The sequence below is a fragment of the Dreissena polymorpha genome, chromosome 7 (assembly GCF_020536995.1).
Source record: "Dreissena polymorpha isolate Duluth1 chromosome 7, UMN_Dpol_1.0, whole genome shotgun sequence".
NCBI lineage: Eukaryota > Metazoa > Mollusca > Bivalvia > Myida > Dreissenidae > Dreissena > Dreissena polymorpha.
The window spans coordinates 24636003-25068099 of record NC_068361.1 but is presented as its reverse complement, the minus strand read 5'-3'; the positions used below and the strand labels follow the sequence as shown (position 1 = coordinate 25068099).

Genomic DNA, 432097 nt, shown 5'->3' with positions numbered 1-432097 from the left:
TTTCCTCACAAATATCATAACTAAAACGAAAACTTACGAATCTGAAACAACTTTTTTCAATTTTGTCAATTTACCAAAGCGTAAAAAGATCCCTTTAAGAGCCCAATATATTAAAATAAATATATAAAATCATGTTTAATGAGAAACAAATTGACAAAGAGTCATGAACAAAAATCCCCACCCTCTGATATTGGAATCATATTGGAATCTTTGGTTTCCCTGACTAAATAGCGAAAGTTTGGATCCGCATCATTCTGCGCTTTTATGCACAGGCTGATCTGGATCCAAATTGGTCACAAGCGCCTTATTAAAGGTCCCTTTTACTGTGATGCTGCTCATATATTTTATGTTACTTCAATGTAACTAAAAAACTAGTAGCTGTATAGGTTTGATTTTCATGGCCCAAACTCAGTATATAAGTAGCTGTATAGTCCAAATTTATTGTAAGGTGACAGAATTTTACTTATTGATTTGGTACTAAATGATCCGGAACAACCTATACCACATAGGGATACCTGGTCATGTATGTGACAACCTTGACCACATAATTAAATTCATTTATGAACAACCCAGGCACAATTTTATTGAGCATTATCAAACATAACACATTCATAATTGAACATTGTCATGGGAAAAAAGACCTAAAAGACATATATTATAACAGTAAAAAGGACAGGTTTCAATCCACTGTCTTTTTATACCACACAGTCAGTGGCAATGCTTGTAAGAACAAACTGAAGTCACTTTCAAAAGAAAGTAGTCAACTATCGACAAGTATGAGCTACCCAGCGTATAATATATTTATAGGGATTGCGACCAGTTTGAATCCAGATCGGCGCGTGAATGAATAATGAACAGCTCAAATCCCATATTTCGCGAAAGCTGTAAGTTCAACATTCGGTCTGACAGATTTTAGTATCTTGTCAGACCGATTGTCTGGTAAAATTCAGGAATAACATAAATAAATGGCTTGGTCTGACAGTTTTCTGTTCATCTGACATATTTTTAGCATAGGTGCGTTTACGCACCTATGCTTATGGTATATACCACATTTCGAAAATCCACATCCATCGGTTGCCCTTTATGAAGCCTTACCTGATCAAAAATCAGACGAAATATCTATTTGATTTAGTATATGGTCATTCTTACAATTTTTTTTTGGAAACGTTTTTCTAACGTTTTCTTCCAAGAATATTGCTGACACCATTTTTAGTGAATTTTTCTAAGACCGTTTTATGTCAAAAAATCTTCTTATAACCTAAAACAAATTTCGTTCGTAAAACAATTCTATCTGCACTATAAATCTCAATCTCCTACGCAGTGGCCTCCCTTATACTAGAAGTTACTGACCGGGCGAAGCAAGGGAAGTAATTGCTGTGAGGAGTTTCTATAAAAATCTGCATTCAGAAATCTGTATTCAGAACTCAATCTGTTGTGCACGTCTGCATCTAACGCTTACCACAAGTTTTACGACAAATTCTTGACGCAGACGAATAGGGTAGCGTCTATTTTCATTTGTGAAAAGAGAAAAGAATCGATACAGATCTGTCCGTGCTTAAATTTTGAAAGGCTTGGGTAATTATTTTTCATAAGCGTTTCAAACACTGATGTAAATGGAAAGATTATCTATTTAAATAGTCGGTAATTGTTTGAAATTATTGATTTGAGAAATTCGCGGATGGCGATATCGAACTACATTATACCACGTGACGCCATTCTTCCCTGTATCTTGCACCTATGCTTTTAACGCCATCGGCGCTCTCGTTTAATCTTGTCAGACCGACTGTCTGAGCTTTGGTGAAGTCTGGGATCCTAATCACCTTGTCCTTTCAAGCTGGTCATATTTTCCTGACCGTCCCTTTTCCCATGGCACCGCACAATTAATGTTTATAGCTCATACAAATGATCCAATTTCAGAAACAATTACATTAATAAATATCATTAATGTGGCCCGATTTTTCTGGTCCGGGTTGTCCACGATTCATGGTTTGAACTATGAAGCCCTGTCCCCGAGATTCACGAGTCATGACACCAGACATCATTTCCTTTTCCTTGAATGTATTACTTTTTGCATATATTTTCCAAATTTAATTCAGGGTGCATATTATTAAGTATACTCAGTAATGAAAGTATGTCCAACAGTACATAAATATAGTTTTTAACGGCGAAACGCAAGTAAGTTGGTCTTTGTTGAAGACAAAGCAATGCACAGTACTTGAACATGTCTAAATTCATCGTATAAAGCTGTTATCACACCGCTATTAAATATCTCAACTCCACCAACACTTACCAAGTCATATATTTACTCATTTTCGTCAATATCAATATTTAAAAACGCATACATCAAAAATCAAATTTGGACCAGTTCAAACTTGGGGTCATCATGCGGGACGACTTTTTCCCCAACTTACCATATAAAGTGCAGCGAACAACGGTACCAGTCAGGTAAACGTCTTGGCAAATGAAAACATTCGTTGTATTCACGGTTCTTGCAGCAGCTGAATGGCGTCTGTTAATATTTCTCGGAGAAAGACAAACAAAAAACACCGAAATTTGATCGCAATGAAGTCGATTTGAATGAACTTTTTGGTATCCGTGGTTGCATATGCATGCATTATGTGACACGCCTCGTTGTTTTAAGTGAATAGGGGATTTTTTGTTCGTGGCTCTTTGTCAATTTGTTTCTCATTAAACATGATTTTATATATTTATTTTAATATACATGTATTGGGCTCCTAAAAAAAATAATAGTATATATATATATATATATATATATAAATATATATATATATATATATATATATATATATATACTCATACTGGGTTAACTATAGGGTCTGTGATATATTTCCGGAGTGTTGGGTACTTCCCTTTCCCATGCTAGTATCCAACTGAAAAATAGCGAGTTTTATGCGAATTACCTTCAACAACCTATATATAACTCGAAACTTAATATATCTAGTTATTTCTGCAGACAAATAACATATACATTTTTTTACTTTAAACCTCGTATCTGGGTCCCCATGACCCAATTATTTTTTTATATAGGTATACTCTGTGATACTTGATACCGACATACCGGGTCCCTGAGATAGTGTCACTTGAAATACGAAACATTGTTTGCTAAAAAATGAGTTGGCCTTGAGCATAGTTATATCTTGCGACACTCGCATTAGAATTGTGGTTAAGATCTTCTCGACCTCAAACTTTATATATTAAATCCTCACGATCAGATGTGTTTGTATTTGTGTGGCCTATGCATGAATCGCTCTGCATGGTTTCCTTGCATTATACATTTAATAACATTTTGAGTCGAATTCATTTTACAGAGGGAATGACACAATGGTGAACTAAATATGTGTTTAATGTTATTTTAATATTTTTTTGAATTTTTGCATTATTTGACTACGTATCGTGTTATTTTCTCCTGTTGCGTGATTTTGTAGTCGCCGGAACTTTTAAAAGCACAATGTCCTTGGTTAAACAATTGAGATAATGTAGGATAGAATCATCCTTGTAGAAATCATTGAATTATATAACAGTGGTGTCCGTGTGATGCAAGCAGCTATAATGAAACAGTTGTCGCTATAACAGTTTCATTGCAAAGATACGTAAAGGTAAAACAGTTGCGGATCGTTAATGGTAAATAGATATGACAACCAAAAACAAAACATTTATAGGATTATTAAATTGAAATGAAAAATAGAAGTCAAACGAATATTTAAACGTTATAACAATATGTATTTACTTATTGTGTTTAAACCTGACGTGATGTCACCCTGGCGTGACACGAGTATAAATGTTTTTTATGATAGCTTCGAAAAGGATTTCAAAGATAATGACTAAAACACGCAGCGATTCCTAGTACAAGAAGAGTACCGCTATTAAGACCACATTGAACACTGTAAATTGCAATTTTTCAAGATTGCATGGTCCCAAAGTATTGAATAAAGAACAAAATACCCTGTTAATTATGAAGTCCGACATGCTATTAAGACCAAGCTGAAAGTAGCGGAACTTTACTGTAGTTTTATGTGCCTTCGTGGAAAATGATCCAGTCATCGATATTCGGTCCACTTCCTCATGTCCAACAGAAAGATATTCATTTCGTGCTTTGAACTATTCTGAAGATTTTAGTCATAGTTATGTCATAAATATCGAATAGGGACTTGTAAAACCAGTTCTTTAACTTGCATTATTGCTTCGCAAGAATGGACCTGTAAAAATGCTTTCAAATTAGTTAAAAGGAAGGTATTTTGAAAAAAAATCTGATTTTGTCTTATAAACAAAAAAAAACAACATTGAATGTGATACATAACCCATCACAGTATCCAATAACAGACGGACGAAAAGATTTGAGTATAGCCTATACCACTTGCGACTGGGTATAATACATAAGAACCTCCAATAACTAAAGGCAGTGGCTAGTCGTACAGTCCCGTACGGCTAGACAAGAGGCTAACCGTACGGCCCCGTACGGCTAGACAATAGGCTAGCCTTACGGCGCTGTACGTATTATAGCCTTTCCTATTGAGATTGTCTAGCCGTACGGCTTATAAAGTATAGAATTGTCATTTAGTGCTGTTAATCAGTAATATGCAGCAAAGACAAATAAGCGCCCGAGCCGATTGTGACGAAGATATTTCGTACATATTTTCCTAAAATAAGGCTAGTATTCCACCAATCCGCATCCGCATCCGTATCCGCGTCAGTATCCGCAAAATCGTTATACGGACGCTATATTCCATTTATCCGCAAACGGATGCGGACGAGATACGGACGGCATTTAGCACGATGAGAGTAGCTGTCATCTAAAAAATAAACTGAAAATCTATCGAATTCGTGAAAAAATACCCGGAATTATACAACCAACGCAGTTCTGCATATCGTGACTCTGATTATACTTTAAAGTTTAAATGTATGGAAAATCATAGCCAAGGCACTAAAAGAAGATGTTTCAGGTATTTACCATTTGTATCCTTTTACGGACAGAACGATGATTTGTACCTTATATCTACTTAAATTCACGCTTAGCAGCTTGTCCTTCATTATAATTATCTCAATAATTATAATTTTTAGTTTTATCCATATACAAAAATAAAGATACGTTCGACGTATGCGGATAAATGGAATATAGCGTCCGTATATTTTGCGGATACGGATACATTTACAGATAGATGGAATAGTAGCCCAAGAATGCTCACTTGAGCGTTCTATTGCGGACGCCTATTCGCGTGCGGATACGGATGAATGGAATAAGTGCAGTGCATTTCTACTTGTTTTATTTTTTGCGGATGCGGATATGCGGTTGCGGACAGATGGAATAGTAGCCTATAACTGAAGCATTCGTATTTTTAGTTAGTGTTCGTGTGGCGAATAAATGGTTGCAGGAATTTATCAAAGCGCTGACGTCACTGTAGGTGTTCGTTGTTGTATAAGTTTAGACGCAACTCAGTTTAAAAAATTATGTTATAGCTTTTTATATTGCAAGTTTTGAATGGACACAATCCATTCAAAATTATAAAGAGTGTGTCTTAAAGCACAGGTTCAGATGTTTTTTTTTTTAAATCATTAATAAAAAATAAATTTTTAGCTTCGTTTTGGGAAAACAGGGCTAAATGCTTATGCATAAATTGTCATCCCAGTACAAGAGACCCTTTAAACATTATAAAATAAGACATGTCGTCCTTGTTTAGCGTGTTTGCATTGCACAAGCTTATCAGTATGCACAGGCTTATCTTATTTGACATGCATTAAGCCCTGTTTTCTCTGAAAGCAGCCAGTATGTGCAGATTTTCAATGATAAACACTAGACTGGCCAATATCGTCTTACAAGCTGTTAAACTCTATTACTCATATACACCAACTGCAGTGCACCAGTGAGTTGTGGACTATAAACAGGCAAATGTGGTGGTTATCTTTCCTAGCAGACGCTAGTAGAATGTGTAGTCTGCTGCAACGGACAGTGGTTGTCTTTCCATGTCATAGTTAAAGGGATCTTTTCACGGTTTGGTAAATTGACAAAATTGAAAATAGTTGTTTCAGATTCGCAAATTTTCGTTTTAGTTATGATATTTGTGAGGAATCAGTATTACTGAACATTAACCATGGTCTAATATAGCCATTATATGCATCTTTTCACGATTTAAAAACCTAAAAATTATAGAGCGTTGCAACGCGAAACGATTGAATAATTTGGAGAGTTCTGTTGTTATCGTTTAAATTTGTGAAACTACGAAGATTGCTTATATCAGGTATAGAATACACCTCTCATGTATGCTTGGCAGGATAGCTCATTAGGCTAAAGCGTTTTTTACTCCAGGATTCCGGGGGTCACTGGTTCGAGCCCTTGTACGGGCTACTTTTTTCCATTTTTAAATTTTATTTTTGATTTTTTTTCTGGAGCGTTAAAAATCCAATGTTTACATTCATCAATATAAAGCATCTAATGACAAACTTCAAAACATGTCAAATCTGTGAAAAGGCCCCTTTAAGGCTTCTACGCACATACCGATTTGCAAAAACATTAGCGTTAGCTGACGCTCACACTAAAAATGAACCGTTAAACTAAATTTAGATTCACATCGTACATGCACGATTTACATGCTGGCGAATTCGACAGTACATACATTTTCGATTTCAGAATTTAATATCTGGCTTATTTTGCATATATCGACACATGTTCTTCTTAACTTTTATTTAAGTTTATGTTCAAATATATGTTTAATAAGTTGTTTTTTTTTATACACATTTTATGTAAATTAATAAATATTTGAAAAAATCGTATAATCTCGCTTTAAAAATTCGTCATCTTTCACGGCTTCCTTTCATGTCATACGGTTGCTTATTTGATTCATTAATTAGTCGACGTTCCTAAGGCGTGAAAAACCTGTATTAAAGAGTTGCGGCATCGATATTTTGAAATTTAATGACGACAGCCGTCAAAGTTACGTTCTAGAAATTGACTTACACACACATAATTTAAATCGGTTTCTAATTTGATTCTTTAATAAGACGACTTTCCTATGTAAGGAGTGAAAACTGTTTTAATTAGTTGCGGCATCGATATTATGAAATTCAATGACGGCCAAGGTACTTCTCAGAAATGGAGTCACACAAATAATTTAATTGTCGTTCAGACAATGGATAAATATATGGTTTCATACAGGCAATTTATCAGTTCACTGAAAATGGTTGTCTTTAACTTAGACAATATCCATAGGAAAGGCTATACGTACAGAGCCGTACGGCAAACCTATTGTCTACCCGTACGGGGCCGTGCGGCTAGCCTCTTGTCTAGCCGTACGACTAGCCACTGTAAAATGTATAGTTATTTCATTTTCATTTTACAAATGTCTTTAAAAATATATTTAAATTTTCTCTATCATGGAAGTGTCATTTATTCATACAACACATGACAAATTATAACAACAATATATGTTAAAATTATCTGACCCTTGTCAGACGTTTTATTATGAAACTAATAAATGATATGCATGATTGTCAGATTGTGAAATGCTCAATTCAAGTATTATATAAGAGATAAATGGTGACGGACCCATGACAAACAAATAATTGGAGATAGTAGTAACAATCCATCATAAGTTGCAGTACGAACTAAATGATTATCATGAAAATAAAAACTGATTTAACAAGCAAATTCGTTGAATTGATATCCCCCGCCATTATACTTCTGGATACAAGTTATGGCTCTGGACACACAAAAAAAGCATTTTTTTCAAATACAAAGGGTCATAACTCCGCTATTAATCAAGGATGTACAATGCCATTTGGCGTGCATCATCCTCTTATCCATATATATATACTCGTACCAAGTTTCAATGAAATCTGCTAAAGCACTTCCAAGATATGGTTCCGGACACAAAAGTGCCGGACGGACAGACGGAAAGACGGACAATGCCAAATTAATATCCCTCCGCTGTTGGCGGGGGATCACAAAAATTAAGCAAAATTAATTACATACACAACAAGATGCGTTTGTGAAACCCAATGCCCCGTATATAACGTTTGACCTTGAAGGATGACCTTGACCCTTCACCACTCAAAATGTGCAGCTCCATGAGATACACATGCATGTCAAATATAAAATTGCTAGCTTCAATATTGCAGAAGTAACATAACATGAGCAATTTTGACCCATATATTTGACCTTGAAGGATGACCTTGACCTTTCACCACTCAAAATGTGCAGCTCTATGAGATACATATGCATGCCAAATATCAAGTTGCTATCTTCAATAGTGCAAACGTATTCATAAAATAAGCGATTTGGGCCACATATATTTAACCTCTGACCTTGAAGGATGACTTTGACCTTTCAACACTCAAAATTTGCAGCTCCATGAGATACACATGCATGCCAAATTTCAAGTTGCTATCTTCAATATTGAAAAGTATTAATAAAATAAGCGATTTGGGCCACATATATTTGACCTCTGACCTTGAAGGATGACCTTGACCTTTCACCACTCAAAATGTGCAGCTCAATGAGATACACATGCTTGGCAAATATCAAGTTGCTATCTTCAATATTGCAAAAGAATTCATAAAATGAGCGATTTTGGCCACATATATTTGACCTCTGACCTTGAAGGATGACCTTGACCTTTCACCAATGATAATGTGCAGCTTCAGGAGATGCATTTGCATGCCAAATATCAAGTTGCTACTTTCAATATTGCAAAATGTTAAAGTTGGCATAAACAGACCAACCAACCAATCAACAGACCGACAGAGCAAAAACAACATGTCCCCCACTACTATAGTGGGGGACATAAAAATAGACTGATCCTACAAGCAAACCCCATATTTACACAGAACAATGTCTGAATTGACATAAATTTGGACAAAAAACATGCATTTTCCTGGATTTGAAGCACAGACCTTTTGATTGCAAACAACAGTCTTACTTACTAAGACATTTCTGAAAATTACACGTTGCCAGCAAAGTACATTTTTAAATCAGATATGCAATGTCATGTCCTTACCAAATTGTACTAGAGCTGTTTTCACTTCGAGTTTGCAAACAGCCTTAAAATATAAACTAAACACTAGAAAAGAATCTTTAACAAGGGCTGTTTGTAAAACAAGCATGCCCCCCATATGGGCTGTCCGTTGTAGTGGCAGCCATTGTGTGAATACGTTTTTTGTCACTGTGACCTTGACCTTTGACCTAGTGACCTGAAAATCAATAGGGGTCATCTGTGAGTCACGATCAATGTACCTATGAAGTGTCATGATCCTAGGCAAAAGCGTTCTTGAGTTATCATCCGAAAATCATTTTACTATTTCGGGTCACCGTGACCTTGACCTTGTGACCTCAAAATCAATAAGGGTCATCTGTGAGTCATGATCAATCTACCTGTGAAGTTTCATGATCCTAGGCATATGCGTTCTTGAGTTATCATCTGAAAACCATTTTACTATTTCGGGTCACCGTGACCTTGACCTTTGACCTAGTGACCTCAAAATCAATAGGGGTCATCTGCAAGTCATGATCAATCTAGCCATGAAGTTTCATGATCCTAGGCGTATGAATTTTTGAGTTATCATCCGGAAACCATTTTACTATTTTGGGTCACCGTGACCTTGACCTTTGACCTCAAAATCAATAGGGGTCATCTGCGAGTCATGATCAATGTACCTATGGAGTTTCATGATCCTAGGCCCAAGCGTTCTTGAGTTATCGTCTGACAACCACCTGGTGGACGGACCGACAAACTGACATACCGACAGACCGACCGACATGAGCAAAGCAATATACCCCCTCTTCTTCGAAGGGGGGCATAATGAGATAAAAGTGCACTTACAAAATCAAAGTCTTTCATTTTGAAAACCAATAGACAGAATTATAACATATAAAAAGTATACAATCTTCAGTACACTGATCAACAAATTAAAACATTTTAAATCATACAATTTGCATAAAATTCAAAGCTTGATATCTCAAAAACTTATCCACAATATTGAAAGATATTAAGAATCTTACAATCTGCATCATAACTAAAGCTCAATATCTTATAAAACTGATTGACTAAACTGCAACATTTTACAAATTATTTAATCTACAAAAAATGAAAAACTTCATATTTCAAAATTCAACCGACAGCATTGACACATATTTAGAATCATACAAAGTTAAAGCTTCAAATGTCAACTTGAAATGAGTCCAAAGTACACGGACTTTAGTGAAACACTGGTAAGGGACTAAAAAGGCAGTTAACAACAAGAGCTGTGTTCGTAAAACACAATCCCCCTTACTGCGCCGCTTTGAAGCCATATATTCGACCTATGACATTGAATTATGACCTTGACCTTTCACCACTCAAAATGTGCAGCTCCATGAGATACACATGCTTGCCAAATATGAAGTTGCTATCTTCAATATTGCAAAAGTATTCATAAAATGAGCGATTTTGGCCACATATATTTGACCTCTGACCTTGACCTTTCAGAAAATTAAAATGTGCAGCTCTATGAGATACATATGCATGCCAAATATCAAGTTGCTATCTTCAATATTGCAAAAGTTATTGCAAATGTTAAAGTTGGCGTAAACAGATCAACCAACCAACCAACAGACAGGACAAAAACAATATGTCCCCCACTACTATAGTGAGGGACATAAAAATAGACTGAACCTTCAAGCAAACCCCAAATTTACATAGAACAATGTCTGAATCGCCATAAATTTGGACAAAAAACATGCATTACCCTGTATTTGAAGCACAGACCTTTTGATTGCAAACAACAGTCTTACTAAGACATTTCAGAAAATTACACGTTGCCAGCAAAGTACATTTTAAAATCAGATATGCAATGTCATGTCCTTACCAAATTGTAATAGAACTGTTTTCACTTCGAGTTTGCAAACAGCCTTAAAATATAAACTAAACACTAGAAAAGAATCTTTCAGGAGATAAAAGTGCACTTACAAAATCAAAGTCTTTCATTTTGAAAACCAATAGACAGAATTAAAACATAAAAATTATGCAATCTTCATTACACTGATCAACACCATTAAAACATTTTAAAATCATACAATTTGCATAAAACTCAAAGCTTGATATCTCAAAAACTTATCCACAATATTGAAAGATATTAAGAATCTTACAATCTGCATCATAACTAAAGCTCAATATCTTATAAAACTGATTGACTAAACTGCAACATTTTACAAATTATTTAATCTACAAAAAATGTAAAACTTCATATTTCAAAATTCAACTGACAGCATTGACACATATTTAGAATCATACAAAGTTAAAGCTTCAAATGTCAACGTGAAAAACACATCCAAGATATCATTTAAACTAATATACTGACAAAGTTTCAAGAAGATTCATAAGTCCATATAAGGAAAAATGCCCCGCCCACTGGTGGCCATGTTTTTCTTAGCAACTGGAACCAATTTCAAACTTGTCCAAATATCATTGGGACAAATCTTCTGACAAAGTGTCATGATGATCGTACAATAAATATGGCTTCTAGAGTTTAACAGGGTTTTACTTTAGCCATATAAGGAAAAATACCACGCCCCCTTAGTGGCCATGTTTTTCCACCAACTAGAACCATTTTTGAACTCATCCAAGATATCATTAGGACAAATCATCTGACCAAGTTTCATAATAATCGGAAAATAAATGTGGCCTACAGAGTGTTTACAATGTTTTAGTAAAGCATGATACATAACCATATTAGGAAAAATGCCCCGCCCCCTGGTGGCCATGTTTTTTAAGCAAACGAAACTATTTTTGAACTAATCCAAGATATCATTAGGACAAATCTTCTGACCAAGTTTCATGAAGATAAGAAAATAAATGTGGCCTATAGAGTGTTAACAAAGTTTTACTATAGCCATATAAGGTAAAATGCCCCACCCCCTGGCGGACATGTTTTTCAACCAACCAGCATCATTTTTTAACTTGTCTACGATATTTTTTGGGATGAATATTCTGACCAAGTTTCATGAAGATCGGAAAATAAATGTGGCCTCAAGAGTGTTAACAAGATTTTACTATAGCCATATATAGCCATATAAGGAAAAATGCCCCGCCCTTTGGCAGCCATGTTTTTCAAGCAAACGTAACCATTTTCAGCTCGTCTAAGATATCATTGAGACCAAACTTCTGACCAAATTTCATGAAGAATGGACAATAAATGTGGCCTCTAGAGTGTTAGCAATGTTTAACTAAAGACATAAGGAAAACTCCCCCGCCCCTTGGCGGCCATGTTTTTTCACTGATCTGGACCATTTTCAAACTCGTCCAAAATATAAATAAAACCAATGTTTTGACCAAGTTTCATGATGATTAGGCAAACATTTTGACTTCTAAAGTGTTCACAAGGTTTCTCTATAGCCATATAAGGAAAACTGCCCCGCCCCTGGCGGCCATGTTTTTCAACGGACCGGAACCAATTTTTAACTAAACCAAAATATCATTTAGACAAACATTTTGACAAAGTTACATGAAGATTGGACTTCTACAGTGTTCACAAGTTTTTTTGTTGTTTTTTTGACCTAGTGACCTAATTTTTGACCCAGCATGACCCAGTTTCGAACTCAGTCGAGGTATCAATGTGACAAATGTTCTGCAAAATTTCATGAAGATCAGACAATAAATGTGGCATCTAGAGTGTTCACAAGGCAAAATGTTGACGACATACAACGCACAACGGACAAAAGGCAATCACAAAAGCTCACCATGAGCATGTTGCACTCAGGTGAGCTCAAAAGTTATGGCCAATTTTAAAGTTTTCAGACGGACGGACAGAAGCAATATATTTAACATTTAACCTTGAAGGATTACCTTGACCTTCACTTTTCACCACTCAATATGTGCAGCTTCACAAGATGCACATGCATGCCAACTGGAGCTTTGTCACAGACGTGACATATACCCCCACATAACGCATTGACACAGACTATTTTGTATGCTGTCTTCACAAAACAAGATAATACAATTTATGGCGATTTTTTAAGAATCATTATGCCATTATCATTTATAGCCATTTTTACCTTTGAACTCTTGAATTGTTTCACATGACAAGCCTTCCAATGACTTTGAACAAAATTGATGTACAGAGTCATTTTAAAATCTTACAATGAATGACATATTTATGACCCAGACAAGATAATTTATTGCCATTTTTGACCTTTGAACTAAAACTACAACTTTGAGTTTGAAGATATCGACGTAATTCTTTCGCGCGACACACTGTCAAATGATAGTGAACAAAAGAGCCAACGATTTTAAAATCGCACAATAAACAACATAGTTATTGCCCAGACAAGCTCAATTATGGCCATTTTTTACCTTTAAACTCAAATTGTGCCCTTGTTCTTGGAAATATCGACGTAATTCTTTCGCCCGACACACTGTTCAATGATGGTGAACAAATGTGCCAAATGATTTTAAAATCTCACAATAAAAAACAAAGCTATGGCCCGGACAAGCATTTGACCTTTGAACTCCCAAGTGTGACCTTGACCTTTGAGATATTGACGTAATTTCTTTTAACGCGACACACCGTTCCATGATGGTGAACAAATGTACCGAGTCATTTAAAAATGTAACGATAAATAACATAGCTATGGTCCGTACAAACTTACAGTTTAAAACATACTAAGTGACCCCATGACCTAGTTTTTGACCTGGCATGACCCATATTCAAACTTGATCTAGACATTATCTACATACAACTACTGACCAAGTTTGGTGAAGATCGGATGAAATATCGGGACAGACCGACAAACGTGACTCCTATATAGCCCCCATTACCAATTGTAATAGGGGTATAAATATCAAGTTGCTATGTTCAATATTGAAAAAGTTATGGCCATATAAGTTTTCGGCCAGATGGACAGACTGACTGACTGACGGACAGTTCAACTGCTATATGCCACCCTACCAGGGGCATAAACATATTCCACAGTTCAACAATTCTTTTTCCGTTTTTGTTTTTCCATAATAATGTTATGGACCCTTGCCCTTATCTGGGCCACTGTTCTTCCGGTAAGTATTTTTAGGGACCCCATTATTTTTGAGCCAGATGGCATTTTTTTTTCTCTTAATTCATCTCTAAAAAAGTTCATGAAACATATGTTCTCTTCGCTGGCCCACTTTCGTTTCATTCCTTTTCTTGTCCCTGTCCCTAAAACAAGAATAGATATAAAAAATAAAATAGCAATGAGTATCATGTCAGTGTTTTTTTCAGTTTTGGGGAAAAGGGGTCGGGTCCCCTGAGAGGGGGATAATTCACGTGTAAAAGGGGAAATTTCAATGCTAAGCAAGTAACATACAAAATCAAGTTGTAACACCATAATTCACCATACACAGAGAGAAAAACATTATTCCAACTTTTTTTGTCATCAACATGTTATGTTTATGTTCAAAGATCAACATTTTTTGGCTTTTCTGTGAATTATTTAAACGAGGTATTGATTAAAATTGAACTACACTTCCAAGAGGGGAAATTTTCAAATATTTTTGGGAAAAATATACACTCTAAGCAGCAAACTCATTTGTTCAGTGACTGTAAGCCCTTTATTTTGTTGACTTTTCTACTGAATTGATCCTTGCACACAAAGTATCAACATAAGTCAGTGTTCTGCCGTGAAATCTATAGAAAACATGCATGCCCCCCATATGGGCTGTCCGTTGTAGTGGCAGCCGTTGTGTGAATACGTTTTTTGTCACTGTGACCTTGACCTTTGACCTAGTGACCTGAAAATCAATAGGGGTCATCTGCGAGTTACGATCGATGTACTTATGAAGTGTCATGATCCTAGGCAAAAGCGTTCTTGAGTTATCATCGGAAAATCATTTTACTATTTCGGGTCACCGTGACCTTGACCTTTGACCTTGTGACCTCAAAATCAATAGGGGTCATCTGCGAGTCATGATCAATCTACCTATGAAGTTTCATGATCCTAGGCATATGCTTTCTTGAGTTATCATCCGAAAACCATTTTACTATTTCGGGTCACCGTGACCTTGACCTTTGACCTAGTGACATCAAAATCAATAGGGGTCATCTGCGAGTAATGATCAATCTACCCATGAAGTTTATGATCCTAGCCGTATGCGTTCTTGAGTTATCATCCGGAAACCATTTTACTATTTCGGGTCACCGTGACCTTGACCTTTGACCTCAAAATCTATAGGGGTCATCTGCGAGTAATGATCAATCTACCCATGAAGTTTCATGATCCTAGGCGTATGCGTTCTTGAGTTATCATCCAGAAACCATTTTACTATTTCGGGTCACTGTGACCTTGACCTTTGACCTAGTGACCTCAAAATCAATAGGGGTCATCTGCGAGTCATGATCAATCTACTGACAAATTGTACTAGAATATATAGTCTACAGTTGGGTCATGTCTTTATCATCAATAGGTGGGCCTTTATTCTATGATAACAGAAATACCATGGGTCAGACTGGCTGGCTCTTCACTTGGCTTCCTCCTATCATGGCTCAGACTGGCTGGCTCTTCACTTGGCTCCCTCCTATCATGGGTCAGACTGCCTGGCTCTTCACTGTCAGCAGTTGACATGGACTCTGAAAGAACCAAAGTGAAACCTGTAGATTGCATTCGATCAGCACAGTTAACACTGGCCTGTTGTATCATGAGAGGCTCTGACTCCTGTATAGTTGCCTCAATGCCTGAAGGCATATAATGTCAACAGTGGGGTCTTGTATGTCTATTATCCATTGGTGGGTCTTGCTGAAATCTATAGAAACAAGGGCTGTTTGTAAAACATGCATGCCCCACATATGGGCTGTCCGTTGTACTGGCAGCCATTGTGTGAATACGACTTTTGTCACTGTGACCTTGACCTTTGACCTAGTGACCTGAAAATCAATAGGGGTCATCTGCAAGTCACGATCAATGTACCTATGAAGTGTCATGATCCTAGGCAAAAGCGTTCTTGAGTTATCATTCGAAAATCATTTGACTATTTCGGGTCACTGTGACCTTGACCTTTGACCATGTGACCTCAAAATCTATAGGGTTCATCTACGAGTCATGATCAATCTACCCATGAAGTTTCATGATCCTAGGCGTATGCGTTCTTGAGTTATAATCCGGAAACCATTTTACAATATCGATCACCGTGACCTTGACCTAGTGACCTCAAAATCAATAGGGGTCATCTGCAAGTCATGATCAATGTACCTATGATGTTTCATGATCCTAGGCCCAAGCGTTCTTGAGTTATCGTATGACAACCACCTGGTGGACGGACGGACCGATCGACATGAGCAAAGCAATATACCCCCTCTTCTTCGAAGGGTGGCATAAATATATATTGGCTTGGACAACAGAAAATTGTACTAGAATATATAGTCTACAGTTGGGTCATGTCTTTATCATCAATAGGTGGGCCTTTATTATGAACGTCTCGATGAGGTACTGATGTAGAAGAAAATCAATACATACATTAGAGACCCGAACAAATTCATGAGCCACATTCTGGGTCGTAACGTAACAAGGGCCGTAACGGTAAAGATTTTAATTACATTTGTACTTAGCAGAGTTCCGAAGTACAGTCTATTACAAGATAAATCTGAGCCGATTTTAAAAAACGTATAGCAAATTTTGTAATTTAATGACGACCTGCTCCATGAAGTTTACTTTCAGTTTAGAGCCGCCGTGATCAGTAACATTTTTGTGTTTTGCATCCGATTTGAATGTTCTCCAAAAAATATAATAATAAATTCACATGTCTACTCAATAGCTATGTATTTTAAGAACACATTTCGCGAGAATTTCTCACGAAAAATGACATGTACAATGTTTAAATCAAAGTTTTAAGCTGTGATTAAAAGTTTCAAAAACACCCAATGCGCCCTTTTTAAGAGAATCTCCGTGCAAAATGCCCTTTTTTCAAGTCATGCGCCATGCCCCTCTGCCTTTCTAGATGAAACACTACAAGCTAACTCCAATATAACCCCCTAAACTTCGTTTGTGGGGGTATAATAAAATCATTCTCAAAAGTTAAATAATATCTTTTGTAGTTGTAGATTATTCGGGTATTAATCCTCTCATTTCACAAATAAACTGTTCATAACAGATGAGATGGCAAGCATAAATGCCTTAATGAACACAAAATATTTTGCATGTTGTCTTCACAAAAAACAGCCCAAACCATGCTCAATGTTAACTAGAAATGGCGCGGCAGAGGCCGACGCGTATCCCCACGCCGAATGTTTGACCTAGGTGTGCCCCAGGGTTGGTAATGGGGCCATGCATAGCTGAGATTGACCGTATTGTCATAAGAGAAGTTCATCATCAATTAGAAGTGAATTGGTGTAGAAATGAAGAAGTTATAGTAAAAGGCAATTTTGGGTGGGTGTGACATATGTGGGCAGGGCGCCCCAGGGTTGGTAATGGGGCCATGCATAGTTGAGATTGACCGTATTGTCATAAGAGAGGTTCAGTATCAATTTGAAGTGAATCGGTGTATAAATGAAGAAATTATAGTAAAAGGCAATTTTGGGTGGGTGTGGTCTATGTGGGCGGGGCGCCCCAGGGTTGGTAATGGGGCCATGCATAGTTGAGATTGACTGTATTGTCATAAGAGAAGTTCAATATCAATTTTAAGTGAATCGGTGTAGAAATGAAGAAATTATAGTAAAGGCAATTTTGGGTGGGTGTGGTCTATGTGGGCGGGGCCCCAGGGTTGGTTATGGGGCCATGCATAGTTGAGATTGACCCTAATGTCATAAGAGAAGTTCAGTATCAATTTGAAGTGAATCCGTGTAGAAATGAAAAAATTATAGTAAATGGAATTTTTTGGTGGGTGTGGCCTATGTGGGCGGGCGCCCCAGGGTTGGGATTGGGGCCATGCATAGTTGAGATTGACCCTAATGTCATAACAAAAGTTCAGTATCAATTTGAAGTGAATCCGTGTAGAAATGAAAAAATTATAGTAAATGGAAATTTTTGGTGGGTGTGGCCTATGTGGGCGGGGCGCCCCAGGGTTGGGAATGGGGCCATGCATGGTTGAGATTGACCGTATTGTCATAGGTGAGGTCCAGTATCAATTTGAAGTGAATCGGTGTAGAAATAAAGAAGTAAATGTAAAATAACCTAAAAAAATGAGTGATAATTTCTGACGCGGCCCCACCCCAACCCCTATAACTTTTGACCCAGGGGTCAGATCAAAATTCCAAATAGTGCAGGGTCGCACATATGCTCATAGCTACCATGTGTGTAAATTTCAAGGTTCTAGTGCTTTTAGTGTAGGAGGAGATAGTGGCCAGGACGGACGGACAGACGGACAGACGGACGGACAGACGGACGGACGGACGGCGGAGATCACCACAATATCCCCACCTTTTTTTCAAAAAGCGTGGGGATAAAAACGCACTAAGTGACCCCGTGACCTAGTTTTTGATCCGGCATGACCCATATTCACACTTCACCTAGGTATCCTCTAGATACAACATCTGACCGAAGATCGGATGAATACAACTTGAATTAGAGAGCGGACACTTAATACAGACGGACCGACCGACAGACCAACAGACAAGTTTGGTGAAGATTAGATGAAAACAACTTGAATTAGAGGGTGGACACTTAATACGAACCGACCGACAAGTTCACTCCTATATACATCCCTAAACTTTGTTTGTGGGGGTATAATTGCATTTATACCTTGAGGATTTGGCTCCCTTCTATCATGGCTCAGACTGGCTGGCTCTTCACTTGGCTCCCTCCTATCATGGGTCACACTGCCTGGCTCTTCACTGTCAGCAGTTGACATGGACTCTGAAAGAACCAAAGTGAAACCTGTAGATTGCATTTGATCAGCACAGTTAACACTGGCCTGTTGTATCATAAGAGGCTCTGACTCCTGTATAGTTGCCTCAATGCCTGTAAGCATATAATGTCAACAGTGGGGTCTTGTATGTCTATTATCCATTGGTGGGTCTTGCTGAAATCTATAGAAACAAGGGCTGTTTGTAAAACATGCATGCCCCACATATGGGCTGTCCGTTGTACTGGCAGCCATTGTGTGAATACGACTTTTGTCACTGTGACCTTGACCTTTGACCTAGTGACCTGAAAATCAATAGGGGTCATCTGCAAGTCACGATCAATGTACCTATGAAGTGTCATGATCCTAGGCAAAAGCGTTTTTGAGTTATCATTCGAAAATCATTTGACTATTTCGGGTCACTGTGACCTTGACCTTTTCTTGAGTTATAATCCGGAAACCATTTTACAATTTCGATCACCGTGACCTTGACCTAGTGACCTCAAAATCAATAGGGGTCATCTGCAAGTCATGATCAATGTACCTATGATGTTTCATGATCCTAGGCCCAAGCGTTCTTGAGTTATCGTATGACAACCACCTGGTGGACGGACGGACCGATCGACATGAGCAAAGCAATATACCCCCTCTTCTTCGAAGGGTGGCATAAATATATATTGGCTTGGACAACAGAAAATTGTACTAGAATATATAGTCTACAGTTGGGTCATGTCTTTATCATCAATAGGTGGGCCTTTATTATATGATAATAGAAATACCATGGGTCAGACTGGCTGGCTCTTCACTTGGCTCCCTTCTATCATGGGTCAGACTGGCTGGCTCTTCACTTGGCTCCCTCCTATCATGGGTCAGACTGCCTGGCTCTTCACTGTCAGCAGTTGACATGGACTCTGAAAGAACCAAAGTGAAACCTGTAGATTGCATTTGATCAGCACAGTTAACACTGGCCTGTTGTATCATGAGAGGCTCTGACTCCTGTATAGTTGCCTCAATGCCTGTAAGCATATAATGTCAACAGTGGGGTCTTGTATGTCTATTATCCATTGGTGGGTCTTGCTGAAATCTATAGAAACAGGGGCTGTTTGTAAAACATGCATGCCCCACATATGGGCTGTCCGTTGTACTGGCAGCCATTGTGTGAATACGACTTTTGTCACTGTGACCTCGACCTTTGACCTAGTGACCTGAAAATCAATAGGGGTCATCTGCAAGTCACGATCAATGTACCTATGAAGTGTCATGATCCTAGGCAAAAGCGTTCTTGAGTTATCATTCGAAAATCATTTGACTATTTCGGGTCACTGTGACCTTGACCTTGTGACCTCAAAATCAATAGGGGTCATCTGCGAGTCATGATCAATCTACCTATGAAGTTTCATGATCCTAGGCATATGCTTTCTTGAGTTATCATCCGAAAACCATTTTACTATTTCGGGTCACCGTGACCTTGACCTTTGACCTAGTGACCTCAAAATCAATAGGGGTCATCTGCGAGTAATGATCAATCTACCCATGAAGTTTCATGATCCTAGCCGTATGCGTTCTTGAGTTATCATCCGGAAACCATTTTACTATTTTGGGTCACCGTGACCTTGACCTTTGACCTCAAAATCTATAGGGGTCATCTGCGAGTCATGATCAATCTACCCATGAAGTTTCATGATCCTAGGCGTATGCGTTCTTGAGTTATCATCCCGAAACCATTTTACTATTTCGGGTCACTGTGACCTTGACCTTTGACCTAGTGACCTCAAAATCAATAGGGGTCATCTGCAAGTCATGATCAATGTACCTATGAAGTTTCATGATCCTAGCCCAAAGCGTTCTTGAGTTATCATCGGAAACCACCTGGTGGACGAACCGACCGACAGACCGACCGACATGTGCAAAGCAAAATACCCCCTCTTCTTCGAAGGGTGGCATAAATATATATTGGCTTGGACAACAGAAAATTGTACTAGAATATATAGTCTACAGTTGGGTCATGTCTTTATCATCAATAGGTGGGCCTTTATTATATGATAATAGAAATACCAAAGGAAATGTTTTGTTTTCCAAAAGCACTTCTAAACGTGTTTTTTTATGCTTTTCGGTATAAGGTATGAGATGTACACAAAATAACAACACACATATCCCCCACTAAAATATGTTATAAGACCTGCTTACAATTTAAATCAGAAAATCTTCATACTTGCAAGTAAGTTATTTATCCTTTAAATCATTAAAATAACTCAGAAACAGAAATGTCTAATTGAGCATATAAACTATTTCATAAGGTGTCCAAATCTAAAGGTATTCCTATACTCCCTTTTTTTTTTAATGGGCTACCATAACAATGACTCTGTTATGGACCACTTTCATAATACAAATGAACAGTGGCCAATGATCTATCATGGGTATAAATAACTATTTTACCTTCTTGATGGCCATCTTCGTCTTCAATTGGAAGAGGTAAATCTGTAAAAAATGATTTTTTATTTTAGAAATAACTATTTAGAAAAAAATAACCAGAAGTCACTCTTGATACGACAGTAAATATTTTCAATACTTCAAGGTTGTTAAAAAGTATTTTGTTGCATTAGCATTTCTTTAAGAGGATAAACAATTTTCAAGGCACATAAAATAGGTTTGCCTATTTTTACCACGTAAATTTTAGACTTATTGAATTAACGTGGCCAAAACAAGGGCCCCGCCTTTCAAACAATGTTTTACATCGTTTGTCTGTTCTCAAGCGCTCTGTTTTGTTCTGAAGAATGATCATTCAGTCGAATTTACTGACAGCCATAGGAGAGAAAGTAACAAAAATTCTCCATCCCAATTCAGTAAAATGAATTATATTAATAAAATTCTTATAATCAAACCTTCTACTACTATGTCCTTCATCTGCCTTCCCTTCCACTCATTGACTTTACCATTTTCAACAGCATACAACATCAGGGCAACCTATAAAATTTCAAGAAGACCATAATATTCCAGTGTCAACAATACTTCCATCATAACAACAGTAGCAATCCATAGTTCCCTGACCTCACTTTTTATTTCAATATCAATATAATTGAACACAAACGTTGCCATATGCTATTTTGTTGACAGCTTGTGAAAGTCTGCACAGTACCATATTTGTAAATTACACAGCCCTACAAATAATATAATCTCAATTATCTGCCACAACACTTAAAGAAACTAGAGCTTTGTCACAGACGTGACCTATACCCCCACGTGCCCCATCCACACAAGAGAATCTAATTAATGGCTATTTTTAAGAATTATTATGCCATTATCATTTATGGCCATTTTGACCTTTGAACTTAAAGCATGACCTTGACCTTGGAGATATCGACATAATTCTTTCCTGCCACACACCATCCATAACGGTGAACACATGATTTTAAAATCTCACAATGAACAACATAGTTATGGCCTTCTTTTACCTTTGAACAAAGTGTGACCTTGACCTTCGAGATATTGACGTAACTCTTTCACGTGACACACAAGTCATATGACAGTGAACAAATGTGCCAATGATTTTTAAATCTCACAATGAACTACATAGTTATGGCCCAGAAAAGCTCATTTATGGCCATTTTTGACATTTGAACTCAAAGTGTGACCTTGACCTTGGAGATATCGACGTAATTCTTTCGCACAACACACCTTCCAATGATGGTGAAATGTTCCAACTGATTTTAAAATCTCAAAAGAACAACACAGTTATTGCCCGGACAAGATGAAATTCTTTGCGCGACACACCCTCCAATGATGGTTAACAAATGTTCCAAATGATTTTAAAATCTCACAATGAATGACAAAAGTTATGGCCCGGACAAGCATTTTACCCTTGAACTCCAAAAGTGACCTTGATCTAAGTTCTTGGAGATATCGACGCAATTCTTTCGCGCGACACACGGTCCCATGATGGTGAACAAATCAAAACCAAGTCAATTAAAAATCTAACAATAAATGAAATAGTTATGGTCCAGACAAACTTTGTGTTTAAAAGCACTAAGTGACCTTGTGACCTAGTTTTTTTACCAGGCATGACCCATATTCAAACTTGACCTAGACATCATCTAGATACAACTTGTGACCAAGTTTGGTGAAGATCGGATGAAATTTCGGGACAGACCGACAAAGTGACTTTTATATAGCCCCCATTACACATAGGTAAGTGGGTATAATTACGCTTTATATTAATGCTAGCTTGTGTGATGTACTGCCTTTAGATATTGCATTTTTTGATACCATTTCGGTAAAAGAACTTAATTAATGAAAAGCTGGTCAGTGACCAAAATTCCCATTGAATAAATGAAGAAAAGCCACAATAATATAAAATAGTCAACAATGGCAACAAATTAGCAGACAACACTAAACAGTATGACAATGAGGGCTAAATAGACAAAACAACAATAACATGAACTGGAGAGTTTCCACCTTGGCATGGACATTGGTTGTAGCACAAAACACACTCACAACAAGAGATGTGTTTGTAAGAAACACAATGCCCCTACTGTGCCGCTTTTTTTTATTTGACCTTTGACCTTGAAGGATGACATTGACCTTTCACCACTCAAAATGTGCAGGTCCATGAGATACGCATGTAATCCAAATATCAAGTTGCTGTTTTCAATATTTCAAAAGTTATGATCAAACGTTTAAGTTTTGGTAAAAGTTTTGTACACACACACACACCTTGACACGCACACACATACAAAGAAAGACAAGCCAAAAACAATATACCCCCGTTCATTCGATCCAGGGGGCATAAAAAGCCATTAATGCAAAGCATACTAGTCAAAGTCAACATCAGATATGGTCTTACTGTGGCTGCCTGTTAAATTATTCTTTCTTTTAGCCCTCTTAGTTACAATATAGCATTTAGTTTTTCAAATATCTGTGTATGGAAAATTTAAAGATTTTTATTAATGAAATATATACCTTTGAGAGTTCCATGGTACTGGAAGACAACTGATAATATTCCTTGTGGGTCTTCACATCATGTCCCAGATGCTTTGCAAGCAATTTTAGTTCACCATGAGTCATGTCAAGAATCTATAAAGCATGTTAATTCTTGATTATATTCACAAATATGCAGTCATCATTCCAGTTTGCTGCCAATTTAACAAATTTGTTTTGCATCTTCTACAGAAAAGATGTACACAAGAAAGCTTTTATCTGTATAGTTGTAGTCATTATGGTGCTCCAAATTCTTGTAATCACACCATGCATTTACAGAGTCAAAAATTTTGTAATGTTTAATTCTGAAAAAGCCAACACGTGGTTTGGTATTTACATGATCCGCCATTTTGAAAATAGCTACTTCCTGTATATATGCCAAAATTTATGTTAAATATAACAATTGGGTCTAACAATTTAAAATCAATTATTGGGTTCTCACAGATAACCATTTTCTGTCATACAAAAGCTGCCAAAATCAAAGGTCTCCATAAAAGTTTTTATTATAATTTATTCACAAATTGATGGCAAGCAAATTCAACATAATTACTTATTTCTGTATAAAAGCCGAAGTATACATGTATGTATGTATGCCATTAAACTGGAAGAGAATGTAGTATAATTGCTGAAAGTCTAAATAAATATTGTGCCATAATAAAGAAACCTTCAGGTCACAATATCTCATCTGTACAGGGATATGAAACAAAGACCATAATTCTTAAATGGCTTAAGCAATCCCATATTTGCACAACTAGACTTTAGAAGTAATTGTGAACGATTGTACCAGTTTGTAAAATAAAAAATACATACATATAAAACAACACAACAATTTCTTGATTTAACAGCAAAGTTTAATATAAAATAACAAATCTATGTATCAAAGACTAAAGTAAACAAAAGGACTGCAATGGTCGCTCAAGGTATATTGACAGCAAGTAAGAAATGCTGAACCAATGATTGGCAAATCGCCATGACAAAGTAACCTTGGAACTTTTGAAGAATGTCTTATATGGTACCAGACAATATTTCTTACAATACTTCTTATATGAGACTCAACAGTATTTCTTATATGGGACCCAACAATATTACTTATATGAGACCCGAAAATTAGTGTAAACATGTTTATTTCTTATATGGGACCCTACGATGTTTATTACTTGTAAGAGGCCCAACAGATAACAGAAATACCATGGGTCAGACTGGCTGGCTCTTCACTTGGCTCCCTCCTATCGTGGGTCAGACTGGCTGGCTCTTCACTTGGCTCCCTCCTATCATGGGTCAGACTGCCTGGCTCTTCACTGTCAGCAGTTGACATGGACTCTGAAAGAACCAAAGTGAAACCTGTAGATTGCATATGATCAGCACAGTCAACACTGGCATGTTGTATCATGAGAGGCTCTGACTCCTGTATAGATTCTAGACTGTGGGTGTCTTCAACAGTTGCCTCAATGACTGTAAACATATAATGTCAACAGTGGGGTCTTGTATGTCTATTATCCATTGGTGGGTCTTGCTGAAATCTATAGAAAATATATATTGGCTTGGATAACAGAAGGTTTTGCTATTATGTTTACGTGACATGGTTCAGAAAAAAAGGCCATATGAATGTGACAAAAATAAATTGAGTTTTTAAAATGTTCTTAAAGTTCGTTCTTTTCCTATTCAGATAATGTACACGTTTTATATGATCAAATGAAAACTTGTTCAAACCTATAATTTTGAAGAGATGCTGTGTGAACTCTAAAAATGTTTTTATATCAATGCAACTATTTTGACGATATAATTTTGCAAGAAGTTTTGTCCGTTGTTTACTACTATACATGTAATATGGCCAATTTGTATTGTTACACATTCTAAATTAAATGAATTAGCATAGTGATTAAATTTGTGTGATGTTTGTCTAAAATAATTTTTAAACGTCGGAAAATAATGCATATCTTCACAACGTCATTTCTCCGTTATTTGACGTTCACACAAAAGGGGCCTTTTTCAGAAACGCGCCACATATATATAAGTATATAGTCAACAGTTGGGCCTTGATATTATTATCCATTGGTGGGTCTTACTGAAATCTACAGAAAAGTATATTGGACATTACAACTGAAGTTTTGCTGTTATGTATATCATAAGTTATAGTTTTTTGTTTACAGTGTATATTGGTTCCTCTACCCAAACAGTGCACGTATGACCAAGAAAAATTTGACGAGGAGTAATATGTGCACTGGAGGGGTAGAGGAACCCATATACACTGTGACAAAAACTTATAAACAATTTTATAATACTTCAAATTCTTTAAAACAGCCAAAAAATCCTTCATTTAACGGACAAAAATCCCTTTTTGCCATTCAAGATGTTAAAGACAATATCCACATGCCGCAACCCTTAATATGATGAGTAATAGAAGGGTGTCGTTTTTACGTACATATTATACGTGTATAAAAATGTATAACAACGGCAAATGCATTTCTGCAAAATATTTGAATGTCTGTGAACATGCCATAATTAGCTTTATGTTGTATTGTGTCATTGTATTCGTTGTGGATTCAGGGCTTTTTTTCCTTCTTTGCGATTGGCCATGGACGGACATTTCACAATTTTGACACGGCCAATTCACAATCCTTTCATGTCCGTGAATATTTACAAAAACGGCCGTTTTAAATCGTGAAAAACGGACTGTTCGTGCTCAAAACTGTAAAAAGAAGAAGAAGAAGATGTTTAAAGAAAAAGTTAACGCACGCATGGACACACGACGGACACAGGACCATGACATAAGCCCCGCTGGCCAGATGGAGCTAAAAATAAATATATATTTTTTTTTAGGTGGAATTTTTTTGACCAGAAAGGGGAAACAAACAGCCTAGTTCGGCGTCTGTTATAGAAGGTAAAAAACCCGTTTCTAAAATGGGACCCAGCAATACTTCTTATAGGACCCAACAATATTTCTTATATGGTACCTGACAATATTTCTTACAATGCTTATTATACATGGGACCCAACAATGTTTCGTATATGGGACCCAACAATACTTCTAATATAGGACCCAACAATATTTCTTATAATACTTCTTATATGGGACTCAACAGTATTTCTTATATGGGACCCAACAATATTACTTATATGAGACCCGAAAATTAGTGTAAACATGTTTATTTCTTATATGGGACCCTACGATGTTTATTACTTGTAAGAGGCCCAACAATTCTTATTACATGTATTTAGGCAGAAATATTGCAATAATAAAGCTTCAAACAAGGATACATCGTAAACAACCTAATAAATAAATATTCTGCCCATTGGGAATTGGCAAAAATGACTTCGCAAACTGGAAATCTGAAATTGGAAATTCTGCAATCTGGTACAAAGATGGCGAAGATCACAGCTTAATTGCTTTATTCGTCCATTTAACAGATTTTAATGGCATAGAGGTTAAACGACTTTCGACAGCTCATTGGTGTTAATCTGTTGTGTAATGTCAATAAAGGTGTGAAAAACTCGCAAGTCATGTTTATAACATGTATTCCCTATCAGAGCAGTATGTGTAAGAAAAATAAATGAAATAATCCAGGCAATTTGTTTCATGCTTATGCAGTGCAACTGTTAACAGATATTCACTTTCATTTTAACCCATTATCAGAAAGTACCACTCAAAATGTGCAGCTCCATGAAAAACACATACATGCCAAATATGAAGTAGCTTTCTTCAATATAGCAAAAGTGATTGCAAAATGTTAAAGTTGGCAGAAACAGACCAACAGGGGAAAATCCATATGTCCCCCACTATAGTGAATGGGAACATAAAAAATAAAATGGGCTGGGTGGTGGTGGGGGGGGGAGGGGGGTATAGTGTAAGGGTGTGGTGGTCATTTATAAGGTGGGGGGAGTCTATTGTGGTATGTCAGTTAAGAGTTGTTTTGTCAAATTATCAGTCAAATCTAATCATAAATAAAGAAGTTATGGCAATTTTAGCAAAATTAAATAATTTGACCTTGAGAGTCAAGGTCATTCAAAGGTCAAGGTAAAATTCAACTTGCCAGGTACAGTACCCTCATGATAGCATGAAAGTATTTGAAGTTTAGAATCAATAACCTTGATACTTTAGAAGTAAAATGGATCTAAACACAAAATTCACATAACCAAATCTTCAATTTTCTAAGTATAAAGGGCCCATAATTCCGTCAGAATGCCAGTCAGAGTTGCATGACTTTGCCTGCACAGTCCCCTTATGATAGTTAATAAGTGTTGCAAGTATGAAAGCAATAGCTTTGATACTTACGGAATAAAGTGGACCTAAACACAAAACTTAACCAAATTTTCAATTTTCTAAGTATAAAAAGGGCACATAATTCTGTCAAAATGCACGCCAGAGTTATCTAACTTTGCCTGCCCAGTCCCCTCTTGATAGTTAGTAAGTGTACCAAGTTTGAATGCAAAAGCATTGATACTTAATGAGTAAAGTGGACCTAAATCAGGGGGTTTTCAGCACTGTCTGCGCCTCCGGAAAACGGAGGCACTCCCAAAGCAAACGGACCCGATCCCAAACCAAAATATTAAAAAAAAGTCCCAACTTCCAAAAAAAAAATTTTTTTTTTCTTTAAAGAATGAAGTGTCTTATAACTTGTGTGACTAACCAGTGTTTGTTTTGGTAAAAAATATCTGCTATAAGGTTTTGACTGTTCAGTTCTTATCTCAGAGTGTAACTGTAACTAATAAACAAAAATGCAGTACTTGAATAAACGTTGAACACGCCCAATATTGCATCTGTTTATATAAAGAAGACAAAATAACAAATAAAAACAAATTTATTTGTTAAACTACTGAATTATTTAAGCATGATATATTCACTATTTTTTCCCAAATGAGCTGTTTAATCGAAGCAAAATTTCCCCAAATGGCCAATTGTGTCGATAAAAAATTCCCAATTTGGTCAGACTCCTTTTCCCAAAATAGACAGAAAAACCCCTGTAAATGCAAAACTTAATCGGACGCCTACGCCAAGGTGATGACAATAGCTCATAATTTTTTTTCAAAAAATAGATGAGCTAAAAATGAAAAGATGCAAACTAACATGAAAATTAAATCTTAACAAGCAGGCTGTAATGATACCTTTGAATTTGATTTTGCCATTCACTGGATAATTCAAGTATCATATACATGTTTGCCCTAGGTGGCAGACCATTTAAAGCGGGTATATACGATCTTGTCAAATATTTATTAATTAATATAAAATGTGCAAAAAACTTATTATACATATATTTCAAAATAAACTAAAATACAAGTAAAGAAGAACATTTGTCGGAAAATGCGAAATAAGCAGAATATTTAAAATTGAAATCGAAAAAGCCTGTACAGCCGAATTCGCCAGCATGTATATCATGCATGTAAGATGTGAATCTAAATTTAGTTTAACGGTTCATTTTAAATTCCTGCAGCGATATTGATTCATACGACACACGAACACTTACTTAAAAGACGAATGCATCGGTTATTGTAGGAAAATATGTACGAATTATCTTCGTCACAATCAGCTTGGTGCGCAAGTTTGCATTTGCTGCATTTTATGAAATTCGTCTTAAATGTATCATTTTTCTTGCATATTGCGTGTTATTATAGCATATTTGTTTCAATATATTACAATTTAACGCATTTAAAAATCGAATATACCCGCTTAAAGTTATGTTGCTTTTTTCCTAAGAGATGTACATGAATATGTGTGCCAACTATCATTTGCATACTTTTGACAGTATTGAAATTATCATAACTATTTATCAGCCTTGAAAAAAACTGACAACCATGATGCGAAGTTGGCCATAAAAACTTATTTTCTTTGAACGTTCTGCTAAATTGTATTTCACAAGATTGGCTTACTCAATAATTAGACAATTTAAACAAGAATATTTACCTACTTACTTCCCAATATTACCATTCAAAGTATCATTACATCCATTAAAAACTGTGAACTAAACATACCATTGGCTTTCTTTTCCTACAAATTATTGCAAAAGTAACTTAATATTGATTTTATAAAAGGTACCAGATAACACAAGACTAAACAAAAGGTCCAACAAGATGTGTTTGTGAAACACAATGTCCCCCTATATGACGTTTGACCTTGAAGGATGACCTTGACCCTTCACCACTCAAAATGTGCAGCTTCATGAGATACACATGCATGCCAAATATGAAGTTGCTATCTTCAATATAGCAAAAGTTATTGCAAAATGTTAAAGTTGGCGCAAACCAACCAGCAGACCAACCAACCAACCAACAGACCAACAGACAGGGCAAAAACAATATGTCCCCCACTACTATAGTGGGGGACATAAAAAAGCCCAATATTGCTCAACAGCTATAATAAAGATTGCTGAACTCTTATTGATTTGTGGGGTTGATTAACTTGGAACATAAGATGAATCTGATAGCTCATTAATTTTTGTAAAAGATGTGATCTCCAAGGAAGGAGCAAATTTTAACCAAAGGGGCATTATTTAAACAATCCTGATAGTGGACCAATTAGAGACGCTAGATACCAAATACAAATGTATAAATGCTCTTTCCTTTTTGTTACAGGGAAAAAATAAGAATGTGGCGTCTCATCAGGATCCAAACTGTTTGCTATTCTAATAATATTCTATGAAAAAAACTCGAAGAAAATGCTAATTTTTGAAATTCAGCAGATGAATTAGAGCAGGAGACACATTTCCCAGCATGCAAAGGGTTAACAGCTGTTTTTGAGGATACAATTATGTTAGCGAAAAGCCATAAGCTGTTTGATGACAAAAGTTATGTTAGTAGTTTGACATCCATTCATGTGTGCTTCTTCATGATAATGGCATCATCTATTTATTAAATATGATGTATATGATATAACTAACCTTCCATGGTAGATCAGACACACTATAGTCATAAAGAAGCTCCTCTCCTGTCTGAATGTCTCTTTGAGCAAATAAGCATAGGTATGGTTTTTGTGTGTTCATTTTCAGCACAAAATAATTGTAGATGTCACTATCTATTAATGTAGGAAAGTCCATTAAGTCACTACTCAAAAATACGTAATAGCCAATATGGCGGCGCCCTTATTATCGATTCTGGGATTGTCTATATTGCGGAGGATACTGGCAGTGGTCAATGTATAGTGATTGAGCATGCCTGTATTTACGTCATCGTCCAAGATGGTGGCAAGCAGAAAAGAAATTACGATGAACGGCAAAATGATAAATAACATTCGAATTAACAACGGATACCATATGGTTATAAGGAAATAATTTAATGGGTGTGTCAATTAACCCTCAAGACTAATTTTGAGATTAAAACAACACATATTTAGTAGAAATCTGCACAGTGAATGTGTGTCACTGAAACCAGTGTTAGAAAATTGCAGTTCAGTCTACTAGCAATACATTTTAATTATATGGGTCTCAACATTAGTCATTAAGTGTAAACATGTCTACTTCTAATAAAGGGCCAGGCCCAACAATTTTCATTACTTATATGGATACCTAAAGTGTTAATTATACATTTAATGTTAATTAAATTATAAGGGACCCTAGAATGTCAACTTGTATCTTTTATGTTGGACCCAACGATGCTTTTTACGTATATGGGACCCAACAATGTTTCTTATATGAGATCAAACAATATTTCTTACAATACTTTTTATATATGGGACCCAACAATGTTTCTTATATGGGACCCAACAATACTTCTTATATAGGACCCAACAATATTTCTTATATAATATGGTACCTGACAATATTTCTTGCAAAATTTCTTAAATATGGGACCCAACAATGTTTCTTATACGGGACCCAACAATACTTCTTATATAGGACCCAGCAATATTTCTTATATGGTACCTGACAATATACCTTATATGGGACCCCACAATATTACTTATATGGGACCCAACAGTATTTCATATATGAGACTCAACAATATGACTTATATGAAATCTGAAAATTAGTGTCAACATGTTTATTTCTTATATGGGACCCTACAATTTTTATAACTGATAAGAGGCCCAACAATGTTTATAACATGTATTTTGGCAGAGGAAGAAGTATTGCAATATTGCAATATCATCTGTTTACCACCACTGTTTCCCTTTGAAAGAAAGGAAGTATCTGAAGAGAAGGGGAATGGGAAGCTTGGTATTAGTTTATAGCCGTGTGGATACATAATTATGGCTGAATGTTACTGCTTCTGTTACTGATTATCATAAAAGCTTTAAAGCAACAATCAATATTCCATTAAAAATTTCCTCTGTATTTTGGCAAAGAAATATTAATCTTAGTCTTTTACAGATGACACAGAGGGAAAGTTTTGAAAAAAAATCGGTTAAAAAATAATACAATATAAAGAAGTGAAACTCCAGCTGCTGGAGCAGTATTGAATTTTCATTAAAAACAATTAGTAGGTCCTTTATTTAAGGCAAGTGACCGATTGCCCAAACAGTACAAAACAGCACAATACAGCACAATACAAACCAACATAAACACAAAATATGAATAAAGCTGGGGTCACCGCCTTGGAACGGTCAATGCAAAGCATTGGGGGTTTAAACCTGGTTATAGAGCGCTCAACCTCACACTTGGCCCAGCAATATTCATAATACATTTAAGTGTAAATAAAATTTAACGTCATAGCATTGTTACTCAAGTTAAACAATAATAAAAGGGAATTAAAACGCATTCAATTTAATTGCTATTTAATTACTCAATTGCATTGAAGATACAAGAGTAACAGAATTACAACTTTTTGACGAACGATCAAATAAAACTATTAACAATTGTCAACTACATTCCTTCTTTATAGAAAAGATTTGAGAATACAGAATCATAGAGTTAATATCTCAGATAATCATCGCGCAAATACAGGAAGAAGCAGCAATAATGGGTGTAAAAATTCCATATTACATAGCTTGGTTGTTTATGTGACTGCTAAACAAATTACAAGGCATTTTTCCTGAACAATTCCAGGGAACAGTTAAGCATTTGAAACTTGAAATGTTTTATTTTATTCATAAACCCATGTGGGACAGACAGACACAGTGATTGCAGTATAGCTCCAATCACTTGTGGTAGGGGAAAGCCATATAAAAAGCTACAGCTTTTAAGTGGAGCAAATAATGGTTATTACATGTAATTAACCTTCGGTTTATGACAATTTATTGCAATTTTTCCCCAAAAGTGCCCGTCACATGGTATTTTCCCCTTTTGAAAGGTAAGGCCGTATCCCAGAGTCAATTGTTTGTTTGCTTAAAGGATTTGATGCCCATTTTATTTGTTCAAACATATAAAGGCAAAAACATGTAGTGCCAGCTGAAATTGAAATTAACAAACAAGATTAAATGACTTAAGGTCAAGGCTACAAAGAGGAATCTTAAATGATGCACAGTACCAACTCCAGGGATTTTCTTAACTCTTTCAGTGCTGGAACCGAATTTTGAAGGCCTTTGCAAACAGTTTGGATCCAGATGAGACGCCACAGAATGTGGCGTCTCATCAGGATCCAAACTGTTTGCTATTCTTATAGTATTCTTTGAAAAAATTCAAAGAAAACGCTAATTTGAGAAATTCAGCAGACAACATTTTAGCAGACGACAAATTTCCCAGCATGCAAAGGTTTAAGAACTTGACTTCCACTTGCACAGATCCTAGGCCCAAGCGTTCTTGAGTTATCATCCGGAAACCACCTGGTGGACGGACCGACAGACCGACATGTGCAAAGCAATATACCCCCTCTTCTTTGAAGGGGGGCATAAAAATCAGTTACTTGTTTTATTTCTGCATAAACAAACTGTTGAGTGAAACATCTATCAGACATGAAAATCATGCAAGATTAATACATGGCTCTATATCTAACATAAATGATATTTAAATTTTCATAATATTTAATGATTAATCAAATAACTGTAGAGAATGAAATTTTGAAAGGCCTTATTACTCACTTAATGTCATAAAGACTAGTCACTTTAGGGAGAAGTTCTGCAAAATCTCAAACAGAAGAAGGAATAACGTTGGTCCAGTTCTTTAAGATTAATATTAAATTGTGTTTTGGAAACAGTCAATCTTTAGAAAATTGAAAACAGTTTAGACAAATGATCGTTGTTGGCAATGTTATTGAAACGACCATACTATTGACTGCTAGCCGCTGACAATCGAACTGGACGGGGCTTTATAATCAATAATCGAGGTGACTGCCAACAGCTGTTGTGTTGGAATGTATTTGAAACTCTGACCTTTGGGCAAAAGAATTTGGTTGAATTTAGATTGATCAGGTTTAATGCCTTCTTGAACCCAAATTAAGGTAATATTGCAAGTGGTCAGGACATGAACCAGCTTTCCTACTTCTTGTGACCAGTATTAGCCAACCACAAGTGACCCACTTCTTCCCAACTTGATTCAGAGGTTGGGGAAGAATGACCTACAAATACAATGTTACAATGTTCGGGAACCAATCTCTATGAAGAAACTTTATCCTACCCCCAGATTCAAACCTAAAAATTGACAGTCTGGCGCTCTATCAACTGAGCCATCAACTCAGCTAGCTGGGCAGGCCCAAAACATTTTGGATTAAAAAAATCAATGCACAGAAAGCAGAAAGCATACTTCATTTTTAGCATATGATCATATAACCGGACATTACCTAACTTTTGGTTCCTAAACATCAGTAAATTACAGACTGCGCATTGCGATAAATAGTTGATATTTTAGATGATATTTAATATATAGCATCTTCAAGGTCTGTTCTTTAAAACGCACTGATTGAGTCGTAATGGGAAAGACTCTTTGTCAAACATTTCGGTATGTTTTGCTGACATTTATATACAATTTTGTTGATTTCTGTCTCGTTTCCAAATCGAGGTTAAACATTGTTCGCGGCCACATGCTAGTATAACTATGTTGGCAAGCAAGAAGTTTAAGCATTAATTTTAAGGCCATTTAGTAGTCCTGCCTGCAAAAGTCCATTTCAGTTTTGATTCGTGTTTAAAGATTTTGCAGCACCTTAAATGAAATAAAGAATAAGGACAATAACAGATCAAGCGTGATAATATGCGTATTGCTAATATATTATATTAAAATATATGAAAATCTTGTTGATTCTTACAATAAATGACATCAATCTTATAGTTTTATTTATGATCCATGTTTAATATCGATGATTATATATGATTCAAATAATTTCATGGTTTTTAACACGCCCATATCTTTCTGATCTATTTAGGATTTTCATCAGATATTTCACACAAGAATACAAGATCACATATAGAAAACAATCAATAACAATAACAAAAACATGAATATTATTTATAACTGGCAATATAACTTGGTCCTTGTAAACAACAAAGTTCATGTTTCGACAGTTTAAATAATATGTTAAATGCCCCCCTCCTTGAGTGGTTTTGATCATGTGATCCGTTATAGCTACAACTGATCCGTTAATGCATGAATTCTGCGGCGAAAAAAAGGTAACACAAATACATTTTGGATTTGACAAGGCGGACAGTCGCTCCAACATTATTTTGCCAACCCGGCTAACATCTATAATTAACAGACAATTAAATTTGCCAACTTGTTAACAGAAAGCCAATTTAACATGAGCGGATCAATGTGATTTTAATAAATCAATTTACTTATTAAGAAACTATGTTACAGTTGGTCGATTCTTTAAATGTAATTTAGCAATCTGTGAAAACAATATGTATATATTGTAATGTCAATATTACGCCAATAATTTACTACCAACATGGAACTTCTAACAAACAAACGCAGTCAGTCTGTGCTATGCTTAGAGGGTCACTCGTACTCAAAGAAGCACATGTCTAAGTCAACCATATGATGGTTATGCAGTAAATCGAACATGTCTGTACAGTCGAATTTGCCTGCATGTTGCATTTTATGAATTTCGTCTTCAATGTATAATTTTTCTGGTATAACATTCTATCAATATATAACAATTTAATTCTTTGCTATTATATAAATATAATCGGTGATAAAACGCGTAAGAAAGAAGACGGTGAGCCACTGACAGACACAAAAGACCTTTTGTTTGGATGTTTTTTCGTTTGTGTATTTTGTGTATATATATGTTTATAAATGTCATATAAATGTCATATCATAAAAACAAATGAAATTAAGAACAACATATTTGCGGTTTTTATGTTTATCCCATTCGCAAAATGGCACTTACATGTATTCCAATAAATGTAATGTAGGAAATGTAATGTTTTGAATTGGCTAACTGTCAACAAGTTGGCAAAATTAATTGTCGGTTAATTATAGGTGTAAGTCTTTGATAGGCATATAGAACGTTTTGCCGTTGAATAAAAATAATGTAGGAGCGACTGTCCGGGTTGACAAAATAATGTAGAAGCGATTGTCCGAGTTGGCAAAATAATATAGGAGCTACTGTCCGCCCTATCAAAACATTGTAGGAGCGAATGTCCGCCCTGTCAAATTTAGCGTTAGCTAAAGAAACTTCAGCGTACAGTTTATATAGTATTGACATATCTGTACGCTGAAGTCAACCCTGTATCGAAAGTCAACCAGAGTGGTGACAGATTTATGTCACGCTATAAATCAAAGACAGTATGTTTTCTTGGATACATTCCTTCATATATTGGTGAATGAATATAAATTACTGCATCGGGGCATATTTTAAGATTCAAATGTTTCAAATGCATCTTACAATAGATGAAAATAACTCTCATCAGCCTGAAAGTCATAATTTTGCACCATTGTCGCTTTGTCATGTGACGAGTTTTCATTTGGATACTTTCGGATCGACCTTGACATTTTTTGCTGGAATTGTAAACATTACTTTCGTTTTCTGAAATCTATTATTTGTGATTAACAAGTTACGTCTGGTGGATTTAAACACTGATTTCAAAGTGAATTTGGTAATTTTGAATATTTTGTACATTGATTTTGTATTTACACTACAATTTGTTTACAAAACAAGCAAGAATAATTATAAAAAAAAAACGGGAAATGTCTTTCTGAATTTGTAAACAATTGAGCACATGGTTTGTTACTAAAAATAGAAATAACATCATATGACCGTGAAATCTCGGGAGATTCGCATTTCAATCATGTGTGTCACGTCACTGTTTTTCTCGATAGACCAGTTGAATGTTATTGTTTACATTCGGGATTTTCCGCGCATGCGCACTGGCTGGTTGGCAAAAAACACTGGTTACAGTAACGTAAAACATGTATACATGTCGTTTGTTTAGTCAATAAAACGATACAAAAATCCGAAATAAACATAAAAACTCTTAAATAATAGTGCAAAAATATAATATTTAGTACCAATAAATGTATTTTCATAAATATAATTACCTCTGTATAAAAATACATATTAATAATATTAATACATCAGACTAAAAACTGGCAATCCAACAAAACAAAACAATAAATATTCTTTCATATTTTTTGTGATTGTAAGATTTTGGTAAATTATATTTCAAAGATAATAACACATACATTAATTTGATTATAATTATAAGTGGTGCAGATATTGTTATTGTTCATAAGCGAACGAAGGTGCAAGAGGGGCATTTAATCAATTATAAAACGAAGCCCTAAAAGCGGAATACATTACAATTAATAAACATTGTAGTAATTTTATTTTACATGGAATGAATTACCGTTTCGTTTCCATCGAATGACAATATCATAAAGTTTAGCATACATATGAAAAACAAGAACTGCATATTAAGCAAATTAAACTGTCTTTGCATGCACTCTCTTTACTGGTGGTAAGGAGTGATAACAATCTAGCATTTTATGATAAATATATCTATATATTAATTTATTTTACGCAAGTATTTTTTACCCTTTTGTTGTTTGCTTGTTTTCATGTCATTTCATACACTACAGAAACGTACAATCTTAACATGAATAGCCGAGTTTACATTTGCCGGTACTCGTTAAATACGTTAATTGTGTAGCAATGAAATTGCACAATATTTTTAATTTATAGTTATTAACACTCTATTATTATGATTAAACAGGCTAATATATACATACACTAATTCCTGTTAATCCATTTCGGACAAATATCTTCATTTTTTAATATGTTCAAATATTTTATTAAAGCAACTGTTTCGTATTTTGGCTTTACAATTTTGCTTAGATGATCGCTCAATATGCCAAGAGATGACATGGAGGTATCATAAATGATGTTTAATGACCAGACACTTGTATGCCACATGTGGTTTATGCAGTGGCCAAGAATAGGTCCCTGGATTTATCACACCATGTGTTCTTTGTAATTGTTTGGACAGTATCCGATCATAACGAGATAATCGCTTTATGATGAACAAAAGTGCAATAAAACACCGGGTTAAAAACGCTGAAACAAAGAGTGTCAAAATTGGTGTGAATAATTAAATAAAAACAATTACATTTATCAAGAGAATTTATTTAATGTGTAACAAGGCAAGTTTTTACAGGCATGTTCAAATCAGTTACTATATGTTGCGTACATAAAGTCGATCTATTTGCTGTTTGTTTACATCCTTATTTTTGTTCGTTCATTAAATTTGTTTTATTCTGAAAAAATTTCAATATCAGAGAATTTTTTATCTAAAAAATGGTCGCGAAGATGTGCCAAGTAGAGATTTTTATGGTAACTGCATACCGTGCTCGTATATTGTGTTCCACTCCAGATTTCGTTTATAGTAAAAACAAATAATAACAACAATATAATCGTTCCAAAAATGCATTTCCTTGCACGCTTATGTTTAATTCAGACATAGTTAGTAAAATTATATTTGATATAGTGCATGATTATCAATAAAAACGATTATTATTTCAACTTTCTCTATAAGCGCTTATATGAATTTCACCTCTTTTTGCCAACCAGTGGGCGGAGTGTAATATTTGCAGGTGCGCGTGACTTCACTCGTCAACTGGTCTATATGTTAGAGCAGAAAAGATAAATGTTAAATGTTTAAGATAGTATTTTGTAAAAAAACATATCAGTTAAATGTGAAAAATGTCAATCTTTCCAATAAAGACATAAAGTAGCTGATTTGGGCCAATAACTGCTTTTACAAGCTGTTTTGGAGCGGTCTTTGTTAACTGTCAACTTTTCGTATATTCCTGGTTGACTTTCCTACTGGGGTTGGTCCATAACTTTAATGTTGCGCCATTCAAAATTCATAGAAAGCGAATTTTAAAGTTATTGAAGCCAGAACTAATTTAGCGTAGGAGCGATTGTTTGTGGGAGCGTTTGTCTGGAAACCTTATCAAACTGATGTAAAAGAAGTCTTAAACCATTTATTGCTTTTCCCCAGAACAACTTTATTACGCTACTGATCCGGTAATAGTAACATGACTGTACCACTAAGGCTAGTCCAACTGTCTTGTGTGGTTAAAGATTCTGTTCTTTTATAATTTATTTCCCCAGTCTAACCATTGCAGTCAGCCTAAAACATATATTGAACTTGTATCGCATGGAAATGATCTGATGCTACAATCATGCTTGCTTTCATGAATGTCACTATATCTGCATTAAATGCAGATTATAGGTTACATTTGTTTGTTTGCGGTAACAAGGTTGTCACCTAAATTCGTGCCACGGCTTTACATGTTTGAAATATGTTTTCATTGTCAGCAAACGTTTCAGAAACTGTGTCCTAATTATTGGTTGCAGTTTCAGTTTAAATTCAGTCATTTGCAGAATAATTTTAATAACCAAAAATATAAATAAACCTAATAAATATTATCGCCACTTACCTTTTTAAGTTTAACCGCGAAAATTGGCAATTTTTATTACAGAGTTGTCGGGCGCCGAGTTGTCGTTCGTTGCTATGCTGGTTCCCGGTAAATCACTGCGCCGAGGTTGGTCAATCTCATACGCAGTGGCCTCCCTTATTCTAGAAAAAGACATTAATGATTGGCGAATGCCCAAGGGAAGTAACTGCTGTGTGGAGTTTGACCTAATGTGTGCTAATGGGAGATATAGGCCCGACAATTCGAGTAAAATTACACATGCAAATTTGAATTTAAAAATAGTCATGAGTATGTTAAGCAGCCTTTTTTTAAGTGGGTCTTCAACTGTCGGGTCCAAGTGCCCGATAATCGACTTTGGGACCCGACAATCGACTAAAGACCCAACAATACGGCCGTAAAATGGACGTTTGACCCACCATTTTACCCAATCTGAAACTATATATATATATATATATATATATATATATATATATATATATATATATATAATATATATCATGTTTAATTACGAAAAACACTAGAATGTATGAAGATATCAAAGATAATAATATGGACTTGTTCTTGAAAAAGGATTTGCCATTTATTTGAGTTTTGGATTTTTCTGAAGGGTTTTTAATTTGTAGTTTATAAAATATTTTGTTTAGTGTTGCAAGTATGTTTTCTACGAATGTTCTTTGAGTACATGGTGTGTTATTTGTATTGGTTAAAGATTTAATATGCATGGGTATGCTTTGTACTAGTAATGTGTAGTACATCAGGAAAATACTTGAAGGTATGTCCTTAATTCTATAGTCGTATAACTGGTCGACATATATAATGTTATAGAAAAACGTCTTATTGTTTGAAGTTATGTCTTTTTTGTTCCATAAAATAGTTTTACTGTTAGTTTGGGTTTATAGATTATGAGTAACATTACTCCATGCGGATAAAACATTAGATAGAAACATGTTTTCGTTCGCAACTTCATGTAAAATATTTTTGCTGATGTTACATTAAAAAAGTTAGGAATCACCATATTATTTTAGAATTTTCTGGTATAATAGTTAACGTGGGATCCTCCTGCTATGTATGTATGAATCCATGTATATGTGTGTAATACTTTATGTGAATAAAAGTTGAGAGTACTTAAATAAATTTTTAAGTCTTTTAACAAAAACCTTGTATTTCTTGCAGGATAATGCTATTAAGCTCTTAAACCCTTTGATATCACTCTGTTCCAGCAAGAAGAGATAGATAAAACATTTAAAAAAATGAAATTGGAAGTACATGTACAAGAATCTTTTGTCTGATGTTCAATTTGAACACACAGTATTTCATGTTTGCAGCCTACATATTATTTCTAACATAATCTGAATTTCCATTAATGCGTTGTCCAAAATTTTACAGGCTCTGTGTACCCATATTGAATACAATGCTACCAGTTTGTAGCCCATATTTAGTACAATGCTGCCCGTATGTAGCCCATATTGAGTAAAAGGGCTACCCGTATGTAGCCCATATTGAGTAAAAGGGATGCCCATGTTGGACCTATATGGGTCCCATGTGGGCACCTATATTGGCCCCATGTGGGCTGCCAACATGGGACCCAGATGGGTAGTGCAACCGGGCTCCATATGGGTCCCATCTGGGCTGCCCCATATACTTTCATGGGGCAGCCCAGATGGGACCCATGTGGAGCCCGGTTGCACTTCCCATCTGGGTCCCATGTTGGCAGCCCACATGGGGCCCATATTGGTGCCCACATGGGACCCATATGGGTCCCATATAGATTGTTTGCTGGGTAAGCGTTGCAACGCGAAACGATGGAATAATTTGAAGAGTTCTGTTGTTGTCGTTGTACTTTGTGAAACTTCGAGAATCGCTTATATCAAGAATAAAATACATCTTACGTTGTATAAGGAAGGATGCTCGAGTGGTCTAAGGCGCAGACTTTTTACTCCAGGACTCAAGGGGTAAGTGGTTCGAGTCCTGCTGAGGGTTACTTTTTATGCCCTCGGATCGAAAGATCGGGGGTATATTGTTTTTGGCCTGTCTGTCTGTCATTGTGTGTGTCCCAAAACTTTAACCTTGGTTAAAGTTTGATAACTTTTTTAATATTAAAGATAGCAACTTGATATTTGGCATGCATGTGTATCTCATGGAGCTGCACATTTTGAGTGGTAAAAAGTCAAGGTCAATGTCATCCTTCAAGGTCAAAGGTCAGATACCATTGTATTTTTCTTTCCTAAAACTTTAACATAAATGCAACATTTTGCACATTGAGACCCCGATAAGGGTTCCCTCTGGGCTTTAAAAAGTTGTCACCACTTACTTTCGCCAGATTTAAAAAGTTGTCGCCACACTGGGGCTACATTTGGGCAATGAAGATCATGCCATTGTAATACAAAAAAAACTGAGCATTGAACAGTATGTTAAAGGGGTTCCGCTGTCGATCGCCATTGGCGCCAAATGGCGCTAAATTTTTAAATGTGGCTCCAATTTTTTAAAATTGGCGAATTTAAAAAAATCGGTAAAATCCTATCCGAACATGTACTGCGAGTCGAAAGCACGCGACCGAGCATTAGCGGCCAGCGTCTGTCAGTTGTAAATATTGATTTACGACGATGTAAGCGACCTTCAGTGCAGAGTGCATAAGAAATCACCGAAGCGTGTAAGTGTTACAAACGGTGTTTTTACTGCTATTGTCAAGTTTTATGGGGGTTATTATCGGATTAACGGCTCCTTCATGATATTGAGCAATACGTTAAGTAACACGGGGACAAACTGTCACGACGATCAATAATTATAATGTTTATTAGGGCCGCTATTTCTTTGTTAAAATCAAAACCATGGGGCTGGCAAAAGCATTTAATTTCTCCACATCAACAAATAAAAACTTGATTCAACAGGTATTTGTGAGCATTTCTGTTTAATAGATTCATTATTGTAATGTTCTGGGAAGGATATAAATTGATTAAGATAACAACAATTTCTGAATTAAATATAAAACATTCACTCGATGTACTATATTTCGGATGTGTTAAATTCTGACATTTAAAGATAGAGACATTTATGTGTTGGTTTGATGCTGATTGTTTGTAAAAATATGTTTTATGTTATTTCAGGCAACTAGAATGGATGGTGGCAATTATCTGAGCCTTTCTGTCAGGAAAAAGGCATGAACAACAGTCATTTAATTGAACCAGGAAATCATCCACCACTAACAGAAAACTTGTTAACAACAGAAGCTGATGTATATCATCTCCAAATGACCAAATATAACTGTTAAACAATTTGAAGTGAGATGCTTTATTTTCTGATTCCCTTTCAAATGATGAACATTGGTGTGATTCTATGTTTAAATAATTAATTTCGAAACATTTATGCAGCATACTGTTTAATACATTGATGTTAACATTATTATATTATTTTGGTTATCTGTGTTGTTTATCAAGTTGAAAAAAATGGTATTTATATACAAATAAAGCTTATTAAAGGGATCTTTTCACGCTTTGGTAAATTGACAAAATTGAAAAAATTTGTTTCAGATTCGTAAGTTTTCGTTTTAGTTATGATATTTGTGAGGAAACAGTAATACTGAACATTAACCATGCTCTAATATAGCCATTATATGCATCTTTTGACGATTTTAAAACCTAAAAATTATAAAGCGTTGCAACGCGAAACGATTAAATAATTTGGAGAGTTCTGTTTTTGTCGTTAAATTTTGTGAAACTACGAAGATTGCTTATAAAAGGTATAAAATACGTCAATCATGTGTACTCGGCGGAATAGCTCAGTTGGCTAAAGCGTTTTTACTTCAGGACTCTGGCAGGACTCCAGGTGTCACTGGTTCGAAACCTGCTCCGGGCAATGTTCTTTTCCTTTTTTTATTTTTTTTCTTGATTTTTTACTGGAGCTTTTATGATCCAATGTTTACATTTATCAATATAAAGCATTTAATGAATAAGTTAAAAAAAATGCCAAAATCTGTGAAAAGGCCCCTTTAAGACTTATGAAGGTATGACTTATGAAGGTACTTGTTGTTTTTTTTATGAAATAACATACTTTTTAAAGTGTCAGTGATAATATAGTCAATGACATTAATGTAGTAAGGTTTCTTAAAATGATTGTTCTTATGTATAAGGTGGAATAACCGACAGTTTACACGCCGCGAAAAAGTGGCGACAACTTTTTTTGGGCCAGTGAAACCCCTGGTCAATTTGTTAAGTTTAGTAGAGAATGTGATTTGTCCTACAGGTAAAAGGTGATGCTGTCACGGCTAAAAGGTAGACATGCTTGTAGCGGTTTTGGATATAAGTATAATAGTGATAGTACTATCACTCCACTGATTCCAGATGTTATTTATGTAGTGATAGTACTATCACTCCACTGATTCCAGATGTTATTTATGATTATTTGTTTAATTTTATATTATTGTGTTTTCAAAACAATCTTCTAGTCAGAAGTTTTTTATATTAAAATTGAGTCCTAATTTGCTATTCTTTTTTATGTGTTTTATTGAAATATTGACATAGTTTGAAAGACAATTGGAAGTTTCTTGCAAAATATTTCTTACAAATGTTAATTTAAAAAACGTTTAACGCGACAATTCAATTTTTTATATATAATTTTATAGGAAATTGTGTATTCTTGAATACGAAAGTTAAGCTTAATTTAATTTACGTTCATTTTATTGACGTACATTTTCCCGCATTTTAATGTACGTTTAGTCAATGACGTAACATCCGCTTTCTGTTATTATTTGTATTATCATGATGAAGGCGTAAGCCGAAACGTTGATAAATCAAAGTACTGGTGTGACGATGCTTTTGAAGAGGATGGATATAAAACATCAATTTAAGTTTATCTATATCACCACAATTGTGTATGTTGATACGAACATTTGGGTACGATAAAAAATTTGGGTACGAAAATTTTGGGTACGAAAAAATATTTGGTACGAAAAAAATTTGCGTAAGAAACATTTTTTGTACGAAAAAAAAGTTAAGGGGTACGGGAAGTAGTACCCGTGGGTAACTTGACCCATTGAGCGAAACTGGGAGGCGGGTCACATTCTTGTTAATTAAGTATTGCAATACCTTCATGATGATTCTCGAAAGTAGGTATGAGCACATTGCCGGACCATGTGAGCTCAATCGTATGAGCACTTGACTATCCGAGTTCGCCCACGAACATATGGATAAGTTAACTAATAGCGAATTGACCTTATACATGTATATGATGAAATCTAACAATCGAACGAAATATCAAACATGGTATGTACACTTAGGTGGTTGTGTTATTTCTGTTAGAATATCGTATTCAATATGTAAATTTTAAATGATTGTGCCGCACTTGAGTTTGTTGCCTTGTTTGAGTCTATACGCGCCTAGGCTGCACCCAGTGTGTGTATTTGTGTTTTTTCAAGGTAATGAGTTACCTCCGCGCTGAGGCTGCATAATGTTGGGACCCGGAGTGTGTCCAGCACTCCTACCTAATAAGATTAGATTGACGACAGTTTGGACGAATTTTGAATGATAGCTGCAATTTTCAGCTATTTGTTTTGTACTGAAATACTTTTTAATTTTTTATATGGTCAAATGCTGCGGGGGGGGGGGGGAATGAGATTATCCGGAAAAAACACCTGTCCGGAATGGTGACCACAAAACATACAAAATATAACATTGCGCCGGGAGCGGGAATCGAACCGGTGTCGTAGAGGAGAAAAAGCGAACGTCATTACCACTGCGCTAGCGGGACGGACAATTACGCACAGTAATGTTGTTTTATCTACATATATCATAGCAGTGCAGCGTTTACAATTTGCAGGTTCGAAATTGTTCGCATTCTTTAGTTTTGTGATCACGTAAAAAGTTAATTTAACATGTTTTTATTCGCAATTTATTTACTTTATCGAGAACAAATATCAAACAAAATAGAGAAAATATATAGTTGTTTCATTGGTCCATAAAAATAAAATGGATGTAAAATTACTTATTTGAAATTAACTTTCTGATACACTTATTGAATCTGTTTCCCCAGGATATGCTGTTCTATTAATATTTACCTTTATCAACACGAACGACAACTCTGCTAGGAGAATGTTATCAATGAAAATCAACGAGCAATCTCCTACGCAGTGGCAAATGCCAAGGGAAGTAACTGAAAAATCGAGTTATCTCAATCGGACTGGCTCGGTCTTTTACATAGGTCGCCATTGTGAAGATTTTTTTTTACTGGTTACTGTTCCAGCATCGTCAAAAAGGAAAGAAAAAAATATGTGTTTTTGTTGGATTTATCATACTATATTCTCATAATTTCCAATAATATGGCATCTCAAGATCCACATATACAAAATCTACAGCGGATAGCGGAGAAACAGATGAAACGTGCACTTCATGCACAATTTCTCGAAAATTGCAGAGCAGAAAACATAATTCCAAAGGGTCTTCGACTCCGTTTAAAAGTGAACGTCGGCAACAATTCTAGCGAGCTACAAGATTCCGTAGATCTTCTTTTACGTAAAGTGAGCATGGAAATTTGCGAACGTATACGTGATGACCATCTTCGTAGATCGACAGAATATGGGTGTTTACTGGAGGAAGTTAGAAACGAACTTAAAAAGAAAATGTCAAACGCCGACATGTTTGACTTGGATTGTGAAATCAATAAACAAACGGAAACGAAGCGCGAAAAACTTGCTGCCATGCACGAACAAAAAATTCGCCACATGGTTAATAAAAAACGAGAAGAATATAAATCAAATACATTGAAAGAAAATACAGATGCAACCGTGCTTAAAACAAAAAACGACGATCGACCAAAGCAACATTCATCGCCACGCAATCGCCGAAACAACGGATGGAAGTCAAAGGGTGCAGTGAATCGCAAAGAGGATAAACGCATCAAGATTTCGACAAATACGGCGCAGCGCGTTGCTGATTCCAAGAATACGGACAACGCAGTATTACATCACACACTGGAAACACAGTCATCGGAACAAAAAGGCGACAGTTCAATACCTGACGATAGAGCAACACCGTCAAAAAACGAGACAGCCCCGGGTCCAAAGAAAACATACGCAGAGGCCTTGAGCAACGGGGCAAATGTAAAACTACAACTGCGTATTTCAAGTCTTCAAACATCGTTGGACAGCCTAACAAAAACCGTTGCGCAACTAGTAGCAGAAGCGTCTCAAAGGGGAAACGACAGAGACGTTTTGTCCGTGTTTCAGACCGGAAAACGTGGAGGAAGACAAAAAACGGCTTCGCAAAATTCAGAAAGGAAAGAAAAGAAACAGTTTTAAACCTTTCATCCAAGCGTCTCACTGATGATGATTATATCCTGCTCGGCAAAGGTTTGAAATTTTGTCCCAAGATACGTGCTCATGATAAAATTAAGTTGGCCGAACAAACATTTAAATACAGTAGGCGTTTAAGACTTAAAGAATTTTTCAATGACTTAAATAACCCTGATACCCAGTCTAATATTATTAATAATGATGAAGACTTTCAACGGCCATTCTTCAATAAACGCGAATCTACGTTTACTCCATTCGCCGGTAGAGACATGTACCTTGACTTTTATATCACAGCTATCACAGAAGAAATATTACAGTCCGCTAGTAAAAAACGACAGTATAGTAATATTACTAAGGAGGAACTAGCTTCACTTCGAAAACTGTCCCAAGATGATAGCATTGTTATCAAGAAAGCCGACAAATCTAACACTATTGTAATAATGAACAAAATAGATTACAAAAATGAAGTTTTACGTCAAGTAAACAATGAAATTCATTATGAAAAACTACCCAGCGACCCATCAGAAAATGTAAAAAAAATGTATCATCAGTTGCATTGCAGATATACAAAAATCACATGCCAGCATTGAAAACGAATTTGATGCGTTACCACTGGATATAAGGTCTCCATTTTTCTACATTTTACCAAAGATTTACAAAGAAACAAATGAAAATCTTCCGCTTAACCCATTAATGCCTAGTGGACTCTCCCATCCTTCAAAGTTGGATCAATTTATTTCTAAAATTAGGGATGTCTAGTATATTTATTTCTATATTTAGAACAATTCTTACAGAAATTCCTTTAAGCAAACAGCGTAGACCCAGATGAGACGCCGCATCATGTGCTTTTTTCAGGACGCTAGGCATGAATGGGTTAAATACCCCGGTCGTCAAATTGTGTCAGCATGTAATTCACCTACGGAGAATATTTGGAAATATATAGACTCTATTCTCCAACCATACATGTTTGAATTGCCGTCTTTCATCACAGATACAACGGACTTCATAAAAAAGCTCAAAAATAAGACAGTTGATAGTAAAGAAACCTATCTCGTCACTCTAGACGTATCATCGCTTTACACGAACATCCCACACGACGATGGAATCAAGGCTTGTGAAGAATTTTTACATAATAGCAACATTATTAGCAACATAGTTTCTAAGTTGTTACGACTTGTACTTGAAAATAACTATTTTCAATTTGATGATGATTTCTATTTACAAAAAATGGGTACGGCTATGGGAAGTCCAATGGCGCCAGCATATGCCTCACTATTTATGGGAAAACTTGAAAAAGACTTAATTGAAATATGTGAACATAAACCGACACTGTGGTTTCGCTTTTTAGATGATATATTTATGATTTGGGACCACTCTTTAGAGAAGCTTGAATTGTTTATTGAAGCATTAAACCGTTTTCACCCCAACATGAAGTTTACGTATTCAGCTTCTAAGAAAATCGTGTCTTTTCTCGATGTGGCTGTTTCTATTAATGACGACTTAACACTTCAAACAGATATACACATAAAGGAGACCAATAACCACCAATATCTTGACTATACGTCATGCCACCCTAAACGGTGTAAGGACGGAATACCATACAGTCAGGCGAAGCGATATAGACGTATTTTATCGGATGACAACAGTTTTAAATCGTCACTTCAAGACCTCAAGCATCATTTCAAAGAGCGAGATTATCCGGAAAAAATTATCGATTGTGCATTTGAAAAAGTTTCTGCACTATCTCAAGAAGACGCATTACAGTCCTGCAATAAAGCAAAAACAAAAGTTATCCCATTTACAGTGGAATATAATCCGTCATTGCCAAACATAGGAGCCGCAATAAACAAGTATTGGGACTTGCTTAACCTGTCACAGAAAGAAGAAGTGAGAAGTGAGTATGAAACTTATAAGCCCATACTGGCGTTTAAAAGGCCTAATATTATAGGAAACTTCATTACACGTGCTCAGTTTACGAACAGTTTGAACAGTTCACGTGCGTCCAGTGCCTGTGGAAGAACACGTTGCTCCCATTGTAAATCCATACACGTTGGAGAAAAAATTTAAAAGTACAGTAACAGGCGAGCAATTTAATTTACAGAAGAATATGAATTGTGCATCTAAAGATGTAATATACCTCATTACATGTAAACAGTGTAAGAAACAGTACGTTGGGCAAACCATGCAACCGGTGTCAAAAAGAATGAACAGTCATAGGTTTGACATAAGAAACTTTTCTAACCCTGAATTTTCAACTTTGGTCGCATCACATTTTAATGAAGATCACCACAGCGCAAATGACTTTTCCTTTATGCCAATTGATGTTGTTAGCAACAACATAGATCGTCTATGTAAAGAAACTTACTATATACATAGACTTACAACATAACACCCTAATGGTATGCATAACAAAGTTCTTTTTAACATAAAAGACTAGCTCTTCAATTATATTAAGCTTACTTTTTTTCCTATTTGTATTTTTATATATAATTTTATAGGATATTGTGTATTCTTGAATCCGAAAGTTAAGCTTAATTTAATTAACGTTCATTTTATTGACGTACATTTTCCCGCATTTTAATGTACGTTTAGTCAATGACGTAACATCCGCTTTCTGTTATTATTTGTATTATCCTGATGAAGGCGTAAGCCGAAACGTTGATAAAAAAGGAAAGACAAAAATATGTGTTTTTGTTGGATGTATCATACTAAATGTTAATTTAACACACTTTCAACAGTTTTTTAAACACTGTTGAACCAACCAAACTATATCAAACAAACACACAATTTGACAAATGCCCAAGATATCTAGGTATGCGACACTTTTGAACAGAAATGTTTATTTTGAGGCAGAAAAGTGAATATATGACAAAACTAGGTTTGATGATGAAATTGAAAAAATCGGTATCGGAGTGTCTGAAATCGAAATTGAATCGAATCGAATCGAGCTGTTGGTGAATCGTTGCAGCTCTAATAATTATGTTTTTAAGCTAAATTGCAATGTTATCATTTTTATTTATTCATAAAAGAAATGTGGCTTTTATCGGTCTATGTATGTGACTATGCATATCTATAGAGAATATTAGAAGTTAAAATGAACGAAATCTGGGCTGGCAGACTCAATTGTTAAAGCGCAGATCATGGGTTCCATCATCTGCCTGACCACATAACTTGTGTGTTTATTTGCCATGAAATCCTTCTTACGGTCATTCTCCCTCTTCCTTTTACTCAAGGAGGGCAGTTAACAGTGACTGTTATAAGTGTGTGCACTTAGCACTAGTTAATCCTGTCCCCCTTAAGAAGCAAAGTGAAAATGGCTTTTGCAACCAGCATAAACCAAAAGAGGCTGAGAATAACTGGCAGTCTGTTTTGTTGAAAAACACCCAAACATCCAACAAAACAAACAAAAAACATTTTTAAAAAGTTACAAAAAAAGAAAGTGACAATACAATGCTTTGACATTGTCGTTACTTTAAATGTTTGATTGAGTTTTGTTGGTGACTTTACTGTGTTCACATGGATCTTCATAGCAATTTGGATTTAACAGGCCATTCTCAATTTAATTATTTCTTATTTAGTGATCTTTTTCTTATTATGTGGAAATTATTACCAAATTATTACCAATGTAAAAGTGCTCTCCTTTGACATTTATGCATTATTTGAGTATTCATGACACAACTTCAATTGCAGGCTACATTCCACGAATGACATTCCGTTTCGGTGGCACCTACAAGACAGACTGTGACCTCAGTATAGACGAGTACATGACAAACAGGACCACTCACGACCTCCGTCAGGGTGACTTGAGACGCTCCGTTACCATGGTTCCACGTCTGACGGCCACGTCACATGACCCACAGGTTCGAGACCAGCTGGACAGATACCGGGACACACACCCTACCAGGCCTATGCTCATGGGTAAGACTGAAAACCGATTTATTTTTAAAAAGAAAAGATTTGACACTCGCCGTATCTGCCTATATGCTCATGGGTAAGACTGCAATGAAATTTTATCCACACACACAATTTGAGCTGTGCCCACAGAGGCTATCAGAGACAACATAGTCTGCCTATACTGGATTTTTGTTTAGAAAAAACTTCCTTTGAACAAAAAATTACATAAAAGCTGAAAGTGTTATTCCCGATTATCCTGTGCGGACTGCACAGGCTAATCTGGGATGACACTTGACACACATAAATTAAACCCACTTTTCTCTGAACAAGGCTCATATTTGTTTACAGAGGACCGCAGACCTCTCACTGAGCCACCGTTGCCGGGTTACAACGGCTACATTCCACGTGTGAAGCCCACAGAGTTGGGACTAGGGCATCGGTACCATGTGGCATGTGACAACGGATTCAACGCGTTCGTTCAGGAAACTGCTCGTCACTCTTTGAACACCACGGGGGTCTTGCCAAAGGCATTAGAACGGTTCGTGTAGTAATAGCCACACTGAGGCAAGATGTATTGGAATCTTTTTGTCCAACACTTCTTGTTTCCTTCTTTTCAGAAACCTGTCCAGACTGGAACTTACTACCCATTTAGGATTTAGAAATACCATGGCAATAATAATCACCTGGTTGAGATGTGTTTTCATTGCAAATACCATGTGATTTTCTTTGAGTTACAATAAATTTTTCGAGGTAAAAGGTTAAGTACAGCACTTTTGTGAGGTCGCCTTGGTGTAATGGATATAGTATATGCCTATCGATTGGGAGGTAACGGGTTCAATCCCCACAGTGGGGGCATTCTTTAAATATCCCCCAAAGACACATGTACTGGTTCTAGTCCCAGGAAATGGACTCGAGACGGTTTTAAATAAGCCTTAGGCTTTCGATGCAATCAAGCTAAAATAAATAGGTTTAAACTAAACGAAGGTTAGCACTTTAATTTGAAGGGTTTGTCATGTTGTATAATCTGATCATGTACCAAAGATTTTAAAATAACTTCCTTCCCTGAGACACACTAGATCCACAATTTAAGGTGCTATTTTAAGATCACGGTCAAACGTAAAACTTTTTTTAAGAGTTATGATGCCTTTTTGGATTCTTTCATCATTGAACATGTGTGCAAAATGTAATGAACTTGTCTATCAGTTGTCTTTTTTTCAGCAACTTTGTTTCAGTAACTTTTAAGATTTGTTGTTTATACTATGTAGAAGATCAAGCTATAATGCGTATGTCACACTATTTATCGCAGAGTTATTTGCCCTTTGACAAAGGCATTGCAATGCAAAGTAAGGAAGCAAATGACACAATTTTCAGACTAATTTCATCAAGTTTTGCACCTGCTTTAAATGAGAATAATTGGGGGGGGGGGGGGGTGGAGGGGAGGGGGGTATTTGTCATCTTTCATGATTGTTCTAGTTCATTCTTATGTGTGTATCTCAAATTCTCAGGTTTATTTTGAAACTTAAACCTATACATGTGCACACAACAAACATGCAGGCATGCACATTGTTTGACGGAAATTTAGGTTGGTTACTGCATTAGAAATTAAACATTTAATGTACACATTGTTGGAGATTTCTTTTGATAATTAACACTTTCCCCCTAAGAAGAAAAGTGAAAAATGGCTATATGCAACCAGCATAAAACCAGAATAGCCTGTCAGGAACACGCAGTCTGTTAATGTTTTATGTTGTTTGCTGCTCATCAGTATCATAGGTTTCGAAGTGAATGCTTTAAAACTTGAATCTTGTAAAACTATTTTAAATTAAATGTTATTTTCAAGTGCGTATTTGAGTGGTAAAAGGTTAATACATTTTCCTTGTTACTTTACATTCCTCAAAAATATAAATGTTTTCTTTTGTAGGTTGCCAAGGGAACAGTTGCAGAGCGCCCCGGCAGCATTTAACAGACGCCTTTACCAGAAAGATGGAATGGTGCCGAAATACACAGGATACATCCCTCGTAAGTTGCCTGTCATGTGTTGAAAACAATCCAGACACATGATATATGTATGTGTCGATTACCAGTTCAGATGGATAAAAGACCTTTCTTAAAGGGGCCTTTTCACAGATTTTGGCATTTTTTAACTAATTCATTAAATGCTTTATATTGATAAATGTAAACATTGGATCGTAAAAGCTCCAGTAAAAAATCAAGAATAAAATTAAAAAAAGGAAAAGAACATTGCCCGGAGCAGGTTTCGAACCAGTGACCCCTGCAGTCCTGCCAGAGTCCTGAAGTAAAAACGCTTTAGCCTACTGAGCTATTCCGCCGAGTACACATACATGACGTATTTTATACCTTATATAAGCAATCTTCGTAGTTTCACAAAATTTAACGACAAAAACAGAACTCTCCAAATTATTCAATCGTTTCGCGTTGCAACGCTTTATAATTTTTAGGTTTTAAAATCGTCAAAAGATGCATATAATGGCTATATTAGACCATGGTAAATGTTCAGTATTACTGTTTCCTCACAAATATCATAACTAAAACGAAAATTTGCGAATCTGAAACAACTTTTTTCAATTTTGTCAATTTACCAAAGCGTGAAAAGATCCCTTTAAAAGGAGTTTTAAAGGTCTTATTTCCAACCTGCAGATCCTGATGAGCAGCAGACAGCATCAAACCTGAACAGACAATTACTTGAAGGCTGTTTTGCTTTTATGCCAGTTGCATACAGCCATTTTTAGTTCGTCTATTATATATGAAATATATAATGTGAGCTATCCTACTCACCCCGGCGTCGAAATTTACCGTGAGTGTGAGCACTGGAATGTTAAAGTTTGCGTACCACCTCAAATATTTTCTTTGTCCCTTGACATATTGCTTTCATATTTTGCATACTTCTTTACCAACATGACCCCAATCTATAAACAAAAGCAGACAACTGTATCAAGCATTTTGTAAGAATTATGTTCCCTTTTTATACTTAGAAAATTAAAACTTTAGTTAAGTTTTGTGTTTAGGTTCACTTTATTCCTAAAGTATCAAAGCTATTGCTTTCATACTTGTAACACTAACTAACTATCATAAGGGCACTGTGCAGACAAAGTTATGTAACTCTAACTGGCATTTTTTCAGAATTACGGCGCCTTTTATACTTAGAGAATTTATCATTTGGTTAAAGTGATATTATGGGCACTTTTCACTGTAGAATTGAGCTGAAAAGAATTAACAGGTCAAAATAGTTAGTTAAAATATGGTTACAGACCAATTATCTGCAACTCATCTTGCTTCCAGTTGTTTAATTTTTTTTTATATAATATTCAATATTTTACATGACTGGTGAGTCCTCTTAGCCGAAATGATCCGCAAAATAAAATAGTGCTTTTGTGTTGTATGAACGAATCTGCACTAAAACTAAATTTATATTCACATCGTAAATCAAATTATTTCTGTCGTCTGTTGTCAAAACGAAAGTACAGTTGATATTCAATTTTTTTTTCTTTCCGGGATATTGTTTTAGTTTGTTGATGCTGCATTAACAAATATAAGTGTATATGAAGTGAAAACACCCAAAATAAACAACGGTTGTGATAGACGCCTATAAACTGTTAGATGCCCATTATATCACTTTAAGTTTTGTGTTTTGGTCCATTTTACTTCTAAAGTATCATAGCTATTGCTTTCAGACTTGGAAAACTTTGGGACTGTACAGCAAGTTGCATGACTCTGGTTGGCATTCTAATGGAATTATGGCCTTTTTTTGTCTTAGAAACTTTGAATATTTTGTTAAATTTTGTGTTTAGATCCACTTTACTTCTAAAGTATCAAGGCTATTGCTTTCAAACTTAAAATACTTTCTTACTATCATGAAGGTACTGTACCTGGCGAGTTGAATTTGACATTGACCTTTGAATGACCTTGACTCTCAAGGTCAAATTAATAAAGTTTGCTAACATTGCCATAACTTCTTTATATATAATCAGATTTGATTCATACTTTGACAAAACAACACTTACCTGACATACCACAATGGACTCCACCCAAACCAATGTCCCCCAGCCCCCCCCCCTGATATGTTAAAAAGAAAACAATTATTTTTTATTTTATTTTTGAAGGACCTCAACCATCCCACCCAAGCCATTGCTATCAAACTTCAAATAAAAACTTATTAGTATGTTTTATGTTTTTAAAAATGTTCAATAGATTGTGGAATATATACCTGAACTCAGAATCGTCTATAAAGTACAACTTCTTTAAAACATAAGCGATCAATATGTTTCAATTATGATCCTCTTCCGCTGAGAATATGACTATATTACATTTATCTTATAGAATATGAACAATTTCCCCATGATGGCTTACGTTTTACTGTCAAGCACTCGAATAGTCGAGCGCGCTGTCTTCTGACAGCTCTTGTTGCTTTGCTTCTGAGCAGAAAAGCGTTCAGTGGCAACGCATAGTTTCTTGAACAAGAGGTGGAATGGTTTAGCTTCCACCAACAGCTTTTGCATTTCACTTGCACAAAACTTGAACACGGGGTACTTATAAGAGTTTTGATATTTGATATGGTACGTCAAAAGTACTTGAAAAAGTTTTTCTTAAAAAGTACATAAATTGTGTATAACCATGAAAACACCAAGATGGTACTTGATGTTTGCAAAAAATCCTTGAATTTCTTAGAACTGCCATGTTTTAAACATTACTGGAAAATTGCCCACAATAAAATCTTAAATTTGGGATATACAAGATTGGAGAACATTTTAGCAACACACAAGTTCATCATCACAGTATTTGTCAGTAAGCCAACTAAAACTTTTCCTGAGAGCGATAGTCCATATTAGAGAATACTTGGGTAATCAATACAAATTTCCCTTACACGTCACTCTACCAATGTTTAATTTCTTGCTTTATCCATAATAGAAATTGTAAAGATGTATTAAATGCTGTGTTAGTGTCAGATATAACAATTTCTCTCTAAGCTCTTGCTATGTTAATTGAAACAGCTATGTTGTTATTAAAAACTGTACTAAAAAAAACTCATAAAATCAAAAACAGGATATGACATTGTGCAGTTGTTAAATACATCCTTTATTTCATTTTCAGACCGCAGGTTTGTTTTCGGCAACACATATGGAGACACCACTCGAAGCCTCTCGATTTGTTCCCATGACGCACAGTCCTACGCAGATCACGTTGCTCAAAAGTACGCAGTCAACTAGGTCACCTGTTTCTATTTATAGAACATTATGCCAAATGCATTACGCAGACATGGAAATGAGCTCATGTAGTAACTTACGCCTCTGTATGATTCCCATGGTAGTGTCTTTGATTTCATTAGGGCCTTTATTCACTAAAATCTTAAAGGAAATCTGAACTTAATTAGCACTGACGTGAACATTTATAGCAATGTTTTAATGTGAAATGTATTAATGTATGGGGATAGCAAGAATTACTTTATATTTAAGCAATATTGAGAAGTCATGTACCACATAATCGCAGGGCTTACTCTGACATTTGCAAAACTAACCAATGTCTACAAATAAAATATCCAAAAATAATAAGAATTAAGACATAAAAAAAGTAAATTTTGCTAAAGGAAATTTTGAGCCAGAAGGAGCCCTTAATCGCAGGAAAGCTAAAGACTTAAAGACAAATTTTAAAAATAATGGAATTTTAAGATTTCTCTCAGATATCTGAATAGGGGCCCTGGTAAAAGCCATGGTGGTTCATAGGCACCAATTGTGTACCTTAAGCCTGTTTTGATTCATTTGATTGACATATTGTTGTTATCTATCATATGGCATTGTTTCCATGTAAGAATTAGAAATATACAACGCTATTCCTACACTTTCATTGTTTTATTTATTTTTTTATTTCTTGGAAATGTATAAATCAGCCATTTAATATTGGCTTTAACATATCTCCTTTTGACAAAATGATGTAAATTGTCAGTGATTTTCATTCATCTAGGCAATGTTTAATGTTTTGAATGTGAATAATTATGCAATTTTTCAGCATGTTCATACAATCAACCTTTTAAATATGTGCAACAATATACTAAATATTAATATTCATGTATTTAAGATATTATGATTTCACAGTATCAAAATTAAAATTGATTGATTTTCTTCATAACACAAGTTTACAACATGGTTCTGAAACTCATTTATTTCTAATTAGAGTGTCATTGTCCAGGAATACAACAAAGTGTGTTACTATTCTTTTGTAGATTTATCAATTCCTTGTATTAACTTTTGTAACCTCAACTTTTTGGGTAATGGTTTGAATTAAAAAAAATACAGTGTACCATGGGTACAGAAGACGATTGGTTGAATGTTAAATTACAAACAGATATGTTAAATAATGTGACTATGCATAATAGCCAGGAACTTGTTGTAACTTAATAATGACTTTTGGCATTGGTTAATAATCAATGACTGGTACAATAAATATCGGGTCAATTGGTAAAGAATGTAACCCTTTCCCACTCAGAAGCTTAGATAAGTGAACATGGCTATGTGCAAACAGCATAAAACCAGAACAGCCTGCGAGTAACTCTCATTATGTTCAGGTTTTATGCTGTTTGCTGCTCATCAGTATCTAAGGGTTGGAAATAAAACCTTTAAAACTTGAATCTAGTAAGAAAGGTCTTTATTAAATTTAACTTTCTAAGGGACTACAAACAAGTTCAAATATGTATCTAAGTGGTAACGGGTTACGAGTTTGCTTGATGAACCTAGCCAGTGGCTGTATACTGCACTCATTTATATTTTTGGGAGACATGGCATAATGTGCTAAAGCAGAATTAATGAATTCGGAACAATGCCCATCATTTGCTCAATATTCATTTTTTTCCTATTTCTCTGTTAAATATACATACATAAAGATGGAACTTCAAAATAAATCATAACTTAAAGTACATGAATATGTACTTGCCTATTACATGTATCTGGTATATGTCCACGTGTATAAGAACGTTTTAGTAAAGGTCATCATTCATTGTTACGCAATTTTAATTTAAGGTGATAAATTTCTAAAGAATTGATATCAATGACAGGCTTTTTCCCCCCTATGCCACGGGTCCGAAATTCGGCCCCATTCCCAATGCAAATCTGGTTGTTTTTCTCCCAATTGAAAAAAATATTCCCAATTCCAAAAAAAAAAAAAAATTTTTTTTTTTTTTTTTAACTTAAAATATATAAGTTAACCTGATCCGGTGTAGAAAATAGAAAGTGTTGCATAATTAAATTATATTTTGCCTTGAATTTGTTTTGAAAACTGTAAAATATGTTAATGATTATTTAAGACTTTCATTATTTTCCTCAAAATACAGCGCTTCGCACGATTTTTTTCACCTCAAAAAAGGCCAGGCCTTTTCCCCAAATTCAGATAAAAAAAACCTGCACTAATCTCACATGTTCATAATACTTTGTAAAATTTTAATAATAAGTTATCAAAATAGTCGTTATTTACCAGTTAAGAGCTTCTTTGAAATATAAGAAACACTATTTACATGCGATAATTTTTTTCCCAAAATGGGGGTTTTCACGACGCGAAATTCCCAAAATTCCAGTGTGGCGTATTCCCAAAATGGAGCGGAAAAAGCCTGAATGAACATATCTTTCATCAATTTGTTCCTTTTAAAGTGAATACTTCGGTTTTACATAATGTACATAATGGATAGATAATTTCTGCTGTGTATAATTTTATAGCATGATTAATAATATAAGACTGTGATCATTTATTAGCATAATACAAATAGCCTACATTTTATTTTAGATTGTTTCTGGGAGTCTGCATTTCTTGGTGTACCTTTTGTGAAATATCCGTATGCTTCAAATATCCTATTGTTAGAAATGCAAAATTCCTAAGTACATATGACCCCATATCTTGCGAAAATGGTCTTTAAGACATATCAAAATAGTGTACCAGTAGCTCCGGAGTATCTGTATGGTGTATACTCTGGTGAGGAGGCATAATGTCTGCTAATGAGGCCAGGACACTTTGTGTGACTTTATAGCGGTCAGGGTAGCTCCTGATCAGACTGCACGAAGGTACAGGCTGGTCTGGAGCTATGCTGGCCGCATATGGCATAAGACCCAATTTTGCACAATGCGACTCATATGTGACTATTCACTAAATCACCACAAGTATTTAAGAGGAGGTAAGTGATTTTCTTTCCTGGGCACATATGTAGCTGATCAATAATTATTGATTTAAACTTTATAAAGTTATTTTTATACAATTTGTAGAGCTAGTTTTTCCATCTGTGATATTTCTTTATAGGATGAACATGTAACTCGATGTAGTTATTGAACACTGTTTTGTGAAAATTGTGCTTTTTTATTTTATATTTACCAGAAGTTTTAATTTTAACTGCTTCAGAGACTTTGCTTTTATCTGTTGTAGTTTTCAATTTTTACTATATAGTATCCGTTCCACAAAGTACATACATTTACACAGTAATGTATACTTATTGTGATAGCTTCATACACATGCTTGCTGTTACTTAACAATATATATTATGCAGTTATTACTTTGAGTGAATTTGATGTAATTTAAAGTTACTGGGTGTTAACAAATGACTTTGAGATCCATAGTTCTACATGAATGTTTGTCCACTTGGACACGCCATCTTAATGAATGTGCGTAAAGTGTCGTCTAATCTAAACCCCATTTTCGCAGAGCGAGGCTTGAAGTATATATGGCCCTCTACTGTTTGTGTGGTTTTCTCATTTTTCCTGGTCTTTATAATGCCATAATATGAACGACTGCAAAAACATTTCCTCAGGATGTTTATATTGTTGATTGCAACTGTTAAGTCCTTATTAAATACACAATATTGAATTTGTCTTTATGCAACTTGATATCATAGACCATCCAATGTGTTACCTTTTATTTAAGCTTTTTTTTAATGACATTGTTTGTACAAATGCAAACTGCATAATTTTTGTGAAACTTTTTTCACAAATAGTTATATCTAAAATTAAATAATTATGCTGTATTATTAGTGATTGACAAAAGTGGAACATATATTTATCTTAATGAATTTTATTTTAAGAGTGACAGTGTTTTTGTTTTTTTTTAACCATAATTAAAGTTATAGAGTAAATTTAGCAGTTTTTGTGTGCATGTTAACCCAATAGAGTCTTATTAAGTATTGATATACTTGACCTTGTGATTGTTTAATTGTTATAATATTTGATAGAGTACATATTATTTACATTTGTTTATTATTGTGTATAAAAGAAAATAAATGGTATAACAATCTCTGTATTTCTCTTGTATCTGTTCTGCATTGAATTATATTTTATGCACACCTGAAAACATCGTAGCACACTCTTGAGCCTCATAATGTAATCATGTGAGCGGCGCAAAGAAGTGCTTGGGAGTGTATTAATGTTGGATAATTGTTTTGATCACATACACCCGCAAACGTGTGCGCCTTTTTACTAAAGTGCCGTTATGTAAGGTATTTAATATCCTATTGTACTCACTTGACATGTCGAAGGGTAAAAGCGACACATTTTCAGGAGAAGTTTAAAACTGTATCAGATGAACAATTAAAACAATGACAGTTTCATTATTTAAGGTTTAATGGTAATAGTCTGCTCTAATCAAATTTAAGCATGTTTTTAATTTCGCAAATAAATAAGTTATTTGCAAAAATGTCACTTAGAACCTTTTTCGCCCTGAAATTTCATATTTGTTCTACTCAGCATTTAGAGCAAAAATGTTATTAGTGGCTATATTATCAATTTAGAGTATTTATTTCACAGTAAATACTTTTCCCATTTTGAAAATAAGAATGTATTGCCTTAACATTTGAATTGTACAAAAGTATAAATTGAGATGTTCAAAACCTGGTATATTTTCAAAATGTTCTTTTAAACAAAAACTTTTACACAACACTCTATTACATTTTTACAAATTATAGCAATTTGTTGTTGTGTGTGTTTCATATGCTCAATAAATTGTGTTTAACCCTTTACCACTCAGAAGCAACGTGCACATGGCTACATGCAAACAGCATAAAACCAGACCAGCCTGTGAGTAACTCGTAGTCTGTTCAGGTTTTTTGCTGTTTGCTGCTCATCAGTATCTAAGGGTTGGAAATGAAGCCTTTGAAACTTGAATTTAGTAATAAAGGTATTTAATTAAATTTAACTTTCTATGGGACTACAAATTCGTCAAAATACGGATCTAAGTGGTAAAGGGTTAAATACGTATCATAGTGGGAAAGGGTTGAATACGTATCTAAGCGGTAAAGGGTTAAATACGTATCTAAATGGGAAAGGGTTGAATACGTACCTAAGTGGTAAAGGGTTGAGTACGTATCTAAGTTGGAAAGGGTTGAATACATAGCTAAGTGGGAAGGGGTTAAATACGTATCTAAGTGGGAAAGGGTTGAATACGTATCTAAGTGGGAAAGGGTTGGATACGTATCTAAGTGGAGAGGGTTGAATACGTATCTAAGTGGGAAAGGGTTGAATACGTATATAAGCGGTAAAGGGTTAAAAGATAATTGTTTCCCAATACCTTTATCACTTAGAGCCTTTACATAAATATGCTTGTGATAGTTATTTTTTATTCACTATACGGTTGACTTCAAAGGTCGAAACATGTTTTTAAACTAGCCTTTTGTTGTTACTGTTTTTAACATTGAACCAAAAACACAAATAATTATGCTTACATATAAACTAAGTGGTACATTAAATGCCATATTTCAGTGTCAGTTTTGGTACAGTTAATGATAACAGATCAAGGCACTGAAGGCACTGCAGTTGTTCGCTCTTTAAATGTATGTAATACTACTTACAGTCACAAGCCATGAAGTTCGACTTTTTAGCGTAGGAAAATCGAAAGGCAACAAAGAATGCAAACACCAATGTAATTTGCTTAAAATTGTCTACAGTGGAGAGATTTTGCAAAAACATCAAAGAGGCAAATGACCTTGATTTACAAGTTCTTATTTTACACATGATTCACACAGACTACACTTATGATTACACATATGAAAACACTTATGATTACACATATGAAAACACAACTCTTTAATCTTAAAATGTACACCTTCATGACTATCAAGCATGGCAATACATCGTTTTGTAGTATCGATGCAAATTTTTCATATATGCGTTTAATTTGTAAGTAAAAACACATGTACATGTATATATTTAATGGACAAGTATTGGCGTGCTGTTCTTTTGTATTGACATGCATATTAAACCTGCTTCCCCATTAACGTATTGTTCATTGGGTTACAACTCGTTCATGGACGCATGCCAAGCATACTATATATGGCTTTATTTTAAGACCCTGGATGACATGCATCATGGAGATCTGACTATACGAGAGCCCACGCGTTTAAACATTATGTTATTGTTAAATGTGATTAATGTTTTAAATAAGCATTACATCGTCGTTTAGTCGTTTCATATACATTGTAAGAATAATACAACATTTTTTCAAAAGTTAATATGAACAGTTTTCTTAACAAAGATAAACTTTCTAAAGTATTCTGCCAAACAATAAATATTAATTGCCAACAGACGATAACTCCTTACATCTATATATGTGAGTTTCAAGTGCAAGTCAAATGTCTTTTGATACGTGTAATCGTTCTACATCAACATACTAATCCATACATTCTGTAGATCATTTACTCGACTCCCTTCCATAATCATCCTCATCCCAACCTCCCTCAAAATCTCCATCTGACGACTGTTTATTGCCTGCATAATAACATCCGTCTCTACATCCATGCCGAGGAAATGTCTGTTCCTGCATATCAGCTGCAGCATCTCCAGCTCTATCCTCCTCCCGCTGTACCATCGTAGTGGCTCAGGGTGAGCTATGATGGCTTGTCGTATCTTCGGTAGTCTCAATATCATCCGGGGACCTTCGGTCCTCATTTCATCAATAGTAGCTATCCAAGAACATTTCTGCTCATGATCCAGAGCACAGGCTGCCATTAGATTTCGCCCTGGGATCATGTAATAAGGCAGCTGTTTCGTATCTATAGCAACTCTTAGCGCATATAATCCTTCATGAAGCCAGTGAAACAGACTTCTTTCGTGAAACCATGAGTGCGGGTTATTTTCTGCTATCCATAATACAATGTTTTTTACCGTGAACGATGTCACCTCCTTCTTTTGCGGTTTTAATACATCTTTCTTCACCATTTTTAATAGCACATATAAGTTAACCTGAGTGTCGTTAAGATTATTTATCAGTACGTTTTCCCCGGTGTTAAAACACATTCTCCATTCAACATGTTCGTAATCGCTGCCTTTAACCCCAACAGGAGAAACAAATGCTCCAAGTGATACAACCTCCCTAACGACGTCAGCTGATGGCCAGTAGCGATGTCTTGCCGCCCATCTTGTTAGGATGCTGGGGCAGTAAAAATGTAGCCCTCGCACGGTATCGCGTTCAAGAACACCAAATGTTTCTGGCGTTGAAGGTCCAGCACGCTCATGTTGTACTATGCCTTCCTCCCGTTTAGCGTTCAACCACTGATTAACATATAAGTCGCTGCTTAATAGTCCGCGACCAAATCCATCATCACACAAGGCATTGTACACGGTTCTAGAAATAGGTGTACCGGGTTTTTCAAGTAGCAGTCTACAGTGTCCGGAGTAACTAATACGACTGCAGGATCTAAATATGGTTTTCTCCACGGGAACGCTACTTGAATCAACACCATCTTCTAAACAGATGACACGTTCTGTAACAACCAACTCGTCTATATCGCTTTCCAGAAAGCTGGTCAGACCCTCAGCCTTGCTACCCGTGGTGATAAACGTTGCCGTACCACGCGCCTTTGCAGTCCAATGCCTGTCCGAGGCCTTGTATGCTTCTATCCGAGCCTGTCGGATGTGAGGCCCATAACCCAGAACATTCATTACAGTAGAAGTCTCAGCAGAGGCTTGTTCATTTTGAAACTGAAATAAGTTTAAATTATTTCTATACAAAGTGATACACATGTAAGTGAGGCTTAGAAACATAATAACGGCGAGCCTTGCCAATCCAATCTTTTAATGGTGCAGAGCGTGATATAAAACAAAGAGATAGGATAGTAATCTGCGTTTCTGTTTACCATACATCCATGCCAACATAATATTAGAAATACTAATACAATAATACGACTGTTCATTGCTTTAGCGGGAATGAATTGGCAGTTTGATGACAAATTACTCAAGACGTCATAAAATATCGGGCTCATCATTTGTAAAATGCGATTTTTTTGTTTATCTAGCTTTTTCCCTTAAAAATATATACATATTCGTATCGAAGTGTTTGTGTTGTTGCATGTGATTCGATATAACCGAACATGATCCCATACCTGTTCAAGAGTAATAAAACGAATGTCCAAACTGACTGATATAAACACCTAATGATTCATATCAGCGTAAGTGTATGTTTAACAAGAGGGCCATGATGGCCCTGTATCGCTCCACTGTCTTTATGCGAAAAAAGTGCAATGTGCATGGGTTGAAATGTACTCAAGCATGTGACTTTCTCTTTCTATCCCTCGTCCCACTGGGCGCTTAAAGTTGGAAGGGTGAGCATTTTTATATATAAATTTGGACCCAGGGGCATAATTTGAACAAACTTGGTAGAGAACTATAAGATGTCAGTTCATACCAAATTTAGTAGCCCTAGGCCCATAGGTTATGGACAGGTAGATTTTTAAAGTTTGCACAAAAGAGGCTTTATATAAGCATATGTTCAGTTTTGTGACCCCTGAGGCAGAGTCAAATTTGAGCCCAGGGGAATAATTTGAAAAATTTGGTAAAGGACAATTACATATCACTACATACCAAATTTAGTAGCCCTAGGCTCTATAATTATGAACAAGAAGATTTTTAAAGCTCGCACAAAATAGGCCTTATTTAAGCATATTTTCATCTTTGTGACCCCCGGGACAGGGTCAAATTTGACCCCAGGGGCATAAATTGAAAAAACTTGGTAGAAAACTTTAAGATTTTAATACATACCAAATTTGGTAGAAATAGGCCCAATGGTTATGGACAGAAGATTTTTTAAGTTTGCACAAAATAGGCCCAATATAAGCATAGGTTCAATTTTGTGAACTCGGGGAACGGTCAAATTTGATCCCAGGGGCTTAATTTGAACAAACTTGGTAGAGGACTATTAGATATCACTACATACCAAATTTGGTAGCCCTATGCTATACGGTTATGGACAAGTAGATTTTTTTTAAGTTTGCACAAAAAAGGCCTTATTTAAGCGTATGTTCATTTTTGTGACCTCCAGGGCAGGGTCAAATTTGACCCCAGGGGCATAATTTGAATAAACTTTGTACAGAACTATTAGATATCACTACATACCAAATTTTGTAGCCCTAGGCCCTACGGTTATGGACAAGAAGCTTTTTAAAGTTTGCACAAAATAGGCTTTATATAAGCATATGTTCATTTTTGTGACCCCCGGGGCAGGGTAAAATTTGACCCCAGGGGCATAATTTGAACAAACTAAGTAGAGAACTATTAGAAGTCACTACATACCGAATTTGGTAGCCCTAAGCCCTACGTCTATGGAAAAAAGATTTTCAAAGATTGCACAAAATAGGCTTTATATAAGCATATGTTCATTTTTGTGGTCCCTGGGGCAGGGTCAAATTTGACCCTAGGGGCTTAATTTGAACAAATTTGTTAGAGAACTATTAGATGTCACAACATACCAAATTTGGTAACCCTATGCCATACGGGTATGGTCAAGTAGATTTTTAGAGTTTGCACAAAATAGGCCTTATATAAGCATATGTTCATTTTTGTGACCCCCGGGGCAGGGTTTAATTTGACCCCAGGGGCATTATTTGAACAAACTAAGTAGGGAACTATAAGATGTCACTACATACCGAATTTGGTAGCCCTAAGCCCTACGACTATGGACAAAAAGATTTTCAAAGTTTGCACAAAATAAGCTTTATATAAGCATATGTACATTTTTGTGACCCCTGAGGCAGGGTCAAATTTGACCCCAGGGGCTGAATTTGAACAAATTTTTTAGAGAACTATTAGATGTCACTACATACCAAATTTGGTAACCCTATGCCATACGGTTATGGACTAGTAGATTTTTAAAGTTTGCACAAAATAGGCCTTATTTAACGTATGTTCATTTTTGTGACCCCCGGGGCAGGGCCAAATGTGACCCCACGGGCATAATTTAAAGAAATTTGGTAGAGGACTAATAGATGTCTATACATACCAAATTTGACAGCCCTAGGCTTAATGGTTATGGACGAAAGATTTTTAAAGTTTTCACAAAATATAGGCCTTATATAAGAATATGTTCAATTTTGTGACCCCCGGGGCAGAGTCAAATTTGACCCCAGGGGCATAATTTGAAGAAATTTTGTAGAGGACTATTAGATGTCTCTACATACAAAATTTGATAGCCCTAGGCCCAATGGTTATGGACGAGAAGATTTTGAAAGTTTTCACAAAATAGGCCTTATATAAGCAAATTTTCATTTTTGTGACCCCCGGGGCAGGGTCAAATGAGACCCGAGGGGCATAATGTGAACAAATTCGAAAGAGGTTTACCCCAGGAACATTCCTGAGAAATTTCATGAGAATAAGACCAGTAGTTTAGGAGAAGAAGAAGTTAACGCACGCATGCACGCACGCATGCACGCACGCACGACGGACACAGGACCATGACATAAGCCCTGCTGGCCTTTGGCCAGTGGAGCTAAAAACGAAATGAAATCATATGTTTCCGTCTTCGTGGTTATGTATGTCCAACAAAAGAATTTGAATAAAATTAACATTATGTGATGCGATAAAAAGTAGTCAGCAATAACATAATCATAAGTTTAAAATATGATCAACAATCATAAGTGCAATATATTTAACCATAGACTGTGTTTATATATCAATACAAATAATCATCGTTTTAATGGAAACAGACTGGACCGTCTTACCCAAGCCTGACTGCTGGACACACTGACCTGTTTAAGGACTTCTCCTGGTTCATCACGTCTGATGCCTTCGTCAGCCATTGATACAGTTCTGCAGTTAGATACAAGAAACCATATTACAGATGAGTTTATATCATTATGGAATGTTAATATGTCAATAATATATGTACACTTGTATAAGCAACACAAACATAGTTTCCTTATAGTAAATCAGGAGCTATTAATTGTACAAAAACGTTCATAAAAAAATCATATTAAAATATAAGCATATCTGCATTCATATGATTGCAAAAAGTGTGTAATACAGGAAATTTGCAGCTATAACGGCTGGTAATATTTGATTGCAAAGTGCGAGTGTGTATTAAAACGCTCGTTTCAAAACTGCGTTTGATCTTTAACAGTGTATATGTATAACTACAATAATAAACATGTACTTTTTGTAATATTTTATGTTAAACTTAGGGAGAAACTAACGCGTTCAATAAAAACTGTAGGTTTCATTGACTGCATATGTCTTTAATGCACTTGTTTATCATTTTATGTTAAAGGTTTCTATTCAATTAATTGTATGTAATGTTGACGAATGCAATTATTTAATCATCGTCATATGCTAAATACTCCGGATTCCGGATAGTGCAATCTATAATCTCGCCCTTCTTTCATCAAGGGCGACACACGACACACGAAGCGATACACGATATTTTGCGCGACAGTCGCGGCGACGAACTATATATTTAACATGATATATCGCCTTTTGGGCAACCTACACATTGTCACGCAATATATCGCGTATCGTGAGTCGCCCTTGAGGAAGGAAGGGCGAAATTATAGATGGCACTATCGGGATTCTGTAAAATACACAAAAAGGAAATAATATACCGCCTCCTCGGCCTGGTGATTAGAGAGTTAGTTTTTGAGCCGTTTTGGCGTGACTTAAACTGATCTGGTCGGTAGTTTACATAGCAGCTCTTCACAATGCCTTCTTGCAGACGTCCATGAATTTAGGATACTGAAAGTTAAGAATCATGTCAATAGACGATAAATAAACACAATAAAACTGTACCAGCAGGAGATAAACTTAACATAAGACAGGCTCTTTTATCAATTGCCAAAAAATAAATTAACAAAAACATGTGCAAACTGATTAATTATATGAAACTCGTTTTTACCGGGGATGAATGGCACAATTAACATATGATCTTAGCTCAAAGTTATAATATTTTTAAAGTCAATAAAAAACCGTTGGATATTCAACAGTATGCTGTCGTCAACTTTTCTTATTGTGGTGACGTATTGCTGATAACCTTTTCCAGAAAAGTTTGCGGAAAATCACACATGCTTCTAGTCACTACCAAATCACAAACAGGTTCATGTAGTGATACAGATCGTGTCATTAACGCCATTAAGAAACATAAAGGCGTGCGTGCACAGCTGACTGAAAGAGGATCTTTCTCGTCAACATCAGATATTTTGCGAAAGCGAGAAAAAAAATTTATATTAGATATAACAACACTGGTACAGTCAACCTGTTTGTGTTAGTACACCTTTTGTAATATGAGATCCCCATACTGATCCGACATTTATCTAACCGTTCAAACGCGCGGTTGCACTTTACTGAAAAAATACTTATTTATTAAAAAAACAACATGACACCTTAAGAAAACTCACGCGAATGAGCGGGCTCTCCACTTTATCCCCTGAAACATGGTAAAATATTTATCAAGGCATCGTTAAATTTTTTATCTGGGTCGCGCTTTATTCTCCCAACACATATCTTAAAAAGTCACGCGGTATAGGCACCGTGGTAAGTAGCTCAATATTCAACGATAAGATACCCGTGGTATATTGTAGTATACTTCTGAAGAGTAGCTGGGGTACATTTAAATAGTACATGAGTCGAGTCGACAACGAAAAGTAAGCCTTAATTAATAAGGCTGATGAAAATCAAGGCAGATAATCGTGCATTTAGGTAGCTGTACATGTAGTTTAAATGTCTATTGAGCTATATTAATTATGAATTTGTACTGTTCGTATTCGGCGCTTAATAATAATACCAAAATTTGGTCGCTACTAAAAAGACATAGGAAGATAAATTTCCAACAATTTTTGTATTATTCGACTATTTTTCCCCGTGAATATTTCCTCCCTGAAAAGCAACTTAATACTTGCAAGTGCTTAAACTACTTTGCTCGGATGAAAGCGAAGTTAGGACGAGTCGGACATAACCTATTCAATAGCTTTAATTAAATGTTTATGTTTATAATTAACAATACTTACATTAACAGTTTGCTTCCCCGTTTCTGCCCTTCTATGACGAGTGAAACAAGAATGTCAATTAGAAAATCCAAAGTATTCGCAATACAACAATCACATTATGATGCCATGCTTGAATGTTTTATTTGTTTATATTGACGTTTCATATAACTTTGAACAATTAAACATATCAAATTTTAAACATACTGTCACAGGACCAATTTCTATGAACTATAATGATTGTCTTACTGTCATTACTACACAATACTATCCACAAACCAAGTGTAAACATTAAAATCTTTTCATTACCAATTACAAAGAACACTTGTGCAATACGTTGAATACTTGTGAGTCCATGTGACCGTTTCCGAAGTTAAGTGCCGACGTACAAACAAGTGCTTTGGTTGAGAGGATACTATTTGAAAGTTTAACACCGTTTATAATAATTAGAAGATTTTAATGTCATACATTTGAGATATAACAATATATATTACATTCTAGTTCGATTAGAAGTAAGAAACTTAGTGCGCGTATTAGGTGCGATAAATAACAACACCAGGGTTACAAGTACCCAGACCGGATGCGTTAAGAGTTTTACTTCACTCACACGCATTTCATTTGTGTTATACGTATGCTTATCTATGGCTACAAATCGTTGCAAACTGTTTCAGTGACGTCATAGATTTCAAGTAATTTTATTTGAGAAAGAAAAATAAACGCGAATTTCTAAATTAAGTTAGACTGCCTAAATATATTGTCAAGACATCAAGCCAGGACACAAGATTACGGAAGCGTATATGGTGCACCCCAATAATATGGTCATGCCGGATAAGTTTATATCGACTTACTGTGATATAACTTGTTATGTCGTCATAATTTTGTAGGTGCTTCCCTCTTAATTTTACTCGCCATAACGACATTAATTTAAAGTCTCGACGTAAATGTTTCCGGCTTTTCCCGAAAAACATTTGATCGCCAAGTCGACAAATCAACATAATTTTTGGCGTCATGCTCTTGTTAACATGGCACGCCATCATAGTTTTAGTTATTTTTTACGCCATGACACCTTTTCTCATATTATGCCGTCATAGCTATGCATCTATTTTGAGAGACTGAACGAAACATGTGCACTTAGAATACGTTCATATTAATAATCATACAAGAGATATTATTTGTTCAGACTTACTCATACTCTGGAAATAGCTCTGCGCTTTGATGAGTATGTCCTTACACAACTCGGCACATCCTCCGTAACTGGAAATTGTAAAATATTAAAACCAATCCCTAAATAATGTGAATACGCATGAGATTGGATTAACATACATCCCGATCAGACTAAAATATTTAATACATTGTATTCCCATTGACTGGTTTAAAATAGTAACATAAGTTTTAACTCAAATTCCTCATGCATAATACTAGTCTGCTTACTTTGTTTAAACTTATTATAAAGTGTGTATTGTAACCTGGTAGGAGGGAAACTTATGTTTGTTCTCCAATTCATGAGCGTGAAATACATTTTGAACTTGTGTACAATACTTTGTAATAATTTTCTAAGGAGAAAAACTAGCAATTTATGTCGCAGAATATTATTTTATTTGTATACCTTCTTGTTATACCATTGGACCCAAACATATTGACTCATAGTATTCATAAATGTAGCATTATTTGGGTTAAATAAAAGTTGTATGTTTCTTATTTGCTTTTGATGTCATGTGCTTCATTTAAATATAAAAATTCTATGTGGTAACAGTGATACATGCGTAGTAAAATATAGCACCCTGATGTGCGTGATGATATTCGAGACTGAACGTAGACGTAAATATTACTCTAAGAGTGATTGGCAGGATGTCACATGCTGAGAAACATGCTGATAATCATAATTGCTTAACCACACGCAATTGATCTACGTAAATTGATGTGGGATGTTACCAGAAATAAAAATAATAATCATAGATAATGTTCGAAGTTTATGAGGTCCTTCCTGAAAAGGGCCTGCATTATGTGAAGACCCATAGTGTGTCCCACCACCCTACCTAATTTAATTACTAGACTCACGAAAATTGAAACAATTTTAAATTAAAGCTTCAGTTTCAAGCTTCATGTGTATTTAGGTTTTACTGAAAGTTATTCAATTTTGGTGTGGTCTTATTCTGTGTGTGGGTGGGGGGGGGGGAACCGGATTGCAAAGAGGAAACCCACCTGCCGGTATGGTGATCACCTACCAAACTCACATGCCCTGTGAATGGGGATTGAACCCCTGTTGGAAAAGTGAGAAGTGCATGTACCAACCATTGCGCTAACCAAATAGCATTGTAGATAAATCACATTAATATGTTTACTGCATAAAACGACTAAATCAAGTGGATGTTATTTCTGTATTATACAACCAAATCAGGTCAATGAGTTCACTGCATAATACACCTAACTCAGGTAAATGAGTTTGCTGCATAATACAAATAAATCAAGGCAATATGTTTGCTGCCTAAAACAACAATCACGTAAATATCACTGCATATTGCAACTAAATCAGGTAAATGTGTTCATCGCATAATACAACTAAATCATGTCATAATCCAACAATGAGGTCAATATGTTTGCTGCATAATGCAACAAGCAGGTCAATGTGATCACTGCATAATACAATCAGGACAATGTGTTCGCTGCTTAATGCAACAATAATTCAACAAATAGGTCGATGTGTTCGCTGCATATTGCAACAAACAGGTCAATATGTTCGCTGAATAATACAACTAAATCAGGTCAATGTTTTGCTGCATAATAAAACTAAATCAGGCCAATGTATTTGCTGCATAATGCAAAAATCAGGGTACTGTGTTCACTGCATAAAACAATTAAATCACTTGAATATGTTTGGTGCATAATACAACAATCAGATCAAATTGTGTTCGCTGCATAATGCAACGTTCACTTCAATGTGTTTGTTGAACAATGCAACAATCAGGGCTGTCCTATTTTTAGCTGAGCTTCCTTTACCGTTATCAATGATAATCAGCGAGGAATGCCGATTAGAAAAATCGAGATTTCTCAATCGGACTGGCTCGGTCTTTTACATAGGTCGTCATTGTGAAGACTCTTTTCATGGTATGATAACTTAGACGAGCTGCTTCGCAGCATCGTCAAAAAGTGTTATGTTGCAGATAATATTATAACATGTATGTTGCCTTTCTAAGTTTTGATTATCAGTATGATCGTGGCTGTCCAACTAGTGTTTGTATGAATTCGGAGCGATGTGTGCATTTAGTTTATTTGTTAGGGCAATTTGTAAGTGACTATTTGATATATCTGTAAAATTGTAAACTCTTATCGTCTTTAATTTGGTTGTTATTTTATCTATGAACTAGGAAATACATAATAGCAATACTTAATTTTCGGTCCTTAATAGTCAACATTTAAGTATGCCCGTTCGTTTACCAGATCGGCTTGGCGCTCCTCACAAGTAGTTATTTCCGTTGATCTTGATTGTGACACCAAATTGTATGTGGTACTAACATTTATACATTTAAAAGTAGACCCAATTTGAAAATATTGTGTATGCCCCGGCATTGACTGATTGGGAGGTATATAATTAATATTTGGCTGAGTAAAATTCCGTTCCTGTCTGTAAATAACACCAACACTGCAATGAGGCGCAGTAGGTTTTTCGTGGCTATAGGAAAACAATATTACGACTCTAGCAGTCACATTTGTTTACAGTATTTCTCTCATTATGAAAGTTTATAAACACATGAACACAAATTGTCTTATTATTATTTCTATGCATGATTACATTGTTGTTTTTATTCTTCAACAAGAAATAGCTGCAAGGTGCAGGGGCAGTTTTCTTTGAACGTTTGTTTTGTAAAATCTTTCGAAAACATCCTGATCATAATTCATTAGTTCTTTACAGTCTTAGATTGCACCTAAGGACCTTTGTCGTTCTTGTGTCTTTTCTTGTATACCTTCATTTCCAGTCAGGCTTTGGCCTTGATCAAAACAATCAGGTTTTTAGTTTTACAGCACTGCTCTTTAATCACGACAATTGTTAAGTTTGTTCTTTATTTTCCTGTGACTGTTAACCAAGGAACCTCATGTGCGCACATTGCATCCTATCAACACTTTTCGTTCTACCACTAGTGATCTAAAATAAAACTCTACAACAGAAACATTTTTAATAAAATAAGTAGCAATTTGGTCACAGTGAACGTGATATATGGCTATTTGTTGTCAATACATTATACAAATGACATGGTAACCAAACTTGTGTATTTTATTTAAGGCTAGTGACTTATTACTGAGTTAACAATACTGATATATACATCTTATCTTAAAAGCTGTTTCTTGTGCAAAGTATGCTGTCTCTTCATTTTTTTCTTAAGTCCCGCTTTAGACAGAATTTCACTACCAGCACCCTACCAGCTCACATGGAAATATGTATAATTGGTGCACAATATACATAATTATGTATCTTTAACATGACATGGCAGTGATGGGGAAAGATTTGTGCTTAATGTCATTCAACATGTTTTTCTGTGAAGTCAGTCAAGAGCCACTAATTCAGAAAACGGATTCAAATTGTATTAAGTGTTATTTCCAGTAATCCACTATTTAAGTACTCACAGTAAAAAATGATGTGTATTGACCCTCTTGTGTTTTACTGTAGCTGTCCTATCCAGAGAGTTTGACCTAGACTCATTACCATACTTGTTTGCAGCAAGAAAATTGATGGCAGATATAATTGCGCACGTGTTCGTGTTTTTTGGCATGTTCATGCTTTATGCAACTGCCTTCCATGTCAACATTAGTAGAGTTCACGCAAACAATCTGCCTTTCATGGAAACATAAGAAGATTTTACACAAACATTTGACGATATGTGCAAGACCCAGGATGTTAGTCCATAATAAGAATAATGGATGTTTGGATGTTTGCATAGCTATTAATATTTAAGTAATTGAAATATGGTCGTATATAGAATTTATAATATATATATATATATATATATATATATATATATATATATATATATATATATATATATATATATATATATATATATATATATACTTCATAATTGAAATAAATACTTTTTATACAATTAAATTATACATTAATAAAATAATTATTACAGGACCGTTGCCCCATTTAATTATGATTGTCAGGCACGGCAAAACATTGATTAATTAAAAAGGAACCAGACTCAACTATGTAAAACACAAAGGTGAAGGAGAGTTGTCTACGAAAAAAAACCCATTAAAGATTGAGGTAATTTCCACTGATGTAAATATGGGGTTGAATTTCACTGATGTAAATATGGGGTGGTATTTCACTGATGTAAATATGGGCTGATATTTAACTGATGTAAATATTGGGTGGCATTTCACTGATGTAAATATGGGGTGGTATTACACTGATGTAAATATGGGGTGGTAATTCACTGAAGTAAATATGGGGTGGTACTTCACTGATGGTAATATGGGGTGGTATTCCAATAATATTAATACGGGGTGGTATTTCACTGATATTAATATTGGGTGGTATATCATTGCATTATTTACATTACAGTTTATTTATAATGATAGAGTTAATAGTAAATAAAGAATGGGTATTTTTGTCCGAATAAATATATGATGCAAAACTCAGGGGCAAAGAAGACAATTAAACAACCCTCTTTGTCCTGTTATGATATCAGAGTCTCTGTTTAAACTTTGGTCCGATATGGGGACCCATTCCATGTTAATTTTTTAAATATTTTTTCCAAATGGGACCTACAAACTCCCAATTGAAAGTTTCCAAAAAAGAATTTGTATTATAAGTCTTAACATTTCAATTATCTTCAAACCCATCTCTATAAATTGAACCTTAGAAAATATTATATTAAAATAATTTTATGAACACTTTTGTAATTTTCCCAACTTCGGAGTTTTTTGCGCACAATTTTCCCAAATGGACTGGTACCGGTACATTTCTCGATTGGGAAAAATAATTGCTGCACATTTTCTTTCATGGTTGGTGGATCGTGCTCAAACTCTCACAGCTTAAAGACGCTAATGTGCATATGATCGTAAATACATGTAAGGCCATTTTTGAGGCAACCAGTTGTGGCAGAAGTATGGTCCTTTGTATGTCTTTCGATCATGTAAAAGCCTAATTATTATGTGTACTCATTCTTTCTTAAGTTTATGCAAGATTGTCGTCTTAAATTTTAACAGCAAATAGTTTTAGTTAAATAATTGCTCTTTGCCATTTTCTTCTTCTATGGACTCTATTAGCCTCAAACGAGTGACCTCAACTCCTCATACATTGCTTAGCCGATTTTGCGAAAACTTTCATAGTTGAATGACTTAAGAAGTGTCATGAACAATAACCATAAACATTCATTATCTTAAACAATGGTTATTTTTTTTTTGTATAATGTCACTTTTCAAGGCTATATCTCAAATACAATACAAGATTTTAACATAAAACTTCATGGGTGTAAAGGTAAAAATTAGCGGAATTTATTAAAAAATAACCCTGAGTGAAACCTTTTAAATTCACTAAGTGCTTCATTAATTGGCCAATATTCATGAAATTTTGGTCAGAATATATGTTCCAATCAAATATCGGCCAAGTTTGAAACTAGCTCATCTTAGCTCCGACCTGTAAGTTGTCAATTAACTTTAAACGGCATCTCCTTTGACCGCCACGCATATTTCAACCAAATAGCACAGTTTAAATATTTGTTATGTAATCTCATCCAGCGGCATTTATAGTATTTTGTTCAAATCTAACAAAGCGACCACTTTAACTACGTAATTTGACCAGACCGCTGTCCCGGTCAGAATGATTTCAGACCACAAAGCGATTGACGATAGCCCGTGCTTACTAAAAGCAGAGGTGGAGGAGGAGGTTCGCAGTCTAAAGGCTGAGAAATCTCCGAGAGTGAACAACTTTCCTTCTGAGCTAATCATATGTGAATATGATCCTAAAGAAAGGAATTTTGGCAGTTACACATTTTCTTTGAGTTATCGAGTTATTGGGTTCCCACTGCCGATCAGATCAACTCGATCAAGCCCGACTAAGCGGTCGGGTAATGGTCTGGTTCGGTCGGCATGAGTGGTCGGCATTGGTCGGGATCCCTACCCGATATTTTTTGACATGCTAAAAATATCGAGTAGCGGTCGAGTAAAAAATGGATCGAGAAGCGCTCGGGAAATCGTCGTGTATTAGTCGAGTAGAGGATCGAGTTCATGGTGTAGCAATCGTGTGGCGATCGGATTGACATCTTTTACACGATATATACCCGATCCGCTCGACCTCAACCCGAGTTATTTTAGATCGCAACACGATCCACTCGACCTCTCTTCGATTTCATGTACAGATTTTCTACACTGCTACCCGACTGCTACTCGACCGTACACGATCACTTCCCGATTGCTATTCGACCATACACGAGCTCTGTACCCGATCCGCTCGACCTCTACCCGAGTTATTAAAGATCGCTTTGTAAGACTGTAGTACGACCATCACGATCTGGTCGTGCGAAGATCTGGTGGCGACTGAGCCGAGGTTTTCTTGGTCGAGCTGAGATCGTATAGGGCTCGCGTATAGGTTGAGATGATCAAGAGGAAATCGGGAGGATGGTTAAGTGGACGTCGTGAATGAGACGTGTGGGGGTCGTGTGTTATCGACAAGAGGTCGAGAAGAAGTCGTGTATCCCTTTTTAGTCCAGCTTGGTCGGGTTTGGTCGGAAATTTTCGTTGATCAGGATGATCGAGTTGATCGGATCGGCAGTGGGGATCCACCTTTATCCTCTCTTTAAATGCTTTGCACATTTTACTCAACAGCTGAAGAAAGATCATACATAATTGATCATAATTGCAGGAATGTATAATGCAATCAATTTATGCAGATTTATGGCTTTTTGTCATTTTTCCAGAATTGAAAATTATATATGTGCTTCATTAAATTATGACATTTAATAGTATTGTTTACGTATTAAGTATATTACAATTTTGGTGATAATCTATATTTGATTTGTCTGTTTCCAAACATGTGTCATAGGAAATCAGTGTCGGTATTCTAGTTTTGTACGATATTGGCGGGAAGTAACATATGAACATTCAGGGTATTGTAGACTCACTTGAATGGATTCTTGTTCTTCATTTACTTATTGCTTTTTAAATTTTATTTTTCACATTTTTTCCTCATTAGTATGTAGGAATTTTTGATTTCGTTTGCAGATTTCAGTATGAAGGCAACAATTTATTTTACATGAAATATTAAAGCTAGACATTGTTTAATCTATTAAAAAACTTTTAGTTGGAAATTTTGTTTTGCTCTCTTCCGAAAAACACTTTTCATAATTTAACATTCAGACTGTAGGAGGATGAATGTTATATTGTTATCAAGTGGTTCAATACAGAGTCATGAATGCATACTTCAACCACTTATTAATGGACAGGAGTGTTCTCCTTAACAAGGAAGATTTTATTCATATTGCGAAATGTTTAATTGAAACTTTAAGTGATTTCTGAAAGACACACTCAACTAAACAATACCATCATTGTGACTATATACTTGGAAAAAGTATTTTGAGTATGAAAACCCATCAAAGGGTGAAGAGGTTTGTTTTTAGATGATTCAGTTCGTACACTGATTATAAAATTTTAAACAAGCTCCTTTGCAAATTATTTGTAATTGATTGGCATGAATAGTTTAATCATATAGAATACATAAATATGCTATGGAATCTCCTAAACCATCTATGGCAGAATATTACTTGAATATTTATGCGTATCAAAGTGTTATCAGTTGTTTTCAATGGTTTTTATACCTCAATATAAGCAATACTTTCCTTTTGTCTTATGAAAATGGCATGAGCAAACATGTTGGTTCGTATTGCAGTATAAAATTGATTGTAACAAATTTATAATTCCACTGAAATTTACGGAATCATTTCTAACTTTGCTTTAATTAATTCTACCACCACCCTTACCCTATTTTCTGTAGACAGAGTTTGAAATTAAAGGTTATTTTGCGATAAATCATGTGGTTATACTGCAATTCATTATGGAGTGATTTTGCAATCAAAACCTGTAAATGTTGTAGGGCTCTTTTCCTTCTTTGTGTGTAGCCTAGGTCAGCCAGCTCACAATTTTGACGCAAGCTTTTCACAAATCTAACATATCACACTACTGTACAAAAACTTCCTTTGTAAATTGTTTTACATTAAATAGACATTTTATAATCAAACGTGCAATCCATCCGTCTGTCTGTCACAAACTTGTTAGGGCTATATCTCAGTAACTAATAAGTCTGTTAACATGAAACGTCATAGGTGTCTTAACATAAATGAGGGGAAGGGGGGCTATCAGTTCAACGAATTTGCTTGTTGTTAAGGATTTAAAAGTATTAAACTGGTGAAACTATTGTTGTAACGTAAGCTCGGCTAATAAACCACAATAGTGCATTAGACAATTAGTAAATTGTAAAGAAAAACTTGAGATCATTTGTTTAAAAAGTCAACATGGAGCGGAGATCCAGATTTGTTCGAAAGTGGAGTCACTTTAAAGAAATCACAGTAAGATTTAAGTATGCACGTTTACAGCGGAAATACATTGAATCAGAAACACCATGTGACGAAAGTGAAAACACTTGAGTTATGTAGTACTTCTTGAAAGCGATGATAGGGCAGACATTTGGAGTTGATTTTCGTATTCTTATCCGTTTATATGTGTAAATTTATTGTTCAAAGATCGATTTTTTTTAATTGATTAAATTGCATTTTCACGAAATTCATTTTAATTTCAAATATTGTAAATATTTATGATTCTTAGAGAATCATATGCGCATGTGACAGGGCACACTTGTTATTTACAAAGTTTTTAAACTTAAAAATACATGACTTACATTTTTCACACGAGAACTGAAATTCAATGTATAACTTATGTGTCTAGCTACACACCAGACATCATATAGACAAACATTTTAATGTTTGTCAGAGGTATTGCCTATGGATCATTGACGATACAGTTAACTTTTTAGAATGTTAATGCTCATATGATTTTGATTTTATTTTTCGAAAGCAAAAGTTTCCAGCCAATGAAAATATTTTACTAAACCTATGCATAAAAACATAATTTTACAATTTCTACAAGTATGTGAATATTGTTTGTAAAATTTTGAGGAGTTTGTGAATAAATTTCTCTCAAGTTTGACATTTTTGGGATTGTTTTTTCAGATAAATAACGCGTCTTACTTTTACTTCACACAAAAGGAAAGAGAGCCCTCTGTTGCGATAGTAATTCAAGAAATTCCCAGATGTTCAGTTCAGTACAATGTGCCTCCTTAAATATGTGATAAAGGAGACGTTTGACAAACATGTCATCTCTGCATTCGGCCCAGTGAAACCACATTTAAGTAGTGCAATTTTCACATATAAGTTCCAAAACCTGTTATTGGTAACTTGGTATAAATTGTGCATGATCAGCTTAGTATTTTTTATTGAATGTAATTATCATAAATAATCTTAATAAACCTGACTAATGTTATCATAATTTTATGGTGTTGTCGTCATAAAAACACATGCATGTATTGTTTTGTGAAAAGATGGCATATTATGCATCACAAATCATGTTAGATTTAAAATTATATAAAGCTAACGTTTTTCATCGGAATCCAAACAGTTTGTGATTTCCTCACGATGACAATTTCTAATTCGCTTCTAATTAACTCATGTCCATTTTATCTGGATAAATCAACAAAACATGCAAAGTTTAATATTTTCATGCCATCAAAGTCGGGACTTACAAGTGTTTCATTACGGTTCATGGCACCGACAGCAAAGTAGAGTACAGTTACAGTACATATCTAGTAAAGCAAACTCCGATTTTCGGATAAGGCAAAATGAAATATAGAAGTAAAAATTTTTCTCTCGAAAATATGTAAGTCAATGTAAAATTTTGGTTAATTGAGTCAATTAAAAACCTTTTCAACAGGTTGAAGGTTACGCTAAAATTGTAATAATTGTAGAAGCTTCCCTTATGACTAAATGTTGATGGAATTTGGTAAGAATTTGTATTATCACAATATCACAACAAAGATGAAATCTTATTACAGTGTATTCGAAACTTTGGTTACCATGTCAAATCTTAGAAAAAAAACTTATGAACACTTTACATGCTTTGATTGTTTTAATTAATCAAATGAAACATAGCCGGAATGGTTTTGGGTCGCATGGTTTATTTAGATTTTATAAAAATCAACATACTATTCAACATCATCGCATTCAAAATGCAAATTATTTATTATTGGTTTCATATTATATATGTTGACTAACTTTCTTGTAAATTATTATCCTGGGATGGTATTCCAGAAGCATCTTACGTTAAATGTTATTTTTATCCTTAAATTTGGAATTGTCTTAAGTGTTTCATTTCATACTGCAATAGTGAGGCATCGAAAATTACATCCAAATAACATCAATATGTCAGTGTTATTTGAGGAATACCAAAACAATATGCATGTCTTTATTTAGTTAAGAAATGCAAACATAGAAATTTTGAACTAAAGTGATAATATTTAGGAAATGACTTAAGATGTTTATGGAATACGATCCCAGGAGTCTTAACATTCGAATTCCATCCTTGTAAACACTTAGATGGATAAAAAAACGGCTTATAACATGGTCTATTCTGAAGCGCCTTAGGTTGTGCAAATTGATGCCTATGTTGTAAATGCATAATGATTCTCCACAGCAGTTGTTTAAATGTGACTGCATACTGTTAAATGGTGAAATTGGCTTTTCTTTGTGTTGTCTTCAATCAGCTTCAAATCTCCACTTCAACCGCTGGGCAGATTCGAGCAAACGTTAACAAAATGATCAATGGGTGATCCTCTATCAACGTTGTTCAAAACGTTCCAGTAAGATGCATGTATTGATCATCAGTAGTACGGTGGAATAGAGGTGAAATTCACTCCTTTTTCATAATCACTCATCTTGTTTACATTGCACTCCTCTTTTTTTCTATCTCGTTCCAACGACATACTTACTTGAGAGAACGACCTACTAACTCGAACTCGAGAGAACAGTCAGCTTAGTCGAGTGAACGAGATAGAAAAAAAGAGGGGTGCACAACTAAATGAAAGAGGCGTGCAATAAAAAAAGAGCGGTGCAGTAAATATATGAGGGCACAATAAGCAAAAGAAGATAGCGTTTTAACTTAATCAAGGGAACGACTTACTTACTCGTGGGAACGAGTTAGATATGCTGTGTGAACTGAACGATTTACTAAGTAAAGGGAACGATCGAAATTGAAAAAGTGGAGTGCAAAACAAAATAAACGAGGACAAAAACGGTGCAGTAAATTGTTTAATGCATTCCTACGTTATTTAATGTGCTGCTCTTTTAGTATTGCACTCCTCATTTATTTAGTTTTGCACCTCTCTTGTTTGTATATCGTTCTCTCGACTTACTAAGTCATTTCCACGACATAGTTAGCTCGTTCCCTCTAGTTAGTATGTCGTGGGAACGAGAAAGGAAAAAGAGGAGTGCATTTTATTAAAAAAAGAGGATTAAATGTCACATCTATGCCACTGCACATCAGAGAGGTTTTTTTAATCTATAGGAAATATGAATGCAAACATGTCCGTATACATTTCGTCTATTCTCAACCATTCAGTATTAACTATTTATATTTGTTTCAAAATACATTTAAGCATATTGATATATATAACTTTGTTTTGCAAACTTGTTCGTTGTGTTTGTCATTCTGCCTCTTCTGACCATGATAAGGATGGTCCCAACCATGCCCCTTGTACTGACCTTTTAAGAGAAGAAAGACATATGGGCTGTGATGGTCATGGAAGGAAGAATGTGTAAGATTTTGAAGGGACGTTTTCATATATTTTGTGAGAAGGTTGACTGACATAAGTCAGTGATTTAACTAAAAGAAATTAAAACGGCATCACAATAAAAAAAAACAAAAAACAGACGTATACCGGTAACTACAAATTATACGAATATATTGCAGTACTTATTGTATGGTATCGTAATATGTTTTAACTGTTTTTAATCTGTATATTATTTATAGTAGGCATGTGTTAATAGGCATGCGTAGCTTTTTTTTATGTCATTCCATTAATTAATTACAGGGAATACGGTACCGCTATTTGATTTGTTGAAAATACGACTGTAGGAACTATGCATACTTTATTTACCTACCAAAAAACCGAAAACGACTGCAAATACAAATATTGCTAACACCCACTATTGCCGGTCTATAGTCTCTCTCTGTCTCAAATATAAAAACGTAATTATAAACAGTATTAACAGTTCGGTTTCTTCGGTACGAATAGTGCATACATTTGCCACCTAATAACAAATGAATATGCTACGTTCTCGCATGTTTTATTTTGTTTTGATAGCGTAATACGTTGCTAGTTAGAATGTAAATATGAACAGAACTACTTGATTACCTATGAATTATCCTAAAAACGATACTTATTGTCTTCGCTACCTTCACCTTACCAAATCTAAAACAAAATATGCCCGCCATCTCCGGAAACCATTTCAACTCACGAGCTCCGTAGAAAAAAAGAAGGAATCTTGCAAAATGTCGGTCCAAGTAAAGAAATACTTGATAAATACAAATGGTATCTCGCTGAGGTGTATCGGTGATATACACCGGGCACTAAAAGAACCATGGTTGCTTACAACCTGACTGAACACCCTCTTTCACATCTCTTGAGGCGAGTACCGTGTACCTCAAAACACCAGACGTCAAACATAACTTCACAGTATTTGTCTACAATACAATCATAACGGAACTGGATAAAATAATAAAGGAATAACGAATAACAAAAGCACATCACTCGATAACATCACTTACGAACGACTGCACGATGGAGGCCCCACTTAAACAGAATGTCTTGGCAAATTTTTCAACGAGATATTGGCCAACAGCCAAGTGCCTGGTGGTTTTATATATGGTCTTATTGTCATTCTGCTCAAAGGCAAGGAAAGCATCTTAGTGCAGTGGTCGCACAACTAGTTGAAAAGCTGCTAATGAAACGCATTGAAAAAAACTTCAGCATGATCTCGATGTAATAAACTTCAAAACGGGTTTCATAAAAAAACTGCAAAAAGGGATCATACATGCTACAACAGGCTTGCGATTATTGTTGCGAATGTGTAAGCAGCCTCCGAGCTTGTTATCTGGACGCTCAGTAAGCCTTCGACAAAGTCTGAATCAACGGGCTGAATTGCACACTTGACCATCTTGGAACCCATGGGAAGTTACTCCGAGATATCTGAAATCGCCACACAACTGCACCAGTTGCGTACTCTCACGTGGGTTTGTTTCGGAACCTTTCCCGATCAAACAGGACACCCGGCAGAGCAGCATATGTACACTATTCTTCTACATCATCTACATTAAAGGACCTATTGAACGACTTGCAGATCGGCGACCTGTCTGTATAATCCCCAACCCAGGCTGACGACGTGGTACTCCTGTCTTTAAAGAAAAACTCATATGCAAAAACAAGTTCGCTTCACAAACAACGCTTCCAAATGTGATGTTAAGACCATAGGCTGAAATCTGACCAAAGCAGAACCCCCACCCCAGATTACATACGACTCAAAACCAATACCTGAAGCGGCAAAATACACATATGTATGCATTATCCATTCGATCAGTGGAAGATACCCCTACGGCATCGACACTGTGAAACAGATAATTAGAGGCAAGTCCCTTTCCTTCTCCCTGAAAGTGTCTGGAAGGTCCGGAGCAAACCCAAACACCGCGATTAAGCTGAGCAACACCGCAGTTACCAAAGCGCTGTTTGAATGTGAGCTGCAGAACAGTATATGCATATTCATAAGACAAAATCCCCGCGAATGTCAAGAAAAAATATCGTGCGTCGCCGAGACTGTCAAGAAAATATCAAGTGTCGCTTCGTTTGTCAAGTGTCGCCTTTGATAAAAGAAGTGCGAGATTATAGATGACACTATCCGGAACACGAAAGTGAAAAGCTGTGTGACATTATGCATTTGTTTCCGTTTGACAGAAACAATCATAAGATTAAAAACAATTTGTATCATTTTTTTATCAGTATATTTGAAGGAAGTGTATACAGGCTTCAAGATCACTTAAACTCACTTTAGTAAGCAAAGCAACATAAGTAATCAGAGTACAATGTCTTCTCAGTATACTGCCGTTTAAAAAACACAACAACAACAGCAACATAAATTATGTGTAAAGTACAGGCAACAAATATTGTAAAGCACTATTGATGCATATAGAAGTAAGATGTGTGTCAAATTGTTTTCGGTTTGGTGACAAGTTACATCAAACATTTACATCTTGGAGTAAGCCCCAGGTGGCGATATACATGTAGGACCTGCGATGTATACAATGTAACAATGAAAGATTAAGACAAACATATCATAATCCACATAAGTCATCAGTCAAAGCTTAAGCGAAATGAATTAGTTTTTTTATACCTTATGATACAATATGAAATTTCTGATCTGAAATAACAAAAGTTAAATTTCAACGATGAAAGGAACAAATTTGCGGAACTCCTTTCCTTTTTTTAGATTATCATAAATAATTATATATATATTTTCTATGATCACGAGTGAATTAAAATCGATATTCCAACGAATCTAACACGTGCTCTTTCTATTTTATGCTTAAATTCACAGTTTATTTACATTGTAAAGGAGTTTTAACTGGAAATTCCGCTGGTATAATGACGTCATTTCGTCATACTAAATGTCGTCATTTTGTGATTTGATATGTATTGAGGCACGCCACGGGGGAAACTCCGAGAGAGGGTAACTTTTTAGCGAAAAGGAAACAGCTGTTAATTATTTTCTTGAAAAGGGGCATAAAAGAAACAGAAAATGTGTTAGTATCAGTGTAAGATCGTTTGTTATTTCACTCGTGATCATAGATAAATAATATTTTCACGAGTGGCGCAAAATAATTTCTATGATTACTCGTGAAATAACAAACGATCTTACACTGACATGAACAAATATCCTATATTTCTGTCGGTAGGGCGGATTTTCTTTTCATTGATAAACAAAAATACTTGGAAAGTTTGATGATGCAATAGCGAATTTATTCATTTCTTAATAATTTATCAGTTGTTTTAGAAGGACTATGAACTAAATCAATAATAACTGATACTTTCACATTTTTGTAAGATAATTCTAATAGACCTCCCGGGAGAATACTGGATTTATTTACTTAACGTGTACGTCTTTCACTTTTCATGTACCCTTCGTAGACGTTGCAGCATATTTAACTTAAATGATGTTTAGATTTGTACATGCATCGTATTGTGTTTTGCAACCTGTTGCTATGTTATGTATAGCATTCATGGGTTTATTAAGCCCTATACACTTAAATATGCCATAGGCGGACCCAGGGGGGGGGGGGGGGGGGGACGGACGCGGCGTACGCCCCCCCCCCCAAAATCTCCAAAGTAAAGTAAATTCAGTTGATGTTTTACACTCAACTAGATCTTAATGACCTATTTAAACTTGTCAAAGCCTTCAAAATCACTAAAATCGTGGAGCTCCAAAAACTATAAACTATGAACTTTTTTGGCATTATAAGAAGGTACTTTGATGAAAGTATATAAGGCGTGACATGCTCGAGAAGGAGTTGTCAAAGCCTTCAAAATCATTAAAATCGTTAAGCTCACGGTGGGCATCGCCCCCTTTACACCCTAGCAGAGCTTTGCCCTGCACCCGGCAGGGGCCCTAGCGGCCCCTTGATCCCCAGCAAATCTCAATATCCCCCACCCTAACCAGAAATCCCGGAACCGCCCCTGTATGCGGTTAATATTACTCCATTATGTTCCAATATTATTATGTTACAAGCATGTATTGAGCGTAATGGTTTGGGCAGTACTCATGGCAAGGCACCGATGGGTAAGAAATGCTATTCACTCACGTGCGTATATACTAGTTTAATTAAATACCACTCCGTGATGCATAGCAGATCAGTTTCATTGATCGATATATTTACACTCGTGCACTCGTACACTCCGTTACTATGGTAAATCTTATGTGTGCAGTAATGCATGTGCGTAAAGTGTCCACAAAGGCTTATCTGGGTAGAAACTTTCCGCTTAAACTACTTTTTCCGCCAATAATAGACTTCATTTAAGCGACGCTATTAAGACTGGTTTTCGCCAAACGCGGCTCTTGTGTTTCTAGTTATCGCAGAATACTCATGTTTGTGTCTTTGCCTTCGCCTTTAACGATTGCTCATTACGTTAATATTGGAATATGTACTTCATAGGTTGCATATATGAATATTTGTATATATTTTACAAATACATGTTTATCTAAATATATTTGAATTTGTCATATTACATACATTTGTGTGAAGAATTAATATTGTATTAACGTTCAAAAACGTAGAAAAATAAGCAGAACTGAATTGGTGAAAAACCTTGTGTTTGTTTTTTTCTAAATCTCATGTGTACGGATTCATTATTAATATTTACAAGTACAACCGTGTCGCGTGCATATATTTATTTAAGGGAGGCAACCGCGTGTCCAAGTAACTTCAAGCATGCATCAAGTAGTCTCCATATTTCAAGCAGAACAATACATTTCTAGCAGATAATGTTTTTTTTACCACATGCACACAGAAATATTCAAAAATAAAGTCACAGCAAGTACCCCTACAGAGACTTTATTCTTCAAATGAATGATTTTCATTTTATAGAGTGTAAAATTGAACACCAAAATATTTAAAATAAAGCAACCTCAACTAGACAGTAGTGAGACAAAATCCTCCTCATGTTTCACATTCGTTCCTGTCAGAGGACCCGGGGTTATAATCGCGGGAACAGAAGCAGTTTCCATCTAACTTATTTTCTTGTTTCCATGAAATTATTTTGAATGTAAATCGTAATATCGTTACACACATTAAAAAAACACTTTCATTACAATTCGTAGCACGTTGTTGAAATATATTGTAATTGTCTATGAATAAAATAATAAAATACATTAACATATGTTTGTAATAATATGTATTGAAATAAATCATTTATTTAAGAGCACCTTAACAAATTAAAGTCTTTACGCTAAAGGAACATTTCACATTAAACGGTTCACAATTAACATTTCACATTAACGTTTCGCATTTCATAGTTCACATTGAACTATTGTGTCGTTCACAATAAAAAAGTATATATTTTATTATATTTCATATTCATTTAAACCGTTCCTGCCGGAAAAGCACAGTAAAAATTGCGATATGAAACCAGTATAAGACCAGAACATCCTGCGAGTAATACGCAGTCTGTTCAAGGTGTATGCAGTTTGCTGCTCAGCAGTACAGTACTTTACAATTGGAAATGAGGCCTTAAAAATTCAATATAGTAAACAAGTTCTGTAACTTAATTTGATTTCCTAAGTGACTACAAACACGTCAAATTACTCATATTAGCAGGTAAGAGTTAAAAATTTCGAAATAGCTAAATGGATGTTTTCAAGCACACATTGTTAATGGTGAGCTTTTAGGATACGTGATTTCCTTCGTCCGTCACTCTTTGTGTGCATCCATTAATTCACCTCACAAACCGCTTACCAGACTTAAAAGAAAATTCTCAGAAATAATCATTGGGCGTCTCTTTCAAAGTTGCTCACATCATTCTTTTTCATTGCATTTGTAGGTTTTAAATATTGTTTGTAAACTTCTAAAACAACTTTAACAACAAGAGTCATGGGTTTAATAGTTAGTGTGTTACATCCTCTAGTGGTATTCTTAAAAAATAGTTCAAATTATGCCCCTGAGGTCAAAATTGGCGTTGACCCAAGTGTCACATATTTTGGTTGTATGTAAATAGTGGATGCTTCAAAATGTTCTACTCTTAAACAACAAGGTGCAGAAGTTTGTGGTTGGGCATGTCACATCTTTAAGTGGTCTTCTGCTAAGTTTGCTAAAATCGTGACCCTGGAGTCCAAAATATATTATCATCACAAAATCTGCATTTCTAATTTTTTCCTGATTGCGTCGAGGGCGGGTCGTAATAGAGTACTGAAATCCTAGTAATACTATTCAAAGAACGGTAATTCTTCCATATATCCTTATTCAACCCTTTTCAAATCATACACTCATGCATGCACTTGCATACATGTGTTTACTCATTTATTGACAAACACCGCAAAACCGACCAACCTCAAAACAAACACAGGGGTACGTTTGTGTGTCTCACGGTTATGCCTCACGAATCAGAGCTCCGAATGAGCTACGATTCAATCCGCTTCGAATGACTACGAAATTGTCAAAATTCGTAGGCCGCTACGATGTAAGTACGGAGCACAACGATGTGAGTACGGATTTCGACGAATCTTTTAGCAAAATGTTGGAAAACAAACAAGGATAAGTAAGGACTGATACTGATCGACGCGATTTAGTACGGAGCGCCGCGAATCGGTACGATAAAACTAAGAATGCGCTACGATCTGGTACGATTTAGTACGATGCTACACGTATCAGTACGATCTAACTACGGATCCGCTACGGTCTAGAATGGGTTAGTACGAACTAGAATGGTCCGCTACGAAGCAGTAGGAATTGCGACGGACTGGTACGGACTGGTGGGAACGATGTACGATTGAACATAGCGCTCGCAGCCTCTTATATTGTCATACACGGAATACCTCACAAAAAGAGAACATGCAAGCAGCAGCAACAGCGCGTAATGAATGTTTGCATTTTACACACAATCGTTCTTAATCATTTAGCTTACATAAGAAAATACAATAATTGCATGACAGCCAATGTACTTATGTTCGCTCAAGGAAGTGAAATGTGTTTTTCTCGTAATCGGGTTTTAGGATAAAGAATCATCTGTAAATCATTGATATTCTGTCACTTCTTTATTATTATTAAAGCTTTATTGAAGATTCAGTTTGTTTTGAGTTTCTAGTATTAACTTTACTTTGGTAATATTCAGTTACAAACGGTTGCATGTTATTGTTCCTATTACTGGTTACATCCAAGCAAAAATTATTGAAATGAATAAATAAGCACCAAATATCAATTTGTACTTGAACCAATTTATTTTGAATCAAGGTAAACTCTTGGCATGTATAAAAATGCAGTATTTGTAATTAGAGTACTGATATATTTCAATATTGAGCATTGCTTACAGCGTCGACTTATACATAGTTTAGTTTATTAAATAATACAGTAGGCAATATGCCAATGAGTATACATGAAATATCAAATACACTAAGCAAAAACACAAAGTCACAGGTCATTCGAAGCATAGACATCAAAAATATATCGGTACAATGTAAAGCAAAGTATTGGATATTTTATAAGACAATATACAGCAAGAGGCTGTGCATAAGTATATACAAAAGTCCTACCCTAATCATAATGCGTATTATAAGTATTTCTTATTTCCCATGCTTTAAAAATAAACATAGCTAAATTTTTAACTATATTGCTATTGTGAGAGGTCAATAAATCTATAAACTTTAACATATTTGGTCTTATGTAATAACATGGTTTTAAATAAGCTTTTCTTACATCAGTATATAATGTACACTCCATAACAAAGTGATATTCGTCATCTAAGACATTGCATAAAGTACATTTTCTTTCTTCATAAGGAATAGCTATTGGTTTTTGCCATCTACCCGTTTCAACTTTAAGCTTATGTGCAGAGACTCTTAATCTAGAGAGAGACATTCTGTACTTTGAGTTATTTACATCACTTAAATAAGATTTAAATTTAAAATCGGATATTAATATGTATGTTTTTGCTCTAGTTGATTCACTCAATTCGGTTTTCCAATTTTGTATAAACATATCTGTAACTCTTACTCTAAAAAATTTCAAAAATATTTCTACATCCCCTACCCCTTGGTTCAGCCACACATCGTTAAAACCACAATTATCTAATAGAGTTTTACCATGTAGGCCCAAGATCTGTTATTAGGGTACGTTTCTAATTCTCGGAACATAATATCATAAACACGTTTTACATATTTAATATCATGTGTGTTTACTATCTTTAACCAATATCTTATTACATTAATGCTATGTCTGACGGATAAAGACGTTCTTCCTAGTTCTCCATATATAAAGTTATTCTGTGTTTGCCTTCGTACTCCTAATAATAATTTGCAATAATTTAAATGTATTCGTTCTATCTTTATATTGCTCTGTAAAGATAGAACGAATACATTTAAATTATTGCAAATTATTATTAGGAGTACTATAGTTTGTACGTATACAAACGTTCAAAAGTAGAGCTAAGCCAGTCACAAGGTAATTTATATCATTCTACCCTGCCACTCAACAGATCCAATAGAGTTGAAGTAGTGTTGCAAGTAGAGCCTCGATCTCTTGTTTTGCACGAATAGTGGCAAGATTTCCACCTCTTGGAACCTGCAAACTATCCATGAGAAACCCATTTCTCCATACCACTGTAATGACTTCGTGGGCATCGTCTTCTTGGTCCAAATGAATGTTCTGATCACCAGGATAACCTACCTTTATTATATTGTGAAGGCAAACGCATGCGAGAACTATCGATTCAACTGTGTCTGGTCTTTGTGGCAGAATAGACATTAAGCATTGGAATCGCCGAGCGCAATATAAAAGCATTCTCCACAACTCTCCTGGCTCTAGAAAGGCGATAGTTTAAAATTCGCTCGTACTTCTCAATGCCTCGTCGTGAGATGGCTTCATAAGTAATGTCCTCATGGCAAATGCATCATCTGCGATGATATATTATCCTATTGGTCTGTCGTCACCTGGACAAGGTGTTTCCTCTGGGATGCCAATCAACTCCCTTTCGATTGCCAACATGAGGTTGCTTTGATTCCAGATCTGTGCGTCGGAACATCCTCCTTGTAAACCAATATTTACCCATATGAATAGGTAATTGGCGTCCACCAGGGACATCAGAACAACAGAATGGTAACCTTTATAGTTATAGTATAATGAGCCACCGTTCTAGGGACATCGTATGGCTACATGCTTTCCATCTAGAGCTCCAATGGCGTAAGGAAATTGCAATTTAGCCGCAAACTGATGGCCCATAGCCTTCCACTCCTCAGACTCAGTAGGAGTCTGGATAACATATGCTGAAAATATGGCATCACACACGTCCCGTACAATACTGCACATCGTTTTGTGTGCAACACGAAACCCATACATCAACGACATCAATGTATGGTAACTGTCCCCTGTGGCCAAGAACCATAAGGTTATTGCCAACTTCAAATCTGGATTGATGGACAGTCTGAACCAGGCGTGGTTTTTCGTGATCCTGGGACCAACGACCTGTAAAAGCTCATGGAACATATCAGGCCCGATTCTGGGGAAGTTTTTAAAAGCCGATGGATCTTCAGCTATCAGTTCGGCAATCAAAGTCTCGTGTTGGCCGAGAGCGGGTCGTCTTAAAAGCCAGTCTCTTATTTATCAACCACCTCTTTTGTCTTCTTTGACCTGCTAAAGTATGTAATAATTGATGTGCAAATGTAGATTATGCTTAGGAAAGTATGATTAATTTAGTTTTTCATTATGTCGGATAGTAATTTAACACAATTATTTAATCACATAAAAGTAAGAGCAAGATTCAAAAGGCATATGAGGCAGATACTTACCTGCAAATAAAAAAAAAGTAACCTTAAGCACAAAGCTATACAAGTTATACGATATTGAATCATTATTACTTATCTGCATATCGTCAAGCAGCCAGACTTCGGCATCTGCATTTTGTGCCACATCAATTTCCAAGTGTAACAAATTTATCGCAAACGCAATTTGTACATAGCCGTACTGTTTGTGCTGTAATGTAGTAAATCGTACAAGATCGTGCAAATTACTGCCTATCCGTTGAACATCGTACTAGAATTGTAGCTTTCCGTAGAATATCCGTGGGATAATCGTCGCTAATATGTATCGTAACCGTGCCGCTCCGTAGTTCTTATCAATCCGTAGAAGTCCTTGAAAATCTTTAGGCCTACGAAAAGGTACGGACGACTACGGTGTCGTTACGAACTAGTACGGATCGGTAAGGTTTAGTACGGACTGCTAAGGATACGCTACGGTCGATAAATTCGTAGCTTTTTTTTGAACATGTTCAAAATTTGTAAAGAGTCGCTACGGAAATGCATAAACTACTACGACTGATTCCGGATCAAGTACGAAGAGCTACGGTCCAGTAAGGATAGCTACGAACTGTGCCGAAAAGTATTCGTAGCTCGTTCGGAGCTCTGATTCGTGAGAGTGTGACCGAGGTATTAAGCGCATTCAACAGAAATTTAAAGGAACTTTTATACCACATTTCCTGCCAAATCGTGAACAAAAATGTTCCAGGCAGAGAGAGTTAAAATGCTTTTAATGATTACAGGCGTGGGTGACCATGCGGGTCGAAGGAGGGGCGTTATATAGTACCGAAATTTTAGTATTCAAAAGAGAATCATTATTTTATATGTTATTTTATAATTCATTTGATCATTCATGAAAACTCATCGATGCACTTTCATAAATTCATTTGTTTGCTCATTTATTTATTAAAACAAAATACCGCCAATCCGACCCACCTCAAAACTAAGGATTGCGCTTTTATGTAAATTCGCGTTCCTCACTGGACTCAACAGTAATTAGTTAAAGGTGTCTAAAAATTAAAGGTAAATAGTAAATGATATTTAGCGTATATCTAAGTTCGCTAAGGAAAAGTCTGTGAGTCTAAACAAGAATGAACCAGAACATAATTATTATAAATAAATTGTTGGTATCAAACAGCATAGTATTAAATCAAAATCATACCACATTAATGAAAATAATAAAAAGTGTTTGCCTGAAATGAAATGCTTCATTCAATTTATTTCCATTTCATTTTATTTATGTTCATGTACTGATGAGGAAAATCACTATTTTGCGAATAGAAAGTAACCTGATAATTTCTTGTGACGCATCTGTGTCAGCACATATGACTCTGTAATGTGGCTTAAAAATTCGATAAGTTCATTATGCTATCGCTTATCAGTGGATTATCAAGATGTACGGAAGAAATAACCTCCGAAAAAAGCAACCTTCGCTAAAAACAGCATAGCGGAAGAAACCCCTTTCACATTTTGCACACGCGGAAGAAACACCTTTGCTAGTTTTGCATATGAGGAATAAAACCCTTTTCATAGCGGAACTAACCCCCTTCCGTAATGAAATCAGAGGCAAACACGTCTACGCGTGTATTATTTGTATAGAACCTCTTTCATAAAGGAACAAATCCCCTTCAATATTGTACTAACAGTGAAAATCACAGGTACTACGCGTTAACGCTTGTATTTGTGGTTCGTTAATTCGATATCGATGGTTTTAATTATGTTTTTTTAAAGAAAAGGTGTCAAAATAACGCTTTGGTATAAATTCGTTCGTTATTTCGATAGTGTTGGTTTTAATTAGTTTTTGTTGTTTGTTTTTTTAGAAAAGGTGTCAAAATAACGCTTTGGTATAAATGCAAGAAATATAGGCACTAAATAAGCTGTGTTAGATAAAACAACCCGCTAGAATTGCTTACAGAAGAAGCTGGGAGAATAAAATTGAATATATAAACTAATAAATTATTTTCCGAGTTGAAGATTCATTCATTTGAACATAATATAATGTTTTGAAAGTTCTATATATATGAAAAAATAAACATGAACTATCAGTACTGTTTTATTAGATAATTAATTCCCCTGTAGCAAATTGAAGTTAAGGGAGATATACTAGAATCATCATGGACCATCTTACTGTCTGTCCATAATTACACATTTGTTAAAATGATGTATGCTTTCCAAATTACAATATTCAGACTTGTTGGCAGTGTTTTATATGATAGTGTGCATCTGAGCTTTGACATGAACCAGTTTGTTTTTACCATTTTGGAAATCATTGGGCTGGGTCCTTTTGGATTGGGAAACTGTGCGGCGTTTTGACTAAAATTGGGAAATTTAATGTTGTTGTTGTTTTGCCAAAAATGCTTCAACATTGAGTATTAAAGTTTTTTCACTATTATATTTACTAAGGTTGATTTTATATAGCTGGATAGGAGAGGAACAAAATGTTGAGATCTAAAAACCATTGATTGCGATTTTTAGGTCCCATTTGGGATAAATATATACTTTTTTCCCATTGGGAATAGGGCCTAATACCGGACCAGATTTTGAAAGAAAACAAAAACATTGTGGACCTATGCTAAACATTACAATATGTTGGAATTACAAACTTAAACATTCCATGACATAATATTAAATTATAGTACATGCTGCGTTAAGCATTACTGTGGTCACTGTTGGGAGAAAATCATGTAAACTAGCATTCATTATTATTGATGCCGTGTCAATGTTGCTAACAAATACATTCTTGTTTGTCAAATGTTTTTTTTGTACCAGTACGTTATAAATTAAGTGCCCTTAAAGTATCAAGAGTGACTCTTAAATATAAAAATAAGCCTTAGATATCCGTTTTTTGTCCCAAAGTAAATAAAACAAGACAAATCAAACATATAAAGAAGTACTAGACGCAAATGGGGCTCTTAAAATACAAACCATATCTCAATCGAAACAATTACAGAAGCACACGCAAGATGTCCCCTAGATTTTGTTATCGGTTATGCTTGCAAAGTTATAATCCTCATTGTCAATAGAGTTGTAGACAGGAGCTTAAAATCTTTATAAATTGACAGCATTTATCAAATTCTACTTTCTTTGCCTGTTTTAAAATGTCAGGATATTTAGATTGTCTCCCATAAACATGACATTGCCAAATAAATAATCGAATCTTAAAGAGGGTGTTAAATAAACTGTCTGACGCATTATGAGTTTGATTTATCAGTTTTCAATTAATGTGCATACTACTTGAATAGTTACGAAGCTAAAGTTGACCGTTTATATGTTTGCTTAATATGGTGTGCAAATATTTCATATGAAAAAGTATATATACACGAATTTTAAGTTATTGCAATTGTTAAAAAGTGACAGTTATATTTTAATTCTGACACATTTTATTAGTCACAACCACCCACACATCACTCATTAGTGAGCATTATGAAAGTACACTCTACTTTTACTCCTGAAACGTTTGCAATCTCCACGCAAAGTTGTCGTTCCTTGCTCTCACATACAACTCTGCGTAAGGCTCAGCATGCCATTTTGTCTACCAAATAGGTAAAACCGAACAAACGCATTCAATGTATATTTGAGTGGATATTTAAGATCGCATGCATTAAATTAAGAAATATGGCTTTTAAATTTACGATAAATCGTGCAAAAACTTGTGAGTTTAAATGCAACTCTTTGGAACTATTTTATTGCACATTTACACAGATGGAATCATTCCACGCACTTCACGAATGTAATCAATTGTACATATTTTTTATTGAGTGACGTTAGGCATTGCTTCGACGTATAAAATTTATGTATGTTGGTTTCTTAACGTAAAAAAACATATCAATTTTATAATAATTAATTAAGACTGATATAAGATATCATGGTATGAGATGGTTTTCTTTTTAGCAGTGAATGCAATGTAACCGTCGTGCAAGAGATTGTTTAGTATACTGTCACCTCAATGATGAACGCTTGGAATGATCATGACATGAATGAGACGCTTTCATATCAGTAGTCCGTTCTGAGCCCAACACAGAGGCATTCTATACAAAGATGGTGACGTCACTACATTATTGTCACCTCTATGCTTAGACTCATCACATTCCCCTGGTTTGGGGAATTATGCTTTCGCCAAAGTAGTTCTGCGTAGGAATGAAAATGTTAATATTGAAAAAAAAATCGTTTTTATTGTGTGTTTAAAACGGAATGTTGTTTAAAGAATTGTTATTTAATTATGTTTAAATGTGATTTTGAATCTCTATTAAGCCTGATAGCGATTATCAGAAGCATGATTACCAGACCTACTTTCGCTTTCACTTTTCATTCGTAAAAGAAGTGCTACCCACAATTCCTTTCGCGTTAGTACACAGGTCAGAAAGACCGGTGTGTACACAATGACACAGAGGTGAATGTTATGTACCCGTCGTGCAAGAGATTGCAACTTTTGTACATTTTATCTTGCTATTGTTACACATTAAAAATGTAATGATTTTCCTGATTTGTAACTTGCCCAAATGCTAAAACCTAATTAACTTGCCTTTTTTCTGTTTGTCTTGAAACACACAATTATGTGATGTGTGAATAAACTTATCTTTTTAATTAGATGCAGTTTTACCTGTTGTATTTACTAATGTTTACAAATTATAAGTAGAATTTACATTTGCATTATAATGGCATCATATACATTGATTTTACTACAAAGTCCTTAAAGATGAAATCGTGTCAATGTGTAAAAATACAAACAAAATAATGAGAAATATAATCACTGTTCATGAAAAATTCACGAAAAAGTGCTTATTACACTAAAAGTGTAGACTGAATATTACAAAATACAGAACCTGTAGTGTAATGAGCAGGATTTTTTTTAAATCCCCCAAAAGATGTCCTAAGTCGGATGTCTAATTCCATATTCACAAAATTCAGTGTTCAGAGGGTTTGTATATATTTCAGACCCGTATCCACGTACATCCGACCCAGTCTGTGACACCAGGGGAGGGTGAGCCACTCGTTCAACTCAGAAACACACAAGCCCAAGCCAACCGGTGACAACAAGTATACAAAATCTATGGTGCCAGGATACACAGGTACAGTGATCTCCCCTAGGTAAAGTGATCTTCAGTGGTTTATGGACATGCACTTGTAGTGTTCTTCCCTGCTTTATGGAAACAGGTACAGTTATCTCCCCTGGGATACACAGGCACAGTAATCTCCCCTCGGATACACAGGTTTAGTGATTTCCCTTGGGATTCACAGGTACAGTGATCTCCTCTGCTTATACAGATACAGTAATCTCCCCTGCTTATATGGGTACACTGATCTCCCCTGGGATACACAGGAACAGTGATCTCGCATGCTTACACTGATACAGTGATATCCCCTGATTTTTTTACATTATTCCTACAGGAAACAGGTACAGTGATCTCCCCTGGGATACAAAGGTACAGTGACCTTCCCTGGGATACATAGTTACAGTGATCTCAGACTCCTCTGCTTAAACAGGTACAGTAATCTCCCCTGATTATATGGGTACACTGATCTTCCCTGGGATACACAGGAACAGTGATCTCCCATGCTTACACAGATACAGTGATATCCCCTGATTTTTGGACATTATTCCTACAGGAAACACAGGTACAGTGATCTAGCTTGGTGTGCTCAGGTACAGTGATATCCCCTGCTTTTGTGTGGTGCCAGGATACACAAATATAGTTATCTCCCCTGCTTTATGGACTTAAGTGCTATTATTCGATTTTTCTCTATTGTTTTATTGCCTTATGAACGGTTTATCATAGAAGTAAAGCCTCTGGCCCCCTTTGTACTCTTCAGTAACCATTGACCTTGTGAATAACAAATATGACCTATTTGGAGGGATTTACATTGAACCTTATATGATAATTATTAGAGCTGCAACGATTTGATTCGATGCATCGAAAATCGGTTCGAAATGCGTCGATTCGATTACGATACCAGACCTACCAAATTTGATTCGATTCTTTAATATATAAACATATATATACATAGATACGTAAAGCTCGCTGTATTCTGACTATTTGATACGGGAAGGTGTAGGTTTTATTTTTACCTGTAATTACGACGCGCGCGATTGGCTGCTTATTACTTTAGTCATCCAATCAATAAGCGCGCTACGGTCTACTTTCGGAAAAGGCGTCAAAATAGCTCAACAAGTTGTGGCCGACAAAATGAAATTATCAGATGCGCCTAAGAAGCTAAAATCAAAAGTGTGGCAGTATTTTGGGTTTCGGGATGGAAGCCCTCCCCATAAAGCAAATTGTAAACTGTGCTTCACGGATGCAAACATAACGTTGATTTAGCAAGACTAAGAGGTAGCACAAGTGATCGCGGTGGTGTAGTGGATGAGGTGTCCGCCTAGCGATCGGGAGTTCGTGGGTTCGAATCCCACTCGGGGTGCGTTCTCATTAACTCCTCCATAGACACCTAGAACTGGTTCTTCCCAGGAAACGGACTCGATAATGTCCCTCTGCCTATAATGCTCGAAAGAGCGGTTGGCAGTATACAAAGATAGATAGATAGAAGTGCAACTACTCAAGTTGCCAGCCAGAAAAGTAGTTCTGTTTCTGTTGGGAATTTGTTAAGTTTATTAGAGAATGTGCTTGGTCCTACAGGTAAAAGGTGATGCTGTCACGGCTAAAAGGTAGACATGCTTGTAGTGGTTTTGGATATAAGTATAATAGTGATAGTACTATCACTCCACTGATTCCAAATGTTCTTATTATTATTTATTTAATTTTATATTATTATTATTTTATATTATTGTGTTTTCAACACAATCTTCTAGTCAGATGTTTTTTATATTAAAATTGAGTCCTAATTTGCTAATTTTTTTATGTGTTTTATTGAAATATTGACATAGTTTGAAAGACAATTGGCAGTTTCTTGCAAAATATTTCTTACAAATGTTATTTTAACACACTTTCAACAGTTTTTTAAAGACTGTTGAACCAACCAAACTATATCAAACAAACACACAATTTGACAAATGCCCAAGATATCTAGGTATGCGACACTTTTGAACAGAAATGTTTATTTTGAGGCAGAAGAGTGCATATATGATAAAACTAGGTTTGATGATGAAGCGAATCAAAAAATCGGTATCGGAGTGTCTGAGATCGAAATTGAATCAAATCGACCTGTTGGTGAATCGTTGCAGCTCTAATAATTATGTTTTTAAGCTAAATTGCAATGTTATCATTTTTATTTATTCATAAAGAAATGTGGCTTTTATCAGTCTATGTATGTAACTAATGACTATGTATATCTATTGAGAATATTAGAAGTTAAAATGAACGAAATCTGGGCTCGCAGACTCAGTTGTTAAAGCGCAGATCATGGGTTCCATCATCTGCCTGACCACATAACGTGTGTGTTTATTTGCCATGAAATCTTTCTTAAGGTCATTCTCGCTCTTCCTTTTATTTAAGGAGGACAGTTTTTAGTCACTGTTCAAAGTGTGTGCACTTACATGTAGCACTAGTTAACCCTGTCCCCCTTAAGAAGCAAAGTGAAAATGGCTTTTGCAACCAGCATTAAACCAAAACAGGCTGAGAGTAACTGGCAGTCTGTTTTGTAAGTAAAACACCCAAACATCCAACAAAACAAACAAAAAACATTTTTAAAAAGTGACCAAAAAAAGAAAGTGACAATACAATGCTTTGACATTTTCGTTACTTTTAATGTTTGATTGAGTTTTGTTGGTGACTTTACTGTGTTCATATGGAACTTCATAGCAATTTGGATTTAACAGGCCATTCTCAATTTAATTATTTCTTATTTTAGTGATCTTTTTCTTATTATGTGTATTACCAAATTATTACCAATGTAAAAGTGCTCTCCAATGACATTTCGGCATTATTTGAGTATTCATGACACAACTTCAATTACAGGCTACATTCCGCGAATGACATTCCGTTTCGGTGGCACCTACAAGACAGACTGTGATCTCAGTATAGACGAGTACATGACAAACAGGACCACTCACGACCTCCGTCAGGGTGACTTGAGACGCTCCGTTACCATGGTTCCACGTCTGACGGCCACGTCACATGACCCACAGGTTCGAGACCAGCTGGACAGATACCGGGACACACACCCTACCAGGCCTATGCTCATGGGTAAGACTGAAAGCCGATTTATTTTTAAAAAGAAAAGATTTGACACTCGCCCAGGCCCCTATCTGCCTATATGCTCATGGGTAAGACTGCAATGAAATTTTATCCACACACACACAATTTGAGCTGTTCCCACAGAGGCTATTCAGAGACAACTCATTCTGCCTAAACTGGATTTTTGTTTAGAAGAGACTTCCTTTGAACACAAAAAATACATAAAAGCGGAAAGTGTTATTCCCGATTATCCTGTGCGGAATAACACAGGCTAATCTGGGATGACACTTAAAGCACATAAATTAAACCCAGTTTTCTCGTAACGAGGCTCATATTTGTTTACAGAGGACCGCAGACCTCTCACCGAGCCACCGTTGCCGGGTTACAACGGCTACATTCCACGTGTGAAGCCCACAGAGTTGGGACTCGGGCATCGGTACCATGTGGCATGTGACAATGGATTCAACGCGTTCGTTCAGGAAACTGCTCGTCACTCTTTGAACACCACGGCGGTCTTGCCAAAGGCATTAGAACGGTTCGTGTAGTAATAGCCACATTGAGGCAAGATGTATAGAAATCTTTTTGTCCGACACTTCTTTGTTTCCTTCTTTTCGGAAACCTGTCCGGACTGGAACTTACTACCCATTTAGGATTTAGAAATACCATGGCAATAATAAAACACCTGGTTGAGATGTATTTTCATTGCAAATACCATGTGATTTCCTTTGAGTTACAATACATTTTTCGAGGTAAAAGGTTAAGTACAGCACTTTTGTAAGGTCGCCTTGGTGTAATGGATATAGTGTACGCCTATTGTTTGGGAGGTAACGGGTTAAGCCCCACAGTGGGAGCATTCTTTAAATCTCCCCCAAAGACACATGTACTGGTTCTAGTCCCAGGAAATGGACTCGATAGTGTTTTAAATAATCCTTAGGCTTTCGATGCAATCGAGGTAAAATAAATAGGTTTAAACTAAACGAAGGTTAGCACTTTCATTTGAAGGGTTTGTCATGTTGTTTAATCTGATCATGTACCAAAGATTTTAAAATAACTTCCTTCCCTGTGACACATTAGATCCACAATTTAAGGTGCTATTTTAAGATCACGGTCAAACTTAAAACTTTTTTAAAGAGTTATATGCCTTTTTGGATTCTTTTATCATTGAACATGTGTGCAATGTGTCATGAACTTGTCTATCAGTTTTCTTTGTTTCAGCAACTTGTTTATACTATGTAGAAGATCAAGCTATTATGTGTATGTCACACTATTTATCGCAGAGTTATTTGCCCTTTGACAAAGTCATTGCAATGCAAAGTAAGGAAGCAAATGACACAATTTTCATATTAATTTCATCAAGTTTTGCACCTGCTTTAAATGAGAATAATAGGGGTGGGTGGGTGGGGGTATTTGTCATCTTTCATGATTGTTCTAGTTCATTTTTATGTGTGTATCTCCAATTCTCAGGTTTATTTTGAAACTTAAACCTATACCTGCGCACACAACAAACATGTAGGCATGCACATTATTTGACGGAAATTTAGGTTGGTTACTGCATTAGAAATTAAACATTTAATGTACACATTGTTGGAGATTTCTTTTGATAATTAACACTTTACCCCACAGAAGAAAAGTGAAAAATGGCTATATGCAACCAGCATAAAACCAGAATAGCCTGTCAGGAACACGCAGTCTGTTCATGTTTTATGTTGTTTGCTGCTCATCAGTATCTTAGGTTTGGAAGTGAATGCTTTAAAACATGAAACTTGTAAAACTATTTTAAATTAAATGTTATTTTCAAGTGCGTATTTGAGTGGTAAAAGGTTAATACATTTTCCTTGTTACTTTACATTCCTCAAAAATATAAATGTTTTCTTTTGCAGGTTGCCAAGGGAACAGTTGCAGAGCGCCCCGGCAGCATTTAACAGACGCCTTTACCAGAAAGATGGAATGGTGCCGAAATACACAGGATACATCCCTCGTAAGTTGCCTGTAATGTGTTGAAAAACAATCCACACATGATACATGTATGTGTCGATTACCAGTTCAGATGGATAAAAGACCTTCCTTAATAGGAGTTCTAAAGGTCTCATTTCCAACCTGCAGATCCTGATGAGCAGCAGACAGCATCAAACCTGAACAGACAGTTACTTGCAGGCTGTTCTGGTTTTATGCCAGTTGCATACAGCCATTTTTAGTTCAACTATTATATATGAAATATATATTGGAGCTACCCCTACTCACCCCGGCGACGGCATTACCGTGAGCGTGAGCACTGGAATGTTAAAATTTGCATTACACCTAAAATATTTTCAAATATTTGAGGTGGTACGCAAACTTAATTGCTTTCATATTTTGCATACTTCTTTACCAACATGACCCCAATCTGTAAACAAAAGCAGACCACTGTATCAGGTATTTTTGTAAGAATTATGTTCCCTTTGTATACTTAGAAAATTGAAACTTTGGTTAAGTTTTGTGTTTAGGTTCACTTTATTCCTAAAGTATCAAAGCTATTGCTTTCATACTTGCAACACTTACTAACTACCATAAGGGCACTGTGCAGACAAGTTATGTAACTCTGACTGGCATTTTGACAGAATTACGGCACCTTTATACTTAGAGAATTTATCATTTGGTTAAAGTGATATTATGGGCATTTTTCACTGTTGAATTGAGCTGAAAAGAATTAACAGGTCAAAAGAGTTAGTTAAAATATGGTCACTGACCAATTATCTGCAACTCATCTTGCTTCCAGTTGTTTATTTTTAAAAAAAATTCAATATTTTACATGACTGGTGAGTCCTCTAAGCCAAAATGATCCGTAAAACAAAATAGTTCTTTTGTGTCGTATAAACGAATCTGCACTAAAACTACATTTATATTCACATCGTAAATCGAATTATTTCTGTCGTCTGTTGTAAAAACAGAAGTACAGTTGATATTCAAATTTATTTTTTTTTCTTTCCGGGATATTGTTTTAGTTTGTTGATGCTGCATTAACAAATATTAGTGTATATGAAGTGAAAAAACCCAAAATAAACAACGGTTGCGATAGACACCTATAAACTGTTAGATGCCCATAATATCACTTTTAAGTTTTGTGTTTTGGTCCATTTTACTCCTTAAGTATCATAGCTATTGCTTTCAGACTTGGAAAACTTGCTAACTTAAGTAACTATACTAGGGGACCGTACAGCAAGTTGCATGACTCTGGTTGGCTTTCTAACGGAATTATGGCCCTTTTTTGTCTTAGTAACTTTGAATATTTTGTTAAATTTTGTGTTAAGATCCACTTTACTTCTAAAGTATCAAGGCTATTGCTTTCAAGCTTAAAATACTTTCTTATTATCATGAGGGTACTGTACCTGGCGAGTTGAATTTGACCTTGACCTTTGAATGATCTTGACTCTCAAGGTCAAATTAATAAATTTTGCTTGCATTTCCATAACTTCTTTATATATGATCAGATTTGATTCATACTCTGACAAAACAACACTTACCTGACATACAACAATGGACTCCACCCAAACCATCCCTCAAGCCCCATCCAAGAATCCCCCTCCCCCCCCCCAAAAAAAAAAACAACAACACATTATTCCCCTTCTTTATTTATGATCAGATTTGATTCATACGTTGACAAAACAACACTTACCTGACATACCACAATGGACTCCACCCAAACCAAGCCCCCCCAGCCCCCCCCCCCGACATGTTAATTTTATTTAAAATATATCTTTAATTTTATTTTTGAAGGACCGTCCAAGCATCGCTCCCAAGCCATTGCTATCAAACTTCAAATAAAATCTTATTAGTATGTTTTATGTCTTTAAAAATGTTCAATAGATTGTGGAATATATACCTGAACTCAGAATCGTCAATAAAGTACAAGTTCTTTAAAACATAAGCGATCAATATGTTTCAGTTATGATCCTCTTCCACTTAGAATATGACTATATTACCTTTACCTTATAGAATATGAACAATTTCCCCATGATGGCTTACGTTATACTGTCAAGCACTCGAATAGTCGAGCGCGCTGTCTTCTGACAGCTCTTGTTGCTTTGCTTCTGAGCAGAAAAGCGTTCAGTGGCAACGCATAGCTTCTTGAACAAGAGGTGGAATGGTTTAGCTTCCACCAACAGCTTTTGCATTTCACTTGCACAAAACTTGAACACGGGGTACTTATAAGAGTTTTGATATTTGATATGCTACGTCAAAAGTACTTGAAAAAGTTTTTCTTACAAAGTACATAAATTGTGTATAACCATGAAAACACCAAGATGGTACTTGATGTTTGCAAATATCCTTGAATTTCTTAGAACTGCCATGTATGGAACATTTCTGGAAAATTGCCCACAATAAAATCTTAAATTTGGGATATACAAGATTGGAGAACATTTTAGCAACACACAAGTTCATCATCACAGTATTTGTCAGTAAGCCAACTAAAACTTTTCCTGAGAGCGATAGTCCATATTAGAGAACGATTGGGAAATCAATACAATTGTTCCTTACACGTCACTCTACTAATGTTTAATTTCTTGCTTTATCCATAATAGAAATTGTAAAGATGTATTAAATGCTATGTTAGTGTCAGATATAACAATTTCTCTCTAAGCTCTTGCTATGTTAATTGAAACAGCTATGTTGTGAGTAAAAACTGTACTAAAAAAAAACTCCTAAAATCAAAAACAGGATATGACATTGTGCAGTTGTTAAATACATCCTTTATTTCATTTTCAGACCGCAGGTTTGTTTTTGGCAACACATATGAAGACACCACTCGAAACCTCTCGATTTGTTCCCATGACGCACAGTCCTACGCAGATCACGTTGCTCAAAAGTACGCAGTCAACTAGGTCACCTGTTTCTATTTATAGAACATTATGCCAAATGCATTACGCCGACATGAAAATGAGCTCATGTAGTAACTAACGCCTCTGAATGATTCCCATGGTAGTGTCTTTGATTTCATTAGGGCCTTTATTCACTAAAATCTTTAAGGAAATCTGAAATTTATTAGCACTGACGTGAACATTTATAGCAATGTTTCTATGTGAAATGTATTAATGTATGGGGATAGCAAGAATTACTTTATATTTCAGCAATATTGAGAAGTCATGTACCACATAATCGTAGGGCTTACTCTGACATTTGCCAAACTAACCAATGGCTACAAATAAAATATCCAAAAATAATAAGAATTAAGACATAAAAAAGTAAATTTTGCTAAAGGAAATTTTGAGCCAGATAGGACCTCTAAATCGCAGAAAAGCTAAACACTTAAAGACAAATTTAAAAAATAATGGGATTTTAAGATTTCTCTCAAATGATATCTGAATAGGATCCCTGGTAAAAGCCATGGTGGTTCATAGGCACCAATGGTGTACCTTAAGCCTGTTTTGATTCATTTGATTGACATATTGTTGTTATCTATCATATGTCATTGATTCCATGTAAGAATTAGAAATAAACAACGCTATTCCTACACTCTCATTTTTTTATTTATTTTTTTATTTCTTGGAAATGTATAAATCAGCCATTTAATATTGGCTTTAACATACATGTATCTCCTTTTGACATAATGATGTAAATTGTCAGTGATTTTCATTCATCTAGGCAATGTTTTATGTTTTTGCATGTGAATAATTATGCAAGATTTTAGCAAATGACTTTGAGATCCATAGTTCTACATGAATGTTTGTCAACTTGGACACTCCATCTTAATGAATGTGCGTAAAGTGTCGTTTAACCTAAACCCCATTTTCGCAGAGCGAGGCTCGACTATTATATGGCCCTTTACTGTTTGTGTGGTTTGCTCATTTTTCCTGGTCTTAATAATGCCATTATATGAACTACTGCAAAAACATTTTCTCAGGATGTTTATATTGTTGATTGCAACTGTTAAGTCCTTTTTTGAATACACAATATTGAAATTGTCTGTATGTAACTTGATATCATAGACCATCCAATGTTTTACCTTTTATTTAAGTCTTTTTTAATGACATTGTTTGTACAAATGCAAACTGCATAATTTTTGAGAAACTTTTTTCACAAAGTTATATGTAAAATTCAATAATGATGTTGTATTATTAGTGATTGACAAAAGTGGAACATATATTTACGCCCCCCTTCGAAGAAGAGGGGGTATATTGCTTTGCTCATGTCGGTCGGTCGGTCGGTCCGTCCGTCCGTCCGTCCACCAGGTGCTTTCCGGATGATAATTCAAGAACCCATGGGGCTAGGATCATGAAACTTCATAGGTACATTGATCATGACTCGCAGATGACCCCTATAGATTTTGAGGTCACTAGGTCAAAGGTCAAGGTCACAGGTGAAGGTCACAGTTACTGGAAATAGGCATTTAAAGGATTTAGCATGGTTCAAACAAGGGAAACAACTACCGATTATGCATGTTCTTTTTATTACAGCATTTGCCTTCCTTTAATTCATTAAAAATCTCATTTTACAGCAGAGATTCCAAATCTGACCTGTAAATGAGCCCCATATTCACTGCCCGTGCTAGATTACCTTTTCCCATTTGATCATTCTTAAGTATTGGTATATGTAATGCTGCTGCTACTGCTACTGCTACTGCTACTGCTACTACTACTACTACTACTACTACTGCTACTACTACTACTACTACTACTTCTACTACTACTACTACTACTACTACTACTACTACTACTACTACCACCACCACCACCACCACCACCACTTCTACTACTACTACTACTTCTACTTCTACTACTACTACTACTACTACTACTACTACTACTACTACTACTTCTACTACTACTACTACTACTACTACTACTACTACTACTACTACTTCTACTACTACTACTACTACTTCTACTACTACTACTACTACTACTACTACTACTACTACTACCACCACCACCACCACCACCACCACCACCACCGTTCACAGTGACATAAACGTATTCACACAATGGCTGCTACTACAACTTATAGCCCATATAGGGGGGCATGCATGTTTTACAAACAGCCCTTGTTATATTTAAGAGTGACAGTGTTTTGTTTTTGTTTTTTAACCATAATTAAAGTTATAGAGTAAATTTAGCAGTTTTTGTGTGCATGTTAACCCAATAGAGTCTTATTAAGTATTGATATACTTGACCTTGTGATTGTTTTATTTTTATAATATTTGATAGAGTACATATTATTTACATTTGTTTATTATTGTGTATAAAAGAAAATAAATGTTATAATAATCTCTGTATTTCTCTTGTATCTGTTCTGCATTGAATTATATTTTATGCACACCTGAAATCATCGTAGCACACTATTGAGCCTCATAATGTAATCATGTGATCGGCGCAAAGAAGTGTTTGGGAGTGTATTAATGTTGGATAATTGTTTTGAGCACATACACCTGCAAACTTGTGCGCCTTTAACTTAAGTGCCGTTATGTAAGGTATGTAAGGTATTTAATATCCTATTGTACTCACTTGACATGTCGAGGGGTAAAAGCGACACATTTTCAGGAGAAGTTAAAAACTGTATCAGATGAACAATTTAAACATTGACAGTTTCATTATTTAATGTTAATTGATAATAGTCTGCTCTAATCAAATTTAAGCATGTTTTTACTTTCGCAAATAAATAAGTTATTTGCAAAAATATCACTTAGAACCTTTTTCGCCCAGAAATTTCATATTTGTTCTACTCAGCATTTAGAGCAAAAATGTTCTTAGTGGCTAAATTATCAATTTAGAGTATTTATTTCATAGTAAATACTTTCACCATTTTGAAAATAAGAATGTATTGCCTTAACATTTATATTGTACAAAAGTATATATTGAAATGTTCAAAACCTGGTATTTTTTCAAAATGTTCTTTTAAACAAAAACTTTTACACAACACTCTTTTACATTTTTACAAACTATAACAATTTGTTGTTGTGTGTGTTTCATATGCTCAATACATTGTGTTTAACCCTTTACCACACAGAAGCAACGTGCACATGGCTATATGCAAACAGCATAAAACCATAACAGCATGCGAGTAACTGGCAGTCTGTTCAGGTTTTATGCTGTTTGCTGCTCATCAGTATCTATGGGTTGGAAATGAAGCCTTTGAAACTTGAATTTAGTAATAAAGGTATTTAATTAAATTTAACTTTCTATGGGACTACAATTCGTCAAAATGCGGATCTAAGTGGTAAAGGGTTGAATACGTATCTAAGTGGAAGAGGGTTAAAAGATAATTGTTTCCAATACCTTTTTCACTTTAGAGCCTTTACATAAATATGTTTGTGATTGTTATTTTTATTCACTATACGGTTGACTTTAAAGGTCGAAACATGTGTTTAAACTTGCCTTTTGTTGTTACTGTTTTTAACATCGAACCAAAAACACAAATAATTATGCTTACATATAAACTAAGTGGTACATTTTGCCATATTTCAGTGTGAGTTTTGGTAACAGATCAAGGCACTGAAGGCACTGAAGTTGTTCGCTCTTTTAAAGTATTTACTACTACTTACAGTCACAAGCCACGAAGTTCGACTTTTTATCGTAGGCAAATCGAAAGGCAACAAAGAATGCAAACACCAATGTAATTTGCTTTAAACTGTCTACAGTGGAGAGATTTTGCAAAAACATCAAGGAGGAAAATGACCTTGATGTACAAGTTCTCATTTTAAACATGATTCACACAGAGACCACTTATGATTACACAGATGAAAAAAACAACTCTTTAATCTTGAAATTTACACCGTCATGACGTGGAAGATACTATAAAGCAAGGCAATAGCGTGCATCGTTTTGTAGTATCGATGCAAATTTTCCATATATGCGTTTAATGTGTAAGTAAAAACACATTTATGTATTTAATGGACAAGTATTGGCGTGTTGTTTTTTTATATTGACATACATATTAAACCTGCTTCCCCATTAACGTAGTGTTCATTGGGTTACAACTCGTTCATGGACGCATGCCAAGCATACTATACATGACATCATGGAGATCTGACTATACGAGAGCCCACGCGTTTAAACATTATGTTATCGTTAAATGTGATTAATGTTTTAAATAAGCATTACATTGTCGTTTAGTCGTTTCATATACATTGTAAGAATAATACAACATTTTTTACAAAAGTAAATATGAACAGTTTTCTTAACGAAGATTACATTTCTAAAGTATTCTGCCAAACAATAACTATTAATTACCAACAGACGATAACTCTATATATGTGAGTTTCAGGTGCAAGTCAAATGTCTTTTGATATGTGTGATCATTTAACATCAACATGCTTCTCCAATCATACGAGAAATCATTTACTCGACACCCTTCCATAACCATCCTCATCCTAACCTCCCTCTCAATCTCGAACTGACGTCTGATTAGTGCCTGCTTAATAACATCCGTCTCTACATCCATGCCGAGGGCATGTCTGTTCACGTATATCAGCACCAACATCTCCATCTCTATCCTCCTCCCGCTGTACCATCGTAGTGGCTCAGGGTGAGCAATTATAGCTTGTCTTATCTTCGGTAGTCTCAATATCATCCGGGGACCTTCCTCAATCATTTCATCAATAGTAGCTATCCAAGAACGTTTTTGCTCATGATCCAGAGCGCAGGCTGCCATTAGATTTCGCCCTGGGATCATGTAATAAGGCTGCTCTTTCGTATCTATAGCAACTCTTAGCGCATATAATCCTTCATAAAGCCAGTGAAACAGACTTCTTTCATGAAACAATGAGTGCGGGTTATTTTCTGCTATCCATAATACAATGTTTTTAACCGTGAACGATGTCACCTCCTTCTTTTGCGGTTGTAATACATCTTTCTTCACCATTTTTAATAGCACATATAATTTAACCTGAGTGTCGTTAAGATTATTTATCAGTACGTTTTCCCCGGTGTTAAAACACATTCTCCATTCAACAGGTTCATAATCGCTGCCTTTAACCCCAACAGGAGAAACAAATGCTCCAAGTGATACAACCTCCCTAACGACGTCAGGTGATGGCCAGTAGCGATGTCGTGCCGCCCATCTTGTTAGGATGCTGGGGCAGTAAAAATGTAGCGCAGACACGGTATCGCATTCAAGATCACTAATTGTTCTTGGCAAGGACGGTCCAGCACGCTCACGTTGTACTGTGCCTTCCTCCAGTTTAACGTTCAACCCCTGATTAATATATAAGTCGCTGCTTAACAGTCCGCGACCAAATCCATCATCACACAAGGCATTGTACACGCTTCTAGGAATAGTTGTACCGTATCTCTCTAGTAGCAGTCTACAGTGTCCGGAGTAACTAATACGACTGCAGGATCTAAATATGGTTGTCTCCACAGGAACGCTACTTGAATCAACATCATCTTCTAAACAGATGACACTTTCTGTAACAAACAACTTGTCTACATCGCTCTCCAGATAGCTGGTCAGACCCTCAGCCTTGCTACCCGTGGTGATCCACGTTGCAATACCACGCACCTCTGCAGTCATATGCCTGTCAAAAGCCTTGTATGCTTCTATCCGAGCCTGTCGCATGTGAGGCCCATAACCCAGAATATTCATTAAAGTAGAAGTCTCAGCAGAGGCTTGTTCATTTTGAAACTGAAATTAGTTTAAATTATTTCTATACAAAGTGATATACATGTGTAGCGAATATCAGGCTTCTGTCACATGTAAGTGAGGCTTAGAAACATAATAACGGCGAGCCTTGCCAACCCAATCTTTAAATTGTGCAGAGCCTGATATAAAACAATGAGATAGGATAGTAATCTGCGTTTCTGTTTACCATACATCCATGTCAACATTATATTAGAAATAATAATACAATATTACGACTGTTCATTCCTTTAGCGGGAATGAATTGGCAGTTTGATGACATATTACTCAAGACGTCATAAAATCTCAGGCACATCATTTTTAAAATGCGATTTGTTTGTTAATCTAGCTTTTTCCCTTAAAAATATATACATATTCGGATCGAAGTGTTTGTGTTGTTCCATGTGATTCGATATAACCGAACATGATCCCATACCTGTTCAAGAGTAATAAAACGAATGTCCAAACTGACTGATATAAACACCTAATGATTCATATCAGCGTAAGTGTATGTTTAACAAGAGGGCCATGATGGCCCTGTATCGCTCCACTGTCTTTATGCGAAAAAAGTGCAATGTGCATGGGTTGAAATGTACTCAAGCATGTGACTTTCTCTTTCTATCCCTCGTCCCACTGGGCGCTTAAAGTTGGAAGGATGAGCATTTTTATATATAAATTTGGACCCAGGGGCATAATTTGAACAAACTTGGTAGAGAACTTTAAGATGTCAGTTCATACCAAATTTAGTAGCCCTACCCCTTAGGTTATGGACAGGTAGATTTTTAAAGTTTGCACAAAAGAGGCTTTATATAAGCATATGTTCAGTTTTGTGACCCCTGCGGCAGAGACAAATTTGAGCCCAGGGGAATAATTTGAAAAAATTGGTAAAGGACAATTACATGTCACTACATACCAAATTTAGTAGCCCTATGCTCTATAATTATGAACAAGAAGATTTTTAAAGCTCGCACAAAATAGGCCTTATTTAAGCATATTTTCATCTTTGTGACCCCCGGGACAGGGTCAAATTTGACCCCAGGGGCATAAATTGAAAAAACTTGGTAGAGAACTTTAAGATTTTAATACATACCAAATTTGGTAGAAATAGGCCCAATGGTTATGGACAGAAGATTTTTTAAGTTTGCACAAAATAGGCCCAATATAAGCATAGGTTCAATTTTGTGAACTCGGGGAACGGTCAAATTTGATCCCAGGGGCTTAATTTGAACAAACTTGGTAGAGGACTATTAGATAGCACTACATACCAAATTTGGTAGCCCTATGCCATGCGGTTATGGACAAGTAGATTTTTTTTAAGTTTGCACAAAATAGGCCTTATTTAAGCGTATGTTCATTTTTGTGACTTCCAGGGCAGGGTCAAATTTGACCCAAGGGGCATAGTTTGAATAAACATGGTACAGAACTATTAGATGTCACTACATATCAAATTTGGTAGCCCTAGGCCCTACGGTTATGGACAAGAAGCTTTTTAAAGTTTGCACAAAATAGGCTTTATATAAGCATATGTTCATTTTTGTGACCCCCGGGGCAGGGTCAAATTTGACCCCAGGGGAATAATGTGAACAAACTAAGTAGAGAACTATTAGATGTCACTACATACCGAATTTGGTAGCCCTAAGCCCTACGTCTATGGAAAAAAGATTTTCAAAGATTGCACAAAATAGGCTTTATATAAGCATATGTTCATTTTTGTGGTCCCTGGGGCAGGGTCAACTTTGACCCTAGGGGCTTAATTTGAACAAATTTGTTAGAGAACTATTAGATGTCACAACATACCAAATTTGGTAACCCTATGCCATACGGGTATGGTCAAGTAGATTTTTAGAGTTTGCACAAAATAGGCCTTATATAAGCATATGTTCATTTTTGTGACCCCCGGGGCAGGGTCAAATTTGACCCCAGGGGCATTATTTGAACAAACTAAGTAGAGAACTATAAGATGTCACTACATACCGAATTTGGTAGCCCTAAGCCCTACGACTATGGACAAAAAGATTTTCAAAGTTTGCACAAAATAAGCTTTATATAAGCATATGTACATTTTTGTGACCCCTGAGGCAGGGTCAAATTTGACCCCAGGGGCTGAATTAGAACAATTTTTTTAGAGAACTATTAGATGTCACTACATTCCAAATTTGGTAACCCTATGCCATACGGTTATGGACTAGTAGATTTTTAGAGTTTGCACAAAATAGGCCTTATTCAACGTATGTTCATTTTTGTGACCCCCGGGGCAGGGCCAAATGTGACCCCACGGGCATAATTTAAAGAAATTTGGTAGAGGACTAATAGATGTCTATACATACCAAATTTGACAGCCCTAGGCTTAATGGTTATGGACGAAAGATTTTTAAAGTTTTCACAAAATATAGGCCTTATATAAGAATATGTTCAATTTTGTGACCCCCGGGGCAGAGTCAAATTTGACCCCAGGGGCATAATTTGAAGAAATTTTGTAGAGGACTATTAGATGTCTCTACATACAAAATTTGATAGCCCTAGGCCCAATGGTTATGGACGAGAAGATTTTGAAAGTTTTCACAAAATAGGCCTTATATAATTTTCATTTTTGTGGCCCCCGGGGCAGGGTCAAATGAGACCCGAGGGGCATAATGTGAACAAATTCGAAAGAGGTTTACCCCAGGAACATTCCTGAGAAATTTCATGAGAATAAGACCAGTAGTTTAGGAGAAGAAGATGTTTTAATGAAAAGTTAACGCACGCATGCACGCACGCATGCACGCACGCACGACGGACACAGGACCATGACATAAGCCCTGCTGGCCTTTGGCCAGTGGAGCTAAAAACGAAATGAAATCATATGTTTCCGTCTTCGTGGTTATGTATGTCCAACAAAAGAATTTGAATAAAATAAACATTATGTGATGCGATAAAAAGTAGTCAGCAATAACATAATCATAAGTTTAAAATATGATCAACAATCATAAGTGCGATTTATTTAACCATAGACTGTGTTTATATATGAATACAAATAATTATCGTTTTAATGGAAACAGACTGGACCGTCTTACCCAAGCCTGACTGCTGGACACACTGACCTGTTTAAGGACTTCTCCTGGTTCATCACGTCTGATGCCTTCGTCAGCCATTGATACAGTTCTGCAGTTAGATACAAGAAACCATATTACAGATGAGTTAATATCATTATGGAATGTTAATATGTCAATAATATATGTACACTTGTATAAGCAACACAAACATAGTTTCCTTATAGTAAATCAGGAGTTATTAATTGTACAAAAACGTTCATAAAAAAATCATATTAAAATATAAGCATATCTGCATTCATATGATTGCAAAAAGTGTTAATACAGGAAATTTGCAGCTATAACGGCTGGTAATATTTTATTGCAAAGTGCGAGTGTGTATTAAAACGCTCGTTTCAAAACTGCGTTTGATCTTTAACAGTGTATATGTATACCTACAATAATAAACATGTACTTTTTGTAATATTTTCTGTTAAACTTAGGGAGAAACTAACGCGTTCAATAAAAACTGTAGGTTTCATTGACTGCATATGTCTTTAATGCACTTGTTTATCATTTCATGTTAAAGGTTTCTATTCAATTAATTGTATGTAATGTTGACGAATGCAATTATTTAATCATCGTCATATGCTAAATACTACGGATTCCGGATAGTGCAATCTATAATCTCGCCCTTCTTTCATCAAGGGCGACACACGACACACGAAGCGATACACGATATTTTGCGCGACAGTCGCGGCGACGAACTATATATTTAACATGATATATCGCCTTTTGGGCAACCTACACATTGTCACGCAATATATCGCGTATCGTGAGTCGCCCTTGAGGAAGGAAGGGCGAAATTATAGATGGCACTATCGGGATTCTGTAAAATACACAAAAAGGAAATAATATACCGCCTCCTCGGCCTGGTGATTAGATAGTTAGTTTTTGAGCCGTTTTGGCGTGACTTAAACTGATCTGGTCGGTAGTTTACATAGCAGCTCTTCACAATGCCTTCTTGCAGACGTCCATGAATTTAGGATACTGAAAGTTAAGAATCATGTCAATAGACGATAAATAAACACAATAAAACTGTACCAGCAGGAGATAAACTTAACATAAGACAGGCTCTTTTATCAATTGCCAAAAAATAAATTAACAAAAACATGTGCAAACTGATTAATTATATGAAACTCGTTTTTACCGGGGATGAATGGCACAATTAACATATGATCTTAGCTCAAAGTTATAATGTTTTTAAAGTCAATAAAAAACCGTTGGATATTCAACAGTATGCTGTCGTCAACTTTTCTTATTGTGGTGACGTATTGCTGATAACCTTTTCCAGAAAAGTTTGCGGAAAATCACACATGCTTCTAGTCACTACCAAATCACAAACAGGTTCATGTAGTGATACAGATCGTATCATTAACGCCATTAAGAAACATAAAGGCGTGCGTGCACAGCTGACTGAAAGAGGATCTTTCTCGTCAACATCAGATATTTTGCGAAAGAGAGAAAAAAAAATTATATTAGATATAACAACACTGGTACAGTCAACCTGTTTGTGTTAGTACACCTTTTGTAATATGAGATCCCCATACTGATCCGACATTTATCTAACCGTTCAAACGCGCGGTTGCACTTTACCGAAAAAATACTTATTTATTAAAAAAACAACATGACACCTTAAGAAAACTCACGCGAATGAGCGGGCTCTCCACTTTATCCCCTGAAACATGGTAAAATATTTAACAAGGCATCGTTAAATTTTTTATCTGGGTCGCGCTTTATTCTCCCAACACATATCTTAAAAAGTCACGCGGTATAGGCACCGTGGTAAGTAGCTCAATATTCAACGATAATGTACCCGTGGTATATTGTAGTATACTTCTGAAGAGTAGCTGGGGTACATTTAAATAGTACATGAGTCGAGTCGACAACGAAAAGTAAGCCTTAATTAATAAGGCTGATGAAAATCAACGCAGATAATCGTGCATTTAGGTAGCTGTACATGTAGTTTAAATGTCTATTGAGCTATATTAATTATGAATTTTTACTGTTCGTATTCGGCGCTTAATAATAATACCAAAATTTGGTCGCTACTAAAAAGACATAGGAAGATAAATTTCCAACAATTTTTGTATTATTCGACTATTTTTCCCCGTGAATATTTCCTCCCTGAAAAGCAACTTAATACTTGCAAGTGCTTAAACTACTTTGCTCGGATGAAAGCGAAGTTAGGACGAGTCGGACATAACCTATTCAATAGCTTTAATTAAATGTTTATGTTTATAATTAACAATACTTACATTAACAGTTTGCTTCCCCGTTTCTGCCCTTCTATGACGAGTGAAACAAGAATGTCAATTAGAAAATCCAAAGTATTCGCAATACATCAATCACATTATGATGCCATGCTTGAATGTTTTATTTGTTTATATTTACGTTTCATATAACTTTGAACAATTAAACATATCAAATTTTAAACATACTGTCACAGGACCAATTTCTATGAACTATAATGATTGTCTTACTGTCATTACTACACAATACTATCCACAAACCAAGTGTAAACATTAAAATCTTTTCATTACCAATTACAAAGAACACTTGTGCAATACGTTGAATACTTGTGAGTCCATGTGACCGTTTCTGAAGTTAAGTGCCGACGTACAAACAAGTGCTTTGGTTGAGAGGATACTATTTGAAAGTTAAACACCGTTTATAATAATTAGAAGATTTTAATGTCATTCATTTGAGATATAACAATATATATTACATTCTAGTTCGATTAGAAGTAAGAAACTTAGTGCGATAAATAACAACACCAGGGTTACAAGTACCCAGACCGGATGCGTTAAGAGTTTTACTTCACTCACACGCATTTCATTTGTGTTATACGTATGCTTATCTATGGCTACAAATCGTTGCAAACTGTTTCAGTGACGTCATAGATTTCAAGTAATTTTATTTGAGAAAGAAAAATAAACGCGAATTTCTAAATTAAGTTAGACTGCCTAAATATATTGTCAAGACATCAAGCCAGGACACAAGATTACGGAAGCGTATATGGTGCACCCCAATAATATGGTCATGCCGGATAAGTTTATATCGACTTACTGTGATATAACTTGTTATGTCGTCATAATTTTGTAGGTGCTTCCCTCTTAATTTTACTCGCCATAACGACATTAATTTAAAGTCTCGACGTAAATGTTTCCGGCTTTTCCCGAAAAATATTTGATCGCCAAGTCGACAAATCAACATAATTTTTGGCGTCATGCTCTTGTTAACATGGCACGCCATCATAGTTTAAGTTATTTTTTACGCCATGACACCTTTTCTCATATTATGCCGTCATAGCTATGCATCTATTTTGAGAGACTGAACGAAACATGTGCACTTAGAATACGTTCATATTAATAATCATACAAGAGATATTATTTGTTCAGACTTACTCATACTCTGGAAATAGCTCTGCGCTTTGATGAGTATGTCCTTACACAACTCGGCACATCCTCCGTAACTGGAAATTGTAAAATATTAAAACCAATCCCTAAATAATGTGAATACGCATGAGATTGGATTAACATACATCCCGATCAGACTAAAATATTTAATACATTGTATTCCCATTGACTGGTTTAAAATAGTAACATAAGTTTTAACTCAAATTCCTCATGCATAATACTAGTCTGCTTACTTTGTTTAAACTTATTATAAAGTGTGTATTGTAACCTGGTAGGAGGGAAACTTATGTTTGTTCTCCAATTCATGAGCGTGAAATACATTTTGAACTTGTGTACAATACTTTGTAATAATTTTCTAAGGAGAAAAACTAGCAATTTATGTCGCAGAATATTATTTTATTTGTATACCTTCTTGTTAATCCATTGGACCCAAACATATTGACTCATAGTATTCATAAATGTAGCATTATTTGGGTTAAATAAAAGTTGTATGTTTCTTATTTGCTTTTGATGTCATGTGCTTCATTTAAATATAAAAAGTCTATGTGGTAACAGTGATACATGCGTAGTAAAATATAGCACCCTGATGTGCGTGATGATATTCGAGACTGAACGTAGACGTAAATATTACTCTAAGAGTGATTGGCAGGATGTCACATGCTGAGAAACATGCTGATAATCATAATTGCTTAACCACACGCAATTGATCTACGTAAATTGATGTGGGATGTTACCAGAAATAAAAATAATAATCATAGATAATGTTCGAAGTTTATGAGGACCTTCCTGAAAAGGGCCTGCATTATGTGAAGACCCATAGTGTGTCCCACCACCCTACCTAATTTAATTACTAGACTCACGAAAATTGAAACAATTTTAAATTAAAGCTTCAGTTTCAAGCTTCATGTGTATTTAGGTTTTACTGAAAGTTATTCAATTTTGGTGTGGTCTTATTCTGTGTGTGGGTGGGGGGGGGGGAACCGGATTGCAAAGAGGAAACCCACCTGCCGGTATGGTGATCACCTACCAAACTCACATGCCCTGTGAATGGGGATTGAACCCCGGTTGGAAAAGTGAGAAGTGCATGTACCAACCATTGCGCTAACCAAATAGCATTGTAGATAAATCACATTAATATGTTTACTGCATAAAACGACTAAATCAAGTGGATGTGATTTCTGTATTATACAACCAAATCAGGTCAATGAGTTCACTGCATAATACACCTAACTCAGGTAAATGAGTTTGCTGCATAATACAAATAAATCAAGGCAATGTGTTTGCTGCCTAAAACAACAATCACGTAAATATCACTGCATATTGCAACTAAATCAGGTAAATGTGTTCATCGCATAATACAACTAAATCATGTCATAATCCAACAATGAGGTCAATATGTTTGCTGCATAATGCAACAAGCAGGTCAATGTGATCACTGCATAATACAATCAGGTCAATGTGTTCGCTGCTTAATGCAACAATAATTCAACAAATAGGTCAATATGTTCGCTGCATATTGCAACAAACAGGTCAATATGTTCGCTGAATAATGCAACTAAATCAGGTCAATGTTTTGCTGCATAATAAAACTAAATCAGGCCAATGTATTTGCTGCATAATGCAAAAATCAGGGTACTGTGTTCACTGCATAAAACAACTAAATCACTTGAATATGTTTGGTGCATAATACAACAATCAGATCAAATTGTGTTCGCTGCATAATGCAACGTTCATTTCAATGTGTTTGTTGCATAATGCAACAATTAGGGCAATGTGTTTGCTGCATAATGCAACAAACAGGTCAATATGTTCGCTGCATAATATAACTAAATCAGGTCAATGTTTTTTACTGCATAATAAAACTAAAACAGGCTAATGTATATGCTGCATAATGCAAAAATCAGGTTACTGTGTTCACTGCATAAAACAACTAAATCACTTGAATATGTTTTGTGCATAATACAGCAATCAGATCAAATTGTGTTCGCTGCATAATGCAACGTTCATTTCAATGTGTTTGTTGAACAATGCAACAATCAGGGCAGTGTGTTTGCTGCATAATGCAACAAACAGGTCAATACGTTCAATGCATAATACAAAAATCAAGTCAATGTATTAACTGCCAAATGCAACAAACTGGAAAATGTGTTCACTGCATAATAAAACAATCAGGTTAAAGTGTTAACTGCATAATGTAACAATTAGGTCAATGTGTTTACTGCATAATACAACAATCTGGTCAATATGTTGTTTTTGCATTAAACAACTAAATCACTTGAAGTTGAATGCTGCAGGTAAATGTGTTCCATACATAATACAACTAAATCAGGTGAATGTGTTAGCTTCATAATGCATCATTTAGGTCAATGTGTTGGCTGCAAAACGCAACAAAATCAAGTCAATCTGTTTGCTGCATAATACAACAATCAGATAAATGTTTTCGCTGCGTAATGCAATCAGGTCAATGTGTTTGCTGCATAATATAAATCAGGTTAATACGTTCCTTGCTCAGTACAACAATCAGTTCAATGTGTTCTTCGCATAATTAAACTGTATCATGGTCATTTATACCTTAACGAAGAAATTAGTTTTGACAGTGATATATGCATTTAATTTTGCTTCCATTTGCTGGCCTTATCGATATTCAAGTTTTTCAAATTGCATCGTTATATCTTCCTTTGTTATATTGCTTAAGCGCTAGAAGGTAACACATTTGCAGGGCATAGACCTTATATGTGTAAGTTAATAGATGTCATTTACCCACAATCTATATCATTACATTTCTATTTGGTTTATTGTTTTTTGAAAACAAAAAATACATCTGGATCAGTTAGACAAAACTTCCGTGTCATACAAATATTGACAATTAATAAGAAACATCATTAAGGGTATGGGTACGAAACTTTTTGCTACGAAAAAAATGGGTACGAAAATTTTGGCTACAAAAATTATGCCCAAACAATTGGGAACAAAAAAAAATGGTTACGAAAAAAAAATTGGGTACGAAAAAAAAGGGTACGAAAATTTGTTTTCGGGGGAAGTAATTTCCGTGGGGAACTTGACCCATTCAGCGAAACTGGGAGGCGGGTTACATTCTCGATCAAATATTACAAGAAAAATCTTTAAAATGATTTTCGACGTGTATTTTCTGTACCACTTATCTTAAAAAACGTTATGTTACAGTAAAATGTTTGTGGGTTATAACATTACGTTTTGTAGCAAATATATTCAAAACTTGACATACTCTTTAATTACACCATGCTCTTTTATTTTACATGTATATCATATGATGTCATTGACCAAGTATCCTAATGTTTGATAACACGGAATAATGTGGTATGCGTGACAATTACTTCTGGGCATTCACACCGTTTGTGATAGGAACTCCTTGTTGTGTTACAAAATATAAAGACAATAACAGAACTCTCTAAATAATTCAATCGTTTCACGTTGCAACGCTTTATAATTTACAGGTTTTGAAATCGTCAAAAGATGCACATAATAGCTATTTTATATTATGGTAAATGTTCAGTATTACTATTTTCTTACAAATATTATCTGATTTTTTTAAAATTGTGTCAATATACCTAAACTTAAATATGTCAGTTTAATAATAAAATGCAATCACTTATGTCTCATCCAAAATATCAGAATTTAACGGTTGTTAGCATATGCTTAATACTATGATTTTACAGAAAACCATTTTGTTTTATGTTAGTGAAACTAAAACTGCATTAGAGTGTTGTTAGTTATTATCTAGATGAAATATAATTAATATTTGGCTGAGTAAAATTCCGTTCCTGTCTGTAAAAAACACCAACACTGCAATGAGGCGCAGTAGGTTTTTCGTGGCTATAGGAAAACAATATTACGACTCTAGCAGTCACATTTGTTTACAGTATTTCTCTCATTATGAAAGTTTATAAACACATGAACACAAATTGTCTTATTATTATTTCTATGCATGATTACATTGTTGTTGTTTTTATTCTTCAACAAGAAATAGCTGCAAGGTGCAGGGGCAGTTTTCTTTGAACGTTTGTTTTGTAAAATGTTTCGAAAACATCCTGATCATAATTCTTTAGTTCTTTACAGTCTTAGATTGCACCTAAGGACCTTTGTCGTTCTTGTGTCTTTTCTTGTATACCTTCATTTCCAGTCAGGCTTTGGCCTTGATCAAAACAATCAGGTTTTTAGTTTTACAGCACTGCTCTTTAATCACGACAATTGTTAAGTTTGTTCTTTATTTTCCTGTGACTGTTAACCAAGGAACCTCGTGTGCGCACATTGCATCCTATCAACACTTTTCGTTCTACCACTAGTGATCTAAAATAAAACTCTACAACAGAAACATTTTTAATAAAATAAGTAGCAATTTAGTCACAGTGAACGTGATATATGGCTATTTGTTTTCAATAGATTATACAATTGACATGGTAACCAAACTTGTGTATTTTATTTAAGGCTAGTGACTTATTACTGAGTTAACAATACTGATATATACATCTTATCTTAAAAGCTGTTTCTTGTGCAAAGTATGCTGTCTCTTCATTTTTTTCTTAAGTCCCGCTTTAGACAGAATTTCACTACCAGCACCCTACCAGCTCACATGGAAATATGTATAATTGGTGCACAATATACATAATTATGTATCTTTAACATGACATGGCAGTGATGGGGAAAGATTTGTGCTTAATGTCATTCAAAATGTTTTTTCTGTGAAGTCAGTCAAGAGCCACTAATTCAGAAAACGGATTCAAATTGTATTAAGTGTTATTTCCAGTAATCCACTATTTAAGTACTCACAGTAAAAAATGATGTGTATTGACCCTCTTGTGTTTTACTGCAGCTGTCCTATCCAGAGAGTTTGACCTAGACTCATTACCATACTTGTTTGAAGCAAGAAAATTGATGGCAGATATAATTGCGCACGTGTTCGTGTTTTTTGGCATGTTCATGCTTTATGCAACTGCCTTCCATGTCAACATTAGTAGAGTTCACGCAAACAATCTGCCTTTCATGGAAACATAAGAAGATTTTACACAAACATTTGACGATATGTGCAAGACCCAGGATGTTAGTCCATAATAAGAATAATGGATGTTTGGATGTTTGCAAAGCTATTAATATTTAAGTAATTGAAATATGGTCGTATATAGAATTTATAATATATATATATATAATATGTATATATATATATTTATATATATATATACTTCATAATTGAAATAAATACTTTTTATACAATTAAATTATACATTAATAAAATAATTATTACAGGACCGTTGCCCCATTTAAATATGATTGTCAGGCACGGCAAAACATTGATTAATTAAAAAGGAACCAGACTCAACTATGTAAAACACAAAGGTGAAGGAGAGTTGTCTACGAAAAAAAAACATTAAAGATTGAGGTAATTTCCACTGATGTAAATATGGGGTGGAATTTCACTGATGTAAATATGGGGTGGTATTTCACTGATGTAAATATGGGCTGATATTTAACTGATGTAAATATTGGGTGGCATTTCACTGATGTAAATATGGGGTGGTATTACACTGATGTAAATATGGGGTGGTAATTCACTGAAGTAAATATGGGGTGGTACTTCACTGATGGTAATATGGGGTGGTATTCCAATAATATTAATACGGGGTGGTATTTCACTGATATTAATATTGGCTGGTATATCATTGCATTATTTACATTACAGTTTATTTATAATGATAGAGTTAATAGTAAATAAAGAATGGGTATTTTTGTCCGAATAAATATATGATGCAAAACTCAGGGGCAAAGAAGACAATTAAACAACCCTCTTTGTCCTGTTATGATATCAGTGTCTCTGTTCAAACTTTGGTCCGATATGAGGACCCATTCTATGTTAATTTTTTAAATATTTTTTCCAAATGGGACCTACAAACTCCCAATTGAAAGTTTCCAAAAAAGAATTTGTATTATAAGTCTTAACATTTCAATTATCTTCAAACCCATCTCTATAAATTGAACCTTAGAAAATATTATATTAAAATAATTTTATGAACACTTTTGTAATTTTCCCAACTTCGGAGTTTTTTGCGCACAACTTTCCCAAATGGACTGGTACCGGTACATTTCTCGATTGGGAAAAATAATTGCTGCACATTTTCTTTCATGGTTGGTGGATCGTGCTCAAACTCTCACAGCTTAAAGACGCTAATGTGCATATGATCGTAAATACATGTAAGGCCATTTTTGAGGCAACCAGTTGTGGCAGAATTATGGTCCTTTGTATGTCTTTCGATCATGTAAAAGCCTAATTATTATGTGTACTCATTCTTTCTTAAGTTTATGCAAGATTGTCGTCTTTTCTTCTTCTATGGACTCTATTAGCCTCAAAAGAGTGACCTCAACTCCTCATACATTGCTTAGCCGATTTTACGAAAACTTTCATAGTTGAATGACTTAAGAAGTGTCATGAACAATAACCATAAACATTCATTATCTTAAACAATGGTTATTTTTTTGTGTATAATGTCACTTTTCAAGGCTATATCTAAAATACAATACAAGATTTTAACATAAAACTTCATGGGTGTAAAGGTAAAAATTAGCGGAATTTATTAAAAAATAACCCTGAGTACAACCTTTTTAATTCACTAAGTGCTTCATTAATTGGCCAATATTCATGAAATTTTGGTCAGAATATATGTTCCAATCAAATATCGGCCAAGTTTGAAACTAGCTCATCTTAGCTCCGACCTGTAAGTTGTCAATTAACTTTAAACGGAATCTCCTTTGACCGCCACGCATATTTCAACCAAATAGCACAGTTTAAATATTTGTTATGTAATCTCATCCAGCGGCATTTATAGTATTTTGTTCAAATCTAACAAAGCGACCACTTTAACTACGTAATTTGACCAGACCGCTGTCCCGGTCGGAATGATTTCAGACCACAAAGCGATTGACGATAGCCCGTGCTTACTAAAAGCAGAGGTGGAGGAGGAGGTTCGCAGTCTAAAGGCTGAGAAATCTCCGAGAGTGAACAACTTTCCTTCTGAGCTAATCATATGTGAATATGATCCTAAAGAAAGGAATTTTGGCAGTTACACATTTTCTTTGAGTTATCGAGTTATTGGGTTCCCACTGCCGATCAGATCAACTCGATCAAGCCCGACTAAGCGGTCGGGTACTGGTCTGGTTCGGTCGGCATGAGTGGTCGGCATTGGTCGGGATCCCTACCCGATATTTTTTGACATGTTAAAAATATCGAGTAGCGGTCGAGTAAAAAATGGATCGAGAAGCGCTCGGGAAATCGTCGTGTATAAGTCGAGTAGAGGATCGAGTTCATGGTGTAGCAATCGTGTGGCGATCGGATTGACATCTTTTACACGATATATACCCGATCCGCTCGACCTCAACCCGAGTTATTTTAGATCGCAACACGATCCTTTCGACCTCTCTTCGATTTCATGTACAGATTTTCTACACTGCTACCCGACTGCTACTCGACCGTACACGATCACTTCCCGATTGCTATTCGACCATACACGAGCTCTGTACCCGATCCGCTCGACCTCTACCCGAGTTATTAAAGATCTCTTTGTAAGACTGTAGTACGACCATCACGATCTGGTCGTGCGAAGATCTGGTGGCGACTGAGCCGAGGTTTTCTTGGTCGAGCTGAGATCGTATACGGCTCGCGTATAGGTTGAGATGATCAAGAGGAAATCGGGAGGATGGTTAAGTGGACGTCGTGAATGAGTCGTGTGGGGGTCGTGTGTTATCGACAAGAGGTCGAGAAGAAGTCGTGTATCCCTTTTTAGTCCAGCTTGGTCGGGTTTGGTCGGAAATTTTCGTTGATCAGGATGATCGAGTTGATCGGATCGGCAGTGGGGATCCACCTTTATCCTCTCTTTAAATGCTTTGCACATTTTACTCAACAGCTGAAGAAAGATCATACATAATTGATCATAATTGCAGGAATGTACAATGCAATCAATTTATGCAGATTTATGGCTTTTTGTCATTTTCCAGGATTGAAAAATATATATGTGCTTCATTAAATTATGACATTTAATAGTATTGTTTACGTATTAAGTATATTACAATTTTGGTGATGATCTATATTTGATTTGTCTGTTTCCAAACATGTGTCATAGGAAATCAGTGTCGGTATTCTAGTTTTGTACGATATTGGCGGGAAGTAACATATGAACATTCAGGGTATTGTAGACTCACTTGAATGGATTCTTGTTCTTCATTTACTTATTGCTTTTTAAATTTTATTTTTCACATTTTTTCCTCATTAGTATGTAGGAATTTTTGATTTCGTTTGCAGATTTCAGTATGAAGGCAACAATTTATTTTACATGAAATATTAAAGCTAGACATTGTTTAATCTATTAAAAAACTTTTAGTTGGAAATTTTGTTTTGCTCTCTTCCTAAAAACACTTTTCATAATTTAACATTCAGACTGTAGGAGGATGAATGTTATATTGTTATCAAGTGGTTCAATACAGAGTCATGAATGCATACTTTAACCACTTATTAATGGACAGGAGTGTTCTCCTTAACAAGGAAGATTTTATTCATATTGCGAAATGTTTAATTGAAACTTTAAGTGATTTCTGAAAGACACACTCAACTAAACAATACCATCATTGTGACTATATACTTGGAAAAAGTATTTTGAGTATGAAAACCCATCAAAGGGTGAAGAGGTTTGTTTTTAGATGATTCAGTTCGTACACTGATTATAAAATTTTAAACAAGCTCCTTTGCAAATTATTTGTAATTGATTGGCATGAATAGTTTAATCATATAGAATACATAAATATGCTATGGAATCTCCTAAACCATCTATGGCAGAATATTACTTGAATATTTATGCGTATCAAAGTGTTATCAGTTGTTTTCAATGGTTTTTATACCTCAATATAAGCAATACTTTCCTTTTGTCTTATTAAAATGGCATGAGCAAACATGTTGGTTCGAATTGCAGTATAAAATTGATTGTAACAAATTTATAATTCCACTGAAATTTACGGAATCATTTCTAACTTTGCTTTAATTAATTCTACCACCACCCTTACCCTATTTTCTGTAGACAGAGTTTTAAATTAAAGGTTATTTTGCGATAAATCATGTGGTTATACTGAAATTCATTATGGAGTTATTTTGCAATCAAAACCTGTAAATGTTGTAGGGCTCTTTTCCTTCTTTGTGTGTAGCCTAGGTCAGCCAGCTCACAATTTTGACGCAAGCTTTTCACAAATCTAACATATCACACTACTGTACAAAAACTTCCTTTGTAAATTGTTTTACATTTAATAGACATTTTATAAACAAAAGTGCTATCCATCCGTCTGTCTGTCACAAACTTGTTAGGGCTATATCTCAGAAACTAATAAGTCTGTTAGCATGAAACTTCATAGGTGTATTAACATAAATGAGGCGAAGGGGGGCTATCAATTCAACGAATTTGCTTGTTGTAACGGAATTAAAAGTATTAAACTGGTGAAACTATTGTTGTAACGTAAGCTCGGCTAATAAACCACAATAGTGCATTAGACCATTAGTAAATTAAAAAGAAAACATGAGATCATTTGTTTAAAAAGTCAGCATGGAGCGGAGATCCAGATTTGTTCGAAAGTGGAGTCACTTTAAAGAAATCACAGTAAGATTTAAGTATGCACGTTTACAGTGGAAATACCTTGAATCAGAAAGACCATGTGACGAAAGTGAAAACACTTGAGTTATGTAGTACTTCTTGAAAGCGATGATAGGGCAGACATTTGGAGTTGATTTTCGTATTCTTATCCGTTTATATGTGTAAATGTATTGTTTAAAGATCGATTTTTTTTTAAATTGATTAAATTGCATTTTCACGAAATTCATTTTAATTTCAAATATTGTAAATATTTATGATTCTTAGAGAATCCTATGCGCATGTGACAGGGCACACTTGTTATTGACAAAGTTTTTAAACTTAAAAATACATGACTTACATTTTTCACACGAGAACTGAAATTCAATGTATAACTTATGTGTCTAGCTACACACCAGACATCATATAGACAAACATTTTAATGTTTGTCAGAGGCATTGCCTATGGATCATTGACGATACAGTTAACTTGTCAGAATGTTAATGCTCATATGATTTTGATTTTATTTTTCGAAAGCAAAAGTGTCCAGCCAATGAAAATATTTTACTAAACCTATGCATAAAAACATAATTTTACAATTTCTACAAGTATGTGAATATGGTTTGTAAAATTTTGAGGAGTTTGTGACTAAATTTCTCTCAAGTTTGAGATTTTTGGGATTGTTTTTCAGATAAATAACGCGTCTTACTATTACTTCACAAAAAAGGAAAGCGAACCCTCTGTTGCGATAGTAATTCAAGAAATTCCCAGATGTTCAGTTCAGAAAAATGTGCCTCCTTAAATATGTGATAAAGGAGATGTTTGACAAACATGTCATCTCTGCATTCGGCCCAGTGAAAACATATTTAAGTAGTGCAATTTTCATATATAAGTTCCCAAACCTGATATTGGTAATTAGTATAAATTGTGCATGATCAGCTTAGTATTTTTTATTGAATGTAATTATCATAAATAATCTTAATAAACCTGACTAATGTTATCATAATTTTATGGTGTTGTCGTCATAAAAACACATGCATGTATTGTTTTGTGAAAAGATGGCATATTATGCATCACAAATCATGTTAGATTTAAGATTATATAAAGCTAACGTTTTTCATCGGAAACCAAACAGTTTGTGATTACCTCACGATGACAATTACTAATTCGCTTCTAATTAACTCATGTCCATTTTATCTGGATAAATCAACAAAACATGCAAAGTTTAATATGTTTATGCCATCAAAGTCGGGACTTACAAGTGTTTCATTACGGTTCATGGCACCGACAGCAAAGTAGAGTACAGTTACAGTACATATCTAGTAAAGCAAACTCCGATTTTCGGATAAGGCCAAATGAAATAAAGAAGTAAAAATGTTTCTCTCGAAAATATGTAAGTCAATGTAAAATTTTGGTTAAATTAGTCAATTAAAAACCTTATCAACAGGTTGAAGGTTACGCTAAAATTGTAATAATTGTAGAAGCTTATGACTAAATGTTGATGGAATTTGGTAAGAATTTGTATCATCACAATATCACAACAAAGATGAAATCTTATTAAAGTGTATTCAAAACTTCGGTTACCATGTCAAATCTTAGAAAACAACTTATGAACACTATACATGCTTTGATTGTTTTAATTAATCAAATGAAACATAGCCGGAATGGTTTTGGGTCGCATGGTTTATTTAGTTTTTATAAAAATCAACATACTATTCAACATCAGCGCATTCAAAATGCAAATTATTTATTATTGGTTTCATATTATTATATATGTTGACTAACTTTCTTGTAAATTATGATCCTGGGATGGTATTCCAAAAGCATCTTACGTTAAATTTTATTTTTATCCTTAAATTTGGAATTGTCTTAAGTGTTTCATTTCATACTGCAATAGTGAGGCATCGAAAATTACATCCAAATAACATCAATATGTCAGTGTTAATTGAGGAATACCAAAACAGCATGCATGTCTTTATTTAGTTAAGAAATACAAACATAGTAATTTTGAACTAAAGTGATATTATTTAGGAAATGACTTCAGATGTTTCTGGAATACGATCCCAGGAGTCTTAACATTCAAATTCCAGGGAGACATCCTTGTAAACACTTAGATGGATAAAAAACTACTTATAACATGGTATATTCTAAAGCGCCTTAGGTTGTGCAAATTGATGCCTATGTTGTAAATGCATATTGATTCTCCACAGCAGTTGTTTAAATTTGACTGAATACTGACTTTGTGTTGTCTTCAATCAGCCACAAATCTCCACTTCAACCGCTGGGCAGATTCGAGCAAACGTTATCAAAATGATCAATGGGTGTTCCTCTATCAACGTTGTTCAAAACGTTCCAGTAAGATACATGTATTGATTATCAGTAGTACGGTGGAATAGAGGTGAAATTAACTCCTTTTTCTTAATCACTCCTCTTGTTTACATTGCACTCCTTTTTTTTTCTATCTCGTTCCAACGACATACTTACTTGAGAGAACGACCTACTAACTCGAACTCGAGGGAACAGTCAGCTTAGTCGAGTGAACGAGATAGAAAAAAAAGAGGAGTGCACAACTAAATGAAAGAGGCGTGCAATAAAAAAGAGCGGTGCAGTAAATATATGAGGGCACAATAAGCAAAAGAAGATAGCGTTTAAACTTAATTAAGGGAACGACTTACGAACTCGTGGGAACGAGTTAGATATGTTGTGTGAACGATTTACTAAATAAAGGGAACACTCGAGATTCAAAAAGTGGAGTGCAAAACAAAATAAAAGAGGACAAAAACGGTGCAGTAAATTGTTTAATGCACTCCTACGTTATTTAATGTGCTGCTCTTTTAGTATTGCACTCCTCATTTATTTAGTTTTGCACTTCTCTTGTTTGTTTATCGTTCTCACGACTTACTAAGTTATTCCCACGACATGGTTAGCTCGTTCCCTCTAGTTAGTATGTCGTGGGAACGAGAAAGGAAAAAGAGGAGTGCATTGTATAAAAGTTAGTTTCTCTGTCTGCAATCTTAGCGTTCAATGTATTACTCTTTCTTTTACGAGCCGTTTGTTTCATGTAGCGTGTAACCAACATTACATTACCATTGCCTGAAATGCAGCCATAATGTACTTTAATTCTTACCAATTATCTCTAATATCAGTCACACCGCCTCGAAAACTGTTAAACCTACATTAATCAATAAGCCACGAACCTTTGTACTCTCATCATAAATAGCGACATGCCGACGACTACCGGCTTCAGAATATTAACCAACAGATACATTTACATAAGAGAAAATCGCCACTAATTCATTTGCAATTACCGTAGCAAGTAATACGTATAATACTTCAAACGTTCCATATATATACAAAAGAGCACCCTCAATTCCATTAATCAGCGAGTTTTTACCCAATTCAATGTTCGAATTAAGGACGCATTCCGTTGGATATATATGTTTTTTACAAGTAATAGAAAAAGCAATTACTGTGCCCATTTTCTTCAATCGATCCAAATCCAATTATCAAAAATCATCATCAACATCGACAACATATCCTTTACAGATACTTGAACACCTATAACTCCCACGCGAAAATGATGATTGCTTATATACTTCAGTGTGTTGTTTTTTCACATGTGTCCATAGTACCTAGCGATGCGACTGTATATGAATAACTGGTGGCTTGTGGATTCAGGTATATATGATACGCGTGTTAATATTTCTGACAATATTTCAAATCCTACCAAAGTATAATAAACTAGCAGAATTTTTAATAGAGGTCTTCATTATCACACTCAAGGATGCATTCATTATAAACATTTTTAATGAAAAAAACCGTGTGCGTGTCGTCGCTGACTGCTAGAGATCAATGAGGAAAAATGAAAACCCACATCGTTTAAACATAGATTTTTCCGACGCAAATATTGCAGAATCGCACTGCAGTTGTAAAGGTGAGTTATTATACATGATTATTAAATTATTTAAAAAGTATTTGTAGTTAATGGTAACATCTTTATAACTCGTTATTTGTTATGTATATTGCATAATGCGGAATATTTATATTTCGACAGACTGACTAGGCAGACTGACTAGGCAATGTTTACACATCATATGATTGCTAAAAACATTACGGGGATTAAATAAAAGCTTTATTAATGGAACAAATTCACTATCCTTGCAAATATTTTTATCCGACATTAGCCCTGTAAATAATTCAGATATAAAGATAACAGATCCGCTGGGGTCACAACAAACCAATGCGTTTAAGGTTGTAGATGTCTTATACATATATTTTGTTTTAATTTCAGTTCCATCTATTATGATAAGAGTGTTTGGAAAATCTTTATTGGAATTTTAGAAATAATAACATCCCTATGAGGCCAAATTATTACTTGGCAAAACTTGAAATACATAATATCCAACATATTATTAAACACAAGTTCAACAGATAGTAATGATATGTTAAATCTCATTGCTAAATCCTTGAAACCAAAGTCATGTCTTTATCTGCACAAAGTTAAAAGTGAAGCATTTTCATTTTTAAGTCACTCCTGCCATAATTTCGTTTTTCATCAGGTTTAAGAAAAAAAAAGGGCAAATAGAAAAAAATGATATAAGTTATTCTATGGTAGTAAAGAAATAAACCCTTCAATGATTTATATCTGTTCCTTACGCTTTCAGCACTAAAGTTTCCTTGTTGTTGAATTTATTTTGTTGTTCTTAAATAGTTACTCTCATAATTTTATTGTAATTTTTTAATTTCTTCCTAAAGATTGGTATTTTCAACCTGAAGCCGTGCCATATGTCTCGCCTCTTGAAGTGGATATGTATCTTGTAGACCTGACGCAAAACAACACATTATTACACACGATATTATCTCACGATATTATGACAAAACATGATTCCACGGGCAGATATTTATCCTCTTGGGTTGGTGAAAGTGCTTTCATTTTCACAGTTTATTAACCAGTTTATATACACTGTACATTGAATTTAGATGTATACATGCACAATACATGTATGCATATATAAGCACTGTTAAAGGTGATGTTAACATGCATGCTTTTTATCACAATGGACGAAAAAAAGTATCTCTAGTTCATATAATAGCAATTATTAAAGAAAGATATTATAAAATAAATTAGGTTCTTACCGTGGAACAAATGACCTTGTTTACATCTATTTTCGCAACATTGAGCTGCGCGTGTTGACGACCGCATGCTTTAATGATCTTAAACATTTTTTTGGCTTAGTGAAGGTAATTAATGTGGCACCGTATATTCTGTCAGGGAATCGGGCATCGGCCTTGCTTGTCCTCCATGCACTTCTTCGTACCATTTTTAAATTATTTGATGCATACTTTCGTTAGCAACACTTTTCACTTTCGGTTTAACGATGGCGTGTGAAGCGGTAGCAACAAGCAGTCTGGCAGGGAATACAGTACCGCTTTTTGATTTGTTGAAAATACGACTGTAGGAACTATGCATACTTTATTTACCTACCAAAAAACCGAAAACGACTGCAAATACAAATATGGCTAACACCCACTATTACCGGTCTATAGTTTCTCTCTGTCTCAAATATAAAAACGTAAGTATAAACAGTATCAACAGTTTGGTCTCTTCGGTAAGAATAGCGCATACATTTGCCACCTAATAACAAATGAATATGCTACGTTCTCACATGTTTTATTTTGTTTTGATAGCGTAAAACGTTGCTAGTTAGAATGTAAATATGGACAGAACTACTTGATTACCTATGAATTATCCTAAAAACGATACTTATTCTCTTCGCTACCTTCACCTTACCAACTATAAAACATAATATGCCCGCCATCTCAGGAAACCATTACAACACACAAGCTCCGTAGAAAAAAAGAAGGAATCTTGCAAAATGTCGGTCCAAGTAAAGAAAAACTACATAAAAACAAATGGTATCTCACTGAGGTGTATCGGCGATATACACCGTGCACTAAAAAGAACCATGCTTACAACCTGACTGAACACCCTCTTACACATCTCTTGGGGCGAGTACCGTGTACCTCAAAACACCAGACGTCAAACATAACTTCACAGTATTTGTCTACGATACAATCATAACGCAACTGGATACAATAATAAAAGAATAACGAATAACAAAAGAACATCACTCGATTACATCACTTACGAACGCCTGCACGATGGAGGCCCCACTTTAACAGAATGTCTTGTCAAATTTTTCAACGAGATATTGGCCCACAGCCAAGTGCCTGGTGGTTTTATATACGGTCTAAATGTCACTCTGCTCAAAGGCAAGGGCAGCATCTTAGTGCAGTGGTCGCACAACTAGTTGAAAAGCTGCTAATGAAACGCATTGAAAAAACTCAGCATGATTTCGATGCAATAGACTACAAAACGGGTTTCATAAAAAAAACTGCAAAAAGGGATCATACATGCTACAACAGGCTTGCGACTATTGTTGCGAATGTGGAAGCAGCCTCCGAGCTTGTTATCTGGACGCTCAGTAAGCTTTCGACAAAGTCTGAATCAACGGGCTGAATTGCACACTTGACCATCTTGGAGTCCATGGGAAGTTACTCCGAGATATCTGAAGTCGCCACACAACTGCACCAGTCGCGTACTCTCACGTGGGTTTGTTTCGGAACCTTTCCCGATCAAACAGGACACCCGGCAGGGCAGCATATGTACACTATTCTTCTACATCATCTACATTAAAGGACCTATTGAACGACTTGCAGATCGGCGACCTGTCTGTATAATCCCCAACCCAGGCTGATGACGTGGTCGTCCTGTCTTTAAAGAAAAACTCATATGCAAAAAACAAGTTGCGCTTCACAAACAACGCTTCCAAATGTGATGTCAAGACCATAGGCTGAAATCTGACCAAAGCAGGTCCCCCACCCCAGATTACATACGACTCAAAACCAATACCTGAAGCGGCAAAATACACATATTTATGCATTATCCATTCGATCAGTGGATGATACCCCTACGGCATCGACACTGTGAAACAGATAATTAGAGGCAAGTCCCTTTCCTTCTTCCTGAAAGTGTCTGGAAGGTCCGGAGCAAACCCAAACACCGCGATTAAGCTGAACAACACCGCAGTTACCAAAGCGCTGTTTGAATGTGAGCTGCAGAACAGTATATGCATATTCATAACCCGAAACCCGCGACTGTCAAGAAAAATATCGTGCGTCGCCGAGACTGTCAAGAAAAATATCAAGTGTCGCTTCGTGTGTCAAGTGTCGCCTTTGATAAAAGAAGTGCGAGATTATAGATGACACTATCCGGAACATGAAAGTGAAAAGCTGTGTGACATTATGCATTTGTTTCCGTTTTACAGAAACAACCATAAGATTAAAAACAATTTGTATCATTTTTTTATCAGTATATATGAAGGAAGTGTACACAGGATTCAAGATCACTTAAACTCACTTTAGTAAGCAAAGCAACATAAGTAATCAGAGTACAATGTCTTCACAGTATACTGCCGTTAAAAAAACCCACAACAACAAGAGCAACATAAATTATGTGTAAAGTACACGCAACAAATATGGTAAAGCAATATTGATGCATATAGAAGTAAGATGTGTGTCCAATTGTTTTCGGTTTGGTGACAAGTTACATCAAACATTTACATCTTGGAGTAAGCCCTATGTGGCTATATACATGTAGGACCTGCGATGTATACAATGTAACAATGAAAGATTAAGACAAACATATCATAATCGACAAAAGTCATCAGTCAAAGCTTAAGCAAAATAAAATAGTTTTTTTTTATATCTAATGATACAATATGAAATTTCTGTTGTGAAATAACAAAAGTGAAATTTCACTGATGAATGAACAAATTTTCGGAACTCTTTTTCTATTTTTAGATTATCATAAATAATTTTATATATATTTTCTATGATCACGAGTGAATTAAAATCGACATTCCAACGAATCCAACACATGTTCTTTCTATTTTATGCTTCAATTCACAGTTTATTTACATTGTAAAAGAGTTTTAACTGAAAATTCCGCTGTTATAATGACGTCATTTCGTCATACTAATGACGTCATTTTGTGATTTGATATGTATTGGGGAACGCCACGGGAGAAACTCCGAGAAAGGGTAACTTTTTAGCGAAAGGGAAACAGCTGTTAATTATTTTCTTGAAAAAGGGGCATTAAAGAAACAGAAAATTTGTTAATATCAGTGTAAGATCGTTAGTTTTTTCACTCGTGATCATAGAAAAATAATATTTTCACGAGTGGCGCAAAAATAATTTCTATGATTACTCGTGAAATTACAAACGATCTTACACTGACATGAACAAATATCCTCTTTTTCTGTCGGTAGGGCGGATTTTCTTTATATTGATTAAACAAAATTCTTAGAAAGTTTGATGATGCAATAGCGAATTTATTCATTTCTTAATTATTTATCAGTTCTTTAAGAAGGACTCTGAACTAAATCAATAATAACTGATACTTGGTATCACATTTTTGTAAGATAATTCTAATAGACCTCCCGGGAGAATACTGGACTTATTTACTTAACGTGTACGTCTTTCACTTTTCATGTACCCTTTGTAGACGTTGCAGCATTTTCTAACTTAAAATGATGTTTAGATTTGTATATGCAGCGTATAATGATTTGCAACCTGTTGCTATGTTATGTATAGCATGCATGGGTTCATTAAGCCCTATACCCTTAAATATGCCTTAGGCAGATCCAGGGGGCGGACGCGGCGTACGCCCCCTTCCTTAAAATTTCCAAAGTAAAGAAAATTCATTTCATATTGTACACTTAACTTGATCTGAATTACCTATTTAAACTTGTCAAAGCCGCCTTCAATATCACTAAAATCGTGGAGCTTCCGGGGGGCTTCGCCTCCCTGGACCCCAAAACTATAAACTATGCACTTTTTTGGCATTATAAGAAGGTACTTTGATGAAAGTATATAAGGCGTGACATGCTCGAGAAGTGGTTGTCAAAGCCTTCAAAATCGTAAAGCTTCCGGGAGGGCGCTTCGCCCCTCTAGACCCCCTAACGATAAACTATTCATTTTTTGGCATTATACGAAGGAACTTTGATGAAAGTATATAAGGCGTGACATGCTCGAGAAGTGGTTGTCAAAGCCTTCAAAATCACTAAAATCGTGGAGCTACCGGGGGCGAAGCCCCCCTGGACCCCCAAAACTATAAACTATGCACTTTTTTGGCATTATAAGAAGGGACTTGGATGAAAGTATATAAAGCGTGACATGCTCGGGAAGTGGCTGTCAAAGCCTTCAAAATCACTAAAAATCGTGACGCTTCCGAGGGGCTTCGCCCCTCTAGACCCCCTAAACGATAAACTACTAGTATTCATTTTTTGGCATAATACGAAGGTACTTTAATAAAAGTATATTAGGCGTGATATGCTCGAGAAGTGGTTGTCAAAGCCTTCAAAATCACTAAAATCGTGGAGCTTCCGGGGGACTACGCCTCTCTTGACCCCCAAAACTATCAACTATTCATTTTTTGGCATTATACGAAGGAACTTTGATGAAAGTATATAAGGCGTGACATGCTCGAGAAGTGGTTGTCAAAGCCTTCAAAATCACTAAAATCGTTGAGCTTCTGGGGGGGGGGCTTCACCTCGCTGGACCCCCTAAACGACAAACTATGCACTTTTTGGTATTAAAAGAAGGTACTTTGATGAAAGAATATAAGGCGTTACATGCTCGAGAAGTGGTGGTCAAAGCCTTCAAAATCATTAAAACCGTTAAGCTTCTGGGGGCTTCGCCCCCTGGACCCCTTAAACGACAAACTATACACTTTTTTGGCATTATAAGAAGGTTCTTTTATGAAAGTATAAGGCGTGACATGCTCGATAAGTGGTTGTGAAAGCCTTCGAAATCACTAAAATCGTGAAGCTTACGGTGGGCATCGCCACCTGGACCCCCTAGCAGAGCTTTGCCCTGAACCCGCCAGGGGCCATAGCGGACCCCTTGATCCCCAGCAAATCTCATTATCACGCCCCCCTAACCAGAAATCCTGGAACCGCCCCTGTATGCGGGTAATATTACTCCATTATGATCCAATATTATTATGTTAGTAAGCATGTATTCAGCGTAATGGTTTGCGCAGTGCTCATGGCAAGGCACCGATGTATAAAAAATGCTAATCACTCACTTGCGTATATACTAGTTTAATTAAATACCACTCCGTGATGCATAGCGGTTCAGTTTCATTGATCGATATATTTACACTCGTGCACTCGTACACTCCGTTACTATGGTAAATCTTATGTGTGCATTAATGCATGTGCGTAAAGTGTCCACAAAGGCTTATCTGGGTAGAAACTTTCCGCTTAAACTACTTTTTCCGCCTATAAGAGACATCTTTTAAGCGACGCTATTAAGATTGTTTTTTGCCAAACGCGGCTCTTGTGTTTCTAGTTATCGCAGAATACTCATGTTTGTGTCTTTGCCTTCGCTTTTAACGATTTCTCATTACGTTAATATTGGAATATGTACTTCATAGGTTGCATATATGAATATTTGTATACATTTTATAAATACATTTTTATCTAAATATGTTTGAATTTGTCATAAGGTATATATTACATACATTTGTGTGATGAATTTATATTGTATTCACGTTCAAAAACGTAGAAAAATAAGCAGAACTGAATTGATGAAAAACCTTGTGTTTGTTTTTTTACGGATTCACTATTAATATTTACAAGTACAACTGTGTCGCGTGCATATTTTTATTTAAGGGAGGCAAACGCATTTCCAAGTAACTTCAAGCATGCATCAAGTAGTCTCCATATTTCATGCAGAACAATACATTTCTAGCACATAATGTTTTTCTTACCACAAGCACACAGAAATATTCAAAAATAAAGTCACAGCAAGTACCCCTACAGAAAATGTATTCTTCAAATGAATGATTTTCATTTTATAGAGTGTAGAATTAAACATCAAAATATTTCAAAGTAAGAAACCTCAACTAGACAGTAGCGACACAACATCCTCCTTATGTTTCACATTCGTTCCTGTCAGAGGACCCGGGTTAGAATCGCGGGAACGGCAGCAGTTTCCATCTAACTTATTTTCTTGTTTTCTGGAATTTATTTGAATGTAAATCGTACTATCGTTACACACATATATAAAAAAAACTTTCATTAGAATTCTTAGCACGTTGTTGAAATATATTGTACTTGTCTATGAACAAAATAATATAATACATTAACAAATGTTTGTAATAATATGTATTGAAATAAAACATTTATTCAAGAGCACCTTAACAAATTAAAGTTTTTAAACGCTAAAGGATCATTTCACGTTAAACGGTTTACAATTAACAGTTCACATTAACGTTTCGCATTTCATAGTTCACATTAAACTATTGGGTCGTTCACAATAAAAAAGTATATATTTTATTATATTTCATATTCATTTAAACTGTTCCTGTCGGAAAAGCACAGTAAAAATTGCGATATGAAACCAGTATAAGACCAGAACATCCTGCGAGTAATTCGCAGTCTGTTCATGGTGTATGCAGTTTGCTGCTCAGCAGTACTTTACAGTTGGAAATGAGGCCTTAAAAATTCAGTATAGTAAAAAAGTTCTGTAATTTAATTTGATTTCCTAAGTGACTACAAAAACACGTCAAATTACTCATATTAGCAGTTAAGAGTTAAACATTTCGAAATAGCTAAATGGATGTTTTCAAGCACACATTGATAATGGTGAGCTTTTAGGATACGTGATTTCCTTCGTCCGTCACTCTTTGTGTGCATCCATTAATTCACCTCACGAACCGCTTAACAGACTTATAAGAAAATTCTCAGAAATAATCATTGGGCGTCTCTTTCAAAGTTGCTCACATCATTCAATCACTTTAACAACAAGAGTCATGGGTTTAATAGTTAGTGGATTACATCCTCTAGTGGTATTCTTAAAAAAAGTTCAAATTATGCCCCTGAGGTCAACATTGGCGTTGACCCAAGTGTCACATGTTTTGGTTATATGTAGATAGTGGACGCTTCAAAATGTTCTACTCTTAAACAACAAGGTGCAGAAGTTTGTTGTTGGGCATGTCACATCTTTAAGTGGTCTTCTGCTAAGTTTGCTAAAATCGTGACCCTGGAGTCCAAAATATATTATCATCACAAAATCATTTCTAGTTTTTCCCTGATTGCGTCGAGGGCGGGTCGTAATAGAGTACTGAAGTCCTAGTAATACTATTCGAAGGACGGTCATTCTTCCATATATACTTATTCAACCCTTTTCAAATCATACACTCATGCATGCACTTGCATACATTTGTTTACTCATTTATTGACAAACACCGCAAATCCGATCAACCTCAAAACAAACACAGGGGTACGTTTGTATTTACATTCGTGTGCCTCCCGGTTATGCCTCGGTCACACTGTCACGAATCAGAGCTACGAAGGAGTACGATTCAATCCGCTACGAATGACTACGAAATTGTCAAATTTCGTAGGCCGCTATGATGTAAGTACGGAGCACAACGATGTGAGTACGGATTTCGGCGAATCTTCCATAAAAATGTTGGAAAACAAACAAGGAAAAGTACGGACTGATACTGATCGACGCGATTTAGTACGGAGCGCCGCGAATCGGTACGATAAAATTAATAATGCGCTACGGTCTGGTACGATCAAGTACGATGCTACACGTATCAGTACGATCTAACTGATGATCCGCTACGATCTAGAATGGGTAAGTACGAACACGAATGGTCCGCTACGAAGCAGTAGGAATTGCGACGGTCTGGTACGGACTGGTAGGAACGATGTACGATTGAACATAGCGCTCGCAGCCTCTTATATTGTCATACACGAAATACCTCCCAAAAAGAGAACATGCAAGCGGCAGCAACAGCGCGTAATGGATGTTTGCATCTTACACAAAATCGTTCTTAATCATTTAGCTTACATAAGAAAATACAATAATTGTATGACAGCCAATTTACTAATGTTCGCTCAAGTAAGTGAAATGTATTTTTCTCGTTATCGGGTTTAAGGATAAAGAATTATCTGTAAATCATTGATACTCTGTCACTTCTTTATTATTATTAAAGCTTTATTAAAGATCCAGTTTGTCTTGAGTTTCTAGTATTAACTTTACTTTGGTAATATTCAGTTACAAACGGTTGCATGTTATTGTTCCAATTACTGGGTACACCCTAGCAAAAATTATTGAAATGAATAAATAAGCACCAAATACCAATTATTATTTGAACCAATTTATTTTGAATCAAGGTAAACTCTTGGCATGTATAAAAATGCAGTATTTGTAATAAGAGTACTGATACATTTCAATATTGAGCATTGCTTACAGCGTCGACTTATACATACAGTACACTATAGTTTGTATGTATACAAACGTTCAAAAGTAGAGCTAAGCCAGTCACAAGGTACTTTATATCATTCCATCCTGCCACTCAACAGATCCAATAGAGTTGAAGTAGTGTTGCAAGTAGAGCTTCGATCTCTTGTTTTGCACGGATAGTTGCAAGATTTCCACCTCTTGGAACCTGCAAACTAACCATGTGAAACCCATTTCTCCATACCTCTGTAATGACTTCGTGGGCATCGTCTTCTTGGTCCAATTGAATGTTCTGATCACCAGGATAACTTACCTTTATTATATTGTGAAGGAAAACGCATGCGAGAACTATCGATTCAACCGTGTCTTGTCTTTGTGGCAGAATAGACATTAAGCATCGGAATCGCCGAGCGCGAATATCAAAAGCATTCTCCACAACTGTCCTGGCTCTAGAAAGGCGATAGTTTAAAATTCCCTCGTACCTTTCAATGCCTCGTCGTGAGATGGCTTCATGAGCAATGTCCTCATGGCAAATGCATCATCTGCGATGATATATTATCCTATTGGTCTGTCGTCAATTGGACGAGGTGTTGCCTCTGGGATGCAAATCAACTCCCTTTCGATTGCCAACTTGAGGTTGCTTTGATTCCAGATCTGTGCGTCGGAACATCCTCCTTGCGAACCAATATTTACCCATATGAATAGGTAATTGGCGCCCACCAGGGCCATCAGCACAACAGAATGGTAACGTTTATAGTTATAGTTTAATGAGCCGCCGTTCTAGGGACACCGTATGGCTTTCCAATTAGAGCTCCAATGGCGTAGGGATATTGCAATTTAGCCGCAAACTGATCGGTCATAGCCTTCCACTCCTCAGACTCAGTAGGAGTTTGGATAACATCACCAGAATATGCTGAAAATATGGTTTCACAAACGTCCCGTACAATACTGCACATCGTATTGTGTGCAACACGAAACCCATACATCAATGACATCAATGTATGGTAACTGTCCCCTGTGGCCAAGAACCATAAGGTAATTGCCAACTTCAAATCTGGATTGATGGACAGTCTGAACCAGGCGTGGTTCTTCGTGATCCTGGGACAAACGACCTGTAAAAGCTCATGGAACATATCCGGCCCGATTCTGGTGAAGTTTTTAAAAGCCGATGGATCTTCAGCGGGTCGTCTTAAAAGCCAGTCTCTTATCAACCACCTCTTTTGTCTTCTTTGACCTGCTAAAGTATGTAATAATTGATGTACATGTACAAATGTGGATTATGCTTAGGAAAGTATGATTAATATTGTTTTTTATTATGTCGGATAGTAATTTAACAATTATTTAATCACATAAAAGTAAGAGCAAGATTCAAAAGGCATATGAGGCAGACACTTACCTGCAAATAAAAAAAATACGTAACCTTTAGCACAAAGCTATACAAGTTATACGATATTGAATCATTATTACCTATCTGCATATCGTCAAGCAGCCAGACTTCGGCATCTGCATTTTGTGCCACATCAATATCCAAGTGTAACAAATTTATCGCAAACGCAATTTGTACATGGCCGTACTGTTTCGTGCTGTAATGTAGTAAATCGTACAAGAACGTGCAAATTCCTGCCTATCCGTTGAACATCGTACTAGAACCGTGGCTTTCCGTAGAATATCCGTGGAATAATCGTCGCTAATACGTATCGTAACCGTACCGCTCCGTAGTTCTTCGTATCAATCCGTAGAAGTCCTTGAAAATCTTTAGGCCTACGAAAAGGTACGGACGACTACGGTGTCGTTACGAACTAGTACGGATCAGTAAGGTTTAGTACGGACTGCTAAGGATACGCTACGGGCGATAAATTCGTAGCATTTTTTTGAACATGTTCAAAATTTGTAAAGAGTCGCTACGGACATGCATAAACTACTATGACTGATCAAGGATCAAGAACGAAGAGCTACGGTCCAGTAAGGATAGCTACGAACTGTGCCGAAAAGTATTCGTAGCTCGTTCGTAGCTCTGATTCGTGAGAGTGTGACCGAGGTATTAAGCGTATTCAACAGAAATTTAAAGGATCTTTTATACCACATTTCCTGCCAAATCGTGAACGAAAATGTTCCAGGCAGAAAGAGTTAAACTGCTTTAATGATTACATGCGTGGGGAACCATGCGGATCGAGGGAGGGGCGTAATATAGAACCGAAATTTTAGTATTCAAAAGAGTATCATTATTTTATATGTTAATTTATAATTCGATCATATACGATCATTCATGAAAACTCATCGATGCACTTTCATAAATTCATTTGTTTGCTCATTTATTTATTGAAAAATACCGCCAATCCGACCAACCTCAAAACTAAGGATTGCGCTTTTATGTAAATTCGCGTTCCACACTGGACTAAATAGTAATTAGTTGAAGGTTTCTAAAAATTAAAGGTAAATAGTAAATAGTAAATGATATTTAGCGTATATCTAAGTTCGCTAAGGAAAAGTCTGTGAGTCTAAACAAGAATGAACCAGAACATAATTATTATAAAAATGTGTTGGTATCAAACAGCATAGTATTAAATCAAAATAATACCACATTAATAAAAATATTGAAAAGTGTTTGCCTGAAATGAAATGCTTCATTCAATTTATTTCCATTTCATTTTATTCATGTTCATTTATTGATGAGGAAAATCATTATTTTGCGAATGGAAAGTAACCTGATAATTTCTTGTGACGCATCTGTGTCAGCACATATGACTCTGTAATGTGCCTTAAAAATTCGATAAGTTCATTATGCTATCGCTTATCAGTGGATTATTAAGATGTACGGAAGAAATACCCTCCTGGAAGTGATTTCCGCTTCTGTATAGGTACACAGGTACAGACATCTCCCCTGGGATACACAAGTACAGTGATCTCCTCTGGGATACATAGGTATAGTGATTTCCTACGGGATACACAGGTACAGTGATTTCACCTGGGATAAACAGGTACAGTTATCTCCTCTGCTTATACGGGTAAAGAAATCTCCCCCTGCTTAAACGGGAACAGTGATCGGCTCTGGGATACACAGCAAGAGTGATCTCCCCTTCTTACACAGATACAGTGATAATCCCTGATTTTTGGACCTTATTCCTACAGGATAGACAGATACGTGATCACTCCTGGCATGAACTGGTACAGTTATCTCTCCTGCTTTTCTATGGTGCCAGGATACACCGATACAGTTAACTCCCCTTCTTTGTGGACATCAGCGCAATTATTAGAATTTTCTCTATTGTTTTTGGCTCATGAATGGTTTATCATAGAAGTAAAGCCTCTGGTCACCTTAGATCTCTTCAGTAGCCATTCATATTGTGAGTAAACAAAGCTGACTTATTTCGAGGGATTAACAGTGAACGCAGTGTAATATGATATGTTTTTGCTAAATTTAAAATTTATCATGTTTATTTATTATGACTCCCTTCGAAGAAGAGGAGGTATATTGCTTTGCAAATATCGTCCGTCGGTCCGTCCGTCCACCAGATGGTTTCCGGATGATAACTCAAGAACGCTTACACTTAGGATCATGAAACTGTATAGGTACATTGATCATAACTCGCAGAAGACCCCTATTAATTTTCAGGTCATTAAGTCAAAGGTAAAGGTCACAGTGACTCAAAATAGTAAAATGGTTTCCGGATGATAACTCAAGAATGCTTACTCTTTGGATCATGAAACTTCATAGGTACATTGATCATGACTGGCAGATGACCCCTATTAATTTTCAATATATATATATATATATATATATATATATATATATATATATATATATATATATATATATATATATATATATATATATGTGACGTCGTCAGCAGAAATCTGTACAAACGCGGTCGACGTTATTTTAAGCTACGCGTGATTGAAGCGCGGCGTTATAAAAATGGAAAAAAAGTTATAATTATATTATGAAAAACCTATTGAAACTTGAGATGTATGCATATTTTCGAAGAATGAAATGCCCCCGAGCTCTGATCGACAATGTACACTTATATTTTTAGTTTGGTTGGAAGTAACCTTTGCTTTGTTGAGCGACCTCTACTAAAAATGGCGTGTCGTAATTAGTCTACGCATTGACCGTTTGTTTGCGAGTTCCTTTGGAATAAATTGTCAATCAATCCTGACAATAATTTCTTCAATTGAAGGATCGTAGTTAAAATCAGGTAAGATATTTTAATAAACTTGACAATCATTAATTTTGGAAAACAATGGTCCTATTTAGAGAATATTGAAAATGAAACTGTTAACCCGGAAGTAAAATACTTCGCTACGAAAACTTTGTTGTTGGTTACAAAATGTTATGGCGCACTTATTCAAATTGTAAATATGCCACAAGAAAGTTCAGCAAGCACGATCCCATATGAAATCTCACAGGGCCAGGATGATATTTTTTTATTGAAGATTTGAATTTGGTTGACAGCTTGACATTAATATTTTCAAAACAGACCATCAAGCCTTATAATATGATAATAGTACAGGCCATGTATTAGAACTATTAAAATGAAAATGTACCCTCTTCAGATTCTTATGAAGACATTAACTTTGAGTCAAACTGTTCAGAAACAGAATTATCAGGATTTAGCGCTAAATGAGACAGATGGAGTGTCTGTCCCTATTGAGAAATCCTTGTTTGATTTAAACAATTAAAGGAACAAGAAAAGCAAAACAAATTCCAAATTCTGACATGTGGCTGTTATTCATTTCATAACAAATTGTGCAGCGATGTCATTGACTTTCAACAAGCAATCTCTTTTAGACAATACTGCCATGAACTCACTCGTGATGAATTGGATTTAGTAATAAAAGCCCACTTGATAACGCTCAGACTTTACGAAACTCCTAAAGACACTTAATTATTATGAGTATTATTAATGATGATTATTATTATTGCATTATTTTGTTATATTGCTATGAAGTTAAGTGAAAGATATTTATCTTTTCAATCTTGACAATTGTTTTAAAAACTTAAATATATCTTAGGTTGGACCAAACTACTTCAAGACTGCGAAAAAAATGTGAAGTCTTTGGTGTTTGCTGTGAAGGTACAGGTAGGTGTGATTATTAACTTCTAGAAACATGTCCCATATTGTTTTTAAATATGCAAAAATGTGTTGGTGTGACTGTCATTATTATAGGTGAACTATGAAATACATATTTCTGTATCAAATAACAATTATAGTTAGTTTGCTCTTATTTTTAACCAGGTTTTCCGAAGGAAAGAACTGGTTATTAGATTGGCGAATGCGGGCGGGCTGGCTGGCTGGCGGGCGGGCGGGCGGAACAAGCTTGTCCGGGCCATAACTATGTCGTTCATTGTCAGATTTTAAAATCATTTGGAACATTTGTTCACCATCATTGGACGGTGTGTTGCGCGAAATAATTACGTCGATATCTCCAAGGTCACACTTTGAGTTCAAGGGTCAAAAATGGCCATAAATGAGCTTGTCCTGGCCATAACTATGTCATTCATTGTGAGATTTTAAAATCATTTGGCACATTTGTTCACCATCATGGGACGGTGTGTCGCATGAAAGAATCACGTCAATATCTCCAATGTCAAGGTCGCCACGACTAAAAATAGATTTTTTTTAAAACAAACTTACAAAGGGGGTTAATTTTGTTTGTTCATTTCAAAAGTTCAGTTTGAGTTTGCTCCCTTTATCAGATTTTTTTTCACAATGAAAACCTGGTTTTGTGACAATTTTGTCCCTTGTCATTTCTTGTTCTTTTGCAGGAAAACAGGTGTTTTACTTGGCGAATGAGGGTAAATCACCCGGGAAAGGCGCTTACACTGTTGTTAGCTCTGTGCATTACTAGCTTCATCACTATGGCCTAGGGGAGGAAGAGGCAGTTTTTTACTTTGACAACTGCTGAATAAAATAAGAACAACTGTGTACTCTGGTATGCATTGTGGAGAGTTAGTGTTGGTAAGAACTTTTACTTATGCATACAAAGTTATTGCATGAAAACTTGGTACCATTTTTGCATCTTAAAGGATAAAATTTTGGAAAAAAAATAAAATCACTCCTTATTTACATATAATTATGTTTAAATAGATTTCATATTAATCAATGGAATATTTGATATTAAAAATGTTTGGGAATGGTTTTTGTTTGGTTAACAAATAAGAAGGGCTTAGAATAGACATAATATTTGTGTTTAAGTTTTATTAGTTTTTTACAGATTGTGAAAACGATATGTTAATATTCTTTCCATTTTCAATTAGGGCTGCACACTCCAATGAGATACTCGATGATGGTGACTGCGGCCACATCAAGTTCGATTGGCATTTTGGATTATGGAAGTCAAAAGTGTAGGTATATTCATCAGAAGATAATGATTTACCACCTGATAATGTAAGTATACATATTGAATGAGCACTGGCAAAATTATTACTTCCGGTATTTATAAGAAATGTTTTTAACACATGGACTTTTTCCCATCTTTGTGAAGTAGCCTTTGGCCCCTCATTTTGTGAAAAAATGAGTTGAGAACTGTTCTAAATTGTGAAAAAATAGTTTAGTTAAATAGTTAAATTGTGAACATTTGAGTCACAAGCTTATCAAATGTTTGAAAAAATGCCATTCTCTAAGAAGGAAATACGGCAAGATATTCACATGCAAGGAGGAAGGCTGCCATTTTGCTTTAATGCCATCCCTTAACTATCTAGCCCTTATGCAAATAGAAGCACAGGTTCGATTTCCTAAGTCGTACTAAACCCATGATAGTAAAACAAGTACGACTGACTTTAACTATTCTTACACGTAAAAGAATATCGCTACTCTATTTGGTGTAAAAATATACCCTCCGTGACAAATTACAACCAGTCTTGTTTATTATTACATGTAGTTGTAATTTCTACATAAAAATGCAATATCACAGTATATGAGTCATTACACTTAAACTGGGTTTCCGTCGATTTCGTTCAAATTTAGTAAATCGTGTAATGAGTAACGAAACAGGTGTTACGTCGAGGCAAATTATCCTGTTTTATATTTGTTTACTTGTATCTCAATATCAATTATAAAATGGCGCCTGTTGATGCCTAGCATCGATAACATTCATGTATAGCAGTTAAGGGATGACGATAATCCTATGGATTGGCACAAAAGAAAAGAGAGCACCTGCTTTAAATCGTGTTGTATCGAGATCTTGTATTCTTTCTTGCATTGATGTTGTCTTGTGCTATATATACTAGAAAGCCGGTCGTCGTTTTAGAGACGTATTTTTGGAAATGAGAATGAACAAATATATACAAAATGTACACCAATTACCTTCGCAAACGTGTTATGCAAATATGTTAAATAATATCGCACTATCATTGATTAAACGCTTGTAATATTGTTGATTACAAATCTCTAGCACAATTCGAATACACTAGTACAAACAACTTGCAAGTTGACTTATTTAAATAATAAAATAATGAAATCTATAAAACATGATTAAACAAAGGCACACAATTAAGAAAGGAACGCAACATTCGAACTAGTAGTCGATTAATGACCACCTTTATTCAAGATTTGATATTCGGACGTTGTTTACGCTCTTTTGTTATCGTATGACTTCCAATTAAATTGTCTGCGGATTCTCCGAAATGAAGCCCATACTGTCTTAAAAAGACTGTGGTTAGATGACAAACCGTGTGGATTTCCGTAGACGTGTTAGGTATGTATTGATTCGCAGCAGAAAATTCGCTCACAATCATCCCAGGTTGCGCCTCTGGTGAAAAAATACAACTCTTTTCGAGAATTTCATTCTACTTAACGTTAATTCGCCTCGCTGTGTATCTTCATTAACGTCTTTAACAATGATCTACATTTAACCAATGTAATTGTGGTTTTGTTTGCACAACAGACCGGCTATTTGATGGTAGTTTGCATATTTTTACAAGAAAACATCATAGTGTATGCGTTTTGTAAATCAATATATACTCATTATATGTAATGACACGTTATCACCATTTATATTGCGAAATATAACAATGCGAAAATGATCTCGAAATATCGCATCGTAATCTCAGACCTTCTAATCATCACTCACTAGTAAGGTTCCCACATTCATTTATAAAATTCCATATATTGATCCAATCAAATAATAAGCATATATAATGTGAAACGCAGCAACAGACCAATGAAAAGATGACAGTTTGAGTTTTTCACTTGAACTTTGGAACATATGATGCAGACATGGCCAAATTTTACCTTGCTCTGAAGAATTGAATGAATGTCTAGACATGACTGCAGCAATAATCTCAACTGAACTAATAGTTCAGTTATGCATTTGTGGACACTTAAATGCATGTGATACGCACACTAGAGCCTTTAGATATCAATTTAATGGAGCAAAAATAATAAAGAAAACTGATACAAATATTGATAATTATGTATCATTTTATAAGGCAATCATGCTAAAGAAACATAGCTAGGTTAATGTTGTAAGAATTAACCATGCAAACACAATGTTGCATGCGTGCAATTTAAGTTACTAAATGCAAAGACCATTACCATAGAGTTATCCTAACACAAAAAAAACAACTGTAACATATTATTAGCAAATATGTAAATAATTTTGATTATCACAGTATGAATATATGCTATTATAGCATGCATACCTCCTTTAAAATTATGTTTGACTGACGAAACGCTAAGATCAAGACTATAAAGATAAAATATTAAACTGTGTTCAAAACGACGTCTTGTATCAAAGGTACAGAATGGAAGCGTATATGGTACACCCTGATGATGTGATGATGTCAACATTCTATGACGGCATGATATGGAAAAAGTCTCATGGCGTTAAAAAATAACTCATCGTGTCGACTAAAACTATGATGGCAAGTAATTTTTCACAAGAGCATGACGCCAAAAAATAGGTTGGTTTGTCGACTTAGATCATGTCAACCAATTTTTTTTCAGGAAAAGCCGGAAACATTTACGTCAAGACTTTAACTTAATGTCGTTATGGCGAGTAAAATTAAGAGGGAAAACCCTACAAAATTATGACGACATACCATGTTATTTCACAGTAAGTCGATGTAAACTAATCCGGCATGACCATATTATTGGGGTGTACCATATTCTATGACAGCATGATATGAAAAGGTGTCATGGCGTAAAAAATAATATAACTAATCGTGTCGACTAAAACTATGATGGCAAGTCATTTTCACAAGAGCATGACGCCAAAAATTATGTTGATTTGTCGACTTAGATCATGTCGACCAGATATTTTTCGGGAAAAGCCGGAAACATTTACGTCGAGGCTTTGACTTAATGTCGTTATAGCGAGTAAAATACGGAAGCGTATATGGTGCACCACAATAATATGGTCATGCTGGGTTATTTTATATCGACTTACTGTAAAATAACATGGTATGTCGTCATAGTTTTGTAGGTTTTTCCCTCTTAATTGTACTTGCCATAACGAAATTTAAGTTAAAGTTTAAGTTGAAGCGCGAGTGGAAAATGACAAAACATTAAAATGTCTGCGTATGCATCTTGTTTATGTTTCGCGATTTCAAGTGTATTTAAATGTTTTTGGAACCAGGAAAAAAAGAACATTTGATATTTACGTGCAATCAACGTTCAGGCTTCCCTACAAGAAGCTTTATGAATACCAACCCAGTACAACAATTCGACATCTAGCATGTAATACTCAGTAATTACCTTATTATCATGTATGTAACACCATCTGGACTCCACAAAGATAAGCATCATGTGTAAGCCGATGATATATGGAACCCATGTCCTCAATTTTGATTGAGACGAAGTACTGCAGTCCGCAGAGAGTCCGCTTTTTGACGATGCTGCTTAGCATTGTCTAAGTTATCATATCATGTAAAAATTCTTCACAATGGCAACCTATGTAAAAGAATGAGCAATCTGATTGAGATAGCTTGATTTTTCTAATAGGCATACCTCGCTGATTATCAATGATAAAGGTATAAGAAGCTCAGCTATAAATAGGACAGCATAATCTGGAAAAAGATTTAATAATAGTTTGAAAACGTTAATTTTAAATCAGTTATATTCAATCCATTATATGTTTATAGATCAATGAAACAACTATGCATTTTCTGTATTGTATTTGACATTTGTTGTGATTCAGTAAATAAATTGCGAATTAAAACTTGTATAATTTACTTTCAACGCGATCATGAGTGTAAAGAAAACGAATTATTTCGAACCTGCCATTTGTAAACGCTGTAGCGACTATGGTATATAAACAGCATAATAGCCATATCATATCTGTGATACTCGCTCTTCTGCATGCTTTCTCATTTTGCATATTTTATAAACTTTTCAAACATAAATTACGGAGCCACATCAGTGCACATACTATGTTTGACAATTCATTCGTTTGTTGGATATTGTTTGCTGTTTTAACGCATGTTAGGTCATATCGCGGAGATTTAGTTAACCATGTGTTCATGGGCAAACTCACGTAATCAAGTGCTCTTACGACTATGTGCTCATACCCACTTTCGATCGGGAATTATCACGAAATTATTGCTGTACTTAACGAACATACATGCCTAAGCTTATTGAATTAGAGAAAAAGAACAATCATCAAAAGAGTAAAAGTATATGTTCATGCACATGGGATTGTGAAATCACGTCCTTACACATAGCATCATTAACTTAGGAAAGGAAACAATGAAATATAAAGTTTGGTATGATATACATGTGAAATTAAAGAGCATGGTGTAATTAAAGAGCATGTCAAGTTTTGAATTTACATGCTGAAACGTAATGTTATAACCCACAAACGTTTTACTGTAACAGACAGTTTTTTTAAGATAAGTGGTACAAAAAATACACGTCGAATACCTTTTAAAAGATATTTCTTGTTATATTTGATCGAGAATGTAACCCGCCTCCCAGTTTCGCTGAAAGGCTCATGTTCCCCACGGGTACTACTTCCCCGTACCCCCAATTTTTTTTTCGTAACCTACATTTTTGGCACCAAATTGTTTTCGTACCCAACTTTTTTTTTACCCAAATTTTTGCTCATAACCAAATTTTTTTCGTACCCATTTTTTTTTGTACCCAAATTTTTTTCGTAACCAAATCTTTTTACGTACTTAATTTTTTTGGCATAATTGTTGTACCCAAAATTTTCGTACCCATTTTTTTCCTACCCAAAATTGTCGTAACCACATACACAATTGTGGTGATGTAGATAAACTTAAATAAATGCTTTTATATCAATCCTCTTCAAAAGCATCGTCAATTTGATTAAGAATGCATGTGGCATCAGGCATAGCCTTATGAAGCACCTGCCTTGCAGCACGAAGAGCCACGTCGCATAACCTCTTGGGCAAGCAAACAAAGCGCATTTGTGGCAATTATCAGGAGTATCGCATTCTAGTGGAATATTAGAATTCTTTTGTATTTTATATAAATGTTATTTCAAAGTTGTTTTTCGGCGTAGCTGTTTAACGTCACTTTTGACCTTAGATGACCTTAATTCATGATAGATCCGAAATGAATAAACCCGAATTGTACATTGGCTAATAATACAAAAATCACCGTAAACATTGGTAGTCTGGATCCCAGACTAAAACATTGGATGCATATCATTTGAACTGAAAATGAAATATGACTATTTTGTAAATATCATGTAAATTACAATAAATTAATCAAAGCGCCGAAGGCGCTGAAGGCCTGGGGCTAAATTTAGGGTGCTTGGAAAGAAGTGTAGTGACTAAACTGAAGTAAATGCAAACGGATCCACGCTATTTTGCTGCCAGATACAGTGTACATGTATACTGATGTTATGAAGTTGAAGATTTAATATGTTACTTGTGCTTAATATGTCTATCTGGTTTTAAAAACTTCGACCTTTAAGCTAAGGTCATTCAATGGTCAAGGTCATCATAAAGTAGGTCAGTGGGAAGGTCTTGTCCAAAAGGGAGTTATGGACAAAAATAAAGTAAATCCAATCATGAACCACAAAGTTATGGTGAATGTTAAGTTATTGGGTGCTTTGACTTTTGAGTTCAAAAGCCAAGGTCATCAAGAAATATGTCCGTGGGAAGGTGTTGATCAAAGAAGAGTTGTGTACAAATATCAAGTGAAAACAATTATTCTGTAGTATGGAAGTTATGGCAAAAGTATAATTTTTCGGACAGACAGTTCAGAAACCATATGCCTGCCTTCGGGGCTTTAAAACAATGTATGTATGAAAAAGTTTAAATTAAATATTAGATTTATGGTTGTATTTTACAGACAAACATTTTCAAGAGATGAAGAGGAAGATTCATAAGTAAGGCTAGGTTTCTTTAAGTGTTGAACGGATGTCAAGCTTCTCATTTGAAAGCTTCGATAGTGTTTGAGAAATTGTAAGTCGGTAAACTAATAACTAGTAAAATATGAAGGATAAAGGTATGTGCTTTTAACAGAAGTTGCATGTCATCATATTATATAAGTATGTAGACTGTCAAGTTGAAAGGTTGGACAATGTTTGAGAAAATTAAGTTTTTTGTTGAGAATTTGACAATATTTCTATGTACTAAGTCAAAACAAGGGCAGATAATTCCATAAATATAGGTCACATGGTAACCAGCCTTGTCAGTATGGACTTAACAGGCGAAATTGAGCAAGTATTGTAAGTTTGAAGAGGATATCTTTGATAGTCTTTGCGGAAATTGACATTTACAGACAACTAAACAAACGCGAACATCGACTACCTGGCTATGACAATAGCTCTTGTTTTGTTCTAAAAGTCGAGCTAAAAAGGGAGATATTAATTAAGTTATGTGTGACTGGTAGACTATTTTCAGTCAATATAATGACAATGATGGCATTTTGAAAGGAAAGTGCTAATGATAATGAAATGTTTGAAAATGGTTTTGAGATCAATCTGAAGGCAGGGCAAAGTTACTAATACCATCACAATAAATGAACAAGTACTTCGTGCTGAGATCAATTTAATGAACACAATGTATCAACATTAAAGGTAATTGTAATTATCATCAAAGCTTAATATAACTTGACATAATGAACTATTAACTAATAATCTAGCTCTACACAATGATTTTAAAATGTTTGGAACAAGAATGGTATCGTGCAATTCCGTCCTTTTGTGTGAGTATAAACATATGTACTGTAAATGTACAAGGGCTAAATAACAAAGACAAATGCACTAAAAGTTTCAAATGGTTACACAAAAAAGTAATATATGTCTTTTTTATACAGGAAAGTCACCTAAAACATACCTTAGCAAAAACATTGACAAACAAAGTGGTTGGGACGGAGATATTTATCTTAGCGGACAACATACAAATAAACAAGGCATCGCTTGTCTGAGTAAAAGTCATACAGGAATAACAGTGGATTACTTGAACGAAATAATTATTGGCAGACACGCAAGTATAGATATAAAAATACACGAAAAACAATTAACATTAATGAACGTTTACGGTCCGAACATAGATGAATCCAAATGTTATAATAAATAACCAAGATAAGAACATTATAGTCGGAGAGGATTTTAATAATGTTCTTAACCCATTATTAGAGATAAAAGAAATGGAAATCTTTATACTCACTCCAAAAAAAGGAACATTTTGAATAACATTATTGAAAACTACAATTTGATAGACATAAGGCATACAGTTTATCATAATGAAAGAAAATTCACCTTGCACTCAAACACAAAAACAGCAATATTTTGGAGATAAGATTTTTTTAAATATGCGAGTCTATTTGCAACCTTATCAACACATGCAACTTAAAAACCAGGATTTATGACTGATCACTCGATAGTTGAACTTTAACTGCATGAAATACAACCTGAAAGAGGCCCAAGGTACTTTAAAAGTTAATAATAGCTTCTGAAAAGATACACAATATCAAACACAAATATAACAGGTAATAACCAATACAGTTTAAGATAACAAAGATGCAAATCCAAACACCTTATGGGAAATAATTAAAGGCAGGATACTTAACACAACAATAAGATGCACGTCATTTAAAACAACAGGGCCGTTAGGCCCTAAGGCGCTCACCTGAGAGCAAAAGGAACTAGACTATTCTGGACAAATGCAAACTGATTCATGAAGATTAGACCAAAAAAGTGACTTTCAACATGTTTATTCTTATATTTGACCTAGCGACCTAGTTTTTAAGCTCATATGACCCAGTTTCAATCTTCGCTAAGATTTCATTGGGACAAAATAATGTTTTGACCAAGTTTCATGTAGATTGGCCAATAAATAAGGCTAATATAGCGTCAACAAGTTTTCACTAAAGCCATATAAGGACAACTGCCCCCCCCCATCATTAGAACAAATGTTCTGACTAAGTTTCATGAAGATTGAACAATGAATTTGACTTCTACAGAGTGAACAAGTTTTACTATAGCCATAATAGGAAAACTGCCCCGCCCCCTGGCGGCCATGTTTTTCTTCCAAACGGAACCATTTTTGAACTTGTCAAAGATTTTATTGGGACACATGTTCCGACCAAGTTTCATGATGATTAAACAAAAAATGTAACTTCTAGAGTCTTAACAAGGTTTTACAATAGCCATATTAGGAAAACTGCCACGCCCCCTGACACCCAGGTTTTTCAACAACAAGAAGCATTTTCGAACTCGTCCAAGATATTAATGGGACACATGATCTGACCAAGTTTCATGAAGATTGGACAATAAATGTGACCTCTGAAGTGTTAACAAGGTAAATGTTGACGCTGCACGACAGACAAGGCACAAAAGGCGATCTAAAAAGCTCACCATGAGCACGTTGTGCTCAGGTAAGCTAAAAAAAAGAAACACAAACTTGAAAATGAAGCCATAAAAGTCATTGAAGCACTTGAAAAACAGATGCATAAAAGAAACACAAATTATGCCACCTCCATTGAAGAAGGAAATTCTTACAAAACAAGGGCTGTTTGTAAAACATGCATGCCCCCCTATATGGGCTATAAGTTGTAGTAGCAGCCATTGTGTGAATACGTTTTTTGTCACTGTGAACGGTGGTGGTGGTGTAGTGGTGGTGGTGGTGTAGTGGTGGTGTAGTAGAAGTAGTAGTAGTAGTAGTAGTAGTAGTAGTAGTAGTAGTAGTAGTAGTAGCAGTAGTAGTAGTAGTAGTAGAATAAGTAGTAGTAGTAGTAGTAGTATAAGTAGTAGTAGTAGTAGTAGTAGTAGTAGTAGTAGTAGTAGTAGTAGTAGTAGTAGTAGTAGTAGAAGTAGTAGTAGCAGCAGTAGCAGTAGCAGCAGCATTACAATACCAATACTTAAGATTGATCAAATGGGAAAAGGTAACCTAGCACTGGCAGTAAATATGGGGCTCATTTACAGGTCAGATTTGGAATCTCTGCTGTAAAATGAGATTTTAAATGAATTAAAGGGAGGCAAATGCTGTAATAAAAAGAACATGCATAAACGGTAGTTGTTTCCCTTGTTTGAACCATGCTAAATCCTTAAAATGCCTTTTTCCAGTAACTGTGACCTTCACCTGTGACCTTGACCTTTGACCTAGTGACCTCAAAATCAATAGGGGTCATCTGCGAGTCATGATCAATGTACCTATGAAGTTTCATGATCCTAGCCCCAAGCATTCTTGAGTTATCATCCGGAAACCACCTGGTGGATGGACCGACCGACCGACCGACATGAGCAAAGCAATATACCCCCTCTTCTTCGAAGGGGGGCATAAAAAAATATAATAGAAGGAATTTATCACACACACCTCAATGGCATAATACTTCGAGCCAGGCACATCATGTTGAACACAATGAAAACAATACAAAATACTGTGCAAACATTTTCAAACGTAGAAGCAAACACAAAACTATACACAGACTAGTAGTTAATGGCAAAGACATATCAAATAAAAGTCAAATAATAGAAGAAGCCTATTTTTTGAAACACTATAAACGAAAGAATGACGAAAATAACAACCTCTGTAAAATAATAACACATCATGCTTTAAAGGAAGAGGAATAACAAGTATGTGAAGGATTACAAACTGAATATGAATATTGTGCAAATAATAGAACAAGCCTATTTTTTGAAACCCTATAAACGAAAGAATGTTGAAAATAACACCCTCTGTAAAAAAACACATCATGCTTTAAATGAAGAGGAAAAAGAAGTATGTGATGGATTACTAACTGAATATGAATGTGGACTAGCTCTTAAAGAAATGCAAAATAACAAAAGTTCGGGATCTGATAGCATCACTAACAAGTGTTATAAAACATTTTGGAACGATATTCAAACACATTTAACTAATTCACTAAATTATTCATTCATTTAACAATGGTGGTCTTACCACGCGGAAAGCAAAGTGTTAACAAGGGACAAAATTGTCACAAAACCATGTTTTCATTGTGAAAAAAAATTCTGATAAAGGGAGAAAACTCAAACTGAACTTTTGAAATGAACAAACAAAATTAACCCCCTTTGTAAGTTTGTTTTTTAAAAAAATCTATTTTTAGTCGTGGCGACCTTGACATTGGAGATATTGACGTGATTCTTTCGTGCGACACACCGTCCCATAATGGTGAACAAATGTGCCAAATGATTTTAAAATCTCACAATGAATGACATAGTTATGGCCATGACAAGCTCATTTATGGCCATTTTTGACCTTTGAACTCAAAGTGTGACCTTGACCTCGGAGATATCGACGTAATTATTTCGTGCGACACACCGTCCAATGATGGTGAACAAATTTGCCAAATGATTTTAAAAACTGACAATGAACGACATAGTTATGGCCCGGACAAGCATGTTCCGCCCGCCCGCCAGCCAGCCAGCCAGCCCGCCCGCATTCGCCAATCTAATAACCAGTTTTTTCCTTTGGAAAACCTGGTTAATGATAATGAAATGTTCAAAAAATGGTATCGAGATCAATTTAAATGAAGGCAGGGCATAGTTACCAATACCATTGTAATAAATGAACAAGTACGTAGATCAATTTAATGAACAGAATGTATCAACGACATGGAAGGTTATTGTTTTTAACGTCAAAGCGTAATATAATTTTGCATAATTTAGTATCAATAAATAATCTAGCTCTACAAAATGATTTTAAAATGTTAGAAACAAGAAAAGTGGCATGTATTTCTCCTCCTTTTGTATGAATATTAACATATGTACTCTAAATGTAAAAGGGCTAAATAACAAAGACAAACACACTTAAATTTTCAAATGGTTAGACGAAAAAAAGTCTTTTACAGGAAAATCACATCACACGTACCTGCGCACAAACATTAAAAAGTGCATGGGACGGAGATATTTATCTTAGCGGACAACATACAAATAAACAAGGCATCACTTTACTGATCAAAAGTAATACAGGAATAACAGTGGATAACTTGAAAGAAATAATAATTGTCAGACAAGCAAGTTATGATATAACAAGCAAATTTGTTGAATTGATATCCCCCGCCAATATGCTGCTGGACACAAGTGTTATATTTGACACTCAAAAAAGCATTTTTTCAAGATAAAAAGGGCCATAACTCCATTATTAACAGATAATGTACAATGCCATTTGGCGTGAATTATTATCTTATCAATATATATACTCATTCAAAGTTTCAATGAAATCCGCCAAAGCACTCCCATATAGACACGCAAACAAATGCATTTTTTCAAGATACAAAGGGCCATAACTCCATTATTAACAGATGGTGTACAATGCCATTTGGTGTGCATCATCCTCTTATCCATATATATACTCATACCAAGTTTCAATGAAAACCGCCAAAGCACTTCCAAGATATGGCTCCGGACACAAAAGAACCTGTAGTAAAAAGCATTTTTTCAAGATACAAAGGGCAATAACTCTGTTTTAACAGATAGATGGTATACAATGCCATTTGGCGTGCATCATCCTCTTATGCATATATATACTCATACCAAGTTTCAATGAAATCCGCCGAAGCACTTCCAAGATATGGCTCCGGACACAAAAGTGCCTATAGTAAAAAGCATTTTTTCGAGATACAAAGGGCCATAACTCTGTTTTTAACAGATGGTGTACGATTCCATTTGGTGTGCATCATCCTGTTATGCATATGTATATACACACAGTCGTCGAAATTCGCACTAGTCCGACAGCAAAAAACTAGTTGCTTGTACAATTCATTTAACAAAACAAGTTCGAATTTCATTTTCAATATTTGTAAACGAAGTTTTGAGCCGCTTAAATCAACAGCTGCTTATGTTTTAACACACTGCGCGCACGTGCTGGGCAATCAGCCGATAATTGGATTACTGCGCATAAAGCGCATGGTTTTGTGGTTCCCGGATTATTATTATGTAAAATAAATCTTTTGCGTTTCGTTCTGGACACAGAGAGTAATGGCCGAACAGTTGTCATTGAAGTACGTCGTTGAGGAATGCAAATCTGAGGTAAGTGTGATTTACGCATTTGTCAACTGGCTTTTTGTAGAATAACCTACAATGTAGCACTAAATTGCTTATATATTTTCTGGTGGTTCAGGTTTGCTCTCTCTTTCACATGGATATATGGGATACATTTCTGCTAATTTTTTACCTAAACTTAATGTATATATTTATAATTGTGATTAAATTGAAATCCGTGTGTGAAATTAATTTCTTCTTATTTCAGGATCCGAAAGAGGCTGGCTCAGATGAAGAGGAAGCTGACTTGGATGAGGATGAAATTAATAAGAGTGTTGTATTGTGTTCTAGAGATTGAATAAATAAATGCTTCTTTGGATGTTTTATGTTATGTTTATCTGCATTTTTAACAAAAATGTTTGGGCTAGTAAAATCTGACTCAAGCTACTTCGAATTCGCATATTACTAGCCCCACTTGCTTGTAGATTTACATCTAAATTTCAATGACTGTACACATACCAAGTTTCAATAAAATCCGCCAAAGCACTTCAAGATATGGCTCCGGACACAAAAGTGCCTATAGTAAAAAGCATTTTTTCAAGATACAAAGGGCCATAACTCTATTTTTAACAGATGGTGTACAATGCCATTTGGTGTGCATCATCCTCTTATGCATATATATACTCATACCAAGTTTCAATGAAATCCGCCAAAGCACTTCCAAGATATGGCTCCGGACACAAAAGTGCCGGACAGACAGCTGGACGGACGGACAATGCCAAAACAATATCCCTCCGCCTCTGGCAGGGGATAATTATACACAAAACACAATTAACATTAATAAACGTTTACGGCCTGAATATAGATGAATCCAAATTTTATGAAACATTACATTCCGATAAAATAAATAACAAAGATAAAAACATTTTAGTTGGAGGTGATTTCAATTTTGTGTTTAACGCATAATTAGAGATAAAAATAATGGAAATCTTATACTCACTCCAAAAAATAGGAACATTTTGAATAACATAGTTGAAAACTACAATTTGATGGCATAATACTTCGTGCACGGGCACAGCATGTTGAACACAATGAAAACAATACAAAATACTTTGCAAACAATGAAAAACTTACAAACGAAAACAAAACTATACAGAAACTTGTAGTTGATGGCAAAGACATTGTTTTATAATAATAAGCTAAAAATGGGGGTCACCAGTGAAAACGAAAAGTTCCGGCTTTACAATCAAGGCTACCCCCCTTTTCCAGAAACGCCATACTGAATTTGAGATTTTTATATGTGAGCATTAAGATAAGCTAAATGTTCAAAAATTATTATAAAAAGATAAAACAAGGGCTGTTTGTAAAACATGCATGCCCCCCATATGGGCTGTCCGTTGTAGTGGCAGCCATTGTGTGAATACGATTTTTGTCACTGTGACCTTGACCTTTGACCTAGTGATCTGAAAATCAATAGGGGTCATCTGCGGGTCACGATCAATGTACCTATGAAGTGTCATGATCCTAGGCAAAAGCGTTCTTGAGTAATCATCCGAAAATCATTTTACTATTTCGGGTCACCATGACCTTGACCTTTGACCTTGTGACCTCAAAAGGGGTTATCTGCAAGTCATGATCAATCTACCTATGAAGTTTCATGATCCTAGGCGTATGCGTTCTTGAGTTATCATCCGAAAACCATTTTACTATTTCGGGTCACCGTGACCTTGACCTTTGACCTAGTGACCTCAAAATCAATAGGGGTCATCTGCGAGTCATGATCAATCTACCCATGAAGTTTCATGATCCTAGGCGTATGCGTTCTTGAGTTATCATCCGGAAACCATTTTACTATTTCGGGTCACCGTGACCTTGACCTAGTGACCTCAAAATCAATAGGGGTCATCTGCAAGTCATGATCAATCTACCCATGAAGTTTCATGATCCTAGGTGTATGCGTTCTTGAGTTATCATTCAAAAACCATTTAACTATTTCTGGTCACCGTGACCAATGACCTAGTGACCTCAAAATCAATAGGGGTCATATGCGAGTCATGATCAATGTACCTATGAAGTTTCATGATCCTAGACCCAAGCGTTCTTGAGTTATCGTCTGACAACCACCTGGTGGACGGACCGACCGACAGACTGACCGACATGAGCAAAGCAATATACCCCCTCTTCTTCGAAGGGGTGCATAAAAAAGAGGAAAAGCCTATAATAAACCCATAAACATATAAACATACATACATCTCATATATCATGTGTGAGCCGAAACCTACTCAGTGCAGTAAGATTTGCTAACCTTGTTTGAAATTGTATGTGAAATGCGTTCTTCTATGAATAAGACTTGAAAATGTTACAGGGAAATAAGAACATTAATAATTAAGTAACAAGGCACATATAATCATTCAATCAAACACGTTTAAAGGAAAATAGATTTATCAATGTATCAATGACTAGTGATACTAGTGATATTAAACATTAAACTTATTATGACAAACAAAACAAATACACGATTGTCATGGTAGTTCTTTGAAGAACTTTGACAGGTTGGAATAAGTGTCTCCAAAAGACGCTTGGCATTGGTGACCCTGGGCTGACCGTCAAAGTTATTTATTATAAAAATGTTCTTGAGACAATCGCGTTCAAAGATCATTTTAAGATGCATATGGTCGAGTCCAGAGCCAGCTATAATATTTATGTTGTGGCAGCATTAAACACATGACTGTAAACAAGAACACTCAGTGACTGCAAGTTCCTAGCTTTTTTACGGGTTGAATTTGAGTCCATAATCTGTCTGGTTTCATTTTCCTCCTGCACAGGTAATCAGCATACAATGTATCACTGAAATGTTGAAGTTGATATTTGACTTGTACATGTAGTTATATTCAGACAGGTTCATAAGATCATCAATTACCGTAATAACTCTATGTTTCGGACACTTAAAAATAATTATTTGTATTCGTGTCCGAAAACTTAGATACGAAAATTATTCTCAAAATACAGGTATCCGAAAACTTAGAGTCAAAAATTGAAGTGTCCGAAAATAGCGTCCATTGTATCAACGACTACCGGTGATAGCACGCGCTTGTAAAATATCATTTAGAATAAATTACAGTTATGTTTGCATTATCTTTTAAATAATTTTAAATGCTTAAATTATTTGACAGAAAGTTACTACTAGGTTGTACTTTGGCCAACGAGTTCACAGAAGAGCATGTGATGTACCGATACTCGCTATTATGAACCTGTAATTAACGCAATAAAAAAGCAAACTATGAATTCTTTGTTTGTTCGTTTCCGAAAGTTGTTGTCTTACACCTTCCATTAATCGTAAAACTTGCAATAGGGTGCATCACACTTTGAAGCTTTTATTATTTGTTACAGCTATTTTACTGAGAATCGGTAATACCATTGCGCTAGATAATTGAACTTGTTAATTGGCACTACCCCTGATAATTGTCATAACGCTTATGCTATCGGGCGAAACCAATGTTTAATACCGGTTTACAGGGTTATTTACCCAATAATGCAAATGTAATGGTCCGTTGCCCTCAGGCATGCACCTGCCACGTTTTATGATGTTAATCCGGTTGTAAAACCCCATAATCGAAGTGTCATTATATATCAAAAACAGGACCAACATTTGGTAAAACAGCGCTGTAATATATACTGTCCGAAAACTTAGAGATATTAATTATTGACAAAAACTCGAGTGTCCGAAAATTAAGAGTCACGAAAAATAATTATTTTTGCTAAAAAAAGGGGTGTCCGAAAACTTAGAGCAGAGCTCCAGATAAGGGTCGTATTTTCGTAATTACGAATTATTTTCAAGTCCGTTACGTATTTATTTTAAAATCTTGTCATACCATTAAGAATTTCAAAATCCAGTTACGAATATTATTTTTACATCGGATCGTATCGATTTTTATTGAGTTCTTTTTGCGTATTAAAGATCTTTGCGGTGCTTATATAGAATAGATATCAGGTTTGTATAACAAAGCGCATTTTTTCCAATAAAAGCGGCGTATACAGTCTATCTGGCAAAAAAAATGGCGGCGCCCAGAGAACGTCCTAAAAAAATGCAAAGCGTCCAAAAACACGCTTTTAACATATTGTACGCAAAGTAAGCCGAAGTTAAATGTTAAGAAAGACATTATAGAAAAGATCTTATACGATGTTGTTTGTTCAGTTGCCGACACAGTCAGAAAAGCTAAACAAAAACGCAACACGACGGGTCCAAACTTAAACACAAAAAAAACATTGAACGAGTGGAAGGGACAAGTCCCGTGGCTAATCGTTGAAAAGATTGAAGGGGAGATCCGTTCTAATTGTGAAATATGTAAAAATTCATCTAAGGCATACAATCTAAGCACAGTTTGGGCATATGAAGGTATTTGAAAAATAACATTGTATAATACTGAAAAGACACTGTTGAACTCGCATAAATAAAGTTGCTAGTATGTTTATTTTGATTTTTTTCTGCATGAAAATAACCATTATTATTTATTTTTAGGTCTTTTAGAAAAAAAAAGAATTATTTTCCAAAACTTAGTAGTAACGTTAAGAATAAAATTTCAGAGTTAAGAATTCTTTTTGAAAATCTGGTAGTAATTTAAAAATTTCACAAAACCTTATCTGGAGCTCTGCTTAGTGTGTCCGAAAACATAAAGTAATTACGGTAGTTTTAGTCAACAAAATTATGCACAATTGCAAATTGTGTATGAATAATTTTAACTATTTGTATTTATTAAAATAGAAATATTTGGTCTTTTCTTATTAATTTGGCTTCAATAAGCCTTCTCAAAGTTGTTTCTATAAATTGACAACATTTTCTTCAAGTTCTTTAACAAAATAATTATATACAGATGTCAAATACACAAGCACTTGTATAGGAGTAAGAACTGATATTAGTGTTTCATGAGAAGTGTGAAATGATCCATTATGATATGCGTCATCGTTTTTATTTATTCAGACATTCACGACATAGCATGTCATTACTCAGTATTTTATATGATAAACCCCTTTTAACTGGATTAATAAGTAAGTGTAAACACCACATATCCAGTAGGGATAATACATGTATTTGGCATTAACAATTGGATGAAGAATGTATATATATAGATGATCACACAAAAAGTATATCATTTTCAGAATAGTAATTTTTGTATTTTGGACATAATATACTTTTTTGTTGTTTGTTTGAGGAAAACATCAATACTCGGTCATAAAATTCAAATATGCTGTCCTTGATTTCCATGCATTTACAACACAACTTTTTCGGCTAGATTGAACTTTACCGGTACGCAGTTGTTTACCACTATCAACAAAGCGGGGGTTTGGGGGCGGTAGCCCCCGATACTAAGAAAATATATAGGATAAATAGGATTATAAGGTGTTGCGTTAGTTGTTATATGTTAGGTGTTAAGGGTTAGGGTGCGCTGTTTGATGTTAAGTGTTGCGTACCGGTAAAGTTCAATCATCCCACTTTTTCCTTACATGGCACGTTTTCTTTTTCAAAATGAAAGCAAATATGAGCCCGATTATGTGGTAAAAATCACTGACAGGGTGCACTTTTCCTACAAAATTTACTTTACTCCAATTATGAATAATGAAACTGTTATACTTGAAAAAAAATCTATGTACCTTCCTGTTCCGAGCTTTGTGTTGATAGCAAAACAAGGCTTTCTTGAAAAGTTGAAGACTCTTCTTTACGTGATGGGTTTTGCCGTACGATAACCCGTTCACATGGCTACAGTCATCACACAAGCATAAATCCACTTTATCCCCTTTTACTTCTCACCAACAATATAAAATGTTGTAAGTGACACGGGTTCTAAACGTTATTCTTCACAGTGGTCAAAATTTTCAACCGTTTCACATTGTATTTCCAGGAATCGTTTTTTTTCATAAATATCAACACTGCCATGCATTAGTTGACGTTTATCATTAACTCCAGTCACATTAATATGAACAATAATAACACTTTTTTTAATCGTTCTCTTTCAATATAGCAAATTGCTTTTTCTTTAAACGACCAATCTGGTAGAATGTCGGCCATATTTGTTGTCTTTGTATTTAGCGGATCCTACATTTAGTATTTCTAGAATATTCGTAGTTTTCTGCACATTCCCGGATAACGTTCGGATTGACGGATATGTACGAAGGAAGGAGCACGAAGTTCATTAGAGATCTAATACCTTTAAAAAATGTATCAGTACAAATTCTTCTTACTGTCTCCGTAGACACTCGTATATTTTCGGCCTAGACCGTCAAGTGAGGAACTTATTCTCGCATGAATATGCACACAATAATAAAAACTATGCCGTACCCAATGCTTAGGAATTTTACTTCAATAATATTTTTTACGCGTTTTATGACACTGTCATGTTATATAGTGATGTTCTGTATTCACAATGCGGGTTATTGAGAACTTCTTTGCAGGGACCTATTTGTTTGTATAGGTCCCTCTTCTTTGATAGCGCACGAATGACCGCCAAGTGGTAAATCGGACTTTTCCAAATTCATTCATTCGTGGTTGTTTTGGCAGCCAGCCAAGTCAGCTCATCTAAAAAAAACGTGTTGAATTCTATGGCCTAGGGGCTTCGCCCCAGGCCAAAAACTGTCATGATACAAAACATCCTCTAAATATTACATCGAAACTTTTCTCCTTAGTTTACGAAGCAGTATAGCATTAATCACATGTCTGTACAATTAAAATAATCTATTGTTTACATGCCGTAGCGGCCACACTGAACACTACAAAAACAGGCTAGATTGCACTTTACCGGTACGCAGTTGTTTACCACTATCGACAAAGCAGGTTTGGGGCGGTAGCTCGCGATACTAAGGAAATACATAGGTGTTGGAAATATATCTGTTTTGATTTATTATAATCCATGTTTGCGTTTATTAGTGTAAATATGTTTCTTTGTACTTTGTTTTGTTTGTTTTTTTTTATATAAAGTTCTGTTTTTCTGCAAAAAAATCATATCACTATGATGCATGCAATATTGAGTTTTTTATGTTTACATTCTACAAACATCTGTACACATTATAACACATTATCTTATATTTCATTCCAACATTATGTTCATAGTTTTTCAGTGGCGAATATGTTTTCTTTTCCTATTGAAACTAATGTATTACTCGTTCAATTATGAAATCCTAGTCATTACAATACTCATTGACAATAAAACATACAGTTTCACCTCTTCTTGTTCTTCATTTTTATTTGTTAATACATTAAAATATATTATCTTATTATCACTCACAACCTTCATTAAAATAATTGTCGCTTCATTCCATCTCCTTTCACTGGTCGCAAACATTACAACATCAACGCCGTATATCTTTTTATGCCCCCAGGGCCCTCACACTACTTTGGGGGGAGGGGTCCGCAGCCCTTAGGAGGGGGAATTTTCGCGGCGTTTCCCTTTTTTGGGGATTTTTTTTACTTACTCTCTCATTATTTCATTTGTACATGTTTGCACTATATTTATTGCATTTTTCATAATTTAGTTTGTTTGAAAAGATTAAATTGAAATAGAATTGAGATATAATAATCTTGAGACACATCTTTCTATAAAAAAAAAATAATAATTTTTTTTAGGGGGAATTTTTCCCCCCGAAAGGGGAAAAAAGTATACTTTTCAGGTGGGGGACTGCCGCCGAAATTCGGTGGCAGATTTGATAGATTGAGGGCACTGGCCCGCCTTCGAAGAAAAGGGGGTATATTGCTTTGCACATGTCGGTCGGTCTGTCGGTCGGTCCGTCCACCAGGTGGTTTCCGGATGATAACTCAAGACCTTAGACTTAGGATCATGAAACTTCATAGGTACATTGATCATGACTCGCAGATGACCTCTATTGATTTTGAGGTCACTAGGTCAAAGGTCAAGGTCACTGTGACCCGAAATAGTAAAATGGTTTCCGGATGATAATTCAAGAACGCTTATGCCTAGGATCATGAAACTTGATAGGTAGATTGATCATGACTTGCAGATGACCCCTATTGATTTTCAGGTCACTAGGTCAAAGGTCAAGGTCACAGTGACCCCAAATAGTAAAATGGTTTCCGGATGATAACTCAAGAACGCTTATGCCTAGGATCATGAAACTTGATAGGTAGACTGACCATGACTCGCAGATGACCCCTATTGATTTTGAGGTCACTAGGTCAAAGGTCAAGGTCACTGTGACCCGAAATATTAAAATGGTTTCCGGATGATAACTCAAGAACGCTTATGCCTAGGATCATGAAACTTGATAGGTAGATTGATCATGACTCGCAGATGACCCCTATTGATTTTCAGGTCACAAGATCAAAGGTCAAGGTCACAGTGACCCGAAATAGTTAAATGGTTTCCGGATGATAACTCAAGAACGCTTATGCCTAGGATCATGAAACTTGATAGGTAGTTTGATCATGACTGGCAGATGACCCCTATTGATTTTCTGGTCACTAGGTCAAAGGTCAAGGTCACGGTGACCCGAAATAGTAAAATGGTTTTCGGATGATAACTCAAGAACGCTTATGCCTAGGATCATGAAACTTCGTAGGTACATTAATCATGACTGGCAGATGACCCCTATTGATTTTCAGGTCAAAGGTCAAGGTCACAGTGACAAAAAACAAATTTACAAAATGGCTGTCACTACAACTGAGAGCCCATATGGGGGGCATGCATGTTTTACAAACAGCCCTTGTATAAGATGTTTCTTGTTAATGGTTAAATTCTTGATTGAAAAAAACATTTGCCAGAGAAAAGTGTTCTTATCTTGCTTTAAACACTAAAACAGTTCTTTTACTTATCAGATATTAGATAAATACAACATTTGGACTTATTAGCTCATCTATTCAAAAAAAAAAGTTATGAGCTATTGTCATCACCTTGGCGTCGGCGTCCGGTTAAGTTTTGCGTTTAGGTCCACTTTTCTCAGAAAGTATCAATGCTATTGCATTCAAACTTGGTACACTTACTAACTATCATGAGGGGACTGGGCAGGCAAAGTTAGATAAATCTGGCATGCATTTTGACAGTATTACGTGCCCTTTTTATACTTAGAAAATTGAAAATTTTGGTTAAGTTTTGTGTTTAGGTCCATTTTATTCCTTAAGTATCAAAGCTATTGCTTTCATATTTGCAACACTTACTAACTATCATAAGGGGACTGTGCAGGCAAAGTTATGTAACTCTGACTGGCATTTTGACAGAATTATGTGCCCTTTTTATACTTAGAAAATTGAAAATTTGGTTAAGTTTTGTGTTTAGGTCCACTTTATTCCTACAGTATCAAAGCTATTGCTTTCATACTTGCAACACTTATAAACTATCATAAGGGGACTGTGCAGGCAAAATTATGTAACTCTGACTGGCATTTGGACGGAATTATGGGCCCTTTTTACTTAGATAATTGAAAATTTGGTTAAGTTTTGTGTTTTGGTCCACTTTACCCCTAAAGTATCATAGATATTGCTTTCACACTTGGAACACTCGCAAACTATCTTAAGGGTACAGTAAAAGGACAAGTTGCATTACTCTGGTTGTCATTTTTAAGGAATTATGGCCCTTTTTTGACTTGGTCACTTTGAATATATGGTAAAATTTTGTGTTTCGATCAACTTTACTTTTAAAGTATCAAAGCTATTGCTTTCAAACTTCAGTACTTTCATGCTATCATGAGGTTACTGTACCTGGCAAGTTGAATTTTACCTTGACCTTTGAATGACCTTGACTCTCAAGGTAAAATTATTAAATTTTGCTTAAATTGCCATAACTTCTTTATTTATGAATAGATTTGATTGATACTTTGACAAAACTACTCTTACCTGACATACCACAATAGACTCCACCCAAACCATCCCCCGTGCGTGCCCTGCCCCTCTCCCCCCCCCCCGAATCCCCCCCTAATTTTTTTTTTAAGATCATCTCACAAATGACCACCACACCCCCACCCCACCCCCAATTTTTTTTTTGGAAACGGTTAAAAAACACAAATATTTATTTTTATTATTTTATTTTTGAAATACCGTCTAACCATCGCACCCAAGAATCCCCCCCCCGCCTCCCACCCCCCGCCGAAAAAAAAAATTTTGATTGCATTTTTTTTTCGCATTTTTTCGCATTTTTGGAAGATAATATAATAAATGTCCACACCCCCACACTAAACACCCCTCTTCACTCCTCCCCTCCCTCCTTTGTGATTGAAATTGAGAGTCCCTTCACCTTTAAAAAAAATAGATGAGCGTTCCTAACGCACTGAACTGATGCTACGGTCTTGGCGATTATGCTTTTGTTTAGAAACCGGCCATTGAATTTCCTTTGCCATATTATTATATTTTTTATGGACTATATTGTAGTATTTTGTTCACGAAACATATCAATAAAGCTTATCATAAATGAATCTTAAAAAACTAACGATTTCAGCTCTTTTTTATAACACAGAAAGGGTGTTAAATTTATGATGAAACATGTATATAGCGGACCCTCTCGATATTATTCGGCTTTGCGTGCATACTTGAAATAAAATGGGTTTCAAAACATTCATCGTTTGCTGTTTATTATCAACGAGGTAATTATGTATAATTATATGAAATGTTTTTTACCTTAAATTATCAATTTATTAAAGATTCTTGAAAATCACGGTCGATGTTACGCGGGTCATTTCGTATTTTGACATCAGGCCATCATGTCCAACTATTCAAAATCAGATTTTTTTCACAGGGACGATGACGGCTTAGTTTTAGACAGGCAGACAGATAGTTTATTCAGACTTATACAGCAGTACATCGTCTTCAACTCAAATATATAAATTATTTTTAGACGAATTGTTAGGTGATTACACATATAGCAGTGATGATTCTGAGAATGTTTTCATGTTTCTTATCCGTGTAATCTAGAGTCCGTGGTTTGAGCATTTTTATCGCGGTGTTCAATAAAAGATATCTCAATAATCTTGTTTATTGATAGATCTGTAGTTTTATTGCCCCTGTGTTCAGCACAAACCAATTATCTCGTTATGATCAGATACTGTGCCGACCAATACTAAATAACACTCTGGTGTCATACGCCACAGCAGGGACCTATACTTGTATATTGGTCCCTAACCACAGGTGGCAATGTCTGGTCAGTTTACACTTTTTAGGATACCTCCATGTCTTCTGGTGGTATTAGTGGTCATTTCTGTGTGTGTGAATGTCAGAGTTTATTTACAGGTCTCGCTGCGTCTTCACGACTGCCTTATGTGCGGACCTGCCCCTGTGACCTTTCATGAGAAAAAGATTAATTTTGAGCCAAAGTAGGTCAAATTTTTACCCCGGCTGCCCGGGTATTCGCCAAAGATATAATTTGGATCCAAATACACCAGTGCACGGTGGCCAATGAGACCTTAATGTGCACTGGTAGTAGACAATTTCAAGACAAATTCTTGTCTGGACGCAGCTCCGCCAACGGAGTGCAGCAAGCAGCTCTGCCTTTATGGCCACTCTCGATGTCACCAGCCGTCGTCTTTATCCCCGAGACGGTTTCCCCAGTGCGTTGAGCGCACTGAGTATCGCCGCCCCGGGGTCCCTCTATAAGGCCATCCCCTCGATGTTCTTGGACTGCAGTATCAGGCCGAAAATGAAGAGCCTAGTCCCAGGTCCGCCCCGTATGTCCTCCACACTGGTGATCTCGCTGTCCCGTTGTTCCCGTCCCTCTACAGACGGGACCTTTGGCAGGTCCGGGTAGCGAACTCTCGACGATAAACAGCGGTTGACATGACCGCTGCATCTTGGAGAAGACAGCAATCCCAGCAGTGTGGAAGACGTCCGGCTCGAGGGTGGCGGACTCAGCTGGATTAGCAGAGTCACCCGCAGAAGTTCCCCTCTATAAGGAAATATGTACAGGTGAGAAGATCTTCTGCGGGCGACTCTCGCCTCGGTCGCGACGCGCACGCTCCAGCTGCTGACGTAGTGGTCATTTCTTGGAGTAATGTAACGCCAAATACTCAATTTTGCGTATATAAGATATGTAGCGTAAAGGAAATTCAATGGCCGTTATCTAAACAAAAGCATAATCGCCAAGACCTTAGCATCAGTTCAGTTCGTTAGGACCGCGCGCTACTTTCTTCCGCCTTCATTCCTTACTTGCTTTCATTTTTAAACCATTTTTTTTCTATCATATACAGAATTCTATTCTCCTAAGCAAGATGTTATTTTTAAAACTGAACTCCAAATATAAACGCTACAAATCGGTATAAAGTACGAATATGTCAACCGTAAATCTAGATTCTAAAACTCCAAAACGGTATGATATTTGCTAAAGTTAAAGTTATAACTCGCCGGGCTGCCGAAATAAGACAAAAAAACTTCATATATATTTATATATCCGAAAACTACGTTACGTAAGCTTTCTAATGATATATTATTTGTAAAAATCGGCCTAGAAATGAAACTATAATTTAACAAAATACGTGAGAGGGTACATCAAATGTATTACCTCGGCGCTTCGATAAAAGATCGATAGTTACGACACGGTCACGTGACTTAGACACAACAAGATATTTGGCGTAACGGTCCCGTTTCTTATCCGTGTAATCTAGAGTCCGTGATCCAATGCATCGAAAATCGGTTCGAAATGCGTCGATTCGATTACAATACCAGACCTACCAAATTCGATTTGATTCTTTAACATAATAGACATATATGTACATAGATACGTAAAGCCAGAGACGTAGATGTTATCTGCGTCTCTGGTAAAGCTCGCTGTATTCTGACTATTTGATAAGTGAAGGTGTAGTTTTTATCTTTACCTGTAAGTACGACGCGCGCGATTGGCTTCTTAATACTTTAGTCATCCAATCAATAAGCGCGTTACGGTCTACTTTCGGAAAAAGCGTCAAAATGGCTGAACAAGTTGTGGCTGACAAATTGAAACTATCAGATGCGCCTAAGAAGCTAAAATCAAAAGTGTGGTAGTATTTTGGGTTTCGGGATGGTAGACCTCCCCATAAAGCAAAGTGTAAACTGTGCTTCACGGATGCAAACATAACGTTGATTTAGCATGACTAAGAGGTAGCACAAGTGCAACTACTCAAGTTGCCAGCCAGAAAAGTAGTTCTGTTTCTGTTGGGAATTTGTTAAGTTTATTAGAGAATGTGCTTTGTCCTACAGGTAACAGGTGATGCTGTCACGGCTAAAACGTAGACATGCTTGTAGCGGTTTTGGATATAAGTATAATAGTTTATAGTACTATCACTCCACTGATTCCAGATGTTCTTATGATTATTTATTTAATTTTATATTATTGTGTTTTCAACACAATCATCTAGTCAGAAGTTTTTTATATTAAAATTGAGTCCTAATTTGCTATTCTTTTTTATGTGTTTTATTGAAATATTGACATAGTTTGAAAGACAATTGGCAGTTTCTTGCATAATATTTCTTACAAATGTTAATTTAACACACTTTTTTAAACACTGTTGAACCAACTCAACTATATGAAACAAACACACAATTTGACAAATGCCCAAGATATCTAGGTATGCGACACTTTTGAACAGAAATGTTTATTTTGAGGCAGAAGAGTGAATATGTGATAAAACTAGGTTTGATGATGAATCGAATCGAAAAAATCGGTATCGGAGTGTCTGAATTCGAAATTGAATGGAATCGAGCTGTTGGTGAATCGTTGCAGCTCTAATAATTATGTTTTTAAGCTAAATTGCAATGTTATCATTTTTATTTATTCATAAAGAAATGTGGCTTTTATCGGTCTATGTATGTGACTATGTATATCTATAGAGAATATTAGAAGTTAAAATGAACGAAATCTGGGCTGGCAGACTCAGTTGTTAAAGCGCAGATCACGGGTTCCGTCATCTGCCTGACCACATAACTTGTGTGTTTATTTGCCATGAAATCCTTCTTACGGTCATTCTCTCTCTTCCTTTTATTTAAGGTTCATGTAGAGGCTTCATTTTGAAAAATATGGGACCCCAAGCATTGAACTCAAATTTGACTAAAGGAAGAGTGCCACATTGAAAATGTATACATATATGCTTTAAAGGATGTTTTTCCTTCAAACTGCTACCAATTTTGTACATCAACGTATCATACCATCCACAAAATCAATCAAAATACAAAGCGATTTTAACACTAAAATATACATTATTTTCAAAAATCTGAATCATGTTTATTTCACGTATTTCGGCGGAAAATTATATAACTAGTGAATAATATCGACATTGACGAGGGCAAGTTACGCTTAAATAGTAAAAAAAAGTTTACATATCTAGAAATATCAAAACTCGAACACATGTCATTTCATCACCATGGGGGCAGCCATTTGTAAATTCATAACATAGAAAGAAACATGCTAAAAACTAACTCATCGCCTAATTGACATTCCAAACGGTTGACGATGACAAATGCATTGGATTGTAATCTTTCCGTTGATGTTTGCAAACTGCACGATCAGACCTCATAAACACTCAAAAGAATAACTATGTAAGAAGCATTTCACCAATGTTTACAATTGTTGTCGAATCACCATACTTATATTATTGCGCATAAAATAGTACGCTTACAGACTGACAGAAAGATCGATACGTAACTCCGTTAAATTCATCACGGTATACTATTCTATTGATAATATATAATAACACATCGCTTTAACAATCTAAAAGGAGAAATAATTGTTTTAAACAAAGTTTTTAATAACGAAAGTGAAAACAACGGAAGTTTGATGGATATTCTGTGAGATGCACTTCGGCTCCAGAAAAAACAATACAAATAAACTAAAAAAGACGTGTGGGGGACAATTTTCAGCTGGAAAATATTTGAAATAGGGTAAGTGATGATATCTCTACGTGGTCATTTCTGTTATTGAGTGCGATCTCTTGCTGATTAATGTTAATAGTTGTTTTACTAGTTGCGAACCAACTGTCAAAATATGTTTGTGTTTTCTCAGGTATGTGTATACACATACCCGGTTTTCTCACTACTGCACGTGGTTTCGACCGATTCGTTTTGCACGTTTTTCTACGGAGCACAGCGATGGCCACGCTTTCAAAATGGGTAGAAGTAATCGAAATATAAAATCAATCGGTTTGCCAATTTCTTTATAATTCTTTACAATTTTATATGTCGTCTGCAATCTATTTCAATTTTAAATGGTTTAAATTTGCAATTTGGTTGAGAGGTAAATAACAAAATTGTTAAGCCTTTTAAAAAGAATTGTGACTCTTACTATCCACCATACCTGGATTTTTAAAAAGTAGTTACGTTTTAGTTATTTTAAGAACTTTGTTTAGGAAATTTATCCAAAATAGGCAGTTGAATAAAAACTCATTTGTTGTTTTATGACAATAATTTTCTGTGAAATGTTGCTAACTTGACCTTGTATATGTATATAGCTTTGTATTTATTCAACTTAACGTAGTGCATATCCTTCCTAACTTTAGATTGAGATTTTGTAAATTAGTGTAAAAATGTATTGGTTTTAAACCAAAATATGAATAAAGCACACAAATATTGAATGTCAAAAATGTGTTTATGTTATTCTATCCGTCTTTAGCTTTAACATGATATATAGTTTGACCATATTGTACCACATTGAATGAAGAAAAACCAAAGCGATTTTTTAATTAATTTTATCCCCCCCATGAACCTTAAGGAGGGCAGTTTTTAGTGACTGTTATAAGTGTGTGCACTTAGCACTAGTTAACCCTGTCCCTTAAGAAGCAAAGTGAAAATGGCTTTTGCAACCAGCATAAAACCAAAACAGGCTGAGAGTAACTGGCAGTCTGTTTTGTTGAAAACACCCAAATTCCAACAAAACAAACAAAAAACATTTTTAAAAAGTGACAAATAAAGAAAGTGACAATACAATGCTTTGACATTGTCGTTACTTTTAATGTTTGATTGAGTTTTGTTTGTGACTTTACTGTGTTCATATGGAACTTCATAGCAATTTGGATTTAACAGGCCATTCTAAATATAATTATTTCTAATTTTAGTGATCTTTTTCTTATTATGTGTATTACCAAATTTTTACCAATGTAAAAGTGCTCTCCAATGACATTTCGGCATTATTTGAGTATTCATGACACAACTTCAATAACAGGCTACATTCCACGAATGACATTCCGTTTCGGTGGCACCTACAAGACAGACTGTGACCTCAGTATAGATGATTTCATGACAAACAGGACCACTCACTACCTCCGTCAGGGTGCGTTGAGACGCTCCGTTACCATGGTTCCACGTCTGACGGCCACGTCACATGACCCACAGGTTCGAGACCAGCTGGACAGATACCGGGACACACACCCTACCAGGCCTATGCTCATGGGTAAGACTGAAAGCCGATTTATTTTTAAAAAGAAAAGATTTGACACTCGCCCTATCTGCCTATTTGCTCATGGGTAAGACTGCAATGGAATTTTATCCACAAACACACAATTTGAGATGTGCCCACAAAGGCTAATCAGAGACAACACAATCTGCCTAAACTGGATTTTTTTTAGAAAAGACTTCCTTTGAACAAAAAATTACATAAAAGCAGAAAGTGCTATTCCCAATCTTCCTGTGCAGTGTCCTGATGACACTTAACGCACATAAATTAAACCCAGTTTTCTCGTAACGAGGCTCATATTTGTTTACAGAGGATCGCAGACCTCTCACCGAGCCACCGTTGCCGGGTTACAACGGCTTCATTCCACGTGTGAAGCCCACAGAGTTGGGACTCGGGCATCGGTACCATGTGGCATGTGACAATGAATTCAACGCGTTCGTTCAGGAAACTGCTCGTCACTCTTTGAACACAACGGGGGTCTTGCCAAAGGCATTAGAACGGTTCGTGTAGTAATAGCCACATTGAGACAAGATGTATAGGAATCTTTTTGTCCGACACTTCTTTCTTTCCTTCTTTTCGGAAACCTGTCCGGACTGGAACTTACTACCCATTTAGGATTTAGAAATACCATGGCAATAATAATCACCTGGTTGAGATGTGTTTTCATTGCAAATACCATGTGATTTCCTTTGAGTTACAATACATTTTTCGAGGTAAAAGGTTAAGTACAGCACTTTTGTAAGGTCGCCTTGGTGTAATGGATATAGTGTACGCCTATTTACACGGTCAAACTTAAAACTTTTTTAAAGAGTTATATGCCTTTTTGGATTCTTTTATCATTCAAAATGTGTGCAATGTGTCATAAACTTGTCTATCAGTTTTCTTTGTTTCAGCAACTTGTTTATACTATGTAGAAGATCAAGCTATTATGTGTATGTCACACTATTACTCGCAGAGTTATTTGCCCTTTGACAAAGTCATTGCAATGCAAAGTAAGGAAGAAAATGACACAATTTTCAGATTAATTTCATCAAGTTTTGCACCTGCTTTAAATGGGAATAATTGGGGATGGGGGGTGGGGGGTATTTGTCATCTTTCATGATTGTTCTAGAACAGTATCCAGATTAAGTTTGCAAATCCAGATTATTTGCAAACTTATTTTTTTTATTTATTGAACAATTGTTATGAAATTTTGCATATTTGTAGGGGGCATTGAGTACATACATATAATTGAAAAAAAAGAGTTAAAATGTTTTTGGAAAGTAGAGTTATTTGATGATAAAGTTGCCATCCCCCGTTGGATCCCAACGGGGTTTTGGCTCCCCCGTTAAGAATTGCAATTCTCCAACGGGTGTTTTTTCCAGACGGGAGAATTTTACCTATATTTTACAAAAAATGTAATTTAAATATTATGCTTTGTTTTCTGTTTCAATGTTTACAAATACACATGTTTAAGTTATAATTGTAAGAAATATGTACTTTCATAAGAAAATAAAGTGTTTGTAGATTTTCTTAACCCGTGGGGTTTTGACGGGGGATCCCGTCCATCTCCCATATCCATTAAACTCCAACGGAGTTTTCACGGGGGACCCCGTCAATCCCCCATTTAAATTAAACCCCAATGGGTGTTTGACGGGGGATCCCCGTTTAACTCCAATTTATAAAGAACTCCAATGGGAGTTTGACCAGAGAAGGGAGGGGGGGGGGATTAGACTTCAATAAACAGTTTATACCTATTGCAATATATTCCATTGTATAAAGAGTAAAAGACACCAAACTTTATTAAATAATTGATGTTTTCTTTTTAAGGTTTCAAAATCAATTTATAATTTTTGAATTTTCTTAACTCGGTACGTTACGTTGAATAAAATGTCTTTTTGAAAGAGATTAACCCCACATATTGCTATTTCTGGAAAGATGAATTTAAAACGTTCCATAATTTTGAAAGACTGTATAAATAATATAGTGACTTATCTCGAAAATATATTACATTTACCTTTTGATAATCCAAACGTTGCTTTTATCCATTTCTGTGATGATAAATACAATCCAGAAAGACAATAACATTGGAAGCATAAATATTGTCATTCGGAATTGTATTTCTTTTGCTGTTTATTCCCGTGTAACAGTTTTGGAGTTTTTTTTCCTAGAAATTTAGCTTGCAAACATTTTCGGTACAATGTCGTACCTTAGTGTACCGGTTACATTCCACAAGTTGTTTTTTTTACACAAAATGCCTGAATAGGGCAGTGTGTTAGGTTTATTGTTTTGTTATTGTAGTTGTTTGTTTTTTATCTTTAACAACACCGTGCACTGGTAGCGTTATTAGCAGAGACATGCGGGAGTCTTCTTGAAACATACTGTACTGGCTAGTTTCAATTATGGGACACACCACTTCTCCAATAGAATCGATGATGTTTAAATACATTTGAGTTATATTTGCAGTTTCAGTTATTAACTGTTTTGTTTTCTGATAAGGATATGATATCCCAGACGTTAGTTCCTGTGCTGTCTTTTTCCCTCTAAACAAACAGACATATAACACCAAGGACTTATATCACTTTTCATTATTGTGTATAAAATACAATATACCACACACAACTGAAATATTTGATATAACCCATATAAGCAGTATGATTTCCTTTCTAAATGTAATAAAAACTTAATTTTCAATCATGAACTAGTAGTTTCAGGAAAACAGGAAACCAAGAAAAAATGTGAAACCAACAAAGGCATAGAATTGTGAAATATGCAAGCCAGAGTTCTCGACTTATGATTGTTGAACGCTGCACTTCTATACACCACAACCTACCTTTGTTCGAAGTTTGATGTAAATGGGTCTTATTGTAATTACGTTATGACCCGGACAATAAAAAAGTGAGATAAATAACGTTATGAAGGGGCTATAGCTATAGTTCTTGTGCACTGAACTTCTAATCAGTGAGATCTATCCATATATGCATATATGAAGTTTCATGTGAATAGGTGATATAGTTAAAGACTAATACTCCGGACAAAGTACTGGAAGCTGCCCGACCCCAGGCATGACATAATTAATTCCTTAATATGGACTCCATTGGTCATTGTCGACTCCGGTACTACTTACTTGTACCCCGGGTACTCTTAAGTATACTTACATGTACCCCGGGTACGGTAAATATACTAAATCGTACCCGGTCGATATTAGACTGTACTCGAGTTGTATTCCCGCCTAAAATCCTATGTCGTAAAACGCGCTACCGATTATCTTAAACAAACTTCTATTTAACAAAAAACTGCCTCAACATGCTTTGTGAGTATGAGTTTCGATAATATAGAGGCCATTTTACAGAAAATTGATATAAATGTGAATATATTTAATTAAAAACAAGATGTGTTTGTGAAACACAATATCCCCCTATATGACGTTTGACCTTGAAGGATGACCTTGACCTTGTGAAGGATGACCTTGACCTTTCACCACTCAAAATGTGCAGCTCAATGAGATACACATGCATGCCAAATATCAAGTTGCTATCTTCGTGAAACACAATTTCCCCCTATACGACGTTTGACCTTGAAGGTTGACCTTGACCTTGTGAAGGATGACCTTGACCTTTCACCACTCAAAATGTGCAGCTGCATTAGATACACATGCATGCCAAATATCAAGTTGCTATCTTCAATATTGCAAAAGTATTCATAAAATGAGCGATTTGGGCCACATATATTTGACCTCTGACCTTGAAGGATGACCTTGACCTTTCACCACTCAAAATGTGCAGCTCCATGAGATACACATGCATGCCAAATATCAAATTGCTATCTTCAATATTGCAAAAGTATTTATAAAATAAGCGATTATGGGTTAAGGGGGCAGGGGATATATTTTTGCCCAAATTTCAAGTTCCGAAAGGCAGCAAACAGTCATATCCATTTCATCAAAACAGAAAGTGACACAAGAACGCCTATTTGTGTCAGTGTCATAACATAGCGCTAAGGCAACATGCATTGAAAATAAAACCAAGGCCAGCTTCTTCACTTGTGAAACTATTGCCCTTGATCTTCCCCGCGGAAGCGAGACAATTCACCCCCAAGACAATTGACATGACGCCTTATCTATGATCGCTCCGCCCACTAGAATTGATCCACCAATCAGCGATCGATTAATCGGGCGCACTCGTTAGCAACGACCTGTCCGCCATTTTCTAGACAAGCTACATGTTTAGGTTCACTTTTATTCCAACGAGTTTCTTTTGTTTTCCTCTTTAAAAAAACGATTAAAAATGGTTAAACGGTGTCAATGGGGATTATGTAACTCGGACAATCGATATCCTGACAGATTAGTTGGTGACATTGAATTTATTTCGTTTCCAAAGCGGAAATTTCCAACGAGGCAATGCGGTCTTCACAAGAGCGAGTGGAAGCTTCAAGAATTACCGAGATCCCCTTTATAGAACATTAATTTATTTCACAAACTTGAAATGTCATATAAGCAATAACTAAGCATTATTAAGTATGTATTATGTCACGTGTGCATGTAAAATAATTGAGAATTTTGGTACCCAATTCGTGTAACTTTACTACGAAATCCCCGTTAAAAATCGCGTTTCTGTGTGTGTCAGAAACAAGTGAAAACCATTTTGTTATTATTTTAATAAAGACGTATCGATAAATGCTATTGTAAAAGAGTTATTATTACTGATATTAGTTAACCAATAAATGAGGTAACTTCGGGGAAGTCGGTACCTGCGCGAGCGTCTGATATTGGTAGCCTTATTAATTTATAATAGCTTGACCGTATTCCATTTCGTACAACGCTAATTTTATATCAGACAATGTCCAAGCTTACTGTGTTGTTTTTGCGCTTTAAATTATAGTGATTTATAAATGTCCCATAAGCAATGTTTAATATGATTAATATCACTTTAATACGCAATAACATGTGGGATTGAGGTACCCACCCGGCGTCAGAAAGCGCATAAAAACTTCACCAAATTCCCAGGTATAAAGCGCTATTTCGTGTCAAATACACGGGTAGGGGGGAATATTTCGGTGAAAATTGTGTTAATAACACGGGTAAATACCGGTGAAGTGTTAATTTATTGCCAATTCCACCATTACACGTAATAACGGGTTCGATTTCGGTAAGCGTGCAAGTGTTTGGGAGCGTGTTTAATGTACCGATTTACCCGTTATAAATAGCTGATGTTCTCTTTAATCGTATATTTTTTTTGCATTTGCAGAATAACTAAATTGCATCAACCCCTTTACAAGTGTAATATGGTGTTAAACAAGTCCATAAAATCATCCGGAATATCGCGTTAATCTATATACAGTCTATAGGCAAAGAAGCCATTTTGGTGAAAGCTTGTCTAGGTTTCCCGCTGAGCCACGTGATTAAGTGGGCGGAGCAATCACTGATAAGGCGTCATGTCAATTCACCCCGAGGAGACAATTCACCCCCTAGACAATTCACCCCTGCTCCTGGACAATTTTTTTTTATCTTTTGCTGTTTGTTTAGGATTTAGTAATTACAAATATCTGTTTTCTAAGGATAGTTATTTGTATTCTTTTTTATTTTTATGAAGTTCTAATAAAAGCATATTAAGATGTTAACAGAATTTCTTTCTTTTTTTCATAAAATTACTTGCAATTGAAACATAACTGTGCTTTTTATCTATTGATGTTTGTTTTTGTTATTTACAATATCTTATTATTAACAATATCTTATTATTGTTTTTATGTCATTAAATAATTTATTATGTGTTTATGTTTTATTTAAGATTGATTTTATTCATTAAAACAGTTTATATTTGTAAAAAGTGTATAAATAAATAATAATGGTATTGGATACATTATTTGGAAATAATCTAACTGTTTTATTTGATAAGTTATGCAAGATTTCGAAAATTTTATAAAATTACTATATTTATTTTTAAATGGGAAATATAATATAAAATATTTGTCACATATTCAGTCAACAAAGTAACAACACCTAAAAAACAACCTTTTTCACACCCATAAAGGTATCAATAAACAGATAATCTGTCAGGCATTTAGAGCTGATGAGGGTACTGATTATCTAATGGTAGATAAGGCTATTACTGATTGGGGTTGCTTAGAGATAAGGCTGTAGTATGGAATGAGTTAACATACTGTATGATTGAAGTGGACTTGAATTGAGTACAATTTTTGTAAAAAGTACATTACATTTCAAAACATTTTTAGAGGAGCATACTAGCGGTATTATAGTAGATTTAATAAATCATGAGATATTGGTGTATAAGTAGCATTTTAAAAAATTATAACATAAAATGGTGTGAATTTGATACTGGCTTTGAAAAGAATACTGATAATTGCAGACTAAAATTTGTTTCAATACACAACATTACAAAACACAACTTCTATCACTAATCCTTCAATGAGAGAAAATCCAACAACTTAATGGATAATAAGAATAAAATAATAATTTTTTTAATGAAACACTTTTGTTTATAGGCAGTTAAATAAAAATAATAACCAAAATATCAGATGAACAACAATGGAATTTTTTAATACAATACCAGGTCTTAGAATTGCCCAGCCCAACATAATTATTTGTCAATGTGTGATACTGAAGTCTTTGTTTATCTGTGTTGACACTTTGATAAAGCCTTGTCAGCTGTGTGAATGCTTGATTGTAATACCCATTAGTAGCACGCTTCCAACCAGATTAAATTTCCTTTCTTTAATTAAGGTTTTCTTATCAATTAAACCATAATATTTTATTAAATTAATTATCCCATCTAACATGAATAAATAAGTAATTGTCATAATGTAAAATTCTAAGAATTAAATGAAACTAATTAATCTACTTCAATATTTGACAAAGTTCTCAAATAATAAAATAGCAGTTAACCTAATAATATTATTAATATTTAAATCCAATGCACAAATATTATAAATACAAAATACTTAATTTGTTTCAATTCTATATGTTGTAACACAGTTTATAGAAAAAAAAAGCATTGGTTGGATTGCATTTGACAAAAAACACTATTTCATCTTTCATTTACATACTACATTTATTATCTTCACATCAAAATTATGCTACAAAGTCAAAATTATAACCCCAAACATCTGTTCACAACTTATTTTAAAATATGACAAAAGCAAATGACAATACAATATCATATAAAAAATATGGCAGTGAATTGTCTTGGGGGTGTATTGTCCAAGGAAATCAAATTCTGGAGTGAATTGTACAGGGGATGAATTGTCTTGGGGTGAATTGTCTGAGTCTCTGACACCCTTTCCCCCACCCACCTACTTTTTAATGAAAAATTGAGAAATTTACCCATTTTATGGCATGCAAAGTGCATTCAAACAGAATGCAATTCTAGTTTTGGCTACATTACTCATTAATTTCAACCATGTGCTGTGCTTATTTACCTAAAAGTCTTTAGATTTTTCACAATTTACCTTCTAAGTTCTGTTCTGTTTCTGCTGCGTGAAATATTGACCTTCGCAAAAACCTCCTTTTTGGAGATCCAAAATATCCTTGCAAGGGAGCTGTCGCTAGTTTCAATTTTCAATGTTTTTTTTTACAATATTTTGAGACATTCTTTCTTAAACCTAACACAAGAAATACCTTTTATAAATTCCTAATCGATTTTTAAAGACCATAGGTTACCCATACCCTAAAGATATGTAATTTTTCCCCCTTTTACTGATATGTGCTCGGTACGACTAAAGAGCGTATATTACTATATTCGCGAAAGGGGCGAATATTAAGAGATATCGGCTGTTTTAAAATGGTTTTCTAACATTTTTGATATGGAAATTCTTCTATGAATATAATTCTTCCTGATGTATTTATTCTGTTAAGATCGAGTGAACATTTAAGTGGTTTTTCGTGACATTTGTGAAATGTCTATGTAGTCTTTGTAGAGCTCTTTTTCAGCGTTATTGTTTTGTTTTTGTTAATTATTTGTATTCTAATTTCTATTTAATTGTTATAAATTTTATATAAGCTGATATGTTTTACTTTTTTAATAAGCTATGACAGATTTTGAAATGTTCATACGTTAGTATGTTAAAGTGATATTATAGGAATATTACAGTTTATAGGTGTCTATCGCAACCGTTGTTTATTTTTGGTGTTTTCACTTCATATACACTTATATTTGTTAATGCAGCATCAACATACTACAACAATATCCCGGAAAGAGAAAAATAATGCATTTGAATATCAACCGTAGTTTCGTTTTGACAACTGACGACACACAAGATTTGATTTACGAAGTGAATCTAAATCTAGTTTTAGTGCAGATTCGTTCATACGACACAAATACACTATTTTGTTTTACGGATCATTTCGGCTTAGAGGACTGGGTGAGTCATGTAAAATATCGACTATAATATATACTTTTTATAAACAACTGGCAGCAAGATGAGTTGCAGATAATTCGTCAGTAACCACATTTAAACTAACTCTTTTGACCTGTTAATTATGTTCAGCTCAATTCAACAGTGAAACATGCCCATACTATCACTTTAATTGTTAATTTGGAATTGTAATAATAAACCATATGTCACCTAATCAGTCAAGAAAGTAACAATACCTGAAAACACCATATCCTATTTCCCACCCCTAAAATTACAATAAACAGATAATCTGCCAGTCATTCAGAGCTGTTGAGGGTACTGATAATCGAGGGGTAGATAAGGCTATTACTGATAGGGGTTGCCTAGAAATAATGCTGTAGTATGGAATACTTAAATAAAAATTTTAATTTGTCATGCTTTACAATTTAATATTTAATTAATTAATGTAGAACTGTAACTTATGTTCAAATTTTAATAATGCTGGGCAATTTTATTAAATTATTAATTAAATACACATTTGATTCTGTAAAATTGTATTATGACTGATTATTATTGTAAAATTAATAATCTTTGCGTACAAAAATGTTTCAATACATGTAGGAATGATAATCATATATACTCGGTTTATATGATACTAAGCTATACGTTTTTGTATTCACGTTAACATTATTGTTATACGTGTTTTACTTATAATTGTGTGCGCAATAAGTTTTCCATAGGTAACGGGATCTTCATTAATAGTTTTATGACAAATATTAAATTCTTAATAATTCATAGTTCTATCAGTCTTTATGTCCTATTCATTAAATTACAATATTAGTGTACATATTGTAAATCTTTGATAATGTGTGTACATATTGAAATAAATATTAAAATAAAAGTATATAGATGTATGTCTACTTGTGTACATATTGTACAGCTTTGATACTGTATGTAAATATTGAAATAAATATTAAAATAAAAGTATATAGATGAATGTCTACTTGTGTACATGATAAAGCTTTGACAATGTGTGTTTCAAATATTTTAATAAAAATAATAGTTTAAAAAATATATTTTAAAAAGTACGTTTACTGTCTGTTATAATGTGCCGATAATGTAACCTGGTGTAAACACAATTTGTTAAAAAAAATGTGTTATTTTGTGAAAATATTGCAATAAAAAGTATTGAACTAAACTCTGAAAGTATTTCTCATTGTGTTTATGCATAAATAACTCATTCAGAACCCATTAACACATCAATAGTTTCACTACCGTGCGAGTTGACTTCTAGGTACGAGTTGACTTCTGTGCGAGTTGACCAAACAACGTGCGAGTTGACTACCGTGCGAGTTGACTTAGGTACGAGTTGACTGTAAACCTTGTATTGTGGAGTCGTCGTGGTTATTGTATAGCCTAAAAACAATGTTCATATTCGCGAACATGACTTTAGAGTTCGAAACATGATAATGGCTAGAGAATTGCTCTATTTATGTTAACAGTCTTAATTGTATTTTAAATTAAACTGTAATTTGTTGATAAAAACATTGCAGAAAAAGCATCAATATTGCAAATATTCGATCATATTCGTTTGTTTCGTTCATATTCGCGAAAATGAGTCATATACGCATTATAAACGGACTCAAAATTTCGAGCAAAAAACTTCAAAAACTGTTAAAAGGGAATAAACAACACAATAATACAATTCCGAATGGCAATAAGTATGTCTCCAATGTTATTGTCTTTCTGGATTGTATTTATCATCACAGAAATGGATAAAAGCAACGTTTGGATTATCAAAAGGTAAATGTAATATATTTTCGAGATAAGTCACTATATTATTTATACAGTCTTTCAAAATTATGGAACGTTTTAAATTCATCTTCCAGAAATAGCAATATGTGGGTCTAATCTCTTTCAAAAAGACATTTTATTCAACGTAACGTACCGAGTTAAGAAAATTAAAAAATTATAAATTGATTTTGACACCTTAAAAAGAAAACATCAATTATTTTATAAAGTTTGGTGTCTTTTACTCTTTATACAATGGAATATATTGCAATGGGTATAAACTGTTTATTGAAGTCTGATCCCCCCCTCCATTCTCTGGTCAAACTCCCATTGGAGTTCTTTATAAATTGGAGTTAAACGGGGATCCCCCGTCAAACACCCATTGGGGTTTAATTTAAATGGGGGATTGACGGGGTCCCCCGTGAAAACTCCGTTGGAGTTAATGGATATGGGAGATGGACGGGATCCCCCGTCAAAACCCCACGGGTTAAGAAAATCTACAAACACTTTATTTTCTTATTAAAGTACATATTTCTTACAATTATAACTTAAACATGTGTATTTGTAAACATTGAAACAGAAAACAAAGCATAATATTTAAATTACATTTTTTGTAAAATATAGGTAAAATTCTCCCGTCTGGAAAAAACACCCGTTGGAGAATTGCAATTCTTAACGGGGGAGCCAAAACCCCGTTGGGATCCAACGGGGGATGGCAACTTTATCATCAAATAACTCAACTTTCCAAAAACATTGCAACTCTTTTTTTCAATTATATGTATGTACTCAATGCCCCTTACAAATATGCAAAATTTCATAACAATTGTTCAATAAATAAAAAAAATAAGTTTGCAAATAATCTGGATTTGCAAACTTAATCTGGATACTGTTTTAGTTAATTTTTATGTGTGTATCTCAAATTCTCAGGTTTATTTTGAAACTTAAACCTATACCTGCGCACACAACAAACATGCAGGCATGCAAATTTTTTGACGGAAATTTAGGTTGGTGACTGCATTAGAAATTAAACATTTACAGTACACATTGTTGAAGACTTCTTTTGATAATTAACACTTTCCCCCTCAGAAGAAAAGTGAAAAATGGCTATATGCAACCAGCATAAAACCAGAATAGCCTGTCAGGAACACGCAGTCTGTTCATGTTTTATGTTGTTTGCTGCTCATCAGTATCTTAGGTTTGGAGGTGAATGCTTTAAAACTTGAATCTTGTTAAACTATTTTAAATTAAATGTTATTTTCAAGTGCGTATTTGAGTGGTTAAAGGTTAATACATTTTCCTTGATACTTTACATTCCTCAAAAATATAAATGTTTTCTTTGCAGGTTGCCAAGGGAACAGTTGCAGAGCGCCCCGGCAGCATTTAACAGACGCCTTTACCAGAAAGATGGAATGGTGCCGAAAAACACAGGATACATCCCTCGTAAGTTGCCTGTCATGTGTTGAAAAACAATCCAGACACATGATATATGTATGTGTCGATTACCAGTTCAGATGGATAAAAGACCTTTCTTAATAGGAGTTTTAAAGGTCTAATTTTCAACCTGCAGATCCTGATAAGCAGCAGACAGCATCAAACCTGAACAGACAGTTACTTGCAGGATGTTCTGGTTTTATGCCAAATGCATACAGCCATTTTTATTTCAACTATTATATATGAAATATATAGCGGAGCTATCCTACTCAACCCGGCGTCGGCATAACCGTGAGCGTGAGCACTGGAATGTTAAAGTTTGCGTACCACCTCAAATATTTTCTTTGTCCCTTAACATATTGCTTTCATATTTTGCACACTTCTTTACCAACATGACCCCAATCTATAAACAAAAGCAGGCAACTGTATCAAGCATTTTGTAAGAATTATGTTCCCTTTTTATACTTAGAAAATTGAAACTTTGGTTAAGTTTTGTGTGTATGTTCACTTTATTCCTAAAGTATCAAAGCTATTGCTTTCATACTTGCAACACTTACTAACTATCATAAGGGCACTGTGCAGACAAAGTTATGTAACTCTGACTGGCATTTTGACAGAATTACGGCACCTTTTAGACTTAGAGAATTTATCATTTGGTCAAAGTGATATTATGGGCATTTTTAACCAGGTTTTCCGAAGGAAAAAACTGGTTATTAGATTGGCGAATGCGGGCGGGCTGGCTGGCTGGCTGGCGGGCTGGCTGGCGGGCTGGCGGGCGGGCGGAACAAGCTTGTCCGGGCCATAACTTTGTCGTTCATTGTGAGATTTTAAAATCATTTGGCACATTTGTTAACCATCATTAGACGGTGTGTCGCGTGAAAAAATTACGTCAATATCTCCAAAATCAAGGTCACACTTTGAGTTCAAAGGTAAAAAATAGCCATAAATGAGCTTGTCTGGGCTATAACTATGTCATTCATTATGAGATTTTAAAATCATTTGGCACATTTGTTCACCATCATGGGACGGTGTGTCGCACGAAAGAATCACGTCAATATCTCCAATGTCAAGGTCGCCACGACTAAAAATAGATTTATTTTAAAACAAACTTACAAAGGGGGTTAATTTTTTTTGTTCATTTCAAAAGTTCAGTTTGAGTTGTCTCCCTTTATCAGATTTTTTTTCACAATGAAAACCTGGTTTTGTGACAATTTTGTCCCTTGTTCACTGTTGAATTGAGCTGAAAAGAATTAACAGGTAAAAACAGTTAGTTAAAATATGGTTACTGACCAATTATCTGCAACTCATCTTGCTTCCAGTTGTTTATCTTTTTTTTAAATAATATTCAATATATTATATGACTGGTGAGTCCTCTAAGCCGAAATGATCCTTAAAATAAAATAGTGCTTTTGTGTCGTATGAAAGAATCTGCACTAAAACTAAATTTATATTCACATCGTAAATCAAATTATTTCTGTCGTCTGTTGTCAAAACGAAAGTACAGTTGATATTCAAATTATTTTTTTTTCTTTCCTTTCCGGGATATTGTTTAGTTTGTTGATGCTGCATTAACAAATATAAGTGTATATGAAGTGAAAACACCCAAAATAAACAACGGTTGCGATAGACACCTACAAACTGTTAGATGCCCATAATATCACTTTAAGTTTTGTGTTTTGGTCCATTTTACTCCTAAAGTACATGTATCAAAGCTATTGTTTTCAAACTTGGAAAACTTGCTAACTTAAGTAACTATAGTAAGGGGACTGTTCAGCAAGTTGCATGACTCTGGTTGGCTTTCTTACGGAATTATGGTCCTTTTTTGTCTTAGTAACTGAATGTTTTGTAAAATTTTGTTTTAGATCCACTTTACTTCTAAAGTATCAAGGCTATTGCTTTCAAAATTAAAATACTTTCTTACTATCATGAGGGTACTGTACCTTGCGAGTTGAATTTGACCTTGACCTTTGAATGACCTTGACTCTCAAGGTCAAATTAATAAATTGTGCTTACATTGCCATAACTTCTTTATATATGACCAGATTTGATTCATACTCTGACAAAACAACACTTACCTGACATACCACAATGGACTCCACCCAAACCATCCCCAAGCCCCATCCAAGAATCCCCCTCCCCCTTCTCCCCCCAAAAAAAACCCACATTATACCCCTTCTTTATTTATAATCAGATTTGATTCATACTCTGACAAAACAACCCTTACCTGACATACCACAATGGACTGCACCCAAACCAAGCCCCCCCCCCCCAGCCCCCCCCCCCCGACATGTTAAAAAAACAACAATTTTTTTTTTAAGGACCGTCCAACCATCCCACCCAAGCCATTGCTATCAAACTTCAAACAAAATCTTATTAGTATATTTTATGTCTTTAAAAATGTTCAATAGATTGTGGAATATATACCTGAACTCAGAATCGTCTATAAAGTACAACTTCTTTAAAACATAAGAGATCAATATGTTTCAATTATGATCCTCTTCCACATATTACCTGAACCTTATAGAATATGAACAATTTCCCCATGATGGCTTTCGTTATACCGTCAAGCACTCGAATAGTCGAGCGCGCTGTTTTCTGACAGCTCTTGTTGCTTTGCTTCTGAGCAGAATAGCGTTCAGTGGCAACACATAGCTTCTTGAACAAGAGGTGGAATGGTTTAGCTTCCACCAACAGCTTTTGAATTTCACTTGCACAAAACTTGAACACGGGGTACTTATAAGAGTTTTGATATTTGATATGGTACGTCAAAAGTACTTGAAAAAGTTTGTCTTAAAAAGTACATAAATTGTGTATAACCTTGAAAACACCAAGATGGTACTTGATGTTTGCAAATATCCTTGAATTTCTTAGAACTGCCATGTATGGAACATTACTGGAAAATTGCCCACAATAAAATCTTAAATTTGGGATATACAAGATTGGAGAACATTTTAGCAACACACAAGTTCATTATCACAGTATTTGTCAGTAAGCCAACTAAAACTTTTCCTGAGAGCGATAGTCCATATAAGAGAATACTTGGGAAATCAATACGAATTTCCCTTACACGTCACTCTACCAATGTTTAATATCTTGCTTTATCCATAATATAACTTGTGAAGATGTATTAAATGCTGTGTTAGTGTCAGATATAACAATTTCTCTCTAAGCTCTTGCTATGTTAATTGAAAAAGCTATGTTGTGAGTAAAAACTGTACTAAAAAAACTCATAAAATCAAAAACAGGATATGACATTGTGCAGTTGTTAAATACATCCTTTATTTCATTTTCAGACCGCAGGTTTGTTTTTGGCAACACATATGGAGACACCACTTGAAGCCTCTCGATTTGTTTCCATGACACACAGTCCTACGCAGATCACGTTGCTCAAAAGTACGCAGTCAACTACACATGTAGGTCACCTGTTTCTATTTATAGAACATTATGCCAAATGCATTACGCAGACATGAAAATGAGCTCATGTAGTAACTTACGCCTCTGTATTATTCCCATGGTAGTGTCTTTGATTTCATTAGGGCCTTTATTCACTACAATCTTTAAGGAAATCTGAACTTAATTAGCACTGACGTGAACATTTATAGCAATGTTTCTATGTGAAATGTATTAATATATGGGGATAGCAAGAACTACTTTATATTTAAGCAATATTGAGAAGTCATGTACAACATAATCGCAGGGCTAACTCTGACATTTGCCAAACTAACCAATGGCTACAAATAAAATATCCAAAATAATAAGAATTAAGACATAAAAAAGTAAATTTTGAGCCAGAAGGAGCCCTTAATCGCAGGAAAGCTAAAGACTTAAAGACAAATTTTAAAAAATAATGTAATTTTAAGATTTCTCTCAGATGATATCTGGTAAAAGCCATGGTGGTTCATAGGCACCAATTGTGTACCTTAAGCCTGTTTTGATTCATTTGATTGACATATTGTTGTTATCTATCATATGCCATTGTTTCCATGTAAGAATTAGAAATAAACAACTCTATTCCTACACTTTCATTTTTTTTTATTTTTTTTTCTTGGAAATGTATAAATCAGCCATTTAATATTGGCTTTGACATATCTCCTTTTGACAAAATGATGTAAATTGTCAGTGATTTTCATTCATCTAGGCAATGTTTAAGGTTTTTGAATGTGAATAATTATGCAAGATTTTAGCATGTTCATACAATCAACCTTTTAAATATGTGGAACAATATACAAAATATTAATATTTATGTATTTAAGATATTATGATTTCACAGTATCAAAATTAAAATTGATTGATTTTCTTTATAACACAAGTTTACAACATGGTTTTGAAACTCATGTATTTCTAATTAGAATGTCATTGTCCAGGAATACATCAAAGTTTGCCACTATTCTTTTGTAGATTTATCAATACCTTGTATTAACTTTTGTAACCTCTACTTTTTGGGTATTCGTTTGAATTAAAAAAATTACAGTGCACCATGGGTACAGAAGACGATTGGTTGAATGTTAAATTACAAACAGATATGTTAAATAATGTGAATATGCATAATAGTTAGGAACTTGTTGTAACTTAATAAGGACTTTTTGGCATTGGTTAATAATCAATGACTAGTACAATAAATATCGGGTCAAGTGGTAAAGAATGTAACCCTTTCCCACTCAGAAGCTTAGATAAGTGAACATGGCTATGTGCAAACAGCATAAAACCAGAACAGCCTACGAGTAACTCACATTATGTTCAGGTTTTATGCTGTTTGCTGCTCATCAGAATCTAAGGGTTGGAAACGAAACCTTTAAAACTTGAATCTAGTAAGAAAGGTCTTTTATTCAGTTTAACTTTCTAAGGGACTACAAACAAGTTCAAATACGTATCTAAGTGGTAACGGGTTACGAGTTTGCTTGATGAACCTAGCCAGTCGATGTATACTGCACTCATTTATATGTTTTGGGAGATATGGTATAATGTGCTAAAGCAGAATTAATGAATTCGGAACAATGTCCATTATTTGCTCAATATTCATTTTTTACCTATTTCTCTGTTAATTTATACATAAATAAAGATGGAACTTCAAAATAAATCTTAACTTAAAGTACATGAATATGTACTTGCCTATTACATGTATCTGGTATATGTCCACGTGTATAAGAACGTTTTAGTAAAGGTCATCATTTGATTGTTACGCAATTTTAATTTAAGGTGATACATTTCTAAAAAATTGATATCCATGAATATATCTTTCATTAATTTGTACCTTTTAAAGTAAATGCTTCGGTTTTACATAATGTACATAATGGATAGATAATTTCTGCTGTGTATAGTTTATAGCATGATTAATAATATAAGACTGTGATAATTTATTAGCATAATACAAATAGCCTACATTTTATTTTGGATTGTTTCTGGGACTCTGCATTTCTTGGTGAACCTTGTAAAATATCCGTATGTTTCAAATATCTTATTGTTAGAAATGCAAAATTCCTAAGTACATATGACCCCATATCTTGCAAAAATGGTCTTTAAGGCATATCAAAATAGTGTAGCAGTAGCTCCGGAGTATCTGTATGGTGTATACTCTGGTGAGGAGGCATTATGTCTGCTAATGGGGCCAGGACACTTTGTGTGACTTTATAGCGGTCAGGGTAGCTCCTGATCAGACTGCACGAAGGTACAGGCTGGTCTGGAGCTTCGCTGGCCGCATAGAGCATAAGACCCAGTTGTGCACAATGCGACTGATATGTGACTATTCACTAAATCACCACAAGTATTTAAGAGGAGGTAAGTGATTTTCTTTCCTTGGCACATATGTAGCTGATCAGTAATTATTGATTTAAACAATTTGTAGAGCTAGTTTTTACATCTGTGATATTTCTTTATAGGATGAACATGTAACTCGATGTAGTTATTGAACACTGTTTTGTGACAATTGTGCTTTTTTATTATATATTTACCAAACATTTTAATTTTAACTGCTTCAGAGACTTTGCTTTTATCTGTTGTAGTTTTCAATTTTTACTATATAGTATCAGTTCCACAAAGTACATACATTTACACAGTAATGTATACTTATTGTGATAGCACCATACACATGCTTGCTGTTACTTAACAATATTTATTATGCAGTTATTATTTTTAGTGATATTGATGTAATCTAAAAGTTACTGGGTGTTAACAAATGACTTTGAGATCCATAGTTATGCATGAATGTTTGTCCACTTGGACAGTCCATCTTAATGAATGTGCGTAAAGTGTCGTCTAATCTAAACCCCATTTTCGCAGAGCGAGGCTCGAATATTATATGGCCCTTCACTGTTTGTGTGGTTTCCTCATTTTACCTGGTCTTTATAATGCCATAATATGAACTACTGCAAAAACATTTCCTCAATATGTTTATATTGTTGATTGCAACTGTTAAGTCCTTATTGAATACACAATATTGAAATTGTCTTAATGTAACTTGATATTTTAGACCATCCAATTTTTTAACTTTTATTTAAGTCTTTTTTAATGAAGTTGTTTGTACAAATGCAAACTGCATAATTTTTGAGAAACTTTGCACAAATAGTTATATGTAAAATTCTATAATGATGCTGTATTATTAGTGATTGACAAAAGTGGAACATATATTTATCTTAATGAATTTTAATATAAGAGTAACAGTGTTTTGTTGTTGTTTTTTAACCATAATCAAAGTTATAGAGTAAATTTAGCAGGTTGTTGTGTGCATGTTAACCCAATAGAGTCTTATTAAGTATTAATATACTTGATCATGTGATTGTGTAATTTTTATAAAATTGATAGTGTACATATTATTTACATTTGTTTATTATTGTGTATAAAAGAAAATAAATGTTATAACAATCTCTGTATTGCTCTTCAATCTTGTATCTGTTCTGCATCGAATTTTATTTTATGCACACTTGAAATCATTATAGCCCACTCTTGAGCATCCCAGTGTTATCATTTAAGCGCCCCCTTAGCACTTAAGTGGGTTAATCTAAGGACTTTAATAACTTACAGGTACGTACTTGAGAGTCTTGACATGTCAAGGGTTGAAAGCGAAACATTTTCAGGAGGATGTTAAAACTTTATTAGAAGAACCATTCAAGCAATGAGAGTTGTATAATTTCAAATTATTATTATAATAGTCTGTTCTAATCAAATTTTTTGTAAGCATGTTTGTACTTTCGCAATTAAAAACGTTATTTATTTGCAAATTGATCTATATCGCTTAGAACCTTTTCGCACTGAAATTTCATATTTGTTCTACTCAAAATTTAGAGCGAAAATGTTCTAAGCGGCTAAATTATGAATTTAGAGTATGTGAAATCGAACATCGCGAAAATATGTGACATAACGATATACACACTATAAATAACGCAAGTATCATTTTATATATAAAATATATACAATTCACTATGCATGCGCAATTTGCATGCCTGGGTTCACCACGTGACGATGATGATCAATCTACTTGCGTTATCTGTAGTTAACTGGTAGTCACCTGGTAGACATACTCAGTAACATTGTATACCCAATATACTGAAAATATGACAAATTAACAACCTTTTTCAAGTTATGTAATATACCTGTCGTGATCTTTTAATCAATATAAACTAATAATTCTAAAAATATACAGTATTTTAGAGCTTTTTTTTATTCGTATATCTGGTTGACTGCCCTTTTAACATTTGAATTGTACAAAAGTTTATATTGAAATGTTCAAAACCTTGTATTTGTTTTAAAAAAATATTTTAAACAAAAACTTTTACACAACATTCTTTTACATTCTATAAATTATAACAATTTGTCGTTGTGTGTGTTTCATGAACTCCATAAATTGTGTTTAAATATGTATCTAAGTAGGAAAGGGTTGAATACGTATCTAAATGGTTAAGGGTTAAAAGATAATTGTTTCCAATAACTTTATCACTTTAGAGCCTTTACATGAATATGTTTGTGATAGTTATTTTTTATTTACTATACGGCCGACTTTAAAGGTCGAAATATGTATTTAAACTAGCCTTTTGTTGTTACTATTTTTCACATTGAACCCGAAACACCAATAATTATGCTTACATATAAACTAAGTGGTACATTTTTCCATATTTCAGTGTGCGTTTTGGTACAGTCAATGATAACAGATCAAAGAGATGAGGGTACTGCAGTTGTTCGCTCTTTGAATGTATTTAATATTTCTTATAATCACAGGCCATGAAGTTCGCCTTTTTAACGTAGGAAAATCGAAAGGCAGCAAAGACTGCAAACACCAATTTTATTTGGTTTAAATTGTCTACAGTGGAAAGATTTTGCAAACACATCAAGGAGGAAAATGACCTTGATTTACAAGTTCTCTTTTTATACATGATTCACACAAACTCCACTTATTACATATATGAAAACATAACTCTTTAATCTTGAAATGTACACCGTCATGACGTGCAAGATACTATAAAGCATGGCAAGAGCGTGCATCGTTTTGTAGTATCGATGCAAATTGTCCATATATACGTTTAATTCGTAAGTAAAGACCACATCTTTATACTTATTGGACAAGTATTGGCGTGTTGTTCTTTTATATTGACATACATATTAAACCTGCTTCCCCATTAACGTAATGTTCATTTGGTTACAAATCGTACATGGACGCATGCCAAGTATACTAGATATGGATACATTTTAAGACCCTGGATGACATGCAACACGGGGATCTGACTATACGAGAGCCCATGTGTTTAAACATTATGTTATCGTAAAATGTGATCAATGTTTTAAATCAGCATTACATCGTCGTTTATTCGTTTCATATACATTGTAAGAATAATACATTTTTTTCACAAGTAAATATAAACAGTTTTCTGAACAAAGATTACATTTCTAAAGTATTCTGCCAAAAAGAATATAAATTTCTCACAGACGAAAACTCCTTATCTACACACATGCGTTACAGGTGCAAGACAAGTGGCTTTTGATATGTGTAATCGTTCTACATAAACATACTATTCATTACATTCCGTAGATCATTTACTCGACACCCTTACATGATCATCTTCATTCTAACCTCCCTCAAAATCTTTTGATGACGTCTGAGTAGTGCCTGCATAATAACATCCGTGTCTTCATCCATGCTGAGGGTGACTCTGTTCATGGTGATCAGCCGCAGCATCTCCATCTCTATTTTCCTTCCGCTGTACAATCGTAGTGGCTCAGGGTGAGCAATAATAGCTTGTCGTATCTTCGGCAGTCTCAATATTATCCTCGGACCTTCGGTCATCATATAATCAATATTAGCTATCCAAGAAAGTTTCAAACCAGCATTTAACTATTTATTGCGTGCAATCTATTGAAAGGTTTAGCAATAGAGAAATCTCAGAGTTTATTAATTCTATAAAAAAAACTGTTTCCTGGAAAAGAAAGTTTACTTCGAGAAAACACTTCAAGAGACATATTGATGGTATTCCACCAAGTTATTGACCTCTTTTAAACAAGTAAACTGCTCTATTTTACTGTCGACATAAAAGTCTTGTAAAATTTCAGGAAAATTGAAAACAGAAGAATACAATGCCAAAAGTATTTTTGATGTGGAATTCGAACTCGCGCTTACAAAAGCTGGTTAATTCAATGAGTTTAGACATGTTTTATGTATGTTTTAGTCCCGTTATCATCATACGTTTAGCTGTTCTTAATGAACATTGCAATTATTCAGATCAGTCTTCTTTAACTTGTTTGCTTCACCCGCTAAAAGTTGCCTTACGTTCATAATAAATTATATAAATTGTATTGATGGATTATTTAAAAAAAATACTTGTCAAAAGATAACCAGCATTAGGCTGTTCAAGAACAGCATTCTTAAAGCAACGTCCCATATTTCCTTCCAAATGTTCCACGAACATGTTCCAGGGAGAAAGAGCTAAATTTTCTTTAATGATTAAAGGTGCGTGAGACCATGAAAGTCGAAGGCGGGTCGTTATATACTACCGAAATCCTAGTATTCAAAGGAAGGTTATTCCTTCACATATTCTTTTACTATTCATACACTCATTCATGCACTCTCCAACATTCATTTCTTTACTCATGCATTTATTGATAAATACCGCCAATCCGACCAAAACAAAGGAGTGCATTTTTATGTCACTTCGCGTTCCTTACTGATTATTGTTTTCAACAATAATTTTAATGCTACTTTTATACCACAAAAACATCAGTCGACCTTTTCCATAAATTGAAGGTTAATAGTAGTTGATAATAATAAACCATGAATTAACGTCTGCATTTTGGAATCGTTGACGGAATCTTCAAGATGCATAAAACAAATGGCTAATGCGGCAAATAAATAACAATGTTAAAGAAATATGTGCCCGACTACCGTGCTGATATTGAAAAGTTGCATGTTTTAAGCAAAATAAACGTATAATAAATACTTGAAAGTACGCTCTTCGCATGCCAATTGATATAAAGGTTCAATGAAAGCAAAATCATCTACGTTTGTTGAATAATCGCGAAGGGTTCTAGTCGCTCACTTTTTCCATTTTCACGGATTTTACAAACACAGGAAGCATGGCAACAGGTGGCTGTAGAGACCAAAGTTGGTTAGCGTGTTGCTATTATATTAAATAGTGAAAACATAATTTTGTATGATAAATAATCAAATTATAACAAAAAATCAACATCTCTGAAAATAATTTCACTATCAAATGTATTATTAAATTCAAAGCAACTTTGCGGAAATGGTTTTCAAGCGTATGCAATAACTGCAGCGCACAGAGCGTTTAATTGAACACCATAATAACACATATTCTTAGACACTAAAATAACCATAATATCAAGCATATACAACGACGTCATAATTGTTGTCCATACAGTTGCAACAGTAGGAACACAACTATTACAATTCAGCAGTTACATAAATGAAATCGTATGCCGACAATAGCATTACAGGTTGAAATATAAAGCAACATCTTAACAAAATACATTTGCGGACGTTTGATCAACGAGTCTTTCAAAACATAAGCCTGATAAACATATAATAAAGTATTTAATCTTGAAATGCTCATCGTCATGACGAACAAGCTCATATAGAGCATGGCACTAGGGTCCATCGTTTTGTAGTATCGATGAAATGTTTCCATAAATAAGATTAATTAGTGAGTAAAAAACCCACATCTTTATACTTAATGGACATATGTCGGCGTGGTGTTCTCTTATTTTGACATACACAACCCGCCTTCCACATTAAATGTATTTTCATTGGGTAACAACTCGTACATTAACGCATGTCCAGAATAATACATTTGGACATTTTAAGACACTGGATGGCATGCAGCATATGGATCTGACTTTACCAGAGCCCAATTGTTTGAAAATTATTTTATCGTGAAATGTGATCAATGTTTTAAATCAGCACTTCATCATCGTTTCATATACATTTTAGAAACATTACAACATGTTTCACAATTTTATATTAACGAAGTTTACATTTCTAATGTATTCTGCCAAACATAAATATCAATTACCAACATAGGATAACTCCTTACATCTATACGTGTGAGTTTCAAGTGCAAGTCAAATGGCTTTTGATATGTGTACTCGTTTTACATCAACATACTTCGAAATACATTCCGTACATCATTAAGATGAATTACTCGACCCCCTTCCATATTCATCTTCATCACAACTTCCCTCAAAATCTCCTGCGGACGTTTGCCTATTGCCTGCATAATAACATCCGTGTCTTCATCCATGCCGAGGTCATTTCTGCTATTGTATATCAGCACCAGCATCTCCATCTCTATCTTCCTCCCGCTGTACCATCGTAGTGGCTCAGGGTGAGCTATGATGGCTTGTCGTATCTTCGGTAGTCTCAATATACTCCTCGGACCTTCGGTGATCATATCATTAATAGTAGCTATCCAAGAACGTTTCTGCTCATGATCCAGAGCGCAAGCTGCCATCAGATTTCGCCCTGGGATCATGTAATAGGGCAGCTCCTTTGTATTAATAGCAACTCTTAGCGCATATAATCCTTCATGAAGCCAGTGAAACAGACTTCTTTCATGAAACAATGAGTGCGGGTTATTTTCTGCTATCCATAATACAATGTTTTTAACCGTTAACGATGTCACCTCCTTCTTTTGCGGTTTTAATACATCTTTCTTCACCATTTTTCATAGCACATATAATTTAACCTGAGTGTCGTTAAGATTATTTATCAGTACGTTTTCCCCGGTGTTAAAACACATTCTATATTCAACAGGTTCATAATCGCTGCCTTTAACCCCAGCAGGAGAAACAAATGCTCCAAGTGATACAACCTCCCTAACGACGTCAGGTGATGGCCAGTAGCGATGTCTTACCGCCCATTTGGTAAGGATGCTGGGGCAGTAAAAATGTAGCGCAGCCACGGAATCCTGTTCAAGAGTATGTACTGTAAATGGCGTTAACGGTCCAGCACGCTCATGTTGTACTCTGCCTTCCCCCAGTTTAACGTTCAACCACTGATTAACATATAAGTCGCTGCTTAATAGTCCGCGACCAAATCCATCATCACACAAGGCTTTGTACGCTATTCTCGAAACATGTGTACCCAATCTCTCAAGTAGCATTCTACAGTTTCCGGAGTTACCAATACGACTCGAGAGTGTTTTAAATAAGCCTTAGGCTTTCGATGCAATCAAGCTCAAATAAATAGGTTTAAACTAAACAAAGGTTAGCACTTTAATTTGAAGGGTTTGTCATGTTGTATAATCTGATCATGAACCAAAGATTTAAAAATAACTTCCTTCCCTGAGACACACTAGATCCACAATGTAAGGTGCTATTTTAAGATCACGGTCAAACTTAAAACTTTTTTTAAGAGTTATATGCCTTTTTGGATTCTTTCATCATCGAACATGTGTGCAAAATGAACTTGTCTATCAGTTTTCTTTGTTTCAGCAACTTTGTTTCAGCAACTTTTAAGATTTGTTGTTTATACTATGTAGAAGATCAAGCTATTATGTGTATGTCACACTATTTGTCACAGCGTTATTTGCCCTTTGACAAAGGCAATGCAAAGTAAGGAAGCAAATGACACAAATTTCAGATTTATTTCATCAAGTTTTGCACCTGCTTTAAATGAGAATTATTGGGGGTGGGGGGTATTTGTCATCTTTCATGATTGTTCTAGTTCTTTTTGTATGTGTATGTCTCAAATTATCAGGTTTATTTTGAATCTTAAACCTATACCTACGCACACAACAAACATGCAGGCATGCACATTTTTTGACGGAAATTTAGGTTGGTTACTGCACTAGAAATTAAACATTTAATGTTCACATTGTTGGAAATTTCAATCGATAATTAACACTTTCCCCCTCAGAAGAAAAGTGAAAAATGGCTATATGCAACCAGCATAAAACCAGAATAGCCTGTCAGGAACTCGCAGTCTGTTCATGTTTTATGTTGTTTGCTGCTCATCAGTATCTTAGGTTTGGAAGTGAATGCTTTAAAACTTGAATCTTGTAAAACTATTTTAAATTAAATGTTATTTTCAAGTGCGTATCTGAGTGGTTATAGGTTAATACATTTTCCTTGTTAGTTTACATTCCTCAAAAATATAAATGTTTTCTTTTGCAGGTTGCCAAGGGAACAGTTGCAGAGCGCCCGGCAGCATTTAACAGACGCCTTTACCAGAAAGATGGAATGGTGCTGAAATACACAGGATACATACCTCGTAAGTTGCCTGTCATGTGTTGAAAAACAATCCAGATACATGATATATGTATGTGTCGATTACCAGTTCAGATGGATAAAAGACATTTCTTAATAGGAGTTTTAAAGTTCTAATTTCCAACCTGCAGATCCTGATGAGCAGCAGACAAAATCAAACCTGAACAGACAGTTACATGCAAGCTGTTCTGGTTTTATGCCAGTTGCATACAGCCATTTTTAGTTCGACTATAATATATGAAATATATAGTGGAGCTATCCTACTCACCCCGACGTCGGCATTACCGTGAGCGTGAGCTCTGGAATGTTAAAGTTTGCGTACCACCTCAAATATTTTCTTTGTCCCTTGACATATTGCTTTCATATTTTGCATACTTCTTTACCAACATGACCCCAATCTATAAACAAAAGCAGACAACTGTATCAAGCATTTTGTAAGAATTATTTTCCCTTTTTATACTTAGAGAAAATTGAAACTTTGGTTTAAGTTTTGTGTTTATGTTCACTTTATTCCTAAAGTATCAAAGCTATTGCTTTCATACTTGCAACACTTACTAACTATCATAAGGGCACTGTGCAGACACAGTTATGTAACTCCTACTGGCATTTTAACAGAATTACGGCACCTTTTATACTAAGAGAATTTATCATTTGGTTAAAGTGATATTATCGGCATTTTTCACTGTTGAATTGAGCTGAAAAGAATAAACAGGTCAAAAGAGTTAGTAAAAATATGGTTAGTGACCAATTATCTGCAACTCATCTTGCTTCCAGTTGTTTAATTATTTTTTTTTATAATATTCAATATTTTTCATGACTGGTGACTCCTCTAAGCCGAAATGATCTGTAAAATAAAATAGTGCTTTTTTGTCGTATAAACGAATCTGCACTAAAACTAAATTTATATTCACAGCGTAAATCGAATTATTTCTGTCGTCTGTTGTCAAAACGAAAGTACAGTTAATATTCAAATTATTATTTTTTTCTTTCCGGGATATTGTTTTAGTTTGTTGATGCTGCATTAACAAATATAAGTGTATATAAAGTGAAAACACGCAAAATAAACAACGGTTGCGATAGACACCTATAAACTGTTAGATGCCTATATTATCACTTTAAGTTTTGTGTTTTGGTCCATTTTACTCCTAAAGTATCATAGCTATTGCTTTCAGACTTGGAACACTTGCTAACTTAAATAACTATAGTAAGGGGAAAGTAAAGCAAGTTGCATGACTCTAGTTGGCTTTCTAACGGCATTATGGCCCTTTTTTGTCTTTGTAACTTTGAATATTTTGTTAAATTTTGTGTTTAGATCCACTTTACTTCTACAGTATCAAGTCTATTGCTTTTAAACTTAAAATACTTTCTTACTATCATGAGGGTACTGTACCTGGCGAGTTGAATTTGACCTTGACCTTTGAATGACCTTGACTCTAAAGGTCAAATTAATAAATTTTGCTTACATTGCCATACTTCTTTATATAACAGTGCTCCAGCCAGCTTTTCAAAATAAAGGGGAGCTTCCCCAAAAAAGGCACATTTTACACGTAATTTTGGAAAATAGGGCATTTGGTTATAAATATACTTAAGTAAATACTTTGGTTATACTATACACTTTTTAATTGTAAACATTAGTGCATTGGATGACTTCACCAATTGTATGCTGTTCGTCATTTTGTGTAATGAAATTATAATAAATATATTACTATCTACATTGGCGCTAAGGAAAACAATTTAGTAGCCAATTTCCTAACCGACTTGATCTAGCATCAGACTTCAGGCATTAGAGATATGTAGATATCATATTTCTATCCGGTGTGTGTGTGGGGGGGGGGGATTTTGATGGTTTTTTTAATCACCTATCATCATTGAACTGCATGTAAATCTTTCAGGTTCCAGTTTCAGCATCAGTTGCCTTTTAGAAGAAAATGAAATGAATAAAACATGATATAAATTCAGGGGTTTCACTGGGTCAAAAAAACGTTGTGACTGTCACTACTTAAATTCGTTGCTTTAAATAACTTTGAGCCAATGTTTGTCCACAATAATAATATGAATTAAAACAAAAATCTATATTGACAAATTTAAAGTCTCAACAATGATCAATGAAACCATGAAGGAGCATCCAGTCTGGAGATTAAAATAAAACATTGTTATTTTTAATAATAGGATATATTTTTTTTACAACACGTTATTTCAACTTATGTCAACAACGTTCACAGTTTTGTTAGGTCGCGAAAATATATGACAATATCAACATTACATTTTACTTGCAGAGTGATAAATCCTCCTTCCAAACAAGTTCTTTATTTTTTTTAAATAACAACTGTCTGCCCCTATTCATGTTGAAATTCATCATGACTGAGGACAGACAGTGTTTTAAAGTTCAGAAATAAAACCCAAACACAAATATGTTTTCCATGACGTAATTTCGGACTAAAAATTAACCGCATATTCGAATTAAAAAAAAGATGATTAATTTTCAAATGTTAATAGGTATTTTGAATTAAAAATCACTATTTTTGCAAACAAACAAAATATAGCCAAAGATATCAGAAGTTTAAAAAAATCAATAGTGCTGAATATGATTTCATTCAAGTGTGATTGTGCCTAACCAAGCGTAACCTCAGAGATAATCTTTCACAGCATGTTACTATCGTCTGCAACAAAAGGCTAATTAGTGATCTGATAACAAACCATGCCCTTGGGGCTTGTTTGTTCACATTGTGTTGACTTAATACACCCCAGGCAGTCATGTAAGGATGTTATCTGTGTATTCATGTCGATGTTTCTGGTAATTTATACGGTCTGAAAGCAGGAATTTAGAGTTTAAAAGGGCATTTGACAGAAAAATAGAGGGGCGCTTTTAAGTGGGCAAATTTTAGAGGGGCGCAGCGCCCCTCTTTTTATTGCTAGCTGGAGCTATATTAAATATATGATCAGATTGGATTCATACTCTGACAAAACAACAATTACCTGACATACCACAATGGACTCCACCCAAACCATCCCCAAGCCCCATCCAAGAATCCCCCTCCCCCCCCCCCCCCAAAAAAAAAAAACAACAACAACACCCACATTATACCTCTTCTTTATTTATGATCAGATTTGATTCATACTTTGACAAAACAACACTTACCTGACATACCACAATGGACTCCACCCAAACCAAGCCACCCCCCAGCCCCCCCTCCCCAACATGTAAAAAAAAAAAACAATATGGGATAAATTGGGATATACAAGATTGGAGAACATTTTAGCAACACACAAGTTCACCATCACAGTATTTGTCAGCAAGCCAACTAAAACTTTTCCTGAGAGCGATAGTCCATATTAGAGAACACTTGGGAAATCAATACAAATTTCCCTTACACGTCACTCTACCAATGTTTAATTGCTTGCTTTATCCATATTAGAACTTGTGAAGATGTATTAAATGCTGTGTTAGTGTCAGATATAACAATTTCTCTCTAAGCTCTTGCTATGTTAATTGAAAAGCTATGTTGTGAGTAAAACATGTACTAAAAAAACTCATAAAATCAAAAACAGGACATGACATCAATTGTGCAGTTGTTAAATACATCCTTAATTTCATTTTCAGACCGCAGGTTTGTTTTTGGCAACACATATGGAGACACCACTCGAAGCCTCTCGATTTGTTCCCATGACGCACAGTCCTACGCAGATCACGTTGCTCAAAAGTACGCAGTCAACTAGGTCACCTGTTTCTATTTATAGAACATTATGCCAAATGCATTACGCAGACATGGAAATGAGCTCATGTAGTAACTAACGCCTCTGTACAGGAGTGGCGCAATCTAAAAAAACTATACTTGTCCACGGACAACAATTCAGGAAATTTAACTTGTCCGTTGCTGAACTACACTTGTCCGTTAAACTTAATGTTTATATAAATTATAAACGCATGTATTGTTATACCTACACATGTTCCATTCTAATCAGATAAAATAGTGGCCAGTTTCTTAGAAAACTGATTATGGCAACGGTGTTATCCTCGTTGAAATTGTGCATTTCATGCGTAATATTGTCAAAACATTTTTTCATCGCGTTAAGCGTTTTAACAAAGACTCGTTGAATTAATTACACACAACTGTAAACGTTTTGTTTTATTCCCAAATGAGCATAAGTAAATGTGTAATCCGACAAACACTTCTGAATTTTAATGACAGCCATTTCCATATTCAACGTAACTATCCGGCAATGCTCGAATTTGTATGAAATCACATGAGAAAAAATGATGCTAGACTTTTGCCAACATTTGGTATGGGAAGGTATTAAACCCGGAAATGTCCGGAAAACCCGGAATTATTTTAGTTAAAACCCGGAAAAGGTAAAAATGGTTATAAATGCATTATTATTCGTCCGATATGAATAACGGTACCGTTGGAAAGAAGAGCCTCCAAAGCTTCTAACGATGTAAACATATTGTATGGCAGGGTCGTGGTCGGTTTGTAAATTGCGGTCATAGTCTGTCGACTTTTAGGGTTTTTTTCGCACACAAAAAATGCCTAATGGAAAACCCGGAAAAGGTAAAAGTGGTTTAGAGGAAACAGTTTTATTAATTCGATATTAATTATAATGGTACCTTTGTAAAGAGGATCCTTATAAGTGCCTACGAATGATTTTGATTTATATCTTATATTGAGGGTAAATAGTATATATGATGGCTTTTGTTGTCGTGAGAACAGTAAGGAAAAGACAGCGGGTGGTTTGACTATTTTCCCTCATGATCTTATTTCTGGAGTTAACTTAATATTTTATTAAAAAATTGCGACGTTGTTTTTGTTTCATTTCATTGTGCCTTAGAAAGTTACAGTTATGTTGCTCTGGTGAACATACAACCATTAAGTAGTTGAATAGTTTAATCAAATTAAGCGTATTCTCTTTTATTGTAGTTTGATTGAAATTGTCATGCAATTAGGTTAATTAGTGTTTTGCTTTTGAAGGTTTTTTTTTTCTTTTGGCAAAGTGTAATATTTCGGCGCTTTAAACCGGGTCTCAACCTCAGGCTATGCGTCGCTTTGCATTTGCCATGTTAATGCGGTGAACCCAGTGTGTGTCGTGTTTTTTGTCTTGTGTCTAATTAAATTGCAATTGGCCACATGCCTAAAATGACCGGCCTTGTTTTGACGATACAATAATTTCCTGCAGATGCAACTATATATTAACGTTATTTATAATTGATATTGGACTCGAATCTGTTAGTTCATCCCTAATACACAATTATTAAACAGCGTACATTCATAAGAATGATTCGCTAAACGTAAAATGAAGCGACGTATCTTATTAGAATTGTCAAAACCCTATTGTGTGTGTTTCCAAATTAATCGTACATTATGATAGTATGACGATATTTTGTACAATCCTGACAGACGCGTTTACTAATTGTATTTGCGTAAATTACTCGTATTGCCCTCTTTTCGTTATAATTGATGAAAACACGGAGCTTCACATCACGTTCGGTTATCTCTAGCGCCACCTCTGTTTGGAGTTGTATTATTTATTGAGTCAACTATATTTCCAAGATGGTACTTGTCACCGATAGTAAAAAATGAAGATAAGTAAGTTTATATGTCTTCGACGATATCACAAGTCCCTTAAATGTAACATGTGGAAAACAGCAATTAAGATTAAAGAAACCTCAGCTTATGTAATTTACGTCATGCACGACACGTGTAAAACATTGCTCAATTACCGGGGTCTTTGTGCCGATGTCGTTTGAACCGATAACGAACACAACAACCTGTAATGATAGTTTAATGTACAATGAACAGGATTTGATGTGAATAAAAGATAATATATCCCTTTTCCGTATATACAAGAGAAATTGAGACAAATTAGTTTCAGTCTCGTGAAAATGTGACATTTTATGTCGTGGGGACAAAGCAGGATGAAGATCCTTATCGCGCATGCATACCACCGCTTTAGTTTTACATGAAATTGGTGAGGTTATCACAGGGAAGGGGCGGAGGCGGGCACAAATCTTGACCAAAGCGTGACCAAACGATCGTTATTTGGGCATTCATAACGTTGAATATAAGTGACACGAGTGTGGTGCTTTATGAAAATTTCGGTTTGGGGGACTCAAAAAATGTATTTGAAAATCTTAACAAGTATTATCAAAGTACGGAATCCGGATAGTGCCATTAATAATCTCGTTCTCCTTTCATTACGGGCGATAGAACAAGTAATATCAAGAAACATGATGGTTATAATGACGTTTCTATGGTGTTTATTTTTTTCAATAACAAATATGTGTCACTATGAGTTGTGTATTGGCTGCAGCAAATCTACCGTGTATCTCATTTCTGGAGAAGATCCTATCAGCAACTAGGCCAATGTAGACCAATGCACAATGAATTAACTGATAAATAACTTGTGTATTCATTTTTGATACAGTGTATTCATGGCTCAAATCTCATTATTGCTGGTATGACACACCGTACTTTGTACGACTAAACAATGCAACTGAAAATAAATCCAGAAACAGAAACATAAGTGAAATGGCGAGTTGATACGGATTAAACTGTATATAGATCAATATAAGTATTTTCAAATATACACAATCGATCTTTAAAAAAATAACATGTTTTTTTTAAATTTCGTAGTATTGTTCTGATATTCTAGATGTGTTTAGAAGATCATCATATTTGCCAAACATTTACAGGGATATTTTTTTATGATATAAACGAATAAGATTATCACTTACAACGGGTTTTTAAATTGCCTCGATCAAAAATACATTCTCAACCTTATTCAACATATAAATTATTGTGTTCTTTATTAATTAGGAAACATACATGCATTCCTAAATGAAAACTTTATTTTTAATATACATTCTTTTTTTGACGGTAATAGCCGTTTTACTGCGACAGTGAATTGTTAGCATGAATTAGCTTTACATATAAGTATATAGCCTCTGTATGGGGGAATTAGGAAGAGTCCGACAGATTCCTGTACAATTGAGGTTAATAGAGGCAAATATTACAAGGGCCAGAACTTCCTAAATAATAGGCAATATATAACTTCCGGCATTAACGTACAACTGCATGTCGCCCTGAAGAATGTCCATGAGTATAAATGAAAATCCATTGAAATAATAAGAGGAGATGCGTTCACAAGAAATTATTCTTATACTAAGTATATTGAAAAAAATAATCCAAGGGTCATTATTTCAGTTTAACGGTAAGCGATATTTAAATTTCCGAATAAAAGACGGGAGAGCTAATGTCCGCCCCTATGAAATTGACGGGAGGGTTTTTATCCGGATGCCTTATATCCCTATTATATGCATGTAAAGTGATAATGTCGAAAGAAAAGCGTGTTGCACGAAAATCGACTTTAAATACTCCAAACTAACTTTTAGGGTCGGCAAGAAAAATAAAACGTAGGGTCGGGTTACCGGAAACAATTTTACGCTTTAAAACTGTACCTATAAAACAGAAAATGTCATAATTTGGTAGGAAAATCGAACAACTTATACCAACCTACAGCGCACATCTGATATTGAAAAATACTTTTGCATATTTTAGGAACGTCATAAATTTTCCTTCACAACGATATAATTTTAATTCAAGTCGGTAGAAAATATTGCTTTTATAATTACTTTTATCTTTTCCGAATTTTACGCAAAACATAATTAGGCATTAGAAATCATAAAATGTTACCAACTTTGGACGCTAACAAGAGTGCTAATTTGATATTGTAAAACATTATTGTTGCATGTTTTACAAACCTTAGAGGGCCTCTCTACTAGGATACCATTATAATTAATATGGAAAAAATAATATAGCTTTTATAATCACTTAAACATAGGTTTTCCTTAAATGTCGGTATCTCTGGTTTTTTTTTTGTTTTATATATTGTGAAATGCGCATTTTTCAGCTGATTCGTTTGATATAATTATCATGACGCTATGCTAAAAAATTAAAATTTTATTCAGAAAACATGTACATCACATGCGCAATTTTCTGGATGGGCGGACGTTTTGACGTTACGTCATAGCATATTTTGATAATAACATGAATATAATATTGACACATCATTCAAATGTTATTAACTTATACAATTACAACTATTAATGTAGCACTTGATCAATATCAAATTTCGTTTTTTGCATGGTTTGTTTTTGAATACACGTTTAAAAACAACAAATAAAATAAGTTGTAGATAAAATTAGTTTAACACAAGACAAACACATACAATATCTCCAGGTTAATTTCAAAACTGTGTTGACTGCCATTACTACGAAAGTACAAGTTTTTAAATGAAATAACGAAATAAATCCTGAACTTCTTCCATTTAGCTTTTGTTTTGACATTTTTATTATCTTATATTTATTCAAACCAAGTTATACATGAACAGCACATTCGTCTTTAAATACTACCTGTATGTATACGCTGCCGTGTATCTTTTTGAGCAACAGTATTTAAAAGTATTTTATTAAAATAATAGACTTGCAAAACCAGCATAGTTGTTGATAACCTGTCATCAGGCTAACGGAGTTCACATTTGCAAATGCATTTTGTGTTTTGACCTTTTTGGTCAGTCATCCTGGTTATTCACAATATTATGAGGCGTTTATGACACAAAGGTTGCATTATATCAAACCATTCAGAACAGTAGTATTATGTTATAACGTATTGGGTTGTTGGTTACATGGTTAACACGTACTACAGTATTTTAAAATGGTATCAACGCCATTGATAAGAAATGAAGCATTAGGAAGACTAGCAAGCACTGATTAACAAAGTATAAAAATGAAGTGTCTTGAAACATTACACGTGTTTATATTTGCGTACACAACCGGATTTATAAGCGGGATATTGTGAGTCAAACGCCGAAATATATTGCTGACATAATTATTTTGTTTACCAAATATCTCAACTCAATATTTACGCCATTGCTTTCGGATTGGCCAAACGCGTCCAATTGTGTCGTATCATATGATCAATTGTTCAAGTTATTTTCTTTGTGAGGGAAAACTATTTGTGTCCTGTTAACGTGTTATTTGGTGTTTTATCTCAACATAATCTTCCGGTCTTTACATCAATGTCAGTTGGATTTGAATGAATTTTCTTCCTGTCCAATTATGTCGTATCATATGATCAATTGTTCAAGTTTTCTTCTTTGTCAGAGAAAACTATTTTTTCCTGTTTACGTGTTATTTGGTGTTTTATCTTAACATAATATTCCGGTCTTTACATCCATGTCAGTTGAATTTGAATGAATTTTCTTCCTGTCTTTTTTAGTTTCGGGTTTGAATAATAAAATTGGAAAACCAATTAAGCACACGCGAGTAAGTTGTACTACAGGAAGTAGTGTGATTTTGCTTTAAATGTATAATATTGCTTCATAAGCTCATCTGAAAATACATCATGATGTTATAAGTCAGTCGTAATTGTATGTAGTGAGTTCTACCATTCAGCTCGGTTAAAACCACAGCGGTGTTTTAAAACAGTATTTCAATATATAATTTTCATTTTTGCAGATGAAATAAGCCAGGAAATGTAATGTTCAAATTTTACATTATATATATGTTTTTTATACATAATGACTCTTTTACCGTCTTTGTTCAACTTTACTAAAAATTGTAGTTGATTCAAACGGAACACTTCACCCAATCAACGGAACTGTACGTAATCCAACTAGGCTTTCGGCTTTTCACGTCCCAACGTCCCGGCGTTTGTGAGTCTAGAAATTTAGTTAGGTAGGAGCGATGTGACACACTCTGGGTTTTCCGGACATTTCCGAGTTTTAAACCTCCCCTTTGGTATTAATAATGCATTTTAAAGTTCAAGACGAACGTTCAACATTTAGGTACGGAATGAACGAGCAAACCAGTCTGTACACTGCCTATTAAACAGACGGGCCGAATGTTGAAAATGCGGCATGCTAGCCTCCTGGTCTCTTATCATGCTTATAGAATAAGCGAGACCACTGTGCAGGAAGGTGCCCATATTTTAGCTTGATTGCTCCGCAAATTTCACTGACAATGTTATAGGGTGTCAACATCCGGTTTTGTAAAACTTAACGGCTTTAATACAATCTATTTTTTTGTATTTCTCAACCCGACTGGTTGTCCACGGACAACTTAATTGAACAAAATCAGTTCCCCGGACAAGCAAATGTACGACTCGGGCAACTCGGACATTTGATTTCGCCACCCCTGAGACTGTATGATTCCCATGGTAGTGTCTTTGATTTCATTAGGGCCTTTATTTACTAAAATTTTTAAGGAAATCTGAACTTAATTAGCACTGACGTGAACATTTATAGCTATGTTTCTATGTAAAATGTATTAATGTATGGGGATAGCAAGAATTACTTTATATTTAAGCAATATTGAGAAGTCATGTACCACATAATCGCAGGGCTTACTCTGACATTTGCCAAACTAACCAATGGCTACAAATAAAATATCCAAAAATAATAAGAATTAAGACATAAAAAAAGTAAATTTTGCTAAAGGAAATTTTGAGCCAGAAGGAGCTCTAAATAGCAGGAAAGCTAAAGACTTAAAGACAAATTTTAAAAAATAATGGAATTTTAAGGTTTCTCTCAGATGATATCTGAATAGGGGCCCTGGTAAAAGCCATGGTGGTTCATAGGCACCAATTATGTACCTTAAGCCTGTTTTGATTCATTTGATTGACATATTGTTGTTATCTATCATATGTCATTGTTTCCATGTAAGAATTAGAAATAAGCATCGCTATTCCTACACTTTCATTTTTTTATTTCTTGGAAATGTATAAATCGGCCATTTAATATTGGCTTTAACATATATCCTTTTGACAAAATGATGTAAATTGTCAGTGATTTTCATTCATCTAGGCAATGTTTAATGTTTTTGAATGTGAATAATTATGCATGATTTTAGCATGTTCATACAATCAATTTTTTAAATATGTGCAACAATATACAAAATATTAATATTTATGTATTTAAGATATAATGATTTCACAGTATCAAAATTAAAATTGATTGATTTTCTTCATAACACTTACAACATGGTTTTGAAACTCATTTATTTCTAATTAGAATGTCATTGTCCAGAAATACAACAAAGTGCGTCACTATTCTTTTGTAGATTGATCAATACCTTGTATGAAATTTTGTAACCTCGACTTTTTGGGTATTGGTTTGAATTAAAAAAATTACAGTGCACCATGGGTACAGAAGACGATTGGTTGAATGTTAAATTATAAACAGATATGTTAAATAATGTGAATATGCATAATAGTCAGGAACTTGTTGTAACTTAATAATGACTTTTTGGCATTGGTTAATAATGAATGAATGGTACAATAAATATCGGGTCAAGTGGTAAAGAATGTAACCCTTTCCCACTCAGAAGCTTAGATAAGTGAACATGGCTATGTGCAAACAGCATAAAACCGGAACAGCCTGCGAGTAACTCACATTATGTTCAGGTTTTATGCTGTTTGCTGCACATCAGTATCTAAGGGTTGGAAATGAAACCTTTAAAATATGAATATAGTAAGAAAGGTCTTTATTAAATTTAACTTTCTAAGGGACTAGAAACAAGTTCAAAAACGTATCTAAGTGGTAACGGGTTACGAGTTTGCTTGATGAACCTAGCCAGTGGCTGAATACTGCACTCATTTATATTTTTGGGAGACATGGCATAATGTGCTAAAGCAGAATTAATGAATTCGGAATAATGCCCATTATTTGCTCAATATTCATTTTTTTTCCTATTTCTCTGTTAAATATACATACATAAAGATGGAACTTCAAAATAAATCATAACTTAAAGTACATGAATATGTACTTGCCTATTACATGTATCTGGTATATGTCCACGTGTATAAGAACGTTTTAGTAAAGGTCATCATTCATTGTTACGCAATTTTAATTTAAGGTGATAAATTTCTAAAGAATTGATATCAATGAACATATCTTTCATCAATTTGTACCTTTTAAAGTGAATACTTCGGTTTTACATAATGTACATAATGGATAGATAATTTCTGCTGTGTATAGTTTTATAGCATGATTAATAATATAAGACTGTGATAATTTATTAGCATAATACAAATAGCCTACATTTTATTTTGGATTGTTTCTGGGACTCTGCATTTCTTGGTGTACCTTTTGTGAAATATCCGTATGCTTCAAATATCCTATTGTTAGAAATGCAAAATTCCTAAGTACATATGACCCCATATCTTGCGAAAATGGTCTTTAAGACATATCAAAATAGTGTACCAGTAGCTCCGGAGTATCTGTATGGTGTATACTCTGGTGAGGAGGCATAATGTCTGCTAACGGGGCCAGGAAACTTTGTGTGACTTTATAGCGGTCAGGGTAGCTCCTGATCAGACTGCATGAAGCTACATGCTGGTCTGGAGCAACGCTGGCCCCATATGACATAAGACCCAGTTTTGCACAATGCGACTCATTATGTGACTATTCACTAAATCACCACAAGTATTTAAGAGGAGGTAAGTGATTTTCATTCCTGGGCACATATGTAGCTGATCAATAATTTTTTATTTAAACTTTATAAAGTTATTTTTATACACTTTGTAGAGCTAGTTTTTACATATGTGATATTTCTTTATAGGATGAACATGTAACTTGATGTAGTTATTGTACACTGTTTTGTGAAAATTGTGCTTTTTTATTTTATATTTACCAGACGTTTTAATTTTAACTGCTTCAGAGACTTTGCTTTTATCTGTTGTAGTTTTCAATTTTTACTATATATAGTATCAGTTCCACAAAGTACATACATTTACACAGTAATGTATACTTATTGTGATAGCTTCATACACATGCTTGCTGTTACTTAACAATATTTATTATGCAGTTATTATTTTGAGTGAATTTGATGCAATCTAAAAGTTACTGGGTGTTAACAAATGACTTTGAGATCCATAGTTCTACATGAATGTTTGTCCACTTAGACACTCCATCTTAATGAATGTGCGTAAAGTGTCGTTTAATCTAAACCCCATTTTCGCAGAGCGAGGCTCGAATATTATATGGCCCTTTACTGTTTGTGTGGTTTCCTCATTTTACCTGGTCTTTATAATGCCATAATATGAACTACTGCAAAAACATTTCCTCAGGATGTTTATATTGTTGATTGCAACTGTTAAGTCCTTTTTTGAATACACAATATTGAAATTGTCTTTATGTAACTTGATATTATAGACCATCCATTTTTTTCCCTTTTATTTAAGTCTTTTTTAATGACATTGTTTGTACAAATGCAAACTGCATAATTTTGAGAAACTTTTCACAAATAGTTATATGTAAAATTCAATAATGATGCTGTATTATTTGTGATTGACAAAAGTGGAACATGTATTTATCTTAATGAATTTTATTTTAAGAGTGACAGTGTTTTGTTTTGTTTTTTTTAACCATAATTAAAGTTATAGAGTAAATTTAGCAGGTTTTTGTGTGCATGTTAACCCAATAGTCTTATTAAGTATTGATATACTTGATCTTGTGATTGTTTAATTGTTATAATATTTGATAGAGTACATATTATTTACATTTGTTTATTATTGTGTATAAAAGAAAATAAATGTTATAACAATCTCTGTATTTCTCTTGTATCTGGTCTGCATTTAATTATATTTTATGCACACCTGAAATCATCGTAGCACACTCTTGAGCCTCATAATGTTATCATGTGAGCGGCGCAAAGAAGTGCTTGGGAGTGTATTAATGTTGGATAATTGTTTTGAGCACATACACCCGCAAACGTGTGCGCCTTTTTACTAAAGTGCCGTTATGTAAGGTATTTAATATCCTATTGTACTCACTTGACATGTCGAGGGGTAAAAGCGAAACATTTTCAGGAGAAGTTTGTAACTGTATCAGATGAACAATTAAAACAATGGCAGTTTCATTATTTAAGATTTAATGATAATAGTCTGCTCTGATCAAATTTAAGCATGTTTATACTTTCGCAAATAAATAAGTTATTTGCAAAAATGTCACTTAGAATCTGTTTCGCCCTGAAATATCATATTTGTGCTACTCAGCATTGAGAGCAAAAATTTTCTTAGTGGTTAAAATTATCAATTTAGAGTATTTATTTCATAGTAAATACTTTTCCCATTTTGAAAATAAGAATGTATTGCCTTAACATTTGAATTGTACAAAAGTATGTATTAAAATGTTCAAAACCTGGTATTTTTTCAAAATGTTCTTTTAAACAAAAACTTTTACACACCACTCTTTTACATTTTTACAAAAAATAACAATTTGCTGTTGTGTGTGTTTCATATGCTCAATAAATGGTGTTTAACCCTTTACCACTCAGAAGCAACGTGCACATGGCTATATGCAAACACCATTAAACCAGAACTGCGAGTAACTGGCAGTCTGTTCAGGTTTTATGCTGTTTGCTGCTCATCAGTATCTAAGGGTTGGAAATGAAGCCTTTGAAACTTGAATCTAGTAATAAAGGTATTTAATTAAATTTAACTTTCTATGGGACTACAAATTCGTCAAAATACGGATCTAAGTGGTAAAGGGTTATATACGTATATTAGTGGGAAAGGGTTGAATACGTATCTAAGCGGTAAAGAGTTAAAAGATAATTGTTTCCAATACCTTTATCACTTTAGAGCCTTTACATAAATATACTTGTGATAGTTATTTTTTATTCACTATACGGTTGACTTTAAAGGTCGAAACATGTGTTTAAACTAGCCTTTTGTTGTTACTGTTTTTAACATTGAACAAAAAACACAAATAATTATGCTTACATATAAACTAAGTGGTACATTAAATGCAATATTTCAGTGTGAGTTCTGGTACAGTCAATGATAACAGATCAAGGCACTGCAGTTGTTCGCTCTTTAAATGTATTTAATACTACTTACAGTCACAAGTCATGAAGTTCGACTTTTAAGCGTAGGCAACAAAAAATGCAAACACCAATGTAATTTGCTTTAAATTGTCTACAGTGGAGAGATTTTGCAAAAACATCAAGGAGGAAAATGACCTTGATTTACAAGTTCTTATTTTACACATGATTCACACAGACTACACTTATGATTACACAGATGAAAACACAACTCTTTATTCTTGAAATGTACACCTTCATGACTTGCAAGATACTATCAAGCATGGCAATAGCGTGCATCGTATTGTAGTATCGATGCAAATTTTCCATATATGCGTTTAACTTGTAAGTAAAAACACATGTATATATTTAATGGACAAGTATTGGCGTGTTGTTCTTTTATATTGACATACATATTAAACCTGCTTCCCCATTAAGGTAGTGTTCATTGGGTTACAACACGTTCATGGACGCATGCCGATCATACTATATATGGCTTTATTTTAAGACCCTGGATGACATGCATCATGGAGATCTGACTATACGAGAGCCCACGCGTTTAAACATTATGTTATCGTTAAATGTGATAAATGTTTTAAATAAGCATTACATCGTCGTTTAGTCGTTTCATATACATTGTAAGAATAATACAACATTTTTTCAAAAGTAAATATGAACAGTTTTTTTAACGAAGATTACATTTCTAAGGTATTCTGCCAAACAATAAATATTAATTACCAACAGACGAAAACTCCTTACATCTATATATGTGAGTTTCAAGTGCAAGTCAAATGTCTTTTGATATGTGTAATCGTTCTACATCAACAGACTAAACAATACATTGCATCGATCATTTTCCCGAGCCCCTTCCATAATCATCCTCATCCTAACCTCCCTCTCAATCTCCGTCTGACGTCTGCTTATTGCCTGCATAATAACATCCGTCTCTTCATCCATGCCGAGGGCGAGTCTGTTCATCCATATCAGCACCAACATCTCCACCTCTATCCTCCTCCCGCTGTACCATCGTAGTGGCTCAGGGTGAGCTATGATGGCTTGTCGTATCTTCGGCAGTCGCAATATCATCCGGGGACCTTCGGTCATCATTTCATCAATAGTAGCTATCCAAGAACGTTTCTGCTCATGATCCAGAGCACAGGCTGCCATTAGATTTCGCCCTGGGATCAAGTAATAAGGCAGCTCTTTCGTATCTATAGCAACTCTTAGCGCATATAATCCTTCATGAAGCCAGTGAAACAGACTTCTTTCGTGAAACCATGAGTGCGGGTTATTTTCTGCTATCCATAATACAATGTTTTTAACCGTGAACGATGTCACCTCCTTCTTTTGCGGTTTTAATACATCTTTCTTCACCATTTTTAATAGCACATATAAGTAAACCTGAGTGTCGTTAAGATTATTTATCAGTACGTTTTCCCCGGTGTTAAAACACATTCTCCATTCAACATGTTCGTAATCGCTGCCTTTAACCCCAACAGGAGAAACAAATGCTCCAAGTGATACAACCTCCCTAACGACGTCAGCTGATGGCCAGTAGCGATGTCTTGCCGCCCATCTTGTTAGGATGCTGGGGCAGTAAAAATGTAGCGCATGCACGATATCGCGTTCAAGAAAATGTACTGTACATGGCGTTGACGGTCCAGTACGCTCATGTTGTACTGCTTTTTCCCCCGGTTTATGCTCGTTCAACCACTGATTAACATATAAGTCGCTGCTTAATAGTCCGCGACCAAATCCATCATCACACAAGGCATTGTTCACAAGTTTATGAATACGTGTACCGTCTTTTTCAAGTAGCAGTCTACAGTGTCCGGAGTAACTAATACGACTGCAGGATCTAAATATGGTTTTCTCCACGGGAACGCTACTTGAATCAACACCATCTTCTAAACAGATGACACTTTCTTTAACAATCAATTGGTCTCTATCGCTCTCCATAAAGCTGGTCAGACCCTCAGCCTTGCTACCCGTGGTGATCCACGTTACAGTACCACGCGCCAATGCAGTATAATGCCTGTCCGAGGCCTTGTATGCTTCTATCCGAGCCTGTCGGATGTGAGGCCCATAACCCAGAACATTCATTAAAGTAGAAGTCTCAGCAGAGGCTTGTTCATTTTGAAACTGAAATAAGATTAAATTATTTCTATACAAAGTGATATACATGTGTAGCGAATATAAGGCTACTGTCACATGTAAGTGAGGCTTAGAAACATAATAACGGCGAGCCGTGCCAACCCAATCTTTTAATGGTGCAGAACCTGATATAAAACAAAGAGATAGGATAGTAATCTGCGTTTCTGTTTACCATACATCAATGCCAACATTATGTTAGAAATAATAATACAATATAACGACTGTTCATTCCTTTAGCAGGAATGAATTGGCAGTTTGATGATATCTCGGGCTCATCATTTGTAAAATGCGATTTGTTTGTTTATCTAGCTTTTTCCCTTAAAATATATACATATTCGTATCGAAGTGTTTGTGTTGTTGCATGTGATTCGATATAACAGAACATGATCACATACCTGTTCAAGAGTAATATAACGTATGTCCAAACTGACTGATATAAACTCCTAATGATTCATATCAGCGTAAGTGTATGTTAAAAAACGAAATGAAATCATATGTTTCCGTCTTCGTGGTTATGTATGTCCAACAAAAGAATTTGAATAAAATTAACATTATGTGATGCGATAAAAAGTACCCCGTAGTCAGCAATAACATCATCACAAGTTTAAAATATGATCAACAATCATAAGTGCAATATATTTAACCATAGACTGTGTTTATATATCAATACAATTAATCATCGTTTTAATGGAAACTGGACCGCCTTACCAAAGCTTGACTGCTGGACACACTTACCTGTTTAGGGACCTCTCCACGTCTGATGCCTTCGTCAGCCATTGACACAGTTCTGCAGTTAGATACAAGAAACCATATTACAGATGAGTTTATAGCATTATGGAATGTTAATATGTCAATGGTATATGTACACTTATATAAGCAGCACAAACATAGTTTCCTTATAGTTAATCAGGCGTTATTAATTGTACAAAAACGTTCATAAAAAATCATATTAAAATATAAGTATATCTACATTCATATGATTGCAAAAAGGGTGCAATACAGGAAATTACAGCTATAACGGCTGGTAATATTTTATTGCAAAGTGCGAGTGTGTATTAAAACGCTCGTTTCAAAACTGCGTTTGATGTTTAACAATGTATATGTATAACTACAATAATAAACATGTACTTTTTTGTAATATTTCCTGTTAAACTTAGGGAGAAACTAACGCGTTCAATAACAAAACTGTAGGTTTCATTGACTGCATATGTCTTTAATGCACTTGTTTATCATTTCATGTTAAAGGTTTCGTATTCAATTAATTGTATGTAATGTTGACGAATGCAATTATTTAATCATCGTCATATGCTAAATACTACGATTCCTGATAGTGCAATCTATAATCTCGCCCTTCTTTAATCAAGGGCGACACACGACACACGAAGCGATTCACGATATTTTGCGCGACAGTCGCGGTGACGAACTATATATTTAACATGTTATCGCCTTTTGTGCAATCTACACATTGTCACGCAATATATCGTGTATCGTGTGTCGCCCCAGAGGAAGGAGGGCGAGATTATAGATGGCACTATCGGGATTCCGTAAAATACACTAAAAGGAAATAATATACCGCCTCCTCGGCCTGGCGATTAGAGAGTTAGTTTTTGAGCCGTTTTGGTGTGACTTTAACTGATCTGGCCGGTAGTTTACATAGCAGCTCTTCACAATGCCTTCTTGCAGACGTCCATGAATTAAGGTTACTGAAAGTTAAGAATCATGTTCATAGACGATAAATAAACACAATAAAACTGCACCAGCAGGAGATAAACTTAACAGAAGACAGGCTCTTTTATCAATTGCCAAAAAATATATTAACAAAAACATGTGCAAACTGATTAATTATATGAAATTCGTTTTTACCGGGGATGAATGGCACAATTAACATATGATCTTAGCTCAAAGTTATAATGTTTTTAAAGCCGTTGGATATTCGACAGTATACTGTCTTCAACTTGTCTTATTGTGATGACGTATTGCTGATAACCTTTTCCATAAATATTTGCGGAAAATCACACATGCTTCTAGTCACCACCAAATCACAAACAGGTTCATGTTGTGATACAGATCTTGTCATTAACGCCAATAAGAAACATAAAGGCGTGCGTGCACAGCTGACTGAAAAAGGATCTTTCTCGTCAACATCAGATATTGTGCGAAAGCGAGAAAACATATTCATATATGATATAACAACAATTGTACAGTCAACCTGTTTGTGTAAGTACACTTTTTGTAATATGAGATCCCCATACTGATCACAGGCAGCAGTATCATAAAAAAATGCCCCCCCCCCCCCGGACCATACCCCCCCCCCGAGCTTACTCCAGGGGTTCCAGATTGTTAAATGTACACCTATTGTGTATGGTTTAACTTTCCAACATCGAATAATGACAAAAAATAACAGTTTAAAAAAATACCCCTCTTATAGGTATTATATATACACAAGGTATGAAACGCACTATATGCCTATTGCTGAAAGATTGTGGAACACTGGACGTGACCTTTTTCATCGAAAACACACATGTTCCCGTGCAGTTGCCGACAAAATCCAACTGGATTCGTTAGAAGACAGTAAAAGAAACGAGATTACACTATTAACCGTTCTTCTGCTCGGCTAATAACTTTAATATTCAATTAAATTCGACTTTCTCGCTACATGTCTGTGTTTTGCTGTCATATTTTGTCGATCGAATACTCGGTTCTAAAACGCCATATCATTGGCCAACACAATGAGAACAACCAACCAGATGACGCGTTATAAAATTAAAATGGTGTACATGTGTTGATAAAACACCGAGAGACATATAGCGAGAAAGTCAAATTTAATTGAACATTAAGGTTATTTGCCGAAGAGATGATCGGTAAGGTGTGTAATTACGAAGCTTTTAATGTCATTTATTGAATCCAATTGCCTTTGTCCGGCAAGTGCATGGAAACATGTGTGTTTTCGATGAAAAAGTTCACGTCCAGTGTTCCACAATCTTTCAGCAATAGGCATATAGTGCGTTTCATACCTTGTGTATATATAATACCTATAAGAGGGGTATTTTTTTAAACTGTTATTTTTTGTCAATATTTGTTGTTGGAAAGTTAAACCATACATAATAGGTGTCCATTTAAGAATCTGGAACCCCTGGGGTAAGCTCGGGGGGGGGGGGGGGTATGGTCCGGGGGGGGGGGCAATTTTTTTATGATACTGCTGCCTGTGATACTGATCCGACATTTATCTAACCGTTCAAACGCGCGGTTGCACTTTACTGAAAAAATACTTTTTTATTAAACAAAAATATGATACCTTTAGAAAACTCACACGAATGAGCGGGCTCTCCAGTTTATCTCCTGAAACATGGTAAAATATTTAACAAGGCATCCTTAAAAATGTTATTTGGGTCGCGCTTTATTCGCCCAACACAGATCTTAAAAAGTCACGCGGTATAGGCACCGTGGTAAGTAGCTCAATATTAAACGATAATGTACCCGTGGTACATTGTTGTATACTTCTGAAGAGGAGCTGGGGTACATTTAAATAGTACCTGAGACGAGTCGACAACGAAAAGTAAGCCTTAATAAATAAGGCTGATGAAAATCAACGCAGATAATCGTGCATTTAGGTAGCTGTACATGTAGTTTAAATGTCTATTGAGCTATATTAATTATGAATTTGTACTGTTCGTATTCGGCGCTTAATTAAAAGACCAAAATCTTGTCGCTACTACAAAGACGAGGGAAGATTTCTTTCGAACAGTGTTTGTATTATTCGACTATTTTTTCCCGTGAATATTTCCTCCCTGAAAAGCAACTAAATTATTGCCAAGTGCTTAAATTACTTTGCTCCGATGAAAGGCAAGTTAGGTCGAGTCGGCCTTAAAGCCACACACTTTGAAATGAAATCAAATTAAATCATAAATAAGAAACATATTTTATCTGTAACCGGAGTTTGTGTTTATAACACAAGTGGTTTAAGTTCAAGTTTAAGTATATAAACATCTATAATTTATTCACCAGTGACCAAGACTTAGTGTAGACTATTCTATAATGAATAAATGTAATAAAGTGGCAATTAGAAATAGCCAACGACGACATCTACCTTTTGCAAGATTTTTGGAATTTATCTTATGGTTACAATGTAGAAATCCGTCTTTTTGCAATTTTTTAAAACTTAGAATTAATCACATTTGTTGAATTGGTCTTATACGTCTACAAATCCCACTTTCGGTTTTAAAAGTGGTACGGTTAGAAAAAATAATAAATCACTTGCTAACTAGGCTATAAATTTAGTTTTATGTCAATTAGAATATATCTGGTGGTAACATGGTAGAAATCCGTCGTTTTGCGCTTTAAAAGTTAAAAATTATCGCGTTTGTCGTTATGCACGTATGCGTATAGATATCCTACTTTCGGTTTTAAAATTACAACAGAATAATAAATTACTTGCTTGGTAGGCTATAGATTTAATTTTTTATCTTTGACAATTAGAATATATCTGGTGGTTACAAGTTACAAATCCGTCTTTTTGCGCTTTAAAACTTACAAATAATCGTTTTGTCGAAATGGACGTATAAGTATGGAAATCCTACTTTCGGTTTTAAAATTAAAAAAAATAAATAAATTACGTGCTAACTAAGTTTTAGATTTAATGACACATGTGCACACTTATAAATTGCATCAATATGTATTGAGTAACATGTATTTCATTTCAAGGTTTATGGCTTTAACCGAAAACAGCGCTAGTCCATAACTTCAATTCAATGTTTATGTTTATTATTAACAATACTCACATTAACAGTTTGCTGCTCTGTTTGTCTTTTCACTGACGAGTGAAACAGTAATGTCAATGATAAAATCCAAAGTATTCGCAATACAACATTCACATTATGATGCCGTGCTTGAATGTAGTCCAAATAATTAGACGTAATCTGTCGATGTAAATCGACCTCATATTTATAGGAGTATGTCACGGGACCAGTTTCTATGTACTATGTTATTAAAGCTGAGGTTAATTTAAACCATGTAAAAATCAAGAGAAAATACGGAAAATTAAAGTTCAACTGAATTATTTTTATTGGAGTTCAACGTTAATGGCAAACAAATTGTTATTGTTTTGACAAAGTCCGCGAAACGGTAGTTAGAGACCGTCAAGTGAGCAACTTGTTCTCGCATGAATGTGTAAAAAATAAAAACTATGTCGTAGCCAATGCTTAACAACTTTGATTCAATAATATTTTTTTACATGTATTAAAGTTCAAAGTAAAACTATAATTAATGGCAAACAAGTTGCTCTTGTTTTGACAAACTCCGCGAAACGGTAGTTAGAGACCGTACAGTGAGGAACTTATTCTCGCATGAATATGTAAACAATAAAAACTATGTCGTAGCCAATGCTTAACAATTTTGATTCAATAATATTTTTTTTACACTTTGTATGACACTGTCATGTTATATACTGATGTTCTGTATTTACAAGCCGGGTTATTGAGATCTGCAAAGAACTACTTTTATTGCGCACGCACTTTTTATAAGTGGTAAATCGGAGTTATACAAATTTGGTTTTGGCAGCCAGCCAAGTCAGCTCGTTTCAGAAATCGGTATCAGTACTATGGCCTAAGGGCTTCGCCCCAGGCCAAAAAACTAAAAATTTCCCACTTGCTGTCCGAACAAATCCAAATTGAAGGTTTCCAAAAAAAAGAGAAAACCAAATATTTTTGGTAAATTTAATGCAATATGTTGTTAATTTCCCTAAAGCTTGAACCTAAGTGTATATAACATTGACAACTTGACAACACTTAACTATCAAAAAATCTAATACACCAAATTCAAAATATAAGAGACTTCACGACGCAATTCTTCCCATGCACTTTCAGGGTTTTTTCGCGCTAATGTTTCCCAATTGGGCTAGTACCAGTACTTTTCACAATTGACCAATAAAATTAAATTGCTGCTTTATCAATGCCCTTGAAAAGGATTGAGGAAACGTACAACATTACTTTAGTAACGTAAGAGGTAAATTTATATGATAACGTTGCATAAATAAGCCTTTTGAGGTGGATATAAACATCGAAATTATGGGTTCTTAATTTAAACATGAAAAGTTTAGATAATAATTTATGAAATATTACAAAGTTGCCCATGATAGGAAGTCACGAGTGTTTGGGTTTTTACTTGGATTAAATAACGGTATTAAATTAATTGATTTTTTAAAGCATTTATTCACTCGTACAAAATAGCGATCAATGTGACGGCAGTTTTGGCATAATACTATATAAATGATTGGGAAATCGATATTGGTGGTGAAGATGAGTTTTGACTTCTAAAACGAAGATGACAGTTTTTATGTAATTATATAATAATACTTATAACAGGATATTATACATCTGTTGAGGATCACAAAGTATTATATTAAGTATCACTGTAGGTTTGTGTTTTTTAATATAAAAGAGAGAAATGGATTATGTACTACAGTCCAGCTCGAGTTTAACTAGATAATTGCCGCATTCGCGCAGAGAAAAAGTTCATTGCGCTGTTTCAGTTCTTGAACTACAATCATTTACAAATTGACACTTACTATGAATATCGTGTTAAATGGAATAATTTTGAAAGGATCGTATATAAGAAAGCCAAAAAACAATGTTTAGCTAAACGTGTCGTGGAAGAGTAAGTTTATGAATGATTAAAATAGTCCACTAAGTGCTACGTCAGTCAAGTGGTATTTTTGCCCAGCACAGTTCATTCCAAATCTGATTTACCGGAAAACAATGGCTTTTGCGCATGCGCAGTATGATGTAAACATGCTCGTGAGGAATGCAAGACTGAATCATTGTATTATATCACAGGCAGTAACAATCAGCCAAATTTAATACACCGCCAATACTACATCATTATTTCAAACAATTACTTGGTCTTGCACTTTTCTTGGGCAATATGTATCAGCTGTTCAAGCCAAAGTTAAGATAACACCACTACCAACATCATTATTTCAAACAATTTCTTGGTCTTGTACTTCTCACGAGCCATACATATCGGCTGTTCAAGCCAAATATAAGACATCACCACCACCAAAATCACTATTTGAAACAAATACTTGGTCTTGCACTTCTGACAGGCCATACATATTAGCTGGTCAAGACAAAGATCACGGTGTAGATGCATATCGGTGGCCTCTCTGTCAAAATGCTGTCTCTCTGTTCATTCTCGGCTGCCTCTCTGTTATACACAAGACAATGGATATCGGCATTCACAAAACAGGTAAGAAAATGTAACATTGAAACCCGTAAACACATTTGTGCATAAAAAGACGAGGTCCATGAGTTGACGCATATATCCAGCTAAATGTTCATAGTACTCCGCAGGTCCAAACACATATCACAACCTCTATCGAAGATGGAATGATGACGAGGTTGGTGGAGCAATCGTGCATACATGCCACTTTGATGACTTTTTATCATTGCTTTTCCCTAATATGTCAAATATCTAGTGTCATTTATATCATCTTTATGATCAAATCCTTACGTTCAATGTACTCTATATAGTAATTTTCATCAATTTTACTTAAAAATGCCTTCTTTCGCTTTCGTTGTGGCACGGGCAGCCTCTCGATCGGCTCACTTTTCTGGCACGGGTAGCCTATCTAGTCGTCGATTGAAAATGGCATGGGAACCCTCTCCATTAGATTTCTTGTTACTAAACGTCAATATTTGAACAAGTATTGCAAATTAGATCAAACTTAACCGCTTGATATATCAAAGTTCTCTTCTCGAGTGGATATGACTTATAATAGGCTAGACTTTTACAAAATTGAATCTTGTATTGTGCCCTTTTTTAGCTGTAAATATTTCATTTTTGAATATTTTTGAACACAATTTTGTGCTTTTTGCTATTGGCGAAAATTGAAAGATAACATTGATATTAAATGAATAAACGTTGATACCAGGGCTCAGTGAACCAGAAAGCAACTAGTCCGAGTCAATGGATAGGGACGTCATGATATTATATTATTGTTCCGTTACATAAAAAGGGCGACAAGTCTGATATAAAAAATTATAGAGGTATAACACTATTAAGTAATTTTGCTAAGTTGTTTACATGTGTACTAAACCAACGTATATCAAAATGGTGCGAAGAAAATAACACCATTTCAGATGCACAATTTGGATTCAGAAAGGGTAGATCGACAGTAGACGCAGTATTTGTACTGCACTCAATTATTGAAAATTATGTTAATTCGAATAAACGTTTGTATTGCTGTTTCGTGGACATGAAGCGTTGTTTTGATTCGATTTATCTCAATGCCCTATGGTTAAAATTGTATAAAGCTAACGTGGATGGTAAAGTGTTGCGTATAATACGCAGCATGTATCAATCTGTTAAGTCATGTGTTAGACATTGCGAAAACTATTCTGATTACTTTAATATAGCAGTTGGCTTGAGGCAAGGGGAGATAATCTCCCCGATCTTGTTTTCTCTTTTCGTAGAAGATATAGAAATGTATTTGCAAAATAGAAATAGCAAAGGTATAGTTATACAGGATATGTGTTTGATTCTTTTGTTATTCGCAGATGATATGGTTGTTATTGGTGAAACCCCAGAAGATTTACAATTGTCAATAGATCATTTGCATAATTACTGTGAAACATGGGGATTAGAAGTGAACACTGCGAAGACAAAAGTTGTAGTATTTCGCAAACGAGGTGGTTTAAAACATAATGAAAAATGGATATATGCTGATGAATACTTGGATGTTGTTAATGACTTTAACTATTTAGGTGTTACATTGAACTACACGGGTAATTTTAATCTTAATTCTCAGACGTTATATGGTAAAGGCTTAAAAGCATTGAATAATTTATTGTCAAAGCTGAAAAAATACGAATGTAAACCAAGAGTAGCACTGCAGTTATTTGATGCTTTTGTTTCTCCTATTATTACGTATGGTTGTGAAGTATGGGGGTTTACCAAATCATCACAGTTAGAAAGGCTGCATTTAAAATTTTGCAAAGCTACGCTTGGTGTTAGACAATCTACAGCTAATGTAGCTGTATACGGTGAACTGGGTAGATACCCATTGTATATAAACCGATATGTACGTATTATAAAATACTGGTTAAAGTTAAAGGATAGTGATAACATTATTACCAAGTCAGTTGTTAAAGATGCTTTGTGCGATGTTAGTATAAATAGAACGAATTGGTTTAGTAAAGTTAAGAACCTTCTTACACGTTACGGTTTTTACTATGTTTGGTGTAGTGACATACCTATAAATACTAACCAGTTTATTTGTACATTTCGGCAAAGGCTAATTGATGAATATTTGCAACAATGGCAAGAAAATGTTACAGATAGTGGAGTTTTAACTTTGTATAAAACACTTAACATGTCACATGGATTTGAATCTTATCTAGATCTCATTGTGTCGAGAGATCTCAGAGTTGTATTTACGAAATTACGTATATGTTCCCATAACTTGAGAATACACACTGGTAGATACGAAAAATTAGATAGACATTTACGTATTTGTCAAATCTGCTCTACCAATGAGATCGAGGACGAATTTCATTTGATGTTTAAATGTACAGCATATGCTCATTTAAGACCAATTTATTTAAAACATTATTATAGAAATAGACCTAGTATGTTTAAGTTGATACAACTGTTTAATACAAACAACAAATCAGAATTGTTTATGTTAAGTAAATATATATCTGAAGCTTTTAAAATTCGCAACGTAGCATTGACGGATTTATAACACTGGTCATTGTATACAAGACTCAAGACTATTTATTGAAAGAATGCATTACAATAACAGCTAGTTATTTGATTATAAGCTATTTTCGTTCCAACAATACATATTTATTACCATATGAAATTAATCATTGTACCAATAAGCATGAATATTGTTGTATATAAGTTCATCCTGTTAAATAGATTTGTTAAATAATGACCCATACTTCACTGTATAATCTTGTTGTATTAATTATTATATGTATGCATATATATATAACACAAAAAACTGTAAAGTTTACGTGAATAAAATATGTTCTGTTCTGTTCATGATACTTATTGACTGGTTCATCCACTTGTAAAAAGCCGTTTTAAAAGGACGTTTTAAAATGGGCCCTTTTGAAAATCTGAGGCAAGCCGGCGACAAGTTACTTGACTTGCACGAGAAAATCCATGAACTCGTGGCATTTGAACGAATCTTTGGTTTTTGCATTATGTTCTGTAAACACGTGGCACCAATATGAGTTTATTATTTCAGCAATTTATCAACGCGATTTTCATTACTGAAGGATTTATACATGTACATAAAGATACCACAAATATGTAGCCGATAGCGTTAGTCCAAATAATTACGTTAAAAGTGATATTTACATACAATATTATGACATTTTTAATTTTTACTATCAATTATTTTAACACGTGTTAAATACGGAATACGGATATTGCTAAGTAGATTGTCGTGTGTCGACCTTCATGGTCGACGCACGACATTTAAGCGACGCACGATACGACATTCGACATTTAAAGTCGACATGCGCCAATCTAGATTTGAGTGTCGCATATCGCGCTGGATTTTGGAAGAACAAAATACTGCGGATAATCTTGACTACACATGGCATTTTTCGTATAACTATTGTGAACTGACAATTCTGGGGTCAAAATATTGAACTTGAATTTTATGACAGTTTGAATACAATTGATGAAAATTACTATCTAGCGTACATTGAACGTAAGGATTTGATCATAAAGATGATATCAATGACACTAGATATTTGACATATTAGAGGAAAGCTATGTTAAAAAGTCATCAAAGTGGCATGTATGCACGATTGTTCCACCAACCTCGTCATCATTCCATCTTCGATAGAGGTTGTGATAAGTGTTTGGACCTGCGGAATACTGTGAACATTTAGCTGGATATATGCTTCATTTCATGGATCTTCTCTTTTTATGCACAAATGTGTTTACAGATTTTAATTTTATATTTTCTTACCTGTTTTGTGAATGTCGATCATCCGTTTTCTAGTATATGACAGAGAGGTAGCCGAAAATGAACAGAGAGGCAGCATTTTGACAGAGAGGCCACCGATATGCATATACACCGTGAAGATATATTGGATCTGGCACGAGTTGTCATATCATACCATATTTTATCAAACGAGTTCAGGAATTCTGTTAGTAAGTGAGCCTAAGACTCAAACAAATCGACGGGTTCACTCACGCTTATCTTGGGACATTGGTCATCATTGCAACGCTAAAACATCGAGTATTAATTGAAGGCCAAATGTTGCATCTGTTAGGATTTCTCATGAGATACGATTAACATAACAATTTACAATCAACCTGCATTCGCACAGAGAGACATTCAACTAGGTGCTATGTTTCCTTTGTTTATTTCAGTTAGAGGTCAAATCTTTAAATAATTCCATTTGTAAGGCCCTGGCTTCTGGATATGTAAAATTTCATTGGATGGTTATTAATATGACATCTGGTCACATGGTTTTTGTTGTTTAGCGTGCTTTTTCGTCACATGGTATTTTTTCGCGGACGTTTTAGCGTGTTTATTTCGTTATTTTTGTAAAAATGATTTTTGATTGATAATGTTCTAATTATTTTGAGTTCAACATAAACAAAAAAACCGGTTGATTGATACATTAATTGTTTATTCCTCACGCATGAACGTGCACAGACTATCTCAGCATTTGGTTCGGTTGAACAAAACAGACGCCATTTCAAGCAAGTTCCTGATTGTTGCTGAAGAACGCACGCTAAAAGTGAGTAAATTCATTTTTAGTTGTTCGCTTGCGAACAACTAAGGTTAAGACTACGTTTTCCAAGCCAGATTTGTTACAGACCCCAAACCTGATAACTGCCCCATTTGCGCCGAGAAAAGAGTTGTATCATTTACAGTATACCAGATATAAGAGGTCTGTTCTTCCACTATATCCATTCACAAATGGACGCATTATGTAACTATCGTGTTAAATGTAATATTTTTTAACGGAGCGTACATAGAACAAAATCAATGAACAGTTTTTTTTAATTATAAGTGTCATGGAAAAGAGTTTTATGAATTATTAAAATAGTCCACTATTTGCTGCGTCTTAATCACATGGTATTTTTTCGCAGCACAGGTCATTCCGAATCTGAGGCTAATAATAGATAAGGGAAAATAAAACTACTGCTGATTAACAAATACATGTGTAGTGGTATATCAAGAATTTAATACACTATCACGCGTCTGTTGCGTAACCTCTATGAAAGTGCTTGCTAGTTTACAGCAGGTTTTAATTTGATTTGTGTGGAAAACGTTGTTTTGTTCTCATCAGGTAGCGGCAATATATCTCTCCTGTATTCTTAATTGCTCTGTTGATAACAACGCAATAGTTTAAGGTAAAGTTTGTTTAATTTCACAGTTCAAAATTTATTTTTAAAAAAAGTTAAACACGAGTTCACCAATAACTACATTTATACTATAGACAACGACAAAATTGCTTTATAAACGCTAAAACCGAACATCAAAAAAAACAACTAAATATGACAAGAGATATCTTTTTAAAAAGATATGGACGTAAATTAAATTAAACACAAAAGTTTAACTTTTGTGAGTTTTGTTCACTTGTTAGTCGCATATTCAGCACATGAAATGTGTGTTATTATAGTCAAACAAAACATCAGTGTTAGTAGATAAAAATTATACTACGGGAGTTCTCATCAAAAGTGTCCTCATATAGCTTATTACGTGTTTTTTTTCCCCATCGAAATATATTGCATGTTCATTTTTTATTAACACGCAGTTTTGTTTGGACACATTCAAATCACCTTTTCATAGCCGCGTCATGTGAAAATGCGTCTTATGGCGTTTCGGCTAGCATAGCTTAAGCCCAGTCTGTGCATTTGCGCATTCTGGTCAGGGGCGCTGCTGTCCGCTATAAAATCACTAACGGTTTTATGGCCCCATTATGTGTAGCGGATCCGTGGTCAAGTGGTAACACACTGGCTTCACAATCCAGAGATCGCTGGTTCCATCCCCCGCTGCACCTAACCTACTAACTCGTCTGTCGCATGAGACCTTAAACCGAGGTGCAGTGTACTAGGTGCTATACACCGGGCAATAAAAGACCCAGGGTTACCTCTGGAACGGGTAGTCTCCTGTATCTTGCACTATCCCCCGTAACCAACTAACACGTCTTTCTGGGGGCGATGGCCATATGGGAGACAATCCCGGTGCACTCGATACAAAACAAAAACAACAACAACAACTGGCCCCATTATGTATCTCCGGACCAGGCAGAGGGATGTGCAGACTGGGGGCTATAGCTATGATGGGCGCATATGGCATAAGACCCATTTTCGCATGACGCTGGTTTAAAAAAAATCTAATTGTGAGTTGTAAATGGCTCATTTTAGCTCAATGCTTTTCGATATCAAATTGAATTCAAAATAGCAAATATAGCAAACTGGCAAATAAGGGTAACCTATTCAGGCGTTAGTGCACACACATCTCAACATGTTCGTTTAGACACACTCTTTATATTGTGAATGGGTTGTGATCATTTCAAACTTGCGATTTAAAAATTGAGTTGCGTCTAAGATTATGCAATAGCGAACAACTTCAGCGCCTTCAGCGCAATGATTAATTATTGGACTTTAATCTTTGGGATTTCGAAATTAACTGAATGTATCATATAAATTAGAATAGTGTGAGGACTTATAAATAGCAGAATAAAATCTTAAGGGCCACTTAAAGACTTGTGTTTGCATTGTCATCCCATCAAAATAAAACACAGACATAATTATGAAGGGTAACTGTTTCCACACAAATATTGTTAAGGCATGATTGCCTGGTAAAAAATGACTTGTTCATAAAACAGTTCTAAAATAACAACATATTTTCAATTGTTACTTTTTAGTTTTGAAAGGTTATGTGATTATGTTTATATCCAATATATAAATAAGAAATTCAAAAGACATTATCAGGAGGTAATTTCTTTTTACCATCCGCTAACCAGGACTAAGACTGTTTACATTAGGCATTGTTTTGTTTATGGTTAAAAGTTAGCAAAACTAAAAAACCTTATAAGTTAAGTAGGGGGTCACCCATGAGAAGTAGGGAGGGCGGTCTTGGGCAAGGCCTTGAGAATTTGCAAAATGACACATAAAAGACTAGCTTACAAATTAGCAAACCTTTAAAATATCACTTGTTTTGCAAGCTCATTTTTAAACAGAATAGTTAATACATTTTTATTTATATTAAATTGTGTCAGAAACAATCAAATTTCACTCAATTTTATTAGGCAATACATGTAATGCACATGATCATCTAATTCAAATTCATGAATTAAAATAAAACAATACTTTTTTCTAAGATTAGTGGAGAACTAAATAAACAATATAACTTTGCTAACTGTTTTAAGAGGTCACGAATTCAACATTTTGTTTCAGTGCTTTGTCTTAATCATGTGATTTAACGGCCTTTTTCTGGACAATTTGTAACTTTTTTTAAGAATGTAACACAAAATCACCAACAGTTATAAGGGTAGTGCATGTGTTTTGAGCATGAGGAAGAGATATGTGGGTGGAGCATGAGGGTCGTGTATTCGGGTTAGGTATATGGGGGCAAGAGGGTGGATTATGTGGGTGAATAATGAGGGTGGGGTATGTGGATGGACATGAGGGTGTGTTATGTGGGTTGAGCGAGAGAGTAGTGTATGTAGGTTAGGTATGTGGGTGGAGCAGCAGGGTGGATTATGTGGGTGGAGCATGAGGGAAGGGTTAGGTATGTGGGTGGACAAAGAGTGTGGGTTATGTGGGTGGAGCATATGGGTGAAGCATATGGGCTGAGCATGAGAGTGGGATATGTGGGTGGAGCATGAAGTTGGGCTATGTGGGTGGAGCATGAGGGTAGTATATATGGGTGTAGCAAGAGGGTGTGGTATGTTTGTGGAGCATGAAGGTAGATTCTGTGGGTGGAGCATGAGGGTAGTGGATGTGGGTGTAACATGATGATTAGTACGGTAAGTAACGCAGTTAAGATTCAATTATAAAAATAAATGGCAAAATGAATTAAAATTTGGAATTAAAGCAAATCCATAAAGGTAATGTTTTATTGTTTTATACGCAGTCATGCACAAAAAGTGCGTCCCGATGACTCTATTGGTTTGCAATGAGCGTCTTTTGTCAGATTCATGTGTACCAATACGCTTAGTTAAAGCTTGAGAAGAAAATTAGCCTACATTATGATTATTAAATCATTTTGAATGCATGTCAAGTATCGACATATCAAAAGCGTAAAATGTAGATGTTGATCAGAGCAAAAACCTCTCGACTCCAACGATAAATGATAATAAAATGAATATTTAGACAGGAGCCCGCTTGATGCGTAGTCTCTGTCCTGATATAACACAATTATTAAAGACTGATTATATCATGATGATCAAAAAGATATTCAGTCAATAAGAACGGCAAGCATGTTATTTGGAATAGAGAAAAACTGTTGGTTTTCTTGTTGGTTGTGGGGCAACAGTTATTTTATGATATCTTCTGGCTCTATCCAAATCTTATTCTGCTATATTGGCCAGTTGAACCGATCAGTACATTTCTCACTGTTGGTAATGACGTGTACATGTATGGTAGATAGTGTCATTATCATCAATTTCACAAGTTTAACGTATGTAATGTTTCTTCGTGCTGAGCTACAATGATCTGACCAAAAGTAATGGACCTATCTAACCGACTCTTTTCTAAGTCCACATGTGTCTCAGATGATTTTGACTTTCTTCTCACTATTAATATGTTCTTCTCCTGCTTCTATTGTGACATCATCGGAATGATCAGTATCGGTTTGCTTTTCCAAAATTGTTTTTCCCAAGTACAGTTTGATGTGACATTAGAATATCCTCATTTAAAACAGTCGAAACAAGCACAACTTGTATTGCGCCCCCATACAGTGGTACCGTGTGTTTTATAGCCATTTTGGGAATGCCGGGGCCGGGTCCCTTTTGATTGGGAAAAAATCGCGGCGTTTTGACCAAATTGGGAAATAAGATTTTTGTTATAAGAAATGCTTCAAAATGAGAATTAAAGTGTTTTAAATATAAACTTACATTAAGTGTAACTTTTGAAGCTGGATGGGAGATAAAGACACTTTTTTAGTTGCCTTTTTGGGAAAAATATATACTTTTTTCAATTGGGAATGGGACCGGATACCGGATTTTGAACAAAAATTAACACTGATACCAGGTACCAGATTCTGGCCCAAGTACAGCATGTAGCTTCATGGGACCTTTCGCAGGTTCCTTTGGTCAACTATATCTGTATTGGTCTCATCATCCCCTTCTGTCATCAATTCGTTATTAATTGCACTGCCATGGGTTGTAGCATAACACACATGACAAAAAATAATCATGTGTGTCGCGGACCAGAACTCTTCTTTATTTCACGACATTATGTGCATTGTTGTTCCCAATTTGTTACAGCCTGAGCCTTTGTCATGACCACATTTAAAGAAGTGTCAAATCTAACGGCTGTTATATCTGATCACTAAATCGAATATCGTTATGTTAAAATAATCAGATGAAGATGAATCGGTAAAAAATGTGAATGGCTTTCATTTTGAACACTGCACTTAACTATTTCAATGCCAATTATTGATTCTGCTATTTTGTTATTGTGTTAATGACCATAGTTGAGATCTTTCTCAATTTCTCTAAAACATACACTTAACTACAGTGTTCAAGCCGGGTTCCCTCGTTTATATTTCAATAAACATGCTGGATTTCTTCTAGATTTGTGAGGGTATATTTTTTACTGACGTCGATCCATTCTTATCTTTAAACTCTTTTGTCGATTGCTCCATTCACTCAAGGACTTCCATTTTCATGTTAACTCTGTATCGGTTTTCTATTTTTTCGTTTTACTCTATAACTCTTTATTTAAGGATATTATTGTTTTCTGGGATATTGTCCAGTTTTTCTATGAATACCGTAATTACTCTAGGTTTTGGGGAGCCAAAAATAATTATGTGTATGATAACCCGATTGCTTATAAAAAAATAGTGTTTTGTTATGAGATGCCACTTATATTCAGTTCTAAAAAACAACTTGCAATATTTCTTGTTTTGAGGATATCCAAGACATTGAAAAAAAATATATATGTATCAAACGGCCGACTTCAAAATAATGATACAAGTTGTCATTCATATGTTTGCAATGCTTCATAAATAGTTTCCAATGGCCCTTTTCCATAGCCATAAGGTATCCAAGATACACATATGTGTCAAATAAATCTAAATGTATGCTTATGTACATAATATTTGTTTCACTTTGATTATAGCAAGCGTATTTGTATATATCCGAGCATTAATAATAAAGTTAATGTAGTTTGAATATCAGCGACGCTATTTGTCTAGATTTTGTGAGAATGAACGCATCTGTTTAGCAGATGTGACAGTATCTAAGTAAACAATCTGTGAACATTATGAATGCAATAAATTGTCAATTTTAATGTAGTTACTGTCGAGCAGATGTGGAAGTATGTCAGTAACAAATCTGTGAACATTATGAATGCAAATAATTGTCAATTTAAATGTAGTTAACAGTTGAGCGGATATGACAGTATCTCATTAAATCTATCTATCTTTCAATACTGCCGGAACCCCCTTGCGGGTACTATTGGCAGGTGCGCGTGTCAGTGCAAGAATAAAAGGTTTAAAAGCATTGAAAGGGAGACTTCAAAGCATGAAAGTGAGGTGAAGATAAAAGTGTGATAGTGTTAAACAAGAAGAAACGTATTTATAGGTTAAAAGTTGTTTAAAAAAACACTGTTTTGTGCATTGGGGAGTAGAGTGGGGCTAAGGCAACGCTTAACCCCTCTAGGTATGCCTGCTGTACAACTGAGGCCGGTAGGTCGTTCCAAAGAACTATGGTGTAAGGAAAGAAGGAATATTTAAAGTAGTTGGCTGATGTATGGACTTGTCTGAATGAGAGTGGGTGCATATGACGAGTCATCCTCATAGGCCTCTCAAGATATGATGGCGGCGAAATGGCTACCAAGCCATACACAATTTTGTAAAAAAGGGTCAGTCGGGAGAGGTCACGTCGGTCCTTCAAAGTTTGCCAGTCAAGTTCAGTCTGCATACCGGTAACACTGCTGTAGAATGAGAAGTCGTTTTTCACCCAGCGGACTGCTCTACGTTGTACGTTTTCTATTTTGTCACTATTTTGTTTGGTATGTTGACTCCAGACAGAGGACGCATATTCTAACTGGGGTCTAACTAAGGTCTTATAGGCTACTTCTCTGATGTTTTCATTTTTAGTCTGTATATTCCTGCGGATGAAACCAAGAGATTTATTAGTATTCGTTGTAATGTTGGTAATATGTTTGTTCCAAGAAAGATCATCTGAAATGGAAACACCTAAATATTTAGCAATGTCTACGACTTCAAGGATTTGTCCATGTAGCCTGTAATTGAAGATGAATTTATGTTTTTTCTTAGAAATAACAAGGACTACACATTTGCTAGGGTTAAACTCCATGTCCCACAGGTTTTCCCAATTTACTAATTTGTCTTAATCATTTTGAAGAGAGGCACAGTCTTGCAAGTTGTTAATAGCCAAGTTTACAGCAGTGTCATCTGCAAACAAACGAACTTGAGAAGAGATAGAGTTAGGAAGGTCATTTATGTATAAAAGAAAGAGTAAGGGACCAAGTACTGAGCCCTGTGGCACGCCCGATGTTACAGGGACTTCTGATGAGCATTCTCCTTTCAGAACAACTGTTTGCGATCAGCCTATAAGAAAAGACTTAATCCAGGAAATTGTAGATTTGTTCACTCCATGTTGCTGTAATTTAAAAAGTAATTTAAGGTGGCTGACTTTGTCGAAAGCTTTGCTGAAGTCTAGAAGTATAAGATCAGTTTGTTAACCATTTGCGAGGTTGCGAGCCAGTTCATCGACAAGTTGAATAAGTTGGGTTTCGCAGGATCGACGTTCCCTGAAACCATGTTCAAGATCATACAAAATGTTATGTTCATTAAAATGTGCTGTAAGGTTGGAAGCTACAATATACTCTAAAACTTTGCAAAGAATACATGTTAGTGATATTGATCTATAGATGGCTGGATCTTCTTTATTTCCTTTTTTGAACAGAGGTACAATATTTGCAGAAGTCCAAATCTTTGGTAAGATGCCTGTGTCAAGAGATTTCTGAAAAAGAAGAGATAATATAGGTGCAATTTGCTGATTTTGAAGGACAAGTGGCCTGATGTTGTCTGGACCTGCAGCTTTGTGGGGTTTCAGATTGGAAAGGAGCTTCAAAACACCGTTGACCGAGATAGTGATTTCTGGCATGATTGGGTATTTGCGACTTGAAGAAGAATGAACATTAGAGTTCTCCAGGGCTGGAAAGCAAGATTGAGATAGAGTTAGAGGGGACATGGGGCTAAAGACTGACTGAAATTGCTGGTTCAGGATATTGGATTTGTCTGTATTTGAAGATTTTGTTGTATCTGAAATTTTATCATATAATGTTGAAATGCCGCATGCATCTTGTTTGGCGCTCTTGATAAGACTAAAAAGTTTTTTGGAGTTAAATTTTGAGCTGGATTCATCTGGTTCTCCATTTTGGTCTCTTATACCTAAAATATATTCAATGTAATTATTATATGATAATTTGATGGTCTTCTTGATCTGGTGTTTAAGATTTAAAAGTGTAAATTTAATTTTGCTGTTTCTCATTTTCTTCATTTCATTATGTAGTTTGTCCCTCTTCCTTATTAGGCGTTTGATGGGCTGTGTTATCCACGGAAGGGAGACTTTTGGACCTATTCTTTTTGTGGGGACGTAATCTGAAATTCCTGTAGTAATAGCATTACAAAATTTCTCCCAGATGACTTCCACTGGAGCTGTTGAGTAATTTGACAAAATATCATTAGACATATTTTCCATGTACTCTTTGAATCCATCCCAGTCTGCTTTCTTATATAAATGTACTGTTCTAGGTTTTTGACACATTTGTTTTGGTTTAACACTTGCTGTGAAGGAAACAATTTGATGATCTGAGATACCTGGAAGACAAGAAATATTATTTATTAGATAGTGAGAAAAAGATCAAGAATGTTGTCGCCTCTTGTAATATAAGTAACCATTTGAGTCAGTCCAAAATCTGAAAGTAAATCAATGAAATCATCATAAAGGTTAACAAATTATCGTTGAAATAACGGTTTGCAATTAGTATCTATATGTCGGGCGAGTTGTTATATGTGTGTGGCGAATCGTTATAGAACACGGGGCGAGTCGGTATGAGGCGAGTCGTTAAGGGGGCGAGTCGTTACATTACCTTTAATTATCGGTACTTCCGTTTTGAAAATGAGGCCATGGTTGAAAAGGTAAACAAACCGAGTCATTCGATTATGCATGTCTAAAAATATTCCAATGTAGAGCAATACATCATCATTTTCTATCAATAATTACAGTGCAAAATGACAGAGAAAGATACTCACCACAATTCAACACAAAATATTCGAGATGACATTAAAAGAAAGAGGCAAAGTCAAAAGAAAACTACAACTGTCATTGAGGCGTTGAGGCAGAAATACTGCACACAGCACGACATAGAGACATCAGGAGTAGAAATTGTGTTTTACGCCAAACCAAAAGCAGACGATAATGCTGAGCTCGGATACCTCAGGAATGTGGTTGGTATATTCACGAATCTGATTTAGTAAGTTACAATGTAAATTAAGAATAAGAAGTAATGTTAAGTCATTTGTTTCTTCAAGTACAGTTATGTCCGGTAATCTTGTGTGTCCGGTAATCTTGTGCACTCCGCAGTTGCGACGAAGAATGGTTTTCTTTAGTGATGGAAGATGAAATTTCACATTTTTAAGAATGAACCTATTTAAAAAGTACGTATTCCATGCAAAATAAAAATTTAATTATTACATTTTAACACTGGATGCATTGTACATGTATCGTAAACACTGACATACTTACAATAAATTCGACATGAATCACAAATTCCCTGCATTCTTGAGTGTTTTCATACTTTAAATTAAGAATTCATAAATCACACGTATAATTAGCAATCCATTGCACAATATCCGATCAGTTATGGTATTTTTGGCCATTGAAAATATATCGCATCAGACAACATTGTCATCATTTCCCACCATTCTGTTAAACCACATTTGGTATGATCTCCGCATGCGCAATGGCCTAGTTTTGATATTTTCTGTAAACTATGGAAGCATGATCGGGGTAAAATTAAGCCTGTTATGCATACACATTTTTTTCACGCTAGAAATCAATCAACTAATTAAAAAATTTAATGTTTATTTTGCTACACTCAGCGGAATGCCACTATACTCAAACCCGGTTGAGTCGCGGGTCGTTTTGACTCGCGGTATTTCATTAGCGCCCTCTGGATTGTGTTTGTAAACAAACCTGCGTGACCTACTTTTGAAATCTGACAGAAAACATCTTTTGCTGCCAGTATGAATAGATTTTTGGTAAGTAACTACCCAAAAACGATTTAAAACATCATTTTAAACCAAAATTATGTAAAAATCCATGTTAAAATGAAATTTCCTTTTCAACTTTTTCACTTTTTAAGTTCGTCTGTTTGCGGTTGCTTAGGTCAGACACTACCAATATTATTCTCTATGTGAAGGGGTTACGCACCACCGATTTTAAAATTATTTCGATAGGTCAGGCTCTTAAGCAGAAGAATGAATGAACATGAACAGTTATTTGAATATTGAGAATTAAGATTAGACACTGATTGAACATACCTGTGATATTTTTTTAGTTGATGTCTTAAATTCCATATGTTCTAATTGTTATCCCCACGCTTTTTGAAAAAAAGGTGGGGATATTGTGGTTATCTACGCCGTCCGTCCGTCTGTCTGTCCGTCCGTCCTGGCCACTATCTCCTCCTACACTAAAAGCACTAGAAACTTGAAACTTACACACATGGTAGCTATGAGCATATGTGCGACCCTGCACTATTTGGAATTTTGATCTGACCCCTAGGTCAAAAGTTATAGCGGTTGGGGTGGGGTCGCGTCAGAAATTATCACTCATTTTTTTAGGTTATTTTACATTTACTTCTTTATTTCTACACCGATTCACTTCAAATTGATACTGGACCTCTCTTATGACAATACGGTCAATCTCAACCATGCATGGCCCCATTCCCAACCCTGGGGCGCCCCGCCCACATAGGCCACACCCACCAAAAATTTCCATTTACTATAATTTTTTCATTTCTACACGGATTCACTTCAAATTGATACTGAACTTTTGTTATGACATTAGGGTCAATCTCAACTATGCATGGCCCCAATCCCAACCCTGGGGCGCCCGCCCACATAGGCCACACCCACCAAAAAATTCCATTTACTATAATTTTTTCATTTCTACACGGATTCACTTCAAATTGATACTGAACTTCTCTTATGACATTAGGGTCAATCTCAACTATGCATGGCCCCATAACCAACCCTGGGGCCCCGCCCACATAGACCACACCCACCCAAAATTGCCTTTACTATAATTTCTTCATTTCTACACCGATTCACTTCAAATTGATATTGAACTTCTCTTATGACAATACAGTCAATCTCAACTATGCATGGCCCCATTACCAACCCTGGGGCGCCCCGCCCACATAGACCACACCCACCCAAAATTGCCTTTTACTATAATTTCTTCATTTCTACACCGATTCACTTCAAATTGATACTGAACCTCTCTTTTGACAATACGGTCAATCTCAACTATGCATGGCCTCATTACCAACCCTGGGGCCCCGCCCACATAGACCACACCCACCCAAAATTGCCTTTTACTATAATTTCTTCATTTCTACACCGATTCACTTCAAATTGATACTGAACTTCTCTTATGACAATACGGTCAATCTCAACTATGCATGGCACAATTACCAACCCTGGGGCGCCCTGCCTACATATGTCACACCCACCCAAAATTGCCTTTTACTATAACTTCTTCATTTCTACACCAATTCACTTCTAATTGATGATGAACTTCTCTTATGACAATACGGTCAATCTCAGCTATGCATGGCCCCATTACCAACCCTGGGGCACACATTCGGCGTGGGGATACGCGTCGGCCTCTGCTGCGCCATTTCTAGTTATATACGTTATTGATTTATACTTTGAATGGTATGTCAGATCTTTATGTTTGTTCATGTTAAATTTTATATAAGTGTCGTTAAACCTATTTACCGCGAGTCAACCGGGAGGGAAAATAAACAACAATGGCGGACAGTGGGGATGTTTTTGTTGATACTGCAGTTAAAATTGAAGGATTTTCGTCATAAAAAGGCTATTTTTCAATGAAGTTAAGTCAGATATGTTTGTCTTATAAATTATTTATCTGATATTTGAAGATGGTTTCTAGACGCAAATGAATATTTCTTAAGTACCGCGACTCACCCTGGTTGCAGGCTACCATAAATAAAGAAACCGAAGTACAGCTATTAATCCACATTAAATTTGAATGGTTTTACAAACTGATTTTTAAATAACTTTCTGGAATGTTTTTGTTGATAATTGGACACCATATTATGTCTACAATTCTGCCTAAATGAGGTCGTTACACCAAGTGCGCAAGATTGCCGGACACTGTGATAGTTTGAAAATGCGGTGAGTCATGTTTGTTTTGAAATCAAATCGGACAGTTTTTCACTGAATTAATCAGATATTTTTGTGTAACTAATAAGCACATGAACTTCTTATTTTCATAATAAATTTAGATATTATGTTGTCAATTTATAAAAGAACATGTTTTTAAACCAATTGACCCTTAACTGCGCAAGATTACTGGACAGCATCGTACATAAACAGTTAAAAACAAAATGATTTTCTTTGAGTCTATACTCTACAATTTACCAGTTGCTACCAGTTGCCAAATAACCTTATTGTGATCCTCTAACATGCTTTGGCCATAAACTGTGTATCATAGGATGATCCCTTCATATATTTGGCAGCTGGGCATATGCAAGGTTGAAGGAAAGTCAGTGGCTAGGAAACATCTTTTGTGCGGCTTGTCAGAGTAGCATGACTGCGATTACGCATAAAAACTATTGGTGTTCTACCAGCTGAGCTGGCTGGATCTAATCAACGTACATGTACTTGCATCAAGCACGAACTTTATAAGTGCTAGGCAAATGTTGAGCCAGTTATAGTAATGTTTTATATACAGCCAATTCAGGCCTTTATAAATATTAAAACTTTATTTGTTTTGTAAATAAGACTGTTCTCTTGTTTTAGTTAAGGCATATTCAGTGTGAGGCAACATTTGTTGTTCTCTTGTTTTAGTTAAGGCATATTCAGTGTGAGGCAACATTTGTTGTTCTCTTGTTTTAGTTAAGGCATATTCAGTGTGAGGCAACATTTGTAAAGCCGCCATCTGAGTCTGTCCGCCGGCCAAGATAAAAGTTAATCATAGGTTTAGCATGACACTAGACAGTGTTTTATCTGCTGGCTTTACCATTTATATTTCATATAATAACAGTTTTACATCAATCCATTGATATGTATTAAAAATATTTTCTTTTCATAGCGACAAAGTATTTTATTTTCTGCTCACTAGACTGTAGATTAATACAGAAATATATTTATCAGCAAGATAAATCCTTATATCGTTATAATTTATATTACTCAATGCATTTTAAAGGGGCTTTTTCAGTGATTTTTCCTTTTTTTTTGATGTGTGTCATTCAATGCATGCAATGGCTAGATTTAAGCAAAGGAACTAAAGAGCTCAATTATTATAACAAAAATAAAATTGAAGGATGATAAAAAACAGAAAAAGTATTCCCAACTGGGACTCAAACCAGTGTCCTTTGGAAAAGCTTTTAGAAAAGCTGTGGTTTTAATCATCCTGACTGATGCATGCTGCCATGCATTTTAAATTAAAAAAAACGTATTTTACAAAATGTAAAGAAAAACAACAGAAATACTCCAAATTATTTTATTGCTTTGTGTTTGTTACAATACTTTTACAACTAATACAAATTTTTAGTTGTTTATTATTTATATTATTTATCCTTAAAGTTAAGATATTGACTCAATATTTCCCTTTGCAGTGTCTTTCAGATCATGGCATACGCAGATCAGGCGTCGACTCTCAGGACATTCGCTCGCTGTGTCCAAACATTGTGGATCTTGATCTGACAGGTATCTGACTGAAAAAGCAGCGACCCCTGTTCTCCCTGGAAGGGCTCTGCCCCTGTTCCCCCTGGAAGGGCTCTGCCCCTGTTCTCCCTGGAAGGGCTCTGCCCCTGTTCCCCCTGGAAGGGCTCTGCCCCTGTTTGCCCTGGAAGGGCTATGCCCCTGTTCCCCCTGAAAGGACTCTGCCTATGTTCCCCCTATAAGGGCTCTGCCCCTGTTCCCCCTGGAAGGACTCTGCCCTTGTTACCCCTGGAAGGGCCCTGTTTCCCCTGGAAGGGCTCTGCCCCTGCTCCCCCTGGAAGGGCTCTGCCCCTGTTTGCCCTGGAAGGGCTCTGCCCCTGTTCCCCTTGGAAGGACTCTGCCCATGTTCCCCCTGGAATGGCTCTTCCCCTGTTTCCCCTGGAAGGACTCTGCCCTTGTTCCCCCTGGAAGGGCTCTGCCCCTGTTTCCCCTGGAAGAGCTCTGCCCCTGTTCCCCCTGAAAGGGCTCTGCCCCTGTTCCATCTGGAAGGGCTCTGCCCCTTTTCCCTCTGGAAGGGCTCTGCCCCTTTTGCCTCTGGAAGGGCTCTGTCCCTGTTCCTCCCCTGGAAGGGCTCTGCCCCTTTTCCCTCTGGAAGGGCTCTGCCCCTGTTCCCCCTGGAAGGGCTCTGCCCCTGTTCCTCCCCTGGAAGGGCTCTGCCCCTGTTCCTCCCCTGGAAGGGCTCTGCCCCTGTTCCCCCTGGAAGGGCTCTGCCCCTTTTCCCTCTGGAAGGGCTCTGCCCCTGTTCTCTCTGGAAGGGCTCTGACCCTGTTCCCCCTGGAAGGGCTCTGTCCCTTTTCCCTCCGGAAGGGCTCTGCCCCTGTTCCCCCTGGAAGGGCTCTGTCCCTATTCCTCTCCTGGAAGGGCTCTGCTCCTGTTGCCCCTGGAAGGGCTCTGCCCCTTTTCTCTCTGGAAGGGCTCTGCCCCTGTTCCCCCGGGAAGGGCCCCAGGAGCGACCATTTGCCTTGTTATGTGCCATTTATTTGCCAAATAATAAATATGTGATTGGTCAGCAAAATACAATGTTGCCAAATAAAACTCAAAAATATATCTTTGATATGCATAAATATTCATAATGGTTGCATTACACTGGATACTGTGTATAGCATGTGATAAATACCATATCAAGTCCATGTGATTTAAATGTGGCTATGATTTTCATCTGTTGTGTATTTAAGTCATTTATTTTCAGGAAACTTCATTGAGTCCTGGGCAGAAATTCTCCTTGTTGTGTCTCAGCTGCACAGCTTGAAGTTCCTGAACTTGACGAGGAACAAAATATCAAAAGATAAAGTATGTAGTTTGTTATCCGAGACTCATTTTCTGCCTCTGGACAGATTCAGGACTTTTTCTTAGTTTTGATGAGACAAGTACTTTGCTAAAATTGGGAATTTTTGGTTTGCAAAATCTACAAATTTAGTAGATAACTAAAATATTTAATAACACATTTGATAAACAGTTTTATCTAGCAATGGTTGTTTTCATTTGCTTAATATTTATTTGAAAAAAAACAACAAACATTTAGTGTACGATATTTTCTGTGAGGTTTAAAAAAATCTGCATGGATTTAAAAATAACAGCTATACTTTAACATTGCCCATATATGTATAATTTTAGGATGTTATAGAGGAGTATGCAGGGAGGCTGCCTGGTATTGACAATTTGGTCCTGAACTGTACAGGGGTTACGTGGGACATAGTGTTGACACTGGCCCGGCTGCTAGAAACACTGAGAGAGCTTCATTTATGTGGAAATGGTATGTACATATAATTATGTTGAAATAGAATGTACCCGTTACATATGTGGAAATGGTAAGTACATAATATTTGGAAATTGTTTGTACTGTATTAGTATCTCATTCAGTATAGGGAGACAGTGACTTAGGAAGTGTAGATATAAGCTGTGTCTTGTGAAAAAGGGGCTTATTGCCTATGTGTTGAGTGTTGTCCCAGATAAGCCTGTGTCGCTAGACAGGATTTTCATTCAGATAAGACTTCCTTCATATGTAAAATATCATACAAACAGAAAGTGTTGGCCCTCATTAGCCTGTGCACACTGCACAGGCTAATCTGTGAAGAAACTTTACACTCATGCATTTAGCACTTTTATTCATATTTTCCTCAAGATACTTTATTGACATGTTAGAAATGTATATAATGAAAGATTTGTAGTGGTCGTCAAAGGAGCTTTAGCAAAATCATTATGAAACCTTTACGGAAAGGTGAGACAAAAAAAAACCAAGTGCTATTTTTGGCAATATTGCTATAATTGCATAACGGTTGTGCCATATCAAGTCACACATACGACAACAGGATTTCTAGTTGCAATATTTCAGTTAAACCAGTTAAAATTTAGAATGATAAGTGGAAAAGAATGAAATAAGAATAATTCCTATTTGTAGTAGATTGTCTATTTTTATGTATTCACAATCATAGAAAAAAAATATAAAAAATTGTGAGTGGCACATCATTGCAAAATTACTAACAAATACTCTACATTACACCTAATTTTTTGTAACTTCACCTCTTGATACCTTACATAAGGGTGAATCCGTGACAGTTCAAACAATTCTACAAGCACTCCAAATGTCAAGATATTTTTGCCAAGCTTTTTAGTAAATCCAGGTTTTATTGGGAAATCCCTGTGTTTTTATGCCCCCGAATGAAGGCATATAGTGATTGGACTGTCTGTCTGCCCGTCTTTCCGTCGCTCTTTGCGTTTAGGTTTCGAAAAATGCTCATAACTTCTGTCCCTTGAGATGTTACCTTCATATTTGGTATGCATGTGTATATGGACAAGGCCTTTCCATACGCACAAAAATTTTGACACCTGTGACCTTGACGTTGAACTTAGGGTCCGCGTTAAGGTTTCGAAATCTGTGTTTAGGTTTCAAAAATTCTCATAACTTCTATGTCCCTTGAGATATAACCTTCATACTAAGTATGCATGTGTATATGGACAAGGCCTTTCCAAACGCACAAAAATGTTGACCCCTGTGACCTTGACGTTGAACTTAGGGTCCGCGTTTAGGTTTCCAAATCTGCGTGTAGGTTTCGAAAAATGCTCATAACTTCTATGTCCCTTGAAATATAACCTTCATATTTGGTATGCATGTGTATATGGACAAGACTTTTCCATACGCACAAACATTTTGACCCCTGTGACCTTGACCTTGAACTTAGGGTCCCGTTTAGGTTTGAAATCTGCGTTTAGGTTTCGAAAAATGCTCATAGCTTCTATCAAAGCATTTATAGGGGGCATATGTCATCCTATTTTGACAGCTCTTGTTCTTGATTGTTATTGTTCATTTTATATTACCTACTTCAATGGAAATACTACAAATGAGTAACAATTGAGGCCACCCTTAAATCTTGTTTAATCTAAATCTTGTTAAGTCTGACAGTGTAGGGAAACTTCGGACAGTACTTGGTTTTGCTATTTCAATCTTTATGGTCAAACTTAAAACACCGTTTTATTTTGACATTTCATAACAATCGGACAGAATTGTAGGTTACTCCAATTATGCATACTTCATTGTGTCACACTCGATTTATAGACACATATTTTACCCAAATAAAATAAGTTACAATCACTACAATTAATATGAAATGGATTTAAGAAATCAATCTGCATCTACATACAAATTTGTCCGAGAGGTCAACATGTTCACGGATTCAACATACCTTACATGACCGTATTATAATAAAATAATTATTATCATAAATGAATGTGTGTTATGACTGTTTCAGATATTTTGTTCAAATAACCATCAAAATATATTTAAATGAACCAGAATACCTATGCTGCATTTGTCATGAGCTCACACAGTTATATCTGTATCAACATAAACTTGCTGTAAGAACGTTAAGGATAATAAAAAAAATTACAAATGCAATTGTTGCTCCTTAATATATTGAATAAATTAATAATTACAATTATGGGTAGGTATATGTGATTGTGTTGGAAATCTCGTGTCTGGCTTAGAACAAGACATCATGACAGGTGCATCAACCATGCTTTGGCTGAAATGTCAAGGTTGCAGTTGACACCTGAAGTTAATGCATATTCCATATATGGATAATTATGGTTGATTATTGGTGTGCAGGATGGGATTTAGAAATAAATCAACACAAATTATCATTAAAAAGAAACAGGATAAATGCTAAATCCATGTCACATTCTTTAAGGTCAAGGTCATAGTTTGAGGATTCTGCATATTTATTATGAGGAAAAAATAATATTTTTGTGTTTGGTCAATAACTTTATTGTACACGCTGGGATTTCAAAATATATCGACTCAAATAATACTCATGTCATGATGATAGGTCACATGCAGCAACCATGTTGCTTACTGTAAGGTCAAGGCCATTGTGGACTCTTAAATTGTGTGCATAAAAGTGAAAGTAGATTGATATTCCTGTGATCAGGTCTATGTCTTTATTGTGCTTCATAGAAATCTCAAATAAACTAGCAAAATGTATCATCTCATTAGGACTGCACAGAACTCACCAACTATTGAGCTTTCTTTATTGTCAATATCAAAGATGTGTAAAAGGCTTTATGTGTGACAATAGTTACAAGCTATACAAAACACTTGTTTCTAGTGACATTGAACAGGGGCAAGCATCAAGTTTTTAACAGTATTATATTTAAAGGCCTTATTTGACTTAATGAGATGTTTTAGTTTTTGAAAACCAAACTTTGTTAGCTCACCTGAGCGATAGCTCGGGGTGAGCTATTGTGATCACTCACCGTCCGGCGTCCGGCCGTCCGTCCGTCTGTCTGTCTGTCTGTCTGTCTGTCTGTCTGTCTGTCTGTCTGTCTGTCTGTCTGTCTGTCTGTCTGTCTGTCTGTCTGTCTGTCTGTCTGTCTGTCTGTCTGTAAACAATTTGTAAACATCTTCTTCTACTAAACCATTGAGCCAATTTCAACTAAATTTCATGTGGAGCATCCCTAGGTCATGGGACAAAAGAATTGTTAAAAAAATTTGATCACATAACCAAGATGGCCGCCATGACCATATATGGTAAAAACCTTAAAAAATCTTCTTGTCAGAAACCGCTCATCAGATTTTCAAAAAATTTCACAGGGATGACCTTTGAAGGCTCCCCTAAAAAAGTTGTTCAAAGAAATTTGATTCGTCAAAAAACATGGCCGCAGGAGCTCGTTGAACTTTGCATGTTTATTCGTTTTTGCCTATTTTGTGAAAACTTTCAAAAATCTTCCACATTTTTTGTCTGATCCTTTCCATATTTGCACAGTGTCTTTATATCAATGAGGACACGAACCCTACAAAAAATGAGCATTATTGGTCCATGAAGTACAGAATTACCTCCCCTTGAATTGAGTAAATGGTGTTTATGCAATAAAGTCCAAATTTTTCATCCAATTCTTTCCAAACTTGTAAGGATTTAGCATGGTTCAAACAAGGGAAACAACTACGGTTTATGCATGTTCTTTTTATTACAGATTTGCCTCCCTTTAATTCATTCAAAATCTCATTTTACAGCAGAGATTCCAAATCTGACCTGTAAATGAGCCCCATATTTACTGCCAGTGCTAATTTACCTTTTCCCATTTGATCATTCTTAAGTATTGGTCTTGTAATGCTGCTACTGCTTCTGCTACTGCTACTGCTGCTACTACTACTACTACTACTACTACTACTACTACTACTACTACTACTACTACTACTACTTCTACTACTACTACTACTACTACTACTACTACTACTACTACTACTACTACTACTACTACTACTACACTACACCACCACCACCACCACCACCATTCACAGTGACAAAAAACGTATTCACACAATGGCTGCTACTACAACTTATAGCCCATATAGGGGGGCATGCATGTTTTACAAACAGCCCTTGTTCCTATGGGATTTTAACCACAACTGTTCATGTTTATCTCCGACACATATTTTTAGGTCACCTTTCATGAAGTGACACGGTGAGCTCATGTGATCGTGTGATGTCCGGCGTCCGTTGTGCGTGCCTGCGTGTGTCCGTGCGTCCGTCCGTCAACAATTTGTTTGTGTAGACAGTAGAGGTCACAGTTTGCATCCACTAGATGAAATTTGGTCAAAATGTTTATCTTGATGAAATCCGGTTTGGGATTGTATTTGGGTCATCTGGGGTCAAAAACAAGGTCACTAGGTCAAATAATAGAACAACCTTCTGTAGACAATAGAGGTCACAGTTTTCATCCAATCTGTATGAAATGTGGTCAGAATGTTTATCTTGATGAAATCTGGGTTGGGATTTTATTTGGGTCATCTGGGGTCAAAAACTAGGTCACTAGGTAAAATAATAGAAAAACCTTGTGTAGACATTAGAGATCACAGTTTTCATCCAACCTTTATGAAATTTGGTCAGAATTCTTGATGAAATCTGGGTGGGATTGTATTTGGGTCATCTGGGGTAAAAATCTAGGTCAAATAAATAGAAAAACCTTGTGTTGACAATAGAGGTCACAGTTTTCATCCAATATTTATGAACTGTGGTCAGAATGTTTATCTTGATGAAATCTGGATTGGGATTGTATTTGGGTCATCTAGAGTCAGGAACTAGGTCATTAGGTCAAATCATAGAAAAACATTGTGTAGACAATAGAGGTCATAGTTTTCATCTGATCTTAATGAGTCAGGTGAGCGTTTCAGGGCCATCATGGTCCTCTTGTTTTTGTTAAGTGATTGCATGTTATAAACATTGTTGCATATATTATTGTTTCATATAGAGTACTGCACCCTCCCAGACGGGGGTTATGATGGATTTGGGAGCATTGAATGTCTGCGTCTCAACAATAACAGGATCCACAGGTAAACATTTAATAATATCACAGGTACACTATTTTTTGAGCTGATTGGTAGATTTCTATAATGTGAGGAAACCCTCAGTGCTTTATTCTATTTAATAAATAATCAAAGTCTTTTATTTCATATCATATTTTTTACTAAAATTTCTGTTATCAGAAATTTGTATGCCTCGAAGGAGGGCATATAGTGATTGCACTGTCCGTCTGTCTGTCCGTCACATTTTGAGTTTAGGTTTAGAAAAATGCTCATAACTTCAATGTCGCTTCAGATGTACCATTCATATTTTGCATGCATGTGTATATGGACAAGGCCTTTCCATACAGACACAAATTTTGACATTGACCTTGAACTTAGTGTTTAGGTTTCGAAAAACGCTCACAACTTCTATCCAAGCGTTTTCGAGGGCATATGTCATCCTACAGCTCTTGTTATACCCCCACAAACGAAGTTTAGGGGGGTATATAGGAGTGAACTTGTTGGTCGGTCGGTCTGTCTGTCGGTCCATATTAAGTATCCGTTCTCTAATTCAAGTAGTTTTCATCCGATCTTCACCAAACTTGCTCAGAAGTTGTATCTACATGATGTCTAGGCCAAGTTCGAACATGGGCCTTGCCGGGTCAAAAACTAGGTCAAGGGGTCACTAAGTGCGTTTTAAACATTCAGCATGTTGTCCGCTCTCTAATTCAAGTTGTTTTCATCCGATCTTCACCAAACTTGGTCAGAAGTTGTATCTAGATGATCTTAAGGCCAAGTTCGAACATGGGCCTTGCTGGATCAAAAACTGGGTCACAGGGTTACTTAGTGCGTTTTTTAACATTCAGCATGGTGTCCTCGCTCTTATTAAAGTAGTTTTCATCCAATCTTCTCCAAACTTGGTCAGAAGTTTTAGCTAGATGATCTGAAGGTCAAGTTCGAACATGGGCCATGCCAGATAAAAAACTAGGTCACAGGGTCACTTAGTACGTTTTACACATTGACCATGGTGTCCGCTCTTTATTTCAAGTAGTTTAAATCCGATCAACCACACATGGTCAGAAGTTGTAACTAGATGATGTGTAGGTTAAGTTCGAACATGGGCCATGTAGGGTCAAAAACTATGTCACGGGGTCACTTAGTGTGTTTTAAACCTCACCATGTTGTCGGCTCTCTAATTCAAGTAGTTTTTATCCAATCTTCACCAAAATTGGTCAGAAGTTGTATCTTAATAATGTCTAGGGCATGTTTGAATATGGGTCATGCCGGGTCAAAAACAAGGTCATGGGGTCACTTAGTGCGTTTTAAACATCACAATGTTGTCCGCTCTCTAATTCAAGTAGTTTTCATCCAATCTTCACCAAACTTGGTCAGAAGTTGTATCTTGATGATGTCTAGGTCAAGTTTGAATATGGGTCATGCCAGGTAAAAAACTAGGTCACATGGTATTTTAGTGCGTTTTAAACATCACCATGTTGTCCGCTCTCTAATTCAAGTAGTTTTCATCCAATCCTCACCAAACTTGGTCACAAGTTTAATCTTAATGGTCTCTAGGACAAGTTTAAACATGGGCCATTCCGGGCCTAAAACTAGGTCACGGGGTCACTTAGTGCATTTTATAACATTCAGCATGGTGTCCGCTCGCTAATTTAAGTAGTTTACATCCGATCTTCACCAAACTTGGTCAGAAGTTTTATGGAGATGATCTTAAGGCCAAGTTAGAGCATTGGTTTTTCTGGGTCAAAAACTGGGTCAAGGGGTCACTTGGTGCGTTTTAAAAATTGAGCATGGTGTCCGCTGTTTTTTGTGAAGACGACATGCAAAATATTATGCGTCAATGCGGCATGTTGGGGTATTTGTCACGTCTGTGACAAAGCTCTAGTTTAATGTGTTCTAAGGCTGTGGTCTACTTTAGAATGGGCATGATAATTAATAAAGATAAAATAATTATTTTGAAAATTTAAAAGGAAATAATTTATAAAATGACTCGATTTGAATACCAAGTAGATTAATTTAAATTATTAGTTGATTTCAATTTTGGGGATGCAAACAATAACATGTAATAATCCTGTTACTCTGTGCTACATACCTATTTATTCCAGTTGGGAAGAAGTCTGGAAACTACGAATGCTTCCCAACCTGACATCTTTGTTCCTGTCAGGGAACCCTCTCAATGACATATTCTATCTTGATGGGGACACTGAGATCAGGCACAACCCTCAAAAGGTTGAAGGTCATTTTGAAGGTCATATGGAAAACACAGACAACCCAATGACAGAATACACAGATGTGGAAATAACAGGAAAATTAGACTTACATATCACAGAATACACCAAAGAAATTATCAAAAACACTACAGAAATACCATTTAAGGATGAACCAAACACTGGAAATACAGCCAGTCAAATCACAGAAAACAAAAGCATTGGAAAACAGACTTCTACAAAAATGGAAATCACCTCAAACACAGACTTAACAATCACCTCAAACACAGACTTAACAATCACCTCAAACACAGACTTAACAATCACAGAAAATACAGACATGTCAATCAAAGAGAGCGTAAATGTATTCATTACTGACAATATAGACCATTCATTTTCTGAAAACTTCAATTTGCAAAACACACAAAATTTAGACAATTTTATCACAGAACACTTGGAGATGGAGGTTACAGAAACCACACATACACTAATCACAGTCAATACAGGTGAACCAATCACAAAAAACAAACAAATTGGAATTATAGAAAACACACCCATGAAAGAAAACACGATTGGACCAATAATTGTTAATGCAAATGAACCAATAGGAGAAAATACTCACATATCAATCACAGACAACACATACGAACCAGTCACAGATAACAAGGATGGACAAATCACAGAAAACGCAGATAGACAAATTACAGAAAACACGGACAGACAAATCAAAGAAATCAAGGACAGACCAATCACAGAAAACACTGAGGGACCAATCACAGGTCCTTATGATTACAATTCAGATGTTTCTGTACAGTGCTGTACATCAATAGCTGATGAAGATGCAGCTTGTAAAAATGCTTTAGCAAATAATACTCATGAAGAACTATTGCCAAACCAGCTTGTAGGGGCTAATGATGTTAGGGTAGCAAATGTGGGGACAGAAAAGGGATCAATATCAGAGTTATTTCCCCCTTTTGGAAATTTGGACCTGCTGTGTGTCAGTGATACACATATTAACAAGTGGAAACATTTGGATGCTATCAGAAAGTTTCCAGTACTGAAGGCACTGAGAATTAAGGTATATATAATCAAGCAACTGCTTCAAACACTTGTTAACACAATAACCAAATTGCCAATAGACTTTGTGATTTTTATTAACATAAAAAGCAACAAAAAATTTGTCTTTAATTTCCGTGATATATGTCTTTTACTTTTTGCAACAATTACATGTACATCCATGGTAAAATATTTAATGATATTAACAAAGTTGTAAATAGGACATATACAATCTAAAATAATTTTCAGTTTGATTGTCTTAATAATGTTTATCTTGTTGATACAAATTGATGAAGTTTGTTTTTAGTTGCATTGTCAAACTATTTTCAGAATATTAAACTTGCAGCAAGCCTTAACCAGGAAGATAGAAGAAAATTGTTTGTTGCTTGGTAGGTTGTTGGTCTGGATAAAATCCTTTTTTTAGGGGAGAAATGAGAAATATTGTAGAACGTATATAATACATGGTGTTGTCTATAGATTCATATTGTGGACGAACAAGGAAATAATATAACCATACAAATGCATAAATGATGGAATTACTATACACATCACTATAAATGGTCCACACTTTATCCTTAATAATGCTGTAAACCAGTATCCAGCAACAGTCCAAAAAATGAAAATCTTGCTGAACAATAACCACCACAATAAACACATATGTGTCTTGTTCTGAGAAAACTTGGCATAATGCATGTGCGTAAAGTGTCGTCCCAGATTAGTTGCAGTAAGCACAGGCTAATCAGGGACGACACTGTTCGCTTTTATGACATTTGTGGTTTAAATGAAGTCTCTTAGCAAAAATCCAATTTAGGCGGAAATTGTCGTCCCTGATTAGCCTGTGCTGACTGCACAGGCTAATCTGGGACGACACTTTAGGAACTTGCATTATGTCCAGTTTTCTCAGAACGCGGCTCATTTAAATCAAGCTGTTGTACTTACTTCTTATCGAAGAGTTTTCTTATGTTATAGCTTACGATGCTTCAGGTGTAAATCGTGTATTATTGTATCCATTTAGTGTGTTTATATTTAGCGTATGGATCAGGGACTTTATGACTTGCATTTCTTATATAGAAATAATTTCCACTGAAATAAATGTCATGCAATTGTATTCTATTTACCATGGCATTAATTTGTATATTTACCAACTTTTTTTCAGCCTACCAAATATAATTCACTTGAATGGCAGTGAAGTGACGAAGCGTGAGGAAGCAGAGAGATATCTTGTGAGGTACTTCTCACAGAAGAAAAACAAGCCAAACGCTTATCAGGTGCTGGAGCAAAAACATGGTTTGTAGCTTCTTTTATATTTTCAAATGACCATAAATATGGATCTCTTCAATATTAACAATGAAATATTTTAGCTAAAGGGAGTTCAAACAGTGTCATTATTTATTCACTTCATGACTTATGAGCTTTTGCTCAAAAATGCAATGCTTCTGGATTTCTTGATTGACAGGGTGGATATTGCTAGCAAAACTAATCATGGCCATCATTTCACGTACCTACACTTTAGTTCATATAAAGTATGGCTGCTCTCATAAAATAATATTCAGACATTTCATTGACTTAAAAATGTGTCAGAAATATCTTTCTTTAAAGATACCCTGGAGTGGACTAGACTTGTGACAATTCTTAACTGGCAACTAAACTAGTTTTTACTTACAAACCACTTATTTTTTATTTTTTTTACTTGTTGCCCAATATTAACTGAATATCCTTTTTGGTATTTATATCAATGTTTTACCATAAAATGTTTTAACATTTCACTTTTCTTTAACAGGCAAGCTTCAACCCCTAGTTGATATTGACATCAGCAAAGGCTATCAAGAATATGTGACCTTGACCTTCCATGAAAATTCAAAGGTCGTCTTCACGGAAACAGTTTGTGTCCGAGAACCGATCGGGAAGCTGAAGAACCTCATATCCAGAAAACTGAACAAGACGTTTGGGTAATTAAAAAATTTGCTTTTTAAGCTAAATTATTTATGTTTATGACAATGGCCAGCTTTATCCCCTGCCTTGAAACTTTTGACCTTTGAGAGTGATACTGACCTTGAGGTCATATGACTATTTAAAGCTTAATTAAAAACAACACTGACTGGAGTAAATCTGAATTTTAGAGAAAAAAAAAAAATTCTGTTGCAGCACAATTACATTTCCTACAAGATTAAACTCTCCTATGAGTTAGCAGTCATTTATGCACTTGTATGTGTAATGTCAGTGACTTGGTCTTTCAGTCTGTGGTGTTTTGATGCTCAAAAGTTATGCAGTATCTTGTTTTTTCTCCAAACTGAGTGAAAATATATTATAAATATACGTTCAACCATGTTGAGTAAGCTGCAAAATGACAGTTGAAGTAATGGTCCTTTGTTCATATAAAAATGGCTTATTAAGCGGTTTAACAGTTATTTGTACATGCTAGTAATAACCACTGAGAACAGTAACCTTATTGCTTTAACCCTTTTCCCCTTAAGAAGCAAAGTGAAAATGGCTTTTGTAATCAGCATAAAACCAGAACAGCCTGCGAGAAACTCGCAGTCTGTTCAGGTTGTATGTTGTTTGCTGCTCATCAGTATATGAGGGTTGGAAAAGAAGCCTTTTAAACATTTATTATGCCCCCCTTGGAAGAAGAGGGGGTATATTGTTTTGAACATGTCGGTTGGTCTGTTGGTCGGTCCGTCCACCAGATGGTTTCTGGATGATAACTCAAGAACGCTTAGGCCTAGGATCATGAACTTCATAGGTACATTGATCATGACTGGCAGATGACCCCAATTGATTTTCATGTCACTAGGTCAAAGGTCAAGGTCACGGTGACCCGAAATATTAACATGGTTTCCGGATGATAACTGAAGAACGCTTACGCCCAGGATCATGAAACTTCATAGGTACATTGATCATGACCAGCAGATGACCCCTATTGACTTTTAGGTCACTAGGTCAAAGGTCGAGTTCGCAGTGACTCAATATAGTAAAATGGTTTCCGGATGATAACTCAAGAATGCTTACGCCTAAGATCATGAAACTTTATAGGTACATTGATCATGACTGGCAGATGACCCCTATTGATTTTCAGGTCACTAGGTCAAAGGTCAAGGTCACAGTGACTCGAAACAGTAAAACGGTTTCCAGATGATAACTCGAGAATGCTTTTGCCTAAGATCATGAAACTTCATAGGAACATTGATCATGACTGGCAGATGACCCCTATTGATTGTCAGGTCACTAGGTCAAAGGTCAAGGTCACAGTGACTCGAAACAGTTAAATAGTTTCCGGATGATAACTCAAGAATGCTTACGGCTAGGATCATGAAACTTCAAAGGTACATTGATCATGACTGGCAAATGACCCCTATTTATTTTCAGGTCACTAGGTCAAAGATCAAGTTCACAGTGACTTGAAACAGTAAAATGGTTTCTGATGATAACTCCAGAATAATTAGGCAGAATAATTAGGCCTAGGATCATGAAACTTCCTAGGTACATTGATCATGACTGGCAGATGACCCCTATTGATTTTCAGGTCACTAGGTCAAAGGTCAAGGTCACAGTGACACAAAATGTATTCACACAATGGCTGCCGCTACATCTGACAGCCCATATGGGGGGCATGTTTTTAAAACAGCCCTTGTTTAGTTAGAAAGGTTAAATTTAACTTTATAAGGGACTACAAAAGCGTCAAAATATGTATCTAAGTGGTAAAGGGTTATACAATAGTTACTTTGTTGCTTTGTCACAATTATAAAAAATCCAACAATCTGTGTTTGTATCCCAGCTTAGGTATGCAGTTATTTTATCATTACTTTTCTCCCACGTACAGTACAGTGTATGCAATTATAAAATTCTCCCTGAATTTTTAGCATTCCTAGAGCTGTGTTTTTAATGTGTCCAAACATGTTGTGATCTTTCACATTTATATAATTTGTTGTTAAAAACTTAGAAAAAGCTTTTTTATTGAGTGTTAAAGCAAAATGTAAGCATTTTATAAGGCTTTTTAGTTTCATAACACATAGGGATGCGTTGTTATGGTGACATTAACTAGGAAATATACTGCATCTGTGGTGACGGTAAAGATGCAGTCTTTTTACTTAGCACCAGTACACAACTCCATGTATCTCTATCAATTACAGCAATTCTAAGGACCTTTATGTGGGAATTTACTGTACTTACCATCAGATTCCGCTGTACTAATATAACACAAATGTAACTATCCTTGTTGTGATTGTAAGTGTGGGTGTAATAAGAGGAAATACGGTATTAACTATGTATGTTTCTATTGCAACTATATTTTGAAGCGAGATCACCATTAGACTGACCCCCCCCCCCCCATCAGTTTCAGTTGCACTAGTTTATTAGGACATTAAGAATACATGTTATTCTATGGCATGTGCGGTATTCTTCCATATCCCCATTACACCTGTCTCCCAATTAGTTTCCATCGCAGGTGTATTAGAAAATTTAAGAGTACACATGTATCTATTTCAGGTACAGTAAATTGCTATACATTCATTTTACAAGTCCCCATTTGATTGCAGGTACAATATGTTGCTGTACCACCATTACACGAGTCCATATCATGTACAAGTCGATGACCCCTTTGAACAGCTGCCAGGCGGGTCCCTGCCAATCAGCCGCTTTGACATACTGGATGGGGATGAAATTCATTACCAATTTGTTGTGTCAAATGAAAACCATATAGTGGATAGAGATGGAAATTTGAAGATTAAAAATTGACTGTGACTGTCCATTGTGGTCTTTACTAAGAAGAATACAAAATGGTTGATTTTCGAGTCACAACAAAAAAAGTGTTTTTTGTTTTGAAGAACTTTGGCATTAGAAATCTGAGGCAACTATCGGCCAAGAAGGTCTGTGTTTCATGATAACCAGAAGATTTATTACAAGAAGTATTGTACGGAACACAATTATGAAGGGAATGATTTGTTTGCATCAAACAAAAGTTTGGTGTATTTAAATTATGTTTACTGTGCATGTTAAACAATTCAAGGTTGTTTATTGTTAAAAAAAACACACACACAAAATGTTGATTTTTTATGATTCTATTTTTATATTATCTTCAAATTATGATTTTAATACAATATTGCACCAAATGCTTTGTTTATTTGTTAATTTAGGTCGATAAGTATGGGGTAATTAATGAATTTATTTTTTGTCTGTTACTTTGAAATGAGCCGTGCTCTGTGAAAATGGGGTTTACTGCATGTGCATAAAGTATTGTCCCAGATTAGCTTGTGTCACAAGACCAAATGTGGCTGTAAATTCAACACTATCGTGATGATTACAGTTTTATTTGTATTGTCATTTTGAACACTAATTGGGTTTTCAATGTACAAAGAAAAAGTACCAGTATATGGAGGTGTATACACCTCAAGTACTCTTATTTTGTTGATGTTCTGGTACCATTTTTTCGGAACTTCTAAAATAATTATAGTTTTGAATTCATCAATGTGTTTCTGTTTTGAGTGAGATCATAATATGTACACTTTAAATATTTAAGTTATATTAATTATTTATTTTTGTATATGTTAATTCTTAGGTTTGATATGTTTTTTCTTTATTTGTGTGTTTTTATTTCACATTTTGTTTTTGTTAGCAGATACTAAAATTGTTGTTTTCTTCAGTTAAAACAAATCAGATTTAAATTTTCTGCATTGATATTCCTTACGTAAATTTTCACTGACTTTTATTAGTATGTGGTTTGGCACCATGATACATATTAATGCATAACCATTCACATGCAATAAACTCTTTCAGAGCTGGAACCGAATTTTGAAGGCCTTTGCAAATAGTTTGAATCCAGATGAGACGCCACAAAACGTGGCGTCTCATCAGGATCCAAACTGTTTGCTATTCTGATAGTATTCTTTGAAAAATTAGAAATTCAGCTGACAACATTTTAGCAGACGACAAATTTCCCAGCATGCAAAGGGTTAATGAGCTGGAACATAAGATACAACAAAAGAAATAAAAAAAGAAATATTGAACTGGTTTAGATATGTACAAGTAAAGAGTAAAAAGATTGAAACACAAAACTTTGTATAGAGAAAAGTAAATATAGTAAGTAACAATACCCAGTATTCTCTTTGCTTAATATCAAACACATAGAGTGGTTATAATAAAAAAAAAATAAGTGCAAAAATAGAGGTTGTTGGTGTATTCAATATGTTTATTGTGTAGACATCTTATAAGAATTCATTACCCGCTCTGTATTGCTGTGGTGCCTAAGATATAAGGTCCTATCAATATAGTATACATGTGGCATGAGTCATATTTTATGTTATTGTTGTATTCAATTGTACATAATATATTTATTTACAAAACTGTTTAATTAAACAAGGTACATGGGCGTATTTTCTCAAACTTGTGCTGTGATATTATATTTGAACCTCACTATAATGTCATGTTGTTGTTTTTTCATAAATTATAAAGTAGATGTTTTCTTGAGTGCTTTATTTTCCCATGTATTGCATAATATTAAGTCTACAGCCACAGAGTGGGATGTTGTGAATAGTAACACTTTGTCTGTTTCATCCCTGTCTCTGCTTCACCCTTTACAGAAACTATGCTGAAAAGTTCAGGTCATTGAGACTATGTGCAGATAGCTTGAGTTTTGCATGCTTAAGTTCACACTTGAAGGTTGTATAATTAAATGACCTCAGTTTGGTATCCATTCCATATCGCATATATCCTTTAAAGGGGCCTTTTAACAGATTTTGGCATATATTTAGGCTAGTCATTAAATGCTTTTAATTGATAAATTTAAACATTGGACCTAAAAATCTCCAGTAAAAAACAAGAATACAATTAAAAAAAGACAAAAAAAAGTAACCCTCAACTGGGCTCGAACCAATGAACCCTGGAGTCCTGAAGTAAAAAGTGTCCCGTTAAGACCACTCGACCATCCGTGCTCATGCTATGCGCGGATGTATTTTTTACTAATATAAGCAATCCTCGTAGTTTCCCAAAATATAACGACGACAAAAGAGCTTTCCAAATTATTAAATCGTTGCGCGTTGCAACGCTTTATGATTTTCAGGTGTTCAAATCGTAAAAAGATGCATACAATGGATATTTTAGAGCATGGTAAATGTTCAGTATTACTATTGCCTCACAAATATCATAACTAAAACGAAAATTTGCGAATCTGAAACAACTCTTTAATTTTGTCAATTTACCAAAACGTGAAAAGGCCCCTTTAAAGAATTTACATGAATGCTCAAACTTTTGTTCTGCTCCTTATCGCCTAAACCTTTTGAAGACTTTTAACTCTTTCAGTGCGGGAATCGAATTTTGAAGGCCTGTGCAAACAGTTTGGATCCAGATGAGACGCCACAGAACGTGGCGTATCATCAGGATCCAAACTGTTTGCTATTCTGATAGCATTCTTTGAAAAAAATCAAAGAAAATGCTTATTTTAGAAATTAAGCAGACGACATTTTAGCAGACAACAAATTTCCCAGCATGCAAATTTTAATGAATGCTCAAATGTTTGTCACAGTGAGGCTATGTGCAAAGTTCTCGCCATCTAAATTTAGGTCATATATAAAGGTCAAAGGGATTTCAGTTGATTACTGGTTGATCTTTCCTGCCTTGTTCATGTAGAAAGATGATTCCTTTATGATATTAATATAATAAGTTATGGAGAAAGTGTATAGTTGTTTGTTTGTGGTAATAGTTTAATATGCAACAACAATTTGATGCAATGCCCAGAAAGTGTTAGTTATGATGAAAGAGTGCGCGTGTGTGAACAGCTAAGTAGCTTTTATTTTCATTCAAGTTTGAGAAGCTATTGTTTGGTAAAAATGGAAAAAGTTACAGCAGAAGTCAAAAGGATCAAAATTCGAGTACTTCTTGAGGGAATTTCATGCATAGAGTGCTGTACAACATGTAAGTAGGGTTTTTTTCATAAACAACTGGTTATAAGAAGAGAAAAAGATAATGATGTTGGTGATGTTGGTGATGATGGTTATGATGATGATGGTGGTGGTGGTGGTGGTGGTGGTGGTGGTGGTGGTGGTGGTGGTGGTGGTGGTGATGATGATGATGATGATGAGGATGATGATGATGATGATGATGATGATGATGATGATGATGATGATGATGATGATGACACGGACTCTAGATGATAATATACGCTCCGTGATGATGATGATGATGATGATGATGATGATGATGATGATGATGATGATGATGATGATGATGATGATGATGATGATGATGATGATGATACATGTAGTGATGAAGATTATGCTCATGACTATGTTCAACAAATGCGTAATTATCACAATGTGTACATGAAAGGTATCGACGATTTCATTACATCCTTGTTAGAGCACGGAACGACAACTGTACAATACGTGGCAACAACCCGAACAGCAGGTTTGTATTTATAAGTCGACAACTATATTTACAGTCGTATATGCATTTAATGACAACATGGCAGAAAATAACGAAAACAAAGTTTGACAGTTCCAACGAAACCTAAATACAGGATTATTTCAATGAAACACCACATTTATTTTAAGCTGTGTTAACGTGTATTAGTGCAAAATAATGTCTTCCAGTGGTGTTATAACCTACATTTTAATAACGGCGACAATAATAATTATTTTATCTGAGCCAGGTAACGGAATGGATGCTTCAACAAAACTAAAATTAAAGTAAGTTTCGCCTGTGTTTTAATAGTGTATTAGGATAATAAGACAAGGATAATAATTTGCGTGATTTTAATAATGAAATACAATATACTTGATTTCCAAATAGCTAATGTTCAAAAGCTGTCTGTACATCTTGTGGTCGTTAATATTATCCTAATACACTGATTAAACTAGCCTCTAAACCTATAAGTTCGTGCACCTTAAATAATAAATTTCAATGGCATATCTTTCATGAAAGATCATTAGACAATAAATAAACGTGATATATACTTTATGATGTATCTTTTGTTTAACAAATAACGAGTGAAGTATGTTGGTTGACAGATAATAATAATGGAATTACGTACCTTTAAACATTCCTGTATATGGTAGTCTGCGTCACACAGAATTACCCTATAAGATCGTGCATCGTTTTTGATGACGTCACAGCGAGGCCCTGGGATGTGTTTATAAAAGCCGATATATGTTTTTGTGAATATGTGTTTATTTGTATTAAATATTTGTTGTTTTAGATGAATTTCGTGAATAAACTGTAATGAAAATAATGGTTTAAACAAAAACTGGTCTTCATAAAAACGAACGGTGATAACTGTTTTCAGAGGTCTAGATAAAGTGTATTTACTAATGGAAAAAAGCTAAATTAAATTCTATTCACAATGGGGGCATAAAAGGCTGTCACCCCTTCTAATGACAGTTGTTTTGTGACAAAATCCCAAATTGACGCAGTGAGAACTTTTATCGCAATAGGCCGGACACGATCTTAACGTATGGTCTCGTGTCAACATTTGGGGGAAAAATTTTCCGCATATACAGCATACTTTAATCGTATTGTAATGCAAAGTACAGAGTCCAAAATACAAATTATAGACGGGCCTTCAAGGGAAACTACTCTTACAACATTTTACGATCAAAACATTGACAAACATAGCCGTCTGGTGAAGGAAATGTGCAGATTTTAAACATTGTTTAGGCTATTTCTTTGGAACGAGGTCAGAAAAACAGACAATTTATATCATATTTATTGGGTTTTTTTCTCATGATTGTTGTCTTATCGGCTGTGGAAATTCTCGCGTTACAAAAGTGAACATTTTTCGGGTACGTGCGTTCGAATGTTGCTTAGAAGTTTACGTCATAAAAAAGTACATGATCTTATAGGGCTGCACGAAGTTATAGGAATAGAGGATAAACACTGAAAGAAAGAATAAACCAATGTTAGAGTGTGATACATCACACACAATAAATATGTGAGTATGATAAGGTCATGTCTTTTATTTGCAAGGATATTTTTACCACAGCATATAGACATTTTGAGTATTTTAAATAAAAAAAAACGTGGTCTCTAATTGGTTGTGTCTGTTATAGAACATTAGTATTGAGATCTCGGGGCAATTTCACTTTACCGGTACGTAAAAAAAGAACCAAAAAGCGTATCCTAACCCGCAACTCCTAACACTTTAACACCTAACTCAACACCTAACAAGGGTTTGTATCCTTTATATTTCCATAGTATCAGACCCCCGCTTTGTCGATAGTGGTAAACAACTCTGTACATGTACCGGTAAAGTGCAATCTAGCCGAGATCTCTAAACAATAAAGTAAATAAGTGTAGAGCGTGCAGTTAAACATATTAACAGTTAAATTATGTAGCAATTGCATTGTGACAATGTGTGTTTTACAACATAATGTACAAGCATCTAAAGTTTATAGGATTGGAACGATAGCTAGGCTAGTAGGGTTCCTTTCCTCAAATGTGAGTTGGGGTATTATTTGCAACAGATGAATGTGAGCTTTTAACAGAGACAATTGAATTTCCAACTTATTCTCTGTGATATATTATTAAAACTATCACATTCTAACACTGTTTAATTTTTGCGGCGTTTCCCTTTTGGGGAGATTTTTTTACTTACTCTCTAATTATTACATTTGTACATGTTTACACTATATTCATTGCTTTCTTTCATACTTAAGTATGTTTGACAAGATTAAATTAAAATAGAATTGAGATTTAATAATCATAAGGCACATCTTTCTTCTAAAAAATAAAAAAAAATTAAGTATTTTTTAGAGGGAATTTTTCCCGCCAAAAGGGGAAAAAAGTATACTTTTCAGGTGGGGGAATGCGGCTGAATTTCGGCCTTGAATTTTACAGATTGAGGGCCCTGTATTTAAAGTTTCTGAATTTCTATCAATATTAAATTACATGTAATAATTCATCAATTGACCTGCGCTTCCACTAGCTTTCAAAAACTGGAAGTTCTTGCTTCCAAGCTTTACATTTTCGACATCCAAGATGATATAGTTGGATGTCCCAATTTTATTTCAATGAATATTTTAGTAAACCCTACCATATGTGTTGATTGCTGAATACATACATGTACATGTTCCAACTCTATCCATAAGTTTACCCTATAATCCAGTATAATTATATTTTCATTATGTTCAAAACCAAAATATGACCAGTATTGACGCTAAGAATGTTTAAGAATTCTATCAACACAAACGTCCGCCATCTTACGCAATCCCATATGCAAATTGAATTGTTTGATTGGATAATTTCCATTATAATTTCCATTGAACATTTGTAAGTTAAGTTACCAGATGTGCGAGCATCCAGCACTGTTAATAATTTGGTTATAACTACCAATCCAGTAGTGACTTTAAAATAATGTATTATTCGTAAATTGACGTCTTTTTGTTATTGTTTCAATGCAATGCTCCAGCTAGGCCTAAATGGAAGGGCACCCCGTCCTGACTTTCCAAAGCTCCACCCTGCCCTTCCGAGGCCCGGCCCTGCCCTTTACTGTTTAATTACCTTTGGATATTATGTAAATTTTTAAACTGTGATTCTCTTTTTATTAATCTGAGATAAATGCTTACTCAGGGAATTTCATGACCGCTGTCTATCAAAAATAATAGTCGCCAGTTAACACTGCCCTGATACGCATTCTCCTTAATACCGTTTGGATGCTGAACAGCACAGTTTGGCTACTGGAAAGTTACATGTACCAAAGAATTTCTCTTTGTGGCTCAGTGTCAGCATACATGGCTGTGTATAAATGTGACTTTATTATTCGATGCTCAGATATCTTTTATCAGTGGATGATCTAATACCCAATGGCTCTTTAATGGTGATTAAGCGCGGAGTTAACAGGTGAATGACCAGATTTACTGTTGTGATTTGTGCGTCCCATGTATGATGTATTAGAAAACATTAAAAAGGTGGATAATCGAAAGTGCAAGTGACTTCCACCATTTGTAAAGCAGGCGTATGATTGCCTTTTCGGGCGTAATTTAACTGAAGCACTGACTGACTCTTGTAATGAAGCTGTTGTTCAATTATTATTTTACAGAACAAAGTACATGTATAACTGTTTTTAATATCTCTCAGACTGGTACGATTTAGAGCATGATAAAAGAAGGTCAGACAATAATATATTTATATCCCTTTTGGAGACTACTGAAACATACTTTTCCAAATATTAGGGATGGAAATTAGTGGTTGCCCCTGAGTCCAGGTTTGTAGCTTTTATCCTGGACACCTGAAATTCAAAAGTTGGTAGTCTGGCCAGGCAACTAGCTTTTTATGCCCCCCAGATCGAATGATTGGGGGTATATTGTTTTTGGCCTGTCTGTCTGTCATTGTATGAGTCTGTCTGTCTGTCACAAACTTTAACCTTGGTTAAACTTTTGCAATAACTTTTGCAATATTGAAGATAGCAACTTGATATTTGGCTTGCATGTGTATCTCATGGAGCTGCATGTGTATCTCATGGAGCTGCACATTTTGAGTTTTAAAAGGTCAAGGTCGTCCTTTAAGGTCAAAGTTTTAAAAAATCAAAGCTGCGCAGTAGGGGGCATTGTGCTTCTGACAAACACATCTCTTGTTATTTAAGCTTGAAACAATTCATTGCAATAAAATATTAAATAAGAAATGGTGCGGCAGAGGCCAACGCGATCCCCACGCCGCATGTTTGACCCAGGGGTGCCCCAGGGTTGGTAATGGGGTAATGCATAGTTGAGATTAACCGTATTGTCATAAGAGAGGTTCAGTATCAATTTGAAGTGAATCAGTGTACAAATGAAGAAATTATAGTAAAATGCAATTTTGGGTGGGCGTGGCCTATGTGGGTGGGCTGCCCAGGGTTGGTAATAAGGCCATGCATAGCTGAGGTTGACTGTATTGTCATAAGAGAGGTTCAGTATCAATTTGAAGTGAATCGGTGTAGAAATGAAGAAATTATAGTAAAAGGCAATTTTGGGTGGGCGTGGCCTATGTGGGCGGGGCGTCCCAGGGTTGGTAATGGGGCCATGCATAGTTGAGATTGACCGTATTGTCATAAGAGAGGTTCAGTATCAATTTGACAATCGGTGTAGAAATTAAGAAATTATAGTAAAATAACCTAAAAAAATGAGTGAAAATCTCTGACCCGGCCCCACCCCAGCCCCAATAACTTTTGACCCAGGGGTCAGATCAAAATTCTGAATAGTGCACCGTCGCACATATGCTCATAGCTACCATGTGTGTAAGTTTCAAGGTTCTAGTGCTTATAGTGTAGGAGATAATAGTGGCCATGACGACCGGACAGACAGACAGACGGCGGAGATAACCACAATATCCCCACGCTTTTCAAAAAGCGTGTGGATAATAAAAATTGGCGATTAAATAATTTGTTTAATAATGTTAAATTATTAAGGCAGAGGAAATGATTCACCCTAGACTCATATTAAGACATTAAACAGAGAGGAGTAGTGTTAGAAATGTTGTTGTTTCATTATCTTTTATTTAAAGAAAGTATTAGATAAGCATGACACTACATGTACATGGTACTGGGCTCGTGAGTCTTTTGCTGGTCAGCCAAAATACTAAAGATGGTTGTCTTTGTGGGCAGCCAATTGTGAAACGTTAGTTTGCATCCCTGCAAAATACTAAAGATGGTTGTCTTTGTGGGCAGCCAATTGTGAAACGTTAGTTTGCATCCCTGAATATAGCTATGCTGATGATTTTTGTTTACTAACTAACATTCAGTGATAAACTACAGAATTATTTTGGTTTGAATTCTTTTTGTTTTGTTTTTGTTATGTTTGGGTGAAATGTCACTCAGAGATATATTGAACTACTTTTTATGTACTTTTGGGAAAGTATGTAAATTGCCTAATAGTCGCTTTATTGTATTATGATAAAATGTTAAATAATAGAAATGAAAAACTTGAAATGAATGATCTTTTTCAGAGAAAAGGTGGTTGAGATGTTTAACCATGCTTATGGGTCATATATGGTGAGTGTAAACACTAACAACTTATTTTATTTAGACATTATTGTACATGCTAAATATTAAATGATGTTTATTATATGTTACAATTGAAATAAAAGTAATAATAATAATCAAACAGGTTGTCTATATAAACATTTAAATAAATGCCCTATCACATTGTTTTGAGAAAACACTAAAACATTATAATTGTATATACATGGCTATAATTCTTAATAAGATTACATAGAAATTCTTTATTGAAATAAACGTTCTTTCAAAGAAGTTTTCTTGGCCCTGGTGACTTCAAAATAACAAGGTTAAACCCTTCCACACAACCAAACTTCAAAAATCATAGTTTGGAAGTTTGAACTTCCAATTTTAAATAAAAAAAGAAGCCCTGGATTCATGTTGCCAACCTGTAAACAAACCCTTTCAAATGCCTGTTTTCAGAAAGCTAAGTATATCCATTCCCTTCTTTCAGAAAAATGCGTTCCCTGCTGATGAATTGATGCCTCTGAGTTGCAAGGGCCGCTACAGGGGGTCAGAGGTGAATAGAGGGGATATTGATGACTCCCTAGGAAAGTAAGTTGTTAATGAATAACAAATCAATCATTGACCTGCAATAAGTTTGTAAGCTTTGAAATCAATAAGAAATCAATAAAAGTTTACTAGATATCATTCTCATGTTTTTCTTACCTTGTTTGCTTCTTTGTGATAAAAGTACTTTCATATTAATTATTGATTTATTTATAATAACCTGCTCAATTGATAAAATTAAAGTTGTTTATTAAATGCTAAGTGATTACATATTGAATGCAAAAGCTATGAAAATATTGATATTCTCACTTTACTGGGAAAAATATTTTGTATTGTCCCGAAAGTAATCAAAAATGAGTCGTGTTCTTAGAAAACTGGGCATAATGCATGTGCGTGAATCGTCATCCCAGATTAGCCTGTGCAGTCCACACAGGCTAATCAGGGACGACACTTTCCGCTTTTATGACATTTTTCGTTAAAATGAAGTCTCTTCTTAGCAACAATCCAATTTAGGCGGAAAATGTCGCCCCTGATTAGCCTGTGCGGACTGCACATGCTAATCTGGGACAACACTTTGCGCACATGCATTATTCCCAGTTTTCTCAGAACACGACTCAAATCCTCTATATAATGCTCATGAGCCAAACTCATTTGTGACATCTTTACTTTCAGTTTTTCTCTGACGTTAATCGACAGTCTTGATACTATAGCAGTAAGTTCACTTTATATTACAAAGACCCTTAACCACTCAGATACGTATTTTGAAGCATTTGTAGTCCCATAGAAAGTTAAATTTAAATAAAGTCCTTCCTTACTAGATCCAAGTTTTTAAGGCTTCATTTCCAACCCCATACTGATGAGCAGCAAACAGCATAAAACCTAAACAGACTACGAGTTACTTGCGGGCTGTTCTGGTTTTATGCTGTTTGCACATAGCCATTTACACTTTGCAATTGAGTGGGAAAGGATTAATATTGTATAGACTTTTCACTTGTCTTCCAATATTCTATTTAGGCACATTAACATACCATTATTACAATGTACATGTATATGATTACTTGTTTTTTTTTTAATTTAGAGTGGATAATGTTAAGCGTAGTTAAATGAGCGTTTTTCATCTGCATATTCTTAATTTGTACACTTTTTAAATGTGTTTTATACAAGATTACAAGAACAATAACATATATTTGTTTGTTATTTTCAGTTACTTGGAGACATAAATGAGTTTGACAAAGCAGTGAAGCTTGTAATATCCCATTCAAAGTTTGATACAAATGTGGTTGTATCCGTGTTTGAAACCAACATTCGAGTTCTTGGGTAAGATTGCTAATTTAAGTTCACATTATAGTCAAATGTGATACTTATTGCTTTAACCACAGCAAAACTGTCCTATGGTTATTTCAAAATACCTTCTTTGGAATTGTATTTTTTTTTAACAGTTTTTATGTGCAGAATGTTACGAAATACATGTGTAGAAATCTAAAATATTTTATGAAATGCTAGTAAACTTTGTGAAATGTTAGCAGCCACTCAAAAATATTAGTTTCTGATGGCTGTATTGTTTACATGTAGCCAATTAATTGAATGTCAATTTATTGTATTCTCAGAACTAAATAATCTGAATAAAAGCAATATGGTTAGAAGTACATTGTTATTGCATTGCATTACCATTTGCAACAGTGCATGTAAGCCCTGATTTGATCCATCAAGAAAGCTAAAAAAATCTAGAAATGTTGATAAAATCTTCTTTAAACTGTGTGTGACTCCACTGTTTGCTGGCGACATATTGTGTTTGTCATCAGAGAAAGTGGTTAAGTGAAGGCAGCATTTGGTGCCGTTTTAACTGAGAAAACTGCTGCACTGCTTATCTGCTAAATCCTCTATGTACACTAATACAGTAATCTGTTCTAGCCTGAACATTCAATGTGACCCAAAAAGTACATTTAGATATTTATTATACAACATTGATCTTTATGTGTCTGTATGCAAATGTATGGGCTGCACTCTGTGAAAAGGGGGTTTAATGCATGTGCATATAGTGTCTTCCCAGATAAGACTGTGCAGTCTGCACAGGCTAATCAGAAAAGATACTTTTCCCCTTAACTTGATTTTTGCTTAGAAGAGACTACACTGGCTAATGTGGGACAACACTTAACACTCCTGCATTAACCCTTTCAGTGCGGGAACCGAATTTTAAAGGCCTTTGCAAACAGTTTGGATCCAGATGAGACGCCACAGAACGTGGCGTCTCATCAGGATCCAAACTGTTTGCTATTCTGATAGTATTCTTTGAAAAAAATCGAAGAAAATGCTAATTTTAGAAATTCAGCAGATGACATTTTAGCAGACGACAAATTTCCCAGCAAGCAAAGGGTTAAACCCCTTTTTCAAAGAGCATGGCCCATATATTCAATTTATGGCTGTTGAATATATCTGCTGTGTGTCTATTGTATTCCAGTAACAACTGTGTAAATTAACGCACAACGTAAATGCCTCTTCAGTATTGTAATTCTTCTTTATTTTATAATCAATATCTAAACCTTTACAGATACTTGAAAAACCTAGATTTTACTTTAAACGCTACATCATACATGTATTCTGTTAATAAATCTTTTCATGTTAAATGTTATTTTATAATCAAGATATCTTCTTCACACTTCAACCAATATCAGAGATTTTTAGTTTTATAATTGGCCTGGGGTCACATCCAAATCAAGATCTTAACCGAAGTTATGGTTGCATATAAACAGATACAAATTGTTGAAATTAAACTTGTGTTTATACAACTTAAACACAATGGAAGAGCAATATTTTGTTGAATCTGTACCAGCTATTTTGCATGTTTTATAATTTTACCAAATTGTCCGAAGTGTTTACAAAAGATGAATCCGTATTATATTGAGTCTGTTTTTTCCCAAACTCTGCTGTAATTAGTTTAAAATAATAGAAATGTAATTGTGCTGAGCATGCTGTTCGAAATGGATGAAGTTTTACTCAGAATTCTTTGTTGAATGTCACATTTAAACCTTTACCACTTAGATACGTATTTTGATGCATTTTTAGTGCCATAGAAAGACCTTTTTTTACTCAATTCAAGTTTTAAAGGCTTCGTTTCCAACTCTTAGATCTTGATGAGTAGCAAACAGCTTGAAACCTGAACAGACTGCGAGTTACTCGAAGGCTGTTCTGGTGTTATGCATTTTGCACATAGCCATTTTCACTTTGCGTCAGAGCCGGCTAATGGCCAACTTAAGAATGTTGAATTATTGATTTATAACTTATTAATGAGCAAACTGCTGCTAACTGTCGGGTGAACAAAGGAACTTAATTATTCAAGCATGTTCAATGGAATGAACAAAATACACGCTGGAAAACTGTCAATGAATTATGATGCTTTCCAGTTTATTTTAAATTGTGCCTGAAACCAATCGTTCAATCCCCTGTAAGTTAATTATTGATAACAACCACCGAGTATGAATGAATGTTTTGTAAAGTTGCCAGGAATTGCAGTTTGATGTTTGCCTTAGGCAAATTGGTGTTACATGTTCAAAGTTGTAAACATGCAAAACACAGTGTTAGATAGACATTTATTACACTTGAGGATATTTGTTTAAAATATAAATAGTCTGTAAGCTTACTGCAGTCAAACAAACTGCTTTAGTATTTTACTAAGAAATGTCTTGGACAATATTAAGATTGAATAATCATATATATCTGATATGAATAGTTCCTTGAAAATTTCCTGTTTAACTCCCCTGAGAATAAAGTGCTCATGGTGAGCTATTGTATATCGGCCCATATTCACCAATCCATTCTTAGACTTGAGAATAAAAAATTAACTCAGAACCAAGAAAAATATGTCCAGGATTTGAATTTATACATACAGGCTACCTCTAGTAATTATGTAATTAAGAAAATGTTCTACATGAAGAATGGTGTAGTCAGAGGTGGTAAAGCCCAAGTTTGACTCAAAATTAGAGCAAATATTGAATATTCAAATGAAAAAGATATTCTTTATTTTTAGAATTTAGTCTTAGAATAGTTTAGTGAATACGGCCCCTGGTTCCTGTGGGGAACTGGTCTTCGTGTTTCGTATGTTGTCAACAATTTTCTACACAAACACTATCCTCCTTAACGGTTTTGCAAATTTCATGAAAGTTCACGGGAACAATCCTTGGGTCACCCTCTTTCAAAGATGTACAAATTGTTTTGGTCCGCAGCATTTGTTATCTTGTATTTGTCTTGTAATATCATAGGGTGGTCCACTATCAAGTTTTCCCAATCAGGGACGATATTTTTGGCCTAAATTGGAATTTGCTAAAAAGAGACTCCCTTTTCACTAAAAACACAATAACAGCTGAATGTGTCATCCCTGACTAGCCTGTGCAGCTTGCACAGTCTAATCTGGGACAACACTTTAAGCACATGCATTAAGCCCTGTTTTCTCAAAGCACAACACATATAATGATATTTTACAGAGGGTTGCTTGGAGGCCATGTTCTAGCTATATACCTACGGAAACGTAAGCTCGGTATGGAGTGGTACAAAGACGAACTTCTAGGGATGGCAAAGGATATCGGCACACGTCTTCTACCAGCGTTCAACACCACCACTGGCATTCCTTACCCACGGGTGGGTTGGTTTCCCTTGCCTGTGTCTTACACATTTGAGTTATCCACACTCCCATACCCAACCTGGAAGTTTTATTTATTTGCCTAACACTATACTTTTAATACCATTAATTTTACCTCATAACAATATATTATTGCTAGTCCCTGTGCTTGAAAAAATAACTAAATCTTTAAAAAAATGCATATTTTTATGAAGTTTATATTTAGGTGATAATTAAGGAGGTGGTGGTAATTGGGCCAAATTTTCCCCTCAAAATGGCTAAACACATGCCGCGAAGGACATTAAGTTGTTTCAATCGATGATAAGAATATTTAATGACTCAGTGATACGTGTACATTTACCTTGTTCCACATCATTACACATGCATGTTGTACGAAAGTAGTATCAAATTATCAAGATTTTTTCCACCATTCAGATAAACTTAAAACACGGTATAGAGCCTAATATAGCCCAGAACTATCGCGACACGTGCACAGCCTGTGCTGGGACCATGATCCTTGAGTTTGCAGCTCTGAGCAGGCTTACAGGCGACCCAGTGTTTGAGGTACAGTTTCTATTAGAACTATTCTTGTTTTCAGTGTCTTTAAATTAATGTCGTTTTCTTTCATTCATGCTGTAAAACAGATGCTCTTTATTCATTTAATTATTTATAATTTGACTAAGGCTTTAAATGATTTTAAGGATACATGATTTACAGGCTTTACATGAACCGAATGCTTTAGTATGCACATTTATGTATAACTGTTAAATAGCATATGAGCTGTGTTCTAGAAAAAAACTTTTCAACCCTTTACCACTTAGATACGTATTTTAACGCATTTGAAGTCCCTTAGAAAGTAACATTTAATTAAAGACCTTTCTTACTAGATTCAAGTTTTTATGGCATCAGATCCAACACTTAGGTACTGATGAGCAGAAAATAGCATAAAACCTGCACAGACTGCGAGTTACTCGCAGGAGTTACTCGCAGGCTGTTCTTGTTTTATGCTGTTTGCACATAGCCATTTTCACTTTGCTTTTGAGTGGGAGAGGGTAAATGCTGCATTGCATGTGTGTAAAGTGTTGTCCCAGATTAGCTTGTGCAGTTGGCTAATAAGAGACGACTCTTTATGCTTTAATGGAAATAATTTATCTAGCGGAAGTCTCTTCTAAAAGAAAATTCAGTCTAAGCAGAAGGTCTCCTTCCTGAAAAGCCTGTGTGGACTGCACAGGCTAATCTTGGACAATACATAATGCACATGCATAAAGAACAGTTTTCCAATAGTGCAGCTCATCTTTATGTTCAATATTTGATTAAAACAGTAACTTAAATCTGTTTTCAGGGCTACTCAATATTTCCCTACAAAGCACAGTTAATAGTTAATTTGATTTTTTACAAGAAAAATGTTTTCTCACACTTCTGACAAGCCACCATTGTCATTTCAAAAAGGAAATATGATTTATATGATTTCCTCTCCCATTGTCATGTTTTTTAAAACCAATATTTTGCATCAGATACAACTTTTTGTGGATTTTCTTTGGTCTTCCCAAACTAGAAATTTTCAACCAACAATTATGTACATCAAGAAATATATAAAAGTACTTAATACAAGATCTAAGGTTTGGGAAAACTGGGCTTTATGCATGTGGGTAAAGTGCCGCCCCAGATTGGCCTGTGCAGTCCACACAGGCTTATCACGGGTGTCCACAGCTTCAACTGGACTTTTTACTGAAGGAGTGACTTGGTTTAATCGGAAAAATACCATAATAGCGGAAAGTGATGCTCTAATTAGCCTGTGCAGACTGCACATGCTAAGCTGTGACAACACTATGCATGTGCATTGAGCCTAGTTTTCCTACAGCAAGTCTCAAAGGATGATCATGAAACACATACTGGTCTTTAGAGTCAATTTATTTAGATGACATCAATTTTTTGAAAATTTGTAAAATCAGGTGCATTCTTTTGATCTTCAATTCGTAGATGGGTTTATAATGTCTGATGTCAGACTTTGAACAGCAATTTTTTTTCGCCCAATTCGGAAAAGTACAGGTACCAGCCTAATTGGGAAAAATGTGTGCGAAAACCCCTACAATTGGGAAAATTCGCGTCTTGAAGTGTTGTCAAGTTGTCAATATTATATTTACTTCAAGCCATAGAGCTGCATAAGGAAACTAACTAAATGTTGCATTTTAGTTATTAAAACAAATAAAAAAGTAAAAACATTTTTGTTGGAAACCTTCCATTGGGAATTTTTTGTGTCAGCAATTGAGAAATTTATAGTATTTTCCTAATTGGAAAAGTGCCAGTTTATTAAGAAAAAAAATCGCTGTTAACCCTTTCAGCGCTGGAACCAAAATTTGAAGGCCTTTGCAAACAGTTTGGATCCAGATGAGACGCCACAGAACGTGGCGTCTCATCAGGATCCAAACTGTTTGCTATTCTGATAGTATTCTTTGGAAAAAAAAAAGAAGAAAATGCTAATTTTAGAAATTCAGCAGAGGACATTTTAGCAGACGACAAATTTCCCAGCATGCAAAGGATTAATGGTTTTCCTATAGAGAGGCTCATATACATGTATTGTGTGTTGTGCAGGAGAAGGCCCACAGGGCCATGGACTACCTGTGGAACCAGAGACATCGCAGCAGTGACCTGGTCGGCACGGTGATCAACATTCACAACGGAGACTGGATACGCAGAGGTTTGCTGTGAAAGGATGTTGTTGTTTTTTATTGTGCAACTGATTTTTTGAGGGCTCAAACGGATAAAGAAAATTGTTTGGTTAGGTGTGTACAGTGTATGTGTTAAATTAAAAAAAAACTGTTTGGAATTTTAGACTGGTTTGGATCAGGATTTAAATAAATTTATGCAAAAGCTTTGTCCCAGATCCAAAGGTAAATGTTTGACCAATGATTTAGGTTTGGTTTAGGTACCTGCTTGAGCCCTTGATTTTACTCTTGCAAATAATTTTTGAGAGAGGTTATATTTGAGTATTTTAGTTATGTTGTAAAATGTGTAGTTCATTTTTACTGAATATTGGTGCTCATAAAATACTCATTTTGGTACAGACTTAGAAAATTATTTTTTAATGCAGTAATTATTGTTTTATACCTGACACATATAGGGTCAGAAATGGTAAGGGTTGAAACACACAAAAAGAAGTAAAACAGTGTAATATGTTGTTTTCCTTACAATTGTAAAAATTGTTCTAAGATCAGTCAAGAGTGTGAATAATTTTTGATGAAGGTTTAATTAAAATTTAAAAGCTGCAATTATTATGCAGAGAATGAACAAGTTGACATGTACGATTCTAATATGTGGTTGTTATGTTGTTTTACAGAGAGTGGAGTGGGTGCTGGCATTGACTCTTACTGTAATGTTGTTTTACAGAGAGTGGAGTGGGTGCTGGCATTGACTCTTACTATGAATACGTGCTTAAGGCGTACATACTGCTTGGCGACGATACCTACCTAACTAGATTCAACAAGGTATGCACTACCTCACTAAACTTAAAATGTTACATGTACCTCAAAAAGTATTCCTGCCATAGGGATAAAACATGACAAACATATTTATCTGTAATTGATGTACACTTATAATGATGTACACTTACAGTAAACTTATTCAACTAAATGAACATGACAAACATGTTCACCTGTAAGTAATGTACACTAATAATGATGTACACTTAAGTTAACTTATTTGCCTACATAATGTAAAGTAAACTGGAGTTATGCCCTTTTTATCCCCTGCCGAAGGCGGATGGATATAAAATAACGTTGTCTGTCTGTCCATCTGTCACAAAATTAATTTTTGGCGAGGAATATCAATTCAATGAATTTGTTTGGTTAGAATAAATATGTGTGTTGTACTTCATGCATGTATTTCCTGTTTCAGCACTATGATGCAGTGAAAAAGTACATTAGCCAGGGTCCCCGCTTCATTGACGTGCACATGCATCGGCCCCAGTCTGTATCCAGGAACTTCATGGATGCTTTGCTGGCCTTCTGGCCTGGCCTGCAGGTAACTGGGTGGTATTTATTATAATTTCACATGTTAAAGGGTGACTTTATTGTAATGTCTGGTGTAAAAACGTGATATCAAGGCTAATTTCACATGTTAAAGGGTGATTTAGGTGTTAAAGAGTAATATATTAATGCTAATTTCAGATATTAAAGGGTGATATTTGTATGTTCATTTCAAGTGTTAAAGGAGGGTATCCATGCTAATTTCAGTTTTTAAACAACAACATCTATGATAATTTAAGGTGTTAAAGGGTGATATTCAAGCCCATTTTCGGTGTAAAAGAGCTTATGTCCATTCTTATTTAAGGTGCTAAGGTCATATTTATGATTGCAGGTGTCAGGGAGTGCTATCACTTATTTGGAACTTTGCAAGGGTGATATCCATGTTAATGTCAGGTGTTCAAGAGTGATATCCATGCTAATTGCAAGTGTTAAAAAGTGATATCCATGTTAATTTCAGGTGTTACATAATTATATCCATGTGTATTTCAAAGTGATATCTATACTTATTTCAGGTGCTGAAGGGTGATATCCAGCCCGCTATCGAGGTTCACGAGATGCTGTATCAGGTCATTCAGCGACACAACTTCCTCCCAGAAGCCTTCACTTCAGACTTCCACGTTCACTGGGGCCATCATCCACTAAGACCTGAGTTTGTAGAGTCTACTTACTTTCTTTACAAGGTATGGTTTCATGTCACTCAAGTTATTCAATCTTCTCATTTTTAAGTGTTTAATAATTATAGCTTTTGAGCATAGTCTATTTGCTACATTTGTTTTGCTTTATTTGTAAAAAAACATGCTGAATTTTTAAGATACTTGTAGTCAAAATAGTTCTGTATAGTCTGTTCAGAGAGAGAGCAGAGGGGGTGGGGGATGAAACAGCGGCAAGGTGCAGCAATCTGCTGATTCAATGAACATCTTTCACTATCCATAAAATGTATTACCTTTTATAAATCATACATATGGCCAGCCGTCTATGAAAATGGTGCTTAATTCATACATGTAAATTGTCATCCCAGATTTCCTTGTGCAGTCAGCTCAGGATAATGAGGGATGTCAATCCGCTTTTATGGTTTTGTTCATTTAAAGTCCTTTCTAAACAAAAAAACCATTGTGGACGAAAAGTGATGTTCTAGATAAGCCTTGCTTTCTGCAATGGCTTATCTGGGACACTACTGAGAACATGCATTAAGCCCCATAGTCCCAGATCAAGACTTATTTTAATTTTGTTGTTCAGGCGACAGGTGACTCCAACTATGTGGACATTGGCCAGATTTAATCCACGGCTTTCCCTATCCCTGAATGTAATAGATTTGTTTTATGTCATGCTTGAGTTTTTCAACCCATTAAATTGTTATTGTTCAGGCAACAGGTGACTCTCACTATCTGGACGTGGGTCAGAAGGTCATAGAGAACCTGGATGTGCTGGCTCGAGTGCCGTGTGGGTTTGCAGCCATCAAGGACGTCACCAAGGGAACGCACGAAGATCAGTGAGTGCAAGAAAAGCTCGGTTTGCTATAGTGGATATGGTTTCTATCTAGTGACAGGGAGGTGATAGGTTTGATCCCTGCTGTGGGATTGTTCCTCAGATCTTCCCCACAGACACCAAGTACTGGTTCTACCCAGGACACGGAGTCGAGAGTGTTTCAAATAGCCTTAGGCTTTGGATGCAATCAAGCTATAATAAATAGGTTAAAACTTGTAAGTGTAAACGCTGGTCGTGATGAGCATCTGAATGGAAGTAAAAGTGTGGGTGGAGCTGTGTATTGTTGTAATCTAGTGTGCTGGTTAAGCAATATATTGTGGAAGAAAAAGGCTTAAATAAACCTTTTTTTATATGACTACCCCCCCCCCCCCCCCCCACCCCTCTCCCTCATCTGAGTTATTATACTTGGACCCATGTGCATTGCCTCCTGGCTGTGGTCACAGTTTTAAGACCCTTATCTGCTGACAATGCATTGCTGAAGAGGAAAAATGAAATTAACCACAGCTGAGCTTTATACATCTTATTTGAAGACAGCAACTGCAAAAAGACATATCAAAATGACATCTTGTTTTTAGTTTGATTATTCCCAAAATTAAATTAGAAAATGATGGGATGAATGCAATGCCAAGGATTTGGGTTAAGATTTCCTCAACAGTACACAATTATCCTAAATTCAACACATACTAGTTATATTCGCACACATGTGTTAACCCTTCCAGTGCTGGAACCGAATATTGAAGGCCTTTGCAAACAGTTTGGATCCAGATGAGAGGCCACAGAACGTGGCGTCTCATCAGGATCCAAACTGTTTGCTGTTCTGATAGTATTCTTGGAAAAAAAGAAAAGAAAATGCTAATTTTAGAAATTTAGCAGACAACATTTTAGCAGACGACTAATTTCCCAGCATGCAAAGGGTTAAGTATTACCGGCGACTTATATCCCAGTGAGTGGGTTGTAGATGTGAAAGAAGCAAAAGATGTTGCCTACTATCAATATCAGACTTAAAAGTTTAAGCCCATACCTTTACCTTTTTAATATCTTTATTACAGGATGGATTCATATGTGCTGGCCGAGACGTTCAAGTACCTGTTCCTGCTGTTTGCCGAGAAGGAGGACCTGCTCATTGACGTGGACGACTACGTGTTCACTACAGAGGCTCACCTCCTGCCTCTCTCCCTCTCGCGATGTAACAGCTCCAAAACAGCAGAACTTGTAAGTGTCCCTCTCACGATGTAACAGCTCCAAATCAACAGAACTTGTAAGTGTCCCTCTCACGATGTAACAGCTCCAAATCAACAGAACTTGTAAGTGTCCCTCTCACGATGTAACAGCTCCAAACCCGCAGAACGTGTAAGCGTCTCTCTCACAATTTAACAGCTCTATAACAGCAGACCTTGTTATTGTCCCTCTCACGATGTAACAGCTCCAAACCAGCAGAACTTGTAAGCTGTTTAAAAAGATAACACAAAAGTCCCCAAACCTTGAAATCGTCATTGGCTGGTCATTGAAAATAAATTGCTCTTGTAACGTCATTATGTATTCTGCAAGTTTTCAGATGCATACTTGTTTGACTTAATGTTGATACCTTTTAAAGAGTGTTTATTACTTAATTTTTTAACTGATTCCAGAGACGTGATTACTTAATTAATAATTTGATTTATTTCAGATACTAAATTACACAATTTGTAATTTCAAAGTTTCCAATGACTTGAGTACTCAAAATATAATTTGAGTGATATCAGGGTTTTCAATCATATGCATGTATATGAAATTTAACTGATTTCAGATACTTTAATCCTATACATGTATATTTAAGGGCATTAATTGCGAAGACCGAAATCTTATACATATATATGTAATTTTATTGATTTCAGAGACTTAAATATCGTACAAATGTATATGCATTTGACTGATTTAAGACATATGGGCTGTGCTCTGTGAAAAGGGGGTTTAATGAATGTGCGTGAAGTGTTGTCCCTGATCAGGGACGACAATTTCCACCTAAACGAGATTTTTGCTAAAAAAAGACTTTCTTTAAAGAGAAAATATAATAAAAGCGGAAAGTGTTGTCCCTGATTTTGTCTCTAATCTGGAAAGACATTTTACGCACATGCATTAAACCCCTTTTTCACACAGCACGGCTCATACTAGTATGTTATTTGGCTGATTTCAGAGGTTGAGTCGAGAGTTGTACCGCCACCTTCAGCAGCTTGATGATGAATCAAGGACAGAGGATGAGTACGGTGACAGCGACCACAACACCTGCCCCAACCCTCAGGTCAAGTACACCCTCAACTATGCTCACAATCTACGGGAAGGCTTGAAAGACATGATGCTAAAGTCACCTCGGTAAAATGTTTGTCATTTAAGTTTGATCAATTATAATTTTTTCACAATCAGATTTGTTTTCTGGACATTTGTTAAAAACCCAATCTATGGAAGTGCTCCTCATGTGTGGTACACATCACCACATCATGTGTAGATTTGTGGTACACACATTATAAAGCCACCCCCACCACATCACATGTAGATTTGTGGTACACACATTATAAAGCCACCCCCACCACATCACGTGTAGATTTGTGGTACACACATTATTAAGCCACCCCCCACCACATCATGTGTAGATTTGTGGTACATACATTATAAAGCCACCCCCACCACATCACGTGTAGATTTGTGGTACATACATTATAAAGCCACCTCCCACTACATCCCGTGTAGATTTGTGGTACACACATTATTAAGCCTACCCCCAACACATCCCGTGTAGATTTGTGGTATACACATTATAAAGCCACCCCCACTACATCCCGTGTAGATTTGTGGTACACACATTATAAAGCCACCCCCAACACATCACATGTAGATTTGTGGTACACACATTATAAAGCCACCCCCAACACATAACGTGTAGATTTGTGGTTCACACATTATAAAGCCACCCCCCACCACATCATGTGTAGATTTGTGGTACATACATTATAAAGCCACCCCCACCACATCTTAGGTAGATGGTTGTGCCCCTGAACTTGAGAGGAAAGAATGACTCCTTATGATTTCTAGCTCAACAGGTCAATGTTACAATCGTTTTGTAACAGAAAATGTGTTTGTAGACAATTACTTGGGAATGCTTTGACCAACAATCATGCAAATCGGTGTAGCGGGCACTTGGGTTGAAAGTAAGACGTCTATTAAGATTGAGGTCATCTATTGAAAGGTCCAGGCCACAGGGTCTTCTTGTTTCATGAACTTTATTTCTGCATGAAATATTAAGAATTGTTTTGATGATATAAATTAGATTGCTGGTTAGTATTGACAAAGACTGACCTCTATTGATTTTCAAATCAAGAGATCTAAGGCGTAAGTCCCAGGGACAATTTTGCTGCAGGTTGCGCAGTAAACATGTTTGATAAATATCTTTTTATTATTATGTATGTGACATAGCTCTCCTGATATTTTATTAGTCTTGTCACCTATTGATTGTAGCTTGTCTCAAGCTACCATCTGTTGAACGGTTTATACTTCACCAGTCTGGTTAAGTAAATCAGAGTGCTTCTATTGCTAATAGAGCATGAAAGCTCTCATAAATGTATTACTTCATCAATAATTACTTCATCAATAATTCTCAGTTTCTCCACCACATGTTTATATTTTACCTATCAATTGTTGTGTATGTTCATTGTTGTTCTATAAAAAATTAGTTTTATTGTTAAAATTTATTTGTGTTGTATTGAAAAAGGCAATATTTTATGTAAGCCAGTGATTGTCTGATTTTATCAGGATGTTTTTTTGTAAGAAATCCAAGAAATGTTAAATTAACGACCCTTTATCAATATTACTTCCTATGAACAGCTTACCAAACATAAACCAGAATTGAATCATTATAAACAACAATTCTCTTTAATTCCAGGACATTAGGTGCATCCATATTAATTTTTTTTATTAATTACTAGATAATTGTTTTTTTCTTGCAATCATTTTTTCTCCAATTGTTGCTTTCACCTGCCAAAAAGGTTGTGTGAGTGTGTGTTGTTTGGTACATCAATGTACACTGCATATTTGTGTGTAAAGACCGGGTACATTCTTCAATAGGCCCCATAATGTTGTCTCATTGGGTTACACCGTATTGATTCCTATCCCTCTGTTTCTTGCTTAGTGGTTACATCCTACTGATTCCTTCCCCTCTGTTCCCCAGCTTGGCGCCCCAGCAGTGCTCACAAGCCCAGCAGAACATCCCAACCTTGAGAGCTGTGGAGTTTGTTGCTGGGAACCAGGAACAGCTGGCACAACTTGAGGTTCATAGTTTGAGCTGTTATTATATTTGAATGGGATAATTGGGTTTAATGCATAAGCGTAAATTGTCTTCCCAGATTAGCCTGTGCCATCTGCACAAGCTAATCAGGGATGATGCTTTCCTCCTTAAATTGGATTTTTTGCTAAGAAAATACTTCCTTTGAAACAAAAAATACCATAAAAGTGGTAAGTGTCAGCCCTGAATAGTAGTGTTTTTCCCAGGAGGGCAAAGGGGCATGGCGCGTTACTTTCAAAAAGGGCATTTTAGCGCGCAGTTTAGGCAAAAAAGGGCAACACGTTCCCTGAATACCTGAATTACGGAGAACCATGTAATCGCATCAGAAGCAGTTGTGGAAAAAATAACATATAAACAAGCACATTTAATGGTAATAGATGTATTTAACTTACTATGATTTATATTAATATATTTACCTTGCAATGTACATTAAAGTTCCATGCTGTTTCAATAAACTGTACAGCACGACAAACATAATAAAGCAATATACATGTATGCATATGAATCTGATTATACACAGATCCACTAAAATATAAATGAAACCATGTTTGTCTTATCCCATTTTCTAACAATAATCTCGACAGATGTTTAAAATAACATTGCGAGTAAATTGATCGCTAACAATATGCAAACACTCGTTTCCGTGACATACATCCACCGAGTAGATTACAAATAAATAAATAATGTTGTTGCTATCTAAAACATTTTTATGCATCGTTGATTATCACAGACATTTCATTAATTCCTTCTTAATGTATAATCTCCATCGTTAATTCGATCGTTTACGACGTTATTTGCCATTTTTGCCGAGTCACAATTTAATTCGGTATAGTCCGCCATGTTGATAAAATGTCAAATGATGTAAGCGACAGGTGCGCATAGCAACATTAAATCAAATACGCGATTCGCATTTTGTTAAATAAGTATAAGTCTCAGTAATTATTTCAATAATTAGATCTAATTTGTTTGTGATTTTAAATGTAATTATGCGTAAAAATATATGTTTTGATATAACTAATTAATGCATGCAATGCACAATTGTCACGAGAATAACATCGAGATTTTCATCAAAAGTATCCGAAGATAACATAGCCTCCGGCATAATCGATTGATACTGACACGGGGTTATTCATGCATGACTAATTCACAGCTTTGGTGCAGTCAGTAAGACCTACCTATAAATCGAGCACTGTTATAGATTAAATTAAACTGGTTCCCCGTTGAATATAACCGTTGACTTTAATATAGAGAATAACGATAGATAAGGGGAGGTAACCAATCTAAGATTAAATCTGCTCAATTAATATAGTCGATTAGACGTTGACGTCTCTCGAGTAAATCAAGCACAGTCGGAGCGTCACAGACAATCAAGGAAGCTGATTTTGAGGACCAAGTTAGATCGTAAGGCAATAAAGATGTTATCAATAAGGGCGCGTGGCGAAATTTGCATTTGAAAAAAAGGGCGCGTGGCGAAATTTGAATTTGAGTGGGCAGCGTGGCGATCCGGGTGGGCGGCGTGGCTTCTCGCCACGCTAAAATGGCCTGGGAAAAACACTAAATAGTCTGTGTGTTTTGCACAGACTGATCTGCAACGATTCTTTTTGCACATCATGCATTAAACCTGTTTTCCTCAAGCGTGGCTCAAACGCTGTTTTCTGACAGAGTATTGGTGTCAAGCTAATAACAATAACGGTACCAAGTACTGGTTATACCCAGGAAACAGACTTGAGAGCATTTCAACAAATCTCAGGCTTTTGATGCAATCACACTTAATAAAAAGGTTTGAACTAACTGCTGTTTTCTCACAAGATACGGGTATCAAGCTGATAACGATAGAGAACAGACACCAAGTTCCGGTTCTATCCAGGAAACAGACTTGAGAGGGTTTCAGTAAGCCTTAGCGTGAGATGCAATCAAATTTAAATAAAAAGGTTCAAACTGAATTCTGTTTTCTCAACACAGGACAGGGTATCAATAATGCCATAGAAGCAGAAAGTGTTCCTGATTAGTCTGTGCATTGAACCCTGTTTTCCCAGAGCCAGGCTCAAATGCTGTTTACTCCACATATTTGTCCTACCCAGGAAACGGACTCGAGAACATTTCAACAAGCCTTATGCTTAAGATGCTAACAGGTTTTAAACTAACCGCTGTTTTCTTATCCCAGGACATGGGTATCAAGCTGATCACGATAGCGGACGGGCGTCTACAGCTGCTCCACACAGCCACGGACGCTCTATCAACGGCCCACGCACAGCAGGGCCTGAGGTTCATGCAGGAAATGATAGAGCTACAGAAGAATCTGCCTAAAGATAGTAAGATCATGCTTAAAAACAATATTTATTCATTTAAATTTTCCCCTTCCCAGATAATGAGATCTTGCTAAAAACCGTTCTTTATTTTTAATTTCCCCTGTCAGAAAGTGTAATCTTGCCTTAAATAAAAAAAAAATCATTGTCTAAATTTTCCCCTGCTAAAGTTTTAAATGGAGGAAACTGGTGTAGTGTTCTCCTGTATGTCGGCACCTCGATAATAAGACCTTAACTTTAAAATCTTCTTAAATGTACCCCTCCACCACTATCAAACTGGGAATCTGGCAAAGAATTGCATCTTGATTATCCGACTGTGCCTTAAAAACCTTGTTTCATCCTTCTTAAATACTGCTGAAGCGAATTTTTGTAATTTGTCATTATTACAACTTTATGCATATGAATGCATTAGGGTTTAATCACTACGGTGACAAGTTGTATATCATTATTGCAAGTATAACAAGCTAGTCTTGTGAAATTATAAATCTCATCAGACTATCAGTGCAATACAAGCGATAAAATATTTTCCAAAAATAATCAAGCCCTCTTTGTTTGATGTTGTTTGCACATCCTTTTCCATGCATTGAAAATACAAATAATGTTTTCCCTTATTCAGATAGCAAACAGAACGAGCCGGTATCCATTAAGGTGCTGACAACTCCTCATGAAAAAATGGTGTATCGCGGGGGCCCAGCACTGTTTGGTTATGATCTCTCAAAGCGACCGAGCGTGCAGGGCAAGCTGGTGGTAGGGGACCCCTATAAGATGTGCACGAGCGATATCCCAAACAAGGAACGACTGAAGGGCAGAATTGCTATCGTTGAGAGAGGGGACTGTATGTTTGTGGACAAGGTATTGTAAAAATCACTTTTTAAAGTATGACGATTTTTAGCTCTACTGGCCATAGGCCAGAAGAGCTTATGGGATGGCATGGTTTCTGTCTGTTTGTGTGTGTGTGCGTTAGACTTTCTCTTGTTTATCCTATAAAGTCCACATTTTTCATCTGATTTATTTCAAACTTGTTCAGTGTGTTGATATTAATGAGGACTCGAACCCTACTGAAAATGGGTTACATCAGAGTAAAAAGTCCAGAATTATCTCCCCTTGAATTTGAGAAAATTGTGAAATAAGGCTTGTTTACGCAAAAAAGTCCACAGTTTTCATCCAATCATTTCCCAACTTGGCACAGTGTCTTTATCTGAATGATGAGTCAAACCCTTTTGAAAATGAGCAATATTGGAGTTATAAGTCCAGAATTATCTCCCCTTGAATTTGAGAATAAAAAGAAAATCTTTTAACATTTTGCCATAACTTTTGCAATTTTAAAGATAGCAACTTCATATTTGGCATGCATGTGTATCTCAAGGAGCTGCACATTTTGAGTGGTGAAAGGTCAAGGTCATCCTTCAAGGTCAAAGGTCAAAAACAAAAAAAAACAAAGCGGCGCAGAAGGGGACAAAGTGTTAACGACAAACACATTTCTTGTTTGTTTACATATAAGGTTTTATCCTTTAGTTTAAACCTATTTATTTTAGCTCAATTGCATCGAAAGCCTAAGGCTTATATAAACGCTCTCGAGTCCGTTTCCTGGGCCTAGAACCAGTACTTGGTGTCTTTGGGGGAGATCTAAAGAACGCTCCCACGGTGGGGATCGAACCCGTGACCTACCGGTCGCTAGGCGGACACCATATCCATTACACCACGGCGACTTTTATCCTTTTGAAACTTCAACGGATGTTTTATATCATCAAGGGCCAGAACCCCATTGAGAGTGAAGAAAATTTGTCCAACTTATGTTGAAAAGGAGCCATTTGAAGTTTAAATTTTATGTTTCTTCTTGTTTATGCAATGAATTTCCCATTTTGGGTCTGTTTTTTAAAAATTACTCAGATTGTTCATACTATCAAGGGCTTGAGCCCTATTGATTCCAGCCAGGAGAGCGATTCAGGCCCTCATGGGCCTCTTGTTCTTCTATAGGCTTATTTGGTGTGTGTATTTTTATTTCAAAACTCACATACTACTCACCCTAATGTAGGCCTTCATGTCCAAGTTATGCTCTGGTAAAGGGAACTCTCCAAAACCATCACATCACTTTTTCTACAACAGGTATTCAATTTAAATTTCACATATGTGTTTTGGGTCATTGTGTGAGATCTTTGACAAAATTCCATGACTCTTACCTGAAATTATGCCCCTTTTTATGCCCCCCTTCGAAGAAGAGGGGGTATATTGCTTTGCTCATGTCGGTCGGTCGGTCCACCAGGTGGTTTCCGGATGATAACTCAAGAACGCTTGGGCCAAGGATCATGAAACTTCATAGGAACATTGATCATGACTCGCAGATGACCCCTATTGATTTTGAGGTCAATAGGTCAAAGGTCAAGGTCACGGTGACCCGAAATAGTAAAATGGTTTCCGGATGATAACTCAAGAACGCTTATGCCTAGAATCATGAAACTTGATAGGTAGATTGATCAGGACTCGCAGATGACCCCTATTGATTTTCAGGTCACTAGGTCAAAGGTCAAGGTCACGGTGACCCGAAATAGTAAAATGGTTTCCGGATGATAACTCAAGAACGCTTATGCCTAGAATCATGAAACTTCATTGGTAGATTGATAATGACTGGCAGATGACCCCTATTGATTTTCAGGTCACTAGGTCAAAGGTCAAGGTCATGGTGACCTGAAATAGTAAAATGGTTTCCGGATGATAACTCAAGAACGCTTATGCTTAGAATCATGAAACTTCATAGGTAGATTGGTAATGACTGGCAGATGACCCCTATTGATTTTCAGGTCACTAGGTCAAAGGTTAAGGTCACGGTGACCCGAAATAGTAAAATGGTTTCCGGATGATAACTCAAGAACGCTTATGCCTAGGATCATGAAACTTGATAGGTAGATTGATAATGACTCGCAGATGACCCCTATTGATTTTCAGGTCACTAGGTCAAAGGTCAAGGTCACGGTGACCCGAAATAGTAAAATGGTTTCCAGATGATAACTCAAGAACGCTTATGCCTAGGATCATGAAACTTCATAGGAACATCGATCATGACTCGCAGATGACCCCTATTGATTTTCAGGTCACTAGGTCAAAGGTCAAGGTCATGGTGACCCGGAATAGTAAAATGGTTTCCGGATAATAAACTCAAGAACGCTTATGCCTAGGATCATGAAACTTCATAGGTACATTGATCATGACTCGCAGATGACCCCTATTGATTTTGAGGTCACTAGGTCAAAGGTCAAGGTCACGGTGACCCGAAATATTAACATGGTTTCCGGATGATAACTGAAGAACGCTTATGCCTAGGATTATGAAACTTGATAGGTAGATTGATCAGGACTCGCAGATAACCCCTATTGATTTTCAGGTCACTAGGTCAAAGGTCAAGGTCACAGTGACAAAAAACATATTCACACAATGGCTGTCACTACAACGTAGAGCCCATATGGGGGGCATGCTTGTTTTACAAACAGCCCTTGTTGTACTTAGAAATTTGGTTATTAAAGTTAAAATGCAACATCTCCTTATCACTGTTTCTTCTACAAGTATTCAATTGAAACATCACACTTTTGTTTTGGTTGTTGTTTGAATCACTGACCAAGATCCATAACTGTGATCTACTGTTTGTGTTCAGGGTCTTTCTGCACATTCACTGACCAAGATATATTACTGTGACCAGCTTTTAAGCAGGATTATGGCCCTCTTAAATGGAAAAGATTTGAAACTCACACTTGTAGAGAAAATTGCTGTTCTAAACACATTAGCACTTGCAAAACTTGTTTATCCATTTCTCTTTCAACAACATGCCTTCAAACATCATGAAATATATTTGAAGCCAGTTCTGTATTTTTCTATGGGACAGCAAGCCAGACAACGTTGCAAGAAACCAAACTATCCAAGATTCTTCTGACAGAGGCTTGAAAATGGTTGTCATTGAATATTTTATGCATAAGCAGGCTGTCAAGCGGTCATACTTTTTCCTACTTTTTCCTACTATTTCCTACTTTTTCATCAGGATCCTACTTTTTCCTATTTTTTTACCAAATCTTCCTACTATTCCTACTTTTTCATTTTCAATGGAGATTTTTTTTTAAAGAGTTTATTTAGTAAACTTGCAGGATGAATGAATCTATGGCATGACTGTATCCCTGTTAATGTGCATTCATCTAGATGAGACCTGACAACCCATGCTGACTGTCTGCTAGCACCTCTTCAGGAGCATAAATATTTATTTCTTATGTAACTTTTAAAATTATTGACAAGTTTTTTTTTGAAGTAACAATAGTGCCTTGTTTACTTCCTTAGCATTTGTACACTGCAGACTTCACTACCTTACACAGTTCCCAGTGATGCAAGAGCTGAGGGAACCCATTGTTTATTCCAGTTTTATTTTGTTTCCATTGACAACAATTTGACCAAACCTTATGCATGTTTACATGATATTGCTGTTTGGAATGTAGAGATATAGAGATACATGTATTGTATGAGTGGTTATGTAATATGGAATTTATTACACAAGTTATTGGAAAAAAGATAAAACTGATGCTTTGCCGAGTTTTCATCATTTACAATTTACATTTACTATAATGTAATAAATTCTGTATTACATGACAACGGATATGATGTTCTATTGATATCATAGGTACATCATGTTTAGTAATTAAAGATAAATGCACAGAGCCTAAATGCCCTGATACATTTTTATGCTCCCGGTAGGGTGGCATATTGCAGTTGTACTGTCAGTCCGTTTGTCTGTCTGTCTGTCTGTCTGTGTGTGTGTGTGTGTCCGTCCGAAAACTTTAATATGAGCCATAACTTTTGCAATATTGAAGATAGCAACTTGATATTTGGCATGCATGTGTATCTCATGAAGCTGCACATTTTGAGTGGTGAAAGGTGAAGGTCATTCTTCAAGGTCAAAAGTTAAAAATACAATCCAAGGGAAGTAATAAGCTTTAAAAGGGAGATAATTTCTAAACCTGCCAAATGATATATTGAAATTTTATTTCAAAGCTGCGCAATAGTGGGCATTGTGTTTCGGACAAACACAATTCTTGTCTAATGATGCCACAGCTAGTGAGGTAACTTCAAGGTGTTAAAGCGAAGTATTAAAATTATTAAACGGCATTATTACACTCCCGAAAAGTCATCAATAATGTAAAAGCCATTATTTGAAACTGGAATAAACAATGTAGTGCAACTGTTTCATTGCCCAATCAATGATGTCATAAAAGATGTCAGGTGATAAGGTCCTATCTCCAGTTGCATAATCTGCTCTGCAATGACCAGTCATTTTGAATGTAACTTAAGTCATTATAACTGCACCCTATTGTCAATTTAAAGGTTTGACAATGTAGCTGTAGCAGAGCATTGACACTGCTTTATATACTAGTATTAATCTTGTACAACAAGTTGGTGTATCACTAAATAAATTTGGTCTTCTGCTTAAGGATATAACATGCACAATATAATTACCATTTTTATATCGCTACACAGAAGACCTCTAACCACTTATTTGATGATACACCAAAATGAACAGCATCTTATTGCATGTATACTTCTTTATCAGGGTAGCTTTGCTTGAAACTTAATTATTATAGATACACTATAAGTGCTAAAATTCCTAGTGGGAAAACAAAGTTTGACCCTTCATGGATGGAGAAGGACAACAGTGGAAAAACACTGGGATCATGGTGCAAAAGAGATACCGGCAATGAGTTTGCAAGATATTGTACTGTCTGAATGAAGTCCATCTTGTAGTAATTCTGGTGCTAATCAACTTATAAGTCATGCAGATGGATAAAAACACAAGGAAAACATGAAATACATGCATGATAATTCACAAAAGCGTTTGTTTGGAAGTGCCCAAAAGCCAAGCAGCTCTCAGGGTTGTGGGGATAAATCTATCTGTATGCAAGTACATCCATCACACAAGGAACAGGTACAAAAGGCTGAAATCTTCTGGGCCCTTAAGGTAGCTTCAAGTGGGTATCCATACAGAACATGTGATGGCACTCCTGCTCTGTTTCAAGCTATGTTTCCTGGACCTGTGTCTAAAAAATTAGTATTATGTATTCCTACTTTTGAGGGAAAAGTTCCTACTTTTTCCTACTTTTTTCCTACTTTTCTTGCAAAAGTAGTTCCTATTTTTTCCTACTTTTTGAAAAAAGGTCACTTGACAGCCTGCATAAGATCAACTTAGTGAAATGATTCATGCATCAAAATGATTAAAAAACTTTCAACTTTATACAAAGCTGAGATAGATCACATTGCTGGTTTACTTTTGTTTACCATACGTTAAATTTAGATGCTAAATATATTAAATTTAGATGCTAAATATATTTACAGTTAAACATACAATCTTACTTTTGAGAAGATTTTATATACAATACCAGTATACAACTATTACAGATATTAAACTTTAAGCATGACTTTATGGTCATTATATGGGGTGACTGAAAGAAAATGTACATACTATTATCAAAGCATAAGAATAGTAGAGTGCACTGTGTTGGGATTGCTTCTATTTATTAAGTTTATTGCTGGACAAAAACTCAATAACTGCTTTTCTGCTTACTTACTTAATATTGCCACATTCAAATATTTGTTATAATGCATTTTGTGGAAGTTAATTTTACCTCTGATTTTCATTACATAGTCAGGGTCCTTTTTATGTGAGCATTCTTTAACTGAACTTAGATTTTTATGAAAAATTTAATTTAAATAAATATCAAGTGTTAAGAATGAGAAGTCTCAATGTGCCTTTAATTCTTCAGGGCAGATGGAAATGATTACAAATATCAAGCCAACATTGGCTATGTAAGAGATTCTGTGTAGTACAAGGTGTTCACATAGCGACCAATATTGCACACAGTCAATCTATCATTTCTGTCACACAGGCCAGGCAGTTACAAGGAGCAGGCGCTATAGGCGCACTTGTTATAGGTAAGTCATCTAATTAGTTGTGTTTTCGAAATTTTTGACTTAATGTATGTCCTTAAAGTGTCGTTCTAGATTAGCCTGTGCCGTATGTACAGGCCAATCAGGGACGACACTTTCCGCTTTTTTGTTTGAAGGAACTCTGTACTTTGAGGAAATCCATTTTCGGCGGAAAGTGTTGTCCCTGATTAGCCTGTGCATACTTCATGCACATGCATTAAACCCCGTTTTCTCAGAGCAAGATCCATATGTTAATACAAACTGTAGCTTGCCAATATTAACCTGGCTCTGACCTCTATGCATTAAAGTATTAAAATGCTGTTAATTGAATATATCAGTTTCTGTCTTGCAAATGATTTACTGGGAAAATGATTGAATTGTACCTCCCTAATTATACTGTTAAGGTCTTATAAAACAGCTTCCAAAGATAGTAAACAATCCAAGTGTATAATCAATACTGTGAAATACAATGTCTTGTGTGTGTTTACAATAACAACATTTTTGCGTAATTTTATGTTCCAGATATTTGGGATATATAAAATATAAAAGTTTCCCAGCCATTTAAAACAGAAACAGATTAGACATTGTCAAATACAGACTTCTCATCCAGTGACATTTTTATTTACACTGGAAACAAACCATTACTCCAATAAGAATTTGTTAAGTTTATAATACATAAAAATTACATATGGCTTGGCTGTCCAGTTATCACAGTGGTTGGTACACTTGCTTCTAACCTAGACAACCCAGGCTCAATCCCCGGACAATGGGATTTTGGTTGGTTTTCACCATACCTGACTGCGACTCCCCCCCCCCTCCCGAAACAGAAGAACACTTAAAAATTGAACATCTTTCAGTAAGAACTAAAAAGCTGGAAATTGCTGTTATCATTCAAAATTTGTCCCAACTTTTGTGAGAATATTAACCCTTTCAGTGCGGGAACCGAATTTTAACGGCCTTTGCAAACAGTTTGGATCCAGATGAGACGCCACAGAACGTGGCGTCTCATCAGGATCCAAACTGTTTGCTATTCTGATAGTATTCTTTGAAAAAAAAATCGAAGAAAATGCTAATTTTAGAAATTCAGCAGACGACATTTTAGCAGACAACAAATTTCCCAGCATGCAAAGGGTTAAGTGTCACTTAGGTAGGAGTGCTGGGCCACACTCCTTGTCCACACAAAATGCACCCTCAAAGGCGGCGGACCTCATAAACTTTGCAATACACATATATTATGGTTCCCTCCAGACCACAACGTGGGCACCTCCGTGAACACCCACCCGCTGTTTGCGCTGTCCGGTGATGGGCGAGATGACGTGTACATCCCCATGGTCTTCCTGTTTCACAACGAAGGGCAGCATCTGCGCACGCTGCTGGCTACCAACCCAGACCTGGAGGTCTCCATTCTCTCCAAGACAGAGTCCACAGGTACCATCTTATGTAGGCATGCTTTTTTTACCTTTTGTTGAGTTTGTTACTGTGACATTTGTTACTTTTATCTCTTTAAGGTTGAGTACATGGATGCCATTTATGTACGAGCATGGATGTTTTCAATTTTTTGTTGAGTTTTTTACTGTGACATTGGTTACTTTTATCTCTCTTAGATTGAGTTTACGGGTGCCATTTATGTATGAGCATGTATGTTTTCTATTTTCTGTTGAGTTTGTTACTGTGACATTGGTTACTTCTATCTCTCTAAGATTGAGTTTACGGGTGCCATTTATGTACGAGCATGGATGTTTTCTATTTTCTGTGGATTTTGTTACTGTGACATTGGTTACTTCTATCTCTCTAAGATTGAGTTTACGGGTGCCATTTATGTACGAGCATGCATGTTTTTTATTTTACTTTCATTGTTTGGGAAGAGCATTTGTGTTTGTTTTTCTTTAAGATTGTATCGCATGATCTCCATTCTCTTCAAGATTGAGTCCACAGGTACTATCTTATGTACGAGCATGGAGGTTTTCTATTTAATGTTGAGTTACTGTAAAATTGGTTACTTGTATCATTTGGGAATGTTTTATTTTTGTTTCTTTGTGAGATTTTAATTCTTATATGAGCTGTTAGGATAGCAATCTGATAATAGCCGTTTTTATAGCAACAAATCCGTTTGTAACTGCCACTGACTGTTATGATTAAATAATCTTTATATACAAAGATTCATGGTGTTTCTCACAACACTAACTGAAGAAACATTCAGGGTCACATGTAAATTGATAGTGGCACTTCTACACTTTAAGTCTTTGTGAAATCGTGTTCAGTTTTGAAATATATTTTGTTGACTACATGTATTTTGTTACTATTATGTTTGGTTGAATTTCTTTGCTGTTTCAGAGTCCTGATAATTGAAGCACATACACAATTATTTCATATCTACAGTTTTTACCACTTTGTCTACAAATGAAATTCATACATGAGAATGTGTACTAGCAGGGTTCGACACTAAGGCACGTCCGACAGACATTGTCTAGTAAAATCGCTGGTCGGGCTAGTAAAACTGCAGGTTAGCTTGTCCGACTGGTCGTACATAAAAATCTATACTGATGCATATAACTATAACTAACTGCTGTGAAAACCTTTTTTCCTTAATGTGTAAAATTACTCTCGTATCCGTTATTTACATCAGAACAAAACTAGCGAATATAAATAAACGTAGAGCATTCACATGATTCATCGCTATTTTTAGGCGCAAAAGAGCTTCCCGCAGGAATTGCTTGTTTCGATTGGTCAAGTTGTGATCAATATAAATTATTTTTTGCAGTGTCGTAAAATTTTACAGCATGTTTTTACGACTTCTATAAAAAAAAATGGTATCGTCAATGTAAACATTTTTGCGTAGCAGACAAGATAATGCAATTAAAAGAATGGCTTTGTTCAAGTTCGAATTTTCGTCCGACAAATCAGTTAATAAAGATGATGTAGACGATAAAACTGGCAGGAAACGTAAATATGAAGAAAAACGAAAACGTCAAATTTATCCTATGAAAAATCGAGTCAGTTCCCATGGCTTGAATTTGACGAAGAATAGCAAAAATATATATTTTTAGTTTTATTTTATTGTTTTATTCCATGCATCATAATAACTTTCTGGTCTACTCTGATTATTTACTGATAAATCCTGATAAAACAGTTACATGATCCATTTGTGTTTATTTGCTGTCATTTATGATCTAGTAGACATCAAATTCGGGATATTACATTTTAAGAGGAGCTTGTCCGATGGTTTTGCTGTAAAAAAAGTTAATGTCGAACCCTGACTAGTATTGTGTTCACGTCTTCATGAAGTTGGTTAAATATTAGTTAAACATATACAAAACATTAATCTTTCTTTCTGTGTAATTCTAGATTGATCAGAACTAAGATCAATACTTAGTTCTTAAGAGAACTGTCATTCTTGAATGTGTTATGACCATTAACTGACTGTCTCAAATGCTGTTTTGCTTCAGGACAAACAGTCAGTGATACCCAACAGGCTGAATCATCTCATACAGTAAAAGAGGATGGTACAGGGTCACATGACTCTTTGTCCGGCCAATCAGAAGCAAGATCTGAGTCACATGAGCAGGATCCCACCCAATCAAATGCAAATCCTCCATCACTGGGTCAGGAATCCAGCCAATCAGCATCATTGACTGACCAAGAGTTCAAATTTGAAACCAGCAATCTTCGAATGGAAGTTAAAACAAACTTTGATAAACATTCCCAGAGTTCTTCACTTGATGAAAATCAAGATGTTATTCAAATATATACTGATGAAAATGGTGTAAACCAGATATTCTTCCGTTTTGATAAACTTAAAGGTGGAACTGATGGTACACCAGTGTTGGAAGAAATTTATGAAGAATTACGGAATATTTTATTTAAGAAAACTAATTTTAGATTATTAGAACGACAGAGTAGTTACCTTAATGCTATTGTTCGCCTATTATCCTCTGCATATTTTGGTAATGGTAAAGTAGATAAAAACACTGAGTATTTATTTGCTGAACTAGCTAAGGAATTGAAACTTGTTGAACTTGACTCTTCTGTGGAGACTGACCAATCAGAGCAGTTGTTACAGAACAAAGACCAATCAGATTCAAGTTCACAACAAGAAAATCTCCTATCAGTGGAAGGTGCAGTTAATGCAGAAAAACAAGGGTCTTCCTTGTATTCCAATAGAGATGACCAAAGTGGTTTAAATAGAGAGTTTGTGACCATAAAATATTCAGGTTCATTAGGCAATAATGAGGCAAAGGCAATAACTGTTGATAAAGTGGGAATCAGAATAACAACAACTGATAAAAATAGTCAGCCTGATGACAGTCAATCCATTAATGATGTAAGTACTGTAAAATTTGATGAGATTAAACATTCATTTGCAAGTATTGAAGATTTAGAACCTGACACATCTAATTCAGGGATACGTAAATCTAGTCTACATTCGATCGAAACTCAGGTCATAGACAAAGATGCCTCACCCGATAAAATTGACTGGCAAGACATAGAAAACAGAGTGAAAATGAATGAAGAATTAGTGAATGGGTTGAAAAAGTTTATCGAAGGTATTGTAGAAATCCAAGATGTGAATGCAAATCCAGAACCCTCAGAACAAACCGCAGAGATCCCCTTGGAACAATTGTCTCCCCACTCCCGGGAATACCAGGAACGAAAGTACAAAGTAAAACCAAAGTTTGAGAAAACCGTTCGCAACTTGAAGAAAAATGAAAGGCCAAATCATCCGCCCCATGATGAACACTAGCGTTTCCCTGTGCTAATCTCTGTGTATTTATTCCTGACAATCATCTGTCCATTGCTTTTTTCAGGGGCAGGGGGTCATAGGGAGGGGAAATTGATCTGTTGCAATTTAAGCTATAAGGATAATTAAGCAGTTCAAGAATACTGTAAGATTTATTAGCATAATACTTGATGCCAAAGTGAAAAATGCACTAAGTTAAAAGTTGAAATCCGAAAACAATGTTGGTTCACTTTATGGTTCTATGCCATCACTTTTAATATTGTCCCTTAACTTATTAAAATACAATTTTAGAGATTTGTTAGATGGGTTTGTTATTGAAACATAAAAGACCAAATGCAGCCCAAGGAAATCACTTGAAATTTCTGCAGACATCTTAACAATAGCAGTGTTGCACTACATGGCTCAGTAGACTGTCATGTGAAGGATATGTGTAATCACACTGTCATGTTTTTATTATTCAATATCATGCTTTTGTTTCAATATTATGATACATGTACCTGTGGGAAAAGGAATTTAATGCTAAATATCACAGCCTAGGTGGGAAATGACTATCAGATTTTCAGTTCATTGGAATTTCGTATGTATAAATGCCCACCGTTATGCGAATACGGGTCTTATAAACACCCACGTTATGCATACATGGGTTTTATGCAGTATGGGGCCAGCGTTGCTCCAGACCAGCCTGCATATTTGCGCAGTCTGACTTGCAGCTACACTGACAACTTCGAAGGCAGGCAAGGTTTTGTGGTTACGTTAGTGGACATTTTAGCCCCTGACCTCATAAGGTCATCCTGATCTCATAAGGTCAGGAAATACGCTGTCAACATTTAACAGAGTATGGATATGGTTTATATAAAAGTGTCATTAAACTTATCGGTAATGGTTAAGGTGAATAGATCCACATTTGCCAATTGCTATTATAATTTCAGTCATTTAAGCTAATATCATTTAATAAGCCTTTGGAACATGGGTCCTCACTGGAAACACTGTTGTGATGTTTGTTTTGTTGATATTTATATTTTAACTGATTAATTACAGTTTAAGAGTGAACAATATAAATGTTCATTTGTAACTTATTTTGGCCAGTTTATTTTCTATTTCTGAGGTCAGCAAATGATGTTGATTTTGTGGTTTAATATAAATAAATTTACACTTGAATATTAACCAGGAATCTTTTTCTACACATGTTTTCTACATGTACATGTATTATAAGTGCTCAGAAATAGCTAGTTCATTACTGTTAAGTTAATCATTTATTAAGCAAAGAAAAGTGTATTTGTTTTAATTATGATACAGTATAATAAAAATAATAAATAAATCTATCTATGGTCAAATCATAAGCTGAAAACTTATTTGCCCCAAACATAGCTCTGAATCCTTTACCACTTATGATACGTATTTGCCCCAAACATAGCTCTGAATCCTTTACCACTTATGATACGTATTTGTCCCAAACATAGCTCTGAATCCTTTACCACTTATGATACGTATTTGCCCCAAACATAGCTCTGAATCCTTTACCACTTATGATACGTATTTGCCCCAAACATAGCTCTGAATCCTTTACCACTTATGATACGTATTTGCCCCAAACATAGCTCTGAATCCTTTACCACTTATGATACGTATTTGCCCCAAACATAGCTCTGAATCCTTTACCACTTATGATACGTATTTGCCCCAAACATAGCTCTGAATCCTTTACCACTTATGATACGTATTTGCCCCAAACATAGCTCTGAACCCTTTACCACTTATGATACGTATTTGCCCCAAACATAGCTCTGAACCCTTTACCACTTATGATACGTATTTGCCCCAAACATAGCTCTGAACCCTTTACCACTTATGATACGTATTTTGAAGCATTTGTAGTCCCTTACAAGTTAAATTTAATAAAAAACCTTTTTACTAGATTCAAGTTTTAAAGGCTTCATTTCTAATCCTGATGAGCAGCAAACCTGAACAGACTGCGAGTTACTTGCATGCTGTTCTGGTTTCATGCTATTTGCAATTTGCTATTTTCAATGTGCCTCTGAGTGGAAAAGGGTTAACTTAATTGATTTTAACAGTAAAATCACACATTACTTATGTTAGGTGTTTGTTTTTTCAAAAAGAAATAGACATCCACAAAAAACATGGCTACTCGCCATGAAAAAATTGCATTTAATTCATTTCATCCTGTGAGAATATGAGTCGTGTTCGGATAAAACTGAGCATAATGCATGTGCGTAAATTGTCGTCCCAGATTAGCCTGTGCAGTCTGCACAGGCTAATCAGGGACGACACTAAACGCTTTTATGACATTTTTCGTTTAAATAAAGTCTCTGACTTGCAAACATCAAAAAAACGGGGAAAGTGTCGTTCCTGATTAGCCTGTGCAGATTGCACAGGCTAATCTGGGACGACACTTTACGCACATGCATTATGCCCAGTTTTCTCAGAACACAACTCATTTTTTCCGTCACATGTTTAAAGGTTGTGATGGTGCACATTTTATGCACATTTCATGGGAAAGGAATTTGTTACGTCTTCGAAGAAATGAACATTATGCAAATGTAAAGTGCTGTTTGAATCTGTCGCCTGTATTAATGGGACTTGTTCACAGATTTCACTTCATTTTGAAGTTTTCAATACTGAAGCTTGTCATTTCAAAACATAGGGATTTAACTCTTTCAGTGCTGGAACGGAATTTTGACGACCTTAGCAAACAGTTTGGATCCTGATGAGATGCCACAAAACGTGGCTTCTCAACAGGATCCAAACTGTTTGCTATTCTGATAGTATTCTTTGAAAGAAATCGAAGAAAATGCTAATTAAATTTTAGAAATTCAGCAGACCACATTTTAGCAGACGACAAATTTCCCAGCATGCAAAGGGTTAAATGTTCATGTAGATTCCTCTAGTATTCGGACATGAGACCATTGGATAAAAAGCCTAATGCCCTAACCATTTCATTATTCTGGCTTGTATCTACAGTTTTTACTTAATTAGACAATGCACTTGTTGCCAACAAATTCCATGTTAACACAATACACTTCAAATGATTGATTATTTCTCAGTTTAATAATTTTCTCTATTTCAACTAATCATCACTTCTGAAGCAAAATTAATTTAAATGATATTTCAATGTCAATTTTGTTATTTAGCTACTCTTTAAACAATATTCTTTTATTGTTTGAATCTGTGTCACAAAAAAAAGGCAATTCATTTAATCTGTGAACAAGTCCCTTGAGTAACTTTGTTTCTCCATTGCATATTAAGAATAGAGATTACTGCTTTTGGCCGCATATAATTTTACAAAGCATCATATGATGTATTATTTTTATGACATTTCCTTAAAGTAGAATTTGTTTGTGTCTATTACTATGTATTTTTTTTTAACTAAAACGAAATTCTTATGCACATTTTATTTAACCCTTTCAGTGCTGGAACCGAATTTTGAAGGCCTTTGCAACCAGTTTGGATCCAGATGAGACGCCACAGAAGGTGGCGTCTCATCAGGATCAAAACTGTTTGCTATTCTGATAATATTCTTTGAAAAAAATCGAAGAAAATGCTAATTTTAGAAATTAAGCAGACAAAATTTTAGCAGACGAAAAATTTCCCAGCATGCAAAGGGTTAAGGAATATTGACCATCATGTGAATCAGACTTATTTTATTTAAAAAAAAAAAAAACAATTAAATTTTTTTCTGAAGTGAACATATGTATGAGCTTGAAAATGCTTTAGAATATAAGCTCTGGTGAAAATCTTGTTTGGTCAAAGTATGTTACAGGAAAATATTTAATTTTATTTTTGGGTTTGAGCATGATAGTCGTGTATGCCAATGAAAGATCGAGCCTATTCAATATGTGAAGGCTCAAGTATGGTTATTTGTACTTGTGTATATGTTGTTAATTTGTCTATCCGTCTAGTAAATGTATGTATTGTTTATAATTGCATCAAGGTTTTTTTATTTAGTTGAAGACTTCATTGTTGAAAATGCTGTGTAGTATTTACATTTATGCATATTAATGTCTTGTTACAATTGTATCATCAATTTGTGTGTATAATATATTTGGCAAAAGCATAATTTTCCTTGAGTCTGTTTGTGGTAAGCTTGATATATTTGACACATTTGTTCAGTTCATGTGCGTGTGTGCATTCCACCTTGTGTATACTGTAACTTCATCGTTCATCATGAAATGTTACAATAATAAATGATCATTATGTTGAAATGGCACATCACTTGCTAACCTTGTGTCTAGCCCTAATGTCAAGGTCAAACTAAGAGATCAAATATGGGCATAATACAGCTTTTCTGGAAAGTAACTTTGTCACTCAGCAGGATTTTTTACAATAACTTACCAAAGAATACTATCAATATGGAGCCAGCATGTTGCATAGAAAATGACTGTGTCAAGTTTACATCATCATCGAAATACCATACAATGACAGCACTGACATCAGACCATACAATGACAGCACTGACATCAGACCATACAATGACAGCACTGACATCAGACCATACAATGACAGCACTGACATCAGACTATTTCAATACCATACAATGACAGCACTGACATCAGACTATTTCAATACCATACAATGACAGCACTGACATCAGACTATTTCAATACCATACAATGACAGCACTGACATCAGACTATTTCAATACCATACAATGACAGCACTGACATCAGACTATTTCAATACCATACAATGACAGCACTGACATCAGACTATTTCAATACCATACAATGACAGCACTGACATCAGACCATACAATGACAGCACTGACATCAGACCATACAATGACAGCACTGACATCAGACTATTTCAATACCATACAATGACAGCACTGACATCAGACTATTTCAATACCATACAATGACAGCACTGACATCAGACTATTTCAATTTCTTAGATAAAATGATTTGTTATCTGAAGCAGTCATGTTTTGATTGAAATTTGCCATACATCCCATGAAGGCTGGAGGCAATGTTTTTATTTGTGTCCCATAAATACATTTCAGGCATTTATGCAGATTTTGTTGATTTTACTGTTGACCTGGTCAGGGTATATACTACTGGGTACTGCTGGCTCAAAATCAACAAGTTCAATACAACCTTCATGTCTATGGGAGTCATATAATATTCTTTATTTATTATGTTTTCATTGAAAAAAACATGAACATGTATTGAATGAGATTTTAGATGGCAATTCATTTAAAACCATGCATGAAGTGACTTGAAATAAATGGCTGGATGCATAAATACAATGTGCTTGCAAGGTGGTGTACCTGTAGATAGATACATTTTAAACATTATATTGGACTAATTGTTAATCAACTTTTTAAATATGCAGCTTGTTTGATACATGCACGATTATAAGTGTAAAAAATGTCCATTTAAGTTGAATAGTATCAGCATTGTATATTTTACTCAAGTATGCAATACATTTCTTCCAGCCCTTATAATGTACATTCCGAGCCCACATTTGACAGGGTTCTATGTTTACTCTTTCAGTGCTGGAACCAAATTTTGAAGGCCTTTGCAAACAGTTTTGATCCAGATGAGACGCCACAGAATGTGGCGTCTCATCAGGATCCAAACTGTTTGCTATTCTGATAGTATTCTTTGGAAAAAAATTGAAGAATATGCTAATTTTAGAAATTCAGCAGATGACATTTTAGCAGACGACAAATTTCCCAGCATTCATAGGGTTAAATTAGCCATGTTCTGGGAATAACAGATTGTTTGCATGTGTGTTAACCCTTTGCATGCTGGGAAATTTGTCGCCTGCTAAAATGTCGTCTGCTCAATTTCTAAAATTAGCATTTTCTTCATTTTTTGTTCAAAGAATACTATCAGAATAGCAAACAGTTTGGATCCTGATGAGACGCCACGTTCTGTGGCGTCTCATCTGGATCCAAACTGTTTGCAAAGGCCTTCAAAATTCCGGTTCCCGCACTGAAAGGGTTAAGTGCTGTCCCAGATGAGCCTGTGAATTCCACACAGGATAATCAGGGACTACACTTTCTACCTAAACTAGACTTGCGTTTAGAAGCGTCTTCATTTAAACGATAAATTCTATAAAAGCGGAAACTGTCGTCACTGATAAGCCTGCGCAGACTGTACTGGCTAATCTGGAATGACACTCAATGCACATGTGTTAAGCCCAGTTTCCCCAGAACATGGTTCTTATAATCATCAGAGTGTGTGATAAGTATATCAATTTCAAACACGATTGCATGGTTTTTAGCAGCCTCATTTCGCGTAACCATTTTGTTGACTGCTTACCAGGTATTGTTTGTATGACTTAATATCTGGATATTGTCTTGTACATGATTCAACTGAAGTTTATACCAGTGTGTGGGTGCAATAGTAAATAATATTCTTTATAAGCATTTGTCTTTAATTTCCTTTAATTATACAAGCAGAATGATGTTATTCATTTATTTATGCTCAACCATTGTATATACATGTACTGTATATGTACCGGTAAAGTGTATATACTGTAAAGGTACCGGTTAAGTGTATATACTGTATATGTACCGGTAAAGTGTATATTTTGATCATTATTTCATTGTTGTTACCTCTTTTTGTCATAAAATACCTAGGATTTTGTGTTTTGGAGCATTTATTTTTATTGTAAAGGTATTCAGAAAAATATTTAACCGATCAACTTGCTATTGGTATGATAAAGGATTTCACATCATATTTGGTGTGGTACTTTGTTTTTTATGTTTCCATTTGTTAAATGCACATTTTGTTTTGTAGCATTGGTGAAAAAGCCTGTCGTTATAAACATATTTCTCTCTTGTTTGGTATGTCCTAACTTGTTTGAACAGCATGAAAAAGTGAATTATAAATAAAAACAACAACAACAACTTACTTCTTTATTTTTAGCTCACCGGTGAGCTTTTGTGATCACCTTTTGTCCGTCCTCCACCTTGCGTCGTCAACATTTGCCTTGTTAACACTCTAGAGGCCACACTAATTGTCCAATCTTCATGAACTTTGGTCAGAACATTTGTTCTAATGATATCTTTGGCCGCACAGAACATGTCAGTTCCTTTGTATCTCAGGTGAGCGACATTGGGTCTTTCAGGCCCTCTTGTTCATTTCACTCTGTATTCTTGGTTATAACTCTTATATGACTAATGGCATATTTTAAACAAAGGATACATCATTCTGAACATTTGAGGAATGTCTTTGTGGTGTAGTGGTTTGGGGATTCCCCTTCAGAAGTAGGTTTGAACTTCACCTGGGGCAGGTTCTGACATGGCGTGCTGCAATCCCAGCATCTATTTAAATCAAGGAGCACTGATAGCTGTCAGATATAAAGAGATGTTCATCAGTAAAATTGTCTTATAAGTAAAAACAGGCTGAACTTTAAACAACATGGTTACATTATCATACACTATTTACTTTTCCTTTGTTTTAAGAGGTACAAGTGTCAAATAATCATATGTATATAAAAAAATATAATTTATGTTTTCAACATAGACACACATGAAATAAGAATTATTTAACAGGCTGTTTGGATCTATAAAATAACCACAACCATGTTTAATACATTTTGTTATGTTAGCAAAAATCTAATGGAAATTGGTGTTTACCTTAATTACTTTGGTTAATAATCAAATAAATACATGATACATAATATGGGGAAGTGAAAACAATATTGGCTATTGAATGAATGATGTCAGCGTCCTCAGAATAAATGGTAATCAACTCTGGAGCTACAATCCTTTGCATTTTGTAAACACATCCAGATGAGCACCTGAAAAAATGGGTTTAAACTTTAAAGCATGTTCCTAAAGTAATGTCCCAGATAAGCCTGTGCAGACAGAAGGGGTGATGTGTTTATTGCTCTTATGAATTTCTTAGCTATTTAACAATAATTGTAGACAAGAAATATGAACAGGACATCTAAAAGAAATTACATATTCTTTAAAACATCCACATTTGTGTTGACAAATTTAGGCCCGCACTTGTGTAAAAATTATCAGACATTTAACCTATAATGGAATGAAATTCGTCAAGCAACTGAAATATTCAACAAATGGTATAACTGCTTTGACAAAAAAACTAATCAAACAACTATTAATAATATACAGTGTAATCAATTTATCAAAGGTTTGATACACAAAGCTAACATGACTTGCTTTTTACTTAAACTATGAATAAAAAGGTTTAATGTGTGTATTATTGTGACCATGTTTTACAACAAGTGGAGTTAATTATGGAAGGAGCTGTTATAACCATAAGTGGGGCCATTTGAACATTTTTTTTAAAATTGTGCCGTTTTAAAGGGGCCTTTTCACGTTTTGGTCAATTGAAAACATTGTTTCAGATTCGCAAATTTTCATTGTAGTTATGATATTTGTGAGGACACAGTAATACTGAAAATTTACCATGCTCTAAAATATCCATTATAAATGCATATTTTGACCATTTAAAAACCTGAAAATTATAAAGCGTTGCAACGCAAAACGATTGTATAATTTGGAGAGTCCTGTTGTTGTCTTTATATTTTGTGACACTAAGAGGATTGCTTATATAAAGTCTAAAATGCACCTATTTTCTATTAGCACGGATGGCTGAGTGGTCTATGCGTTAAACTTGTTCTCATGGGCTCAGTGGTTTGAGCCTTCTACATCTACATCTACATCATATGTCGGCGCAATCACACTTGATTATTATGCGAGGGGTGGTGCTAGGTCAAGAGAAAGATATGAAATGATAGGAGAGATAGAAGAGATTCCATAGTTAAAAGTATAGAGATAGTAAAAAGTTTAGCCAGCTTCGTTTACACCTCTTCAACCCAGACCTCTATGGTTACCCTAGCAGCGGCTGGCACAGCTATGGGAATCACTAGGGGTTACTTGGAGCTGGGCACCTAACAGTGATTAGAAGGTGAGTGAGGACAGCCCCTGCTTGAAGGATACCAAGTCAGGGGCCTCTGCGACTGTTGCAGGGAGGTGGTTCCAAACGGATATAGTGCGGGGGAAGAATGTGGATGTAGACGGCTAGTGGTGCTTCTTGTTATGATCCTTAGGGTGACTTGGGGCTTGTAAAAGGTAATGGTTGACTGAAATATCTACCAGGTCATTGACGATTTTATACAGCATTGTGAGTTGCGCTTTGGTCCGTCGTGATTCAAGTGCTCCCACCCAAGTGCTTGATCATGGAGGATACACTGCTGGTGTCGTGGTATCTGTTGGTTACATATCTAGCAGCCCTCTTCTGTACCATCTCGAGCTTGTATGCCCTGTCCTTTGTAAAGGGGTTCCACACTGTGGAGCAATACTCAAGGTCTGGCCGGACAAGAGAGGTGTATGCAGTGGTCTTAACCTTCTCATTACTTATGTGAAGGTTGTGCTGGAGGAAGCCGAGTGTGCTATTTCCCTTTTTTACTGTTATGTCCTGTATTTTATATCCCATGTTGAGGGTTACTTTTTTTCTTTCTTTAATGTTATTCTTTTTTCTTTACTGGTGCTTTTTAGATCCTATGTTTACTTTTTTTTTTCTTTTTCATAAAATTTACATTTATCTATATAAAGCATTTAATGGCAAACTTCAATACATGCCAAAATCTGTGAAAAGGTCCCTTTAAATGTGCCGTTTTAACAATTTTCAGGGCCGTTTTAACTTGTATCCGTTTGAAATGTAAACCCCTTTTTTAATTCATGAGCACATTAGTCTATTATAACCAATGATATATTTGAAAAATATATATACAAAATGTGAACATAGCACAATTTGGGCTGTATTTGTAGCAATTTTTTCATACATTTTAATTATGAATGAAATAGAAAATGTACATAGTGGAAACCTGCTTACTCTGTGTAGTGAAGTGTATCCTTACGAACGCGCCATTAAGAAATACAACAACAACAACTCGCGTTCGCACACAATTAGGTAAATGAAACGGATTTTTGCACGCATATCAATGTATTGTAATATGTATTTAAAAAATTAATTTATCTCAGGCATGTGTTCATTTATATGCTGCCTGCAAGTGGTGAAATAATTTAAACATATTCAAACGTATTTCCGTGACTGTTGAGTAGGTTTCGGATTTGTCATTCGGATGCATTGATTTAATCTTGTTTATGCGATGAAAATATAAAGTTGTTGCTCAGGTTAATGCCATATTCATGGGTGAAAGTTTTCAGTATTAATACTGATTTCAGTATTTTGCATAATTTTTGTCCTTAATAAACTATAGTAAAAACTGTTATATCATCATTATTCGACCAGATTTCAGTATTTTTAAAAGTCTGCACTTTCACCCATGCATATTTAAAAACAAATCTTTTTTTCAGGAACAAATTTAATTTTAAAACTTGCTAATTTCCGCAAAATCTGTTGTGAAAAACATGTGTTTTAACCTTTTAGTGTTTACATCTGAATTTTTACTTTTAGACCCGACTTAAGGACATATCAATTTCTGAAATGGTCAGAAGTAGGTGGAGTAATGTCCAGCATTTTTCCTCCATATAAAGTTGGTACCGTTAAACGGCTGTTGGTAAATGAGACATTTTTTCCAATGTCAAAGTAATAAATTCCCAATTCTGACACAAAAAAAACAATTTGCAGAAAAAAATGTTGACAACCTGCATACACACATGTTAATCCCTTTTGCCAAAACATCGCAGTCTACACAATAGGTCAGTATACCTGCTAAGTGGGGTTTCGGAAATCAAATTCAATCAACCTAATACAAATTAGAAACAGGACTTTGCAGGAAATCATTCACCACTTCGATCTTAATATGCAACTTATTATTTGCACATGTTTTCTTAAGTTTTGAGCATAATTACTAAATTTCCCAATTTGTTATGAAAATGCCACTAATTTTCCCAATTTGGCCGGTACCGGCACCATTCCCAAAGTAGTGAGGAAAAACGCCGATTGTATTAGGTTCATTATCCCCAAGCTTTTTGAAAAGCCTGGGGATATTGTGGTTATCTCCGCCATCTGTCTGTCCTTCTGTCTGTCTGGCCGTCCGTCCTGGCCACTGTTATCTCCTACACTATTAGCACTAGAACCTTGAAACTTACATACATGGTAGATATGAGCATATGTGCAATGGTGCACTATTTGGAATTTTGATCTGACCCCTGGGTCAAAAGTTATAGGGGTTAGGATGGGGCCGGGTCAGAGATTTTTACTCATTTGTTTAGGTTATTTTACTATAATTTCTTCATTTCTACACTGATTGTCTTCAAATTGATACTGAACCTCTCTTATGACAATACGGTCAATCTCAACTATGCAAGGCCCCATTACCAACCCTGGGGCACCCCGCCCACATAGGCCACGCCCACCCAAAATTGCCTTTAATTAAAATTTCTTCATTTCTACACCGATTCACTTCAAATTGATACTGAACCTCTCTTGTGACAATATGGTTAATCTCACCTATGCATGGCCCCATTACCAACCCTGGGGCGCCCAGCCCACATAGGCCACGCCCACCCATAATTGCCTTTTACTATAATTTCTTCATTTCTACAACTATTCACTTCAAATTAATACTGAACCTCTGTTATGACAATACAGTCAATCTCAACTATGCATGGCCCCTTTACCAACCCTGGGGCGCCCCGCCCACATAGGCCACGCCCACCTAAAATCGCCTTTTACTATAATTTCTTCATTTCTACACCAATTTACTTCAAATTGATACTGAACCTCTCTTATGACAATATGGTCAATCTCAACTATGCATGGCCCCATTACCAACCCTGAGGCGTCCCGCCCACATAGGCCACGCCCACCCAAAATTGCCTTTTACTATAATTTCTACACCAATTCACTTCTTATGGATACTGAACTTCTCTTATAACAATACGGTCAATCTCAACTATGCATGGCCCCATTACCAACCCTGGGGCGCCCCTGGGTCAAACATGCGGCGTGGGGATACACGTCGGCCTCTGCCGCGCCATTTCTAGTTGAATTTGATTTTATAGACAAATTTGAGACTTAATTCTTTTACATTGAATTTTATTTTATGAAAAAGAACTCTGAGCTGTAGGTATGTACTCTTAAAAGCACAGAGCATTAAAGAAGAACTAGACCCTACTGAACCAAGTTGTAACAGTAAAAAGCCATATCCACCATCAACCTAAGCAGCACCAAACTTTGAAAAAATTCAAAAAGTCACGCTTTAATGTGCGTACCGGGTATACAGTGGGTTTTTTTCATTCAAAATCGGGTCCAGTAATCGGACCATTCCCAATGGAAAAAAGTATATATTTTTCCCAAATGGGAGCTAAAAATTCCCAATGGAAGGTTTCCACAAAATAAAATTACACTGGTAAATCATGCAGCAAAATAAAAATTAATACATACAAAAATTGCCTTGTCTTTACGTCAAACAAAAATGTATGTTTTGATAACAGATGAAGTGCTGGGTCCAGTAAGTGGCAGTCCCTACAACTAAGTGCTGTGTCCAGTAAGTGGCAGTCCCTACAACTATGGATCAGTTGCTGCCAGGGCTGGGGCAGGGGAAATCTTCAAAGGAGGAACAGGTACAAGTCTTTCTTTCTGTTCTTTCAGATATAATTAAAGTTAAAGTTCCTTGAAAACCTTGCATTTCCCATGAATATTTTTCAGATCCTGGGGGTGGTGTGTTTATAGATAAATTTATAGATACATTTAAATATGGGTCATGCCGGGTCAAAAACTATGTCACAGGGTCTTTTAATGCGTTTCAAACGGAAAGTGTGTCCGACCATAACTATGTCATTTATCGTTGTTTAAAATGACTTGGTACATTTGTAGGTTAGCCCCCACAAGATATCGCTCATTGTTTTGATACATGAGTACTGCATGCTGCGAAAACCGGTCACCACACAGTCTGTGTTCTCAGATAATGATAGCGATACTGAGGTGAAATTCTCAGAAAGAGAAAAACGAGACTTCATGGTCACCATTTTACAGCTTTTACAGGTACTTTTTGTAGCATAATAGTTTTTTAGCCTTTTCCTGTCCTATCTATGAGTCCGTTAATCAGACTCATTCCAAATGGAAAATGGTGACAATAAATTGCAATTTGAAAAAAAATCCTAATTAAAAACAAAATTAAAATTATTCAAATAAGTGTCTAATGATTATTTTATTATGATAATGGCCCTTTTCTTTACCTAAAGAATCTTTCATGGATGTAATAGACCATGAAATAGGGAATTAAGTAAAAGATTGAGTTAAAGATTGATTAAGTTGATTTTAAATTGAAACCATGCTCGCTATAATATTTCATACTTTGTCATTAAGTTTCATGTTTCCTATGAATTTATGAAAATTGTGAATATTGAGATTGGCGATTGTTATGTTATTTAAAATGGTGAAAACAACCCATATTGGTTTTGATGAGTATGTCCTTATAATCAGTGTGGTAATTAGAATTTTGTCACTGTATCCCAATTAGATTTTTTGTTACAAGTGTCTTTTTTCAATTACATCTACGAAAGTATATAACTAAAATTAACATGATTTTGTTATTATAATTCGAATAATTATGAAGAGTTAAATTCAATTAGCTCTTTCCAAATCAGTGGATTTTTCGCTTTTTACACCAAAATGGCCAGAAAAAGGCCTGAGCTTGGGAGTTTTAGACTAATAAAATCAGTGAGACATGAGACAATGCACTTGACTGTTACCATAGCTACTTTTAGCATTGTTGATTTGTTTAGTCCTCAGATCTAACTCTCAAAGAGCTGTGCATAAAAATCAGAGACAAGATGAAAACTGAGCTCTATGTCCTGTTCTTGAAAAAGTAAGTGAATAACTCATTGCATGCTTTTTACTAACCATGCAAATGTATTTGACCAGACTTCCCTTGCTTTCATGTATGCTATCATTCGGATTCATTTATAGTATAAATTGACACATGCTTCTAACCATATTAAATGTGTCTTGTTTCAGCTATGATTTCAGTACTGTGGCTGTTAAAAGATCATGAAAATCTATCTATGAATCAGAGTTTGCTATATTGGTGATAATAGGATACTTTGTACTTTTTTGTGCTGTAGATAATAATCTTTAAATAAAATTCTATTTGTCATCAGAATTAGATAATGTGTGGAAAGATGAATGTAAATGACACAGACTCCAACTGTCCAGTCGGACCGTCAACCGTGATTGACGAAAAAAAGAAAAGCTCTGAAATACCGTGTTTTTTTTTACAATTATTAGTTTATATTGATTAAAATATCACGACTGGTACATATATTACATTACTTGAAAAAAGTTGTAAAGTTTTCATATTTTCAGTATACAAGTATTCAGTAATAAATGTTACTGGGTACAGGTATCAGGTAACTACCAGGTAACCCTTTGCATGCTGGGAAATTTGTCGTCTGCTAAAATGTCTTTTGCTGAATTTCTAAAATTATAATTTTCTTCGATTTTTTTTCAAAGAATACTATCAGAATAGCAAACAGTTTGGATCCAGATGAGACGCCACGTTCTGTGTCGTCTCATCTGGATCCAAACTGTTTGCAAAGGCCTTTAAAATTCGGTTCCCGCACTGAAAGGGTTAACAATAAATAACGGAAATAGATTGATCATCATCGTCACGTGGTAAACCCAGGAATGCAAATTGTGGATGTGTAGTGAATTGTATATATTTTATATATAAAATGACCAATCTACTTGCGTTAATTATAGTGTGTATATCGTTATGTCACCTAATTTCGCGATGTATTTTCTATTTCATGGCCAAGTTCTCTACTATAAATAGATCAACACGGTTGACCGATATCATAAGCTGTTTTTAGACCATGGTTGACTGAATATCGCTATTTTTGAATGCCTTAGGATATTTATAAAGTTATGTTTTCTTCCGTAATGGAGAAATGTTATTATCTGTGATAAAACACTTATAACCAAAAAAAGGTTTATATTAAAACACAAATTGTGAAATCATATCAAACTCTTTACTTAGTTAGAAAACGATTGAAATCGAACACTTTTTTCAATAATAAAAGTATAGAAAAACTTGTTAGAATCAGTTTTTTAGTCAGTTTAACCTGCTTGTGAATATCATGACTGAGTATAAAATCTTAAAATGTCATAAAACGTTAGATGAGCTTAACTGCTATCTATAGCTATACCTATTTCAAGGAAATTTTTGTCGGCGTTCACGCTAACTCTGAAATAAGTTACAATTCAAAGTAGTAAATTTAATATGTTATATGCTGATACAATGATGTACATGTACAAATTAAATGCATATACACCCAAAATATTGATTACTTTATATTTCAGCACCAAAAGTAGTCAAATATTTTATTATGCCCCTCTTCGAAGAAGAGAGGGTATATTGTTTTGCACATGTCGGTCCGTCCGTATGTCCGTCCGTCCACAAGATGGTTTCCGGATGATAACTCAAGAATGCTTAGGCCTATAGGATCATGAAACTTCATAGGTACATTGATCATGACTCGCAGATGACCCCTATTGATTTTGAGATCAATAGGCCAAAGGTCAAGGTCACGGTGACCCGAAATAGTAAAATGGTTTCCGGATGATAACTCAAGAACGCTTATGCCTAGGATCATGAAACTTCATAGGTACATTGATCATGACTCGCAGATGACCCCTATTGATTTTCAGGTCACTAGGTCAAAGGTCAAGGTCATGGTGACTCGAAATAGTAAAATGGTTTCCAGATGATAACTCAAGAACGCTTATGCCTAGGATCATGAAACTTCATAGGTACATTGATCATGGCTCGCAGATGACCCCTATTGATTTTTAGGTCACTAGGTCAAAGGTCAAGGTCACGGTGACCCAAAATAGTAAAATGGTTTCCGGATGATAACTCAAGAACGCTTATGCCTAGGATCATGAAACTTCATAGGTACATTGATCATGACTCGCAGATGACCCCTATCGATTTTCAGGTCACTAGGTCAAAGGTCAAGGTCATGGTGACTCGAAATAGTAAAATGGTTTCCAGATGATAACTCAAGAACGCTTATGCCTAGGATCATGAAACTTCATAGGTACATTGATCATGGCTCGCAGATGACCCCTATTGATTTTCAGGTCACTAGGTCAAAGGTCAAGGTCACGGTGACCCGAAATTGTAAAATGGTTTCCGGATGATTACTCAAGAGCGGTTATGCCTAGGATCATGAAACTTCATAGGTACATTGATCATGACTCGCAGATGACCCCTATTGATTTTCAGGTCACTAGGTCCAAGGTCACGGTGACCAGAAATTGTAAAATGGTTTCTGGATGATAACTCAAGAAAGCATATGCCTAGGATCATGAAACTTCATAGGTACATTGATCATGACTCGCAGATGACCCCTATAGACTTTCAGGTCACTAGGTCAAAGGTCACGGTGACTTGACCCAGTAAAATGGTTTCCGGATGATAACTCAAGAAAGCTTACGCCTAGGATCATGAAACTTCATAGGTACATTGATCATGACTCGCAGATGACCCCTATTGATTTTCAGGTCACTAGGTCAAAGGTCAAGGTCACAGTGCCAAAAACGTATTCACACAATGGCTGCCACTACAATTGACAGCCCATATGGGGGGCATGCATGTTTTACAAATAGCCCTTGTTAAATCTGAAACGTTTATGTTAATGCAGTTTGCCATTATGGTAGGTTAGAAAAAACATTTTTATGCCCCCGGATCAAATGATCGGGGTATATTGTTCTTGGCCTGTCTGTCTGTCATTCTGTCCCAAAACTTAAACCTTAGTCATAACTTTTGCATTATTGTCCCCTACCTTATGGTTTGCATTCCGTCTGTCTGTCAGTCTGTCTGTCAGTCAGTCAGTCAGTCAGTCCGTCACACTTTTCTGGATCCTGCGATAACTTTAAAAGTTCTTAATATTTTTTCATGAAACTTGAAACATGGACAGATGGCAATATGGAGATTATGCACGTCATTTCATTTTGTGCCTACGTCAAAAAATCTGGTTGCTATGGCAGCAAATAAAAAATAAATTACTGACAATGGTGGAGTTTCAACGGTAGGGGACCATATTGCTTGGCAACCTCTTGTTGAAGATAGCAACTTGATATTTGGCATGCATGTGTATCTCATGGAGCTGCACATTTTGAGTGGTGAAAGGTCAAGGTCATCTTTCAAGGTCAAAGGTCAAATATATGGCTTCAAAGCAGGCATTGATTACAGCCATATAGGGGCATTGTGTTTCACAAACACAGCTCTTGTTGCCAATTATATCTTCGTTAGCCGATTTCGAAACATTCAATATTTGTTGATTTTTTGTGTTCATGGGCTTTTAAACAATTAGCATCAGCCATTGCAGACTGCATGCTTGGCAAATGTTTAATCCCTATTCATCAAAAGTGTTCGGCCGAGTTACGAAATTGTTTTAAGCCCAATTTTCTCTCAATGCCTGGACAGTATTTGGCCACGTATTGTTTTTACAGATTACAGGAATTTGTAGGGGAGGGTGTGGGAGCAATGAAAGACTACGTGCAGAATGTGATGAGAGATTATTTCCAGAACAACAGCGGTGTGGAGAGAACTAGTGTGCTCGGTAGTTTTGTTTATTACTGAAAACATTTTACTCAAACTTGGGTAAAGCCTTTTAATGCTTACTTTTAAAACTCTTGTCAGTTTAATGTAAGATACATTAGTTTCCTTCTGAACCAAAGTCTAATGTATACCATTTTCCTTGAATCTATTAGGGTTGTTTATTTTATCTGCCTTAATAAGGTAATTTTAGAATGCAGTCCATTTTTTATCCCTGTACACAATGTGGTAGTTTAGATGTATCCTCTTTATCAATTTGGTTGAGAGATACAGGGTAGAGGGGTTTGTAAAAACTGTGTAATGGTGGACAAACATTGTAATAAACATCTCTTTATAAATTGGAATAACAAATGATGTTCAATGTATCATTTAATCAAACTATATATGTTGTGTGTTTGTGTGTCATTGTATTGAAAATTAATCATAAATGGTACTTGAGTCAGATAACATTAACAATTTAAATGATTTCCATGGTAACAGAAACAAATGTATAGACATGAAGAATGTATGTTACCTGTTGTTTTTCACAGGTTTGTTTATTCGTCGGATGGTGCTTGCCTTTGAGAAGCTCTCGTTCACCCAAGTCACTGACTTGTACAGGAAGTTTGAGCGATACTATGTGGCAGGCGTGGAACAGGACGAGGGTCAGAGTCTTGCAGGATCCCTCACAGACTCTGCCATGAGCCTGTCGGGCATAAGGTTCAGCAGGGGGCGATCACTTGACCCCTTTCAGCTAGCTGCCGACAGGTCTGTGGAATGTTTGGTTGTGGGGGAATTCTTGGTTAGGGTTAAATAGGGGCCTATCACTGGACAGTCTGTCAATTTGCATCAGACTGGAAAGTGGGATGCAGAAGTTTCTTGTTTTGTGTCAAATAAGGGCCTTTCCCTGGTAATTGTAGAGTTTTAAGATATGGAGAATTCTTGGTTAGTGTTAAATAGGGGCTAGTGATGGAACCCTTTTCCATTTGCATCTGACCAGTAGGTGAATTGTTTGAGTTCTAGGAAATTCTGTGTTTATGGTAAATAAGGGCCAGTCCTTGGTTATTTTCGAGTTAAAGTAAAAAAAATCTTTGTTATTTTTAAACAAGGGTGAGCGCATGGTTTGTGAAGCATTATAGTAAAAGAAAAATTATAGGTATGCAATAAATAGGGGCCATTCTCTCAGCCTGATTATTGTAGAATTAGAGTTAGAACTATTGGTCATTGTGAAATAGGGGCCAGTTCATAGCTCATTCGACAGGTGTATGAAATGTTTGTAAAATATTTGACTAAATTGTGAACATAATTTAGATATATAGCTAAGAATTTCGCTATTAACTATTAAGAACTTCATGCAATCATCAAGCATTCAGTATGAGATACAATATTCATGTTGTTTGCATTAAATCTTTTTTTATTTGTGCCTATGATATTTCTTAAGGTTTATGAAGAAACAGGTTTTATTTCATAATATTTATATTCAGAAATGTTCACAATTTGAAAACATTAAATTTAAAAATTTAAGGATTTAATGCTTGTAAGTCAAGAAGAAATGGACTTCTATTTTAAATTTTATGGTAATGTGAGAATAAATGCGATATTAAATAGGTTCATTTCTTTTTTAGAAAACTAGGTGAAGAAGTGAGAGGTGTTAATTCACAACGCCAGGCAGAGTACTTCATACAACAGCAGGTATTACACCTTAAATTGTTATTGATTTAAAAGGGTTTTGAATGAACAATCAATTCTTTATCAAGAACATTGCTGCCTTTTGTTATTTCACTTTTTATTACATATAACAAGGGTGTTTCTATCACAACATAGGTGTTTCTATTACAACACAGGTGTTTCTATTACAACACATGTATTGTTTTGTTACATCACATGTTTTTCTTTTACAACACATGTGTTTCTATTACAATACAAGTGTTTCTATTACAGCACATGTGTTTTTGTTACAACAAAGGTATTTTTGTTTCAACACAGGTGTTAATATTACATCACATGTGTTTCTTTTACAACACAGGTGTTTCTATAAAAACACAGGTGTTTCTTTTACAATACAGGCATTTATATTCCAATACAGGTATTTATATTTCAACACAGGTGTTTCTATTACAACACAGGTGTTTCTGTTACAACAGAGGTATTTCTTTTACAACACAGGTGTTTCTTTTTTTAGCACAGGTGTTTCTGTAACAACAGAGGTATTTCTGTTACAACACACATGTTTCTATTACAACAGAGATGTTTCTACTACAACAAAGTCTTTTTATTTCACCACAGGTGTTTGTATTACAACACAGGAATTTCTTTTACAACAGGTGTTTCTATTACAACACATTTGTTTCTATTACAACACAGTTTTTTTTTATTACAACACAGGTATTTATATAACAACACAGGTATTTCTATTACAACACAGGTGTTTCTATTACAACACAGGTATTTTGTTAAAACACAGGTGTTTCTATTACAACACAGGTGTTTTTATTACAACACAGGTGTTTCTATTACAACACAATCCTAAAGAAGCCTTACCCCCTGCTGATCTGCAGGAGAAAATCCTTGAAATGCTGGAAGCCAATCCTGAACTCGCTGAAGCGGTAAGAGCACACTTTATTATTTAAGTTAAATGATCATTGTTTAAAGCATGTCTCACTCTTTCATAAACACTTTTTCAAATAAGATTTAAATTCACATAATTAGAAAAGGGCTGGCTATTTCAGTTTGTAGAGTGCAGGAATAGAAACCCTGATGGTGGAGTCCAGCGATTTTTCCCTTTTACCCTTAAGTACCAGAAATCGGCACTTTCCCAATGGTGAAAAACCTATAATTTTCCCAATTGCTGTCCAAAATAAAACAACAATTGAAGGTTTCCACACAAAAAAATTGACAACTCGACAGCACTTAGTTATCAATGTAAAAGAATTTGTTAGCAACAATAAACTACACCAATAACCCAATCTGAAGATTTCACAACGCCAATTTTCACCATTTTAGTTTTTTGCACTAATTTTTCCCAATTGGGCTGGTACTTGTACTTTTCCCAAAACTCGCTGGGATCTTAATCCAGGCCTGAAGCATAATTTGTGTGGGTATTGGTCATGAAATCCTTCATAAGGTCATTCCTCCCCTTTCTTTGATCCAAGTAGGGCAGTTGTCTGTCACTGGCAAGCATGTACGCTTAGTACTGGTCTCCTGGCGGACAATATATCCACCATACTGTCACGTGTTTGTCATTAAATACTTGATTTATGATGCCTTAGATTCATTATTTCAAAATTTCCATCGTTTTCAGCACTTCCTCAGTTACCTGAACAGTCTTCGAGTTAAGGAATACTGCACGGCAGTTCACAATCTTTTCCACTACTTTGACCGCAAGACGATCTTTACCTTGAACAAAGGTCAAGTTCAGGTCAAAGGTCAAAAAGAGGGCGAGGTTCACAGACGCTACGCTGCTTTGAACTTGGCTGCGTTACATTATAGATTTGGTCACAAGTAAGAAAAGTAATTTTCAAAGTTAATATGAATTTGAAAAGCTTTTGATTTTGAAAATTTACTTTCACAAGTTTTATGTGGTTAATGTTAATATGAATCAGGAAATTAGATGTTTTGTTTTTACTTCATCATATTCTGTCTTTCTAAATGACGTTTATGGCAGTGTTATATCATTACCAATCATAATGATTGATAAGTACATAATTAAACTTTTACCTTACATGTAAACTGCAATGTTAATGGACTAAATTCAAATTTAACTAAGAAACATCATTTGCTGAACATGAAAATCCAAGCTGGAGATGGTATATCTATTATTGAAAGACTTATTTAAGTATCATTAACAAGCTTGGGTTATTTTTTTACATGAGGAGGTTACTTAGTATAAATTGTATGTAAAAAACAAACACTTTTTAAATGTTTTTTGCAGGGAAGAGGCACTAGCCCCCTTACAGGAGGCCATTGGGATGGCACAGGATGCAAATGACAATGTCTGTCTGCAGCATGCTCTAGTAAGCATTCTTTCTGTTTTGTGTATGTGACTTGTTCCTTTTCTGTTTTAAGATTTGGTTTGGGTCCTTTTTTGTGTCAGGGGCAAGATTCTCATTTTCTTAAAAGATTAGGATTGTTTCCCTTTATGTTTTATGGTTACTTTTCTGCTTGAAGATTTTGACTGGTTCCTTTTCTGTTTTAAAATTTGGACTGGTTCTCTTTCTGTTTTGAGCTTTGGACTTGTTCCCTTTCTGTTTCAGGGCTGGCTGCATCGTCTCAGTGAGCAGGGAACCGCACAGACAGAGAACCTTCTGGAGAGAGCTGTGGCAAAGAGCTCTGAACTCATGTTGCCTGTAAGTGATGAAACACTTATATCTGGATTACCAGTAAAGTTGCACTGTAAAAATAAAAATGTATCAGTGGATAATGGTAAAAATAGACAAAGATGTTTATAAGAATTAAGTGACAAATAAACCACAATGAAACCAAATACTATTTTAAGCTCTAGGACTATAAACATCTTTTGCATAATCTTTGATTTGACTCTGACATTTTTACCACATTTGCCCACCCCTTTTCTTTCAATACTTCCTGTACTAATAAAGTTTCTGAAATTCTAGGTGCCCACCATTAATATCCATTTATTATTTTCAGAACCTGATGTCAATAGGGGTCCAGGCCTGTGCACGACACAATGCTTTCTCTGCTGCTAAACCCTGCCAGTGAGTGTCTAGTTGTTAGTGGTATTAACGTTAAAATGAATTCTTACCAGATAACGGGTGAAATAAATTTATAAAAAAAATAATTCTTAGAAATCAAACAAATAGAACCCAGATATTATTTATTGTAAAAAAAAATTCATTTTGCATTTTTTTCCAATTTTATCCATTATTTTTGGCAAATAACAACTGGTTAATATGCATGAGATTGTATGGTGTTTCATAGTATTGAAAGTTATTGTTTGTTTTAGTCTTACTGGATTTGCTGTGATTTGCTGTATTGAGTGAGTAATGTGCAACAAATTCTGACTGGTTTCATAGACTCGTATATCTTAGTAACATTCTGACTTGTTTCATATCATTCACTGGTATAGCCTAGTACTATTCAGACTGGTTTCATATTATTAGCCGGATTTTTTTCGAAAAAATCTCGGCTTATAGATTGATGTTGTCGGGCGGGCGGGGGGGCGGGCGGGCGGGGGGGGCGGGCGGGCGGGCGGAGTGGCGGCGTGCTCGAAAATGTTAAAGTTCTTATTTCATGGTATAACTTTGGTATGCTTGGACCTAGAGTCTTCAAACTTGACATGAAGGTTGGCCAGGATTAACAGATGACCACTGGTCATTTCAAGGTCATTCATTTGAAGGTCAAGGTCACTGTGACCTTCAATATAAAAAATGTTAAAGTTGTTATAACTTTGGTATGCTTGGACCTAGAGTCTTGAAACTTGACATGAAGGTTGGCCATAACTAGTTAGTAACCACTGGTCATTTCAAGGTCATTCATTTGAAGGTCAAGGTCACTGTGACCTTGAATGTAAAAATGTTAAAGTTCTTATTTCATGGTATAACTTTGGTATGCTTGGACCTAGAGTCTTCAAACTTGACATGAAGGTTGGCCAGGATTAACAGATGACCACTGGTCATTTCAAGGTCATTCATTTGAAGGTGAAGGTCACTGTGACCTTCAATATAAAAATGTTAAAGTTGTTATAACTTTGGTATGCTTGGACCTAGAGTCTTGAAACTTGACATGAAGGTTGGCCAGAACTAGTAAGTAACCACTGGACATTTCAAGGTCATTCATTTGAAGGTCAAGGTCACTGTGACCTTGAATGTAAAAATGTTAAAGTTGTTATAACTTTGGTATGCTTGGACCTAGAGTCTTGAAACTTGACATGAAGGTTGGCCAGAAATAGTAAGTAACCACTGGACATTTCAAGGTCATTCATTTGAAGGTCAAGGTCACTGTGACCTTGAATGTAAAAATGTTAAAGTTCTTATTTCATGTTATAACTTTGGTATGCTTGTACCTAGAGTCTTCAAACTTGAAATAAAGATTGGCCAGTACTAGAAGATGACCACTGGTCATTTCAATGTCATTCATTTGAAGGTCAAGGTCACTGTGACCTTAAATGTTAAAATGTTAAAATTGTTATAACTTTGGTATGCTTGGACATAGAGTCTTCAAACTTGACATGAAGGTTTGCAAGCACACTTAGATGACCACTGGTCATTTCAAGGTCATTCATTCTAAGGTCAAGGTCACTGTGACCTTGAATGTAAAAATGTTAAAGTTCTTATTACTTTGGTAGGTAAAAATGTTAAAGTTCTTATTCCATGTTATAACTTTGGTATGCTTGTACCTAGAGTCTTCAAACTTGACATAAAGGTTGGCCAGTACTAGAAGATCACCACTGCTCATTTCAATGTCATTCAAAACATAACACAAGGTTTGCTCATGCCTTGAAAAGTACTTACATTTCATTTTGACCTTTGAACAATATTTCAGTAATTTAAGTATTGCATTGACAAAAACACGAAAGGTACTTTCCTGTCATTTAAATAAAAAATCCGGCTTCAATGCGGTCATCTCCGACCGCGGAACTCTTGTTCACTGGTATATCCTAGTACTATTCTGACTGGTTTCATATCATTCACTGGTATAGCCTAGTACTATTCTGACTGGTTTCCTATCATTCACTGGTATAGCCTAGTACTATTCTGACTGGTTTCATATTATTCACTGGTATATCCTAGTACTATTCTGACTGGTTTCATATCATTCACTGGTATAGCCTAGTACTATTCTGACTTGTTTCATATCATTCACTGGTAAGGCCTAGTACTATTCTGACTGGTTTCATATTATTCACTGGTATATCCTAGTACTATTCTGACTGGTTTCATATCATTCACTGGTATAGCCTAGTACTATTCTGACTGGTTTCATATCATTCACTGTTATAGCCTAGTACTATTCTGACTGGTTTCATATTATTCACTGGTATATCCTAGTACTATTCTGACTGGTTTCATATTATTCACTGGTATATCCTAGTACTATTCTGACTGGTTTCATATCATTCACTGGTATATCCTAGTACTATTCTGACTGGTTTCATATCATTCACTGGTATATCCTAGTACTATTCTGACTGGTTTCATATCATTCACTGGTATATCCTAGTACTATTCTGACTGGTTTCATATCATTCACTGGTATAGCCTAGTACTATTCTGACTGGTTTCAGGGTGTTTGAGTACCTCCAGAAGAGTGACATGTTGAACTGTCAGCACTCTCAGTCTGGCTTCATGTGCACCAGCTTTGCCAACAAGGCAGCACTGTGGCATATGTACGGGAAACGGTAAGGATTACTTTCTCTCTATCTTAAAATCTTTTAAAGCAATTTCCTTTGATACAATTTCCTTTTAATAACTTAATGCTTCTTTTTTTCTGAAACAAGTTTTTCCTCTTTTTACACCAGATATATAGGATCTGGCATGAGTTGTCATATCATACCATATTTTAAAAAACGAGTTCAGGAATTTTGTTAGTAAGCGAGCATTTGGCGAGCTTCCTAACACATTTCCTGGACGAGTTTAATAAAATGTGGTATTAAATAACAACGAGTGTCAGATCTTTTTTATCACATGCTTTTAAATGAGCAAATTAAATAAATATTTACGCAAACAAAATGATAAATCCGGAATGTTGTTTACATTTGGTGACGACATTTGAAGTCGAAACATCATTTCAGCAAAATAACAAAATGGTGTTGGTCAATCGAATGAAAACTAAGCCATTGAAAACGCTTAAAAAGTATATTACACATGGGTAAGATAAAAATATTTGTAATGGTTATATTTCATGGGAAACAGGGTATGGCATGTGATCAAATGAAAACTCATTAAGTCCATTTATTCTTGAATGTGAGTGGATCAGTCAGCCTTCTGTCCATTTGCAAAAATGAATCCTATGTTTTCTTGAAAAGTTCTGAAAATACGATGTAAGAGGCCAAAGTTGATGCCAATGTTACCTAAAAATAGGAAAAAACTTTATATTATAACTACTCAAGAACTACTTGTATACATATTTACCTATCAAGCGCAATGTCAAGGTAATGCAGTCTGTTTAATTATCAGAGGTTTTACTGATAAGTTACTCCAGTATTGTTTGCACTACTGTCAAAACTGTTTTACTCCAGTTTCATCATTTCACAGTGCAGTGAGTGTAATTTTGATTAATTCAGGGTTCGACACTAAGGCACGTCCGACAGACATTGTCTAGTAAGATCGGTGGTCGGGCTAGTAAAACTGCGGGCTAGCTTGTCCGACTGGTTGTATATAAATTAAAAAAAAATCTATACTGATTCATAAAACTATAAATAACTGCTGTGAAAACCTGTACTTTTAATGTGTAAAATAACTCTTGTATTTACATTAAAACAAAACTAGTATATTTAAATAAACGCGGAGCATTCACATGATTCATCGCTATTTTTAGACGCAAAGGAGAGCTTCCTGCAGAAATTGCTTGTTTCAATTGGTCAAGTTGTCATGAATATTAATGATTTTCTGCAGTGTCGTAAAACTGTAGAGCATGATTTTACGACTTCTATCGAAAATCAGTATTGTCAATGTAAGCATTTTTGCGTAGCAGACAAGATAATGTAATTTAATGAATGGCTTTGTTCAAGTTCGGATTTTTGTCCGACAAATCAGTTAATAAAAAAGAGTCCGACACTAAACTGACACAAAACGTAAATATGAAGAAACACGAAAACGTCAATTTTATCCTAGATGGAAAATTGACTCAGTTCCGATGGCTTGAATTTGACGAAGAAAAGCAAAAAAAGGGTTATTTTATTGTTTTACTCTATGCATAAAAAAATCTGGTGTTCACTGATAATTAACTGATAAATCCTGATTAAACAGTTACATGACAAAATTGTGTTCATTTGCTATGTCATATATGGTCTAGTAGACATCAGGTTCGGGCTAGTACATTTTAAGAGGAGCTGGTCCGACGGTCTTGCTGTAAAAAAAGTTAATGTCGAACCCTGTAATTGAGCCTTGTTCTGAGAAAACTGGGCATAATGCATGTGCGTAAAGTGTCGTCCCAGATTAGCTTGTGAAGTCCGCACAGGCTAATCAGGGACGACACTTTCCGCTTTTATGACATTTTTCGTTTAAATGAAGTCTCTTAGCAAAAATCCAATTTAGGCGGAAAGTGTCGTCCCTGATTAGCCTGTGCTGACTGCAACAAATCTGCGATGACACTTTACGCACATGCATTATGACCAGTTTTCTCAAAACAAGACTCAATTGTTTTCACTTGTAAGGTACTTCAGTATTGTGTGTAATATCACTTCGTTTCCCATTCCAGTGAGTGCACCTCAATGTTGAGCCAGATGATTCTGCACCTGGATACCACAGAGCATTCGGTCTACTATAACGGGGAGTCCGTCTGTATAGCCATGTGTAACCTCGCCAGGATCCATGCACAAATGGTTTGAACTTCTTCACTGTATGAAACAGAGATTAAAATGCTGCAAAATCGTTTATTATGCTCCCCCAAATTTTATTTTGGGGGGAGCATATTATAGTCGCCGCTTCGTCTGTCCGTGTGTGCGTCTGCCTGTCTGTCTGTCCATGCACAATTTTTGTCCGGGCTATTTCTCAGCAACTAATGACCAGAATTCAATGAAACTATTGGAAGCTTCACTACCAAGAGGAGATGTGCATATTATCAGCGGGTTCTGGTCGGATGATTTTTCACAGAGTTATGGCCCCATTGAAATTTTTGAAAATTTCCATTAACTGTACATATACACTTCAACACTGTTATTTCGAACACCGATAATCCGAAGTCACCGTTATTTCAAAGTATTTTTCAGGTCCCGAATGTGGTTCTTCTTTGTTCAATCTAAAATTTCATTGTTAATCCGAACTTTGTTAAACCAAATTAATCGTTAATTCGAAGTGATTATGTCGGTCCCAACACTATAATTCGCACCTTATTATCAATCTTTAATCCGAAGTCAAAACTTCAAAACACTGAGCATAATTTCACACCTATGTCGTCTGCGTGTTGTGCGTCAAAGCCGATAATTACACCTTTGTCGTCTGCGCGTAGCATGTTAATTTTATAATGTCGTCATAAGCCGACGACGAGGCCGACAACACATGAATGAACATGATATCTAATCAACGTGTGACCACATGCATCAACGACGTAAGGCAGTTCTGCGAGCAAAACACACGCGGAAGTGAGTTCTTCAATTTCCTTGACAAATTGGAGAAATATGTTACACGCGTCCAGTTTAGTGCTGCTAACGCCCATTCTCCTAGCAGAGTTGTCGTTCGTTCCTCACCATACATGCGGTGAATGCAATGAACCGCAGTGTAAGAGAGTGGCTAACGCCGGTGTTTACAAAAAAAAGTGAATTCATTTCTTAAAATGTATTCATATGTATTTACATGTATGATGCGCTATGCATTATATTTTATATGTTCTGTAATAAGAGAAAATTTAAAAGAAGAAAAATAATCGTGTTATTCCTCCGTTTGTTACAAGTAGAAATCTATTGCTATCTGACTAGTTACGTTTTTAAAGGGATCTTTTCACAGTTTGGTAAATTGACAAAATTGAAAAAAGTTGTTTCAGATTCGCAAATTTTCGGTTTAGTTATGATATTTGTGAGAAAACAGTATAACTGAACATTTGCCATGGTATAATATAGCCATTATATGCATCTTTTGACGATTTAAAACCTAAAAAGTATAAAGCGTTGCAATGCGAAACGATTGAATAATTTGGAGAGTTCTGTTGTTGTCGTTTAAATTTGTGAAACTACGAAGATTGCTTATATAACGTTTACAATACGCATCTTATGTATGCTTGGCAGGATAGCTGAATCTCTTGCACGACGGTCACATTACATTCACCTCTGTGTTGGGCTCAGAACGGACTATTGTTTTGAAAGCGTCTCATTCATGTCATGATCATTCCAAGCGTTCATCATTGAGGTTACAGTATACTAAACAATCTCTTGCACGACGGTTACATTGCATTAACTGCATTAAAGAAAACCATCTCATACCATGATATCTTATATCAGTCTTAATTAATTATTATAAAATTGATATGTTTTTTTATGTTAAGAAACCAACATACACAAATACGTCAAAGCAATGCCTAACGTCACTCAGTAAAAAATATGTACAATTGTTTACATTTGTAAAGTGCGTAGAATGATAACATCTGTGTAAATGGGCAATAACATAGTTCCAAAGAGTTGCATTAAAACTCACAAGTTTTTGCACGATTTATCGTACATTTAAAAGTCATTTTAATGTCATAAATACTGACCTGTTATCGTATGCTTATACTTTCCAAGGGGAAATAACTCATCCGGAATTTTAACTGGGAATCCGCCACCTCAATACCGTAATACAGGCCAGGTTAAACATAGTGCAATGCAACCTAGCCAAAAATCGGTAACCAACCCTCAATATTCTTTCCGGATCAACCAGGTGTATACGTGTCTTTTACGGCTCTGAATTAAAATATTGTTTTTCACTTGGTTGATTGGGGTTTTGAATAGATAAATTGTGTTATTTATCTTTTTATTTCTCATTCGGATTAATTTGTGTGGATTTAATGGATTTTGTTTCATTTGTAAAAGGTAAGCCATGCTTGTTTTTATCGAACAATGGTTTATTTCTACCATGCTGGGTGTTTTCAGGCGCGAACGACCACGTGCAAAACGTGCTCTTCTAATACATTGCTAGAACGTGCAAAGCATGTTCTTCTAATGTGTTACGAGATCGTGCAAAGCGTGTTCTTCTATTGACAGATTGTTTATCATTTGCCATTGTGTGCAATAATGATTTTAACGTTCCGTATGACAATCTAATTGATCGTCATTTTATTTTTCATCTGTTTTGAATTAAACTTTTGTTTAATTTATGATCTACGGCAGTATTATTATAATTTTCATTATGGTCAAATAATGATTTTATGTGCCGTATGATAATCTGGTCTGTGACCAGTTTATGGTTGAATATGCTTTGCTCTTGTTTTTCATATATTCGACTACATGATGGTCGCAGAAACAAGAGTGGATAAATACCCGGTGACTTCGCAGATCATGGATGATAGTTGCAGTATCAGTCACCGGGTATCGGGCACGATCGCGACCGTACTATGCTAAGTCTCTTAGACAGTCGGTCAACATCAGACCATATGGCGACACCCGTCAGCCGGTCTTTGCCCGATGGCATTGGTCAAGGACATCGACCAATGCCGGACCATTTGGCATCCGCCATACGGTCATTATCCGGTGACAACACTGGTCATGATATGACCGGTACGTCACCGGGGACGTTGATCACGGACCATTGATCGACGTCTGACCGGCCGGTCCGGTCGACGGTCATGTCACCGGTCCGGTCCGGTCATTGATCACCGGTCCGGTCCGGTCACCGGTCCGGTCCGGTCATGTCACCGGTCCGGTCCGGTCATGTCACCGGTCCGGTCCGGTCACCGGTCCGGTCATTGATCACCGGTCCGGTCAACGGTCATGTCACCGGTCCGGTCACCGGTCATGTCACCGGTCCGGTCACCGGTCATGTCACCGTTCCGGTCCGGTCACCGGTCCGGTCCGGTCACCGGTCCGGTCCGGTCATTGATCACCGGTCCGGTCCGGTCACCGGTCCGGTCACCGGTCATGTCACCGGTCCGGTCCGGTCACCGGTCATGTCACCGGTCCGGTCATGTCAACGGTCCGGTCCGGTCATTGATCACCGCTCCGGTCACCGGTCAACAGTCATCAGTTAGGCCTGCCACCGATAACACCAGTCACCGGTCAAGAAGAAGAACTCGGTCTTCTTCATTGAATTATTCTCCTATTCTTCGTTGAATACATCGTCTTCATCAAGGATTAGACATCGGACACGCTCTTCTTCGTCGAGCAGTTCTCATCGTCGCGGCTCTCGTAAGCGATCACGTCGTCACTCACGGAGACGTTATTCTAGAAGATCTCGGTCTCATCGCAGCCGATCCACATCTCGGCCGATCCAGATCTCGACATCGCAGAAAACGAGGACGTCGTCAACCTTCACGTAGACATCAGCGGACTGCATTGAGCACCACTGGATAGTTATCGAACATACCTCTCCTTCATTGAGCACTTCTCGGCGTTGATACGCTCGTAAGCGATCATGTCAATGCTCACGGAAACAATATTGTAGAAGACAATATTTCCAGCGTAGCCGAACAATATTTCGGCATCGAAGTTATATGGATGTCGCCACTTCTCACGTAGGCGTTAATGAACCTACTGGTCATATCGACGTTCTCCATTTTATTCCTTTAGGAATATCATGTCTCCATTCCACGTGTGATGGTTCTTCTTATGGCATCCACACATGTTGCAGTCACCGAGCCGTAGTTGTATACGAACACTAGTTCGTTTAACATTCAGACTTCGGGATAAGCTGTTCTTTTCTCCACTACGACTACAAGGACACGTATGCCTATTAATACTGATAATCTACCGTTGTTTTCCGGTTAACATTATCAGATGACTTCGTGGATGGTCATTCTTATGCACCAGATATTTCCATTCTGACGCAGTTATATTATACCGGTCCCGATCACCGGACATCGGTCACCATTCATCGGTCATATCACCGATCACTGATCACCGGTCAGAATAAGTGATGTCTCATCGCCATCGGATTGGAATTTTTTGGCATGATCTTCTTTTCCGAGCAGTGCTTGACATTGATAACAGACCATATGGATTCCACCATTTTTCGGTCTTTAACTGGTAACGTCACCGGTCATATTATGACTGGTCCGTTCACCGGGCTACAGTTACCGGTCATTGACCGGTCCGGTTCGGTCACCACTTACCAATTACCGGTATTCCGCTGTGTTTTCATCGGTCAATTTTTAGTATCACGGGTATCGTCTACATTACATAGTTGTATACCCCTGGCTATGATTGTATTGAATACTATATTTTATGCATTCAACAACCTACATGACTTTTTGTGTTTTTCAATACTGATGTTCTACTGGCGACGGTTATCAAATTATGCTATATCTGTTATTTGTACTTCTATCTCAACCGGCTACATGCAGACTACTGGTCTTGCAGATAGATCGGCTGAAGTGGGCTCGGAGACTAGCATTGAGGTCGAACATTACTAGTTGACCTCTATTAATTTATGTTCGAGACCCGAAGGATGAATTGTTTTAACCGCCTTTACCTGTCGGCTACAGACTTTGCAGTCAGTGTCACGGAACAGTTGGGACACATTAATGACGCTAGCAGGATTAGCAAGACGACATTTGTATCGACTTCTGCTTTTCTATTGCTCCTACGGCAGTGCATATTTTCAAGCTACTGGAATCAACAAGAGTTCTGATACATAGGATTGACCGCATAGCGGCTACAGTCTTGTAGATGGCTTAGGACCTATTGAACTCAGATCTTAGATCCTAGGATCTGGAGGGACCTCATCTTAAAGTTTCCTCTATTACACTTCTGGCCATAACAGGCCGTCTTCCTATAACTGGTCGTATTCCTTTCGGAATTCGTCCCGGTTAGAAGTCTTGAAGTAAATGGATTAATCAAGTCAGAATTTAAGACTTCCATGCATTCTACCGGCAAGCGTGGACCCGCTTAAGGTTACCCCTAGGGTTTTCACCTTTTTCTGCCATCACACCTCCGATTCCGGAGGTACCACTATCAATCATATTTCCGTACTTCGCAAATCGATGACTTCGCGATCTGTATTATCCAGGATTTTAAAGGCGCCTGTTATTGGTTCAAGAAGAGGCTATATTCTGTAGATAGGTCATAAACTTATAAAGTGTTAAACACTGTCCTATTCTACCAATTTTCAAGTGTGTTTGGAGTGGGAAAGTTCGGCTTGCCGTGGTTTCTTTGCCCACCCATCCTTGACAAATGGTTCCGGTCACCGGTCGGTATTTACCGGTCCGGTCACCGGTCCTTCTGCTGAGACGTCTTTTCTTACGTCCGTTTCAGCTTTATTTTTAAGATAATTATATTAATCTCGGGATTATTTAATGACACAGATTTCCATCTTTTTGTCATTATTTACCACTATTCAGTGGTGTCTAGACTAGAAGATTATCTTGGCAAGAATATAGTTTATTCTACCACAACCTTCCTTACATCTTATACAGATGTGAGCAGATAAGGTTATGGACGATCACATAGAACAACGTATCTTGATTTTCTCAATTATGTGGTATCCTAACGAATATCACCTGCACATCTACATCTTGAAAAGCGAAAATTCTTTTTAGCTGTTTTTCATTTACAACACATTTTCACGATTCCTTTGTGATGGTTTCAACTATCACACATCGGTCGTGGTTTACTTACAGACACGGAGGTGATCATATTATCACTCCTTGTAACTGGAAATCAGGAACTTATTCGTTCTTTGCAAGAACAACAAATTTTCTCTATCGTCTTTCTCATACCAGTTCGTCTCAACGCCCTGTTGGACGTTTTGGTCCTGCAGTTCTTTCTTTCGAATTATTTTTCCGTTGGGTTCAATAATGTAATTGCGCATGCGCGGCAGTGAAGTTGCAGACGAGTTGCATGGTGTACATAGTATATCAAAGAATGTTGTTTACCATCAAACGCTAGTTATTAGCGTTATGCGATATCGTATATCGCAGTGTATACCGGTATGCTGAACAACGTCAACAATGCAGTTCACAGAAATCGATCCAGCAGTGTGTGCGATTGTTATACATTCGTCCATTGACATAAACTGGAATATCTTGCCTTCTTGGTGAGTTTTTGCAATAACTGAGTTTTTGCCATAATTTCATGAAATATACTTAATGAACCATGGGATTATGGTTCTACGACCTTTTAAGTCTCCTGTACAATTATTTTCAGGAAACTTCTTCACAGGTCAAATATCATATCTCACTGAGACATATTTTTACTGATCCAAACATGTGCCACTTCATGTCTGGCCATTAATAACTTTTAGTTATCTCTACAGAAGAACGTTTTTCTGTTAGAGTTTCAATCCTTGTTACTTGTGCAAGGATAATTCCATCAGAACTGTATAAAGGTTCTATGGAAATTCATTTTTTTTACTGGGTAATTGAGAGCATAGTTATTACCTTAATCACTCTGCTAGATACATAGAGGTTTTTCTCATCTTTTTCTTGATGATAAGAAATTTGTTCTTTTCTTCATCAAAGGATAGAGATTATGCTTTCGTATACCTTGTTTTGTGTAAGTCATAGCAACTCTGTGCTGTCTTACCTATTTTGGAACTGATCCAAACTATGGAACGTCAACACTATGTTTTTCGTTCCTTTACCTTCTTAAGCGGTTTTGACTTGTGTAACATGTTGGGATGCTTAATGAGCTCCCTATGAACCTTTTTCATCAGGCTTATTAACAGTTCCAATATAATTTTAAGACGGTTTTCCTTCTTATTATGGCTTTTACCATACGGAGAAGTGAAATTCATGCTTTTTCTGTTGAATACGACCAATTCCAGTTGGATCTATTGTCGTTTTCACTTTGTTGTGTCAGCCAGGATTCCTTGCGTAATATCAAGTCCTCTATATGGCTTCTACCTTCAAGTTTCCAAGTTTTCTTAAACTGGTAGTCATGAAGATGAGGATAAACTTCTTTGGGCAATCAGGGCTTTGAAGTTCTATCTCAGCAGTGTTAGTCAGAAGTCCATTCGAGGTTCTCAAAGACACTCTTCATTTCCCCAAAAAAGGGGGGGGGGAGATGTGTCTGCGGCTTCTATTTCTCGGGGTTAGACCTCGACTAAGGAAAGTTAATCTTATCCTATCTAAGGATTCATTCCTTTTTAGGATCTGACCGCATGAATTAAGAGCTCTGTCTGTTTTGTGGGCATATATTAATCACACCCCACTTTTTGACGTGCTCTAAGCTGTTTACTGGAGGAATCCGACCACCTTGTCATCTTTTTATCTTCGTTTTCTGAAGTGCCAACAATACAATTTGTATACGTTTGGGCTTGTTGTGGTTTCACTAACGGTAGTGTCTTCTTTACGACATAGACATATTACTCTGTCCGGGAAGTCATAATTAATACCGTTTTAACGAAGATTACTTGATATCATTAGCTGATAACCCTGTTTATGGGTTCTACTGTGTTGGGAAAATATATACGAACCTTCCCACCGCAGCTGCAAAATCAGCATACGATAACAGGTCAGTATTTATGACATTAAAACAAATTTTTAAAATAAAATTCATTTTAATTATTAAATACTTACCTGTTATCGGTAAGTCCCACCTCCCACCCCGCTATTTGATTAATATTTTTGTATATATATTGAAAGAATATTGAGGGTTGGTTACCGATTTTTGGCTAGGTTGCATTGCACTATGTTTAACCTGGCCTGTATTACGGTATTGAGGTGGCGGCTTCCCAGTTAAAATTCCGGATGAGTTATTTCCCCTTGGAAAGTATAAGCATACGATAACAGGTAAGTATTTAATAATTAAAATGAATTTTATTTTAAAAATTTGTTTTTCTTAATTAAATGCATGCGATCTTAAATATCGACTCAAATATACATTGTATGCGTTTGTTCGGTTTTAGCTATTTGGTAGACAAAATGGCGTGCTGAGCCTTATGCAGCGTTGTATGTGAGAGCAAGGAACGACAACTCTGCGTGGAGATTGCTATTTTAGGTTACAAAATTCTACATTTAAGAAATGAATTTCTTTGTCCTGATAAAAAGTGCGCGAAAATTGGCGTGAGTGTATTTATTTGTAAATAAAAATTTCGTAGCTGGTACAACATTAAGATCATTTAATTTCCATTAAAAGTTTCGTTGTGCATTTCAACTAAAGTACCGGGGTATCTGGCGCATTATTTGGCATTGATATTTTCTCTTAATAAAATATCATGTAAACACGCTGTATCGTTACTGTTACGCTGTATCAGTTCCTTCATTATTGAAACAATTATTGTATTGTATACTGACTGCACACAAGTGTCGAAACACACGGATGCAATACGTAAATTCGGACAGTACTTAAAGTCGGACACAAGTAAATAAATGATTCAATACTCTTGATTTCTTGAAACTCGGTATTTGTTGTTTAAAAGAGCGATTGCATTGATTAACACCATACGAGTCAATCGTATTGATCATCTAAATGTTTTATTTACGTTTACGACTTAACGTGCTGTCCGAATTTAAGTACACAAACATGTGCACATACATGTAATATCTACATGTAGTATATGATTTTCTTTGGTACATTTACATATAAGTACACGGTGCCTGTACTGTAACATTAATTTACGATATTGACTGTGTACATCAGACTACTTTCTGTTTTATGTATATGTATGTATACATATTATGTATATGTAAATTAAGAAATAAAATAAAGAGGAAAACCTGCCTCTTATCATTTTGTAGGAAAATTTTATGGGCTACCAAATATTTATATTGGTAGCCCAGAGGGCTACCTGAAAAATAAGAAATTTGTCGGACACTGTAATAAGCTCAGTTAGCTTATGCGTTTTTACTTCAGGATTCTGGTGGTCACTGGTTCGTGCCCTGCTGCGGGCTACTTTTTTCCCTTCTTTTATTAATTTTATTTTTGATTTTTTATTGAAGCTTTTAAAATTTAATGTTTACATTAATCAATATAAAGCATTTAATGACGAACTTCAAAACATGCCAAAATCTGTGAAAAGGCTCCTTTAAGTAAAACAATTATTAAAAGTACAGTGTGACCGAACCATGCGAATTCCACAATGTTGTATTTTTTCAGAACCAAAGAAGTCGTCTGTCAAATGTTTATTTCGAATTATCGTTAATCCGAAGTTTTTTTTACGGTCTTGACGACTTCGAAATAACGGTGTTGAAGTGTAGTGCAATTCTTGTCCCGGCTATTTCTCAGCAACTAATGACCGGAATTCAATGAAACTTTATGGGAAGCTTCACTACTAAGAGGAGATGTGCATATTATCAGCGGGTTCTGGTCAGATGATTTTTCACAGAGTTATGGCCCTTTGAAATTTTCTATAAAAAAATTATTGACAAAAAAAAAACTTTGGGGAGCATCACCGTCTCCGACGGTTTCTTGTATCTATCAGCATTAAATTTCGTGTTATTTCAAAAAATGACTTTTGGACACATTAATGCATAGATTTCTGATTTTTTGGAAAGCAGTGATCAATATGTGTTGGTCATTTTTGGATGTCTTTCTGTTAATTTTGTGTATCGGTCAACCCACACATTACTTGCATGGCTCAGTTTACATTCTTTGTGAATGACTATTGTTGATATGACAGGGTCAGTACAACTTTGCTCTCGACATCATCAACTGCGCAAAGAAACGCTTTCCCAAGAAGCAGGCGTACTCGGAGATCTGGATGCAGACAGAACAGGAAGTGCTGTTTGAGCGCACGATCCTCAACAGGAAGTTCGGTGTTGCAGAACTCGCTGTGTTGAATCTCAAGGCATTCAATCCGCTGGAGTCTCAACTGAGGTCAGCCATCTTGTTCTTAGTGGTTTCGGTTTGCTAAATTTGGACCTGTTGGAGTTACTTCATTGTAGGGTTTAAATATTTTATTTATGTGAACGTTGGAAGAAATGGTGAATAATGCTTCACTCCCGGCCATCAGTCAGTTAGCCAGTCTGTCCGCAGCCATCAGTCAGTTAGCCAGTCTGTCCCCGGCCATCAGTCAGTTAAACAGTCTGTCATATGGTCGGTTTGGAGTCTTTTAGATTTCCGCACAATATTACTTTGACCTACTATATTCCCGAGTAGGAGGCTGGTTACTTGCTTGAAAATGAATATTTTTATGTCCCCCACCCACTATAGTGGAAGACATATTGTTTTTGCTGCCCTGTCTGTTGGTGTGATTGTTTGCCCCAACTTTAACATTTTGCTATAACATTTGCAAGATTGAAGGTAGCAACTTCATATTTGGCATGCATGTGTATCTCTGACATGGAGCTGCACATTGTTAGTGGTGAAAGGTCAAGGTCATCCTTTAAGGTCAAAGGTCAAATATATAGCTTCAAAATGGCGCAGAAGGGGACATAGTGTTTCTGACAAACGCATATCTTGTTTTGTTTTTAGCACACCTGATTGCTCAGGTGAGCTTTTGTGACCGGTCTTTGTCCGTCGTATGTCCGTCCGTCCGTCCGTTCGTAAACATTTGCTCGTAAACACTCTAGAGGCCCCATTTCTTTTCCCATCTTCATGAAACTTGGTCAGAAGCTTTGTCCCAATGGAATATCGTCCGAGTTCGAAACTGGGTTGTGCCGGGTTAAAAACTAGGTCACTAGGTCAAAAAAAAGAAAAACCTTGTAAACACTGTAGAAGTCACATTTCATGCCCAATCTTCATGTAACTTTGTCAAAATGTTTGTCTTAATGATATCTTGGTTGAGTTCAAAAGTGGTTCCGATCCGTTGAAAAACATGGCCGCCAGTGGGCGGGGCAGTTTTCCTTATTTGGCTATAGAGTAACCTTGTAAACACTCAAGAAGTCACAATTTTTTTCCAATCATCATGAAAGTTGGTCAAAACATTGGTTCAATTGATGTCTCGGACGAGTTCGAAAATGGTCGAGATTGGTGAAAAAACATGGCCGCCAGTGGGCGGGGCATTTTTCTCTATATGTATATAGTGGCAGTTTTCCCTATTTGGCTATAGAGAAACCTTGTAAACACTCTAGAAGTCACAGTTTTGCCCAATCATCATGAAAGTTGGTCAAACCATTGGTTTTATTGATGTCTCGGACAAGTTTGAAAATGGTCGGGATCGGTGAAAAAACATGGCAGCCAGTGGGCGGGGCATTTTTTCTATATGTATATAGTGAAACCATGTGAACACAGTAGAAGTCACATTTTTGGCCCAATTTTCATGAAATTTGCTCAGAACATTTGTTTCCTTGATACGAGAGTTGAGTTCAAAAATGGTTCCGGTCAGTTGAATAACATGGCTGCTGTGAGGGGCGCAGTTTTCTCATTATGCCTCCCCCCTTTCGAAGAAGAGGGGGTATATTGGTTTGCTCATGTCGGTCCGTCTGTCCACCAGATGGTTTCCGGATGAAAACTCAAGAGCCCTTATGCCACGGATCATGAAACTTCATAGATACATTGATCATGACTCGCAGATGACCCCTATTGATTTTCAGGTAACTAGGTCAAAGGTCAAGGTCACAATGACCCAAAATAGTAAAATAGTTTCCGGATGATAACTCAAGAACACTTATGCCTAGGATCATGAAACTTCATAGATACATTGATCATGACTCGCAGATGACCCCTATTGATTTTCAGGTCACTAGGTCAAAGGTCAAGGTAACGGTGACCTAAAGCAATAAAATGGTTTCCGGATGATAACTCAAGAACGCTTATGCCAAGGATCATTAAACTTCATAGATACATTTATCATGGCTCGCAGATAACCCCTATTGATTTTCAGGTCACTAGGTCAAAGGTCAAGGTCATGATGACCCAAAATAGTAAAATGGTTTCTGGATGATAACTCAAGAACGCTTAGGCCTAGGATCATGAAACTAAATAGGTACATTGATCATAACCCGTAGATGACCCCTATTGATTTTCAGGTCACTAGGTCAAAGGTCAAGGTCACGATGACCCGAAATAGTAAAATGGTTTCCAGATGATAACTCAAGAACGCTAAGGCCTAGGATCATGAAACTTCATAGGTACATTGATCATGACTCGTAGATGACCCCTATTGATTTTCAGGTCACTAGGTCAAAGGTCAAGGTCACAGTGACCCGAAATAGTAAAATGGTTTCCAGATGATAACTCAAGAACGCTTATGTCTTGGATCATGAAACTTCATAGGTACATTGATCAGTACTCAAAGATGACCCCAATTGATTTTCAGGTCACTAGGTCAAAGGTCAAGGTCACGATGACCTGAAATAGTTAAATGGTTTCTGGATGATAACTCAAAAACGCTTAGGCCTAGGATGATGAAACTTCATAGGTACAATGATCATGATGCGCAGATGACCCTTATTGATTTTCAGGTCACAAGATCAAAGATCAAGGTCACGGTGACCTGAAATAGTAAAATGGTTTCTGGAGAATAACTCAAGAACGCTTATGCCTAGGTTCATGAAACTTCAAAGGTATATTGATCATGACTCGCTGATGACCCCTATTGATTATCAGGTCACTTGGTAAAAGGTCAAGGTCACAGTGCCAAAAAACGTATTCACACAATGGCTGTCAAGGTCACGGTGAATTAACTTAGAAAAATGGTTTCCATATGATAACTAAAGAATGCTTACGCTTAGGATAATGAAACTTCATATGTACATTGATCATGACTCGCAGATGAAAAAATGATGAATCTTGACCAGGATGTTTGTCTGGACAATATCTAGGTCAAGTTTGACATTTGGTAAAGATTGAATGAAGCGACTCCTCTCAGGTGAGCGAACTAGGGCCATCTTGTCCCTCTTGTTTATTTTGAGGTAAATAGGTCAAAGTTCAAGGTCACAGGAGCTTGTAGCATCAAAAAGTGTACAATACAATAGACAGTCAGATTACTGTATATACCCATAGTAAACCATCATGGGTTACAATGAACATATAACACTCTTGGTATTTCCAGCAGTAAATGTTCTGGCATTAAATCCTCATTAACATTGGGTTTCAACAGGCACCTGTATCAGTCAGTGTTATTATTCATTTATTGATTTTTATTTCTGGCTGATGTATAAATGATTTTAATCATGAAAAAGTTATGTAAGTTTAGTAGGGGCCACACTTGTTCAGCAAAAATCTGTTACTTAATGTTAATTATGCCAACCATGCCATTATATTTTTGGATATTTGCTAAATACATTTAGTGGTACTCTGTAAGTATGAGCCCCTTGGAGGTCATGTTAAATATTATTGTTGTGCTCTGTTAAAAAGGCGTTTAATGCATGTGCGTTAAGTGTCGTCCCAGATAAGCCTGTGCAGTCTGCACAGGCTAATCAGGGACGACACTTTCCGCCTAAACTAGATTTTTGCTAAGAAGATACTTTCTTTAAACAGAAAATATCATAAAAGTGGAAAGTGTTGTCCTTGATCTGAGATCACACTTTACGTACATGCATTAAACCCCCTTTTTACAAAGAAGGGCTCATCAATATTATTAAATAAATATTGATTTTATTCCATATGTAGTGACGTTTAGAGGAATTATTATAACCCAATAATGCTTTATCTAGGTCAGAACTGTTTACACATTTTATTCATTTCAATTGTATAAAAAATAGCATTTATTTTCCCACAAAATAACTTTGTTTTCAGGCATGCAATTCTCTGCAAAGAGAAAGGGGACATAACCCCTGCATTGACTGAACTGCACAAGTTGCTTGAGACCTGTCAGGTAGATAAGGGGGACCACTCTGTCACAGCTGACTTTAAATGCAGGTAAGTGATGCCTGGTTATGATTGGTTATTATGATTTTAGCAGTTTTTGACAGTATTTCAGTCACATCATGGCAGTCTCAGTCATTTTAAGGCCGTTCGGAAACCCAGTACATTTTTCTGCGTTAGTTGGACCAAGTGTGCATACTTATACTTGTAACTGCCCTTCTTGATTCTGACAATTGAGAGTTAGGGGTAGAATGGCTAACCCTTTACCAATTAGATACTTATTTTTGTGCATTTTTAGTCCCTTAGAAAGTTAAATTTAATTAAAGACCTTTCTTACTTGATTCAAGTTTTAAAGACGTCATAGCCAACCCTTAGATACTGATGAGCAGCAAACATCATAAAACCTGGACAGACTGCGAATTACTCGCAGGTTGTTCTGGTTTTATGCTGTTTGCACATAGCCATTTTCACTTTGCATCTGAGTGGGAAAGGGTTAAGAAATAATTTCATGACCAGTCTCCACGGAGTTATGTCGCTTAAGTGATGACAGAAAGTTGTTGATAAGAAATATGTACTTTTATGATAAGTATATTTGTAAAATGAAGACCATGAAAAAGTTAAGTAAGACGTTAATATATTTTCTGAACTTTGGTAATCATAGATGTTGGTATTAAGCAGTTATGCTTCTTTGAAAACCAAGTCTGAACTTAATTGAGTTATATTTGTTATCACAAATTAGTAATAAAAACCATACCACTTGTCAAAAGATCATTGACAATGTTGTATGCACTTGTGAGCCTATAGGTATTATTAAATGGACTAATTGTTCATATTAAGAGTGATATTGTTGTATTGTCTTTATTTATAAGCCTTTCAAAAAATTTTGACCTATGCATAACAATTTTTAATTACAAAGGGAAGCCTGTAACAATCAAACAAAAAATGAACATAATTTGTAAGTCTTTGCTGCAATATGCATTAAATACTATGTCAGCTGATCGCCTATAATATACATATACTTTCTTCTTACAGGGTTTATCTGGAGCTGGGAAGCCTGTATCGTCAGACGGGCAACGCAAGCAGTGCCCAATCTTACATACTTGAGAGTATGACACTGGCTAAAACCCACCACCTCGAGTACATGACTGCTCTTGGAGCTGTACAGTTGGCCTCCGTACAGGTATGACACTCCCTAAAACCCACCACCTTGAGTACATGACTGCTCTTGGAGCTGTACAGTTGGCCTCTATACAGGTATGACATTCCCTAAAACCCACCACCTTGAGTACATGACTGCTCTTGGAGCTGTACAGTTGGCCTCCGTACAGGTATGACACTCCCTAAAACCCACCACCTTGAGTACTTGACTGCTCTTGGAGCTGTACAGTTGGCCTCCATACAGGTATGACACTTGCTAAAACCCACCACCTTGAGTACATGACTGCTCTTGGAGCTGTACAGTTGGCCTCCGTACAGGTAGGACACTCGCTAAAACCCACCACCTTGAGTACATGACTGCTCTTGGAGCTGTACAGTTGGCCTCTATACAGGTATGACACTCCCTAAAACCCACCACCTCGAGTACATGACTGCTCTTGGAGCTGTACAGTTGGCCTCCGTACAGGTAGGACACTCGCTAAAACCGACCACCTTGAGTATATGACTGCTCTCGGAGCTGTACAGTTGGCCTCTATACAGGTATGACACTTGCTAAAACCCACCACCTTGAGTACATGACTGCTCTTGGAGCTGTACAGTTGGCCTCCGTACAGGTAGGACACTCGCTAAAACCGACCACCTTGAGTATATGACTGCTCTCGGAGCTGTACAGTTGGCCTCTATACAGGTATGACACTCCCAAAAACCCTTTACTAAGAAAGTGACGCAGATGTTCGGCGTCTTCCCCTACCAGAATTTTTCCCCTAAAAATACAATTTCCCCTCCAAAAATATAATTTTTCACCAAAATATAATATTTTACCCTCAAAAAGATGTTTTTTTTCTTTTGGGAAGTCGACACTTATCCAAGTTGTACCATGTACAACTACAACGATCTCGCTCTCTCTCTCTCTCTCCCGACGAACGCTCAAATCTGGGAATCCCAGTGGTTCTATATATAGCTCTTAAATTACGTCATGGAAACCGGGCAACTAATCGTATTAATCATGTGACTATTTTACTGGATTCCGGTCTTGCGCGAGAAGGGTGTTTCGTCAATTAATTACCGGAAACCAGTCGAATTTTCATCCAGGTTATGTGAAAGCCAAAATATAAACGTTAAAACAGAAAAAAGTCTCACAATTGGCATTCATACACGAACAAAATAAAACGTTCGGACTCAGAAAATATTAATTGCGTTGACGCATTTTTTAAGAATGAATCATCAAAAACCGTTGAAACCCAGCAGGATTCGAAAGGTACATGTAATCAACATCGATTAATACTGTCGGATTATTGTGAAAGTGAAAGTAGACAATCGGCAGCTGCCGCACCTTTCCCTTCCAATACTGTAGCAGATCTAGATCGTCAACCCATTCATCATGAAATTGAAATCATAATATTGACATCGTTCCCCGGCCCCAGTTGAAAACATTTCCCATTATTAGATCTACACCTGCAACTTTATTTAGGACTTTGACTTTAATATCATACTTGTTCATGTGTTTAAGAACAAAAAGGTCAGAGACATGCCTCTTTTTCTAAAAAAAAAAAACCCTGAAGTTTGTAGGTGAGTTATAGACATTGAAATGAACAGGTTTTTTTTCCCCCAAATATGTTTCTTTCGCGCTCCATTTTCCCCTTTTACCCAGCTTCCAGCGTCTTCCCCTTTTTCTAAAAAAAACCCCTGTCTTGGAACTGTACAGTTGGCCTCCGTACAGGTAGGACACACCTTAAAACTCACCACCTTGAGTACATGACTGCTCTTGGAGTTGTACAGTTGGCCTCTATACAGGTATGACACTCCCTAAAACCGACCACCTTGAGTATATAACTGCTCTTGGAGCTGTACAGTTGGCCTCTATACAGGTATGACACTCCCAAAAAACCACCACCTTGAGTACATGGCTGCTCTTAGAGCTGTACAGTTGGTCTCCGTACAGGTAGTACACTCCTTAAAACCCACCACCTCAAGTACATGACTGCTCTTGGAGCTGTACAGTTGGTCTCTATACAGGTATGACACTTCCTAAAATCCACCACCTTGAGTACATGACTGCTCTTGGAGCTGTACAGTTTGCCTTTATACAGGTATGACACTCCCTAAAACCCACCACCTTGAGTACATGACTGCTCTTGGAGTTGTACAGTTGGCCTCTATACAGGTATGACACTCCCTTAAACCCACCACCTTGAGTACATGACTGCTCTTGGAGCTGTACAGTTAGCCTCTATACAGGTATGACACTCCCTAAAACCCACCACCTTGAGTACATGACTGCTCTTGGAGCTGTACAGTTGGCCTCCGTACAGGTAGGACACTCCCAAAAACCCACCACCTTGAGTACATGACTGCTCTTGGGGCTGTACAGTTGGCCTCCATACAGGTAGGACACTCCTGAAAACCCACCACCTCAAGTACATGACTGCTCTTTGGGCTGTACAGTTGGCCTCCATACAGGTATGACATTCGCTCAAACCCACCACCTTGAGTACATGACTGCTCTTGGAGCTGTACAGTTGGCCTCCATACAGGTATGACAGTGTTAAATCTTTTGAGCCTCGTTCTGGTAAAAATTGGGCTAATGAATGTGAGTAAAGTGTTGTCCCATGCTAGTATTTGCAGTCTGCATAGGCCTATCTTGGATAAAACTTCACGTTTTTATCAAACTTTTCGTTTTAAACAAGTATTTTACAAACAAAAATCAAGCTTAGACGAAGTGTCCTTCCAAAATAACCTGTGAAGAATGCCTTAACCCAGTTTTCACAGAACATGGATCATATCATTTAATGGCATCACGGAGTACATTTAAAAAAAATCCATATGTTGAGATGATGATGAACCTCCCCCACCAAGCCCCGTTTGTTATCCCCCGCCCGGAGCCATATCTTGGAAGTGCTTTGGCGGATTTTATTGAAACTTGGTATGAGTATATATATGGATTAGAGGATGATGCACGCCAAATGGCATTGTACACATTCTGTTAATAACAGAGTTATGGCCGGCCATGTGTATCTTAAAAAAATTTTTTTTTCAGTGGTTGGATTTTTCCGCAGATCTGCGGATTTCCACGGATTGGGTTGTCCCGGGGGTCACTTTTGACTTTTGAGATTCGCGTAAATTTGTTATTAAAAATGTGGGGGAGAGGGGCTACCACCGATTCCGCGGACGTATTTCATAAGCGGCCTGAAATATCCGCGGCCTGCGAAATCTCTCCGCACTTTATCCCTGGTAGATTCTGACTAAGCATTTTTAAAACAAGCGATATTATTGGCTGTCGTTTCCCAATGTTCCAATTAAAATCGTTTTCTTAAAATGTGTTTGGTATTTCTTAGCTGATTCGTTTGCGAATGGCGCTGTTGTGAAGCTAACATTAAGATTATTGAAATGACAAAAAGCAATCGAATAAACGACTGACATCACCTAGTCTGATAGGAAAAATGAAATGTGTTTGTCAACGAAAAAGACTACGTTTTAGATACAAGCAACACATATTTTGTTAAGAAATGTGCTCAGTGAATTTGTGTCAGGGAAACCAGTGTTTGCAAATTGGAGTTTAGTGTACTTGCAAAGTACAGTCAAGTTACCATTACCGGATCAGTAGCGTAATAAAGTTGTTCTGGTGAAAAGCAATAAATACTTTGAGACTTCTTTTACACCAGTTTGATTAAAAATTACCTTTGATTACTGTTTCAGCGAATATGTTATCTTGTATCAAGACTTTACCCATGACGTTCTTGTGTGAATTATCTGTTGAAAATCCTAAATAGTCTTTTAGATTGAAAACATATTGGCATCTTATAAACCATGTAAATTGTATAAATGATATCTAATCATCGATATTGAACATTGAACATAAATAAAACATTCAGATTGAGATCATTTATTGAAAGAATCAACAAGATTTGCATATATTTTAATATAATATATTATCAATACAACACTGTATTATGTGAATTGGGAATAAGACATCAATTTGGGAATAAATTGTGTTTTATCAAAAGTGCATAATATGCAGTTTTATATGTTGCATTTATCTAGTTTTACAAATTATAATTAAAACATATACTTGCATGTATAATAGCATCATTTAAATTGATTTTACTTCAAAACTGGATTTTTTATTAATTTTAAAAAAAAATCCTCATGAAATGAAACTGTGTCCATGCCGCGCATGGACACGGTTTAAAAATACTAGTACACTTTAAATGATACAAATTCAATCACTGTTAATGAAAAAGTCATGGAAAATTTGTTATTAAGCTTAAATTATAGATAATATATTACAAAAATATATGTAGATCATGCAATGAATAGTTTTGTTTGAGAAAATCACCAAAATGATGTCCATTCCCAGTTTGATGTCTTATTCCCAATTCACATAATACAGTGTTATACGCATATTATCAAGCTTGATCCGTTATCACCCTAATTCTTCATTTCATTTAAGGTGTTGCAAAATCTTAAAAACGAATCAAAACTGAAATGAACTTTTGCAGCCAGAAAGACTACTAAATGGCCTTTAAATTGATGCGTAAACTTCTAACTTTCCAACTGAGTTATAGCGTGTGGCCGCAAATATTGTTCAACCTCGATTTGGAAACGTAACGGAAGTCAACAAAGGCGTATACACATGTCAGCAAAACATACCAAAATGTTTGACAAAAAGTAGCTCCGATTACGACTCAATCATTGCGTTTTAAAGAACAGGCCTTGCAGATGCTGTGTGCAAACAATCATCTAAAGATGTCAACTTTTTATCGCGATACGCTGTCTTGAACATCAAAGTGATCCGCTATGGGTAATGATCCGGTAATGGTAACTTGACTGTAAAACAATTCAGAAGTGGAGTATGGTTCAAACATGGAAATAGACAAGCAGGCATGCCTACAAACATGATTTGATTTATATGTTAGTGGATCTGTGTATAATCAGATTCATATGCATATTCTGCTTTATTATGTTTGTCACGCTGTTCTGAATCAGTAAATTGAAATAGCATTGAACTAAAGATGTGAAATGCAAGATATTGAAAGATAAACAAGTTGAATATATTAATTTTACTCAGTTTAATACATCTTTCACACAAGAAGAACACTCAAGTGTGTTTGTTTATATTTAGTCCATTATCTGTAATTCAATACATTGAAAAACTGCTGCTATTGATCACAATAAATACTGACTTTACTGTTTACTTTGCATCCTCAGTATGTTAAATGTGAAGTTTCACAGGTATTTATAAAGAAATATTGTTATGAAGTTCAAGATGTTGTTTATTTTAATGTCTGTTTTAAGGTTTGTCATTGCGTTATGCGCGCCATTAGCATAGTGAAAATCAGTTGACAGAATTTTCCTCCCCTCTGACTTTGCCTCAATCACACCCCTGTTTTTTGTGTGTCCGGAGCCATATCTTGAAAGTGCTCTGGCCGATTTCATTGAAACTTGGTATGAGTATATATATGGATCAGAGGATGATGCACGCCAAATGGCATTGTACACCATATGTTAATAACGGAGTTATGGCCCTTTGTATCTTGAAAAAATGCTTTTTTGAGTGTCAGATATAACACTTTTGTTTCCAGAAGCATATTGGCGGGGGATATCAATTCAACGAATTTGCTTGTTTGACATATTTTCAGCTTATGATACAACAACTTCCCTACATATTTTCAGCTGATAATGCCAATCTCCCACCAAGCCCTGTTTGTTCCACATATTTTCAGCTGATTATACAACTACTGCTCTACATATTTTCAGCTGATGATGCTCTACACATTTTCAGCTGATGATGCAACTCCCCCACCAAGCCCTTACGATGCTGTATCAGTACATGCTGTCCCTACAGGCCCATGGCACGGTGTATGACCAGGCAAACTACCTCATGTGCTACGTCAAGTGTAAGGTCGCCATAGCAACCAGGCAGGCGGGCGACAAGAAACGCGAGGGTAATCTTGAGATTTGCCATCATTTTTGTATCATTTTGGAGGAGGAGTGGGTCTGTTTATCATAAATGACTACGAAGTTGTCCTATTTTGTTTTTAATCCTTGCAAAAAGCATTTTTATTATTCAAATGATGACTTATAGATGAAGGATGTTCAATGCGAACGTTGTTTTTAATGTACCTTTGGACGTAAAAGGCTCTTCAATAATTTGAAAAACAAAAAAGGCTCTTCATTTATTTGAAAACCAAAGAAAATTAGGTACATTTAATTTTACTCTAGTCCTTTTTATCATCTGCTGTTTTTAGCTCACCTGATTGCTCAGGTGAGCTTTTGTGACCGGTCTTTGTCCGTCGTATGTCCGTCCGTCAACATTTGCTCGTAAACACTCTAGAGGCCACATTTCTTGTCCCATCTTCATGAAACTTGGTCAGAAGCTTTGTCCCAATGAAATCTCAGCCGTGTTCAAAACTGGGTTGTGCCGGGTCAAAAACTAGGTCACTTGGTCAAAAAAAGAAAAACCTTGTAAACACTGTAGAAGTCACATTTCATGCCCAATCTTCGTGTAACTTTATCAAAATGTTTGTCTTACTGATATGTTGGTTGAGTTCAAAAGTGGTTCCGATCCGTTGAAAAACATGGCCGCCAGTGGGCGGGGCAGGGCCCGTATTCACCAACTGATTCTTAGACTTAAGAATGTAGAATAGACTTAGAACCAAGAAAAATGTGTTCAGTGTTTGAATATATACACGACTTCACTGTTGATTATTAACAAAATTTTCTTTATGATAAATAATATAGATAGAGATGTTAACTGCAGAGTTTTACTCAAAATTACAGAAATTCTTGAATATTCTAATTTAAAATTTTTTCTTTATTCTTTGACTTCAGTCTAAGAATTGTTTGGTGAATACGGGCCCAGTTTTCCTAATTTGGCTATAGAGAAACCTTGTAAACACTAGAAGTCACAATTTTTGCCCAATCATCATGAAAATTGGTCAAAACATTGGTTCAATTGATGTCTCGGACGCGTTCGAAAATGGTCGAGATCGGTGAAAAAAAATAGCCGCCAGTGGGCGGGGCATTTTTCTCTATATGTATACAGTGAAAACATGTCAACACTCTTGAAGTCACATTTTTGGCCCAATTTTCATGAAATTTTGTCATAACTTTTGTTTCCTAGATACGTGAGTTAAGTTTGAAAATGATTCCAGTCTGTAGAAAAACATGGTTGCCAGGGGGACGTGGCAGTGTTCCTTATATTTATATAGTAAAAAGGCTTGCAAACAACACTTCTAAATATTGCATTTAAGAATACAGTAGTTACTCCCCTTTGATTATTAATGTTTTCATAATAATACAGTGTACCGGTAGTTGTGTTTCATTTATGTGTTAATTGTTATTCGAGGTTGGATGTTTTTATGCCCCCTTTCGAAGAAAAGGGGGCATTAGTGATCGGACTGTCCGTCCATCCGTCTGTCTGTCTGTCCGTCTTTCCGTCACACTTTGCATTTAGGTTTCCAAACATGCTCATAACTTCTATGTCCCTTGAGATATAACCTTCATATTTGGTATGCATGTGTATATGGACAAGGCCTTTCCTTACGCACACATTTTTTTATAGCCCTGTGACCTTGACCTTGAACTTTGGGTCCGCGTTTAGGTTTTAAAATCTGCGTTTAGGTTTCGAAAAATGCTCATAACTTCTATGTCCCTTGAGATATAACCTTCATATTTGGTATGCAGGGATCATCCTAGAGGGCGAGGTACTTTGTCACCTTACGATGTTTGATATCGCTTTCTGATTACATCAAAGCGAAAACAAAATCGCAGACATTTTCTTATATGATCTCCTTTACTAATCTGCCACACGTGTGCGCAATGCCGTCACTAATACTGTCATTGTTTGCTGTGTGCAATTATCAGTTATCTGATCTACTGATAGCGAGAGGATTTGCTACGCATCACTGACCGCTGATGCAAGTCGCCTTGGTTTATTCCAGTTGAGGCATTGTGTACACGCCTGTCTTACCGACAATAGTGTAATTGACGTAACCATCTATGTATAGAATGCCAGGCTCCCGACCTCGTTTACAGTTTTTCAATCGGCTCTTGTTATTTGTCAAGGCTGCCTTGAACCAATACAGCCATTGTTCACATGATGGTCATTTATTGTTATGCTTGACGATTTGTACAACTTAAAACAGTCCGAATCTCACTGCTAAATTTCAGTCATAATATATTTGAGTACTGAGCTTAACAAATATCACAAACAGAGAAACAGACTTACACATTAAAAGTTTGATCCAAAAACGCAGTCAAGCACGTGGGGACATTCCATTAAAAGTCAATAACGCCATTTAAGCATAAGAATTACCGGCACGCGACACTCAGTTGGGAGAATTACAATTTGGGGTATTTCAGAATGTACGTGTGTGTTACATCAATTTATGTATTTATAATCGAATAAAACACAACAAATCTTGAAATAATTAAGCTATGGCCGGCATAGAACATAAACATGTATTGTTGAAGAATCTCCCACGAAATGTTCTGGAGGTTTTTAAGAGTACAAGTTACCCTCTGTCGTTAGTCAAATTGCAAATTAAGACTGCTGCATAATGCGGAATTAATTGGGATAAATTGCCAATTTAAATTCAGTTAAAAATGTGCATATGCGATAAAAATCGAATAGAAATAACCAAATGCTAAACAGTGACTTATTGTGCGCAAAGGGGATAAAATATAGCATTACGAATATATACTATTTGTATTGTTATTGTTATGCGTTTATTATATCGCCATGAGACATTGTCCGGTCTTTTAATTATTGATTTCTGATTGGTACTGACATGAGCAGTAACTGATGAAACCTCTTCGGTACTGTCTGAAACCCGTACAATCTATGGATGTTGCTAATGTCCTTAATCTTGCTATTTTAAACTATCTATTAGCAAAGTAAAGCACTGCAATATTGTATTTTAAAGCAATATGTCAACCAAATAATATATTGATTGCGTATTTGCTAGGTAACAGGTTACTGGTTTTAATTTTCTGCCGTCAAACGATATGCAGAAGACGTATATCGACATGTTTTTGGACAGTCGTTTTTGATCCGAATGGTTTGTCGATTGTAATTATTTTTTTACGTCCTTTATAACAATTTTTTATAGAATGACGAATAAACATGCAATGTTACAGATGGTCTGGTTGACAATATTTCGCAATGTACTAACCAGAAATTGCACCTAGAAAGACTAAAAAAAGAACAATATGCTAGGGTTCTGCCCTATATTCCCTTTATCCTACATCCTCAGGCTCTTGGCTTAAGTAGTAATTACATATGAATGAAATGTGTATTTTGGCCAAATTAAAGACACGTTTTACAGTTTTTAAGAGAGCAATATCTCTTTAACATCATGGCAGTTTAAAATAAAATGTTTAGTTTTAGTTAATGTTTCAGCATATTTTATTCCAGATATATGTATGGTTATTAATTGTGAACCATTACTATTAAAGTACCTTTACGCGTGTGATCAAAGGTCCGCTCACTTCTCCCCAATACCATTGGAAGGAGAAGTCACTTCTCCCTAAAATTTTGGGCTAGGATGATCCCTGGGTATGCATGTGTATATGGACAAGGCCTTTCCATCTAAATATGGACTAAGGTTTTCGAAAAATGCTCATAACTTCTATGTCCCTAGAGATATAACCTTCATATTTGGTATGCATGTGTTTATGAACAAGGCCTTTCCATACGCACAAATTTGTTTACCCCTGTGACCTGCGCTGTCCGTCCGTCCACATTTGGTTTGTAAACACTCTAGCATTCACATTTCTCAAGCATTCTTTATCAAAGTTGCTGAAAGATCTCAGTCAAGTTTGATGATGAGCAAAATCACATAATTAATGCCATAATGATTGCCCTTAGATTGTCCAAATTTTCATTATATTATACAAAATCCTTGTAAGCAAAGTTTGATGTTTGATGTTTGGGGGGGTCAACTCAAAATATAGGTCACCATTTCAAATCTTACAAAAACAAAAACACTCCCTACGCCAGAGCTTTGGTTCAATAATGATGAAACTTGACCAGGATGTTTGTCTGGTCCATATCTAGGTCATGTTTGACATTAGGTAAAGATTGAATGAACCGACTCCTCTCAGGTGAGCGAACTAGGGCCATCTTGGCCCTCTTGTTGAAATATCAGTAGGTCACATAAACATTTTCATCATAAATTCTTACATACAATACAATAATTGTTTCAATAATGAAGGAACTGATACAGCGTAACGGTATCGATACAGCGTGTTTACATGATATTTTATTAAGAGAAAATGTCAATGCCAAATAATTCGCGAGATACCCCGGTACTTTAGTTGAAATTCACAACGAAACTTTTAATGGAAATTAAATGATCTCAATGTTGTACCCGCTACAAAATTTTATTTACAAATAAATACACCCACGCATATTTTCGCGCGCTTTTTATCAGGACAAAGAAATTCATTTCTTAAATGTAGAATTTTGTAACCTAAAATAGCTGTACACAACGCGTGCAAACCGTGGCAGGTTATTTACGCATGTTGCAATACGACGGTCCTGATTGGGAGCTTATTTCATCATATCTTTAAATAGAACCATATGCCGAAATTCATTTGACACTTTAGAAAATTTCAAACGTTTGTGTTTATGACTCTTATCGTCTATATTACCCACCCATAATTTGGTTTTAAAAATATAAATCGGGCATATATGGGATTATTGATTAACAGTATATTAATCCAATTATTAATTGACAATGCAAACTAATTAGCAGGTGTTAACCGCGTTTACAAAGTTGTCATTTATATTCGTTTTCGGTTTCGTTACCGTTTTGAAGAATCCGCTATTGTTTTGATTTATTTAATGTTTGGCGTCCTTGTATATTTAACGACATCAAAAACGTTGTCGCTATTACTCATTGTTGCGGTTAACAAAGAATTCCAAACTGCGAAATGATGTTGCATCATGTGCGCCAATTATCCAACCGGCTCTCATTATATTATTAGCAGACGACAAATGTTGATTCTGATTGGATGATTAAAATACACTGTTACTGTTTAAGACATTACCGCAAGTGATCGGTGACTGATTAGATAATTGATTGCACTTTGTTATCGGATTATACGCAATACACAGTGCAAAAACACATGGTCAGCGTGTTTATTCTATGTATGTCTGTCAATAAACCGGGCTACCGCTCTTATAGATTTATAGTAGCCCGGCGGGCGTCAGCTGGAAAATTTCAGTAGCCCGATGAAAAATTTTGGTAGCCCCCGGGCTCCGGGCAATGGATTTGTCGGACACTGTACAAATGTACATACAATTTTTGTCACAAATTAGAGGTTAGCTTTCCCGTGGAACACTCTTTACTGCGTGACCATTCTTACATCTATATAACTGATTTCCCATATTTTAGGCTTGCTATCCTGCGTGAACAGTCTTAACCGTGTGACGGAGTTGTATCAGAACTGTGAGGCATTCCTTCATGTCAAGAACCCAGTGTATCTACAGGCACGACTGTACCATGAACTGGGATTCACAACCGAGAGAAATAGATGTTCACACCAGTACAGACAGATCGACCAGCAGTACCCGACACTTTCACACATTTCTGTCAATGTAATTTGAATATTTCAGCCATTATTGTTGCTGCCATTGACACATTTCAGATGTTATTGTAAGTACCGTGTGAAAATTTCTCCGAGACCGTATGCTTTCCTTGTGTAAGAACCCACCTTAAATAATTACCGGTAAATGCAATTTGATTATTTCAGACAGTATTGATGCTGCCATTGAAATATTTCACATGTTATTGTGAGTAAGTAACATGTGAAAATTTCACCCTGACTGTATGTTTTCCTTGTGTAAGATACCACCTTAAATGATTAAATGCAATTTGATTATTTCAGACAGTATTGTTGCTGCCATTGAAATATTTCAAATGTTATTGTGAGTAAGTACCATGTGAAAATTTCACAGATTACCTAAATGCCCCTGAAATATTTCACCTGCTACTGACAATGCTTATTCAATATTTTCACAGATAATTGTTGATGACATTTTAAAAATTTACATAACTATTCATGTCATGTGAACATTTCATAAATAGCTTACAAAAGCATGTGAACAACTTTTTAAAGCCAATTTTCTTAAATAGGGGTTTAAAAGTAAACACACATAAGCATTTAACACTATAATAAGCGGTTGTAAAACCAATGAAGGACATAAATAAAACGACTTAATATTTTTAGTTATGTGATAATACAATTTGTTGCTTAAATAAACAGGTTATTCAAATACAGGTGTTTGTTCTGACTGTAAACAAGTAGCCAAGTATACCGTAAATATGTATAAAATTCGAAAAATATACTGTAAAACCATTAATATTAGTCTTCATGATCTTGTGGCCTTTTTTATCCCTGCCGAAAAAAAATTTGAAGGGTATATAGAAATAGTCTTCGTTCGTCTGTGCGTCCGTCTGTCCGTCCTTCCTTCCGTCCGAAACTTTGTCCAGAGCATAACTCCAAATCTATTCAATGGATTTACTTTTAAACTTAGAATATAAACATATGGCAACTAGGAGAAGTGCAGTGACCAAGAACCATAACTCTATCTACCTTAGTTTTTGAATTATCTCCCCTTTTATATAATTTCATAGTAAATTTTTGTCCGGAGCATAATTCCAAATCTATTCAATGGATTTACTTTAAACTTAAAATATAAACATGGCAACTAGAAGAAGTGCAGTGACCAAGAACCATAACTCTTATCTACCTTAATATTTGAAAAATCTCCCCTTTCATATAATTTCATAGTAAATTTTTGTCAGGAGCATCACTCTAAATCTACTGAAGGGATTTACTTGAAACTTAAAATATAAACTGATGGCAACTAGAAGAAGTTCAGTGACCAATAACCATAAATCTATCTACCTTAGTTTTTAGATGGTCGCTTAGCGACCGTCTAAGGTGGTTAGTAAAAAATTCAGGTCGATACGGCTTAGCTACTAGGAGCCCAATATCCGCTTACTATGCATATCCGCGCGAGAAAGAGTTGTATAATTTATGCAAGAGGTTTGAGTTCTCCAATTATATTCATTCACAGATGGAAACATGATATTAATATCGCGTTAAATGCAATAGTTTCAAACGGTGCTTTTATAGAAAAGAATCAATAAACAATGATCGTATTGTACGTGTCGCGGAGGAGATTGTTTATGAATGAATAAAATAGTCCACTTTCTGCAGCGTCTTCATGACGTAGTATTTATGCTCAGTCCATTCATAATATGAGGCTATTGATAGAAGCGCCTGTCGATAAGCAAAGGAAAGTCCACGGGCGATAACAACGCAATAGGTTACGCTCTCACATACACCTCAATGACGTAGTACAGGTCGTAAATTGAGGCTATTAATAGATTCTGGAAAAAGTTAACGCTTATTTATATTCTCAATTTATAAAGCGTTGAACATAAGTTCAACAATAACTTCAGCGATACGATAGACAAAAACAAAAAATGTTTCATAATCGCTAAACCCAAATATAACAAACAATTTATAATAATAATACGAATGACCTGTTTCGTAACCTCGTTCATGCTACTACAGCGGGTATTTCTGGAAAACGTTCTGTGGTTCTCAACAGATAGCGGCGATCTTTTGTATTTACGGGTGCTAGCAACGCAATAGTAAAAGGTTAGTAGAAGGTTTAGCTTGTTTATATTCACAGTTCTCAATACATAGACAGTTGGATATGAGTTCATCAATTACTACAGGCATACTATAGGCAACCTCGAAAATGCTTTATAATCGCTAAAACCGAAAACAACTAAATATTTTATATTAAATATATTTATAACAATAAATATCTTTTAAAAATGTAGTCGGCGTATACGCTGACTTTGAAATAAAGTTTGCAATTTACTTTTCTAAATAAATAAATACAATTAAACAAAAGTTAAACTATTGTGTTGTGTTTTTCACTGTTAAGTTGCATATTCACCGCATAAAATGTGTGTTAGCATTGTCAAACCACACAGTGTGAGTAGATAAAAAATATACTACGGGAGAGCACTTCATATGTGTCCTCATATGCCTTGTTATGAGTATCTTTCTTCACTATCGAAATATATCGTATGTTGATATTTGATTTAAACGCAGTTTTCTTTCGACACATTTAAATCACACGTCAATAGCGCCGTCATGGGAAAATGGGTTTTATGCGTTTCGGCAAGCGTTCGTTAAACCCAACATGTGCTTTTGCGCAGTCAGGCCATAGGCGATTGTGTTCGCTATAAACTCACTCAATATATTATGATTCATCTTACCAGAAGGAGAGATAGCTGAGTGGGCTATTTATATGATGGGCGCATATGGAATAAGACCCATTTTCGCATGACGAGGGTCATTACAAATCTCATTGCGAATTGAAAATGCCAATTTTAATAACAATGCGTTTTGATACAAAATTGAATTCAAAATAGCAAACTTGATTATAATGGCAGCCTATCCACACATTAAGGAATGATTTCTTGACGTGCTGACCAAGTACGGCAAACATTGTGGTATGATAATTAAACGATTTTCTCTTATCGTGACACTATATTATTTCGCTAACGATTGTTTTCTCATCTTGGAGGCGAAAGTGAAATTCTGCGAGATGGATTGTAACGCGTAATTGTAACAGGGCCACAATTTGTGTCGTTTGAGCATACAGAGAGTAGTCCGGAATTCTTTACACTAAACAGTGCTACATCCTTTGAATTGAGCACATACGCAGTGATGTAGCAAAAATTCAGAGGTTGTATCTCGAATCAGCTAATTAAATATTCGAAAATGTTCATGCGTGTCTGTTGGCGTTATGTAAAAGTCACTAAGATGAAAACTGAGTAAAACAGCTACGCCTAAAAGCGCATTAGTGCTCTATACCTATGTTTATGTCAGCGTTGTTGACACCATGTGAACTGCTCGGGTAACAAGTAAAGTATAAACAGCAATGTTTATAAACTTTTATTACTCCATATACAAGATACGAAGATTATTGTATATTTTGAATTTGTATATGGTGTCAAAAATTAAAAGTTTTGTACACGGAACTTTCATTATGAATTTATATTCTTGGTGAGATAGTTATTTGATATTAGAAAAAATATTCCTTTAATATGATGATGATTGCAAATTTTCTTTATCTTAAGTTCTCATTACCATTTTCATCATACTTTCTTTGCTTTCAGAACGTCCAAAAAGCATGTTGTTTTTATTTTGTCTTAGTAATTTCTATGAAATAATAAGGATGATAAAAAGTGCACACAAAACTCGACCCGTGTGCTATGACACACACTTTATAAAGTTGAATGGCGTGTGTTCATTTCAAACTTGCGATTGATTTTGAAAAATGAATTGCGTGTTAAATTATGCAATAGCGAAAATCTTCAGTGCCGTCAGCGCTTTGATTTAATTATATCCCCTTTTATATAATTTCAAAGTTAATTTTTGTCCGGAGTATAACTCCAAATCTACTGAAGGGATTTACTTAAAACTTAAAATATAAACAGATGGCAAATAGGAGAAGTGCAGTGACTAAGAACCATAACTCTATCTAACTTATTTTTTATGCTCCCCCAAAAAATTGGGGGGAGCATATAGTCGCCGCTTCGTCTGTCCGTGCATGTCCGTCTGTCCGTGCACAATTTTTGTCGGGTCTATTTCTCAGCAATTAATGACCGGAATTCAATTAAACTTTGTGGGAAGCTTCACTACCAAGAGGAGATGTGCATATTATCAGCCGGTTCTGGTCTGATGATTTTTCACAGAGTAATGGCCCTTTGAAATTTTCTATAAACTACATATTGTGCAATTCTTGTCTGGGCTATCTCTCCCCAACTACTGACTGGAATTCAATGAAGCTTTATGGGAAGCTTAACTACCTTGAGGAGATGCGCATGTTATTGGTGGGTTCTGGTTAGATGATTTATTTAGAGAGTTATGACCCTTTGAAATTTTTAAGTTGCTAAACCATCCATCGTATTATTTTGTCCAAAGTTATGCCCCTCAAAACGGTTCCTTTTATCTGAATATATAGTGCAATATTGTGACAAAAAAAACTTTGGGGAGCATCACCTGTCTCCGACGGTTACTTGTTTTATTATCTCCCCTTTTATATAATTTCAAAGTAAATTTTTGTCCGGAGCATAACTCTAAATCTACTGAAGGGATTTACTAGAAACTTTAAATATAAACAGATGGGAAGTAGGATAAGTGCAGTGACTGAGAACCAAAACTCTTTTGGTCGTAGTTTTTGAATTATCTCCCTTTTTAATTTTTAGCTCACTCTAGAAGCCACACTTATTCTCCGATCTTCATAAAACTTGGTCAGAAGCTTCGTCCCAATGGAATCGCGTTCGAGTTCGAAACTGGGTCGTTCCGGGTCAAAAACTAAGTCACTAGGTCAAAAAAAGGAAACAAACTTGTAAACACTGTAGAAGTCACATTTCATGCCCAATCTTCATGTAACTTTGTCAAGATGTTTGTATTAATGATATGTTGGTTGAGTTCAAAAGTGGTTCCGGTCCGTTGAAAAACATGGCCGCCAGTGGGCGGGGCAGTTTTCCTTATTTGGCTATAGAGAAACCTTGTACACACTCTAGAAGTCACCATTTTTGCTCAATCATCATGAAAGTTGGTCAAAACATTGATTTGATTTCTCGGACGTTTTCGAAAATGGTCCAGATCGGTGAAAAAACATGGCCGCCAGTGGGCGGGGAATTTTTCTCTTTCTGTATATAGTAAAAACATATGAACGCTATAGAAGTCACATTTTTGGCCCAATTTTCATGAAATTTGGTCAGAACATTTGTTTCCTTGATATGAGAGTTGAGTTCGAAAATGTTTCCGGTCCGTTGAAAAACATGGTTGCCAGTTGGACGGGCAGTTTTCCTTATATTTATATAGTAAAAAGGGGGTGGCCGTAAAAAGGCTTGTAAACAATCATGTATTAAGGTCATGCAACAAGCGAGACAACTCTTCTAAATATTGCATTTAAGTTTACAGTAGTTACTCCCCTTTGACTATTAATATTTTCATAATAACACAGTGTATTTTCTAGAGGGCACATTTCTTTTCCGATCTTCATGAAACTTAATTAGAAGCTTTGTCCCAATGATATCTCGGTCGAGTTCGAAACTGGGTCATGCCGGGTCAAAAACTTGGTCACTAGGTCAAAAAAAGAAAAACCTTGTTAACACTGGTGAAGTCACAATTCATGCCAAATCTTCATGAAACTTTGTCAAAATGCTTGTCTTAATGATATGTTGGTTTAGTTCAAAAGTGGTTCTGGTCTGTTGAAAAACATGGCCGCCAGTGGGCGAGGCATTTTTCCTGATTTTGCTATAGAGATACCTTGTAAACACTCTAAGGGCCACATTTGTTGTCCGATCTTCATGAAACTTGGTCAGAAGATTTGTCCCAATGATATCTCGATGGAGTTGGAAACTGGGTCATGCTGGGTAAAAAACAAGGTCACTAGGTAAAAAAAGAAAATCCTTGTAAACTGTAGAAGTCACATTTCATGCCCAAATCTTCATGTAACTTTGTCTAAATGTTTGTCTTAATGATATGTTGGTTGAGTTCAAAAGTGGTTCTGCTCCGTTGAAAAATATGGCCGCCAGTGGGCGGTGCAGTTTTCCTTATTTGGCTATAGAGATACCTTGTAAACACACTAAGAGTCACAATTTTTGCCCAATCATCATGAAAGTGGGACAAAACATTGGTTTTATTGATATCTCGGACGAGTTCGAAAATGCTCCAGATCGGTGAAAAACATGGCCGCCAGTGGGCGGGGCATTTTTCTCTATATGTATATAGTGAAAACTGTAAACACTCTAGAAGTCACATTTTTGGCCCAATTTTCATGAAATTTGGTCAGAACATTTGTTTCCTTGATACGAGAGTGGCGTTCAAAAAATGGTTCTGGTCAGTTGAATAACATGGCTGCCGGGGGGGCAGTTTTCTTATATTTATATAGTAAAAAAAGCTTGTGAACACTCTAAAAGTCTCATTTTTTGCCCAATCATCATGAAACTTGGTGAAATAATTGGTTTTATATATATCTCAGATGAGTTCGCAAATGGTCCCGATCGGTCAAAAAACATGGCCGCCAGGGGGGGGGGGCAGTTTTCCTTATGTGACTAGAGAGAAACCTTGTGATCGAACACTATAGAAGTCTCATTTTTTGCCTAATCATCGTGAAACTTAGTCAATACATTGGTTTTATTGATTTCTCGGACAAGTTGAAAAATGGCTCAGATCGGTAAAACAGATTTTTTAGCTCACCTGATTGCTCAGGTGAGGTTTTAGAATTGGTCTTTGTCCGCCGTCCGTTCGTCCACATTTGGTTTGTAAACACTCTAGCATTCACACTTCTCAAGCATTCTTTATGAAAGTTGCTGAAAGATCTTAGTCAAGTTTGATAATGACACAATTAATGCCATAATTATTGCCCTTAGATTGTCCAAATTTTCATTATATTATACAACATCGTTGTAAACACTCTGGAGGTCAAAATTTTGTTTCAGATTTTATGAATCTTGGTCAAAATATTTTTTTTGTAAGCAAAGTTTGATGTTTGGTAAGGGGGGTCAACTCAAAATATAGGTCACCAGGTAAAATCTTACAAAAACAAAAACACTCCATACGCCAGAGTTTTGGTTAAATAATGATGAAACTTGACCAGGATGTTTGTCTGGACAATATCCAGGTCAAGTTTAACGTTTGGTAAAGATTAAATGAACCGACTCCTCCCAGGTGAGCGAACTAGGGCCATCTTGGCCCTCTTGTGTTTTTTAATACATATATATATGAAAAAAGAAATGTAACACACTGTATATTAATATTACTCCGTTCCGAAGTCGACATTGTAAAGCACTGAATGTACTGTTGTTTAAGAACCGATAATTTATTAAGACTTGTACAGAACATCGTCTTCATAATATGTGTACATAATACACAAAAGGTCTTGTGTCAACATGGTAATGACAATGTTAGCAAAACATGTTTAATCTTGTATATTCAAATAACTAAATTTCAGTAAAGATATACATTTATAAAGTAGTAAGCAAATGGGATGTAATCTAATATATTACAATAACTTAATGTTCTATAACAGTATACATTTATAAAGAAATAACAAATGAGGATGAACAAAAAGACTATTGTAATCATTCGACAATATTAAAAAGAGTTTTTCGGAGAAACATAACTTCTTTCATGTATAGGGAAAGTTTGATAAGATCTCTTTTACACGATTTCATAAGTTCTAAAAATTAAAAATACAGATGGATTTCTATGATATTTCGCTTTGATGTACTTTTTAGCTCACCTGTCACGAAGTGACATGGTGAGCTTATGTGACCGTTTGATGTCCGGCGTCCGTATGTGTGTGTGTGCGTGTGTCCGTCAACAAATTGTTTGTGTATACAGTAGAGGTCACAGTTCTCATCCAATCTTTATGACATTTGGTCAGAATGTTTATCTTGATGAAATCTGGGTTGGGATTGTATTCGGGTTATCTGAGGTCAAAAACTATGTCACTAGGTCAAAAACTAGGTCACATAATAGGTCAAATAATCGAAAAACCTTGTGTAGACAATAGAGGTCGCAGTTTTCATCCAATCTTTATGAAATTTGGTCAGAATGTTTATCTTGATAAAATCTGTATTGGGATTGTATTTGGGTCATCTGGGGTTAAAAACTAGGTCACAAGGTCAAAAACTAGGTCAAATAATATAAAAACCTTGTGTAGACAGTAGAGGTCACAGTTTTTATCCAATCTTTATAAAATTTGGTCAGAATGTTTATCTTGATTAAATCTGGGTTGGGATTGTATTTGGGTTATCTGGGGTCAAAAACTAGGTCACTAGGTCAAAAAGTAGAAAAACTTTGTGTAGACAGTAGAGGTCATAGTTTTCATCCAATCTTTATGAAATTTGGTCAGAATGTTTATCTTGATAAAATCTGGATTGGGATTGTATTTGGGTCATCTGGGGTCAAAAACTACGTCACTAGGTCAAAAACTAGGTCAAATAATAGAAAAACCTTATGTAGACAATAGAGGTCGCAGATGTAATTATCCTTTTTCTTTCAACTCATATATTTTCTGCACAGAAATTCTTATTGTTTACAATCTGTAAAGTGCACTCAATGTCAAGGTCGTCCGCGGGGAAATTTTTCTATTTTAAAACGGATTGACTTACTTGTATTTTTTAATAAGAAATTTCGGCCAATCAGCGCCATCGTTATATAAGCCTTTCAACCAATTGAAACGCCGCTTTTTAACAGCGTTGGGCTCAGACAATATGCAGTTTATATTGAGTATTGCGTTTATATCGCATCTAATTTTATTATCAGTAAAGCTATATTTTAACTACTAGATTTTTATCAAAGCACCGCATCCACACTGCAAAGTATTTTATATTATAAATGGTACAGCCCAGTAAAATCGGGCTGACCATAATATGGCCGTTTTCGTCTTTTTTACGCAGAGTTTTATGTTAAGCAGTGTGCTCGGGCAATGGTTTCTAACCGAAGTCCCGAGGGTAAATAATCCCATTAGACAGTAGAGGTCGCAATTTTCATCCAATCTTTATGAAATTTGGTCAGAATGTTTATCTTGATGAAATCTGGGTTGGGATTGTATTTAGGTCATCTGAGGTCAAAAACTAGGTCACTAGGTAAAATAATAGAAAAACCGTCAACAATTTGTTTGTGTAGACTGTAGAGGTCACAGTTTTCATCCAATCTTTATGAAATTTGGTCAGAATGTTTATCTGTATTTGGGTCATCTGGGGTCAAAAACTAGGTCACTACGTTAAACACTAGGTCAATAGGTCAAATAATAGAAAAACCTTGTAAAGACAATAGAGGTCACAGTTTTCATCCAATCTTTATGAAATTTGGTCAGAATGTTCATCTTGATAAAATCTGGATTGGGATTGTATTTGGGTCATCTGGGGTCAAAACTAGGTCACTAGGTCAAATAATAGAAAAACCTTGTGAAGACAATAGAGGTCACAGTTTTCGTCCAATCTTTATAAAATTTTATCAGAATGTTTATCTTGATGAAATCTGGGTTGGGATTGTATTTGGGTCACCTAGGGTCAAAAACTAGGTCACTAGGTCAAATAATAGAAAAACTTTGTGTAGACAATAGAGGTCACAATTTTCATCTAATCTTTATGAAATTTGGTCACAATGTTTATCTTGATGAAATCTGGGTTGGGATTTATTTGGTTAGTCAGGTGAGCGATTCAGGGCCATCATGGCCCTTTTGTTATTTATTGTTGTGAAACTTGAACAAACAAGTACAAAATGGTATTCGTCTTCAATGTCCCTTGTGTTACAGCAAAGGCAATACATTTCTTCTCCTGAATTCGATTTCTATCGAACCGCCCGGTTTGTATCCTTAAAGGATGTACCAAGAGTCTGAGTCGACTAAAATAAAATCGTAAGCATTTAGGTATAATATCTAAATATGTTTCGCATTCAAAATTTAGTTTATATTCCAGTTTATTCCTTATATAGCATCAAAACTGGACTTTGTAGCGACCTAAATCACTCTTGTTTAAAACAATAACTCTATTTTTGAATTCACATAAAAACGTTTTTTTCATTGATAGAAGCGCAGTTTTCGAAAACAAAAGTAAAACCATAATCATTCAACAGTTTCTTTATATTTGTTACCCAGTTTTTATAACCTTTCTGATAATCTCTAAGTGCATCATAATACACTGTGCGTAAAATAATGTTGTCACTATTGACCACTTTTAACCAATATTTCAACAATTGTACATATCTTTGAACATACAGCGGAAATCTACCAAGCTCACCGTAAACACCTGCTGTACAAGTTTTACTCCTAACCTGCAATATCCGTTTACAAAACTAAAGATGAATGCGCTCAATTTCTTTTGACTTTGTACAGCCCCAAATTTCAGAAGAATTATTGGTGATAGGGGAGACAAATGCGTCAAATAATTGACATAGGGTTTTAGGCTTAAAATCAAACTGTTGACATTTAAGCAATAACAGCTTTAAAGTTTTTAAGTATTTACCAATGAGGTGTTCAATGTTTAGACCAAAATTTCCAGTATAGTAAAAACACATCCTAAATAGTTACATCATTGACCACCTCGATGGGTTGGCTATTGTAGGTCCAAGTTTCCGAAGGAAGCAGTCCTCCACGTTTCCAAAACACCATAATCTTAGTTTTAGAAGTATTAACTTGTGGACCCCATGTATCACAGTATGTGTACACACAATCTAGATGGGCTTGTATTTCTTCCGGAGTTTTACCTACAATAGCCATATCACCTGCAAATAGTAATACAATAAAAACAATCTCATCAATATGTAAGCCAGACTGTATGTCACTTTTCAAAAATAATTCAAGGTATTCAACAAAAAGAGAAAATAGGAGAGGCGACATCACCTCCCCTTGACGAAAACCAACAGCGTAATTGAAATAGTTTGAACAGTTAGAACACGATCTAACACACGATTTTACTTTTTCGTACATGCCATATATTATTCTGAGTATTTTACCGTCTATACCTTGGTTATATAATTTTAACCAAAGTGCGTTACAAATTATGGAATAAAAGATTTCATCATGTCCACGTAAATAATATACACTCTTTTATTCTCGTTTAAAAAATGTTCTTACTAACGAATGAAGTCGAGCGCCCTTTTTGAAATCCGAATTGTGCGTTAAAGTTGCACAACTTGTTTAGTTTTTCGTACTTGCATCTTAAGATGCATTTAATGAATATTGAAACTTAAAGCAAAATTAATAGCTGCATTGCATGCTATCGTCATATTTGCAGGAGAGGTAGCTTGGGTACTTGTGACATCTCTTCTGTAACACTGTGGCAGGGCAATTGTTTCACGTAATGAAATCCTATTAATTCGATCTTAATTAAGATGAAGGCCCCAATTACTAGTATTGATGACATACACATATAAATTGTTACTGGGGTAAAAATGTTGAAGCTCATTTTTCTTACAATTTCTTGGTTACAATTTAATTATTATAAATTAAAACATAACGCAAATTGACGATTTCAAATACATGTACATTTATTGATTTACTCAAATTGTGTATTTTATGTAACAACTGAAATATATGGCATTCTAGCATGTCATTAAGACGTACGTTTCTTCCTCAATTCAACCATGTATGTCTACTTGTAGATTCTAAATGAATACTATAACCACAGCACTTTCGATAAAAAATAATGCTTGGTTATAAGAAAACAGACATGTCGGTTCTATAACAGATCAACGGGAAAGATTCGACTCGCATCATTGCAACACGAAATTCTTCAACAAGTTGTGCGTTTGGCAAACAGTTTTTTTTTCTATGTTTTTCTATGGTCTTTTCTTTCTATGGCGATATTTTTCTTTTATATAACTTTTAATATAACTTGGTCGCTTCCGATTATCAGTCACATGTAAAGAACGAGCCCTTACCTATAGGTGTACAATCAAGAGGTCACAGAATACCTTGTAAAAAAGAGTATTTAATATATTAACTTCTGACGTTGCTTGCAAGAATATTGATAGCAAACTATGTTGGCCAAATGCTGTTTAAACAATTATCGATTCACTTGGTTTCAGTAATTTATGGTTGCATCAGAATCACAAAATCGATTACATCTGTATGCTTAAACAAAGAGTCCGTGATGTTAACATTCAAACCTGGTTTGAATGTATAGAGTCTCAAAGTAAGCTTAATTATTATAACATATTAAAAACTGTTTTGAAACCTACTTGAATTGTGTAGATGATGAAAAACATATAATTGAATTTAGTAGATTCCGATTGCGCTCGCATCACTTAGAAATAGGAAGAGGAAAATATAATTCTATGAACGTCAATGATCGTGAGTGTGAAGTGTGTACTACTGGAATGATTGAATGTGAATTTCATTTTCTATGTATTTGTCCAATTTATAGAGATCTTAGGTCAAACTACAATATAACAATGTCATTTAACAAATTGAATTGCATGTATTTTGAAAAAAAAATGTCAACAAAGTCTGTAAACGTATCCGTAAAGTATCGAAATTTATCTATATTTTAATGTAAAACGAAAAGATGCCATTGATTCTTCTGTTGCTTCCTAGTTGTTTTAAATTCCTTCAGATTGTTGTGTTTCTTTTTTTGCTACATTTTACAGTTTCTTAAACCTTTTTGGCTTTAATTACGTCATCTATCGACATTATTGATATGTTATAATTTACTTTCCTTTACTTGTGGAATAACAATAATCAATATTGCATACAATAATTCTCTGTATAGCCGAACTTCATCTGACTGTATATATGTATTTATAATATGATTTATTTTGCCAAAAGCATATATTGCTGATTATGCGAATAAATAAACCAATAATTTATATAAAATTCATTCACTATTATTGAAGTACCTTAGCTAGTGGCCGCCCTATTGCGTTGATAAGTATGGCGTTTCACTTGCCTAAATAACCTACTAGGTAAAAAGAGAAATGTACTTCGACGCACAAAATATACGTCGAAGTACATTTTTTTGTACTTCGACGTACAAAATTGTAGGCCTTATTGCAACACAACAAACTGCAAAAAATGAGTCCACATATCTGATTAACTTATGTCAACTTTTCGATCTGTGCAAAAAACTTACAATTCACCGATGAAATATGTACATATTTGATTAAAACTCGCTATTATTTACATAGTAATATGTTATAATATTTCAATTTTAGTTCCATTGGTGAAGTGCAATTTTTTCTTTACACATCAAAAGGTTTGCAACATTTCATGAATTATGTGGGCTTAATTTGTTAATAATATTTGTTACTGAAAAACGACTTTAGATTAAATACCGTCAAGTAGATACTTATTTTTAAATCTTTGTTTGTTTTGTTTTTCAATTTTGATATTTTTATTCATCAGTCCTCAATTAAAAACGAGATTTTAAACATTTATTAGGAATAAATCTGAAGAAAAAGCGGCTAAAGAGACAATTGTTTTGATTGGCTGTTTAGAAAATTTGTACGTCGAGTACAAACATGTACGTCTACTTCGACGTACAAATATATACTTCGAAGTGTATTTCATGAATGTACTTCAAAGTACAATTTTTGTACTTCGACGTACATATTGTACGTCGAAGTACATTTATCTTTTACCTAGTAGGTCTTGATGACTTTCGACCAAAATGGTACGCCATAAAATGGTACGCCATAGTTTTATGCCCCGATAACGCAGCCTGCAATTTGCAGCCTGCGCTAAAAGCTGCGTTTTATACACCTAATTTTATTGATCACAATTAATACTATTAAAAGGAAAATTATCAACTTCTAAGTAAAACAGTTTTAGAAAGCATGCAAAACAAAATGTACATTTAGAAAAGTGATCATCCCGTAGTCGGGCGTAGAATACTTACTTTAGTTTCAACAGTTATAGCTCTACCACGGACTGTAAGCGGCTCTAAATCATCGCGAAGCAAGTTAACTAATTCACGAACACCTTCTTTGCTGAATATGTAATGCGACATAAACACATCCTCTGGGACGTCGTCCAACAAAACACGGGACAAAAAGCGTCTTACTCGGCGTCTACGCACAACATACGCGGCGTCCATTTTGGTTTTGACGTTACTGCGACTGCTACTTACTTTTTGTAAACTTTGCTACTTACATCTTGAAAACTTACGACAGCATTCTACGATATCGTAAGTAACGAAAGTTTAGTGAAACGTTTAAAGGGAAGTTGCGATTATCGCAACTAGTTTACGAGTCGTAACATACTTACGAGAGCTTATTGAAACGGTCCCCTGGTCCTTCCCTGTTTGCTAACGCCGGTCGACCGGCGAGAACCGGGATGATATGTCGAAAAACTTTCGCACTATTTCCCGGTGCCGCCCCTGTTGAAGCCGGTCAACAACCCTGCAGAGTCCCAGTCAACCCCGGATAAGCTACGGTTTATCCCGGTGAAGCCCCGGCAGAGCCCCGGTTTTCGCCGGTAATGCCCAGGTGAAGCCCCGGTGAAAGCCGACACGGTCCCGGCAGAGCCCCGGTCTACCGTAACTCCACCGGTACTCACCGGTGCTATACCGGCATCAGACCCCGGCAGAGCTACGGCAACGCCCCGGCTTAATCGCGGTCGTCGCCGGTAGTGCCCAGGCGGAGCCCCGGTGAATGCCAGTGGCATCCCGGCAGAGCACCGGTTTACCGATGTACCATAGCTATACCGGCACTTTGCCGCCATTCACCGGGGCTCCACCTAGGCACCACCGGCGATAACCGGGGCGTTGCCGTAGCTCTGCCGGGGTCTTATGGGCTCCGGTGGAGCTACGGTGCCGTCCCTGTTGTTCCCGTTGCCGTCCCGATTTTTCCAGGTGCCGCGCCGGTTGTTGTCGGTCCTTCCCGCTGACTACTGTTTCATCCCGGAGGTATTAAACATTCAAATACTTACCCGGTGAAGCCCCGGTCGTCCCCGGTTCAACCCGGTCGTCCCCGATGGAGCCCCGGTTCATCCCGGTAGATCCCCGGTTCATCCCGGTAGATCCCGGATCACGCACCTGGGCTCCACCGGCATCATAGCGAGACTGAGCCTTTATGTTACTCAAAATGGTAAAAACAACCCATGTTGGTTTTGAGGAGTATATCGTTATAATCAGTGTGCCTGTCTGGTAATTAGAATTTTATTACTGTATCCTAATTTGATTTTTTAAAGAATTTTCTTTTCAATAACATCTAGCAAAGTATATAACTTTTATAAACATGATTTTGTTCTTATAATTCGAATAATTATAAAGAGTTAAATTCAATTAGCTCTTTCCAAATCAGTGGATTTTATCGCCTTTTTACACCAAAATGGCCAGAAAAAGGCCCGAGCTTGGGAGTTTTAGACTAATAAAATCAGTGAGCCATGAGACAATGTACTGGACTGTTACCATAGCTACTTTTAACATTGTTGATTTGTTTAATCCTCAAATCTATTTCTCAAAGAGCTGTGCAAGAAAATCAGAGACAAGATAAAAACTGAGCTCTATGTCCTGTTCTTGAAAAAGTAAGTGAATAACTCATAACATGTTTTTTAATAATCATGCAAATGTATTTGACCAGATTGCCATTGCTTTCGTGTACGCTATCATTCGGATTCATTAATAGTATAAATTGGCACATGCTTCTAACCAAATTAAATACGTCTTGTTTCAGCTATGATTTCAATACTGTGACTGTTAAAAGTTCATGAAAATTTATAAATGAAACAGAGTTTGCTATATTGGTGATACTAGGATATTTTGTCCTTTTTGTGCTTAAAATAATAATCTTTGAATGAAATTGTATTTGTCATCAGAATTAGATAATGTGTGGAAAGATGTATGTAAATGACACAGATTCCAGCTGTCCAGTCGGACGGTCAACATCGATTGACGAAAAAAGAAAAGTTCTTCAGTACCGTATTTTTACAATTATTAGTTTATATTGATTAAAATATCACATGGTATAATTGTTTTCATATTAATTAATGTATAACTAAGTTTTCATATTTTCAGTATATTCGGTAATAAATTTTACTGGGTACTGGTACCAGGTAACACCAGTTAACTATAAAAAACGGAAGTAGATTGATCATCATCGTCATGTAGTAAACCCAGGAATGCAAATTGTGTATGCGTAGTGAATTGTATATATTTTATATATAAAATTATTAATCTACTTGCGTTATTTATAGTGTGTACATGTATATCGTTATGTCACCTATTTTCGCAATGTACTTTCGATTTCACATCGCGAAATTTTATTACCGAATATACTGAAATATGAACTTTTTTCAAGTAATGTAATATACCAATATTGCATGATATTTTAATCAATATAAACTAATAATTGTAAAAAAGGTATTTCAGAACTTTTCTTTTTTTCGTCAATCGCGGTTGACGGTCCCTTTAAGAGAACATCAAAGCCAGCTTAAACCAAAGATCTACTTGAATAAACATACTGAATGTTTCATTTACGAGGAACAAATGATAAATTCTTTCACATGCCTTATGTAAATAAATAAAACTTTGCAAGATAGGCGTGTTGTGTGTGTACATTTTTTGTTGCTGCTGTTGTATTTTTATAATAAAAAAATCAATTCTGGCTGGATTGTATATTCTTGAAATATTGTTTAAATACAAAATATTGCTTAACATTTCAATATTTTCAAACTATGAAATATTGCATATATATATATATATATATATTTATATATTTATATTTATATATATAGCAATAAAATATTTTGTAACAATGAAATATGGTGTAAAAATCAATGTACGTTAACTGTTTGTTTATCGCTTTTATTTAAGGGAGAGAAAACATACATTAAATGGCCAAGTTCTCTACTATAAATAGATCAACACGGTTGACTGATATCATAAGCTATTTTTAGACCATGGTTGAATGAATATCGCTATTTTTAGAATACCTTAGGATATTTATAAAGTTATGTTTACCTCGAAATGGAGAAATGTTAAAGTCTGTTATAACAACCTGAAACTAAATACAATATAAATATTAAACACAAATTTTGAAATCATATCAAACTCTTTACTTAATTATAACAAGATTGAAATAAAACAATTTCTTCAATAATAAAAATATAAATATAGAAACACTTGTTAGATTCAGTTCTTTAGTCAGTTTAACCTGATTCTGAATATCATGACTGAGTCTAAAACCATAAAATATCGTATTACGTTAGAATAGCTTACCTGCTATCTCTAGCTATACCTATTTCAAGGAAATTTTTGTCGGCGTTAAAACTAACGCTAATACTGAAAAAGTAACAATTGAAGCATGATTTATCCTGTCACATGCCTTTAAAACAGCCCGATAAACCGGTAACCTAATATCCCAAAAGATATAGAGAATATTATGTGAGTTTTGGATAAAGATCAAGTTTATCATGCGAGGCTTAGAACCGGGGCCGAGCATGATGAACTTGATCTTTATCCAATACTCACATAATATTATATTTATCCTATTATTTTGTGGTCGTTTATCGTTCAAAAAGAGTAAAAATACTTTAAAATTCGAAGAAACAGCGCTGGTTTTCCAAGTTGACTCCGAAGTGTTTGTTTACTTCAACGTCATCATTTGCTATGACGTCACATTGAAACATATAGTGTTCTTAAGATAGAGATCGGAAAACCATGGTCTGAAAAAAACCAATAGTATAAAGGTAAAGTTTATACGATCGTTGCTATACTATCGATTTTCATCTGGTAATAGGATAAATTAGGCTAGATGACCACATGACCTCGAATATCCATCAGTTGCTCTCCGCGCATGCGCACGCCTGTAGTATTTTCTATTAATAAAATATACTTGTTTTAAATTTTAAAAAAACAAAACAATATACATGTAAAGCACTGTTTGTTTAAACATTATTATTTAAACAGCATAATTTTGTCTTTGTGTATTGAATTAATAACGATTGACTCGATTTCTGTGTTGTTTAACAAGATGGAAGCTAGCCTAAGCGTTTTGCATGACGTGACGTAACAATGTTTTTGTTCGCGCGTGTTTTTTCCCATATTAAATATTTAAACACAAAATACTCGAAAACTAGATATTTTAGAAACATTTCAACGAATGTGACAGGATAAATAGAATAATAGGTTGGTGACGTGGATGGAGAATGGTTATCTGGCTCTTCGGAGGATCTTATCGGGTTCTCCTTCGGCTCAACCGATAACTTCCTCCGACTTGCCAGATAACCATTCTCCATCCACGAAACCAACCTAATATGATTATAGGTGCTACCTAATGTACGGGCAAAAGCTTTTTAAGTTTTTTTGATAACTATGTATTTTTAATAAATATATTGACATGATTGTGTTCAAAATATTATAATTGTTGCAATAATTAAGTAATGCATCAAAAAAAAAAAATCAAATCTTAAAACAAGTTACATGTTCCAAGCTTAAAGATCTAGCATCTTATATTTTTTTGTTTTCTAGCCACAGGAATTTATAGCTGGTTCGGTGTCTGTGGTATAGTGGATGGGGTGTCTGCTAACTGGCTTAGTCACTGGGAGGTCTCTGTATTGATCTCTTAAGTGGGGGCATTCTTTAGATAACCCTTAAGACATACTATGGCGTACCATTTGGGTTGAAAGTCAAGAAGACCTACAAGTTAAAAAGAGAAATGTACGTCAAAGTACAATAATTGTACGTCGAAATAAATATAAAATACACTTCGAAGTATATATTTGTACGTCAAAGTACAATTTGTACTTCGACATACATGTTTGTACTTCGACGTACACATTTTTTGAACAGCCAATCAAAACACTAGTCTCTTGAGCCGCTTTTCCTTCAGATTTATTCACAATAAATGTTTAAAATCTCTTTTAATTGAGGACAAAATGAATAAAAATATCAGAATGGCAAAAAAACAACACATAGAAGTTTCAAGTATTTAATGCATTGAAATAGATTATATACAAATTTGAAGAAGATTCAATTGTTACCTTTTTAAAATTAAAATTATTCAGAATATTGTGAGTATTTATTGATCATGCGGGGCGGAGTATCAAGACCATCCACTGCATTACTGTGTAGGAAATTCCCAACGGTAACCAAACAGTTATCAAGCGTTAACAGGATAAATAATGTATTATAACCTCTCCGTTGGTCGTATTTTGTGATAACCATAACTTGCATAAGTCAGAGGTTAATTCCGCCACGCCAGGTCAATAAATACGCACAATATCTATGAGTTAGCGGTCGATAGTAGCATAATTTGGTATAAATTATAATAATAATAATGTTTAATAAATACGCACAATATCTATGAGTAAGCGGTCGATAGTCGCATAATTTGGTATAAATAATAATAATACTTATGTTCAATGTCAAATATCTCTAAAAGCAACAGATGTAAGGTGTCTTCTGAATGGCTAACACTCAAGGGTTGGTGAAAACTGTACGTCGAAGTACATTTCTCGTTCTACCTAGTAGGTCTTGTAGACTTTCGACGTCATGGTATGTCATATAGACACTAAGTACTGGTCCTACCCAGGAACCAGTTTGTTTCATCAAATGTCTCAATTCAACTTGACAGCTTGCTAAAGCAGTTGCATTTAGCATACAGTACATGTGATGTGTCAAATCAATTTTGATTGACAAATTTGACAGGATTTTTTTTTAATCCAATAAGTTTTAGACTGCCAAATAACACACACTACGTATTGAAAGCCATACCTGGAGCTTTCGTCTGTATACCACTGACTTCATCAGAAGAATGATTTCTACTGTTGGGAAACGTTAACACCACTAATTGTCTTCTTATTTATTATCAATGTATAATTATGTGTAACAGCATAACAACATACTTGTTTCGCAATTAAAATATTTAATAAATACAGGTATCTTGCAGGTTTCTAATTTTCTTTCGCAAACTATTGTTGAATAGTTTAAATTGTGTCGCCACTAAAAAACTAGCCATTTTGTAGCAATTCTAAAATCACAGTCTTAACTGCATACACTTAGCTTTACAGTTACAATTTGAATGAAAATATTAGAATGCATCATGTTATATCATCCATATTTTTTTATTTAAACATTCAAATAACGCTCGATTGGTCATTGTCGGCTCGGGTACTACTTACATGTACCCCGGGTTCTCTTAAGTATACTTACATGTACCCCGGGTACGGTAAATATACTTAATCGTACCCGGTCAATATTAGACTGTACCCGAGTAGTATTTCCTCCCCAAATCCGGTGTTGTAAAACGCGCTTTCGATTAACTTAAGCAAACTTCTTTTTTTTTTTAAACTGCATCAACATGCTTTTTGAGTACGAGTTTCGATGATATAGAGGCCATTTTACAGAAAATCGATATAAATGTCAATATAATTTAAATTTGAAAAAAATAGCCGACAACGACCGATTTAGCGTCAAATTTCCCGGGTACGATTAAGTATATTTACCGTACCCGGGGTACATGTAAGTATACTTAAGAGTACCCGGGGTACATGTAAGTAGTACCCGAGCCGACAATGACCAATCGAGCTCAAATAACACATAATACAGTACATATATAAAAAGATATGTGGTATTGTGTGGATATACAAAACACTTCACATCATTTATTTGCACATAAAATAATAGTTACAAAATAAGTAAAACTCATCAACCTACATTTCAAGAATATTTACGTATATGAAATAACAAAGTGGTGTTATTGTATTACCTTTTACAAAATTAACATTGCTGGTTTTGCACTAGCCATAAAACATTTATCATGGATTAGCAAGTAACAACCAATTTATTAATTACACAATAGAACGGAAATCATATTAATTGCATTATGCATTTACTAAACAAGCTATTTGCTACTGTTTAGAATTACACTATCTTTCTAAAAATGATCACTGGTACTTAGTGCTTTTACATACTTGTGGTAAGTTTTGTATTACTAGTTTGACAATAATCGGCAGACACTTGTCCATATACAGACAAAATTTGCATGGAAACTTTTCATATTTTTTCAGCATAATTGCCTTCAAATTGTTAATTTAACAACCCTTTGACATTGTTTGCACATCTGATCTTATTATACCATAGCTGATTTTTGTTTATAGATAGACATATATAGACTTTTCAAAGTTCTATAAAAGTTCACACATGTTCCATCCAAGTAATCAAACAGAACCAATAAAGATCACCACAAATAATAACTGTGTGTATAGCTTGGAAATTTTGATAGTTCGGGAATCCCTCCTTTGTTGATTTCTGTAAACCAAAACTGTCAGTTTTGCTGGATATAATGGCTTGTATAATGCCCAGCTCTTGCCTTGGCAGAACAGCTTCTAAAAACGAAAAACCAACAAATATCTTAAAATTTGATCAATAATGCAGACAATTTATAAATGTCTTGTTTTTTGATGACTTCGAATCTGAAAGATTTTTTACGTAAGATTGTGGTACGAAAATTCCAACGGTATCGGATTTTGTGGTTTTAGGCCTAAACTATTTATAGTGATATGTAACCTTTTGGGATATCGGTAAAGTGCGAGCAGACGAGGTGAAAATACTTTAAAAATTAAAGCTAAAAGACTAAAAAGTTAGATCTGAATATCTTAAAAATTTGTGAATAAATGTGTTTCTGGTGGGTAACCAGAATATTGCTCATGATCAAACGTAAAACTTCTTTCTGAGAGCGAATGGAAAATGCGTCACAAATTCTGATACATAAACAGTAGGGTGTCGTTATTGAAATACCGCGAGAATACTTGAAGAATAGAGATGCCAACTATAGTGTTTAAAACAAATAATTTTTTAACAAGCGTTTGTGATTTGTCAGGATAATAATAACAATAAGATATCGAAAAGATCAAAGCAAATAAATTCGACAGAAATCGGAGATTCGGCAATATATTAAAGACGGGTTCTGTTCCCATAAATTGTGTTCGGTGAAGACTGTTACTATGTGTCGTGAACCAGTCTTCGGCTTATACCCACTGAAGAAGAGCATTCAGGGGAGATAATTGAGTAATGACCTAATTCTGGAACGGTTGCGAAGAAAAACAAATAATGCGAGAATATTAAGTGCGATTCGCTACACAATTATGATGTCATTGATATAACTTTTTCTAAGGTATGTATTTACATGTGATTTAGCATATGTCAAAGTGTTTTTGATTTGTTCAAGTTCATAAATAGCATCGCGAAAATATATGTCGCGTGGCAAATTATTTTGAGACGTATCCATATGTGGTATTCTTATGTAATTTTATGTCTAAATTCCCATATGTTTGAACGGTCAACGCCCGCTTCGCGGGCTTTTGCCCGTATTATTCTCTATATACATGTACACATATATATTTTTATATTGAATACAAAAATGATATACATGTTCACATTAATTGTATATACACCCAAAATATTGATGTCTTTATTTTCAGCACCAAAAGTATTCCAATATATTATAAAATCTCAAACGTTTTGTGAATGCAGTTTGCCATTATGGAAGGTTGGAAAAAAAACATGTCTCGGAGCTGTACAGTTGGCCTCGATACAGGTATGACACTCGCTCAAACCCACCACCTTGAGTACAAGACTGCTCTTGAAGCTGTACAGTTGGCCTCCATACAGGTATGCCATTCCCTATAACCCTTCACCTTGAGTACATGACTGCTATTGTAACTGTACAGTTGGCCTCCATAGAGGTATGACATTCCCTAAAACCCACTACCTCGAGTACATGACTGCTCTCGAAGCTGTACAGTTGGCCTCCATACAGGTATGACATTCCCTAAAACCCACCACCTTGAGTACATGACTGTTATTGGAGCTGTACAGTTGTCCTCCATACAGGTATGACATTCCCTAAATTCCACCACCTTGAGCACATAACTGCTATTGGAGCTTTGCATTTGGACTACATACATGTATGACACTCCCTAAAACCCACCACCTCGAGTACATGACTGCTCTCGGAGCTGTACAGTTGGCCTCTATACAGGTATGGCACTCGCAAAAACCCACCAACTCGAGTACATGACTGCGCTTCGAGCTGTACAGTTGGCCTCTATACAGGTATGACAATCCCTTAAACCCTCCACCTTGAGTACATGACTGTTCTTGGAGCTGTACAGTTGGCCACCGTACAGGTATGGCACTCCCTAAAACCCACCACCTCGAGTACATGACTGCTCTTGGAGCTTTACAGTTGGCCTCTATAAAGGTATGACACTCCCTAAAACCCACCACCTCGAGTACATGACTACTCTTGGGGCTGTACAGTTGGCCTCCATACAGGTGTGACACTCGCTAAAACCCACCATCTTGAGTACATGACTGCTCTTGGGGCTGTTCAGTTGGCCTCTATGAAGGTATGACAATCCCTAAAACCAACCACCTTGAGTACATGACTGCTCTTGGAGCTGTACAGTTGGCCTCTATACAGGTATGACAATCCCTAAAACCCACCGCATTGAGTACATGACTGCTCTTGGAGCTGTACAGTTGGCCTCTATAAAGGTATGACAATCCCTAAAACCAACCACCTCGAGTACATGACAGCTCTCGGAGCTGTACAGTTGGCCTCTATACAGGTATGACACTCCCTAAAACCCACCACATCGAGTACATGACTGCTCTTGGAGCTGAATAGTTGGCCTCCATACAGGTATGACACTCGCTAAAACCCACCACCTCGAGTACATGACTGCTCTTGGAGCTGTACAGTTGGCCTCTATAAAGGTATGAGATTCGCTAAAACCCACCACCTTGAGTACATGACTGCTCTTGGTGCTGTACAGTTGGCCTCCATAAAGGTATGACACTCGCTAAAACCCACCACGATGAGTACATGACTGCTCTTGGAGCTGTACAGTTTGCCTTTATAGAGGTATGACACTCCCTAAAACAAACCACCTTGAGTACATGACTGCTCTTGGAGCTGTGCAGTTGGCCTTTATACAGGTATGACACTCCCTAAAACCCAACACCTTGAGTACATGACTGCTCATCGAGCTGTACAGTTGGCCTTTATACAGGTATGACACTCCCTAAAACCCATCACCTTGAGTTCATGACTGCTCTTGGAGCTGTACATTTGACCTCCATACAGGTAGGACATTCGCTGTAACCCACCATCTTGAGTACATGACTTCTCTTGGAGCTGTACAGTTGGCCTCCATGACACTCGCTAAAACCCACCATATTGAGTACATGACTGCTCTTGGACCTGTACAGTTGGCCTCAATACAGGTATGACACTCCCTAAAACCCCCCAACTTGAGTACATGTCTGCTCTTGGAGCTGTACAGTTGGCCTTCATACAGGTATGACACTCGCTAAATCCCACCACCTCGAGTACATGACTGCTCTTGGAGCTGTACAGTTGGCCTTCATACAGGTATGACACTCCCTTAAACCCACCACCTTAAGTACATGACTGCTCTTCGAGCTGTACAATTGGCCTTTATAGCATCGTAGCCCCCGACTACACAGTGCCATGTAGGAAAACAGTGAGGTCTCGTATCCATCGACGCTATGACGTGGAGCGTGAGGCGCTGAAGTCACAATTAGAAAGCGTTCCGTCCGTGTCTATCACTACGGATACCTGGACCTCCAACTCTACCGAGAGTTTCATCACCGTCACTGAATACCATATGACCACGCATGGGACCTCAAGTCAAACGTCCTCATCACACGTGCCATGACTGAACGTCACACTGGGGAGAAATTTGCTCATCGCCTTAAGGACTGCGTGACCGAATTTAGTTTGGACGGTAAAGTGGACACGTGTGTGCATGACAATGCGAGAAACATCGAGTGTGCTGCAAGTTTGTGTGAGGATTGAGGCGATCTGGGTTGTTTCGCCCATACTCTACAACTGACATTGAAGCCTGCGATGGAATTGCCTTCAGTGTCTACAGTTGTCAGTCGGTGCAGAAAACTCGTCGGCCACTTCAAGCATTCCACAAAGCTGACGGTGGAACTGGGTGTTTAACAGATGACGATGAACGTCCCTAAACACACTCTTATCCAGGATGTCCCTACCCGGTGGAACTCCATCTATCTGATGATGGAACGCCTGGTAGAGCAGCAGCGCGTTCTTACTGACATCATGCTGGATCCAAAGTTAACAAAGAAGGAAGACGCCGCACTCAACTTGAGGGAGTCGGCTTGGGACATTATTAAAGAGTTGTGTGTTGTTCTAAAGCCGTTAGCGGATACGACGGCATACATGAGTACAGAGAGTCACGTGTCTGTGTCGGACATATATCCGATCGTTTGTGGATTGGTCACCAAGAGCCTTGTATCTTGCTCAACGGACAGTTCCATCGCTCATCGAGTGAAAAAGGCGATTCGTGATGATTTGGTCCATCGCTACCAGCCAGAATCGGAAGAAGCAGCAAGGTCAACGGCTGCATTGGGTGCCCTATTGAACCCGCGTTATAAGAAACTGGCGTTCTTCTCGTCCAAACAACGGAACATTACTCAGGATACGTTGGAGTAACGCATGGACGATTTGCCCCTTAGGTTCACAATAGACAACGGTGACATTGAGACCCCATCAAAACGCCGGAAGTTGGACTACCTGGACTTTGACTCACCGGAGAGTACGCTGGAGGATGAGCTTCAGTGCTATGTCAACAAGAAGTCCGTTGGCATGGATCCTCTGCAGTGTTGGCGGGAGAACGAGGAACGATTCCCAAAGGTGGCAGTGGTAGCCCGACGTGTTCTCTCGGTGCCCGCGACGTCAGTGCCATCCGAAAGGGTGTTTTGTTCAACCGGCTTACTGCTCAGTAAGTTGAAAAACAGACTCTCAAGTTGCATCGTGGATGCCATCTTGTTTCTAAACAAAAATCGTGTGAATGTCTGTGACGTTGACGAGAATGAAGCGTAGATGAATGTATTGTTTATTGTTAAAGATACGAAATATATGTAAATATGTTTTGTAGCGATTAACTGTTTTGTGAATGCACACTGCATGTACATAATAATTACGAAACAAGAAAACTAGTTCGTATATGCATGTTGTCTGAATGTGTACCAGTATGTTGTTGCTACGTTATCTTTGTGTAAATAAAAAACAACTTGTGCACTAAGGTTTTTGTTTGTGTTTATTTTAAAGTACAAATGAGGAATATAATTTATATAATATTTAAGTTCTATCCAAGTTTTGACATCGTCGTGGTTCTGGAGTCCGTACTGAAAAAATGCGAAAACAAAAGAACAAATATAATCTAAGAGAAGTAATCCAAAAATGATATTCAAATAAATCAGAATTAGAGTAATATGTTTACCGGCAACATGTGAAATAAATAAATGATATGAAACTAACATGTATAAGCGAATATAAAGAGAAAAATAATCATGTATCGATCTCAAAAATGATAAATCTATCTCATTTTATACTGATGCATATACAAAACGATTGAAAGTGTAATGTGTGGCAATGAGGAACAGTACTTTACTCCGGACGGGCGTAAGTTCGGACATTTTCATTTTATGTCTAAATCGAATATTCGAATATATTCGAATAAGAGAAAACGAAATTTCGAATATCATTTTAGTATTCGAATCCCATCCATACTTATTAGATTTGATGGCATCAAGGTGTGCATTTGAAAACATTTTCATTCAAATACCATTAATATAAAGACAACCAAATTTCTTTGCTCTACTTATTTTCAGCTAATAATGAAACTCCCCCCACCAAGCCCTTACGATGCTGTATCATTATATTTTCCTACATGGTTTCAGCTGATGATGCAACTCCCCCACCAGGCCCTGGCGTTGCTGGATCAGTACTTGCTTACCCTACAGGCTCATGGCACAGTGTATGACCAGACAAACTTTCTCATGTGCTACTTCAAGTGTAGGGTCGTTATAGCAACAAGGCAGGCGGGCGACAACAAACGTGAGTGTATACTGATATTTTCATCATTTTTAGATGTGAGCGTTAGCGAGAAACTAATGTAGATGCAGTTTTGCAAGTCATTCTGCTGTTAGCTACGCTAGGAACGCTAACCACTGCCTGTGTCTTCTGTTAGCTACGCTAGAAGCGACAACCACTGCCTGTATATATATCACCACTGGTACATTGCAGACAGTCTGTATGTTATCAATAGTGTTTGAGAGCTTGTGCGACGATATTGGCCAGTCTAGTGTTTATAACAGCTTGTGCGACGATGTTAGCCAGTTTATCATTGAAATCTGTATTGGCTGCTTTCAGGGAAAACGGAGCTTAATGCTGCATTAAATGTATTAGATTTACATAACACAACATGTACATCATTCTAGTCGTGTTATTCTTTAGAAAGGCAACCAAAATTTTAAAGATGGTTGCCATTGCAGCAACCAATTGTGAAAAAAGAGACGTATTGTTGTTATTTTGTCTAAGTTATCTAAATAACAAAAATATGAGGATAAACACTTCACACACATCTCGACCTGTGCTTTAAGACACACTCTTTATAAATTTGAATGGGTTGTGTTCATTTCAAACTTGCGATATAAAAAAGTAAAACATAATTTAAAAAACTGAGTTGCGTCTAAGATTATACAATAGCGAATAGACTGCATTCCAATTTTCAAAGACTTGTTCTGTGACATTCAGTACATACATTTCCAAAAAGAGTTTTATTTGTATCTAAACCGTATGCTCCATAGTAGAATGACACGAGCTTTTCATTAATCCATACCAATTATACGACGTCCGTCGTTAATTCGATTGTTATTTGTCCTTTTCGCTGAGCATCGTTATTTTTTATTGTCATCTTGGATCACGTTAACACCATGTGTGTAACGAACGTAAATTTGTATATGTCCGACTTCTTTCGCGAACCAATAGTTAAGTATGATGTCGTTCGGCCACACGCTCTTTTAACGTTTTTAATCACTTCCGGAATTTATCGATGCAGTTTGTTACAAATTCAACGAATTATGTCCGGAAATATCATGAGTCGGTAATAACGAAATAATAAAGTTGTGAAAACTGCAAGAGGGTTACACACTTTTGAAGCAAAAATCGCCAGACAGTAAGGTTGACGATTTGCATTTCACCGTCGGCCTTTTTAAATGTTCGTCGGCAATGGCCGACCGGCTTTCGCCATGTCTGTTAACGTACATGAGCATTGGCCTTCGACAGTAGATGACCGCTATTGAAATTGGGATCACTAAGTCAAAGGTTAATGTCACTATCACACTTAAGTGTGAAAATTGTTTCCGATAAAAATGTCAATGAATTGACGGATACTTCACATGTTCATTGGCCTTGGACAGTAGATTATCCATATTGAAATTGGGGTCACTAGGTCAAAGGTCAAGTCACTGTTACACATTAAGAGCAAAATCGTTTCCGCTCAATAACTCGTCAACTGATTCCTCAATTGGCTTGACATTTCCCATGTGCATTGGTTCGGACAGTAGATGACCCCTAACGAAATTGGGGTCACTAGGTCAAAGGTCAATGTCACTGTTACACACTAAGTGTGAAAATATTTCCGATTAATAACTCGTCATCTGATTCACCGATTGGCTTGATACTCCCCATGTGCATTTGCCTTGGACAGAAGATAACCCCTATTGAAATTAGGGTCACTAGGTCAAAGATCAAGGTCACAGTTACACACTACGTGTGAAATCGTTTCCGATCAATGACTAACCGATTGGCTTGATACTTCTCATGTGCATGTGCCTTTGGACAGTAGATGACCCCTATTGAAATTGGGGTCACTCGGTCAAGGTCACTGTCACAATAAATGTGAAAATTGTTTCCAATCAAAAACCCATCAATGAATTGACCGATTGGCTTGTAACTTAACGGACATTAACGGCTCTTCATTAATTTGAAAAACCTAAGAAAATTAAGTACATTTTATTTTACTCTGGTCCTTTGTATCTTCTGCTGTTTTTGAAATATCAGTGGGTCACATAAACATTTTTGTCATAAATTCTTACATACATACAATTTCTGTCACATATTTTAGGTTCTCTATCCTGTAGGAAAACTTTTACTTTGTGACCATTCTTACATACATATAACTGATTTCCCATATTTGAGGTTCGCTTTCCTGTGGAACACTCTTTACTTTGTGACCATTCTAGCAGACATAAAACTGATTTCCCATATATGAGGTTCGCTATCCTGTGAAGCACTCTTTTCTGCATAACCGTTCTTACATACATATAACTGATTTCCCATAATTGAAGTTTGCTATCCTGTAAAACACTCTTTACTGCATAACCATTCTTACATACATATAACTGATTTCCCATATTTGAGGTTTGTTATCCTGTAAAACACTCGTTACTGCATGACAATTCTTACATACATAAAACTGATCTCCCATAATTGCAGTTTGCTATCCTGTAAAACATTCTTTACTGCATAACCATTCTTGCATACATATAATTGATTTGTCATAATTGTAGTTCGCTATCCTGTAAAACACTCTTTACTGCATAACCATTCTTACATACATATAACTGATTTGTCATATTTGAGGTTTGTTATCCTGTAAAACACTCTTTATTGCATAACCATTCTTACATACATATAACTGATTTGTCATATTTGAGGTTTGTTATCCTGTTAAACGCTCTTTACTGTATGACCATTCTTACATACATATAACTGATTTCCCATATTTGAAGTTTGCTATCCTGTAAAACACTCTTTACTGCATAACCATTCTTACATACATATAACTGATTTCCCATATTTGACGTTTGATATCCTGTAAAACACTCTTTACTGCATGACCATTCTTACATACATATAACTGATTTCCCATAATTGAAGTTCGCTATCCTGTGGAACACATTTTACTGCGTGATCATTCTTACATATAAACTGATTTCCCATGTTTTAGGCTTGCTATCCTGCGTGAACAGTCTTAAGCATGTGACGGAGTTGTATCAGAACTGTGAGGCATTCCTTCATGTCAAGAACCCCGTATATCTAGGCACGACTGTACCATGAACTGGGATTCACAAACGAGAGGAATAGATGTTCACACCAGTACAGACAGATCGACCAGCAGTACCCGACACTTTCACACATTTTTGTAATTTGAATATTTCACATATTGTTAATGTAATCGAAATACATTGTATTTCACATGTTATTGTGAGTGCCATGTGAACATTTTACCAAGACCGTTATGCCCCAGAAATATTTCACTTGCCACTGATGTTGCTTTTTCAATATTATTACAGATAATTTGCAATGCCATTTAAACAATCAGATAATAAATTATTAATGTCATGTAATCATTTCATTAATAGCTTCTGACAAACATTCTGACCATATTTCATTAAGATCCGATGAAAACTGTGACCTCTATAATCTACAAAAGATTTTATTATGATTTGACCTATTGACCTAGTTTCTGACCCCAGATGACCCAAATACAATCCCAATCCAGATTTTATCAAGATAAACATTCTGACCAAATTTCATAAAGATTGGATGAAAACTGTGAGCTCTATTGTCTACACAAAGTTTTTCTATTTTTTTTACCTAGTGACCTACTTTTTGACTCCAGATGACCCAAATTTCATCAAGATAAACATTCTGACCAAATTTCATAAAGATTGGATGAAAAATGTGACCTCTATTGTATACACAAGGTTTTTCTATTATTTGACCTAGTGACCTAGTTTTTTTACTCCAGATGACCCAAATACAATCCCAACCCAGATTTCATCAAGATAAACATTCTGACCAAATTTCATAAATATTGGATGAAAACTGTGACCTCTATTGTCTACTTAAGGTTTTTCTATTATTTGACCTAGTGACTACGAGTCGTAACATACTTACGAGAGCTTATTGAAACGGTCCCCCGGTCCTTCCCTGTTTGCTAACGCCGGTCGACCGGCAAGAACCGGGATGATTCGTCGAAAAAATTTCACGCGGTCACACTATTTCCCGGTGCCGCCCCTGTTGAAGCCGGTCAACAACCCGGCAGAGTCCCAGTCAGCTCCGGATTAGCTACGGTTTATCCCGGTGAAGCCCCGGCAGAGCCCCGGTTTTCGCCGATAATGCCCATGTGAAGCCCAGGTGAAAGCCGGCAGCGTCCCGGCAGAGCCTCGGTCTACCGTTACTACACCGGCACTCACAGGTGCTATACCGGCATCAGACCCCGGCAGAGCTACGGCAACGCCCCGGCTTAATCGCGGTCGTCGCCGGTTGTGCCCAGGCGGAGCCCCGGTGAATTCGGGTGGCATCCCGGCAGTGCACCGGTTTACCGATGTACCTTAGCTATACCGGCACTCTGCCGGCATTCTCCGGGGCTCCACCTAGGCACCACCGGCGATAACCGAGGCGTTGCCGTAGCTCTGCCGGGGTCTGCATGGGCCCCGGTGGAGCTACGGTGCCGTCCCTGTTGTTCCGGTTGCCGTCCCAATTTTTTTCCTGTGCCGCGCCGGTCGTTGTCGGTCCTTCCCGCTGACTACCGTTTTATCCCGAAGATATTAAACATTCAAATACTTACCCGGTGGAGCCCCGGTCGTCCCCGGTTCATCACGGTCGTCCCCGGAGGAGCCCCGGTTCATCCCGGTAGATCCCCGGTTCATCCCGGTATATCCCGGATCACGCAGCTGGGCTCCACCGGCATCATAGTGAGACTGGGTCTTTATGTTACTCAAAATGGTAAAAACAACCCATGCTGGTTTTGAGGAGTATATCGTTATAATCAGTGTGCCTGTCATGCAATTAGTATTTTCTTTTCAATTACATCTAGCAAAGTATATAACTATTATTAACATGATTTTGTTCTTATAATTCGAATAATTATAAAGAGTTAAATTCAATTAGCTCTTTCCAAATCAGTGGATTTTTTCGCTTTTTTACACCAAAATGGCCAGAAAAAGGCCTGAGCTTGGGAGTTTCGGACTAATAAAATCAGTGAGCCATGAGACAATGTACTGGACTGTTACCATAGCAACTTTTTACATTGTTGATTTGTTTAGTCCTCAAATCTAACTCTCAAAGAGCTGTGCAAGAAAATCAGAGACAAGATGAAAACTGAGCTCTATGTCCTGTTCTTGAAAAAGTAAGTGAATAACTCATAACATGCTTTTTACTAACCATGCAAATGTATTTGACCAGATTGTCATTGCTTTGGTGTACGCTATCATTCGGATTCATTAATAGTATACACTTATTTCATGGATGCGCGGTGAACAGTCAAAACTGTTTCCCAAGGTATCAGGGATGACTTTGGTACTGTTGCCCGAGGCCGAAAGGCCAAGGGCAACAGTTCCAAATGTCAGCCCTGATACCGAGGGACAACAGTTTTGACTGTTCACCAAGAATCCATGAAATAAGTGTTTTATTACCTGATCAAATTTCCAGCATGGAAATAAGAGCAAACTAAATTTTGATTTACACACAACAGTAATCGATAAAATAAATAAGTTTGACTGTGTAACTGTAAAATGACGTCATTTTTTCGACGAAATTACGTCATTATTCCAGCGGGCAACAGTTCAAACTGTTGACCGGTCAACAGTTCGATATTCACCGGTAACAGTTTAAAACATTGCAAATTTCTTTTTCGACGAGGAAATAGCAAAAAATAATTAATTATCATTTATATAAGACATCAGGTAATAATATAAATTGGCACATGCTTCTAACCAAATAAAATACGTCTTGTTTCAGCTATGATTTCAATACTGTGACTGATAAAAGATTATGAATATATATATATATGAAACAGAGTTTCCTATATTGGTGATACTAGGATATTTTGTCCTTTTTGTGCTTAAAATAATAATCTTTAAATGAAATTCTATTTGTCATCACAATTAGATAATGTGTGGAAAGATGTATGTAAATGACACAGATTCCAGCTGTCCAGTCGGACGGTCAACATCGATTGACGAAAAAAGAAAAGTTCTTAAATACTGTATTTTTTTACAATTATTAGTTTATATTGATTAAAATATCACGACTGGTATATAAAATTACTTTAAAAAAGTTGTCAAGTTTTCATATTTTCAGTATATTCGGTAATAAATTTTACTGGGTACTGGTACCAGGTAACACCAGTTAACTGTAAAAAAACGGAGGAAGATTGATCTTCATCGTCACGTGGTAAACATTGGAATGCAAATTGTGTATGCGTAGTGAATTGTATATATTTTATATATAAAATGATCAATCAACTTGCGTTATTTATAGTGTGTATATCGTTATGTCACCTATTTTCGCAATGTACTTTCGATTTCACATCGCAAATTTTTTTTACCGAATATACTGAAATATGAACTTTTTTCAAGTAATATGATATAACAATATTACATGATATTTTAATCAATATAAACTTATAATTGTAAAAAAGTGTATTTTAGACCTTTCCTTTTTAGTCAATCGCGGTTGACGGTCCCTTTAAGAGAACATCAAAGCCAGCTAAAACCAAAGATCTACTTGAATAAACATACTGAATGTTTCATTTACGAGGAACAAATGATGAATTCTTTCACATGCCTTATGTAAATAAATTAAACTTTGCAAGATAGGCGTGTTGTGTGTGTACATTTTTGTTGCTGCTGTTGTATTTTTATAAAAAAAATTCAAGTCTGGCTGGATTGTATATTCTTGAAATTTTGTTTAAAGATGAAATATTGCTGTAACATTTCAATATTTCAAACTATAAATATGTTATAATATATATAGCAATAAAATATTTTGTTACAATGAAATATGGTGTAAAAATCAATGTACTTAAACTGTTTGTTTATCGCCTTTATTTAAGGGAGAGAAAACATGCATAAAAATAAAAATAAAAATAAAAAAATGTAATGGCCCAAGTTCTCTACTATAAATAGATCAACACGGTTGACTGATATCAAAAGCTATTTTTAGACCATGGTTGAATGAATATCTATTTTTAGAATGCCTTAGGATATTTATAAAGTTATATTTACTTCCGTTATGGAGAAATGTTATAATCTGTGATAGCCAACCTGAAACTAAACATAAATATTATTATTAAAACACAAATTTTGAAATCATATTAAACTCTTTGCTTAGTTATACAAAGATTGAAATGAAACAATTTCTTCAATAATAAAAGTATAGAAAAACTTGTTAGATTCAGTTCTTTAGTCAGTTTAACCTGATTGTGAATATCATGACTGAGTATAGAATCTTAAAATGTCGTGATACTTTGGTTGCGGGACGGTGTACATTTGAGTTCTGCGGGGCTGGAGGAGTTCATGAACAGTCTAAGATTGAAGCTGCTGAAGATTATGCCGTCCAAGGACTTATTATTGTGTAGAGGAATGTGTGTGTGTTGTTTAAGGTTAAATAAAGGAGTGAAATAAGCTTTGAGTTTTGTGACATGTTTTACTTATGTGCCGTCCTTAGGTCCCTAAGCATCAGATTTTAATGTTGCCTAAGTCAGGTCTAATATTTAATGTTAACCTAAGGATTAGCTGCGGTGATCTGTCTTGTCAGGATATCAAATTAATCTGTGTGATTGGTGTATTTGTAGTTTTCCGACGTACCCCCGTGTTTTCTCAAAGATATGCCGCTAGTTTTAAATTGGTTTTCGTCTCAAGATATATTTAGTATAAATAACTACTGGGATATTAATAGTTCGTATCATTGTGGGTTTCCTATATACTTTCTATTGTCGGGGGATGCTTATACTACATAAACTGGCAGAATTTGTAGCAATAATGTTTTAAGATTTCGAATGTACGTTTAAAAATTGCGATCTTCCTTATAACTTGCTATTGCAGGGGAGGTAATAGTAACACGCCAATATCTCAAAAACATTCCTTTCTGCACATACATGTATTTATGTTTATTTTGCTTGGTATAAGAGAGTAAAACCCTTAAATTACTATAAGTATGAGGACAAAGAGATATTGTTACGGATATATGATGTTTGTATAAACTCCTGGGATGAAGCAAAATATACTGCTACACTAATTTCCTCCCCTCGGCGTCTCCCGCAACACCGCGGCGTCCCATACGGGATTATTGTTTTCGATAGCCACAAGGGTCTACGGGTTATTAGTTTGGTTGTTAAGGACACGATGTATCTTGTGTATTTATACTGTATTATTTCTTGTTTATTTTAATAAGGCATGTGGAAGCTCTCTGTCGGAGTATTTAATTGTAGGTTTCATGCGCGATGTAATTAGTGTATTTATATTTTATTCAGATATCCCGTGTCTCGCAAAAATGTAAAAACATGTTGCCTTACAACTGATCCGATCTTGTTCGGAGGCATTAACAGTAGACGGCGATCAATGTTTACAGTGATATTGTTCTATGCTGCTATTATACCTGCACTTAGTTCTAGTCTTTGGGCCGCATGATGAGGGCATATGAAGAATAAATGTTCGAATGTGTCTGGAACGCTGCATTTGGGACACAGAACAGTTTTGTAGCAATCACCGTGTAACCTAGTCACCCCTAGACGCATACGCGTGTATGCCCTATCTTCTAGTTTAATGGGGCTATAGATATGGATCTTATGACTGGGGTTAGTCATTAGTGGTAAATCATGCTCAGCGCAGTATTTTGACCATTGGCTGTCCTGTTCATTGTACGCTTTTTGGTTGATAATGGCAATAAGTTCGCGTGCGCTGGGTTTTAACTCGGAGTGTAGGCCTTCTTTGCAAGTTTATCGGCGTATTCGTTGCCCGGGATGCCTACATGACTCGGTATCCATATTAATTTAGGAGATATGTTTTTATTAGTCAGTTTTGTGATACCTTTTAGAACTGCGTATATCAAGTCTGGACGCGTTTTCGAGGAACCTGCGTGTAGTGCTTGCAATGCGCTAAGAGAGTCAGTTAAAATCGCGTAGTTTGTTTGTTCGTGAGTGTCAAGCGTGTTTAGCCACATTACTGCGTCGTTAATTGTTGCTTGTTCGCAGGCAAATATGAAACGTTCTTTTTTAAGTTTTACTCTGTTGTGGTAGATAATGGCATTTTGAGGGTTGTATACTACGTACGCAGCGCCGGCTAGTTCTAATTTCTCTTTTTTACTACCGTCCGTGAAAATCTGTGTGTACCCGCCGTATTTATTACTTATATAATTTAAGGCTATGGTTGCGCTATTGGAGTCGATTTCGGATTTTTTAATAAGTGTTGATAGATGAAAGTCGATGTCTGGTTTTACGATTTCGCTTAGGCTGTAATAGGTAGGTGGCTTAATTTTAATTTTGTTAATTTGATAGTATACATTAAGTGCTTGGTAATTTCTCGCGTACGGGATTCCAATATGATTTTTTGGTTTACGGTTGGCCGGGTCTACGGAGACCTTTGAGTTGATCGGTAGGTTATTTTCCATAGGATTAGTGCGCGCGTAGTACTTCATTTGATTTATTTGCCTTTGTTGGCCCAGATCAAGCATTCCACACTCGAGATGGAGTAGAACGTAGCTTGTGGTTTTACGCGTGCCCGTGATTATTTTGAGTGCCGTATTTTGGAGAACTTGAAGCTTGTTAAGTAGTCTATCGCTGGCTGAGTTATATGCTATGCTTCCGTAATTTATCTTTGCCCCGATAGTGGCTTTGTAAATACGCATAAGTGCTTTTTTGTCTGTGCCCCAGTTATTTTTTTGGATGCATTTGAGAAAATTAAGGTCTTTCTGGCAGCGCACTGTTAATTTGAGGATGTGTTCTTCCCGTGTTAAGTATTTATCAAATGTCATTCCCAGGAAAGTAATTTTGTCAAGGTACGGATGCGGAGCGCCACATAGTGTTAATTGCGGAAGTTCTGCGATTTTTTTAGATGTTGCTTTGGATGCGCGGTTTGAGAAAACAATTGCTTGGGTTTTAAAGGGATTAATTTGAAAGCCGTATGATGCACTCCAAGTTTCTATAGCAGTTAGGGCTTTTTGAATTTTATTAATTGCTAGTTTAGGCGATTTTGAGGTGGTCCAGATGGCACTGTCATCTACAAAGAGGGAAAGATCAATTAGATCTGTTTTATTTTGTGCATTGTGCTTATGAATTGTGCGTTCAAGCGTATTCATTGTAACGGAAAATAATATGGGTGAGAGGACACTTCCTTGGGGGCAGCCGTTTGTTGTCTCGACCGTTTTGGAAGTCGCGTAATGCAATCTTACTTTTATAAAACATATATGGAAGCTCACACCCTACGGACGTTCGAAATCTCAACCATTTATCTTCACAAAATCTGTTCTGTTAGAATTAAATTTAAAACTAGATGTATACCTGCACTTAATCTATAAAATAAAGCGATACAATAGGGCATACTAATCAATCTAGCGTCTTCTTGTATAAATTACCTCCCTTATGCTTATCCGAAAAGCAAAAGTATGCATATAAGCAAATCGCGTACCTTGCATAAGTGCGAATAAAGCGCGTGCCGGTGCCAGGATAAAATACATTTAGGTAATTATATAACATTTACCCTGTCTTCCGGACCCTTCAGTGGACTATAGCCATGAGAGGATCCCCTGGGCGGGCACGGATGACGGGTCACTTCGGTGAGTACCATGGGGCAACTCGCCCGGGCCCGCTCAGAAGGAGCCTACGGTATTTTCACGGCCCGAGCATGGCACGGATATGACAACCGACCTATAGTTACCCCGTCGCAGGGCATAGCCGACGGGTCTCATCGGTGAGTACCATGGGGCCCCTTGGTCTGTGCCCTGTGAGGACGCCACGGACGGGCGCGGGCTGACAGGCTGCACATTATAACCCAGTATAACAACAACAACACTCCTTTAATACAACGACGGAAGGGATTACGTTACCAAATATACTAGTAACCGACACCCAACTCATGAAATGTATCGGCCACCAGCCTCGTTAACAACCGCGACTTAACAACATTGATGTAATTTACCCCCCCCCCCCCGTGACGAATTTTAATCCCCCTTTTTGAAAACCAAAAAAATCGGGCTAACAGTATCCGGGTTCCGCGAGACCCCCTCCCCCCCCCCCCCCCCTGGTGCTGGTCCTCGTTATTTTATTTTTTTCCGCTGCACCCAGCACGCAGCAGCCGACGACGATGTGTATTGGGGAAAGCACGCAGACACCTCACCTCTGTACAAAGACGGAAGCCGCATTAAGTGCGCACTCAGGTAACTCAGTAGAGAAACCTTCAGTGCAACCCCTACATATGTAAATATCACAATCATGTATTCTATGTATGCATTATATTTAAAAAATGTTGCATGGAGCGTGTCGACTGGGATGGTGAGACCCCCCCCCCCCCCCCGCACTATGTCTCTGCCGACAAGTCCCACCCAAGATAATAAAAAAAAAAAAAGAAAAAGAAAATAGAAGGTAATTATTTTATTTGTTTCTCTGTGTATTGATGAGACTAACTAATTGCAGTTCATTTGTTACTAACCATTGTAATAGCCACAATAGCACATAGGACTGCTGCCTCTGATTCCATATATAATATAACCAGAACCAGTAAAGTGCTCGCTCTCCTAATACCAAACTATCAAAACCACAGACCCTCTCTTCTATCATCAAGTAAATGATCTTTCAAAAACCAGTCTGGCCCTGGCAAAAACCACAGTGCCACAAGACAACCACCTCAGCAAGAAGAAAGAAAATCTAGAAATTGTCTATGCCCACAAACAAAAAAGTCATCTTGATCCAATTACACACACTCAGTCCCTTTCTTCTATCGTCTAGTACACGATCTTTCAAAAATCTAGTCTGACCCTCACGACACCATACAATCAATACTCAAAATAGCAACAGAGAGTGCCCATGTTACTATAAGATATGACACAAGGCAGCAGAACAATATATGTACCAATACTAACGCTAAGTACTAATATGTCTTCAGCGAGGGACGATAAATGTTGTTTCTCTTTGAAAGGTACTGACAAGAATCAATGATTGTAGTTCATTTTGCATACTAACCATTGTATTTTCCTATGTAGCTGGATCGAGCCCATAGCTCGACATGCTCCAGACCAGACCACGATACTAACCGGGCATAATATAAGAACACATAGGAATGCTGCCTTTGCCTTTATAACCAGAAACACTATAGTGCGCGCTCTCCCTAATACCAAATACACTATTATCTCAAACTCAGCCCCTCTCTTCTTTCATCAAATAAATGATCTATCAAAACTAGTCTGGCCCTTACAACACCAGAGTAAAGACATCTAAAAAAATTGATAGTATATATTATGATTTCAAAAACAGTTTTCGCCCTTCGAAAAACGATAACTGGTTTGCTCAAAGAAATTTTGGGCCAGCACTAGCCCTGACTTAGATACTTATTTTTATGTATTTTGAGTCGCTCAGAAAGTTAAATTGAATTAAAGACCTTCCTTACTAGATTTAAGTTTTAAAGGCTTTATTGCCAACCCTTAGATACTGATGAGCAGCAAAAGGCATGAAACCTGAACAGACTACGAGTTAATTGCAGGCTATTCTGGTTTATGCTGTTTACGTAGTAATTTTCACGTTGCTTCTGAGTGGGAAAGGGTGAAGAAATATGACCAATCTCCACACGTGTTATGTAGCTAAAGTTAAGACAGAAATGCGTTGTTTCGAAATATGTACTTTTATTATAAGTATGACTGTGAAATGAAGACCATGTGAAAGTAAACTAAGACGTGTAAGACGTATATTTACTGAACTTCGGTATTCATAGATATTGGTATTAAGCAGTTATGCTTCTTTGAAAACCAACTCTGAACTTTATTGAGTTATAATTGTTATCACAAATAAACTACAAAACTATACCACTGTTGTTGTATTGTCTTTATTTATAAGGCTTTCAGAAAATTTTGACCTATGCATAATAATTTTGAGTTACAAAGGGAAGCCTGTAACAATCAAACACAAAAATAAACAGAATTTGTAAGTCTTTTCTGCATTATGAATTCAATATTACCTATGATCACTTATAATATACTTTCTTCTTACAGGGTTTATCTGGAGCTGGGAAGCCTGTATCGTCAGACAGGTAATGCAAGCATTGCCCAATCTTACATACTGGAGATTATGACACTGGCTAAAACCAACCACCTCGAGTACATGACTGCTCTTGGAGCAGTACAGTTGGCCTCCGTACAGATATGACACTCCCTAAAACCCACCACCTCGAGTACATGACTGCTCTTGGAGCTGTACAGTTGGCCTCTGTACAGGTATGACACTCCCTTAAACCCACCACCTCAAGTACATGACTGCTCTTGGAGCTGTACAGTTGGCCTCCGTACAGGTAGTACACTCCCTAAAACCCACCACCTTGAGTACATGACTGCTCTTGGAGCTGTACAGTTGGCCTCCGTACAGATATGACACTCCCTTAAACCCACCACCTCGAGTACATGACTGCTCTTGGAGCTGTACAGTTGGCCTCCGTACAGGTAGTACACTCCCTAAAACCCACCACCTTGAGTACATGACTGCTCTCGGAGCTGTACAGTTGGCCTCCGTACAGGTAAAACACTCCTTAAACCCACCACCTTGAGTACATGACTGCTCTCGGAGCTGTACAGTTGGCCTCCATACAGATATGACACTCCCTAAAACCCACCACCTCAAGTACATGACTGCTCTCGGAGCTGTACAGTTGGCCTCTGTACAGGTAGTACACTCCTTAAAACCCACCACCTCGAGTACATGACTGCTCTTGGAGCTGTACAGTTGGTCTCTATACAGGTATGACACTCCCTAAAACCCACCACCTTGAGTACATGACTGCTCTCGAAGCTGTACAGTTGGCCTCTATACAGGTATGACACTCCCTAAAACCCACCACCTCGAGTACATGACTGCTCTCGGAGCTGTACAGTTGGCCTCCATACAGGTATGACACTCCCTAAAACCCACCACCTTGAGTACATGACTGCTCTTGGGGGTGTACAGTTGGCCTCCGTACAGGTATGACACTTCCTAAAACCAGCCATCTCGAGTACATGACTGCTCTCGGAGCCGTACAGGTATGACAATCCCAAACACCCACCACATTGAGTACATGATTGCTCTTGGAGCTGTACAGTTGGTCTCCGTTCAGGTATGACACTCGCTAAAACCCACCACCTCGAGTACATGACTGCTCTTGGAGCTGTACAGTTGGCCTCTATACAGGTATGACACTCGCAAAAACCCACCACCTCGAGTACATGACTGCTCTTGGAGCTGTACAGTTGGCGTCCGTACAGGTATGACACTCCCTAAAACCCACCACCTCGAGTACATGACTGCTCTCGGAGCTGTACAGTTGGCCTCCGTACAGGTATGGCACTCCCTAAAGCTCACCACCTTGAGTACATGACTGCTCTTGGAGCTGTACAGTTGGCCTCTATACAGGTATGACACTCCCTAAAACAAACCACCTCGAGTACATGACTGCTCTTGGAGCTGTACAGTTGGCCTCCATACAGGCATGACAATACCTAAAACCCACCACCTCGAGTACATGACTGCTCTTGAAGCTGTACAGTTGGCCACCGTACAGGTATGACACTCCTTAAAACCCACCACCTTGAGTACATGGCTGCTCTTAGAGCTGTACAGTTGGCCTCTGTACAGGTATGACACTCATTAAAACCCACCGCCTTGAGTACATGACTGCTCTTGGAGCTGTACAGTTGGCCTCCGTACAGGTATGACACTCCCAAAAACCCACCACCTTGAGTACATGACTGCTCTAGGAGCTGTACAGTTGGCCTCCGTACAGGTATGACACTGGCTAAAACCCACCACCTTGAGTACATGACTGCTCTTGGAGCTGTACAGTTGGCCTCCATACAGGTATGACACACCCTAAAACCCACCACCTCGAGTACATGACTGCTCTTAGGGCTGTACAGTTGGCCTCTGTACAGGTATGACACTCCCTAAAACCCACCACCTTGAGTACATGACTGCTCTTGGAGCTGTACAGTTGGCCTCTATACAGGTATGACACTCCCTAAAACCCACCACCTCGAGTACATGACTGCTCTTGGAGCTGTACAGTTGGCCTCCATACAGGTATGACACTCCCTAAAACCCACCACCTCAGGCAAATGACTGCTCTTAGGGCTGTACAGTTGGCCTCTGTACAGGTATAACACTTCCTTAAACCCACCACCTTGAGTACATGACTGCTCTTGGAGCTGTACAGTTGGCCTCTATACAAGTATGACACTCCCTAAAACCCACCACCTCGAGTACATGACTGCTTTTGGAGCTGTACAGTTGGCCTCCATACAGGTATGACACTCCCTAAAACAAACCACCTTGAGAACATGACTGTTCTTGGAGCTGTACAGTTGGCCTCCGTACAGGTATGACACTGGCTAAAACCCACCACCTTGAGTACTTGACTGCTCTTGGAGCTGTACAGTTGGCCTCCGTACAGGTAGTACACTCCCTAAAACCCACCACCTTGAGTACCTGACTGCTCTAGGAGCTGTACAGTTGGCCTCCGTACAGGTATGACACTGGCTAAAACCCACCACCTCGAGTACTTGACTGCTCTTGGAGCTGTACAGTTGGCCTCCGTACAGGTAGGACACTCCCTAAGACCCATCACCTTGAGTACATGACTGCTCTTGGAGATGTGCAGTTGGCCTCCGTACAGGTAGGACACTCCCTAAAACCCACCACCTCGAGTACATGACTGCTCTTGGAGCTGTACAGTTGGCCTCTGTACAGGTAGTACACTACTTAAAACCCACCACCTTGAGTGCATGACTGCTCTCGGAGCTGTACAGTTGGTCTTTATACAGGTATGACAATCCCTTAAACCCATCACCTTGAGTACATGACTGCTCTTGGGGCTGTACAGTTGGCCTCTGTACAGGTAGGAAACTCCCTAAAACCCAACACCTTGAGTACATGACTGCTCTTGGAGCTGTACAGTTGGCCTCCATACAGGTATGACACTGGCTAAAACCCACCACCTTGAGTACATGACTGCTCTAGGAGCTGTACAGTTGGCCTCCGTACAGGTATGACACTGGCTAAAACCCACCACCTTGAGTACATGACTGCTCTTGGAGCTGTACAGTTGGCCTCCGTACAGGTATGACACTGGCTAAAACCCACCACCTTGAGTACATGACTGCTCTTGGAGCTGTACAGTTGACCTCCGTACAGGTAGGACAATCCCTAAAACCAACCACCTCAAGTACATGACTGCTCTTGGAGCTGGACAGTTGACCTCTGTACAGGTAGGACATTCCCTAAAACCCACCACCTTGAGTACATGACTGCTCTTGGAGCTGTACAGTTGGCCTCCGTACAGGTAGGACACTCGCTAAAACTACCACGTTGAGTACATGACTGCTCTCGGAGCTACAGGTATGACACTGGCTAAAACTCACCACCTTGAGTACATGACTGCTCTTGGAGCTGTACAGTTGGCCTCTGTACAGGTAGGACACTCGCCAAAACCCACCACCTTGAGTACATGATTGCTCTTGGAGCTGTACAGTTGGCCTCCGTACAGGTATGACACTCCCTAAAACCCACCACCTTGAGTACATGACTGCTCTTGGAGCTGTACAGTTGGCCTCCGTACAGGTATGACACTCCCTAAAACCCACCACCTTAAGTACTTGACTGCTCTTGTGGCTGTACAGTTGGCCTCCGTACAGGTATGACACTGGCTAAAACTCACCACCTTGAGTACATGACTGCTCTTGGAGCTGTACAGTTGGCCTCCGTACAGGTATGACACTCGCTAAAACCCACCACATTGAGTACATGACTGCTCTTGGAGCTGTATAGTTGGCCTCCATACAGGTATGACACTCCCTTAAACCCACCACCTTGAGTACATGACTGCTCTTGGAGCTGTACAGGTGGCCTCTGTACAGGTAGGACACTCCCTAAAACCCACCACCTTAAGTACATGACTGCTCTTGGAGCTGTACAGTTGGCCTCCATACAGGTATGACACTCCCTAAAACCCACTGGCTTAAGTACATGACTGCTCTTGGAGCTGTACAGTTGGCCTCTAAACAGGTATGACACTCCTTAAAACCCACCACCTTGAGTACAGGACTGCTCTTGGGGCTGTACAGTTGGCCTCTATACAGTTATGACACTCCCTAAAACCCACCAACTCGAGTACATGACTGCTCTTGGAGCTGTACAGTTGGCTTTCATAGAGGTAGGACATTCCCTAAAATCCACCACCTTGAGTACATGACTGCTTTTGGAGCTGTACAAATGGCCTCCGTTCAGGTAGGACACTCCCTTAAACCCACCATCTTGAGTACATGACTGCTTTTCGAGCTGTACAGTTGGCCTCTATACAGGTAAGAAACTCGCTAAAACCCACCATATTGAGTACATGACTGCTCTTAGAGATGTACAGTTGGCCTCCATACAGGTATGACACTCCCTAAAACCCACCACCTCGAGTACATGACTGCATCTTGGAGCTGTACAGTTGGCCTCTATACAGGTATGATACTCGCTAAAACCCACCACCTCGAGTACATGACTGCTCTCGGAGCAGTACAGTTGGCCTCCGTACAGGTAGGACACTCCCTAAAACCCACCACCTCGAGTATATGACTGCTCTTGGAGCTGTACAGTTGGCCTCTATACAGGTATGACACTCCCTAAAATCAACCACCTCGAGTACATGACTGCTCTTGGAGCTGTACAGTTGGCCTCTATACAGGTATGACACTCGCTCAAACCCACCACCTCGAGTACATGACTGCTCTTGGAGCTGTACAGTTGGCCTCCATACAGGTATGACACTGGCTAAAACCCACCACCTTGAGTACATGACTGCTCTAGGAGCTGTACAGTTGGCCTCCGTACAGGTATGACACTCCCTAACACCAACCACCTCGAGTACATGACTGCTCTTGGAGCTATACAGTTGGCCTCCGTACAGGTATGACACTGGCTAAAACCCACCACCTTGAGAACATGACTGCTCTTGGAGCTGTACAGTTGGCCTCCGTACAGGTAGTACACTCCTTAAAACCCACCACTTTGAGTACATGACTGCTCTAGGAGCTGTACAGTTGGCCTCCGTACAGGTATGACAGTTTAAAATCTTTTGAGCCTCGTTCTGGTAAAATTGGGCTTAATGAATGTAAATGAAGTGTTGTCCCATGCTAGTATTTGCAGTCTGCATAGGCTTATCTTGGATAAAACTTTACGCTTTTATCAAACTTTTCGTTTTAAACAAGTATCTTACAAACAAAAATCAAGTTTAGACGAAGTGTCTTTCCAAAATAACCTGTGAACAATGCATTAACCCAGTTTTCCCAGAACATGGATTATATCATTTAATCCATCACGGAGTACATTTTTAAAAAAATCCATATTTTGAGCTGATGATGGACCTCCCCCACCAAGCCCTGTTTGTTATCTCCCGCCCGGAGCCATATCTTGGAAGTGCTTTGGCGGATTTCATTGAAGCTTGGTATGAGTATATATATGGATAAGAGGATGATGCACGCCAAATGGCATTGTACACCATCTGTTAATAACAGAGTTATGGCCCTTTGTATCTTAAAAAATGCTTTTTTTCAGGGTTGGTATTTTTCCGCAGATCCGCTGATTTCCGTGGATCGGATTGTCCCGGGGGTCACTTCTGAGATGCGCGTAAATCTGTTTTTAAAAATGTTGGGGAAAGGGGCTACCACCGATTCCGCGGACGTATTTCATAAGCGGTCCGAAATATCCACGGCCTGCGAAATTTCTCCGCATTTTATCCCTGGTAGATTCTGACTAAGCATTTTTAAAACGAGCAATATAATTGGCTGTTGTTTCCCAATCTTCCAATTAAAATCGTTTTCTTGAAATGTGTTTGGTATTTCTTAGCTGATTCGTTTGCAAATGGCGCCGTTGTGAAGCTAAAATTAAGATTATTGAAATAACAAATAGCAATCGATTAAACGACTGACATCACCTAGTCTGATAGGAATTATGAAATGTGTCAACGAAAAAGACTACGTTTTAAATACAAGCAACACATTTTGTTAAGAAATGTGCTCAGTGAATTGGTGTCATGGAAACCAGTGGCAGTGTTTGCAAATTGGAGTTAAGTTTACTTGCGAAGTAAAACAATTCTGAAGTGGAGTATGGTTCGAACATGGAAATAGACAAGCAGGCATGTCGACAAACATGATTTGATTTATATGATAGTGGATCTGTGTATAATCAGATTCATGTGCATATTCTGCTTTATTATGTTTGTCAGGCTGTTCTGAATCAGTTAATTAAAATAGCATTGAACTAAAGATGTGAAATGCAAGATATTGAAAGGTAAACAAATTGAATATATTAATTTAACTCAGTTTAAAACATCTTTCACACAAGAAGAACACTCAAGTGTGTTTGTTTATATTTAGTCCATTAACTGTAATTCAATACATTGAAAAATTGCTGCTATTGATCACAATGAATACTGACTTTACTGTTTACTTTGCACCCTCAGTATGTTAAATGTGAAGTTTCACGGGTATTTATATAGAAATATTGTTATGAAGTTCAAGAAGTTGTTTATTTTAATGTCTGTTTTAAGGTTTGTCATTGCGTTATGCGCGCCATTAGCATAGTGAAATCAGTTGACAGAATTTTTATCTCCTCTGACTTTGCCTCAATCACACCCCTGTTTTTTGTGTGTCCGGAGCCATATCTTGAAAGTGCTCTGGCCGATTTCATTGAAACTTGGTATGAGTATATATATGGATAAGAAGATGATGCACGCCAAATGGCATTGTACACCATATATTAATAACGGAGTTATGGCCCTTTGTATTTTGAAAAAATGCTTTTTTGAGTGTCAAATATAACACTTTTGTTTCCAGAAGCATATTGGCGGGGGATATCAATTCAATGAATTTGCTTGTTCCACATATTTTCAGCTTATGATACAACAACTTCCCTACATATTTTGAGCTGATAATGCCAATCCCCCACCAAGCCCTGTTTGTTCCACATATTTTCAGCTGATTATACAACTACTGCTCTACATATTTTCAGCTGATGATGCAACTCCCCCACCAAGCCCTTACGATGCTGTATCAGTACATGCTGTCCCTACAGGCCCATGGCACGGTGTATGACCAGGCAAACTTCCTCATGTGCTATGTCAAGTGTAAGGTCGCCATAGCAACCAGGCAGGCGGGCGACAAGAAACGCGAGGGTAATCTTGAGATTTTCCATCATTTTTGTATCATTTTGGAGGAGGAGTGGGTCTGTTTATCATACATGACTACGAAGTTGTCCTATTTTGTTTTTAATCCTTGCAAAAAGCATTTTTATTCAAATGATGACTTATAGATGAAGGATGTTCAATGCGAACATTGTTTTTAATGTACCTTTGGACGTAAAAGGCTCTTCAATAATTTGAAAAACAAAAAAGGCTCTTCATTTTGAAAACCTAAGAAAATTAGGTACATTTAATTTTACTCTAGTCCTTTTTATCATCTGCTGTTTTTAGCTCACCTGATTGCTCCGGTGAGCTTTTGTGACCGGTCTTTGTCAGTCGTATGTCCGTCCGTCAGTCCGTTAACATTTGCTCGTAAACACTCTAGAGGCCACATTTCTTGTCCCATCTTCATGAAACTTGGTCAGAAGCTTGTCCCAATGAAATCTCGGCCGAGTTTGAAACTGGGTTGTGTCGGGTCAAAAACTAGGTCACAAGGTCAAAAAAAGAAAAACCTTGTAAACACTGTAGAAGTCACATTTCATGCCCAATCTTCATGTAACTTTGTCAAAATGTTTGTCTTAATGATATCTTGGTTGAGTTCAAAAGTGGTTCCGATCCGTTGAAAAACATGGCCGCCAGTGGGCGGGGCAGTTTTCCTTATTTGGCCATAGAGAAACCTTGTAAACACTCTAGAAGTCACAATTTTTGCAAAATCATCATGAAAATTGGTCAAAACATTGGTTCAATTGATGTCTCGGACGAGTTCGAAAATGGTCGAGATCGGTGAAAAAACATGGCCGCCAGTGGGCGGGGCATTTTTCTTTATATGTATATAGTGAAAACATGTCAACACTCTAGAAGTCACATTTTTGGCCCAATTTTCATGAAATTTTGTAAGAACTTTTGTTTCCTAGATACGTGAGTTAAGTTTTTAAATGATTCCAGTCTGTTGAAAAACATGGTTGCCAGGGGGACGTGGCAGTTTTCCTTATATTTATATAGTAAAAAGGCTTGCAAACAATCATGAATTAAGGTCATTTAACATGTGAGACAACTCTTCTAAATATTGCATTTAAAAATACAGTAGTTACTCCCCTTTGATTATTAATGTTTACATAATAATACAGTGTAGTTGTGTTTCATTTATGTGTTAATAGTTATTAGAGGTTGCATGTTTTTATGCCCCCTTTCGAAGAAAAGGGGGCATATAGTGATCGGACTGTCCGTCCATCCGTCTGTCTGTCTGTCCGTCTATCTGTCACACTTTGCATTTAGGTTTCAAAAAATGCTCATAACTTCTTTGTCCCTTGAGATATAACTTTCATATTTGGTATGCATGTGTATATAGACAAGGCCTTTCCTTACGCACACATTTTTTTAGCCTTGTGACCTTGACCTTGAACTTAGGGTCCGCGTTTAGGTTTCAAAATCTGCGTTTAGGTTTGAAAATTGCTCATAACTTCTATGTCCCTTGAGATATAACCTTCATATTTGGTATGCATGTGTATATGGACAAGGCTTTTCCATCTAAATCTGCGTTTAGGTTTCGAAAAAATGCTCATAACTTCTATGTCCCTTGAGATATAACCTTCATTTTTGGTATGCATGTGTATACGGACAAGGCCTTTCCATACGCACACAATTTTTAACCCCTGTGACCTTGGCCTTGAACTTAGGGTCCGCGTTTAGGTTTCGAAATCTGCGTTTAGGTTTCGAAAAAATGCTCATAACTTCTATGTCCCTTGAGATATAACCTTCATATATGGTATGCATGTGTATATGGACAAGGCCTTTCCATACGCACAATTTTTTACTCCTGTGACCTGCGCTGTCCGTCCGTCCACATTTGGTTTGTAAACACTCTAGCATTTACATTTCTCAAGCATTCTTTATCAAAGTTGCTGAAAGATCTCAGTCAAGTTTGATGATGAGCAAAATCACATAATTAATGCCATAATTATTGCCCTTAGATTGTCCAAATGTTCATTATATTATACAAAATCCTTGTAAGCAAAGTTTGATGTTTGGGGGGTCAACTCAAAATATAGCTCACCATTTCAAATCTTACAAAAACAAAAAAACTCCCTACGCCAGAGCTTTGGTTCAATAATGATGAAACTTGACCAGGATGTTTGTCTGGTCAATATCTAGGTCATGTTTGATATAAGGTAAAGATTGAATGAACCGACTCCTCTCAGGTGAGCGAACTAGGACCATCTTGGCCCTCTTGTTAAAATATCAGTAGGTCACATAAACATTTTCATCATAAATTCTTACATACAAATGTACATACAATTTTTGTCACAAATTTGAGGTTAGCTATCCTGTGGAACACTCTTTACTGCGTGACCATTCTTACATCTATATAACTGATTTCCCATATTTTAGGCTTGCTATCCTGCGTGAACAGTCTTAACCGTGTGACGGTGTTGTATCAGAACTGTGAGGCATACCTGCATGTCAAGAACCCCGTGTATCTACTGGCACGACTATACCATGAACTGGGATTCACTGAGAGAAATAGATGTTCACACCAGTACAGACAGATCGACCAGCAGTACCCGACACTTTCACACATTTCTGTCGATGTAATTTGAATATTTCAGCCATTATTGTTGCTGCCATTGACATATTTCAAATGTTATTGTGAGTAAGTAACATGTAAAAATTTCACTGAGACCGTATGTTTTCCTTGTGTAAGATACCACCTTAAATTATTAAATGCAATTTGATTATTTCAGACAGTATTGTTTCTGCCATTGAAATATTTCACATGGTATTGTGAGTAAGTACCATGTGAAAATTTCACAGATTACCTAAATGCCCCTGAATTATTCCACCTGCTACTGACAATGCTTATTCAATATTTTCACAGATAATTTTCGATGACATTTAAAAAATTTACATAACTATTCATGTCATGTGAACATTTCATAAATAGCTTACAAAGTTACAATATCATGTGAACAACTTTTTAAAGCCAATTTTCTTAAGGTTCATGGGGGATAAAATTCATTAAAACTTCGCTTTGGTTTTTCTTCATTGAATGTGGTACAATATGGACAAACTATATATCATTTTAAAGCTAAAGACGGATAGAATAACATAAACACATTTTTGACATTCAATATTTGTGTGCTTTATTCATATTTTGGTTTAAAAGCAATACATTTTTACACTAATTTACAAAATCTCAATATAAAGTTAGGAAGGATATGCACTACCTTAAGTTGAATAAATAGAAAGCTATATACATATACAAGGTCAAGTTAGCAACATTTCACAGAAAATTATTGTCATAAAACAACAAATTAGTTTTTATTCAACTGCCTTTTTTGGATAAATATCCTAAACAAAGTTCTAAAAATAACTAAAACGTAACTACTTTTTAAAAATCCAGGTATGGTGGATAATAAGAGTCACAATTTTATTTCAAAGGCTTAACAATTTTGTTATTTACCTCTCAACCAAATTGAAAATTTAAACCATCTCAAATTGAAATAGATTGCAGACGACATATAAAATTGTAAAGAAATTTAAAGAAATTGGCAAAACGATTGATTTTATATTTCGATTCCATCTACCCATTTTGAAAACGTGGCTATCGCTGTGATCCGTAGAAAAACGTGCAAAACAAATCGGTCGAAACCACGTGCAGTGGTGAGAAAACCGGGTATGTGTATACACATACCTGACAAAACACATACTTATGTTGACAGTTGGGTGGCAACTAGTAAAACAACGATTAACATTAATCAGCAAGAGATCGCATTAAATAACAGAAATGACCACGTAGAGATATCATCACTTACCCTATTTCAAATATTTTCCAGCTGAAAATTGTCCCCCACACGTCTTTTTTAGTTTATTTGTATTGCTTTTCTGGAGCCGAAGTGCATCTCACAGAATACCCATCCAACTTCCGTTGTTTTCACTTTCGTTATTAAAAACTCCATTTAAAAGAATTATTTCTAATTTAAGATTGTTAAAGCGATGTATTATTATATATTATCAATAGAATAGTATACCGTGATGAATTGAACGGAGTTTAACTGTTACGTATCGATTTTTTTGTCAGTCTGTAAGCGTTCTATTTTATGCGCAATAATATAATACGTGTGATTCGACAACGATTGTAAACATTGGTGAAATGCTTCTTACATAGTTATTCTTTTGAGTGTTTATGAGGTCTGATCGTGCAATTTGCAAACATCAACGGAAAGATTACAATCCAATGCATTTGTCATCGTCAACCGTTTGGAATGTCAATTAGGCGATGAGTGAGTTTTTAGCATGTTTCTTTCTATTTTATTAATTTAAAAATGGCTGCCTCCATGGTGATGAAATGACATGTGTTCGAGTTTTGATATTTCTAGATATGTAAAGTTTTTTTTTACTATTTAAGCGTAACTTGCCCTCGTAAATGTCGATATTATTCACTAGTTATATAATTTTCCGCCGAAATACGTGGAATAAACATGATTCAGATTTTTGAAAATAATGTATATTTTAGTGTTAAAATCGCTTTGTATTTTGATTGATTTTGTGGATGTTATGATACGTTGATATACAAAATTGGTAGCAGTTTGAAGGAAAAACATCCTTTAAAGCATATATGTATACATTTTCAATGTGGCACTCTTCCTTTAGTAAAATTTGAGTTCAATGCTAGGGGTCCCACATTTTTCAAAATGAAGCCTCTACATGAACCTTAAGTAGGGGTTTAAAAGTAAACACACTTAAGCATTTAACACTAAAATAAGCGGTTGTAAAACCAATGAAGGACATAAATGAAACGACTTAATATTTTTAGTTATGTGATAATACAAATTGTTGCTTAAATAAACAGGTTATTCAAATACAGGTGTTTGTTCTGACTGTAAACAAGTAGCCAAGTATAAAGATGTATAAAATTCGAAAAACATACTATAAAACCATTAATATTAGTGTTCATGATCTTGTGGCCTTTTTTATCCCTGCCAAAAATAAATTCGGAGGGGATATAGTAATAGTCTTCGTCCGTCTGTGCGTCCGTCTGTCCGTCCTTCCTTCCGTCCGAAACTTTGTCCAGAGCATAACTCCAAATTTATTAAATGGATTTACTTTTAAACTTAGAATATAAACATATGGCAACTAGGAGAAGTGCAGTGGCCAAGAACCATAACTCTATCGTCCTTAGTTTTTAAATTATCTCCCCTTTTATATAATTTCATAGTAAATTTTTGTCCGGAGCATAATTCCAAATCTATTCAATGGATTTACTTTAAACTTAAAATATAAGCATGGCAACTAGAAGAAGTGCAGTGACCAAGAACCATAACTCTTATCTACCTTAGTTTTTGAAAAATCTCCCTTTTCATATAATTTCATAGTAAATTTTTGTCAGGAGCATCACTCTAAAGCTACTGAAGGGATTTACTTGAAACTTAAAATATAAACTGATGGCAACTAGAAGAAGTTCAGTGACCAAGAACCATAACTCTATCTACCTTAGTTTTTAGATGGTCGCTTAGCGACCGTCTAAGGTGGTTAGTCAAAAATTCAGGTTGATACGGCTTAGCTACTAGGAGCCCAATATCCGCTTACTACGCGTATCCGCGCGAGAAAGAGTTGTATAATTTATGCAAGAGGTTTGAGTTCTCCAATTATATTCATTCACAGATGGAAACATGATATTAATATCGTGTTAAATGCAATAGTTTCGAACGGTGCTTTTATAGAAAAGAATCAATAAACAATGATCGTATTGTACGTGTCGCGGAGGAGATTGTTTATGAATGAATAAAATAGTCCACTTTCTGCAGCGTCTTCATGACGTAGTATTTTTGCTCAGTCCATTCATAATATGAGGCTATTGACAGAAGCGCCTGTCGATAAACAAAGGAATGTCCAGGGGCGATAACAACGCAATAGGTTACGCTCTCACATACACCTCAATGACGTAGTACAGGTCGTAAATTGAGGCTATTAATAGATTCGGGAAATTGTTAACGCTTATTTATATTCTCAATTTATAAAACGTTGAACATAAGTTCAACAATAACTTCAGCGATACGATAGACAAACACAAAAAATGTTTCATAATCGCTAAACCCAAATATAACAAACAATTTATAATAATAATAAGAATGACATGTTTCGTAACCTCGTTCATGCTACTACAGCGGGTATTTCTGGAAAACGTTCTTTGGTTCTCAACAGATAGCGGCGATCTTTTGTATTTACGGGTGCTAGCAACGCTATAGTAAAAGGTTAGAAAAAGGTTAAGCTTGTTTATATTCACAGTTCTCAATACACAGACAGTTGGATATGAGTTCATCAATTACTACGGGCATACTATAGGCAACCTCGAAAATGCTTTATAATCGCTAAAACCGAAAACAACTAAATATATTTATAACAATAAATATCTTTTAAAAATGTAGTCGGCGTATACGCTGACTTTGAAATAAAGTTTGCAATTTACTTTTCTAAATAAATAAATACAATTAAACAAAAGTTAAACTATTGTGTTGTGTTTTTCACTTGTAAGTTGCATATTCACCGCATAAAATGTGTGTTAGCATTGTCAAACCACACATTAGTGTGAGTAGATAAAAAATATTCTACGGGAGAGCACTTCATATGTGTCCTCATATGCCTTGTTATGATTATCTGTCTTCACTATCGAAATATATCGTATATTGATATTTGATTTAAACGCAGTTTTCTTTCGACACATTTAAATCACACGTCAATAGCGCCGTCATGCGAAAATGGGTCTTATGCGCTTCGGAAAGCGTTTGTTAAACCCAACATGTGCTTTTGCGCAGTCAGGCCATAGGCGATGCTGTTCGCTATAAACTCACTCAATATGTTATGTTTCATCTTACCAGAAGGAGAGATAGCTGAGTGGGCTATTTATATGATGGGCGCATATGGAATAAAACCCATTTTCGCATGACGAGGGTCATTACAAATCTCATTGCGAATTGAAAATGCCACATTGAATAACAATGCGTTTTGATACAAAATTGAATTCAAAATAACAAACTTGTTTATAATGGCAGCCTATCCACACATTAAGGAATGATTTCTTGACGTGCTGACAAAGTACTGCAAACATTGTGGTATGATAATTAAACGATTTTCTCTTATCGTGACACTATACTATTTCGCTAACGATTGTTTTCTCATCTTGGAGGCGAAAGTGAAATTCTGCGAGATGGATTGTAACGCGTAATTGTAACAGGGCCACAATTTGTGTCGTTTGAGCATACAGAGAGTAGTCCGGAATTCCTTACACTGAACAGTGCTACATCCTTTGAATTGAGCACATACGCAGTGATGTAGCAAAAATTCAGAGGTTGTATCTCGAATCAGCTTATTAAATATTCGAAAATATTCATGCGTGTCTGTTGGCGTTATGTAAACGTCACTAAAATGAAAACTTAGTAAAACAGCTACGCCTAAAAGCGCATTAGTGCTCTATACCTATGTTTATGTCAGCGTTGTTGACACCGCGTAAACTGCTCGGGTAACAAGTAAAGTATAAACAGCAATGTTTATAAACTTTTATTACTCCATATACAAGATACGAAGATTATTGTATATTTTGAATTTGTATATGGTGTCAAAAATTAAAAGTTTTGCACACGGAACTTTCATTATGAATTTATATTCTTGGTGAGATAGTTATTTGATATTAGAAAAAATATTCCTTTAATATGATGGTGACTGCAAATTTTCTTTATATTAAGTTCTCATTACCATTTTCATCATACTTTCTATGCTTTCAGAACGTCCAAAAAGCATGTTGTTTTTATTTTGTCTTAGTTATTTCTATGAAATAATAAGGATGATAAAAAGTGCACACAAAACTCGACCCGTGTGCTATGACACACACTTTATTAAGTTGAATGGCGTGTGCTCATTTCAAACTTGATTTTGAAAAACGAATTCCGTGTTAAATTATGCAATAGCGAAAATCTTCAGTGCCGTCAGCGCTTTGATTTAATTATATCCCCTGTTATATAATTTCAAAGTAATTTTTTGTCCGGAGTATAACTCCAAATCTACTGAAGGGATTTACTTAAAACTTACAATATAAACAGATGGCAAGTAGGAGAAGTGCAGTGACTAACAACCATAACTCTATCTACCTTAGTTTTTATGCTCCCCAAAAAAATTGGGGGGAGCATATAGTCGCCGCTTCGTCTGTCCGTGCGTGTCCGTCTGTCCGTGCATAATTTTTGTCGGGTCTATTTCTCAGCAATTAATGACCGGAATTAAACTTTGTGGGAAGCTTCACTACCAAGAGTAGATGTGCATATTATCAGCCGGTTCTGGTCAGATGATTTTTCACAGAGTGATGGCCCTTTGAAATTTTCTATAAACTGTACATATAGTGCAATTCTTGTCCGGGCTATCTCTCCCCAACTACTGACTGGAATTCAATGAAGCTTTATGGGAAGCTTAACTACCTTGAGGAGATGCGCATGTTATTGGTGGGTTCTGGTTAGATGATTTATTTAGAGAGTTATGACCCTTTGAAATTTTTAAGTTGCTAAACCATCAATCGTATTATTTTGTCCAAAGTTATGCCCCTCAAAACGTTTCCTTTTATCTGAATATATAGTGCAATATTGTGACAAAAAAAAACTTTAGGGAGCATCACCTGTCTCCGACGGTTACTTGTTTTATTATCTCCCCTTTTATATAATTTCAAAGTAATTAAAAGGAGCATAACTCTAAATCTACTGAAGGGATTTACTTGAAACTTTAAATATAAACAGATGGGAAGTAGGATAAGTGCAGTGACTGAGAACCAAAACTCTTTTTGTCGTAGTTTTTTAATTATCTCCCTTTTTTAAATTTTAAGCTCACTAGAAGCCACATATATTCTCCGATCTTCATAAAACTTGGTCAGAAGCTTCGTCCCAATGGACTCGCGTTCGAGTTCGAAACTGGGTCGTTCCGGATCAAAAACTAAGTCACTAGGTCAAAAAAAGGAAAAAAAACTTGTAAACACTGTAGAAGTCACATTTCATGCCCAATCTTCATGTAACTTTGTCAAAATGTTTGTCTAAAGATATGTTGCTTGAGTTCAAAAGTGGTTTCGGTCCGTTGAAAAACATGGCCGCCAGTGGGCGGGGCAGTTTTCCTTATTTGGCTATAGAGAAACCTTGTAAACACTCTAGAAGTCACCATTTTTGCCCAATCATCATGAAAGTTGGTCAAAACATTGGTTTTATTGATTTCTCGGACGTTTTCGAAAATGGTCCAGATCGGTGAAAAAACATGGCCGCCAGTGGGCGGGGAATTTTTCTCTTTATGTATATAGTAAAAACATATGAACACTATAGAAGTCACATTTTTGGCCCAATTTTCATGAAATTTGGTCAGAACATTTGTTTCCTTGATATGAGAGTTGAGTTCGAAAATGGTTCCGGTCCGTTGAAAAATATGGTTGCCAGTGGGACGGGAAGTTTTCCTTATATTTATATAGTAAAAAGGCTTGAAAACAATCATGAATTAAGGTCATACAACTCTTCTAAATATTGCATTTAAGTTTACAGTAGTTATTCCCCTTTGACTATTAATGTTTTCATAATAACACTGTATTTTCTAGAGGGCACATTTCTTTTCCGATCTTCATGAAACTTAATCAGAAGCTTTGTCCCAATGATATCTCGGTCGAGTTCGAAACCAGGTCATGCCGGGTCAAAAACAAGGTCACTAGGTCAAAAAAAGAAAAACCTTGTTAACACTGAAGAAGTCACATTTCATGCCAAATCTTCATGAAACTTTGTCAAAATGCTTGTCTTAATGATATGTTGGTTGAGTTCAAAAGTGGTTCTGGTCTGTTGAAAAACATGGCCGCCAGTGGGCGAGGCATTTTTCCTGATTTGGCTATAGTTTGTAAACACTCTAGCATTCACACTTCTTAAGCATTCTTTATGAAAGTTGCTGAAAGATCTTAGTCAAGTTTGATAATGAGCAAAATTACATAATAATGCCATAATTATTGCCCTTAGATTGTCCAAATTTTCATTATATTATACAAAATCGTTGTAAACACTCTAGAGGTCAAAATTTTGTTTCAGATTTTATGAATCTTGGTCAAAATATTTTTTTTGTAAGCAAAGTTTGATGTTTTGTAAGGGGGGTCAACTCAAAATAAAGGTCATCAGGTAAAATCTTAAAAAAACAAAAAACACTCCATACGCCAGAGTTTTGGTTTAATAATGATGAAACTTGACCAGGATGTTTGTCTGGACAATATCTAGGTCAAGGTTAACGTTTGGTAAAGATTAAATGAACCGACTCCTCTCAGGTGAGCGAACTAGGGCCATCTTGGCTCTCTTGTGTTTTTTTAATACATGTATATATGAAAAAAGAAATGTAACACACTGTATATAAATATTACTCCGTTCCGAAGTCGACATTCTAAAGCACTGAATGTACTGTTGTTTAATTATTTACAGAACAGATAATTTATTTAGACTTGTACATAGAACATCGTCTTCATAATATGTGTACATAATACACAAAAGGTCTTGTGTCAACATGATAATGACAATGTTAGCAAAACATGTTTAATCTTGTGTATTCAAATAACTAAATTTCAGTAAAAATATAAAGTAGTAAGCAAATGGGATGTAATCTAATATATTACAATAACTTAATGTTCTATAACAGTATACATTTATAAAGAAATCACAAATGAGGATGAACAAAAAGACTATTGTAATCCTCGACAATATTAAAAAGAGTTTTTCGGAGAAACATAGCTTCTTTCATGTATATGGAAAGTTTGATAAGATCTTCTCATTTACACGATTTCATAAGTTCTAAAAATTTAAAATACAGATGGATTTCTATGATATTTCGCTATGATGTACTTTTTAGCTAACCTGTCACGAAGTGACATGGTGAGCTTATGTGACCGTGTGATGTCCGGCGTCCGTATGTGTGGGCGTGCGTGTGTGCGTGTGTCCGTCAACAAATTGTTTGTGTATACAGTAGAGGTCACAGTTCTCATCCAATCTTTATGAAATTTGGTCAGAATGTTTGTCTTGATGAAATCTGGGTTGGGATTGTATTCGGGTTATCTGAGGTCAAAAACTACGTCACTAGGTCAAAAACTAAGTCACATAATAGGTCAAATAATCGAAAAACCTTGTGTATACAATAGAAGTCGCAGTTATCATCCAATCTTTATGAAATTTGGTCAGAATGTTTATCTTGATAAAATCTGGATTGGGATTGTATTTGGGTCATCTGGGGTCAAAAACTAGGTCACTAGGTCAAAACCTAGGTCAAATAATATAAAAACCTTGTGTAGACAGTAGAGGTCACAGTTTTCATCCAATCTTTATAAAATTTGGTCAGAATGTTTATCTTGATGAAATCTGGGTTGGGGTGGTATTTGGGTCATCTGGGGTCAAAAACTATGTCACTAGGTCAAAAAGTAGAAAAACCTTGTGTAGACAGTAGAGGTCACAGTTTTCATCCAATCTTTATGAAATTTGGTCAGAATGTTTATCTTGATAAAATCTGGATTGGGATTGTATTTGAGTCATCTGGGGTCAAAAACTAGGTCACTGGGTTAAATAATAGAAAAACCTTGTGTAGACAATAGAGGTCGCAGATGTAATTATCCTTTTTCTTTCAACTCATATATTTCCTGCACAGAAATTCTTATTGTTTACAATCTGTAAAGTGCACTCAATGTCAATGTCGTCCGCGGGGAAATTTTTCTATTTTAAAACGGATTGACCTACTTGTATTTTTTAATAAGAAATTTCGGCCAATCAGCGCCATCGTTATATAAGCCTTTCAACCTATAGAAACCCCGCTTTTTAACAGCGTAAGGCTCAGACAATATGCAGTTTATATTGAGTATTGCGTTTATATCGCATCTAATTTTATTATAAGTAAAGCTATATTTAAACTACTAGATTTTTATCAAAGCACCGCATCCACACTGCAAAGTATTTTATATTATAAATGGTACAGCCAATAAAATCGGGCTGACCATATTATGGCCGTTTTCGGCTTTTTTAAGCAGAGTTTTATGTTAAGCAGTGTGCTCGGGCAATGGTTTCTAACCGAAGTCCCGGGGGGTGAATAATCCCATTAGACAGTAGAGGTCGCAGTTTTCATCCAATCTTTATGAAATTTGGTCAGAATGTTTATCTTGATGAAATCTGTGTTGGGATTGTATTTAGGCCATCTGAGGTCAAAAACTAGGTCACTAGGTCAAATAATAGAAAAACCGTCAACAATTTGTTTGTGTAGACTGATGAGGTCACAGTTTTCATCCAATCTTAATGAAATTTGGTCAGAATGTTTATCTTGATGAAATCTGGGTTGGGATTGTATTTGGGTCATCTGGGGTCAAAACCTAGGTCACTAGGTTAAAAACTAGGTCACTAGGTCAAATAATAGAAAAACCTTGTATAGACAATAGAGGTCACAGTTTTCATCTAATCTTTATGCAATTTGGTCAGAATGGTTATCTTGATAAAATCTGGATTGGTATTGTATTTGGGTCATCTGGGGTCAAAAACTAGGTCACTAGGTCAAATAATAGAAAAACCTTGTGTAGACAATAGAGGTCACAGTTTTCATCCAATCTTTATAAAATTTGATCAGAATGTTTATCTTGATGAAATCTTGGTTGGGATTGTATTTGGGTCACCTAGGGTAAAAAACTAGGTCACTAGGTCAAATAATAGAAAAACTTTGTGTAGACAATAGAGGTCACAATTTTCATGTAATCTTTATGAAATTTGGTCACAATGTTTATCTTGATGAAATCTGGGTTGGGATTTATTTAGTTAGTCAGGTGAGCGATTCAGGGCCATCATGGCCCTCTTGTTTCTTATTGTTGTGAAACTTGAACAAATAAGTACAAAATGGTATTCGTCTTCAATGTCCCTTGTGTTACAGCAAAGGCAATACATTTCTTCTCCTGAATTCGATTTCTATCGAACCGCCCGGTTTGTATCCTTAAAGGATGTACCAAGAGTCTGAGTCGACTAAAATAAAATCGTAAGCTTCTAGGTATAATATCTAAATATGTTTCGCATTCAAAATTTAGTTTATATTCCAGGTTATTCCTTATATAGCATCAAAACTGGACTTTGTAGCGACCTAAACCACTCTTGTTTAAAACAATAACTCTATTTTTGAATACACATAAAAACGTTATTTTCATTGATAGAAGCGCAGTTTTCGAAAACAAAAGTAAAATCATAATCATTTAACAGTTTCTTTATATTTGTTACCCAGTTTTTATAACCTTTCTGATAATCTCTAAGTGCATCATAATACACTGTGCGTAAAATAATGTTGTCACTATTGACCACTTTTAACCAATATTTCAACAATCGTACATATCTTTGAACATACAGCGGAAATCTACCAAGTTCACCGTTAACACCTGCTGTACAAGTATTACTCCTTACCTGCAATATCCGTTTACAAAACTAAAGATGAATGCGCTCAATTTCTTTTGACTTTGTATAGCCCCATATTTCAGAAGAATTATTGGTGATAGGGGAGACAAATGCGTCAAATAATTGACATAGGGTTTTAGGCTTAAAATCAAACTGTTGACATTTAAACAATAACAGCTTTAAAGCTTTTAAGTATTTACCAATGAGATGTTCAATGTTTAGACCAAAATTTCCAGTATAGTAAAAACACATCCTAAATAGTTAAATCATTGACCACCTCGATGGGTTGGCTATTGTAGGTCCAAGTTTCCGAAGGAAGCAGTCCTCCACGTTTCCAAAACACCATAATCTTAGTTTTAGAAGTATTAACCTGTGGGCCCCATGTATCACAGTATGTGTACAAACATTCTAGATGGGCTTGTATTTCTTCCGGAGTTTTACCTACAATAGCCATATTATCTGCAAATAATAATAAAATAAAAACAATCTCATCAATATGTAAGCCAAACTGTATGCCACTTTTCAAAAATAGTTCAAGGTCTTCAACGAAAAGAGAAAATAGGAGAGGCGACATCACCTCCCCTTGACGTTAACCAACAGCGTAATTGAAATAGTCTGAATAGTTAGAACACGATCTAACACGCGATTTTACTTTTTCGTACATGTCATATATTATTCTGAGTATTTTACCGTCTATACCTTGGTTATATAATTTTAACCAAAGTGCGTTACAAACTATGGAATCAAAAGATTTCATCATGTCCACGTAAATAATATACACTCTTTTATTCTCGTTTAAAACATGTATTTACTAACGAATTGAGTCGAGCGCCCTTTTTGAAATCCGAATTGTGCGTTAAAGTTGCACAACTTGTTTAGTTTTTCGTACTTGTATCTTAAGATGCATTTTACGAATATTGAAACTTACAGCAAAATTAATAGCTGCATTGCATGTTATCGTCATATTTGCAGGAGAGATAGCTTGGGTACTTGTGACATCTCTTCTGTAACACTGTGGCAGGGCAATTGTTTCACGTAATGAAATCCTATTAATTCGATCTTAATTAAGATGAAGGCCCCAATTACTAGTATTGATGACATACATATAAATTGTTACTGGGTTAAAAATGTTGAAGCTCATTTTTCTTACAATTTCTTGGTTACAATTTAATTTATAATAAATTAAAACATAACGCAAATTGACGATTTCAAATACATGTACATTTATTGATTTACTCAAATTATGTATTTTATGTAACAACTGAAATATATGGCATTCTAGCATTTCATTAAGACGTACGTTTCTTCCTCAATTCAACCATGTATGTCTACTTGTAGATTCTAAATGAATACTATAACCACAGCACTTTCGATAAAAAAATAATGCTTGGTTATAAGAAAACAGACATGTCGGTTCTATAAAAGAGCAACGGGAAAGATTCGACTCGCATCATTGCAACACGAAATTCTTCAACAAGTTGTGCGTTTGGCAAACAGTATTTTTTTCTATGTTTTTCTATGGTCTTTTCTTTCTATGGCGATATTGTTCTTTTATATAACTTTTAATATAACTTGGTCGCTTCCGATTATCAGTCACATGTAAAGAACGAGCCCTTACCTATACGTGTAAAATCAAGAGGTCACAGAATACCTTGTAAAAAAAGAGTATTCAATACATTAACTTCTGACATTGCTTGCAAGAATATTGATAGCAAACTAGTTGGCCAAATGCTATTAAAACAACTATTGATTCACTTGGTTTCAGTAATTTATGGTTGCATCGGAATCACAAAAACGATTACATCTGTATGCTTAAACAAAGAGTCCGTGATGTTTACATTCAAACCTGGTTTGAATGTATAGAGTCTCAAAGTAAGCTTAAATATTATAACATATTAAAAATGTTTTGAAACCTACTTGAATTGTGTAGATGATGAAAAACATAGAATTGAATTTAGTAGATTCCGATTGCGCTCGCATCACTTTGAAATAGGAAGAGGAAGATAAAATAATATTAACGTCAATGATCGTGAGTGTAAAGTGTGTGCTACTGGAATGATTGAATCTGAATTTCATTTTCTATGTATTTGTCCAATTTATAGAGATCTTAGGTCAAACTACAATATAAGAATGTCATTTAACACATTGAATTATTTTGAAAAAAAAAGGTCAACAAAGTCTGTGAAACGTATCCTTTAAGTATCGAAATTTATCTATATTTTAATGTAAAACGAAAAGATGCCATTGATTCTTCTGTTGCTTCCTAGTTGCTTAAAATTCTTTCAGATTGTTGTGTTTCTTTTTTTGCTACATTTTACAGTTTCTTAAACCTTTTTGGCTTTAATTACGTCATCTATCGACATTATTGATATGTTATTATTTACTTTCCTTTACTTGTGGAATAACAATAATCAATATTGCATACAATAATTCTCTGTATAGCCGAACTTCATCTGATTGTATATATGTATTTATAATATGATTTATTTTGCCAAAAGCATATATTGCTGATTATGCGAATAAATAAACCAATAATTTATATAAAATTCATTCACAATTATTGGAGTACCTTAGCTAGTGGCCGCCCTATTGCGTTGATAAGTATGGCGTTCCACTTGACTCAAAAGTCAACATAACCTACTAGGTAAAAAGAGAAATGTACTTCGACGCACAATATACACGTCGAAGTACAGTTTGTGTACTTCGACGTACAAAATTGTAGGCCTTATTGCAACACAACAAACTGCAAAAAAGTCCACATATCTGATTAACTTATGTCAACTTTTCGATCTGTGCAAAAAACTTACAATTCACCGATGAAATATGTACATATTTGATTAAAACTCGCTATTATTTACATAGTTATATGTTATAATATTTCAATTTTAGTTCCATCGGTGAAGTGCAATTTTTTCTTTACACATCAAAAGGTTTGCAACATTTCATGAATTATGTGGGCTTAATTTGTTAATAATATTTGTTACTGAAAAACGACTTTAGATTAAATACCGTCAAGTAGATACTTATTTTTAAATCTTTGTTTGTTTTGTTTTTCAATTTTGATATTTTTATTCATCAGTCCTCAATTAAAAAAGAGATTTTAAACATATATAATGAATAAATCTGAAGAAAAAGCGGCTAAAGAGACAAGTGTTTTGATTGGCTGTTCAGAAAATTTGTACGTCGAAGTACAAACATGTACGTCTACTTCGACGTACAAATATATATTCTTTGAAGTGTATTTCAGGTCTTGATGACTTTCGACCCAAATGGTTTGCCATAAGATGGTACGCCATTGTTTTATGCCCCGATAACGCAGCCTGCAATTTGCAGCCTGCGCTAATAGCTGCGTTTTATACACCTAATTTTATTGATCCCTATTAATACTATTGAAAGGAAAGTTATCAACTTCTAAGTAAAACAGTTTTAGAAAGCATACAAAACAAAATGTACATTTAGAAAAGTGATCATCCCGTAGTGGGGCGTAGAATACTTACTTTAGTTTCAACAGTTATAGCTCTACCACGGACTGTAAGCGGCTCTAAATCATCGCGAAGCAAGTTAACTAATTCATGAACACCTTCTTTGCTGAATATGTAATGCGACATAAACACATCCTCTGGGACGTCGTCCAACAAAACACGGGACAAAAAGCGTCTTACTCGGCGTCTACGCACAACATACGCGGCGTCCATTTTGGTTTTGACGTTACTGCGACTGCTACTTACTTTTTGTAAACTTTGCTACTTACCTCTTGTAAACTTACGAAGGCATTCTACGATATCGTAAGGAACGAAAGTTTATTGAAACGCAAAAAGGGAAGTTGCGATTATCGCAACTAGTTTACGAGTCGTAACATACTTACGAGAGCTTATTGAAACGGTCCCCCGGTCCTTCCCTGTTTGCTAACGCCGGTCGACCGGCGAGAACCGGGATGATTCGTCGAAAAAAATTCGCAATATTTCCCGGTGTCGCCCCTGTTGAAGCCGGTCAACAACCCGGCAGAGTCCCAGTCAATCCCGGATAAGCTACGGTTTATCACGGTGAAGCCCCGGCAGAGCCCCGGTTTTCGCCGGTAATGCCCAGGTGAAGCCCGGATGAAAGCCGGCAGCGTTCCGGCAGAGCCCCGGTCTACCGTAACTCCACCGGAACTCACCGGGGCTATACCGGCATCAGACCCCGGCAGAACTACGGCAACGCCCCGGCTTAATCGCGGTCGTCGCCGGTAGTGCCCAGGCGGAGCCCCGGTGAATGCCGGTGGCATCCCGGCAGAGCACCGGTTAACCGATGTACCATAGTGTCGCAAATTTTAGAACTTCAACGGTAGCAATCAAAGTTAAACTTTGGGCAAATTATCTCAACTAAATTTTAATTAAGTCAAGAACCTGTGGTCTTATTTACGGATACTGCCACCAGTCCATTTGGACAAATTTCCATGTAACTTGTACACTAGCCGAGCTAGTAGAAATTAAATAAAGTCATTTGTTTCTACAACTACAGTTTATTTACATTATATACACGTATTATTTTAGCATTTTCCAACAAAAGTCAAACATTAGACATTTAAATCACATACGAAATATGTTAAGTTTAGATACATTCCAACAACTCCAGAAAAACATCCAAAAGCCTCCAAAAGCCTTCTCCCGTCTTTTTAATATAACTTCAGGTTTATATACTTAAACCCCTACCCGAACTTTCAGGTTAACCTGAATCCTCGGTTAACCTGAATCCTCGGTTAACCTGATAAACAGGTCTGTCACAATTCTTAAACTTTAAGGGTACCTGAAATTGTACTTAATCATGGACCTGACCATTCAATACCGAAGTGTCAGATACCCATTGATAAACAATTATCCCCCATCGATAAGCAATTATCCAGAACTTATCTGATAATGACAGTTGTAGGTGTACCTGAGTTTACATACATGTTTTATGTAGTAAAATATTGATACGAGTATTAATGAATAATACCTCAAAAAGTGAAGAAAATCATTATTGCTATAAAACATTTTAGATGCAAAATAGTAAAAGAATCACTAATAAAAATCAAATGTATGATTTTTAAAAACTGCAACACTACTCCCCCCTCAGCTTGACACCCCCTGGTGTCAAATCAGCGGGAAAAAAAATATTATTAAAAATCCAAATAAATCAATGACATTCCCCTCTAATTTAAAGAGGGAAAAGAACAATAAGATAATGAATACAGCCTCAATATATATATATGAAATACCGATTTTTTTTTTCAAAAATTGAAAAATGAATACATGAGATTTATATACAAAGTACATATTTATACTATCATCATTTTTGAAAACGGTTCTAAAACATAAGAAATCATATATTTACAAATTAATGCAAATAACAGTTGTGTGCTTAATGTCTCTTTTCACATACAACATATTAAAAGATTATTGTAGTTAGAATCACAATTTTATCATATTTGGTGAATGAATCAGAAAAGCATTTATTGTTTATTTTAATGAAATTAAATCAGTCACAAAAGTAAATCCAATTCGCAGTGAATATTAAGTCCAGTCACACATTGAATAAAATAAAAATGATGTACATTATTTACAAATAAACACACACACACACAAATGAATCCATATTAAACAAATTAAATTGTTTATCATTGGCACGTCGCGTCGCTCTACCCGGACATCACGGTGGGAATTCGTCCATCATGCCTACCCACTCATGGTCAACAATGTGGCCTGACCATGGTGGACCCTCCAGGGGCGACTTACCCGCGACTGCCTCGTCTGGGCGGCAGATGCGGACCTGATACACATGCGAAATTGAATCATTTTTTAAAAGTTTTCATGGTGGTTTCTGCCATGTTTATTAGAAAGTTCTTTAAGGTTTCGTCTTCTTTTTTTGAGTTTAGATATGTGTTAAAAAGTTCTTGCTGATATTGGAGTGTTTTTGTCATTGCGTCCAGAATTTCATCATTTCTGTCCTTAATCAATGTTTCTAATTTATTGGTAGTGTCCGTAATGGTCTTTTCTAATTTTTGTATTTTTGCGCAACAGCAACCCTCCACTTTTTCATCTTGCAGAGGTGTATTTGCACGCCTACGTAAGTTTGGCGGGGCTGGAACACTAGTACACGTAGACAGACTAGTGGATTGACTGGATAAAAGGTATGGCGATGCCGTGAGTTGACCTCCAGTGTTCCACGTCATGTATGGTAATGCGGATGTATACAATCCAGCGTTATACGGCGAAGTACTTGTAGTAATGGATGTGTCATTTTCTGAGCATATGCTTTCCAGCAAGTTATTTTCATGATGAGAATCGACGTTCTCTGGCGATGGCGATGGCGATATCGGCGTTAGTTCAACTTGAACCTTTACCTTCCGTTTATCTTCTGTGATAGTAGAAGTTAGATTTCCTTGATGGTGTTCCATGTTAAGCTTATCCTCTATGCTCGAAACTATGTCTATACACTCAAAGTTTGTTTCACTGGGTGAATAAATTAAATATTTTATTTCTTTTTCAGTAAATTGTGCACTGTTTATTCCAAAATGTTTATTGTGTTGTTCATTAAAGTAATTCTGTCTTTTAATTTTTATGTCAATACTGGCAGCTACTGCTTGTCTTTTATGTCTTTCAGAAAATGAATGTTGAAGAAGTTTCAGTTTTGTTTCAAATTTTACTTCACAAGTAACACAGCAATAAAATCCAAAGAAATACGGTAAATAAATCAAATAGTGTCTCCTCAACTTTTGTACTGTTCTGAATATTTTTTTACAATTTTTACATTGTTTCATTTCAATAAATCCGACATTATTTTTGTTTTAATTCACAATTTTGTTAAGAAGTTTCTGATAAAGTATACGTATGAGTGCTGTTAGTTAACTGAAGAATGAAAGTCTAATCTTATTCCTTGAATATATACACAAGAGTAAACCTGAAGGTCCATAAAAATATTAGTCATGGTTAATCTTTTATGCATTCCGTTTCTTGACATCAGAAGGAGTCATGGTACCTTAGCAGTAACCTTTATTCTAGGTTAACCTGATTCCTCGGGTACCTTATGTAATAGCTTAATCCAAGCATTTTTTTAATGCACTGTTACAGTGGATAGTAGTTGAATCTTTCTGGAGAAACAATGAACCACCTTTGCCATTAGTGTCATTTCTTCAAGCCTTATAGAATTCTGTGTGATTTCGATTTCTCACGCCTCTTCTAACAGAACTTTTAGTATCATCTTCTACCCGTGACTGATTAGTCTTTGGTGTATTGCACGTGTTATTGCTCTGTTGTTTACAGCTACCTAATTGTTGTTTGATAGGTGATACTGTTCCTTGACCTAATTTCATTTTCATTACATATGTCCAGTCCGGTATTATATTACTGTTATATGGCTTCAGTCTATCATGATGCACAATTTTTGGTTTCTGCACATTTGACTTGATCTCGAATAATAAGTCCCCAAATTTTCTAGTTATCACTGAGGGCCCTTGCCATATTATTGGTTCTAGTTTCTTTGATCGCCCCACTGTTTTAGATTTATCTAAACAGTACACTAAGTCTCCAACTTTATAAGAATTTGTATTTAATCTTGAGTCATAATCTCGCTTTTGTCTCTTAATTGTTGATTTAGTGAATTGTCTTGCTAAAGAAAAGCTATTTTCTAGTTTAGCTTTCAAACTTTCCACATATTCAGATTCTTTTTCACAATTGTGTGATTTCGGGAAACATCCGTATTGAAGTTGAATTGGCAAAGTTACCTCCCTTCCAAACATCAGATAATTTGGACTATAACCTGTTGAACTATGAACATTAGAACGATATGCCGATGTCACAAGAGCTAAGTCTTCGTCCCAGTTGGTTTGATTGTCATCAATATATGTCGTAACCATGTCATATAGGCACTGATTAAACCTTTCAGACATCCCATTTCCAGAAGGATGGTATGAACTAGTTCTTGTTTGATTTATTTCGAGGAGCCTACACATTTCCCTAAATAATTTCGATTGATAATTAGATCCTTGGTCACTGTGAATATCCAAACTAACTCCATATCTACTGAAATATTCATACACAATTTTTCGTGCAACAGTCTCTGCTGTCTGATTTGGAATAGCATAACACTCCGCAAATCGTGTAAATTGATCCATCACTACGAGAATGAATCTATTGTTCTGCTGTGTAACAGGAAGTGGACCAATTATATCCGTGCACACTCTGTCTAAAGGAAACGAGACTGAATATTCCTGCAGTCCGTGTCGACCTGGTTTCGTTGGTCTCTTTCTCGCTGCACAAACTGTACAATTGCGAATAAAATCCCTGATATCATCTTTCATTCTGTACCAATAAAAGGATGACTTCACTTTGAAAACTGTCTTATCTATTCCAAGATGAGCTGATAACTTCAAACTGTGACATGATTTCAAAATATCCTTCTTTAGTAATGAAGGTATCACTAACTGTTCTCTTACTGTCTTATCCTTATATAGGTGTTTTCGAAACAATACACCATTCCTTAAGTGTAATATGTCCCAATTTAGCCACAAATTACGCACTACTGGTGATTCACCAGCAATAACATCCCTGGTTGGTTTAACACCTTTTTCCAACCAGATGATAATGTAACCCACGTCTGGGTCATTCCTTTGTAATTTCGCGATACTTTCCGGAGAATGGTCAACTAAGAGCGAGGATTTGAACTGGTCACTGACATTGAGGGTAGTATCAATGTCGTTAGATTTCAAATCAAATGGTTCCTCTTCCACCCTTTCGGAGATACTCCATGTTTACTTCCCTGTTCCCGGTTTCGAATCCTGAGACGCAAAACACTACCAGTAACTTTGTGTAGTGCACTTTTTGCATTACTGATTATTATGGCTAAAAGCACAACCAAAATATTCCAATAGTAGAGAAATGATTGCACAGCATGAAAACTTGTACTTCCATTATTTATCCTGAAAGCGGAAAAGTTCCTGGTAAATAAAGGTATCACATCATCTACCTTTGCAAATTCTGACCACTCATTATGACGCTTTAAGCAGATTTTGCAGCCTTTACACGGTAAATTCTCCAGTATGGAATTTGCGTTATAACAGTCACACTCATTTGGATCACACGGTATCCTGGATAAGCTATCACAATTCACGTGTTTGGTACCCTTCCGGTGTTCAATTTTAAAATTGAATTGTGCCATAATCTCCATCCATCTCGCCATTTGATCTGTGGGAGATTTGAATGACATAATCCATCGTAACGAAGAATGATCTGTCCTCACTAAGAACTCGCGTCCCAGTAAGTAATGTCTATATTTGTGCATGAAGGTAACCATTCCTAGCAATTCCCGACGAGTAACACAGTATGATCTCTGCGCTTTTGTAAGAGATTTGCTGGCGAAGAATACAGGTTTCTCTATTTCACATCCTGCTTTGTCACAATACTGCATCTGGGACAAGCAACCACCAACCCCAGTATCACTCGCATCAACATCCAAAATAAACATTCCTTCATCCTTTGGATAGACTAAGATGTCTCCACTTACAAATGCAGACTTTAAATCTTCAAATGACGCCTGTTGCTCCGAATCCCAATGAAATTTCTGACCGGCCATCATCAGTCCATTCAATGGTGCAGCTCTAGTAGAAAATGACCTGATAAATCTTCTATAATACGAACAAAATTGAACAAAACTTCTAACTTCAGTTAAGTTCTTTGGCACCGGCCAACTTTTAATACATTCAATTTTATCATCATTTGGTTTAACTCCTTCCTTGCAAACTGTAAACCCAAGAAATTTAACAGAGGTTTGAAACAGTTCACATTTCTCAGGTTTCAGTTTTAATCCAGCGTTCATTAAACGTTGAAACATTTCACGCAAACGTTGTAACTGTTCTGTGAAATATTTTCCAAAAGTAATAAGGTCATCTAAATATATTAATAAAGACTTCCATTGAATGCCACGGAATATTAATTCCATACAACGCTGAAATGTCGCAGGCGAATTTGACAGTCCCATAGGTAATGTCACAAATTCGTAAAGTCCATTTCTACTAGTACAGAACGCTGTCTTGGCTCTGTCTTTTTCCTCTACCTCTATTTGCCAAAATCCTGAAGCAAGATCACAAGTACTAAAATAGACAGCTCCATCCAAACTGTCCAAACACTGGTCAATTTTGGGTAGCGGGTATGAATCTTTGACTGTAATGTTATTTAAAAGTCTATAGTCAATACAAGCACGAGTACCGCCTCCCCGCTTTTTGACAAAACACATTGGGAAAGACCAAGGGCTATTACTCTCCCGTATAACTCCTGCTTCAAGTTGTTGCTGAATAATCTTTTCTTCCTCGCCTTCAAATGCCTTGGGTACCCGCCGTGGGGGTACTTTAATTGGTCTATGATTTCCAACATTTATGGTATGTTTTACAACACTGGTACGCCCTAAATCACCAGGACCAATTGAAAATATAGGTTTAAATTCATCCAATAGATTCATAAGTAAAATCCTTTGATTATCAGAAAGTTCTGCGCTTGAACGTTTGTACAAATCTTGTAAAGGTTTGCACAACTTGGAAAGAACTTTCTCGATGTCAGAACTGTCACTGCACGCTTGGTTAAATCCATGTGAAACATTTTCACTTTGAAGTCGAGAGCTTTCCAAATCACTTTCTTGTAAATCCTCTGCATAACCAAGAGTAGAACCTTTCTTAATGGTGACACTTTCTGGTGATGTATTAATTATCCTAATCGGTATTGAATCGCCATTGTTAACATTTTCGGCATTGAAGACAGTATTTCCAATTAAAAGTCCCTCACCAATACCTCTATTTGGTAGTGAATTTTTCACAAATTGACCAAATTTTGTATTAAATACACCACCATTTGATTTAATTCCTGGGATTAAACACTCTGATTCTGCTGGTAAAACAATATCTTTGTTGCAGGTGATCCTGACTGCTCTAAGAGGTACATTTTCAATAACAGTGTCATATTTCTTGCCTTTTAATTTCAGGCCAATCTTGTTTAAGTTATAATTGAAATTATGCAAGAAATCAAGTCCCAGTAGTCCATCTTCTCTAATATTTGCCACAAAAACGTCCCACTGAAACACGTCTTTACCTATATGAATTACAACACTAGCAACACCATCTATACTTAAAAGTCCATTATCCGCAACTTCAAGCCTTATGGATGAATCCACGGGTTGTAATTCCGGCCTTAAATTATCAGCAATTTTATTGAAAAGTGCTGTAGAAATTATTGTTGCACAGGCACCTGTGTCAATCACAAAATGACAAGTAATATCACTGAGTAATGTTTTCAGCAAAACTGATGTTCCTAAATTAATCCCTCTGCATTTCACAATTTTATAAAGTTGTCGTTCGCTAGGTTGGACCAATACAGGGCCGTTTGTACCAGTCCTTCCTAGTTTAACTTCTTGCTTCCCAGGTTTCCGCCATTATTCCGGTTGCAATCGCGTGAAATATGGCCATTTAAGCCACAGTTATAACACACAATATCTTGCGGGGTTCTAGCAAACTCCTTGCGAGGTTGTTGAGAAGTAGCCCTCTTATTGGGTTGTTGGTAGGACTGCCGGTTAACAGTCTTAGAAGTTTTCATCTGATTTGCAAGAATATCAATTTTCTTGCCAATTGAAGACTTGATGTCTTTGCCGAAAGCCTGAAGTCTCTCCTCTGTAACATATTCAGCAGAAGCTGGCTTGCTCGATTGCTGCACCTCTCGTACTCGGGCGCTGCCTTTCACTTCATCTTTAAGACTATTGTAGGTCTCAAGAATAGTCCTAGCCTCCTCAATGGTCTTTGGATCCTTCATGCCAATATTCAGGGCAGCCTGTTGATCCTGTAAACCCTTAATGAAATAACGAATGTTGATTGTCTCCCTTGTTATTCCATCCGCAGTGGGGTATCCTTTAATCACCAGTCTCCTAATATCAGGGACATATTCCGCTAACTTTTCCTTCGGTTGTAGCTTACGACTTTCCAACTCAGCCAGATAAGAGGAACTGTTACGATGTTCCTTATATCTCGTCTCGAGAGCCAACATCAATTTACTATATGATGCTGTGGTTTCTGATGTCGTCTGGTTGAAGGCAAACTCAGCAGCCTCTCCTCTGAGATTACTTTGAAGACGGAATAAACATTCATCTTCATTCCAAGCGCAAGATTCTTGTAAAGCTCTAAAAGGCTTCACAAAACTTTCCCAGGAAGTCTTCCCATCAAATAAGACTTGTCTTGGCATGGGTATTTCATGCCCCTTCCTCCTTGGAACTCCCCTGTTTTCCCAAACTTCTGCCCTAAACAATTCATTTGCCTTTGATAGAATTCTTATCTCATCATCTTTTTCTGCGCTTACTCTATTAATTTCATCTTGATATTTATTTATCACAGAGTTTCTTTCGCGAATGGAATCTTGTAAGCTCCTTTCTCTGGTTTCTTCCGAGATCACCAGTTTCTTTTTTAAGTCAGCAATTTCTTGCCGAAGCATTTCTTCTTCACTATTATCATCGGACATGTTGATTATTTATTATTGATATCGTACTGATATTACACTATCACTATGACACTATTTTACACCGAATGTAAGAGATAATCCAGTTATTTATGGCAAAGCAAACGCTATAATCCCTAGATCCACTTTACTGAATCGTACACTGCTTTCAAATGAGCCATCCGATCCTGGCTCCCAATAGGTGTAAAAAAATAATAATACACAAACTCATTAAAAACACTATCTGAGTAACTTGGTATTGATTTGCACCTTTTAACATAAATTTTATTTTGTGGCGGATGTCTTTTGTATATTTCAGCAAAAGATGTAACTTTTCTTTCTGGAGGAGGACACCTCTTGTAAATTTCAGAAAAAGTCACTTTTACTTTGTTATTTTCCATTGATAATTATCAAAATTTAATCAGATTTTGATTGTCCTTCACCACCTTTGGGTGCTACTTTCCTGAGAGCATCTTTAAGTTGACTAATTTCCCTTTTTAAGCCTGTAATTTTATCATTTTTCTGCATAATAATGGCACGTACAACATTTGTAAATTCATCCAATTCTTCCCGAAGATGATCGCACAAGTTTCGAAATTCAAGGCCAATCTGATGTAACGAAGCTTCTCGTTCAGTAAGTTGCTCCATCAATTTTCTGAATTCTAACACAAACGCATGTGTTAAAGTCCATATCCCACCGCTTGGCACCAGTGTCGCAAAATTTGAACTTCGATGGTAGCAATCAAAGTTAAACTTTGCGCAAATTATCTCAACTAAATTTTATTTAAGTCAAGAACCTGTGGTCTTATTTACGGATACTGCCACCAGTCCATTTGGACAAATTTCCATGTAACTTGTACACTAGCCGAGCTAGTAGAAATTAAATAAAGTCATTTGTTTCTACAACTACAGTTTATTTACATTATATACACGTATTATTTTAGCATTTTCCAACAAAAGTCAAACATTAGACATTTAAATCACATACGAAATATGTTAAGTTTAGATACATTCCAACAACTCCAGAAAAACATCCAAAAGCCTCCAAAAGCCTTCTCCCCTCTTTTTAATATAACTTCAGGTTTATATACTTAAACCCCTACCCGAACTTTCAGGTTAACCTGAATCCTCGGTTAACCTGAATCCTCGGTTAACCTGATAAACAGGTCTGTCACAATTCTTAAACTTTAAGGGTACCTGAAATTGTACTTAATCATGGACCTGACCATTCAATACCGAAGTGTCAGATACCCATTGATAAACAATTATCCCCCATCGATAAGCAATTATCCAGAACTAATCTGATAATGAGAGTTGTAGGTGTACCTGAGTTTACATACATGTTTTATGTAGTAAAATATTGATACGAGTATTAATGAATAATACCTCAAAAAGTGAAGAAAATCATTATTGCTATAAAACATTTTAGATGCAAAATAGTAAAAGAATCACTAATAAAAATCAAATGTATGATTTTTATACGCCCGTCTATGACGGGACGTATTATGGTATACCCCGCGTCTGTCCGTCCGTCCGTCCGTCTGTCCGTCCGTCCGTCTGTCCGTCCGTCCGTCCGTCTGTTAATGTCGTACGCTACGTCAAATATCCTTTGACAGATTTTCTTCAAATTTTAACACAATCTTAATATTGATAAACCCTGATCCCCTTTCGTTTTTGACGGAATTCTGAATTGTCGTTCCAGAGTTATGGGACTTTGTTCGTCAAAATTTCGTGATTTCATTGAATGTCCTACTGTAGCTCAAATATCCTTCGATGGATTTTTTTCAAATTTCAACACAATCTTAATATTGATAAACCCTGATCCCCTTTCGTTTTTGACGGAATTCTGAATTGTCGTTCCAGAGTTATGGGACTTTGTTCGTCAAAATTTCGTGATTTCATTGAATGTCCTACCGTATAATAACTGTGTATAAACCGCCAAATAAACCAACAAAACAACTTTGCGAGCTACTTTTATCTATTCACAAAAAACACATCAAAGATTCAAAAGTAGTAGTGATGGGTGATTTCAACATTGATTGGAATAAAGAAACACCAGACAAAAACCGACTGCACAAACTAATGGTTCAACAGCTGGACTACAAACAAGTGGTAACTGATCCTACTAATGACTACGGATCCACTATTGATTTGATATTCACAAATATTGACAACTTCCAATGTGGCACACTAGAGACATACTTCTCAGATCATAAAGCTATCTGGATTTCTCTCAGTCAATAAATCTTGAGTATACCATCTCATTTATGACAAACATTATTGACAAACATTTTTGCAGATATTACTTGTGTATTCTTCTAATTGCTCTATGGACAAACCTCAATCTAAATTGATGTTGCAAGATGATACATTATGCTCCATTGAAATAGTATCCCTGAAAAATTGAACAAGGTGAGCTTTTTTCTATTCCGATTGTACACTACCACTTACCCATCTACATTTCTCTTTTATTATTGGTCAAAATATCTATAACAGGTTTACTTCAACTCCATATCCTCTAAAGAAATGCATACATATACTCAAAAAAAGATATGGTATGAATGTCAAGGAGACGGCGCTCCATGCTCATGTACTTATAAAATAAACCATGTATTCAAATACAAATAAACTGAAGTAAAAAAAATGATTCAAAGGGTTATTTATTACCTTACTACTTCATTGGCGAACGACGGGCGTATCATGCGCTCATGGCGCAGCTCCTCAGTTAAAAACTGCAACAATAGCTATACCGGCACGCTGCCGGCATTCACCGGGGCTCCACCTAGGCACCACCGGCGATAACCGGGGCGTTGCCGTAGCTCTGCCGGGGTCTTATGGGCCCCGGCGGAGCTACGGTGCCGTCCCTGTTGTTCCCGTTGCCGTCCCGATTTTTTCCGGTGCCGCGCCGGTCGTCGTCGGTCCTTCACGCTGACTACCGTTTTATCCCGTAGGTATTAAACATTCAAATACTTACCCGGTGGAGCCCCGGTCGTCCCCGATGGAGCCCCGATTCATCCCGGTAGATCCCCGGTTCATCCCGGTCGTCCCCGATGGAGCCCCGGTTCATCCCGGTAGATCCCCGGTTCATCCCGGTAGATCCCGGATCACGCACCTGGGCTCCACCGGCATCATAGTGAGACTGAGCCTTTATGTTACACAAAATGGTAAAAACAACCCATGTTGGTTTTGAGGAGTATATCGTTATAATCAGTGTGCCTGTCTGGTAATTAGAATTTTATTACTGTATCCTAATTTGATTTTTTAAAGAATTTTCTTTTCAATTACATCTAGCAAAGTATATAACTATTATTAACATGATTTTGTTCTTATAATTCGAATAATTATAAAGAGTTTAATTCAATTAGCTCTTTCCAAATCAGTGGATTTTATCGCCTTTTTTACACCAAAATGGCAATAAAAAGGCCTGAGCTTGGGAGTTTCAGACTTATAAAATCAGTGAGCCATGAGACAATGTACTGGACTGTTACCATAGCTACTTTAAACATTGTTGATTAATTAGTCCTCAGATCTAACTCTCCAAGAGCTGTGCAAGAAAATCAGAGACAAGATGAAAACTGAGCTCTATGTCCTGTTCTTGAAAAAGTAAGTGAATAATTCATATTATGCTTTTTACTAACCATGTAAATATATTTGAGCAGATTGCCATTGCATTCGTGTACGCACATGCTTCTAACCAAATTAAATACGTCTTGTTTCAGCTATGTATTCAATACTGTGACTGGTAAAAGATTATCAAAATATATATATGAAACAGAGTTCGCTATATTGGTGATACTAGGATATTTTGTCCTTTTTGTGCTTAAAATAATAATCTTTAAATGAAATTCTATTTGTCATCAGAATTAGATAATGTGTGGAAAGATGTATGTAAATGACACAGATTCCAGCTGTCCAGTCAGACGTCAACATCGATTGACGAAAAAAGAAAATTAATTATTAGTTTATATTGATTAAAATAGCACATGGTATATTGCATTTCTTGAAAAAAGTTGTTAAATTTTCATATTTTCAGTATATTCGGTAATAAATTTTACTGGGTACTGGTACCAGGTAACACCAGTTACGGAAAAAACGGAAGTAGATTGATCATCATCGTCACGTAGTTAACCCAGGAATGCAAATTGTGTATACGTAGTGAATTGTATATATTTTATATATATAATTATATCTACTTGCGTTATTTATAGTGTGTATATCGTTATGTCACCTGTTTTCGCAATGTACTTTCGATTTCACGTCGCGAAATTGTATTACCGAATATACTGAAATATAAACTTTTTTCAAGTAATGTAATATACCAATATTACATGATATTTTAATCAATATAAACTTATAATTGTAAAAAAAGGTATTTTAGAACTTTTCTTTTTTCGTCAATCGCGGTTGACGGTCCCTTTAAGAGAACATCAAAGCCAGCTTAAAGCAAAGATCTACGTGAATAAACATACTGAATGTTTCATTTACGAGGAACATATGATGAATTTTTTGACATGCCTTATGTAAATAAATAAAACTTTGCAAGATAGGCGTGTTGTGTGTGTACATTTTTTGTTGCTGCTGTTGTATTTATATATATATTTTTTCAATTCTGGCTGGATTGTATATTCTTTAAATATTGTTTAAAGACGAAATATTGCTTAACAGTTCAACATTTTCAAACTATGAAATATTGCATATATATATATATATATATATATATATATATATATATAAATACTATCGCGACCGTTGGGCGAAGCCGAAATCCAGTTTTGCAGAGTTAAGTCGACCTCGACCATTATGGCGAAGGCGACTTAATTCTCGTAATTAATTATTAATTATCTGTCGACGATTACGGTTTGAAACTTTGTACGTTGATACAGTTCGACCTAGCAAATATTTAAATACATTTGAAGACGTTTTCAAATGTAAAATGAATTTTTCATGATTTTTTTTTTAAATAAATATGTATATGGTTATAAAATCCAGGCTTAGGGCGAAATTTAAAATATGTGGAATTTATTCTCCAAAACTAATAATATATGTTGTGGGTTTGACCCTGTAAAGATTGTTTTTCGAACGCCGCCTTTGATAGTGCAGTTTATATAACGTTGGTTAGTTGATTTAGGCTTAAGAAATACATTTCAAAATTTCGACTTGTCCAAAAACACAGAGTTTTCTTTTCTAAACCGGAAACCGCTACGCAGTGAATGTTAGCAATCATAGCACCTTAATGTTGCTTTTGAGTAAAAATTCATGCATTACTGTTCTCAATGGTAAAGTTATTTTATTCAAATTTAAACAATATAAATACGACAACGCCATAATAAAATAACCACAACCGGTTTAGTCTTATTGTTGATCCAATTTCAGATTGATTGCGCGAGAATGATATAATTGGTACTATTTAATACTTTCTAGTGATGATGAATGTTTCTCCCTTGATTATTTTATGCAATTTCATAATTGTTGTGTTCTGGATTCATTAAAACGAATATGCTGCACTGTCACTTTATTATATGAAGGGCAATATTATGACAGTTTAAGCATCTTCTCTTACATTTGATGTTTTTATTTGTTAAAGAAATAGCATTATGTCGAAATATGTGAACGCATCTTTCTTTTGCCGCCGAAAAAGAATCTCATTATAAACCATATGTAATCGATTTAATGTTCATTCTTATGAGTTTTGGATTATTAGAGTGCTATACTGCCAGGAAGCTTGAGTTTCACCCCCTTACATTTCATAAATAGAAGACAATACAAATATCGACATATCAACAAATAATGAAGTAAAATTAAAAAAACCGTTGAACCTGTATTAAGCAGCCATCTATGGGAAGCAGCAGATCTGACCAATTAGTGCAGGTGGCTGCTTAATAGAGGTGCATTTGCACTATATAAGGTCATTTTGGAAATCAAAATTGTGCTTGCTTATGACAAGTGTTTGAAAACAGAGGTGGCTACTAACACAGGTTGTACTGTAGTTATTTCAAACGTATGAATTTTCAAAGATTAGAACGTCTAAATGTGTAACTGTGTCCTAAATAATGTGTATGGTATCGCCGTATTGTTGTACAAAATGCATAATTTATAGTATTCATAAATAAACATTAAAATTAAGAAAAAATCAAAGCAGGTAATACAAACTATTGCTTTCAATGATCATGTTTTCCACAAATATACACTCTAAGACAATGCACAATTTTACACAAAAATACTGCAACATGCTTAAATTGGCAATAATTTCTAACGCTTTATTAATCTGTAAAGGATTTTAAACACACATGGTAGGCATATATTCAATTCACGAAACTAGTTCCATTATAGTTTGCGCATGTGTTAATTTCCAGCATTAGGTAGAATTTTCTCGAGTATAAAGCATTGAGACAATCAGTTTACCTTGTATAGGTGGTATTTCTAGGTTTAATTGTAAATTATTTTATATAAATAGGATATTGATAATATGATTTATTGTTCATAGTATTAAGTGTTTGTTTTTTCCTTATTAGTAGACTTCTTCGCTTCTCTCCGGGATATTCACAAATATGCATTAAACATGTAATCAAACCAGTATTATGTCTAAATGTCTGAACTCGTATTCCTTTCTTCTAATTTCAATCAATGTTATCCAAATGAAAGATCTACAATCACAAAGGTATTCAAATAAAAACATTGTATTTACTGCATGTAAATAGATTTAATTCGGAACTCGCACGCTGTGGGTTTTTCCGATTTCTGAGCGCACGGGAGGTACAAACATTGTCATTAATACAGTAATGACCAGTAACGTCGATATCCGATTTGCTTCCCATTCAGTAGTGGATAATACGTATTTAAACGACAGTAGTGTTTCTTTTAGGAAATGTCAAAATTCAAGTATTTTGTTGTTATATAATATTATTATTATCATTGATAATTACACATAACAAATCTAATAAAATTAAACACGATCGAGATTAGTTCATTTAAAGAAAAAATGATTAAATCATGGTATTTTTTATCAACTATAACGAACGTTTGAGCAGAAAAGTGGTGTTGACTATCAGCGATAAGAGAAATTATTGATTCACTCTCTTTTAAAATATGCTAGTCAGCTTTTGTTTGTACCTAACGCGTGTGCTCAAACATCGGAAAAACCCAGACATGAGAGTTCCGAATAACAACTATTGTCAGCACTTCGACTGTTCGGCATTTTTATTAAAACGTGGCAACACATATGAAAGATGGTGCATATTAAACATTAGAAATATCATATTATTCATTGTTAAAAAAGTTGGGATGTGTGGCTTATTCGTCAACATTTTCTTCAGAAAACGACGGGCGTTATTTCCCAAACTCACCGAAATGCGTACAAATGACAAACAAACACAACGCCAAAAATTTATACAAAATAAAATTATACGGCCACTGTTTCGATAAAACATAGATCTATTTAAGCTTTCGAATTCGTTTTACATGTGCGAAATGTTCATGAGCTATTTTAGTGAAACCGGTATCTTTGTTTTAAAGCGTCATTATGTAGTTTATGCTTATGTCATAGACCATATATCATACATTGTATTTTACGAGAAAAATAAAATGCGTATGATGATCAAAATAAAATGCGTCCGGATAGTTTGAAGTTAATACCCTAGTGACATTGATGCAACAACAACTTCACCAGAACAAAGAAGAAAACAAACATGGGATATAAGCTAAAAGGTATGGTGCTAACTAAAACGGTGCATGAAATGCTCCCTTATGCTGGAATTGTTTACACAATGTCCTTTGAAAACAGATATTGATATAATATGTTAATAATAATAATAGTTTCGTAATGCGAATACATGCTAAAAATATAATTTCAAATGTGTGAGTTTATGCTTTTTAAGAGGACGCATCAAGTCACTGGTTTGACCATCCGTTTCCTCGCCATTTCGTCTGTTCGTCCGTCCCTAATCAATTCCAGAAACTATTGAATCCGTTGTATTCAACTATAAAACATCGTGAACTACCAAGAGGAGATGCGGATTAAGTATTATCGTTCCGGGTCAATTATATCAATCTGACTTATGTACTTTGAATATTTCTGCAATATACATAAACATTCCTCGCCAGTTCTGAGAAACAACTAACGGTTTTTATGGAACTATAAACAGCCTTAAGTACAATATATGATGCGCATTTCTACATGTAGCTCCGGGGAAATGATTTATGTTTGAGTAATTGCTCTTTAAAGATTTCTACATTTTACATAAATACTTTTTCTTTTCTACATTAATTCAGGTAACTTTATTGTTGAGGCATAAAAAAACAACTCTACAAATGTTACATTTTCCAACCGATTTGTACGTGAAAGGGATCTATTGGTGTATCAGACAACAATATATAATATTGAATGCCTATTCTTTCATTAAAATGGACAACAACAAAAACGCATTAACATATTAGCAAATAGAAAAGATCAAGTTAAAATATGAATTCCAAACGAATGCATACTGATAGATTAACACGTCTGAATGCTCTACTGTGATCAAAATAATTGGTATTGTACCGCCGTATTTTTATGTGAATGCATATAGTACTCATGAATATACATTACATTCAGATAGTGTATATTTACTTCAATGCAGATGTGTCCCACTAATGTACACTCTAATTATTAATGAACAATTCACACACAAATACTGCTAAATGCTTGATAATCTAAAGTTCATAGAAATACCCAAAACGTTGATTGGGCAGTGTGTTGTCATTATTACTCATAATAAGTTATGATAACTGGCATTACGAGAAGACTGATTTGAAGTACAGCTTTATATATAAGAAAGTTGTAATTAAAATTTTCAGCATTCACTACACAATATTTATTTTCATTTATAGTTGTATGAAGTTACGTTTGGTAAAAATGTTAGAAATTACATTTAGCTACATATGCATTTTGTTTTATGAATTGAAAATTGCAAATTATTCATAATTATTTCCAAACACAACTTTCTAGTTATCAGCATAACAATGTGATGATAGGCTACGTTGGTGTGTATTTTTAAGTTTGTTAGGTCCCCCCCCCACGCGTAAAAAAGTTGTTTGTTTCAACTAATATTGCCAAAAAGGAGGATATGTACGTCGGCCTAACGTTTTAATTTGACAATTGTTTTACACTATATTTTATACTATACACACGCTATTTTGAAACGTCAAAAAAATTGTTAAGGGTCGGTTGCAAAAAATAGGGACGGTCGGATCAGTGGAAACAAACAACTTGATAAAGCTTTTGTGCGGACCAAGCTCAAGTCCCAGCTCTCCTATCTATTCAGTGTACACTCATGAAAGTTGGGCTAACGTTTGAAAGATTTTCAGCAACTTTAAATGAAAGATATTTTGATGTCGTCTTGTGCTGTGGGAGCGGTGCGGGGTACCCGGAGGAAACCCCCCCTTGTTCGGTATGATGACCACAAACAAAGCTCAAATGCACCAGGAGCAGGAATCAAATCCGGGTCGCCTAAGTGATAAGCGAGTGTGCAAACGAGCGTTCCGATAAAACGATAAAGATTATTACATTTTACCCGACGGCATGTTCCGGTTTTCCACGAAGAACGCGATAACGTCCGACGAATTTTCTTTTATGTTTGACACAAGTGAGTGCATACTTATAAATGTTTCATTTAATGGTTGGTTGATTGATATATCGATTGGTTTATAATTACAAATCAAATGCAGCTACTGAAGATGTAGACTTCTTTTCATTTTTTACGCAAATCTCCACATCGCGGTTTGACAGGAAATAAACTAATGGTGCACTGTTACTTAAAATAAAATTTAGCATAAAAACAAAACATGCGTATCATAATTTCGTTCTCGATTGGTGATAATTTATAGCAATAAAGTGGAAGGCTACTCAAAAGTATGAGTTTAAATGCCCACATCTTCAAAAGAAACACAAACAAAATGTGCCGATTTCAGTTTACATAACTGGAAATAAGCACCAATTTGTAAGACAGAAGAGTGCGACGGTTATGTCGTCAGTGTTTGAATGGCATTTGTTCAAATGAGTCATATAATTATCGTATTATGTATGTTCATCCTTTTGAAGAAATTTGTTCAAGGACCCATTGGCTTTAGTGGAAACCGAGAAAAAACAAAGTGACATTAACAGCTACTCATAACGCTATTTCAAGAAAAATGTTTCACCACTTAAGAAGTCCAATTCATTGTTCTCAATACTGAGCATATTGTACTTTCTTTCCTCAAAATCCAGTCGATGTTGATATAAATAATTACACTAGGCTTGTTATTGTTGTACTATTGCTCTAAAATAATACCATTAGCGCCATTTTGATAGATTCGCACATTTCCAAATACTGTAAGTAATTTATTTAAAGCGACAAAATGCTTTACGCAAGGCTACAGACCACAGTTACTTTTTGGAAAAGTTTTAGTACATGCATTTAACATGGTGTTGATCTATCTTTATTTTAACGGCTTCAATTTCTAACATTAAGGTTTATTCCTCTTTTCGACTGAATACTAGGTAACATCCCAAAAGCGCTTGTAAGTACATGTAATTGAATAATTGAAAAGGAGCTCCAAAATATAATTAGAGC

General features: G+C 35.9%; 7 protein-coding genes and 1 long non-coding RNA gene across 34 annotated transcripts; 6 read left to right on the top strand and 2 right to left on the bottom strand.

Annotated features, from left to right (window-relative positions):
• Positions 1 to 14660: 14660 nt before the first annotated feature.
• LOC127837470 (cell surface glycoprotein 1-like) lies at positions 14661 to 30678 on the bottom strand. The gene is made up of 6 exons (XM_052364600.1): positions 30635 to 30678; positions 29730 to 29745; positions 24951 to 25082; positions 19568 to 19699; positions 18686 to 18799; positions 14661 to 15582 (listed from the first exon to the last, which is right to left on the bottom strand). Exons 3-6 carry the CDS (start codon positions 25075 to 25077, stop codon positions 15428 to 15430), a joined length of 528 nt encoding a protein of 175 aa, XP_052220560.1. The 5' UTR covers positions 25078 to 25082; positions 29730 to 29745; positions 30635 to 30678; the 3' UTR covers positions 14661 to 15427.
• Positions 30679 to 50417: 19739 nt separating this feature from the next.
• LOC127838704 (uncharacterized protein C10orf82-like) lies at positions 50418 to 105224 on the top strand. The gene is made up of 5 exons (XM_052366627.1): positions 50418 to 50702; positions 51027 to 51216; positions 52600 to 52697; positions 55788 to 55908; positions 104532 to 105224. The coding sequence occupies exons 1-4, from the start codon at positions 50435 to 50437 to the stop codon at positions 55901 to 55903; spliced, it is 672 nt and encodes a 223-aa protein (XP_052222587.1). The 5' UTR covers positions 50418 to 50434; the 3' UTR covers positions 55904 to 55908; positions 104532 to 105224.
• LOC127838702 (uncharacterized) lies at positions 61559 to 221641 on the bottom strand. Of its 17 annotated transcripts, XR_008029916.1 has the most exons (7): positions 221446 to 221641; positions 219963 to 220006; positions 218241 to 218370; positions 217403 to 217454; positions 215915 to 216655; positions 198072 to 198134; positions 107261 to 109462 (listed from the first exon to the last, which is right to left on the bottom strand). XR_008029916.1 is itself a non-coding variant. In XM_052366626.1 (6 exons), exons 4-6 carry the CDS (start codon positions 113386 to 113388, stop codon positions 62309 to 62311), a joined length of 1374 nt encoding a protein of 457 aa, XP_052222586.1. In that variant the 5' UTR covers positions 113389 to 113398; positions 218241 to 218370; positions 219963 to 220006; positions 221446 to 221641; the 3' UTR covers positions 61559 to 62308. The 17 variants fall into 17 exon arrangements, 16 of the variants coding, with proteins under 16 accessions (XP_052222586.1, XP_052222583.1, XP_052222582.1 ...); XM_052366626.1 differs by lacking the exons at positions 107261 to 109462; positions 198072 to 198134; positions 215915 to 216655; positions 217403 to 217454 and adding exons at positions 61559 to 62961; positions 109594 to 110263; positions 113338 to 113398; XM_052366616.1 differs by lacking the exon at positions 198072 to 198134 and having other exon boundaries at positions 107261 to 109126; positions 215516 to 216655.
• On the top strand, positions 97698 to 213208 carry LOC127838705 (uncharacterized protein C10orf82-like). Its single transcript, XM_052366629.1, has 6 exons — positions 97698 to 97870; positions 99449 to 99676; positions 100013 to 100202; positions 101548 to 101645; positions 203258 to 203459; positions 209857 to 213208. Exons 2-5 carry the CDS (start codon positions 99463 to 99465, stop codon positions 203371 to 203373), a joined length of 618 nt encoding a protein of 205 aa, XP_052222589.1. The 5' UTR covers positions 97698 to 97870; positions 99449 to 99462; the 3' UTR covers positions 203374 to 203459; positions 209857 to 213208.
• On the top strand, positions 143769 to 145654 carry LOC127838707 (uncharacterized). The gene is made up of 3 exons (XR_008029918.1): positions 143769 to 143895; positions 144713 to 144780; positions 145467 to 145654. It is a non-coding gene; the product is annotated as an uncharacterized LOC127838707 (long non-coding RNA).
• Positions 221642 to 237031: 15390 nt separating the features above from the next.
• On the top strand, positions 237032 to 258390 carry LOC127838700 (uncharacterized). Of its 2 annotated transcripts, XM_052366602.1 has the most exons (12): positions 237032 to 237047; positions 237135 to 237356; positions 241778 to 241868; positions 243073 to 243173; positions 243498 to 243636; positions 248628 to 248709; positions 250782 to 251162; positions 251211 to 251961; positions 252270 to 252328; positions 253096 to 253226; positions 253720 to 253888; positions 256475 to 258390. In XM_052366602.1, the coding sequence occupies exons 1-12, from the start codon at positions 237036 to 237038 to the stop codon at positions 256671 to 256673; spliced, it is 2337 nt and encodes a 778-aa protein (XP_052222562.1). In that variant the 5' UTR covers positions 237032 to 237035; the 3' UTR covers positions 256674 to 258390. The 2 variants fall into 2 exon arrangements, with proteins under 2 accessions (XP_052222562.1, XP_052222561.1); XM_052366601.1 differs by having other exon boundaries at positions 250782 to 251961.
• A 1978-nt stretch (positions 258391 to 260368) lies between these two features.
• On the top strand, positions 260369 to 298907 carry LOC127838699 (ER degradation-enhancing alpha-mannosidase-like protein 3). 2 transcript variants are annotated; one of them, XM_052366598.1, is made up of 20 exons: positions 260369 to 260617; positions 265845 to 265890; positions 266348 to 266448; positions 267076 to 267115; positions 267608 to 267720; positions 270882 to 271035; positions 271451 to 271579; positions 273608 to 273713; positions 274403 to 274500; positions 274910 to 275035; positions 275553 to 275720; positions 276405 to 276529; positions 277575 to 277737; positions 278699 to 278874; positions 280724 to 280823; positions 283002 to 283149; positions 283760 to 283995; positions 290055 to 290100; positions 291343 to 291522; positions 293541 to 298907. In XM_052366598.1, the coding sequence occupies exons 1-20, from the start codon at positions 260511 to 260513 to the stop codon at positions 294833 to 294835; spliced, it is 3657 nt and encodes a 1218-aa protein (XP_052222558.1). In that variant the 5' UTR covers positions 260369 to 260510; the 3' UTR covers positions 294836 to 298907. The 2 variants fall into 2 exon arrangements, with proteins under 2 accessions (XP_052222558.1, XP_052222559.1); XM_052366599.1 differs by having other exon boundaries at positions 291343 to 291534; positions 293541 to 293689.
• A 5769-nt stretch (positions 298908 to 304676) lies between these two features.
• On the top strand, positions 304677 to 398196 carry LOC127838701 (anaphase-promoting complex subunit 5-like). 9 transcript variants are annotated; one of them, XM_052366604.1, is made up of 20 exons: positions 304677 to 304743; positions 307236 to 307275; positions 307312 to 307364; positions 307618 to 307785; positions 308529 to 308611; positions 312262 to 312371; positions 312898 to 313114; positions 313972 to 314038; positions 314851 to 314952; positions 315648 to 315847; positions 316278 to 316359; positions 316600 to 316692; positions 316994 to 317061; positions 319590 to 319703; positions 321725 to 321848; positions 331708 to 331904; positions 335709 to 335831; positions 336810 to 336957; positions 342718 to 342880; positions 348338 to 349218. In XM_052366604.1, coding segments are annotated over exons 2-20 (2325 nt in total). In that variant the 5' UTR covers positions 304677 to 304743; positions 307236 to 307274; the 3' UTR covers positions 348550 to 349218. The 9 variants fall into 9 exon arrangements, 6 of the variants coding, with proteins under 6 accessions (XP_052222564.1, XP_052222567.1, XP_052222568.1 ...); XM_052366606.1 differs by having other exon boundaries at positions 304715 to 304737; positions 307235 to 307275; XR_008029914.1 differs by lacking the exon at positions 348338 to 349218 and adding an exon at positions 397973 to 398075 and having other exon boundaries at positions 304692 to 304743; positions 307236 to 307364; positions 342693 to 342880.
• The last annotated feature ends 33901 nt before the right edge of the window (positions 398197 to 432097 follow it).

Coding starts and splice junctions, on each gene's coding strand:
- LOC127838702 (XM_052366610.1), bottom strand. CDS start 113,388: ATGGCTGACGAAGGCATCAGACGTGATGAACCAGGAGAAGTCCTTAAA. Junction 110,264..113,337: donor CAGGAGAAGTCCTTAAACAG/GTCAGTGTGTCC, acceptor AACTAATTTCAG/TTTCAAAATGAACAAGCCTC.
- LOC127838701 (XM_052366604.1), top strand. Junction 317,062..319,589: donor TCTGCTGCTAAACCCTGCCA/GTGAGTGTCTAG, acceptor GACTGGTTTCAG/GGTGTTTGAGTACCTCCAGA. Junction 342,881..348,337: donor GGGCGACAAGAAACGCGAGG/GTAATCTTGAGA, acceptor CCCATATTTTAG/GCTTGCTATCCTGCGTGAAC.
- LOC127838699 (XM_052366598.1), top strand. CDS start 260,511: ATGTCTTCCAGTGGTGTTATAACCTACATTTTAATAACGGCGACAATA. Junction 265,891..266,347: donor ATGCTTATGGGTCATATATG/GTGAGTGTAAAC, acceptor CCCTTCTTTCAG/AAAAATGCGTTCCCTGCTGA. Junction 274,501..274,909: donor ACCTAACTAGATTCAACAAG/GTATGCACTACC, acceptor TTCCTGTTTCAG/CACTATGATGCAGTGAAAAA.
- LOC127838700 (XM_052366601.1), top strand. Junction 237,357..241,777: donor TCGGATACCTCAGGAATGTG/GTTGGTATATTC, acceptor TTCCCTTTGCAG/TGTCTTTCAGATCATGGCAT. Junction 243,174..243,497: donor ACAAAATATCAAAAGATAAA/GTATGTAGTTTG, acceptor GTATAATTTTAG/GATGTTATAGAGGAGTATGC.
- LOC127838705 (XM_052366629.1), top strand. CDS start 99,463: ATGACATTCCGTTTCGGTGGCACCTACAAGACAGACTGTGATCTCAGT. Junction 100,203..101,547: donor TTGCCAAAGGCATTAGAACG/GTTCGTGTAGTA, acceptor TTTCTTTTGCAG/GTTGCCAAGGGAACAGTTGC. Junction 101,646..203,257: donor ATACACAGGATACATCCCTC/GTAAGTTGCCTG, acceptor TTTCATTTTCAG/ACCGCAGGTTTGTTTTTGGC.
- LOC127838704 (XM_052366627.1), top strand. CDS start 50,435: ATGCATTATTTGAGTATTCATGACACAACTTCAATTGCAGGCTACATT. Junction 50,703..51,026: donor TACCAGGCCTATGCTCATGG/GTAAGACTGAAA, acceptor ATTTGTTTACAG/AGGACCGCAGACCTCTCACT. Junction 52,698..55,787: donor ATACACAGGATACATCCCTC/GTAAGTTGCCTG, acceptor TTTCATTTTCAG/ACCGCAGGTTTGTTTTCGGC.
- LOC127837470 (XM_052364600.1), bottom strand. CDS start 25,077: ATGTCAACTGCTGACAGTGAAGAGCCAGGCAGTCTGACCCATGATAGG. Junction 18,800..19,567: donor GCCAGCCAGTCTGACCCATG/GTATTTCTATTA, acceptor TGGTTCTTTCAG/AGTCCATGTCAACTGCTGAC. Junction 15,583..18,685: donor AAGGGAGCCAAATCCTCAAG/GTATAAATGCAA, acceptor TGGTTCTTTCAG/AGTCCATGTCAACTGCTGAC.